Source organism: Lutra lutra, chromosome 5 (genome assembly GCF_902655055.1).
Source record: "Lutra lutra chromosome 5, mLutLut1.2, whole genome shotgun sequence".
NCBI lineage: Eukaryota > Metazoa > Chordata > Mammalia > Carnivora > Mustelidae > Lutra > Lutra lutra.
Genome location: NC_062282.1, coordinates 130,594,048 through 131,170,763, shown reverse-complemented (window position 1 = coordinate 131,170,763; position 576,716 = coordinate 130,594,048). Strand labels below are relative to the sequence as shown.

Sequence of the window (576,716 nt, the reverse complement as noted above, 5' to 3'; positions counted from 1 at the left end):
AGAGACTTAGCATGATAAAGAAATGGATGGAGACTGCTTCTGAGTGCTGGGACAGTTGACGAGGATGAGGATGCCTTGCTGTAAGAAAAGACAAGGTCTTCCTCTCAGATAACATGAATGTTACACATTCCTGCATAATAACGTATCATTTTGCAAGGTGCTGAACTGCAAAGTAGTGGGGCTAGCTCAAACCTGCTACCAAGAGCCAACTGTTAAAAAGGCAGGAATTTTCCAAGCTAGTCTTTAAATCACTGATAGCCTGAAATTAGCTATTGTGTGAGAATTTACACCTCAGAAATTGGTAAATAAACACTACTAATCAGGGCACTTCCCTCCCTCCCTCTGCTAGCTTAGCAGTACACCACTGGCTAGAAGTATCTATTTTTGTTTCTTCTAGTTATGTCCTTATTCACTGTTCTGGAGGTACCCTCAATTTAGCCTGGTATTTGCAAGAGTTTCATATGGTAGCTGAGGAACATTTTGGAATATTAAATAATTGATGTTACTACTCACGTTGAATGTTAGGATTGTATCTATTTTAATTTTGGTAAAAATTTAAAAGTGAGCACTATTTTTTAAAGTTTTCTTAAAACTCATATTCATAATTATAATTTATATTTTAATTTTGAATTTTAATATATAATTTTAACATTGTAGAAGAAAAACTAACTTTGAGAAATCTATGAAAACTAAATGTTTATGTTAGATTTAAGGCTTTGTTGAGAATGTATTCAAATTTCCTATTTGATTTCTATTACCTTTTACATTTAATACTTTAGATCATTCTTGGTAATAGAACAAAAGTTATGTGGAAATCTTCTGTCATATTTTCTGTTCATGGTAGCTAGAGGCTTGGGGAGTGGGAAATGGGGAGTAAGTTCTTAGTGGGTGGGGTGCATTTGGGGGGTCATAAAAATGCACTGCAATTAAATGGGAGTGGTAGTTGCACAACGTTATGAATGTACAAAATGCCACTGAACTGTTTGCTTTAAAATAGTTAATTTTATGTTATGTGGATTTCACCTAAATGAAATTTTTAAGAAATAAATAAAACAACATAATGTTGCTGAAAGGAAGGCAAGAACAAAATTTTAGGGGATAAATATATAATAATTCATGAATTATGCATGTCTTATTTTATTATTTATCCAAACATCAGCAGTAAATCAACAAAACATCCAGACATGTGCAAAAGGAACTGAATTCTGTCACTTTTTAAATGCTTGGCAGATTTTAGTCCTATAAAAACTATGCCTTTTTACATATTACTCAATTTGTTATTATGAACATATATTTATCAGGAGAGAATAGTAGCTGTTTTATTAAGAGTGCTGGTTTTAGTATAACTTTTTAGACATAGTGTGTAACTTTTCAATATTTAGATATACGTTGGCTTATGTTTGTGCTCCGGCCTCAGACCCCACCCACCAACGCTAGGCATGGGCCCATCCTACACACTTGACGTGAAGCATCAAAAGACAATGCAAAGAACCAAGCTTTGGGCAGTTCTGGAAGCACGAGAGACCATCAGATACCAGGAGATACTTACAAAGTGCTATTTTGGAATAAATGGTGAAATTCTCACTTATGGATTAATTTTTTAATCTGATTTCTGTATGTTTAATGTGCATGATTCCTGTGGTGATATTTCAGAAGCCAATTTATACAGAAGAGGATATTTTAGAAGTTCATTACACCTGCAATATCGTTGTAGAGGACTTTGCCAACCTCTTAGAAAAATATACATGATACATGGGAATGTATAAATATCAATACTTAAAACAGGTGATTGTTTATCCATCAGTAAATAGAGATTTACCTAACCACTGGTTTTTTTAAGGATACCCAATAAGATAGAGTTGGAGAAAAAAAAGTGTAGGTTTGTACCTTAAATTAAGAGGTATGACAGAGCAAAGACCTCAATATCATATTGCTGTCATAGAAAAGCTAAATGATGACTTGGTAAATTTTATCTGGAGTTGTTGCTGCTACTTAGAACTGTACTGAAACGGCATTCACCAAAATGACTTTCTCCCCCCTGTCATTGCACCCAGTTCTGCCATTACGAAACTTTAGGCGCATGACAAAATCCTCTCATAGCCCTAACTATAAAATAGTTGTTAGTCTCAGTCCTTTATGAAAGTCAGAGACTGCAAACATTTTGAAGGTCAGGGAAGTGACCTCAGTTTTTGGGGTCTTTCTTTCTTTCTTTCCTTCTTTCCTTCTTTCTTTTTTTTAGTAGCTCACTTTCAGCCCTCATGACTCCAGCTGTATCGAGGGCTAATGTCACATTACAATTCTAGGAGGGTTTGATTGACAATACTGCATGATAGCCCATCCAAAAAATTAATCTGTGTTGGAAACAGAGAGATGCCCTCCAGACACTCAGTCAGTTGGCTCTTTTTGCACTTTTTCTTAGAGATAGTAAGGATTATAGTGATTCTCCTTAGTCCTTGAGAAAAGACATCACGCAGACATCAGAGCAGCATCTCATGTCTGAATTTTCAGCAGGTCAGCCACCTGATCTGGGAGCTTTAGTTTTCTTCACAATCATCCAGAAATGTCGGTTTTGTCAAAAGATAGCATCACATCTCTGCCTAACGTCTAGGTGGTGGGGCTGTGCTGGGCCATGGCGACGTGATGTATGATGATGGAAGAGCCTGAAAGGTGATCACAGAGGCATTGTTGCTGTGTCCAAAGCATCCTCCTTTGTCAGCGCTTCAGAAACTCCTCCGTAACCATGGAGTTCGAAATAATCTTTCATGTGAAACATTTCAAAATGTCACGTTACAATTGTGATTCTTCCAGAGAGGGTTGAATCTTCATGGAGCAAAAAGAGCAAAGGGGAAAAGAGCTTTTGAACGTAAATCCTGAGAAGGCAGAGATCAATCCTTCTCCATGATCGGATAGCTATTTTTGTTCTCAACGAAGCACAGAAAGATCCATGCTTTGTCATGAAATAACTTTCCTGTTCCTGTACCCTAAACCATCAGAATGGCCTTGAAGGTGAAATCTGGCCTCAGACCTTCATCATTTTCTCCATCCCCTCCAGCCTGCAGCTACACTCCCCAGGCTGGGACTTCAGCCATGACCTCTGTAATCCAAGGATAAACTGGGTCTTAACATCAAACCAAAGTCACAACTTCCACTCCTCCTACCAACTCTGAGACACAGGAGAATGACAGCCTCACCTCAGATTCTCTCTTGCAAAACACAAAGGAAGATACCTGGGTGAGGAGAAAAATAGAGAGATGAACATAGCAACAGACTGTCAGAAGGAGGCACCTGATGGGGGAGGATTCGTTCATTTCGAGCCGGAACTATCCAAGAGATGATAGAGAACAGACCTTGAACACAGTCCCTGTGGGTTTCAAGAGAGACCTTAAACTCTGCCACTGGCCTTGCGCCCTGTCTGGAAGAAAAAAAGATCACAGCTCTTTTACTTAGCCAGAGATAAAAATACCATGTATGTGGAAAGAGCTCGGCCTAAGAGCCATCGTTTCTCCTCCGACTTCTGCGAGCCGCAGTGCGGTGAAAGATGTTAGGGCTAACCGCCCCTCAAAAATAGACACTGTGATGGTGATATATGGTGGCCCTTGAAGAATTTAATTGTCAAATTGACATTTATCAAAAGCTTTAGTGCGTGTGAAAGATAAATTGGGCAAGTTTGGTCAGATCAAAGAGCCCCGTCCTTCTCCATTCATGGAGCAGGGGGCTTCTGCAGCCGAGTCATGGGTGAAAAATGATCCCCTTTCCCGGTCCACCCCTTTAAGCCCTGCCCTGGTGACAGATAATCACAAATTTAAATGTTAGCCTCCTCTTCAGAAAGTTCTTAAAATAATGGAGAACCCATTGAGACCATTTGTATTTGAAAGGACTGCTAAATAATTTAGTGTTTGTGAGCGGGGATGCGCTGCACTGGGCAGATAAATGATGAAACCCCAGCGCAGGCTCTCTTCAGCAGTTGCCACACTAATTACAGATCAATTACTTCCCAGTTGTTTGCAACCTTATCAAAGAATGGTAAATTTACTGAGAGCAAAGTGTGATAAGATGACTTTTCATTATTATAGTAGATTTGTTGAAACAGCTCTGACACTGAGATTAATAAGAGCTCTCCCAGAGGTAATAGGATCCATGAGCATATAGGGAGAATTTAAGAGCTGAAAGCCGGATGCTAGACGCTATCATAAAAACCCTTCCTCTCATTAATTGTTATCATGAGTGTGTTCATAATGCAGAAATAAGGCGGGGAAATGATCCATTCACTGAAACTTGCCTAAAACAATGTAGCTCTTTACTCCCAAAGAGGCACGCTGAAAATCAAAGGAAAGTAAAAGCATTTGGGTTTGGAAGCAAGAGAAGAATGTGTGTGTGGGTGTGTGTGTGTGTGCGTGCACACGTGCACTAGCTGAATTCCATTTTCATTAGGACAATCACAAAGAGATGGTCTGTCCAATGTCATTATAAAAGGAAGTGTCAGAGTGTTTGAGGTGGATGCCAGTGGAGTCACTAAAGAGCTGAGACCAGGAAAGATTTGGGGTGGCTGTTAGGGTCACACATAGCAAGATCCCTCTTGGGGGAGAGGCCTGGAATGGAAAACGAAGGGTTCACAGAGGCCAAGGAATCTTTCAAGATTTGAATAAGCAATGCACAATGTACTTAATGCAGTAACTATGGAACCCTATTTTTGTTTGTTTTTTAACTGAGAAATAACTCATCAAGGAACACTTACACTGGGTTAATTTTAACACCGGTGTGCCGGTCTCCTAACCTTTTAGAGGCCATTCCACACCTCCTGATAACCCCAAGTCTAGTGGGCACTTGAAACTCTTGTGAAATTGTTTATTCAAATTTGCAAGCTATTGTTATCTGAGATACATGCTCTGGTCAGAGGAATCTGTGGGAAATGATGAGAAACTTCCACTGGTACTTGGGTAACTAGAGTAAACTTTCAAGTCCCATTGGGAATGGATGAAGAGAGAAGCTGAGAAACAAGAGTCAGCTTTTAGGAATGGGCAGACTTTACTAAGACATTATAATGAAGTCCACCATAATTTCTTTCCTGACTTTTAAAGGAAATATGAAACCATAGAGTAAAGATCAGGTCTCTTTGTGAATAGAATTCCAGTCAGGAAAGGGAAGGATCAGGGGCTGTGAGGCAGCATGGTAGTGGTAAGATGTTCATCCTCACCAAGTTGAGTGTTGCTGATGGGAGGATGGACTGAATGTGGTTCTCCATAAGTGATGTGCAACATAACTTCTGAGGAGTTCTATTCTAATAAGCTCTGTACAGTTATCCTTATTTTTGGAACAGATTCAATTAAGTAAACTAAAGCCCAAGGACAGAAAATAATTTCTCCCAGATTACATTCAGAACCAAATTTAAAGCCTTGTTGTAGATGTTCAAGGTCAGTGATTCTGTTCCTTCAAGGATAAACCATGGCAAGTTTGAAGACTTTTCAGATACAACCAAGGAAATTGGGAAAGAGGCCAGGGTCAGAGCATGTAGTATTTAATTTGGACAAATGGAAGGGAAGAAGATAACGACTGGGGAAAGATAACATGAACTTGGTCTACTTCAAACTTAATTCTTAAACCTGCAAACTTAATTCATACACATCCCTATGGAAGGGCCTTGGGAATAACTGTCAACCAATCAGTACATTTTTCTGAGCCACAGACACCAAGAAATCCAGATGAAAAAGTAAGTCAATGTGGCATCAATAATCATGGCTGTTTTGTGCTTTCACTTTGTGTGTTTTTGCCACAACAAAGGAATAAAGCAAAAACAATAGGGGAATGATAAAATATCTTCTTTAAAAATTTTCTCCATGAACTTTAGAAAAAAAGATAGCAAAACACCCCAAAACAAATATCCATATTCTCTTCTACTCAATGGGCTTTTTGTAAGGTGATAATAGAGAAGAGAAAGCTCAGAAAAGCCTTTGAAAACCACACAATGGAATTTCCAGCCCAAATTTCTCTCCTTTTTCCCAGTCCACTCTGCCTTCCCATCTCTCCTCTTACTTTGCTGAATTTGATTTATTTCACTCTTGGTGGTTATTTGGACATGAGAGCATACTTCTTTGCACATTCTTGTTGCAAATTTGTTTTCCTTCGTTTTAAAAGTCAGGCTGGGAAAACTCTAATGTGTGTATGTGTGAGCTGGTATTACATGAAGGGGAGAGAAGAGGAAGGGACCTGGCGTGGTGTATGAATTACACATGTTGAGAATATTTAGCATGGACCGTCTTGAAGCAGATGTGTCTGATGTATTCAAACACGTGCATATTCAAAAATCACGAGAGGTGTTAGGAAAACTGATCAATTCTCTCCATACTTCCTGCCCAGAATGTCAGAACAAAGGATCACTTGATGAAATTGAAGGGCAAAGATTTATGAGGGAAGGGGGTACAAAGTGAAAGGAAATTCCATTTCACATTACATTCATTCAACCCTCTGAATCTGCTTCCATGGAAATCCCTGACTTCATACTGTAGTTGGATATTAATAAGGTTAATTTTCTGACTGTACCACTCATACAAGCTTTTGCTGAGAGGATAATAAAAAATTAGAAAATATCTTGCTTTGGGTTGTAGACCATCCTTGGAATGATCAACTTGATTCTGTGCATAGTGTTGGCAGTTACTTGAGGAAGAGTTGGATTTATTTTCCTTCCTCAGAAGAAGTGCTTTTGGATCATCATTGATTAGATGAATCTTTTGCTTTAAAAAATCCTGTTCATGACAACCTGAAATCCACTTTGTTGAAGAGGCTGTTTCATTTTGGTGTTAGCTGTCATTTTCTACCGCATCAGGGCTAGTCCCATTTTAAACATTTACCTTTTTTTTATTATAAAAGTAATATATGCTTATTCAAGGAAATGCAGAAAATTAAGGAAAGTGGAAGGGAAAGTACTATCATTCAGATATAACTACTTTTAGCTTTTCAATAAATTTTTCTTGAATCCTGTATTTTGTCTACAAAGGATCTTTTCCGCCTTTTGGGGGGCTGGGGAGCTGGCTGGCTGGCTGGCTTGTATCATACATAATCACGCTTATTTAGAATTTTGCATCTTGCCTTTTTGACTACATTTTAGCATAAGGATTTTCTACATTATTGCATAATCTTTATAATCACTGCAACGGTTGTAAAACATTGCACTGAGATCATAAACTGTGGTTTACTTAACCATTCCACTGTTACTGAACATTTAACTCGTTTTCTATTTTTGCTATTGTTTAGAATTGTTTCCTTGGAATAGTGGTGTTACCAAGTCAAAGAACATGAATATTTTAAAAGATCTCACCAATTTGAAATGTAAATTACTAGAAAAAATAGATTGATAGGCTTGTTTGATTCTATGTTTCAATATTCAGGCAGTAAGGGACCCCTTTCAGTAGGACAAGAACAAGGACATCAGTTGTAAACCATTTTGAGTAAACTGATGTCTGCTTGTGTTAAGGATAGGACCTAAGGTCTACACGGTGTTTCAATGCCCTTTATGGCGACGGCTCCCAGCCAAGTGACCACCATGTTAATGGGCCATTAGCTTCCGGACTGGTTTGTTGACTCTGGTTAGCAACATTTTGTCATTTTTACAAAGCACATTCTCAAATCGCTTTGTGGAAAACCTCTGCAATTGCTGCGCCCAAACTTCCTGATGGTATTTTCTTTCACTACTTACATAAAATTGAATTTGCTTCCTTTTGCCTCTTAGGTGACAAAACTCAGCTCAGGCACACTCAAAGGCAAATCTGCTAACTCCAAGAGAGTTGGGTGGATTTTGGAAAGGATATTTTAGAATTGGTGGGGTTGGGGGGGATTTTAGACCATCTTAAGTGGATTCTTTTTTTTTTTTTTTTGTAAAGATTTTATTTATTTACTTGACACAGAGAGAGATCACAAGTAGGCAGAGAGGGAGGGGGAAGCAGGCTCCCTGCTGAGCAGAGAGCCCAATGTGGGGCTTGATGCCAGGACCCTGGGATCATGACCCGAGCCAAAGACAGAGGCTTAACCCACTGAGCCACCCAGGCGCCCCTTAAGTGGATTTTTTAAGAAGTATAATGAGACCATTTTCAGATCTCTCACCAACAACTGCTTTGGCCTGAGTGCTCCTGTCGAAGGAACCAACATTCCAGCACGGAGGCACAGGGCAGGCACTGGGGCAGTGGATACTACCATAACCCTATAGCTCTGGGGGTCCCCTTGTATTATCACAGCAGCAGAATCGGGAGATCAAAATGCCACTTTCTGTCTATGGCAAAATTGAGACTATCCTCATGCTGCCCTTGCCCTGAGGTCCTGCTCATCTTCTGCCCTGGGGTACGCTTACACTTGTGCTAGGATGCACCAGCTCTGTCTTACAGACTTCCCATTGGGATGGAGAGGGGTGTGGGGGGCATGTCAGGGCTTAGAGGTAGAGTTAAAGCAATAGGTGTCTGTCCTCTACTAGGAGGCTTTTATGAGAGAAAAATAAGACCATCCTCTAAGGAAGCTTATAGGCAAGTTTTATTAGTCCAGTGTTGTTAAATCTGTTAACGAATTACCAACCTTTAAAAAGTGGGCACATGCATATGAAAACTTAGGTTTTAAAAAAAATACCTCATTGAGAAATCAAAAGGAACAACACTAGGCTGCATTTCCATAAAACAGTAGACTGAGGAACAACAACCCCCCAGAGCTCGTGCCTTTCATTCCCATTCACCGTGGTTCCCCCCCCCCCCGCCCCCTGCCGTGGTTGCCTTTTCACTTCTGTCACCTTCCCACTTTAGTGATTCCCTGAAGTGTGAGTGTGAGTGACTCACACTCCTCTCCTGGCCACTAGGCTCCTGAGATGGTGACCTTTGAGATGCAGGAGCATGCCAGGGAAGAAATGTGGGGTGTGGCATCCTACCCAAGACAAAATCTTGCCTTGCTCATGGATGCCATGGTCTTTTTGTCAGGGGCCAGTGTTACTGGCTGCCCTGACATTGACCGTGTCAACTCTCCAGAGCTGTGTGCACTTACCTCTATAGATTTTTTAGTTGTTCACCTGCACAATCACATAGAGCAATCCTACTGACACTAACAATGGACCGGTCTTTGTATCATCTTAAAAAGTGTATCCCTCTCTCTCTCTCTCTGCCTGCCTCTCCATCTACTTGTGATCTCTCTCTGTCAAATAAAAAAAAAAAAAAAAAAAAAAAAAAATCTTTAAAAAAAGGGCGCCTGGGTGGCTCAGTGGGTTAAGCCGCTGCCTTCGGCTCAGGTCATGATCTCAGGGTCCTGGGATCGAGGCCCGCATCGGGCTCTCTGCTCAGCAGGGAGCCTGCTTCCCTCTCTCTCTCTCTCTGCCTGCCTCTCCATCTACTTGTGATCTCTCTCTGTCAAATAAAAAAAAAAAAAAATCTTTAAAAAAGTGTAGTATGGGAACTTCTCTTTTTCGTTAACTAAAATTCTGTGAGATGTTTTGCTTGTTGCTTTAGTGTGATGATAATTTAGTAAGAAAGTGTGGTCCAGTCACTAAAAGCTGATGTCTACAGGAAACTGTTGACATGGTTACTTAGCCCTGGGGAGCAAAACTGAGTTCTATCAAGGGAAGAAGAGTTCCATCTGATCACACCGCAGTTTGCAGTGAATTGATGTTTTTTCCCTATCGTGTAAAGGTGTAATTTTCATTTAGAAGAAGTGAATATATTGTATTTTTAAATAACATATGATATGGGAGAAGGAGTTTAATATTGAATAAAAAAATCAGAATATAATACTGTGTATATGGCAGGATCCCAACTTTAGAAAAATGGCATTTAATGTGCATATAAAAAGGTCTAAAAGGGAATAGTTCACAACGTTAATTGTGATCACCTTTGAGTGGTAAGATACAAATAAATTTTCTTCCTTCAAGTATATTTTGATTATTATTTTGGGTCCAGTGCTATTTTATGGGAGAATATTGTTCTAGAAACTCTTATAATTATACATATACAAATTGAAATAGCATTCTAAAATCTTTCTTTAAAAGATATCAGTTGTTAGTATAATGAAGCCATGCTTTGTATTAGTGAAATTCAACGTTCCTGTCAAATACTTAAATATATCTGTTTCTCCCCCTACAATAAAAGAAATCATACTTGCTTTTGTATTTCCAAGTCAAATATGGGCCAGCCTGTTTCACAGACCACAATAACAATTGAGGGAATGCCATGAAATGGGAACAAGAAGGGGAGACTGTATACCTGATGTATATTCATCTGTAATACTTCTTAGCCAACTGGCAATTTTATCTCACTCTTTCCCTTCTGGGTTTCAGGGAAGAAGGATACATAAAAATGGCAAAAGGAGTTGAATATAATTCACTCATTAGTATGGAAGGTGAACTCTGTCTTCTCTCTTTATTGCCTGTGCCACATGACTAAGCATTTCTAACAATAAAGTGAGAAACCGGGACGCATTTTCCAATAAGAATACTACCAAAGTGTGGCCAGTCTTATATAGAATACTCTTTTATGTTTTGTTTGATGAGGAAAAAAATAGGCATTGTGCTCATAAATCAGTCTTTCATTTCAAACTCTTAGTAATAAATATTAAATACTATGTATCAGCAGGACAGCCAGACCTGAGATTTTTACAAACTAACATCAAATTTAACAATATCCATTGATATTAATGGGCAGAGATGTTGAAAGGGAGAGTGTTCCAGAACTTTTCACTGATTTATTTATTTTACCTAGAAAAAGCACTGCATTGGATCAAAGTTAAGCTAATTACCAGAATGTATTTAGATATCCCTAAACAGAGACTGGGATCTTTATAAACATCCCTTGCATTCTTGTTTGGAAGTGAAACAGGGATATACCATTAGGAGCCCACGTAAATTTTTTCTATTCAATCACGGAGCAAGTTTGAAATGACTTTACAGCAAAGTTTCTCCCTCAGGTATCCATTGTGTCCTGGTACCCACAGTGCTCTGCGTGCCCCATCGGCGCTCCTGGTTCTCTGCCTGGCTTCATCTCTCTCTCAGCCCCTACTTCAAAAGGAGATGATAAAAGCCATTCTCTCAGGCATATCTTCTAGCAGCAACTATTAGCTTTTTCTTCTCATTCTTTTTTGCAATTAGGGGGAAAAAAAAGTAGAGTTTTTTTTCCCAAAATCTTTTCCCAAAATCTTCTGGCTGCAGATAGGGCCACCTGCAAGTCATTCTGCTCACTCCCCTTTTGGACAGAAGGGGGAAAAAGGCAGGCATTGTGTTTTCTGCCTCTTGACTCCTCATCCTTCTGTCTATGGAAGGACACCCCTTCACATTTTAAGCAAGTGGGTGGAAAGGGTGATTTAGAAATGTCCTACCTTTTTTTCCTAACCCAGGGGCATTCTGTGTTGCCAGCTCCCCTCCTGTGGAAAAGGTGTTTGGGGTCTGACAAGTGTGTCTCTCTTTGTGACAGGAAGGTCCAGGGTGATGCGAAGACAGACAGACATGGACCAGAGCTGGCTTGTTCCTTCGTTAATTCAATGACCATGAAAAGTAAACTTGCCTGACATGGTTTTGTGGTTCACTGCTTTTATTCCCCCTGTCTACCCTGAGCACAGAACAACTTTTAACTTTACCTCAGTAATTAGCTAGCCTCAGACAGCTGAAATTCAAATCCCTCCGAGAAGTGGTTAAAAAAAAGTTTTAAAAAGCTAGGACCAAAACCATTAGCCTATACCACATTTTTAGAAGCCTCGGAAATTCCTTCTTTTTCTTTCAAAAATCTTCCACTCTGAATTTGAAGAAACTTTGGCAGAGTAATAAATACTTAATTCTCGATAGATGGTTCCTAAATTGCTCAGGCCAACTTGTAAAGAATCCAGTCTACAAAGAAAAATGAATACTTGATCCGTTTACTGTGCCCGTTAACTATCTAATTCCTAGAAACATAACACTTTCAAAACTTCACCCTAAAAATCTTTTGCTTTCAGGCAAAAATGCCAGTCACCCTATTAAAAATCCTGAAAAACGGATTGGTGATCAAGACAAAAACCACACTCTATAATAGGGACTAGCCTCTGACTTTCCATTTATTCCACAGTCGAAGACCAGCTTCTTATGCGATCCATCAACCATGCTTTAAATGAACTGTGTATAGCACTGGTGGATTTCAAAATCACTAAGAAAGCCAACTTTGGAGAGAATTGATTGAGTAATGAACCCCCATGGATTTCCCTGAAACTCCATTCTTCTTCCTCAAAAGCTCATCTCCTGGGTCTCTTTCCCTAAATCGGTTCCCAGCAGTCCAGAGCTCTCTGTCAGTCCTTCATCTGGTTCAATCACCCCCTGCTTCCGACCTCCTTCTTCTCCCTCCCTCCTGCCGCTGAGCTCCCAGAATCCCCCACCTCTTGAAACATAAGATTCCTGCCACTCTCTTGATACAAACTACTAATCTAAGACACCAATCATAATTCAAGTTCTAGGAGAGGGCCCGAAGGAGTCTGCTAGCTTCCTCTGTCTTCAAGAGTCTCCTAGAGAGGGTACCCTGTCTTTACCTAAATCCTAGAAATGAATCTAATAGTAGAGATTCCTTACCAGCCCAATCACAAGAAGAAGGTGGCTGCCAATTTCTCCCATGCAGTGGGCTGGCCCCGGCCATAAGTATATGTGTGGGAAAAGGAATTGAAGTTAGTAAACCTAGTATTTACCCTGACCTAAAATTATTTACTTGGAGGTCTTGTTGATGCTTCTTTTCTGTCATGCTTTATAAACACAGTTCTCCAAACTCATTTATGCTTTCCCTTTTTCAGCTCCAGGATCTGTTCTCGGTGCATGCTCACTCCACACAGGTGTGTCGTGATCGGTTGTGAGATGTCACAAGAAATTTGTTACCCGTAATAGCTTTTCTGAAGCTTGCAAAAGATTTGGTTTCCTTTTCTAGGAAGAGAGTTTTCCAGGCTATAGCAACCATCTCCTAGTCTTGTTACAGCTAGAATAACCCTGACAGCACCCTGGAGAGTGCGTTGCACATGTGAAAGTCATCTGCTGGGGATGGGCAGGAAGAAAGACCATTGACAGGCTCTGTGCTAGAGCCCTGGGTCCAGTAATTGAATATAAGGGAGATTACTGGATCATTTATTCCGATGGGCTCCTGTTCAACTAAACCACATGCCCAGACGAGCAAGGCATAAAATGCACAGGGAGGAATAGGGCACTGTGCTCACCTCATGACCTAGAGAACATACCAGGTCAAAAAAAGGAGGGGGGGTGGCGGTAGCTCTTCTGTTCTGGCTGACCGCTGCCATGAGAGAAAGAGAGCCCAATGTTGCCAGCACTTCCCGCTTTTCCAAAGAAACTAGAAATGCAAATTTTAATATGCAATCGCTCCATTCACAAATGTAAATATCTACATAAACGATTGAATTGAATTAGCCATTTGTAAAATTCTGCTTTGGTCTAATGATACACAACCAGCTGGATGGGTCTGCAGGCCACAGTTTGCCATCTCTCAATTTAATGAAACGTTAACTAGCAAGACAGCATTCAAAGATGACTATGACCCAGTCCCTTGTTGCAAGGAACAGAGGAGGAAGAGAGGAAAGTGTCAAATAGGGATAGCTTAAGCAACACACGGTAAACTGCTTTAGGAGAAGTGCGAAGTACCGTTTAGCCAGGAAGTAGAGCAAACAGAGTTGGGAGAGCTCGTGTGGAATCCCAAAGTTTGTCAGCAACTTGGGCTTCTGACGGGGCCAAGAGAAGTCTGGCACCTGAGCCCTCCCCCAGCAGAGAAACCTCCTCCAGCAGATCCTAACTCTTCTGAGTGTTCTCAGTCAGCGCCAACACTAGCCTCTTTGGGTGTTTTTGGACACAACGCTGTGTGTGCAAGGGTTACACGTGGATGACGTATTTACACAGAGCAGGAAAAAGGCGTCCTTGTCTAGGCGGTTGCAGCCCCACAACAGAATGCTCAGCGTGGCCAGTAGATGACAGGACGGATTCCGTTCCCCGGCTGTGTTTTTGGCCTGGGGTCTTTTTGCAGGACACAAAATGTGAGGTACATTCACCAAGCAGCCCAGCTCCTTAGCAGCCTAGGTGTGCGTCTACAGATGAGCTTTTCCTGAATCTGGTAAAATGTAGACTGTGTTGAAAATTATTTTCCTGCAGCCTTCCTACCTGCCGTGTAGATGGAAATCAGGAGCCCTTGGGATGTGGAGCTATTTAAAAATAAATGTGGCATATGTAACCATAGCAAGCGATTATATCAATTCTAAATGGACTTTGCCCTAAGAAAAATAAAAAGCCAAGCTTTGGGGTTTTATTTCATTTACCAAAACCCAAGTGAATTGAGTGTGATTGAAGTGCCTGTGTTTGGCTGGGCTCCTCTCCGTAATGCTGGCTTGTTGGACTGGTTTGAGTGGACCCAGCTGTAAAACTAAGAAGCCCCTCTGGACACAATCTCTTCCCAGATGCCAAAAATACCTCCTCTTTGAGAAGCTGGAGGAATAATTCTGCTCCAACAATAGGACATTCTTTCTCGTTGAAGGTTTTATTTTTTCAGGGAATAGGAATGGAGCAGGAGGTTATTCTCCGCCACAAGGCAATGCCCAGAGCAGGGACTAAGTCCTAACCTAGTTAGGAGACTGGGAATTTGATCCAGCATCCCGAAGAGAAAGTTGTTCTATTTTTCTCTTTAGACACAGCACCCTTGTCCCTATGGTACATTTACTGTGTGTGTGTGTGTGTGTGTGTCTGCACGCGCGCGCGTGCGTTGCCAGAGGGGGACAAGAATCACTCAAATTCTTGGAACCAGACTTGGTTTTGATTTCTGAGGGCATCTCCCTCACAGAGTTCTTTCCAAAACCTCAGTGCAGAAATATTTCACGAAGCCGCATTACAGGGACGTGGATTATGCTGCGGGAGGCATGTACCTTCCCTTCCTACACGTTGCTTTGCGGATTGCGGTGTGGTTGCAGCCTCTCGTGGAAGCCTACCCCTCCTTTCTGTTTCTTTCAGGGTGTACTCAGCAGTTCTCCCACACAACCTTGTAAAGCGGATGTCTCCCGGTTTTATTTTAGCTCCTCACTTAGTTTGGAACTCTTACGTCTTGATTCAATTTGAACAACTGTGAGAGTTCAGATTGAAACAAAACAAAAAAGCATTACCTCTCTGTCTGATGTTGACTTTCAAATTGGCTCGAGGGCTCCTGGGATTAAACAGAAGATGTGTGGTATCTTCTTGTAAGGATCATTTTTTCTTTCTTTCTTTCTTTTTAATAGAGAATTTCTGACTGAGAGAGAGGCGGAGAGAGTCTGTTGAAAAATCAGAACATCTCATGTGGCTATTCCAATGGCAAATAAAAAAGAAATGCAAATCCTGTACAGCACCTCAGTCCCTATGCAGGAACCATGAATTTAGGAAGCTGGGAATGGCAACTTACTTCCCCGGGGAGCTGAGGTAATTAAACGGGGCAAGCTGCAAAACCAAACTCTGAATGGATTTAAGCATCCCTAGGGAAGTGCAACCCCTTCCTTGGGAGGAAGGTGAAAATATGCATCCTGATGGTAAACAAGAAAGCTTTTCATTTGACTCTCTACTTATTTATAGCAGTTGCTACTTTCTGTCACATTGGAGCTTATCTTCCTTACTCTAGCCATAAGGAAGCAATGTTATAGCTTGTTATGTCGAAGTTGTGAAGGAAGTACGTACCTAGCTGAAGAAAGCGTGTCGTTATTTTTCTTAATTATTTCAGAAATGTCATCTCTGATACCATCCAGTCTTTTGTAATGCTGAGGAGAAAATTGAATAACCGCCCATTTCCCGAGAACCACTTTAAAAAGTTTGCAGTCAATTTTTTCAGATGGCCATGAAACAATTCAATGATATGGGTAAGCTTGCAGGATGATAGGAGAGCCATTACATGTAATCAGGAAAAAAATATGATGGTGTATATAGGCGGACTGTTTCACATAGTTCAGTTAGTTTAGGTTAAGAAATGTTTTCTCTCAGGAAATGCCTCTAAACCAGGGCTACATTTTATTTAATGATGTGGAAAAATTCCACAAAATATCCTTATGAGAAATGTATTTAATTTTCTCTTTTTAAGCCAGTCAGCAAGTAAAGTGAGCTGCATATTGCTTGCATTACTAACACCGCCTAGCAGAGCACGTTGAAATATGCCTGGTCATGCACATTCGGAGGTAATGTTAGTTGGGAACACTTGGTATGGTTGCTTAGCACTTTCCAGAAACTGATTGACTTCAGCTGCTGGAAATTTCTACCGGGATATTGACAGATGTTGAAACCCAGAGTAGACTCCCCTTGCCTTTTTCTGTCTCTAAGTACAGAGGAAAAAACAGATGTGCATCTTAGCATCACTACCCAAGGACCTCACCTTGTCCTGGCATTACTGACAGTGCTAAAGAGAGAACATTGGTGGCACAGTCCTAAAGAGCAGTTATCAAGCTTGCCATGGTCAGGGTAGGTGGAGGGATTAAAAGGCCCAGGCAATGGGACCGTGCTCCAAATGTGCATCTTTCCTCCCTCCCACTATGGCCGATATCCTGACTCAATTGATCTTTTTTAGCAGGTTTAATTTCGGATAGGTCACATTCTGGCTTCACTGGATCATTTGGTTTCTCTCTCTGACCTTTGGTGGAGGTGGGCATGGCTCCACTCTGCTCTATAAACACTGAAAAGTAGTAATGACATTCTCGAAATATGTGAGATTCGGTTATGAAAACCACTGAGTTGACAGCGATAAAACAGTGTGCTAAATTATCTTTCCCCCCTCTATTTACAATTTGTAAACTCTAATTTTTACTCCAGGTAAAAAGTAAACGGTAAAGATAGGCTGATTTTTGATAGAGGTAAATGCGATGGAAAATGCTTGGTGCAAAATGAAATGTATCTGATTTGAGATTTCCTTTCTTATTTGACCTTCACTCTTGCTTCCAGCTCAAGGCTACTTGCTTGAACACTACAAAGGGAATGTGTGTTTTTCAGAAGTCAGATATGCAAAGGAAGAATTGTATTGCCAGGGCTGTTTAGGCATTTTAATTCTATTAAAGCTGTCACAGGAGACTGTTTTTTATACAATCAACTTCTATAAATTTTAAATATGTATACTGTCTCAAGTTCATACATGATCAGCAAATTAATAGAAAATGTATATACTAACTAAGAGTATGAGCACAACAGAACAGTAGTCCTTGACCCTGGCAAAGACATTAATCACAATTGTTTATATTCCCGCCCCCCCCAAGGTTAATTGTTGCAAGTTTTCAGTGTGCTAGTAGCTCTTAAGGAGGCTGTTAGCTATCAGTTAAAAATGAAGTATTGTTGTTACATAGAAAGAGCTTCTGCCCTCCAGACTGTTGATTGACACTAGGCCATGGATAAATGTTGGGATATAAGATAGGTGCAGACGGTCACTTGAAGCCACATGTCTGTCTGACTTTTCTTAATCCAATGGGAACAAAAAGGAACCAGTGTCCTGCAACACTGTATCATCTCTTTGACCTGGAGACAGATGTTATCTCACACTTAATAGAGGTTATTTTATACAGAGCTTTCATCTCCCTGGAAAGTATACTGGTCTTTCCCAACCAAGGACTACGAGCTTCTTTTAAAGAAAAAAATCTTGCAAGAAAAATAAGGATCTCCCATAAATGTTCAAATATATGGTCTCCAGACCAGGTGTCCTCTTTCATTCTTACCCAATGTCTAATGATACCAAAATAAATTGGCCATTGGCCCCATAATGCAATAATCAATGGGTAGGTGTGATATTGCTCAGCAAGGGAAATAAATGGAAACTCTTTTGTAGGTAATTAACTAATACCTCCTTGCTTTTGATAGCTTCAGATTACGTATATACATTTTTTTCTTTTTACTTGTAGAGAAAAATACAATTATCTTTAAGAGTATAATTAATCGTGGTGGCTTTACTCAAAAAGATTAAGGATTAAGGAGGGCACGTATTGCATGGAGCACTGGGTGTGGTGCATAAACAATGAAATTTGGAACACACACAAAAATTAAATTCAGATACATATAAGAGATTGATAGAACAATTGATAGAACAATTATGTATTATATTCTTTGTGAAATTTATCTTCAGCAACAGATGTTTTCATCCAGCTTCTTAACTACAATATGTAGTTTTCAAATTATGTATGTAATGTAGTTTACATTTTTACTAATTTTTTGGGTTATTAATTTCATAGTGTCCCTTTTCCTCCTTAAAACAGGTTAAAATGCAGAGTTGCTCAGAATTCATTTAGGTTTTAAATAGCTCAATAAAGGCTCTAATAATTTCTCTCTATTCTAGTATAAAATAATGCTAGACTGCTCAATTTCATACTGTGCATAGGACCATCCATCTTATAGTCTCTATTTGGAGTCTCAATCCAAAGAGGTTACCTTAACTCTTATTATGCTTGACTATCCTAAATCTATTTTTTTAATTTTCTTTTTTAAAAAATTTTAACTTTATTTAATTTTTTGTGTGTGTTCCAAAATTCATTGTTTATGCACCACACCCAGTGCTCCATGCAATACCTGCCCTCCTTAATCCTAAATCCCTTCGAGTAAAGCCACCATGATTAATTATACTCTTAAAGATAAATATTTTAAGAAATGGTTTAATATTGGCATATCATAGTTATTTCCTAGTTATAGAAATAATACATATTCATAACAGGAAATTTGGGGAAAAAGCAGAAAAATATAAGTCAGTTCTAGAAAGTAATGTTGGATTAGTTATATTCTCCCTCTTTTGTTGTACTTCCCCAGAAAGAATTTAAATTAAGTATTGATTTCATTTGTTTGCTTCAGAATATATCAAGATTATAACTGCATATTGGTTCAATTAGTCTTTGAAGCAAGTGTTTTAGAATTCAAGAGGCTCAGAGCTTTTAGGTTTCTTGTATCTCCTGAGGACAAAACACCTTTGAAATTTCCAGAAATAATCCCTCTGCGCCAACAGATGATGGGACCCAATTCTCAAACCTTTATTCAAGAAAAAAAAAAAAAAACAAAAAACCAAATTCCCTGCAGACCCCAACGTTTAGGTAAGAACACAGCATTGAGGCTGTATTTTATGTCCTGACCAATGCTGGGGCCATTCACATGTGAGGCCTCCTGGGACCCCACAATGAATACCATCTGGCTTCGGAGAGTTGAAACACTTACATGTCTTAAGTGCTATGTAATGACTTCCTGGAAGACTTTATTCTCCATCAACATTTTACGAAAAATGATTGCAGGAGAAATTTTTGTTTTACCTTAAACTTCTTTTGTTGAAACTTCATCTCTTGAATTCTCAGCTTTGTATCATATTCTTTGTTAAATTGATCTTTAGCAACAGACTTTTTCCACCCAGCTTCTTAACTACAGGTTCTCAACAATCTATCTTTTGTACCATCTGCTTATCCACCCCATCCCATCTGAATTTAATAGATGTACTTAATGCTACAATGACTATAATTAGAGCCAGGTAGGTTTTTATTTTCTACGTTATATTTTATTTTGTAGAATTTCTGGGTTGGTTTTTTTGTTTTTGTTTTTGTTTTTTTTTTCCTGAAGAAATCATTTCTCCACTTCATCTCACGGGGATTACTCTTTCTTGCCCTTACACTTTACTTTTCAAAAGTGTAGTGACCTTCAGTGCCTTTAATGCAACATGTTTATACAACCTCAAGGCTGATTCTAGGCTGCTGAGTGTTTTTATGTGTGTGTTTTGGTTTTGGTTTCTTGTCTGTACTGAATTTGTCCACGGGGCTGTTGCTACTGCTGCCGCTGCTGTTGCTGCTGACCATACCATGCCAAAAATGGTAGAATTGCAGACTCTCAGTCACTATTGAAAGGCTTCACTTAGTTTCATTTTGCCTAGTGGTTCTTAATCTTGTGTATTTTTTATTTTTGACCAATGGGAATAAATTATGAACTCCTTGAAGATAGGGGCTATAGCTTATTAATATTAATCTCAATATTTGCAGTGCTTAGCACAGTGCCTGACCTATGAAGTACTCATAAGTATTGAATAAGAGACTGGATGAGTGTCCCTTGAACTTACCATGACTCAAAATGTTCACTTTTTGGTCACTTGACTTTTATTAGTCTATGGTAATATATGTATCATCTACAGACAGTTTTTAAAGATATTAAAATGGCGAAGTATTTTGGGGAGTGAGCTTTACTGCTTTTGCTAAAGCCCAACCAAAGACATTTTCATTTTAGAATACGGAAGTAGTGACGATGCTGTTGCAAGTGGAAATAGAGGTTACACAGGAGAAATTCTTTAGGGTTGTTCTGAAATCCTGTGTCCCCCTGTACTACCTCTCCAGCCCACAGGTGGTAGGCAGCTGAAATCCATCAGTCCACCGCCATGGCCCTGCGACCACATATAATTCCTGATTAACTTTGGAATATTTGCATTAAATGGTGTCACTGATATGTTGCAAACCTGTGGAAGAGATAAATTTGAAATTAAAAACTGTCACCATTTTCTAGGAGAGGCTTGTGGTGTCAATGGGGTCACCACTAGACCAGGAACTATCGTAGAGATTTTGACACATCATCATCTCTTTGTGCTTGTTTGGTTTTTTTGGCCTTTTTTTTTTTTTTTAAATCTACCAGTAATAACAGTGCTGGCTTATCAGGAAGGTAAAATGATGAATTGATAGCGGCGTACTTTAAGATGTACAAAACCCCCAACAAATACTGTTATCAGGGAGGCTCAGTCTGCTAATCTCTTCCAGCCATCCGTTCTGTAGAGCAGCCAGTGTTGGGGAGAAATGCACGGCAGTCATTTCCTCTTACATGAGTCCCCAGGGCATGTGGACAGAGGAGGCCCTGGGACTTAACATGAGTATGAGTCTATTTTGTGGAAGAGAACTCAGCCTCAAAAATTTCCCAAATTCCTATAAATTGAAGATTAGATAAGAAGGATCCGTCTAAAACAAACACACAAAAACAAAAACAAGCCACAAAGCAAACAAAACCCTGAGAAGGTTGTGAAGACTATATGGGGGGAACTGTCCCTTATGCTGGTATAACTAGTCCCTTCTGACTGGAAAGATCTGTCCTGAGAAGATGATTCTGGACAACTGTGTGGCACCTCTTCTTCCGTATAATCCTCAGAGCTTGGTCATGGACCCAGCAGTATCAACATCACCTGAGATCTTACTAAAAATACAGAAGATCAGGTCGACACACACATATTGTATCAGACACTCAGGGAGCGGGACCCAGCGATCTGGGCTTTAACAAGCACATCGGGGACTTCTGATGCACAGTAATTGAAAACGACTGGTTTAAATCAGGCAGAAGTACAAAGGCTGATCCTCCCAAACCCCACAACTATATTCCAGCAGTCTCATATTTGGTGAAAATGTCACATTTCAAGTCTCCAAACAGACTTCTGGCCTATCAGGTTGTTCCTTTTGCCTTTCTTTTATCTCCCTTGTTTGCATGGAAAACTCCTACTCACCCTTTACTCTGTTCAAATGACATTTCTTAGTGAAAATTTTCCTGACCTGCCTCCTTCCTACCCCAAAAGCCATAACAGAGTTATTTGTATGCTCCTCTGCAGGAATTTTGTCATTTGTACTTTTGAGAACCACAGATAATTCTCTACATTTTTCGTCCTTGGCCTCATTTGCTTTATCCTCTTCCTCAGCCACCCCCTAAAGTATCAGTAACCTCAGGGCTCTCTCATTTATATTCTGTCCCTGAAAAGTCTCATTCATTGGCATGGCTTCAACTACCACCATTTAGTTGATGATTTTAAAGTCCACATCTCCAACCTAGACATCTTCTCTGAGCTCTAGAGCCATATTACTAAAGCCACTTGGACATCTTCACCTGAGAGACCACAGTAAATCTCAAAGTCAACATGTCTAATATGGAATGAAACATCTTTTCTCACCCCCTGCACTCAACCCCTCATTTGCTTTGTCTCTGTTTTCTCTCAGAGGCTGTCCCTGTCATTCACTCTGTGAACAATACCAGGAACCTGGGAGCCATCTTGAACTCCTTCCTTGCCCTCTCCTCTAGTATCGAACTGTTACCTACTGTCATTTTATAGAGCTTACCTTATTAAATCTCTCACAAAGATACTGGAATAGTTTCCTAACTGGTCTCCTAGACCTGAAATTAGTTCCTACTCCTATGCCTGTAATTCACCCTGTTCACTTTAGGCAGAGAGAGCTCTCTAAAATGTCAATCTGGTTATAGCACTGCCTTGCTTAGACCCTTCATGGCTCCATATTTTATAATTCAACAGAAGAAGGATCAAACTCACTCATCTGGATCTTAGCTAATTCAGCCTTAACTCCCCCGCCCACACACATTTTATTAAGAAAATGTTCAAACTTACAGAAAAGTTAAAAGAATTTTATGATGAATACTCCCATACCCTCCACTTAGATTATGCCATTAGTATTTTACTATACCTAGCTTATCACATAACAGTCCATCTAGCCATCCCTCAAGGTATCTATCAATCCATCCTATTTGTTGATGTGTTACAAAGCCAGTTAAAACATCAGTGTACTTCTCCCTAAACATTTCAGCATGCATATCATTAGTTTCATATCATTAGCATACTGAGTTTCAGTATTTGTTTACAGGGATTTTGAGGCAAAATTTATGCATAATGAAATGCACAAATCTTATATAAACATTCTCTGACAAATGCATGTACTTGTTTAACCCAAACCCCTATCCCAATGTAAAACAGTATCAACAAAGCAGAAAGTCACCAAATGCCCATTCCCAGTATATTGTTGCTTAGCTCAGCACTCACTTTCCTGACATTTTCCACCATATATTTGTTTTGCCTTTTCTAAAATTTCTGTAAGTGGAATCTTTGAGTAAAGATTCTTTCCCTCAGCATTTGATTTTTTTTTTTTTTTTTTTTTTTGCCTGAGAGAGCCTGGGTGGTGTGGGTGCAGAGGGAGAGGGAGAGAGAATCCTAAGCAGGCTCTATGACCAGTATGGAGCCCAACGTGGAACTCAATCTCATGACCCTGAGATCATGACCTGAGCTGAAATCAAGAGTTGGACACTAAGATGACTGAGCTACACTGATGCCTCTTAGTTTTCTCCCTTTTTATTCCTAAGTAGTGTTCCATTGTAAAAATAGGGCAAAGTTCTTTTCTACTATATTCTTTTGATGACCTACTTCCAGCTTTTAGCTATTATGAATAAATCTATGAACATTATTATAGATGCCTTTGTGGACACATGCTTTATTATTTTTTTCTTTAAATTTTTTTTAGATTTTATTTACTTATTTGACAGAGAGACAGATCACAAGTAGGCAGAGAGGCAGGTAGAGAGAGAGAGGGAAGCAGGCTCCCCGCTGAGCACAGAGCCCGATGTGGGGCTTGATCCCAGGACTCTGGGATCATGACCTGAGCCGAAGACAGAGGCTTTAACCCACTGAGCCACCCAGGCACCCTGTGTGGACACATGCTTTAATTTCTTGGAGTAAATATTTAGGAGTAGAATTTCTATAGACATAAAGTAGTCTGTACCTACTCTAGATTGTACCATTTTTTTCCTCCCACCAATACCATCTGAGAATTCTGATCACTCTACATCTTTGTCAACTTTTGGTGCTGTCTTTTCAGTTTTAGCATTCCTTATAGATATATAATGGCACTTCATTGGAGTTTTAAGTTGCATTTTTCTGATGACTTGATATTAAGCATTTTTTCATGCACTTTGGCCATTCCTGTATCTTCTTTTGGAAAATGTCTTCAAACCTCCTCCTTATTGAGTTATTTGACTTTATGTTACTGAGTTGTAGAAATTCTTTATATCCTGGAGACCAGCCTTTCACCAGATATATACTTTGCAAATATTTTCTTCCAGTCTTCAGTTTATTTATTCATTTTCCTAGCAGTGTCTTCTGATGAGAGAATCTTTTCATTTGATGAAATTGACTTTATCAATTTTTTTCTTTCATGGTTAGTTTTTGTTTTGTTTTGTTTTGTTTTTGTCCAATCTTAAAAAAAAAAAAAAAATTAGGGGCACCTGAGTGACTCAGTCTGTTAAGCGCCTGCCTTTGGCTCAGGTTATGATCCCAGAGTCCTGGGATTGGGCCCTGCATCGGGCTCCCTGCTCAGCGGGAAGCCTGCTTCTCCCTCTCTCACTCCCCCTGCTTGTGTTCCCTCTCCCGTTTTCTCTCTGTCAAATAAATAAATAAAGTCTTTATTTTTTTAAAAGATTATTTATTTATTTATTTATTTGAGAGAGAGTGATGACAAGTAGGCAGAGAGGCAGGCAGAGAGAGAGGGGAAAGCAGGCTCCCTGCTGAGCAGAGAGCCCAATTCGGGGCTCGATCCCAGGACCCTGAGACCATGACCTGAGCCGAAGGCAGCGGCTTAACCCACTGAGCCACCCAGGTGCTCCTAAATAAATAAAGTCTTTAAAAAAAAAAAAATTAACCTACTCCTCAAGTCATGAAGATAATCTATCTTTTTTAAAAGAATTTTTGAATGGAATTTTTAAAATTTAACTTTATTTTTTCAGTATTCCAAGATTCATTGTTTATGCACCACACCCAGTTTCAAAATTTATCTTCTAAAATTTTATGGTATTAGCTTTTATGTTTAGGACTAGTATCCATCTTGAATTAATTTATGTGTATAATATGAGGGGTGGCCACGGTTGACCCTTTCTCCATATGGATATCCAGTTTATTGATACTTATTTCCTTTTATTTATTATACCATTTAATTTATTTATTATACCATTTCTTAAAGTATAAGAATGTCCTTTTCCTATTGGATGACTTTGGCATCTTGTTGAAAACCAAATGACTGCCTTAGTGGGAGTCTATCACTGTGCCCTCTATCCTGTTCCTTTGTTATGTTAATCTTTATGCCAGTATCACACTGTCTTGATGACTGTAGCTTTCCAGAATACTGAAATCAGGTAGTGTAAATCCTCCAACTTTGTTCTTCTTTTTCAAAATTGCTCTGCATAGGGGCGCCTGGGTGGCTCAGTGGGTTAAGCCGCTGCCTTCGGCTCAGGTCATGATCTCAGGGTCCTGGGATCGAGCCCCGCATCGGGCTCTCTGCTCAGCAGGGAGCCTGCTTCCTCCTCTCTCTCTGCCTGCCTCTCTGCCTGCTTATGATCTCTGTCTGTCAAATAAATAAATAAATAAAATCTTAAAAAAAAATTGCTCTGCATATTCAAAGTCTTTTACATATCTATATGAATTTTAGGGTCAGCTTGTCAATTTCAAGAAAGCCTGTTCATTGAGTCTTAACTTTTGATGTGCTACACTCCATCTCCACTATCCCTACAGACTAGAGAGAGTGGAGAAACTGCATTCTTTAATAAACTCTTAGCTGTATAGGGTTTTAGCCAAAGGGCAGAAGTTTTATATCTAAGGTTTGTTCTTAATTTTAGGTAAAAAAAAAAAATACCTCTTTCCATTCTGACAAAATGCATATGGCCCCATTTTACAGTGACTATTTTTCTACAAGAACCAGTAAAGGAATGCACCTAAATGCTGTGCTATATTTTACCCTTAATAAAAGATGATTTTCCCTTTTTTTTTTTTTTAAATGAATTGTTTCCCAGGAGTCTCTCTCTCTCTCTCTTTTAAGATTTATTTATTTTAGAGTAAGAGAGCTCACATGCAGGGAGAGGGGCAGAGGGAGAGAATCTCAAGCAGACTCCCCACTGAGCATAAGGCTCCATCTCACGACCCTTGAGATCATGACCTGAGCCAAAACCAAGAGTCAGATGCTTAACCAATGAACCACTTAGGTGTCCATCTCAGGAGTCTCTTTTAAAAGGATATAGATTTGGGTCTTGCTGATTTTCTAATTCATTCTCTTCCTCCTCCCCTTTTTCATCATTTTCACCTTCATCATTAAATATCACAGCTGACATTTATTAAGCCCTTACTCTGTGCCGTCAAACCTGTGCTAAGGGCTTTATTCATATCCCTTTTAAACCTCACATCAGCCCCACGTAGTCAGCCTTGTTACTGGGCTCACTTTAAAGGCGAGGAACCTAAAGCTCAGTGAGTTGAAAGACTTTCTTAGGGTCCAGCAGAGTAAGTGGTGGTGCTAGGGCTCAAACTCCAATGCCTCCTACTCCAAAGACTGACATTTTAGGCTTCTTCTATAAAAGAATGCTTTACTAAATCTATGCAATAGTATTTCCTTTGTCCATCCAAGGATAATTTAAAACATTTATCATTATGGCTGCTGTTTCTGTAGCAAAGTATAATGCATACCCTGAAATCTTCAGATACTCCTCCAACTTTGGCAATCATGCAGTTCTGAAGACATCTGGAAAACAAAGTTGGTTCAACTGGTTTTTGCATTACATGGGGTTTTAGAGCCAAAGTAATTTAACCTTCCCCTTTTCTCTTCACAGTGGTAAACTATTTTCATAGTGTCGAAGGATTCCTTTATACATCATGTATGTCTCATTCCAGTCCTCAGCTATCTTTATGTATAACTCAAAGTAGAGCTTGTCATGCCCCACTGATTTCTATCACCCAAACATGTTGCTGAAATTCTAATTATGATGTCTCTTTCTGACTCCATATAAACTCAATCCTACGATTCGGACTTTTTAATTTCACTATTGTCATACAGATAGTCATTAATATATTTTCATATTAAGCTATATATAACACTTTGTACTAAACTCTTTGTTTTGCTAAGAGTGGAACATATGCCTCATTATCCTTATTCCTGAGAATCCAAACTTTCCTTAAAAAAGGAAGTATTCATGTATACACACACACACACACACACACACACACACATACACACACACACACTCTAATACAACCACATAGGTAGCATTCTATGTGTTTTAACTGACACTCAAATGGGGAACTGAAATCTTACCAGGTGTTTATATTGATATACAGTAACTACTGCCAAGATCGGAATGATGATGTCTTCATCTGATATCAACAGAGAAGTGTTAAAGAATTCACATACTGGGATCCTTGAGAAAATGGCTTAATCTGAAGGTAAATGGTAGAGGAAGACAGAAACAATGACCGAAAGGAAAATATACTTTGTCTATTAACCACTAGCTACAAACAGACCCTCTATCACAAGTTCATCAGATGATGAGAAATACATTATAGCTCAAATTGAGCATGAATACATTTGTTGGTATAAATACTCTTTTTGAAGATGTGAAATTAAATACAGGATTTTTTTTCCTGTATCCATTCATTTGATTAAACAGATGCCATATCTGTAAGCTTAATGGCTTTGGTTAAAAGCATAATGAAAAAAAGGTGGTACATTCTCAGCTTAATTTTATAAAGATCACATAATAATGTGACAGGTGGAGCCACGTGGGGGTGGAGGCAAATTGGTCTTCTGTCCCAAACGTCAAAGACATGCTGCAGACATCAGGGAAATGTCTCGTGGTTGGGAAAGGTACGGAAACTCAGCAGGCTGGTCTTTGATACCTAGGGCTTTCATTTTTAATTAAAGAACAGAACTCTGGTGAAAAGTCATCATATCATCCTATCTTATACGGGGCTTGGATGATAGCTCTGTAGAGGAGATGATTGGGAATATGCCTAACATAGTATCTAAAAGGTCCTACATATCTAAAAAAATAATAAAAATTAACATTTATTGAACATCATTTCAGCGACTGCTCATGTCTCTGTGAGGGAGGCACAACTGTTATCCCCATTTTGCAGATAAGAAAATGGATTCTTAGAGCAGCTGAACAACTTTTTCAGGGTCACAAAGCTAGGAAGTGAGTGATCTAGGAGAAGTAACCAGAATATCATCTAGAAGACAGTACATCTACCCACAATGTCATATTCCTAGAACTTTTCTTCCTTCCTTGAGGATAGATTAGATCCCTAACATATTTTATGAAAGAGCTTTTTCATATACTGTGATATAGAATTATATCTTTTTCCATATGTATGACCTCATCGAAATAAAACCCTAAATGAGCTTTATCTCCAGTATCTTTTCTTCCAGCCATGAAAAGATGTCTCTTCTTCCTTTCCTTGACAGCATGCTATCATATCCCACAATTCTCCTAACTTTAGAGTCTTGGATAATCTTCCTAATGTGTCTTTGTAATCTCTGTTGCAATAGCCCAAAGCATTTGTTCTCCTCTGAGTAGGAACATGAAACAGCTGTCACTGTCACTCATATAATAGTTTTTTCAGACACTCAGAAACTAATTGCTAACATTTCCTGCCCCTACCTTTTCTTTTCTGAGTCAGATAATTTGCCCTCCTCTTTTTCTTTGTCCTCCTCCTCCTCCTTCATATATAAATTACTTCCACATAGAGCCTATTTCCAAAATTGCTAATCATTTTTGTTCCGGTCCTCCAGACTCTTTCAGCATCTGTATGTTCAGTGGGTGTCATGAAGATATTGCCATACAGTACTAAAATTATGGCATCTGGGAAAAATTTTAAACGTGTCCACAGGAATATTTTCTGTTGTTTTACAAATTGCAGGCAAAACATTAAAGAAAATTATGGTTTTCCCAGTTCTCAGACGGTGTTTTGTCTAAACTAATGTGAGACAAGAAAGGTGGGGTGCTTTATTTTGCTTTGTGTAGAAAAGATGTTGTCGTTTTGGAAAGAGATTATGCTCTGTAAATTTAGTAATTATTTGTATTTGTGTATCTGAATGTATAACATGAGGGATGCCAGTCAACTTGAAATTTAGAGGGAAAAAGAAGTTATCATTTAAATGAACCAGGCAAGCCTTCACAGAGGTAGCATTTGTGATGGATCCTAAAGAATAAGTAGTACTATGACATAAAGAACTTGGAAGGAAGAGAAGTTCAAAGTGAAAAAGCAGCATAAGCAAAAACTCGAAGAAATGAAATATATTCTTTGGAAAAGAGGAAATGGTCCCATTTTGAGTTGTCCACTTCGGTTGGTATGTCGAGAAATATTAGGCAGTAAGGCTGGAAGTGGATACTGGAGCTAAATTATTTAAGACATTTAAGCAAAGTTCAGTTTCCTTTAGGAAAATAATTCTGCCAATGGAACACATGATGAGTAGAGACATTATCAGTAGGGAGAACAGTTTTGAAGCTGACGCTATTATGCTAATAGGAGTGATATATATTGAGGACTTATCATGTGCCCAGGAGACAGGAATAGAAAGTGTAATATGAAAAGGCTACAGTTCCAAGAAAATGAAAACTAAGAAAAGGCCTTTGGATTTAATGATGAGGATATCACTGACTAACTTTGAGTGGAAAGTTATCAGGAGAATGGAGGAAAAAGACTAGACAGGAGTGAAGCAAAGGAAAATGACATGATGGTGACTTGAGGGTCAAGGGATGTTTTCTTGTGAGTTGATTTGTAGGATGTGAGACTTAAACTTTTTGGCTAATATCATAGGGCTAGTAACGAGAGACACATTAAAGACTCAAAAGAGATATAAGTCCCAGAGCTGCTGAGAAAATGTTACAAAGATGAAGGCATGATCTTGGCCAGCATAAGAGGGACATCTTCTGAGGTAACAACAAAGAGAGTAAAAGAATCAATATGGAGAGATTTTGAGGTTAAGAAGAGGGAAGTTGAGGGAACTTGTATTGTCTAACATTAATACTTTTAGTTAAATGGATGGTGAATCCCCTTTTGCGGGGGATGATGGGAATAAATGGTAGCTGGATTTTAGGGGGTAAAGATCTGGGGTAATTTCCATGGAAAAACAAAAAAAACATGTAAGAAATCAATTGCCAAGCAGCAATGAGTGCCCAGCCAGGAAGGATGAATAACACCTATGCATAATCAACATCTATAAGATATTTAATGCAATGACAACAAAACATTTGATAAATACTTCTTTTGCTTTGATGATAAGTTCATCTCTCATATATAGAGGAACTGACCAAGGAATTATTCATCTCTTCTTCTTTTTTTTTTTTTTTTTTTATTTGACGGAGAGAGAGATCACAAGTAGGCAGAGAGGCAGGCAGAGAGAGAGGAAGGGAAGCAGGCTCCCTGCTGAGCAGATAGCCTGATGTGGGGCTCGATCCCAGGACTCCGGGATCATGACCTGAGCCAAAGGCAGAGGCTTTAACCCACTGAGCCACCCAGGTGCCCCTATTCATCTCTTCTTAATTCTGATTATCGGAACAGTGATTATGTTACCTGAAAGTGTGTAGCATTGTTGGAGAGATAGCTTGAATGTGAGGCAAAGCAATGTCTGGAAAGTTCCATGAGCTTAGCAATACATGAATATAAGAAGATAGGAGAGGCACATAACCATGGTAAATGTAGAAGAGAAGCATAAATCTATTTTAACATTTTTTTTAATTTATTTGACAGACAGATCACAAGTAGGCAGAGAGGCAGGCAGAGAGAGACAGGAGGAGGAGGCAGGCTCCCTGCTGAGCAGAGAGCCTGACGCGGGACTCTATCCCAGGACCCTGAGATCATGACCTGAGCCGAAGGCAGAGGTTTTAACTACTGAGCCACCCAGGCGCCCCTAAATCTATTTTAAAACAGACACGAAGACCTAGCTAAGAAAAAATTTGGGGAGACATGACTTAACAGGAGCCTAAGTTAAATGATTTAAGGTAATTGACATATATCCCTTATAGATCACTGATGTGATGTAGCCAATATGAACATGGACGGCATTACTAAAAGTAACAGGGAAAATAAAGCCCAACCATCCTACTGGATTGAGTTTTGGTTGCCATGTCCAAATGATATTAAATATAACTCTTCTCTTGTCTTGGATTTTTGCAACAAGCCTCAAAGACATGAATAATAGAAGAGGCATCAAGTTCTCCTGTATCCTAAAGATACGTGCTAAATCACTTCCGTGGGACATGCTAAGAGACCATAAATCCAGTTTTGTCAACAGGAGCCCATCACCCACCTGAACAGAAGATAAAGGATTAAGCCCAGGGAGGGAGGCTTTCAAGAGAACTCCTTGACAGCCTAGCACATATCTTTTAAAGCTTGGCACACAGAGAAGCTCACATCATCATCTCTCCAAGAGTCTAAGTTTAGGTGTAGGGACCTCTGAGGAGTAGAGCAATGAATATATAATGTTGGGATGGAGCTTTACTGTCACTAGCTATAGAGAAAGAGTAGTATCCTGGGCTATAGGAGATTTGTGGGCTGACCTCAGCAGGAAAACACAGGACTCGAGGTGCAATGTGCCCAGAAACCTAAGGCATGACCAAGCTTATAAGTGGCCAGCCAGAGGAGAGGAACCACTTTCTCAAATGTTAGCCTGCCTTAGAATCACCCAGAAGGCTTTATTAAAACAGATTCCTGTGCCATACTCCTAGGATTTCTGATTCCTTAGGATGGAGGGGCCCCAAAATGTTATTTCTAAAAAGTTCTCAGGTGATAATAACTTCATCATTTTGGACCACACTTTTGAGAAGTTTAGATGTCACCAGCAGGGCATCTCAGAGGAACATGTGGAAGTACCACAGAATAAGCTTTGCATATCCATTATGCCTGGAAGTCATCAACAGATAACTGCACTGACCAGTTCTCCCCTGGTCTTTTCTTCCCCACTGCAACCCTGGAATGGTTGGAAACAGTAGCTAGGATGAAGGAGGAAGAGCTATGACACAGAAAAGGGGACAATCGTACTCTGCCCCTCATCTCCACACTTCAAAGATGGAGTCAGGTCTGAGCAAGAACAGGGGATAATCTCTTCTGGACATGTATTTGGAATTTTAACTAAACTGGGGTAGATTGGACTGCAGTTAGAGAGCACTTAGATTTATGGTGCCCAAACAAAGGAACTAATACTCTTTCCTGAAGTAGAAAAGCTATGGTATCTGTTTCAGATTTTGTATTCTGATGGAAAAGAACTGGTTTGAGAAGAATGGATACAAGAATAAACATAATTGAGGCAAGCTTGTTCAATCGGTCACTTACACATGTCTTCAGAACGATATCTCTTAAACCATTAGCAAATCCGGTGACATACAGCTAGGACAACTGGACCCTAAAAAACCTCACTAGAGAAGCACCCCTGCAAGGAGATAAGGAGCTTCAGTCTGGAGAGGATTGAGGAAGCATAATGCCACACTTAGAGTACTAACGGGCCATTCTGTCAGGGAAGGAGTAGCTTTCTGTGTGGTGGCAGATGCCACAATTAGCTTAAGTTAGTGAATGTCAAGAGAGGAGTCTGCTTAGGTTCCATGTAAGGAAGACATAACAGTTAAAGCCATGTTAGTGACACCAGGTGCTGGACACCTGATGGGAACCTCAAAGAGTTTTACACCCGGCAGAGCGTAGTTTTGGCTGGACTCTACGCATCTCAGCTCTCCAGCAACATTTTGGCCACAGGTATGGTGAAGGGCAGGGTGGGGTCATCAGGACTCACCTGGCTTCCTGTCCCTGCTTCCCTCCATGTACTTCTGCCGAGACTGCCTCAGACTTTGGGACTGCTCCCAAGGCAGCCTGGGGTGACTCAGGGTTCTGATGAGGGCCTTTTCTCACTCATGGTTTTAGTCCCCGTTAGTTGAAATTTGATAAATGGGCCTTTGCAGTCAGGCCTTTCTAAGACAAAGCGACAAACTGGTCAGGATGACTGGATCCTGCCTGGTATCTGAGGCTCTGTCCTGCTCTTGCCATTGTTCTCCCTGCCCTGTGCACTCAGGCATCCTGTTGAAGTAACTGAATGGGCGGTCTAGGTTTCTCAGAGACAGAAGGAGTCCAACGTGGGTCCTTGACGCATGGAGAGTCAAAGCTCAGGAGGGAAACTGGAAAGACCAGGAGCATGTACAGTGACCGAAGTGGAAGGAAGAGAGAGTGACATGATATTGCCCCTGACTGCGAAATGCAGAAGTTTGTTTGATAGGCCTGTTTGTGCTATCACAGACAAGAACAGTTATGATAGTTATGCCAGTCAAAACTCTGAGCAGACAGAAAGGTGTTGTGCCTCTCTTCCAAATGTTGACATAATCATATAATAATCTAGGATCAAGAAATTCCTAATCCTCCATCTAAAATAGCTTCCAAATGTCCACAGTGGTGCAGGAAAATATTCATGGGGTCAGCTGACCACAGGTAAGTGATTGTGACAGCTGCAGGCCTTAGCATTTACTCAGTGAAACAATGGCTTCTAGACAATGTCTTTCCAATTTGTTTTCAACATTGCAGCCAGAGTGTTCTTTTCAAAACACAAATCTGATCATGTCACCAACCTCCCGAAAACCCTGAATGGCGTCCCACTGTTCTTGGAATAAAGACCAAATCCTTAACTAGGAGCTGCTTGGTCTAGGCCCCTGTGGGGGTTGAGCGTGGGGGTGGGGTCCTCCTTTGGGTATGCTCTTCACTGCGTCTTGAGGGCTCCCCCCCTTTCTCTGTTAGCTTTAACTCAACTTTGCTCATTAGATCTCAGCTCAAAGAGCCCTTTCTGCATCCCCATCTGGACTTCTTTGTTCTTTACTTTTTATAGGACTCCATTCTTTTCTTTTAAAGCACTTATCTCAGTTTGTAATTATACATTCATCAGTGCCATGATTTGGTGACTGCTCTCCCATCCCCTGTAGCCTCTCGGTTCTGTGAGTGAGAAAGGTCTCTTTTTGTTCACCATCTTCTCCAAGAGCCTAACATTGTGCCTGGCTCACAGGAGGCCCTCAATGCCTTTTTTGCTGAATGAGTAAAAGGACTGCCTAAACTGTGCTTTCCTTCTGAAATTTTGACTTCCATAAAGGAAGGAAAGTGTTAAGCAGGCATCAGAGCAAAATTCTTCATAATATTTCCTCGGCTTCCATGCAGTGATTTATTTTAAAATGCAGAACCCTATGAGCTCTAATCTTCCTTTATATTATATAGAAATTAGTTCATCAAAATAACCCTCTAACTCTTCCTGGTATTCTCATTTATTCCCCATTTTCTCTGGAATGAATTTAAGTAGACTTTCTTAGGGTTCATCTTCTTTTGGGAACTCGTACAGAGAACATTTTATTTTAGGTTAATTCAGTTGAGATTTTATTTAAAGGCACCCTAAGTTACAGACATTGACAGGTAAATGTTTATGAAAAGATAATATACATACACGCTCTGTATGAGTGTGTGTCTATCAGTCCATCTAAAAATATGTGTTTTCACGACTTGAAATAGAAAAGATTGGATTTAGGTAAGGAAATCATTACAGTGTCGAAGTTTCCACCCCCAGACTCTTACCCTCTCCAGCTAAATTCTGCAGGATTTGGTGGAATACGCAGGCAGTCATGATTTCCTGATGACTGACTGAAGGACATGTTACTTCACTTCCTAATGATATCCTCAAATAGTGAGTCATAATGCCAGAGGCGCTGTTCTCCAAGATTCCATCTCTGCCTATTTTCTAATCCAAATTCTGAAAAGAGCACAAGCCTAGATCCAGCCCTTCAGATCTCTGTGTGGGTCTGAAGTACACATTTCCTTTCCAATGTCTCATTTTCTTTCTGCAGCAGAACTGACATCCACTGGGCAGGAGTGGTCAACGTTGATGACCACGATGGCAACAGAAAATAAAGAATTCGTTGTTATTTGCTGACTGTGCCATGGTGGTGAATGTCTCTTTCAGAAAGCCACAAAAATGGACATTGACTGAGTCATGAAATAGCCCAAACCAAATTATCTAGACAAACAACCTTTGCTATGACTATGTACAAATGGCCACATGTTACAGAAATCTGCTTATTTCCTTTAAAGTACCAATCTGGTACTTCTGTCCTCAGAAAACAAATTTTCTTAAGGTACATGGAAAGGGAAAACAGTCTTTTGTTCTATTCTACAACACCCTTTAGTTATTGTCATATTTCTCACCATATTTGTATTACCCGGTTTCTTGAAGAGTGGGTCTACAAACCCTGTCTCCTTTACTTCACCACCTATTATTCCTCAACTTCTTATTTGTCCTCCCACTAAATGACTAAATGGTTCTTACAAAGATTCAAGAAAACTCCTCTAATCACTTTTTAATATCAGTTTCCTAATAATCTTCAGGAGTTGGCCATTCTTATTCTATCCTCCCTGAAGCTTCTAGTTTCACAGACTCCAGCTAGACCCTAGAGCTTTGGGAGAATGCTCTGAAGAGATTCTCTTCTTCCTCTGGATTTATAACTGTCTGTGCCCAAACACCATCCAACCCAAATGCCCCACCTAGTTTGGGTTTCCTTTCACTTTCTTTCAGTTCTCATTCATCTTCACGTTTTCAACTTTTTCACATTTTTCAACTTTCACATTTTTACTTTTTCAGGTGAATCCCCAAGTTTTCTTCCCTAGCGCTTTTTCACAGCTTCAACTGCACAACTTGATCATCTAGTTGAATATCCCTCTGTCAATGGCTGTGTTGCTAACACTTCCCTATCGTGTTCCCTGTGCCCCCTTCCCATCCATCTGAGTCGATGTTTTCCCCTCACCAGAGACTTGAAAGCTCATATTTGCCTTTGGCTCCTCCTTCCCACACAATGTCTATATCGCATCAGTTACTGAAGTCTTCCATTTTAAATTTTTTATTTTTATTCAAGTATAACTAACATCAAGTGTTATATTAGTTTCAGGTGTACAATAGAGTGATTCAGTGATTCTATACATTACTCACTGTTCATGAAGGTAAGTGTGCTCCTTAATCTCCGTCACCTATATCCTTCATCCCCCACTCACCTCCTCTCTAGTAACCATCAGTTTGTTCTCTAGAGTTAGGGGTCTGGTTTTGTTTGTCTCTTTCTCGTCATTTGTTTTGTCTCTTAAATTCCACATATTAGTGAAATATGGTATTCATCTTTCTCTAACTTATTTCTCTTAGCATTATACCCTGTAGGTCCATCCATATTGCTGCAAATTGCAAGATTTCATTCTATTTTATGGCTGAATAATATATTCCATTGTGTATATATACCACTTCTTTATGCCTTTATCTGTTGATGGAAACTTGGGTTACTTCTCTATCTTGACTTGTAAATAATGCTGCAGTAAACATAGGGGTGCATATATCTTTTTGAATCAGTTTTTTCTTTTTCTTTGGGTAAATACCCAGTAGTGTAATTACTGGATATATGGTAATTCTATTTTGAATTTTTTGAGGAACCTCCCTACTATTTTCCACAGTGGCTGCACCAGCTTAACATTCCCAACAACAGCACATGATGGCTCCTTTTTTCCACATCTTTGTCAACATTTGTTATTTATCGTGTTTTTTTATCTTAGCCATTCTGACTGTCATGAGGTATATCTCATTATAGTTTTGATTTGCATTTCCTTGATGATGAGTGATGTTGAGCATCTTTTCAGGTGTCTGGAGGCCATCTGTATGTCTTCTTTGGGAAAATGTCTATTCAGGCCCTCTGCCTATTTTTTAGGATTATTTGGGTTTTTTGGTGTTGAGTTGTATCAGTTTGTTATATAGTTTGGATATTAACCCTTTGTTGACTATATTATTTGCAAATATATTCTTCCACTCACTAAGTTATCTTTATGTTTTGTTGGTGGTTTCCTTCACTGTGCAAAAGGTTTTTTATTTTGGTATATTCCCAGTACTTGAATTTTGCTTTTGTTTCCCTTGCCAAAGGAGACATAACTAGAAAAATATTTCTATGGCTGATGTCAAAGAAATTACTGCCTGTGTTTTCTTCTGGAAATTTTATGGTTTCAGGTCTCAAATTTAGGTCTCTATTCTATTTTGAGTTTACTTTTGTATATGATTTAGGAAAGTGGTCCAGTTTCTTTCCTTTGCATGTATTTGTCCAGTTTTCCCATTACCATTTGTTGAAGAGACTGCTGTTTTCCCATTGTATATCTTGTCTTCTTTGTCATGGATTAATTGACTATATAATCATGGATTTGTTTCTGGGCTTTCTAATCTGTTCCTCTGATGTCTGTGCCTCTTTGTGCCAGTACCATATTGTGTTCTTTACTATAGCTTTATGCTACATTTTGAAGTCTGAGATTGTGACACCTCTAGTTTTCTACTTCATTTTCAAGAGTCCTTTGGCTATTGGGGTCTTTTGTGGTTCCACACAAATTTTAGGATTGTTATTATAGTTCTATGAAAAATGCTGCTGGCATTTTGATAGGGATTGCATTAAATCTGTAGACTGCTTTGGGTCTCATGGACATTTTAACAATATTGACTCTCCCAAACCATGAGCATGGAATATCTTTCCATGTGTTTGTGCCATCTTCAATTTCTTTCATCAATGTTTTATAGTTTCTAGAGCATAAGTCTTTCACCTCCTTGGTTAAGTTTATTAGGTATTTTATTATTTTGGTACAATTATAAATGGTATTGTTTTCTTAATTTCTGTTTCAGCTACTTCATTATTAGTGTATAAAAATGCAAGAGATTTCTGTGTATTAATTTTGTATCTTGCAACTTTAGTGAACTCACTTATCTGTTCTAATGTTTTTTGTAGGAGTCTTTAGGGTTTTCTATTTTCTAGTCTCATGTCATCTGTAAATAGTAAAAGTTTTACTTCTTTCTTACCAATTTGGATGTCTTTTATTTCTTTTTCTTGTTTGTTTGCTGTAGCTAGGACTTCCGGTACTACGTTGAATAAAAATGGTGAGACTGAACATCCTTTAAAAAAAAGAAAAGAGGGGCACCTGGGTGGCTCAGTGGGTTAAAGCCTCTGCTTTTGGCTCAGGTCATGATCTCAGGGTCCTGGGATCGAGCCCCATATCGGGCTTTCCTTCTCAGCAGGGAGCCTGCTTCCTCCTCTCTCTCTCTCTGCCTGCCTCTCAGCCTACTTGTGATCTTTGTCTGTCAAATAAATAAACAAAATCTTTTTTTTAATTAATTTATTTATTTATTTGACAGAGATCACAAGTAGGCAGAGAGGCAGACAGAGAGAGGTGGGGGGAAGCAGGCTCCCTGATGAGCAGAGAGCCTGATGTGGGGCTCGTTCCCAGGACCCTGAGATCATGACCCGAGCCAAATGCAAGAGGCTTAACCCACTGAGCCACCCAGGCACCCCGAGAGTGAACATCCTTGTCTTGTTCTTGATCTTAGAGGAAACGCTCTCAGTTTTTTTTAATCTTTGAGTATGATTTTAGCTGTGAGTTTTTCACATGTGGCATTTATTGTGTTGTTATATTTCCTTTAAACCTACTTTCTTGAGAGCTTTTATCATGAATGGGTACTGTACTTTGTCAAGTGTTTTTTCTGCATCTATTGAAATGATCATATGGGTTTTTTTTTCCTTTCTCTCTCTCTCTTTTTCTTTCTTCCTTCCTTTCTTTTTTTTTCTTTTTCTTTCTCTCTCTCTCTTTTTTTTTTTTTTTTTTGAGAGAGAGAGTGCATGCACTCATAGCATTAGTAGGGGGAGGTGCAGAGGGAGAGGGAGAAAGACAATCTTAAGCAAGCTCCACACTCAGTGCAGAGCCTACATGGGGCTTGATCTCACCCTGAGATCATGACTTTAGCCAAAATCAAGAATCAGATATGTAACTTACTGAGCCCCTCAGCAGCCCCTATCCTTTCTCTTTATAATGTGATGTATTACAGCAATTGATTTGTGAATATTAGACCATCCTTTCATCCTTTGATTGTGGGCAATTTTTTAAAATATATTGTTGAATTAGGTTTGCTACTATTTTGCTGAGGATTTTGCATCTATGTTCTTCAGAGATACTGACCTGTAGTTTTTTGTTTGTTTGTTTATATTGTCTTTGGTTTTGGTATCAGAGTTTTGCTTGCCTCACAGAAGGAATTTGGAAACTTTCTTTCCTTTTCTGTTTTTTGGAATAGTTTGAGATGAATAGGTATTGACTTTTTAAAGGTTGAGTAGAATTCACCTGTGAAGCTACCTAGTCCTGACCTTTTGTCTGTTGGGAATTTTTTGATTATTGATTCAATTTCATTGCTAGTGATCAGTCTGTCCAAATTCTCTATTGCTTCCTGACTTGGGAAGTTAAGATGTTTCTAGGAATTTATCCATTTCCTCTAGGTTGTCCAATTTGTTGGCATACAATTTTGTATAATATTCTCTTATAATCCTTTGTATTTCTGTGGTATTGATTGTTATTTCTCCTCTTTCACTCCTGATTTTATTTATTTGAGTCCACACTTTTTTAATGAGTCTGGCTAAATGTTTATCAATTCTGCTGATCTTTTCTTAGAAGTAGCTCCTGGTTTCATTGATCTGTTCTACCTGGTTTTGTTTTTGTTTTTTAAGTCTCCATTTCATTCATTTCTCCTCTAACTTACTATTTCTTTCATTTTACTGACATTCGGGTTTGTTCTTTTCTTTGCTCCTTTAAAGGCTAATTTTAGGTTATTTATTTGAGTTTTTCTTGCTTCATGAGGTAGGCCTGTATTACTATAATCTTCATTCTGAGAATAGCTTTTGCTGCATACCAAAGGTTTTAGACTATTGTGTTTGAATTTTCATTTGTCTCTATGAACTTTTTTAATTTCTTCTTTGATTTCCTGGTTTACTCATTCATTATTTACTAGCATGTTATTTAACTCCATGAATTCATTTTCTGTCCATGTTTTTTTTCTTTTCTCCTGTGATTGATTTCCAGATTCATACCTTGTGGTTGAAAAAGTTGCATGACATGATTAATTTGTTGAGACTTGTTTTGTGTCCTAACATGTGATCTCTTCAGCAGAATATTCTATGTGCACTTGAAAAGACTATTCCACTGTTTTAAAATGAATTGTTCTGAATATTTCTATTAGCTCTATTTGGTCTAATGTTCATTCAAAACCACTATTGTCTTATTGATTTTCTCTATGGATGATCTACCCATTGCTGGGAGTAGGATTGAAAATCCCCTATGATTACTGTATTACTATCAATTTCTCCCTTTAAGTCTGCTAATAGATGTTGTGTATATTAGGAGCATATTAGGTGCATAAATATTTACAATTGTTATATCTTTTTGTTGAATTGTTCCCTTTATGATTATGTAGTATCCTTCTTTGTCTCTTGTTACAGTCTTTGTTTTAAAGTCTATTTTATCTGATATAAGTATTGCTACCCCAGCTTTCTTTCCTTCCATTTGCATAATAAATATTTCTCCATCCCTTCACTTCCAATCTGCATGTGTCTTTAGGTCTGAAATGAGTCTCTTGTATGCAGCAAAGATAGATCTTGCTTTTGTATCCATTAGTCATCCCGTGTCTTTTGGTTAGAGCGTTTAGTCCATTTATATTCAAAGTAATTATCGATGGAATGTATTTATTGCCATTTTGTTAATTATTTTATGGTTGTCTTTGTAGCTCTTCTCTGTTCCTTTTTTCTTTTGCTCTCTTCCCTTTTGTTAGTGATACACGTAGATTTCATTCTCTTTTTTTTTGCATATCTATTACAGGGTTTTGATTTGTGTTCACAATTAGGTTTATATATAAAATCCTATGCATATTGCAGTCTATATTATGTTGATGGTCACTTATGTTTGAAACTAATCTAAAAGTACTAAATTTTTATACCTCCCTCCATGTTGTATGTATATGATATCATACTTTATATTTGTAAAAATAAGTCAAGGGATTCACAAAATAAAAAATGTAAAGTATGATTAATTGTACTGCTTTTGTGCTTTAACCTCTGTACTGGTTTTTATAAATGATTAATCTACTTTTATTTATTTATTCATTTTTAAAAATTTTATGTATTTATTAGACAGAGACATAGCAAGAGAGAGAACATGAGCAGGGGGAGTGGGAGAGGGAGAAGCAGGCTTCCCGCTTAGCAGGGAGCCCAATGCGGGGCTCCATTCCAGGACCCTGGGATCATGACCTGAGCTGAAGGCAGATGTTTAAAGACTGAGCCACCCAGATGCCCCAGTCTGCTACTTTAATTATGTTTGCATTTACAAAATCCCTTTAATTTTTTCTTTTTTTTTTCTTTTTTTATATTTTATTTATTTGAGAGAGAGAGAGAGAAAGCAAAGCAAGAGGGAGAGCACAAGCAGGAGGATGGGGGAGAGAGGCAGAGGGAGAGGGAGAAACAGACTCCCTGCTAAGCAGGAACCCTGATGTGGGGCTCAATCCCAGTACCCTTGGATCATGACCTGAGCTGAAGGCAGACGCTTAACACACCGAGTCACCTAGGTGCCCCTCTTTAACCTTTTTTGTAAGTCTAGTTTAGTGGTGATGAACTTTAACTTTTGTTTTTCTGGGAAACTATTTATGTCTCCTTCTATTCTGAATGGTAGCCTTGCTGGATAGAGTATCCTTGGTGGCAGGTGTTTTTCCTTTTAGCACTTTGAATATAGCGTGTCACTCTCTTCTGGCCCACAAAGTTTCTGCTGAAAAATCAACTGATAGCCTTAGGGGGGTGTCCCTTGTTTATAACAATTTTCTTTTCTCTTGCTGCTTTTAAAGTTCTTTCTTTAGAAACCAATATTATAGTATATGTTAACTAACTAGAACTTAAGTAAAAATATGGAAAAAAATTAAATTCTCTTTTTATCACTACTTTTGTGGGTTGATTTTGTGGGGGAGGGGTCTCTCTGTGCCTCCCGAACCTGGATATCTGTTTCCTTCCCCAGAGTAAAATAGTTTTCATCCATTATTTCTTCAAATAAATTTTCTGCCCCCTTTTCTCTCTCTTCTCCTTCTGGAATCCCTGTAATGCAAATGATTTTACACTTGACAGTGTTGCTGAGTTTCTTAACCTATTCTCATTTTTTATTATTCTTTAGCCTTTTTGCATTCAGCTTGGTTGCTTTCCATTATTCTGTCTCCAGCTCACTGATCTCTTCTTCTGCTTCCTCTAATCTACTTCTTCTTCCTTCTAGTGTATTTTTAACTTCAGTTTTGAGTGTGCCTCTGATAGGTTCTTTTTTATATTTTCTTTGTTGAAAGTCTCACTAAGATCCTCCACCTTTTTATCAAGTCCAGTGTCTTTATGACCATCACTTTGAATCCTTATATCATGCATATTGCTTATCTCTGTTTCATTTAGCTCTTTGGCTATGATTTTGTCCTTTCATTTGGGATGGAGTTGTCTGTCTCCTCATTTTGTCTAACTCTTTGTGTTTGATTCTTTGTATTAGAAATCCAGCCTTATCACCTGATCTTGAAAGTAGTGGCCTTATGAAGAAGAGGTCCTGTAGTGCACTGCAGTGCTGTGTCCCCCCTATTCACCCAAACCTGATGCTTCAGGATGTCTCCTATGTGGGCTTCATGCATCCTACTATTGTGATGGAACCGCATTCACCTTCAGGGCAGTCAGCTGCAATGACCCTTTTTCCCTGTTGTGGGGAAGGTTTGGTTCCTGTGTTGTTAAGGGGCCAGTCTGGGGCCATTATGGGCTTGTAGTTGGGTCAGACCAGATGCCTGCCCTCAGCCTGTTTGCCAGGCCTGTAATTGCACAGAACTATAGGGCATTCTCTCTGCATTGTCCCCTGGGAGGCTTCTGTTAGTGGCAGAGTGTGCAATCAGATCCGATGTCTGTCCCCCAACCCACTGCTGGGACTGCAGTCAAACTGGCGTGTGTGCTTATCTTTCCCTCTGTCCAGGGCAAGGTTCACTTTGGAGTGGGGCTGTTCACTGCGGGAGCTTCTTAAAGAATGAGAGATGTCAGACACCCATTTGGAAGGATTCTTGCCAAATGGGATGGATTTGATGGGGTAGATCTATGGGGCAGCGTGAAGTGTTGGCAAGGTATGTTGAGAGAGTTGGTGTTGTTTCCCACAGGTGTCCAGGTATCTAGGCCTGGTGGAAAGGAGGAAATGGCACCTGTCAGCCCTTCTCTTCTTGAAGATGTCTCCCAAGGATCTGTGCCCCTCCAGTGCACATCAGGATTAGTAAATAAATCTCCTTCCCATATACTCAAGGTGCTTTTCAAAATGCTGTTTCTATGTTGTATCTCAGAGGGGTTGTTTGTTATGCTGGCTCTTTTAGGGCAGGGACTATGTTTCCTACCACTCTCCAGCCCTCCCAGAACTAAGTCTGCTGATTTGTAACGTTCCCACTGTTAAGCCCCAGTGACTGTAAATTCTCATAAAGTTAAGTTCCTCTGGTTTTCAAAGCCAGATGTTATGGGGATTCAGCTTCCCAGTGCAGGTCCCCCATGTCTGGGGTGCCTGGTGTGGGGTCCGCTCCTGCCCCTCCTCTGTGCTTGTGTTGTCCTTCCCATTTGTGGTTAGTCTCTTGGGTTAGTTTGGTTCCCAACTGGGACTTTGTCCTTCCTACTATTTTTAATGTGGCCTCCTCTTTACCAGTAACTGTGAAGAGTCTGTTTTGTCAGTTTTCAGTTTATTTTCTGGGTTAGCTGCACTAATGTAGCTGTTGTCTCGGTGTATGCATGGGACAAAGTGATGTTAGAATCCTTCTACTCTGCCATCTCCCCAGATCCCCCTAAAAGTCTTCTTTACATGCCTCTAATGTCTGCTCTGCTTCCCATGTCCACTGTCACCACTAAGGTTTCCTACATCATGTCTACATTTTGGCAATACACTTCTAACTGATTTTCCAATAATTTCTTCTCCTCCCCAAACCATCACATACCCCGTTGTCAGAAAAATCATTTCGCTATATTACCTATAAGGAAAATTCCAAATATCTAGGTATGGCAGGAAAACACTTTGAGATATTAATTAACAGAAGTTACCCCACTCATTTTCCTCCTCCCCATTACAAAAAGGCAGTCCAGCCTTTGGCTCTCTTCTCCCTTAGTAGGGAAGTTTGTATTAACTGGTGCCTATAAGGCACTTCCTTAAAACCTGAGTTCCCTGAAGACTGAAGGTAGCTAAAAGAGAGAGGGTGATTGCTTCAGATTTGGAAAAGGACTTCAAGGTTACTGAGGTACAGAATAGAATGTGTCCTCCATGGCAACGGCCCCATAGGAGGCAAGACTTCAAAAGCAATGGTTTAGGGTACCTAAGTAGCTCAGTCATTAAGCATCTGCCTTTGGCTCAGGTCTTGATTCCAGGGTCCTGGGATCAAGCCCTGCATTGGCTCCCTGCTCAGTAGGGAACCTGCTTCTCCTTCTCCCTCTGTGGTTCCCCCTCTACTCTCTCTCTCTGTCAAATGAATAAATAAAATCTTAAAAAAAAAAAAAAAAGGCAGTAGCTTTAGGGACTATCTAGGAAGTGAGACCATGTTCACAGTTTTAGTTAAAGGTTCCTGTAAGCCACTGTGTCCAAAACAGCAAGGAGTGACAGGACTTGAAGGGGCTGTTATGGGTTCAGTAAATAAGAATGGTCAGCATCTTCAGACTGGAATAGATAATAGAGATTGGATGCCTTTCTTTTAGGATCCAGGTAAGCTTCCCAGATTCTGGTGTGATCCTGGAATGGGAAACAGCAAAACAATTACTGAAATGGGCTTTCCTGTGAGCTTGGTTTAAGAGCATGCTCAGAATGGGTTCTAATTTAGAACAAGAATCAACCCACTATTCTGCATCCAAGGCTCTGAAATCTGCATGCCTCATTCATTCACTCAACAAAAATATACTTTGTGTTTCTTAGGCTGCCTGAGAACACAAAGGCAAAATGGAACACTTTGTGTCCTCAAGTCACAACAGTGGGAGAAATAGCCAATTTCCCTCTGCTTTTCTCTTCTTTAAGGAAACCTTCCCATGATGCTCCTGATCTTGGTAGACACCTCTCATACACATTTTTAATAACATCTGTTAACTTTGTTAAGTGCTCCTAAGGAAAGGTAGTTTTACGTTTATTTGAGTGATTATTTAATTAATTATGTCAACTCCATAGACTATAAGTTCTATGAGGGCAAAGGCCATGTCAGTTTTTGAGCAATAAATGTTCAGAAGAAATGAAGGTCAAACTCAGATAGGTCTTCAAAAGTCAGGTCAGGATCTTAATCACTTGTCATTTAAAAGAGTTAGAAAAGGGATGCCTGGGTGGCTTAGTCGGTTAAGTGTCTGCCTTCGGCTCAGGTCATGATCCCAAGGTCCTGAGATGGAGTCTTGCATTGGACTGTGCTCAGTGAGGAGCCTGCTTCTCCCTCGGCCTTCCACTCCCTCTGCTCATGCTCTGTGTCTCTCTCTGTGTCTCAAAAAAAATAAAATCTTAAAAATAACAATAAAGTAAAATACTTAGAAAAGACCAAAAACAATGTGGAGGCTCACCTGACATGCGTTTTTAACCACAACTGGGGCAATCAGGCAGGGAACTGTTTAATGATGCCATTAAGAAATTGTAGCTGTGGCACAATAATATTCACTTTTTAACCAAATTAATTAACTTTAAAGATTTTTATTTATTTATTTGACAGAGAAAAAGAAAGCACAATCGAGGGGAGGAGCAGGCAGAGGGAGAAGCAGGCTCCCAACTGAGGCAGGGAGCTGAATGTGGGGCTCGATCCCAGGACCCGGGGATCATGACCTCAACCGAAGGCAGAGGTGTAACTGATTAAGCCACCCAGGTGCCCCTGCTAATTAACTTCAATACGATTATTTTTATTTTAATGGTAATAATAGCAAATACTTTTGAGAGCTTACTGTAGACCAGGCATTGTGCTTAGTATTGCTTACATTACCACTGTCATGTTCATGTATGAATATAGTTTGGATTACTTTCGTTTTGCAGTTAGGGATCCAGAGACGGACAGAGACTTTGTATAAGTTGCCTAAGGTAACACAAATGATAAATGAAGGGCTTGTGATGTAGAGATAGCAGCCTAACTCCAAAGTCATACTGTCAACCACCTGCTCTCCAGCCTGATGCTGATGAGCTCGAAGAGTCAGCCAGAGGGAGGTTTAAATACTGAAAGAATCTACACACGTGAAGTGATGAGTAACTAAGGAAATTCCATGGATGAGTGCAACTAAAATATAGAGCTATAGTTTCCATCAGGCAGTGATGGATACAGGAGAAAAGAAATGCTCAAAAGCAAAGGCATTCACAATACCAAAACCAGAGCCATAAAGCCAATCCAAGACTCAGTTGTTTCACAGCATGGATTGAATGTCTGTTCAGATACACCCAGAAGGTCTGGCACTGATCAGTAGGAATGCTTGTTAATCTTAGCATATAATTGTTCCTAGCTACCTTTCTTAATTTGTTTTAATTCTTTAAACTTTAATCCCGACGTTGTGGTTCTTTCAAAACACCCATCAGAATTTCTCAAGATACTCACTTTCCTTCTTCTAAATACAATATAGGTTTTCACTTTTGGGGGGTTGCCTAATTTTCCAATATGTTTCTCCAAGTGATCTTTTTCATTATTCCACAGCTGTTTCTGTTGGACAGTCTGGACTGCCCTCCCGTTGCTGATTAGTTGGTTAGAGGTCATCTGGAAGTTGTTTGGAACATCGCAGTGGCCATCCTCTGAACAGCCCTCTGGTGGGATCTCTAGAAAAATACACACCCTGTTCCAGAAAGCACATATTTTTAACTTATCAAGAGCATTCCCCAGTGCTTTTCTTCATCCAAAGACAGCTCCTACCACGTATCTGAATCAGGGCTCTTTCACTGATATTATGTGAGTGCATGTTAGCTGAAGCCAAAAGGTGACCCTGTCATTTTCTTTATGGTTTAATTCAAACTCCAAAAAAATTTTCCTTCCTTAACTCCGCCCACTTGGAATCTCTTCGTCTAGCTTGATAAATATCACATGGTGAGCTTGACAATTTAGCTCTCGTGTTTGCTCTGAATATTTCCTAGGTGATACACCTCTTGAGGACAGGAATTGTGTCTTCTGTTCCTTTCCTGTCTCCAGCTTTCTTATTACAGTTCTATTCTAAAGTATTCAGTGGAAACATGTGTAGTTGAAGTGAATGGAGCTGATTTTTTTTTAAGAGTTTATTTATTTATTATAATTTTTTTTTTAATTTTTTATAAACATATATTTTTATCCCCAGGGGTACAGGTCTGCGAATCGCCAGGTTTACACACTTCACAGCACTCACCATAGCACATACCCTCCCCAATATCCATAACCCCACCCCCCTCTCCCAACCCCCTCCCCCCATCAACCCTCAGTTTGTTTTGTGAGATTAAGAGTCACTTATGGTTTGTCTCCCTCCCAATCCCATCTTGTTTCATTTACTCTTCTCCTACCCCCTCAACCCCCCGTGTTTATTTATTTATTTGACAGAGATCACAAGTAGACAGAGAGGCAGGCAGAGCGTGAGAGGGAAGCAGGCTCCTCGCCAAGCAGAGAGCCCGACGTGGGGCCTGATCCCAGGACCCTGAGACCACGACCCAAGCTGAAGGCAGAGGCCCCAACCCACTCAGCCACCCAGGGGCCCCATGGAACTGATTTTTAAAATTGCAAGGGACAACCTTGCATCTGGATGGTTGTGTATAGCTCTGATACAGATGGACATCTCAAGACCCTGTTAGGTTCAGAACTCTAAAATCACTATTTCTCCCGTACACCTGAGCACTGATAGCCTCAAAGGGTTCAGAAAGCAGTTTTACCAGTACCACGCAGCCACCCAGATATTTTCTTTTATTCCTATGGAGGAGCTCTTGATAGTTTGGCCTCACATTAAAAATAGAGATTTTAAGGAAGTTCCTTGCTAAGTTGGAACTTTATTGTTCATCTTTATTTGTATAAAATGAAAACTTTCCCAGAATGTTCATTTAGAATCCAGAAAGACTTATTAAGTATGTATGTTTTAGTGTCAGAAAAATTAAATTCCAAAGAAAAGCATTCATTATGTAATATGGAAAAAGAACAACTCTAAAGACAAAAGTCAACTGTTTTTGAACGAATTATCCATTCATGTTGGGCTCCGTTTCCCTACTCTTCATTAAGAATTTATCAATTTCTTAGAAGGAAAACCTACTATACAGTGACGCTATATCAATATTTGATGTAATAGTGCCTGGAGCACTGGATTGACTTTCTTATTGTGAAAATGAGAAAGGAAATTAAGACTCAGCCCTATTTTATAATGGCAAGACACTCAGATAAATTACAATTTTGTTGTTGTTCTTTACATCCTAGGAGTGATAATGATCAGATTCTTTGTGTTCATTGATATGTTCTTGCTAGTTTCATTTTGTCAGACTTAAGTGCAATGTTTAATGTTATCGATCAGTCTGGAAAGTGCTAGGATGTCCTAACATTCCCATGATTATATCACTTGGCTCTAGCTTGTCCAAAAGAAAAAAAAAAAAAAAAAGAGAGAAAGTGGCTTGTTGTTGTTCTCCACTGGGTTTCTGAAATATCTGCTATTTTCCCTACATTCTCTGAGGGTGGTCCCTCATGTCTTACTATGCATAGCATATTAGCAAAATTCCCAACAAATTTTTGCTTTTATTTTCACATGTAGTATATTCAGTGAAAGTGTAATATATTCCTGACAGCTGGCTATCCTCTTGATATTTCTCTGCTGCTTGCCTCCCTACCTTTCAGAATAAGATATAATGATTCTGCTACTGTCTATGTATGGACTCTGGTATAACATTGAGTTCACACAAAAGTAGGGCATTCTATAAAGCAAGAACAGGAAAAGGACAGACGCTACCCAAAATGATTGAGGTATACGATTCAGGCCAAGGCCGTACCGTATTGTTTAAGGTAGTCAGGCAGGAGAAGTGGCGTCCTGACAGCATAGACATGAGAAAGCTGTTCTCATCAGGCAATCAGACCTGAAATGTCCTCATTTAACCATTGAGTCTGATTACAAATGATTCTAGATCAACTCCATGATACAAAAATTTCCAAAATTTTCTCCTCCAAAATCAGCCCTTAACATATCTCCGAAGGACATTTTCTCCAATGTTCACTATGGCATTTTCTCTTTAGCAGGTTTGTACTAAGTGAGTGAGACTTCTTTGTGGATTTGAATGTTCTCAGAACATATAAAATTAAGTGCCTAGAACAGTGCCTTGGTGAAAAAAACAGTTAGACCATTAAATGCATTTAGAGAATCCATCTAATAGTAGATCCATCTAATAATAGATTCTAACAGTTATATTAAAGCCAAAATATAGCTCCTATTCTTATAACTTTCAACCCTGGCATTTTGTTTTGCTTTAAGACCACTATATTCTGGATCGTGCATTACCATTTCCATCCAAATGAATCAGGACCAAGAAACAGCAGGAATCTCTTCACAGCAGGACAGCTCACCACAAAATGCATACATGATATCCCCATCCCTCATCTGTAGATGACTCTCTTGACCAGATTTCTGTGGTGAGTGGGGTTGAAGTCAGTTGGCCAGCTGCAGAATGGAGAATGCTTATTACTCAGCCCTATAGAAATAAGCTTCTGATGATATATTGTTTATCTAAGTAGATCATCACTTGTAACTGCATAATAATTATATATAGAGATACATATGTATATAGTTATAGTTATAGATAAATAAAGTAACTGCTTATATTAATATATATATAATATGAATGATCCTTGAATTGTGGGTAACAGTATGTTCAGGAGATGACTTTCTGGAACAATATGATCAGGAGTCAAACATTTTTCTTATGTATAGGAAATATGCATTTGTTCTTCCTTGGATAGCATCATCATCTTTGAGGTTTTCTCAGTTCCTGTAATTTGGATGGAGCAGCTTCAAGTGACCCAGGACTGGCCAACAAGATGATCACATCCCTGGGTTTGGTTTAGAGATGGGCTTATAATCCTGTCAGAGACTTGGTTCTCAGATAAAAGAGGAGCTTTGGGGAGAAAAACCTTCTAGCTGCTGGTAGCCATCTTGATTTCAGGAATGGAGAGATGGCATAAGAATGAAGCCAACACAATGGATGGTAGAGAGAACGAATGCTCTGATGGCATAGAATATACAGTGAGGTGAACCTCTAAACGATCTCTTTTGCCCAATCTACTTTAAATTGAAATTCTGGCACTTGAAACTGAGGCAGAACTGAATAATACATGGGTTTACTAATCAGGTAGGTCCAGGAAATGCTGCACACACTGTGTGTTAGTATTTCAGCAAGGAATCTGACAGTGTTTCTCAGGAAATCCTTGTGGATAACATGCAGAAATGTGGAATGGATGCAAGCACAGTCAGGTGACTCATCAATAATTAAAGAGTCATGTCCAAGAATGCTAATTCCATGTCAACCTGAAGGAAATTTTATAGTGGTGTGCCTCGGGGTTCTTCCCTGGCCCTGTCCTTTTTGACATATTTATCAAAGGTTTGGATGAGCACACCGATGGCCTTCCTATCAAATTCTACAGATGACAAGATGATTGGAGCACTAGATAGAATGTTAGATAACAGAGACAAGTCTCTAAAACTCTTCATAAGCTAGAGCATCAGAATGGCATTTTAAAAAGGACAAATGTAGACTCTTTGAATTAGATCCAAAAACTAATTATACGAATAACCGGGTAACACTAGAAGCTTAGTTAAGTGTAATTTCAAAATGGACCGGCAATGCGATACAGCTGTCTAAACAAATAAATAAGGAAATAAAGCTACATTAGATTGCATAAATAGGACACAGCAGTGATGGAGGCAGATGTCATATTGAACAAATCATGGTTAGGCTGGTAGGGCAGAAGCATATAGAGCCAAAGGAACTCAAGTTTTGCAAATACTTCTGTCTGAATATCTAATGATCTGCCCCAGTGTGCTGAATCAGGGAAGCAGAAAGGATACAAATTACCAATGGGAACATTGATCGCCCTTTTACTGCTTCTACTTGTTATTTGGATATTCTGTTTTTCCCTTCCCAAAAAGGAAGGGTTGGGTGTTTATCTCTGAGAGATATGTTATGCTACCTAATAAAGTAGGCAAGGAGGATAGGGAGAAGGAGAGACAGGAAAGCCAATAGGCACATGCTGAGAAAGAGTTTGGGGGTGTTTAAAGATAGCACTTTTTCTTCCAGAGCACTTTTAAGGTGTAAGAGAATAGAGAGAAAAGAAGGAAGGGGACATAATTTGGATTATGGTAACCACTCAAATACATATAAAACCAAAATACATCTTTACGTAATTACCCAGCTCTTGGTATGGGTCCCTGGCTCTCTAAGTATTATTAGGACTCTTCATATATTTCCTTCTCAGCCAGGTCCTGCCACTTCCCCATTTCCTACCACAGCCATATAAAAGGCTCATGGGAAAACCTTCTCTCTCTCTCTCTCTCTCTCTCTCTCTCTCTCTCTATATATATATATATATACATTTTTTTAACCTACTACATTCTTTTTTTTTTTTTTTAAGATTTTATTTATTTATTTGACAGAAAAAGACACAGTGGGAGAGGGAACACAAGCAGCCGGAGTGGGAGAGGGAGAAGCAGGTTTCCTATTGAGTGGGAAGCCCAATGTGGGGTTTGATCCCAGGACCCTGGGTCCATGACCTCAGCTGAATGCGGAGGCTTAATGACTGAGCCACCCAGGCGCCCCTTAACCTACCACATTCTTAACCAGGAATATATGATAGTAGATTTCATGCCACAATATGACTGGGTCTGGAAGTAGACAAGGCTAATTTCTTCAAAAGCTACAATCAACATGGCACTGCAGGTTTTGGCCAGTACAATCAGAGAATAAATTTAAAAAATTTGGAAGGGAGAAGACAAAATTGCCATTGCTTGTAGATTAAATAATAATTTACATAAAATATAAGAGAAGTTACAAATTATGAAAATTAATAAGGGAGTTCAAGGTCTGCAAAGTTGAGAAATAAAAATAGCATTAAACAAAGACAAATAGCATTGCTTTATACCAGCAATAATCAATTAGAAAATAAAATATTTACAATAACTCAAATACTAAAAATTATGAGCTGGCCTAAGAAACGTCATTATAGAGAAAATTTTAAATTTAAAAGAAGAGAGCAGATTTGAAGAAATGGAAAGTCACACATATAAATGGTTTTACAATTTAAAGATATAGATTTCCACTAACTGATTTACAAATTCAATGCAATTACAATAAAAATTTCAGCAGAACGTTTTGGGAAAACTAGATAAAACTCCTTCTTAAATTACTATGGAACAATAAAGGACCATAAACAACTAAGACAATTTTGAAAAAGAAGAACAAATAAGGAGTTTGACCTTAGCAGATACTAAGAAATACTATAGATATTAAGAAGAACTATAATAATTAAAATAATATACTTCTGGTCAAAGAAAAAATGACAAATAAATAACAGAGTTATGAAACATACCCTGTATGAGAACTCTTGGGACCTTAGGGTAGAAAAAGATACTTTAAAATAGACCCTCAAGGGGCACCTGGGTGGCTCAGTTGGTTAAGCCACTGCCATCAGTTCGGGTCATGATCTGAGGGTCCTGGGATCAAGTCCCGCATTGGGCTCCCTGCTTGGTGGGGAGTCTGCTTCTCCCTCTGACCTCTTCCCTCTCATGTTCTCATTCTCTCTCTCTCTCTCAAATAAATAAATGAAATCTTTAAAAAAAAAAAAAACCCTCAAAGTATAATCCCTAAAAGGAATTAAGGATGGAGTTTGGCTATATCAAAACAATTCAAAGTTCCTATTGAATAGGGGAAACTATATACAATACTAAGAAGTGACTGATAGGGGCGCCTGGGTGGGTCAGTCATTAAGCATCTGCCTTTGGCTCAGGTTGTGGTCCCAGGGTCCTGGGATTGAGCACTGCATTAGGCTCCCTGCTCAGTGGGAAACCTGCTTCTCCCTCTCTCACTCCCCCTGCTTGTGTTCCCTCTCTCGCTGTGTTTCTCTCTGTCAAATAAATAATCTTTAAAAAAAAAAAAGTGACTCATATACTGGAAGATCTTTACAACATTTCTAACAGACAAACCATTAATTTCTAGAATATATAAGGAATTTTTAACAATCAGCAAGGAAAAGACAACCGAACAGAAAAATGGGTAGAAGGTATGAATAGGCAATTCACTGAAAATCTAATCAAGAAAAATTTGAAGAGATGTTTAATCTCACTTATAATAAAAAATGTTAACTAAGGGGTGCCTGGGTGGCTCAGTGAGTTAAAGACTTTGCCTTCAGCTCCAGTCATGATCTTGGTGTCCTGGGATCGAGCCCCGCATCGGGCTCTCTGCTCAGCAGAAAGCCTGCTTCCTCCTCTCTCTCTGCCTGCCTCTCTGCCTACTTGTGATCTCTGTCTTTCAGGTAAATAAATAACATCTTTGAAAAAAAATATTAAGACTATCAGGAGCTATCAGTTGATACTATTCATATTGACAAAATTTAAGCATTGAATATATCAACTACTAGCAAAAATATGGGGAAATAGGAACCCTCTTGCAAACCAGGTAGGAGCCTAAGCTGGTGTGATCATTTTGGATTACAATTTGGCAGGATTGAGTGATACTAAGTATGTGTATACCTTGTGATTCAGGAACTCCACTCCTGGTACAACGATGTATAGGGAATGCAAGGAGGTGCAGGGAGGACACTGCATGATTGTTCTTGGTGGTAGGAGTTGGAGGCAACTTATATGTCCCTCACTAGGGGAAGAGTATGATAGAGCATTTGCCTAAGATAGGAAAAAAATGCAGTAACCAAAAGAAAATGAATTAGATCTTCATATAGTAGCATGGCTGGATCTCACAATGGCATATACATACAATGGAGTACTCTTCAGCCTTTAAAAAAAAGAAAATTCTGCAATGTGTGACAACATGGATAAACCTGGAGGACATTATGCTAAGTGAAATAAGCCAGTCATAGACAAATGTTGCATGATCCCACTTATATGAGATATCTAAAATAGATTCACAGAATCAAAGAGTAGAATGGTGGTTGTGGGACTGGGGGAAGAGAAAAATGGAGAGCTATTAACCAACAGGCATAAAGTTTTAGTTAAGCAAGATGAGTAAACTTTAGAGATCTAGGTACAATGCTGTACCTATAGTTAACAATAAGGTATTAAACACTTAATTTGTTAAGAAGGTAGATCTCACATAAATGTTCTTACCATAGTAAAATAAGTGAAATAAATGAGGTTTATAGCAAAATAACAGTTGTGCAAATTTCTAAAAAATGATTCCACGCATACCAAATATTTTTACAGCTACACATATATACACATGAACAAAGATATAACATTATAAAGGAAGTTTCCACATTGCAAACAAAAGAATGGGGATCTATGAAAGGATAGGAAATGGGATCAGAAATAAGGATGAAAGAAAAGAATAAATTAAAAGGAAGGAACTTGCATGGACCAATTAAGTGCTAAGAACTAAAGAGCATGATTAACTCAATTCTGTATAGGCAAAGACCCCAAAAAAGGGAAAGTGGGGGGAAAAAAACTACTTAAAGATACCAACTTAGGATCTCCTCCGTAAAACATTTAAATGAGGTTTCATTATCCAGAATTCAGGCAATAGCTGCTTTTAAATGATCTATGAAGGAAGTAGCCTTTTGCTCCTGAGGTCCTAAGGTTCAAACTGTCTACACATCAAAAGAAATCAACTTAATTTATAAATTATGCTTTCTCTCTTCCTTTCATATGTCCATTAATCTGGTTATATCCTAAAGCATAATCATTTTATGGTGCCATAATATATAAAGCATTTTCATGTGAACTATACCCTTTTTGGAACTATACCACTTGATTTTCACAAAAATATGTAAAGGTATTATCAAAGGTGAGTTAGGTGTTATTATTATTATTGGTTTCTCCTTTTATAGATTGTGAGCACTCCCATTTTGCCCAAGTCACGTTAGAGGAAAGAACCAGAACCAGGAATTGAATTCAGATCATGTGACATAAAAATCTCATGCTCTGTTCACTGAATACATTCCCCAGAGGTGAATGAGCCCAATACACTATTTTCCTCAATCATGGACATCTCCAGGAGGAAGGAAATATTACAAAATGAGGAAACTGTAGCTCAGAAGCTTTAACCAAAGTCTGACATTGACAACTGCAGGCCCCAAGACTCAAATTCTGATTCTGCGCCTTACTCAGCAAAAGGCCATCACTGAAACGGCGTCAGACCAAAGGTCTCTACAAAATGGGCTTCTTAAAAATACAAAAGCAAATGTTTAAAAATTTACTAGCAGCTCTGAGTCGTTTTGAGGGCCCAGTAAGCCCTCCAGAGGCTCCCGCAGTCTCTCAAACTGGGCTTCAGCTTGCAAGGAAATGCTTCAAGCAGTGGACTGCTGGCACCAGAGTCACCTCCCAGCCTGTCTGTACAAGGCCACCCAGCTCTCTGCTCTGAGAGCCAGAAATCAGGGATGATATTTCCCTTGCATCGTGATTGGGCACATTTAATGGACAGGCAGGACTTTAGACAGAATGTGTGCTTGTTCCTTTATATTTACAACATCCCTGATGGGGTCAGTGAAAATTCCCAAATAGTTACTAACTCCTTAAACAGGGTTGGAAGGTCTGTAACCAAACTCAGGAACTGTGGTTCTCATCCCTAGCTAGGCAATAGAATCACCTGAGGAATTTACAAAAACACTGATGCCTTTACCCGGTAGACCAGTTAAATAAGAATCTCTTGAGCGTAGAACCCATGTATCAGAACCTTGTTTAAAATCTCCCTAGATGGTGATGAATACGTTCTGTAATTAGATAGTGGCGATGATTGGATAACCTGGGCTAAGAACCACTATGAGATGTGAGAGTGCTTTCTAACCTGGGCTGCCCCTTGGAATCTGCTGGGGAGCTTTAAAAAATACAGAAGTCTAGTCATGACCGCCATAGATTCTGATGTTACTGGTCTGGGCATCAAGAGTTTTAAAACCTCTCCAGGTGATAATAATGTGTAGCCAGTTTGAGATCACTGGTCTGGAATGGTGACCTTTAACCTGGGTTCCCCAGAGGAGCACCTGGGAACTTATGAGAAAGGCAAGTTCTTAGTCCCACACTAGACCTACTGAATCAGAAACTCTGGGGTTAGGTCCAGGAATCTATGTTTTAATAAGCCCTCCAGATGATTCTGATGCCAGCTGCAGTTTGAGAACTCCTGTTTTAGCTCTCAAGGAAATTGCATTCCAGTCCAGCTATCCTTGAACTTCCCTAATCCCTAAACATTTGTGTTCCAGATGTAGAAAACGTTTTCATACCTAGCACCATGGTAGACAACAGTGACTGAAGGTCTAGATGGAAAGTGACCCACTTGGAACCAATTAGTGAGGAGGAAACTATGTAAGACACAGGGTTATAAGGTTTCTCTTATATAAAAGCATGTTAGTTTCAGCCTAACTGAAGTGAGTTGAGGTTAGGAGCAGGAGGATCTGAACATGCTAGACCCAGCTTGGGGAGGGAGGGAGGGAGAAAGGGAAGGAAAGAAAGAGTTTGCTGCCTGCTGGGGGAGGAGGTACTAACCTGGGGGTTGAGGCTGGTAGAACAAGGAGGTCTTTTGGAGGCGGAGGTCAGTGGAGGCTTTGATCAACGTAGCAGCTTCATTTGTGACCACAGTAACTACCACTTCCGAGATGGAGGTGGTAATTTCATAGGCAATGGTGGCCACAGAGGAGGATTTGGACAAGGAGATGGCCGCAGAGGCTTTAACAGAGGCCAAGACCAAGGACCTCCAGAACATGTAGCTATATTAGGGGAGTTCCTGTATCCCTGTGAAGATGACATAGTTTGTAAATGTCCTACAGGCGAAAACGTCAATGCTGCAATTTATTTAGAGAACAAAGAACAAATTAGTAAAGTGAGCAAAATATTTGGACAACTTAGAGATGTTTGTTTTTCCATTAAATTGTCAGCAAATATGAAGGCATTTTCCTTTTAAAAAAACTGCAGAAGTTTTATATAGACCCTTAGAAACTGCTACCACTACAGAGGTTTTTACCTTGACCTCCAGGTGGGAAGTGGCCTCCAAGAGGAGGTGGCAGGAAGAGGAGTAGGAGGTGGCTGAAGTGAAAGAGGTGGTGGTTTTAGAGATGGCAAGAGAAGGTCGAAGTGGAGGTTTCAGAGGAGGAAGTGGAGGTGGTGGTTTCAGAGGGAAACGACATGAAGTATAACCGTTGACAGAGAAACCTCCTTCATGATCTACTTCTATAGATCAGAAATTTGTTTCTTGAGCAAGTCTTGAAGAACTGGTCACTTTATGAGTAGAACGATAATGTCCATACCATACAAAAGTGTGTGCAAGAAAATAGGCAATTTTGCTCTAAGAGGGTATGAATGTTTTGTTTTGTTTTTTTTTTTTAAGATTTTATTTATCTATTTGGCAGACAGAGATCAGAAGTAGGCAGAGAGGCAGGCAGAGAGAGAGGAGGAAGCAGGCTCCCCGCCAAGCAGAGAGCCCGGTGTGGGGCTCGATCCCAAGACACCGGGATCATGACCTGAGCCGAAGGCAGAGGCTTTAACCCACTGAGCCACCCAGGCGCTCCGAACGAATGCTTGGAACTCTGTGGGTGCTTAATAAATGGCCAGTTTTCATTTGAAGCATTAAAAAAGAGAATGTTAATTTCAGTTCTCACACCAAATCCTTGAAGTTAGAATTACAAAACACTACCTACACAGTCTGTTATTCATGTATTTTGAAACTCAAAATACATTGTGTAACCTCAAATCCTTTCTTGTTCTTGGGCTTTTTAATCCAGTGACTCCTGGGGCTCCTGGGTGGTACAGTCGGTTAAGCCTCCAACTCTCAAAAACAACAACAACAAAAAGGGCCCTGGACTCTTCGTTTCAGCTCAGGTCCTGATCTCAGCGTCATGAGACTGAGCCTGCAGTCACCTCAGCCCTGGCAGAGTCTGCCTAAGACTCTCTCTCCCTCTTCCTTTGCCCCTTCACCCACTCTAATAAATAAATAAATAAGTCTTCAAGCCAGTGATTTTCTTTTTTCTTGGTTCTGCTCAATAAATGACTCTTCTTTCCACCTTCTGCAGTCATTTGAGAACGTTGTTGGAAAAGATTTGACATTCTAGAAAATACATGGTTTAGAGTTTTGTTTTCTAAGTTTGTAATGAAAAACCTAGATTTAAATCTGTATTAAAGATTTTGAGATAGGGGCGCCTGGGTGGCTCAGCAGGTTAAGCCTCTGCCTTCGGCCAGGGTTATGATCTCAGGGTCCTGGGATCGAGCCCCACATCAGGCTCTCTGCTCAGCCAGAAGCCCGCTTCCCCCCTCTCTCTCTGCCTGCCTCTCTGCCTACTTGTGATCTCTCTCTGTCAAATAAATTAAAAAAAAAAAAAAAAAAGATTTTGAGATAAACTTTTTTCTACCTGCCTGCCCCCAGGTGTGAAATGTTACTGCATCATTAATTATAGACTCTTAATGAAGCAGATTTCCCTAGATTTTCAGCATTTGTGGCAACCTCTTAACAATATTGATCTAAAATCAGTCTTTGAAGAAATGGCTACATTATTTGTCTTATGTTAGGCCACTTTGATATAACGAGGTTGCTAATAATTTATCCCCCTAACACTAATTACTCCCAAATTACAAATAGAAGACTCAGAACCTATTGTGAAGTCTAGTTTATTTGAGAGCATTACAAACACACACACCCTCCTCCAGGCTCATTAACAGAGGGATGACACAGCAATATTTCTGGGGACTGAATTTTGACCACCCTTTCATCTGAATAGAGAGATAAGTTGCAAATCTAAGACTTACGTCCTTGAAATTGTGCCTTTAATTTGGCTTCCAAAGTCTGTCAGCATCAGAATATAGTTTTGTATACCTCTGTCTACCTCTTACCCTCCCAACTAAGAAATCTTCAACTCATACTGCTAGACATATGCCTCAACCCTTGAGCCTTATCCCATTCCCAGTGGGGCCTTGCCCTGGTACGCCATCACCATGGTGACATTCAGCCATCCCTCAGGAGACCTGAGCAGGTGAGTCAATGCATGGAGCTCATTATCCCACAGAGCCAGAGAAGAGAGTAATGCATAGAAGAGTAGTTGGAAATCATGGCAGATAAGTAAGACAGTTATTAGGACCATTTATGGTAATTCTTTAGATGATACACAATTAAGTAAAATCAGAAAAGAATGAGGTTGGAAATAATTGGAAATAAGGTCAGTGAATTGGATATGAGGGAAATATTCTCTAGTGAAGAATGAATCTTGAAACATCGGATAGTCATTTCTATAAACTTATTGGGAGTTACTTTCAAAAAATCATACATGAAAAAATTCTCAGTGAGTTGGTAGGATCTTTCTGCCTTGGAGAGCCTGGAAAGTCCTTTTAAATGTGTCTCTCTCACTAGTTTTCAGGACTCTCTACGTCTTGCAAATAGATTTCTATTCATTCTCCACGGAGTTCATTGTCCAAATATTATTAATAACATTTTTTAGAATTTATAATCACACATAGTGACCGATCCATTATTGTTCACTCATAACATATCAATAAACTCCCAAAGTAGATAATTATATCATTATGCAACATGATCTCTGAATATAACAGGTGTGGGTAGAAGGGGGCACAGACGAGATGACAGCAAAAGGTCTGCTCGGGGATGAACTCTTTTAAAAAAATTGACTAGTTTTTCATAAACATTACCACCTGAAGATAATCAGAAAATATACCTGATAGCATATACTTTGTTTTTCTTCTGGGGCTTGAATTACTCCTTCTGTGATAATTTTTTTAAAAATTCACATGAAAAAAGATTTCATTATATAACCAATCTAAACACAATGTATTTTTTGTTAGCTTTAAAGTGAAATTACATATAGTTTTATACTCATGATAGCCTAAATAAAAGAGATTAATAAAATAATTGTTAGCATATATTCTTTTTAGAGCCTCAGTAGAAATGCCAAGAAGCTAGTTTTAAGACAGTTAATAAAATATTTTTCTCTCTAAAAATCATGGAGGATTATATAAAAATATGAAATGGAAATCTTTTAAATTATAATGGAAGAAGGGGTATATTAACTCTCAAGTAGCATAAGAAGAGAATTTCTTTGTATTTCTGCTATGAAAAGAACTATTGCCTCAAGGCTCAAAAAATAAGAGACCTCGTGATGTTAATGATTCCAAAAGCAATTGAATGAAACTGTCTCTTTGTAGTTTTCACAGATAGTCCAATGTGTAGGGAAGAGCTAAATGTGAGTATAAAAACTGGTATGTTTTCTGAAACTACTTTTTTAAATTAATAAACTTTGTTTTTTTAGAGCAGTTTTAGTTTCACAGCAAAACTGAGCAGAAAAGTAGAGTTCCGGGATACATTTCGCATGCTGCCCCACGCCACAAGACCGCCCCTACTTTTGACTTCCTCTACTAGCGTAGAACATTCATTAGCGTTGGTGGAATTACACTGACACTTACACTGTACTACCTAAAGCCCATAGTTTACATTAGGGTTCATTCTTGGTGATGTACATTCTATGGGTTTGAACAGTGTATTATGACACGGGTCCATTTTAGTACCATACAGGGTAATTTCACTGCCCTCAAGATCCTCTGTTCTTGGCCAATTAATCCTCCCTCCTCCTTAACCCCTAAAACTACTGATCTTTTTACTGTCTCCATAGTTTTATTGCCTTTTTCACAATGTCAGTCACATCGTTGAGACACATAGTAGGTCGTCTTTTCAGATTGGCATCTTTCACTTAGTAATAGACTTTTAGGATCCATTCATGTCTTCTTGTGGCTTGACAGCTTATTTTTATTGTGAATAATTAATATTCACTTGTCTGGATGTATCACAGTTTACTTATTCATTTGCTTAGTGACAGATATCATGAATGCTTCCAGGTTTTGATGATTCTGAAGAAAGCTGCTATCAACATTCACATGCAAGTTTTTGCATGAATATAAGTTTTCAGTTCATTTGGATAAATACCAAGGAGAGTAATTGCTGGATAATACGGTAAAATATGTTTAGTTTTGTAAGAAACCACCAAATTGTCTTCCAAACTGACTGTACCATTTTGCATTCCTGCCAGCAATGAGTGAGATTTCCTATTGCTTCCATGTCCTTGTCAACATTTGGTGCTGCCCGTGTTGCAGATTTTGGCTGTTCTGTAAGTGTGTAGTGGTATGTCATTATTTTATTTTGAATTGTTCCTGATCTTAGTGGGAAAGCTTTGAGTTTCACACCATTAAATATGATGTTAGCTATAGATTTTTTAGAAGATATTCCTTACCAAGTAGAAGAAGTTCCTCCTTTAGTCCTAGTTTGCTGAGAATTTTTATCATGTGTGAGTATTAGATTTTGTCAAATGCCTTTTTCTGCATCTGATAGTATGATCCTGTGATTTTTCTTCTTTAACCTGTTGATGTAATGATTACATCAATTGATTTTTGAATGTTGGATGAAACTTAGTATACCTGATATGCTAATCCCACTTGAGGATGGTGTATAATTCTTTTTATACATTATTGAATTTGATTTTCTTGAAGATTTTTACATTTATATTCATGATATTGGTCTGTAGTTTTCTTGGAATAGTTTTGTCTGATTTTGGTATTAGGGTAATGCCGGCCTCATAGAATAAGTTAGGAAGTATTCTGTCCATTTTTATCTTTTGGAAGAAATTATAAGTAATTAGTATATTTACCAACAAATGCATCTGGTCCTGGTGACTTCTGTTTTGAAAGGTTAATTTTTCAATTTCCTTAATTATCTAAAAGATAGTCTATTTCTGTTTATACTGGTTTTGGTAGATTGTGTCTTTCAAGAAATAGAGTGGCCAAATTTATGACCATAGAGTTGTTCACAATATTTCTCAATTATCCTTCTAGTATCCATAGGATCTATAATGATGTCCCCTCTTTCATTTCAGGTATTAGTTATTCGTGTCTTCTCTCTTTTCTTCTTAGCATGGTTACAGGCTTATAAATTTTGATACCTTTTCAAGAACCAGCTTTTGGCTTTGTGGATTTTCTCTACTAATTTTTAGTTTTCAATTTCATTGATTTCTGTTCTAATTCCTTTTTCTTTTGCTTACTTTGGATTTAATTTGCTCTGTTTTCTAGTTTCTAAGATGGAAACTTAGGTTGTAGGGTTCAAATCTTCCTTCCTTTCTAATACATGTATTTGATGCCAGATTTCCCCCTTAACACTGCTTTCATTGTTCCCACAAATTTTGATAACTTATATTTCATTTCTATTTAGCTAAAAATATTTTAAAATTTATCTCGAGATTTCTTCTTTGATGTCTATGTAACATATGTTACATAGTTTAATCTCCAAATCCCTTGAATTTTCCAATTACCGTTCTGTTACTGATTTCTAGTTTAATTCCATTGTGGTCTGAGAGCAGACGTTACATGATTTCTCTACTTTTAAAATTGTTAGGGTGTAGTTTATGGCCCGGCATGTGGTTTATCTTAGTGAATATTCCATGCGAACTTGAAAAAAATGTGAAATCATCTGTTGTTGGATAAAGTGGTCTATAGATGTCAATTATAGCCAGCTGATTCATGGTGCTGTTGACTTCAACCGTATCCTTACTGATTTCCTGCCTGCTCGATCTGTTCATTTCTATCAGAATGGTGTTAGTCTCCAGCTAAAATACTGGACTCATCTCTTTCTCTTTACAGTTCTTTCACTTTAACCTCATGCATGTTGATGCTCTGTTGTTCGTTCCCATTAAGAATTATTATGTCTTGTTGGAGGTATTAATCCCAGTGTCATTATAGCACCCCTCCTTATCCCTAATAACTTCTCTTGCTTGCAGGCTGCCCTGTCTGACTACTCCCCCTTCCTTCTGACTAGTGTATATCTCTCTCTATCCCTTTACTTTTAATCCATATGTGTCTTTATATTTAAAGTGGGTTCTCGGGCGCCTGGGTGGCTCAGTGGGTTGAGCCGCTGCCTTTGGTTCAGGTCATGATCCCGGAGTCCTGGGATCGAGTCCCGCGTCCGGCTTGCTGCTCAGCGGGAGGCCTGCTTCCCTTCCTCTCTCTCTGCCTGCCTCTCTGCCTACTTGTGATCTCTCTCTGTCAAATAAATAAATAAAATCTTAAAAAAAAAAAAAAAGATTTAAAGTGGGTTCTCTGTAAAAAAAAAACATACCATAAAGCTGGGTCATATTTTTTATTCATTCTGGCAATCTTTTTCTTTTAGTTAGTGTATTTAGACCACTGATGTTCAAAGTGATTATTGATCATGGTTGGAGTAATATCTACCATGTTTGTTATTGTTTTCTATTTGTTGCCTTTGTTCTTTGTGCCTATTTTTGTTTTCCACATCTTTTCTGCCTTCTATGGTTCTAATTGAACATTCTATGTGATTCCATTTTCTTTCCTTTTTTAGCATATCAATTATACTTTTTAAAAAAAAATTTTTACTGGTTACCCTAGAATTCACATACATATTTGCAACTAATCCAAATATACTTTTAAATAAAACTATACTGTTTCATGGGTTGTGTGAGTCCCTATAATAACAAAATATTCCTAATATCTCCCTCTACTCTCTTGTTTTACTGTTGTCATTCATTTCACTTATACATAAGCATACATAATCACATATGATACATACATAATTAAGTCTGATACATGCATATATATCCCCAAACATTGTTGCTATTATTATTTTGAATAAGCTGTTATCTATTAGATCAATTAAGAATGAGAAAAATGAAAGTTTCTATTTGACTTTTACTTATGCTTTCTCCAGTGCTCTTCCTTTCTTTACGTAGATTCAAGTGTCCAACCTACATCATTTTTCCTCTCTCTGAAAAACTTCTTTGAACATATCTTGCAAGACTGGACTACTGGCAAAAAAATTCTTTAATTTTTGTTTGCTGAAGAAAGTCTTTACCTCTCTTTCAGTTTTGAAGGATATTTCTGTAGGGTATTGGGTGTTCTTTTCTCTCTCAACACTTAATATTTTACTCCACTGTCTTCTTGTTTGCATAGTGTTTGAGAAGTTGGGTATAATTCTTATCTTTGATCTTCTACAGGTAAGGTGTTTTTTTCCTTTCTTTCAAGATTTTCTCTTTACCTTTGACTTTCTAGTTTAACTATTATATCTGTAGGTGTAGGGCGTGTTTGTATTTATCCTTCTCGCTATCTCTGTGTTTCCTGGACCTGTGGTTTGGTATCTGACATTAACTTGAGGAAATTCTTAGTCATTATTGCTCCTTTTCCTTTTACTCTTTCTTCTCCCTCTGATAGTCCCATTATGTATATCTTACACCTTTTTTAGTCGTCCTACAGTCCTTGGATATTCTGTTTTATTGTCTTCAGTCTCTTTTGTTTTTGCTTCTCAGATACAAAACCTTTCTACTCTCATATCCTCAAATGCAAAGATTCTTCCCTGAGCCATGTCCAGTCTACTAATGAGCCTATTAAAGGTATTCTCTATTTATGATACATTGTTTTTGATCTCTAGCATTTTAGAAATTCTTTCTTAGAATTTCTATTTCTTTGCTTACATTATCTATCTCTTTTTGCGTATTATCTACTTTTTTCATTAAAGCCGTTAGCATGTTATTCATAGTTTTAAAAAATTCCTTTTTGATAATTTAAGCATTCTTGCCATATCTTACTCTGGTTCTGATGCTTGTTCAGTCTCTTCAGACTTGCTTTTTTGTCTTTTAAATGACTTCTAATTTTTTGTTGTTGAATGGTGGACATGATGTGCAGGAAAGGAACTGCAGTAAATAAGCCTTTAATAATAGAGTGTAAGGCATGGGGGAGGGGAAGCATTCTATAGTCCTATGATTAGGTCTTAACCTTCAGTAAGCCTGTTTCTCTGGATTGTGTACTTCACCAGTGTTTCTCTCTCTCTCTCTCTCTCTCTCTCACTTCCCTCTCCTTTCCCCTTGATGGGGCATGATAGCCAGATGAAGCAGGACTTAGACTCTCCCTTCCCCTAGATACATTAGGCTCTGAAAATACCCTAGCAGGTTAGGGTCTAGTAAAACTGTCTCTCTTGAGGGCAGGTTGTATTGAGAATAACAGAATGCTTTGTTGTATTTCAAAATTATTACTTTCCCCTTTCCTTGCCAGTAGCACAAAGGGACTTTTCTCTGATATTCACAATTAGGACCTGGTAAAACTCCTTGAGATACAAAACAGAAGTGTTGTACCACCTATGAATCGGTCTCTTGGAATTTTTTAACTCTCAGACTTATCCACACGGAGCCTCCAGCAGTTTGTGAATCACAGTTTTGGTTTTCCTACTCTGGCACTGGTTCTGTTGAGGTTTCTGGTCATGAATTTCTGTTGGGGTTCTCTGTATCTTCCTGTCTGTCTCTCCATTTTGGGGGCCAGTGGTTTACCTTATGATCTCACTTCTGTCACAAGTAGGAAATAGGAAAGAAGAACGAGGTGATGAGTCCCAAGCAAATCTCAAACCTAGCAAGGCAAATTCCATTCATTAGATGTTCAGGGTCAAGAATAATCCCCTTTGGCTACATGTCCCACCTTCTAGGTCCACTGAAAGCCAGCAGCCTCGCCCCTGGGCCTTAGTGGGGAGTGGTAGCCATGTGATCTCTGAATTGCCTTCTGGGTCATTCTTCCCTTACTTGAAAGCTAGTGCATATTCATAGCCTAAAAACTCTATGGTCACATCATGGAGAATCCAAGAAATTTGAAAGCCTGCCTTCATTCTGTTCCAGGTTTTCTGTCCCCTTTTGTTCAACCTGGCAGTGTCTCTACTGGAATATTCCCATTTCTGGCCCTGGCTTCTGTTGCAATGTTCAATTAAATCAATGAGTTGTACCTACAATCTCTTTTATCAAATGTTTATTCAGCCACATTTTCAGTGTTCTCTTCCAAGCAAACTTTCTCATTTTTTTGCTGTATGGATAGGCTGAGAAATTTTCCATGTCATCAAGTTCTGTTGCTCACTTATTTCCTCTCTTGTTTTACTATAAGCAGTCAGGAAAAACCAAGCCGTGATTTTAAAACTTTGCTTAGAAATCTCTAAAGCTAAAGATCCAGCCCCTGTACTCACAATTTCTACCTTCCACAAAACACTAGAACACAATTCAGCCAAGTTATTTGCCACTCTATAACAAGAATCACCTTTCTTCCAGTTTCCAATAACCTGGTCCTCATTTCTGAACGAGATCTCACCAGAATGAATGGCCTTTAACATCCATATTTCTACTGACATTCCATTTATAGAAATCTAGGCTTTCTCTAGCATGCAACTCAAAACTTTTCCAGCCTCTATCTGTTACCCAGTTTGAAAGCCACGTCCACATTTTTAGGTATTTCTCATAGCAGCACCCCTTTTGTCAGTACCAAAATCTGTCTTCATCAGCTCAGGCTGCCGTAACAAAACAGCATAGACTGAGTGATATAAAAGACAAACTGACTGGCCCAGTTGGCAAAGCATGCAACTCTTGATCTCAGGGTTGTGAGTTCAAGCCCCATGTCGGGCATAGGGCTTACTTTAAAAAATAAAGAAAGAACAGATATTTATTTTCTCACAATTCTGGAGGCTGGGAAGTCCAAGATCAAGGTGCTGGCCCATTTACTGTCTGGTGAGAACTTCCTTCCTGGCTTGTAGACAGCTGCCTTTTTATTGTGTTCTCACTTGGCAGGGAGAGAAATAAAGGGCAGGAAGGGAGTGGAAAAGAGGAGGAAGGAGGGGGAAGAGACAGGGAGAGGCAAAGGAGGGGAAAGAAATGGGGAGAGGAAAGAGAGAGTGATTGAGAAAGAGAGAGAGAGATTAAGAGATTGTATATGAAAAGAGTGCTGACCCAAGCACTGTGTTATTTCTGGTGTATCTTTTTATAAGGGCACTGATCCTTGGATCAGGACCCACTCTTCTGGCCTCATTTAACCTTGATTAACTTCTTTTAGGTCTTATCCTTAAATGCATGACTTTAACATGTGGCTTCAACAAATGAATGGGGTGGGGAGAGCACACAATTCAGTCCAAAGCCACAGGTCTGGACCTTGGCTCTTTTCTCTTTTGTATGTATATTAGCAGTTGACAACCTTCATCATTATCATAATCATCAGGGAAATTTTTTTACAAATCCTGATTCCCAGGCTGCACCACAGACCAATTAAATCAGATTCTCTGGGGAGGAAAACTAGACACTAATCATTTTTGGAGCTTTGCCGGTGATTCCACTATGTAGCCAGGGTTGAGAGGCTCTGCCATACCATGTCATTGGGTGATCTCATTCATCCTGGTAGGTTTAATTACCATCTATAGCAGTGGCTGCATATTAGAAACCCCCGGGGACAGTTGTACATTCTTTTTAAATCACTGCTTGTACCCCTCATTCCCAGAGCTTTATTTAGCCTGAGGTAGAATCTGAGCATCGGTCTTCTTCAAAGTTCTTCCGTGTGATTTTAATGTGTAAACCAGGGTTGACAACCACTGACCCACAGACTGTGGACTTCCCAGTGATATATCTCCAGCCCAGAGCTTTCTCCTGAACTTCAGCCTATATGTCCAATTTCTACTGAACTGTAACATTAAACGTAATATGTGTATGCCATTCATTTAATTAATTCCCCTTGCTTCGAGATCCTCATGAAGCCACTCACTTTTGGTTCATCTTTGGCTACCTCCATTTCTGTGGACACAAGCAATGATTGCTCACCATGTCCTGTTGATTCATCCTCCTAATGAATTTGAAAGTTTATCTACTTCTTTTCATCCCCATGCCATTAGTCAATCATTTCAAAATTATTGCAACAGCTTCCTAACTAGTCATCAATCCCCTAAACTTGCACACTGAAGCTTGTGTAGTCTTGAAAAAAAACCCCAAGATTTGATTACTCACCCCGCCTCCTTGCCTAAAACCCTTTAATAACACCCCCTTGTCTTTTAAAAAATACTTTATTTATTTACTTCTTAGAGAGAGCATGCACAGGAGCACCAACAGTAGGGAACATAGGCAGAAGGAGAAGCAGGCTTCCCACTGAGCAGGGAGTCCCATGTGGAGCTCAATCCCAGGACCCTGGGATCATGAGCTGAACTGAATGCAGGTTCTTAACTGACTGAACCGCCCAGGCACCCCAACACCCCCTTGTCTTAAAGATAAAATCCAAAGCTCCCACCTGTCTCTTCCTGATCTGGTCCTATCTATCTTTACCCCTCTCTACTTCCCATTTATCATCTTTCCCCTATTCTAGGAAGTGGGATGATGTCTTCCAAAGGGATACATAAGAATTTCTGGGATAGGATAGTATGTATTTTGAAAAGCCTGTAACTTTCTGATATATATTCCTTCATCCCTCTCTGTGTGGAAATCACTGCTCCAAGCACTGCTCTTAAACTCCTTGTGACAGAAATCATGTAATTCATCAGAACATCATGTGTATCACATTACTTGGTACAACCAACAAGATATTGTGAATGGATAAACGTAAATAAATGGATAAATGAATGGCTGTTTAAATCTGTTATAGTTGCGGAAACCAGATGACCAAGTATATTAGAAATGTGTTTGGGACACCTGGGTGGCTCGATTGGTTAGGCAACTGCCTTCAGCTTGGGTCATGATCTCGGGGTCCTGGGATCGAGCCCCACATGGGGCTCCCTGCTCAGTGGGGAGCCTGCTTCTGCCTCTCCCTCTGCTGCCCTGCCTGCGTTTGCTCTCTTGCTCTGTCAAGTAAATAAATAAAATCTTAAAAAAAAAAAAAAAGAAATGTGTTTGAAATAAGAACAAGTAGGTACTGAAAGAGAACCTGAGGAATTCTCTAATAAGTAAAATGAATTACTATCAGTTCATGAATTTTCTGACATAATGTGCCTGCTAAGAGTTCTAACTTACTTCCTTTCTGGCAGTTGCCTATATAAGGTTAAAATATAGGTCATATTTTTTAAAAAACACTTTTTATTTTTAAATAATTAGACTCACAGGAAACGGCAGAATAAAAACACAGAGTCCCATGAACCCAATTTCTCCCAGTGGGGACATCTTACCTAACTACAGTACAATATCCAAACCAGAAGACTGACCTGTGTGCAATACTCTTCAAGACTCTAGGTGTTGTTTAGTTTTCACCAGTTTTTATGTGTAGTTATGTGTGTGTGTGTGTGTGTGTGTGTGTGTGTGTTGTTCTATGCAATTTTATTCCATATAAAGGTTTCTGTAACTACTACCACAATCAAGATACAGAACTGTTCCAGCAACACAAAGAAACTCCCTTACACTATCCCTTTATTCGTGACACCCCATCTCCACCCCGTCCCCTGACAACCACTAATCTTTCTCCATCTCTGAATTTTGTCATGTCAAGGATGTTCTATTAATAGAATCATAAAGAATGTAACCTTTTGAGATTGGCTTTTTTTTCCCACTCAGCATAATACCCTTGAGATAAATCCAAATGGTTGCATGTAATATTGTTTCTTAAGTCAGGAAATGCAAAAAAGATATATATGGAGTTCTGAAATTTGGATAAAACTTCTTTTATCTGAAATATATTGACTTGAATCTTTTAGAAGGCATCTGGGTTTATTCATCCTAGTTAGTGATTAAATATATTTTTAAAAATTCAGGTGAGATTAATTTTTACATTGTTGGAGAAATAGTGATGGTTTCAGTTATCATTTGGAAAGAAATGTAAATTCAAATTGTGCAGTTTTGACATTATGTTCTGCAACTTGATCCATACTTTCAATATGAAAATTCACAAGGTAAATTGAATTTGCTATTGCTACTGACTACAAAGGGCCAATGAGCATTTTACTGACTGTTATGTTTGGTGGAAACACCACTCTGGTGAGACTGATCTAGCAGCTTATTTAATCCGAAGAAAGTTTTCTTGATTTCCCTATTCTAAGGATTTTTCTTGTCTGCCATAACCTCTTATTATTGTCGCCTCTCTACAAAATGCTAGCATGGTTTTCATATTCAAATGCGTTCTCCATTTTATTCATATTTTTGAGCTACTGACAGATATCAGTCTTACGACAGGTAGCATTTATGATAATACACTCACAAATTGTGTGAAAGAAAAGAAAAGCGAGTGATTTATGTCTTGAGTTTAAGAGGTTAAATTTTATTTTATTGTAATAAGACACTTTGAGGCAGACTTTTGCTGCTGGGAGCCTCCTAGAGTTATTATGCCACATTCAGCAAAAGCTTTTATCCATGTTTAGCCAAAAGACTTATTCATTCTGCGAAAGAAAGATTTCTATCATGGTTCAAAGAATTAACTTCTGAGTAGATTTTTGAGAGAGATTTTATCTTGTTAATGCTCTGCTTACGTAATACAAATATATGGGGAACTCCCCAAAATACTTCTCCACGAGAACCATTTTCTTCCAGATTTTCTCCCCGTCTTGATTTGCTGATGCCTCGTTCAGCTATGTTTTTCAAATGTAGCCACATTAAGGTAGTGTAAGCTTTCTATCAATTCCTTTGGCTCTGTTCTTCCACTTAATCTTTCTGTTAACAAATGTTCCTTCATGCAGACATGCACAATTTGTCAAAGAGAAACAGCACAGAAGAGAAAAAGCATTTAGACATTATTTGTCTTAATAACCTCAATTTATTAAAGCTCTTACACATTAATAAGAAAAAGAAGGAAACCCCAACTGAAACTTGGGGAGAGTATCACGAATGGGCAATTCAGAAAAGAAGAAACAAAAATGCCAATAATCTCACGCAGAAAGGTTCAACAATATGATAATCATAGAAATTCAAACTTAAAAAGCCATGTTAATTTTTTTTCTTTTCCATTGTTGAAGATTTTATAAAAATGAACATTTCCAGATTTGGCTCGGGCTCCTTGAAAAAGACATTTCACTCAGAGCCTAATGTTAATGTAAATTTAGATAACATTTCTAAAAGGCAATTTGGCAATAAGAATCAGATGCCTTAAAAATGTACAAATGTTTTATGTTATTATCATATTATAGCACTTATAATATTTTTCAATAGAAGCAAAATAAATGTCCAACAATAAGATAATGGTAAAAAAATCAAGGACCAGCCATATGATGAAATATTATAAATGAAAAATGATTATATAGAGAGAAAAATGACCTCAATACATTACTAAATGGAAAAAAAAGGTTCAAGCTTGTATATACAGTATGATCTCAATGTTGTTCCCCAAAACGTATTTATGGTGAGAGAGAAAGATTTGAGAGTTTAAGAATTCTTAACTAAATATCAATGGTGATTATCTTTGTGCAGAATAATCAGGGTTGATTTTTCTATTTGTGTCTTATAGTACTATCCAAATTTTCTACAATGTACATGATTTATCTAAGGAAATAGGAAAGCAGAAATTATTTCGTGGTGATCACACATAGTATTCTAAAGTAGATAATACAGAAGCATAAATGATAAGAAGTGCTATGATATATCAAAAGACCTGTCTCTTACTTACAAAAGACTGCCTCTTACTTACCACCTCTCTCTTACTGTTTTGTTTTTGTATTTTAACCACTAGGGACCATATCTATTATTCTCTCCCTCTCTAGTTTCTTTTTCTTCAAATTTTTATTTAAATCCCAGTGGGTCAACATACAGTGCAAGATTGGTTTCAGGAGATGTCAGTGATTCATTGCTTACATACAACACCCTCTCCCTCTCCTATAGACTTCATGTTTTGACAAGTTTCATCTACCAAATAAAATTAAGTAAAAGTTAATTAATGTGTCTTCTCAGGATGCCTGGGTGGCTCAGTGGGTTAAGCGACTGCCTTCTGCTCAGGTCATGATCCTGGAGTCCTGGGATCACATCAGGCTCTCCGCTCAGCAGGGAGTCTGCTTCTGCCTCTAACCCTCCCCTTCTCGTGCTCCCTCTCTCATTCTCTCTCTCAAATAAGTAAATAAAATATTCTTAATGTGTCTTCTCAACTTTCTTCAAAAAATTATAGTTACCAATCACTTTTCATGAGGAAATAGTTGTTGCCAAGATGAGTTGATATAAATAATCTCATTTAAAAAAAAACACAGGGTGCCTAAGTGCCTTAGTGGGTTAAAGCCTCTGCCTTCAGCTCAGGTCATGATCCCAGGGTGTTGGGATCGAACCCCGCATCCGGCTCTCTGCTCAGCAGGGAGCCTGCTTCCTCCTCTCTCTCTGCCTGCCTCTGCCTACTTGTGATCTCCATCTGTCAAATAAATAAATAAAATCTTAAAAAAAAAAAAATAAAAATAAATTAAAAGAAAAACACACACAAAAAACAAAAAACAGTGTTGCAGTCACTGAGCAGCCTTGTTACCGAACATGCCAGGTCCTTCCCAGCCTCAGACTGAAATTCTGGAAGGCACGGGCCACTGTGGCCTGCAATGAGCACATTGGCCTGGAGTGACTAAGCTGTTTAAACATCTTTTAACTTTTATTGACTATCTCCCATTTGTTTACTCTGGTTTCTAGACAGTTTCCTTAACTTTATTTTCTATATAATTCTTACATTTTACCTATTTTTTTTTCCCCTCAAAGACTATTTCTGGGTCCCTGTTCTTTGGTTTTTTTGCTTGATCTGTTTTTAATTCCTGCTTTCTACTTCTAGATGTATATATCCTCCTGACTCTCTGGAGAAAATGATAGTCTGTTTTGTTTCATTTGGTTCTCTCTTAGAGATTTTCTTCAAATGTGTCATGATCCTAGCTGACACTCTTTTTTAAAACTTTCACAATTTTTCATTGAGAATAATGTATATTCTGTCATGTACACTGATGTTAGATGTACAGATTGATGACTTTCTACACGTGCATGAAGTCCCATAACCAACACACAGTCATGGTATAGAGCACTTCCAGTACCACAGATAAGACTCCCCCTCCCACCCCTATTCTAACTACTAATACCATAGATACCTCGGCCCATATTTGACTTCATATACATTGACTCATGTAATATGTATGTTTTTGTATCTGCCTCTCACTAAAAATATTGCCTGTGAGATTTATCGATGTTGTTCCATACAGCAGAAATTTATTCTTTTTTTCAAACTTTTAAATAACTGTTTACTATTCTACCATATAACTGTACTACCCTTTTTAATACATTTTCTCACAAATGGGTATTTTTGTTTCCAATTTGAGGCTGTTGTGAATAAATTTTCAATATTCTTTTTTTTTAAGATTTTATTTATTTATTTGACAGAGAGCGCACAAACAGGGGGAGCAGTAGGCCGAGGGAGAGGGAGAAGCAGGCTCCCCACTGATGTGGGGCTGGATCCTAGAATCCTGGGATCATGACCTGAGCTGAAGGCAGACACTTAATCCCCCCAGAGCCACCCATACACCCCTCTATGAATATTCTTTTACATGTATTTTGGTAGACATATAAACCCACTTCTTTGAGGTATGCAGCTAGGGGTAGAATTGGTGACTCGTAGAATAAGTGTGAATTTAGATTTAGTAGGTACTGCAAAAACGGTTTTCCCAAGTGGTTGTCTCAATTTATACTTTTGTCAATTAGCAATGTGTAAGTTCAAATTGCTCATAATTCTCAAAACTTGATATGGTCTTTTTAATTTAAGCCATTTTGGTGGTTTTACAGTGATTTCCCATTGTCGTTTTAAATTATATATCCCTGGTGACTGGTGATGTCGAGTGTTTTTCCCTATGCTTATTGGATATTTGAATGTACTCTTTTGTGATGTTTGTTTTCAAGTTTTCACTTAATTTTTACTTTAGGTTGTCTTTTATTTATTTGAAGAACTTTTTTGCATGGTCTCATAAGGATTTTATCAGATATCTGCATTATAAATATATTCTTCCTGTGTGTGTCTTTATCTTTCACTCTCTTCATGGTGTTTCTTGATGAACCAAGTTCCTTAGTTTTAATAAAGTCCAATATATCCATCCTTTTAGGATTAGGGCCTTTTGTGTCTTTTAAGAAATCCCTGCTAGTGGGGTGCTTGGGTGGCTCAGTGGGTTAAAGCCTCTGCCTTCGGCTCAGGTCATGATCCCAGGGTCCTGAGATCAAGCCCCGCATCAGGCTCTCTCCTTAGCCGGGAGCCTGCTTCCCTCTTTCTCTCTGCCTACTTGTGATCTCCATCTCTCTCTCTCTCTGTCAAATAAATAAATAAAATCTTAAAAAAGAGAGAGAAATCCTTGCTACTATAAAGTCATGAATATATTTTCCTAAAATATATTTCTATTCCACTTCTAAAAGCTTAAATATTTTATATTTGGGTCTATGGTCTACCTTTAATTAATTTTGTGTGTGGTGTTAAGCAGGAGTCAAGATTCATTTTTTCCCCCATGGGTATTCAAACAAAATTGTCTTTAGTCTTCATTGGTCTCCTGCATATACTGTGCTACATTCAGTCAAAAATGACACACAAATACACAGACACAGACACACACACACACACACACACACACACACACTCGAAGGGAAAAGCAACCTATTAGCAAGAGATAAGGCAGTCAACAGAAGCAAACGTGAAGAGTGATGCTTTAGGATCTGACTGCAAGCTCTCTGTCCCTGGGTGCAATTGTAGACAGTTAGGCATCCCTGTATAATACCGGGTGTCTATGTGGCTTTTTAATGGGAACTATGATGTCAGTTATTGTATTTTTTCAAGGACATTCAGTTTCTGATGTTAAGAATCCTCCAATCTTCAGATCCACTGGGGTGTTTAAAATCTCCTTTCACTTGCTATGGTAAATGGTAGAGCATTTGACTGCACTTGCTATGGTAAAAGGGAGCTAGTGGTCTAAATTTTTTCTTTCTAATATTTCAGTATTATGTCTCACTCCTCTTAAATGGAGAGAATAATGCAACTTACCTCACAGTGTTGTGCGAGTTAACTGAATTAAATTTTATGGAGCTTTTATAATAATGCTTAGCACATAAGTGCTCAAAAATCATTAGCTATTATTAGTTTTCTCTCTTCAACCCATTCAGTTATATTCCATTTGCTTTCATCTTCCAAAAAATGAGTAGACCTGTCCCTGTAGCTACTCTGTCTTCTCTCACATTCTCTTTGTTCTTTTAAATATGTTTGTTGTAATCTTTACAAGATCTATGGAGGAATTTGATGTAAAAACATGTTCAATCCACATATATAACTAAAATTCACCCAACTACAAATTTAAAAATTTAAATTGCTGCAAAGACTCTCTTTATAATTTTTTAGACCGTGACTGTGTAATCACTCAGGTAGATGATTCTAGTTCAAAGATTTCTAGCTCTAAGTTTCCTTCCAGCTTAAACATTTTTATGAATTGATGACATAACAAATCATGCCCTGAAAATGGTGAATTCTGTCTTTCTAAAGAAACCTCAGATCATTTGTTCACAATTTTTTCTCTTTTTTCCAGGGTATCCGTCTTCCTACTTGATTGGATATTGGTTGGTTGATTGACAGGTGTGAAAAACACTTGAGGGAAGCTCTTTGGCAAGGACAGGAAAAGCTATATACATTCCTTGATCAAATTTAAATACCCTTAAGCAACCTCCATTAACCTTGAATACCCCAAGCTGTTCCCTCAGGCTCTACAACTTACTCAAAGCTCAAACCAAATTTAGTGTGAGAATGAGTCCATCCACAAAAAAAAATATGGGTTAGTATTGTTTCAATGAGTGCAAAAAGAACTTTGAAAAAAATAGTTTCTACAAACATATTTATGACATTAGTACCAAATTGTGTATGCATATTATTTACACTGAATAAGCTATAGTAAACAGGCTAGTGAAAGATCATATTATTTTACTCATTCACAATAAGTATAATATTCACAAAGTAAAATAACATTTAGATTTATTGTTTGTTGCTCCTTTATCAGTTAAAAACAATTGATGATTGTTTCATCAATTAGTGACCTAAAATCTAGGGATCTTTATTATTTTTCTCATAAACATATGGCAGTTGTGTAATATTTTCTAATTGTGTATACATGTATAAGGTGTATATGTTTGTGTGTGCGTGTATACACACACATATATTTAAGTGGGAGGAGTTGGGAGGAAGGAAGAGAGAGAAAGACAGACAGACATTAGACAAAAAGCCCGACTCAGCTGAGTTTGATTATTTAAATGTAGATTGGACCCATTCAAAATTAAATTCAAGTAGTTTTAAGGTGGATTGGGGAAATACAAAATAGAATAGTGGAAGGAAGGCAAAAAATATACATGGGGGGACTCCCGTAGTAGTAAGCTATTTTAGACTGTGAAGTGATATCCCAGGAGAAGCCGAGAAGCCTCCATCACTTGAATTTTTTAAAATTGGACTAGACTAAGCTTAGAAGAATATACCATTGGGAGTAATCATGCTTTGACAGAGAAAGACTGAGAGATCTTTTTCAATTCTAATTGCCATGATCCCGTATAATTCAATTTGAAATGGCCTTGCTATTCTAATTCACAAAGATCCTATTTTTACTAACTCTTTTTCATAATCCTGCTTCTGGTATCACTACTCCTTTTTTAAAAGGAAAAAGAAACCTTCAAACTTGGTTCCCAAGTATTCATTGAATTACACTCCTTACTTCCCTGTTGGTTGTTTCTTTTTTTTCCTCCCCCTCCAGACGGGCTGTTTTGCAGAGTCAGGCACTGCACTGGGGCTGGGCAGACAGTGATTATCATCACTCTCTGCTTTCATCCATTAGAGCTGGGCGTTAGCAGGTAAGGGGGAGGGCTGACAGAGAGGTTTTCAAAACGGATCAGCATAAACGCTTCCAGGAGGCCAATTCAGGATAATCTATTGAAATATGGATCAGAAATATTACCAGCCGAGGCTGAATGCCTCTCTCTCTCTGTGGTGTTTAAACCAAAGCAATAGAATGCTTTCATGGGGGAAAAATAACAAAAGCCATAATTACATGGGGGAGAATTGTCTGTTCACATCGTTTGGGGGTTAATTTTGTGGAATGGTTGCCATTCTGTATGGGTCCAGCATCTGTCTCAGCCACTTTATTTGTTTTGAGATGCTTCAGGGGTAAGGTCCCTGGAGACTTGAGTCCAGGAGGCCTTCTGGTTTCCAGGAGCCAATTTGTGACAAGATCAAAGTGGTCTGTAATCCCAGGAGCCTGAGTTACACTTTGGAATTTACAGGTGTACCTCATTTTACACAGCACATACATGTTTGAAATGTATTGGAGAGTACATTTTAGTGAATTGAATTTTGTTAACCCTCTCCTACTTTCAACTGGCAGTGGCCTCTGATCATTTAATTAATGGTCAAAATTGAAGTGGAGCCATGCAATGTGTCTTTATAAGCTAAAAATGCTTTTTGGGATATAGTGTATCAGGTGTCAGTGTTTTATGGGCATCTCGCTTCCCAGGTAGTTTTTATTCAACAATTTCTGAAATGGAGAACTAAAACCAAAACCAAAACCACAACCAAAACAAAAACAAAAAAGAAGAAGAAGAAGAAGAAAGAGAAGAAGAATGAAAGAAGAGAAAAACAGAACTCTGAAAATTTGAAGTAAAATTTCCAAACATTGTCAGAACAGTACTTCATTAACACTCAAAAAGTTATATATAGGTAATATTCAAAATCCAGAGTGATAACAATTTTCCCACTTTATCTTACTAAAACCAATTCTTTATTTTGATATTTCAAACATACTGAAAAATATAAATATTAAAACAGTATTCATTACCCATCACTCAGATTTTCTTTATTGTTAAAAAAATATATATATATAAACACAGTTGAAGTATATCTAAACCCTTTTCTGATGTTATTTCCCTTCCTCTTTCACCAGAATAACTCCTATCCTGAAGTAGGAATATATTCTGCCCACCTATTGTCTACATTTTTACTACCTGTTTATAAATCCATAGTTGGTCTATAGATAGTATCTTTGTAAGTTCTTAAAGTGTTCATAAATGATGGTATTATACATCGATCTTGCTTCTTTCATTCGATATTTTGTTTTTAAGTTTGATCCATATCGATGCACATAGATAAAGTTTTAAATAAATTTAACAGGTACAGGAGTTCCATCGTTATTTACTTTATCCATTCCTCTAATATGTCTTTATGTTGCTTCCAGTCTTTCACTACAATTGACAATACAGCACATCTCCTTGTATACAAATGTTCAAGTTTCTTTAAAGTTTACAACAACAATTGGAGTTTCTGGGTCTAGGACGCATGCATCTTCAGCTTTCTTAGATACTATGAGGTTGCTCTCCAAATTTAAATCTCACCAACTACAACAGTCAAATTAATCAATCTTTTCCTTTATGATTTTACATCCTAAGCTTGGTTTAAGAACTCCTTCCTTCTTTATAAATCATAAAAAGATATTTATTGTATGTCACATTTATGTCTTTAAACCACTGGAATTCATTTAGAATATTTTTTTTGGAAGTATGAGAGGTAGGGTTCTGATTATATTGTTTTCCGTATGGATGATGAAGCTACTTCAAATGCCTGGTGGTTTTTTTGGTCACCTCTGCATGCATCAAAGTCTGATATAAGATTAGGTGCTTTCATTCACTGATAGGTCTGGCTTCTTTTCCAATTCGTTGATAGGTTGATCTTCCCCTAACACGACATTATTTTAGTTGATATAGTGGTACATTGATTGTGATAGCTAGTGGAGCAAATCCCTGTTTCACTTTTTTTCTTCAAATTTGTCTTAGCTATCTTTGGAACTTTGTGGTCTTATATGAATTTCATAATCAGTTTTTAGAAAATCTTTAAAATGATAAAGTAGTAATTAAAATGTGTAATATAATCTATTCTTATATCAAATCACTAAATCTAATTTATTGCTCATTAGTCAATATTAATGATATCCTGCCATGTCCTGACACTTAAGTTCTTTGAAAAATAAGCTTATCATGTTCCTTTTCTTCTACAAATAATTACCATCTCTGGATTTCAGTAATTTTCATGTCATGCTCATTCTCCCAACTCCTGGGCCTCTTAAGATCCATTCCTGCACCAAGGTAACAGAGTCAGTCCTTCCTGATGCCCATTGTGAGAATGGCTTTGTAAATGTAACTGTCTCTCTGAGTCTTCCTCTATTTCCCATTCCAATACCTTCTGCAAAGAACTTGAGAAGCAGCTGTTTTCCTGATTTAATCATGCCACTTTTATGCCCAAGAACTTAAACTCTTATTTGCCACAGGTCTTGAGTGACCCTCAGAGACCACACATCCAATTTCACTGGTGAATGACGGAAGTCCTGGAGAGGATTTGCTCTGCCTGGAGTCACAGAGCTATCAGGAGAGGAATTAAGACTTAAAGATAAAGCTTAGTCTAGAACGCAGGTACTCTGACTCCTGAACAATTCTCTTTCTACCTTTTGCTCTCCTCCACTGAACCTTCAGATATTATTTCCTAAACGATGTCAACACTGCATTGATTTTATTTCATATAAATCCCCCAAAGAATTTCCCTTTCTTAGTCTTACCTCGAAATGTGACTCATTCCTTCCTACTGCTTCAGAAATACAAGCTTTTACCTTGAAATTCAGTCTCCTTCCTTTTCACAGGGCTATGTCTCACCTTCTTGGAAACATTCACCTCCTTCAGGATCCTGAACTATTGTTACCATTATCCCTTCTCCTAACGATGATGATAAAACCAAAACTCATTACACACCTACCATGAATCTAGCTCTTGAAAGACCTGGCCTCCCCTTGCTTTGCTCCACAGATGCAGGATTTGAAAGCCAGAGAGGTGAAGTCATGCCCCGGGGGTCCACACTGGGGAGTAGAACCCTGGTCTTTAAAAGTCCAGAGGCCCCAGAGCCTGCAAGTTTAGCACCTTGTTCTGTGCCTCCTAACACTAAATATTTGGCACTTTTTGCCCTGGCTTACTCTTGAGTTCAGTGGCACTTACTCTTAGCTGCGTTGGGTGTATTCTTGAAATCAGTAACTTTCAGTGTTTGTCATCACTTGAAAGCTCTTGCCTTTCAACCAGACTATATATCTTCTGAATATAGGATCATTTAAAACTTTCTTTAGATTGCCCTCTCCCCTCAAAGCACCTAATATGAACCCTGATGTGAGCCCTCCTGTGACTAGTAAGGGTGCTGTTAGCATGGAGAGCCTCTCACAACCATCCAAGAAGCTTCTATGTTGAAAAATCTCCCATTAAAACTGGGACCACTAGTTGTTATGACAGGGTAAAGAGATTGCCACTGAGCAAACATATTTACTCTATATTTTAGCACAACAACTTGTTTGCTATTACATAGATAAAAGTCCAAGAAAAAGCTCTCTGATTCATCATTATTTATAGTTCCCCTAGCCAATATTATATGCTGTTAATTAGAAACAAATTTGGCCTATCATGTGAAATGCATTATAAATCATTCTGAGTGACTTTTTTACTTCAGAAGTGATTTTGTGAGAAGAAAACATAAAAGCATATGAAATTGCTGAGATGAAGAAAATGCATAAATATAATGCAATTTGAGGCCCACTATTTACAATGCTTAAAGAGTATTTTCCACGAGTCTGAATGAGAGCACTCTGTGGTGTGGCAGGCTTGGACAGGGAAGAAAGCCTTGTCCTCTCTCTACTTCATTTTGAACAATCATCTTCGAGCAATGAATAAACAGGGCATGGATCAATTTTCAAAAGGCCTAGTTAAAAGACACTTAAAGAATTTTAACATTGTTGGGCTTTTATTATAAAATTTATAAAACTTTTAATATTTAATAGACTTTATTTTTTTTTAGAGCAGTTTAAGTTTTATAGGAAAAGCTAGCAGCAAGTTCCCATATACCCACCTCTACCCACAGACCTCTATGTACCCTCCCCAGATTCCCCTATTATTAACATCTTGCATTGGTGTGACACATATTTTACAATTGATGAGTCAATATGGATACATTATTGTTAGGTGAAATCTATAGCTGACGTTTGTATTCGTTCTTCATATTGTACCTTTGACGGGTTTTAGCAAAACGACATGTATCCACCATTGTAGCATCACCAACACAGATTTTATGTTAACAAAATATAAAAAGAGGGGCGCCTGGGTGGCTCAGTGGGGTTAAAACTTCTGCCTTCGCCTCAGGTCAGGATCCCAGGATCCTGGGATCGAGCCCTGCATCGGGCTCTCTGCTCAGCCTGCTTCCCTTCCTCTTTCTCTGCCTGCTTCTCTGCCTACTTATGATCTCCGTCTGTCAAATAAATAAATAAAATCTTTAAAAATATATATACAAAAAGAAGGCTAGAAGATACCATTTTGAAATATTTAGCTGGTGAAACAAATAAACTCAAACTCAACCAAAAACTTAGTGAACTTATTTTTTATAGTCCCTACCAGATGGAAAAGCAATAGAGTAAAAATTAAGTAGTCTTTTCTTTGAAAATTGTAGTTATTTTGAAAAACAGTGCTGTCAAAACAGCAAACGTGAACACCACATAGTCTAGCTCATTCTCTTTCGTGTACTGTTCTCAAGGTTTGGTGTGAATACTTCATGGTTAAAGTATGTCTTCCCTTGAGGATCACATAGCCATTTAATTTCTGTTCTGGCATTTGGCCTATTGTGTTTATGAGGTTCTATTGAGAAATGGAATCGATGACTTCTTCCATAACCACAAAGAAAAATTGAAAGTTACTGATTTCAAACCACTATTATAACCTTTCATGTTTTTCTGGAAAAATGTTTTCTTTCCAAAATGGAAACAAAAAGGAAAAAAAAAAAAGAGAATTCCCTATTCAATGTCTAACCATTCAGTATCAACTCATCTTTCAGTATGTTGAAATTTCACCTCAGACTTAGCCAGAGGAAGGCTGGAGTTTCCCATCTTTAGTTTGGAATCTACGGGATGTTGCTGCCTGGCCTAATAGATCTCTATTAGGTTCCTGCTGGTTGATGCATCATTGTCAAGGAAAGGAATGGACTTCGCATCTAGGGTCAACCGCATCTGCCCCCCACCCCCACCCATGGCCACTTTCTTGTCAGTAGAGATCATGGCTTTTGCCTCAAAGACTTCCCTCCCCAGCCCCAACAGTACCCTGAGGACTTAAATGAAGTCAGCAGTGATGCTTTTTCCAATATCTTTTCCTTTGTGTGAAGTGTCATTTTAAGACTTTTTTTTTGGAAGAATCAAAATCCAAGTTGTGACACACAGAATTTCCTCCAGAGCAATAGTCCTTAACTAGGGGCAAATTTGGCCCCCAGGAGATATTTGACAATGTCTGGAGATACTTTCCAGTTGTTCCAAACAGAGGTTGGGGAGGCTACTATTGGCCTCTAGTAGAGAGAGGCCAGGGATGCTGCTCAGCAGTCTGGGGCACACAGGACAGCCTTCCGTGTCAGAAGATCAATCAGTAGTACTGAGTTCCTGCTCTAGAGGTTTAGTCATTCAGCCATTTTTGCATTTCAAAGTATTGCATTTGTTGAAATAGCAAGGGATTGTGTCCTGATTTTTTTTCAAGTTAATGCCCAATAATAGTGGAAAATAATGTGTGTGGGTTTTTTTTTTTATTATCTTGCTCAGAAAAAAAGCTACCATGTTTGTAAAGTAGAAAACCTTAGTTGTCACTCAAAATGTAAACTGTCATAAGGGATAAGAGATTAACTGATTCCACTGCCGACTTTTATAGTGTCATTATTTTCCCCTCTAACTACCTCCTTAATATCTTTGCTGACGAAGATGTTTTAAAATGGAAGACAATTAGAGGCTTTTTGTTTATGAAAAAATGAAGTGTTCGGGCACAAAAGCGTGCACAGTGGACCTCTTATAGAATGTTTAAAATCTCCTTTCATTAAAAGATGTTCTTAAGTGGCCATTTGTCACTTAATAGGAATTCCTGTTGTTTCTACTGTTGTTTTTATGTATAAACACCAGCACCGATAGATTACCAGGATATCCTTTTCAATTTCACACCCCTTGATTTCATGTCGGGTTGCCTCAGAGGATTTTTCCATCTTAAAATCACATTCTGCATAAGAATACCTGAGAATACTCTAGAAAAGCCATAGGCAACCAGCAGCCAGAGAACCAGATCCTAGGCACAGATGCATTTTGTTTAGCCAGGAGAGAGCTTAAATTTTAAAAAATTATTTGCCAATGTTTAAAAAAGTAATAGATTGGGCACAAGAATCTGGATCTCTTTTTTTTTCTTGAAAAATGGAAAGATTTGGCATTTGGGAGCAGTATTCCTCCATGGCAGCAGTTCCCTAAAAGACAAGAGCAGCTGGACACGTTTGCCACAGGCAGGTGCACGCCAGCCTACCTATCCCTACCCCCCCTGCCAGCCTGCTTCACTCAGTCACCCTGCCAGCCTGCCCTCAGCAGCCTTTGGATTTGCAACCCCTGCTCCATTACAACCAAGTTTTCCAAGTGCAAATGTTTGGTAGTTAGTAGAACCCAATCTTTGGCTCATAACCCAATTTAACAACTCATTTGAAGAAAGATGAAGAGCTGAGGCAATTTGGAAGGTTGGTAGGAAAGGTGATGAGGGTAATGGGAAGCTTGAGCTGTGAGTGAATGCACTGGGAGGGAGAGGTCAGGAAATGAACTGTACTGGAAAGTGAAAACAGATTCACTTCCTCAAAACAGCACTGAACAGAGATCTTCTAAACTTTGGTGAGAAGAAGGCAGGTCAGGTAGTAAACATGAGGAAAAATCAATGGCCACGTCAGAGGCTCTCTGCCACTGAATTGGCCCGTGTATCATCTTTGCCCCAAGTGGTAGCTTCTAGTCCTGGCCTACGTTCTTGAGGAATCACCAGAATTAGAAATGGAATCCAGGAAGAGCTCCAGGAGTCAGTTCAAGGAGGGAGGATGATAATGTGTTGGAATTACAATACAAGGCAAAGGTAGATGGAAAGGCAAAGCCAGTAGAAAACAGGAGTGTCAGATACAGCATTAGGGTCCACAGGGGAGGGGTCAAGCCAGAAGAAAGGTCAGGATAGGGAAGATGTAGATGGCAGTTTCTGGCCTCTGCATTCCTCTGGGCAAAGTCTGTGATTTGGACAAATCTAGAAGACCCATGGAGCTCCTTGTTCTTAATCTGTAGTAGTCTGAGGTCCATGTGTCTGTGAGTCTCCATTTCTTTGTGAACGTGACGTTTGATAGACCTTTTTTCTAGTCATCCAAGGTCTGGAGCAAAGCAAGGGGTGGTCTGACCACACAGAACTTTAGGTTACTTCCCTCTCTCCCTGCCCCTGAATAAGACAAACAAGATAAAATCTTGAAGCTGCAGCCTCCAGCTGTGGTCTACAAATGTGAAGGCAAAGGGAAAAAATTCTTGGGGATATGGGGGTGGGGAGGCAGGAGAATGAGGAAATGAACTGTTTGGAGGGTGTTTAAGCCTTATCTGATGCAAGAGAAAGAAGAAAGAACTAGAAAGAAAGAAGTTTGAGGAAGGAAGAAAGTATAAAAATATTAAAATTGTTTCTGGAAGGAATCTCAGAAAATACTCCCCTAGGCTAGGTTGGGCTTTCCCTGTTTAATATGTGTAGAGAGACCATATCATTCACCATCCAAATCTGTACTCTTCCAGGAATGAAAGAAGAAACTATTAGTAATTTTTCCAAGATCTGGGCAGGACCTGGGACTGGCCAGCAAATGTGCGTCAGGTCTCGAGTTAAAGACAAAGAACCTCGCTTGAGCTTAAAGGCGCCGGGTTACTGACTACCTCCTGGAGGCCTGGAGTCCTCAGACTGAACCAATTGTGTTATGATGCAGAAAGTGGAGACTCCAGCTCAGTTAGGATGACGGAGAGAGTGCTTCTCGTCTCTCACCAAGCCTCGGAATCACCTAGGGACTTTAAAAAATTACAGATGCCCAGGAATTCACTTCTACTTATTCTGGATTGGGACTTTAAAAAGGTGTTGTTGTTTGTTTTTTTGTTCGTTGGTTTGTTTGTTTTTAAACTGCCTGGTGATTCCATTGTGCAAGCTAACCAGAACTCGACAGTTTCTCTCAGGCTTCTTGGTGACCATAGCCTGCTCTTCCCTCTCCCCAGTGTTAGCCTATGTTGACAGGACGGTGAACACGCCCTCAGGGAGTTTCCTCCCTGCTTCCCCACCCTCACCCCAGACCCAGTTTGGGGGCTGGAGGAGGTAGGGGTGGCAGTAAAGTGAGCTTGTGTATTTAAGCTGAGAATGTATCTCTTGCCAGGAACAATTGAATATTAAAAAATGAAACTGAACAAAACCCCTTAACCACGGGTATGACAGCTCTTGGCATCACCCAACTGAAGACTGAGGAAGTCGTGTTTGGGCTAGTGCTTTATCACTATCTAGAGCCACAAAGACACATCTATTACATTGGTGGCCATGCCTACTTAGTGTTTAGAGATGGCAACATCAAATCTACCCTCAGACCACAAAGATTTCTCATTTCACCTGTATTTCTGGAGCAGATGTTGGGTCAGGGTGCTAAAAGGTGCCATGGTTGTAGCTGTGTCCCAGAGGGACCCACAGAATTCACTCTCCTGACAGTGAAGTAACTCATGGAGCCCAGAGGGAGCTGGGCTGCTTGGAGCTGTTAAAAGGTAAACTGAGGCACATTAAAAAAAATTTGTTTTTAGAAGCATTTGAGCAGAAATCGATGGGGGAGAGGCAGGACCAAGCCAGAAAAGGTTCGGAGTGCTCTGTGGCAGGAGCTTGGAGCCCACGGAAAAGACTCCTATAAAGAAATCACAGAAGCAAAGAAAGAAAATTCTTCGATTGGCTGTAGCTTAAAGCCTGGTTGGCTGTTTGTGATTGGTTGTCCTTAGCGTTTTGATTTCCCAACTGGGAGGCCTTTCCTGCCTTAGGTTTGGGCTGCTTCGGTAGGCTGCTGGGGCTTTCGAACCAGATCCATCTAAGTTAGGCCTCTTTGTTGAATTAACTTCCCAGAACTGCACTCACCATCGTGTCAGTGGTGGCACAGCCAGGAGAAACACCAGCGGATAGGCAAGAATTAATGAAAAGCATTTTAAATCCTCATTTCAGCCTCTCAGAAAATCACCGAGGGATTATATAACCCTCAGCCAGGCTTCAGTCCGCCTTCCTCTGTCTTCGCTCTCAGAATCTCTGTACCGCATCCTTTATCAATAGTCCAGGATTTCAATTTCATCTCACATCTCAATACCTAGCGCAGTTCACCAAGGTAACCGTTCCCGATTTCCTTTCTCGCGCTCTTGCTCTCCTCACTCTGCTTCCCAACTCCCTCTTGGAAGCCTTTTCTTCTCTCTCCTCCTCCTTTCTGGGATCCGTTTCTGGGGCTGGGGCTCCTTTTCCTTTAAGATGTAAATGTTGCAGCTCAGCTCAGATTCTAATCAGCACGACAAAAGGCCAGGCCTGAAGCTGTCTGAGCAGCCAGACTCCTTCCTCTTAGAGCCTGGGGGGTGGAAGAAGAGGGGGAAATGCTGGGACTGCTCAAAATTGAACTTATTTGCTCTGTATCTTTGTATGCAGATGAATTTATATATATATGTATATATATATATGCATACATACAAGCACAATTACAGGAGAGCCATAGATAGGTGTCATGAAATATTGTGGAAGAATTCAGGAATCATTTTGTGCAAGAATGATATGTAGGATCTAGAAATACATGCCAGTGGAATGCTTTGAAATTAATTTTTGTTACTGAACACATTTCCAGTATATTAAAAACGAAATTTTCACCAAAGGGATGAAAACTGACTTTGAATATCCCACTCCTGTTAATTTTCCCAATAGCAAAACAGAAATTATTTTTTCTTATTTTAATAAGGGTCAGATGTGGGAAGGTATGCACACATTCTTTGAAAGAAAATTATAATATCTTACAGTTCCATAAGAATAACATAAATACAAAATATAAAAGTTTGCAACATTTTCCTTGTTGCTATTTCATATTAGTCTGCCTACTCCTCATTACACTGGATTATTTTGTTTATCATTGTAACTCTAGCACCTAGTATGTGGCCTAAATGAAAGAGGCAATCATTGAACTTATAAGTAACACAAGCTGGCACTGAGCATTTGCTAAGTGCCAGGCACTGTGCTCTAAATACAGAATCCCAGGCTCTTAGACTTTCTGTCATTGGTGTTATGCATAAAAAGGACTTTTCCACTATAATATCTTTAAAGGCTTATATCTTTAAAAAAAAAATTCTTTTTTTTTTTTTTAAAGATTTTATTTATTTATTTGACAGAGATCACCAGTAGGCAGAGAGGCAGGCAGAGAGAGAGGTGGGGGGAAGCAGGCTCCCTGCCAAGCAGAGGAGCAGAGAGCCAGATGTGGGGCTCCATCCCAGGACCCTGAGATCATGACCTGAGCTGAAGGCATAACCCTCTGAGCCACCCAGGTGCCCCAAAAGATTTATTTCTTTGAGACAGATTAAGAGAGAGCAAGAGCATGAGCTGAGGGAAGAGTGGAGGGAGAAGGAGAGAGAATCTCCAGCAGATTCGGGGGGGGGGGGGGGGGGGGGTTGAGCCTGCAGAATCCCACCCCACCCCCCAAACCCCTGGCCCTGCGGGGGCTCCATCTCAGGACCCTGAGATCATGACCTGATCCAAAATCAAGAGTCAGATGCTCAGCCACCTGGGCCACCCAGGTACCCCTAAGGCTTATTATCTTCTAGTTCTTGAAGATTTTTTTCTTTTCTTTCTTCCTTCTTCCCTCTGTCCCTCCCCCTCACCATCACTCCCTCCCTTTCTTCATTTCTTCCTTCCTTCCTTTCTGTTGTAAATATTCAGACCAGGGGTGCCCAATATAAAACATAATGCTATCCACAAATGTGAGCAACAAAAATTGAATTTCCTTGTAGCTACATTAAAAAAGTAAAGAGAAACAGATAAAATTCATTTTAATAACGCATTTTGTATAGCCTAATAGATACAAAATATCATCATTTCAATGGGTAATCGATACAAAAAAATTTTAATGAGATATTTTGCACTCTTTTCTTTCTACTGAGCTTTCAAGATCTGGAGCATGTTTCACATATTAATGTATCTCAAGTTAAAATAGCACATTTTAAGTGCTCAATAGCCACATGTGGCTAATGGTTATTGTACTGGACAACACAGTCTTAGATCTTCAAAGCTAGAGATAGAAATTACTAACCAGTCACTCTTAGCCATTTTCTGAATAATCCACCTTTTCCCTATTTACATCCCAAATGACTTTTATGTATATACTGATATCTTGTATGTATGCAGAGCACTCAGTACACATGGTAGAATGAGTGAATGATAGGATGACATTATGATTTATTTTAAAAGGATAAGATACTAAGGAACTTCATTGAGGGGGAGGACTTAACATTAATAACACCTACAGAGCTGAACACGTGTTGAGTCCCTGACATTAGACCAGTTACGTGATGCACATTATCTCGCGTACTGCCCGGCGCATATTTTATTGAGATTGTAGTGATCAAATTCACTTTTACAAAGAAATTGAGGCTTAGTGATGTTTAGTAATTTTCTCAAGGTTACAATCATAGTGAATTGCAGAGCCAGATTTGTAACTACGTTTGTCTGAGTCCAGACTGAATCCTTCACCATCCCATACTGCCTTTTTAAGATAAGACCATCAGGCTAAGGAAATAGCAGAGTCTGTGTTTATTCTATCGAGTTAGAAAAAAGACCATCGCTTATGGTAGTTGTTGACATTTTCTCTCTGATTTCACTAGACAGAGTGTTTTAGTAGAGAGTGGCAAATATTCTTTCATTTTCACAAGGTTTTCAATTTGTTTTGAGAACATTTATTGGAAAGGCATTTAGAAAATTATTTTGTATTCCTTTAAAGATTGCAGGAGAGAGAGAGAGCACATAATTTGCATTTTGTGGTTTGAAATCTTAAGTGATTAAATAGTCCCACAAAGATATTAGTAGTGGAACCAAGACATTACCATCATTATATTCCTCTTCTGAACCTCCTCTAACCACCCAAAAAAGTCCTCTTTAAATTGAGATTACAAATTAGGATGCTAAATTAGGTGAGTAAGACTCTTCCTTACTTATTCTGTAAGGTAAGCTGCTTGTTGAAAGTCAGAAAATAATGCATTCCTGTGCATATGTAATTGTACAGATAATTGCCTCTATCATTTAAAAATATCATTTGCCAAAATGGTGTCTATGATTAATTATGTACATTTATCATTGAGTTGACTAGGGTACATTATAAAATCCTTTCCCTAAGCTCATGCATCTTTCCTCCCTTCTTGTGTTTTTTCAGTGTAAGTTATTTAGTAATTCACAATTTTTTGTTATTCCTTAAGCCATAATTCACCTGCACAGGAACCAGCAACAAACTTGCCCTCGGGCTGCAGAGGGCTTGTTTTTTGACTTATGACATCAAGGAATAAGGATGATATTTCAAATCTCCCTTCTTGTTTTGTGGATGCTTCTAAAACTAAAATCCTGGGAGAAGAATCCTTTATCGATATTAGGTATCTCCGTGACCATTTCCTCCGTCTGAAACTGTACAGTGTTGGGCTTCAAAGTCAGATGGCACTAAGGAAAGAAAAAAATACTTAAAGATAAGAAAGTAAATAGTAATCCTGAAATCTTGACTTGTAGAATTTACCTAATGTAAATACAATGTACTTAATGATAGTAGCAACTGTCCAAGGACAGACTCCATCTTTTACATGAGGCTTTCTGATGGTCTCTCTGTTTCTGCTCTACCCTGGATTCTCAGAAAAATGTCCAGATTGATGCCACTGTATTTTTATTTGTTGAAGCTTGGGAATCCTATTTCCCTGAGTAGGAAAGATGGTTACTTTCAGCCCTGAACCTGTACCCACAGAATTCAAAATCTCCAAAGAAACCTTTCTCAATCCCAGCTTCATTTATAAGTCTGGCAAGAACCTAATTGCTTGATTGACCCCATAATAGTGATGGGGGTATAGTATCTGCTATCTGCTATCTGCTACATGATAGTGATAGCTTCACCAGGACCAGAAGGATGAGAAAGGAGAGATTCTCCAAAGAAACAATGTTAGACGAACAGGCGGTATTCATCTGCTCTAGGACCCAACACTTTGACTGCTTTCTTGTCACTTGAAAAGACTGTATTTTAAGCTCTATGAGGAGAGGGACCAGCTCTGTCTTGCTAACCACTGTATCCTCAAGGCATAGCTCATTATTAGATGCTTAATAAATTTATGAATGAATGAATGTCAAGCTACATAGGAGACAAACTTTTAAGTTTGTTTGGTGGCTCAGAACAAGGAGGGCACAATGTGGGCTAAATGGTGGTGTGCTGAGACAGGTGGGGGAGCCATTTATAATTTGAATTTACAAGTCACCCCCCACCCCCACCACTCCTTGGGGATTAGAACTGGGAATGTGCCTCAGTATATGTCACTTTCTTTTTTTTTTTTTTTTAAAGATTTTATTTATTTGACAGAGAGAGAGAGAGATCACAAGTAGGCAGAGAGGCAGGCAGACAGAGAGAGGGGAGGAAGCAGGCTCCCTGCGGAGCAGAGAGCCCGATGCGGGGCTCGATCCCAGGACCCTGGGATCATGACCTGAGCCAAAGGCAGAGGCTTTAACCCACTGAGCCACCCAGGCGCCCCTCACTTTCTTTGTATATCTTTGACTGGCTCCCTTGGAGGTTGGTACTTTCCTTCTTTAGAAATGGAGAGACCTTAAGTTAGATCTGGCTCTAGGTTGCAAAGTCCTCTTTAAGCTTGGTTTCATATATTTTTGGTGGCGGTTTATTGGGTGTAGCTTCTCTGCTTCCAAGGGAAATCTTTCATTTCCAAATCTATGAGAGGCACTTGACTTCTGCCCTCTTACCCCCCACTGCCTTTGTGTAACTCTGAAATCTAGTTCCTCATAGAAACCACATGGGAAAACACAGTGTAAAGTACCAGTACGGTATTTTCATTCATTCATTCCATACATATTAACAGAGAGTCTACTCTGTGCTGTGCAGAAGGCTAAGCTTTGAAGAGGTGATCCTGAGCAACTGGACTAGAAGAGGAAGCAGACAAAATGCCACACAGATACACAATTTAAATTAGGACAAAGGCAGTACGAAGAAAAGGAGCTCATGTGCTTATTTAGTGCTTATTAGTGCCATGTGCTTATTTGGAAGAGTTCTACTCTGTTCTGTGTGATCCAAAGAAATTTCCCCAAGGAAGTGACATCTGAGCTGAGATTTGAAGGATGAATACAAGTTAAACATGTGGGAGCCTAAATGTTTCAGGCAAAAGGGGAAGCATAAGCAAAGACCCCAGAGACAGGGAAACACGCGGGAGAAGGTCAGAGTGGCTGGAGTGAGTGAGTGTGGGGAGGATTCTATTAGCTGAGGTCAGAGAGGAAGGTAGGGATCAGCTTATGTAGGACTTGATAGCCATGTTGAGAATTTTATCTTTCCTTTGCAAGGCATGTGAAGCCTTTAAGTGGTGGAGAGTGACGTCTATTTTCTCTCTGGAATAGATCACTCCAGCGGCAGAATGAAGCAGATATTGGACAGGGGTGAGAATGGATGGCTGAGACCAGTTAAGAACCAACTGGGTATAGGAATGAGAAATTCAGAAACCAATTTTTGCATCTCTAAGTAATACTGAATCCTCTGTTTTATCAAGTCCACCAGCTAGAAGTTCTCATCTGAGAACGGATGAAGGACTTTATCCCAATCGTGTCATGCTAGAGAGCACCCCAGGAAAGAGTGTCAGGGTGTGTGGAATGATCAGATGCACTTTGGGGGTTTGCTGGTTTGGAGGTATGGGAGTAGAGTCACATAGAAACGTAAATGAGAAGGCTGGGATTGTGGGTCTGATGATGGAAAACGATAAATCCTGAAGTGAAGGTTTGGGGGACTTCCACAAAGAGACTCTACTTAGAGGTGGGAGTGTGAGTGACTGTTAAAGATGATGTTAGGGGAGAAAGAAGAGATTGCTAAGGAAAACACCTATATTTCGGGATGGATATTCAATCCCTAAATACGAAGGGTTCACTATGTACCTGGCACGGGGCTGTGACTCTGAGTCGACAGCCCGAAGAAGCTAGCTGGAGAAGAAAAAAGAGGACTCTGAAAATGTGAAATAACAAACAGCAGAGGATAAGAAAGTCTCAAGAAAGAAAGGGGGGGGGGCAGTGGTTTAGTTCCTGTGGAGGACGGAAATACAATGAAGACTGAAAAGACAGCTCTGGGCTAGCTGAGTGGTCTCCACGCTAGATGGCACACATTATAAAGCCAGGCTGGCCACCAGACTTAGAGGAGGCACATGTAAGGGACTTTGACAAAACCCTCCTCCAAGTTAGAACTTTAAATTACAGGAAGAGAAGACTCGATATATAAAATTTCGCTTTGTATCTCGCTTCCTTGAAGCACAACTATTCTGTCTACGGAAAGAGAGCTGTGCTTTCCCTGTCCTGCCAGGGCTGTCAGCCAAAAGCAGAGATGTTGTAATTTGAAGTTGACAGCAAGATGACCCTCACAGGGTCACTACAGCTTCTGTCTTGTGGCAGAACCTCCCGCTGAAATATGGCGGTGCCATGATGTTAAATCAATAGTCGTGAGTGATGTGGAGATTTGAGATGAAGCTAAACATAGCTTCCTCTGATTTTACCTTTTCATTTCTCCTGCTGGGCACCACGTTCTTAGAAGAAGAATGATTTACTTCTGGGTAAATCATTTGCTCAGGTTTGCTATTCTAACCAAATGACCAAATCCTAAGAGGATCTCAAGGGCCTGAATGTTAAGTGTGTTCATTTAGGGTCTGGTGTTTAAGTTTTTGGTGACAAAAAAGAAATAAATAAAATAAAATAAAATTCCACTTGAAGTTTATAAAGTAGTGGACACAAACTTTCCTGTTAGAAATATCTGGGAAATTCTGATTGCCAATTACAGATCTAACACTGAGTAACTCCGTAATGGGAATCAAAGTCATAAAAGAATAACATGTATTTGGGCTGAAAAACATTCAAAATTTTATTTCCAAGAATTTAAAAAGAAGATGTAGCTGTTATCTATTTCTGTATAACAAACCACGCCACAATTTTTTGACTTAAAACGGGAACCATTGATTCAGAGTACGAGTCTGTGAGTTGGTGGTTTCAGCTGGGTTCAACTCTACAGTTCTTCTAGCCTAGGATGGGAATGCCTCACACATCTGCTGACAGCTGCCAGGGAGCTAGATAGCTCTGCTTCTGGGGGTTGGTAGGATCAATGGGGCTAGAGGAACCATAGGTCTCTTATCAACCAGAAGGCTAGCTTTGGCTTGTCCACATGGCATTAGGCCGGGTTCCTAGATGAAGAGTGGAAGATCAGGGGCCTCTGGAGGCATGGCTCAAAATGGGCATAACATTATTCCTCCCATTTGATTAGCTAGAACAAGTCACAAGGGCTGCTCAGGTTCTAGAAGTGGAAAAACAGATTCCATCTATTGATGGGAAGGGTGAACTACAAAGTTAAACTGTAACAGGGTAAGGATAGTGGCCATTTTGCTATCTACCACCGATGATGCATCATTTGTATCCCATTTGTTTTACTGATAGGTAGGTAAAATGTATCATATTTAAACAATACCTTTGGAAGGAAAAGTATTCTCATCTTTGGCTTTGAGGGCAGTATCAAACTAGAACCTCTCTCAAAGTAAACAGTTAGGATGAGATTGTGTTAATTGAGTATTTTGGGCATCATTTTTGTTTGACTGTAGAAAAAATCCTCATGTGTTTGGTGGTTGTTAGTCTGGGTCTGTGTGATACCACCAATCACAGACAAAGCAGAACTTCTTAATGGAGAGGAACACTACCTAGCTGTTGGCTTAGTAATCTTATACAAAGATTTCACAGTTGCCATTGGGAAAAGGCATTTACTTGACAAATGGTGCTATTTCTGTTTTTGTCTGCCCAGTTTTAAATTTCTTCTTATTAAAATGGCAAATTCAGGTCCCAGAATAAATTGAACAAATGAAATACATAAAGGGAAGATCACACTTCATCACTTCACTTTGTAATATGTAGACATCTTATGAATGCAAGGACATTTCACGGAAAGAGAGTTTTAAAATTACTTTGTATGCGTATAGAGAAAATAAAACTTTTTGATGTCTTGGCTCAAACTGAATAGGATCTCACTTAATAGCCCATGTAGTACTTTAAGATGATTTATTATTATGCTAATATTGTAATGTAATATTTATTAAGCATTGGGAGTGTGCAGAATACTAGATAGTCCACGTAAAAGATCCTGGTGGATTTCAAGGAAAAGAGCTAAGAAATGCACTCTCTTAATCCACAGGAAAAGAGAGCAATTCAGAATCTAGCTGAACCAATAAATCCTACTTAATTTAGTATATAGCATATGTTAAAAAAAAAAAAGGTAGACTAATAGAAATGGTGAGTGAGCATCTCTGATTAGAAGTCTGTCATCTTAAGCTCACACTTTTCTCTCCATACCTGAGTTTCAAAAGGGTTATATCAGTAAAATAGTTCTCATTTAAAAGAAGTTTTGGCCAATAATTCTCTGCATTATCATCTGGTGTTCTAAGACCACAAGTTACAGTGGTTTCTATAGAGACCAGCTTTATAACTATTATCCCAAACTACAAGATGAACTGCTTTTAAAAAATTATACCTTAACTCTAACTTTACAGCATCAAAATAAAATGTATAATGTTGGCATAGGGTATGTGGAAATCTTAGAATAGAGTTATAAAATTGCTTTAAGAGGACAATTCTCCCCCCAAATTAATAGCATATTAAAAAAAAATCACCTCTATTGTGGCCAAGAGAAATGGGGGGAAAAAAAAACCAAAAACCCGAGACAATGATTGGGTGACTACAAAGAAAAATGCACATTCCCAAATAGTAGGACTCAAATCTCTCCACTTTTATCTGAAAAAAAGTCACGTAATTTGAGGAAAGATTTTCTTAGTTTGCCATAATTCTACACTTTGCTTTGCTTAGCCAGTTTAGATCAGGGTGGAAAAAGTAAGGCCAAAGCTCAAAAGGGGCTTAGAAACAGTGTTTCCTATTTCATGAAATCATGCTCACAGAATAAGGGTTTTATCTTTTGCTTGTCTTAAAATAGAATTCTCCCAGAAGTTGATGAAAGTCTTAGGTGAAAATTGATTGGGGGTGTCTGGGAGACTCAGTCAGTTAAGTGTCTGCCTTTGGCTCAGGTCATGATCTCAGGGTCCTGGGATCGAGCCCAGCGTCAGGCTCCCTGCTCAACGGGGAGCCTGCTTCTCCCTCTCTGTCTGCCTGCCACTCCCCTGCTTGTGCTCTCACTTTCTCTCAAATAAATAAATAAAATGTTTAAAAAAAAAAGAAAATTGATTGAAAAATAAATTCTCTCTGTCTCTATATATGCTCATATCTATGCTATGCATGTATATGGTGTGTGGGTATATAATAAAGATATATATATGCCTCCGTGAAGTAAAATACAGATATTCTAGCTTCTTTTAAGTCTCTAAGCAAGTAAAAGATACAAAAATGCATACTTGGGGTGCCTGGGGTGGCTCAGTGGGTTAAAGCCTCTGCCTTCAGCTCAGGTCATGATCCCAGGGTCCTGGGATCGAGCCCTGCATCGGGCTCTCTGCTCAGTTGGGAGCCTGCTTCCCCCCCTCTGTCTGCTGCCTCTCTGCCTACTTGTCATCTCTGTCTGTCAAATAAGTAAGTAAATAAATAAATAAATCTTTAAAAAAATGCATACTTATATGCTTTTTGGATGACAATAGATGAAGTTAATGGGTTAAAAGTATCCCAATGATCAGTTTTAATACAGAAAAAAACACAAATTAACTTTATTTCTGAAAAGGTTACTTATATTCTTTTTATTTAAATAAAGTTATGGGAGCGCCTGGGTGGCTCAGTGGGTTAAAGCCTCTGCCTTCGGCTCAGGTCATGATCCCAGAGTTCTGGGATGGAGCCCCATATCGGGCTCTCTGCTCTGCAGGGAGCCTGCTTCATCCTCTCTCTCTGCCTGCTTCTCTGTCTACTTGTGATCTCCGTCTCTCAAATAAATAAATAAAATCTTTAAAAAAAAATAAATAAAGTTATGCTTTCTGCTCAGGTCATGATCTCAGGGTCCTGGGATCTAACTCCACTTCGGGCTCCCTTCTCTGTGAGGAGTCTTCCTCTCCCTCTCCCTCTCCCCTTGCTGGTGCTCTCTCTTTCTCTCAATCAAATAAATAAAATCTTAACAAAAAAAATAAAGTTATAGTGTAGATGTCTATAATTGCCATTGTAATAAAACAAAAACTCAAGCTTTTCTTGGTAATATGCATTCATCTCCATGTATAATCTTTTTTTTTTTTAATTAATTTATTTGACAGACAGCGAGCGTGCATGTGCCCACACAGGAGCACAAGGAGGGAGGGGAGGGGCACAGGGGGAGAGAGAGAGAGAGAGAGAATCCTTAAGCAGATACCCCGCTGAGCACAGAGCCTGACCCTGAGATCATGACCTGAGCTGAAAACAAGAGTTAAATGCTTTGCAAGCAAAGAATATCGTGTTATTTAATAATTCACAAAGAACATTTTAGGACCGTATACTTTATGCTAGTCGATGGATTAGATTTGTAAAATCCAGATACATTTTATTTGGTGGTTTTTATTTAAAAACTTGAAGAGGAGAAACAGAGCAGTGAAAAGTACATTCAGTTCAAGTAGTGAAGACAACATGACAATTTCCTAGGGGAATAAAATCACCTACCAATTTCAGTGTTATAGTTGAAAACTGGTCATATAACTCTGTGGTATATAGAATGAAGTTTAGATAATGAAAAGTGATGTGGAAATTGGTTGAATCAACTAGTTCTTGTTTGCTTCTTTTTAAATTACCTGTAAGCACATAGTCATTTGTAGTACACAGGAATGTAACACTTATTTTCATATATGTCTAATTATATGGTTTAGTTGTTTATAAAAACGGCTGCCCAAGTTTCTCTATGTTTAAAAAGTTTGCTCTATACATCTTATTTAAACTGTGTTTTCAAATGGGCAAAACAACAACAGACAGTTCATAAATAAAACATTTAAAAAATGCCTTTTTCAGAAAATTGCAGCAACTTATAAATCTCCTACTTATCCACGGGCTTTCTGAGAATGGATGCCGTGAAACAAACTTGAGGAAGCACCCGGAAAGTAAAGAAAGAATGAGCAAAAGTGGAAAATTCATGATGGAAGTTGAAGGTCACAAGACAGAAGGTAGAGACATGACACTCTATTTAGTAGACAGTTTCTTTGTTTTGTTTTTTTTTTTACTTTTAGGTTGCACACAGAAGAGACAGCTAGATCAGAAATAGAAAAGGAGCATTTCCTTAGGTCTCCAAGGAGAGAAATGCTAGCAAATAGTTATTTCTAAAGATTCTGAGAAACCTGTTATATAAACAGGGTGAGGAGAAGCAAAGGCTTTATTAAATAGTTCGGTGATAGAACCTGGGTTTCTTAGGGCTTTGGAATGAATTCTAAATGTTCTAGGAAGATAAATTACAGGATTAGATGAAATGCCATTTTGTTAGTCATCTGTTAGAAAGTTTTGTGTCTAATTGTTATTTCTTTCATCTTTGTTCTTGAGTTTATTTCCTTTATTATTTCTCCCGGCTATCATTTCTAATTTAACTACTGTATTAAACAAGAGGTGCTTAGTCTTTGGACTGTGGGATTTGATTCACAAGCTTGTTTCATTTCTTTGTCTGCATGCTTGACACAACAGAACTCTACTTCAACCCGGAGACAGCTAATGCAAAAATGAAGTCTAAACTAGTCCAAAAATGATTAACACATATTTGAAAGCGAGCTGTGCCCCTGCTACCCCATCTCGGAGATGGTATTCTCTTTCGTGCCATTTGAAAACTACTTTTAAAGCATCACCTCATTTTAATAGAGAGGATCCTAAAGTTCTATTCTCTAAATTATCAACATTCTTGTCTTGACCGTTAGTTGAAACATTTCAGACAAATAAGTACAGGATTTTCTTTTTTGCCCGAAATATTGAAGTAGTTAAGGTAAAAATAAATCACATGGATCAGTGATTCTCAGTTTTCTATGCTCCTTAGAATTCCCTGGGAGCTTCTAAAAATCACAGATCCCAGGTCCTTGCCCCTAACAAACGAAAACAGGAAGTGGGGTCTTGGCATTGTTCTTTTTAAAATAGCTCCCTAGGTGGGGCACCTGGGTGTCTCTGCCTTTGGCTCAGGTCAGGATCCCTGGGTCCTGCTCAGTAGGGAGTCGTCTTCTCTTTCTCCCTTTGCCCCTCCCCACCTCATGCTCTCTCTCAAATAGATAAAATCTTTTAAAAAATGCATAAATTAAAAAAATATATATCCCTAGGTGACTCTAATTTTTTTTTTAAGATTTTTATTTATTTATTTGACAGATAGAGATCACAGGTAGGCAGTGAGACAGGAAGAGAGAGAGAGGAGGAAGCAGGTTCCCTGCTGAGCAGAGAGCCAGAGGTGGGGCTCGATCCCAGGACCCTGGGATCATGACCTGAGCCCAGGGCAGAGGCTTTAACCCACTGAGCCACCCAGGCGCCCCTAGGTGACTCCAATTTGTAGCCAAGTTTAGAACACCAACCTAGATAGTTCAAAGGCCCCAAAATAACGAACAAGTAAGTAAACAAACAAATACTCCCATCCCTATTTGTACTTTGAGGCATAACAATTATTACTTGCCACTTGTTTTAAAACCACCAGTGCATTTGGTTGCCTTTAAACCCAAACATTTGTAGATAGCAGTTAAGCCCTTCTACAGTCCATTCTTACCGGACTTTTCAGGTCTCAGCTCCCCACAGCCCTGTTCAAATCTTGTTAACTTAGAACCTTCGAACCCTCCCTACCTTTTTACTCCTGTTTTTAGCTTGCTGTTTTCTTTCTTTCATAGGCCAACCTCATTCTATACTTAGAAGAACACTGTTTACAAAGGCCAGCTTAAGGGTCATTGACTCCATGACATTGGAGTAATCAGAATATAGTTATTTTATATAATGCTGATTTGTATAAACTCAAATCACTTAAATATTTTCCTGAAGAGACAAAGTCACATTCTCTAGTGATGTGAACGGTTAATAATACCTCTTGAAATTCTCTAAGTATGTATCTATCATATTTCTTAGTTACTCCAATATCAATAATTACTTAGGAGTATCATCCCAGAAGGACGCATTCAATTTAGGTTTATAAATTATTTCACATAGACATTTGAGTGATGTTTTGAAAGAGTTGCAAGTTCTACTGTCTTATTCCAACTCCCTGATTCATTTTAAGGAAGATCATCACGTATGATTTTTTTTTCTGCTTAAAATTGGACTTTAAGCAAATTAGACTTTAAGCAAATTAGAGATATTGAAAATGTTAGGACATCTACATTCTTTTGATATGTAGAATTTTCACATTTGGAGTATGAGTTTCAAATAGGAAATAAGTGGATATAATTTCTTTTTCTTTATTCCTTTGGCTTTGACACCACAGGAAGCCAGCTTGCTAACTCCCTGATATCTGATATTTCCCTGACTGAAAAGACTTTCTGATGAGGATCAGCATTTTCTCCATGACAGGAGTGTGAATTCTCTTCTTCCTAAAGATATACATGTCCCTTAAAAGAGTCCAGAATAATTTCCTGCAAAACTGCCTCAGTCATCTGAGCACTTATTAGAGCTACTATCAGAAAGGCTGAGGGAAGAAATGTGTCATCCTGCAAAGGAAAAAAACAAATGTACCCTAGAATAGGCCAAGAACTTGAACATCAGCAAGATTACAGACCAGGGGGTGAAAGTAAATCAAGTTTTAAATAAAAATTTAGTTTCAAAAATAACTGCTTAACCTTTAGTTCCCTGGCTTAAGTTTTCCAACTTTCTCACTGCTGGAATTTTGTGAACTATACAAATGGTAGACAAGTATTCTGAATTTACTTTTTTTTTTTTTTTTTTTTTTTTTAAATTAGGAAGGTGGTTGCTTTGTTGGGATGGTCTGTCATGGAGTCTGTAATTACACAGATTGCAACTTACACCTAGTCGCAAGTAAAGGAGTTACTCTCCTAGGACAATTTCAGGATCTCTTCAGGCAGGAAATTTTTCTGTAACTGAGGAACGGCTCAACTTTTAGGCAAGAGCTCATTACGTCCAGGTAATCCCATACCGTTGTGAGCTGTTCCCTTTCCCTCAAGTCTTTATTGATCTTGACCCCAGGTTCTCCATCGAACTCAATCCGGGCTGAGCTGCAGGCAATACCCCCGCTGGGTGCGGACTTCAGGCCCACCACTGGAGGGCGTCTGGACGCTTCTAAACAATTCTGAAGCGTCTGGAAAAGTCTGAGCTAGAAAACTGTAAAGCGCAGGAGGGAGAACGTGGTATTTGATTTTATTGGGCTAATAAGTAAAGGGGAAACAGGAAGGTTTGGGAGCAAAACCAAACCCCTTTCTTTCTTGGGATCAGCGCTTCCCACCGGGGCAGCCACCTCCCTAAAGGGCAGGAGAGAATAATATCATGAAGGCCCGAGCCCTCTGAGCTCCACAAGGGCGAGTCTCCAGAGGGGTTGGTGCCCCACAGCGCCGGGCTCCTGGCTAGCTTCCCCGGCGCTGGAGGACGCGGGACGCGTCCCAAGGCGCTCGGACCGTCTTGCTGTCAGGCGATCGTGCTTCCGTGGCCGCCGGGGGCCAAGGCGCTACAACCCGCTCGAGAAGTCCGGTACGCGAGGCCTTTTCAAATAATAAAGGAAGTCCTGTCCGGACCTCCGATTCTTCCCGCAGCGGGTTCGTTGAAAGCATCTATCCTTTGGGGAGTGGACAGCCAACCAGCCTCGGCTGGCTGAAATGTAAAAGGTGTAAGGTATTTCTTATGGGCTCCTCGGCCGCATTCATTTCCTTCCTGCTGAAGGATCGTGCTGAATTATAATGACTTTACACTGTGATTTTCTCAATTAAAAAATGTGTTTCAGAGCATCACTTTATAGAAGAGTCTTGCTTCCTGCTCATGAACCTTTTAAGTCCCTGGTAGGAAGAGGAGAGTTGAAAGGCGCATGATAGACGCTCAGGTTTCCAAGATAACCCAGCGCCGGGCAATGCGCGTCGGGAACAGCGCAGAGATTTACAAGAACACGTATTCATTGAGGCTCCCTGCCAGCCTGTCTGCGGGGACTTCAAGTCACCTGCAGGGCCTGGGAGACAGATTTCGGTTTGCTGGCTGCAGGATGGGAACCGGTTCCTGTGTAATTGAAAAACCCCACTCTCAGGTAAAAAGATGTCAAATCACTCCTCAGCCCAGACGGAATTCAGCATCCAAAGGGTTACGTGCGGCTGCTGCGTTCGGGCGGAGGAGAGGGCGCCTCGGCACTCCCAGTAATTCAATTAGTCAGGTTTCTGGAAGGTGGGGCCGAGAAGGGGGGGGTAGGAGGCGTGGGGAAGGGAGGAGATTAAGAAAACGCCTCTTTCTCGTGGAACAAACCAATCCTGTTGGAGTGAAGAGAGAGGAAAAAACCCCGACCTGTAAGCAAATAGCAGACCGTTCACTGACTGGCTGCTCCAGCCACCCACCCCACCCCCCGCTTTCCAAGTAAACTGCATGGGGAGGAAAAAAAAAAAAAAAAAAAAAAAGCAGCCCACATGACCCGGGCCGCGGCGGCAGCAGCGCAGGCTGGGCGCGGGCTGGCCGCGCCTCCCCCTGCTAGGTCCGGAGCTCACACCCGCGCTCGCGCCGCCCGCCTGCCCCGCGCCCTGCGCTACACGCCCCGGCGCCCCCCCACCACGGCCGCGCCGCCCACGTCCACGTTCACGCGCGCGGCCTTGCGCTCCGGTGCGGCGGCGGCGGCTGCTGCTGCTGGGTCGCCGTTGCTGTCGGCTTTACACGCAGGTCATTAACGAGGGGGCGTGCCCGAGGAGATTTTTCCCATAAAGCATTTTCTCTCTCTCTCTCTTTTTTTTTTCCTCTTTCGCAAAACTGACTTTTACCTCTTTCCACTTCTCGCCAGTCATTTCAATCCCTCCTGGGCTGCTCGTGCTGCTGCTGCTGCTGCTGCCGCTGCACTCAAGTTTATTTTCCCGCCTGGCAAAGGCTTTAGGATTCGGTTGGTGCTTTTCACCTCTTGTTGCTGCTGTGCCCAAGGAGGGAAAGAGGAGCAGCTGCAGGAGGATCAGGAAGGTTTTCTGATGTAGTCATCCGGGAGGTGCCACTCGCTCCTGCGTTCTCTCGCTCGCTCTCCTCCTTCTCCCCACCCCCCCTCTTTTCCCATTTCAAACTGATTGATGCATCTCTACAAGTTGCCGGGCTTGGGGCCGGACCCGTTGGAGTCGCAGGGACACTTCTGAGCGCGCACCCAAGGCTCTTGGCACCGCGTCTGGGGGCTCAGTGTTTGTTGCTCCCGAAAGGCGATCGGAGACTGACATCAGCCCGTCCAGGAGTTGGAGGGATTCATTTAAAAGTGATTGTTTTCCCTCTCGCTCTCCAGCCTAACAGTTGGGTTGGCGTCGTCCTGCAGGTTTGGGCATCCCAGCTCCGCCTCGCTGGCTGGTTCGTAACCTCTGCTCTTCATTCACTCTGGTGCACCCACAACCGGCCAAGAAAAGCACGCGCGAGAAATCCCCGAGGCTCCGACAGCGCCTGGGGTGTAGTCTCCCGCCGCCGCAGTCCGACTCCGCCGGGGGACCTGCCGGAAGACACGAAGAGCCAAACTTTTCTTTGAGGTTCGCAAGGCAAGACCGCTCCTCGCCCGCTGAGCTGCCGCTTAAGCAGTTCCAGGACGCCGGCGGGGCTTGGTTTGTGGCCCCGGATCCCCACCCTTCTCAGCACACCGCCCCGAACTCGCAGCACCTACGACTCCTCCGAGATTTCCAGGGGTCTCCCGGTTAAGGCACAGAGGAGACGCGGGAAGGGGGTCCTCACACTTCGGGGCCACAGGCGCGAAGCCCTCCATCCACACGGAGACCTCCTCCTGCAGTTTCTCACCGGCCGCTAAAGTAACTTGGAGCGAAGCGGGGCGCACTGCGAGGGCCCTGGGCGGCGGCGGAGCCGTGCGCAGCCCCGCAGCGCCGACGCTGAGCCGGGCCCGGCGGGCCAGTGTATGTCTCCCCGCGGCCGCGACGCGCAACTCCCGGTGACTGTGCAGCGTGCGCCGCCGCCTGCCCCGACCCGCGGTGCCGCCGCCCGGCCCGGTGCGCACCTCCTTCTCCCGGGGTGACCGGCCTGCCGCCGCCGCTCGAGACACAGCTTGGCACCCCTTCCCCCGCCCTCGCCGCCGCCACCACACACGCATGCTTCTCTCCATCTTGTGATTCCTTTTTTCCTCCTGAACCCTCCAGTGGGGGTGCGAGTTTGTCTTGCCCCCTCCCCCCCCACCGTCTCCTCTTCTCGTTCTCCTTCCCCTCCCCAGCTTGGTGTGCGCCTCTTTCTTTTCTCGCCACTCTTCATTCTTATTTATTCATATTTATTTGGCTCCTGCTCTCTTTCTCCTCTTCCCTCCCTCCCTCCGGATCCCTGCTCTTTCCCGGGAGCGGCTTGTCGGGGGCTCCGCCGCTGGCCAGGCGTGATGTTGCACGTGGAGATGTTGACGCTGGTGTTTCTGGTGCTTTGGATGTGTGTGTTCAGCCAGGACCCAGGCTCCAAGGCCGTCGCCGACCGCTACGCCGTCTACTGGAACAGCAGCAACCCCAGGTAAGGCAATAGGGGGAGCGGAGAGCCGGGGATACTCGGGCCTCGGCACCCTGCGGAAGGAGCGGCAGTGGCGGCGGGGACCAGCGCGCACCAGCCGCCGGCGGCGCGCACCCTCGGAGCCTGCGTCGTCAGGGCGCTGATGGCTTTCAAGGCGCCCACGGGAAGCGCTCCTGTCGCGCCTCTCTTTGTTAAGCTGCCTCAGAGAGGCCGGGAGTCCCTGGGAGTCCCCGGGGCAGCCCAGATCCGCTGCCTCTGCGGAGCGCGGGGAGACTCGGAAAAGGCGGGAGCTGGGGAGTCGAGACTTATCCGCTTCCTCACCCGGGCAAGCCGGCCAGCATCTCGATCCCAGCGTAGCGCTTGGGCACTGGGAGTCCTGGGTGCGCGCCACCAAGAGTTCCCGCCTGGAGCGTGGGTGCGCAGGGACTGCAGGGAGAACGTGCCAAACATCCCAAAAGTTTATTTTATTTTATTTTATTTTTTAATTTTCTTCCCTTTTCTCGGTGCGTTCAGAGTGCACGGGCTGGGGGAAGCGAGGGCGGCTGGGAAGCGGAAGCTTTAGGCTCTTATTTTCCTTTTTAACTGCGAGGCAATCATCCGGCCCCGGCCCCGTCTCGGCCCGGCGCGCCTGGCAGGGGAGAGGATTCTCCCACCTCCTTGCCCCCCGTGGGCTCAAGGTGCCAGAAAGTTTGATCTAATGCCGGGTTACGTCATGTGTGCGGAGCGAGCTGCTGGAGTTGGCCGAGCCGGGAGGTGGGAGCCCTTAGTCCACGGCTTGGTGGTGTGAAGCCGGAGGAACACGCGCAATTACCTGGAACAGTTTTGTGGGCGTCCCCGAAGCCCGCCGGGTACGTGGAAGGCTAGAGATGGGCGCCTGGGGCCGCCCTAGCGCGCCTGCTGGACTCTGGCCACCCGCAGACGTCCCTTGCTCAGGGATTCTGGAAGTGGGGAGGAGTGAGGGTTGTCCAGCTTGTCTGCCGAACCCCTCCGGATCCAGAGCAGCTCCGAGCCCTACTTTCTCCCCCGCCTGTGGGCAGCGATCGGCCCCGCTGGGCCCATAATGCTCTGCCACTCTGGGACCTCCGCCAGCTTCCAGGTGCTGGCTGGTTTCGGTGCCTGCCTAAGAGGGAAAAAGCATCGATTATACCTAAAATCCCAGGTTTTTCTCTGGGCTGGAGTGGAAGTTGGGAGGAGAGAGGCGGGAGGCCGAGGGCATAGTTGGTGCGCGCCCAGGGTGTATGGGAGAGAGGGGGCTGGCGGGCACCTCCAGTTCTTCCTACCTAAGGGTGGCCGTGTCCACCGGCTTCCCGCCTTCCCCCCCTGAATTCAAGCTTGGGAGGGATTCCTCTCTTGAAGTAATGTCAGCTTAGATGAAGATGGGCAGATTTCCCCACAATCGGTCGACCGGTTGAGGAGAGGAAAGTCTCCCCGCCCCTCCATCCCAACCCTGCCCTGCTACTCCAGGACAGATAGTTACACCCAGGTAGCCCAAATCCTAAATTGCACCGCCTGGCAGAACTGGAGACATCCCTGAACGTTTGGTTTAAAAAAAAAAAAAAATGTCTTCTGAAGGTGGGTGGTGGGATGGGAAGCTATTTCTTTGACATGCCACTTACCACTATTAGGAAAAGAAAGAGAAGCCATCCCGCTAGAGGAGATGCCTTTTATTAAAGCTGACAAGACAAATAGAGCAAGCTTTCCAGTTGTGATGGTGTTAAAAGCAAGGCTCATTATGTTGGTTGGTTTTATTCCCCCCTGGGCTTTATTAAACAGCATATACGAAATAGAGAATTTCTGTTTCTAAAGTTTAGCGCCCTATTAAATAAAACAACAGTGAAACTGGTTAGTTGAATGTGGGGTATTTTGTGCTTAGTCGTCTTTTCCTTCCCACTCCAAACTTCACAGTGTGATCTTTTCCTCATAGTTTTAATTTACTTGGATACTTGGGTGTTCCAGTCATCCTAGGTTAAAACAGAAAGAGTCAGCAACACCCCACTCACCCCTCCTTCTTAACCTGTCAAGCTAGTCTGAGTTAGTTTGAGGACATGTTATCTTAGGTTATCTCTGTTTTATGCTTTTGATACTGTTGTTTGGATTGAGATTAGCACATTGATTTTTGTCACAGGTCATGTTTTTTAATAGATTTGCCCTGCCTGTAGAAAACTGTGCTCAGGGTGCCATGGTGGCTTTGAACCTGCCCAGACAAAGTTAATCTGTAGAATTTTAAAATACCAAGGGTATCCTCAAGTCTGTATTCTAATTCAAGGCTTGTGGAAATACCTTTTTACTTGATCATTATCATTTTGATTATGTTTAGAAGAAAGGATAATGTACCCCTCTCCCAAGAGATTCAGTTCTAACTTTAGTATTCTTAGGGGTTTGTGGGTGCATTTATCTTCATATGTTGTCACAGTAAAACTTACTTTAAGAAATAACTGTAGAAGTAGGGACTGGTAGGTAGATTTATCTCTGAAATGTTGAAGAAGATTTTTGGGGGGGGATGTATTAAGAAAATCCAGATTGTATGTAATTTAAAAGCAGCCAATGCAAAATAAACTAGTTTAGAAATAAACACAGTTTATCTGAAAAGATAGTGAAGAAACATTTTAGAGAATTTTCAAGTTTTATAAATTCAATGTTTTACATTTTATTTTTAATAATAATATTATCATTTTATAAAGTTAGCTAACCATGCCTTCTGATTTTATATAAATCCTATTTTTTTTAGGACTTGCTAAACTAATAAGATCAGAAGACTTAATCTTTTGGAAAAAAGTTGAAAACTTTCATTGCAACTTAAACAGATCAAAATTTTTTTTCTTAGATAAGATAAGGTCACTTAAGCTCCTAATAAGGGATTCTGTGTCAAAATGAAGTAAATATGTTTTAGTTTATACTAATGGAGTTGAATTTGAAATTATGTTTAAATATAATTAGAATTAAGTATTATATCTTGATCCCATGGTTTAAAGACCTTTTATTGTAACTTGTGTAGTCCTAGGAGTTTATTGTTTTCATTACTGACTCTACCATTAGCATCCATAGATCTAGATTAACAGAGGAAAAAATATTAAATTTATTTGCTATCAGATAGAATCTGTCGTCCTAGGTATTTGCTTCTAGAAAGTGGATGTTCAATTTTCAAATGCTGAGAACTTTTTAGTTGCTAGTATTTATTGGGTGGCGGGCCAAAAAACCAATTTTATGTTTTGAATTGGCACAAATCTCTGAAATAGGAACCGAGAAATATCAATCTGAATAGAAGTATATGATAACATTTGCCTAAATGCCTCTTCCATATTTTAAAAATTTGGGAAGTTGTCTGGATTTCACTTAAATATAGTAATAGAGTGATCCTTTCAATGTTAGGCTGAATTCTGAACCAGCACGTTACTAAGTAACTTTGAGTAATGAATATCTAAGTCAAAGAGAATATAGTTATTTGTCTTTAATTTCTTAAAGAATGTAAGAAGCTTTTGAATAACTTTTAAAGAGACTTTCTGTAATAAAACTTTATTTACATTCTCCCATAGCAGCTACACTTATAAAGATAGAGATGACTCAATATAAGAATATGCCTCATAATCTAAAGCGTGCTATAAATGGTTTGGTGCTTCCAATGAGAATATTCTTTTAAATATTGTGTGTATATTGAAAAGTTCTTGGTTCCTTTTGACCAGCTGCCAAAATGATGATAGGGATAATTAGACATGTTTCCTACTAGTTGGCATTAACGGAATAGTAAAATAATACAGAGGCAAATACCACCAGCATACTTTAAGAATATTGATTCTCAATGCTTTGCTTCTGTTAGGTTCTGAGTATCACCAATTTAAAGTGTTATGTTCTGATGAGGAAAAAAATGTCTCTATAATTCACCCAGAGTATATACTAAATTTTAACCTAATCATATGTTTTCTTTGGACTTTTAAAACTCTTGTAGGGACTTGTAAATTAAACATTTCATGTTAGAGTAGTAGGTAATTGACACCATTTAGTTTTGTTTACATGTAATCTTGGAGTTGTGAAAGTGATATGAATTCTAGGTCAGTACTCCCAAACCTTTGTGGCTTACAGATCATGTGTATGTGGCTAAGTAGAGAGAGGTAGTAACTTTTTTTGCCTTGATCATAATTCCTTGGGTATTTTTTCCTTTCAAAATAAACTTGTTTTATTTTTTAAAATCAGAGTCATCAATATTTTATTATGCATATACTGGTATTCTAGCTCTGTGCGTTTTCCACTGACAAAGGAAATCGGTTTGATTTAAATCTAAGAATTTTTTTTGAGGAAAGATGGAAAGTTGAACCTGGTTTGGAATTAATTTTATCACCAAACTTGTACGGGTATAAATTTATCTTTGAAATTTTAAATGTTTTAAATAATATCTTATATGTTAGAAACTTAAAAGTTACTCAAATAAAAAACATTATTTAGAATTTTTTTAACTTTATCAACTCTGAGCCTCAGTGTAATGCATTAGATATAATTAGGTAATTTTATTATTTTGATCTTTATATCAGAATTTATGTAGACATCCGGATAAAAATAAAGCAGTATGCCAGAGATTTATATCTCCCGTTTTTACCCTAATACATTCGCTGGAGACCTGAAGTGAATCCTTCCCACCCCCCCCACTCCCTTTTTTTTACTTTACAAATTGCTATAAGGGAAAAACGCTTCTTGCTTTTGGCCACTTTTCCCTAAAAGTTTGAAAAGAAAAATGAGTTACTGAGATGTTTGTTCCATTCATTTTATGCATTATATGTTCATAATAAGCTCTCAGAAATAGTCAACTGTCTTTTTTTTTTTTTTTTTTTTAGGTGACTAGAACATCAGTGCTATTTGAGTTACACTTGGCTATACAGTCTAATTTGGCATTTCCAGCATGAGACCAAGGTCAATAAACTCCCTGTGATTAAAAGAATCAGAGAGAGCCTTCAGTTGTTCATGGCTCCCTGTTAGTTGGTTTTAGTGGTATTAACTAAACCATTGGCTCACTGAAGGAATATCTTGTTGCCATGTGTGTTCTGGCTGATAATTGATAGCGCGAGAGGCTTCCACCTTTGAAAGCTGAGGATCAGGTTTGGAAGGAACACTTAGTTATTTGGGGGCAAATTAACCTCGTGAATTTCTTGCCATTTAATCTTGCAAGATGCCTTCTGAGCAGGCATTACATTGCATTCTGTCCACTGGCCTGATTTCCTGTTGGGTAGGGACAGATAAAGATGAGCGCCTTCTCTTCTCCCCTGTTGCTATGAACCAAGCAAGCTACCAGCTTCATGCTGGGCCAAGAAAATGAATGAATACAATTAGTCCTTCAGGAGTCCTGGCCTTCCGCAAGCTTGGAGAAGAATATGCTAAAAGAATGTACCTTTGAGGAAGAGAATACATTAAAATACAAAGTGGAACAAAACTAAGAAAATGTTAAGAACAGAATTTTACCTGTGGGCAGCATTTATCTATTGTTTAGTGGGTTTTCCCCCACTATAAATCATTTGCTTTAATAGTTTTTTAAAAAAGATGGCACTTAACCCTTTTCATTTTTGTATTTGTTTTGAATAACTTCCAGTAGCAATGAGGATTTTAAAAGTTACATTTTATTTTTTGTAAGGAACCAGTCTATGTTGCTGGTTCCATATTCTCAATGTTCTTTTTAGAAATAGTATGCAAACTGTTAAAATAGCAGATCTGATTAGAATCTTCAATGTTGGAAAGGAAGCCTGTGTGTGCCTAAGTACGGTGTGGAAGGCCCTGGCCACTTACCCAGGATATTCAGACATGATCATCTTCCGAACTGAGAAAAAATTGCCTTTTGATCATTTGTGATGGATAACACCTTCATATTCAGGTATAAAAACCTCAAAGAGGAGTATAAGAAATGAGGTATTAATATTCACTTTTAGTGATTTGTCTTATGCTGGTGGTCTTAGACAGCTAAACATCAATAAATTACTGTCTCTTTTAAGGGCCTGATTTATATTATTAGATTTATATTTTTGTTTGCTTCTGAACCTATATCCTGACCTGTTTTGTAGAAAAGTTTCTTGTGATTAATTTGAAATTCTAGTGTTTCTGAATGGGATATTACTCATAACCAGGAGGTCTATGTCCTCTTAAATCTGTCTGCGTTTAGGTCTTTAAACTTAAGTCAGTTGTAAACAAGAGGGCACAAAAACAATAGAACTGCTTAGTTTAAAATTCAAAAGAAATAAGGTGGGTTTTTTGGTACTATAACTCTTACACATAGTTTGATTATAAATGGAAATAGTTCCCTGTATCTTAGTATTCTTGATAATCTCTACTCCTTGTCACACTTGGAAAGATTTATTATAAACTACTAAAATCTGTTACTATTTTGGAATGTGAAATGGGTGTGGATATAAACCCTTGGTTTTGAGGCTTTTGAGTATAGTTTTCAAACAGCCATAGATTTCAATAAACACATTACTTTAAAATAGTGAAAACTCCTACTTAAGTTAGCTAGTTGCTGAGAGACAGTAGTGTACCACAGTCAGAGGTTACCTGAGCTTTCATTCAGGTAGAATTCTATCATTTCCAATATGGAAAAATAAACCTTTGTCATCTTTAGAAACATCCTTCATACAATTGACAGTTGACAGGTTGAAGAAAATGTTACTGTCAGGTCTTATTTTCCAGTCAAGTGAGAAATAAAAATAGTTTTGAGTGATTTTTAAGAAAACCTATTTAAAAATTATTTCAAAATGTAGGGGAATGCTTTTAATATTTATAATGTATGTCGTAGAATTAATCTGCCATTTGCTCCAGGGAAGGTCAGCAAAGTGCAATTCAAGGAGAGACTCTGACAGTTAAGTTTCTAGGCTGTTTACTTCAAAAAAAGTTCAATACAGTTGTGTTTGTAATAGGATATCACTGGATATTTTATGATGGCTTTCTTTAAGAGATACAGAGAACATTTGTAGTATTCCTGTTATTGCTTATCAAGTGACCTGTTTTCCATGAGTGATGATCATGATTCGGCTAGGACATGGAAATTTTGGTCATGTGATATCTGTAGGTTTACATATTGGAAAATTATATTATTGGCACACAAAGATTAGAACTTTTTTTTAAAAATTGCTGTTCATAATTTTAAATAACTGCACAGTGTAACATAAAGGTTTCCGTTTGGAAATGTGTAAAGACGTGCTTGGAGATTGGGGGGGGAAGATGACTAAGTTTTTCTCCCCAATTTAGAAAAGCTAGGTTTTTGGCTTTCTGATAAATCAGCGTTTTTTTTTTTTTTTTTTTTTTTTTTTAGAAGCAGCCATCTTGTTTTAAGACCGATTTTATTTCTTTCATGAAAATGGTCCGGAAATGAATATGGACGATAGGAAGGACTGAACCACTTTATAATAATTTTGGCAGGGCTCTATATTTAAAGCTCTCTCAAATTATTTGTGAGTTCATTAAAATGCTATCTTCTTGTATTTAGTTGAAAAAAAGGATGTTTTAATTAATAATGATATATTTTAAACTTGGGCATATTTTAATGTTAAATGTTGGGCTATACCATGTTTACATATGTATTTCTTTTCTGTAGCTTATAATACGTTGTTAATTTCAAAGTAGTATGTTAATAGCTCTTATGGTCACCCTCCTTTACACACACCAAATCCTGATTTCCTTTTTTTGATTGTTCTAAGCAGTCCTTTTTATGTCAACCAATATTTTTCCCCCCAAATCGCTCAGCGGTACCTCTCTAGTAAGAGGTGATGATAAAAGTATAGGTATCTTTAAAAATGAAACATTTGGGGTGCCTTCAGAAACATTATATGAAATCAGAGCCTTTTTGTCCCTGAAATATAGGCTTTCGTTCTCTCATTACTAAACCGTTCTTGTGGGTTCTTATAGGAAATAGAGAAAATTGTACTGGCAATGAATTCATATTTGTTATTAAAAATTATGAGAATATATCAACTGAATCTGCTGTATTTTCCACCACGTTTTGTATTTTTGGATCCATTTGGAAGAACATGTGGCCTAGTAAAGTTTACCAAAAATTTATACTAAACTTCTTGCTACTGCATCTGTTTGATGATGTCTGGGAACATTATTCCCATGAACTGCAGTAAAAACAGAACTTCCTTAAGATTAATTTCAAAGTAACCTGACTCAGTCAGCCTGATTAAACTGGGCACAGATTGAAAACTACTTATGTCACAGATTGCTTCAGTTCATTAGAAGTAGGATTTTGGGTGATTGCTGATGCAATACAAAGGTGATAAATAAAATGTATGCTTTAAGAAATGGCATACATCTCCTAGAGTCCTTATTGAAATCCAGGTATGAGTTGATAGTTTTTGTACTGCAAAGCTTCCCTCTGATATCCATCATCCATCCATTTTTTTTGTTTTTTGACTGGCTGATGGAGAGGACTGGAATAACTGAGTGTCCAAAGTGACCTTTTGTTTTAAACGGACTAACAAATACTTTTGCTTTTTCTTGTTGCTTCTAAGCTGTCAGAGGGTCCATTCTGAGTCTTATTAGTGACTTATTTATGTATGTAGAGGCCATAGCTAACAACTAGCTCTTGCTTCATATTGTGAAAATGCATTTTAGGAAAGTATTTTGTCATACTAAAATGCACTTTTATGGCTTGAATAAAATCAAGGCATGGCCTATTTTGGCTGGATAATTATAGTGCAAATTGTGATTTGGATTTTGATGATGGTAGACATGATACTTGATGTTGCGTGTTCCACAGACACCCACGGGACATATGACTTTGTCACATTTACGAAATTTAATAATGTAAGGGAGGGGCTTAACCTCTTGGTTAGGTGTTTTATTGTACTTAATTTTATGGAAACAAATGGGAATGGAAAGAAAAGGAAGGCTAATTCTAAATATGGGGAAGTGATCCTTCGTGTTTAACAATTAGGTTAAACAAAGTGGGAGCAAATGAGCCTCGCTCCCCTTCTATTGTTTCAGGGCAAGAAAATACAGACAGATGTCGGAATGTGGAAGCTGTGACCTCTGACCCACACAGCATGGCCGCTGCCAAGGCACACAAGTGTCCTGAGCCACCATAGTAGCAAGATGCTTTTTTGAAGTGACTGACACTTTGAGATGGAGAACCTGAAACTGATTCTGTAGCTGTTTGCAGGTCTCTGAAGTATCAGTCTTTTTAGCTTCACTTTTAAGTTCCTCACCTTACCTTTTATGAAAAATGTTTCTTTGTTTGGCTCAGACAGAGCTTTTGTGACTTCTGGATGGGTTCTGTATTCCTGTAGCCACTATCAATCTTTGCCTCCCAATAAATTCATTCGTCGGGTTGGGATAATGGAGGAGGCTCAGATGTATGGCTCTGCTGCACCAAAGCGTTTGTCGGCTTTATTTAACTAATATATATATTTTAAAGACAGATGAAAGCATTGGTTTTATTAAAGGCCTTTTCTTTTAGTTTCTATCCTGCAATCTTGCCAATAACCCTTGGGTTCAGACAGACCATTAATGTTTTAGATACTGTGGCATTCAGTGTTTTCTTCATATATTTGTTTACTGTTACTGCTTCAATAAACTTTTATGCCTATTTCGGTAGTTTTCTGGCGGGGGCTCCATTTATTAAAATTTAGTGACCCAGCACTAAGAGGGGTACAGTTCAAATCGTGGGGCTTCTGACAGGGTTTTGTGTCAAACTAGAGAAAATAATAGGGAAATGAAAGCTGCCAAAATGTGTCTCCCAATTACTAATTAATCAGGCGAGAAAGGACCTCAGTGACAGATCTGGTGTCCGCCATGACAGCAACTTGGGGGGAAGCTTTATTTTAAATACTGTATAAAACAAATTAAAGTAAGCCTCTGGGAGTGGAGCACCCAGATATTTTATTTCACAAGTGCTAATTTAATTCCGTGAAAAGCAAAGCAAAAAGTAAAATTTGAAACTGAATCTTTGTACTCTTCACTGATAGTATCAAAACAAAGCTAAAGACTATTTCCCTTATGAATAAACAATGCCTTTATTCTTATTAATATTTTAGCACAGATACAGTAGTATTCTTGGTTTTAGTATTGATAGAGCATTTTAAACCTACTTTATTGTCAATAGATACTCAGGGAAAAATTCAAGATTTTCCCATCATATGCTTGTCATCAGTATTTTGAGAATTACTGTAACTGAAGAACAAACCTTTTTTCCTTCCCTGCAAATATACGTTTTTGCTGTCCCAGAGGTTCCCTTCTCTTCTGGCAATGTTCCCACTATGGTTGCTGGACCCATAATTAAATGCCTCTTATTATTGTATTTTTTCCATAGCATTTACAACATAAAAAGAGAAGGGTCTTATATGGAACTATAGCTGTCAGGGGAACAATGAAAACTAATTACACACTCAGCTATCACCATTGTCAACTATACTCTTGGGAAAACAAAAACATGACAAAGTGTGTGTGTTGGGAGGGGTATGTATAAATATATAGGATATTCCATATGAATATATACGTATGGGGTCAGACGTATCAGATGACTTCACTTGAAACTCTGGGTTCCTGGAAACAAAACGAAAAAGCATAAAAAACCATCTGATTCAGTTACTTAATAAGAAACAAAGAGATTCTTTACTGAGGAGGGAGTCCTTACTTTAGTGTCTCTCCCTTTATTATATGGACTGAGAGAACCAGCAGTAATTTTGACTCTGAATATCTCGTTATTTTGAGTTTTACTTTGGAATGGGCTTGTTATGGATACATCTGTAGATGTCATTAATGTGTCTGATTATTTCTTAACACTTACCTCTTTTACAAATTGTTACTTCCTAGTTCTAGATTTTTTGTGTTGATAGCTGGTGATTTGAAAACTAATTACCTAGTTTGTTTATGATGTAGATCTCTCTATCACAGTCTTTCCTTTTGGATGGCGTTGGATGGCGTTGTTTCTGGGCCTATGTGATTGGGAGGTGGATTTGAGAAAGAAAATAAAACTAAAAAATGACATCTCTGGAACTTAGAGCAGCTTTGGTGTGAGATTTGGTAAGAAAAGACTTTGAGGCTATTGAATAACTTGAGGTTTTGGAATCAATTTTGGATTTCAATCATCCGTGCCATCCCTGTTCTCGGGTACTACGTGGAATTAGGACTTGGCCCTATATAATGTTTTCCATTACTTTCTCGATTCCTTGGGTGAATTCTCTGTAGTATACTTAAAACCAAAGCCAAATGGGTGAATTTAGAAATTATATATTGATTTTAACTTACTTTTCCAAAGTTTTCACATTAAAGCACTATTATAGCTAATATCTAAGTATAGTAATATATTCCTGTATTGAATATCTAAAAGTTAAAATTGATAAAATATCAATTGAGTGATATGTACAAGCACTGGGAGGCACACGGCAGCTTCAGAGAGGAAGACCGCATCTGTACCCTGAGGGAACTTGCAGTTCTGTGCAATTACAACAGTTTTATACACAGAATAGATAGTGCTATAAGAAATGTTCACATATGGATTTATTCAGCAAATATTTATTGAGTGTCCACTGTGGGCCCGGTATTGTTCTTATACTAGAGATATCCCAGTAAACGGTGTAAACAGCATCCCTGCATGAAGCATTCCGTTAGCAATTTCTAGATCACTGCTTCTCACAGTCTAATTGCATGCAGATCCTCTGGAGGTCTTGCTGAAATACAGATTTTAATTCAGTGGATCTGGGGCAGGGCCCTGCCAGTGCGCATCTCAAACAAGCTCCAGGTAATATGAGGCAATTGGCCTGTGCACCACAGTTTGGGCAGCAAGTTTCCAGATAAGTCAGTGGGAAGAGAGATTACTTCAGGCTCCTCACCTAGGATTCTTGGTTATATTTGCCCTGAACTTCCTATATATAGGAAGTTACTATATAGAACTTACTGTACAGTTCTTTAGTTTCCAAAATGGCTTAGTATTTGCACAAGGGAAAGTGATTTGTCCTAAGACCTAGTAGTCTTCATTTTTAGCCACTTCCCCCAACTCTCAGATAAAATAGCTTTTCCTAAGGAGGTTTATGCGTCATTAAAAATCCGCCATGAACCAAAGTAATAGGCCAGGGATTTTGTTGTAAGTTTTACTTAGACAAATTCTACTGGGGTGAAAATATTGCCTTGGTCCAAAAAGTTTTAGGAGGGTCCTGTCATAAATGTCTCAGGATATTTATTTGCAAACCCTCCCCAGATGTATTTTATGTGGCAATGCCAGAATTACACCTTAGAAACAGATTTTTAACACTTTCCTTTTGAAATTGGAATGCTTAAATGAACCCAAAATGTTCATTTTACATATAGCAGAGAAGATGACTAAGTGTGTCTGCTCGCACTGGCTGGGTTGGTTGTGAGTGGCTCTTACGGGAGCCTACGCTTCCAATGGAGTTATAAAAGACTTTCATTCCTGCTTTGAAAGTCTCTGATTCTAGTGTCCTTTGTGGGAAATCTTTGTTCCTCCACAGTCCAGGTAATATAAAGTCTGTAAATACGCTTCCACTTTTTTTCACAGTCTATATATCATTTGATTTGCAGAACAAATATCATGGGATGCTTGTATTAAGAAGTAAAGGATGGAACTAGTTAAATTCAGATTACTCTGCTTCCTTACCCTTTCTGTTCTTCACTCTGTGTGTATAAATACAGTATTACTAATCTCCTAAGTGAACTTGAAAGTCTTTGAAAGCATCACTGAGTTGACTTACTTAACCAAAATTACCTTTCTGGAATGATTATAAAAAGAAAGTTGGAGCTGTTTGTACTGAGAATCAGCTATATTTTAATGAAAACAAAAAAAAAAAAAAAGAGGGAAAGGATGGTGAGCCTTCTTAAATCAAGTATCCTTTTATTTTTATAACAGTTTTTACCAACTTTTTTATAATTATCAAACAGAAGCAAATCTTTTCATTTTTAAATGCTATCAATTGATAAAATGGATTTAATTAAAACACTGGGTAGCATTTTATAAGAACTATGACTCTTATTAAGAATAGTAAATAAAGATGTTACTGTTTTTTTTTCTTTTTTGTAGGTTTATTCTTATGCTCACCATGGTGTATTATAGATAAGCATTCTGAGATAATGACTTTGAGATGGCATCTGCTTAGTTTCTAGTTTTATGATTCTCACCAATACAGGGATTTGAGAATCTTCTGTGACTATGTGTGAACTTATGTGGTTCCTAAAAGCGAAGTATAGTATGTGCTTAGAAGATTATTACATTTAGAGATAGGATATCTTCATTGATTAAAATGTAAAGTCATTTGCATATCTCTAAAGAATGGTTTTGTTCCAAATGAGTGGATATACCTAGATTTGTGATCAGCTCCGTGCTCAGGTGAAGTAGAAGATGCTGACTAGTTCTAATTATTGTGCGTTGACCTTCATTTAAGAAAAAAGGGGGGGGGGCGCCTGGGTGGCTCAGTGGGTTAAAGCCTCTGCTTTCAGCTCTGGTCATGATCCCAGGGTCCTGGGATCGAGCCCCACATCGGGCTCTCTACCTGTCGCGGAGCCTGTTTCCTCCTCTCTCTCTCTCTCTCTCTGCCTGCCTCTCTTCCTACTTGTGATCTCTGTCAAATAAATGGATAAAATCTTTAAAAAAAAAAAAAGAAAGAAAAAAGGGGGAAATAAATACATTAAATAGTTTTTATTTAACTCAAAGTTATTAACAGCGGTTTGTCATTAGATTAATAGGTCATAATCAAGTCCTTAGGAACACTGATATGTGTACATTTATAGACTGTTCTGGCTGTGTCAAATAAAAACTTTTTTTCTTTTGAGTTTTTATAATAGCGGCTGTTGCGAATACAGCTTTAAATGGGTTTGGGTGGTGGTGTATAGGCAAGAGCTCAGAGTGAGATATTTAAACACCTACCATCAGAATAGATTTTTTTTAGTTGTCTTTGTAAACATTTTGTTGGTTGTACTTCAGATCTGGTTAAATTTCAGCTCTAGTTGGTTGCTCAGAATGCCATTCATAGTGATGAAGCTAAGCCTTGCTTCCTTCACCCTAGTAATAAATAAATGGGCATAAAAAATAATGTCTCCCTCAGATTTGTAAAAATTCAAAGGAAAGTACATCTGTGACAGGACTTTGAAAATGGAGTTATTAAAGGTAGAGATTGAAGAGGTCAGCTCACTTTGTCCTGGTTCATTTTTTAAATTCTGTGCATTCTTGTATGCTGCATAGAAAACACAAATAAAAACTTGATTTCAGCGCGTCGTGGAAGAATTGACTGTTTTAAAGATAGGTTGAGTTGTATTTTATGTTTTAGGCTTTATCTTCTGATTTCTACAAGGGTAATAATGTGCAAATAATGACACGCAAGAGGCAAGTCTACCAGTTTTTACCCCAGAAAGGAATTTTGGATCTCCTTTGTTAACGTTGGTCAAGTTTATTTTTGGTGCCCCTTCGTCTCCTCTCTGTCTCTTCCATGTTGCTTCTTCTTGAGCTTTAAAACCCTAATATTCTGCTTTGGACTTCACGGGTATAATGAGATATCTCCATCTCAAAGGAGAAATTAATGAATACCGACACCCTCTTGGAGAATGCTTGTATTTCCAATAAGGAGCTTGTTGAAACAAATCAATTCCTGTCTGGGGCTGTTCCTTACAGGCAGTCTGGCTGTCCCTGGGATCCTTGGATTCTTCTGAATCCTGCTGCCAGAAGAACAGGGTTTAGCCTCTTGACGCCTCTGTGCTTAAAAAACTCCTGTTATCGACTGCTTTTAAACTTAGTACATATTAATTATACACGCATTGATGTTAGGAACATAAATAGATCATAACAGCATCTAGCTGAGAAAGGAAACAGAATTTGTCAAGGAACACATATTTTAATGCATTGAAACCTGAGTAACCCATTACTGTCAAAGGGCCACTTTTCTGTAGAATTGTCTGGTGGTTATTCAAAACAGGTTTTACTTCATATGTTTATAGTTATTTAGGAGAATAGCAAATGTGCCTGTTACTTGTTTTAAAATTGCAATCATATACTTACACGATTATTTTGTAATGTTGTTTTACTCCTGAAGGTATAAACCTCACTTATGCCTAAACAACAAAATAATAATTTATAAGGAAAATTATCAATGATCCTATGTGCTGTACCCAGAAATTTAGTGACAGCTGAGGGCAGCACTTGGCAAGTAGCAATAAAAGTGATGATATTGAATAAGAAATTACTTGAAAGAACACTGATAACTGTGCACACTGATTTTCCTTTAAAGATCAGTGTTCTGGTATTTAAAATTGCTGTGCTCACTAGAGTGCTAGACTGACCTTTGTTACTCTCAGATCATTTTATAGAAAAGCGGATTTCTTTTGTCCTCCCTACATTGGAAGTTAAGATTTATCAAGGGAATGAGCTTGCTGTGTGTTTATTTCAAGTGTAAAACTTTGTAATTTTGTGTTACTTGGATTCAGTGTCTGATGAATGATTAATGGTTACAATCCCTCTCTTGTTCCAGGCTTCCTTTCTTGGCAAAAGGGTACTCAAGAAGTTTAAATTTTGATGACTTACTTATTGACACTTTGTATTATTGAAAAACTAATTCCTTATAGTCTTATATCCTGGTTCAAAAATATCAGCCAGAGACTTCCTCTCAGCTAGGCTGACTCAGTATAGTCTTTCCACGAGAGCATGCTGATTGATCACATTTGAGTGTATAGCAATCCAGTAATTCCTTAAGATGTTGAAATGATTGAATTGAGTTGCATTTTAATTATTTAGTTTTTTATTAATATAGTATGTAATGTAGCAAAGATTAGAGCTGAACTTATTCCAGTGCATTTGATGAATTTAGACAAACATAATTGAACAAGCCAATCCTAGTATACCTAACCTTTTACCTCATATTTTTTTGGAGGAGGGATGATTTGAATTCTCTTTATTCTTTTTGTGAAATGCCAAATTATGTCAGTGTATTTTACATGCTTAGACTATAGACGATGGTGATGACTTGTTTATTTGAATGAAATAATGAGCATTATGATTGGTTAGAGCAGACAACTATGAATTTCTTTCCTCAGGTATCTAACTGGAATGTAGGCATTTTATATGGCCTTAATCATTTTAGTAAAATTTCCCCACTATCACTTTAGGTTACTTGTATTACAATTGAATTTTTTTTTAATTAGGTTGACTAGGCAAATATAAAGCTGTTTACAGTTAAATAATTCTATTTTTAATTAAGTGAGTATGTCTACATTTATCTCAACAAAAGGCAGTGTAAATCCACGGGCAAACTCCATTGTGATATAGTATCACAGACAAATAGCCACTCCTCCTACCCATCTCCCACCTGCCATTCTGTAGTTAGCCACTCTCACTCGTGGGGATACTGACTTTTTTTTTTTTTTTTCAGTTACTGTTTTCAAAGCCAAGAACCAGCATTCCCAATATTACCCAGATAGCAGACACATGTACTTATTCTATGTAAATATCATACGGTATCTACCATAGCATACTCGTAGTTCACAGTGTTTGAGAACCACAACTTCATTTTAGGACCCACTTGGATTGGTAGTATACAAAAGATCTCGTTTGGTAGTCAGTCAAGGAATATGGACTAACCGGCGCCGGTCCTTGCACAACCACTCCAGGCAGGGTAGGCAAATATTGGCAAGCTTTGGGTGGTTGATAGGATCAGACCCCTGCTCACAAGATATACAGGGGTCACATTAAGTGGATTTGCACTTCAGCCAGATATGGAGTTTTAAGACCACGGTAATCAGTGTTGGAAGACGATTGGTTTTTCTTGTTATAAATTGCTAATTAGTATGGAAAGTTTAACCTGTTTTTGGAACAGCCTCCCTTATTTTCTCTGAGAAAGTGGTTTGGACAGTAATCTATTTACTCTGTCTCTACCCACGGCACTACCCCTTCCCCCGTGTTAAAGTAAAATCTAGAAACCTCCGGGGACCCCCCACTGTTGAGTTCTGCTTGGAAGAAGCTTTAAAACGTGGCTCCAAACTGAAGTAAATATTGACTGGGTCTGGGGCTGAGGCCTGCTCAAAGCCTCCCATTGTTCCTCCTTAGTCAGCACCCCAGAGCCAGGCTCAAGTGCGCATGTGTTAGGAGGAGAAGAAAGGCTGCGGAGGGAAATTAAGCGGGCCCACAGCTGAACTCGTAAATGCGCACCCTATGGAGGAAAGGGAAGCCGACTACAAAGCCAGCAGGAGCTTATGCTGGGTTACAGAGAATCTGAGAGACTGAAGTGCAGAAACACTCTCTGCCTTGTCTGTTTCGGAGAAGTTTAAAGTACGTGAAGCTCTTTGTCTTGGTGGGTCCATCATCCCAGCTCTGAGTGAAACCTTCCTGCCAGTGATGCTGTCTTCTCAAGGGCAAATGAAATGTCACATTCTGGTGGACTTGGAAGAAGGATGAGGGGGTAAACCTGGATTCCAGAAGAATCCTTTTCCCTCCCTGATACCTGTTCTGCGGCTTCTGTCAGCCTTTCCTCCTTCAGCTGTCATGTCAGATTACACACTCTCTTGGGTCTCTAAGTGCTTCAGCATCCCCGGGGTATCAGATGGGTGAGGGAGAACCATATGCCATCTGAAATGAAAGTTCTGAAGTTCCGAAGAGGGGATGTTCTTATGACGTGAAAATTTTTTGCTTTTTTTTTTTTTTTGAAAAAGGAAAATTAAATCATTTAAATATGGAACAGATTCCCTTGTTTAACGTGGAGTACTTTGAGTAAAAGCTGCCTGTATTTTTACCATTTAATTCAAGAACCCAAACAAACAGCTGGCTGACTTATGTTTTAGTGAAAACCACCCCAGTACATTTACTAACTGGATAAGTAAACATCCTTAAAAAGAAATCCTCATGTGTCCTGACTGCAAAGTGATTTTTAATAAATATACAGTAAAACCAGCAGTGTATTTGAATTGTTATTCATTTTGACTGATACTGTAAGCACCCCTTCGTCCTAAATGCCTGGTCTTCTGTGATAGTTGATGTGAACATGTCAGTGCTAAAGACCACATGCAGGCAAATGCCAAGACAATTAGAAAAATTCATTAGTTGTCAAGGCAGTGATCAAAATGTTCTGCTTCACTCAGGCTACTAATAATGAACAACAAAACAAATAACGTCGCAATAAAGCATGGAATGCTGTGGACACAGAGAAAGCTCATCTGTTCAGGGGTAAAAGGAACTACTTCCTAAAAGAATAATTTAGTCTTTGCATGGTGGTTTTGATTTTAATAGAGATGAGGAGAAGTGATAGAAGAATATTACAGAGATTTGTAGCAACTGGGATTGAAGACCTGCTGGTATAACCATGTGCATGGATTTGGGGGAGACCCTGAAAGTAGTTTATTCAGAGGGAAGGGAATCTGGTGAAAGTGTCTGAGGCAGAAAGGTGGGTTAGCCATGTTGCTGTGTGTCACTGTGAGGCTGTGTTTCTAATATCAAGGGGTAGAGTCGTTCCGATGAATTGCTCTTTATAGTGGATGAGTTAACAGGGTTCTCAGATGTATTGTAATTGTTCTGCCCTGTTGTGTATCTTAGTCACGGTTTAATTGCTTTGTAAATAGTACTGAAGACTGGAAATGCTTATGTTCTTCAAGTTAGTCTTGTTTTATAAGTGGTTAGATGGTAAGGTGGTAAAAACCAGGACAGTTTTAATATTTCCAGACAGAACTTGGGGGTGCTCTACTGTATCTGAATTATTTCACTGATTTATGGACTGAGCAGTTGTTTTCAAACTTCATTTTTAACCAAAAAAAAAAAAAAAAAAGGTCATGAAAATCATTAGCAGAAACCCATTATGTAAAACCAAAAAAAAAAAAAAAAAGGAGAAACCACCCAACAGCATCAGGTTATATTTAGGGAAGTTCAGGATTTGGGGCTCTGCCCACCTGTCTTCCCAAGCTTCTGAGAGCCTGTGAGGACCCCGAAATGGCTCTTTGAATCAGATTTTCCACATCCCTAAGCAGCACCTTAGTGGCTGTTCAGAGATGAGTAGGAGGGATTCACTTTTGCTTTTATAGGCCACAGAAGCCTTGGTGTGCCCTTTTAGAAATGGAAGCCTTCCTGAATAACTTCCATTTATTGAGCATTTATTGTATACCATTACAGACTTCCCGTTCATTATCATTTATTCAATCCTGATAGCAGCGTTTATGAGGGAGGTATTATAATGACCGTTGTTTTACAGATGAGAAAACTGAGTTTTTTTTTTTTTTTAAGATTTTATTTATTTATTTGACAGAGAGAGATCACAAGCAGGCAGAGAGGCAGGCAGAGAGACAGGAGGAAGCAGGCTTCCTGCTGAGCAGAGAGCCCGATGCGGGACTCGATCCCAGGACTCCGAGATCATGACCTGAGCCGAAGGCAGCGGCTTAATCCACTGAGCCACCCAGGCGCCCGAGAAAACTGAGTTTTATATGCTGTGAACTTGGCCAGTCAGTGGCCTCTGACCACTTAGGCGGGCTGTGTGGAGTGACACACTTTTTCTGACAGAACTCAGCGAGATGTTAAAAGGTGATGTTGGGGCAGAACTTCCGAGGAGGCGCAGTGGAGGAAAATGATGGAGGACTGACTGTATGTATGCTGATCTGAAAAGAGGGTTAAAAATGCACACTTATATTCCTCCTTGTTGAGCATTTAATGACCTGAGAGGTCACAAACCACAACTTTGCACTCACCAGTACCAATTACCAGTAATCGGTACAACTAGAGGTTAAACGTTTTGTGGACTGGGTTTTTGGAACTAATGGTGAGGCCTCATGTATATACTGTGTGTGTTGTATGGTAAGAATAATCAGACTGCTAGGCGGTTCACACACCAGCTGGCCCTCCTCCTCAGCATTCAGGTATGCTTGATTTCTGATGGCTGGCCAAGGGAGAGAGCTATTTTTGAAGAATTTCACAAGAAATTCTGAATATTCCTTGAATAGAAGTTTCAGAGTTTAACAATCATATGGTCAGGAAATTTTCACCTATATTTAATCTAAATTTCTACTCTTTTAGTCAGTTTTGGTTTGCATAGTAACAATATAGGTTTACTTAAAACTTTTAAATGAAGCTTTGCCTCCTTCCACAGTAAACACATCTTCAGCAAGAAGTAAGTGTTTTTTTAAGCTATAGGGAGCAGTATATGAATGCTTGAATTGACTCTGTGTTCTTTTGTGTTCCAAATCCCCCCCACCCCCCAAATCTCCTTTCCCTTCCTGTTGCTTCCTTCCATCACAGGAGTTTTTGCCCTGTAGTTTAACAGCCAGTAAATTATTCCTGATTAGTTTCAAAGACAAAAGTCTCCTGATGGGATGTGGGTGGATCAGATTCCCACCTAATCTCCAGAAGAACAACATGCAGGGGAAAAAAAGAGTTTGGGCACCTTATCCATTACGGACATCTGCTTTGTTAGACTAACCAGGGTCTCTTTGAGTTGAAACGTGTGCCTGGACATGTTAGATGATCCATCCCTCATGCACAACCCTTTGTGCCTCTGTGGTGCAAGCTGTCACCCCTTCTTCCACCTTAGTTGTTCATATGAATAATGTTGGTATGTGGAAAATAGTGTAGTTTGTGTATGCTTTCTCCAGCTTTGTGTGTGTTCTGTTGCCTTTGCTCCATCACAGGATTCTTGGGGTCAAGGATTAGATGTACCTGCAGAAACCTATACACCAGAGCTGGCCCCGATGGTTACGAGTCTGAGGTGGGTTCTGGGTATGTTCTCAGCTTCTCCACTTGCTACATGCCTTTTGACGTCCTGAGGAAGTTTCTTAACCTTTCCCTGCTTCATTTTCCTCCTCTTGTAAGTGAGACTAATAATGTACTTATCTGTTAGACTTATTGTGATGATTAAATGAGGTGTTAAATTAGGATGGTGCCCGGCACAGAGTATATGATTAGTAAAATGTTAACTAGTAATGTTTTTGAATGAATTTCTATATTTTTTCATTATCATTTTATGTAGCAAAGAATTTTATAAAGATACAGAAGTACGTCAGGGAGAGAGCATTGACTGATTTGGAGAAGGGGTGACCTGGGTTCAAATGCCAACTCTTTTCTCTAATCCCCAGTTTCCACTTGTATAAAAATACAGAGGATGTATAATTTGTGGTGATTCAATGAGGAGGTAAACGTATGTAAAATGCCTGGTTCATAATATTCCCTCAGTGAAATCTAGGTGTTATTATCATTATTATTGGTGTTCTGATTAATTAATTTGGAGAATCAGTCATTTGCATATTAACCTATAACACATACTGTCTGCCCATAGGTTTCCTTAACTCATTTCATTTTCTTGCCTTCCTATTGCCAAATGCTTTGGTAACCTAAGTGAACTCATATGTTAATTGTGTGAAAATTCTCCTTTCTGATTTTGTCAGTTTGACTGATGAAGCGTTATCTTAAACAAAAAGCAAAAAACAAAACCCACCAAGGCCTGGTGTCAGGTGGTGTGGATGTCACTTTTTCTTTTCTACCAACTAGATGTTTGACCTTAAGCAAATCACCAAATACTCTGGGACTCTGTTTTTCACCTTTATATCAAGATGATTGAATTAGTTGATCTCTTAGGCTAGAGCATCTGATTCCAAAGATCTGAGATATGTCAAGGCTTTGACACTACTTAACTATTTGACCTTGGGCAAGTTACTTAACCTTGGTCAAGCTGAGTTTCCTCATCTGTGAAACGAGAGGATTGTTGTCCTTTAGGAGGTAATTTTCAGCTTCTCATGGATGTATTTTGGTCTCCAGATTCCTTAGTTAAAACATATAATTTATTCCCCATCCTGTCCCCATTTTTTATCACCACACTGGAACTAATACATATGTATCTACACAGATTATTTTGCTTTTTTACCTTCAAACATGACTTTAAAAGCATTTTTTAAAAATACATTTTTAAAATATTTTTTTCTGTGTTATTTCTAAACATTATTTTAAGGACTTATCTGGAAAACCACACTGAAGTTACAGTGAATCAGTAAGAGAAATAATGTAGGACATGTATCCAACTATCCAAACTAGACAGCCACTCTCATCCAAGTTGATGAGTCCAATCCTAAAATTTAACACAGAGAGATCTGACTGAAATGTATCTGATTAAATTCCCAATTTAGTTTGGTTCTAAAAGTTCAGAAGAGTTTAAAAAAAAAAAGAAAGCTGTTTCGTAAGAAGAGAAAGAACATAGTGTAAAAGTTTTTTTTTTTTTTTTACTTCGCAGCTGTAAGATTTACCATAGTGGATATGCTTAAACTTTTTGGTTTTCATTTGTTTTTTTTTTGTCTTTGGGAGAAGATAGGAAGCAGAATAGGGAAGACTTTAGAAAATTGGGTAAATGTATAATGATTAGAACACAGCATACAATTATACAATATAAACCTCTATCATAAGTTATATAAATACTACTCCACTGTCACAATCCTGGTTTTTTTTTTTTAAGATTTTATTTATTTATTTGACAGAGAGAGATCACAAGTAGACAGAGAGGCAGGCAGAGAGAGAGAGAGAGGGAAGCAGGCTCCCTGCCGAGCAGAGAGCCCAATGCGGGACTCGATCCCAGAACCCTGAGATCATGACCTGAGCCGAAGGCAGCGGCTTAACCCACTGAGCCACCCGGGCACCCAACAATCCTGTTTTTTTGATAAGGCTCATCTAATGTTGTTTATTTATTTTTTTAAAGATTTTATTTATTCATTTGAGAGAGAGAATGAATGCTCATGAGCATGATCGGGGGAGGGAGAGGGAGAAGCAGACTCCCTGCTCAGCAGGGAGCCCGATGGGGGGCTTGATCCCAGGACCCTGGCAGACGCTTAACGTACTGAGGCACCCCGGTGCCCCTGTATATTTATTTTACATATGATTATTAAAAATAATATCATCATGATACACTCGGTAATATGAAGTGAACATTTTAAAAATTTCTTTAATAATCATTGTAAACCGAAATGGACAAGACACGCTGAATCTTTAAAATGAGTTTTAAGATGCCAGTTCACTACACAAGCAAGAATGATTCAGCCAGAAAATCAATTAAATTTTTAAGTAAGTTATTAAATGCATTTGCATCAAGACGATGGTAAATATAGAGATAGGTAAATAAATAGTAATAAATAATTATTACCTAACTCACCTGTTCTGTGCCCTCCTTGCATTGGACAGACCTGCTTACAGAGAAAAAATTGTCTCATTTATTTGGAAACGCCTGACCCACTTCAGGGTCTATTTTCTCAGCAGTTTCTAGTCAAATTATTCTTAATCAGTTTCATGGGTAGATTGGACTGGATTCACCCCATTTCCTGTGGCATTGTGGGTTTCCAGTGGACTCATCACAATCACAGAGCACAAAGATGTGTCCTCTTAGAGGTGAGGTCTTTTTCTCATCCAAGTAGATTGATCTGTGAGCAGCTGCCATTACTGACAGTGGGATGTGTGTTTGCCAGTGTGTTTCTGCATCTAGTAATTCGTTGGACATGAACTTAATGTTTTTCACTTCCTTGTTCACTAATAAGAGCAATCTGACTAAAGTTGAGAATCTAAGTTTAACTCTTACAGAATCTGTTTTTTTTTATCAGCCTATACTTTTGAAGTCTCTGATTTTCAATGACCAGAATGAGTATTAAAAGTAGATTTATTTTGCTAATATTTATTCCTAGTTAATGATATAGTTAGGTTTATTGAAACACATTCTTAAAATAAAAGCTTACTGCAATAACTGCTAATTTTCGGACTGTGGTTTTAAACTATGTTTCTTTTCATGAATTTTGAGCGACAATTAACGCCTTATAGACAGTTGTACCTCTAGCATAATTGTGAGATGTTGAAGAAAGTGTATTTGTAGTAGCTGTGTATTTACACTGAAAAGTTTGTCTGGTTCCTAAGTGTCCAGAATTGCCTAAGTTAGAAATGCATCGGTATTAGTTAATATGCAAAACAGATAATTTTATTTAACTACATACATAAACTGCATTTTATCATCTTATCTTAGTTGTCTTAGTCTACCATATTATTTCCTTGTGTTTAACACATTGTTATCAGAATAATAACATAACAAAGATCCCATTTTGGGAAAAAAACGCTTTCTATTATGAACTCTTATTATGCATATTATAACTATCATATATATATTTAACTTAAACATGCTTATTAGCTGCCTACAGTGTGCTAGTAATAATATTCAAAAGTCCCCATTTCAGTGGAATTTATATAATAAAATAAAGATGTTTGGAGGAACTTGGAGAACTGATTTCCAACATGTATATATATACTGCAAATCCTACGTAATGAAGCTTTTTCTCTGAGATTTTTTTTTCACATTTTGGAATCAAGGAAATTCCATCTTAAGAACTATGTTCAGTAACAGTACCCACTGGCAGTAACAGTGTTCCCCCTCCCCCCAAGAGAATATTTTATTTTTCACAAGCAGTGGTTTTCCTGTTCTCTCAACAGCTGCCTCTTTCAACATGACATACACAGCGTGAGTGAGTGTGTGTGACCCTTCCTGTCTGATTCAGGGAGACCTAGGAACTCAAGTAGATTTTGTAAAAGGAAGAATTAGTACCAGCATGTTTAGTCTCCTCTCCCCATTACCCTGTGGTAATAACTCTGTCACCTCACTAATGGCTTTGGTGTCAACATCACACCTTGTTAATCTGAGTTTATTACAGTTAGCACACTGCTTGACGCACAGTAGGCACTTTGTAGAATTTTTTAAATATGAGAGATGACGCCAGTAAGCATGTAGTATCAGCTGAGATTTAGCTCACCTTTCATTTCACTAAAAGGAGCTCTGTTTTGGTTAATTCATTCTTTATTTGGTAATTATAAGCCACGGCTAACCTATGATTATTCTTCACAGCAGAAGAAGTGTAAATAGATCCTCAGTCCTTGTTTTTCTCAGCTGATTATTTGGTCTCAGCCTCTGAGAGGAGATATCTGAGGAGATATCTGAGGAGATGGATTGATGATGGCAAAGCAGCTGACAGGCTTTTAGCCGCAGAGAATGTGTGGTCAGATGAGTTTGGTTTTCTTAATGTACTGAATCCTCCATATTTATGTAGAGAAAACATTAAAAGCTAAATAGCTGATTTGGTCAAAGCTTAAGATGAGCCTTTATAGTGCTTATTATATTTGTTTTAGTAGTCTTCAAATCAAGAATTACATTTCTAAAAGTGCCTAACACTTTGAAATATTTGGGGGTTATGCTGTAAAGACTTCATGACTAAGTATGTGCAATGTCCACATCATCTGAGTAAAATAGAAAAACTTTCCCCCAAATCCTTTTGAAGTGAGCTTCAGACAGAAATATTTATTTAGCCTGGTATTTTAGGGCAAATTTAATGATAGAACCAGACTGACTATAAAACTTGGTCCAGTGTACTGTGGGCGGGTTGGCTAAGATGGTGCAGAGTACCCGGTCACACGTATACAGAGATTTGAGAGAAATTTGGTAGCATCGTAAACATGTGAATTGTGAATGCCATTTAGGGGGACATTTAAACAATTTCGTGAGTGGTAGTATAAATTTAATTTAGTCAGCTGGGGAAAATGCTTCGGATAAAAGACAGTTCAGTGTCACACAAATTAAAGGTGGTGAAGAGAATGCTTCAAGTCTTCTGGAAGAGAGTTTCTCATCTCTCCATCCCCTTGCCTGGAGCTTGTCCCATAATAGACATTTCATAATTTTATAGTTTTTTTTTTTTTTTTTTTTTTTCTGGATGAATTTACCTCATGCTTGCCTAGTTGAAAACGTTTGCAGGTCATGACTTTATATAATTGACTTTTTTTTTTCATCTTTAAAAGTAAACAATTTTGAAAAATATGTTGAGGAAATTCATTTATGGACTCTTGAGACTCTGTTCTGTGTTAGGTACTCACTAGGTAATTAACAAAAGTATTTTTGAATGACAAAATAAATGGTTATTCATGAAAAAATAACCAAATTTATCTCCTTGCTTTGTTTTATAGCAAAAAGTACAAGTTTCTATTTACAGGTGAAATTTCTTCGGATGATGTCGTTTTTTTCCCTTTAATGAACCCTTTCTACAGGCTGTGTTTTGTTCATTAATTTTGGAAACGAAGCAAAATATTCTCATTGTACTTTTCCCCTAAATGTTTCTTTTTCTTTCCTTTTACTTATCAGTAAGCGCTAAACTTTTTCTGAAGGTTACTTGAGATAACAAGTAGCAATATGTTTTTCTGACGAATCTGAGCCAAGGTGACCATTTCTCTCTAATGGAGGATGACAACGATGGATTTAAGAAGTCATCCCCCTTATTGTCTCCAGCACAAAAACCTTCCGCCTAGCATCTTTCAACTTGTATCACCACTTCTAAAGGACCCATGGACAAACTGCTGAATTTTTATTAATCAGCTTAACTTAATGAGATGAAAAGACCTTTTCAAAAGAATGAAGAAGGGAGAGACAGATACTGAGAGCTCCTCTAATGCTTTTCCATGAAAAAACCATTTTCTTCCCAGATTTTTAGGGAAGGCGTATTCAGTCCTGTTTCCAGGTAATTCATCTAGCTCGTCTTTCTAATTTTCACACACTTACGGACTTTGTCTAGCCATGTGCTGCTTTTACTATTATTATTTTTTAAAGCAAGCAGACAGCTATAAAGAAGAAATAATGAGAGTTGGGGGGGGTGGAAATACCTTTGGGGAAGGAGGCAGGAAAGCTTAAGCTGATAAAACATGACTCTTTTTTGATGGGGGCTCTGTTTGGATAACTTGCCCTTGTCTAAATTCGTCTCTCTTCCCGTCCTTCCTGTTCCTCCCTTTTTTCCTTCCCTCCTCTCTTGTCAAGCCTACTTCATAAACGGTAGCAGCTGGAGATCTTTTAGTGGCATTCAGGGATTACTTCCCTTCAGGGGTTTTAATAAGCCCTGATGCTTGAAACGCAGTAAAGACGCTTCTGGAGACAATCACCATTCAGGCTAAGGACTGTGGTCCCTTTCAGGGCCCAGATGGTTGTGTCCCAGCGTTACCCCAGGACACAAGGGGCCCAGAAGATCACTGCAGTAGGGAGTCGTGGGCCCCGAAAAAAAGACTGGGAAGAAAGTAGAGGGATGGATTTCTGTGTAGTCAGGAGAGGGTACTTCCCTTGATTTCTCAACGCACTTGACTCGTGTTCCTTAAATCACAGGATTTGAGTCTATGACCAGCCATCGTTGGGACTACTCAAGTCGTATGGTCTAAGGCTTATCAACCTGAGTGGTGAGGGGTAGAGGGACACTAAGATGGCAAGAGGACCTCATTCATTAGCTCTCCTTAGGCATGATTTAAAGTACTGAGCCTATTGGGTATCAGGTGGTACGGAGTGCCTCAGCTTTAGAAGAGAGATGTGTTGTTGTTGTTCCTTAATTCTTTTTGAAAGCTGCTTAGTAGTTTTCTTATATTACCTTGTCATTTATCCCAATATGTGTCTTTTTAGAGCCAGTTTTCTTATATTACCTAGTCATTTATCCCAATATGTGTCTTTATAGAGCCAGTCAGGAAAACTGTATAAAGATGGTGTCACATGGGTTCTTCAAGATTGTCTAATTTAGTGTTTTGTTTTATGTAGGAGGCAAAATGACATTTTAGATGTCACAGAACTCGGGTCTGTCTTCTATGATTTCTGAGATTTTTCTCCCTCCTACTCTATTCTGTGGAATTTTGGGTTTAAAGTGGTCCCTGAAAGGATTTCTAGAAATACCCAGTGTGACATGGACAACTGTGGCCACTCCCCCATCCTCATCTACTGTTTGTATTTTGCACACGTTAATTTTCCTTCTCCGTAACATTCAGGAAAGTAAAAGCACATTCCTTTCAGAGAATGTTAAGGCTGCCCGTTTATGAGACAGTCTTTAAATTCCCATGGGTTCTAGCGAGAGAACCCCTGTTTTAAACGGTTGGGAATCAGTCTGCTCTCACCATCCCTTGGCCTTTTTAATGCAGGTGGGTGACTTTTCACCTTAGGTAGATTTCTGGACACAGGAAGTAAGATGTGTTGGGACTTTACTAAAGTATTGAGTGCTGATAGTAGAAGGTGCATCTCAAAATGCCGTCTGGTTAGGCTCAGTCCACTCCGTCTTATGTACACTTAGTCCCATTCGTGGTTTTTAGATAGTGTCCTTCTCTGTCAGTTTCAGCTGGGGAAAGCAGGAGTGTGGGCAGTTTTAGGCTAGTCATTGGGGGTTGAACATGGGCTCAATGAGGAGTTGCAATATTAAGAAACAGCTGCTCTTTGTCTGGGTGGACAGTCATTGATTTTTAAATACTTGAGCCTCCTGATGGCATAAAAACCCATTTGTGCCTCTTTAGATTAAGGTTAATTTTTGTGGTAGTGAGTGCAGATGCAGTGAACAGATGCTGCACACTTGCTTTGGCTTTTATACATACTCTATACTTTAAAATAAAATTTAATTAAAAATTAAATGTATCGTTAGGTCATAAAAAGAAAAGGAAAAAAAAAAATCCCCGAATAGGATGTATTGCATCAAATAAAATCACGGTTCCAGTAAACACTGGAAGTTGCCATATTAATAAAGTAGATAGGTAAACGTGAGCTGTCCATCCTTGATTAGCTGGTTTTGTTTTTGTTTTTCTACCCCCTTAGTTCGTAGCCTGCCATGATTTGTTCGATTGCCCGAAACAGTATTAACCCCATTCAGACAATTGCAAGGATTGGAAGTTGTTGTTTATTCGTTTTCTCCAACACAGTGAAAGTCACAGCATTCCAAGTGTGTGTGAGCTTTTGTTTCCGTATATCTTATGTCTGGAGACAGACATCAGTGTAAATAGGTATGTACACCAGGCACACTGGAAAGTGACTGTGGTATCGCTCACTCAGGGGTGCTCACCGGCTCCTGCAGATCTTCTTCTGGGGAAGGAGGGACAGCCAGGGTGTCTGGGAGGTTTGTGATTGACCTTGCATGTGGCAGCGTTCTCATTTGTCTTTCAAAGTACCTGTATAGTGGTTACCTCTGTGGTTAGGAAATCATTTGTAGCTTAGAGTTATAATGCTGCGAGACAGTCCGCTCACCTGCAGATAATGTTTCATTAGCCTCTTTCAAATTGACAGGGCTGGCTGCTTCCGTGTATTCCTCTGGTGAAGCTGAATGATCGCTCTGTTTGTTTTCTACTTTCTTGTTACAGGTCACTTTCAGTAAGGATTCTCCCCTCAGGCCTTATTAAAGTAACAACTAGATAAACAAACAAACTACACTTCTGAACCAGGAGGAAGGAAGATGGGACTTGATACCACTGATTCACATTGGTTTTATTTTTATTATGAAGTTGTTTTCAGTGGAGCAGTAGCATCGCATAATAGAAATATTTACACATAATTCTACAGCTCGTGGTGGGATATCTCCATCTGAGCTTTTCTCATATGCTTGGCTATTAAGTAATTGACTGAGTCTAAACCTTTTCCCCTTAACCTTATATGATAAGTATCTTCTCATATTGCTGGAAGCAGCCTGCACAGTACTGAAAACTACACTCGTTAATGACTGCATAAATTTTCATCAAGAAGATTAACCATCACTTACTTAACCAGTATTTTTCTATTCTGTTCCATGGCACTCTAGTTTAATGAGAAATAGTACGTATTAACAACTATCCCCTGCCCCCAGTTTCTGTTATTAGTATGTTTGGGAAATGTTGGATTAAAGAAATGACATTAAGTCTGAGTCAGTTCCTTTAATATATGAGTAATCGTGGACAGGTCAATATGGAGAAATCTAGTTACATGTGGCATATTCCAAACCTGCTTACTACCTAAAAATGCCCAATTATTATTTCTTATTATTAGACATATTCATTGTTCCTGGGTTTGCATAATATAAATGACATATAAATAACTTAAACGGATTTTTTGGCTTAAAGCTTTCCTCTTGTTTTGGTTTTTCTCTAGGGTAGAGTAGTAGGATTATTGGGTCAAACAATATAAACATTGCATAATTCTTGGTAATAGTGTCTGATTGCTTTATAGTTTCATTATGCTCTTACCAGAACCTGGGTTTTGTTAAGGCTCTCATTTTTAAGGCTCTCATTTAATAAACAAGAAAGAGCCCTTGTTTTCATACACATTTCTTGATTATCGGTAAGTGAGGTGAGATGCTCATTTATTTATGTGTTCACCATTTATAAAGGCACTAATAACCGGAAAAGCTTGCTCTTATTAACCTGTGCCTTTCGAATAAAAAGTATTGCTGCTGGCTTAGTATGGTGCTGAATTGGGCCCTTCGCTGAGCCCTGAACTATGTTCACAGTTTGCGCGGCTATCTTGAAATAAGAAAACATTTCCACAGCTCTTACGATGCATCGGTCTCTTTTCAAGCAGTGTGCATACGTTAAGTCATATCATTCGGATCACGAGGCCAGTTCTATGATTGCCATCTTCATTTTACAAACGAGGAAACAAAGACTTAGATTAGGTTTGTTGGTGGAGGTTACATGGTCAGCAAGTGGCAGAACTGGGATTATGAACTCCGGCGGTCAGTTCCACAGACTGTAGTTTTTCCTATGTTCCCGGGCAGCCTCCGCTCCCACTGTTTATTTAAACAGCTATATGTCGGATTATTAAACTCACCAAGCAGATACTGCTGTCCATCCCCTGCCATTTTCAAAGTGGCAATATTCTAGAAAGTGTAAATTATATCCCATATTTAAAATCCCAATTTATGCATGTTATTTAAACATGCTGTTCTTCTGTACGTGAGAATATGGGCTTGAGCAAAGTGAGAAGGTGTTGAATTCCCAGAGAAACATGTTGTGCTTTCAAAGAAACACCTTTCCGACTGAAGGCTGTCTTCTTAACACCTGCAGTGTAGGGTCTGTCCTTCCACGGTAGCCCTGCAGTTTGGCGCATCTGAATATCTTTGATAAGATTTGTTGTATACATTGGACAGTTGGAGCTAATAATGGCAGTTTTGTGATTAAAACTTGTTGAAATGCAAACATGACCTCAAAAAGTAAGCTCTTAGCTTAGTTTTTTCCCTCCTTCGGGACTTTAACATCTTAAACTGGTTATATACACAAGTCTATTCATATGTATCTCATTCTATATCACGTAGTCTCCTATTTTTCTTTTATTTTGAGGATGATCCACTAAATATAACATCTGTGTTTTTTAATTCTGTAACTCATACTTGTAAAGCAAACAAGAACAAAAACAAAAACGCTTTGCAGCGCTGTGAATATTTGGTCTTGAACCTTTCTAATAATATGCTTTCTCCCTCTGAAGCATTATTCATCCCCTGTTAGCATTCTCCCATGAATTGAGAGTTAGGTCTGTGATTTTCTTGACAGATGCTGGAAGCAGGATGGAGTCACAGGACCTCTCTTGTCATTCTAAATATTACAGATTGAAAAGACTTATTTTAACGAGAAATCTTTTTTTGGGGGGGTGGATTAAGGATTGGAGAGAATATGGCAATAATTTTAGTTTTTTCTAGACTTTTGATTCCCCTTATGAACCATAAAGGTTTTATTTTTTGGTTAGAGTTTAACAAAAAGAAAGTGACCAATAATGAACTTATTTACTGCCCTTGGCTTTATAGAAGAAATTGAAGCCTCCCACATAAAATTTGGGGATAGAATCTTTGCTTCGTTCAGCTTTTAGGTATTTGTCGTGGTCATTACTGGCCTGAATAAAATAAAATAAACAAAAGCAGGCAAATTTTAGAAAGATTTATAGTAGGATGTTCTTATAAAACCAGAAAGTTTAAAATCTGGTTGATTTAAACCAGAAATGCTTGCTTTGCTCTCAAATATTTATAAAATGCTAAATACTTTTCATGTTCTTTTTTTTATGGTTTACAGATTATTATCCTGTATCAGTATCGTGATGCCCTCTCCTCTGCCAGAACCTTATAAACTTCACTGCAGATATTATGGACCATATTTGCCCATGTTTCACTCTTTCCCTGCTACATAGTCTTCATGGGGTTTGGCTTTTAAATTTTCTAATAGAGGTGGTGTGCTTTGCAAGATACGTGGCTTATGCCATCCCTATTAGAGAACGTGACTTATCCTCTGGAGCAAGAATTGGAAAAGTTTCTAAGTAATTTTAACGATAGTAAATAATGTAATTTGATATAGAAACTTTTCTTGAAACAAGATTCTTGAAGTAAACTGATACGTAAATCCCTTATTTCAGATTTTCCATTTCATTAACAGCTTGAAGGTGCTGGATGAAACTGAACATGTCATTTGGTTGAAACTTGTCTTGGCTTTCTGAAGTTACTTAGAGTTTTAGATTATTAATCTATAAAGGATGTGATGAAGCATTTCTTTTTTTTTTAAATTTTTTATTTATTCATTTGACAGAGAGAGAGATCACAAATAGGCAGAGAGGCAAGCAGAGAGATGGGGAAGCAGGCTCCCTGCTGAGCTGAGAGCCCGACACGGGACTCGATCCCAGGACCCTGAGATCACGACCTGAGTTGAAGGCAGAGGCTCTAATCCACTGAGCCACCCAGGCGCCCTGAAGCATTTCTTTGTATGGAATTTGAACATGCTTTATACTTTGGACACCATGAAAAATTAAATTCTGCTTGCCATCTTTGCAAGCATGCTGCGTAGGAAAACTTACTTCCATGCATGGGTGGGAAGGGGATTGAGTTTGTGACATCCTGGTTCAAGGATTCATTCCACCCCCCCCCCCCCTTCATTTAACAATCATGTTTACCTGGAATGCACTTTGAGAGAGTCATCTAGGTTAGAAATACATATACTAAGTATATACACATGTATGTATAGCGTGTTTCTATAGTATTTTTATCACTGGTATTAGATAAGACCATGTGAATTGCTTTTGTTTTGAAACTATGTTTAGAGTCATAGCATGCACATACTTAAGCAAAAAAAGTTTTAAAGTCATAGGGAGAAAAAAGAAGAAAAAGGGGAATGATATTTAAAGCATTGATGTTTTTAATAATATTTTCAACCAATTTCCCTTACGTTTAATTGTCCCCAGGAAGTTTCATTTGCTCACAATCTGGGCAGACTAGCATGACCTCGTGGAGTGTTGGCTCACTCATGAGACCGTCCATCGTAAGGATGAAGGCTTTTACTAACATGGACTTCACTGTCAGTGTGTCTGCACAGAACTGAATTGATACATCTACATTTCTTAATGAGGAGTTTGGTCTTAAATGTAGTGAACCCTCTCACTGTGAGGCTGTCTGTTACCTAAGGCTCAAAATCTATCATAATTACCATTTCTCTTAAACACCCATCATTAAGGAGTGCACAAAATGCTTGCCTTAAAAGGATACTTTCATGGAGATTGCTTCTTTGGTATGTGTCAGCACAAATGAAATCCCTGGGGTTAAGAAAAAAGAAGCACTTACACACTGAAAAGTGGTGAAAATCTACAAATTCAAATACTGCCCACTGGAAGGCAGTTAATGGCTTGCACGTTGGTACAACCCCAGAGGCAGCTAGCTCCATGCCCTGCTGAACTTTTGGGGACGATTTTTTTTTCACTGGTGGTGGGTTGACATTGAGAAGCAGGAACCCATGACGTGAACAATATCTTGTTTTGCCTGGACAAGAATATACATCCAACTTTGGGCTAAAAATTATAAGGAATTGGCTCAAAGCAAAAAATAAAATAAAAGCATTCATACATTAAAATAAAAGCTCTGCGTCATGATTTATTGACTTTGGCCATATCAATTTGCTAAATCATATGGATGTGATTTAAGAAGAATGTTATTTTAAGAAGCTTTTGCTCCCCTTTAATTTGACATGACTAAACCTGAAGCCTTCTGGAAACCACAGTTCAAAATGGTTTTTCCCCCTAGAGTTTTCATCAATTTGCATTTAGAAATATAATATTAGCTCTCATGTAGACCAAGGATTAATTTTGGAATATTTCTAGATAATGGGAGCCTCATTCCAAAAATGAAGTTGAGTATCATTTGACATGAATTAAGTGCTGTTCTCCTGAATTTCATATATTTTAAGGTTAGCTTGTGATTTATCAACATCCTCACTGGAACCTGGTTTTATTCTTTCCCCTTGTACTCTTGCATGGACTACTGTGATTATTCTGACCCTTTTTAAGCATGAAAACGTTGCAGTATATTGTGGTAGTTATCTGATTTTTTTTTTCTTCAGACTGAAATTTGCTTTGTCTGTTTAGATGTACACCATTCAAGACCCAGTTTACAATTTTGTTTGCCTGTGGTGGATAAGGAGCAGTGTCCTCTTGGCGTTCAGATCCTGGTAACACTGCTGAGTTTTTAGCTTCCGAAGGCAGTGTGGAGAGGAAACTTGTTTGCTTCTGCAGTTTTTGAACATATGAAAGTTTCTTCTCAGCTGCAAATTAGCAAATTACAATTTAAAAAATAGAATAAGGAAGGATAATAAGGATACTTGAAGAGCTTCTGAATCACAGTTAAGAGATGGTGAGGGTAGTTTTAAGAAAAAGATGTCAGACCAGGAATCTCTACATCTGTTAATTTCCTGCCAGTTCCCAACTGTACTTTATCATCAAACGTATAAAAAAGAGCACTCCAGGTCTGAGTTCATTCAAGTTTGAGTAACTGTACATGAAAACAGTTTACCCTTTCTCTTAAAATCTTTGTATTTGCCATTGTTTGCCTTTCTCTGGAAGATGAAGGATGCCACATCCATCTCCAATATTGTTTCTTGAACTTGCTGGGCTGTATCTAAGTGTCAACATCACACGTCTTTTGTTGGGATCTGTGTCTTTTCCGATTTTTTTTTTTAAGATTTTTAAAATTTATTTATTTGACAGAGATCACAAGAAGGCAGAGAGAGAGGAGGAAGCAGGCTCCCTGCTGAGCAGAGAGCCCGATGTGGGGCTCGATCCCAGGACCCTGGGATCATGACCTGAGCCGAAGGCAGAGGCTTTAACCCACTGAGCCACCCAGGTGCTCCTCTTTTCCGATTCTTAATCAGTTTTTGCAAGTGTGAGTCCCATAGTGAACACTGTGTTTATTTTGCCCCTTTCCTCCCAGCAGACAGTGGACAGGAAGGTTCACCGGTGAGTGAATGGTCTGGTCTGCTCTCTCCAAACTGGTCATTTGGTGCATTCGAATCTTTGGCGTGCATCACACGCCCCTGGCTTCCTGTCAGTGGTGAAAGGAACATGGCACGCAGGTGTTTAAATTATTTATCATCATAATCGGCCTTTATGTTACACTGCCTTGCCAGGCCTCTGTTATTCTAGTGCATAATTGATGGTGCTCAGAAGTGGAAAAGTTAGAATAGCGGAAGTAATGTGCCGCAGCAGTGCCGAGAGGCTGCGGGGGCTGCACCGGCTGGGCCAAGCAAGAGCGGGTCCGCTGCCCATCACCCAAGACACCTCCCAAGTTTGGGGCTCATTTGGCATCTGGTCAGGAGATTTTCCCTTTCTTGCTTTTTCCATGCAGAGAGGAACAGGAAAGGTGGAAAGAGCACATCAGATTTGTGCAGCCTAATTGCATGTTGGTCCTGGCTCCTGAGTAGAGCTGGCTGGTTTACATGTAATTCATCATGAAAAACACATTTATGATGTTTTTGGAAGAGGAGTTCCCTTCAGAAAAGGACCTCAAGTCTTGGCCTGTTTGGTACTGAGATTATCAAATGACTTACAAATAATGAAAACAGGAAGAAATTCTTTAAAAAGAGAGCCTGCATAAAAAATGAATTTAATTGAGACTGTTAAAGGACTTTTCCTTCTTGCCGTACCTCAGTGTACATTTATTGGAAAGCAAGAAATGGAAAATATTCTAAAAGTGCACTTGTAACAAGAATGAATTTAGTGCAGATTTCAAGGCAAAGAAAGAGACAAAATACTGAACTTTGAGGTGAATTCTAAAATGAAATCTTGGCCAAATTAACTTGTTAATTTTCAAACTGAATTTAAATAAAATATTTTTGGATACATGAATGGACTTGGAAAATATTTTCACCAGATGCCTTTAACACCCATATTGGAGATTTCCTATGGTGGGCTAAAAAGTTTGATATGTATGGTGTTATTTATGTCCTAGGAGGGTGTTCATTTGAGACACATGTTCTGGATTTTCTGCTATAGCTTGCTAAGGAGAGGGGGAAAGGATGGGTAAGGAGTGTGTTTTCTGGATAGAATTTGGTGAAATTTTGTGTGTATTGGAAGGGGAAGGGTGTGAAACACTTGGCTAACCGTGAAAGAATGTTTTCCAGTGAGGGTATTAAAGATGATGAGAACAAAGAGAAAAGAGCAGAGGGAAAGGACACTAAAGGAAAGACTAAACAGGAAGATAGAAAATAGTGTGCTTAAAATGAGGGAGGGGCACCTGGGTGGCTCAGGTCATGATTCCAGGGTCCTGGGATGGAGTCCCATGTCAGGCTCCTTGCTCAGTGGGGAGTCTGCTTCTCCCTTTTCCTTTGCAGCTTCCCCTGCTTGTGCGCTCGCACTCTCTCTCTCTGTCAAATAAATAACTAAAATCTTTTTTAAAAATGAGGGAAAGAGTGGATAGTTGACAAAATGGGGCTTGGAGATGTAATGAAAAGAGAGGAAAGATCCAACATTTGCTAATTTTGCTCATATACTGTATCTGTATTTTTCCTCCTGGAATTTTCCCCAAATATTAGAATTTTGAATTTTGTGTATTTTTGCAAGTATGCCAAGGTTTTTGTTGATGGGCACGGTTGGGAACTATGGGAAATATGTTACAGGAGAGAAAAAAAATACATTGGAGGAGGAAGTGGTGAAAATAGTAGTTCTCACTAATGAGAACAAGAGGAGAAGGAAAGACAGGAATAAAACAGGAAGAGCCACAGGAAGATGGGGAAAAAAGACAAGGCCCTTGAGAGGAGAGGAAGAAAAGAAGAGGGAGAAGAGGCTGGCCTGAGCGAATGAGACAGACAGTTGATTGTACCATGCTGTGCTTCACGTCACCCTGTCTGTCCTCCTTCTTTGGGCCACATGCTGGGCACTGGTGGCTGGAAGGCTGGGTGGTGGGGCCAGTGCCTCCCCAAGACCTCTTGGGAGTTGGTGCAGGGATCCCTTTCAAGAGGCTGGTTCCTTGCTTCCTTTAGGAACAGGGCCCCAGCCCATTATAACGAGGGAAGAAAATCAGAGTGATACAAAGAAATTTCAAATAAACACAAAACATCCAAACATGTATTACTTTGAAATCTGATCTTAGCTAAACCTTTGAAAGTTCTTCTGATAACTGTAGTTTTCCTCTCCTTTTTTTTTTTTTTTTAAATCTAGGGGAAAATTAATACTTTGTGTCAATTCTTAAATTGAAGATGGTTAAAATATTTTGTGCTGTAGAGATAATTTAAGAGGATGTAAATAAAAATTTGTCTTCAGTTTTAAATAGAAAATGTACATCTCTGCATCACCAAATTATACTTCACTTGTTTAAAAAAAGTAGGGTACCAAGTAAACATTTGATAGGAATTATTTATTTCATATTCATTGGTGTTTTATAGGAAGAATTTTTCTTTTGTTTTCACATAAAATAGTGATTTTTTGGTGTCCAGGAAAACTGAGCGGCATGTCTACAACACTCTCTTAAAAATTTTACCACAGGCAAAATTTATATGTATGTGTGTACTTATACACATATGGATGTATAGCTATGTACATGCATTCATGTATATGCTTACATATACTCTATACATATGGAAAGTATAGTGTTTATGAATTTTTTAAAATATATTTTTGTACTTTTCCCTCTGGCCTCTTGTTTTAGATGCAGAATAATTAGAATTATTTACTAATTCCAGAAATAACTGTAATAGAATTTGCTAAATATCACAGTTTTTTATTGAGTATAGATTGACAGTCCAAGTTTTATTCTTATTAAAGCAATAGGTAATAATTGCACAGAGTAATTTTTAAACAGTACAAAATGTTCAGAGGTCCAGAATGAAAATGTCTCCTCCCTTTCCACCTGTGTTCCCTTCAGTAGAGGCAAATAAGGGAGACTTTAAGAAAATCATTTGGAAGACCTACAACCCACATTTTTAGATAATCTAGCCCTTCTGCATTTTTTTCTATATATGCAGAAAAGAAAATAATTATATCAGATAGCTTGTCCATCCTTCCTTCCACACATATTTCCTACATGATTCACTTTTCAGTATTGTATAATTAATCAGGAGTGTTGCCATTATTTTTTCCAGACCTCAAAAATACTGTCTTCCTTTGTCCTAAGTAAGGGCTTCTCTCTTCACAGACGTCAAAAGATTAAGGGACAGCTTGAATGGGACTCACATCCATTTTATTTTAGCATCATATTTCATCTTTGAGTTACATTGTAATTTTGTTTTCAGTTGCCATTACTCATTGTCAGTGTAATATTTAGTATTTATCAAAGGTTCTCTGGGTACAATACGGTGTGGCATTTTTCAATAATGTATAGATTAGCTGCTTTTCCAGACCATGAATAGCTTGTAGCCTAAGTAGGAAACAAAAAGAAATAGTTTCAATATTGTATATACCTAGTGACAACTTTTCATCATGAGTGGATTTGGGAAAGTGGAGCAAGAGGTACTGAATTTATACAAAGTATTTATTCGAGTCACTTGGTGATTTTAGTTTCATTTTTTATGGTGGTACGTTTTGGAGACTATGCCTAACATGAACTTTCTAAAGTATTACAATGTGTATAACTTAATAAGCCTGCTAGTTTATTTTTAAAATCAAAGTTTTCTTGGAGCTGGTAATACACAACATTTGATTCTAGTAATAAGACTTCTTAAGAACCACCATGACATACTGGCTTATTTTAGAATTTAAGCTCTAGAACTCCAGAACTAATTATCTGCCACTTACTAGCGATGGAGTCTTAGGCAAGTTCTTTTCTTTAACTTCTTGGTGTATCATTTTTTCCTATCTGTAAAACAGGAATGAGAATAGTGCTTACCTCACAGTGTTATTTTACAGATGACATTGAGTTAATGTATGTGAAGTGCTTAGTTTCGTGGATGGCACATTGTAAGAAATTAATAAGCACTCATTTTTATTATTTGACTGGTGGATTATTGTAGATCTAGCCTAGTTAATCTTGATGCTTTACTGTAATATCTTCTCATTGAGTAATGACATGTATTTTGAAATTAAGTATTGTATAGCTCAATGGTGAATATAAATGTATTTCATAAATTGACAGTGAGCAGTGCTAATGAATAGGACTTAAATTCTTCTGTAGTAAAAACAAATGTTTGCAGCTTGTGTAAACATCATTGTGGTAATGGAAATTGAAATTCATCATAATGTAAAATACATGATTTGATACATGAAACATTACACCTAAATGTATAAATGTATTTACAGCTGAGAATTGGTGACTTATGACACAGAAACAATGGCTTAATGCTCTTTAGCTGCTAATGTGTTCTCATCTTATGTGGCATCTTCAGTTAGTTTTGGTGTGTGTTGTAAATGACCAGGCACTATTTAAGGATGCCTTGGCTTGCATTCTGTTGAGGCAGAAGGTAGCTCTGATACAGGCATTTGCATGCTAAACATTCCCTTGGTGACAATTCCTCAGGTGATAAAGGGGCTAATAATATTTATTATTATAACTATGTGGAGAAAATGAATGTCTCATCCCCATTAGTTGGAAGAAGAGAGATGAGAGCTCAAATCAATTCATCCAGGTACTCTAATATCCCTCTTTAGGACTCTTTTAATATTAATTTCACCAAAGTTAAACAGAAAAAATAAAAGCTAGAAATAAGTCACCTAAATATTACTATGACAAAAAGACTGGAAAGGGAGTACACATCTATTCTTCGATGGAAAAAGCAACAGTTAATGTCATAACAGGAGCCATTACAGCATATTTGATGATGCTGTATAAAATCTATTATTAGCCATGAAGAGAGGCATCTCAGCACTGTTTACAAATAAGGACGGCTTAAGAACTGGTGCACAGCTTTGCCTGGTGGAGGTAGGAGGAATGGTTTGGAGGTGAGGCAAGGGGTTACCAGATCCTCTCTGTTCTTAGTAAAGAACAGGTTTCAGGGGTCCATCAACTATGATTGTCTAGGAAATGCTGTTAAGAAATATTTTTCTTTGAAGTTAAAAAATCAGAACCAAATCCAAATCCCAGTACACTGAAAGAAACTGTCTGAGTTTAATAAATGTGTTCTTTGAGGCTGTTGATTATGTTGTGTAAACACCAGAGAAATGTTTTATCAGGACCAGCCACCCAATATGTGCTTTTGGCGGGTGGGGGGAGGTGGTGGGCAACAAGGCTGCCGTTCATGGTATAGATTTCTCATTAGCGAATTCACAGAAAATATACAGTGTACTCTCCTGTTTTTTTTGTTTTTTTGTTTTTGTTTTTTTAGGATAACCTGTGAATTTTAACTGGGTTGTTCTGCTTTTACTAACATTACTAGCCATCATTTGTGCACAGTAACATATATAAATTGGACTCAGGCTTCTTTTTCATTCCAGGACCACTGTGCAGCCAATGCTTAGTTATATAACACTGCTATCAATTCATAAGATCTTACTTCAATAATGAGTGATCATCTGCTATGGTAGACCAAAAACAAGCTTGTGGTGTATGAATTTATCAATTGTTTTAAGCTAACCATGGATTGGCTTTCACTGTGTTTGTAAACTGTAGTATTGAGATATTCATTGAGGCTATACCTAATCTCCTATATTGTAATTTAAGAAAACCAACTTAGCTATGTACACCTGAATTGTACATTTTATTAAAATTTAAAAATCATGATAACAAGGCAGGGATTTCTGAGTTATAATCAATAAGACTAATTTAATTTAGAGGTAGCTGAGGAGAAAGACGAAAATCAAGTACTGTAGTTTGAATTATGGAAAGTGTCACATTTAATTTCACAATTGGTTCTGGTGTGTTTGGGGATTCAGAATAATTTTATACCTTAACATTCAATCTTTATTTTACAGTGAATAAGCTAATTTTAGATGACTGCTCAACCTGTGTCTGCTTGCTATTATGGAATATTAGCTTTGGAATAATCTGGTAATTCTTACTTAACACCAATTAATAAGGAATTAAAATTATAATTTTAGATGTGAACAGAGTGCTTCAAATTATCACATTATATAGTTTATATAAATTGGCGTTAATGACAGGAAAAGAAGAAGGAATGCTGCCCTGTAGATTATTTTCTTCACTTGTCTTGGTTCTGCTTTGTACGTATAGGTTGGAAGAAATTGGCTAATTGTGAACTTCACAATCATGCTAACTTACTGGTGGTTGCTAGATATGGAAATGCATGAGACAGTCTCAAAACACCTCACCTGTCGAGTTGGAGTGTACATCAGCTAAACTACCTATGGTCAGAACAACCAACCAGATTCACTTGATTGAGTCAACTGGTTATTCAGGGGGAAAAAGAAAAAAAAAACCAGCTCCCTTCTTTGTTAGCTTTAAGTAGAATTTTTTTAAAATTCGTTGATGCAGTGGAAGTTTGGAAATTGTTTTGGTGAGTTTTTCTTCTCTCAGTTGATGAATCTGTCAGCTGTATTTAGATGTTCACATTTTGGATTGTGTGAGGTCCAGCCTTGTGCCTTCTAGATCTGAGCACAGAAAGTTTATGGAAACATTAAAATTAACCCAATAAAAGTCACTGTAATTACCTTTGAACTGTTTGTCTGGGACTATATTCAGTGATTGGCAAGTGAATGTTTCTGTATAAAATATAATCTTTGTGAAAGCTGTAGTTTTTCCCCTTAAGTAGTATTTTTCCGAAAGGAAGTTTGAAGGGTAAACAACTAATACCTTGCATTTAGCAGCCACCAATTTCACTGGGAATCTCACAGATGTCACAATATGTATAGGAACACTATAAGTGAGTTAGGTAAGATTATTCGTGACTTTGGTGGGGTCATTTTCAAAATGATGGCCCTTTTGAGTTGAAATTATCCCCTGACTTAACTTTCATACAGGAGAACTCTTTCTGCTGCAGAAATTCACCACTAAGTTGTTGAAATTTGTGGAGGGAATTTTTTTAGTCCACCAAGCTAATGAAACTGATAGGCAGACTTTGGCAAAGAAATACAGACAGTTGTGTTGGGACTTGGGGACCACGTGTCTAGAAGGTAAGAGGAAAAAAAAACCTCGTCTTTAAGCTAAGCTTAACCAGATAAGTGATCTACTTTATAGTGGTAAAAATTATGCTATCATCACAATTATTATGTTAAGCTTAATGCACTGATAGTTAAAACTCTTTTGAATTTTGTTAAACCTGTAGTCATAGAGTAGTGAAAAAATGAAAAACATAAAAGTTGCATGATGTTCCTGGTTATCTGGTTGGGTTCTTTTAAGGAAAACATGTAAAGGGTGTTTCTTAACACAAGTGGCAATGCTAAACTTTGACCCAGCTTTTGTCATTATTACTTAATCTCTGATCACTGTCAGCTTCTACTTAATATTCCCTGTTATAATACTTGTTGTTGTTCGATTTTATTAAAGGTAAGATGAATGCCTTGACAAAATTATGGTAGCTGTTTGTGGTATTGTAAAATCCAGTTATAGTGGATAAAGGCCTGTTACAGGCTTTATCTCTTTAAATATTTCTGGAGCAAAAGAAATTCCATTCTAAGGATCGGAATTGGATAAAGTTAGGAGAATCTCCCACTTGCATACTGGGAAAAAAAAACCCTCCATGTTTTTGGTTTCATTTTGATGTTCTTTAAAATTGGGGGGAGATGCATTGGAAACATTACAACCCTCTTCAAAGAAATGAATTTTGGGGGCACCTGGGTGGCTCAGTGCGTTAAAGCCTCTGCCTTCAGCTCAGGTCATGACCCGGGGTCCTGGGATCGAGCCCCACGTCAGTCTCTCTGCTCAGCGGGGAGCCTACTTCCCCCTCTCTGTCTGCCTGCCTCTTTGCCTACTTTCGATCTCTGTCTGCCAAAGAAATTAAAAAAAAAAAGAAATGAATTTTTAAAATCCTTTAAGACTTTACCAAAAACTTCATTTTTGGGTAGCTAGAGAAAGAATTAGCACATCCTTATGATCATAAAGGGTTTCTCTGCCTTCGTAATTTATAGCATTGACTAAATAGTGAAGTACTTTTTTTGTAAGTGACTGCCCTCCCTTTAGCAAATGTTTTTGCAAGTAATAAGGCAAAATTACAAACGATAAATTATTGTAGTGGTGGCTGTTCACCAGCCTGCCCACCCATTCATGCTGTACAGTACTTCATGGAAAGTTATGTTTAATGTCACTAATGAGTCCTTAGAACTGGTGTGCTCTCAGACACTTTGATGGGCTGTTAAATTTACAAATGTTCTAGGGCTATAAATTATCATTAAATGTTAGGAGGGAAAGAGTTGAGTTTTTCTGTGCATTTCACATGATTTATTTATACTTCTGAACCAGGAAGCTGAAAATAGGTGAGGATTCGGTGCTTCTGTTCATATTTTGGAATTTAATCTGAACTTGGTACAGTTCTGGATCTAGATCAGAGAGAAGTTTACATGTAAGCAAGTGTAAACCTTTACTAAGTAGCTTTACGGAATGACTAAAGGAAGGTGATTTTAAGTTAGGCTCGTTGTTGAACAAATCTTAGAACCCAAGAAGTAAGGTTAACTACTGGTTCTTCAGAGGAGACTAACCTTAAATATTACCAGTATCCTCCCCCTCTTCCTCCTCCTACTCCTCTTTCCTCTACCATCATCTCACTGCTCGTTAGCACTTTCCCTGGTGCTCCTAGATGAAATGAAAGGGAGTAAAACACACCTGGAGAGGAACTACTATGTGGTGATTAGGAGAACTATCTTGGGTTTAGAACGTCCTGGGCTTGAATACTAGCAGGACTGTGCACTGGTTAGAACTGCCTTGATTTAGTCAATGCTGGGCTTAACTACTAACCTGTGGGACTCTTAAGTCAATTACTCAAACTCAATACACTTCAGTTTTCCAGGAAGGAAAAATAAAATGATAATATCGAGTGTTGTTATAGGGATTGAATTAGAGAATGAATGTGAAATGATTTGCTTACCACAGTGGCATAATGGAGATACTCGGTAAGTTTCAGTTGTTATGGTTCTCAAAGGCTGTTAAAGCTCTGGTCATCAGATTCACCCTCTGGGTATCAGGATAGAAAAAAGAATGAAGTGGGGCATGTTCTCTGACTCTAAAAAGTCCCATGTGCATACATCTGCTGTGTCACATTGGTCATTACTTAATCATTTATCTGCAAGGGGACGGGGGCTGGCCTAAGATGAAGGGTTTTGTTTGTTCTTATTCAGGCAGCCATGCATTCGGTTAAAAATTGGGAGATAAAGGGATTCAGTAGAAATTCTGGAAACAATATCAAATCAAGGGAAAATCAGGTATAAGAGGAGGTTATTATCTCCTACCTAAATTCCTCTGTCTGTAATACCAGACTCTCCTCCCTCGATAAACAGCTCATTGAAAACTAAACTCATATTACCTTGTTTTTTTCTTTTGTATTAAGATCAACTCAAATCTCCCCAAATAGTACCTGTGACATCCTCTTCTCCTTCCTCTTTCTTATCCCCAATTTAATGAGGATGATGCTAGTTATAGTGTTTTTAGTTTAATTTTCATTTAACTCTCATAACAAACCCGTGAATTAGGTATTACTCCTATTTGACAGATAAGAAAATAGAATGGAAAGTCACTCCCTCATGGTCAGGCAGGGGAGCCCAGCCAGCCCATGTGTTTGGACCAAACACATGTTCTCAACCTTTGTGTTCCTTGGCTTTCTAGACACAATCAGTTTTTACATTTTGTTGACTCCTGACTTAGCCAGGCCACATTGTTGTAGGTGGGTTCTTTTGGTTGGGAAGACCGAAGTAGTAAGTTTGGGCACTAATGTTTCTTTTGACCTTGATTCAGGCACTCATCCCTAGCGTGATTGAGGGAGTGACCTCTCCTGGAGAGAGAGTAGCCCAACCCTGCTTCCTGGGGCAAGGACTCTTGCCAGTGATTTGAGGGATGGAAGCAGAAGCTAGCTCAACACTGAACCTCGCTTGAGGTAGATTCTTAATGTCTCTCGTCTTTACTCCTTACCCCTAAGACATTTCTGCTGGATTTTTTTTTCTGCTTAAGTTATCTTTTGCCAGGCTATCTGGCTTAACTTGTCTGGTTATCTTTCAAAAACGTGAATCTGATACATCTTTCTTTCCTTTTTGTTGTTATGTGTGTATGTGTATGTTTTTAACTGAAGTAAAACTGACATGTAATGTTACATTAGTTTCAGGTGTACAACATAAGGATTCAATATTTGTATATATTGCAAAATAATCACCACAGTAAATCTGGTTATCATCCATCACCATAAATTGTTTCAAAACTCTTACTTGTGATGAGAACTTTTAAAATCTATCCTTTTAAGGGTGCTTGGGTGGCTCTGTTGGTTAAGCCTCCGACTTTTAGTTTCCATTCAGGTCCAGATCTCATGGGTCATGAGATCAGCCTTGCATCAGGCTCTGCATTCCGGGGCGGGTTGGGGAGTCTGCTTGAAGATTCTCTCCCTTTGCCCTTGCTCCCGCTTGTGTGTGCATGCGCTCTCTCTCAATAAATTAAAAAATATATATATCTTGTCTTAGCAACTTTCAATTATATACTGCAGTATCATTAACTGTAGTCAGCGGGCTGCACATTGCATTCCGAGGACTTCTTTATCTTATTACTGAAAGCCTGTACTTTTGATCCCCTGTGCCCCTTTTGCTCACCCCCAACCCTGCCTCTGGCAACTGTCAGGTATCCATGAGCTTTTTTTTTTTTTTCTTCTAAGAAGCCTCATATACATGAGAGCATATGGTATTTATCTTTTTCTGACTCATTTCACTTAACATAATGCCTTCTAGGTCCATCTGTGTTGTTCTAGATGGCAAGATTTGTTTTTGTGTGTGTGTGTGTGGCTGAATAATATCCCATTGTACGTGTACACCGTATTTTCTTTATCCATTCATCCATCAGTGGACACTTAGGTTGGTTCGCTGTCTTGGCTACTGTAGAAAATGCTGCGGTGGACATGGGGGATTGCATCTTTATTTTGCTCCAAAACATTTGATTGCTCCACATTTCCTGGAAAATGACTTTCCCTTTTAACCCCATCTTCTCGTATTGATGTTTACCATTCCCTCCTACTCACTGTTTTCTAGATGTTCCACGTTACTTTCCTTTCTCTTCAAGTTCCGTACTTTTTCACCCTCTTTCAAACATGGTGACCCAAATCTGGAATGTTCTTACTCCTCTTCTCCACATTATTGGGTTCTTATTTATTCTTCAGGTCTCAGGCTGTACTAATTATTCTTGTGTCTATGCACTTAAAGTTTTACAGACAAAACTATTATTGTTCTGATTATTTTATATCGTAATTACATGCCTTTTTCTTTTCTTTTTTGCCTCTATGTTAATAGTAGGGACTTTCCATGTCTGTTTTCCCCTACTCTGTTTCCCTAATAAGGCATGGTAGTGGGCACATAGCTCATGCTCAATAAATGTTTACTGGAAGACCTAACTCTTGGACTATAGTGGAATAAGAGACTTGCCAGGATGTGTTATGTAACATTGTGTTATGTTTGCCCAGTATAGTGAAATACATTTGACTTTGCTCCTTTGAGAAGAAAAAAGACTGTGAAGCCATGCTGGAAACACAGGACACATATTAAGTCAAAAAAGTGTATTTTTATGATCTCTTTTAACTGACTTGGTATCTCTCTCATTTGGGAGATTGTATAGACTTGGGCAATAAAGAAATGATTTTTAACTTTTCAGTGTATAGATAGCATTCATCAATATGTAAATATATGATCAGCTTACAATAAATAATTTTAGAGTATTTGGTAATTTACAGTGCCAGGATGGACAGATTGCTTTCGAATTGGTGGTGAAAGTAAATGAAACATGGCCCGCACGATTAGGAGTTGCCCAAGTGGGGATCTTGTTTTTGTTTTTTAGAAAACAAGAGGTGCCAAGTGGTAAAGGTTTTGTCAATATTCTCTATCGTTGCAGATTTGTGCAACTTCATTTACAAATGAAAATCAGATGCAGGTTGACAGCGCTGGAGTTGTTAGATTACTTGGAAGGGATGTGTGTGAATCAGGCACTCTGCACCTCCTATCTGAGATGCTCAGAGGGCTTTGCGATTGTCAGAGTACAGTGCTCCCACAGACAGCCTCAGCCATGCAGTGCCCCCAGGCTGACTTCTTTTGGAGATCTTTTTACAAATGGGAAATTGGAGGAGTCAGAGTTTTATAGCCAGAGGTAGAAACGTGGGTCTTGGCTCTGTGCAGTGCCTTTTGTAGAACTGATTAAGTTGTTCTTCTTTTAACAACAATTGGTAGAATATGACTTTGTAAGTGTGCATCTTGTGGGGCGGGGATGGTGGTGACAAGGAAAGATAGAGGGAAGTCCAGCTCATGTAGAAATCGTAATGGAGCCTGATGTCTATTAGAATTCGCCTGCGTGAAAAAAAAGAATATAATAATTGATACTGAGGTTGAAAACTCATGAGTAATAGTGATACTATTTGTAAATAGTAAATATACTATTTATTTTATTATATATACATATTATATATTATTATTTATTATATTATATATTATATATATTATATGTATTATATATTAATATATATATTATTATATTATATATATTATATATAATATAATAGTAAATATATTCTTTTGTATTATCTTGAAAATAATGAATTTGAAATTGGTGTCTTAAACTGGAAGAGTATGAGCCTTAACAGTAAATTATTGTAAATAAAATCTTCCAAAATTTCAAAGTAAAAAAAAAAAAAAAAAAAAAAGAATTCGCCTGCGTGTGTCTTCCTCTGCTTTTTAGAATTGATTTTTCTTTGCCAAGGCAAAGGCCTGGCAAGGCAAGGGGACCTGCAAGGTCCAGTAGAGGCACGTCATGTAATATATTCAGCTCAGTCTTGGTTTCTTAACATTGTCACTACGTGCTGTTGGTTCCCTCACTCATTCAGCACACGTTTATAAAAGTACCCAACTGGTACAAGTCATGTTGGGAATCTGGAGAGAAATGAAGCTGGGCCCATCTTGAAGAGCAGGTAGGATGGTTTTCATAAGCAGCTATACTAAAAGATACCTTAATCCTTTTCATCTTAGTGGGCATTTTCTGAGTTGTATGTTTCATTAATTAGGCAGTCAGGCATTTTATAACATTTTTGTCAGAGACTCAAGTGCCATGTCATACATTTCCTCTTGTTGCATGTAGTAGTTTTCTCCAAAAGAGCAGACAAAAGTGTTTTTTCCCTCTTCGTTCTAACTTGGACTCTGAAACTTTGGTGTGCTAAAACTGTCAGGAAGACTGTGCCTATCCTGTCATCGCCAAACCTGACATTTCTGAAGATTATGCCAAATGTATTTTCTGACACATTTCAGTTGATTCAAGCTGAGAGGTACTTCTTATCTTTTGATTTGTCAGTCTACTGGCCTGAGGAATATAGCTAGAATCCCCAGGAATCATATGACGTGCGGAAGCTGGATCACGGTGTTCAAGCGCTGTCAATTAGTGTTTGGAAATGGAGGGAAAAAAAACCAGTGCATGAGAATGTCACAAGTTCATATAATGAATTTTGTTTAAAATGAATTTCATGCTCACACATTTTCTTACCCATATGAAGTAACCGAAATACGTCAAGATTTTATTTGAATTAGCACCGAAAGCTTTAAGTTTTCCTTCTGTGGTTTTTACTTGTTTAAGAGACAGAGGAAAATTTCTGACAGGATTAAATATGAAATCTTTGAATTGCATATATTTCACGCACATAAAGATACTGTACCTAAAATGGGTTTGGCATATAGTAGGAGGTCAGCTAATCTGTTTAATGAGTGAAGGAAGGATTGTGGGTAGGGTGGGTAGGGGAATATATACGTATTTTTTCCTTGAAATGCATGATTTTTAATCTAAATATTTAATATGTTCACTTATGTTAAATGGATGTTTTTCTTTATGGCAGAAAATTCAACTGTATTTTGTTTTCACTTCTATTTGAATTTTGCCAAACCCCAGCTGAGCTCTTTAGGGCCCCGCCTGCATTACGTGTCTCAGAGTCCTACTAGAGATGGTAGAAGAGACGAACGGCACTAATTTTAGAGTGGTTTTCAATTCTTCTTTACTTATGAACAAATGCAAACTCTTTGGGACAAATTTGCCTTTATTGGGAGTTTTTTCCTTTCCATTTTACTTTCTTTGCCTCTTGTCCTCATAAGGTCCAGAGCGGCAGATCACAGCTGGGCAAGTTGTGGTGCTGGGAGGTGACTTGGAACTGGCTTCTCTGATTAGGGGGTAAAGTTCCCCAAAGCAGAAAACCCATTTTACTGTTTTTTAGCATTTTCCCAGTTTCTGGTGCAGTGACTGGCATCTGGTGTGCTGAACAAATATTTCTTAAATGGAACCTTAACCTTGATGTTTGAAGGAATAGGGAACCCTGTGCCAGATCTATTTTCTGTGTGTGTATGTGTGCGTGAGAGAGAGACAGAGAAAGAGAATAAGAGAGAGATAGTCACTTTCTTGTGGGTTAAATGTAATAATATGGTAGGATAGGCAGTAGTGGTATCTGCTGAGTTAGGGTGAATTTTCCTTATGTATAAAGCTAGAGAGATGCAGTGTGCAAAAAGCCTTTAGATGTGGCTCTTGGTGGTCCTTCCATACAAGGACATTGGTGGTGGGTCAGAGATTCCTCCACAGGACCAAGGATGCGCCTTCTACCCTTGGATGTTAAGATCAGGGAAAGGGATAGAGATTGATCCCTTATTTGGCTCCTGGAGAGGAATGAAATTGTTAAGGTCTGGCTGTGCTCAGAGTCAAAAGTATTCAAACTCATACAAATTAATATTTTTTTTAATTTAAATTTTGTTTGTTGAATAAAAAGAATTGGCCTTTAAAAGTTTTCTTAGTGGTATTTTCTAGAACTGCAACTTGGAATGAATATAGTGGATCTTTATGTAAAGAAGCCTTTATTGGAACTGATCAACATGTTCAGCTGTTTCTTAATTGGCAAGATACTTTCCATTTGTAACTGAAACGTGGCTCTTTTCTTTCTTTCTTGTTTTAAAAAAATACACAGAAGACTTCGAGCTTTTTCACTTTTTTATTTTTATTTTTTTTTAAGAGGGTGTTTGTGGACTTTATTCATCTAAATCTCCTACACTGCATTAGCTCCCAGTTACCCACATGTGGTTTATTCAGCCTTGGGAATTATCTGCAGAAATTTGTCAAATCCCAGGCTGCTCTCTGCTATCCTCATTTGTATGAATTATGTTAGTGTCATCAGTGTACCACAGCCTAAACCAAGCATAGCTGGGAAGGCAAACCCACCCATCCCCTCTATATTATATTCTAAGGCAAAAGATTCATCATTTTTGTCAATCTTTTTCCCTTTGGGATCATTCTACCCATTATTAGCACTGTTGACTATGAATTATATGCGCTGTGATTAAAGATAAAACACCACATAATATGAAATCTTATAATTCACTTTAATTCTCCAAACTTTCTTAGTGAAATTAAATCTTTTGATTTGATCAAAGATGCTGTGTGGAAAGGTTGGATTGAACTTGGGTTATGGATTTCAATATAATGCTTATTAAATCCAAACATAGTTTCTCTAATTACTTCTCTAACTCCTTACTTAAGTGAAATACTTCATCTGGAAGTGACGGATAATTTGAAGAATGATTTTTAAATGGAAAATTATTTTTTGCTGTTTTGGTTAATATCCAAAATATTGGATATTAACCATCTTTGGAGCTTTAGCCACGCTCTTTCTTGTTCTCTGTAACTAATATAAGGTGTGTCTAGTTTCGGACCTATTCAGTGTAAAATGTCATCTACGGCATCTTTGGGGGGCATAGAAAAGATAGACGGAGATACCCCCCGTCCCTGTGCTGATTATATATCTCCAACAGACTGAGGTTACTGATCACAGGATGGAAGAGTTTTTAGTCGGATTTTAAGGGAAGTCAGCTTTTAGAGTGCAAGACAATTTTGGGGGTTGATTTTTTTTTTTTCAGTCTGCTCTCTAGAAACCAGAGAGGAAAGGATGCATAATGGGATGCTGTACTTGTGCGTTTCGGCAAAGATCTAATCTTTTTGAATTCATTGCTTGTGAGTTATTATTTCTAATCACACGCTTGATTGACTCCAGCTAAATGACTGTCTGACTGCAAAGGCAGGGGTGTTAAATCCAAAACCATAAGTGCGCATTTTAACTGAAAATAGGGATCATCATGGAATGCCTTCTCAATCAGTTGTGCCTGACACCCCTCCCCCCCCGAATGTATTTTTAAATAGAAGTTCTCTCGCATCCTCATGTAGGAATAGAGCATCACAGAGCATGATTGAGCTCCAAGAGGGAAGATTGAAACCCTGGAGGGGATATCAAAATGGTAAAAACTAAGACTCCAGTGGTGCCACGATAAGTGTAGTTAATATGCCGCGTTAGTCTGACAAGCCAGCCAGGTGCCCCTTAAAACTTGAGATTACCTTGTCATTTTCAAGATTAAAAAAAAAAAAAAAAGAAGAAAGAGAGGTTAGTGGTAATGTATTTTAGGAGCAAGACTTGGTTATTTCTCTCAGTGCTTTTTTCCATGAAAATCCAGTAGATACCTAATTTTCTCTTGGCAGTTCACGTAGGTATTTTTCAACGTTAAAATAGTGGGGCTCTTAAATAATTTGTTTTCATTCAAAACAGAACACGATAAAGGAAAAATCCCATGTAGGGAAAAAAAAAAAGCAGCAATGAAAGCTGAGCTTTCTTTTCACATAAGGTTTCATTCTGTTTTGTTTTTTTTTTTTTGTATCGCTTGTTTAAAAAAAAAGTTGTTAGGGAGTTTTTTGAACATTTAAGTATATTGTTCATAATAGTATAATTTCCTAATGAGGTTTGTTGATTATATTTCTGGGATGTGTGCCTTTCTTGCTTTAGTATCACATAAATATTCAATAGTTGCTTCTGGATTTTTGAGAGAGGATATTCACACAATTAGGGATCTTACAGGAAGCTGACGTGAATGTATCTATGTGGCTTTCCTGAAAGCTAAAATAACCATTGATCTTTACTACAGAAAACGTCCTTATCTAGAGTCAGCTGCAGGTACTCAAAAGATTGTGTGTGTGTGTGTATGTGTGTGTGTTGCCTTTACAATAAGGCGGAATTATAAATGAACACATGATAACTGGTCTGAACACCTTTCTGCCTGGGAGAAAGCCAGTGAAAGCTAAGGTTTTCGACTTATGGCTAGCCTTTTTTTTTTAATCAGTATATTTCAGTGGCAACTTGAAAAATAATGGCAGGTTTTACAGTACATAATTTCTATAGGATTTGAGCTTCTTTAAAACATTACCTGATTTTGTGAAACTGCTTGAAATTTTAGCACTCTCCACATCACGTTAATTTGTTAAATATCCAGTATTTTATAGTTTGAAAATAAAATTTTTATTTTATCTGAACATCGCAAAGCTTCCATCTGGAAGACCCGTCCAGTGCTATCTCATGCCGAGGAAGGAGATTGAAGTTGCTGTGAATCCGTTCCAGCAAGAAGCATTATCTGCATAATTAGCGCAGCAACGGGGTGGTGGGGGATGTGGATTACGTGTGTAAACTACGCAGGGTGTGATAGTTGGGTGTTAATCTTTTTATGAAGGTCATTGGATGGCCAGTAGGAACAGGTGCTTGGAGGACTATGAGTTCTCTAAGGATCAAAAGGTTAGATAAACTGCTTTTAGGATTTATGCAGGGTAGTGATTTTTCATGTCAGTTTAATTACCCTTATGTTTTACAAGACTGTCAATCAGGGTGCCTTCGAAATCTTAAAGAATTGGAGACCCTGAAAAATTTGGAGGTCTTTTCTGATTGGCTTTATTCAATAATCATTTTTTTTGTGTGATGACCTTAGTTGAAAGGAAGAGTTGTTAGGACTACAAGGCCTGCTTTCCTGTCAGAAGATTTAATCAGGACTCTATCATCCAGTGAGAAAAATGCCTTTCATTCTCTTTTCATGTATTTGAAATTGCTTCGTGATTCAGGAATCTTTTATTGGGGTCATTACTTTGATTTTTAACTTAGCAATGTAACTCTTGAAATACTTTATGTAAATGATTTCATTCAAGGTGCACTGTGTTTAAAAAGCTATCAATCAGGTGAAAATTGTTTTTAATTTATTTCACTGCAGAAGCATGATCTGTCAGGAAGAAATGGAGAGAGAACAGAAGTTCATACAGCAAGGGTCATGCTGTGCCATCCAGTCACCAATTTATAATGGATTTTCAGTGTTTTCTTCCTTTTTAGGAAACTTGAAACATCTTAAAGATTGTTTATTTTAATTTGGCCGTAGTAATTACAGTGACCACATTACAGTTAATAACTCGCATGCCATTTCTTCAACCCCAAAGGCATGAAAATAAAAGAAACTTACATGATATTAGAAAATACCCTCAGCAATTTTTCCAGGCCTGTTATTTTTATAAAACACTTGAGATTTTATTTTTATTAGTGTGAGACACTTAGAAATGAGTAACTACCAAATAAACTTAGTGATATAATTCAAGTTTATATCGCTCAGTTAACAAGATGAACAAAATCACAGCTTTTCCAAGGGTTTATTTACCTTCATCTTTTTTTTTTTTAAATTGTAAAAGAAAAATGGTTGAAGTTACAGAGTTTCAAGTCTTGTAGGAAAATGATCTTTCGTTTTGTGTGACTTTATCCCTGGAGATGATGGAGCAGATTTTGGTGTCTTCTGCCAAAGCAGTGAGTCTTTCTGAAATTTCATTTGGACACAGTTTGTTTTGCTCCCTGTTTTGCCCCCGAGTTTCTATGTCTGGAAAGTTATTTTCTTTAACTTTTATTCTTCTAAGAGGATTCTGGGATCTTATTGCCGATTTTACACTCTGGTAAACAGAAAATGTATTCTCGTAGTGGCTCTCTTCTGTTCCCAGCAGTTCATTAAGTAGGCTTCCCCTGTATTAATAAAGTGACTGACAGGAATATCCCAACTAGGGCCTTTCTGTTGGAGAGCTGCTCACAGCTTTGTTCCAGATCTTCTCTGTGTATTGCCCTGAGAGCTCCTCTTTGCATCGATCTGATGAAACCAAGAGCAGGCTCCCCTTGATAACCTTTTAATTAATACTAATTCTGTGTATTAGAATTACAATAGCTACCAAGTAGGTTTAAGGTCCACTCAAGGTAAATCTTTTAGATGAGATTTTATTTTATTTTTAATTATATTTCAAAGTCTATTTTGAAAAGAGAATTTTCATGTTCCCAGCCAACTTTTTTGCTTGCTTGGGGTATTGATGAATGCAGGTTCTGATGACATATAGATTCTCCTGGTTGTAAGAGACCAGAGTCTATATATATAGTAAGATGGCCTTATTAGACATTCTTCAATGATTCATGTATTTTCCTCATTGTATACAATCTCCTTAAGCTATTCTAATACCACTCATTATACATGGGATGGAAGTTGCAATTAAATGAGTTTTGTATTTACCAGTAAAAGTTACTTCCAAAGAAACATCAGAAATGATCAAGAGAAATACAGTTCTAGTCATCTAATAACCTGAGATAATTTCCATGAAGGTGCTTATAAATAACATATGCCATAACACAGAATAGCTTGAAGTTCCCTATTGAATGGTGATATTAATGCAGATTTTATGTTGAAATTCTTTGTTAATCTCTGAGAATAGTAGATATATTTAAAGGATGCCTGTTAATCATCCCTAACTCCCCACTGCCTAACTTGCATTAAATGTTACATGACTATGTTGTCAAAATTGTTGCATAGCTAGTACAGAAGCAGTAACCCATTCAGTTTCTTTAAAATGAAATTTAGCAGAGAAAATGATTTGAGGGGCACCTGGGTGGCTCAGTGGGTTAAGCCTCTGCCTTCAGCTCAGGTCATGATCTCGGGGTCCTGGGATCGAGCCCTGCATCAGGCTCTCTGCTGAGCAGGGAGCCTGCTTCCCCTCTTCTCTCTGCCTGCCTCTCTGCCTACTTGTGATCTCTCTTTCTGTGTGTCAAATAAATAAATAAAATCTTAAAAAAAAAAAAAAAGAAAGAAAGTGATTTGAAGTACCTATACCTTGCCTGTTCATTTATTCCTTGGTTGCTGCTAAAGTGCTTTTTGTTACTAATCAGGTCAAGGATGTGGATTCAGGCCACAATCGACTAGCTAGCTAAATTCCTTTCTGAGGCTAAAAATGCCTGGCCCAGCCCTGACCTGCTCACTCACCAATATTTATCTTTGGAACCAGTTGGAAAATCAGTGTGACTACAGCAGCACAAACCCATATCCTCCTTGAAGAAAATAAAGAAGTTGTAAGCTTGTGCACTGTGAGCTGTTGTATTTACATATCTGCAATTAGAACCTGGAATCCTTAAAGCAAGCCAACCAACCAACCAAACTCAAGGAAATAACCTTGATGTGTCTGTCAATGAAATAGAAGAAAGAAAACCAGAGAAAGAAAGAAAGAAAGAAAGAAAGAAAAAAAAAAAAGGAAGGGAGAGAGAAAGAAAGAAAGAAAAAAAACCCAATATGTTTACATACAAAATTTGAATGATCAGTGACGTGACCTGGACCTTCTTTTCCTACATTGTGGGCCAAGCATAAGTCAAAGGTTGAGCAAGTTGTTTTATTTTGTCTTCTATGGAATTTGTACACACTTAGGTTTTTGTAGGTAATGCATGATTTAACATAGCCAAAAAGCCTATGCTGATACAGCATTTGGTTCATTGTGGGTTAAGATGTCTGCTAATGTTTCATTTGTACTTACTGATTGAATATAAAACTATTTTAAACTCTCCCTTCTTGTGATACAATTTTTGTAGCATCTCCTTAAACTATGGCATTTCCAGCTTGGTTTTTATGTCATTATTTTTGCCCGTGGACTCTGGTCTTCTCTGTGTGGTGGAGTGATAAAGCTGTGTTGCTAGGCAGAGTTCTGCCAGGCAGTTCATGCTGGACTTCATATCTGTCATTGCCCCACTTTCATGTTTCTATGAGGATGGAAATGAGTGGAGACAGAATATCATTGGGAATAGGTGCATAGTTAAGTGCCCAGGTCTCCTGATTCTCCATTGAGTCATCATGAGTGTCTCTGAACAGCGCCAGGCGGTATTCTTGGCACGCGAGGCTCAGCGGGAATAACACTGAAATAGCAAAGATCGAAACCTGCGTTGCTGGAATATTCTCTGCTTGCTGTATGACCTTTTGGGTCTTTCCACCTTTGAATATGTGCCTATGTCTCAGTGCCGCTGGGGAAGGATCAGGGCTCCCATAAAGAGGGCCGGGGAGAAGGCAGGAAAGATGTGAATAAAATGAGCAGTTGGTGACACGATTGTGTTCGTTTTTCTCAGTATTCATGGAATTTGTGTCAGAAACGTGGGACTTGGACACCGTAAGCATTGAAAAAGAATCAAGAGAAAATTCTGGTTTTTCAACAGCAACATTTAAGAAAGGGTGGAAAAAAGAGAGCTGTGTGTGTGTGTGTGTGTGTGTGACGATTAAATGATCGCAGGACAATTCTTTGAGGGTAGGACGACCCGAAGTCATCTGCGCTCATAAAGACAAGTATCGTGTTGTGTCTTAATGGTTGACAAAAATAACTCATTTGCCTTTTCACACAAAGGGTTTTGTTATAAGGATATATAAATTAACAAGATCTTGCAATTGAAGTACTACATGTTTATTAGGCTCTTCAAGATGTCTGCCGGGCTGTGGAGCCTCATAAAGGGAGGCGAGTGCTGCGTGAGGCCAGTCTGCTCAGCATTTCTCGGTAAATGCTCCTCTCATGATATGCCTGAAAACCTTCAATATTATAATAATGCTAATAAAAATGGAAAACTCTGAATTCTTTATAGATGCATAAAGAAGTGTAATTTCTCTGTGACCTGAATAACTCTTCAAATCACTGCCCTGGCCATTTGAAAGAAGGCGGCTCTACTATGCTGCTTTGTGTTTCTTTGAACATCTTGCTATCTGACTATTTTAAGGACGGAAATAATAGAAGAGAATTTAACTCAGGGTTATACTTTGAAGGACAGGTGGGATTCCCTCCCGCCCCTCATTCCCCCCACCCCTTGCAGTTTTCCCCCTTCCCATTCTATTGAACATCGCTATCTAGCCTAGCTTCTTAAAGGAGAGGTGATCTTGTTGATGAATAAAATTAAATGATAATACAATTTTTCACTTATTCAGACTCTCCCACCTTTTGGTTTTGTCCCTTTGAGAATCGTAAATTGGATTTGTTATCGCGACCTTTCAAGAGGCGCCGCTCAGTCATCCCATTTTAATCGTGGGCCGGCAGGGGCCCGGTGGCTGGAGGAGTGCTGGGGGGAAGGCAGGAGGCTGTCTGTTTGGAGGCCTGTGGCTTTGTGAAGTAGGTAAATTTGGGGGAACAGAATTCTAACAGTGATCCGTGCATCCTGCCTAGCGCTGTTGGTGGGATGGTGGACACGGGGTGTGGCCTCTGGGCCCCCGATGGGCCCCAGGGTGACTTTGCTTCCCTCTGCGTGCACGGATCAGCGTCTGGGGCGCTGGCTGCGCTGTAAGCTGTCTCCCGCTTAGGAATTATTTTTCTCATGGTGACGTGGCTCTGCTACTCCTGCCACTAATGTTAATAACCAGGGGAGAAAGATCAAAGGAGGCCAAGCCCCGGGAAAACGGGAGGAGGGCCGCCTGGGCTGGCCTGGCAGACAGTTAGTTTTAATGACTAGTTTTATAGGTAATTTTAGTAATGACAGATTTCGGTTGTTGCCGAAACGAATGGAAATTATTGATAGTAAATTTTCATTGTTTTTGTTTCTTTGTGTGATACCGAATGCTGGCATAAAAACCGTGTGCAGCCATAAACAGTGACAAGCAAATGCATTTTATTAGAAATTTAGAGAGGACACCCTTTTAATTACACTGTGTAATTTTTGTTGGTCGCCTTCCAATTTCCTTCTTACTTAATTTAACAGCCACTTGATTATTTGAGATTTCTTTCTTTTATAAATGAGTGTAGCTGCATATAGATGTGTATGGAATGGATAAAATCCACGTTTCCCAGGAAGAAACACTACCCTCAGGATGCACCGTGTGCCGAAGGCAGCCAGGCAGACTTGGAGTGCCCATTTACTGAGCATGTCGCAATTAGAAAGCGCTGGTCAGGGTTAATTTAGAAAGCCTCGAGCCCTCCACCCTCTAGTGAAGTGTGCTGTTGGCTGGGTATTGGGACGTTCACAGAAACTGAAGTCTTAGTTCAGCTTCTGGAATCAGTCGCGCCCAGAGCGGCCTACCTGTGGCCATCCTTCGCGCCATGGAGGAGGAGAGAAAGGCTGTGGCCCCGCCGGGCTCTGCGGCTGCATGGTGCGGGGCTGGGCCAGACCGCGTGGAGGCGTGGCTGTGTCTCACCCCGCAAGGGGGGTAATGCCCAGCTGGGAAGCTGTAGTTGCCTCCCTTCCCAGTCCTCTGCTGAGAGCTATGTTAAGCTTTGTGTGTGTGGAAAGGCAGTGCTGGGCCTGAGAGCCTCCATCTCGTGCTCCGGGGAGCCCCTCGCTTGGCAATCAGGGACCCCACAGCTCGTGGCCTCCTGGCATGGTGACATGCAGGGCTCAAAGAGAACATTTGGCAAAGAGCATACTCCGCTGAAAGGGTCAGGCAGAAAGACCTGCATGCATGGGACCTAACAATTGAGAAGTATGTCTGCAGGAGCGAGAGGGAAGCCTCGGGTTTGAGCAGTGTACTTCTACCGTGAAGGAGGCTTAACATTTTAAATTGTGTATAAGGCTGGGGGGCCACAGCCTGGGAATCTGGCTTTGTTTGGTTGTATCGATGGTTAGATCGAGCCTCCTAATAAGGTTGCTCAGGAGGGGCGACAGTGTGAGTCACGGAACCGGTGAGGCAATGCCTGGTGCTTTGGGGACTGAACTGGGAAGCACATGTTCTGAGTGGCAATCAAGACACCTAGAGGCCCAACTGGGTCATTTAGTGTTTGAAGCCCCGGTTTCAGTGAAAGTTCCACATTTCTGTATTACAACTCCTGCTTTAGAATTAACTGCGGCCTGGATGAGGTGGACGTTGCCAGCCCTCTTCAGACAAGAACTGGGTTTGTGTTCCTTTTGGCTTTGCTAAAGCCATTTTCCTCTTCTGGTGCTGCATTTTAAAAACTCAGTGAAATTTGTGAGCAGATGGCTAGGAGATGGCTTGGACTACAGGCTCTGACAGCTTCTCTGCATTTTATTGTGAAGGTGGTAGCTTGGGTGGGGGGCAAGGTGGAGGAGTGTCAGGGAGACGGGTCCATGTTGAGGGTTGGAGCAGGTCTGGTCCAGGTCGTTTTATAGATGTCCCTCATCGTAAGCAAGGTGGGGCTCTTTTTTGACAGAGAAGATTTATTTGTGTTTCACTTTCTTCTCTCCTGTGTCCTCACCCTGACTCTTGTCCTTACCCTACCCCCAACTTTGTAGAGAGGTGAAGAAAAATAAGATAAACTTTGAATTTTCAGCTGAAAAGATAAAAGTTCAGCTACCCAGTATCATAGTCTCTGTCAGGATGAGTATTGATTTAAAATGCAGCACCAGATTTTTTTCTTATTGTTTGTACTGTAGGTCAGTAAAAACCTGAAATCCATGGAGGAAGAAATCATTAGTTTTTTTAAACATTTGTACATTATGGCCAGCAAGTAAAATAGACAGTATTGTCTTAAAACAGTTTTTTTTTTTTTTTTTTTTTTTTAAGATATTGATTAACTGGGCTCCAAATCTACTGCACATGTTTGGAGACAGAGAAGAAATGCATGTGATACCATCCCTAGCAGATAGCAGGTTAACCCACTCGCTGTTTTATTTAAGTGTGTGTGAGCAACCTTCCTTCTGCAGGTAGAAGAATATTGTAGACCTCTCCCATACATTATCCTCATGTGTCAAAATATGCTATTAGTCATAGTGGTCTGGTTCAGAGCTGTTTTCCTTTGAACCGGTGGACAATCTCTTTTAGGACATAAACTTCATGTTGACTTTCATGCAGTGGGAAATTTTTAACATTTTAAATTTAGCTTTAAAACTCAGGGCTAGTGACAGGGAAACTATATTCATGGTTTGGTGTCAAATTGATCTCTAGAATTAATATAGTTATATTAGATTTATTCACCTTTAAGAAAGATGAGAGAAACAAAAATATCCATCCCCTGAGAATACAGAAGAAGAGGTAAGAAGTACTTAAATAAGAAACTGACAATGGAAAGAAAAAGCTTAGGACTTTCCCCACCATCAGCAAACTCCAGAAGAAACCCTTTCTTATTCATTGATCTGTAAAGTCTATATTTAAAGGACATTAAAGTGCACTATGCCTGGGAGGGAGGGAAAAAGGTGGGAGCTAATATTTATAGAGTGCCTACTATTGCTATGCAGTGATACTATTTGGTAGCCCTATGATGCAGGAGTTATCATCTTGATTTTATGGAAGGAGAAAACTGAGGTTTGGAAGATACTATGTAACTTGCCAAAGTTATATAGCCACTATGCGGTTCAGGTAAAAAATTCTGCCACACCATCTTACTAGCTGTGTGTGTGTGTGTGTGTTGTACATGGATTTGTGTATCTATGATAAGAGTAGACTAGCAGGGGCATTGAAGCATCAAAGCAATTAAAAACAAAACCAAACAGGAAGATGGACAGATAGATGGATGAGAGGGAGGGAAGAAGGAATAAGTCTCCCTTTGTGAATCAAGTGGATTCATTTACTCATTCACCCAATGGGAAGAGAAAGCTACTTTGAGAGTTAAGACCAACGCTATGTTAGTCTGTTCTTTATTCTGCAATAAAGCTTTATGTATACATGAATCATAGGAGCCAGAGAAAAGTCCATTTTGATGGATGTTCATTATGTTATAGGTAGTAACACTGGAGTTTGGGAAAGTAAAAGGATATTTTTATTTTTTTTTAAAGTTAAGTGTGTTGTGGCTTAGTTGCATTAGACATTTGCAATAGCTGTTTTTCTGGTACATGAAAGTGTTAGATTTGCTGTGTTTGAGTAGCTAAAGCACTGGGCAGAGGGCTTGCTTGTCATGCTGCGTTGATTTGCAGCATGTGGGCTGTGTTGTTTACTACTCCCAAGTGTAGTCTTCTCTGTTGTCTCTGTTTTTGATCACCTTCTCGCCTTGAAGTGACCTGAGTGATATTATATAGGAAACGGGAGTTTTATTAAAATGGGAGTGATACTCCATCCCCTAGAAGACCTTTTCATTCAGTGCCAAGAGAAATAGAAATACTTCCCTTCCCCCTGCTTCCTCTCGGTTGCCCATATTGGCTTTACAAGGAGGGAAGAAAGCCCGTTATTGAGGACAATATTGAAGGGAAGAGAGGTCAGGGCAGGCAGGGGAAAGGGAGGTTCTTGTAAGAACAATACATTCTTTGTGTTATTTTAAATAGTATGTGACATTAATTCTCAGTTAAAGCTGAAAGTCAAAGCCTCTTGAAATATGTATGGATCTACAGAACCACTTTTGCACCCAAGAAAGGAGAAAGGTGCTGGCAATGAGCCATATTGAAATCTGGGGCTGAGAATTTGAAGGTGGAATGGGGGGAGGGTAGAGACAGTGCAAAGGTCACAACAGCAACAGGATGTACTGTTTGCAGACTGGTAGGTCAGCCCTAAATCTCTCCTTAGCTCAGGTTTATTGCTCCTATAGGGTTTCTCTTAGTTATCACGATTGCTATCTGCTACTGCAATTTTCTGCTGTATTACTGTATTTAGATAAGAGAGGATTTTGAAAAAATTATCAAATAAAGGTTTACAGCAATTTACCTCATTCTCCTGGCAGGTAACTTTTGTCTGTAACAGACTGAGTTATGGTCTCCAGCCTCTGGATAGGGTACAGTCAATAGAGCTGATCCTCTCCGTTGGGTCATACACATGCTTTCCTTCCTAATACCCATAAGAGGCTTTAGGGTAGAAGGAGAAGAATATAAACACAGAAACCACATCCTAACAGCTGTCTCTAGTTAGCTCTGTTTTTCCCCCTCGATTTTAAATCTCAAAGCGGCACCTAATTTGTCCCACATGGCTTTCCTCCCAGTGGAGCTGCTGTCCCTTTCCCTACTGCCCTGTTTGAGTAAAAGCAAACAGTTACAAAGAATCACTAGTTCTGCCAGTTTTAGGTTCACTGTCATTGGGTGGCTGGTTTGAAGGTGCCCATGAATGGGAAGGAGATCCCATCTGTAGATTGGGAGAGACTTATAACAAAGTCTGAACCCATGATGGTGCCAGTCGACCTACCAAAATATCCCCCAATTAAGCACTCCATGAAGTTAGTTGGCCAAATAAATTAGACTATGAGCCACTGAGTGGACCTCTGTAATTTGAGTTGATACGTGGTTTTGGCCTAGGATGACATATCCGAATTATCTAGAGCATTTAAAAAATTCTCACACATGCCCAACTCGTTCCCTTATGTTCGTCTTCTATTTTAACAAGCCTGGGAGTGAGGAGTGTAGACTTAAACAGATTCGTGTTCCAACATGTCTTCATGGGGAGTGGGTTTCAACTTGTACTATTATATTCATTTTTTAAAGTTCTAGATTATTTTGTGTGTGTGCAATTTATTCATGTTTCCATTCTCTCTCCCATGCTATTTTTTTTTTTTTTTTAAATACAGTGAGGCCAAAAACAGATGCTTCTAGGGCAGGCAGAATACTGAATTAAGTTATTTCCTTCACTGAAACTAGTGTTCTGTTTCTCTCTTCCAGCTCCTGTTTATTTCTTATGGCTGCTGAGAAGTAAGACATGAAACTCACACAGCCAATGGCTTTTTCTTGTGACTTAAAAAACAAAAGTAGTCCAGTTCTTAAAAAAAAATTAAGTTAGTGTTAGTGACAGAGAACAGTCCTTCTCTTATATTTAGCTCTCAAATAATGACTTAAGATTTATTGATTATCTGAATTTTATTGCCTATATGCAGAAAGCTACTGGGTCACGCCCTCTGAGATGAGACAAATATGTGTACTTCACCTTGAAATAGGAGTACCTGAATTAGTCCATATGGAATCACCTTGTCCTGCTGTTTCTGCTAAAGAACTGATAGTTTTTTTTGTAAAGGAAGGAATAAACCTATCACAGCTTCCTTTAAAAGGTCATTGTCTCTTGCAAAGTAGATTAGCTCACTTTGTTCCGTGAGCGGGAACCAGGCCGCAGCTCTGTAAAACTCTACGTAGGAAGTAAATTTCTGCTATCATTTGGTTGCTCTTGTAAAAGAAATTTCATGCCTCCCAGTTTTTACCTGCTAGCGTTAAGTCATAACTCCGCATGGGTAGAGTGGCGGGACGACAAGAACGGGGTCGATGGTGGGCTTCCCCTTTTAACATTGCTCTGCATTTTACCAAACCTGGGGAACGTGTCTGAAAACACTGATGACAGATTTGGTGATTTAATATTTTTGATGTTGTTCAGGCCAGTAGTTAGTAGGTGAGTCATGGCAGTAATTGATATGACTAACTTGCATTTTATGGAAGTAAATGGCTGAAACGGAACCTTTTCTTTGGTTTGTGTATGGTGCAGAATGAGAGCGCTGTTCTCCTGAGGTCTGGCCTATTAATCTCTGCTAAGTATAAGTCCTCATGTAACATAGGCAGTGATTTATCCTGTTGCTTCGGAAAGCCTGTAAAGTTATGTGGATGTAAGGGATAAAAATTGCCTTGATGTTTTCTCGAAGAATCATAATTAATTCTGTGTCTTCTTTTCCTTCTAAGCTAAAAATGGAATTGGTGTGGCTGTGGGTGGGGGTTGGGGTTCCACCAAAAAGAGGAGTGACTCTTAGATACACCTGAACGACAACCTTCCTTATAGTAACTGATTCATCTAGAGTATTAGGGAAAGGGAAGTTCTGCGTAAATCTGCTTAATCCTTTAAACAATGAAATGGCTACAGCTGCTCTCATTGCAAATGGTTCTAAAATATCACAGTCATTACCAGACGTGGCCCGGTAGAGTATGGTGAGTTTTCTCAATGAACCAGGACCCTCATTAAGAACACCAGTTATTGAACTCTTTGGTAGTATTGGAATGCACTTGGGAGCCTTTGAGGTCTGTAGGTTTAGCCTGACTTTTTAATGATTTTTCCCAGATGGCTGGTTCTCTTGCCTCCTGCCAATGTCGAGGGCTCTGTACCCCTAAAGCCCACAGCCTCCGGTCACTGTGCTCTTCTAATTAGTAATTTTTTCTTTCTTTTTGCTCCCTTTTGATAATTTCTATTCTCCACTGCCACTTTTAACTACCAGGAGCTTGTTCTTACTTCCAGAATCCCAGGTTGGTTTTTCTTTCCTTTCTTGGTTTATGATCTGGGAGCAGTTTGAGGATAAGAATTACCAGATAAGAATTACGATATAATTAAGCCAGATTATTGGTCCTATCCCCACCCTGGAAGGGGTAAGTACATGAGCTTTGTAATGGCCATGTTCATTCAGTTTAAACGTTCCTTTGTTTTGTTTCTGATCTTCTGGGTTTCATGACTAAATTTTGACCCCCAAACAAGAAGCAATTCCACTTTCCCTTCTAAAAGTCTCCAATTTCTGTCCTGGCCTGAGAGTCTCATGGCCTTTTCTCTTTCTTGGAATGATGATTTATTAGGACTGTGCACCCCCGTACATTTAACAGGCCGGCATAGAAGTAAGGAAGCCCCCAATCCAGCCCACTAACCCTTCTACAATATTTGGAATTATGAACATTCAAGAAAAGGCCGGATTTTCGATAGTTGTCAAGTGTCTGTCGATTTTCCAAATTTAACTCCTGTATTAAATACAGACTGAAATTTCTCCTCATATTGAATATGTCTTTGCTTTGAATTCCGTTAATAATGTGCACATTTCCTGAGTGATCATAAATTCTCATTCCTTCTTTGCTTCTTTTGAGCTCACATCTCTTTCCCAAGATTAACTGGAGTGTTAAATTCAGAGTAATGCTCATTGTAAGTATTCAGTAAATTAAGGAAATTTAAATACATGCATTAAGGTTAGAAAGGGAAAAATAATTAGTTCCCGGAAAGCTGTGAATGACTCTATCCACACACATAGGTTTTTGAGAAAACATCGAATGTGTTTAATGAGTGTTTTGGCATGCAGGGTTTATCACTTCAGTGAGTTATCTCCACGAGGTCACAGCCTCAGGACTCCAGGGTAGCCCCACGCATTATCTCGGTATTTTTTTCTCATCATTTCTATAAAGCTATTAACTGAAAGTAAAAGGAGAAAACTTGAAACCATCATGTTAAAGAGCTTAGAGTACCTGGCATGGTGTGTAGCAACTAAGTAAGTGCACAGTTCAGGCACCATCCCTTAGGAAAGGCTTTTCATATCAGTTGTGGGCAATCTTTTCTGTAGTTAAGTCTTATGGACTCCTCTTTTTTTCTTCTTTTTTTAAAAGATTTTATTTATTCATTTGACAGACAGAGATCACAAGTAGGCAGAGAGGCAGGCAGAGTGAGAGAGGAGGAAGCAGGCTCCATGCTGAGCAGAGAGCCTGATGTGGGCTCGATCCCAGGACCCTGAGATCATGACCTGAGCCGAAGGCAGAGGCTTTAACTCACTGAGCCACCTAGGCGCCCCTGGACTCCTTTTTAAAAAGATGCTCCCTGCCATATCCTCCTAATCAGGGGAGAAGCTTTCCTTGTTCTTTTGCAGTTGCCTTGAGATTAAACGATAGGGGTTTCCTAACCGTGTGAACTTTTGTGTACTTGATTGATTTGGGTTGATTTTTTTCAGAGTAGCATTTTGTTCTTCAGTCCTGAGAAGATGGGGCAACCCAAAGCAATGGTGAGCAGACACTGGTAGGGAATTACTTTGTGATGCTCTAATGCTCTGCTTTGGGGTTTATGCTGTTTCCCTTTGAGATTTCCCCTCTGTCCAGCCTGCCAGTGGACCTAACAGCTGAGATAGAGGTGGGTGGGATTGTATTGTGAGTTTTTTGCTTGCCACCGGGGCCAAAAGATTGTGGACAAAGATTCCCTCCCTTGGATTATACTACAAATGATCCTTCCTTCTAGTAATAATATATTGTGAATGTATTTCCCATAAAACAATCGAAAGCTTTTTAGAAGTTAATTTCAGATTCAGCCCGAACCTCCTCAAGGGATGCTGAGTTCTCTTAACTTTGCCACATCCTTTATCAAGACTGCTTGCTTTAATTTCTCGTAGTTACCAGATGTGAAGGTAGTAAGAAAGAACTCGATCACTACTTTTCTCAGTTTGCATTCCTGCAGACAAAGGGATTCTAATCTGTGTAGGTCTTGGCGGGCCTCTCCCTATCTTGATCACCAGAAGATCTCTCCTCTGAATTGTCTCCAGCTCTTTGGATGGGAGGAGCCAGATTTGAGATGGAATACCAGGTGTAAGTGTACTTTAGATTTGTACTGGAAGAAGGAAACATTTTAGTGACTGAGCTGATTCCCTCAGGTTTTTGTTGGCCTGGGGGTTACAACAATATATCGGGTTGTAATCTTCAGCGAATAGTCATCAGTAGTCAGCACTTCCTCTTCTTGTGCTGTAACTGACACCTTGTAGCCACTGATTGTCCTCCAAGTATAATTTATATTCATTTCCCTTAAATGCATGCCATTACGGTTGCCCACATCTCAGCTCCATGCTACTGTTCTGTCTCTTCACATAGCCGTGTGAAATCTTACTGCAATTCATCTCTTGTCAAGTTGGCATTCATTTCCCTTTTGTCACCTTCAAACCTTGGCGCAAATTCACTTCCTCTGGGAAGTAGCCTGTGATTAACCCTGACTGACACCAATCGCTCATACTCATCATTGGGATGACCGGGGACTTCAGCATCCACATTCTTCTGTCATTCAGGGTCTTGTTGTAATTATTTCTTGAGTCTGTCTACTTCATATTCCTTTTTACTGAATTTGGAAGGGATTCAGGAGATTGGTGAGAGTCCTGAAGGGAAGCCGCTGCTTTGGATGGTAGCAGATCTTTTCAGGTTTTTTCCAGGTATGTTCCTAGAGGTAGGTGCCATTGAACAGTTGCAAGGCATACCCTGGGAGATGAGTTTCCACGAATGAGAGCTCTCACTGGAGTCTTTATAGCAAAGTCACTACAGTAAGATTTTTCCTGGAAACATGCATTGGCAATTACCCTTCTGTCCTCCCCAAATCTCCAACGTCTTGTCATGTGCTCCATAGGTAGCTACTTTTCATTAAATATCTGATAAGTCCTTCTAGGCTGCTGTGCTATTTACAATTGCTACAGATTGTCAGAACTTTTCTATCAGTTTCTTAAGATTTTTTTTTAATTGAAGTATAGTTTGACTATCAATTTCTAATTATCTGTAGGACTTCTATTTTATTTTACTTTTTAATGGTTAATACATTCAGGAGGTTCAAAAATCAACATGACCTTAAAAAAAAAAAAAGATATATGTTGAAAAGTCTTGCCTTCCACTGCTATCTTCATTCCCTTGTTCCCCACTATCCTCTAAAGAGGATCTCTTTTATTAGTTTTTCGCATATTCTATTTTTGTGCAAATACTTCAAGCACATCCAAATATCTATTTTGAAAATCCCCACATTCTTCCTCAAAGCATCTTACATTCAGAGCATATTATATACTCTGTTCTGTACCTTGCTTTTTAAATTGGAGATCTTTCCATATCAGTACCAAGAAAACTTCTTCATTATTCTTTATAACTTCATATCATTTTGTTGTATAGATGTACTATAGTTTATTTAGGTGTTCCCTAGTGATGGACCCTTGGGCTGTTTGCAGTATTTTGCTATATAAATAGTGCTGTAGTGAATAACCTTGTACACACATCACTTCAAATATATACCTGCTGATTTTTATCCTCTTTCCTTGCCTGTTTCCTTGTAGACCTTGTAAGCCACTGTTAAAGTGAGTAAGCATGATGTTTTTATCTGCTTTAATATATCCACAATACTTTCTGACTAGGGATGCAGTGTCTTGAACTGTAGGATGCCTCCAATCCAGACTTCTTGTAGTTTCATTTGAGGCTTAATTCTGGCCTGTTTGGGCATCTTTAACTCTGTGAATTGAGCTAAAAGACTGAATATAATTCAGAAGTATTCCATATTCAGATGTATTTAAGGAGTTCAACTTTGTGGTATTTTGCCATACAAGGGAATATTAAAGCATTTTAATTAGACTGTTGACTACTTTAAAGGAAAAAAAACGAAAATGTTCTATTACAGTTTAAGAGTTGAGAATTCAACTGGATGAGCAGCACATTAATGTCATTGGTAGAGTGGTCAGACAGGGTTCATAATTCTTTTTTTTTTTTTTTAAAGATTTTATTTATTTATTTGACAGAGAGAGATCACAAGTAGACGGAGAGGCAGGCAGAGAGAGAGAGAGGGAAGCAGACTCCCTGCTGAGCAGAGAGCCCGATGTGGGGCTCGATCCCAGGACCCTGAGATCATGACCTGAGCCGAAGGCAGCGGCTTAACCCACTGAGCCACCCAGGCGCCCCTATAATTCTGATTCTGAATTCTGACTATAAACTTCTCAAGTGGATAATTCTGTTTTTTTTCCCTCTGGTTTTTCTTTCTTTCTTTTTTTTCTTTTTTTTCCCCCTGTATTTCCCATCACATCTGGTTTTACACAGAGTCTGTGGTCCATTATGAATCTTGATTTTTCTATATTTAAAGCATAAACTAGTCTTTCCCCAGAATTTAATTTCCATCATTCAGTGATGAATTCCATTTCTTGCTTATTGTCCATCCCTTTGGAATATTTACTATCCCACTCCATTTGGTATCAGAGCCAGTCATTGTGGATAAGATGTTAAAAATGATGCAGAACCCTGGGCAGCATTCCAGGTGAGGAAAATGCCTTACATCCTCTGATTCCTCAGCTGTAAAATGTAAACTAACACTGTGTCTCTCCTCCATGCTGCTGAGAGGTGGGTGGTGATGAGGCTTGTGAAGTACCTCGCGTGATGTCCGACGTGCGCTAGGCGCTCATTAAACAGTAGAAATGGTGGATGCTCTCCATTATCTCCTACATATGTTATTTTGTGAATTCCTATCATCTTTGAGGACTCTTAAGGGTTCTCATAAACGGTTGAATAAATTATTTGAATGATCTTTAGTGATTTTCTCATTCAAAAATAGGAAAATGACTGTGGAAGTTGTTAGAGATCTGGGTTAGCACAAACAATCATTTGTTCTCTGCGGTTTGTTTAATACTTCTCCATTTTGCTGGCAGTTCATTAGGAATTCTGTTGGGGGATGCACTTCTATCAGCACATTATCAGCAGCTGAAGAATTTTCGGTTTTCTGCTCACTCAGTGGTTGTAAAAATTGAATATATATCGTTTCCCCTTTATCATGTTGAAAATCTCTGGTTCATGGTCTGTTGAAATTCATCTTGTTATATTCAAAATGCATCTCCTGGAAGCAGCAACAATGCACAAGGCTTGAGTACACTTCATTCTCAGTGTTTTTTGTTTCAGTTCCTTTTCTACACTTCGAACTTGGAGATATTTTGTTTTAATCTTCTCTTCCCCTCTTCTCTAGCCAAGTTTTTTGTTTGTGAAAAGTAATATTTTTCCAAGCTATATTCTGTGTGATACAATATGGCTGTGTTTCAAGATGTTCCTCAGCTCTTGTATCCAGCTACCGATTCAGTTCTCTGAAAAAACTAGATGATGTTTGTGGTGATGGGTCAGTGCCAGTGGAAGGAAATAATTTTGTGGGAGATGAATCCATTTCCAAGTAATGTTGGCTGAGTAGAAGCTTACATTGGAATTCGTTAGGTTGTTTGATAGAAACCAAATTTGACCAAGATGAGGCTTATATACGTTATCTGCCTTTGCCTGCTCATGTATACCTTATGGTGTGTGTGTGTGTGTGTGTGTGTGTGTGTGTGTGTGTATAGGATATAATTTCATTTTTGATAGTTAATTTTAGGTTTTAAAAAGATTAATATAGTAGCTTTTTCTTCTCTCAGTGCATTCTTTTTTGGTTGGTGTTTTTTTTTTTTAAACATTTAAATCAGATTAGATTTAAATCAGTGAGCTGTTTTCTAAAATAATTTTTGTGTGCCTGGCTGTTTTACTTCTCTCATTTAATCATTGCACCTGTCTTGAAAGAAGTATTATTAACCCCAATTTATAGGGGAAGAAATAAGCTCAGAGAAGTTAAGTAATTTATTTAAGGCCACCCAGTTAAATAAGTAGCAGACCTAGATCTTGGGTCTTAGAGTCCTAGGGTTTTGCTCTACCTGATCCAGCTTTTGATTGTTTTTGTTTTTTTTTTCTTCTTCTTTTTTGTCTTTTTAGTGAATTGCCAGTGAGAATTCACTTTAGGACTTACTTTTGTTGATTTTCCCAGAAAATAAAGTCTCAGGAGTGACAGAAATAGAATCCCCAGTATTTTGCCCTTGTCTACTTTGGACAAGAAATGTTGGAGGAGTATGGACAAAGCCTGCTCATTCCATATGACTCCTCTTGCTTGGGAGATAAAGAAATGTCAGATTTACAAGTTGAATAACTTTCAAACATTTTGAGGCCAAAGATCAGTTGGGCATTCTTCCAAATCACCACAGTTATTATTGATAATTAATAAAAAAGGAAAGACATTTGTTTTCACTTTTGACTAAAAAAATTTACATTTTATCCTAACCCAAAGGCTATAAGTAAAATTGTAGCTTTTCTCCTTACACTTGAATTTTATTTCTCTATCTTGTTTTGACAAGCAGTGATAGAAAGCAGGAAGTATTTTTTTTTTCTTAGACAACTGAAGAAAAATAAATATTTGGAGTCTTTGATTATTACTGGGTAGGAATAGAAGTCTTTTTGTTGATCACCACCTAGCAATGCAAGTGCCTTTTTTTCCACTTTTACTTTTTAAGGTTTACATATCATTTTATGTCAATAGGTATCATTTATTGAATATGCATGTTCCAGACACTTTGAAGAACTTATTTGACCCCCATTTTAGAGATCAGAGAATGGAGGATTAGAAGGCTTAATTATCTTGCACACAGAAGCAGCAGCAAAGCTGGCAATGAAATCTCAGTTTGTCCAATTCAGAATCTTGTGCTTTTAATCCCTTCGCTGTGGTGTTGACACCAAGTGGGGTGGCTGTTACTTGTGGCTTTGGAGGGAGGCCACCCAGAGGTGATAAAGTTTTATAATTTCTGAGAAATTACAAACTTGAGTTCATAGTAAATTAAGTTTATCTCTCCTTTTCTCAGCTTCCCAAAAGTGAGTTATTGCTGCTTTTTCTGTAAAGGATATTTATTGAATAATGGATTTAAAAGGGTACATGGTGATATATAACAACTGGGCTTCGTGTTAATGGTATTTTTAAGCTTTATATGATAGGGTAGGTGGTGTTAATTACTGGGGTTTGGGACAGGCTTATATTAAACACAGTCATTTCATAATGAGGCCCCAGTCATATAGCGAATGCCTTTATTAAACTGTACAGAGAAATTCCTTGGTAAAGTATGACTGACTTTACTTTCTCTTAGGAAGACAGATTAACAAATTTTCACTATTAATTAGGTTCCATCTGCTCCTCCTGCCTTCGACTCTAAAGGTTATACTTATTACCATATTCACAAACCAACCCAACTGTGTAATCAAAGTTAAAAAAAAAAATTTAAACCAAAGGTTCAATCTTGGTTTTTATAATGTACTTTCTTGGCTACTGTACAGGGGGACCAATGACTCCACTTCCTTCTTCCTCTCTATTTTCTTTGATTTCATTTTTTTCCTTCTTGTCATCCAGCCCTATGCCACAAATTATACAAAATTAAACTAACTGATATGAGACACAGTAATAAGAGAAGTGACCCACCCACTCAGTGCCATTTTGGCCAGAAGGCTCCTTTAGTATCCAGGTCACAAAAATGAGCAGTGGAAAAGGCCTAAATGTCATCTGTATTTGGGAATAATGAATCGTATTCCATTCTTTTCTGTTTTCCTAATTTCAAGCCAACTGCCTCAGCATCCACAGCCTAGCACGAGGACTGCCATTTGCTGAGGCCTGCCACAGGGCATGTCTGTGGAACGCTGTGTGAGGGGAAGGATGAGAAAATGGTTGGAAGAAAGCAGGCCCTGACTTTGTAGCTAAAAATATGAATAAATGAAGTTCCATACCGCAAATTGAGTAAAATTTGATGATAGGGGATTACTGGAACATTTTATTAACTTGGGTTTTGCTTTAAAAAATTAACTTTTGAAAAAAGTTGAATCTCTGAGCTTATGTCTAAGGGTTTGGCTTGTGGATGGTGGTGATTACAGCAGCTGGCACAGATATCCAAACCCCTTGCTGTCACACCCTGCCGGGACCGTGCTCATTTTTAACTCTCTTCCTTCCCTGCCTGCCTTCCTGCTTCCCTCTCTTGGCCCTGTGCCTCTCTCTACCACCACCAGATAGCCCTTCTTTTTACCCCTCATTATAAGCCTGGGGTTGCTTCGATGACTCATCCAATTACAACATTATTTAGAAAGTAATTACCAATGTGTCACACACATAATCTTTAACAGTGCACCTCACCTGAATTGGTCTCTGATAAAAACCTCACAGTCTTCAAAACCCATCATGGATGTTCCCATATTCAAGATAGACGAAGGAGGTTGTATCAACAAGGCAAATAGACCCAAACTTACAGAACTATTTGAAAGGGAAAAAAAAAAAAAGGATTTCTTTTTTTCCATTTCCGATTTAATTGTTCAGAGAGCCAGTAAGGAAAAGCAACGGGAAGACCAGTGCATACTTTGTTCTGTTTTACCTCTTTTACTAATCAAATAGACATTTTCCTAGAAGCAAGTATTTTCCATGAGGCAGGAGAGAAATCTAGTTTAGCCACGTTAAAAGAACCTGGATTATAAAGAACAAGAGGAGTTTCGGGAGGAAAGAGGGTGATAGCTGGGTCAGGAGAGGAATTTGATCTGAGCTGGCCTGGGAGACCCAGGGTAGGGTAGATTTGTAACTTTGGTGGAGAGGGTGGCCTTTTCTAATAACACCCCATGTTTTCCTCTGTCTTTTTCTTTTGAGTTAGCAGTTCCTTTCTGATTCTATTGCCTTCTTCACTTTAGCCGTCCAAGATCTGTGGTTCTCAAGTCTAGCTGCACATTGAGAACCTCCTTGAGGAGAGGGGAGCGAGGCCTGGGGCCCCACCCTTAGAGAGTCTGATTTAATTAGAGTCGGGTGAGGCCTGACTGTTGGTGGTTTTAAAAGCTCCCCAGGTGTTTCTATTATTTCTTTTTTTTTAAATTTTATTTATTTATTTATTTGACACAGAGAGAGAGAGAGATCACAAGCAGGCAGGGAGGCAGGCTCCCCGCCGAGCAGAGAGCCCAACGAGGGGCTCTATCCCAGGACCCTGAGATCATGACCTGAGCGGAAGGTAGAGCCTCCAACCCACTGAGCCACCCAGGTGCCCCTCCCCAGGTGTTTCTAATGTGCCACCAGAATTGAGAACCTATGCTGTGGAGGTTTAAAAATCTCTGATGAAACAAGGCAGGCCTGAAGAACCACGGGGTAGGCTGGAAATTGAAGTCAAAAGCCGCGCAGTCTCCCCATCGTGGTCTTGGCCTTACCGACACAATGAGAGTAATCAAACAGTTTGGCTGGGACTCCCATCTCCTTCCAGAGAGGATGGATTTGTTCTCCTGATGCACAGCCACAGAAGGGCTCAAGGAGGAAGTCCAGCCCTGTGGTCAGAAGGCAGTGCCTCCTAGAAACAGCCTGGCCTTGTTTTCACCATCCCGGATGGGCGACTGCTAGCTCGGAGTGCAGGTAACGGCCCGTAGCTGTAGTGATGAGTATCTTCTCCCAACCCTGGGTTCACTCAGCCACTCCCAGCGCTGTTTCAACACAGGTGCTAACGCACTTCCTTGGACAGCAAAGGCGTCACACAAGGAGTTAGGAGCGTGAACAGAGATCCCGTGCTCCAACTTCCACAGGTTGGTTTCTCACATCCCTTTTAATATTTTTCGCCGCTGCTTTTGTGAAACATGAAATTTGACAGATTGTACTTCCTTGAGGTTTTCTCATGGCTTCTCAGAAAAATGAGTCCAAAGAAGCGAGGGTTTTTTCCTGTTTTTCTGCGATGGCTGTTGAGTTGGGCCTTGTTCGTGGAAAAAAATGGCAGAGCGCCCCCTGGTTTGTCATTTCGGTGGGGAGGTTAGGCGTCGTGTCGGTTTGGGTACAGTCCCAGATTTCACTTCGCGTCCCTTGCTGTGTACAGCTAGCTCCCCAGTGAGTACTGCTCACGGATGTGGACTCCTGCATATTGGAGGGGTTCTAGCCCATCTTTGTGGGGGGCTCTCCATCTAACGGGCGTCCTGTTCTGGAAGGGCCTGTCTCTGCAGCTCCTGGGTAGTCATGTTCTGACGGGGGTCTGGTGCTTCCTTAATCTGCATGGAGGAAGTTTAAAGCCATCTGAAAGAAATCATATGGTCGGTCTGCCTCATTTCCTCTTACATCAAGACCAGCAAATGGGTTTGGGTACGGTCAGCTTTGCAGATGAAAAGAACGACAGAGATTTCTAGAGTATTTAAAGCCTGTCGGTGTTACAAATAACTAGGCAGTGTTGGGTTTAGCTTTTCCTCAAGAATGAGGGTTGTATTTCGCATCCATCAGTAGACTTCTTGGTCAAATCTGGGTCCCGAATCTGTGCCGTGGTTTAGTGGAGTTTGAGCATCGGTGGAACTGAGGTTTCTTCTGTTGAAACTCTTTTTTAATCGTTGGAGACCACTTTGAAAATATACTTTAATACTTACATCACATTGAAAGTGGAAAAAGGAACTGCTTTGATAAACAGATGGAATGTATATGGGGCTGGTCTCTGCTGCTGTTTTTAAAGTTTAATTTTTCATTGACTCATTCATTCAATAGATCTTTATTAAGCACTTGCCATGTGTTAAACTTCTTGATCTCGATCTGGTGTTTCAAACTCAAATGCCAATAAAGGCCAAGTGGGTGATCCAAAGAAGTGATGAAGATAGGGTTCTGTGGAAAGAAATGGGGACTGTCATCATCTGGAGAGGACAGGCCCTGCCTCAAGGGGCAGCTGCTATTCAGCTCTGCGGCTGGTCATGAATATTAATCAGTATTGCCAGATGTTACCATATTTTTATGGCAAACTAGTAATCTAGATTTTTAGGTTATTCAATACTGACTTTCAAGTCTTGACGCAAATTAAAAAACAAAAGCAAAAACAAAAAACATAACTGTGCCAGCCAAGTAAAGCATGTATGCAGGCTGAGGACTTTTTGTGACCTCTGGTCTTTGCAGCTCTGTCCCTACTCCGCATTCTACCTCAAACACATGGAAACTATTTGAACAGGGTAGCTTACTTTTAAATATAATTTCAACACTGAGAATTGCATGTTAAGTAATTAAAAATCATTGAAACAACAGATGGTAATAAAATATGTACAATGATAGATTCATTCCACACAGACACTCCCCTCTTGACCCACCCACACAACTGTTAAAATTTTTGTATTAAGAACCAAACTGGTTACAAGCGTCTGTGATTACTGGTGTGGAAAATGCTCATAAATATGGGCCCATAAACTATCCAAAAGACTATCTAAACGAGTTCTGGTCACATTATTTCTCAAAACAATTTCAGAAAGTAGTTGTGGTGGCCGTGAGGAGGGCCCAGCCTTCTGGCCCTTGGAACATGTTGAGGTTCTTGTCTCAGGCCAGTGACTGGAGATCTCCGATCACTGACATTTGACACAGAATTATAAATTCTCCTCCCTTGGGATGAACTTCTTTGGAAGCATTTCAAGAATGTCATTCTCCTGAGGTTGTGGTTTAGTAGGTCGAGTTTAGAGTTCTAAGAAGGGGCTACCAGTCCAAAAAGAAGAGGAGTTAGGCCTGTTGCTTTTAGCGTTTTTATGAAGGTCTTTGTAGGCTTCCTTAGTCATTTCCACTTACCCTCTTAACTGTGTTAGTAGAAGGCATTCTTGTACAGCTGAGGAAACACGATATGGAAGCCTGATTTGTCTCTCCAAGAGCTCTGTCTCCAAGGAGATCCCAAGTTAACATCCTTAAGGCATTTCTGGGCCACCTCACCTGGGGCTCCTTCCTGTTGGAGCAGACTGCCATGCTGATGTGTGTAACCTGGGGTGTGCAGAGCTGTGAACTCCAAAGAGCCAGGTCTGGAAGAATGAATGGCTGTATTCCCAGGTTTTGTATAAATAGTGGTCGGTCATATATTTGTGTAAGACAAGGAAATAGAGCAATTCATCATCAAAAGAAGGCAGGAGCACTGAAGAAATTCCTTTTCTGGCAGAGTTTATAAAAGGGGAAATTTAGGAATCAGGAACTATAAGCAAAGAGGGAAGAACCCAAGTCACTTTGCAAGGAGTAAAGTTCAAGCCAGCAGATGCCTTAGTACCTAAGCCAATTCTTTCCCGGAAGAAACCCCACTCTTTGGGAATCAACATTAATCACTTAGGTAGAAAGTAAACAAAGAGTGTTAAAGGGTGATCTCTTTTGGACTTTGTTATTTTATAATCTTTAAAAAAAAAAAAAAAAGACACAAGCGTATGGCCTCCTTTTTATTTCACGTCCCATTTGGAATATGTTCCACTCACCTAGCTTTGTACCTCTTTGCTGAAGAAGTTCCATGTGGTTCAGCTTCATTTCACAATTTAAAAATATTTACTACGGGAAAGAGTATTCTCTTTACCGGTGTGTATCTATGTTTTTATAATTTTTCACTTTTTTGGAGGCTGCTTAACTCACTTGGATATAATTAGCAGGGCCCTTGATGATATCTTTCCCCCTCCTACGTGTTCTAAGTCTTTCTGTCGCTTTGCTGTTTATGGTCTGAATAGAAGGCGATCTGGGAATTAAACTCAGATGAGAGTTCCTTGTTCTTAAAGCAGTTTCAGGCTTAGTCTATGAGAAAGTGAAATCTGTTGCTTATATTTAAAGTTGGTGGCTGTCTGTGGACTCTGTTCATTTGTCCTGCCCCTCCTTGTCACGCACATCTCATTGGGGTACGTGTGCCCCAACTCATGACCATCTGCAGATTCTTCTTTGAGGGTGCCCTCTCTGCCCCGCATTGGCAGCCTCTTGAAACAGCAAGTCTGGAGGCTGTCTTGAGGCTAGGTTTTTACTCTTCCCGCGCCACCTACTTGCTAGGGGCTTTGTGAAAACTGTCAATAATGTCAGTGCCAGGGACTGTTGGAAATCTTTCTCAGAGCAAGTTGAGGACCCTTGGTACCTTTCAGAGAAGCCAGAGTGGTGTGCAGGCTTTTCACTTTGCACTGCAGCCAGAGCACCTGTTCAGTGAGAGGAATCAGCTAAATTACTAGACGTAATTGATGTTTGTGCAAAACATAGAACATTTGTTTTTCTCTCCTTGTGGTTAATGCTCAGCTTGATCATTTAAATGAGGCTTTTCCCTCTCTCTTCCCATCTCTCTCTACATCCTATTACACATATTTTTTTTCCCGTTAGCCTTTGTCTCCTGGGCACTAACAGTTGTTAGATGTGTCTTGAGGAGGATAATATATTTAGGAAACCATTTCCATTCAAGATTGTAATGCTACCTGGCCTCTTTCTACAACCCAAGCAATGAAATGCAGATATGATACAGTTATCTTCCCCAGATTGAGTCATTTTCAAGTGTATGCACGTAATGTATAGGTTTTAATAATCTCTCTGCTATAGAGCATAAACTGGTCTATGAACAAGGACAGCCTGATATAACTTGCTCCCCTGTAAACATGGCTTGAGCGGAATCAGCCAATTTCAAGGCAGATTAGTGTCAGTGCAGAGAGACCAGGATAGATAGGTGACAAACATCACTTGAAGAAAAGACAAATCATGAGGAGATTCTTTCCCAGAACATGAGAAAACAGTTGAGATGACCAGGACTCAACTCCCTGTTTTAACTATGGAGCAACATGCCAGAAGGCCTGGTGGCTCCCTCACTGGTTTTTAATGAAAATAAAAATCAGGTTGCTTTAAAGGCTCGTTGTGACCACAGAAGCAGAAGGTGGAATTTGAACACTTTTCCCAGACAGATTTGGGAATTGGCAAGAAATTGCTTGACTAATTTCTTGCCAACCCGAATTTTTCAATGAGTTCCGGCATGAACCAAGGAGGAAGGTCACTGGAGTGTTGGACTTCATCGTTGCCGGTGTTAGGTGGACCTTGTGGTTTGTCCAGTTCTGTTGACTTTGTCTTGTGTGCGTTGGTCTGCAGCCTGATGCCTGGCATCGTGATGCCCATGGTCATGAGTTTACTGTCTTCTCTCAGCATCTCCTGCTGCCTACATTGTCTTTCTGGTTGTTAGAGCTTGGCCGCCCCAAAAGAGAGGCACGGTCTTCGTATCTTAAAACAGTAGGTGGCAAAGACCAGGAAAAAAAAGATGGCAATGTCGGAGTGGTATAGAGCATGAACGCTGCTAATAGACAGTTTCAAGTGTAGATACTTGATTTCCTTACCTCTAAAAACCTTACGGATTATTTCTGCTACCTTTCTCCCCTCCCCTTACCCCCCAGTACCCCCCCGCAGCACACAACTAGGTCAAGAAGTCTTCTGAGAGTCCTGAAATAACTTTCAGGTTTCTTTGGAGGCCAAGAGGCTTCTACTTCGACGACTTCCCTAATTTTCCATCAAAAGGAGATGAGGACAGGCAGAGAAGAGGAAGCAAGAGCATGATTTGGTTAAGCACATTATCAAGCATTTGTTTCGAACGTGTGAATCATTTATGTGGCTGTTGAATACTGTTACAATTTTACTTAGAAAATTAAACCACATCCCCTAATTTTTCCCTGCCTTCCACATTTTGGTGAGACACGGGTGAAAATAAATGTGATGTCTAAGAGATTCGGTATATCCATTTAATCTATATTGACAGTATAGCTCTGAAAATGTTCTGCAGGAAATAATCTGGTTCTGCAAGAAATAATCCTTCTATGTCCATGTCTGATTACACCTAGTCATCTCCGAAAGGCAGTTGTTAACTCTTAAAATTATTTTTCCAGAAATAGACTCTGCAGCATTCTTGGTCATGCACTGATATGCTTTAAAGCTAAAAACTTCTAAAGACAAAATTGTCTCTAATTTTTAATATAAATTCTTCCCCTAAAATACCTAAGTTTGCAAGGAGTGCTCTTGGTTCCCTCTCTGAACCAAGAGGCTTCACTTTATGTAGTCGATAGTCGATGTGTTCCTTTAAGATTGGTGCAGTTCTATCAATACAAGGCCACTGGCGCTATTTTCCCATGGAACTGGATCGTAAAATTGAAAACCACCTTTAAACCACTCCACACATTTAAGATGTATACATTAATGGTTAATAATTATTTGGGGGAGAGGGGTAGCAAAAGTAGTCATCAATTAACCACACTCTAGGGATGCCTGGAATACAGGCACACTAGGTACATTCTCGTGGGTCTAGATGCATGGGGTAGAGCACTGTGTCCTACATTTTTACATTCTATTCATGTTCTAAGCCCTTCCTCAACCTCAGGCTTTTAGCTGTTCTTTCTAAAGATGGATTTATGAGGTCTACTATTTCATTTTACTCAATAGCCCTAATTAGGGCTGGAGATGTATTTGTTTACCATCTTTTGTTTAGTTCTTTATAGGAAAGGTTAACTTGCTTTTCCTGATTTCTAGGTATGAGGTGCCTTTAAAAGCCATTACTGTGAGCGATTATTTCCATAATTGCAGATCTTTATGTAGTGAGTTTTATTTAGGCAGGCTCTATTCTTAATTAAGCATGATTGAATAAAACAAAAATACCTGAATTCGAGCAATTCCATGAGTCAACCAAAAAAATTCAGAAACAAAGGGAAACACTGTAAACATAATACTTTTTCAGTCCAATGGCATTAGAAGTCACATTAAAAAAAAAAAAAACAAAAAAAAAAACCTCTACCCACTCCAGCATTAGTTTGATGGGGATTTTGATGTCAGTCTGATTTTTCTCTCTGAGTGATCTGCTTTCCATGGGAGTCTTCTGAAAACTGAAGCAGTTTTACGTTACCATGCTACCCAAAGCGTTAAACATACCAGTGAACTAAACTGCCACCAAAATGTAATTTCATTTTATGCCATATAATAGTTTTCACTGATATATCACTATCCAGATGTTCTTACATGACTTAACTTCTAGCCATTGATCTGAAATATTTAGGGCTAGTTTGTACTATGGGCATGGTCTCAACTTCTCTCATGGAGAAGAGAATGATCTTTTTCGTATTTGGGAAATTGATTTGATTTTAAAGGATTCACTGGCTCAATAAAATCTGTGCCCCCACCCCCTCACCCCCCATAGTTCCTTTTACCTGTCTTGGGTAGTGGATGTAGTATCAGGTCTGGGGCCATTGTTCAGTTCATCCCAGGTTCATTAAGAAACTGTCTTGTCAGAGAGAGTCAATTATCATATGGTTTCACTTATTTGTGGAGCATAACAAATAGCATGGAGAACAGGGGGAGATGGAGAGGAGAAGGGAGTTGAGGGAAATTGGAAGGGGAGGTGAACCATGAGAGACTATGGACTCTGAAAAACGATCTGAGAATTTTGAAGGGGTGGGGGGTGGGAGGTTGGGGGCACCAGGTGGTGGGTATTGTAGAGGGCACGGATTGCATGGAGCACTGGGTGTGGTGCAAAAATAATGAATACTGTTATGCTGAAAAAAAAAAAAAGAAAGAAACTGTCTTGTATTTGCAATTGTCAGGTATAAAAAAGATGCTCTTTGCAGATTTTTCTATTTTTACATATGTTCTGACACTATTTAGAATTTATCCATACCCTAACTGGGTGACTAAACTACTGTTCATCATTTTGGATGAATTCATATTTCCAGATCCCAAACTGCTTTCCTACTTACCTTGAACTGGTTGTTGCTGCTATTAGAAATGAGAAGACGAGCACCTGGGTGGCTCAGTCGGTCAAGCATCTGCCTTTGACTCAAAAGTCATGATCCCAGGTTCTTAGGATCGATCCCTGTGTTGGGTTCCCTACTTAGTGGGGAGTCTGCTTCTCCCTCTCCCTCTGCGCCCCCGCCCCCACTTGTGTTCTGTCTCACTCAAATAAATAAATGAAATTAAAAAAAAGAAACGGGAAGATATTAGGAGTATGAGGAGAACCATTTTTACCCTCTGTGTGGCACAGTGGGAGTGAGCCAGCTGCTTGGGTTCCTGTCCGAGAGTCCTTGACTTCCATATTTTATTGACGTTAACTTAGAATTTCCATTTAGTAGTTCGTATGATAGGTGAGAAGCAGGAAATTGTACCCACTACCTATTGCCGTGAATATTGTGTAAAGCTCTTCTTCAAATCCTATCCTGTTTTTGTCCACATTCATTGGAGGATGACTTCCTCCTAAATCAGAGAATATTCTTTATTTGATCTGCTTTTTTCCCCCACAGTAGCATAAGTAAAAGACTTGCTGCTGCGAGGGGCACTCTGACCACCTTCTCACCATTACCAATACCACCCGTATTCTCCCGCAGTCACCGAGTGCCTCCAACGTGTCAGACTTCTCCTTACGTGGTTCATGTGGAGCCTCCTAGTATTCTAGTGGTAACTTGGTTGATCCATTCCATAAATGTTGAGTACCTACTAGACACTTGGAAATTCACATAAGGTCCTGGAGCTAGCAAGCAAGAGCAACTATGAAAACTGATAATTTGCTTATCAGCAGTAAGTATTAGCAAATGTTCTCAGTTGGGAAGGAAAGAAAAATCAGACCTTAATTGTGCCCATTAAATGGCTGAGTTTCACACGACAGGAGGAGAGACTGGCAATGTTCAGGAGGTGATGATAGACTCCTTCTATTTGAAATAAAAATGTTCAGTTAATGCATTTAAAGGTTACTAATTCTTAAATAATTTAAGGAATATATAAATCCCAGGGGAAATGGTGCAGCCAGCCACATGGACTGTGCGTTGGCTGTGCTCCTTTACCTGAAAGGACTGAATTCTAGACAGCCAGCTTAGCCGTAAGGACAACAAAAAGGAAGTGGTTCATTTTCAGTAAGCCCAACTGCCTGGTGTGTAGAGGCCATGTGTTTAGGAGAACATGGTGACTCCTGGATTCTAGTTACCTCGAAAGTTTGAGGTTGCTGCAGAAAACAACTCCAGCCATGCTCTTGGCTTACAGCCCCGTTCATTGGTCTCTCAACGACAGAGTTCTCTTTTGTAGACTTCCTAAGGGGATCCTCATTGGTTCTGTGGGGAAAATCTTAATATTCCCAGAGCAGCCTCGAACTCTGTAGTATTCTCTTGGAACTAATTGGAACCTTCGGGAATGTTTGCATGTGGTCATTCCCTAGAGACGTGTGACTCCTCACGGACATTGAGGCTTCTTGGATCCATGATGGTCTCTGTTCTGGAACTGGACCCTCACATCTCTTCCGAGGTAGAGATGAAGTGTGCAGCTCAGTAGTCCTCCGATGATCATTCTGTATGTGACATGCATCTATCACACCTGCTTTGCTGTATCTTCCAGAGTGGGTGGTTAAAGGAATGCAAATACCCAATTTATCTGTGCCTTATTGAGTCATCAAATAAAAGACATACTTCATTCTAATTAGAAAAGAGCTGTCTTCTGCCAAATATGGTATTGTTGGTAACAGGCAGTTTCTGTGTCTGTCAAATAAGGTACAAACTGATTTTCCGTGGCAGTGCCGAGGTCCCACTTAGTTCCTTTTTCTCACTTGTATCCATTCTGCCTTTGCTTTCCAGCCCTGGTATGACCCATGCTGGCCTTCAGGGAATAGGTGCTTTTAAGGGGCCATCCTCCAGCGTGCCCTCCCTGTTCTTCATAAGCAACAAGCATTTCCACCAAAGCGCTCGTTCATTGGAAAGACATCTGAAGAAGCGAGTTCACTCTTTAATGTGCAATTATATCCCTCATATTCCCATCGCTTTGCCAATGCCTGCTACATAGTTGTGCACAATTATTATATTTATATCCAAATTATTGTTCCATCAAAACCTGATATTTTGGGGGCACCTGGATGGCTCAGTGGGTTAAGCCTCTGCCTTCAGCTCAGGTCATGATCTCGGGGTCCTGGGATCGAGCCCCACATCGGGCTCTCTGCTCACAGGGAGTCTGCTTCCCCCTCTGTTTCTCTCTGCCTGCCTCTCTGCCTATCTGTGATCTCTGTCTGTCAAATAAATAAATAAAATCTTTAAAAAAAAAAAAAAACCTGATATTTTGTATTTCCTTGTTTAGGTACCTAAGATGAATCAGAGTTTTGGGCCAAATTAATTATTTCTACTTCATTTTGAGTTCTTTTGAACTTGGCCAAATTTATTTGGACATTCTCTTAGGCTGCTGTGTTTTGGGAGTGAGGGGCCCTCTTAGGACAAGGAGTACTCATTTGCCTTAAGCTAGCTTCTCACTTTTTCTCAAAAAATACTTAGTTATGAGACCCTTAGATTTTTGCTTAGCTGAGTTTTAAAGGATTAAATTTATTTGTCCTGGTTCTTTATTACTAGTTCATATATATAAATGATATATACATGACTTTCTTTTTAAACTTTAGGTATCCCGTTGTTTTCCTATAGGGAGGGAATTAAAATTTTTGATCAGGGAAGCTTAGGATTCCTGTTATTTTAACCTTTAAGCCATAAGGAATCTTACTAACTAGATTATAGTTATTTACAGCTGTTTCCTTGAAAAGCTAATCTTCTATTCATTTGTTGTTTGGGATGGAATGTGGAATTTATTGACGTTGATCTGGGCAGAGAGTAGAAGAGAAGAGCAGCAAAAGAAAAAGAGAATTAGGTCATTTATTTTCACTTGTATTTTTTTTGTGTCAGATCTTCGTAAATTTCTTAGAAATCATGCTTGGTTTCATTCATATTTATTCATTCTTGGGGGCTAGACGAAGATAAAAAATAACATTTAAAAATGAGCTCAAAGAGCTATCTGAACAATAATGGGGGAGTCACTTATATATTCCCAAATATTATACTCTAGAACTCATAGCTCTAGAATTCAGTGGAAAATTACTAGGTTGAGCAACACCAAAACATTTTTGGCTTAACTTTCTAAACTGGTGAAAGATATGTAATACCTTGAAGTCTTCAGAAGGTGCATATTCTGCTCTCCAAACATTTATTAAGTCACTTACTCTCTGTAACATTCTGTTTTACATACGCTAAAGTGAACAAAATAGTCCCAGTCCCAGATGAACTTAAATTCCTATGCAGATGTATCGAAGGATTTATAAATACTACCGGTTCTAAAATACCTCTTCAACCGAACCACCCATATCTGCTGTATGCCAGGCTGGGTACCCCGTGGCTGCTTGAGCATGTCAATGGCAGGTAACACTACACTAATTAAAAAGTGAGAACGGACCTGTAAGTGATATACTAGGACTCTGAGAGCTACCACCCGTCTATCTTTGCAGAAGTCTTCGGTGTGTCTTTTCCACACTCCTCTTCTACTTGTAAATGATAAATGTTTCCCGTATTTCACGTGAGACTTTGGGGCCACCAGGGTGGTCCAGGTACATGCAGAAAGTGAATCTTGCTCTCCCTTTCTTCGAAGAGATACAATTTGAGGTGCTTTCCATTGCTGATTCCCTTTCACTTGACCCACAGAAGTGATCCAAGGAGAACCCACCACACGCCACGGACATCCTTTTCTGAATATCGAGCAAAGATGTTTCTGCCACTGAAAGATCCAGAGTCCTGGTCCTCATGAGGCCCGGGGACAACAAGTTTGTCTCTTAAGATAGAAAAGGATCTGTTTTTCCGTGCGCTGGGGACCTCAACTTGACTCTCTGTTCCTATTTACACACAGAGGCAGGCAGCTGTACCAGTGGAACGTGAGTCTAAATCACAGGGTGTTAGAACATATGAAACTTGAATGTGGCAACTGTTATTGTCTGCAGTAGTGAACTGTCTGGGGAAATTCAATCCCAGCCCTGGGCCTGGCGGTGGACACCCCTGTGGCCCCTGGTCACCAATGTGGATGGCTTTGGAACTTAGTTTAAACAGTTTTCGTTGGAACTGAAGTATAATTCTGTCCTGCAGCTTAATCAGATATTCAAGGTGCTCTTGACTAGTGGAATGTTTTACTGTTTTTGGCTGTTACCATCCCCAAAGGCACAGTGTGTCTCCGCTGCTCTGTGTTATTTCTTCGTATGTCTCAGGGGCAAAGGACCAGGATAATGAAATATCTTTGGGGATCATATCACAGGGGGAATGAAACTTTAGCAGGTGGGGAAAGAGGTAGACTAAATTATTTCTAAAGTCTCTTTCAGTACTGTCTATGAGATGGTTTACCCTGCGTTCATTTGTTCCAAGGTGAAAAATGTGATGTCCTGGAAGTGATTAATGGAATTTTGGCAGATGAGCGTGTTGGGGAGGAAGGAGCTGGGCCTGAGTTACATGGGCTGGCTGGCTCTCTTGTTCACAGCCTGAATTGCTCAATTTTAGCTGGATCTTGCTATAACTGTAATAAGATCTATTTTGTACACAAACACCCATCTTAAAAATGTCTTGTTTGAAGTCCTTTTCCAGTTTTACCCCAGAGCACAAATTTACGGTAAAAATTATTCTCAAGATACTAGCTCGATGCTGAGATTAGGAAATTCCCTAGGCTTTCTTTTATTTTTTTTTTCCCTTTTTTCCCAACATACTGATTTTAAGGTGAAAGATTTCTACTATTTGGAAGGCAACAAATTGACCTAAACAGCCATGCTTTTGGGTGTACAAAGCTAGTAGAATATTATAAAATATATGTGTGCTTGTCTCTCTGTCTCTCTATCCCTTGTTTTTCTGGGAAAGGGTATGAATCCTGTCTGCCTTTGCACCTTGCGGTTGCTTACTCCAATTTTTCATCATTTCAGTTAATCACAAAACAGAAGATCCCTGCAAGGGAAACAAATAGCAGAAGAAAATGAGTCTAAGGTATAGACCCTGCTCTCATGCAAATATCCTTAATTTTTAAACTCAAATACAGAATTTGGTGTATTATCACACTTCTCTCTAAATGGAGCACTCCTCATGGTGTTCATGTGGTCTTGTCAGAGATTTAACTTCTAGAATTAAGTGTCTTCAATTGCAGCGGCAGTTGGTAACTGAAAGGCACTCTTTAAATTGTAATTTCTGTGTAGCTATATAGACTTGTCAAGTACCTTCAGAAGTGTGATTATGCAGTCCTCTAACACACCTTTCTGAGGGGCTGAGTTATTGTTAAATCCTCATCAAAGGCCTATAAATCAGCCTTGAAACGCTATGGACAACGGCAAACTGTTAAGAGATTTATGGATAAAGCCTTTTATTATAAAGATTCTGAGTTGTGGCTGATTAAACATTCTACCTCTTCTATAGTTAAAATATGGTAAACAACGGGGGAGAGTTGGATTGACTAATAAGTGAAATCGCTGAATGACACAAAGGTCAGAAGCACAGCTCAGCGGTTAAGGCAGAACATATGGAAAGTTCTGGATGAATCACACATAGCCTCTTTGGTGGGTGAAAGCCCTTTAACTGAACCGTTAATTTATGCTGCATTTTTTTCTTGAACCGAAATTACCAAGTCCTATTTCTGATTTCTGTTAAGGAGGGGCAGGGGAGACTGCCACTATTATTTGTGACTTTTAAATTTTTTTTCTATTCTGCATAAAATGATTCTATTTAAGGATGGTATTTTGCTTTTTTCTTTTCCCTTTTTTTTTTTTTTAAATAAGACCAGCTCACATATAGTACAGCATTCTCGGGGGCGTCTTTTGCATGGTGCAGGTCTTAAGAGGACACAGTGGCCTAGAAACAAAGAATTCAGCAGTAGACCTGAGTTGGAATGCTGGTTCAGCCACTAGCTATTTAACCTTGGGCAATAATAATGATTATGGTAATAGCCACTATTTATTACTTATTCGGTGTCAGGCTCTTTGCATACATTTTATCTAATTCTCTTAGCCGGGGAAGGTTGTACCTTGTTCAGTATCTGTGTTGCTTAATGGAGGAGCCGGAATTCCAATCCAGCTGTGTTCGTCCCTAAAATGCATGCTCTTTCTTCTGTGTCAGGATTACTGAAGCATTTTGCAGCGCAATATCCGCGTAGATAAAATATCAAGGATGTTAATATCAGGGGAATTGTTGGGTAGAGAGGTTATGTAGAGTTCATGACATCCAGAAGGCTCCCAGAAAGTGGCACTTGTGATCAGAGCTTCAGTATGATTTATGGAGCCCCAAACACTTAAGTCTTCGTGGGCCTCTTCCTTCATTTAAAAAAAAAAAAAAAAAATTACAAATTCTATCTTAAGACTGTGTTGGTATAAAGAGTATATATTTGAATATAATTAAAGCTGGATTTTATTCATTTTTTTCTTTTATTTTGAAAGAAATTAAAACATGGTTTGGGCCCTAGGCACCGGGCCTACTGTGCCCAATTATAAGTCGGCTGATAGTATCACAGGTTGATTCTCAGCCTCAGGCCAATGGCTTTTTCTTTTGTGGATCATGTTGCTGTTCTGCCCATGCCCTGAAATGTGAATTCTGCTCTGCAAGTGTGTACGGGTGAGTGTGTGTATTTGCTGGGAACGAAAATCTGTCATTGTTGGCATTAGCCGGACAGATGTTCTCAACAATGAATGCTTATAAGGATGGCTCTTGACTGATTAGTCTGGCTTATGCCATTTATCATCTATTTTTTTCTGGTATTTGACAGATCTTAGTATTTTCAGACCACTTGTATGCATACTGAAACTTATTTATAGAAAGGTCTGGAGTAGTTTCTCACTTTTTTTTTTTTTTTTCCTCCACTGATTAGAACTGGCAGCTGGTTTTGGCCTTGTGTGGACCCCTCTGGGTCCTCTCTGGACTGGAAGCTGGTTTCCAGAGCAGCTTCTTCTTGCCTGGTACCGCTCAAATCCACAACCAAAAACTGACTCTAATCAGCATTTCTCAATGTTCAGAAAGAAACTCATGGTTACTTCAGACTCTGTGGATTTGTGCCCAGTCTGTGCGCACAACAAGTTTGACTCCTTACTAGTTTAACGACTTGGTGTTTTGGCTGGTTTGGATCACACACCTCTTGGGGAGGGGTTTTCTTTTGCATCTTCTCAACACCTAAGGATTTAATAAATTCCTGTTGACTGAATGAAGGAATGAGAGGCTGGCAAAGAACAAGTCCATTATATCAAAGGTGCCAGTTGGATTGTGTTTAGACTCAATCCATTAAAAAAGCAGCCATTTGGGTAAGGCCCCTACTCTCTCTCCGAAGTTCAGAATTTGAGGGAGATCTTTTATAATCTTATCAGGATCCAGGCTACGTTCTTTGATCAGTTAAGGGAAGAAATACCAACTGTCAGGCATAACCCAAGATTTCGGGAAGCCTTCCACATCCATGTCTGAACCCCAGCACTCCAAAAAGGTTTTATCCCTCCTGCGGATGGCAGACAATATGCTTGCCGATGCAGCCGGTGATATAATTAAACTTTTGACCACATGCATGACTTTAAGCGAAAAAGTGGCTAAAGCTCTGTGTCTAACGTGATTGAAGGGTGGAATCCGATGCTGAGGCTCTCCCAACTAATCTCTCCTTTCAGAGTTCTCTAGAAACAGCCCTTCTGGGGGTCCAGAGTTTACAATAAGACCCTTTTATACTTAAAATGTCAGCAGAACACTAAGACCAGCTCTTCCCGATACACGAAAGGGTAAGCCAGTCCATTCTTCCCTCTTGACATTCGGTCTAATTCCATCTCAGATAAGTGGGTGTTGGATGTAATCCAGCTGGAGTGGGGCATCCTAAAATTCCCCGTTGCGGTGTGCCATTTGGATCTAACCCTTATCGTTAAAACTTCACTGGGTTTTCTCTCCCTGAAAGGGGAACGTAGCTCTTCTTTTCTTGGCCCGCAGCAATAGCTGAAATTTGGATTTCATAGGAACTACGAAATGTTGCTCATAGACAAAACAGCCCAGCCGAGAAACTGACTTCATCTGGGAATGGCAGATTTCCCTTTTTCCCAGGCTCCTTTCTCAAGCAAGGTTTGAGTTTTACGTTCACAGTCAACTGCTTCAGAGTGACCAGGTGGCCAGAGTGCCTCTGAAAACCCCCTCAGGGCCTGAGAGAATCTGTATTGGCATTTATGTTAGTCATTTTGCAGGTGAAAGGTACTCTCATTTCCATTTCACAATATGATCGGCCACTAGCCAAGGGTGAAAAAAACTGGTGCAACTGGCCACTAGATCTGTTTGAACTAAGAGTGAAATATACATACTTGTATTCTGATAAAATTCTCTGACTAACGCTCAGATAGACGGGCAGGTTGAAACAGGGTTCTGGGTTTTGGACCAGAGATAACCCTGGAATGTGAACCTATGGAGTGAGGAAGTTGAGTGCACTGTGACGGAACTATCATGTGGGGCTTCAGAGGAAGGGTTTCATCCCATGTACATACTATACAATCCAAGCAGTTCTCCTGAGATTCTGAAAGAGGGAGGCTTAGCGTTCTGGGGATTAAATAACAGTAAGGCAAGTTTCTCTGGTCATGTTCCCTCATCTTCGCAAACCAAAGAACTTGGAGGTGAACAGCTTTATGAGAGCCGTTAGGAAAAACCACTGTTCTATTTTCCTACTGCTCAAGTCTATCCCAACCTGATAGGTAAACAGATTGTTCATTGATAGGGTCATCTATATAGCCTATTTATTTTCATGGGTAAGCTTATGATCAGGGCAATATCTAATTAGTCTTTTCTAGGACAATTGAAAGAAATGTCCACATAGTTTCTGATGATGTATTTTTAATGTAATTATTTTGTATTTGGCATGACTCAAAATTGATTTTATGAATACGGCTGCAGATTAACCTTTCTGTAACAGGCTAGAAAAATGATCACTTGAAAAAAATAGTGCCCCCTAATAGCATTCTTTGTAGCAATCAGAGATAATCTGCTTGTGTGTAGTCAAGTTATTAGCTCATTTCCTTAAGCCGTTTCCTAAACTTGTTATCTGATTGCCGGGATGGTCCCACTTATTGGATTGAGGGATAGTTCCTTTACTGGATGTAACTTTTCTCAGTATCAAAAAGAATATGATACTAACCATAGAAATGGACATTCTGTTAGAGTACTGTAGTATGAATAGGAGACTAGAAAATATTCTTGGAAAACAACCCATTTTGTACCATGCAATGCCTTTGGACAACTACATGTCTGTTTGAGATGAGTTCTGGGCTGTCCTCATTTTGGGCAGGTATTCTTGGGTGAGTGTTTAACACGATCATTTAAGTTACTGTTTGGCTGGCATTTCTTCCTTAAGGAAATGAGGCAGTTCACAGAAAAGAAATTAAATAAATCTCTTCTTTTTATTGCCTTGGAGATTTCCACGAAAACTTTTATTTCTGGAGACCGCTAAGTATATTTGCTATTGGCAAATGCTGATGTTCTCTTAACTAAATGATTTTGGAAACTGGTAGAAGTAGGTCATGCTAAATAGGCAGAATCCTAGACCTGTGTCTTTTTCCTTTTTGATCTCTCCTTTCCTGATACGTTGAATTTTTACTACAACTTTTAATGTCTTTGGTTCGGTTTTCCTGGTGGGCTGTGAAGTCCTTGAGGGTAGGGACCATGTGCTGTATTGCTTATTTGCATTGTGCAAAGTAGGTCTAAAATAGAGTGTTTTATAGTTTTCAGGATCTCAGAGATCATGACTCACCTGCATGGGGGAAAAAAATCCAGCAAAATTTACCACATTTCACCAACTTATGAAAATATTAATAGAAATAATAAACTCTACCTAACAAAGTATCTCTAACATTTTATGAACTAATGGGGTAAAAAGAAGTCTGCATATGTTCAAAAGGTTCCTGGGAAACAGTGGTTTTTTGCTTTTTTGTTTTTTTCATCCCTTCAAAAAATACAGTGTGTGTCCGGGGGACCTCAGAACAAGCCAGACCTTCTGGGGTGGTATGTAGTGAGCTTTCTGCATTTTAAATGCAGCTGAATGTTCTTAAACATTTTACTGGGGTCAGTCTGTTTATAAAATATGCTATTTTTCCTAATTCTTCAAGATCCCTTCCTGTCTGCTGGGGGAAGAATTTCTTACAGATGAAGGGCTGGTTTTCACACCTAGGATCTTTTTGATTAAACACTTGTTATATTTAGACCTCCAGCACGGGACCAAAGGAAAATTCTGTTTTTATTCTTCGTTGCATTTGAAGAATTAATGGGAAAGCACATCATGCATTGTAGGAAATGATTTTTCATGTTAGCATAGCAAAGCAGAGCAAGTGCCCTCTGCTGTGGCTTTTTACCATATGAGACAGGGATGTTCTTCAACGTCTTTGGTGATGATGGGCATAAATCAAATTGAGAACAGTGGTATGTAGTGAATTTAGCACAACTGCATTTTTTAATATGTAAGTAGGCTTAGGTTTTTATCTCCCTTATCTTAAGCCCCGTCAAGATCAAACTCAAGCAAGCATTCACATCCACAATTGAATCTCCCCAGCCTTTTCCTTTAAGTTAACATTAGTTCAAACTCTCCCCACTGCTTCTGTCAATAGATCTTTTAAAGGCAGGCATTAGAGTTAAGTTTGCCTTAGTCTCCCCGCCCCCCATCCACAGCTTCAAGCCCAAGGGCTTCTTTTAATAGGCATTAGTGAAGGCCCAGAATTGAGGAGACATTTGTGAAGGAGACTTGAAGTTTGGAACAGAATTGGCCTTTATAGTTTTTCCATGGGGGGAAAAAAATCTTCTTATGAGAATAAAGGCTGCCTACTAATCTGCTACCATCTGGAGAATGGAGAAGCCAGAGGTTGTTGGCACCGGGTCACATCCCTTATGTAAACTGTCAAATTCTTTTCATATTAATGGCATATTGAGCTTAATCTAAAGGGGTTTGGTATTGGTCAGAGCTTATTTATCGATTTTTTTTTTTTTTGCAAGGGAGGTGTCTTAGTATTGTTACAATATGAGAAAAAGACAGTATCCAAAAAAAGAGGCTTCAAGTCATGAAGGACTTTCTCTCATACTTACACGTCACTTAGCATTTAGTGAGATTTGATGCCGTGATAAAAAATCCTCAGAGTTCTTTCCAGGCAATTTTTTTTCTACTAGAACTTATTAAGAAAAATTTGACTGTATCTTAAGTTCAATAAGAAAGCCAGTTGATAGCTATCATGCTTATCCCCACACCTGAAATAAAGTAGTCGTGAGCCTGAGATTTCTGTTTTTCCTCTAGATTATTTTGTACACATGTTCATGTGAGTATAAATATAGATGTGTGTTTTTGTGCTTTAGGGTATAATAGAACAGCTAAAATCATACCAAGTCTAATGAAGCTTCTGCTATTGGAGTGGTAAAGAATAAAAATCCCTTAGGTTTTGATTATGAAACCTTCAGCCTCCTTGGACACAGGGCCAAACGGATTGCAAATGCCTTGACAGCTCCATTCAAAGCAGAGGCTTATTCCCCAAACTGGTATGGATTGATTTTGTTCATTCTAAAACAGTTCTGCTCTCCCATCTTATAAATAAAAATAGACCCGCACTCTCACTTTCAGACCTTTTGATAGGTAAAGGTTGAACTCTCTAAAGAACAGCATGGAAGCCCAAATAATCATGTTATTCCTCCGGATCCACATTTAGAGTACAAGCTTTTTAAAATAAATGAATGAATGAATGAATGAATGAATGGGTGGTGAAGAAAAGCCACTGTTGGATTATATATTGTCCATATCGGCTATTTTGGCACAAACCTGTCTATCAGTCAATAAAGTGTGCACTGAACAAATAAAAGAATGACTACCAACTCTCTTTTTACCTGGACAGTCATTTGGTTGCATCAGGAAGGTGAAGAAATGAAACCTAAAAACTCCCAACAAAGTTGATTCCATAAGCAACAAGCACTGAGATTTCCAGTTTGGGGAAATTCTTTCTAAATTCTGAAATGAGAGCATTTGTCCTTGGGGCCTGTATTGCACTGGTACTTCTTACCCCCCTGGTTTCATATGTAAACCAGAAAATGAAAACCAGACCAAATGACCCAAAGGAGATGAAGCATGTTTGTTTTGCCCATTATATTTCTCTGCTCATGCTTAGATGCCTTGCTTTCCCTGTCCCCTGTGTTTGAAGTTGAGAGCTGGGAACAGACATGAGATTGAGGTCCCAGGGAGAAGCCAAGTTCAGCCCGAGCTGGTGAATTCACTGAGACTAAGGGCAGATAACGTGAGCTAAAGATACTCAAGTGTGACATTTGTGCCAGTAGGGGAGAGACCCACTGGGCCTTTACAAACAGGTTTCTCTTTGGTTGTCCTAGCCCATGGAGCCTAGCTGAACGTGTTGGCAGTTTTCCTTAAAGAAGCGTCTCCAATTGATGACAGTGGAAATGAGCTTACGCAGAAGCCTGTGTTACATCGGATTTTCTGAAGACCTTGGGTGCTATGATTTTGAGGGGAACCATTGTAGGGGACTGTGAGCTGATAGGACACAACATCGGGGTGATTTTGTAAGCGCCTAACAGCAAAAGAAATGGAAAAGAACTGGGTGAAAAGGAAGGGAAGTAAAAACTTGGGAGGAACGTAAACATTGCAGTGTGTATGGTCGTATCCTGTAAAAGAGAAACAATGGGAATGCAAAACTGACTTTTGTCTTATATTTTGTTGGCAGTAAATTCTGCCTTTAATGTTTGAATGCATTTTAATCTAGTGCCGTGGTGTCATGGGCCAAGGATTTAAATAATTACCGTTAAGAATGTCATGATAAACTCTTGCCTTTAAAAGGGTAGTCAAGATTTCCTCCAGTGAAAAAAGAACTGTATATGCAAGTGACTGAAGAATCTTTTGATGGGCCCTTTTGTGTCCCACCCCCCCCCCCAACTTTCTAAACTTCTCACATGCAAAACAGCAATCAGGTTTGTATTCATTCTTTTCTGCCTGCTTGGAATTTATCTGACTGCACGGAACCGTGACTGGACAAAGATTGTGGCTTTGGGCAGTGACTGTGCTATGACGAGACCTTTTGCTCCCTTTGTGAGCCTTACAAGAGACTAAGTTCTTTGCCCCTTCCTGGCCTCCTCCAAAGTGATGGGCTGGCTGTCTGGAGCCGGCCCAGGAGGCGGAGTTCAGCGCAGCGGCCAGCAGGGGGTGCCCTTGCCAGATAAGAACAGGTTTCTCTGCGCCAGAGCAACTCAAATCAGGTTCTCTGCCAGGCTGGCCTTTTTAGTCAATTTGGCCCGGGAATCGACCCCAGAAGCATTTTATTTTGCCCTCTCAGGTCCTGGCCCACACCTGTATAACTGTGCTGTCCACATCGCTGTTTTCAATTTCTTTTTGTTGTTAACAGTAGGCTGTGTGCTTTGCTATCGCTGCTGTCTGGTCACCTTTTACTTAGAAAGTGGAGAGTGGTTTTCTTTCCCTCTCCCTGTATCTCAGGTCAAGTTGAAGGGCACAGTCACCTGCAGGGAACAGGACCGAGTGTGTTCATTGAGCATTTTGCTGTTTTACATGACCTAGCCATAAAGGAATGTCTATGGGAAAGGAAAAACCTGTTTCATAACGCAGTAGCAGAGCTTTGTTTTCGGCCATCAGGGTGACAGCCCTTTGGTTCCTGCCAGTGGGTATGCAACAGGAAGGTGGGGAAACTGCATCATGAAAATTCCACGGGCTGGTGATTGCTCATTCTTTAGCCTTGTAGCCGGGAGGATACTGTCTGGTTCCCAGGGTGGCTCAGTACAGTATTTAATTCAGAGAGCCCAAACCTGTGTGATAAGCATCTTATTCTTAAAAAAAGGATGGCCCTGGCAGATTTTGAGCAGCTTCTGCGTAGTCTGGTGGTCGGGGGTGATTTGAGGAAGTGTTTTGTGTTTTGAATCCTGGGTACAGTGTACTTGTTGACTGGACTATGCTGGGTAATGCTGTCCCCAGACAGCAAGCCATCTGTGCTGGGGAAGTTCACAGCACACACACGGGGCTTGTTACCACAATGTGGTGCTTCATGACTGAGCCTTTTCTTGAATGCCTGAGCCACTAGGTTCCTGTGCCCTCTGCCCCATGTTGGATTACAAGCTGCCCCAACGCTGGAGCCATTCCCACTCCGGCTGGGGAGGACAAGAGAGCAGAAAACCTACAGCAGGTGCAGATGCTTTGCATGTCCCTTTGTGCAGGCGCCTAAGCTGTCTTCCCCACTCGCTTGCTCATTGCCCCCCAATCCTTGCTACCCCCTGTTCCCAATTCTTGGATTAGTTCTCAGGCTGCTGCAAATACTGATGCACTGTCTTTTGAACTGGAGGTGGGGGCGGTTGGGAGGGGGAGGGGGGCTGGGTGGGAGGCCCATGCAACAAGATCCCCCCCTCCCGGGGAGGAATGTGAAATCACCAAGCTCAAATTCTGGTTGCCTTTCAAAAGTCTGTGTGCAGTGAGTCTATTTTGGCTTATTTTTAGCTGAAGCTAGTTATTTAATGGCACCAGGTTTTCTTTGTTTTCAAGCCCCTTTAAGTAACTCCGTAACATTCCAGCTGTCTAAGGACATAGAATCAAAACTCCTTACTATCTATTGGGTCTTACTTTGTTCACATAAATTGACCGGTTGTAGGTAAAACAGGGTTCTGAAACTGAATTTTTTTTTTTTTTAAGAAACTGACATTTTTTTTTTAGTCTTCTCTTCCTAGTCCTAACAAAATCATTTCATTTCTGTACCCCCCAACCCCTTTTCATTTTAAAAGTCATCTTTGGAAGCTGTCCTTCCCAGAGCCTCATTGTTCATGAATTATATTGTGACTCCATTTGGACACCGACCAGGAACTTGCTATAATTGCTCACATGCAAGTAAAAGCTTTCTCTGTGTATTAATTAGTTGATACAAGGGATTAAGATGATTACATGAAAGGCATTGCTGCTTCCCTCTGAATAGTTAGACCAAGGTAGGTGCCAAGGCATCATTTGATCCCATTTGCTCAGCATGTTCCCTTGATAAAGGCACAGAATTTGAACAGTGAGGTTTCCTGAGGCAGCAGAATATGGGGATCATTTGGATTCACTGTTTCTGTTGATGTGAAATGTGGGATATTAATCAAGGCTAATTACATGCACTGGGTTTGGAACAAACTGAAGGCCAGTTCAGGGCACAGTTCTCCGTGTAATTACCGACTTTAAGGTACCAGGGTAATTACTAGAAATTAGAGGTCCTTCCTTTATGGGTCTTGCCTCTCAGAAAGTGGAAACAGTTTTGTTAACCATCAAGAGGTAGCTTTCTGCCCAGAGTTTGTGTTACACAGATACAACCAGCTTCTAAATAGGTCTCAGTTGTGTTGCATCAAGTTTCTGGAGGTAGGGTAAGAATCCAGGTAATTCTGGCCTATTTTTCTCCTTGTCTGAGATCTTTTAATGTTCACATTCAAAGTGAAATTTAGTATATGCTTGGTTAGGGAGGGGAATTTAATAGTTCATTGTCCTTCTCTAGCCGACCATTTCCTCTCGAACTGTATTCTCTTAAAAAGGTCCTTGGCAATGCTTGCTCTTAATAAGTTTAATACCACCCTTTTTCCTTGAAAAACAGTAGAGATGAATTGCTTTAGAATGTGTAAGTCTCTGAGAGTACAGCTGTCACCTCTTTGTTTGGGTTTGGTGGGGGGGGGCGGGGTTTGGAGGTGCTTAGCATCTCGAGGGCAGTTCTTCGAGGTCTGGGACATCCGCTCTTGGAGACAACTCTTAGGAAGTGAGGGCTCCCCTCAGGTACAGCAGGCTCCAAAAGCCAGATTCTTGTTCCCCGGGATCTCCCGCAGCCAGCGGCACAAGCAGACGGCCTTCACTTGCCGATTTGATGTCTCTGCCCGGGACCCAGAGCCCAGAGAGGGGGAAACAGAGAATTGCGGACACTTGAGAGCTCCCTCCCTTGGCACCGGCCTTGGGTGTCTGCTAATCGGGGGCAGGCGTGGCAGTGGAGTCTTGAGTCCAGCAGCTCAGCAGGCAACGTCCAGGAGTGGCCAGAGTTGTAAGCTTCTGTGGCTGCTGTCTTAGGTTTGGGCCCATTTCCGTCTAATCTTCTAGTAGAATTTTTGCGAGAGTCCCATTTTCTTACAGGAAACAGCATTTCTGCTTAAGTTCACTTGAGTTGGCTTCTGTTGTGACTAGTATAAGCACTACCGGAAGTGTCTGTATGCCCTATTGGGGTTAAGATGCTAATCATAGACTCAATTATATATATAAAATACATATATGTAACACACACACACACACACACACAGATGTCTGCTGCTATGGAACACCTGCAGACCATGGGTGTCTAGATGCATATGTATATATATATATATATATATATATATATGTATATACACTTGTATTTACTGTGAGGGAAAGGACTTGGTCTCTAGGTGGAAAAGAATCAGCATGGGAGAAACGAGTGACCAAAGTCCTACTTTTGGCTATCCTGACGTTGTCCTTTGTAAGGACTCCCAGTACCGGTTGTCCTCACGGATCTGAGGCTGAATCTAGAAACCAAGATAGTTTTGCAAAAATACATAGGGCTCGCAACAGTTTTACAAAACGGAACTTTTATTTTGTGGAAAAGACACACTTCATATCAGGGTTTTTTTTTTTTTTAAGATTTTATTTATTTATTTGACAGAGAGAGATCACAAGTAGGCAGAGAGAGAGGAAGGGAAGCAGGCTTCCCTCTGAGCAGCGAGCCCGATGCGGGACTCGATCCCAGGACCCTGAGATCATGATCTGAGCCGAAGGCAGCGGCCCAACCCACTGAGCCACCCAGGCGCCCCATATCAGGGTTTTAATAACATGTTTCAAGTAGTTGATTTCATCATAATCCTCAAGCTTGCAAATTCCTATCTTCTTTATGTTGGCGCTTGGGATTCTCTCACGTGTTACAGTTCATGTGTTCTCTGTCCAGGGCAACCTGGCTCAGAGGCACTTGGGCACATTCCTGACTGGAGTTTGAGGGTGGGCAATGGAAGGAGTGATTGCCTCTCTCAGCTGAGGCGGTTGAGGACTGCAGCTGTGGGGTATCCTGTGGTTTCCTTCTTCCCTTTGTTTTTCACACTTTAGTTTTTGTATCTGTGCAGCATTGCTCGTGGACATTCCTTCCCCTTTGCTGTGGGTCTCAGTGTCTCCCCTCTGTGGGACTTTACAGGCTCTGCCCCAGCCCAGCCATCTCCCAGTTCCCTTTCCTGGCTCTCCCATGGGCTGTCCTCTCCCCGTGATCTTCGTCTTCCTTCTTTATCTCTTGTGCTTTTCTTCCCCTCCCCTGTAGGAAGATGGATGTATCGATTATATCTGCAGGTATGTACATATATATATGCAAAGGGATATATGCAAACTTGAATATCAGTGTTGGAAACACACTCTTCATTCCAAGGCTTCATTCCAAGCCTCTTGCTATTTTGCCAAGAATGCACCCTTCCAGAGCCCAGTACCACCAGTATAGCCTAGAAATTCCACATAGACCTCAAACTAGGTTTTCCTTCGCATGCTCTTCCTGGAGCCTGGTTATTGGCCTTTTAAGGTGAATGGTTCTGTTACTCTTGTGGGATCAAAGAGAATGCTGCTGGAGCTCTGTGGGAGTATCTAGCCTTTGGCCTCTTAGGAGCCTTGGGTGTCTTGGTTTCAGGTATCCCAGCCTGGGACAGGAGTGGGGTGCTACGTCTCAAACTCTCTTTACCTGGCATTGTGTTCTCTCATCTTTCGAGAATAGGCAGAACACTTGCTCAGGTCCTAGGGCCTGAGTATGAGTTTGCACCCGTGTACAGCACCTACATTCCACTTAGAGCAGCAGGGTAAGCTCAAGGTCATGGACGTAAAATGGCAGAAATGGAAGCCGGGGTTGTTAAGTTTGGTATTCCTTTTTTCATTATTCCCTGAAGGTCCCCCCCCCCCCGTATATTCTTTAAAAAAAAATTGATTACACATTTTTTTTCTCCCCTGAAATTTAAAGATTTATTTCATCTTTGGCAATAAAAGAAAGGAAGTGGAATTTGGTCTGTGGGGACTTTTTTTGTACAGAATATCAGTGACATCATGGAATGACCAGAGTCCTGCTTTTTATTAAAAGACACATGGCAGGTTGTGATACACATAAGGTAACCCTTTCTCATCCTGCCTACTTAAAATAACACGGGTCTTGTTTTAAATTCTTTTGAACATTTTCTAAAAGTTCAAGTGACCATTAAATAATGACTTTTTTAAAAAACAAGTATTAACTGATCAAATTCAAATGAGAACTTACAAAGGGAGACTGGAGTAAGAAGTTTATTGTGGACACTGAACTTTTTGCTATCATTATTCTTGAGGGATTAGCCAACATTAATTAAGGGAATTACAAAGGATTGCATTTAGGGATGTACTTGGAAGTTTTTAATTGCATATCAGGAATAAGGAATTAGATCAATATTCTTTTTTTTTTTTTTAAGATTTTATTTATTTATTCGACAGAGAGAGGTCACAAGTAGGCAGAGAAGCAGGCAGAGAGAGGGGGAAGCAGGCTCCCCGCTGTGCAGGGAGCCCGATTCGGGGCTCCATCCCAGGACCCTAAGACCATGACCTGAGCCGAAGGCAGAGGCTCAACCACTGAGCCACCCAGGCGCCCAAGTATTCTTTTCCTTAATACTTTGACACTTTTGTAAACTTAACGGGAAGAGACCCAAAGCTTAAAAGTGAAACGATACTGCAGGCAGTGCTTACCATCTTCTGCTTCCCATATGGTTGATAAAAGTGGACTGATAGGATTCAAAAGGAAGCTGGGAGTCTTTTTTGGTACGTGTGTGATGTCCTTAAAGCTGTAGTAATTTCGGGCGCTCCCTCTTGTGAACGGGGACATCCGCTTGACAAGGAATGTAGCATTTAGGTATTGGCAAAAGCGTTGGACAGGATAGCTCTCTTTTTGTTTTGTTTTGTTTTGGTTTTAAGTTGAACTATTTTATTGTGTTTATTCCAAGCTGCTTTTAGCAAGCTGGAAACCATCTCCACTGACCTCGCCTTTTCCTTTACGTTTGAACCTTCCTGGCAGAAATGGCTTGTCGATAGAGTCCAAGCTAGTTCATTCCCTTTGTGTGTAGAGAATTAGATGCATGAATGCCACAAATTAATCAAATGGAAGTCTACAATAGAAGGCTCTCACCCACTAACATGACTGTGAAAGCCGCTTTGAATAAGAGGAAAAGGACCCATCAAATATACATGAAAAATAGTGAGTTTATGAAGGCCCTGGGATTGTTAGGCTTGACTAGACCTGCCTGCCCCCACTTAGTGGGGCAGGAGCAGAGGGTGGGCGTGGGAGGACCACCAGCCCTGAGGTGGGGTTTTCTTTTTTAAATGATCTTCTTCCATTGAGGGAAGCTTCTGGGAGTATCAATGAGCCCCTTGCCCAGGCAGGGTTGGAAGTCAAAGTGCAGGGCCAGCTGCCAGCCTTCCTGAGGGACAATAGCAAAGCCCTTCTGTACATATGACAAAAGGATATTTCCAAACAGTGTTTTTAGACACCCAATGAAACAGCAGTTAAATTAAAATATGCAGTATTATGTAAAATTAACCTTTTTGCCCCCTTCCTCTTAGAGTTGAAAGTTGGCTGGTTCTGCTCTTACTTTCTAATGTTACTCAGCTGTTGTGTGATATGGAGAACTATAATCATTTAGCCAATTATATTATTTAAAAAAAAATGATGCTTCCTTTAACACGTACAAAAGGATGTGATAAAGGGGAAGGTTTCCTTGTGGTACTTTTGTGTTTGATATACCTAGCTAATGCTTCTGTAAATGGGAAAAAATACTTTTTTCTAGATGGGCATAAATTACATATTATATATAACAGGTTTTCTTGTGCAAATGATGAAAACCTAATGTAGCAATATAGTAATGTGATTGAATTGAATATATATACGCACAGGTATTTCCCAAAGAAACACTGAAAATCAAAATTCTTATTAATAAGAATTAACCAAGTATTTATGCCGAGATGCTCCAGATCTGGATTTGATACTAACATAATCTATGTAAACATAAACAGATGAAATGGGAGAAGTCCTAATATTAATGTAAAAACAAAATGAAAATTTGGCTTTTAAGTCGCATAATGTAGCTAAATGTACTATTTTCCTGACTCTGTCTTGATGAAATTGACAGTTATCCATAAAAATACTACTTTGTGGTCTTTCAGTCCATATTTTTTGTTCCTGGTGTGGTTTAAATTTCATATGTTTATTTTATTTTTTTTTTAATTCTCTTCGTCCTCACCCTGAAACCACATAAGGTTTTCGGTGGAAGGGAGAGTATTATATCACACTTCCTGGTCGCTGCCAATTAGTTCCAGTGTGGACTTTCTTTGTGGCTTTCTGTTGGATTGATACCGTATTATTGGTCTTCACATTGGCCAGAATAGTTCAAGTTTTCCATCTTCTAGCACCAAATCCCTGAAAAGGTCACATATGTGGCCAAGCACACATGCTGAAGGGTGTAGGGGGTGTGGTTTCTTGGGAAGATGACAAGGAGTGGCAAGTGTGAGCTTTTAATGTTTAGTCCTTTATAGCAAACATTTTTGGAACTCCTCCAGCCCAAGATCTGATTCTTAGATCAGATGGTGGTAGGAAATGAGTGCCAGATACTTACCACTATGTATCCTTAGCTCATTAATAATGCTAAACTGGAAAAAGGACCCCGGAGGAAACTAGAAGAGGGTGAGGATCAGGGCAAGAGGCCCTACGGGGACCTGCCTGTGTCATTCTTTTTTTTTTTTTTTTTAAGATTTTATTTATTCGTGAGAGGGAGAGCGCGTGCGCACAAGCAGGCAGAGTGGCAGGCAGGCAGAGGTGGAGAGAGAAGCAGCCTCCCCACTGAGCAGGGAGCCCGATGCGGGACTCAATCCCAGAACCCTGGGCTCATGACCTGAGCCAAAGGCAGCTGCTTGACCGACTGAGCCACCCAGGCGTTCCTGCCTGTGTCATTCTAATGGTACTGTAAGGAGACTTACGTCAGACTATCATCTGATAGAGAGCAGCAGATCAGAAAACTAGTTATGGCAAATCAAATAAGAGTATCTCAGCTGTGGTTTTTAACCAGCTTCAATAGCAAAACTTTTGACAAACATTCACCGGGTGCCTACAGTATTCCTTGGGGAGTGCAATGCATTTTATATCCGAATAATGGGAATAGGACAAGCAGACTATCATTCATTAAAAGCAGGACTAAGATAGTTAAATACCATCAAATACCATCTGCTGGGATTTAAAGTAAGAGGAAGTCTCATGAGATAGGGAGGTCAAGAAAGATTTCCTAGTAGAGTTGGGTGTGAAATATTAGGATTTTGAAATTCAGAATGGAGGGAAGGTTAGGAGCCAAGACCAAAAGAGACAAGACTAGGTCTGTCTTTAACACCGTTTGTCAGGCCAGTTGGCCTGGAGCATCTTCGAGGGGAGGGGTGGTGGATTTATGCAAGACACTTGGGTAAACAGTCCCAGCTGTTCAAGGCTGGGAAGCAACAGGTCCTGCAAAGTGTCCCTCTCCACCCCCCACCCCCCCTCCAGAGATGTAATCCTTTGGGAACACAGTGGTTGAGATGCTCTGACTAGAGCATGGTGGAGGTAAACAGTGGCCCATTGAGGAAGTGCTCAGACAATAGTCTGAGGGTTGTTTGCACCAGGAATGGGGTGGGGAGCTCTGCTGACTTCTGGGCAGGACCTGCTGTTTTGAGAATTGCTCCTGAGAATGCCTAATCTTGTAGGGAGAGACTGGATGTGAAAAGCCAACCAAGGAGTCCACTGCAGTAGTGCAAGATGGAGGCATGTGAATATGGACGCAGGTTCTTAGGAGAGGAAAGTAGGTGTCCCAGGACTTGGAAGAGGAGGCATCTGCCCACAGGTGGGGGCATAAAAGGAACAGGTGGTGACGTCCATGTTTGAAGGGTGGAGCTGGGGATGGGGGTGTTGGGAGAAAGTCAGACTTGACTTCAGACAGAAAGCTGGGGACGAGGTGTTAGTGTGGAATTCATCAAAAATGGAAAATAAGAGAGATCACTTTTTAAAAGATTTTGCCATAAAGAGAATGAACTGTTCATGAAGCCCTGTCTCTCCAGAGGGCCTTGAATCTGTTTTTTTTTTTTTTTTTCCCGCGGAGTTGGGTACATCTTTATGAGCGTGTCTGCGTCTGTCTCATGACCTCATCACACGGTGGCAGAGCCAGAGGGAGATTATTTTCGTATCCCACCCACTCTCTTGTTGGTTTGTGAATCCACTGAAAATGAAGCCTTTCCCCTCACATTTTACAACTCAAACACTCAGCCCAGTAATTTAATGCTGGTTCTTCCAATATAAATATTACATTATGAGTATAATTTCCCATTATTACCACAAGAAATTATCTGGATGCTAAGAATAATTCAGCTCTATAAGGTCACACACCAGTATACTCTTTCCAAACCAAAACGGGGGGAAAAAAAAAACCCAAAAACACAAAGAGAAGCTCTTCTTTCAGTTTTATTTCTTGTATGAGATTAAAAATGTCTTGAAGGAAGAGTCAGTCTTCTGCACAATCTGTGCAGAAGGTTGGTACTCATTGTGGTCTAGTATGTTTGGGTTTGGAAAATGTTTCTTTTTTCAAACATAGATACTCATTTACTTCCTATAGAATCTGTTCATTAAGTCAACTCAGTATTTTATTAGCTATGGCACCAGAGTAGAACACACCAATTATACTATATCCTGACCCACATGCATGGTGATATGCATGCCCAGTGACACACACATGCAGCGACATACACAGAAATCCACACACACTTGGCGACACACACACACGTGCATGCACACACACAAACCCATATACACAGTGATACACACAGAGACCCACCCCGAACACACATACTGCAGGAGACAGAGACACTTAGATACGCATAGAGCAAGAGACACAGAGACACACATACACACACAGCCAGAGACACACACACACACGCAGACATACACAAAAACACACACACAGAGGCAGACGCAGAGACACATGTTGAGACAGACCCACACATGCGGAGATAGAGACACAGAGAGTGGCAAGAAAGAACTCGATGGAATGATAAATGAAAATCTAAAAACGTGGGCCTCATTTCACTGGTATTAATTTGGTAAATTATCCATAATTTATTAGAGCTTGTAAACATTGTGGCAAAATTTTTTGCCTTGTCAGTAATGAATTACTCCATCATTAATTTTGTCAAGGGATCAAGAAACAACACTGCTCAGCTGAAAGAGAGCTTGCTGTGTGTAGCGTGGTCTTGAGGGTGGGCGTGGTTCATGTAATTCAGCAGTGAGTCCAAGGACTGCTTCCTGACGTGGAGAAGCCTTCCTCACCCACCGGTGGCTGGGCCACAGCTGCTGCGGGGGTCAGGATACACCGGCCTGGGTGGGATGTTGTGTGGTTCGTACTGCCTTGGGTTCTTGGCTTTGCCACTGTTCTGAGCCTCATGACTCTAATGTGCCTCCTGGGGAGAGGACTGGCTGACATACAAGTCTGTATTCCTGTATCTTCACTTACTTCCGAGTGTATCCTGAAGCAGTAGATGCATCTTTTTAAAGTCTGTTGAAATAAGGATTGTAAAAGAGGTCAGGAAGTTCGATGTGAATATTTTAGGAGGAATCGAGTGGAGGAATCCAGAATGTCTATTTAAGCATCGAAGGTGACTTTTAACTTCCCGGTAGCTATGGGAAAAGAGAAACCTGATCATTTATATAGTTGTCATTTTCTCATGACCAAAGGTATTTGTCACATGGTTCTTAACATAAATGACACCATGTAGGCCAGCAGCGTTTATTTTGAGTTTTGTAAAGTGTATTTTATGCCTGTTTATTATTAATGACACTCTAAAAACCAAATTCATGGCTTTGAGTTGTAATTCAGAGAAGACCTTGCAGGTGAACAGGTGGTTGGAGTTTTCTAGTGTGCTGAGAAGGTCCAAGTGGTCTTAACTGGGTCATCTGGCCAAGAAGGAATGGAGTTTAGGGAACCTAGAAGAGTGAACAGGGATTCTGTCCCTTGAACTGCATCTGTTTACTAGCTAAAGCTTCACCTGTTTTTCAGGGGAGGAGTTAACTGAAGTTGAGTCTTCATAGGGTCTAAAGCAGTTACCCTCCATTGCTCTCTAGAGCATCGTCTCTAGAAACCTGATACAGAGGTAGCTCTCCCATTCATAACTGCAGACCCAGGGGTTAGGCCTCGCAGTAATGGCTAATTTTCCTGCACATTTAAGATTCTCATTCCAGAAGCTGTCTAAGCAAGCAGCTGTTAACAAGGGTGAGGGCTGCCCGCACCCCCCTCCCCGCCACATATTGTAAAGGAGGGTGGTTGGGGACCGGGGCAAGGAGAGGAGCCCAATTCTAATCCAGCTCCTATTTTGACAGATGATGAAGCTGGTATTCAAGGGCATTAAGCCACACATCCATGTCACCCATGTAGTTCATAGCATATATGAGACCAAAAGATAGAAAATTAGGTAGCTTGACTTATATTTGTCAGCCAAAAGTTGAGCTACCTTCAAAACAGCAGGTGGGAGAAGGCTCAAATAGTTGAGTGGAAAGAAGGACAAGAGGGTAATAGTAAAAGTGTGAGTATTTGATTAACCAAAACATAAGAACAGAGTATTTTCAGATGTTTTTATACAAAGAGCCAAATTCACCTGCTCTCGATGGCGGAGACTACACAGTACCTAAACAGAAGAGGAAATTTCATCAGTTAACTAGTTATCTTGTTTAGGGAAATCCAGTAACCATTTCTTCTCCCTGTCCCTCTCTACTTGATATTACTTGAGAAGCTTCTATTGGCCTGTTATTTTTAACAACACAGCCAATGATTATATTTAAATAAAAGTTAAAAATCTTTCATATATTGGCTGGTAAGCGTTATGTAAAATTAGAAGTTGAAAGTAATTCATTCTTTTTGCAATATAAAAGCGATCTTTTAAAAATAAACTTTCGGCATAAGACACTTGAATCTTCAGTGTTGTAGCGTTTGAGAAAATAGAGTATCTAGTTTTATATAACTACTCTAATACTCAGAATACCAAAGTGTTTTACAGTAACAAGTTTGAGATAGGATCCAATATGAATATATTATCCTCACAGTGAGCCTGTTCCTTTAGTCAATTTCAGAACACATATTAAGCAAAGCAATGTATATGCACAATCCTTATTTCAAAGTATATTCATGTTCTCAGATTTGGAAGGGGGGAGCATTCAGAAAGAAGTATCTGGTTTTTTTTTTTTTTTTTAAGCCAATAAACTCCCTAAAGAATAATAGCTCTTCCAGAGACATCAATGTAAATTTCAATATTTATCTTTGCACAATGGTACATTTCTATTTTCTTTCAGTAAGTTCACTGCCGACATCAGGATGTCTATAGGAAGATTCCTTTCAGAGATGTAATGAATGACCTTTGAACAGCTTGATTTGAGACCATATTTTCCTTCAGAGAAAATACAAATATTCTTTGGATTTGTGCGTATTACTTAAAACTTACTGTGTAGTGAAGTGAACTTAAACAAACGTAATCTGGTCCTTGATCAAATTTCACGTTACCATTCTGTCCCGAATTACATTGTGGGAGAGAAAAATCACGTGGCGGGTTTGGGAGGAGACATATAGAGAGTGCTCTATACAAACATCCTTATTGTCAAGAGATACTCATTCATTCCGTCGTGTTCTTCTGTCAGGAAATAATCAGTGCTCATTACAGGCCTACCACACACGTGTGAGTTAGGACCATTTAAGAAGAGTCACAATAAATGATCAGAAGATAAGTTCTTGGACAGCAGTAGTCACTGTGAGGAAGGGTTTTGGAGAATGTGGGACCGAGCATGACTTAAAGTGGGGAGTGTTAGGAGGGGTGGGTGGCCCCATGGGGGCCAGGGAGACGGCCTGTGGCTTGGGGAGTTAGGGCATCTGACCCAGCCTTGGTCATTCATGATCACTGTGATTCACTCAAGCTTTGTCTGTGTCAACTCCTTCAACCGTAGGATGATCTCTAATGTCTTTTCTTGCCATTCTGCCATATAAGTACCCATGTGGCTGCAGAATTCTCTACATGGCTACTCCCAATATTTTGTTAAAACATAAAAGTACCAGAACATGTACAAGGGAAAAAACCTCCCATCAATAAACTTTGTGGTGTTCTCTTCCTTTAGACATAACCCAGATTCTTCTCGGTAAGTACTTCCCATTTAGAAAGTAATTACATCAAGGGAAAACTATACATTTAAACATATATGGCTTTCATTGTTGCAGAATAACTGAGTCTAAATTGGATGATTCTCATTAATGAAAGGACAAAAAGTAAGTTAGTCAAGACATAATTAGGTCACAGCATATGACCATTGTGACTTGACCTTCCCTTTGTCCTTATCTGCTAAAGCTTTGGCCTTAATATGGACAAAGAGCAATTTAAATCTCTTTCCATTCCTATCCTTTTTTTTTTTTTAGAGCAGCTTCAAATCTAAACCTCTAATAAAGAGAGAGGGATAATAAAACAGCACAGAAAGTATAATGGGAATTATATTGACTCACAGAAGTTTTGGAAGAGAAATCCATTCTCTTCCCTCAGCTCTGTAATAACATAATCATGGTAAGATTTCTACTTTGCTAGACTCAGGACTATTTGGAAATCTTTAATGAATATAATCAGGGAGTAAGCATTTAAAAATGACAATTTCCTGAAAGCCAGGAAATTATTTGCTCAGTGTAAAATGCAAAAGAAAAGGGAAAAAGAAAAAAGGCTGGTGATAGGTCTGTTTTAAACCACATAATCCGTGTATGATGGAGTCAGGAGTGGGGTTGAGACCTAAGTATTAGGCTTATCTTAGATAGCGTCTTGCAGTGTAAACCTGGGCAAGTCACTTACTCTCTTTAGGGCTCACATTTTTTTTTTAAACCACAAAATAATGATCATAGCAAGTGTTCCCATTTACCATGTGCCAGGCACCCTTTGAAACACCTTATGTCTGGTCACTCAGTCCCCCCAGCAAAACTGTACACCAGGTACTGTCCTGTCTTTGCAATTCAGTTCCTCCTTCACCCGGTCTAACGTTTCAGTGAATATTGGAATCCAGGCTTCTTTCCCTGGAAATCTGCCTTAGGAACCACTGGGCTTGATTGCCTTGTTTCTACATCATTATTAAATGAAACCAAATATTTTAGTTATTCAAAGGTGAATGCATTTCTAAACGCATACAGTAGTAGCAAAACTTTAATATATAAACTATTTTCTTTTTAAAGGAACTCTGAGGAAGGTCATTTATTATGTTATTAAGCAAAATCTTTGATATTAAGAGGTTCCTTTCCTTATCCCTAGAGCGTGGAGGAGAGCTGCCGCGTGCAGAGAGAGGTCCTGACAAGACATAGGAGAATTTCACAGCTAACCAGGACTGCATTTACTTCTGTGTGTCAGCTGACAAATACCATCATTCAGATAGGAGGAGGCAAAATAATTTTTACCATATTGCCCTAGGCGACACAGCTTCTGAATTCCCATCAGCTCTCAGCATTAGCCACTGGGCTGCATAATTCTTTTTTTTTTTTAATATATTTTTTAAAATATTTTATTTATTTATTTGACAGAGAGATCACAAGTAGGCAGAGAGGCAGGCAGAAAGGGAGGAAGAGAAGCAGGCTCCCTGCCAAGCAGAGAGCTCGATGTGGGGCTTGATCCCAGGACCCTGGCCTGGGATCATGACCCGAGCCGAAGGCAGAGGCTTTAACCCACTGAGCCACCCAGGTGCCCCAAGGGCTGCATAATTCTTGAAACAGCACTTAGTCCAGATTCATGCCAGGATGCTGGCCACCTGAACTTCATCCTTCCCTCTCCCATCCCTTCCCTTCTCTGCTCACAACCATTTACTGGGCACCTACCTCACATGCGTCGCTGTGCGAAGGTTGAGGGCTAAAACGTGACAGGTAACAAACATGCCTGCTCTCCTTAAGGTGGCTGACAATTCACCAGGGAGGTTGGACATTAAGGAAATCCTCACACAAAGGGATATAAGGTACCAGGTATGCTGAGGTTGATAAAGGAAGGAGAGAGGTAGGTGGTGACCGAGGGGGATTTGAGACAAGCGCCTTGAGGTTTAGATTCAAGCAGTCATTTAATTTCTTCCTGCGTCACCACCTTGATGAGACCCACCTCCCCACAGTGGATAATTTAGGGCAGAGGAGATGTGCTGAATGGATTTGAATAAGATCAAAATTTTGATGAAAATGTCTTCCCGTGGCTTTTCATCAGTGGGATGTCGAGTGACAAACTGGCTTCATGAGGGCACTGGTTCATTGGTTCAGGTGACCGCCTCTTGTAGCAGACCACCTGGTTTGAGAAATTTGAGACTCTTGTGGGGAAGGGAGCAGAATTCTAGGCTGAAGGACAGAAAATGTGAATTTTACTTTGTGCTCTGTCACACTGTAGAGTTTTGTGTGATTTTTTTTTTTGGTAAAAATCTAAAGGACTCTCATGATGATTAAGAAAGGAGGTATGGGGGTACCTGGGTGGCTCAGTGGGTTAAGCCTCTGCCTTCGGCTCAGGTCATGATCCCAGGGTCCTGGGATAGAGCCCCACATCGGGTTCTCTGCTCAGAGGGGGGCCTGCTTTCTCCTCTCTCTGCCTGCCTGTCTGCCTACTTGTGATCTCTCTTTCTGTGAAATAAATAAATAAAATCTTAAAGTAAAAAAAAGAGGTATGTACACAGTTCATGCAGTGCCTGGCGTATAGAAAATACTGGTGAGATTTAGTCTCCTTGTTACTACTAGTTGGTGTGGGAGACACCAGGGTGGATAAGACACCATGAACACCAGGTTTCGACAGACACAAGATGTTGATCCACAAAAAGGGCAGTTTGTGACCTACTTGGGCCAAAGTGGGGCTACTGGGTTCATTTACCAAATAGGCAGTAAGTGGTGTAGGCGTTTAGGAGGGAGTATTTGTGGGGAATAAAGGTGTGGCAAAGAAAGAACATAATAAGTATGCCCAGCAGCAAAGACTAAGTCGTTTGATATCCTGGAATCCTTGATCGTTATAGGGAGGGTTGACTGGTAAGCTGGGTCATGGTACTTAACAGGGGCGGAAAAGTTCACCCTATACTCCAAATGGAGCTTTCCTTTCTTTCCCAGCCTCCTGAATGGAAGATGAAGAAAGACGGGAAAGAAACCTCTTGTTGCTCTCTTTTTAAGATGGATCTTTGCACTCTGCTGGTATCTTATAAAGAAGTTCCTGTCCATTATTTTCAGTTGGAGATTTAGTGAAGAGTTGTCCTAAGATCAGAGGAGGTATATGTACTGCCGTTACAGAATGTGTGTATCTCCCATCTGACTCGAAGCTCTTAGCCATTCTTTGCATTCCTTTCTTCTGTCACAGGTTAATTAAACTCTTGTGTGGTCAGCATTTACCTTATATGGCAGGGTGTTTTAACATTTGGTTTAAGATGATTAGATGAGAAGTAAACAGGCAGGAATTTAAATCGATGACTTTAAGACTCCATGGCCGTGGGGGGGGAAAAATGACTTCGAATATGTTGAAAATATGAAAAAATCTCCACTAAACCTTCTCTACACAGAACGGCATATATAACCACAGACACAAGCACACTAAGAAAACCTTGAACATGGGTAACTGCACAAACAGAATTACAAAGCTACACGCTGACCCACCAAACAGATTAATGGGTGATGTGTATCTGGCTATATCTCGAGGTTCGGAGGGTGTACCAGAGCAAGATAATGAAATTGCCTGTCAGGTAATCTGATTTGAGAATTCCAGTCATCCCGAACTGGTGTGTGGGCTAATGAGCCAAGAGTTTGCCAAGACTCATTATTTTTTAAGCTGCTCTACTCTGTACATCTGTCTCAGCAGGATATGTTAGACAACGTGTCCCGTGTAGAACTAGAGGCAGGGGACCCAGGAGAGGGCAAGGTGACAGAGAATGACTGAGGCCCAGCACCAGATTGAGTTGAGCCCTTCTCAGGTGCTCAGAGCTCAGCTAGAGACACGCACAGCTGCTCGGCAGACAGCACGCTGACCTCCCCGCTGACTGGAGCTGCTTTTGCAGAATCTCATGGCAAGTATCTCTTCAAAGGTGTGTGGGGGAGGCATTTGAATCTTGACTCTGGCAAAGGGTAGCACTTGGACCTTGGCCAGGATAGGTCATTTTTCTGAGACTCCATTTTCCTCTCTGCAACATGTGGATCATAGTGCCTCACTCAGGTTGTTGGCACTAAAACATCTCACGCTATTTGGCATGTGATAATTGGGAGGTGTAATCAAAGGATTAGGTAAATCGAGGGCTGTGCACATCCCTGATGTTTTTCTTTGCCTGTCAATTTAGTTTCTTCCCACCACCTTTTGTCTGAAATGATTTTTAATTGTCCCCCCTCTCCTCCACTTACTGTTTTTGTAAGGATAAATAGAGAAACCTCATAATTACTTAATATTCGTATGTTTTTGTTTTATTAGGATCTTACATGTATTATGCAAACATTCATTGTTCTGGTCTCAGTAACATAGAAGAACGGCCAGCAGTAATACTTCTTTAATTTTGGGTATGAGATTGAACTAGAACATCAGAATGGGAGGATTCTTTAAAAGATGCTCAAAGCTTTAATTATTTTTCTTTCTAATACAAATGAGATGCATGCTTTAATATACATCTGTTTAGGGGCGCGTTGGTGGCTCAGTTGTTAAGCAACTGCCTTGGCTCAGGTCATGATCCTGGCATTCTGGGAGGTAGCCCACATGGGGCTCCCTACTCAGCAGGAAGCCTGCTTCTCCCTCTCTCCTCCTCTTGCTTGTGTTCCCTCTCTCACTGTCTCTCTGTCAAATAAATAAATAGTCTTTTAAAAAAAATGCATCTGTTTATATTCTGGAGTAATTAATTTCTCCCTTTTGTAACTTGTTAATCTTGAAATATAGGGGAAAAAAACAAGATGCCTCAGTAAACGAGTGGTTATAGTCCGTACCACTTTCAACAATGGTAACAGATTATAGGGTGACCAGCTGGCTTTCTGGACATCAATTGCAATTTGCCTTTCTTTGAAATAACACTTGATTCTGCATATGAAATTTATTATAAAACCATTCTACCTTTTAATGGAATTATTTCTGAACTCTAAGGGTTAATGTTTTACTTACAAAGTATCAGAAGAGGTATTTTCATATCCCAGATAAAATAGCCATTAACAAACCCTGCAAAGATGGACAGAAAATATAATAATGTGTGGAAGAACCTTTTAGGTGTAGGATTTTTGTTTGTTTGTTTTTTACGAAAACATTAAAATGCGTTCTTACTGGCTATAAAGAATTACTCCCACAGAATGACTATAATGTGTATATAATTTAGAAAAAAATTTAGTATTTAGTATGCTTCATTTAGTAGAAGGAAAACCATAAAAATCAACTTCCCATCTCTGTTATGTATTTGGTGAACTCTGTAGAATTCTCTTAGATATCGAAGAAGATAATGTTAATAGCAATGGCCTAATGTATAGGATCCTGCTGGATAATTGGTTTACCACTTGGAGAAGGCAGTCTGTGTTAGACCAACAAGAGCTTTTCTTCAAGGTCAGGGTTTCCTCTGAGCATTAAAACTACTATACCTTGGGGAGATGTGAAATGGAGATGGTTACTCCCCTTTAGGGATATAAAATCTAATCGATGGGTTTACCTTCTCTGGGGTTGCTATGGCCTTGACCTTTTGGAATCGATGAGAGTCATCAAGCTTAGGAAACAGGAGGTGGCAGGGCATTGGTGAGTAGGGATGAGATCTTCCCTGACTTCCATCTTTCCCCTTCCTGTTTCATGTACTCTTCTTTCCCGAGGCTCTAGAAGGGCTGCTGGGGATTACGGAGCTGGCAGTTAGTGCTCACCCCTTTCTAGAAGGGGCTGTGCCTGCCCACAGAGTGATAAAGTCCCTGGGGGAAACCAAGTAGCTCTTCTAAGTTTTGGGGTATTCAGTTGAATTGGACCAGTGGCGATTCTTTTCTTTTCCCCATCACTCCTTCTCTTTTGGAGTACTTATATTGCCTCATGGATTTCCCTTCTGGAGGGATATTTATATCTAAAACTTAATTCCTGAGAGGAGAGCTATAGTAGTAAAATAACTGGTTATTCATCCTTTCATACTTTACAAAGTGCCCTCACACACGTTGTCTCTTTTATACCCCAGACTTGCTCTCAGAAGGAAATTACTACCACCTCATGTTACAGTTCACAGAAATTGTTGCTAAACGCGGTAGAGCCGGGAGCTAGACCCTGAACAACTTTTCCAAGACATGGGGGTTAGTCTTTTTCACTGCAGCATGCCATCGATGGTTATGTGTAATACCTGGTACCCATGGACCACATCCAAACATATCTCACTAAAAATAGAAATACCATATGTTCCAGTAATTCCACTACTGGGTATTTACCCAAAGAGAACAATGGTCAAGATAGGGAAGGCAACCCAAGTGTCCATCCGTAACTGAATGGATAAAGAAGATGTGCTGTATATGGATATGTAGTATCGCACAGTCATAAAAAAGAATGAGTTCTTGTCATTTGTGACAACATGGATGGACTTAGAGGGTATTACGCCAAATGAAATAAGCCAGACAAAGATAAACAAATGCTGTACGATTTCATGTGTAAGTGGAATATAAAAAACACCAATGAGCAAGCAAATCCTTTTCTTTTGGGGGTTTCTAAAATCTTCATTCCCTTGGCCTTGTAAAATGGAAAGCTTTGTGAAAAGAGTTACATGATAGTGTGAATGTATTTGAGCTTTGTGAAAAGAGTTACATGATAGTGTGAATGTATATGAATGATTTTTGGACTGCTATAACTTGAGTTGCCAGCCTTTTTAATGGTGCCTAGTTCTAAGTAAACCCTAGCTAGTATTTCATCAAAGGCGCTGTGAGAATGGGTGACCTTGGGTCTAGGAGCCAGCACTCTTGAGTCAGATCTCTCCCAGCTTTCTTCTCATGACTTACCCAAACTTTCTCTGCCTCCATTTCTTCCTCTTAAATGGGGATGGTAATAGTGCTTCCCTTCTGGGTTGCTTACAGATCACATGATTTAACACATGCCTAGACCAATGCCTGCCTCGTCATCAGCTGTCAGTTAATATTGACATTTATTATAATCATTCTTAGTATCCTTACCATCGCTGCAGTTTTGTCCCCTCACACATCTGCTTACTGTCACGCACCATGCAGCTGGAAAGTGGAAGCCTCTTGGGGATTTTCTCATTTTTCCCGGCAGAAGTTACCAAAGACCATGAGGATACTGCTCAGGGTTTGGGTCACAGAGAGAGTGGCTAGGATTGCATATCTCTGTCAGAGCCAGAGTAAAAATAGACTCCCCCGCTTTTTTTAAATAGTAGATGTACTTGGTAATATTAATAAAAAAAAAAAGTTTGGATTTCAATGAAAAAAATCAATCCTAATGGAATAACTTTGTATGGTGACAGATGGTAACTACCATATATTATAACTATATATATAACAATATAATGGTGGAGAGCATTTTGTACTGTGTGTGAATGTCTAATCATTATGTTGCATGCCTGTCTAATATAATATTGTATGTCAACTATACTTCAATTAAAAATTAAAAAAAACTTAAAGAGATTGTCAGGAAAGTATACTTTTAGCTGAATGTGTTGGTCGTGGGGGAGAGTAATAAGGGATTTTTTCAGCTTTGTGAAATCAAGCAGGCTTCTTTTTTTTTTCCCTTAGCTTACATATTTTGCTTCGAGTTCCTTTTCAGAGTTAAAAGAATAACCGTGTCTTAGATTTATCACTACATGTTTTATTCAAATTAGGTAAGGAAGTTTTAAAATAATTATGTTCAGAGACAGCCCCCCCGTCCTTCAGATGGGACAGCAGATGGATAGAATGAATCCCCAGTGTAGAAGAGTGATGTGACCGTCATCAAGGCCACTTTGGTAACTGTTTCAGGAATGGACTGTCCGTCCGGTGGAGAGGAATATGGAGATTTGTAGGGAGTTGGGACAGTAGATCGAAAGAGCCCTTGTAGGGATGGGTCCCTAAATCCAGAGTCTAGGCATGTGGTCTCTGTTCCCATTGGCCGCAGCAACAGCTGCTCTAAGGGAGACCGACATCGAGCTTCAGTTTTCTTGCTGACCAAAGGGAAACGATAGAACATGTCATGACTATTGAAGACTGTAGTGGGAATCAAACGGATTGCACATAAAACTACTTTGAAAACTACCAAGCACTGGAGAGGCAGCAGAGTCTTGCACTTTGGAGCAGCCATTGGCAAACCACACTTTATGGATTATATGTGGCAGAGCGTGTGTGTTCCACAAAGCCAGAAGTATTTACTCTGTGGCCCTTCGGAAAAAAACCTGGCTGAGTCCTGGTCTACAGCAGGGACTCTAATGCCAGTTGGCCTGGGTTTAAATCCTTGCTGTGCCATCTCCTGCACCCTTGGACTGGTGAATTAACCTTCTGTATCTGTCTCTTTACGTGAATAAAGATGATGATAATACCAGTATCCTGGGATGGCTAAGGCTGAAATGAGTTCATACACATAATTATACAAGTAAAAAGGCCCCTCTTAGGGCCTTTGCCTGCCACTTATCAAGGGCTGTATAGGGTTTACATGATATTATTAAAGTACTTGCTTCGGTAGGCGACTGTTGGATTAAATGACATCTTACATAGGATTCTAATTCTGTTAACATCGGATATTTACATTCTAAAGCTTTTAAAATTGCTAAATTGACAGTTACAGAAACTGATTCTATTTCCCATTGTACCCTGCAGGAATACTGCTGTAGAATACTATAGTGTTCCACCTAGAATGTGAGAATACTGGTAGGACTCAGAAGTATTCTTGCACAGTGGAAGTCACATTGCAGATTATTAATGACATTTGAGGTGGCTTTAGCCATCGTCTCCTTTACGATGCTGGACAATTTGGAAAAAAAAAAAAAAAAACTGAAAAGTTGGGTATTTTGTTTGCATCAATGTCTGATAAAAGGCATACATTTTATTGCAAAATAGAAAATGGAACAAAAATTGTAAGTGTCTTACAATGAAGGTACATCACATACATTTTATCATTTAGCTCTGGGGCTGGTCCTGCAAGGTATGTGGATTTTATTACTTATTTGAGAAATGGAGGGAGAATTTGGCGCCCAGACAGAAGAGCCAATTTGCCTCAAGCGTAGATGGCAAGCACATTCATCACTCTCCTCTACAGCGCTATGAATGAGCAATAAACTCCAGTTCCCTGTGTTCAAATCCTTACACTGCCCTTAATATGTGAAGAAATGCCTAGATTATATAAATCGTAACATAGTATCACTGAATTCAGCTATATTAAAATAAACATTCTGAATGAAGTTTCTTAAATATTTATATATCAAATTGGTATTTGACATTTCTGAGAGGCTCACTGACAAGAATTCACAAGGGACCAGCAGTTTTGTGTACCCATCGGCAATCAGAGCACATCTAAAAACATCTCTGCATTTAGTGGAACCAGGTGAGAGCACTTGGCCTGCGAAGAGAGTCACTGTAGAGTATTCTTTGCTAATGTCTTGTCTGCTCTAAGAAGACCCTGCAACAGGTAGTCCCCTACTCGAGTGCAGCTTGCCGTCCAAAGAATGTGCGTAAGAGACAGGAGTCAAAAAGCTCTGAAAGATAGACAGATGCCTTAGAAGGACTGGCTTCCATTTCCAGAATGCCGCAAGAACTAACCAGTCCCTATTTACATTTGAGAAAGGCACAGTTTCGGCCTGGGGCGGGCAGCCCTGTGGATGGTGAGAATCTTGACAGTCTAGGGGGCCCGAGGAAGGTGGCTGTATGTTCCTCATGACTGGGGAGAACAGAGCTCAGGCTGGCCACACCTTAATCTGTGTCAAGGGCTCTACAGGACCACCTGTTCCTCTTACCGCTGTGAGAAACCTGGCATCCATCATGTTTTAGATGATGGCTGAAAAGATCTCATTTTGCCTAAGACACTAAAGGATGTGGTGCTCAATGTGGATGAGCACGAAAAAGGATAGTCCAGGCCCATCTGTTCATGAAAACCTCCGTTTACTCTTAGACACTAGATGCTTATCTCTTTCCATCTGCTCAAGGAGCCCGGAAAGCTCCCACTTATTAGCTCTGAGTTTGGCAATTGTGACCATCCAAGTTCTCATCTATAAAATATGGGTAATTCTTGACTGGCCTTGTCTTAAAGACTTGATGAGGATCAAATGAAATAATTGCCTGTTCTATCTTAGTAGAAGGATTATGGCAGGAAATTTTCTCCTGATTAATTACTGGGCACATGGAGATTGCTAAAGTCCCCATATATTTGAAATCCTCTGTCCTTTTGACCACTGTCAGTTGTTCATCGAAAAGAAAATAAGCATCCCTGAAACTATCATGTGAACCAATTAGCATTTGAGCTCAATTTTTTCTTTTCTTTAAAAGGTATCAGTATTACTATTTTAGGAAACATGGTTTTTTGGCAAGCTTTGAATGAAGTTTTTACTCCCCTTGAGTTTATTGTATAGAAAAGTATCCAGCCTGCAAAAAAAAAAAAAAAGGCATAAGGCTCAAGCCTGTGTATGTTTTCCCACTCAGCATGTTAATTATTTCATTTTACTTAATTCAGCCACCGCAGGCCTGGAGATTTCTTTTATCTTATCTGAAGCACATTCTCTCAAGGACCTTTTGGCTAGATCTCTGCCTGATTCCACTTTGCACTGCTGAACTTGGTGGAGTACTAGTTTAACCACCACGATCCATGAAAGCCAACACACGTCTGAAAGATTGCTTCTTCCAGATGAGGAAATGGACAGGTGGGCTCACATTTTGCGTATCTGGTTCTAAAACAAAGGACTGATCGAATGGACAGTCATCATCGGTGTCTTTACTTCTGCTAGAGACTACTCCTGCTCCTGTCTCACATCATCCGGTTTATTTATGTGACCGTGTCTTGGAGTCCATGGTGTAACAGAAATCAAAGCAAGTATTTCCCAAATGTCAAGTTTTACCTGTTAATCTTTTCAGAAACTTACTCTCTTAAAAAAAAAAACAAAAAACTGAAGGTATATCCAAACATTTCTTTATTTTTGATTGTTACCCTTTTGAAAATAATAATCCTCTCATGTTAAGTGTGAAGCAAAATTCTAGGAAAAAATATTTTGATGGCTAACGGTAGCATCGCATGTGTGATATCCAGTTTTCCCATACAGTCCAAGTGTGGGAAAAGGAGAGATTGTTTTAGAAGTCCATTGTTTCATAAGGTTTGTTGGTTCTCAACTTCAAAGAATTAAGAGGAAAGAAAACATGGTTAGCTTTTTGCCTCAACTAAAATAATGAATTGCATTTTGAGGTTTGAGTTTGGCTCTGATTTCAGCTATGCTAGCTATGTTTTCTTGGGTAGGTTAGTTTGCTTCTATTCCTCATTTGCCTGGTTGTAAAATCAAAAGTTTAGACCGTTTGATTTTTACGGCTCTCCACTCAGACAACCATCGCAGAATTTTATAGAGACCATCTTAGGAACTTGAAGCCTACTACATAAATAATTAACCACTTTCTCTGAAACGGAATGCTGTTTTAGAGTATGATTTTTGTTTGTTTGTTCAAAAAATAGTGATTCCATCTAAGCCAAAGCCCTTACTTTAATAGCGGATTCTTTCAAACTATTCTACCAGAATTATATTACCATGAAATTTCTGGAGGAAAAAAACCACAATTACACAGTAACATCTTGTAATCATTCACAATTAGTATACATCATCAAAAGTGCTTTTTTTTTTAATGGCTAAAAATCACAGGAGACTTCATGGGAATATATAATCCATTTAATATCTTTTTTAACGTTCTATAGCTAACTTCAACCAAAAATGTCCTGCCAAGGGTAAACACTAATTCTGTGTTTATTTGCACAATGTGCATTGGTTTCATGAGGTAGGCTTCTGTTTCTTTAACACTGTCCATATTTCGCCCTAACATTTCAAACTATAAATGGAAAACTTCTGACCATGGGAGCTTTGTTGTTAGAAGGCTTGGAGGATGCTGTGTGATCCCATCATACCTGTATCCTGGTTCCAGGGATTTCTGTTTTAGGGAAGAGGCAGCGTTATTAAAGGACGATAGCAAACCCATCTTGAGCCTCTTTTGGAAGGTCAGATCTTCAGTTCTGGCATCTCTGAGAAAATACTTTGCCCAAACAGCCTTCCTCTTGGGCCCTAAAGAAAGCCGTATCTTCTCTGCATTTTTTTTTTTTCTGCATTCCAATTTTAAGCCAGGCCAGTGTGGTACAGTATACCCATGATCTATGTGTACAGTAGGAGAATGAAGCCACAGTAAGTAATACAAAAAGCCATTTCTTTTGAGACTTGATTAAAACAATCTACTTGTAGTTGCTTGGTCGGCAGCTTGAGCTCGTCTCTCTGACTTCTTCTCTACCTCTTACTTCCATCCATCATTGCAGAGAGCATAGAAGGAGTATATATATAGTGCCCTGTGCTTGCTTAGGCCTTAGCAAATATCAATTCATCACCAACTTGACTTTGAAAGAGACCATTCATTGGCATGTTAGAATATGACAATTTACCCAGTGTTCCCTGGTGCCAAAGGAGTCACATGACCGGATCTGAAAACAAAAAGGATTCCACAATGTGTTCTTGGAGTTATTAATAAAAATAACTGCTGGTTGACAGGAAAGGCATCTGGCACATTTAAGATGCATGACTATAGTATTTTGTTTTAAAAAAAAAAAAATTTCCCTGCATCAGGGATGAGTGCACGTGTGTGTGTATGTATATTTTGCGCCAGAAAAGTCTCCCACCCTGATGAGCCATTGATGAGGTGTTTTCAGTCTTCACTAGCTTCCTATTTCATTGCTCTGTCATGGAGCCCTTGTAATACTGCAATGAATAAATGTAATCAAAGCAATTGGCTGCCTGAGATCTTTTTTAATGCACCGCTTCGGACGCGGTACATATGCCGTGCAAATAAATACAAAATTACTGTTCCTGTTGGAAGCATTTGGTGAGAATGAGTGATTTGTCTTGCTTATGAAAGGTGCATACATTTCCGCTCATAGTTGTTTATCAGGCAGCCTCTTTCTGCTTATGGATTCAGAGACGGGATTCATCATTTGTCAGCGCACGAGCAGATGTGCTGGAGACCACCAGATTGATCCGCGAGGATGAGCTGAGCAGCAGTGTTCCTGCTAGAGGGCGGCCCCTACAAATTGTGTTATCTTTGGAGACTGTTGCCTACTAGCTCTTTCCTATACTGTGGGACAAGGAGCAAGGCTGCCTTTTCCCTACTTTTTGCTTTTGTTTAAAAACCTGGCCACTTTGGGATAGCTTAACAGAAATGGAAAACAACCTCAGTCTGTGTAGTTAATTCTGCCGAAAATCCATTTTTCCAAGGGTCTGCTCTCTCTCTTTCTCTCTCTCATTTCCTGATCATTAAATACGCTATTTAACGTTGACTTTCGACGTCACTTAAACACAAAACTCTAATGTTGCGATTACAGAAGTGTCATCTGATCTGTTTTCAAAACCGCTACCAACGAAATTTTCTTCTGGTCAGTGGACATCATTTCCACAAGGACGGCATTAGGGGAGGCAAGAGACAGTGTTTTACTTGGAGGGAACTAATGGCTTTCCGAAAGTTTGACTTGCTTTCGGTTCGTGCAAAAGGCCTGTTGAAGCTGAGTTGATTACAGAGCCATCAAAGGGCCTTCTGGCCAACAAAACTCCTTAGCACTTGTGTACTGCTGAAAATTACTGTCTGATGCCAGCAGATTGAAGAGGCTAATACAAGCTGCTGAGGAGCTCCATGTGGCTTTCCAACTGCAGGTTCTTGACCCTGGCCTGAAGTGATTAACCATCTAGGAGCTGCATCATCCTCCAAGGGCATCCGGGGAAGAAAATGCATCTTCTTTCTTAATGAATGGATGCAAGTGTAGAAGCCCACGACAGGGTGAGGACTGACAGGCCCAAACCCAGATAGAGCTGACATCTTTTCCCTGTGCTTCTGTGGCCTCTGTTTTCCTCTTGTAGTCCTTCCGTGAACATTCTCCTTTGGGTGATTTCTTTTTAATCAGATTGGTAGAAAAACAATTTTGTCCTCAATATACCCAATGTGTAAGACCATCAGAAATACTGCATGTGTTCTTGGAAACGTGGCCCGTAGCCCTGGACGCATCTGGCTTACAGCCGATAATACTGAACCAACACTAAGGCCTTCGACCAAGCGCTGATACCGCGGCAGTCAGGTGATATTTGTGAAAGATGGGGCTTTGATGAATTAAGGAAACTAAAAGACTCGATGTGTGACTTTGACTTCCTCAGTTAGCTGAGACCTGGGCAGGGCTTTAGCATGAGAGAAGAAAACATGTGTTTTCACTTGTCATTCCCTGTGTAGAAGTTGTCCGTTATGCTTGACCTCAGTAATATTTTTACAAGTCACATGGCTTCAAAGACCCCATCAAAGATGGAGAAGTGGACAGTAACACCCAAAATGATGTGTAGATGTTTTGGGAGTTGAAGAACAATCAGAAGTGGTAGTCCTTTTAGGGTTTATCACATACCTGAGAAAGTTCTTTGGGTTTTTTTTTTGTTTGTTTTTTAACCATCTATTTAGCAATTTAAATATCCTGTGTATTGTGCTGGACATTGGCGGTAAACTGTGAGAAAGACATCCTCTGCTCTTGAGACACTCAGGGAGCATGACAAATAAATTAACAACTGTGGTACTTGGGGAGAGCTGTAACAGGAACATTCCAGAAGTGCTGAGGAGGGAGTGGTCAGTTCTGTGGGACCAGCCTCTGAGCTGCTCTTAACATTTCACCTTGTTTGTGGAGGCTCTGGAGATAATTTTTAGAGCTTACAAGGATTTATTATTTGCTTTTTTCCAAGTGCTGCTTTTGTGTGACTTGGAGTTCAGAGTTTTGTCTTCATTATCAGCACACAATGTCTGAGCACCAACTTGCTCGTGGTCTATGGCAAGGCTGTGTGTTTGATACCCACCAGAGTTCACTCCTAGGGAAACAGTCTTTGTTCTGCCTAGTGCTCAGAGACACCGTAGACCTAAGGTGATAGCTGTCTGATGCTCTGTGCAGGACTTTTTCCAGAGTGGTTTCAGAGATCTCCGTGGGCCTGAGCCCCAGCCTTTATTCGGGTGCCTCATTCAGCAAGCACTGCATCTCTGCCATCGAGCTGTCATTGAAACTGTCTGATTGAACACCAGCAAGTGCTCTCTAGGAGGGAGATCCTTATTGCCCATTTTCTCTGTTTCCTAAATGATTTTAATTGCTTGGGTAAGGAGGCATCCATTCTAAATCTCCCTCCCACCAGGAGTGATTCACACAGTAACAAGGTTTAGATTACCCCAAATGTCAGGACCCCCACAGTTATAATGGGCTTCCCTCCAGGGCCCACCTGACGAGCTTCTTCTCTCTCAAATACCTGTACTGCCCAGAACTCAGAGTCTCTGGGACTGTACTCTGGCTTCCTTCCCCCTTGTGGGATGGGACCCAGAGCTGCTCTCTGTACCTTTTGATTTTTGTTTTAATTTTCCAAAGGAATGGGATGCGTCTATGGTAAAACATTTTTAATCGCATTTTAAAAGCCTATTAAATATTAAAATACATAAGTGATAGCCTAACCAAGGGTAATATTTAGGATATGATAGTTGGAGTTTGCAATTTGGCTTCATGGCGTCTGAAAAGTTGGAGATTATAAGGAAAAAAAAATTATACTTTGGAGAATTCAGCACTTTGTTGCTCTGTGACCTCCATGTTCTTCATTTCCTTGACTCTGTTGTATTCCCAGATGATAGCCTCAGAAAATTTTGTACGCTCTCTCTATAAAAGTTTATTTAATCGTAAGTAAATGTTAAAAAATGCTAAATTAAAAAGAACACTGAAAATAAAACATTTGAATTACTTGCCCCTGCCGAGATGTTCTTTGTGTGAATTTCTAGGTAAGAAAATAACTTCCCCCTCATTTCCATCAAGCCCTGAGAAAGACTTTAGGGGTAGAATAGCATTGTCATATTTGAAAAAGGAAATGATTGACAGTGTCACTTAAATTCAAATGTCTCCTTAAAATAAATGTAAAAGGGCCTTTGAAGAAGTTGCTTTGAAAATCTTTTTTTTTTTTTATTATTTTTTTTTAAACCCGGAGTCCTCAACTTCTTTTCCATTCTACTTTGTTCTTTGAGACTGAGAGGTAAATTTGGCTTTTACCAGAGGTGAGGCTCTAGGAATGCGTATCTCTTGTGTCAGAAATGGGCTAGGAGCAGACTCATGGGTACTTGCTGCTGGCCTTTTCCATTTCTTGGGTGTACAGGCTTCTGGGGGCTACCAGGCTGTGTAGCAAAAGTGTGAAATACCCCAGGAGGCCTGGTGTTAGGTTACTGCCTCTGTTTTCATTTGCAACCATCCATCTGCTCTCTGAACATCCGAACTTAGCAATTCAGGATAGGAACAATGAAGTCTGAAACGTGCTACCTGTTGGACTGTGAGGCAAGCACGTTTACTTCCTCTTCGGTGATTAAAAATACTTCCAAGAACTGAACTGCTATTTATTGTAAGTGATTAGAAGCGCATTCAGAGTCTAGATGTTGGGAAAGCTGATAGGCATCTCTCTAAACACCAACTCGAGTTTCTCGGTACTTGTTCCACTGCCAAGAGGTGTGAGTCAGGCCAGCTGATAACCAGGTGAGCCCCTTTTTCCTCCTTCCAATACACACATTAGTCACATTTGCCAACAGAAAAGGCGTGGCCCTCCGTATCTGCCATACTGCCACCCTTACCCACCCATGCTTTTGCAATTATACAGAGAAAAAGTAAAGCAAAGTGAGTAGGTTCTGAGCAGCCTGAATGCAAGCAGCAAACTCTGCTTCTTGTACTGAAAATCCGAGTTCGTCATTTTTATTTTCAAAGGACAGACCCTAAATAACTATGTTCTCTCATCAGCATCTTTTACTAATTTGCCACCAGCTGTACTAGTCCCTTTCTACGGAAGTTTCTTACCGTGCCCACACGACTAGAAATAATGTAGTTCTTAGCAAAGTTGACTTTACATTCTTTTTGGCAGTTTTCTTTCTCTAAGATTTTAGGGAGTTGGGGGGTTTTATTTCTTGCTCAAGACCATAACTTTTGGGGGCGCCTGGGTGGCTCAGAGGGTTAAAGCCTCTGCCTTCGGCTCAGGTCAAGATCCCAGGGTCCTGGGATGGAGCCCCACACCCCGCATCAGGCTCTCTGCTCAGCGGGGAGCCTGCTTCCTCCTCTCTCTCTGCCTGTCTCTCTGCCTACTTGTGATCTCTGTCTGTCAAATAAATAAATAAAATCTTTAAAAAAAAATCATGACCTGAGCCGAAGGCAGAGGCTTTAACCCTCTGAGCTACCCAGGCTCCCCAAGACCATGACTTTTTATAAGCAATCTTATGATACCAAGAACTATTCACTGAGGCAAGATATAAGAAAACTTGGTATGATAGTATTTTTTTTTTTTTCCTTAAAGTGTGGGCCCCATTGTGTGTTCAGCTCCTTGAACATATGGGAAATTGAAGGTTTGGGTAGAATCAGATTTTAACAGAATGTTAGTATGTTTTTGGAAAGTTAATTTTTCCTGAAGAATTTTCAGTGTTAAATTTTTTTTCTATCTCATCTGCTTGAGAACATGTGACTTTAAAGGATGCTCACTCTATCCAATAACAACACCAATTAAAAGAAGAAAGTACAGTCTATTTACCAAACACGTATAATACAAAAATAATTTAGGGGTCTGCATGTATCAGTAGAATAGATAGAATAATTAAAATGTTGGCTGGCCTGTTTGTATAGGTCAGCCATGAAAATTACCCATGTGTAATTCAGTCAGGTTCCCAAAGGATAACTCTTATTTTTTCCTTATTCACTTTTCAAGTACAAAATCTATAGAGTTGGCTTCTGGCTACTTAGAAAATTATTTTTTCCTCATTACAGTTTTAGGCTTGAGTTTGGGGTTTCCTGCCTTACTCTGTGTGTGTGTGTGTGTATGTGTGTGTAAACAAATGGTGAGACATAATAACCTAGACCTCTGTCTGTAATCTATTATCAATACCATTTCACATCAGTGTTATATTAGAGAAAATTAAGTATATCTGCTCTAATCCAATTTTTTTGTTATTCCTTCATAAATAGTTCATGGAGTAGCTTTGATTTTTATTGTATTTTTGGAGTTGTGGACTTTGATTACAGTTTTTTCTGATTATAATGTTTATCGTTTGTAACCTATTTGTAAAATTCTAATAAGTTACAAGTAAAATAAGAATCCATAGATTACTGCTGTTAGTGATTCAGTGCATTAACATTCTTTTTTTTTCCCCATAAACACATGATGAAAACTTTGATTTTTGTTGTTCTTTCTGTATGGTTGTAATCATATTGGGAATATAATTCTGTCTTAATTTTTCTCACTTAAATTATGAATATTTTGCATGTCATTGAAATCTTTATAAAAGTTTTGTTTTTGTTTTGTTTTCCTTGATTACAACTTTGGAACAAGTCTTTTGTCATATTTTGGTGTCTTCCTTAGGATAGATTCTGGCAATTGGACTTTCTCGGTCAAAATCTATAAATATTTGAAATAAGTCTTTTTTCCTTTTTTAATATGTGAAAGAATAAACAGGTTTTTTTTTTTAATAGTAGCAAACTTACATAAACAGGTTTTGTCATGCATTCTCAATCTGGTTTTAGATTATTCATTAGAATGACTCCTTTTGCTTCTTTTGTCTTGAGTATGCATTTTGGTTATAGGTATAATTGTGTATGTTCATCAAACTTAAACGAGTAGCATGCCCTTTGTGTTTTTCTTACCTGCTTTTCAACTCTTGCCCCTCCCTACTCTCCTCCAGGATAGAGCCTCTCCTCCCTTGAGTCCACCTGTCTGGTCATCTGTCTAAGGAGTTAGCATTCCCTCACCCTCCCAGAATCACCCAGAACAAATAGTCCATGGCTAAAGAAAAACTGATGAGAATTTCTGCGTGAAAGGCAGACGTCCGCCTTAACAATCCCTCTGTGTTGTGTGCAACAAGAAGCCATTGGCTAAGGTGTGATTTCAAAGGTCACATCCCAAAGCCTGTTACGGCCTCTTGTTCCGGTGCTAGTGCTTCTTCCAGGGATAACTCTCCCTCCCCACACCCCTCCTCCCCGCCCCCATGGTATGTGGATTGGTTTGAATCCTTTTCAGAGCTTTCAGAATCCCGTGATTTCCTTCTTCCTCCTTTAAATCTGACTTCCCTTCCAAACACTGTCTCCACACCAGTGATGGTCTTGGATTAAGTACCTTACCAGCGATCAGACCAAGGTTCGTGTTTTCCATTGCTCTCCCTTCCCTCTGGTTGAAAGGAGCCAGAGGAATCCCTTGTGGATACAGAATTGGGCGTAGCTTTTAACTTTCTACTCCCCTCAAAAATGGCTCCAGTCTTCTCAACACTATAAATTAAATTAGCACATGTGGCCTTAAAACAGCCCGGGCATGGAAGGCATGATTATCTTTCTGGGAAAATGATCAGGGTTATATTCAAAGATCCCAGTGTCTTCCAGATGGCTCTCAAGGACATGTCGGTGTGTCATGATCTTTCTGGGCAGGAACGGGATTTTAAAGATTGCCTTTTCATTAGTTTACTAGTATAAATTCTGTGTACTATGCCGTGAAGGTTGTGAAGGTTGGGGTAGTGGCTTTTGTTCAAATGTGTGCAGTAATTAATTGTATAAACCGGAAATGCAGAAACCATATCAAGCAAGGCAGCCGTAACAAAAGAGAAAAGTTGAGTGTCTCAAAGGGACCACATTCTTCCCCCATCCCCTCCACCCAGACTCAGACGTTCATAGGATGTCACGGCAGCTGAGTCAGGACTGAGGGAATACAAAATTACGAACACAACATAGAGTAATGATTTAGTTTCTTGAACCTTCTAATACTGCTCTACATCCCTGGTGATTTTGTATCTCCATTGCCTTCCACAGTTCCTACACAAAGTAGACCCTGCTCAGTCTGTCAGATGAGTTTACTGAAAATGTGTTATTCATCCCATACTTGTCACCTCAACCTGTGCAGTTAGCTGGCCCCCTTCCAGCGCATCTAAACCCCCTCGCTCTGCAAGGTCATTGCGCTCACTGCTCTAGCCATTCTTAGGTTCTTTAGTCATGTGATAATTAATTTGAGCATCTACATTTTTGTGTCTGTGCTCAACAAGATTATAAACTGTTTGAGAATAAAACCTGCTTTGTATTCCTCTGAGGGGCAAGCATATTACCTTGCACATAGTAGAGGCTCAGCAAATACCTCAATGATTAATTCATTCTTTTTTTTTTTTTTTTAAAGAAAATTGATTTGAATGGATAACTCTGAGAGAAGAATCCAGGTGCTCCCCTATATTGAGTAAACTTGGCTCTAGTGGTGAAATATTCTTGGCTTCAGATTATATGCTAAATGAAAATGGGTGATGCATACTTTGTGGAATTATTTTTAGCTTGAACTTTCAAAATTGACTGTAATGAGACACATTATTCTATAGAGCTTCTGCCTCCCCTTTTCCTGCTTATTTAACTTGACCCATTCTTTTAAGACTTAGCCCAGGGTTCACTTTTTTTTTTTTTAAAGGCTTCTCCATCCTTCTAATCTCAATCAGCTTCTTCTTTGCCATGCTAGAGAACAGCTGACTCTCCTCCATCATTTATTTAGTGTTTGCAAATACTGCAGTGTATTAAATTCTCATCATGTGTGTGTGTCTGGCTCCCTTCCATAGCTAGATTGCAGCCTCCTTCGAGGTCTCAGGACCCTGGTTTAATCCTTTTGCATACAGCCCGGTAATTAGCATGATGTTTGTCCCTGGATTTAGGAGAAGCGTTTAGAAGGTTGGTTTACATGCTATGTTACCTAAGAACTGTGTGACCTGCACGAGTCACTCTACCTCTCTGAACCTAAGCTTTGTCACTGGTAAAGTCATTATAACCTCTCACAAAATTATCACAAGAGTTAAATAAGATTAAAGATGGGCAAATGTTTTAAAATTGTAAACCAGTATACCAAGGGAAAAAAAAACATTGCTGTTGTTAACTGTTAACTTTAAAAATATAAATATATATATATACATATATTCCTTATCCCACTCAATGAATATAAGTTCCTTGAGGGAACGCTCTGTGTTCTCTGTATCTCCAAACTGGGAATCATGCCTGGCATATAATGCTGAACGATTGTCTTGATTTGTTTTGTTTTGGATAACATATTAGTAAGCTGATTGGAGGATTTTGGAGCTTCTGTTTTACATATTTTTAATAAGAAATACTCTCTGACTTAAGAATTTGGGCACGTTGTCTGTCTTCATTTCAAGGTTGCTACATTGACCATCCATTAGAAATGATAGCTTATAGACAGTGTCCTAGGTGTGCCTGGAATAAATGTTTAAAATACAGAATAATTTTTATTAACAAGATCCATGACCACAAGCAATATAAAGATACGCTTGAGTGGCTTGTGGTAGGAAGCGAAGGAAAGGATTTGAAAGAAGTTATAATTCTTTGTCAGTAATTTTATACCCTCGTTATATGTTAGAATCACCTGAGTTGCCCTAAAACTCAGAGAGTTGGGCTTTACCCCGATTACATGAGGATTTCTTTTCCGTGTAGAGAATCAGCCCCTTGTTGCCATAGGTGAACAGTGTGAAATGAACAGGTTATTTGAAGATTTCTATGTACTGTCATTTAATGTCTTATTAAAAACTAGCTGCTTCTCTGGCAGTATGGATATTGCAAAGGAATCGAAGAGGGGGAGTGGGACAACTGTAAGGGGTCACTGGAGTCTTACTAGAAGCTCAGGGAAAACCTCCTCCATACGGGGTGCAGTGTGCTCACTGCGCAGACTTTTGGTCTCTGCTATTGACGAGTGTTGGGTGAGTGAGAAGAGGAAGGTACAAGGTGCTGTGGGGTCGGAGGAGAAGATGGGGTGCCGTGTGCCTTGAAAGAGCAAGGAAGGGCTTCTGAGGTTGAATTAGGAACTTCCCAGATAGACAAGAAGGCTAGACAAGACATCAGGTGAATAATTCTGGCAATTGGCAAAACAAGCAATGTTAGCATTTGCTCTACCCTTTGCACACAGTGGCTGTGCCATAAATACTAAATGTGAGTAATGATAATGATGATCTTTAGGACATGCTAACTCTTCAGTCCAAAACAAAACTTCAAGAGATAACTGTCACTGAGTAAGAGAACGGACCAGACACTACATTCTTTGCATATGACTTTTCTAAATCTGGAATTTTCTTCTTACAGCTAGCAAAAATTATTTGTGCTGGTATGAGAGAACTCTGTATTTCATTCTGAATTTAAGGATGTCTGTTTTTTCTTTCCTATACAATATTTCTATGTCATGAAGATCAGTCTTTTTCTATTCAAATTTTATAATGATTTTACTAATATATAACTTATGTTTTCTAGCCTATTTTATTTTTTTTTATTTTAAGATTTTATTTATTTATTTGACAGAGAGAGAGATCACAAGTAGGCAGAGAGACAGGCAGAGAGAGAGGAGGAAGCAGGCTCCCTGCTGAGCAGAGAGCCCGATGCGGGGCTTGATCCCAGGACCCTGGGACCATGACCTGAGCCAAAGGCAGAGGCTTTAACCCACTGAGCCACCCAGGTGCCCCTTTCCAGCCTATTTTAGTCTTGACTCCATTTATTCTATGTTTTTCCTTTAGAACCATCATAGTTTTATGAAGGGCACAGAAGCAGGCTCTTTCGTTGTAAGACAATTACATTAAAGTTACTGAGTATTATTTTTCATCTGACACAACTAGTAAATCACTTCCTTTGTAAAGTATCCTTGGTGATGTTTATTTGTCAGTGGGTGGTCATGAGGCCTCCAGTCTCTTTTTCTCCTGTATCTACAAGTACTCATTATTCAACTGGTATATGTAACCTTATTTTTTGTTCCTCAGTCTGCAATCCTCTGTCTACCCACCTGCCTACTGCTACTGAAGGCTGCTCTGCTGTTACCTCCTCTCTTGGACAATGCACATTATTGTCCTTTATTTATACACCAGGTATGAGAAGACCGCTAAATGAAATAGGTTCTAATACTTTTCCCTTTCTTTCAGAAAAGCATATATAGAGAAGTGTAGATGATTTTTTTTTTTGCAAAAAGTATGGAAAGTCATTTTTACAAAGAAAATGGAATATTTTCCTTACTGACAGACTTCCATTAGACTTTTATTTATTTATTTTTCATGAAAGAAATTCACGCTTTCTGTAATCAGACTCCCTTTGAAGCTGTACCACTCCCCTTTCTATCAATTTTGTTTTCCTTCAGAACATCATTTGGTTGATAAGTTTCCTAGTGTCCTGTTTAGCTGTCAGATTTTGATAAGCTTTCTGGGGAGTTCACATATAGTGTTCATGTCACCCCAGTTCAGTGCTGTTTTCCTTATCTGCCGTCTACCAGAAGTAACTTGGGGTTAAGGTTTGGCACTTCCTCCTGGTGTTTTGGCTTTGGCGCTGCAAACATATCACAAAGCAGACATAATATGTATACAAACAGCTAGAGACGTTAGTAGAATCTTGTCAGCGAAAAAGCAGGAAAGCCCCTGAAATGCGAAAAGGAGAAAATGGAGCTGAGTGTATTTATGATCACATGCTTGAGTCTATGAGCGAAACCGCAACTGGTATTCTGTATTAAAAAATGAGCTAGATTCAGTTTATCATCATTTGCTTTCCAAGAGTGACTGTAAAAGTAATTAATAGCTCATGCAATTTGCATGTATTGCGCTCACTTAGCTCATGTGTTTACACGGAAACCTCACCCACGTACACGAAAGGAAAGAGGCCTCAAGTAATGTTCCTACATAAGGGAGATAGCATCGGACTTCTTAGGGTTTATGTATCCTCAGACTCTATGGGGAAAGTCAAGATCTTGGAGTATTTGCTGCTCCCGGGTTTAATTGGTTTTATCTGCTGTTATCACAACAACCTTATCTCCGCAGACAGTTGCATGGATAATATTTGGAGATCAGAATTCAAGCCCAGACACACAGTGTCATCTAGCAATTAAATGTTATTTGATAGTTCTGTGTGTGGCTCAGGTGTTGGGGAGCTCCTGCCTCTGGCTGACAGTCTTTATAGCGTCATAAAATGGTTCTCAGGGGAAATCCAGCCATGGAAAGCTTTCCGAATAGAAATGGCTAGAAAAGCCAGGGTAAAGTGCGGTTCAGGCTCTCATGGCGGTTCCAGTCCTTGACTGTTGCCTAATGACTATGCAGTTCAGGTCTGAGAGATGTTTAATTATTTCTGTTATTGCGTTTTGGTGAAAGGATAAAGAAGCTGTCTAGCTCCGTGACACAGATGCTGATGTGTATTTTGGGGGAGTCCATTAAGTGGATCAACTTTGCTCTCCACATGCCCAATTTAATCCCTCATATGAGAACTACATAAAACATCCTCTATATAGGAGAATCCTTGATGGATGTTTAACTGCATAGATCTAATTAGATGCAGAGCAAGACTTTCCCCAAATGATTAACTGGCAAGATTAGGAAGACCTTCCTTTGTTTTGTTGGGATTTGGGCTTTCTTCCTGTAATATTCGTTTTTATCTCTTAAAATGAGTTTCTGAAAGCAGAAATGGAGGTAAAGCAAGCACTTGACACAGCTAAGGTTTGGAGAGCATTATAGTTATTCTTTTGGGCTTTTCCAGGAGTGGATTACTTCTTTAACTTCCTTTGGCCTGTGTGGAGGAGATAGGGAGAAGCCCAATTCAGGTTTCTCTGTAGGTGATGCACGAAAGTGTTCTGCTCATTATATGTTTTAATTGCTCAGTTGTGCCTAGAATGTAGATTAACTCTCTCACACCTGAGAAAAGATTCCCCCTTCACAGCGAAAGCAGTGAAGATGAGAGACAATAGGATGACAAATGAGATTGCTAAGTGGAACCCTGATCAATAGAGAGTGCTGTCCATTTGGGTAATGGACATCCCTGTCATCTCAGCTGTTAAAGAATTCAGCAGAGATGAGTCCCCAAAGGTCTGCAAAGTATAAGGCATCCAATACAGGAAACATTACCACCTCCTTTCCCCAACCCCAATAAATAAAAAGGTGCATCTCAGGAGCTCACTCTTTAGCTGCAGTAAACTGTCGTGCATAGAATTTATTGTGCTCTATTTTCAAAAATCTGTGCACAAAGCAGAAAGACAACCTGGAGACTGGGGGGTGGGGGGTGGGGGTGGAAATGGGGATGGTCTTTGTTTCCTCAGACTTTAAGGGTGGCGTGAACACCTTTGGTAATCTTGCGTGAGGCGAGGAGAAAAGTCTTCCGATTTAAAATTGTGAGGGTTTTTAAATGGCTCTTTTAAAAATGTTCTAACCACCCCCCCGCCCCAACCTGGCAGTTTGAAGCCAGCATATTTGGCAACCAGGAAGCTTGACGAATTGCTTTTGTCAGACAGCCATATGGCAGATGGGGTGGAGGTCACTGTGGTGCCCAGCCTTCCTCACTCAGATGAGCGCCCTTCGTCCACACGTCCACTTCTGACAGAGGAGCGTTCATGGTTTTTCCTTTCTAAATAACTTCAATATGGTCAATCCCTACTTCTTAGAAACTCCCAGGCCTCTCCCGTGTTACATTGTGGAGGCCGGATGGAGGCTATTTCTTCATCTGTCTTGCCACTACTCATTTAACCCAGCTAGTTCCCAAAGGGATCGCCGTAACCATGGCGGCCAGACTTCCTGCTGGAATGTGCATGCGAGGATTTCCGGACGGTTGTGAAGGGGAGTGCCGTTTCACGGGGCAGTCAGGTGTGGGTCATTAATTTTCAGTGCTGTTGTTTAACTATTAATGAGGTCGTGGCCCCAGGGCAAGACTGACTTTACCTATCTGATGTCTCCCCCTCTCCCAGCAGGCCGTTCACCTTTAGTCAGAGCTCTCCACGAATAATTGTCCCGGGCAGCGTTCACACGCCATTGCCTCATCTCTTAACCTCAGCTTCTTCTAGATAAGAAATAATTCCTCCTGCCCATCTCCCCAGTCATCCATCTTCAGTAGGGCCCATAAAACAAAGCCGTTCCATTAACCTCTCTGTCCTGAAACTTAGAGGCATGTATGCTTTCTCTTCTTCCTCAGCAAGAGGCCTCTATTAGCCATCATTTTCAGGAGGCCTTAAATTATGTGGAAAAGGCAGGCCTCACCCTCGTTGACCTAGCCACCTACTTTACCTTTTATTTCTCTCCTATTTACCATTAGAGTTGATAATTTGTAGAACTCAGTAAAGTAATTCACAACTGTCAGCATCTTTGTTATTTTGCAGCCAGCAGCAGAAATGGTAACCTGAAGGGATATCTACTAAATCAAGATTTCTGTAGCATAAGCAGTGTAAATGAATTCCTGCACATTACATTATTATTTTTATAATATCTTTATTAAAAAGGAAAGGAGAGGATGCCTATTTAGAACAAGTACATCACGTCCAAAGGCTAATAGAAGCTTAGGGTTGGGGGGGGGGGGTGGAAAGCACATTAAATGTCCTCAACTCCAGCTCCTGCCCATTTGGAAGTGCTTCCAGGTCCTCAGCAGGTCAGCAGTTGGTCTCTACATGACTGTGATCTCCTCAGCAGTTAAGGAGTAATTCCTATCCCTTCTTGTTCTCTAGAGTGGCACGGAAAAAGATCTTCTCTACCTTCCGGTACTGGAGAGGAGGGATGCTGCTTCCTGACATCGTCTCTCTTCTAGCAGAAACCTCTCCAGTTTTGTCAGCCATTCCTCACTTGCCATGCTTCCTGCAGACCCACCATCCTGTCTGCCCCTTCCGTTTGTCGGTAGAGGGTGTCAAGGGGGCATTCCCAAGGCCTGCAGTAGCAGTGATCTGCTTATGCAAAGTTTAAGGTGCTTTCTCCTGATACAGACTCTAGAGGTTAGGGCACGGCCTCGTCTCACTGGGTCCCGGTGCGCTCACAGTTAACCATAATCCCTCAGACTAGGTCACTGGCACTTTACTTCAGGTAGAAACTCCCCTCCCTTTTGGCTCATAAGTAGCTGACTTTTTTGAATCTTGAGTGCAGGATTTTTTTTTTTTTTTTTTTTTTTTTAAGTTTCATCCTAGAGCATCTTGTCTGATCGTAAATCTGTTCTCTTTTATAGTTTGATTCACTGACAAATTTAATTTTAAAGTTCTCTTTCTAAAGCATCTGTACCAGTAAAATATACAAATAAGGCAAAAGGAAATAATACACCTGGATGCTTCTTTACCAGAAAGGCCATGCACAGCTCTTGGTAAACAACCACTGGGGCCAGCTGCCTTTTATCAGTGTGTCATGCCAGTCCCAGCATGGAACAGTCACACACGTAATTTCTCATCCTTAAAAGTATGAGGTGGATATTGTCATGGCCCCCTTGATAGGTGTGGGAACCAGACTGAGAGACATGAAGTGACTTACCTGAGGCCATGACGGCTAGGAAGTGGCATAAGCGGGATTCAAGCCCACATCTCTCGCTCCGTCTCTCTTGCCATTCCTTCTGCCTTGGTGTCTGTGTTAAATTGCTTATGTTAATGTGCTTTTAACATTAAGTTCCCATATTGCTCACTGTTTGGCACAGGCCATTCAGAACCACTGCTGGCCAATGGAAAACAGACCGAGAACAAAACATTCCTGAACTAGAGATCATTTATGCCATGCGTTATCTGTAGTGGTTATTGAGGCTTTTTACAAAGGCTTTGATTCTCTTACCTTCCAGACATATGGTTAAATCAAACCCCCTAATCCACTTGAAATTTGGTGTGACTGTTTGCCATTCAGTTCTGTTTTTAAAAAGATGCTGCCCACTAATAGGTCATGATCCACGCTTTGAAAAGCCTAAAACGTTATCTCTCGCATTCGTCTCTCTGTAACAATTTATTGTATATGATAATGTCATCCCTTTAAACCTAAATTTCTGTAGATGACAGAACAAGAATCTTAAGGTTTGTTGGCAGCATTTTTGACCATAATGGCATGATTGAGAGGAATGCTAACCACTTAATTTTCAGATGTTTTTTTATTGTTGTGTTTAGGAAGACTATTCCAGCTGTGAGAAGATGGAGAGAGAAAATTAATGAACTATTAATGCAGCCAAGGATAGAAGTTCATGGAGGTTAGCTAGAGGGTTCCTTGTTTTTGAGACCATCTCTTCAGACCTGTATTACATACATAATCCTGTCATAGTTGGAGTGGTCCAGCAACTTACATCCTGCCATTCTTATCAAATTCTGAGTTTTGCCTTTTTTTTTTTTTAACATGGACTTTTAAGAGCACTTAGGAGATGCTCTGAGTAAATTAAATTGATGTCGATTGTGATAGCAATAAAAAAAACACAAACAAATGCCCAGAACTGGTTCTTAATCATGAATAAGCTGTATGTCTCTAGCTTAGTAAAAGCCATTGTTATTTTTTGCTTAATAACTGATGTCCCACAGAGTAAGGACCAGAGGTCCTGTTTCTGGCTTAGTTGCAACATTGAGATCTGCAAGTGAAGAAGGATGTTTTCCTGTGTCATCTCAGTCAGCTGCCACAGTGTGAGGTGAACAGGGTGGGTACCCACTGTTCCCATCTCACAGATGACTAAGCCTACAACTCCCTCTGGCCTTTCTGTAAATTACCAGCTCCCTGTCGATTTAGAGATAAGACAACATTGTTTCCTGTAGTCCATCTATACCCACCAGGCTTTGTTTCCTGAAAGTCCTTTTATTTCCTGGTTTCTGAAATAACATCTGTGAAGAATGATCTGAACACATGTACTTCTGGGGGTGAAAGTTATATTGTCTTTCACGTTACGTAGAGGCAGAGAAGGCACAGAATCCTACTTGGCTGCCTGATGGGGCCATTGTCAGTCCTTCCCTGACTGACCTTCTTTATACCCTGCTCATTACTCCATCTTAGTTTCCACATCTGTTCCATGAGGCTATAATGAAAACTCCCTACCTGCCACAGACGGTGGTTGTGCGTCTGGAATAAGGTCACATACTTGACAATACCCTGAGAAGGTAAATTTATTTTATCAATATAATGATACTGAAATTGTTACTAGTTTTCCTCCTCCTGTTCTCCCCCCACGCACACGCACACGTGCGCATACACATGTAGAAGAATCTTAAATAGTCTTTTTAGAAGAAAATACAGTTTATCTGAACAACCACAAGAGCATGGGATGTTTGGGTTTTCTAGTTCTTAGACAAAATGTAAGGCCATATTTTTAGACCAGAAACTTAGCGGGGCGGCGGGGGGAAGAGGCACAAATAATTTTTCTCAGCACAAAAGCTTTTCTCCTAGTTTACCCAGAGGAAGATAAAATGGAAAGCTGGTATTTTCTAGTGAATATAGTTGGCTACTCTGTATCAACAGTGTAACTACATGTGGTATCTATATTCATTATATTAAAAGAACAGCATAGGTAGAGTCTCCTTCTTTTCACTTTAAACCACTTGTCATAACTTGTAGACTTTTCTGATGGCTTGACAGTGTTTTCTTGGCACTCTAAGCTATACTACTATAATTGAAGAAACTAGAATTTCACATTGTACTTACAGTTTATCCTCATATTCCTCTTTTTACCATAACACCTTATTATTTAGGAATTTGCTTTCCTGATCTCCTAGGGATAACTTGCTACTCCACTGATTTAGTTGTTAGAATAAAATAATGTACTTTCACATTCAGAAATAAATCCTGTTCTATTATTCTCTGTGCACTTTTCACTTGGGAAACTATTTAATCAGAGAATCTATTTATAATCCATGACTGACTATAAAAGCACACATAAAGATGATTTCTAGAAAGGCAGAACTCATGTAGCTTATGCCTTATGGAATATTGCAAAGTAACCCATGCCACAGGGTACACATGTTCACATCCAGCCATGTCTGGGCTGTTTGCTTTGTCCTGGCAGAGTGAGAAAAAATCCCCAGTGAAGGCCAGCACTAGTTTCAGGTAGACTGCTTCCGTGTAAGCCTTAGGTTGGGGTGAATTGATGAAGAGATAACGTTAAGTCTGGCTGTGGATTCATGGAGCTACCACCAAGATCAGGCTTCTCTTCTGAGGCTTTGAGTCTTCTGGGTGAAATCTACAGGTATTGCAAAAAATCAATGTCTTGCTCTTAAAATCGAGAATCTAGGTTCTAGAATAATTCTGGGATGATACACATTCTTTATCCTCTTAACTTCCTGGATAAACTAAATAATAACTTTTTTGTTGTTTTCTGTGATCCTGTATTGATGGTTATAAGCAGTATAGTGTCGTGTATTTTGATTGACTTTTCGGGGCAGTTTCTGGTCTTTTTGCTTGTCCATTATAACCATTTTCTGCAGGGCAATATGAATTTGATTGCTAATGAAACAAAAGCATTGAGAGAAAGTTTAGTAATAGGTTTTAGGAAAATCAGAGCACTTAGTATTGCTTCAAATTTAAGCGAGGCGTTCATTGCCTAAAAAACCCTTGAAATTGAAATATCCACATTACCATGTAAATAGGGGAAAAGGAGATAAAGCAACATCCATGGAACGTGCCACAGACACCATGTTCATCCCCACTGTGTGTCCTCTGCCCTTATAGCCACTGCGTGCCGAGAACCGTGCTTTCTCACACATTTCCTCCTTGATCATCCAATCTCATAACCTTCTCAAATTGTGAAGTAACTCTCATTTTTACCTAAGAAACCGAGGCTGAGAGAGGTTAGCTTTTCTGCCTGAGGTCCCAGAGACAACAGAAAATCCCTTCAAAGCGTCTCCAACTCCGAACCTCGTGCTCTCCCCCCCTCACACTGTGCTCTTCTTCCTCAAAGGTTAATACATATAATTCAAAGCACCGTTTGTGTAGGACACACACATACATGCCTCGTCAACATTAATGGAATGAGGGCGCCTGGGTGGCTCAGTGGGTTAAGCCGCTGCCTTCGGCTCAGGTCATGATCTCAGGGTCCTGAGATCAAGGCCCGCATCGGGTTCTCTGCTCAGCAGGGAGCCTGCTTCCCTCTCTCTCTCTCTCTGCCTGCCTCTCCATCTGCTTGTGGTCTCTCTCTGTCAAATAAATAAATAAAATCTTTAAAAAAAAAAAAAATTAATGGAATGAATGTAATCAAACACGGGAGATTATAAGCTACTACTTCATATAAATTAATTCACTACAGTTGAACTTTGCCACGTGGCCTCCTGTGAGTATGGAGCAGCTGTTCAGAGAGTTATGGAAGGTGTCACAAGGCATCAGCACAGGCCAATATAGATGGATGTGGGTCCCCCAGAAGTCTCTTCTGCAGGTGTGGGTTTACTGCTGGTTCACTGTAGGGCTGAGAGGATGCCGAGTGAAGTTACCTCTCCTCAAATCGGATTATGAAGGCCAGCTCTACCCAACATACAGAATTCTGGTTGGTTTGGCTTTTCGTGAAGCAAATAATTTCCAGGTTCTCCTCTAGCTTCAGTTATCGTCAGTACTGTGAGAGCTGCGTTGTCGTTAAGTTTACATTAATGACATGAAGAGTGGGTGATGTGTAAGTGATACAGAATGGCCTTTGGTTCTCCCCTACCATACTTAAGCTGTTATTGCATTTTTAACATGCTTAGACTCTTGTCTGTTTGGAAGTGCTTTGTGCTTGGCTGTGACTCACTCAACCTGGGCCCTGGGCCTCTATTTGACCTGGCATAAAAGTGTTTTACCATTATTAATATCCCTTCCCACCTACTGAGTAATTGTTCCTACTGGAACAGCTGATGCCAAGAACGGCCTTTAGTTTACAACCAGTGAATTTTGTGCTCAGGGATTTCGTTCGTCGGGAACTTATGTGGGTAGCTTCCAGTTAGAATCACTCACGGTGATTTTAAGTTAGAGGGTGCACAGCTCAGTGACTTCACCTACACTAAGGTCTGGCATGGGCAGGAAGATGTTAAGCAGTATTATTTTGGTTGATTAACTGCATGAGTTACAAAACTGAAGAACCCAAACCAAGACTGAAACCACCAGCATTAAAAACAGCTCTTAATCACTGTTTGTGCCCCCTTAAAGATATCCAGAAACCAACCTGTTACTGTAAGTTGCTGCACGATTTAATTATTTCTTAATACAAGAGTGAAAGGAATTGGAAGAAAGGAGATATATCTGCTCTCGTTAATTGCAAGTGGTAATCCACAGCCCGCTTCTGCTACCTGTCATTCTTCCCTGCCGACCAAATGGGAACGCACCCATGCATTGCTCGTCTGCATAAGGAGAAGGAAACTCTCTTTGTTACTGCAAAGGGATTTATTTCAATAAAGAAATGGAGTGAAGGGATGACAGATAAGTGCACTTAAACCTTCTGAGCATTACAGCAAGCTTGTCGAATTTGGGGACTAAATATGATCTCTGTATTCTCTGTTAATGATGGAGCCTCTTGGTCACACTGATGTTGTGCCCGGAACCATAATGCTCTCTTTATGCCACCTCATTGCTTCTTAGCAGGCGGGAGGCACGAACTCATTGCTAATTCTTTCGCTTTCCACCTGCCGGCCCCCTTGTGAACCGGAGCTTTTGAGTGATGTAGCCTTTTAGGTATTCGCACAAAGAGCCAGGCACTTTGTGAGCTGTTTGCCTGCTGCAAAGCAGTGGGACAGCAAGAGTCTTAAACACATTTTAGATTGGTTTGCACTTAAACAAATGGAAGACACACAAATAGACAATCTGAGACTATTTCTAAAAAATAAAGGAAGGACGCATTTCCAGTTTTCAGCTGATTGATATCATGGCCATTTCCTAACTCTAGATGTTCGTAAGACAGCTGCCCTTCCAGAGGGTCTGGGGTATGTGAACTGTTTCTGAAGCAAAGGACGAACAAGCCAATCAATCAATCAATCAATAAGTAAATGAAGGAAGGGGCAATATTTGTGGCTGTGTAAGGATTTCCCATTGTTGATTTAAAAAAAGAAATAGCATTGACGGAGCTTAGTAACATTTACTTGGCAAAGTAAGCCATTTTGTCCCTTTTCTTTGTCTTCTGGAATCTGTATCCTTAGAAAATAAATGGTCTTAAATTCAGTGAGTCCTGCGGAGGTGTTGGGAATGTCCTTCTTTCTGTTCTGCTAACAAGGCAGGGTCCCTCCCTCCCCTCATGGAGTTTCAGTTTGGATGATGGCTGGAGGGGGAGGGCTACAATCTTTAGATGACTGAACAAACAAGAAAATTGGATATGGGGGTGGTAAGAATATGAAATAAAGGAAATAAAACTCAAAGATGTGGTCGAGAATAGGAGGTGGAGGAAATCTACTAACGTGGTTTGGGTGGTCAGAGGAGACAATGACTCTGAGCTGGTCCTATTTGAATTCAGATCAGAAACATGAGAAAGAGCCAAAGGAAGGAGGTTTGCATGGCTTTGCCAGGGCAGAGTCCTCAGTGACTTGTGGATGTTTCAAGGGGGTCTTCATATCCCCTTGTACCACAGAATGTGATGGTGGACCGTGAAGTATGTGCATATGTGTCTTGGAGATAGACGACACACCATCGTCTTGAAGCAAACACGTGTGCTGTTGGGATGAACAAAGTACAATCTCGTATAAAACTGTTAGCGCCCTGAGAGTAGTTTTTGTCATTCTGCATTTTTTAGTGCTGGGATCAAAGAAACACAACTGCTTTCATGTCGGGGTTGTCATTCTTGAAAAGATTGGGCACCAGTGCTGGAACGTAGTTGTTGAAAGACGCATTCCGCGCAAGGGGGACTGGCCCACCCTTCTATCAGAACAAGAGCACAGAGACCGATATTAGGTCTAATGATAAAATGGCATGCACTCCTATTCCCCTTAGATTCAAATCCTATTACACTTAACTGATAATTAATATTCATGGACGAAATAAAAGAGGGTAGAAGCTTAGAAAATAGATAATAAGGGTGTTTGATTCGATAGGATTCTTTGCAATATTGTGTATGACTGTATGACCAGGATATGAGTAACTACTTACCCTGAGCTATCACTGTGAAGATAATTTTTTAAAAGAGAAACAGCAGAAACATTTTGATCTGTAGTCATTAGTATCAATTCACCGTGCTTTGGGCACACCTGAATGGTACTTAGCAGGCAGAAACATGATCTCACACATTCCCCAAAACTTGCTAATGATAGTTTGAAGGCCAGCTTTTCTTGTACAGTACCTGTTCAGAGGAAAATCTTGTGATGACAGAATTATTCACTTCAATCGGACAAACATTTATTGAGTCTTTGAAAAAACTCCGTAGGAGTTTTCCTCTGCCTCCCAGGTAAAAGAATAGTTGATTTGGACCAACCCCAACAAAGGGACCGAGAGATGCTCATTATTTTGTACCTGTCCTCTTAAGAATACTATCATCTCAAATGTACTGTGTGTCTAGGCTTTTTTTTTTTTTTTTAATTATTTATTTATTTATTTGACAGAGAGAGATCACAAGCAGGCAGAGAGGGAGGAGGAAGCAGGTTCTTCGCTGAGCAGAGAGCCCGATGCGGGGCTCGATCCCAGGACCCTGAGATCATGACCTGAGCCGAAGGCAGCGGCTTAACCTGCTGAGCCACCCAGGCGCCCTAGGCTTTTTTTTTTTTTTTTTTAATATGTGTTCCATTTTAAAGTATTTTCATTTCATACCTGAGACAGTGGAATATTTTGATATTTTGAAGTCACTGGTTCCTTGGGTTCTTTGTTATTAAGAAGGCTTTATTGTATTAGGATCAAAGGCCTTGCCCTTTTCTCGCAAGCGTCGGATTTGCTGCCTGGATAAAGCTTTTAGTGACGAGCCAGATGTGGTATGCAAACAGACTCCACCAGCAAGTCCAGCAGGAGAAAGCCTGGAGTACAGTACAGGAGAACAGCTTTTGTTAGACCAGAGTGACACAGTGATTTATGAAGTGTCAAACCCTCTTGCCTTTGAAGAATTCCGGCCTTCACATCTGTCTTTCGTGTTTATTTCAGTTGTCCTGGTGACACACTGTCCCCGCAAGCCCCCGAATGGCTCTGTGGACCTTGTGGCACATGAATGGAGAGTCATTTCCCCCTTTTTAGGACGGGGAAACAAAGCAGTGAATGAGAGATCAGGAGAGAATGGGAAAATGAGTCATTGAGCTTTGTCTCCAGTTCAAAGGGGAAAGGAAGCTTTCCTTCAAGGGGCTTCAGTTTTTTTTGGGGGGGGGGGTCTCAGAATGAAAATGCTTAAACAACCCTTTTTTGGGTCAGATTATTTTTTAAGTGAAAATACTCAAAGTCACGTAAGCCAAGTTGAATTCTTTTTAACTCAGGTTGATTTTGGAATACTTGCTTTGTAGCTTATTTAATGGCGTTCAGCTGGATGTGTAATTTTATATTTTAATGCAGTGCGTGTTTTTTAAGGGGAACATATCCCTCGGTACCCCCAGAATTTGGGAACAAAAACACTCCTTTTTAAAACCCTCTGTGTGTTTTTCCCCTAGATCTTTGACACCCTGCATGTCTGTTTATTGTTTTAATATCATATAGAAATTCTGAATAGAGCTTTTTACAGGATGAAGTAGATTGAGAAGTTTTCCAAAAGGATTAAGTTAGGAAAAACCTGGTGTGACCTTGTCAAGACAAGATTGTTTTTATCCTTTGCCTCAAGGAATGGCTTGAGTTTTCAGGTGAAAGAGTCACAAAAAGGAAAATTTCTATTTTTGTGAAAATCTATATTCCAGCATATATACTCTCATAGTTTCAGTTGATATCCTATGAAACAGAATCAGCAGTTGGACCATGATTCTACTTATCAAACTTCGGTAAAATGAGGATTTTTTTGATGGTTAAAAATTTGTGTGGGCGGCAGCTGAAAGGTGGTCTCATTGATAAGTACAGATCTAACACAGTGACCAGAAAACACAAGTTTATTTTTTAAGATTTTACTTATTTGGGGCGCCTGGGTGGCTCAGTGGGTTAAAGCCTCTGCCTTCGGCTCAGGTCATGATCCCAGCGTCCTGGGATGGAGCCCACTCAGCAGGGAGCCTGCTTCCCTTCCTCCTCTCTCTCTGCCTGCCTCTCTGCCTACTTGTGATCTCTGTCTGTCAAATAAATAAATAAAATCTTTAAAAAAATTTTTTTTTTACTTATTTATTTGACAGAGAGATAGAGCCAGAGAGTACAAGCAGAGTGGCAGGCAGGGGTAGAAGGAGAAGCAGGCTCTCCAGTGAGCAGGGAGCATCATGTGGGGCTTGATCACAGAAACCTGGGATCATGACCTGAACCGAGGGCAGACACTTAACTGACTGAGCCACCCAGGCGACTTAAAACACAGGTTTCTGATGGCAGCTGTCCTTGTTTACCTCAAAGAGTGACCTCTTCCTTGGCTGAAGTCACAGTCATTAAACTAATTTAATAACGTATCATGGAAATAGTTTTAGTCTTGTAACCACATATCCCCAACATCATTTTATCAAATGAAACTGACTGGGTGTTTGTGCTAGATTTGGGATCTTCAAGTGTTAAGGACCTTGGGAATAACTAACATGATTCCTCTCAGTAACTGGAAATATAGCAAGTACTTTTCACTGGGTTTCTAGGAATTTAAGGTTGACAAGGAGACAAAGTTCGCTTTGTGATTTAAGGCTGTGGCTTTTTTGCCTTTCAGACGGGCCTGATGAGATTAACATTGCCACAACGTTAGAGAAACCAGTGTTGCTTTTCCGAAATGTCTGGAGCTTCAGCAGCTCCCAAGAATGCTTTTGGGAGTTGGGGTTACTGAAGTGGACCTAATGGAAATGGCTACAGGGTGCCTCGCCTTTGGCAAAGGAAGATCCTTGCCCCAGGAACTTTTAGTTTTCTTTTTTTGGCATGGTGTACCTCGGCTTCCCAATGGGTACTAATTGACTGGGAATGTCATTTGCAATCCTTGAGCCTCCTCCCGCCCACTGGTCCCCCAGGTTTTGCCTGTTACATTGTTCTCCGTAGTAGCTGCCCTTCTATCAGGTTTGGTCAGGACTCTGGAGCTCTCCTCTCAAGAGATGTGTGTGCATTATCAACCTTCTACCAACACCAGAATGCTGTCAATCACACTGACCTCCAGGGGCCTCCAGCAAGCCCGGTAAACAAGGGACCCATGTCTGCAATGGCTTTTTATTCACTTTTTTTTTCTTTCTTTCTTTTTTTTTTTTAGAGTGGGGCTTTCTAATTACTTGGTTGTGTATGCAAACACTGAAGGAGCATTAGGAGCATCGAGTGGGGCTCTCCTTTTATTAGGAAACTCTTTTATTTTCTAAATAGAATATGCCAAACATAGTCTTTCCTTTTTAGACAGTTAACCTTTCATCTCTCCTGTAGCAGAAATTCCAGTCTCTGGGGCTTGCTAATTTTGTATTTGAAATATTCTAAAGCAGAAGAAAAAGGCTGTTTACAGTGCCTTCATTAAAAAGCTTTTAATCGTGTTTTGTTGCTGTATATATAGTTTCGATCCCTGCTGGGTACACTTCATTACACGAGAAAAATACAGTATTTTTAAAAGACACACCAATAAACCCAACCCAATTGTACTTTGACCCTGACAATTGAGTAGACAAAGTACTTCCATAGTGTTCACCCTTCCTAGACTATAATGAAAATGTGAGTTCGGTATATCCCTAGGAATGTGTTTCTCAGTGACTTCCAACATCCTGAGTTTTGAGAAAATCTTTTTATGCAACCTCCTTAATTTCTTTCTCACAGATGATCACATACATTGAGTAATAGTACCACTTACAATATGACTCGGCGTAGAAGCTGATTCAGGCATCGTATGGTCTGATTCGTGTGCAGTGGCTCCCGACTTTTCTCCCATCTTTGCACACACAGAAAGCTACAATATTTATAGCACGCATTGGAAGAGGTGAAAGGAAACAGTGGCAATCGCACACACGTGGGAAGTGGCTGACGCTTTAAATGTCTTCAGATACTGAACTGTTTACAAAAACTCTGTGAGGTGTAGGGGCTATTGTTATTTCTGTTACTGATGAGGAAACTGAAAGCACAGGGAGTGCCTTCAAGTGACTGGTTGAGGTCACAGAACCTAGCAGTGAGTGTTCTCCCCAGTCTGGACTCAGGCCATCTGGCCCAGAGTTCTGCTTGCACCTGTGTTGTGCCCGACAGCTCTCAAACCTTCTCTTGGCTCATCGTGAGTACACGGGAGAGGGGAGAGGAACAGACGCCATGATTTGTACAATGGACACATCAGTTCTTCTCATCTCTCCATCCACACTATAAATTATAAACTTTTATAGATACAGGACTGCCCCCTCTCTTTTCTTAAATCTGCTTTATTGGCATGAATTTACATACTACAAAATTCAAGGGTTTTAAATGTGTAATTCAATAAATTTTAGTATATTACAGTCATATAATCTAATCACTGGAGTCTAACTTCATGATGTTTCCATCATCCTGGTAAGAAGCTTTGTGCCTATTTACAGTCCTTCCCAATTCCCACCCTAGCCCCAGGCAACCTCTGATCTACGTTCTGTCTCTACGTACTCGACTTTTTTGCACATTTCATATTGATGGAACCACACAACACATATTGTTTTGGGTCTGACTTCTTTCACTGATCAAAATGTTTTTGAGCTTCTAGATACTGAACTTTTACGTAGGTAAAGTATTTCATTATTTTCAGACATCTTTCAAATGTCTTCTAAAGCTGTGTCCGTGGGTGTGCAGGGGTCCCGGTTTTACTAAAGGCTGTGGTTTATAGCCATCACACCAGGTTTAGCAGGTTGTACTGGAGCTCGGGAGCTTACCATTGAGGGGATCATTGTCATCATCACTGTCATCATCGTCTTGAGCCTCCCAGATAATTAAGGGTTTGGACCAAGGCTTCATGCTGTTTACAACATCCTTTCATTTTACAACTGTGTAGGTACTGAATCAACTAGGCAGTCTGAGAGGCCAAAAGCTGTTAACAATGTGAAAGTTCTAAACTGAAAGCATTATTTCTTACATTAAAAGTTAAAATACTTGTTAAATTAACAGATTAGCAGAACAACAGGTTTTGGGGGCCCTGTGTAGATACAGGCTGGACATTGTTCCTTTTTTTTTTTTTTTACTTTTGAGAAGTATAGCTCTTAATTCCTGTATATTCTAACCACTTAAAAGAACAGGACTCTACAATGTCTAGGACTGTAGGTCATTTGAATCGTAAGGATAAGTAACACAACATAAAGGCTAATTCAACAAATGGATGATATAACAAGCTACATAATGAAATCAGCTTTGCTCATTTTCAAACTACTTTGCAATGATTTTCAGTTGCCCTGTCTTGGATTTTCCTGTATACAATGTATCTCATAGATGGATAGATACCTTTGGGGCATGACGACCAGTAGGACCAGGTTATGAGATTAGGAAGTACCCAGAGTTCTATATTATAATTCACTGATTTGATTTGTGGAGTGCAGGCCTTGAGTGGATTAAAACAGAGCACTTCGAAAGCCACTGCCCACATCTTGCTCTCAGGTGGAAAGTAGAAGCACATTTGGGGAGATGCCCTTTTCAAGAAATAGGAAAATTTCCATTCAAAAACAACCTCTTCTTGAACACCTCTTCTGAGGCACCGTTGTAAGTGTGGGGAGTGCAGCAGTAAGCGCGTGTGTGGGGTGCCCAGCTGCGAAGTGAGGGCCCGGGGATGGCCATCTTGATTTCATGGTCAGGAAAGTTTCCTCTGATGAGGTGGAATCTGGGGAGTCTCAGAGTAGGCCAGGAGCCAGTCAGCCATGCTGATTTCTGTGGAAAGACACTCAGAGGCCGAGGGAATGGTGTAATTAAATGCCCTGGGGCCAGAGCATGTTCCTGGCGTGACTGCAGTAAGGGGATGGGGGTGGCAGTTGGGGGTTGAAGGTGAGGTAGGAGGTTGCCAGAGGTGAGAAAGGAGAGGACTGGAGAGTCAGGTCAGGCAGGTCCTCCCAGGCCCACTGTGGAGACTTGGGCTTTCACTCCGAATGACGCAGGATCCAGTGGAAGGCTTTGAGCATTTCTCTCTCCCTTGTGAAGAATGATGGGTTTGGGTGTTTTGTTTTGTTTTGTTATACTCATCAATAAAAACAGTTGACACATTCCTGCTTTTTAGGGTTCCCACTGGCCACTGCATGGATGGTTCCTTTCTTATGGAAAAATAAGTCTCCCCTTTTATGTCTCTCTTCAGGCAGGTCAGGGAGAAGTTTGGATTCAACACAAGCATTACACAAATGCTTCCCATTCCAGGTGGGTTGGTGGGAACTCCGCCCACCACGAGAAAGGGGAAATCACTTCTCATGAAACAGTAACTTTGCTTTCTCTCCACTTCCTTCGAGAAGCAGAAAAGCACACAAATGTGTTTCTGACTGACTATTTGGAATTTTCCTTACGATGGATCTCTGTTGAATTCCCAAGTGAATATTCCAATCTGTATTTCGTCTCCAATCCTGACGGAAAAGGAAATGTCCCCCTGCTGGGGGTGGTGGGGAGGCTTGGTCTCAGTGCTGTTTTCGTTAGCCCTGAGAGATCAGGGGTGTTGACGACTTGGTGCCAGGAGAGAAAGGAAGGTGGCCTGGGGTTTTATGAGGTAACGAGAAACAGCTAAGCTTGGGGACGAGGATGTCATTTAGCACGACAGACACAGCACAAACCAGGAGTGTGTTCTCTTGTGTTGTTTTCAGTGTGAGGCTTGTTATTCCTCCCCTCAACAGCCCTGGCTGTTTTTGCGTTGAGAACAGATGTTCAGGAAACGAATTCCAGCGCCAGCACCTGTGCGACACTGACCCAGGCCTGCTCTCTAACATCCTCTACTCTTGCCGTACCTCAAAGATCAGCTTACATAGGACACTTACTCCCTCTCCTCTCTGCTCATCCACCCAGCGTTTCTGTCCCTCCCGCTGAGTGTTTGGAATTAAAGGGAAACCGTATGGAGCACAGTCTCTGGCTGGCAGGTCTGTTTTGAATGGACAGGTACCCCTTGCCTCTGTAGAAGCACCTTATGAATCCGCGAGTGGAGTTTTGTAGGCTTGTAAGAAACGGATGCCCCACAGCACCCGTCATGTAAAATAAATAAATGAACAGTTGATTTCAGTGGGGCGTCAGTGTCCTATTTTTAGAACACCGCCTTTTTTTCCAGGGCTGTTCAGGTAGTTCTCATTTCGCAGCTCTAGCATCTGCCCGGCATACGGCTTCTGACATCTGGCTTCCACTTGCTAGACAATAGGGAACTTTGGACTAATTTCCCCATCTCTGCAATGGGACAGTACTTTTTTTGGAATGCTCTACAAGGGGGAAGGGGACAGTTAGGTAGCAAAGGATATGAAAGCATACTGGAAATGAACCCCACAGAACCAACATGCTCATCACATTTTATTATTCATTGAGCTACCAAGTAAGCGTTTCCTTGTGAATCTCAACAGGCATTTTATTTTGATCGAGTTATACATTCTCTCCTCTTGGCTCAGGAGGGTACTAAGCTGCCTCTCTGGAAAAAGCCTCCTCCCTTTTCCAGCCCAGAATTTCTGACTGCATTTGTGTCTAAGTACAGCAGCTGGACCTGGCTCGTGGTTGAAGTACTTATGCTACAAAGCAGGGCCCTTTTTTTTTTTTTTTTAAAGATTTTATTTATTTATCTGACACAGAGAAAGAGCAAGAGAACAAGCAGGGGGAGCAGCAGGGAGAGGGAGAAGCAGGACCCTGGAATCATGACCTGAGCTGAAGGCAGACACTTAACCGACTGAGCCTCCCAGGTGTCCCAGAAACAGGGTCTTAAGACAAGCAGAGAGAGCACACATCATCCTGGGTGGGTGAGGGCCCCCCAGTCCTCTCTTCAGGTCCTGGTTTGGCTCCTGGCTACTGTGTACACAAATGCCCACAAAGCAAGGGGGCAGAGCCACTCGCAGCGAAAACAGCCCAAAGAAGAGCCTTAATGGAAACAGGCTCACTTGGTAACTTCTTGACCAAAAAACATAGACCTAAATTCATAGTTGGTTTTCCCTATAGCCATTTTAGGTCTTCACAAAGCTTCATAATTATTTATATTACTTAGTAAGCCTCCCATGTGGAGGTAGTTCAGAATGAACAATTTGAGTTGTACAAGAGGTTAAGTGATCTATTCAGAAAGAGTCGTTGGCAAGGTTATTTTTGAATTCAGAACAGCATTCTTGATGGTTACTACAATAAGATGGACCTGTCCCCCTAGAGTGAAGGTCGTGTACACACTTGGGTGAAAACACCTCCGTGCTTGTGTTGCTTTGACAAAACTCTACCTCACTGCTCGATTTTAATGGAGCCATCATTAGGAATCTGTACAACGTCCTCAACTTCTTCACCTAAGTGAGGGATTTCAGCTTTGTGCCTTCTGTGGCTTTCTGTATGATGGGCCTGCAAGATCTTTAAAAGCTTCCAGAGAAGGGGCGTCTGGGTGGCTCAGTGGGTTAAGCCACTGCCTTCGGCTCAGGTCATGATCTCAGGGTCCTGGGATCGAGTCCCGCATCGGGCTCTCTGCTCAGCAAGAAGCCTGCTTCCCTCTCTCTCTCTCTCTCTGCCTGCCTCTCTGTCTACTTGTGATCTCTCTCTGTCAAATAAATAAATAAAATCTTTAAAAAAAAAAAAAAAAAAAGCTTCCAGAGAAGGTAGAAAACAGGGAAGAGCGTTGACTTCAGAGTATGTGAAGAATAAACCAGGTTCTTCCCCTACTCAGCTTGCAAATCATTTGCTTCTACCTAGACCGTTGGAGCAATTTACGCCCTACTGAGAAGGCTGCGTGGGGTTCTTGAACTGTAGAGCGTGGATGGATTGACAGCCGCTGTCTCCAACTACAACAGAGATGGAGTGAGCGTTTGTACAGACTCAGTGGGGTGGGACTTCCCTGTTGAATGCTGCTTTATGTCTTTTCAGACAAATGCCATTTACATCTGCCCACCATTCGAAATCTCCTTTGACTTTCTACTTCTTACAAAAGGAAGTGAAACCAGTGTTGCAACCACCATAGATAGCATCGTGGCGTTTTCTTCATTTTCCCAAAATGCACCTTTTGGGTGTGTTGTGCATTAGAGCTTAAGGAAAAGTGGGTCTTTTCCAGTGAAAATTTTATAAAGTCTTACAATGATGTAAGCTAAGGAAAATGTTGGAAGACGCGTTGGGAGTGGGTAGGGCTCAGATTGCTTCTTTGCCCTTTGAAAAAACCACGGCTCTCCATGACATGTTCCTGAGCCACGCTGTAGTCAGTTTGGTGATGGTGGTTTTTGAAGAAGGTAATATATGCACGCACCAATAGATGGTAACTGTGTTTTTGTGAGTTTGTTTTTAATGGACAGATTTGATGTTAAGTAGGCAGTTGTGGTAAGGATGAATTCAGAGCTATGCCATCAGACTGTTAAGGTTAATTCAGATATAAATTTAAATTAAAGGAATTTTGTACTTTCTTGTCAAATAAAAGGCTATAGCATCTTATAAATGGACAAGCGTAGGAAGTCATTACAGCAAAATACATATCAAAAGCAAATGTATTTTGCAAGATGGATTAAACCATCTACTTTAGGAGTTCAAAACATCCTTGACATCAACATCATTTTTCCAAACTGCATGAGAGGATTATATCCAGGCATGCAGTTACATTGAAATAAGTATACAGTCGTGATGACCATGTAACCCACGTAGTTGAATTTGCCAATTAGTTTAACATTTTTGATGTCTGAGAATACTCTAGATCAAGAAGAGATTTCTGATCCTGACAAATTCCTGACTGGATGGTTCATTGTCATTCTCCTCTTTACATGTCATTTTGAAAAACCTGATTGTAGCTTTTTTGGGGACACCATGTTAAAGCTTGCGTCCAGGGAGGTTTATGTGAAGTTTGGGCAATTCGGGTCTTCTGTGCCTTTTTAAAATAAGTATGCAGATTTGAAATCAGGATGTCTCAGTGACTCAGTTTTCTAAACCCTGACCCAGTCTTTATAGTTTATTTATTCATCCATTTATTCAAGAAAACTTATTAAGCACTTACTTGTCATTAACATTTAATAATTTCTGATAGCTACCATTTAAAGTGTTCACATTGTAGCATGCAGTGAAATGGTGATCACGTAGCAGACTGTTAATAACTAATGGCCTCACCATTACCATGAATTATTCAGTCATTAACCATTTATATTTTGACTAGTATGTGGCATTCAATACAGAAGTATTTAATGAGCATCTACTGTGTGTCAAGAGCTCATCTAGGGTCTAGTGATATAGCAAAGAATCTAAGAGGCAAAAATTTCTGCCCTGGTGAAGACACATTCCAGTGTTTTCAAATACATTTTAAGATCATTTGATAGCCATACTGATGTATATGTGTGTTTTTTTAATGGATGTAGAAAAAGTTGGCACCATGTTTATTCTTTTGAAAAGAACTAGTAGTTATCAAAGAGTCTGAAAGGGGTATATAAAGAAATCTAGTCTCAGGTTTCAAAGAGAGATAAAAATAAGCAAAATTTGGGGCGTGTGGGTGGCTCAGTGGGTTAAAGCCTCTGCCTTCGGCTCAGGTCATGGTCCCAGGGTTCTGGGATCGAGCCCCGCATCAGGCTCTCTGCTCCGCGGGGACCCTGCTTCCTCCTCTCTCTCTGCCTGCCTCTCTGTCTACTTGTGATCTCTGTCAAATAAATAAGTAAAATCTTTAAAAAAAAAAAATAAGCAAAATTTCATGAAAGACTAACATGTCGTGCTAGTCCACATTGTTATGTAAGTGACACAAATTCTGATTAATTCAAGAGAAAAGCAAATAAATTTGTAAGACTAGCACTTTGTTCAGGGGCGCCTGGGTGGCTCTGTGGGTTAAGCCGCTGCCTTCGGCTCAGGTTATGATCTCAGGGTCCTGGGATTGAGCCCCGCATCGGGCTCTCTGCTCTCTCGGGGAGCCTGCTTCCTCCTCTCTCTCTGCCTGCCTCTCTGCCTGCTTGTGATCTCTCTGTCAAATTAAAAAAAAAAAAAAAAGACTAGCACTTTGTTCAAATACAATTAAAAAAAATTGAAGTTTGCTCCTAGATAATTCAGACTACAATACTCAAAGTATCCATTTAATTGAGAGAAAGTATGAGAATAATTATGACATACAATAAAGAAGTACTACAAAAGCTAAACACATGAATGATTTAATGAAATGTTTTAAGTAGTGGAAAGCCTAATTCCTTAATGATACTGGAAATGAGAAAACAAATTAAGTTATTAAAAATAAATATTGAAACACCTTTAAGTAAAAGTAAGTGTAAAACTTTTTTCTCATTAATATAAAAAATAGGATTTTTTCATTGCACATACTTGTATTACTGGCTTTTTGTATACTATTTTCTGTTGGAAAACAGTACTGGCTCTGCCTTGCTTATTAACCCTAAATTTTAAGAATTTGCTAATTAAGGGACACCTGGTAGCTCAGTCCTCCGTTAAGCATTGGACTCCTTATTTTGGTTCAGGTCATGGTCACTGGGTCCTGAGATGATTCGCAGGTCAGGCTCCTAGCTCAACAAGGAGTCTGCTTCTTCTCCCGCTGCCCCTCCCCACTGTGTGCGAAGATTCATTCCCTCTTGGAAATAAATAATAAAATCTTGGGGGAAAAAAAAAAGAATTTGCTAATTAAGACTATTGCTGTTTCCAAGTGGCCAAAGATGATCAGAAATGGCCAAATTTGGGGCGCCTGGGTGGCTCAGTGGGTTAAAGCCTCTGCCTTCAGCTCTGGTCATGGTCCCAGGGTACTGGGATCGAGCCCCATGTCAGTCTCTCTGCTCCGCGGGGAGCCTGCTTCCCCACCTTTCTCTGCCTGCCTCTCTGCCTACTTGTGATCTCTGTCTGTCAAATAAATAAATAAAATCTTAAAAGAAAAAAAAAAAGAAATGGCAAAATTGACCTTGATATTTCAGCACTTACCCCTTTGAAAACCCTGAAGCCATTCTGGACCTTTGTCTGCAATTCACGTGTTTGAGGTTATCATAATATAGATGGCTTATATTGAAAAAGCATACTAAGCATCCAGAGAAACTATGCAGCATGAGACATGCATGGAAACAGTGCTGTGTACCAAACTCGGTGATGTCTATAGTGTGTGTGTGTGTGTGTGTGTGTGTGTGTGTGTCCCCACAGTGAAGTACTGAAATATCCAGAGAGCGGCTTCTGTAATCTGGTGACCTTGTGCCTGAGAATCTCGTATGTTCACATGGTAACTGTGGTCACTGAAGGTAGATGCTTTTTGAACATAAGGACTGGCATTTTCTTCAGTTATATTCTAAGAAGCCAGCCATCTGCACTTCACTTGGCTCACGGTTCCACAGAGAACAGAAAGATAAAGTGCACGCTTAGTTCAGTGGGAGGAGGAAGGAGATCTGATTTGGCCAAAGGCATTCTACTGTGAAGTTCCACAGATGATGAGAGAGATTCCTTTCTCATGGGTAACTCCCCAAATTTTTTCCTGTGAGATAACATAAGCCCTGAAGACAAGTCTTTTTTTTTTTTTTTCCTTTTATGATCCTTGTCCTATACTGGTTAGATCCCATCTCCTCTCCTTTTCCTAAACTTCTAGGCATGCCAAAGCCCATGGCTGGTCTGTCTCGCTCATATTCCAGAGCAGCCCCGTCCGGTAGAAATACAATGTGAATGCATTACATATATAATTTTAAGTTTTCTCATAGTTCAACTTTTTTTTAAGTTTTTTTATTTATTTGAGAGAGAAGGGGAAGGGGAGAAACAGCCTCCCCTTTTGCAGGGACCCTGATGCGGGGCTCAATCCCAGAACCCTAGGTTCATGACCTGAGCTGAAGGCAGATGCTAAACCAACTGAGCCACCCAGGCACCCTGCTCATAGATTAAATTTCCTAAAGCCAAAAAGAGGGTGAAATGATTTTTGTATTTAACCTGTATTTCCAAAATATTATCATTTCACCACTCAATCAAAATAAAAAATATCAATGAAATATTTTATATTTTTTATAATAAGGCTTCAAATCTGGTGTGTGTCTTAAATTTACAACAGATTGTAAAGATGTGAACTTCCAGAAAGTAGGGCTAGCTTTGGCCTCTTGTCTCATTTCTGAACCCTCCTCTACCTCCACATTGCCTGGCTAGGTTTGTAAGGTAGGCTGCTGAATGAAAGAATGAATCAATGCTCCATTTTCATTGGTTCTACTGTTTTAAAGTTTTAAAATTCATGTAGCTATTACTAAAGAGTTAAAATTTTTTTTCTGCCAAAATATACTAGAAATTCTTTTTATAGTGTAGTCACATTTATAGCTCTAAGAGATGGCAGAGGCAAAGCAGTTTAGGAGACTAAGTTTATAATCCATATTATACTGCAACCTTCTGTGTGACTTAAGGCTTGATTGCATAACTTCTCTGGTCCTCTCAATCTAATCATCCATAAAATGTTGTGGAATTAGTTTACTCTAATGTCCTTTCCCATTGTGATTGTATAATTTGTTTTTGAACAAATGCATTTTTTCTTTTGACAGATGATCTTATAGAAGAATAATAGCTCTCCTTTGCTGACCTTTGCACAACCTGTGATGATTTTTATGTCTTTTGTATTCCATATTCTGTTCATTCTCAAAAATTGAGATTCTTATTCCTGAAGATGGTGGCATTGTTTTTTGTATCCTTTGCACAGAAGATCATAAGATAGCAGTAAATGTTCAGTGAATTTTTACTTACATTAAAAACTGTTAGTTTGCTTGGTGGAGAAAGGTGGGATATTTCAGCAAGTAGTGAGTGTTTCAGTTGCCTTATTTTCTTACTAAAGAAATTCTGAGTGGATTTCACCCTTAAACTAGATAGTGCATATTTTTCCTCATTCACCTTTAACTTTCCCTCGGTTCAAACCCGAGCACGTTGTTCAGTCATTGTGTGCTTCCATTCCCTTCTCAAATGGAATATGAGGCTGATGGAAATTTACTTTAGGGAAAACTAGAAAAAGAGTAAAAGGAAGGAGGAGGGGGTTTTAGATGAGTTAAAATCAGTCAAGACTGTAGAATACAAAGTTCTTAATAATTGTTACTGTTCTGTCTCTCACTGTTGATTCTTACAGTGCCGTGTACATAGAAGGTATGCGGTGAATATTTACTGAATGATTGCACGTTCCCACTAATCAATTAGTTACATTCATAGCCTTTGTGTGTTAGGGAAGGCCACATTTTCTAGTGCTGCCTCTCAGGGATGTGACCTCTCAGTGTTATGCTGCTTGTCTAAGGGCATGGGAGGGATGTGTGTGTGTGTCAATGATATGTGCTGGATTCATTTTGGCTCACTAGGGGAAATTTTTCAATTCTGAGATCAATGACCTGAAACTTCTTGTCTGCTGTGATTTCCAGCTACCTAGATTTCTGATACAGCATGCCATAGGCGGTGTTTGCAGATTTGTTGCATAGAGATCAGGACACAGTGTACCTTATAGAGGCCCGTCTTTTGTGTGGAACTGATTCTTCTTTAACGAATTGTGTATGAAATTAATAACCTGGGGATCCCATGAAGCTATCGTAAGTCATTTTAACTTAAATCACTTGGTATTATTTTAAAATTGCCATTTGTACATTGAAGAGTGGTTTCTTTCCCCCTCACAGATATACAATGCCTACTCCTTCACAAATTATGAACTATGAATATTTACTTAGTATATAACAGGTTGCTCATTTTAAAATTCATAGTATTTTTGCCTTAAACTGAGATTATTGCCAAGTCCTTGTTAGGCACTTTCTCTTTACAGGACTTGTCTTTTGTGATTAATGTCATAGTAGCTTTTCAGAAGAAATTGCATTAAAAATACAGAAAACAAAGCTACTTTTTAATACATAGAGTAGCTTATTGGAGCAATAATTGAATAATAAATATGACAATTTTTATAGAGCCATAATTTTACTACTGATTACAAGGTAGGTCTTTCTGTTATAGCTATATTTTTGAAACATTTGAAAATAAACTAGTAAGAATTATTTCTAAAGATTAAAATTCAGAGTCGACTAGAATAACAATGAGAATCATTATAATTGTACTTCCACAGATATGTGCCAGAACTTTAAGATTTGCTGTCTAAATAGGCTTCCTCAATACTTTGTCTTGGGTTTTCACCAGACATGTGGGGGATAGGTAGGGAAACTGTTCCCCTGATTTTACAGATGGGTAAACTGAATCACAGAGCAGTTAAATGGTTTGCCCAGTGTTATGTAGTAATTAGATACCGTTATCTGTTGTGTTCATTAGATTATTCTGCTGCTCAAAATGTGTACTCCTATAAGCATATATATTGTCAGTACTTCCATAATCTGTTTTCTATCTCAATGAAAGATGAGAAGATAGCAGATAAAGCTCCCTATATGGAGGGTACATCTTTTAGTAAGGTAAGGTCTAGCCCCTTGTTTTTCTTTTTTTTTTTTTTAAAGAGTATATCACTTCTTTTTTTTTTTTTAAAGATTTTTTTATTTATTTGACAGAGAGAGAGGTCACAAGTAGTCAGAGAGGCAGGCAGAGAGAGAGGAGGAAGCAGGCTCCCTGCTGAGAGGAGAGCCCGATGCGGGGTTCGATCCCAGAACCCCGGGATCATGACCTGAGCTGAAGGCAGAGGCTTTAACCCACTGAGCCACCCAGGCGCCCCAAGCCCCTTGTTTTTCATTACATATCACTAGAAATATGTCCTCCTTGAGAGCAGACACACATTTTGTCAAATTCATTAATGGGATACATTTAACAAAAAAGTTTCCTTTTAAAACAGCCACCTTTTAAAACAATTATGTTAAAAGATACTTTTACTGTTATTAGTCTGTAATGCCAGCCTGAAGAATGAAGCTCTTATTCAGATAATTTTTAAAATGTTCCCTTCCCCAAATACTTTCATCCTGCCTCAAGGCAGACCTTTCTTTTGGGATTCCTTTTCTGCATGGCACAGAGTTCCTTACAACAAAAATACTTAACCAAGAAAGCTCTTCAGACACTTCTCGTATAACTGATGTTTGAAAATGTTAGCCTGACTGATGTATGAAAATGAAATTTTCCATAATGTGACATTTTACATCGTGAAGAATGAGGAGAATTGTCTGATTATTGTTTTAAAAATAGTTTCATGCATGCTGTCGTTGAAATCTTTAGATTTTGTTTTTAAAGGGTAAACAAGTTTTTCCAGTGATAACTATCAATGATTAGGAGGATAGTTTTAAAGTGATTGGTGATAGTTTGAGTTAAAAATGGCCTTACCTTTTAAGACCTTATTTCTTTAGAGCTTAACTGTCCTTACATATTTGGGCTCATTTACTTTTACACCGTCCTTCTAGAGGGATATGCGTGGGTGACGCTGTTCCTACTGTAGAGTAGTGAAACCCAGGCATAGATTAAATGTTTTACTCTAAATTTTATGCTGTCTTCCCCCCCCCCCCAGGCAATTTCTAAGGCTTTATATTGCCACTATTCTGAGCGGTGCATAATTCAAAACAGTGAGCAATTTGGGGGATAGGCTTAAGAACACCAGTGTTTAGATGAAGATTGTCCAGAGCCCTTTATACCCTTACCTTCTTAGGCAGGAATGGTTGAAACTGTTGCCATTTTACAATGCTCCTAAAGTGAAGGCTCTGTAACTGGATGAAACACATTCAAAATACCAGGTGGAATTTTGTTCACTACACATCTGATAAAAGCAGACGACTTCATTAGCTAGTGAGGATGGCACCGATTCCGGGCACTGTGATAGTTAAGGGCAAACCATCTCGCGTGGTAGGCAAGGTTTTTGGAACTAGAGGGACCCAGTAGGAAACAGAAGTTTGCAGCAGAGACTTCTCCCCACGCTGACCCTTTCCCGACGTGATGTGACACATTTTGAGCTCTTCCATTTTAGTTTCCATTATCCACCACCCCAGTTCTCAATTCAATTTCAGACTCAGGCAAAAGCCTGTAATTCTATTTGTTTTGGGTAAATTTAGCAAGCTGCTCCTGATTACACCTTAGCCAGAGACCATCTGTTGACTGGCGTGCCTCTCGGAGGAGTGGTTTCTTTAGGCAATGAATGGGAAGAGGATTGGAACCCGCTGTTATTAGTAAGTAAGCAGATGCACCGTCTCAGGGATAGTCCTTCCCGCCTTTCAATCTGCCAGCTCTCTATATTGATGGAGTGTCCTATGCCTGCAAGTCATTCCGTCCTGAGGCAATGAGAAGTGCTCTCCTAGGGGCCATTTATCAAGTGCTTCTACTGGCATTTGATGGAAAGGAATTTAGAAGTCATAGTTTGATACACTTAAAGCACAGCCACATTCTCCTTTGCACGCCCCGTGTGTGTGTGTGTGTGTGTGTGTATATCAACCCCATGTACATGCTTTTCAGCCGCCACAGTCATGGGCTGTCAGAAGCCCTGCAGACCAAACAACAGGATACAGCTGTGCTGTGCTCCGTAATGCGATGCGTAAACCTCCTCAGTGTCAAGCTCACAATTCTTTAAAGCGCTGCTTCCCCACTGAAATTATTGCCGGTTCATTTGCATCAGATGGGGAAGATGTGCTAGATAAATTTAGAATGTCGAGGAACAGTTTTGATGCTGACTGCACTGTGATGAGGGTTCCTTCTAAATGATGATGGTATCGTTAGCTCATGGCTAATAGGAGACTGGTCTCAACACCACCACCGAGACAGCAGCTTCCTGTTGCGGCAAGGCATGAGGGGAAATGGATAAAACTAACATAAATTAGCTTCATCTCGTTTTCCGAAAGGATCGGAGGAGGAAGGTGAGGGAAGGAGGCAGCGGATTGCCAGGGTGCTTGGAAACTGCAATGAGATCAGTGAAGGGAGAGGATCCGTGTCTACCCTATGTTGGGGGAGGGGAGGGATGCATGCACGCTAAGCACGTAGTTGGCGTCATTAATGGGCTTCAGTAGGAGATGCCCAGGGTCATCTTAGAAAACCATCATGTGAGGTATTTCTCATTGAGTTTGGCTTCTAATAGAAGGTTGGGGCGCTGGAGGGGTGGGGGGTCAGAATTGTCTCCCAGCTGCAGTACTTTAAGGCAAGAAAGAGGTTAAATTTCATAAAATCTCATAAGATACTAAATCCACTGCTTTTTTCACCTAGTTGTGCCCTATCATTTTGACATAATGGGTTTTGTTTTTTTTTAATGCCATGAATTAAAATGGGGAAATTTCTTTCCTCTCCTGTCTCTCACGTACAAAATCAGCATTCTTTAATTCACGTTATGAAAATCCTTGCAGGTCCAACAAAGGGAGGGTTAAGATACCACAACAGAAATGTAGTCTATAGTATGTAGCTTGAATCTTAGGAAATAATGACCGTATTAAAGTATTATGACAATTTAAAATTTTTTGAACAAATAGTGAATATACAAGTACTGGAATAAAGTACTGAAATATTTTAAAGGATTAAAATCACCAATCTTGAAAGAGAAAAAAATCGTTTCTGGGAATTTCTTTGCTAATCAGGGCAATTTGATTCATTGCTACTGAACTGAACTGATGAATGTGAAGCTGATTTAATAAGCTATAATATTTGCATTTACATGTCATCTCTGATATAATAGAATATAATGTATTTAAAATGCAGATCATCACCAAACCACGTAACTATTGTTACACAAATAGAGTAAGAGACTTAATTTACAGATAAAGGCTACATTTTGCTGATACTAGAGCTGATATTATGAAAACAGTAAGAAATATCCTGCATGAGCAAAGGAATACTCCTAGAACACATTTAGGAATCTCATAGTGGATTCATGTTCTGTGAATGAGGCTTAACCTATACAAATAAATTGTTTTAAGGGTATGTGGTCTTTAGGAAATGACACTCTTTGGGTGTGCCGAAGAAGGCTTGTAAGAATCCTCTTAAGCTAGTTTATATTGTGCATAAATACCTCCTTGCCTAACCTGGCACGGGCTCTGAAACAGGAAGCATTAAAATAAGGCAACATCAGGTATGAATAAATAGTAAGAGTTGGAACCTGTAGCTGACTCCAGAGTGACTTCTCCCACTGGTCTATAGGTTTCTTCCTGTAGGCTCCAGGATGAATAATCCTGGCCAAAACATTCCTAGGAAACATTTTTTTCCCCCCAGAAACATTTTTCAAGCTCTTGCCATGTGAAGAAACTGAGTCGAGGTGATTTAAGGGCAAGGCAAATATCCCTTAAAGACCTTTTTCATAGTATACCTCTTTTATCATATTTGAACATATGCTTGGTTGCCTGCAGTGTCTCATGTTCCAGTCAGGGCAGAACAGCCTAATTTTTCAGGGACGTGATTCAGTGGCACAAACAGGGAAATAAATAAGACTAACAAGTACGCGTTCAGGACAGACCTAGAAGAAGGTAAGGGGCATAAGACAGCCACACCCTGTGACAACCATGCCAGGTAGGCACAAGACTGGGCTAACAGAGAGTCTTGTCTCTTCTTGTCTGGAGGAAGCTGAATTCAGTTCAGTCAGTTGTGAGGCACTGTGGGCGAGACAAGTGTGTCATAGGTCTCTGCTCCGTACTACGCTTACAGAGGGACTGAGCTGATGGTGGCAAAATCATTCGAGAACAAGAAAGACTTTGCACTGTAGCCCTATGCTGAGGAGAATGCAAAGCCACAAATGCGTTCTTTAGGGGATATACATATAAATAGTAGGGAAGATAGAACATATCAGCCTTCATGGCCTCCAGATTGAGGTTACTAATAAATGGGCCTTAGTTTTGCCTCATTACAGGTGATAGAGCCCTACAATACAGATTACGACTAGGGATCAATTTCTAGATGGAGACTCGATTGCAGTGGTCTCCTTGGATGGGGACATCTTGAGAGATGCTGCCAACGGTGGCATTTGGGAGAATTAAAAGGAGTGAGAGAGAAAAGCTGTAACTGAAGCTTGTTAATGCCAAGTACCAACTGCCTTGTGCCATGGATTCCTTCCTTCCGGCTGCCGGAGGAAACTTGCGCAGCTCACCACAGAACAGGGCCGGTGACCCGTGGGCTTTCTCCTGCTGGCCCGTCTTACATACTCCAGTTGGTGTTGCCGGCTTTACAGTCACCATGGGCCTATTTACCTTGGTAATTTGCACCTGATGCATTTATGTTGGTAATTTTTTTTCTTCCTGGAACCCTGGGATCTCATTTATTCACTAGTGCAATAAAGTGGCGGAGTGAAAATCCTTCCCTAAAGCGAGGAGGGAAAGAATTGTTTAGGGAAAATAGCAACCATGCTAACTGTGACTCTAATTAAAACCCTAAAAGAAGCCTTGTTCTTCCTTAGAGGTGGTTAATACCTACCTCACTGTGTACATATCGGCCCACCATAGCCCATCTGTGGGCATCACCACTAACTTTGGGTGATGGTTGTTTTTGCTTCTTTTTAAAGTTTAATCCACTGTCAATATGTTTTTGTTTCAAAATGAAAGAGTAACGGCTCTAGGATTGTAATACAAGAGTTCTTGGGCCACAGCTTGCAAAAACCATGCTTGGTTGTGTGTATAGGGAAAATTACTTTGAATAACAAAAGCGCAAACAAGAATTGATAGAATAATAAGCAATTAAGGTGGATTAACAACAGTTGCTGAATTCCAGCTGTTGGCTGCTGATGCAGCCCGGCTCCCTAATTCAGACTCTTTGAAACCCATTGCTGTTGGGAGGCCGGAAGGGAGGGGAAGCGCGCTCATGGCCGTGCCTGTGTCAGGGGTGGCTTTCTTGTTGTCTTTCTTGGGGGACAGAAGTATCTGGGTTGTGTTTTACTTTCCTCTGATTTGTGAAGATATTCCTCTCCCTTTGCCTTCTGTACTTCAGTATCTTCCTATATACTCTTTTCGGGTCCTTACTGATGTCAGATGATAATCAAAACCTATGTGCTTGGTCGTTGGTGATGGCATATTAAGACAAAGAGAAAAAGGCAAAGTATGTGCTTTCTCTGTTTCCAGTGGGAAAGAAGAGCTCTCAGTAAGAGAAATCACAGATTCCTTTGGCTGCTATAAATAATTATCTGGATTGTTTCCTGGGCTAGCGGCTAGGTCACATTCTGAGCCTCCTTCAGGAAGACAGCCTCGTATAATTATAGGCCCAAGCACGCACGCAACCCTGGGAAACTGTTATGAACAGGTAATTTACGGGGTAATCGCCGTGGGCAGTCAGTCCCCTGCAGCCCTACCACAGTTTCTTTTGTTGCCACAAAACCCAGGTCTTTGGAAGGCTCATTATCAGTGATCACAGTAACGGCCAGGGGGTCTGAGGTGCACGGGCCGGCATCATGGAAACCAGTCCTTCACAAAGGGCCCAGGGTTCGGAAGGCCTCCCAACTTGGCTTAACTAAGGCTTTTCCGTTGCCATCTCAGAATTCTTTGTTTTATCTTTGAGTGTTTTTTAAGGGCAGCATGGGTGTGCGTGAAGGGGTATATGAAAAAAATTCGCCTCCTGGGGCACCGTTTGCTTATAGCGTTCACACTGCCCCATAAACACAGACGGTGATGTACGTGAATTCTGGGAGTCTCCAAAGCAAGCCTGTCATCGAAGCGGCCCATTTCCATAGCGTGTGGTGGAATATGTATGCATCGAGGAATGAAATCGTAAAAACCGAGTTAGCTTCCTGAGATGCTGGCACTGCTGTAGGGAGAACACAATAGGTGTGCTTCCGTGAACTACAGCACGTAGGCTGTGTCATCTGATGATTCCGCGGACAAATTAAATGCTCCTAGGTTCGCGTTTCAAACTGTCATTACACCATGTAAAGATGAATGGTAAAAATTCATGCTAGTAATTCAGTATTTTAATTTTCCTATATTGAGAACAACATTTAATCGCAAATAAACAGCATCATGAGAAACAGACTGTGGAAAAAAATCAAAATGCTTTATATTTTAGTGCCCTTAATGGCACTTTTTCCTGCTTTCTGAACACGGGGCCTTTTTGATTTGTACCCTGCCCTGCAAATTCTGTGGTGGGGCCCAGTCGGGTGGCCTATAGTCTCAATTTAACTGGGTCCAATTGAAGAGGACGCTAAGATCTCCTAATGCTCCCCAGGTAGCCAGGGATACACAGACACACCAAACAGACCTACATCTGTGCCTTCTTTAGAGTCTCAGCTGATGCAAAGGATTGACCGGACAGATTCCCATTTAATTAGAGCCTGCCGTATTTCAGAGTTTCTACCTGTTCAAAGACGCTTGGGCAGACTTTTATGTTCGGGCAGTGTGTCTTTTCATGACTCTTGTTTTCACCAGTGATGTGTGAGGGTCCTTTCACCTTCTAGATGTGGTTACCAAAAGGAGGAATTTTCTTTCTGCCAGCCCAGTAGCAATCTAAAATACCTTTCCCTGCCAGGGCCTCTGCCTCTGACCATCTCCTGACTTCTCCATTTCAGCAGAACGTGTACTTGTTCCTGCAAATGAGTTAGGAGATGTGGGCGTGTTGATTTATTTGCCGGCATGAATGTCAACAGTTTTTGGATAAACGCGTGCCTGCTACCACAGACAGAAACACTGCCAGACTGATGCTTTACCCATGGCAGATAACACGTAAGCCTGTATACCCTCTCACCAAAGGCAACTTACTAACCGTTAGCTTACTAAGGGTTAGTAAATAAAAGCGCTCTTAGGGAGCTGACAGAAAACGGCAGGTGCCCACTTTGGGTTAGCGGGAGAGCTGGTCAGGAGGGCAGACAGTGAGCCATGCCAGAGGAGTTCTGGAGACGCTGTCTCCCAAAGGTTAGCGTAAAGCCAGGGCTCTGAAAGTGAAATGACTCTCTCTTGGAAGCCTACCACGTGGACTGTCTACTTGATTCTTTCCTAAAACCATTTTATCTTAGCAGGAGAGATTATGGCCTGGGATGTGAAGGAGAAGCCAAAGTCCTGCCCCCATCCCCCAATTTGGTTTTTGTCATAGCTTGCTGACCCAGATTTCTTTTTCAGCACCTTCCTCCCTAGGAATTGGTAGGAAGTTGTAGTTTTTCTTGAAGTACATTTTATTCCTTGGCAAGCCCCAACCCGTTGTCTGGAGCAGGAGTCGGCACCATTTCTCCAAGAAAGGCATGTTTGTCTCTTATGCTACATATCTGTTTTTGTGAAAGCAGGAAGAAACCAGAGTTGGGCCTAACTGTTGTGTAGGGAGGGTTGTGATCCGGACTTCACAACCCCTTAAAGAGGATGGTTACATGACCATCCTCTGTTGAAATACAAACAGCCTAAAATGGAAAAACTCACCAAGACCTTAGTTCTCAGAAACCTGATATGAACCAGACCCTCTCATATTACCTGTAGCAAAGAACTGTGGGGTTTGTTGGGTTTGTTTTGGTTTTAAAATTAATTTTGGGGGGAATATGTTGAGGTTGTAGGAAGGAAAGAAAAGGTGTGGACAACCAGTGGGGAGATGGACTTCCTGGTCTCACCTCAGGGCAGCACTCTTCTTCTGCCTTCGACATGCAGAGCCTACCTGCTAGGGTGTTCTAGAATTCACTCCTGCCTAAATTCACTTGGCAATCAGTTAACACCAGGCTGGGAGCCATTTTCTACCAAAGGCTGTATGTATTAGAAGAACCTGGCTTCCAAGAATGACTAGAACTGTGTTTTTTAATGTTTCTTTCTTTTTTTTTTTTTAAGATTTTATTTATTTATTTCACAGACAGAGATCACAAGTAGGCAGAGAGGCAGGCAGAGAAAGAGGGGGAAACAGGCTCCCTGCTCAGCAGAGAGCCCGATATGGGGCTCGATCCCAGGACCCTGAGATCATGACCTGAGCCAAAGGCAGAGGCTTTAACCCACTGAGCCACCCAGGCGCCCCTTTTAATGCCCTTTTTAGAGGAGAGGAGGCACCAAAGCATTTAAACGCTTGATGACACCTTGTTTGTCATGCCTGCTCAATATTCTTCTCAAATATCTGACACGAGACTTTGCGTGTTCTAGAGATTGAATAAATCCTTAGTAAAATGAATACTATTAATACGTAAGGAATTCATGGATGTTTCTTGCCTGAGTCCAACAGCAAAAAAAAAAAAAAAAAAAAAAAAAAAAAAAGTTTTTTTTTTTTTTTTTTTTTAATTAACAATATATAATTTTACATTATATATTCTGGTCATTTTAAGAGAATTAAACTCTGCAAAATAGTGTTTACAGTGCAGACTCTAGAGCCCAACTGCCAGGATCTCAGTCTCAGCACCAACTAGCCACATGACCTGACTTAAGTATCTGTGCCTCAGTTTCTTCATCTATGACCTGAAGATCATAATCATCCGAAGTCCATTGATTGTTGTGAAAATCAAATGAGTTGATACATGCAAAGCACTTAGAACTCAGCCTGGGTTCCCTACACGTACACTATTGCTATTACTCTGAAGGCAAATAATAGCAGTTATGGTGAAGGGAGTCGAAAACAAGGGCCCATAACTCATCGCAGAGTTTGTGCAGGTTATGATGAACGCTGATGTGTTTGCCCACAAAGGTCCCTGAAAAGTACAAGTTAATACAATCCTGCCATATAGGAGTTTGCAAATCCAAATGAGTACAGTGTAAGTATGACTTGGGGTTTCCCAGAGTTTTGGTATTTACCTGGTTTTTCTTCTTGGAAAAGGAATTCAGGCCTTGGAGCCATTCTCCTTGGGTGACTTCTTTGATTGCCGGCACAACCGGCTGGTCAGAATGTGAGGAGTGTTCATGGAGCCTGCTGGAACTGAAGCGGGGTGTGGGAAGCGCTCTGCTATTACCTCTCCTGGGCAGCTTCCGAGTCCTTTAATTTTTCTTATCAGTAATTCACTTTAGATAACAACTCTGGAGATAAAATAGGCCTTAGGGGTTGGCTGGAAAGGAGGGACAACAAAGGTTTTATTGGTCTTTTGTCTCCTGTTTACTAAAAAGTGTTTAGTTGTAAAAGATAAAGACAAAACTATGGCATCTGCTCCAGAAAATGAGCAAATGAAAGCATTGATTGTAGGCGGGGCATTAGTAAAAATAGGGTATATTTACTTCTCCCTCGTTGGTGGCTTCAAATCTCAACTTCATCATTTCTCAGCATTTTTTGGCTCTCCAGCTGAAAATCAAACACAAGAATGGCCTCAGGCTAATTTTCTTTCAGGTTGAAACTGAGGGACCTAACTTACCAGCCTAATTTTGCCTAGGAAGACCACAAACAGGTGGCTTTTTCCTCTAATGGGATCCTAGTGGATGAGAATGAACAATGTGGTAAAGCACATTCATGAAGGTTCTTGGGTCATACTGAAGAGAATAGGATGATCACAATAGATAAAGGAAATAATAAGTATTTGCTTGAAATGCTGAATATTCTTCAAGAATACCTTCGAGGGAAAAATAACAAGCTTTGCTTTTAAAACACATTATCTCTTTTTTTAAACGTCTAACTTTTATACTACTGAAGTAGGTAATGATCTTTCTAGCTGAATAGTAATCATAATAAAATGATGACATATGACTCTTTCTTAATAGTGTCTACCCAAGTGCAGCATTTTAGGTAAAAAGTCTTTGAAGCATTTTTACAAAATCAGTTGCGAATATTGTATTGGTTTGTTTTTAAAAAAAATTTTTTTTTTAAAGTTTGTACAACTTTATAAGACAGGGTGTTTTCCTTTAAACATAGTTTAGGAAAGTTTTGTAGGGTTTTTGTTGTTGTTCTTGTTTTCTATTCTTTTAAAATTAAATTGTTTTTGTTTTTCGAGTGCATAGTACATGACCTGATACAAAATTAAAAAGCTATGAAAGGGTACACAGTGAAAAACAAGTCTCTTTCCCAGCCCTGTTCTCCAGCTGTCTAGTTCTTCTCTCAAGTGGGAACTTTTGTTCATGGGGTTTGTGGTTATATATATAAAGACATAAAAAATTGCAGACTTCCCTTATTCTGGTCCCCTAGAGAAAGGAGAGACTAATGGAAGTCTTCTGCATCCCCATTGAGAAAATGCTCAAATTAAACAGTCCTGTTGCTTGGAGCACATGCCACCTCATGGTTTTTAATATGCCCAGTGGAAGAGCCTTGTCCTCTAACCACTATCCTGGAGGCAGTTTGGCTAGACCATACAGGCCCCCTCATGTGTCCTATACCCAGTGGGGACGAAGCCAAGAGGCCCTAAATATTTGATAACTGAATTCTGTTAACACTTGTGCTCCCTAATTCATAAATCATGTCAAGATATGGTATGAATGAGAATAAATGTAAAACGTGTTTTTTAAGCCTTAAGCAGGCACACAGTCCTTTTTGCTCCCTTGGAGCTGGGTTTTGAGATCAGCGAGTAAAAGGGTCACTGAAATCTCATTCTATTTTGAAAGGTGTAATGAATAGCATCTCTGAAAGGTCACATGACACTGCCAAAGAACGGTTAAGATAATGTCACCTTAGAGTTTGGGTAACTGGAATTCACACTAGGTTTCGTGTCTTCAGTGAATGGTGGCCCAGCAAGTGAAGATGAATCTGAGCATCTTCTGAAATGTACTGGCCATGCGTGTGCCCATGTAGACTTTTTTACCTGGATCAGCTTCCTTCACCTGTATCGTGACAGATGTGAGTCAGCAGTTTGTGGTTTCCCCCATCCCCCAGCCCCTGGTAACCCCCACATCTGCTGGACTCCAGAGTATAGATTGTGGCCAGCCCCAGGTGAGGTAAACCTAGCACCCCCTCACTGGCATCTAAGTGCCACAAAGTAAGGGTGCAGGAAATGCTTGGATTCCTTTGAAATGCTCGACGTGGTGATTCCTTCTTAGAAGGTGTAAGGCAATTCATACAGAAAGAGTAATTGTTTAACTGAAAGTGTGAGTGGATGGGTAAAAACATCTACACTGGGAAGGCGTGATCTCCACCACGGGTTACAATTATTTGTAACAAATATTTGAAAAATATTTCTTACAAATAATTTGAACAAATTATTTGAAAACCTGATTATGTTTGTTTGGAGGAATGAAAATACTGATATTGGACCTTGTGAGTGGGAGGTAAGAGTCAAATCAACCAAGAAATGCTCAGAAACTTCAGGATCCAATGAAAGAAGCTCTAGTTTGCATTGGAGTAATACTGCCTCAGCTGTTCTCTTCAGATCAACCTGGGGGACATTCAAATCTGTGAACTTTTAAGTTTCATATAGTTCAATATACAGGCTTACTGTAGAGGAACTTACATATTGAATGTGTGAGTAACAATAGTAATGTTTAAGTTAATAATAATATGTTATGTATACCTCGAATCCTATTCCCAGTACCTAATCTTCTTTGGAAGATTGAAACCTGAGTCCCTCAGATTCAATTATTGGTCAGTCTCTTAAGACAGATAGTCTGTTTTTCGCTCTCAATATGTTTTTTAAGGATGTGATTCCACTAGATCGTTGTGCGTGCATGTGTATGCTTGTGAGTGAAACAAGATATGGCTTCTGAATGGTTTCCATTTTTGACTTGACGTTCATAAAATAATGAGATGCCTGTAGGACTAGCTGTTGACCGCCATAGCTTTCAAAAAAGTGTTTCCGCAAGCAGCCCCGGCAAGTCCTGTCTGATAGCCAATAGCCAGGGATAGTTGGGAAACGAAACACAAAAGAAGAAATAGACACATCATTCTTTTACCTCACATCTTATCTTTGCCTTTGGGGAGTAAGTAAAAAAGGTCAGTGTGAACCAGACAGTAAATTCAAATGGACTTTTGAATAAGCCTTGGAAGCAACACCACCTTGCACAATGTAAGTAATTTGTAAATAATAAGTGGATGAACAAATGAATGAATCAATTGATGAATAACACTTTAACCACATCCCAAGAAGGGTGGTAAAATTTGCCTACAGTCATTAGTATTTCTAGCTGCTTGTAGCTATAGTACTTTTTTTGTTTGTTTGTCCCACTGCCACTTTAGAAGCTGCAGCTTCAGCAACTGAACTCAGCTTTTCTGTGGGGGAAAAACAAATCTTCCTCCTAACATTTGTGTTTTAAATATATACCACGATTTTTCTTACAGGAATCCAGGCTCAAAACATCCATTTATATTAGAGATCCTGAAACTGGACAATTGGACTTTCAACTCTTGGATTTCTGTTTCCACATTTCCGTGGGCACTGCCCCCTTTAAATCCATTTCCTGTCTGTTCTTGTATATAATACAATAGCCTGCTGGCTGGTTTCTCCAACCTCCCAGCATAGGGAGTAATTTTTCTAGTATTAAATTCAACAAATATTTGTTGGCACCTGTTATACAAACACTATGCTTGTTGCTATAGGGGATACAAATATGATTAAAGCACAGCCCCTGTTTTCAGGGAGCTTTTATAGTCAAAGGGGGAATAAGAGTGGTACAAACATAGCTGTCACTCAGGGCACAAGGTGCTACGAGGCTGGACAAAATTTTCATCATTTCTCTGTTGGAGAAGTTATAATGACTCCCTATCACGTTTTGAATCAAATAAAAAAATTCCCAGTCTTCCTAATTGGACACCATCTAGCTAGCTACTTAAATTTATGTTTTACTATTATCCAGCAGACCTCTCTGCGCCTGTCCTCTGCCTGATACTGTCATGAACACATCCATTCACACATCCCTTCCTTCCATTACTCATTCATTATTTCTGCAAATACCAACTGCTTGTAAGTTACCAAGCTTTGTGCTCTGGGGGAAACAAAAATGAATCGGTCCCCGCCTAGGGCAACACACTGTCTAGTGGGAGGAGACAGAGACAAGAAGAGTTTTTAAGGAACCGGTGTGTTGTGTTGTAACAGAATGCAGCCCGTGCTGGGAGGACACAGAGTGGGTGAAGGCCTGGCGGAGGAGGGGAACCTTGCCAGGAGTTGATTAGGTGCTCACCAAGGAGGAGAGGGAGGGAGGGGAGAGCATTACAGACAGAACCAGTGGGAAGCTGTGCATGGAGGCGATGCCCAGTGTGGCTCCATCAGGATGCTGGTGGGAGGAATAGAGCAGGGCAGCTAGTGGCCAAAAAAACCGCACTGGCAAAATCTGGGGAGCCAGATTATTGTGGGTCTTGCCTCCTGTGCCAGGGAGTCTGTTCTTTATTTTTTGAGTTCGGGAAATCGCCCTGGGACTTCAGACACAATAGGAACAGATGTGGGTTTTAGGACACCCGGGCCACAGCATGCAGGGTTTGAGTGAGAGAGAGGGGGAGGAAAGAGTGCTGGACTACTCCCAGCCAGAGAGGAAAAGGCAATAAGGAGATCCTAAAGTCCTTTTCAGTGGCACTTCCCTTGGCTCCTCCCTGCCTCAGCACCCCTACATCCTTCAGCTCAGGACAGCCTAAGCCATGGTAACAGACGGCCTGGGATCTCAGAGGAGGTGCCAAGTTTATTTCTGACTGCAGGTAACTGTTCTCCGTGCAGAGAGTCAGTGATCGCAAGCCTCAGGGAGGCTGCTTCAGGGCTGCGGCTTGTCATCCCAACACATGCTTGCAGGCAGGAGAACACGGAGGTGTTCTCCGTGTTCTCGCCTCCCTCTGGCTCACAGCTCTGCCCAGCTCGAGAAGGTGCTAGGATGCTCCGAAGGAGAAGGACATGGATATGGGTGTACTCTGCAAAGCCCTACTGCTCCATCATTTATTATCTTTTGCCTTTTTTAATTTCCTCAGGATTTCTGCCTATTACCTGATAGACTCTCTACCATGTAATAGTGCATCTCCTTAGAATTATCATCTAGTTATTTCCTACAGGTGTGTCTGCTTTCTCTCACTGCCTGACCCTGGTTAGTTCTCAAGGAGACAGTTGGGTCTTCTATATCTTTCACTTTTCCTGTCCCCCAGAGGTCCTGACACTGCAGGACCAGCCAGGAAGCCAAGTGGGTGCTCATGAAAATACGTTGGATTGAATTTGGCAGGTGTGACTCTTTTTCTGTCCGGACCTAGGTGCTCTTTTACAAACCCTCGGGAATCATCCAATTTGCTTTTCCTTATGTTAGGGATTTCACGTCCATCAGATGATTGGAATTTGATTTGAACTAAATGACTCAATAGCAGTTGGAGTCTGTTTTACTCTAAAGCCCTTCATGTCATTTTACCCGTGGGACCCTCATTTTTCATTCCCCGCCTGGCCAAAGGTGCACAACGTTTACCCCAAATGTGACATTGCCTTGGCACATCTTAAAGGTGATTCTGGAAGTTTAAGGGCATCTAAATATGCCATCCTCTGTTCGACGTCCCGTCAGCGCAGTTCAATAGAAAGCAAATCAGTTGCCATCCCCTGTTGAAAATAAGCTCACAGCGATCTTGCTTCAAAAAAGGAATATTGCAAAATGAATTCATGTGAGGAAGAAGGTGGGGTCGAGACTCACAGAGCACTTTATCTAAAACAGTGTTTGCTTACCCAGACAGCACATTTCATCCTTTCTTGGTTAGTCTTTTTGACTCTTTCTTCCCTACTAAGCCTGACCTTTTTTTTTTTTTTAAGATTATTTATTTATTTATTTGACAGAGATCACAAGTAGGCAGAGAGGCAGGCAGAGAGAGAGAGAGAAGGAAGCAGGCTCCCTGCTGAGCAGAGAGCCCGATGCGGGGCTCGATCCCAGGACCCCGGGATCATGACCTGAGCTGAAGGCAGAGGCTTAACCCACTGAGCCACTCAGGTGCCCCAAGCCTGACTTTTAAAATAAGTGAGAGTCAGTGAAGCACACCTCACTTCCGATTAGTTTTCCATAGAATAAAGACAGACTAAGTGAGCATCTGTAGTTTTTGAACATAATCCACGGGAAGGGGTATGGCAATAATTATTTCTGGCCCAACACAGAAAACTAACGGATCATTCTCAAGGACCAGTTCCACCACAGACATTGTCTACCCGGAAAAAAAGAGAGATTCACTCAGTAGTAACAGGACTAGCTGTTGATGTGTCATCCTGCAAATGTGAGACACTTACATTGGACCCCCACACCTTGGGGGGTGGGGTTACTTGCTGTCTCCACGTCTGTTTGAGAATTTGCTCCTCTGAAGCATGTGTGTCTCCAGCTTTCTTATCTACACTGAATTTGCCTTTGGCTGTTTTTCATTCTTCAGGGTTGAGAGGGAAACTTCTTTCCTCTAGTCCTTTCTGCCTCAGGAAGGCAGGAGGTCGGCAAGGTGAAGCTGGGCCAAAGCAGCCACAGAGTGCAGACCAAGTAGGAATGCAGAAGAGGGATTTGAATAGAAGGTCAAGGGGAAAAAACAGGGTTAGAAGTTCACACCCTCCTCATATTTCCCACCCCTCCTTCCTTTTTTTTCTCCTACCTGGTCATTCCGTTCCCCCTGAAGTTTTTGTTCCTTTCTTTCCAACATCTTCTGTTTTGCTGCTTTTTCATTCTCCACGACACCTTTATTTTTCAGATCTCTGAAAAGTCCTTTCCTGTCTGTACCTCTGCTGGACCATTACTGCAGTTAACTGCCACACACCAATGTCTCAAATGCAAAATAGTCCTAACTGTCGGGACAGTAACAGCCCGTCACCTTCCTTGGGTCCTGCCTGGCTTCCCTGGGCTTTTTAGAATTTTTTAAATTTCTTTTTAAAGATTTTATTTATTTATTTATTTGAGAGAGAGAGAGAGAAGCAACATGAGTGGGGGCTTGAGCAGTTGAGGGAGAGGGAGAAGCAGGCTCCCTTCGGAGCAGCAGGGAGCCCAACACGGGGCTCGGGGCTCGATCCCAGGACCCCAGGATCATGACCTGAGCTGAAGGCAGACACTTAACTGGCTGAGCCACCCAGACACCCTGCCCTGGGCTTTAGGCGCACCATCTTTATTTAATCTTTAACCACTGTCCTATTTGGTTACAGTTGATCCTTGAATAGCTTGTGGTTAGGGGTGCCGACCTCCCTCCCCCTGCACAGCCAAAACTCCATCTAGAACTTGTGACTCCCCAGAATCTTTACTAATAGCTACTATTGCCTGGAAGCCTTGCCAATAACAAAAATAATAGATTAACACATATTTTGTATGTTATCTGTCATATATACGGTGTTCTTATGAGAAGGTAAGCTGGAGAAAAGAAAATGATACTAAGAAAACCAAAAAGGAGAGAAGATACATTTATAGTACTGTACCGTATCAGAGGAAAAAAAAAAATCCATGTGCCAGTGGACCTATACTTTACAGACCCGCCTTGTTCGAGATTCTACTGCGTATTGCCTGGGATCATACGGCAGGAAAGGGATGGAGGTGGGTTTCCTAGTGGTCTTACTTCCAGTGTCAACGCTCTTAGAGTAAAATCGTGGCACAGTGACATAGTGTGCGTCATTGGCTCCCGTATCTTAAACTCAGAAGGATTCTCCAGAGAACATCTGGTGCTACTTGAGCTTTTTGACAAGTCCCTCCTCCACATACCAGTGAGTCTACACACACGGCGTCTGTTGCATTGGATTGATTCATTTCAATCTTCCATATCAGTTCTGAGTCAGATTTTCAACATGATTGGGAGGCCTCACGGTGAGAAAGAAATTTCTCCTGTGTTACTGTTGCTAAAACCTGGCAACTTCTTATGCTGACTCGGTGAGTAGTGGAAGCAATACTTTGGAAAACCAGGTATCCCCTCTCACTATGGGCACCTACTCCATAATTCTCCGAAGACTCGAAACCATTAACCTTGGTGGGGGAGCACAGAGAGCTCCTGAGCTCAGCTTGATAGAGATGCTAAAGGTGTTCAGCGGTTGCAAAGTCGCAGCTGTGTTTCCTGTTTTGCACTAATTAGGAGTTACCATGAATCTGCTTGACAATTAAGGACAGAGTGAACTTTAAGGTAGATCGGTACCATGGGACGGTAAAGAGTTCTCAGGCAAGCAAAATAAAAATTTGCACTGAGTACTGTGTTTTATCGAAACTGTAACATTTCTTGAATAATGTAGCTTCAAATGCCTAAGTAAAATCTGGAGTGGTTTTCTGCCACTTGTAAGGGGTCTTTCTCAGAGAATAACACTGCTTCAGATGATGGGTCGTGCACACAGTTGGGCAGCACCTACCAGAAGAATGATTATTTCAACACTAGCCTTAACGGGGGATTTGAATTTCACTTGCCTGGTTTCTGACTAATATATCATAGCCACGGCAGCTTAGCGTTTAAACAGCTTTCTAGACGGGGACAGCCCAGAAAGGTTTAGTTTTTCTTAAAAGTCATCCTCGATGAGCCATATTTTAAGAGAAAACTTTCCCAGGTTAAGGTTTCTGTACTTACTTGATTTTTTTCCCCCAACTAATTTGTGCACAAATGTATCTATTTCCATTCACTGGCTTTAGGTCAGGAGCGCCTTTAAATCATGTTCTTGCAGTGGGTCGTAAAAATACCTGAGGGGAGGTTTAGTGGGGCTCTGTTCATGAAGGGACCCGATGCTTCACTTCGTTTCAGGCAAGGCACAGATTGCCTTGTCATCATCCAGGACCTGAGAAAGAGACAGCAGCCTGGATGGGACTTACAGCCAGGATTCAGGAAGATGTTCAGGGTTCAGGAAAAAGCTGCATGCCACTAGGTGTGGTGGAAAACTGTAAATATAATTAAGCCAGGTGGATTCCATGACAACAAAGAGGATTAAGGCTTGGGTAGATCTGGTAGACCATTGAGACCTATGTGCATAGATGTCCATTTATTTATATCCCTTCTCCCCAGGAAACAACAACAACAACAACAACAACAACATCGTTTGAGGTCTAAATGAAGTAATCTCTAGAAAGAAAAGGGAGATTATATTTGTTAAACTGTATAAAAAAATCAGAAGATAATATGGCTTTGTTCACAGTATTACATAAAGAAGATTAAAGAAACAAGCTGCTTAAACACTGTAAACTAATTAGTTCTACGAATTGTTTTCCCGAGGTTCATGAGATATGAAACATTGGCACCAGTGCGTGAAATACACTCTGCCTCAGTGCTCGTTTCAATTTATTTTTCTGTTAGTGTCATATGTATATAAAAAAAGAGCAGCCAGAAAGAAAGAGGTTACAGAGGGAGACCAAAGCCTGTCAGATGATTGAGGCTGACATTTTGTCATCTTAAGCCCAGCGCGGGAGGGTCCTCCTCTAATACCCTGTATAAATACCAGCTTCATTTTCTGCCATCGCAGGCTACATTGCGCAAATGATGTCATGACAAGGCCCAGAGGAATTCCCGCTGCTGCTCCCAGGGTTCTGCCGCTCCCACCGCGGTTAGGCCCACTTCTGTGGACGCATCCTTAATTTGTTTCCCAGGAGCTGGTTCTTTTCTGAAAGCAGGCCAGGAGGACCCAGAGTCGGGGCGGGGCACCTGCCGTGCTCAACTTCGGATGCCGTCGTCCAAACAAGAGATTTGCTGCTTTCTTGTCCTAAAAATCACATGTTTTCTGGGTGGAGGACCAGCCAGGAATAAGTTGTTACTGCCCGAAAAACAGAGAAGTATATTTACTTAATGTAGACTATAATAGGAAGCTTTTCTTTTTCTAATGTGGCACATTTTATTTATTTATTTATTTATTTATTTTCAGAAATTTATCTTGACTTAGAAGTAGGTTATTAAGAAAGTAGGTGAACTTTGTTGGAACTCTTTCCGTCTTTTTTCTGCTCATGTATATGGCGCCCAAACAGTGAGCATCCTTGCTTCCTCCCATAAGTGTTCCCGGGTTTCTTAGAATGAATCGGTACTTTCTCTCTATTCTCAGAGAAGCAGGTATAAAATCCTAAAATTCAACTGATTAAATTTAAAGATCAAATGGGCTTTATTCAGTGATTCATGAATCAGGCAGCATTGCCCTTTAGCAAATAGAAAGGAGGTCAAAGGAACCGAACAAAATGGGAGACCTTTCTAGGCGGAAGGGGACAGGGACAAGGAAGGAACCCATCGCCTCATCTTTCTTCGGGGGGATGGGAGGGGTCTAATCAGATGGATTACTTCACTGGTGCTGACCAGGAAATTCCAGATGGACGGGTTTACGATCGCATTCCTGGGAGAGGTTGAAACTGTAGTTAGGTTAGGTGAAAGCCTTGGTTTGGTGATGTGGGCTTAACACAAGTGACTCCATGTGGGGCTTGTTGTGTTTTCTTTTTTTTTAGCAAAAACCATGCATAAAGATACCATCCTCTTTCTTTTTATTTTATCATCAAACTTCTGAAAGGCACACTTGCTACTCCTGTCTCTTCCTCACTGGATTCTGGCCCAGCCCTGGGGAGAAGGCTGTCTCCGTAGTAACTGATAACATCTTTATTACCAGATCCATTGATCTCTGTTCTCTTTAAGCCAAGCTGTCACCTGCACCTCGCTCTGTCATTCAGTGTATAACACACTTACCTTCTCCGTCCTTTGAAACTCTTCTGAATCCAGGAAAGCCACAGGGTTTCTTTATTTACAGTTGGACACTTCTCAGTCCTTATTCCTGGTTTTGCCTCTCAGCAGGAACTGCTGACTCCCTGTTGCCTGCTGTACCTCTCTTAGGTCTGTTTTGTTCCCAGTTGTATCCCTAGACTCTAGAACAGCGCTGCTATGTAGTAGGAGCTCAGTAAATATATACTGAATGAATTAGTGTCTGCCTCTCCAGGATGGCCCCCATCAGCTCCTCAGACTCAACAAGTCTGTCACCACACCTGCTTCTCTTGTCTACCCAACCGACTTCTCAATTGGTTCTGTCCTTTGGGCCAGCTTGCCTCCTTTGATTTCAGTCATTTCCAAGTTCTCTCTGCTCACTTCCCAGTAGTCACCCAGCCTGGGAGGTGGGCTACCTCATGGTCTCTCAACCCTCAGCAGGTCTTTGTGCAAACCAGCAATTGGTCTTCCCTGGACTGCTTACTCCAGGAATCCTTCCCTGACTCTGCCGTCAGAACTGCTTTCCCAGTCACAAAGCTGAATATTTTGGAAGGCAGCTATGCTCACCACTATACCACCAACGCACAAAGCTGAATATTTTGAAAAGCACAAGATCACCTCCTGTCATAACAGAGTCAGGATGGTTCGTGATTCATAGCGGCCAAAGCTTTTTTCAGTCTGGCCCTTATTTCTCTGTCTCACTTCCCTTTCCACCCTCGGTCTCCTCCCACTCAGACACAGTCTTTCCAGAGTCCCAGCAGCTGGGTTCTGTTCTAACTGTGGCTTCTTCTGAGAAGGTCCCTATGAAATTCTCTGTTAAGGCTTTGTTGGGCTTTTCCCTTCTTTGTCAAAGGGAACCAGGTATTCATATAACAGGTTTACTAAACACCTGCTCTTTCCCGCTCAGAAGTTTTGGAGGGCAGAGTCTGTGTCCCTTAGTCTCAGTATCCATCACACAGTACCTTGGATATTGCTTTATGTATAGCCTGGAGCATCACATTTGAAAAAGAATTAAAGGGACTCCTGGGTGGCTCAGTTGGTTAAGCAACTGCCTTTGGCTCGGGTCATGAACCTGGAGTCCTGGGATCAAGTCCCATATCGGGCTCCCTGATCGGCAGGGAGTCTGCTTCCCCTTCTGACCCTCCCACTTCTCATGCTCATTCTCTCTCTCACACTCTCTCAAATAAATAAATAAAATCTTTAAAAAAATTAAATTCTAGCTTTTATTATATTCTACCATATATTGTAGTTGACATGTGATACGTGGCATTAAACTCCTTACGAACACAAAGCATCTCTGATACATCTTTGTACCATTCAGAAGGCAAGAAGTAGGTTCACACAAATGGGGTTGAATTTAATTTTAAATACAAAGAGTGGGGCGCCTGGGTGGCTCAGTGGGTTGGGCCGCTGCCTTCGGCTCAGGTCATGATCTCAGAGTCCTGGGATCGAGCCCCGCATCGGGCTCTCTGCTCAGCAGGGAGCCTGCTTCCTCCTCTCTCTCTGCCTGCCTCTCTGCCTGCTTGTGATCTCTCTGTCAAATAAATAAATAAAATCTTTAAAAAAAATAAAAATAAAATAAAAATAAATAAATACAAAGAGTGAATGTTGAGTGGATAAAAACGCAGACAGTTCTAGAAATATGTTGATTTATGGAAAAATAATTCGAGCATCAGTGTACGTTTCATTAAATAATCAAACCAAAATAGGAATCATGTTGGCTTTTCCAATTTCACTAGAGCCCTGTGTCTATGAAAGCATTTCCGTATGGCACTTGGGATGTGGAAATCTATGTAATACTCCATATTTTCTAGTAACTTTTTAACTGACTGATATAAGCAGGCACTTGTAGTTTTAGTCATCACACTGTAGAATTAAATCAGGTTCAGTTCCATGGAAACCATATTTCCTTTATCTTGTGTTTCAAAATAATTGGCATGCATTTTTTTTTTCCATTACTCAAGATACTATGCAACCTAAGAAGGAGGACTCTGGAATCAGATTATCTGAGACTTTGTTTCCTTATCTGTAAGATGGGGACAGTAATGATCTTCCTGCTTCAGGATGCTATGAAGATTTGAGATAGTACCTTTAAAGCTCTTGGCATATAGTGTCCAGCACACACTCACCCAGGACAGGTTAGGTAATATTATTTTTCTGCTATAATTGGGATCTCCATAGGGAGTCGTGTATTCGGTGGGGGGAACCTCTGTAGAGAAGTCTCATGGACATTCTGGGGCTTTCTAGTTAGTTCATCAACGACAGTGGCAGTGAGTGACCTCCTAGAAAACATGTCTCCTGAAGCCTTTAAACCCTGTGGTGACAGTGAATCACTTTTTATCCTGAATATGGATAGCTATAATTTAAGGTTTTTGGAATATGTTTTCATTTATTGAGGTCAGTGCATTTGTGTCGAACAGTTGAAATCTGACAAAAATCAAGGGTAGCCTGGGCGCTGCTCAATTATTACTCTGATCGGATTTTAATTAGCACCAGATGTAGAAGGAAGTGCTATTTTTATTATCCATTACCATACATTTGCTTACATATTTACCCTGGGGTTAGAGGCTTTTTATTAATTAATTTTGTTGGCAACCAAGACAATAGTTTTGACTTCTGAATTGAAAGTCGTCAACCTGTTTTAAATACTAATAACCGTCATAAAAAATGAGCAGTGCTATTTGCGAAGGATAGACAAATCCCTACAAAGTAGACTAATTCATTGTTAAGATGAGGTCATTAGCCTTAACTTTTATTTACAATGTTATTTCAGATCCCATCACTTACAAATTATTTTAATTGAAATTAAAATTACTTCCTTTAATTTAAGGCATTTTTCAGCTTTATTGAAGCATACTTGGCAAAATTGTAGGATATTTAAAGTATACAGTATGATGATTTGAGTCCTTCTCATCGATATAAATTGTCAACATGTATTTGCATCTCTTTTGGTAAGTATACCTTTGTGAAAGGTGAGCATTGCTTAATTATATTTTCGGAGCAGGCTTAGAGAAGTATAAAACTTCATTCATAAAATGAAAGTTTCATTTTAGAAAGCAGACTAATGAACCCGTCTAATGGCAACAGTAAATGGGAGCATGAGAAAAGTTCAGTCCTTTTACAAAAATAATTAAATACTAAGGGACTTCTATTGGGTCCAGGAGTAAACTCAGGTGACCCTGTCTTATTCATTAAGACTGATGAGCTCTGGTTGGTATGTTTATTCCTTTGCCCCTGCTACTTTTCAGCATTTTTTACTTGCTGTCTAGAAGTTTGCAACTTTCATGCTGTATATTTTTTCCGGTCTGACTTTTATGACTTCCCCCATAAAATGTATTGGTTGTCTGAGTCTCACAAATCCTAAACTACTTAATGGCTGTGGCTGCATCCATTATGCTGTTCTGTGTGTTTGGTGTGTTTTTTCCCAGACATCTGTGTAGATATCTTCTGAAATTTACAAAACCTTTGTAACTAATCCCATAGGTTGACCTGAGCAGGGGCAGTGTTTGTTGCTGCTAATTACACAGTGCAAACCTTTGGGAAATGGGCCCTTTGTTAATGATGAATTTGAGCAAGCAACTAAACATTCCTGAATGATGCTGAGAATATTACTGGCCTAGGTCTTTATGCCTGTGGATTCCCCTGCCCGCCTCTTCTTTCTCTGTGGGTGTCTGGCCACTGTGCTTGATGTGCATATTAATTGCTAGATGAGGAAGAGAAGCAAGGAGATGTCTTTGGCAACAGGGTGTAACAAACAGCTGTGTGATGAGGCACATGTGGATTATGAGGTATGACATAACGAGTAGTATTTCTATCATGGCATTATATATCTGTCAGGGTTTTTTTTTTTTTTTCTTTTTTTCTTGTCAGGCTTTATCCTTCCTAGGGCTTGAAAACCTGCACCTGTGTTGCAGTGGTTATCACTAAAAGTGGCCAGAAATCCCCCAGCTCCCAATCAGTGGTGTTATCTCTAAATATCAGCGGATGATGGATAGGTTGTTAGAGTGAATTTCAGAACCAAGGGGAACTCTCTTTCGAGCAGGTATGTATTTGATTTAGGGTGTATTGATTTACATAATGTAGCAAATAAAGTACTATATAATTAAAGATCTGGAGACATTTACCCTTACCTAAATTAAAAAAAAAAAAAAAGATGCCATTCGTATATTGTGGCCTACCTTCGTCACGTAAGAACCATCCTGATAGAAGGAGACAGTTAAGGTAGAAATTAGTTAAGCCGCACCAAGAGACACCTTTCATCCGATGGCTTGGTTATTATTATTAGGTCCACCCAAAAGAAAGTAGGATTATATAGAGAATTTTTTTAAAAATTATGTATGTATATCACCAAAGACACCTGAAAAACAAAGGGATGTAAGAAATGCGATTGCCAAAGATTCTTTGGCTATTACAAATAGAATATAGGCCATTTTCTAGAGCAGTATTATCTCTAGAAAGAAAGGTATAAAATATTACCTCTAGTAATAAAGAAAGACCTTTTCCTGCATATGCCCTTTCTGCTGTTTGAGTCCCACATGCAATTTTAGGTGTAGATTTGCACCTGTAGACAGCCCAGAAAGATAAAGGTTTCTCCAGATGTTACTCTGTTGATCGCTTAGCTGAAAAGATTCCAAATTATCTTATCTGTTTTAGAAGAAGAGAAAGCCTTAAGATAGGTACAAAGATACCTACATTTTAATATTATTGTTACATTTAGTGACATATATGTATTGACCAATTCATTAACTTGCTCTTCTTACCAGCATCTTACCAAGAAAAACTTTATTGAGAAGCTAGTGACCTCCCTTCTGAAACTGTGATACATCGTGTTTCCTCTTTTGTTTCACCCGCTTGGAAGCTCAGCTAGGTTTTGTGTGCAGTTGTCGCAGCTTCTCCTGTTCCATAGGCCAGCAGCACTAGTACATGGTAATACTTGCTCAAGAAATAGCCAGCAAATGTATGACTCAAAGTCCTTTTTATTATAAACAATTTGCCGTCCTCTTGGTACTTGGCTTTTTTTATCTTTGAGTTGTCTAAGACTTAACAGTTTCATTAGGTCTGATTCTAAGCTGTGAACTATATCAAATCATTTTGTGAAGGACTCAGGATATAATAATAAATATGGAAAGGATATGCCTTTGTTACATGGTAACAACATGGTTTGGATGTTTCTTTGTCAGTGTGTGTGTGTGTGTGTGTGTGTGAGAGAGAGAGAGAGAGAGAGACAGACAGACAGACACAGAGAAAATAAACATTTTTTAAAGCAGCTAAATGGACTAAGAATAAAATATTTATTTAAGGAGTTAGAGTAGAAAAAATAAATCCTGACACTGAAGATTCTAAAAATTGGACTAGATGAAAAGGTAATGAAGTATTTCCCCTCCAAAAAATTGTACTCAGATATTCTCCTTGAACTGGTCATTTTTGTTTATTTTATAGTTAACTAAAGCAGAGGGAGAAACAGCAGGAATAGAGGGGCCTGTTTTGAAACTCTGAACAAGCCAGTTGATGGCTTTGTTTATCAGTAAAACAGCCCCGGATCCCTTCATGAGGGAGCTAGGAAAATAAAGACTTGTGAAGGTTTACATATTTTCGTTCTAAGTTATGTACTCTGTTTTGCTCTCAAGAGTGTAGTTCCTTAAAAACTCTCAAGCTACCCTGATATCTTCCATCTCATGTTTTATTGATTTTCAAACTATACCATTTCAGACAGGTGCCATGCTGTGAAAAACACGCACACAGTTTGAAATTCACTCTTGTAAAATATTTCGACATTAGACATTTTAAAGTATCTGCGAAGTGTTGATACTAATTAACAACATCCATTGCTTCAGAAACCATTCAGCCTGGGCATTTGGAGACTCGGAAGTACTATAATCTCAAGCAAAAGAATCCGGAGAGCTTTCTTACTTTGGGGTGGTTAGGTGGGATATTCTCGTGAGCAATGAGTAATAAGGTTGTGGATACCCTAAACAAATCTATCTTCAGATGAAAAAGTCTTTGGCAAGGTTGTAGTGTTGTTGCCATAAGCCTGGAGCAGCCCTAAAAATTATGCTGGCTTTTCAGGCTCTGTTCCCCTTTTAGCAACACAGCAGATTAAAAACCGTCTGAAACCCTTTGAAAATATTGTGCTGCTAAAAGAGATCTCTTGATAACTGGTCTCCCAGGATCCTCACCAAATTCTTTAACACAGCCAGGAGTGGCATTTGGTTTCTCTGGAGTTTCTTGGAAAGTTCACGTAAGCCACCATCCTCCCCCAAAACCTGTCTCTTGTGCCAAATTTTCACAGGGCATTACTGAGCCCTGCAGACCATCTGCCGTTTCACACTGAGCTGGCTAAGGTCAGCGATACCGAGCTGGGTGAGTGTGGAGTGTATGATGATTAGCCACCTCACAAGAGTGAGGGTGAGGTTACCCCAGTACCTGTTGGAAAAGATCGTCTGTGTCAATTCACAGAGACAAATTAATTATTAACATTGAATACTGGATAGCTTACAGGAAAAGGATTGTTGGTTCACCGTGCCACTGTGACACCTTTGTTCGACAGGACATGTGTTACAAATGCTACAGGTTGTCACTTGAGGGTATGTCCTTCAACAGCTTATTAGCAGTCATTTCCCGCTCAAGTAAACATCTTCACCCAGAAGTTCATTTAGTGAGACGTAGTCATAGCACGGAAGCAGGAAGTCGCTTCACTTTGCAATCTCAGCCTTAACATTGGGGCAGAATTCTTGTAACAGACCTTGCTTTTTATGGAAATTTAATAGCCCTGGAATGCTGTAGCCTGGACAGTTAGGAGTTGCCATAATTTGTCCTTCCACTTACAGTGGCTTTAAGTAGTCACACAACTATGTTGTCTTTGATCGGCATGGCTTCTCCTTGTCCCCGGGTCAGCTAGCACCATTCGGGAATGGTCTGCCCTCTGTCTTAAGATGTGAGTGACTCTTGGCTGGAGCCGAGTGGCCTAATGTCCGTAATTTACTCACCAGAACAGATTTCATAAGATTAAAGTGCTGGTCCCTCTGTCAGCCAACATTTGATACCAACAGGCCTGGCACCCTTGTAGCAGTCGGTGGCTTAGAGATATGCCTGCCGACATGTTAAAGCCATCCCGGGACGGTATCGTATCAGTGGGAGGATTGCAGCGGGGGACTCCTCGCTGCCCATGCCAAGATGGTTGGTTGCATGGTAACACCTTCCTGTATTGTATTAGTCATGCTTGTAGGAAAACTCAGCGAGGATTGCTGATCCTTTGGGGAATGTTTACATTCAAAATTGGAATTCAGACTGTCTGAGATCCTTGAAAACTCTATGCCGGCTGTTCTATGCTGGTGAATATTTCTTAAAGTAGAAGACAATCTGTAAAATATTATTGATTACATGGCAGATTCTGAGAAGTGACAGAAAGGGTTTTTTTTTGCAGGGCAGCCTTCTTGCAGAAGGTTGGCTCCAGCAGTGAGGCATGGATCTACCATCAGCCCTTGTGTCTAAACTGGACCGCAAGGGCAGCGTAGACTAGGGACCCTCTTAAGAGGGGTGACTGCTCACCCATTCTGGCAGAATATTTCCATGGATGAAGAAGATGGAACTGATGCTGTGAGATCTAATTTTTCACAAGAAGGCAGAAATACATACTTTTACATGAAATTTTTGGATTTCTAAACGTTGGTTCTGATTACTCGAAAGAAACCTGTGCTGGCCAGCACTTCCACACGCGGTGCGGAAATTGGTCCGTAGGCCAATGGTTTATATAATGTATGGAGATTCATGTGTAAGCCTTCATGGTGGTATGTTGACTCTGTAGATGTTAAAGTCCAATGAAAATATTGTTAATAAATTAGAACACTGAATCAAAACATGTTCTGGAGCTGGAAGAGTGTGTTGGGATATGATATCCATCCCACACCAAATTATAGAAGATTAAGCTAACTGTCTTTTCAGATTTATGGAGCTTGGAGAATTGGGTCTGTTTAACTACATTTCTTGACTGTGGGCATAGTTCTTTCAGCCGCTCTCATATGCTGCGTGTCGTTAACAACACAAGACCGCATCCTAGTATTACCAAGGGAAAAGAGCCTGTCATAGGTGAGGACTCCTAGCTCTTCTCAGGGTATGTATGCAAAGCTGAATCAATGGAATCCAGTGAAATCTGTGAGAAGCTGGCTGCTACCACTTTGGTGAATGTTTAAGAATGGTAGCAACAGAGAGGATGATTAAAGGAAATACTTTAAAGACTCAAATTCTACTAACTTCAGTGGGGCCAGACTGCTTAAAAAACAGGCCTGGAATGTAGCGGTCGGGATGATGGGACTTTCTGAAACCAGCATCTGAGATACATAGAGTTCTAGAAGCAAAGTTTCAAAGTGTCAGCCGTACAAAGGCTACAGCTTCAAACACAGCATGTCCCTGAGCTAGATCTGCCTCCATCAGCAACAGCATCTTGGAAGAGGGCAAAGTTGTTTGCAGACAAACAGCGGTCAGGGCCCTTGGAATGAATGTGAGCAGCCCTGCGAGGTAATGCATAGATGAATAAAGAGTTCAAGCAGGTGCTGGGGGTAGGGGTGGAGGGGGCTCCATTTACAGTGTTGAGATTCCTGCAGGGGCTAAGAATATCAAAGGTTTATTCAAATGTCCTTCAGCCCTTTCATCAGCTCAACATTTGCATCCCTTGGTCCTACCAGCTTTATTTCAGTAGTGAGTACGCTCAGATGACCGAGCTGGCTCCTGTTACTGATGGCTATCTGCTTGTCATTCTAGCCCTCTTACCTCCCACGTGAGTTGTACCTTTTTGGTGCAAATAAGCTGCCAGGGCCAGCCTGGCTTGATCTCTGTGCTGCAGATGTCTCTAATTAACTTGATTGAGACAGGTCCCTGGGATCCTGTTACACAGTCTGACAAATCCCCCTGTCCTGGGAGGCACTGTCTCTTCACCTGATGCTTGCTTCTTGCTCATATCCTTTGGGTAGAGTTTATGAGGGGCTAAGGTCTTTAAGTGCCCATGCTTTTAATGTGAGAGCTGTGCAGTGTTGATGGTTGCTAATGGAGAACCAGGAAAGTAAAAATTGTCTCATGCTCTCCTTTATGTTCTGAGGAGGGGAAAAAAAAAAAAATCTCAAGGGATCTTTAACTTCTAGTGTTTTAATACTCAAAAGATTACAATTTTTAAAATTACTAATACTATTAATAGTATTATTTATAGTAGCTGAGAGAAAATTGGTTTTAGCTCATTGCAAGCATAGACCGTTCAGTGACTATTGTGAGATGGTGATAAAACACATAATAAAATAAGTGTTTGGAAGTAACTGGGTTGACTAGTTCTGAGATCTGCAAGATGTCCAATTACTGTGGGTGAAAACTAGCCCCAAGCACTGTAAAGATGGGATTTGTGTTTATGTCTTTCAACATCTATATTTATTCTTGTTTTTCTGGAGTCATAAATTATTAAATATTTTATATTTTGTGTATATGGTTTTGTCGTGTGTGTGTGTGTGTTTTCTGTGAATAGCTATAGCTTTTTGTACAGTTTCTAGAACTTCTGTTTATAAGCCCATAGTTAGGGCTATTTATTTTGACTTTCTGCAAGGATATCTTATAGCAGTTACTTCTAAAATACCCTGACAAAGAAGTCACTTATTAAATGTTGAAACAATAGAGCAATCTTCTATATATAAAAACGACTTTTCATGTAATATTAATGACTTCATTATTCCCCATAGATAGAATGAGAAGCTGTGAAGGAAAATACTGAGTTCTTTGGTTTTTTGAATTCTATTTTCACTGGTTGCCATTTACATTGAAACTCACTAAGTACATCTTTTCAGCACCTTTTAATAGAAGGTGTGCTGTCCTGATTCATGACCGTTCATGGTCTGGCACCACTAAGAGACACGGCCCCGCCTTACCAATAATTTGCAAGTGGACTAATAGTAGAAGTGGTTCATTATCAGTTATCCAGGTTGAATTGTTCAGTTTGGAGGACTGCAATTTCTGTCCTCAGTGACCAGCATGAACTTGTAGACTACATAGCCTGAAATGAAGTATAAAGAGAAGATGGAGACATGATCCTTACCGATGCCAAGAAATGTGAAGTGTAGTTGGGACCATGCCCCGGATTTAGAAAAGATAATCTCTATAAATACATGTTTCCCGTGTAATAATGTTCTCAGTCCTGTTGGCTCTCAGAAAAGGAAGAGTTCTTTGTGGACTCTGAAGGTGGTGAAAGCTTTATAGAGGAGCTTAGCCACTGAAAAAAGCCCAGGGGAACAATGAGGGAATTGGAGGTAAAGGAAGAATCAACAGAGGCCTGAAGGTGGGAGTCGGCAGGTCAGGCAAGAAGACCATAATGACAAGGGGTCCTGGGAGTTGAGGTTGGAAAGGTGCTCACACATGGAGCCTATGAAGGACCAAGCAGGGGTTAGAGTGGATTTTCCAGAATGGGGAGTTATTGGGGTTCTCCATCTGGGCAGTCCTGATGAACTGGGAGATGAGGACAGAGAAGGAAACGGGAGCCGGCTGGGAGGCGAGAACACTGTCCACACACGCGACAGCAAGGCCCACGTGAACCTTCCGTGTTAGAATGGACTCTGATAGCTCTGAGCAAGACAGGGAGTAAATCTTCAGGATTTGTTGACAGATGATCTTGTATTGAAGGAAAGAGACCAATAAATAAGTAAATAAGACCTCTTTCCCCCGATTTCATTTTGTCATTCTTCTTGTGGACAAGCGCATCAGAAAGTAGGGAATAGAAAAGTGAAATTTCAAAAAATACATTTTATCCATTACTAGGAATGTTAAACTTTGATTAATGGGGAGAAGGATTTATGGATTGTGGAAGCAAGGACTCCTACAATCGAAGTTTGTTACGGAATTGAGAGGCACATTTTAAACTTCCGTTCTATGCATCATTAGGAGAAAACATTAGCAATTAACTGATTCTATCAACTTCTATGTTGAGTTCTCCAATTTTAATCAAATAGGACTGAGACAGGCATTAATGGTTTATCTGCTTTTATATCACTCTCTCTGGTCAAGTCTCCATGCTGACATGCATATGGTAATTGGAGATGTCATTTCCTGGGATACATAGAAGCCATATAACCAAGATTGGGTGTCCTTTGCTTTGGGTCCAGCTGGGAGGCTTCAAAGGGCATCTCTGGCTATTCAGATAAGCCTTGTCCGGGACTGTGGGGCAGCCCCAGGAGCAGCAAGTTGGTGGTCCCAGGTCCCCTGCCACAGCCATTTTTTTCAAGAACAAAAGCAGACGGTCAGAGAGAGAGACAGAGAGAGAGAGACAGCAACAGCTTGCATTGGCACCGATGGGGTTATCCTTATCGGGAAGGAGAGGCTCCTCCAGCTGGAGGTGCGCTTCTGAGTTTCAGAGCCCCTCCTAATGAATTTTAGACTGAGAATCTCATTCTCCTAGAACTATCACTTGAGAATCAGAGTAATTATTTCCTATTGCCCTTTGTGGAATACAGTTATAATTGCATTACTGTTAACGGTGTTCGCATTAACACTTAATTGTTAATGTCCTCCTAATTTGGAGGAAATCATCACCTCTTCATATTTCATTGCCAGAAAGAGTTGTTAAACTCCGAGAGGATAATTTGAAGCTTCTAAATGGAGAAACAAGAAAGGATGCTAGAATTCGGAGGCAGGATCTGTAGAATGACTTCTCTTTCTGGGGTCTGCATGTGCCTGCGTTGGTTTGCTTTTAAGGTATTATGCATCTGCTGCTTTTGGAGGGTCAGCGGCAATGCATAGTAGATCCCTGGAACGTATCGGGGAATCCTGTGTGGCATGGAAACGACTCTGGGGTCCGTGGGAGGAAAAGGGCAGCCGCTCTCTCTCATAGCTGACATCCTGTTTGAGTGTTGAAAGACACATTAACAAGAAAAGAAAGACGCCACTGTGACAAGGTCATGTAGACAGTGGTGGGCTGCAGGCCTTGACTTTCAGATGATTGTTAACATCTTCTTTTACAATACACTGAACTGCCTGTTGTTCACAGCCACGCGATTCCCTGGCTTCGCTCCGCAGCAGGAAACGAAATATTTTGAGAAGTCTTTATTCAGGCTAGAAGTTGGGGGAAAGAAAAACTGAGAGAAAGAGGAAATACCAGAATTATGTCAATCTTCGAATCTGTTAACTACCGTTTAGGGCGTTGGATGGTGTATTTTCATTTGAACGTAGGATGGGCACCTCTCCGACTCTGGTTTGGAAATAACTTTTTTAGGGTCTGGAAGGAGGAATCCCAAGCCGCGAGGGTGTTGGACCTGCAGAGCCCCACAGGGCCTGGTGCTTGACGTCATGTTACACTGCTGCCCTCTTAAAATTCTTCATAAATTTGGGACAAGGGGTCCCGTGTTTCATTTTGCCATGGGACCCACAAATCGTGTAGTGGGTCCTGCTGAGCACAGTGAGTGTGGTTTGAGTTTCACCGAGCGTTCCTGGAAGCCTAATTCTCTTCAACACCCCCCCATAAGTAATTAAATTTTGTACTCTTATCAACACAGGAACTGGTTTGACAACATTGCAGGCTTGTTCCTTTTTTTTTTTTTTAAGATTTTATTTATTTATTTGACAGAGATCACAAGTAGGCAGAGAGGCAGGCAGAGAGAGAAGGGGAAGCAGGCTCCCCGCTGAGCAGAGAGCCCCATGCAGGGCTCGATCCCAGGACCCTGAGATCATGACCTGAGCCCAAGGCAGAGGCTTAACCCACTGAGGCACCCAGGCGCCCCAGGCTTGTTCCTTTAAAAAGAAATGTCGTTTAGTTAAGTAGCTGTATTTCCTAGTGCTTGTACGATGGCAAATAGCCTGTTTGACCTAATTTTTTTTTTTTTTTGACTTTTCAATTCGGTATTACTGTATCCAATGTAGGCTACAAATGTATGTCGAAATACGGCGGATTAATGAAGAGTTCAGTTTCAGAAGCTTTAATGTATATTTCAACCAAAAGAACCATTAAAGCTGGTGGAATACCAGAACTGGTGAGGTTTGAGCACAAACCTTGGGGCACATTCCTTAATTTCTACAGGTGGGATTGTTTAGACCTGGAAGATTTCAAAAGCACATTCTAAGGGAGGTCACCTGGCAGGGGTACAGGACGGAATCGACCTTTACCCGTTCCTCTTGGCAGGGCTTGATTTCTTATCAAGTTATGCCCTGACAAGTGAGGAATGACTCCATGCATTTTGCTTTGCTCTGTGACTCATTAGCTTTATTTCTCATAAACACCCTTCCCTCCCAAGTACAATCTAAAAAGTTCTGTCATTAAAAGCAATTTTGTTTTTCCTGCCTAAGGGAGACTGTTTTCAACAAAAAATGTGCATTTTGACAATGTGCGCCTAGCCCATTTAAAGCTGTAAGTATAATTTCTTTTTTATTGGGTGATAAACTTTCTTTCTGACAAAACAAAGGACAGTCGAGATTTCTTCCCCTTTAAAAAATTGTGATTTCGCATTTCTTTACACATGTTTTTAAACACATTTTATATAAGGCTGCTTTTAAAAAGAAAGTTATACGGCTTTGTGTGTAATCAGTTCTACAAAGATGTCAGTGGTGTTGAGCATTAAATGAAGCATAAGTAGGTCACAAAAGGAACAAAATGCCGTGTTGCATTTCAAAATCTGGATTTCAATGTTTCATTCCTGTGACTATAACATGATTATGAATTTACTGCAAAAAACCAAAAGCCTGAGGTTGACATCAGGATGTATGCATACATAGGTTAGTTACTTTTAACTTAGTTACTTAACTTAGTTACTTTTCTGATTATTTTTGGTCTGCTTTGCAAAGAAAAGGACTTTGGACAGTGAGTCACAGCTCTCTTCCCTGCCTCTGCCTGGCAAAGCCAACATGATGGCATCTCCAGACCCTGCCTCCGGGTCCCGCTGCCATTAATGCTCAGTGCTGGCTTTTCCTACTGGTTCTCACTCTTGGGTTTTACTTCCGGGTCAGTAAAGCCAAGAGATAAAGCCGCCTTAGGAACAGACTATGAGTCAGGGTTTCCCCGACTATGGTCATCCTTGCACCACCTGCAGAACATTTGCTATGCACGTGTATTGCCAGGATTTGCTTAATACATATTTTTAAAAATACCCTGATCTTTTTTTACCTGATAGCTTTCTGTGGAAATTGTGTATCCTAAACATCCCTTTGCCATGGATAATATTACTTGCCGTAATAGACAAAACTCTACTCCTCAGGCCTGTTTTCTCTTTGTCAAAAGTAGAGATTAGCCCGTTTGAGAGAGTTGTTAAAGGTCTGTTAGCACCATACTGAGATTTTTCTCTTTGACTACTTTGAAAGACGGTTCATACGGGAATCATTTTCTTATTCCATGATTCATTGTTTATTAAGGCTATATCTATGTATCACCTGTAGTTCTCGTAATACTGTTAGAGGTCTAGATGATTCACTTTGAAACTACTGCCTCAAGTGATCAGATTTGATGGATGCTGAGAGGGCCCCTCACTTGTCCTGTTGTCTCAGATTCCACCATTATCATCATTCCTTTAGATTTATATTTCGATTTTGTTCCGTAATTACCTATTTAAATGTAAATTGCTCTGTAACCTCTTAGTAGTCTTCTAAAGATTGGTTTTCCTTATTAAGACTAAGGCTCCACCAAAGAAGGATGCAGGCTAGAGATCCGGGCCGTACAAGAATAAAAGAAAGACTGGAGACAGACATACACCCTTCATAATGAACGTAGGGCTGGAATTTCTTCTTAGGTATCTTTCTCGGCCTGGGAAAGTCTTGTCTGTTTCCCCCAATTCTGACTGCCACACTTTTACAAGATGAGCCTCGAGGGCCAACACTTCTGCCCCTTCCCTAATAGTCTGCCCCCAGTTGTCGATGGCACTGCCCCTCTTGCTTGCAGAACCACATGGATCTGCACTGTAGTCGATTGTGAGCTTGCCTTGTCTCCTCTAGGAGACACCCCAGGAGTGGTATATATGAGCCGGAGACCTAACTTCGCTGACGGTGACAGAAACTAGGAAAGGCGAGTGTCCCAAAGCAAGTTTTTCTTCGTTGATTTTGCAAGAATATTCCTGATGCAACACAGCTGGGAAGGGTAGCATTCCATTCACCCAAATTAGGCCCAGTGACATCAGCTGTGTTCCTGTGTATGATTCATGAAAATAGGCAGACACCGAGGCTTGCTGTGGGAGGCGGGAAAGGATTTTGGGACAGAGAAACGGTTTCTATCGCTTTGGCTTTGATGCCCAGCTCCGCTTGAGTTATTTTTCTCCAAGCCTAGCTGACTGGCTAGAATATGTGGACAGAGAGGATAAAGTATTATCTCTGCAAAGCATAGCAGTGACTCAGCATTTAATACCTGCTCCTTTGACACAGACTGTGGCTTAACACAATTTATGAGCTGTTCATTGTCTCCGAATCCACAGTGGAATTTTGGTGTCCTAGTGAAACATGGGTAGTGCAAGGATGAACTCTTTTAGCAAAGGGAGGCGTCTCAAAATACCTCAGGCACTGTCGTGGTGCCACGAAAAGTGGTTTGAAGTCAGAAATACCTGGGGTTGAATCCCCGTCCTGCACGTAGAAGCTGGTGACTCCATGTGAGTTAGCCTCCTAGCACTCCGGACTTTGTCAGGGAAGCTGGAGATGACAGCAGGGGAACATTCCTTCCTTCCAGCATTGCTAGGGGTACTTAGGAGGAAGGCAGGGTCATTGAGGGGCACACAGCACAGTCTGACACCAGCAGTCATGAAACCTGGCTCATTCCATTTTCACGTATTTTTTTCGTGAAGATCTTGGGCTCTGTTTGGCTGAGATTGTGTATATAGCTTTGGGAGTGCCCCCCCCCCCCCCGGCTTTTTCCCAATGTACTAATGGACACCATGAAAATACATTTAAAATGAGGGAACATTTGTGCAAACAAACTGGAACAGCCAGAGATGGAAAGAAGAGGATCTTTATTATTGTTCATTACATTTTTTTATGCCACTATGATGGATTCACTTGGGAATAAAATCTCTGGTAATTATTTAGCTACCTATTCATTTGATTTTCATTTGTGTTGGGCTTAAGTTCTCATAAGATAATTACCATAATTTCATGAACACCATCCTGGCTTCACTGTCATATTGGCTCACACTTTGAGGGAAAGCCACATCTTTATGTGGTATCTTTGGAATAAAAGAGAACCTGGTGTTCTACTCTAGTAGGAGTCATCCATGACTCACTTTTAGTATTCATCTGGCCATATTAATTCTTTATTATTTTTTTTAAATTAAGATAGAAAGGTGGGATGGTGGGGAAGGAGAGAGAGAGAATCCCAAGCAAAGCTCCATGCCCAGTGCAGAGCCTGATGAAGGGCTCCATCCCACAACTCTGGGATAGTGACCTGAGCCAAAATCAAGAGTTGGACGCTCAACCATCCGAGCCACCCAGGCACCCCTGGCCATATCAGTTCTCCTAGTATTCTACATATGTTGTGACAGAGCAAGATCTAAGAAACAGAAGGAAATGACTTTGAGTTGTGATTTTAGGTAACTGTCGACCATTATTTCTAGAGGCTTAACTGTTCACTCCTTCCAGATATGCAAGAAGAGATGGCATTTGGAGGGACTTGGAAGGAAGTGAAGGTGAAGTCTGGTGTATTTTAAGTCATAATTTAGGTCACATTTGGGAAAAAGAAAAAAAAAAAAAAAAGCTTTGCCATCGCTGTTGGTAACCATTGGCCTAAGGAAAAGCAGTGGTTCAGAAACTTGCCTTGAACTGTTTTTCTTTAAAAAAAAAAAAATCTCACACAGAATGGAAAGTTTGGGTCACAGGTGTAAACCCTTAGGCCTTGCTTCCTCAGTGAGCTCAGAGCTGGTCTCAAGGACAAAAAAAAAAAAAAAAAAAAAGGGGTGGAGAGAGAGAGAGAGAAAGAAGTTTTGCATTAAAAACAGATTTACCTCTCCAGGCAGAGGGACGGCTATGAACACAGTCTCTGTCAGGACTGGAGTCAGGAGGGAGAGTTGGAAACAGCAGCTATGGACTTGAGGTGTTTATTTTCTCCTCTTCTCTTTCCTAGCATGATGAATTTTGCTCATGGATTTGGTTTTGCTTCAGAGTTCTTTCTGTGTGATAAGTGAAGGTTAGCTACTTGGGGACTGGTAGTTAATTTGAGCCTATGGGCAACTCCCCTCTTGCCTGGGATTCTATTTGTAACATTCTGCTCTGTGGGTTTAACTAAACTGTCAGGATGGCAGAGGGCTGAGTTATTCGAGTTCACTGTAGAAAGCTCAGGCAGGAAATGAAACTGTTTAGCACCCCAGAGAAAGGAGTTGCAGCAGGGAAGGAGAGCGTCTGGGCCCAGAATCCCCTGTGATGCTTTGTTTCTCTGGAAAATTATGTGCTGAATGTCTCCCTCTCGTCCCCTGAGGACGTGCAGACAATAGATTTTGAAGTGGCTTCACCTCCATGTTTTTACCCCCACCTTTGCCAGAGCACAGACTTGATCTAGTCTTTTATGAGGGGGAGGCAGCTGGCATCCCACTCCATCTTTAGTGGAAGGCATCCTGGGGCCGGAGTGGTGGCAGAGGTGATGAAGAGTGTAGGGACAGGCTGAGACACATCCCCAAAGGACAAGAGTGGATCAAGACTCTTCTTGGCTTTCTTTCGAAGGTGCTGGTAAGCTGGCCCTGGGGCTGAACTGAAGCCGGCCAGAGTCTCCAAGGGTGAGAAGGTCAGGGCAGGTGTGCCTGAGTTAGGCCCTGCCTCTGATTTCAACATGATGGAGTTCCTATCGTCCACTCTCTGTAATCATTTCGTCTGGTTCAGAGATGGTCATTGCAACTTCCTCAAGGTTCTCCTGAGCTTTAAAAATATTTGTTTAATGCTTTCAACCCATTGCCCTTGCTGCTGTACTACAGAGTTAACCTTGACCCGGTAGGAGGGGGTTGGTGGTACCTGCAGCCTGCTCACAGTTTGTGGCTTCGCTACAGGTGGCCAGAGGTGGCCTCATTTTTAGGGGTGCCTTTGAAGCCAGCATCAGCAAATCCCGCTCATCCTCACAGGAAGCAAAGTGGTGTCGATTTTTTGGAAAGAAAAGATACAGGAGCATATGAAAGGATCTAGGAAAGCCCAATCTTAATGAATTGTAAGTTGATTAAAAGAGAATTCTTAGAGCTGGAGCTTCTCCAAATTAATTCAAGCAATGCTTTTAATTTTTTTTTTTTTTTTTTTTTTTTTTTTTTTTTGTATCCTGAGTTTATCACTCTGCTGATTATCCAAATTCTTCTAAGTCCTCTCCCAGGTTTTAATTTTCATTTGTTCTCTAAAATGTTTAAGTCGCTTGTATTTTTCCCGAAGTGTCACAGTTCCCCTCACTGAATCTCAGTGCTTTATTATACACAGTCACACATACATGGCCTGTCTGTCACAGATGTGTGTTGGGAAAATCTTGGAAGATATACTAAAAATAGCTAGGCCTGGTAACTTAGCTTTTTAATTCTAACATTTTTCTAATTATAAGAGAAATGTGCTATCATTGAAGAAAAATTAGAAATATACGTTTTTAGGGGCGCCTGGGTGGCTCCCTGGGTTAAACCTCTGCCTTCGGCTCAGGTCACAATCTGAGGGTCCTGGGTTCAAGTCCCGCATTGGCCTCTGCTCAGCAGGGAACCTGCTTCCCTCTCTCTCTCTGCCTGCTACTTTGCCTACTTGTGATCTCTGTCTGTCAAATAAATAAATAAAATCTTTAAAAACATATATATACATATACATTTTAAAAATATGCTGATAAAAATAAACTTTATTCCCAATATTACCATCCAGGGTATTGATTTTCTTAGCTAGGGCTCAAGATATATATATATATATATATATATATATATATATATATATATATGTGTGTGTGTGTGTGTGTGTGCGCTAACATGACCAGACTTACTTTATTTTTGTAATCTGCTTTTTCATTAAGTGATATGACAGGCTTTTTCATTAAGTGATATATTTATTAGAGCAATGACCAACTAAACTTTCTCAGACTCATTTGAGAAAGATTATGGTTTTATTTTGGAGCAAAATAAAAAGTATGTTCCGTTAGAATTAGAAAATATAGGACTAGAGCCCCTCAACTGCCCCCTCCCCCATCTCATTTCAGCACCCTCTCTTCACAGATAAGGAAAGGGAGCCCTGGACAATGTAGGTCATGGGCAAGGTCACACTGGAAATCACTGACAGAACAGAGACTGGAATCCGACCCCGCTGCCTCACAGCCAGCTGTGTTTTCTCTCCAGTACAGGCCTTTGCACGGGTTTTGACTTTCTGCCCATGAACGAACTTCACCTTTGTGAACCTTTCGAATCTTAGTGCAAAGAATTCATGAACCATTCAGACAATGGGTTTGGGAGCAGGGGGAAGAAGGAAACAAACTTGGTTGCTTATTGGACAGGTGGCCGAGCTTCTCAGTGATAGGAAGCTGCCATTTGGGGTAATTCTGTCCCTCCCAGCAGGGCACAACTTCATGCTTTGCCAGGTGTCATCTTTGCTTTTTGACTGTTGCACAGATGGGTAGGGATGGTGTTTCCATTGAATTAGTGACTTAAACTCACTAAGTCACTTAAATTAGTGACTCAAGAACATGTTAGCTGTGTGTGAAGCTCTAGTTCTTGTTCATAGTGCGCACTTGGGGGCCTTGAGTGTGGGGCTTTGTGCATTGTGTGTGTATGTTGTGGGACAGTGTTTCTACCTGAAATGGTGATAGCACGTCCTCGGGATAGCATCTGTCCCATTTGTTCACTTGATTTCTCAACAAAAAATAATGATCCCAATCCAGAAATTGTTGATAGAGATGGAAGGTGCTCCTCTTTTTCTTTTCTCCCCACTTTCCACTTTCCTTGTCTTTCCCCCTCTCTGGTTTTTTTCTTTGCGCAAACCCCCTCCCACACTCTGTCCTCCTTGTCTCTTCTAAATTCTCTCACTGTTCATTCTTTGCTGTGAGAATAACACCTGCATGTGTCCTAGGACCAAGGAGCTTCTGAGTGCCTGTAAGTGCGTGTGTGCGTGCGTGTGTGTGTGTGTGTGTGTGTGTGTCCTGGCATCGTCAGGATCTCTACACAGATCCCAGGGCCTAACCACCACACTCCCGAGAAAGAACATTCTGAAGAGTTGCAGGAAATAATTGATCAAGAAGTTGCTCTGTGCGGGGCACATTGGAATTTAGTTAATGTGTAGCCTGAAGCAGAAAGTCTCTAACTGCTTTCAAGGCCCTTTGAAAACGTGTACAAGTATTTGGTGAGAACTTCAGAACTCAGTTAAGCTGTCTTTGATTCCAAAGATATCCCTAGGGCCAAGTGAATAAATTACAGATGCTTTAAAAAAAAAAAAATTTAACTTAATGCCTATATTAAATAATTGATTTTTTTATGAACCAATGTGACTAAATATGTTAATCAAGTTATTGCTGAATTTGCTTAATTTCCCCCACTTTTTTTTAAGAATGTTGCATTTAAAGAGGTAGTAACAGGATCCTTTGTTGTCCTTGTACAAAAGGAAACCCCTGACTGGGAAAGCCATGCTGCATCTGAGAGGTGTGGCAGGTCCTTTCCGTGGAGCTCTCTTCACCTTCCCCCCGCCCCACACGCTCTTGCCTAGATTACAACTTGTAGAAAGGGTCTTTTTCTCTGTATTTAATATCTAGCACGTAGGGCCTCTCTTTAGGGGTGTATCGACTGGCTTCACAAAGATGCTATTTGGGGCTTGAACTCAGTGACTTGCTAAGTGGTACCTTTGTACCCTTAAAGAATTCTATTGAATAGCTTTCTCTCTACTTGGAGGCAAGTTCAATCTCTACATCTCTATACTTTGTACTTGCTTCATCTGACAATTGCATAGGGCTGCATGTTCTAATTATGGGTATTTTAACCCAGGCTTTTACGTTCAGTCTCTTTCTCTTTTCAGAAAACCTTAATGTTCCTTGTTCTATCTTGGTTTTATTTTTAAACTTCAAGGTCTCCTGGAACCTGGGCATTGGAAGAAACCTTGGGAGTAGGGTAGTCTGGTTCCTGCCTTTTTCATTTAAATGAGCAGGTGTGGGAATTTGAAATTTCCCTCCTGAAAAACAGGGGATTACCGGACAAGTTTTCTGAGATACTGGACTTGTGCCTGAGGTGGTCACTGTTCCTTCCCTTGGGGTTTTGACACCTATCCCCACTGTATTTGTATGATAAATGGGGAATGAATGCAGAGTGTCTTTTTGTTTTTCTCACTGAATATCCTAGGATATTTCTAAAGGAGGGGTTAATGGGAAGCTCATTTTCTCTTGTTCTAATGACTTAGCTATATTCTCCTAACAGTCCTGGACACCCATACAGAGCTGAAGGGGCTGCTGTCCTTAGGGAATCTGAAATTGATTAGCATCTCTTATGAGCCTTCAAGCTTTTTGGCAATGTTGGTATCATTTCTCTTCCTCCTCCTCCCCTTTCTCCTCCTCCTCTCTTTTTGGTTAAGAGAAAGGAAGTAGGTCAGTTCTGTGCCAGTTTCAGGTTTTTCTACGTTTAACATTACAAAGGGTCTGAGTTGGCTCAAAAAAAAAAATTTTTTTTTTTCACCATAAAGTAAAGAAACAGTTGATACCTTCTCCCAAGAATGAGACTTTATCCAGTCAAGTTTCAATAAATCAGTTACAGTGATACGCTTGCTGTGTGACAGACTGCAACTGAACCTCATTATTCATACATGTCTGTGTGATGTTACCGAATCAATTTGTGCTGTATCCATTTTGCACTCATGGATGGTTCACGGTCCCTTATGAGCAGACATAGTCAGCAGGCAATAATAGAAGACAAGGAGCACAAATGGATGGGGCCCATAATCCTTTGCTCCATGGTGCTGGGTCCATTTTTAACATTCATTTTGAGTGGGTCTGTTTGTTTGTTTTTTAATTCTATCATCAATACGAGGATGGCATCAGCAAAATCAAAAAGCAGATACTTCACAAAGCTTGACAAACCATTCTGCTTTAATTCTAATCCAGATTGTTAAAGGAGGGGACAGAAAGGGTCTCTGTGTCTTCTCATTAACAGAGCAGACCATTCCTGCATGCAGTTCTTTATTGGCTCTTGTAGCCATCTGTGGGGCACAGTCGTCTTTCCTCATCAAAAAGCAGCGTGAAACCAGAAAAGCTAAAACCCGCACTCAGATTTGTTACCTTTTCAGTGGCTAAACAGTCCTAAGGACAGATGTTTGAGTTCGTGAGACAGGAGAAGAAAGCGTAGGAAATGCCTGGCAGCACCCATAGCCCAGGTGTCCCGCAGGCTCTGGGGCGTGTTGGAGCAGCAGGCAGGGTGGGGGCCACTACAGTGGACCCTGGAGAAGGTACCGCCATGTCAGCCCACATCTCCTCCTGTGAGAGGCCAGGGGGGCACTCCCACTGGGGAAGTGGGTCAACTCCCCTGTCACACTTGGAGCTCCGAACGTTCTCTACCCTGTGGCATTGCTTAACAGCTCAATTCTGGCCACTCTTCTCCCACACTAGTGCACCTATGATCTTCCTGTGGAGGAGGACAGCCACCTCACAGGGCCTTCATCTCCTCAGCACTCCCGGTCCTCCAGGAAGTTGTTTCTGCACCATCGTCCTGACACTGACTCTATTCTGAGTTCGGTCACTAATAAACCCGGTCATCTTCCCCAATGACTCCGCCTCTGGGGGTGTCACATGTGTGGCTGTAAACTATGGGAATAGGATGGGTGACCCCAAGGCCCTCTGCACTTTAAACTTCCTTTTGCCGGTAGTTCTAGACTTCTGTTGTTCCAGGAAACATTTCAGTATTTTGTGTCCTATGCATAAGCAAAAACAAACAAACAAACAAAAAACCCCAAAATTAAACAAAATCCTATGTGTTTTAATGGATAGTTAAGTCCTAAAATGAAACACTGTTAATTTGAGAAGTAAATTTAAAGAAAGAGATGCAAGGGGTACCCAGACCGCTCAGCCGGTAGAGCTTGAGGCTCTTAAAGAGATGCTTCCTAAGTCAGCAAAGATTTGTCAGATGAGCATTTACCAAAAAGTATATTTTGAGTTCAAGGTAAAAAGCAAGACTTATGCCTAGAGAGCTTCTATGAGAAGCAAACTTCTAAAAACAAAGATCTGAATGTATTGGAATATCCATAATATCCTGAAATTTCCAAAGAAAAAATGAAAATTGTTTTGCTTTCTCCCATGAGGTAGAAAGAACGATAAAAGTTTCTGTTGCATATAACACAGAGATGGCAAAACAAAGCAAAACTTCCTAAGAAGCTTAGTCTTCCACAGAGAGACTCGGTCACTTTAACAAATGTTTTAAATGGGGTTTTGAAGCAGAAGGGAGTTCAGTGCTTAGTTTCTCTTATGACTTCTGCAAATAATTCATGATCCTGACCTGCACTAAGGTTTTCCAGCACTCTGTTTTCTGCATCACAAAATTGCTATAATAAAGTATTTATTTATAACCATGGTTTATTGTCTGCTTCCCAAAAGGTGTAAGGAGTCCATGTTCCATGCATCCTTTTTCTCCCCTCTGGGCCCTCTGCTGTCCTCGTGCTGTCCACCCTGCCCGGATTGCCTCTGCTAACTTGAGATGACTCGTGTGCCAACTTTGAATCTAGGAAGGCTTTTCTTATCTCTAAGGATCTATTTGGGATCCCATCTTTATATTTCAAAATATAATTGCAAGTCACCCTGACTAGGATGAATTTTATGAGCACAGGGAATTACTTTATTCATCTTATTACCTCATATTCAACATGCCTAATGTAGGGAAAATTCAGTGAAGGCTTCTGAATAACTAACTGAAGGCTTATCACATGAGACTATAATAATAATAATAATAATAATTGTTAAAGTGTAAAGAAGTGAGGGAAAAAACATATCAAAGGTAATATCTTACTCTCTTGAAGCATTAAATTTAGCTGTAAGCTGCTTGGCAGCCAAGCCCAAGAATAAATAAAATGTGGCCAAAATATAGTAGAAAACAGTATGGTTTAGAGGGTCGGCAGGAGACTCGGAGCAAGAGAGAAAGGGATTTGCATCCAAGCTCCGCTATTTACAGTGACCTTAAGCAAAATCTAGAATCTCTCTTCATCTCCTTTCCTGCACCTGCAAGGTGGGAGTTAACACCGACGTTATAAAGTTGTCTAAGGGGGCGCCTGGGTGGCTCAGTGGGTTAAGCCTCTGCCTTCAGCTCAAGTCACGATCTCGGGGTCCTGGGATCGAGCCCCGCATCAGGCTCTCTGCTCGGCAGGGAGCCTGCTTCCCCTCTGTCTCAGCCTGCCTCTCTGCCTACTTGTGATCTGTCTTTCGAATAAATAAATAAAATTTAAAAAAAAATAATAAAGTTGTCTAAGGAGTAAATGAATTAATGTACATGAAGTAAATATAGTTGTTGCTCAAGAGTGACATTCCAGAAGATCACTATGGGTTTTTTGGTTGTTACTTTAAATTAATAGACTTCACTCTTTAGAGCAGTTAACTGTTGGGATTTTAAGTTAAATATGGAATTGATAGGGTCAGAAGCCAAGTAAAATAACTTTATCTCTAAAGACGATTTGGCCGTTTTCTGTCATCTCTATGGACTACAGTATCAAGTGGCAAATGAGCTTCCTTTGGGAGAAGATGCCTTTAGACCACAAGTCAGCAATAAAAGTCAAAACAGGGAAGTCATGAAAGATGTGTTTCTTTCCATTTGGAATTTAAAATTTCCACATTCGTCTGTTGTAGAACAAAATGAGGGATAGTTTTCAGGTGCATTTGAATAGGTCATTGCCCCTGTTCACTGGTAGGTTGACTGGAGGGCCTGTGAACCTGTGGGCCCTGTGGACCCTGGACAAAGGGGAAAGAGTGCAGAGTGTTTGACCTGCTGAGAGGGGTCTCCCCAACTGGAAATCCACCGTGAGTGTGAGGGAAGCAGTATACGAGGGCTGAGCCACTGCCCATTCAGGATCATGCAGATTCTTAGGAAGCTCTGCGAGTCACAGGTAGCATTTGTTTTAAAGGAAGTGGATTTTCAAACCCCAGACAAAATTCTTGCTGGGCTGGCACGGACCTGGGGAAAGCTAGAGCAGACAGGCACTCTTGTGGATAGAAGGTGAGCTGTGAGGAAGCGAGGACCGTGAGGGATCAGCACGCCTCCACCCCTACCCCTACCCCACCCCCATGTCTGGAGCAGCAGTGAGACCAGACTGATTTGCTGGGACACGAGTAGCATGTTCACCTGCCACAGGCGAGGAGCCCGGCCGCTGGCACACTTGCAGCAGCGTGTGGTGTCAGAACAACTCGTCTTAAAATGGAATATTTTTCAGCTCTCTGGAGGCTTTGCAAGATCTGAAAAGATTTTGCTTCTGTGGGCTGGCTGCAACACATGACACACATCTCTACCTAGATGGAAAGCACTGTGGCCCACTGCTTTGTTCAAACAAGCCCACTTGGAGAGATGACAGAGTGGGAACAGCTGGCTTCTTCAGGAGCTGATGCACCCTGCCCTGATGTGACCTGAACAGTCACCGCTTCCTTCCTTCCTTCCTTCCTTCCTTCCTTCCTTCCTTCCTTCCTTCCTTCACTGCTTAGGCAAGTTTCAGCATGTTAGAGAAAAAGTATGTGGGAAATGGCCTAGAGCCCTGGGATAAAAATAGATGTCACACCCTAGTTAGGGGAGGTTAAATTAACTTGAGGTTGTAAATATGGACACCTTCTGTTAGGAGCCCAACTGCACACTCCCCACCGGAGAGCTCTTACTCGGCCTCCTTGTGTGGACTAGAGACCTGTAGCTTGTCGCTGAGTTCCTAATTCATTTTCAGTTAAGGGCTCTAAGGTGAAGTGACCGTTCACATCTCTCGTTTATATTATGTCTACCAAAACTAAAGTGGGGTTAGTCAAACAATAGCGGAGTGGGGAGCATTTCCAGTCGGCAGATGGCATTTCTCTGCAGGAAGGATTCCAAAATCCTTCCACACCCAGTCGGGATAGTTGTGCATTAAAGTTGTTCGGAATTGATGTTCATGCTAACTGGACCAGAGTGTTCTTTTACAGATTGTGATGCTTATGAAAAGGAATAATTCACGCTGAGTAAAGTGGAGAGCACTGTCCATCACCACATTGCAACTGCGAGTTTTAACAACAGAGAAACTGAGGCATTTGGGGGACCTTACATTACAAGCCTGTGTGTTGTTCCAGAGAGGTTAAAGACAGAGAGTAAGGAACTTTGCATCCTAACCTGATGCAGTATTTTAAATAATAAACTTGATAAAAGCAATGCCTGCTTCTGAGATAACATACATACGTGGTAGGACGATTCTCCTCTCAGTTAAAGATTTTCCGGGAAAATGCTGGTTCACTTTGAAGGCCACCTGCTCCTGAGTTCCCAGTGTGGTTGGTTAGTAAATCCTTATCCCACAAAGAATTTAAAAAATGTGCCAGCTTACGGAGGTCAGAGGCTAAAGCATGGAGGTGTTTAATGGGCATTTTTTTCCATCTCACTAATAGACTGTTGACATGGGTCTTTTGTGAATTCCTTGGCTGACTAAGTGTGTTCGTGATCTGAACGAGGGGAGGAGCAGAGATGGCTCAAGTTTCAGGATATAAGGTTTTGTTTAATTTCAGTCAATCATTTGTTGATGGCAAGTACACCAGACGAAACGCATCCTCTAAATGTGCTCTGAGAGCTTTGGGTCCGTGCATGTAAATCATCTTGCCTGCCACAGCACCACATCCTGCAAACCCCTGTGACACTGACAGGGACCAGATGTGTAAGGCCACGGCAAAGACATTTGGTTTTGACATCAGCTGACTGACAGTTACATTTGGAGTTCCCGGTTGAGGGTTTGAGATTCTATCTACCACCAGGTAGATGAAAATCTGCATTTAATGTTATCACATGCCTTTGAGCACTTAACTGAAGATAAAACCACCCCTGACCATGGAGCTGAGCTTAAATTAATCTAGTTTTAGCTTTTTCTTGCTCGCTTGCTCTGGTTTTCTCGCACTGTCTCATTTTTATAGCCGCAATGTGAAGAGAGTTTAAAAAGTAAAAATTACATTTACAAACAGGTGTACAATCTCTCCCCACCCCAGAATGTTTTCTGCCCTATTCTATCCCTGTCCATCTCTAAAGATACTAAACATGATAAATTTGTGAGCAAATAAATACATACATAATACATTTTATATTCTTACTCTAACGAAATGACCTTATATTTATTACGGGCACTGAAAATGTTAGTTTTTGCATATTACAAAATTTCTCTAAATTTTTACTTTTAAGGGTGTAATAACTTCTGGAAGTTTTCTGTTTCTAAATCTTGAGGTTTAAAAATTTCAAACATAAGAATAGTAGTTGGAGTCGATTACCATTCCAAGTATAAAATTCTTTGCACAAAACTAATGGGAGGCTGAAATCATTTTAATTTAAAATTGAAAGAAGCAGAAGATCCCAAAGTGGGCTTCAAATGATGAGCTGATTTTAACATGGCATTTTGGGTGACTAAATGTCTATTCTTCATCTTATTTTAAAAATATAGCTTTATTTTTACCAATACTTAGATAAAAGAAGTAGAAACAGAGAAGGAGAAAGTTCTATTTATAAATCTTAAAACAATTTCTCATTGAGGTTAGCACAAACTGTCTTAAAGTAATCTCAAAAGTGGGTTATGGAATTGTATGACTTCAATTTTCAGTCTTCAAAATTTCAGTGGCAAAATCTGAATACATTTTTACATTTAACAAGCCTGAATATTGGCATTTGCTTTAGTTTGTATAAAAGCAATTGCGAAGTGACAGAAGGAAAATGTTTGCACTAATTATGAAGGGAATGATTACTTTTGTTCATATTGGAACCCCTTTAATGTTTGAAGAGTGGGTTAATGGTGTTGCGCCTTCATTCAGATGTTCACCCATCTCTCTCTCTCTCTGTCACACACACACACACACACACACACACACACCCTTCAGTTGGCATTTTTGCCTACAGTCTGCTGAGAGCTGATTATAGTTCTAATCAAAACCGTCCCAATCAGGGGAGACAATTAACCAGGTTAGCCCTCTGCTGATTTCGCGTGTGGCCCTTAGCGTCATATGGCCTTGAGGACCCTTGAATCATATCAACAGGTTTTCAGTAATACTTGCTCTGCTCTACCTGCTGTCATTAGGGTCTGCCTTTCATCTCTGGAATTGCTTGAGTTTGTGAGTTCTTGTTTATTTTAAATTGAGACCGCAAGGTATTGAAATTTTCAAAAGTGGAAACTTGGCAACCCTCGTTGCTACTGCCGTTTTAAAATCCCCTAGTCAATAGCTCCCAAAATCATGAAATCAATTACCTATAAATAGGTTTCCATTTGTTTCTGTACTTACGCACTTGTGGAACTCAGTTTATAGAGTTTGTATCCTATGTAAAATGCATGTCGATGCAGTACATAAGACAGACTCCCACATGTAATAGGCCTAGCAGATTTTAAACCTTAAATAAGAATGACATAAACCCCATTTGGCAATAATACATTTTCATATTATTTTAAAGATTTTATTTATTTATTTGAGAGAGAGAGAGACAGGGACCTTGAGCAGGGGTGGGGGGAGGGACAGAGGGAGAAGTAGACTCCCTGCTGAGTGTCTAGTGGGAAGCAGAAACGGGGCTCCATCCCAGGGCCCTGGGATCATGACCTGAGCCTAAGACAGAAGCTTAACCAATTGAATGACTGAGGGTCCCTGAAGATTTGCTGACTATATTAGTCTGGTCATTGTCTGAATTTACTAGATTCTAGAAGCCTTTTAATCAGAAAAGCCATGTCTTTTTCTTTTTTAAAAGATTTCATTTAATTTTTTTTTAAAGTGATCTCCACACCCAACATGGGGTTTGAACTTACTACCCTGAGATTGAGTCGCATGCTCTACCAACTGAGTCCACCATCACCCCCGAAAAATACAATGCCTCTTAGCAATTCTTTTATTATCTACTATGTCCAAATGGCCTCCATATCTAATTGAGCATTCTGCCAGTTTTAGAACTCAGTCCAGAATATAACTATGCTGCAAGATTTTATAGTCCAATATATACCATTTATTTCAATATCCAATTAAAATGCTATATTATCATTTAGAAGTAAAGCATCTTCCGAATGAAGCCAGAAGATGAAGTAGAGATTTATTTTAAAACTTTGTGAGACTTGGGGTGACCGGGTGGCTCAGTGTATTAAGCAAATGCCTTTGGCTCAGGTCATAATCTTAGGGTCCTTGGATCCAGTCCCACTTTGGGCTCCCTGCTCAGGGGGGGGCCTCCTGCTTCTCCCTCTCCCTGCCACTCCCTCTGCTTGTCCCCGCTCTCTTGCTCTCACTCTGCTCTCTCTCAAACAAATTTTTAAAAACATTTTTAAAAAAATTATGAAACTTGTTATTCTTATATAAGGATACAACATTCATGTAAATTTTTTTAGAAATAATAAAGGGAAATCAGGCAAGCATTCTTTTTTTTTTTTTTTTAAGATTTTATTTATCTGACAGAGAGAGATCACAAGTGGGCAGACAGGCAAGCAGAGAGAGAGAGAGGAGGAAGCAGGCTCCCTGCAGAGCAGAGAGCCCAATGTGGGACTCGATCCCAGGACCCTGAGATCATGACCTGAGCTGAAGGCAGAGGCTTAACCACTGAGCCACCCAGGTGCCCCGGCAAGCATTCTTTTTTGGTTATTTGAAAGACTAAGGTGTTTTATTAAAATATTAATTTTATGTTTTTGAGTTAGGTCTTTGTGTGCATATCTGGGTGTTCATGAGTTATCTCGTGTGTATGCCTTCCAGTTCTTATGTTTAGCTAATGACTCTAACAGGGATGATCAATGAGAAAATGATTCTTTAAGGGTTTTAACATATAAGGAGACTATAATTTGTTTTATATGAAGAGATTTTTCTTTCATCATAGTTCTGATCATTAAAAGAAAATGAGAATTCCCAAAAATTGAAGCAATTTTTACAAGCAAATGTCAGCTTCATGAGTCTGGCATTTCTTAAGCGGGTCCAGGCTTTGGTAATTTATATAGTTTCTTTATGCATATATATTTATTCATTCATTTAAGCTTTCATTTTAAATAAGTGAAATTTGAATAAGTGAATTCATTAATTCATTCACCATCATTCTTCCTATGTAAATAAATCTGCAAATATAAACATATTGATTATATATATACAATATGATTTTCATGTATTTATTCTGCACCTCCAAAACAGTAGTTGATATCTCTGAATGTATTTTTAAGGTTCCTTTTTCTTTACATTTTGCAAAATTTAGAAGTACTTGCTGGATTTACTTGTGATTCATTTTTGCAGTTTATAGCTTGAACAATCTTGCGTGGGTTTTTTCTGCTTTGTTTTGGTTTGGTTTTTTTGTTTTACACATATGCAGAGACAGCTAATACAAACCAAAGTAGCTGATTTATCCAGTTGCTCTATGGGCAATTAAACCAGGAGTATTATCTCAGCAGGAATAAGTGGGCAAATTACACACGTGAAGTAAATGGGTCTTTGACGCTTGAACACATAGGTATTACTGTACAAGAGGCTACGTTGAGATTCCTATAGAGATCAATGGGGGGTTATTGATGAACACCAGAGAGTAGAGAAGTGATGTCATAAACTTTTAATAGTCTAATAAACTATATCTAAGGTTTCCTGTGTTGGTGAGATCTATAGCTTTTATGCAATAGAATAGTGTGGTCCTCTGTGCACTGTGAAGAGAGTTCTCTGACTCCCCCAGGGATTAACCCTGAGGGATCCAATGCCAAGACCACTCTGGGTTTCCTGCAGTTGTCTAAAGAAAATGAAAAGCCTCCAGATTACCTTTGTGCCGTTAAGAAAAGTAACAAATGAAAAAAGCATCGTGGCTTTTTAAATGTTACTTATGAGTTGCGACATATAAGCAAAACTCTCTTACCCTGGTTGGTTTGCATGGTCTCTGGTTGACCTCAGCAAAAGTATATAATTTTAGAATTCTAAACACCCCCAGTGTGTCCTACAAAACAGAGTCCAGTTCATGGGAAATAATGAGTACTTTGTTGGAGGATTTAGTAGATGAACCACATACATTCATTGCCCTGGTTTTCACCCTTAGCCCTCTAATTGCTCAGTCTTTCATGCTTTTATCAATTAGAAGCAAAATTTAAGGAGCAAAAGTAGAAAAAAATTTAAGTTACAGAGCAAGACTTTCAAGCAATGGGCTATCATGAGTATTATGTATGAATTACTGCTTTGAACATGCTTAAAGACATCAGGGGGAAAATACTTAGTCAGCAGAACTAGTTTAGGAAGAAGACGAGCGGGAAAATGCGAGCGGGAAAATGGCAGGAGGCAGTTCCCAGTCCAAGGCCTGTGACTTAATTTAAATCAAGTCACCATTAAGCTGATAGCACAGGTTTTCCAGGAAGTGAAGGCGTTGCTGTCATCTAGAGAAGCCAAGAACTTTGCTTTCGGAATGCTAAACTCAAACATACAGAGGTCTCAGGCTACAGAGGTCCTAGGGTGCCTGAGGGCCATTTTGTTTTGGTGAATCAAAATGACCAAAAACCATTTCTGTTTGGCACATCCCTTTCCCTCTCTCATAAGCCCCCTCCTTCCTCCTCATACTAAAGTTGAGGCCTATAAAGTATTTCAAGGCTTTCTGTCATAGGTAATCCAAATTTATTGCCAAAAATAACAGATCATTTGAAAGGACATGATTTGCCTCACCTCTGGGATCTGCAGGTCTATCTACCATGCATAACAACAAAACATTTATGTCAGCATATCCTTCATCAGAGAGCCAAAAGGGAAAGTTAGAGAAATAAAAGAAATGACCTCCATCTGCTTAACATATTGTCAACAGTTTTGGAGAGAGACAAAATCTTAAATTACCCCCGCACTTAAAGCACCTAATTACCTTCCAAAAGACTTTGGAAGAGAAGGAGTTTTATCTGTCCAGAGAGGGTAATACACATGGTTTTTTTCTATCGTTTTTAGTAGGAGGGAACAGGTGTAAAACAATTTGATGAAGTGCACGTTATATATTTATATCCCTGTAACCGGGATGTTGGAACCCAGAGAGTTCCTCAAGGACTTTAGATGTTATGAGAATCCACGAAACAGTTCAGAAGATGCCTGGTGGAGGGGATTTCTAAATGGTGACTTCACCGATTTTTCTCGTCACGATGCTTGCCATTTCCTGTTGTGCAGCTTGGGCCCTTGGTAGGGTTGAAAGCAGGTGTGGGGGGAAAATGATCACGTGATAAACCGTAAATGTAGCCTCCCTTGTAGCTTTTTTCATTGGGGACGTTTTATCATTTGTTACCACCTAGATGATCTCAAGTTCTGCCACTTTCTGTGTAGGAAGAATGGAATCCTTTTCATGATTTTGGCCATATTATTGTCCTTCGCAACTTTCCATACTAGACACAGGATACGCAATCATCATGACCTCCTTGGGTCCCTGGGTGCGAGGTGCTGAACCAGTTTTGAGTGTGCAGTTAAAACTGTACCTCACACCACTGAAATGGTGTAATGAATGGAAATCTGGAGTGGAATTGGGTAAAATCTTAGCATTCTACCAAGTCTTGGCATTCAATTTCTGAAATAATTCGCATACCAGCTCTTCTGCATTCTGAAATAGCATTGTAGAACCTTAAGGACATCTAGTTTTCCACTTGTGAAGGTACAAAGAGATTAAGTAACTTGCCCGAATCACACCATATTTAAAGCAAAGACTGTATTTAAACCCAGATCTTTTAACTTTACATTCATTGTTCTTCTGGCTGCTCCCCATTAACTTCTTTTTTTTTTTTTTTAAGACTTTACCTATTATTTATTTTACAGAGAGAGAGATCACAAGTAGGCAGAGAGGCACTCAGAGAGAGGGGGAAGCAGGCTCCCCGCCGAGCAGAGAGCCCAATGTGGGGCTTGATCCCAGGACCCCGGGATCATGACCTGTGCTGAAGGCAGAGGTCAACCCACTGAGCCACCCAGGCACCCCTCTCCATTAACTTCTAACATATTTGGTCACACCTAAGCATTGCAAAAGCAACGAACAAAAGTTAACAACTGCTTTTAACCCTCTTCTGATGTTTCTGCCTATTACTTTTCTCTTGTTCACGACATTTTTTTTAATCCCATAAATGCCCTACTTCAAGCTCTTCATGTCGAGGCAGTCATAAGAAGCTGGAGTGAAGAGTTTGTATCTGACTTATTTTGTAGTTTCCTCCACACGAAGTACCTTGCACAGAGTAGAGTCTCTGCAAATAGTGGCTGAATGGGAGAGTAGGTGAAGAGTTTGTGGTCATTCACAAACAGTCCTCAGCGGCAGGCTGACCTCTCTGTGCCTATGTCTTCCTGGTCTGTTGCAGTAGAGTCCTTGTGATCTTCTCTCTCTAGGCTTTCTTCCCACCCAGTGTGTCTCCTCCAGGACTAAGAAAATCATCAGTTAAAAATACAAATCCAGGGGCGCCTGAGTGGCTCAGTGGGTTAAAGCCTCTGCCTTCGGCTCAGGTCATGATCTCAGGGTCCTGGGATCGAGCCCCACATTGGGCTCTCTGCTCAGCGGGGAGCCTGCTTCCTCCTCTTTCTCTGCCTGCCTCTCTGCCTACTTGTGATCTCTGTCTGTCAAATAAATGAATAAAATCTTTAAAAAAAAAAAAAAAAACAAATCCAGGGACACCTGGGTGGTTCAGTCGATTGAGAGCATCTGACTCTTGGTTTCAGCTCAGGTTATGATCTCATGGGACCTGAGATTGAGCCTCTGGGCTCAGCAGGGAGTCTGCTTGGATTCTCTCCCTTTGCCCCTCCCCCAGCACATGCTCTCTCTCTCTCTCGCATAGAGGAGTGTTTAAAAAAAAATAAAAATAAAAAATAAGATAAATAAAAGTGCAAATCCAATTATGTTCTACACCTTAGAAGTCTTCTTTGGTTCTCATTTGCCCGCCCAACTCCATTCTCAAAATAAAGTTTTCACCTCTCTGGGCAGCCTCGTTTGCCCTCTCAGCAAGCTCCTTGCTTTCAAGCCTTCTGGCTTTCAGCCATCACGCTTGCCTGGAAAGCCCATTCCTTTCCCTTCTCTGGGGATAATTCTGTTAATCTTCCAAGACCTGGCTCCCTTATGAGGTCTTCCTGAACTCTTTCAAAGTCTGTTGCTGTTTCCTATTTTCCATAGCATTTGGTGAAAATTTCTCTTCGAACGTATTTTATTGCGGTGCTTTATTTGTGTGCCTGTCTCCCCTGCTAGATTGTCAGTTTTTGTAGCCTGGGAATCTATCTTGGTTCATTTTTGTTTCTTTATCTTCAAGTACAGTGCCTGAGTTACAGCAAGCAATCAATGCATTGGACGAATTAATTAATTAAAAGAAGCAGGGCATAAATATGTGAAAAGTCAATCAAATTAAGAAAAGATGGAAGGTCAGTCTAATATCATATTGCTCAAGTGAAGTGTAATTTTCAAGTTTAAGTTAAAATAGACCTTCTGGAGAAATGTCATTTATTCTAATGCATTTTGATGATACTTCATCAGTAGAGCTGAACCTCAGCAGAATTGGGAATTCTCAAGTATTTCTCTAGGCTCTCACCTTGCGCTTCAGTCATTCTGCCTGGGGTCCCTTTCCTGAAGCCTCTTCTCCTGACCCTGAAGACCACTTACTCTTTCTCGTCAGAATTTACCCACCATGGGCCTTCATCTCTCAGGGGTCTCAACTCTGCAAGGTGACAAGTATTAATGAGTCAGGGAAATGAAAGTATGTTAATGCATTAGCTGGCAAGTATGAGTTCCCTTCTAGGCAAAAGAACACTTTGCACAGATTTAAGAACTGAAATTTACTTTGGGGAAGGCATTTTTGTTTAAAGGTGGCTTTTGTGTCCCAGAAATCATACTACAAAGGCAACTGCCCACCTTTACTCGGTGTATTTATATCCCCAGCACACTTAGAAAAGGCCCCTTCTCTGCGTTTGCATACTCTGAGGCAGCCTGTCCAAAGAGCCAGCATATTCTCTTCCCCCATTTCTATAAACTTTTCAGAAGCCACTTTTCATTACTTCTCCGAAAATTTGTTATACTGACACTTTACCTACTTGAGGTGTTGCAATGATCATCAGAATTTTTATTTCTAAAGATTTTGGAGGTTCTTAAGATATTGTTCAAAGTAGAAAACCTCTTTGTCTTTAGTCAAAAAATACTAGTTAGGGAGATAATATAATTGTCCATATTCCTCTTACCTGTACTATTTGTCAAGGACAAAGTGCTTCCCGTTCCGTCCTGGTTTACTCATATAATTTATTCACGTAATCCTAAATAATGTCCTAAGAGTGAGGTCAATTGTTATTCCAATGTTACAGTTGAGGAAACTGAGGCATAGAAAGGTAAAGTTGCTTGCCAGTGTTGCACATTCAATAGTAACAGAGCCCAGATCTGAAGCTAGGCAGATGGTTCTCTCTCCTTTTTCTCTTGACTTCTTTCCTGTGGTGCCTACCACACCAATAAGATAGTTGTTTCTTCTCCATTATCAGATAGATGCCTGCAAAGTCTGGAAAATGAAGATAAAGTTGAAATATCTTTAATCAACTCTGATTTCCTTGATAACCACCAGACATTAGCAAACTTTACAAACCATATGTGCTGAAAAAGCCAGGTGCCACAAGGAGGATTAGAAATGAAATTTTCTTTCCACTCTGATTTCCACTTTTTATTAGTGACACCTCCCAAGTGGTTCAGAGAATGCCTATTAGTGTTTCTGGACATCTTGTACGATTTGCAACCATCCTTAGAGAGGTCTAGGTGGCTGAACTCCACACCTGCCAGGTGTCCCTCTGCCCCTGTCGAATATCCCTGCCTGAGCAATTCTAGAATGCTCAATAAGCTGAAGTTTCCCTGCTCAGAGTCGAAGCATCTTGTGATTTCTCCATTGTCGAACCCCGGGGCCAGTAATCACCCCAGAGGAGGAGGAGAGCAGACTCTCACTGGACTTCAACATTTCCCTTCTCTCTCTCCCTTTTCGGACATGAGTAAATTAGCGAAGTGATAACAAGAAGAAATAGTTAGAAATCCTTCAATAGGGCACATGAGTGCTTTATACAAGATGGATTAAAATACTCATTGGGTTTTAAAAATCTCGTATCTTGTAAGGGCAACTTTTGTACTTTCCTGTGTAACAACAGCTTTTGGATCACTTTATATTTAAATAAGCTATTTTATCATTAGTCCCAAGACTAAAATTAGACTTGTTTACTTGAACCCATAAACAGAAAGCATTTAAACTAATAAAATATTGGAAAGTATGCCGTAAGGTACATATATATATATATTTTTTCCTCCAGAATGAAGCACTAAATAAAAGCATTATTTGAGACTGGGAGCAGAGAGGTGGCAGATTATGTCTGAAAATCATTCCTCCTGGGATTTAGCCCTTTTGCTAGTTTTTGCAGTAAAGGCTATTTTCCTTCGGGGTTTGACTGTCTTCCACAAATGGATATGGAAAAGGAGAGCCATTCCTGCACTGCATATAGCAGCTGTGCTTACTGGTTTTATAATCTGTAATCTCAAATTGTGCTTCTATTTTAACTTGAGCGTGCCTACAGCACAGGATTCTTTTCAAATGTTCAGACATGACTGCTTAAAAGTGAAAAGAGAAGTTCTACCACTGAGTGTTCTCATTGTCGCGGAACTCTCTTTTGGATGCGAGGAAGTGAAAAACTTTTTCATGTCACCCGTAATTTCCACTTGCACTGTTTGGCTTATGCAAACTTTTTTTTTTTTTAAGATTTTATTTATTTATTTGACAGACACAGGCTACAAGTAGGCAGAGAGGCAGGCAGAGAGAGAGGGAGAAGCAGGCTCCCTGCTGAGCAGAGAGCCCGATGCGGGGCTCGATCCCAGGACCCTGGGATCATGACCTGAGCGCCGAAGGCAGAGGCCCCAACCCACTAAGCCACCCAGGCGCCCCTTATGCAAACTTTTAAATAGGGTATAGAGGTAAGAGCATATAAAAATCTACAAATTTTGTCTGGCTTTGCATTATTGTTTAGTCAGCGATGCAGGGGATGAGACAAGAATCCAATCAATAGACGCAAAAGGCAAATGAACTTACATAAATTAGCACTCTAATAAGGAAAGATAAATGCAGGTTCTCTTCCATCTTTCAAGCAATACACATTATTGAAAGAGGTCTCGCAGATATCACCTTGGCTTGGTTTTACCTTTTTGTCTGCGGTGCCGAAACTAGAAAATGCAAGTAAATTTAACATTGAGGTAGCTACTCTGAACTGCGGAAATCATATCAGTGTATCAAATATGGTCTGTAGAACTCAGCATGGTGTGTCCACACGGATGGCCTTGTCGTCACTGTTGCTCATTGTTGCACAAATACAAAGGTCTGTTCCGGGACCGGAGTTTGTCTTAAAGAAACTGACATGCAGGCATTTCCAGTGTGCTCCAGTGTACCTTTAGGCCATATCCACTAGAGAAATGGCAGGAAGGGTTCATCAGATGTGGAATGCCTGGGTGTCTAGGACCTGGACAGTCACAGATCATCTGTCCCTACAGCACCACACAGTAACTTCATTCACCCTCACCAGCTGGAGTCGAGGAAACCTTAGGGAGTGATAACAGTGAGCTCTCTTTCCCATTATACCAGTTACACTCCATCGGGGGGGTAGAGTGGGGTAGGGTTTGGGGTTTGGTAGCTCTGGCACAAATATCAGAAGGGAGCAAGTGTCTGACACTACAGCTGGTAGTCATAATATAATCAGCAACATCCAAGAATTTTCTCTACCATTTCTTTGTGTTGCCTCCAACTCTTGGTTTACTGTTTCTGTCTTTGGGAAAGGAACTGGGTGTACAAGGGGCTGCCAAGTAACCTTCAGTGCCTTTGCTAAAAGGCAGAAATCTCAGCCATGAATTTGCTATCTCACTCGGGCAGCTTCAGCCCAGCACTGCACCCCAATCATTTGTGTTGCTGGCTCAATAAAAAACACCCTTCTGGTTTCAAAAGGCACTTCTCCGAAGAGCTCACCTATAGATGGGGAGAAAATCTGCACTCCGGGGAAAATTTGGATAACCTCTTTTGTAATATTAGGGAATACTCTGGTTTGAAGTAGGCACTTGTTAAGATATGTGTAAAATTCACGATGTTACTTTTTTTTCTTTTTTTTTTTTTTTTTAGCACCTAGAGAACTTTCGCTCTTTGGGAAATCTTCTAGAAATTCTATTTTAGGGGAAATACCATCTGTATTGTTGGAAAAGAAAGAAGAATTAATTTGTCAGTGTTGTTTTGATCTCAATCCAGAAAGCCAAAAAGAGTTTAAAAAAAAAAAAATGTCTGTTGAGTATCAGCATTTCTTATCTTTTTCTGTGCATATTTTAAAAATAGGTCTTTCCTTAGCTCTCTTCCATTATGGTTAACTGTAATCAGTACTTTATGGTTATATTATATAGCTTTGTTTCATTAGGGCAATGAAAATGGTATTGAACAATAGCAATATAATGCGGGCAAACAGTTTGTAATTCAGTTGGAAATTGCTAATGCAGTAGGCAGTCAATAATACAATCAGCTTGACTTTCCTCGGCAAACTTGAGCTAAATTTCCTCTATTTTTCTTTTAAATCTTCTTACAAGGTAGGGGTGAGGAAAATGCTCTGATCAACACTGGAAAGCCGGGTGCCCCAGAGTAAAGAATTTCTTTATGCGTTGAATTTTGAATGACATCTACAGGTCCTAGGAAGAGCTGCTATTTAAGACTCAAACTCTCCCTGGAGATTTTTTTAAAAAGAGACTGGATAATTAACAGTCCTGAAAGGAAACAGCTAGAAAAGATGGTGCTTCAAAGTCCCTTCCACTGGTGTATATCTCTATCATCTTGATGCAGAAGCAGTGTTCTTGTGAAATTATCTTTGACTGTTGTGTGCCAAGGGGGAACCAGAGGCCATCTCCTTACAAGCCTACATCACGCGCGCTCTGTGAATTAAGGAATTCATGATTACTATAGGTTAAGCCTAATAAATATGAGTAGTGTCTAGGAATACAAAGGCAAATAACTTGGTGTTTTTAAGAAGTGATGAGTTAAGATTTTGTCTCTCTTGACTCTCGTAACCTGATCATGGTTGTTGTTGAGTCAAAACCAATTATAGAAAGTTTTATGTGAGAGGAGTTTGTAGATTCAATTGTGTACATAAATATTTAGCTGCAAATACAATGCTGAGAATGCCACTTTTTAATACCATGAGTGCTTGGGGATGCTGGCTTGCAATATGCCATTTAGGGGAAAAAAAAAGGAGTGATGTGTCTAAATTTGAGTTTCCCTATAAATTTTTCTAGTTCTTAGAACCAACACAATTCCCTCTCATGTGATAGAAATTTTTAAATATTGTAATCGTCTAACAGAGAATAGCAGTATTTTGTTTCCATACACTTCCAAACATCTCTGGTGTCTTTTGAGATATCAATTATATCTTGAGGCCACCACCCTGACTTAAGAAAATAGACAAAACTAAATTTAATAGGCTACTAGGAAGCGCTGCAATGCATACATAAGTTTATTCCTTCAGCTTATATCCTAGAAACTCATATTTAAACTAAAAAAATTTTTTTAGAAAATTTTTTTATTTTCCCCATAATCCCTAATTTTCAGCTCATTTCCTGTGGTGGCTCAGAGTCCTTGGTAACTTCTTAAGATTCAAAACCCTGTGGAGGTGTCTGTAAGCCTCAGATGATATCCCCCAATTGTGGTATACATGGCTCCCCACAGCCTCACTGCCCCTGCTAGCAGAAGGAAAAGCATTTCTGCAGCCTGAGAGCCATGCCCATTCCCCTTCCTGCAACCTCGAATTTCAGGGTGGGCTGAAGAGCTGGGACAGTCGGGGTTCTCTCCATTAGCCTTGAAGACCATGCTTCTAAGCTGCCCCCTTGGCCGGCGTATGTCCTATGTTCCTTTCTCTAGTCGTATTCACAAAGCCATAGTAACCAGCACTTTCAGTGACCAAGACTTAGGCTTTTCATTTAATGGCTGGATTCTTAAAACATCCTTGGGTGGGTCTTAGCTGTTACCAATCTTTTCTCAGCTACAGAGTGTTCTGAGACAGCAAATCTGGAGTGTACCAACATGAATTCCCGGTTTGCCTACACCCCTTCATCCCACTGAGAGGGTTGGAAAGTATACGAGTGTTTGTGTAATGGGAAAAAAAAAAATGTCCTTTTAGAGCATAAAATGGCTTCTGATTTTAATTAAATATCCAGCATGCACAGAGTAGGTGCCTGTACGTTGAATTAAAACATGGATAAATGAAATCGTCCTGTTTTGTAAATCAACTGCTCAGGGAGACATCATGCCATTTGTCCTCATACTAGATACAGATTCTGGGCTGAGGCCCAAGCTCATCTCAGAGCCCCTGTGCGTTTCCTACCTGCTTTGTTGTTTCTCTGACCCTCTCCTCCTCCCTCTGAGTTTGTAACTTACCCGCAACTTACATTCTCTGTCTCTTTTGGACTTGAACAGTTTGAAGGGCAATAAAATGTTAATGTGCGTGTCAAAGGAACTTGGGGATCTGGGATTGTACTGCAGAGTGCTGAAGAAAGCCAGTGGTGACCCTGTCCTCTCAAGGCTTGCGATGCTGAGTTGTCACCCAGCATGAAGTGCCCGTTATCACCCTCTTAGTTCATCATCTTTGTGTCTTGGCATTAACCATCCCTCTGAAACTTCACAGTCCCCGCGAGCGGCTGATTCAGAGATTACAGCAGGACCAAACATTCTGAAAGTTCAAGAGGAGGGTCATGCGCGTTTGCTTTGAACTGTAGTTCTCTTCCAAGGTAGACATTTTGAAAGCGAGCTTATTAAAATGAAAGGGGAAGGGGAGAGACAACAACTATATTCTCTGACATTGAGATAGACAAGCATTTAAGTAGGCAGAGATATTATAGCTCTTGAGAATCCCCTAAAGTGCTGAGATTTATTTCTGAGAAATAAATGGTGAATTGTTTATTTCTTTCTCCCCCTTATGTTTCCTTGGGATAGAGCAATTAGTTTCTTATTTTTTATGATTGCATTATTCTTGCATATATCTTTCTGTGGTCCAGGCTATAAAAGTAAATAGAGGATCCAGCTGTATGAATGAATATCCTTTTAATGAGTGTGGGAGGAAATAATAATACTAAGTAGTGCAAAGCCATTTTTATGTGATGAACCGAAGTACCTTTGTTCCCCCAGCTCCCCTGTCTTAAGCCACAGGCCACCAGTAAATGTGTGCATAAAATGACAGTTTTATGTATTCTGGTGTTAACAAAGGTACCTCGTGATTTGTTTTGTCCCCAGAATGTACTTAATATGATTTTTGAAAGGCGGTGGCATATTCTGTTTTAATTTTCAGGGTCGAGGAAGGGTAAAATAGAGCCTGTGACTTCTCTGTAACACCCTTCATTCTATCTTTGGGTGAAAACCTTGCTGAAACAGTGAGATAACACCGTTGCTGGGTGATAATACAGTCGTTTTCATGGTGCCATGAGTTAATTTAAGAGGTGAAACTATCCTTACTTAGGAAAATAAGGTGCCTTCCTCCCTCAGACCAGCCATTTGCTCAGAATGGTAGATGGATACTGGGTATCTCCCACATGCAGGGTATCGTGAGGGGCGCCAGCACGGGCTCCCTTCTGCTCTCTCCCCTCTCCCGTGCCCTCCCTTCCCAGCCCTGGTTACCTTGTTCTTCATCAGTTTTGCTTGTGTGTCTGTTTCTGAAGTCTCTGCCCATGATATAATTCAATGCCGTCCCACCCCAAACTTTTCCAGTAATTAAATGTTAGACTACCCATATTTGTTTGCTCAGGCTGCCATAACAGAACACCAGATACTTGTTGGCAGTTGTCGCAGCAGAAATTTATTCTCGTGCTTCTGGAGGCTGGAGTCCCAGATCTAGGTCTAGAAGGGTCGGTTTCTGGTACGAGCTCTCCTCCTGGCTTGCAGAGGCCTGTAAAGGGAAGGGGGCAGAGGAGGCGGGGGAGGAGGCACTCGTTTTAGAAGGACGATAATCCCATTGGGTCAAGGCTCCACCTTATGACCTCATATAACCTTAATTACCTCGGTAAGGCCCTATCTCCAAATACAGTCACTCACGTTGGAGGTTGGAGATTCGACTTATGAGTTTTGGTGGGAGGTGGGGGGAGGTACAAACATTCAGTCAATAATCATGCCCAAGTAATAGGGGGGAAAATCTCAAATCTCACATCCCGTTTGCCTTCCCCTCTTGTAAGGGTGACCCGGAGCGTTTAGTAGAGGGACGGAAGGAGAGCTTTCTAACCCCCCGGGAAGCCCCAGACAATGGATTGGTCCCATTCTTCCCCTATAAGGATCCCATTTGGTCACTTTGAGGTGACTCTGGTCGGCTCCTGAGAAAGCTGCTCTCCTCTCCTGACCCTGGCTTGAGGAGCGGAGACCAGACGTCCTGGCAGGAGGGGGCGCAGTCTGTACTCCCCATGTCTCCTGCCGGCTGGACCAAACCCTGGGCATATCCCAGCCTGGGCTAGGCCTGACCCGAGCAGAAGGGAGCCTCAGAACCAAAACACCGTCTGGACTGCCAGCTCATGGTTGCTGGGACACAGCTCAGAGCAGAACAGTGGTTGGCGGAGGCTGAAAGGGAGCGGTGGATGTTGCTGCCAGTGTGATGGGCGGTTGCAGGATTTTGTGAAGCAGGCTGATGAACCCTCTCAAACAGAGGCACCTAATGCTGCTCAGCTGTGTAATTGGGATGGAAACGGGCCAATGAGAGGCGACAGTTTGTGCTTAACCTTTTGGGAGGCTTGTTCCAGGAGACTGTGTGTGGGGGGAGAAAAGAAGCATTACAAATAATAAGCTTCTCCGCCTGATTTGTAATGAATTAGTAATAAATGGCCTAGCGCTCTACGAAAGTCTGACGATTACAGAGCAGCTTTAGCTAAGTGCACGGGACCACATCTTATTTTGATCAGCTGTAGCATAGCAAAGACATGTAATTATCATAATCTAACAATTAGCCTGGCATCACTTTCCAGTGTTTAATTACCCCGATAAATGGTAATTGAATAGAGGACTTAATGACAAGAGAGAAACTTTCATTCTGCCTTAGGTGCTTAAGTTGTCTACTCGGCTGGGCATAATTTTCTAGCATTGCTTGAACAACAGTCCTGATTATAATTTTCCTTTTTGTAGTCGGCCATTATTTTGTTTTCTGATCTTGGCCTTTGTTTAGAATATTATTTAGCTCTTCTCAGAACTGGATACTGGGACCCAGGACACAGAAGGAGATGGTGGGGCACCTTACACGGTTGTTCTGCTTTTAAGCATTGCCTGTAACATCCGTCAGCAGCAGTTTCCTTCTTCAGACACGTATCAAGTTGTGCAAATGCTGTGCTCTGTGCCGAGGGTACGGAGATGAGTAAACACAAGCACTGTCTTCAAGGAAAAGTCTATTTAAAAAGGTCTGCATAAAAATACGACAATGATCATTATTTTTGTTACAGTGATCTGCTCATCACAGTCCCAGTTTTCCTTCCGAATTTACGCATTTACCTCCAATGAATTCACTGCCTTTGACGACCGTACCCACCACCCCATTTCTAATGGCCCTGGATCTCTTTTCTCTCACCTTGGGTTCTTTTCAGGCTTCAGATTTGTATCCACCTGCTCACAGGGTTAAAATGCACCAAATAAAGGTAACTACTTCTCACATGCCAATTTGCACCAGAGCGACAACAGTGTTTGCTCTGCATCCTAAAGCTTTGTGTGAAATACTATTATCATTATTGTTTTGCCCTAACATTACCAAATACATGCTTCCCCTTGTAGTGTGGAGATAGCTGTTATTTCCTTTCCTTCTCACCAGCTTGTTTTTTGTTTGTTTAACAATAAACTAGTAGAGATGAGTTCCTCGCCATGTAGGTTTTCAGATACCCCAGCCCGACTTCTGAGAAGTCAGGGCCAGATTTCAGTCTTAGGTGGTAATAAGCCCAGGAAGTTACGATCAAGCCATAATATAAATGTCTATTTCAGGGTTTGCATTACCAGTATTTAAAAACTACTAAATCGTTACTTGAATCGGTTAAGAGAAACGACATTTATGATAGTGCTTTGGTTATCGTTATTACTCTTAAAACTGGGAATGGCCTGAAATTCTACCAGCTAACTCCATCCCCGTAGGATACAAAAGGGCTCCAAGTGTATAAGCAGTTTGGGCAGGTGGCTTATTTGTTTGATTGACTCCTGCATTCCCCCTAACAGAATCCGTTTATTTAATCCTGTTCTCCTAGGACAGTGGCTGGATAACCTGTTCGGTGATTTCCCGCATCTGCTTTTGGACCCATGTGTAGGCAGCAGGTGCTCTGTTCCGTGTGCTTGCCATGATGTCAAACTCCAGAGAACTTGGGGTGTGAGGGCAGCTTTGTCAGGAAGCTCCTGAGCAGCGGGAGTCAGGAAAGAGCCTGTTTTGCTCTGTGGACGTGACCTCTGCTAGGACGTACACTGGATGCCAGATGCCAATTCTTTATTTTATTTTACTCCCTTTTTGAAAACCATTACAGTGATCTGCAGTGTGTTGGGTGTGTAACACTCCGCCTGGTTAATTCTTTGGCTGATTTAGCCTGTTGATGTTGACACATTCTTACTCCATGCCTGAGGCCGCTTTAGGGGTTTAGAAGCAATTAGACTGTCACCCAAAGCTCCCAGTCCCTTCCTGAAGGCAAGTCTTGTTTAGACCCTGCCAATTTAATGCTTTGTTTCCTTTGGAGCTCCTCAGTCAAGCTAATAAAACAAACTCCAAATGAGTTAAAACACTGGAGGAGAGAAGATTTTGTGGGCCCTGTATTTGAAACAGGTGTTACTCTTGGGAGATACCAATTTTACAAAGTCATTCAGCCTGATGTGACTGATAATAGGAAAGCAAAAAACAAGAGCTTGCTGATCTTTTTATCCATCTGTTTGATATGCGTAGTTGGTATTAATTGTGAAATTTTTAGACCGTTTGTTTTTAAAACACATGCACGTACACCTATACACGTGGAAAGAGAAAAGGTGACAGGTTACTGTACTAAACCACTAATGAATTCTAAATATCTGGCCAAGTAAATTACGTCTTATTCCCATCACCAACGGTTACTGAATTCAAGGCAAAGCTCTTACGCTGCAGAATTTGTAATTACCAAAACATGCATGCATAAGAACTTTACTGGAATTGATATTCATGGCTAGAACAGCAACCCTGGGTTCTAAATATTTTGTAACTATCTTGTGCTTCATTGGATAAAAATGTATGTGTTAGAACATACAGTGTTTTGACTGTAAAAATAAGGTAAGAAACACCTCTGAAATTCATCCTTGAGTATTTTTTTTAACTTGTAAAGCTTCACTTCTGCGGGAACTTTAGCTGTGATTGGTATGTTCTAGAGCCCGGAGGAGTTGGATTGGACTGCCCGAAATGATGGGTTGCAGTCATCAGACCTCATTCAGACTTCCTTCATTTAGCCTTAGCAACCGGCCTGGTAGTGGTGAAGCTGTCCAGGACTCTATCTCAGAGCTGAAAATGAAGGTCAATTACCAATACATTTGGAAGACAGACATGTTTCAGCCCATGAGAGAAGGAAGACATTAAAGAACAGCAAAACACATCTCGCTTCAGCCCCCAGCGATGCTATTCTTTATCTACCCTGTTTGATTTGCTGTTTATATTTCATGCTTTAACCTCTGCAGGAAAACAAAACAAAATAAAAAGAGCATCTTCAGACTTAGGATATGAAAACCATAAGGCTTGCATTCTGTGCTGAGAGAATAACAGAAGGAGATGAGGAGAGACGTGTTGCAACAGAGACTGCTGGCCTGCCCATCTCCTCCCGAAACATATTTACAGACCAAACTCCAGGTCTGTTGTGGGCCCAGGAGGACTTCCAGGACAAATGAGAAATTCTTCTGGTTAAAAAGAGACATCTTACTCTGAAATTAGCCTTTAAATCAGTAATGGTAGAAGCGAAAGACAGGGCTGCCAAGATATATTCACTCTAGATGTAAAATTTGGGAGGAACCCCAAGCTGATAAATTGGCTTAATCTTTGACCATAAATCATATCCTTCTTTTACATTTCAATTTCAGAATGTAATATATTAAGTTGCCTTGTAATTAAAGAAGTGACATTGTAGTTCTGTTCAAATAGGAATATTAAAACAATCACCTCTTTGACAGATTAAAATACATTTAAACTGTAATAATCAACTATCCAGTTCATGAGAAATAACATTTTCATTATTGAATCCTTTAAAACACTACATGAAAGAGTGGGATAAAAGTGTCTCGCAGCTTCCTAACCTCTAATAACTACTCTGTCTTCTTTCACTAATGCTGTTTCTATATTTATGGAGTGAGGAAACTTCACTCAGGAGCTGCTTGATAAAATACCTCAGTACACATTTCCCTAGAAGCAGGCTCTCTGCTGTGCCACCAACATATGCTAAAGGCCAATTTAGAATGTTTTAAATAGGCATCGTACCCTTCCTTTTCCAGCTCCTAAAATGAAATGCATTTTGGCTTTAGCAGATGAGGAAGGGAGGAGAGGAGCAGCAACACAGGAAGAAGTGGCTAAAGAGGAACTCAGAGAAGGACGGCTGTGATGCTGCTCTTCCAACGCCTGGAACCCAGGGCCCTGCCTGTGTGTCCTTTGGGCCTGGCCTTCCCAGCTGTCAGTATTCACAGCCTAAGGGCATATGGGGTTGAGGAGGAAGTAAGGGCAATGACATGAAGGGCCATCCATTGGGAAAGAAACCTAGGTGACATCTACTTGCCACAGCCAAAAGGAACCAAGGACAGGGTTGTTGAGAACTTCTCCTTGAGGTTGGCCAAGAAGTAGAGTATTTGAGTCCTGCATATCCGTTGTTTCCGTTTGAAAATAAGTCACTGGGTTTAGATGGAGTGAAGTCTTCCCGGTCCTTGCTAACCGGTCAGGAAGCCTTGTGCTGTCCCTATCTGGATGGAAAGCTGGGGCCCTATTGATAACAAAGTGAAAAGGCAAATTGTTGACTGATTACCTCAGCTGGGTCTTTATTTCATTTGATTTTAAGTCACAAATCACTTTCTGCAGACAGGCCAGATAAGGAGAGAGATAGTAAGAATAGTTTTAAGTGTATAATCAAAACTGTAGTTAGCTGCAGGATGTCCTCAGGTAAAAACTGAAGGCAAACTGAGACAAACACGCATGTCTGCAAATAGACCTTCTCACTCAAATCCCAACGGTGGTTTGTTACTTTCGCTCTATCAACAGCCTTGAAATGTGCTTTTTATCCACCCTTCCAGGCAGCTTCTAGGGCATTAAGAACTACCAGAAAGTGCATAATTCCTGCTTGATAATTGAGTTGGTAACAAAGAACTAGTTGCCGTACTGAGTTTTCTTCCTCTTAATTAACTAAGATGACCCTTCCGTAATATAAATGACATTGATTCTCAACCAGTCTACTGTCAAATTTTGGTAAATGTATACAATGTATTCATGTGTTCCCAGAGTTATAGATACTATTATATGTTAGTTGGAGCTTGGACCCTCGTAGCCGTGCAAGTCAGTGGAGGGCGAGCACCATCTTTTCATGTATACAGGATGTTTCCTGTTGAGACTTTAGTATAATAAGAACACAGGGCGGTAATCATATTACTCAAACAAAATCACTTTTCTAAGTGTGGCAACTGTGCATGATTTTACACTGTAAGCCACTGTGATAATTTAGTAAAGATCATACTGTAATTATTGCTGGCTTGTTGGTGTGCAGCCAGAAATTCCTCGAGTTCTTAACATGAAATGATTTCAGAGAGGTAGAGCACCACAGATACAATGGATGGAATTAAAGATAAGGAGTAAGGGGGAGACCTTTACAAGAAAATGTCCAAGAAATTTGCAAATGTGTTTAAAACACCCGCCTTGCCACCTGTGACCTTTGTAAATATTGGCATGTGGAATCATTCTTCCTAGATTTGAACTTGCTCTTTGAATAGGAACGAAAGCTCATGAAAGCCGTTTGTCGAGGGGGCGGGATTGGGGAGATCCCTTTGTGGCCCAGCTGCTGAGCCTAACAGCACTTGATTCCACGAAAAACCAGACTCTTGTGCCTGAGTCGGGAGCTAACCCTGCTGTGTGAGCCCTATTCTGGATGTCGACACACCCTTCAGTTTAGGAGTTTGGGGCCAGTGTCATGGGGACGGAGCAGGGCCAGGACACCTTGCACCTGCCTTTGCTAGAAGGTCAGTATAAACATAAGGTAACCTAATGGCACCAAAAGCCTTTAAAGGGCTTCTTCAAGTGAGGGGAATCACAACAATTGGTAAAAACTTTGGAACCATAGTGTTTAGGAGGAAAGAGAATTGGCTTCAGGATCAGAGAAGACTCAGGTTGAAATCCTAACTCTGCTTCTGGTTTCCTGTGGGAAAAAATGAACTCAGAGGATGATAACCTCTTTGAATGCCATTTCCTCCTTGGGAAAATGAAACTAACTGTAACTACCTAAGGAGGATTTCCGTGACAACATAGGTAAAGCCATACCATGGCAGATCCTAGATGCAGCACGTGTGTATAGCAGCAAGATTTAGAATTGTCCCTCTGTGGGATGAAGAGACCTAAGAACTTGACTTTAGCAATTTTATCTCTCAGGAAGTAGAATAGTAAAAAACTTCAGTTCTGAGTTATGAATGCTTGGCCTTGACTTCTGCCTGCACATTTTACTAGCTCTGTGACACTGGGCACATTGCCTGGCTAATTAGCCTCGAAATCCTCATTTTAAAGGGCTGTACTGATAGTGTCTGTTCTATAGGATCTGTGATGGGGATTAAATCAAGGTGTTGAATGTAACATAATAAACACTCAATTATATTAGCCATACATGTGTGCCTCTCCACAGTAGGGCCAGAAAGAATGGTTCAGTACTACTCTGTAGCCAAAGAGCATGATATGGGGTCATGTTAGAATATCTGACCCTAAACTCTTCTTTGGATTATACTTGAGTATGTCACACGGATGCCTTTTATGAGTTCTAGTTTATCATTGTTTTTATGTTTGTATTGTCCTTCCTTAAAAATTGTATTAGTACACCAACTTGTGCAAATGAAAGATCTCAAACAGGTTAAGATGATTCTGTGGTGAAGCATCATCTTTGTCATATGGATAGAGGGGTAGGATTACTAATCACTGGGGTGATCACAAGTTCAAAGTAGGCTCCACAGTGATTCATTTAACACCCCACACAGAGCAAAATGTCATCAGAAAGGAATAGGGTCAACCCAATGTAAAGGGTGTCTTCAAGCTCATGGCTTGTTTTATTAAAACTTACACAGTATTAATGGGGATAAAAGTTGGAGAAAGGAAGCTCAGTTCAAAGCATCAAAAACAATGGCAATTTGTAGACTAGAGCAATAACAGAATGGGTCTGGACAGTGGCAGTTTTAATTCTTTTTTTTTTCTTTCCACTTTTAGGCTGTGTCAAGTGCTAGTAGAAGCTAAAATGAGTGACACTTAGAGAAAGGGAAAACTTCCCCCTTGAATGTCTTTAAAATCTATAATAATAATATAGTAATATAAAGTGCATCTGGGCATTGCCTTCTGCGGCCGTTTTTGTGTGGCTCCCATCCAGACCTGTCAGGCTACTCTGAGTGCTGATGATTCATATCCCAGCACCCTTTTATCTGAACGTTGCAGTGTCTTTTCTTTGTACTTTGGCAGTGATGTTACCTTGATGTTCAGAAATCTTTTAAAAGCAACACAGGCTTTCCTTGCGTCTTGACAAATCATCGTCTGCCGGTAATGAAGAAAAATATTCCGTGATCATTGTAAATATAGAGAAATACTTCCTTTTTTTTTTTTTTTTTTTTTTTTAATGTTCATGCATTTTGGGGCACCTGGGTGGCTCAGTTGGTTAAGCCTCTGCCTTTGGCTCAAGTCATGATCCCAGGGTCCTGGGATTGAGTCCCACATGGGGCTCCCTGCTCAGTGGGGAGCCTGCTTCTTCCTCTGCCTGCAGCTCCCCCTGCGTGTGCGCTTTCTCTCTCTCTCTGTCTCCCTCTCCCTCTCAAATAAATAAATAAAATCTTTTTCAAAAATTTCATGCATTTTGAGATCCTCTAACTGAACAGTGATCTGGTCATCTCTGCTTGTTCTCCTTAAATAAATCAGCAGGCTGTTTTTTAAAAGCATTGATCAAATGAAGTTTCTGCAGAGCGCTTGATAGTTGAGGACAGAATTTAGGATTTTTATATGATTTCCTGTCCTTGGAGATTTTTAAAAAGGGAAACGGGGATTATTTTTATTGTTGTGGTTTACATTGACTGCTGTGGTTGTAAGGTTAATATTTTGTCAGTTACCAATTTTAATGTGCTTTAATATATCCTGATAATGCATACACTCGCATGGCTTTTCATCCATTTTATCATCTGGGACTTGAAGCAGTCATGTGAGGTTAGCAAGGCAGATCCTCGTTATCATTCCCACTTACATTTGAGGAAACTGAGGCTCAAATGGCTTCTGATTCCCCCACTCAACCAACAGCAATCCTTAAATCGAGGTCTTCCGACTAACATGAGGAGTTTCCACTTGTATCGTGTTCTGTTTCAGAAAGGAATCTCAGCTTCATCGAAGACTACTTAGCATCCAGAGTGAAGCTTGTAGTAGGTCTCCTGGACTGGGCACGGGTCACAGCGACCTGTCCGAGAGGTTGGTTGTGTCTGGGAGCTGCATTTTAAGGAGAACGCTGGGAAACTACAGGACATGAGAAGAGTTGAGAATCTAGAATGTGAGAAGCCTGGGAGCAGAAATAACCAAAAAAATCAGGACTTTCAAGTATGGAGATAGGAGGATACAGAGATGTAGTTGACAATTCCATATTTATTATGGACTGTCTGGTCCTTAAAGGGGAGGAAGGAAGAGGAATTGGATTTGTTCTTTGTGATGTCAGGCAGCCAGAGCAGGATCACTGGGTGGAAATCACACAGAAGCAGATTTGTGCTCAATATGAGAAGAAACTTGCTAAAATTTAGAGATGCCCAAAAATGGAATAGACCAGCTCACTTGCCCCTGGAAAGTGTTCACACCGAGACCGGCTGACTCAAAGACTAGATGACTTGATGGGCATTTGTATTTTGGCAGTAACAGTTTTATGATGAACTTTCAGAGCGCTCAGAGACTTTCCTCCTTAGCTAAAAAAAGAGGGTTTTGTAGGGTTTTCTGTTCTGGTTTTAGAAAATTGTATACATAACAATTCCTGTTTCATACGTCATTAGTTCCTGAGAAGTCTGTTCATCTGAAGGGGAGAGTATCATTAGTTAACACAAATAAGCAAAACTTTTGTGAGGTTAGGAATTGAAGCAGACAGTGTGATGCATACAGTGGTGTGTGTGTGTGTGTGTGTAATTTAACTTTCAGGATGGAAGTGGTCCAGTCTGGCCCTAGAACACAAAGAAATGAGGGGAGGGGATGCTTCCGTGTGGCTCAGAAGTTAGGCATCTGCCTTGGTCTCAGGTCATGATCCCAGGGTCCTGGGATTGAGCCCCGCATCAGGCTCCCTGCTCAGCGGGAAGCCTGCTTCTCCCTCTCCTTCTCTCCCTGCTTGTGTTCCCGCTCTCACTGTGTCTCTCTCTGTCAAATGAATGCGTACAATCTTTAAAAACAAAAAAATGAGGGGAGGAGCTCATTGGACTTGGCTGGTTTTAATTTTCTTAATATAGAAAAGGCTGGGGCATCAAAAGAGATCTTCCAAAACGAGTTTGTGACATAAGCAGATTCACTAAGGGAAACAGCTGACTAGGTAGGACCCAAAGTCACCGTTCCAGATCCAGCTCCGTCACTCACTGCTTTATCATTGCGCCTTAGGCTTTTATTTTCCTCTAACGTGGAAGTGTTCTAGGAATTTTCTTTCCAACCTTTAAATTTTATGATCCTAATTCTCTCAATTTTATGACTCTGCTTCTCTGCATTTGCATAGGAAGTTGAGAATGGTCTCAATTATAGCAAGAACAATTCAGTCATTCATTTGTTCTTTAAATGACTTATTCATTTATTCAAAAACACTCATGAAATGAAACGCTATTTCAAAATACCAAAACTTTGCCTCAATATACGTGATCCTCAGAATGAAAGGAACATAGCAAGTCAGCCTCTTCATGACTGAAAATGAATGTGAAGAGTTCCATGTTTAGGGTGTTTTGAAACAAAGGTAAATGAATTCCTCTGTAAAATTGTTGTTCCTGAGAGTTGGAACGGTAACATATCCCACATCCTAACGGGATGCAGTAAAAACTTACTATGATAAATCTGTTAGCACCTGCGGTGTTAAAGTTATTCTACCACTGATGATTCCGAGCAGGAAGTCTTTTCTGTGCAAATAATCTCATCTTTTTCTTCATCTTCCCACAGATTCCAGAGAGGTGACTACCACATTGACGTCTGTATCAATGACTACCTGGATGTTTTCTGCCCTCACTATGAGGACTCGGTCCCAGAAGACAAGACTGAGCGTTATGTCCTCTACATGGTGAACTTTGATGGGTACAGTGCCTGTGACCATACTTCCAAAGGGTTCAAGAGATGGGAATGTAACCGGCCCCACTCTCCAAACGGACCGCTCAAGTTCTCTGAAAAATTCCAGCTTTTCACACCCTTCTCCCTAGGATTTGAATTCAGGCCAGGCCGGGAATATTTCTACATCTGTGAGTATACAGAGATTTATTGGGTTGTAGGACAGCTGCAAGCGCCCAGACTAATTTTTTACCCATGTTTCAGAGAATTGCGGAGAGCTGGACTCTGCATTACAGATGTCTCCTTGTAAATGCATACATCACGATCCCTAGATACATTAGCTGGGAATTGAGAGCACAAATTAGATTAAAGACACAGCTCCTCTCCCCCTATGAAATTGCGTGTCAGCCTGTTCAGTGAACCACTGCTGACTTGTATTTCTTTTAAATGAAAATTGCTAGGACTTCTCCAAAGCTGAGGAAAAGAAAAAGAGATTCCTGAAAAAAAAAAAAAAAATTAAAGGAAATAATTAAATTTACATAGCTTGGAGTCATTGGATTTCTTATTCAGGTGTCAGCAATATCCTTTCAATCATCCACACTTGCAGTGGAGAAAGCCAGAACTCCTGCAAATGTCAGCATGCTGACGATAAATACTCTCTTTGCACCAAGGAGAAAAGACCATTATTAAGAGCAGCTGTGTCTTTAAACAGGCAAGCGCGTGAAGAAGTATCTAGAAAGCGTTCCAGAAGAACTGGTATAAGTGAGTTCCCCATCAGTGACTCTGTCCTGAGAGAGCTCTAAAACGTTCTCAGCTGACCTCTGTATTAATCATATTGCTGTGGCCTTGTTTCCTGTCCGTGGCATACACTGTCAGGGCTTCGGGTGTCCTACTAGTAACATAGTCTAGGTAAATGCTTCTCAAACTTCACTGTGTGTCAGTCACCTGGGGATCTCATTATAATGCAGATCTGACTCAGGTAGTCTGCTGTGGGGCCTTGGGTTCCATATTTATAAAGCTCCCATGCGACGCTGTTGCTGCTGGTCTATGGACCACACTTGGAGTTAGGATGGTTACAGGTAATGTTTAATCTAGGCAGCCTGCTGTATATCTGGACTTTTCCTTCACTAGTACCAAATACTTAAACTGGTCTTTTCCAAGTATTTTCACGATCAGCCGAAGGAGCTAAGCATTCTTTGCTCAGAAGTACATTGATCGAGGGACGCCTGGGTGGCTCAGTTGGTTGGACGACTGCCTTCGGCTCGGGTCGTGGTCCCGGAGTCCCGGGATCGAGTCCCGCATCGGGCTCCCGGCTCCGTGGGGAGTCTGCTTCTCCCTCTGACCTTCTCCTCACTCATGCTCTCTCTCACTGTCTCTCTCTCAAATAAATAAATAAAAATCTTTAAAAAAAAGAAAAAAGAAGTACATTGATCGAACAACTTTTCCTGGCTCAGAAAAGTTGGGGGATGCCAAAATCCAAAGACATTCTGGTCCTCAAGGGGTGACCATCTGGTGGGGAGGAGAGGCAAATAAATCGGCAGTTGCTGAAGGAAAGTAAATGCAGGGAGCAGTGGGTACAGGAGTACATGTACCTCACCTCCTTGAAAGAATTAGGAAGTGTGGCTGCACACAGGGGGAGTGGTCCAAGCCATACCACCCGGTATGCTTAGCATGGACTTGTCACCCCTCCTTGCCAGACAAGCAATATAAAGAACATTCCTTTTTTTCTGTCTCATTTCTTCACCCTGAATGTCCCCACTGACTCCTAACCCACATTTTTGTTTCGTTTTGTTTTAAGTCTACAAGGATATCGAGCTTCTCTTCTCCAGAAAACAGAATTTTATATTAAGCCAGATTTTGCTATCACACGGGCACTCCCACTTACATTGAGATTGAATTTAAAAAGGAAATTGAACGGTACCAGTTTTATTATTTCGGTACATATTTTAGATATTAGTCATGAGAAAGCACGTAAGAGGCTTGATACCATCTCACATTCGATCCATAAAATAAGAAAAGGAATATTGAGTCCCATGGATGGAGGAAACACTGACAGACATTGACTTCACACGTTCTCCTGCAGCAGGCTCCTGCCTTTTCCTGATATTTTACCCTATGAAAGAATCTCATTCAGCAAATGGGAAAAAGGAAAGAGGGAGGCTTTAGTGGCGGGACGGCAATCATTAATTGCCTAATTCTAAAATATCCTACTGATGTAAGAGGAAATCCTTGCCGGTTTCACAATTTACATATTGATTTTTCAGCTTAAAACACAACAACAAAAGCAAAAACCAAAACTGAATTGAGAGCACTGAGATAGGAAGCATACAGCTAACTAGTTGATTGCATGATTATTAGAAATTAGAGAATCCATTGAGGTTCATAAGCAAGATGTTATTATTCAAATATACCCATAGTGCTTATGACTGGTTTTTCCTCATTTGTGGTTCAATTCAATATTTCACTAAAAATCATTATGTGTCTTCTATAACATTCATTTAACGGAGTCATTTAACTGTCAAGGGCTCCTGTCAAAGTAATTGTTCCAAAATGCTTCAAAATATCAAGAGCTTTTTGCTGTTCAGCTGAGTTTAACCTGAATTACTTTTTTTAATGAAAGGTAAAATAGCACAAAATTAGCAGCAAAGAGATGTTCATTTATAAGAAGCACAGTGGCCTCGTAGTCAGTTAAATTGAATTTTCAACCATGGTTTAGAACCACAAGAGCATCCTTCCCTGTCTTTTTAGTAGGGAAAGGGTTTTCTCTCTTTCTTTCACTGCTGAGAGCAAGAGCGGCAGAGCTAGTGTGGATGTCTTGCAGACGTTTAATATACTGTGGTCATAATTAAACTAAAGGATTCTTAGGGGAGAATTGGCCCTCAGTTGAATTTTCCTCTCTCCTAATACGCATGGAATGAACAAGATGATTGGGAAATGGCTCTTTTCACACTTATTACCTTACAAGAAGCTCTGTTGCCGATCTGGGGAACAAGGCTTGACTAGTCGTCCACCGGTCAGTTTTATAAAATGTTCTTAACTAGACCAGGGATGTATTTCAGATCCTTGGGGGCTTAAAATCTCTAACACGTCTTCCAAGAGAAAAGAGAAAACTCTAGCCCTTTGGCGGTCCTGTTTTAGGGTAGTAGAGGAAGGGTCTTGAGTATAGTGATGGGAACCCGAATTCAAGTACACAACTTGGCCTTGGGGAAGGAGAAGAGAGGATTTCATATCAGAAAATCCACTCATCGCTTACTCAGGGAGGACACAAGTTAGAACATTCTTACCAAGTTCTGCTTTATCCTCAGTTCTGTTTATTTCCTTCTTAATGTGTTTGAGTTATACAAAGTTAAGAGAACAGAGCGTAGCTGCAAATATGTGAAATTTCCTCTTTACTCTCAAAATCAAACGTCCTTCACCGTTCTAGATCCTTTATTTGTTCCTGAGACTGACTCTGTGCTTTGTCTTCCTTTCCTTGGGAACGGGCAGTATATTGTTACAATGGCTGATACTACGCAGGCATACTGAGCCCCTTCTTGAGTATGACAAATACTGTTTTTAATCTACAGAAGTTATTTTGGTAAGAGATTGGCACACTGAAATAATTACAGAAAGTCGGTGGTATTTCTATCGGTGATAGATTTGCAGAACTGCCAGTCAATAGATTACAGCAATAGTCATTTATATAGACTTCCTAAGGCAAAGAGTTATTTTAGAAACTTCAAAAGTACTCATTTTAGAAATGATTCTCATAAATATTAACCTAATGAGAACAAGTTCGAAAAAAGTGTTGCTGCTGTTCTTTTTAAATCAGAAGAGGCAAAGAGAAATAACTTAAGGTACTTCCAGTTATCTTTCTGAGTCCGTAAAACACTGATTTTGAAAATCCCCTTTCGTAAAGGAAGGAATATTGCAGCCTGGGCCCTTCTCTTGGCCTCACTAACTGTATGATCTTGGGTAAATCACTTCATCTCTCTGGATTTCTAATTCCACAGCTGTAAAATGACGTAGTTGAAAGAGATGGTGTTTCACATTTCTTGGAGCTTTAATATTCTAATCTTAACTATGTTTAGCTAAAGGCCTGCATACCACGGTAAGAAATAACACCGGTAAAGTGTCTCGGCCCAACACCTTACTTAGTAGGTGGTCAATAAATGCCAGTTAAAGGGGTATGCTGAGGGCGAATGCAGAGTGGAGAGGCACCTTAGCATTACCGAACTCGTTCCAGCCCCGCCACCCCATCCGGTCACTGTCATCTGTGGTCTTGACTAGCGCAGCAGGCTTTCTGTATCACCCCCCTGCGCGTGTCACTGCCCTGTCAAAGCCCTCCAGTGACTTCCTGTCTGAGCAAGACAAAATCCTGAGTCTCTAATCTGGCCAACAAGGTCCTCCGTGGTGGATTCCCTTGCATTCTCCAGCTTGCCTCTTGGACTTCTTGTCCTCTCACTCTCCTTTATTGTCTCCCCTCCAGCAACACCCCCAGCCCTCCTTCCTGGCTAGTGCCCACCCCCAGACTCCACAAGAGGGCCTTGGCACTTTATCTTCTCTCTGCCTGGGGTTCTCATTGTTCCAGGCACCCACTTCCCTTGCTCTCGCTTTCTTTAGGTCGGCTCTAAAAAAGGTCTTTATCGGACAGGCATTCTTCTGATCTCCCTATATAAAGATAATATGTCTGTGATTCTCAACATTCTTACCCTGCTTTATTTTCTTTCAAGCACTCATCACCCCTGACACTATGTATTTATGGTGCTTTGCCCAGGCCCACCTGCTCTATGCCCTGTACTACATTGTTTGGCACGTAGTAGATGCTCAATAAGTAAAGGTCACTGGTATTTACACAGCACTCGATTCCAAGCGCTGTTCTAAACCCCTGCAATTCTCAGAGCAGTATGAGGAAGTTCTGTTCTGATGTCCCACTTTATAGGAGATGAAACAGAGGCGCACAGTTAAGTAACTAGAGAAAAGTTCACACAGATAAGAAGTGGCGGATCTGAGAGGAAATTAAGTGAGCAAACAACTAACAGGAAGTGAAGAGATACAGTCCTCGGTCTCATGTGCTTAAAAGGGGAAGACATTCCTGGGGTGCCTGGGTGGCTCAGTGGATTAAGCCGCTGCCTTCAGCTCGGATCATGATCTCAGTGTCCTGGGATAGAGCCCCACATCGGGCTCTCTGCTCAGCAGGGAGCCTGCTTCCCCTTCTCTCTCTGCCTGACTCTCTGTCTACTTGTGATCTCTCTCTATGTCAAATAAATAAATAAAATCTTTAAAAAAAGGGGGGGGGAACATTCCTTATTTTATATTTTCTGTTTTTTTTTTAACAAAAAGGTTAAAAACAATGAGCTCTATTGTTTAGAGAATATTACTTTATAAACTCTGCCAGAAACCCCAACTCAGATAGTAGCAAGATAGATTTTAAACAAAACATGTATGCAATTTCAGCTCTCTGAGGAATACTCGTTCATCTCCAAGCGATATTTCCACTGTATCTTCTCAGATGGGTGACCCTTTTAATATGTACGATAACCTTTTTTTGTTTTGTTTTGTTTTTTAAGATTTTATTTATTTATTTGACAGAGATCACAAGTAGGCAGAGAGGCAGGCAGAGAGAGAGAGAGAGGAGGAAGCAGGCTCCCCGCTGAGCAGAGAGCCCGATGTGATACTCGATCCCAGGACCCTGGAATCATGACCTGAGCCGAAGGCAGAGGCTTTAACCCACTGAGCCACCCAGGCGCCCCTACGATAACCTTTCTGACCCAGATTTTGGGTCAGAGGAATTCTTAAATCCAGTGAATATTCAGCCTCTAGACTGAATCATGATTGCACACTTGATTTAGGAATGAGAAACCGACAATCAACAAGACAAACGTCATTTTCTTAAATTGATACTAAAAAGGCAGAGAGAAATCTTCTAGCATTTGCCACATCTAAGGTATAGTTGGTTTTCTTCAAAAGAAGGTACTCAGAGTAAAAGTTTATAGTCCTAGCACCCAGACAGAATTCGGGACTTTCTGAGAGATTATTGGGGAACACACTCTTCCTAAGCTCACTGGCAAGTAAAGTTGTATACACATGTTGTTTTAATATTAATATTGACACTCTTATAGAAGTACAGAGCTGAAGAAATGTCCATTTCTTTGAAGTTAGAATCTTGAAAACATCAATGAAAAAATAATCAGGGAGCTGAAGATTTCTGCTCCACTCTTTTCAGTATACATATTTTTCAGAATTAAAAAAAAAATCAGGGGTGCCTGGGTGGCTCAGTGGGTTAAAGCCTCTGCCTTCAGCTCAGGTCATGATCCCAGGGTCCTGGGATTGAGCCCCACATCGGGCTCTCTGCTCTACAGGAGCCTGCTTCCTCCTCTCTCTCTGCCTGCCTCTCTGCCTACTTGTGATCTCTGTCTGTCAAATAAATAAATAAAATCTTAAAAAAAAAAAAAAATCATAGGGGTGCCTAGGTGGCTCAGTGGGTTAAGCCTCTGCCTTTGGTTCTGGTCCTGATCTCAGGGTCCTGGGATCGAGCCCCTCATTGGGTTCTCTGCTCATTGGGGAGGCTGCTTCCCCCTCTCTCTCTGCCTGCCTCTCTGCCTTCTTGTGATCTCTCTCTCTATCAAATAAATAAATAAAATCTTTAAAAAGAAAAAAAAAAGAAAATCATAAGGAGGACAGTCTATGTTACTATGGGCATCATTCTTAAATCCATAGTATATAACTACTCAAATATATGTGGTTAACTACTAAATCTCTGCTTTATGTGCTTTAATTAAAAGTTTACAGTCTTAAGCTATGCGGCATTTTTCATATGCACTGCGCAGTTCTTAAAACTTACAGAATAAGTAACCTGACTTCTAAGGAGATGACTTACTGAAATGACCAGATCTGCTTCAAAAATCATTTGATTGTATAATGCAGTTATTAACTATCCTTTTAAAAGATATAAGAATATTCAGTAAATCCAGAGAATACTAACATAAAGAAAGTCCCTTACTTGCCAGCTGGTTCTGTTCCAAAAGCTTGTTTGCAGGTGAGTCGTTTGGAACAGAGAGTATAGTTTCTCATAGAAGTGTTTCTAAAATCAGGCAAGCTCTCCATAATGTGGAGAATCTGCTTAACCATAATATTGATTTAAAACTGTATCTTTTCATTGAAAAATAATAGAAAATAGCATCGAGAATAGGTGTTCAATAAATATTTGTTGAATCAATAAATGCCAGAATAGTAAACAACGGACAAAAAGCAATTAAATTGTTTTCCTTATATGCTGATGTTTAAGAAAAGCAGATGAATTGGAAGCCCTGGGTTTTACTGTACCCACCACTGCAATTGCCTGGTTTCTTATTAATGTTTTCTGATCATATAATGAGGATACACTACATCAAAGGGGAGAGTAAAATACGGCTGTAAAAGAAAAAAGGCAAGACTCTGGTGAATGCAGCCTTGCCCTCGAATTTTCTTATACTCTTAATAGCCATGTTACTGTGGGTAACTGAACTTCACTGAGCCTTACTGTCTTCATCTATAAATTGGATATATAATAATAGACTATTGTCACAATCTTTCTTCTGTCCAAGGCTCAAATAAATACTTTTAAAGGACCAGTTGGACCATCAAAAAGATGACTTCAGCAATTCACATCCAAAAACATGGGTGCCCTTTGAGGGGTGCCTGAGTGGCTCAGTCAGTTAAGCGTCTGCCTTTAGCTTAGTCATGATCTCAGGGTCCTGGGATCAAGCCTTGAGTACCTCCCCCTTTGCCTGCTCTTTCTCTCTCTCTCTTTCTCTCTCTCTCTCTCTCTCTCTCTCTCTCTTTGCTCTTTTATGCTCTCTCTCAAATAAGTAAATAAAATCTTAAAAAGCAACTACAAAGGACGCCTGCGTGGCTCAGTTGGTTAAGCAGCTGCCTTCGGCTCAGGTCATGATCCCAGGGTCCTAGGATGGAGTTCTGCATCAGGCTCCTTGCTCAGCCGGGAGCCTGCTTCTCTCTCTGCCTCTGCCTGTCACTCTGCCTGCCACTCTGCCTGCTTGTGCTCTCTCTTTCGCTCTCTCTCTGACAACAACAACAACAAAAAAAAAACAACAAAAAAAAAACTTCTGTGTCCTTTGAAAAGTTACGGCACTTTGAATAGCCCTCGTTGATACTTTAGTAAGAAATTTCATAAATGCTTAGTAAAGATTCACATTTTAAGTCTGGACCGTATATTCTGAAGGAATGTTATGCTAGGATTACATCCGCCTAAAGAAGTCTTCATTCCCCTTTGGATGTCCAGTTTTTCAGCAGCTTATCCTAGTAATGTACATTAAGAATTCTTTTGGTCCTATCAGTTCACACCAATCTGCCTCTCTTCTGAATTGTTCTTATTGAAATAGAAGAGTGTCAACACAGCACATTTATCAAAGCAGGAGATAATCTTTGTCATCTTAATCTTTTACTCTTGCTGGGGAGGTGACCTATAAGTACTATGTTCTTTCTTAAAATGAACAAGTCAGCATTTGCTCCAGTGTCTGTGTGTGTGCGCGTGTGCACTCACGCACGTGCGCATGCCTATGCACACATTTTGGTTTAATTATTGAAAAATGTTTTTGATTACTAGCATCTTATTTTAGCATTAAATGCTCTAGCATGTACTTCAGCTGAGAGATTCAAGGGGTTTATAACTGGAATTTCCAGAGGGACTCTGGTCTAATATTATTCACCTCCTATAATTTCTTAAATATGTAGACTCAGAACATATGTAGACTCAGAACATAGCAAGGCATATTTATATCAATAGAGAAAAGAGTTGATGGGCAGTGTGAGGAAACGGACACATTTTAATCTTTGCTAAAGTGGAAAAGAATGACTATGGCACAAACATCAGAGTAATTGCTCAGGTACAGAGTATATCATCGTAGTCACTCAAACCTATTTAGGTTTTTTTGTTTTGTTTTGTTTTGTTTGTTTTTTTAAGTCTTGGTTTGTTTTGAGTATCCAATGGAACAGTCTTCCTCCACTTGGACTCTGGAAGTTTGTCTAGATTACATCAGATTTCTGTCCGAAAAGTTGTTCTGTTTCCTTTGTGTACCTCAGTGGTCTTTAGTGAACCTGTAAGAATGCACCTTTTTATTTAAAGAGTGAGTTTAGAGAATTGTGTCTGTTTCAAGTTGTCCCTAGCCATCTTTTAGGAAAGCATGAATGGATTTCAAGGGCTCTTAAATGAAGGTTAAAGAAAGAACATAAAAGAGGATATTTTGAGACTTCAGGATATTTTTCTATGCTAATTCTAAGTTTCTCTTACAAAAATGGTTGTTTATTGCCAGGCGCCCTGTTAACCTTCTGCTCAAGAATGCCTGGCATTGGCTCAGGCATGCTTGGAGTGTGGATGCTTGACCCACATTTCAGATAGTCTGAGCAGAACCAAAGGTGGAGGGGCAATTAATAGGAACGTAGGATATTTTAAAGCAATTTGTTATTTTTAAAAATTTGGCAGTCTTATTTGGTCAGGTAGGGAGAATTTTTAAAAACGAAATGTATGCCCTCGTGAATGTCTTGCCTAGAGGATGAGGTCCTGTTCAAAACAATCAGAGAAATGAATGCCAGGTCTGTGAAAAAGGAAACTGGAACAAACATCCCCGCTTAATAGGTTTTGACTTTGGGAGCCGCCTTAAAGTTCGCAAAGGGAGCTTAAAAGCTATTGAATAATTGGGGCTTGATGGAAATTCATGGTCTAAGCCATAAGAAACTAAAGACTCATAAGTACTATTTGCATTGTTTGAAGTTTTCAAAGGCTGTGACACTCAGATAAGGAGTTCAAAAACAATCATTTTTATTTGGGCTCCTTTTAAGAATTTAAAATGCTATTATGAGACTCAGGGAACATGTAGCGTTCTGACCTCCTAAAGGGGAGGAAGGAATTATGCCACCTTTTGCTTCCTTTTACCACGCTGAGACTAAATGCTGAAATGAAACAAATGAAAGGATTGGGTTTTTGGTTGTGGGTTTGGGTTTTCTTTTTTTTGGTTTCGCTTTTCATCCCTAAATGTCAAAAGTGGCCACATCTCCCAGAGAAATAACGCACCTGATTAATTGTGTAATTTCACAGGGAAGCAGTAATTCTTAGCCTTATAAACATGTAATGTACTAATTTGGTTGCAGAGTTAACTGAAAACAGTTTAATGAGCTGCTGCATTGCGTGTATGTGCAGTGTTACATAGCACAGATGCCAGGAGAAATGGAAATAACACGCCAGTGACACTTGGAATAACAGTGTTTATACTTCATTGACTTTGGGTTGTCAGCATGCTATTCTCCGTGTTTCCCTTAGTAACTTATTAAGCCAACTGAACTCCAGTGTGATGATGTCTAAGTGTCATTTGTTGTAAATCACACAAGCACGCACGCACCAAACGTGCTTAGTCAATCTTTTGAAAAAAAAAAAAAAAAATTATACTTTCTCATATGGATGACCGGAATATTATCCCAGAGATACACACACACACACACACACACACACACAGAGTGAAGGGTGAGTCTCTGAACGTGGTGCACGCCGAACGAGCCAGATTTTGGCCTTTCATCAGAAGACATACTATTTCTACAGATTTTCCCACTCATCTCCTCTTGCTCTATTTTAACAGAATGGTCGTGTAACTCCTGGTTTGAAAGTTGTCATACAGCCTCGCAGCAGGCTTATATTATCCACAGAGTTCTTTATGAGGAAATATAAATCACCACAAATGAGACTTTTCACAGCCAGAGATATGTAGAAATTTGTGTCAGTGCTTTGCTGGCTTGCTAAAAAATATCTCTAGGCTCCACAGTACTCTCACAGCTCATCCCCGCTCCCTACCCTTTTGGGAAGCAATTCTCAAAACTTGAGATTTATGGTTCAGAGAGCTGATAGTGGCTATAAAGTTTTCTATTTTCTCTTTTCTTTAATATTAATGCAGGGAATGAGGCATTATCATTCATTATTTTAGTTCATGAGTATCCTGTGGGCTTGAAATATGGTTTCTTGGGGATATGGGTTACCTCTGTGTAATAGGGGAAATGTGTGGACTTCGACAACAGGCTTCCTTTACCATTGAATATTTTTAGGCAGTTTGGAGAAGATTCACATTAGGAACTTTAATATATGTGCTATATCCAGGTTTGGTTTTAAAATTTATAGCTTTACAAAATATTAATTCATTCTGAGCCCCAGAAGTGAAATATCACAAATTGGAGAATAGCCAGCCAGTCTATTATTGTTAGAGATTGAAATGATAATGTCTTTTCGTTTTACTATTTTCAGAGATGTGCAGTATTTCCAGCTAGTTTGATCTACGTTAATGTTAGGTGAGTTTTAGTTTATAGTTAGCACTCCCTTTTACATTCCTAATCTTTAAAACCAAATAATGTCTCTGAGTCATTAATAGAGAATATATATTGCTTTTAATTTAAACTTGACTAGTTTTTATTAGCTCTAGTATCTGGTTTCCAATGTGAATTTGTTTTTTCTAATTTTTTTTTTTTTTTAACAAAAATTTGTTCGGGTTAATTTTCTCCTTAATACATTATCACAGGCTCTGGCTAAATCCAAATCCACGCAATTTCCATGTATGTTTTACTTTAACAGTTTCAGGAGGTCCTCAACCTGGAACGTCGAACTTTTTGCTTTACTTCAGACCTAATTCTTTTTTTTTTTTTAAGATTTTATTTATTTATTTGACAGGCAGAGAGGCAGACAGAGAGAGAGGGGGAAGCAAGCTCCCTGCTGAGCAGAGAGTCTGATGCGGGGCTCGATCCCAGGATCCCGGGATCATGACCTGAGCTGAAGGCAGAGGCCTCAACCCACTGAGCCACCCAGGTGCGCCCCCCCCACCAGACCTAATTCTTAAGGAACAAATCTAAACAAGAAGAGTAAAATAAAGACCCAAAAAAATGAATAGGCCGGGTTTGTTTTGTTTTGTTTTTGTTTTTTTAACTTTTAAGAGATTGCTTAAAGGTCTTGCTTATATATAGGCAGTTCTGTCAGTTTTGAGACCATATAGTGAAAATTTCAGTGATTTAAATGAAATTTAATTCAGATCAATTATCATTGTAAGAGCAGCCTTTTGCTAGAGGTTTACTCATACCTTGACTAACAGGTATGAGTTCTGATGACCCTAATTACAGTGATTTCACATTTATTGCAATTTTACTATGTGCCATGCACTGTACTTTTTTTTCCCCTGGTCGGCTCCTCATCTGTAAGGCACGTACAATTATTATCCCCATTGTATCGATGGGAAAACAGTCTGTTTAGTAACTTCCCTGAGATTAATGGAGTCAGGATTCAGACCTGCATACTTTGACTCCAAGTCTAAGCTCTTTATTCATGTAATTCATAATAAACATTTTTTAAGATTATTTATTTATTTAAGAGAGAGAGAGAGAGCACAGGCAAGGAGGAGAGGGAGAAGCTCAGGAGGGAGCCCAATGCGGGACTCGACCCCAGGACCCTGGGATCGTGACCTGAGCCAAAGGCAGATGCTCACGTGACTGAGCCACGCTGGCGCCCCCATAATAAATATTTTAAAAGAACTTAAAAACTGAGCCTCGGTGGCTCAGTTGGTTGAGCTTCTGACTCTTGGTTTTGGCTCAGGTCAGGATCTCATGGGTGGTGAGACGGAGCCCTGCCTCAGGCTCCAAGCTCAGCAGGGAACCTGCTTGAAGATTCTCTTTCTGCCCCTCTCCCTGCTCGAGGGTACACACACACACACACACTCTCTCTCTCTCTCTCTCTCCAATAAAGAAATCTTAAAAAGTAAATAAATTTTTTAAAAAAGTTAAAATAAGATCGATTTCAAGCAATCTTGGAAAGTCTTTATGTAAGTCGTACCTACACCCTGGAACCTAGGGGAAACCCAGTTCTGAAAATGGCTCGTGTACCTGCAGAGAGATGTTTCATGTCCGTTTACCCCTGAGCTTCACACAGTGGAGCACTATTGAGTGGCTTGTGGGGTCAGAACATGAAAACAGAATAATATGATGTGTCACTCACTCTCCCGATTTTGATTGTGATGAAAACATTTAATGATTAGCAGAACTGTTGAAAGTATGTGTCTCTTTGGTACCCTGAGTCATTTTTCAGAGCTTTAAATCTGATTAACAGAATCAATAGCCCAGTGGAGGCATCAGTGAATATACTGCAAAGCCTGGTGAGCCACCATCTCCACATGTCTGCTTGTTACTAGGACGTGCTAGGGATCGCTCTCCCCTGTTGGTAAGCAGCACGGCAGCAGCCAAGTGGTGTTTCCATTCCTATTATTAGTCGCAGTGGCTGTTAGTGTTGTTATCATTTAAAATCCACTATTTTCACAGATTTGGGGTTTTTAACACATTTTTGTGTATTTGAAGAAAGGGGGTAGCGATTCCCCGAGGAGAAGGGCCCTGTGGAGAATTTATGACATCTTTAGAACGAAGGTGAGGAACTGCAGCAGCTGTGTGCAGCCACGGGATTTCACATAGCGGGGGGACGGGGGGGGCGGGGGGTGGATGGGGGCTGGCTCATGAGGGCGGCTGCCAGAGTTGGGGAGACCACCCAGCAGCCCTCCAGAGAACCAGCTTCACACCATTCCCATGGACGTCCCCGCTCACCTGCCTCCCCTCTCCTGATAAGGAAATCAGAACAGCCAGATTCTGGGAATCCACGGAAAGACAAGTCTGACTGGAATGGAAAGCATTTGAAAAATAATTAGTGGATAGCTACCTATTGGGCCAGATTAGGGAAGGCCATTACTTCTGAGAAATTTAGAACTTATCTAGAAGGCAATGGGGAGTAGTAGATTTTTGAAGGGGACACTCATTTGGGCCTAATCCTAGAAATACTTTGAAATAATTTACCTTCGGGCTAGATGCTGGCTGGTTATAGGATCCAAGCTGGCCGGTAGTAAGCACTTACCCATTCCACACATTTACGGGTACCAAGTCATCCATATGTTATTACAGCTCTATGTTGGGCACTGTTACTGTTCTCCTTTTACCAATGAGGAAACTGAGGCACATACAGGCCAAGCAGCTTACTGCTCATGGGTGGTAGAGCCCAGAGTGGAGCAAAGGGGTTTTGACTCCAATGTTCGTGCTTTTAGCTCTTTTTCGTGTATGACAAGTGTTGTTTGGAAGCTTATTGTATATAAAGGACCAGTACTTAAGGAGAAATTATTCTAATCTCAGAGAAATTAATACCCTTTACTTGAATTTCGATTGTTTCCATATTGCCTTCTGTGTGTCTCTTCAGCTTTGTCGCAGGGACAGAGTTTAAAAAAAATATATTTTTTTGCATAGGCTTTAGTGATGTTTTTATTAGGTAGAATTGCTACATCGATAACATTTGCTGGATTATTAATTTAATCAAATAACAGAATTTCTGACCTTTCGGCAGGATGTGTTTACCATTTTAGAAGATTTATTGCAGCTATTTCTTGAAATATTTATATTCAAAAATGCTATATAACACCGCTTATTTAACTCTACGTGGGCTGTTGGTACTTGTACATCATTAAATTTGTGGCTACAGAAAAATCTACACTGGCTACAGAAGGATACACTTCAGCATTATATATTATTTTCTCATCAGTCAATCCATCAGTACTTACCGAGCTGTGTTTAGCCATCAGGCCAAAGTAGCAGACACCTTAAAGTGACAATAGAAAATACTCAATGTATTCTGAATCCTCCAGGAGCTCACAGTTGCATGTGAGCAAGCTATATCCATGAAAATAACAGCAAAAAGAGAAATAAAGTAAATTAAGAGGTTGACGCCATCCATAAAAAAGAGAGAGGATGGCTTTAGGCGGAAGACATTAAAGATGTGACATGCTGACTTGAGGGGCAAGGTGAAATTCAGGTCTCAGGGCTGAAGACACTATCCTAATTTTAGTGACAGAGGGGGGTAAAAATCTCACTTCTTGGAACCTACTTCCAGAATGTCTGATTCATTAAATTTTGTGAGGTTGCAGTAGGGATCTTCATTTTTAACAAGCTCTCCAGCAGTTTCTCCTGGCGGTGATCTTCATACCACACTTTGGGAACATTGGCTTAAAGTGGGAGTAGAGGGGTCTAAATTTAAGACCACGAAGAAGTAGATACTAGAAGCTTTGAGTAAATGGAACAGTAGCACTGGTGTTGAGGAAAAGCAGTCTTTGTCGTGTGAGGGTTTTTATAACCCAGGGAGCTCTGGTTGGAAAGAGATCAAGCTGGTCGAAGAATAAAGACTAAGATAGATACAGAGATTCTGGGAGGCAGCACATTCAAGATGGTCATAATAACCAGTCCTTCCTTCTGCCTCACTGAACAAACTGTCTCATTTGCTTCATTCATAAATAAGATTCAGTTTTACCTCCCTGATGCAAACAAGAACCAGGTGACCCTTTGGGCATTTTATACTTCTTCTACAATTTTTTAAAAAATTCTGTTATACAATTTTTGTTATAAAATGAATTCCTTTTGCAAAGTGGCAAAGTACGGATAAGAATCAGAAAGCCACATAAAAATAGGAAACAGGCACAATATCACGCAATAAGTAATACTCATTTTGGACCAACAGTTCGGAAGGAAAATGTATACTTGGGAGAAAAGGAAATAGCAAGGAGTTCCTATAGCATTCTAATTCTATGACACAGGGTTTTGGAAGGTACGTTGAAAAAGTGGGTGCTGCCTATTGTCTATGACCTTTCGTGCTTGTTAGTTTGTTTTCTTCTCCCCAATGTTTAGTTAGAGTTTGATGAAAAAAGGAGTATATCTAAATGGAGCCGTGATTCAGTTATGATTAAAGGTCAACAGTGATGTATAATTAACCACTATTTTACTACTTATATATTGGGTTAGACAGCACTCATGTTTTTAAATATATAATACATCCTGATTCCTAGAAAATAAGACCATTGTTTAACAGGTTCCATTTTAAATATTAGCAAGTATAAAGAAGCAGAGGGGACAAAAACAAGGAGAGCTGGGTCTTGACTTCATTATTTACTAGGTGCGTTAATTGGGCAGGGGGCTTCAACCCGTACTTCAAGTTTCCCATTTATAATTGAGTTAGAGTGCTAGTTTAATAAATGGTATTCTTAATATTGATATTTGAAAGGCAATTAGTTACTTTCCTAGTTTCTGTCAAAATTAATGGTAGCTTCCATGACAAATTTTTATGGGTACTTTGAATTATACATTTGCATGTGTCAGAAATAGTTCCTATCATCAACTAGTTTGAAATACACTGGTGGTCAGAAATAGCTTACTGTCATTTACTCACAAGGGCATTTTTCTCCCTTTGCAGAATCAAATATGATCAAAATATATTGTCAGTTCACTTTGGTTTATTTAGAATGTTCTACAGTGGTGGAGAGGCAGAAATATCAGTCTGTCACTTACAGAACCATTCTGTGAGTTGTATCCAAGACTACAGTGGTCAGCCGAACTCACACAGAGTATTTGCCAGGCCTAACTGGAAAACTCCATTGCCACTGGCAGGTTTTATGCACCTGTTTTTTTTTTTCCCCGTGGAGTCTCATACCTGAGAAACATGGAAAAAATGTTCTTTTCCTAAATTGAAAAACTCAGCTGTAGTCTAAATGAAATGGGATAAATTATCTTTTTCACAATTATCCATTAAAGGGAGAATTAGAATTAATATTAATCACAGATGTTTCATCAAGTTTTATTATCAACCAGATTGACTGCCAAAGTGCTTTCTGGAAGACATTTTCTCTCCCTCCCCCACCTGCTACTGAGAACAAACTGTTATTATGGCTCCTTAGATAAAGATTAATGGTTTTGGCAATTCATTTGAGGAAATCTGTATTTTAGTGTACACTCTACTTCAGTTCAAGACATCTCTGAAAAGCAAGGCTTGTCACTTCCCTGATAGAATTACACAGTGAAGACACAAGACGGTCTGATTCTTTCCACCATCAGAAACAGATTAATCAATACACAGCCCTAGATTGGTATCACCAAACCCATATGTATGTATTTTTTAATTTTGGCACTTTGTTGATAGATAAAACAAGAAAAATGCCTATTTAATTCAGGTATTTTAGCAACCATATTTTTACCTATCACACCTACATTAATATCACTTATAATTTTTTTTATGTCCTCTCTCTTTCAGGGATAACTCATTACACACTGTGTAACCATTATAGTAAGTATGACTGGTAACACCTCATCCATTTGCAAAGTACACCATAGATGGATACTATATTCATTAAGGTCCCCAACTTGTAAACAGTATTTGTCAGTTCTAGCTAACTTAAACAAAAAGAGAGAAACTTTCTCCCTACTGAAGAGACTGATGCATTTAACGGAAGACCAGAGGATCAACAGTCACAGAGGCAGTGCTGGGGATCCAGAACCTAGAAACAAGTGGATAATTAGAATTACCTTGTCAAGACCCAGCCATTCCACTTTCTCAGCTCTTAACATTTCTCCCTTCCTTGTATCACTGTGCTCAAGGATTCCACTTCCCGGGAGAAGGAATTTGATTGGCATAGATAGCTGTCCTTGGAAAAGAATAAAGAGCACCGTGACTGACAACCCCACCAAGACTACATGAAATAAGGAAAGAGGAGTTCATCCAAGTTTTTGTGGTGGTGGTTTGGTTTTCAGCCTCCAGAAGATAGACATTGGTGCTGACTAGGCAAAAATGACCTCTGGCCAAAACAAGGGTATATATATTTCATTGTTGAACGGTAGTGGGGAATATGTGGGATTGTTCAAAACAAATGGAAAATCTATGTGGCAAATCCTTTAAGTGCAACAGGGGCAGAGCATCAGTTTAACATTTATATTTCTGATTTGTTGTGCAGTAATAATTTATCTTTGTCTAGTACTTTCGCACACTTTACTATGTTCCAATAAATTAGAAAATGTGACTCATCTTCTTCACTTAAGATTTCCCTCACATTCAGTTGCTTTTCTTCCTTTCAGTGGGAAAAGCAAAAACTCCAGACAGATGATGGGAAATATCTTTACGTGCAGATTTACAGCTTTCTTTAATTAACATCAGCAGAATATAAGAAATGCGTGGTGGAATGAGTTAAGCCCCATTCTGGCCCTGTCCAGCGCTAGTCAGATATGGAATCAGTCAGGTAACAGAGTCTGTCTTCAGATGTAAAATGACGGAGTTGACCTAGATTGGAGATCCCAAGGAACAAGAAATTAAAGGTGTTACAATTTCTTTTTTTTTTTTTAAGATTTTATTTATTTATTAGACAGAGATCACAAGTAGGCAGAGAGGCAGGCAGAGAGAGAAGGAAGCAGGCTCCTCGCCGAGCAGAGAGCCCGATGCGGGGCTCGATCCCAGGACCCTGGGATCATGACCTGAGCTGAAGGCAGAGGCTTTAACCCACTGAGCCACCGAGGCGCCCCAAAGGTGTTACAATTTTTGACATCAAGTTTAAGTTTGCCAAATGCTAGGTTAAAGTTACTTCTTTTCCCCTCTTTTGAAGGGAAGGCAAGACTTCCTGGGCTCTTGAATATACGGCCATGCACTGCAGCTCTCCAGAGAGAGAGAGAGAGATGATCTCTTTTCTTCACCAAACTTATTAGACATAGGACACTCTTTTTCATTGCAGCATCTGGAGGGACTTGGCTTGCATGGAAGAAGGTTAGATTCTTTATAAAATCCCATTCAGCTTTAAAATACGCTAAGTATGTGCTTCTCCTGAGCACGAAAAGTGTAAAATCTATTTTAATCCCATTCATCATCCAGCCTTTCTCTATAGTTAGCATATCAGGCTTTCTGTATAGTTGAACCCGTATTCTTGCATCTAATCCTCTATTAAGGTGAGAAACAAACAAACACAAGCTAGTTTTCTCTTCCTTCCAGGATTCATATGTTTGTAGTGAATCGTACCACTTAAACTGCTCTGGCTGTTCCTGTGAAAGTTGTTTTCGGTTTTGTTTGGTTTTGTTTTAAATAACTTCTGTCAATTTTTTTTCTTCTTTTTTTTTTTTTAAAGATTTTTTTTATTTATTTATTTGTCAGAGAGAGAGAGAGGGAGAGAGAGCGAGCACAGGCAGACAGAATGGCAGGCAGAGGCAGAGGGAGAAGCAGGCTCCCTGATGAGCAAGGAGCCCGATGTGGGACTCGATCCCAGGACGCTGGGATCATGACCTGAGCCGAAGGCAGCTGCTTAACCAACTGAGCCACCCAGGCGTCCCTTCTGTCAATTTTTTTTAAAGATTTTGTTTATTTGACAGAGAGAGACACAACGAGAGAGGGAACACAAGCAGGGGGAGAGGGAGAACAGGCTTCCCGTGGAGTGGGGAGCCTGATGCATGGCTCAATCCTAGCACCTTGGGATCATGACCTGAGCTGAAGGCTGACACCCACGGACTGAGCCACCAGGTGCCCCTCTTAAGTCTTACTTTAAATGTGGATCCAAAACATGAAGACAGCACTTGATCAGACCTGATAAAGAAGTAGACCAGTCTGAGGCAAAGTTCAGTTTGCAGCTTAGTTGGGTTTTGTTTTTCCTGAGGTACACCTGTGCAGCTTGGGGTCTGCTATTTTTCTGTTCTTTGTTGTATTGAACTTGACCCCACTTTAATGTACCATCTCACTAGTTGGCTTCAAGAACCAGTTTCCCCATTCAAATAATTCCACTTATAAACCTGTTCTCGAATCTATCTCAAGTCTCTTGATGAAAAGTAAGTAATAACCCTGAAAGTGACTAAGATGGGGACAAAAAGAAGGGAGGCACTCCCGAATATGGCTTCGCCATTGGTCCTGAGCACTGTTAGTCCTGTTTTTGCAACACATAATTAGGCAGCTCTGCATTCCCAGTACTACCTCATAATCTCTTCATCTGCCATCTTACTCTTCTGTAAAAGGTGTCATGCCACCTATATGGCTGTTTCACTACATTGTCCCCCGTGCACCCCTGAGTTCTTCTGCTGCCCAGCAGGCCTGTGTGGAAAGTGCCCGCTGGTGCTTTGAATCATTAAGTTCTGTCTGCTGGGCCCAAAGGGTTCCCAAAGCCTTGACTGGTATCTTTGGAAGCTACTCTAGGATGAAGCTGTATAGGGGCTTCCTGCACTAATCCTCTAAAAACAAATATAGAGACATAGTCCCTACCCCCCGACACACAGTTCCTAGGGTGAACATGGCATGTGTATTCAAGAAATGCTTTTTAACTGCTTTGTGTCTGGTACTCCAGGTCAGCAAGTGTGTCCAAACTGCCAAAAGGCCTAAAATGAACCTGCCCCTTTGGAGACTTTCAGTGTCTTTGTGCACCGATGTAGAATTTGGCACACTGGGCTAGGTCCTTTAGTTCAAAATTGATGGAATCCCCCTATCCCATACAGAGTCTCCAACTTCTTTCTGTCAAACTCCTTGGTTCTTCCTTCAAAAAATTTTCAAATTTTGGATCTTACCCTCTAAAATGTAAGATCACAGAGCGCCTGGTGGCTCCGTTGTTAAGCGTCTGCCTTCAGCTCAGGTCATGGTCGCAGGTTCCTGGGATGGAGCCCTGTATCGGGCTTCCTGCCAGCAGGAAGCCCACTTCTCCCTCTCTCATGCCCCCTGCTTGAGCTCCCGCTCTTGCTGGGTCTCTCTGTCAAATAAATAAAATCTTTAAAAAATAATAAAATAAAATGTAAGATCACAGGACACCTGGCTGGCTCAGTTGGTGGAGCATACAACCCTTGATCTTGGGGTTGTGAGTTCGAGCCCCACGTTGGGTGCAGAGATTACTTAAGAATCTTAAAAAAAAATAAAAATAAAATGTAAGGTCCTGCAGGCAAGGACTGTGTATCTCTTTTTTTTTTTTTTATTGTAAATAAAGTGCCACAAGGAAGGGAAGGGGAATTAGATAAAGGATGGACCCACCTACCTCTGTGAGAATCCAGGGGGTTCCAATGGAAACCACTAAAATTTTGACAGTGAGGATTCCCGCTTTATGGCATTTTTGATCTATGCATATTTAAAGAAAATGACAAGGCAGACAATGCCAAGTATTTTTACATTTCTGCTCTCTATTCTAGAGGAAGTTTGCAACTGAAATGGGGTAGAAAGAAATAATTGGTGTTGATTTTATTCCCTTGAGGAAATCTGAACAGGTCTATGTCATTTTCAACAAGCACGACATATGAAAATTAGGATTTTACAAAAGATAAATTGCAGAGTGATCATTCCATTTACAGAAACAGAATTCTTTTCAGTAGCCCTAGAGCATGTTTTAAATGATTTGATTTCTAAAAATCTAGTTGATGTATACTTTTTAGAATCAAATTGGTCGCGAGGGGAGCAAAAGTAGTTGGAAATTTGGAAAAGAGAGCTTTAGGTGAGTGGGAAGAACATTTCTTGGGGAGTGCAATGAAATCCTCAGTGCCTGAGAATTGAGGTAATTTTATAAAGCTCTTCCTTACTAATATGGCGGCAGGGGGCGGGGGTAGGGGTATGTACGTGTTGTATTGCTGAGGGCAGGCTGTGGCAGTAGCTCTGGCCTTCACTGGAGTTGTACACAATATTATACTATGCAGAGAATAGGGGCTGGTAGCTACTTATGAGAAATAACGTTCTATAACTTCATTAGTTTTTCAAATTAGTATCATAGACAGCTCCCACTTTTCACCACTGTGCTTTCTGGAAATAGAATCATAAAGCAGAGGGTTGTAAAGTGCCTCCCATTTTCCTCCAGGAGTAATATCTTAATTGAGACTGTATCTCTGACCATATATTTGAGAAAAAATAAATCATAACTATGACCAACCCGATGTCAATGGCAAAGATGCAGTAGCCATAATCTTCCACGGTTATTTAAAATAGTTAAATTATACTCTTTTCTATAAAAAGGATATAAATGTATTATACACATTGATTTTACATGCTCTCTAAAGAATATGTTCAGCAAATAAAAAGTTCAGCTAAACTATTTCATAAATTTTAGCAGAACTAGTTATACTATAAATTCATTAAATATTTAATTGCTAATAATTTGGTTCTTGTATTTAAGAGGAGCTTTGGGGATGATTTCTTTGCCCTAGTTCTGTCCATGGTAGCTTGAGTGAACACTTTTCTTGTGATGAATGTCCCTGGGCCACATCAGCCTGTTCAGTATCCTTTCCCCCCGACACACACCCCCCGCCACCTCCTGTAAGGTAAACCTTGACGGGTTATTTGGTGCCTCTGAAATGCTAAAGTTCTGGTTTTTGAACTTGTAAAATGAGGAGACTAAACTAGATTGTTCTCAGGGTTCACGCCCTTGAGTTTCGTGATTCAGTGACGTCAGCTTGCAGGTTGGTTATAAGGGGGCAAAAGTGCTCAGTGTTTAGCTGGTGATAGATGATGGTGATGAGATTTGTCTCTAGGTCCAGAGTTACCCCCTTTTGCATTTTCAGACTAATCAGGCCTGCAGCTGCTTAGCATTACTCCAAATAAAGGCCACCAAAAAACGTGACCTCCTTCTTGGACTGAATGCTTTGCTGATATTTTGCTGTCATTTGCCTTTACTCTTCACAGGAATGCCTTGAAAACAAGCACCAGGTTATTAGTAGAAGCTTTTTCAAAAGTACTTTAAAATCATTTTGCTTTATACAAATATGTTTTAGTGCATCTTAATTGAATGTGAGGGGGAAAACCACTCTATCTTGAAAAATAAGCCACTCATTCACATTTATAGCAGGCTTAAGGACCTACTTACATTGCAGGAAACTCACATGCCTACTCAGTTATTAGCTTTTTTATTTTCCTTTTCTCCCCTAAACTTGTGATTTTGTGGGCATTTATGGCAGATCGGTAAGCAAACAAGCATTTTCTTGGGGTGACCTTGTCTTTCATTCATTTATCCTTTCTTTTCCTGCCTTCATTCAACAGATATTATTGAGTGCTAGAGTGCTGGCCAGATGTGTTTTGGATTCTCTGTGTACAGTAGAGAAAAAAAGAGCCAAAAGCCTTGCTTAATAGAACCTATACTCTGCTGGGGAGCCAGGGGCTGGGGACGGGGATAAACAAACAAATAAATAAATTTGAAATATGTCAGGTAGTTGGCCAATGCTATGATGGAAAAATAAAATAGGAGCATAGGGGATATAAACATAGGGAAACTGCTATTTTATATATATATATATATATATATATATATGGATTATCCATCTATACAATCATAATATAGAGTGATATAGAGAAGTAGGTAGGGGATACAAAGAGGTAGATCAGGACAGCCCTTTCTAATAGTTAACAGTTGAGGGGGAGGTCTGAAAGAGGTGAGGACACACGAGCCATGTGTCACTGTTCCAGGTAGAGAGAACAGGAAAACGCGGAGCAGAGTTGTGTGCCTGCATGGCAGGAGCAGGATGAACCCCAAGAGAACTCTGTAACAGTGTGGAAGTGTGTGGGATGTCTCGGGAGGTAGGGTGGATGATCCGGGATTTCAGAGTGTGATGGGAGCTGTTGGAGAGTTTTGAGCAGAGATGGAACATGATCTGACTTCAGTTCTACCACGATCACGCTGAGCTCTTAGCCACCTGGCCAGGGTGGAGCAGAATCCTTTGTTTCTCTGGCTGGATCCTTTGGATGTGGTCCACTAAAGGGGAAGAGTTTTTGGAATAGATGGTGCAGGAAATGTTACATATGCTGTTGAGTAGACATTGGTGGACCAGATACATACACTGCAAGAGAAAATGGAAAAGATACAAAGGTGCAAAGTCACCCTTCATGTATCTTCCTAATGAATTCCTATCCTTATTGAAGTTAGGGTGAGAATTAGTGACTCTGTTGCATTTGGGTTTTTTTCTGAGGCATCAAGAAAGGCCATTGACTCTGTCTACATGTAAATAGGCAGGTGGTTTAGGTCTCAGCAGGGCCCTCCCCTAGATGGAACCCTCTCAGTTGGGTTTTGGAGAGGAGGAATTTCTGCTTTCCGTGTTAATTTGGGTTCTTGTGCCACAAGGTTGTCACCTAATTTGCTTCTCCAGCAGGCCAAGACTAAGGCACCATGATGGGGGAGGGGGGCAAGGGGTGAAGCAGGCAAGAGCCACCCAAATCCCAAGAGATACCAGGAGGTCAGAGACAGCACTGCCAGGCTGAGCAGTCTCTCCTCTCACAGGGGAGAATGTACTAAGAATGCTGCCAATTTTCCCAGTTTTCTTTCTGGAACATTTGGTTACTATGTTTTGTTTCAGGTTTTCTCCTACAGTGGTACGTACATATGGGTACTTAGGAGTAGTACATCAGTTACAGTAATGTAATGTTAAAAGGCTTTTTCTAGACACGCACCTGATGGGGAAATGTGGGTAGGACATGTCTCTGCAAGCAAAACCCCACTTGGTTTGCTTACTAAAACCTCTTGCAAATGCTTAAGATTACACAGTCAAGTTCTACCAAGTTTTAACCTACTCCCAGACTTTTTTGGAAGGACTTTTAAGAGCTTCTGGGAAATTACGCAACATATATTCGAAGTAGGGCAGCCATGAATAGAAGTATGATTTATACTATAAACCGAGGTTGTATAGTTCTGGCATTAGAAAGACGTGGATGTGACTATCCGCTGTGCCATACACCAGTTGTGTATGTCATTGGCTAACGCCTGATCCCTATAAGCCTCAGTTTCCTCATCTCTTAAAGGAGAATAATAATTCTGCCTTGCAGAACTGTTCTGAGGATTAAATTTAATAAACCTGGCACAGTGCCTGGTGTGTAGAAATAGTAGAAAAATTGTAGCTTTAATAATAATAAAATTATTATTATGCATATTATTATGCAGGGAAATGGAGTTCCCTCCCACTAAGCTCCATATCAACTAAGAAATAATTTCATGTTTCTAATTTGTATTTGGTCAAGTTAAATAGAGAAAAAGAAATATTATGGAGAAATAATATTCTAGGGTAATTGGTGCCAAAAGAATCCTAAAATAAAAATATAAGTCTTTTTATTAATCCCTTATAACATTCGTTTGTAACCATTCTGCGACAGATTTATTGACTACAGCATTCATTTAGAAATGCTAAACTAATGAGAACTTGGCCATTAGTTGTGATAATGGTCTATCATTTTGAGCTTGAACCATGTGTACTTATTTGGCCTCTTTTCAAAACAATAAATTATTTCAAACTCATTTCTTCTCTTGAAAATGTCCTTATGATTTAGGTTATGCTTTGGATTATGTGAGTCGAACTCCTATAATCCATCATCCAAAACAAACTAGGATTCTGGGCTATTTTAAGATTGAGAAACTTCAAAGTTGTTTCTTTTTTTTCCAGAAATTGCATAAAGGGGTAACAGAGGCTCCTCAAGCCTCTAATTTATCTTCTTCTGCCTGTGCTTGATTGTTATTCCATATTAAGGTTATTTTCCTTTTAAAATAGCTCTGCACAAAGAGAATATACTGCTAAATACTATTGCAAGGGAATGTTTACAGATGCAAATGACTTCTATTTAAGGAGCTCATGATTAAAACTTGAAAGAATGTGGCACTAGAAAGCATGTGAATAACCTTTGAAAAATCTCACAATAGAACTGAATATGGGATATTTATAATCTGGGATTACAGCTATAAGGGTATGTGTGAATATGCATGTTCAATATGCTGCAGAGGACCTCCAATTGAAACACATTCATTTTACTTTAATTTGGATAAATTAACTGTTTCACTATTGGGAACCTGTAATGTAGAACAAACTAGAAGGCCAGTGCAGAATACTAGAAGGAACTAGTATTATATTTGCCGCCAACAAGTACGCCAGACAGTTTCCACGATGCCATCTTTCTGATAAAGACAAGATATCTTGTTGATAAGTTCTTCACGGGGCCATTTCAATCTTCCATAGTTGCTTTGAGGCTTGAAGTGTATTTCATTATTTGTTTGTTTCTTTTTTTTATAATTGCTCACAGAGCAGGCTGCTAATAAAATCGGGGGGGGGGGGGAGCTGTGATCACAGGCAGACCTAGTTTTTCAATCTGTTCCTACCCAGAGAAGATGTGCCCTTTGGTTTCTTGTCAGGACTAACCTGGGGTCATCCAAGGGCTCAGTGTAAGTTGTGTGTCTCATTTTGGTGGAAATCATGTCTTCCACCCTCTGGTGTGCTGGGCAGTCCCGGCTCCTGCGCGTCTGGGTTCTGGAAGCTGGTCTGGCGCAGACCCTAGCTGTACACAACTAATGAACATGTCATGCGCGTCTTGAGTTTTCCAGTCTCTGGCACAGCTGTGGCACTTTTCCCCCCTGCTGCGAGGCACAGCACGCTGGCCATTTGTTGGCAAGTTCATATTTCACACTGCAGGGAATTGAAATGATTGAACAGACAGAAGAAGAGTTTTATTTGCAGTAGCCTACGTATCCCCAGACTCTGATTTGGCATAAAACATCTGCTTCATGATCTGCTTCAAGGCCAGTTCCTTTCCTCCAACAAAGGTTACGACTTCAGGCAAGCTGTGCTTCCACTGGCAGGAGGAAATTTGCCCGAAGACTTGATTGAGTCAGAATCAAAGCCTCCTGCCACAGAATTTCTTTTTTCAATTATCTTGGAAGAGGCAGCCAGACTCTAAATGTATCAGTATAATAAATGTAACGAAATAAGGCAGACACGCCTTTCCCCCTGTTGCTGTCAAGGGAAGGTACGCATCCAGTTGGGCACCCACACCCAGAAGCCTGCAAGCCTCCCCCACCCACCTGTCAACACACACACACAGGCCTTGGCGAGAGCCCCTCGTAGGTATGGCCATTGGCTGTGTTTCAGCCCATTGGCATGATAAATAAGCACCTGCATTGGACCTACCTGCAGTGTTTACATCTTTCAGATGATAAAAGCAAATTGGCCTGATACTGAAGGTAATTATTACTATTTTTCATGGTGAGGAAGCATCAGATACAGCCTTTGTTTTGTAGCGTGGTCCTAATTACTAATTATGTTTACCCGCATGGTTTTATTGTGCAGAGTCATATTTTTTGTGCAAGACAGTCCTCGCTAGCCTTACAGACATATATGCAAAATTAAATCCTGGCATTTTATTATGCTAGAGCAATTAGATGCCATCCTCGTAATGAGAAACATGACATCTTCATCGTTCTCCTTTATATTTTCATGTTGTTTTAAAGCAGACATTTACCAGAACTGAACACAGTCTCTCTCTCTCTCATTCTCTCATACACACACACACGCGCGCGCGCGCGCACGCACACACACACACACACACCCCTAATTGAATATCTGCATATCTCCAAGGAGTCCTGTGGGTGAAACCATGTATTCATCTTCTTTAGTTCTTAGGCCACTTTGGTTTAAGAGTAAGAACTGTTGCTTTTATGAAGTGCCTTTTTCTATAAAGTCAAAACCTCACAGCAGTGCACAGAAAGCCAATGGTATAAAGGAGCTAAGTAGAGTCTTTAATAGAGAGAGCTGGGTTGTAAGTGTTTTTGTTCCTACGGAGCAGATAGATTTGGCTCCATCTGTTCCATATTCATAACAAAGGAGCGCACTTACAGGAGGGCCAACTTCCCCGGAGCCGCCTGGTAATGATCTTTTCACCACAATGAAAGCATCTGAACCCAGTGGCTTGGCCCCACGATAAGCAGCTAGCAGGATTGCCCGTCAGAACCCCGATTTTCTCGTAACTCAGGTAGACATAAATTTTCCCAATATACGGAATGAGAAAAAAATCGACCGATTTCTCACCTTCCTGCGGCACTATGTCGTTAGGAAGCTCAGAATACATGAATAGAGCCTCCCATTCCACAACCACAAAAGATTTGTAATTAGATCATCGGATGAGGGGAAGTTTGCACTCAAAGTATCTAAAGATATCACCGGGGAGAGGCTACGCTTCAAACTTTTAAGTTGTTTCTATTCAGATTTTCTAATCTTTTTAATACTGGGGTTAATGAATAGAAATATGAGTTATACCAAATAAGGAAAAACCCCTGTTGAGTTTTGTAATTAGCAAACTTCAAAGTCAATTTCAACGGAGACCTCTTAGATTAAAAAGATAAGTTGACCCAAGAGTACATACTTTTCCTTCCACTAAGCAGAAGAAAAATAGAATGAATTTTTTGCCCAAAATGCTAAGCTATACAAAAAACCTTCCTATTTATATGACATGTAGAGTCAGCATCAAAATGTAAATGATTCCTTAAAACTTAAATAGCACACTGGTATTAATATCATAGCTAGTGGATAGAATTCTTGTATTTATATGCTAGCTTCACAGATTCCTTAAGAAACAGGAACATATTTTGAAATATAGTAATCCTTTTCTCCATTCCGTGTACTCTTCAAATACGAGAAACTCCTAAAAAATACATCACTGATTTATTTAATATACTTTATGTTAAAGTTATAATTGTAATTTATCAAACATTTTATTATGCATCTTGGTACCATCTGCACATTATCTGCTTGCTAAACTAGGATTACCGGCAGATCAAATAGCAAACGCATCTCTTAAAAAGTTTGCTGTGGCAATAAAGTGGACAAGGTTTTCATCTAGCTTTGAAATTGCTCTGTATATTAGCAAGAGCGAATATAAAAGTAATATTCACAGAGTGAAAAACATAGCTAATCAATCTGTGAAGATCTTGGGTTTCTAGAACACCTTGATTCCATTTGTAACTATGGACCTGAGTATTTCTGGCGTATTCAGTTTTTACTTCATTCACTTATTCATTCCTTCAAAAATGCTTTTTGTGTGCCCGCTTTGGACCAAGCACTGTATTAGGTTTTGGAAACACCATGGTGTATTAAAAAAAGGTTATTGCTTCTGAAGCTTACAGTTTAATTGGGAGATAGACGATAAGCCAGGAAACAAACAAATCTCTAATTGCCAGTTACACGAGGACCTATAAAAGGAACTAGATGCAGTGACAGAGAAAAATAGAGAAGACAGCTTTCAGTCGGGTGATCATGGAAGGCCTCCCTTGGGAGGCAGCATTTGACCCACAGCCCAAAAGGAAGTATCAAGTGTGAGTTTTGGGTTGCAGAGGATAGTTAATGTCCATAGGAAAGGGTACTTAAAGGGTTAGTTTGGATTTCAAATTTGATATTTGACCTATGAAATAGCAAATTTTAAAAATCTTTAAAATTTCAAATGGAGCCTAGACTAGAGAATTTAAGTATTTGACTCCATTTACAAACTTGGTTCATTAAACTCCTTTAACCACTAAAGATGTAACATACTCTCTTTGCTTTTTATTTTATTTATTTATTTATTTATTTATTTATTTATTTAATATTTTATTTATTTATTTGACAGAGAGAGATCACAAGTAGGCAGAGAGGCAGGCAGAGAGAGAGGAAGGAAAGCAGGCTCCCTGCTGAGCAGAGAGCCCGATGGGGGGGGGGGGGCGGGGGGGGGTTGATCCCAGGACCCTGGGATCATGACCTGAGCCGACGACAGAGGCTTTAATCCACTGAGCCACCCAGGCGCCCCCTCTCTTTGCTTTTTATTTTCAATTCAAATACAATTAACATTTGTAATTGTATTTGAACATTAGTTCAGGTATACAATAAGAATGACTCAGCAATTCTATACAGTAGTCAGTGCTCAGCACAATAAGTCTTTCCTTTTTAAGTACTTAAATTGACTATCAAACCTTCCCAAGTATTTAAGTAATTCTTACATAATTTAAAATGAAACCTATGTCTTAATTCTGGTAGATGTTTTAAAATTGTATGTAAACCTATGATGTCATTTAGTCAAAAACTCTAAATCTGTTTTTCCATTAGATATTTTAAATTAGAATTCTGTGTCTCACCAGTTGCTCTGAATGGCCAAAGCTGTCATACACTTTGAAAGCATTAAGGTTCCACATTCTCAGGTGCTTTTTTCACAGACAAAAAAATACTAGATGTATGATTTTGATGCTCTTAAAAATGCAAATACTTCGTTTTTAAACTCAGCCGTGCCTAAAGTACAGCCATATCCCTTAACACAATTTTGGGATTATGTTCTCATTTGGTGTTTGAGGTACCGTAACTTGCCAAGCCTTCTTAATGACTAGAGGATTTCGGCCAGGGTGGCTTCAATCTTCACCTCTGATTACGACGTCTCAGTGTCACTTCTCTATCCTTAAAGAAGACTGAGGTCACCGGATTCTCGCATCACTCTGCCTTTACTTTCCTGTTTCCTGGTGAGGCCTGCAGCTCCTATCCAGACGGATCATTTGATGAGATTCTGCAGATCTTTGGCTCTAAAGATGCCCACATTCCTTTCACTGGCATCTTATCTCTTGGACCACACACTTGCAGATATAACAATAATACCTACTTGAATTTTGTGTGTCTCCCCATGTTCTGACTCTTCGGTCAGTTTCCGAGATGGTTCCATAGGAAGCAGCTGGCAGAGAGGAGGGAGGGACCTTCCAAGAAAGGGGATCTTTGCTTTCCCTTGACCCCTCTTCTCCATTTTGTTGTTTATTCTAATCCTGAGTTTTCATTCACGTTTGGTCATGGGCTCCACAGGTTTTTGTTGCCTCTAGACTCATGCTCCAAATCTTTATGGAACACACGTTCTGAACAAAGCAGTGGACTCCAGGGCACTGAGAACCCAGCAGTGCTCCCGCCTGCAGGGGACCCTCAATTCCACTGGCAGAGATGCAACATTTTACAGAGAGCTGTAAGACCAAACAGGATGGGGGACATGCTTTTTATTACCTGATGGAAACAGATCCATGTCAGAACCCCAAAAGGGGGTTTTTGTGTTGGAAGAACAGGAAAAGAGCTCAAGTGGCCCAAGACAGCTGGGGTTTTGAAAGGCAGAGGAAAGCTGGCATGAGAAAAGGGAGACAGGGAGGTTCTGGGAGGGAATGTTGTTGGGACTAGCTATTGATGTGGATTAAAGCAGGGAAGAGGGGGAGAGTTAAAGAAGGAAATAAAAGTTGGGGCGGACAGTGAAAGACCAGCTGCTCTGGGTCTGCAGGCTTCTGCCCTTCAACGCACAGCCACTAATTTTCCTGGAACGGTCCTGTCACTGAGAGAGGAGAGCAAACCAGAATTCGGACCCTCCCTATTCATTAGCTTTGATTTTATTCACTCTGTCAACATTAAAACCTTCATCAAGGAAAGCATTTCTGCTGTGAAATGAAATGTCCAGTCCTGGTATCTAAAAAGACTTCCTCTTTGGTAGAATTTAGCTTTTTTTTTTTTTTTTTTTTAGATTGTATTTATTAGAATGCACATGAGAGAGCACTAGTGGGGGGAGGAGAGGCAGAAGCAGCCTCCCCCCACCAGGCAGGGAGCCCTACATGCGGGGCTTGATCCCAGGACGCAGGGATCATGACCTGAGCCAAGGCAGGTGCCCCAAACTTAGCTTTCTAAAGCGGGACCATGAATTTCTGCACGCCTTTAGGGTTCCATGGGGCCTGCTACCCAAACAGACACACCCTGCGCAGATACTTAATCTTAGCTCCAGAAATAGCGGACGTTGGGAGAACAGGGCCTACTGGCTAAGAAAAACAAATCATTGCTATGCATAAATAAATATTTACCCAAATATGATGCAAAAGAATATTGAAGACAGGCCTTCAATATTCTCTGCTTTGGACGCCGTCCCTCCACTGTAGTAGCACGGTCACACTCTACACGTGGATTGAGAAGAGACCTCACAGAATCTTAGCATGATTTTCAAAAGGAACAGGTCATCCAGTGCCCCTTCTAATTCCCTGAACTCTCACCCCCACCAACGTGCACATCCTTACAATGAAGAACTTGACCACCGCCATCCATAACCCAGTCCCTCCCCTTCCTGTAAACTTGTGCTCAGAACTGGGGTCAGCTTGCTAAGGGAGACCACCACATTGAGCGGAGGAAGGACAGAGCTTATGCCGTCAGTGTGTAGACACGTGAACTGATCCTCTAGATCTGAAGGGATCTGTCATCTGAGTTTCCAGGTACGATATAACAATCCACTGTCAGACTTAATTTTTTTTCCACAGGGAAAGAGAGGCTCAGGTAGGTTTAGCAGCTGACTGAAAGGCACCACATACGTCAGAGTAGGTGAACCAGGGAGAAGATTCAGATCATCACTGGGCATGTACTCAAACCACTAAACCCCATCCCTTCCAAGGCCCCTCACCAGGGAAGATAAGGATGATAGTGGTTATGAAAGCTTCAAAGAAATAATTGCTTGTATCCAGGAGCCCCTGTGAATTATATTAACTTGATGATTTATTAGTAATTGACGGTCTTGCTACGTTAGTGCTATAGGATAACAGCACTGTTGCTGTTAATACTGTATGAATGAGTAACGGGATCTGTGGCCTTCACCTTTTACGAGTTAACAGACACCCCAATAACAGACCACAGAGGTGGCACAAGGAGCCTGTGGAGAAGGACTAGTATAAATAGCTCTTCTCTGGGATTCTAGGAATCCTACCTTTTGTCTGAGGTTTTCAGGGTTTTTTTTTTTTTTGTTTTTTTTTAAGATTTTATTTATTTATTTGACAGAGAGAGATCACAAGTAGACAGAGAGGCAGGCAGAGAGAGAGAGAGAGGGAAGCAGGCTCCCTGCTGAGCAGAGAGCCCGATGCGGGACTCGATCCCAGGACCCTGAGATCATGACCTGAGCCGAAGGCAGCGGCTTAACCCACTGAGCCACCCAGGCGCCCAGGTTTTTTATTACCTTTATTATGTGGCTTCTAGCTGAAGAAGAGTTTTTGTAAGTGAATCATTCTACATATCTGCATCATACTTATTATACTGCATTACACTTATCTGTTACAACAGGCAAAATTCACCAAAATCACCACAAACAAGAGAGAAAGAACAATCTGACCTCAATGACCAGAGACAGTCATTTCAGTAGTGTGGCCTCAGGCAAGTCCAGGTCTCAGAAAATAGTTCTAACACAGTTTATAACAGGAAGCTGACTTTTCCTAACTGTTCACTGATTTATTTTTTTAAATGTAAAATATCCAATAAGGAACTTAACAAAGCCCTAAACCCAAGGAAATACAGTTAACATTTAAAATACTATCTAAATATTATCTTGCTTTCTGTGCCTATGTGGACTGGATTGTTCCAGTCACATAACGGCAGGAGATAAATTTAGGTTGACATATTTTTTTCCTCAAAAAGACTTAGAAAATGTTCTTATACAGAGGATGTTTTTAAAAGCATTCTCTGAAACCCAGGTTATTTTTTGGTCATGCCTTAATAGATACCAAAGTATAAGGGACAAGCCATACCCTCTTGAATAAAGCAGTAGGAGCAAGTTTGTTGTCCCTGAGCTTTAAAAAGCAAGTAAGAATTTGTCCACACTTGAAATAAATGTGTACAAAAGCAGGATAATGTCCTATTTGTTTTCCTAGAAATCAGTGGAAAGAAACTTGTCCTCAGCCATTTATTTGAGGTTGCTCAGGAAAAATAATTGATCTACTGAGGCTTAGCTCCTGGAATTTAAATAATACTTAAGTTAGCATTGGCAGTGAGAATTTTGCCTGAGGGGTAGAGAGCCTGAAGAGGGGGAGCAATGGGTGTGATGGGTGGTACCTCCTATTTTTCTCTTTTGTCTGAGGCTGCACAGCTGGAACTAATTTTACTTCCCTCTCCCTGAACTTTACTCTAATTATTTGTCCCTGTTACAGTTCCCTGGTGTTGAAACCCAAGTTTTAGCTCATGGAGTACATGAGCTTATTATATGGTGGGATACACCCCTCTTCCTCCCCCTTCCCCCTTTTTTTTTAATAGCAAATCCCCAGAGCCCAATCAAGGAATCTAATATTTACATGATATCTTAAGTTTCCTCAAGGATCCTACCTTTACTGGGTAGCCTCTTTTCCGAATGTTACATCTGGGACTTTGACCTTAACCTGCCAGTGATTTAAGTCTTGAGACATGGCTGGCTGGGAAAGATGAAATGTGTGGGCATATATAGCCACTCCTGTGGTTGATCTTAGGACAGAAGTTTACGAAACTTGGGGCCAAGGGGCAACTGCGTGGCTCAGTGCGTTAAGCCTCTGCCTTCGGCTCAGGTCATGATCTCAGGGTCCTGAGATCGAGTCCCACATCGGGTTTCCTGCTGAGCAGGGAGCCTGCTTCCCCTTCTCCCTCTGCTGCTCCCCCTGCTTGTGCTCTCTCTCCTCTCACTCTCTGTCGAATCAATAAATTCTTAAATTAAAAAAAAGAAGAAGAAGAAAGAAACCTGGGGCCAAGAGCAGGTTATTCAAACATGTGAGTTTTAAATCTCAAAAGGTAGGGTGGCGAAATATATTCCATCCTAACTCGTGTTTTTGTTCTTAATATGAAAATTAGGTCTTGTGCTGCTGCTTAAGACAGGGCAGATAGCCAGTTGCCAACTGTTGCTGGGATTTTCTTTCCTAACAAGAGGCCTAACGTTTAAGACTTTTTTCTGTAGGTCTGGTAACCATTTTCCAAGCAGTCTATATGGCTTTGGTTAATCTCTATCCTATACCCACCACTTCTTCTGTTCCCCACCCTCCACCCACATATACAAAATGGATTTTGACTCATTATGTTCTAGAAGACATTTTCAGTAGTACTGTTTCTTTAAATGGGCTTTACTTCTTGAGCATTTATTGTGAAAGGATTATTAATACTTATATCTGCTGTCGCCTGTCTAATTTGCATATATCTGTGTTGTGTGTTAAACTACATGAAAACCTACAGAGAAGAGACTTGGCTCTGCTAACAACTAATAGCCTATCTTTTCCTTTGACTTGCACAAATTGAGAAATATTGCCTGTGGCAAACATAATGGCAAACTGCATTTTTAATGCTCACACACACACACGCATTTCTTTAAAAGGAAGAAGAAAGTGGATGACTATTCTTAAAAATAAAACTTCTCGGAGTACCCAGACTGGTAAGGGACACAGTAAAGGAGAAGGATTTTGGCTTTTGGAATGAAGATATAGGGATGAGTAAGGTTAGGCGGAGATGTTGAAGTTGGTTGACTGGCGAGTACGGTATTGGGCTTAAAAATATGGAGGAAAAAATACAAGGGTATCACCCCACCTGCTAAACTTCTGGTTCTTCATGAAGAAGGGCGTTTGTTACTTTTGAGTTGCTTAAAACCTCAAAATATTCGTACTTAATGTAACAGCTTGTGTATAAGATAATTGATACAAGCTTTTTGATATGGAGAGAAGCTTTAATTTATCATTAAAATCCTTTTCTTTCGCGTGTTTTAAAGCTCCCCTTAACATTCTCTGTCTCCTGTTAGAGGAATGGCATTCTGTCTTACGATTTAAGTTTACATTTTCTATCAAAGCTCATTTAGGTTCACCCAGCAATTTGGAGTTAAAGTGAGACATCGTGATAATTGCACAGAGCAGCACAGGTTGGCCGCGTTAGCCAAAACAAACTAAGTGGCATGGGAAGGAAAATGAAAAACCATTTTCAAGTGCTGGAGTGAAAACAAATAGATACATCTTGTAGTATTTCTTCAACAGCAGTTTATAATTACTTCTCTTCAAGCCCTATTTTAAGTGGACTTAGAACAGTAGCTTGAAAAATAAACTGGCAAGCAGTCCAGTTGTGTAGACATGGTGGCGGACCAAGGAAGGAGCTGCCCCGTGGGAACCAGGGCCTGGCAATCCTTCCGAGAGCATGCCCCAGTGCCTTAGTTCTTAGGTCTGCCTCATGTTGGCCATGGGAAGCCTTTGGTGGCACAGAGGTGTTTTTGTACAGCATTGTATTATTTAGCTGTTGGATTACAAATTACCCCCAAATGTGGGGCTAAGACATTTAGCGTTCACAGTTCCTGTGGGTCAAGGATCCAGGGTAGTTTAGCTGGGTCTTCTGGGTCTGGGTCTCCCACAAGGTGACAGTCTTTTAAAGGAAAAGCATTCAGTTTCTGGTTTACTCACCAGATGTTAGCCAATCCAGTCTCTTGCTCACGCTTGGCTGGAAGTCTCCCTCCATTCCTTGCCACAAGCCCCCAGCACTGAGAGTCTCACGCTACAGCATCTTGCTCCATGAGCAAAAGAGATGGCAAGAGAGCGAGCGCTAGCAAGAAAGCAGTCCCGGGGCGCCAGGGTGGCTCAGTGGGTTAAAGCCTCTGCCTACGGCTCAGGTCATGGTCACAGGGTCCTAGGATCGAGCCCCACATTGGGCTCTCTGCTCAGCAGGGAGCCTGCTTCCCTTCCTCTCTCTCTGCCTTCCTCTCTGCCTACTTGTGATCTCTTTCAAATAAATAAAATCTTTTTAAAAGAAAGAAAGAAGTCCCAGTCTTTTGCAGCCTAATCACAGAAATGACATTCTGTCACATTGGCCATATGCTACTCATTAGAAGGAAAAAACTAGGTCCAGCCCACACTCAAGTGAGGGTAATGGGAGGCAGGTCAGAAGCTACCTATCAAAAGCATGGTGCCTTTATTTGCTTGCCACATCCTATTGATAACCCTGTAGTGAACTGTGATGTGAATATTCACAACCCTAAATATAGGTGATGGAAGTACTGATTTGGGGGGTATGGAATGTGGTCCCCTTTATGTATCAAACTGGCTGATAAGTGCTGAGCTGAGCTTACCTGGGCCCCAGGAGACCAAGGAAAGAGGTTTTCAGGAATGGCTGGAGTCGGGGCGCCTGTCTGAGGTCATGGAACAGAGTGAGGATAAGAAGCCCCCATGGCCTTATTAGCATGATACTCTAAATACAGAGACCAGAGAGCCCTCAGCTTGTATTTCATTATGTGTTGTAAGGTTTTGAGTGGTACTTTGTGGATCATTAAGGGGAAGGGACCCTGTGGTTTGATTTATGAAGTTGCTATTAAGATCATGGAATGGGAGGTTGTACTTGTGTTAATGGTCCTGTGCCCCTGCTCCCAGCTTCCAGACTCCTAATGTACATTTTCAGCAGTAAACTGAATAAAGGGAAATGGATTTGGATTATGAGACAAATGGCTAAGACAGGAGTTGCATTTCACATTTTAATTTGACAATTTCTCTTAGAAAATCCATGCATATTTATGGGAAGAGTTCAAGTCTAGGTTTTCTTCACCTGTTGCAGGTTAACACGTCATTTTGGTTGCTCATGCTCCAGTGTGGGAACTGAGAGAGGAAATGTTCTTTTGTCCCAGTTGCTTCTGCAGGCTCTGTAAAGCCTCGATAAAATTCCCTCTGATAGACATGTCTGGGACATCCTCCCCCTCCCGGACCCAGCTAAGTCCATGTCCAAAGCCCTGTTGGGAGTTCATGCAGACCTCAGTTATCACCGCGATCCCTCGTGTGCGTCTGACTATGCATCTGACACACTTTTGCATTCCTGGTGCCTATCCGGGAAGCTGGCACATAGTAGGAATTTTAAAGCTTTTGAATGGATGGATGAAGCGGTTAGTAATTAATTTTCTAAGGAAAATAGCATAAGAAGTTATAAAACTTGTTTTAACTAAGATATGTTGGTCATATAAACTGGTGTGGCTCTTGAACTATAGGGATCAATATTATCTACACTCCTGAGACAAGCCAGGCATATTTTTAGTTTCTACTCCCTCGTGTCCATCAGTGGCTCATTCTTTTTTTTTTTTTGCTCATAATTGATTCTGAGAGGATTTTCTTTGTAACTTCACTCGTGTGATGGTTATATTTTTCAATTCCTCTGTCATTTGATGTTCTTAATGCTCAGTCCACTGCTTTTTTGTTTACTTGTGACTGGTAAAGCCCTTTTAAGATTACTTTATATCTACAAATATTACTAATTAGTAATTCTCAGCATTCTGTTCATAGTATAAAGGCATCCCACATTTGTCATGCAGGAGGTCTGGTGTTAAGAAACCTGGAACATACATGGAACAAAGCCAGACTCTTACTTTTTAAAATCTTGCATGAAAAGTTGTTGTGCTTTTTGGTTTGACTTCTGTTTCTCAGGGTAGTAAATGAGGAACCCAAGTTATACTGACCTGGCCTAGCCTACCCACTCAAGTTAGCTGTAAGGTTAAGAATTGATTTCACGGGGCGCCTGGGTGGCTCAGTGGGTTAAGCCGCTGCCTTCGGCTCAGGTCATGATCTCAGGGTCCTGGGATCGAGTCCCACATCGGGCTCTCTGCTCAGCAGGAAGCCTGCTTCCCTCTCTCTCTCTCTGCCTGCCTCTCCGTCTACTTGTGATCTCTCTCTGTCAAATAAATAAAATCTTTAAAAAAAAAAAAAGAATTGATTTCACAAGCTTAGCCCAGAGGTTGTGGAGTTAACTGATTTAATGTCATCTGCACTGTGTACTCACAGTGAATGTTTTCATTTTTTGTTCATCAGTTTTTTTAAGATTTAGAGTATAATAGTCACACAGTATAAAGTGTCACGTTATTGTTACAGCTTTTCTGGTGATAGGCGAGGAGAAGTCATGGAGAAGTTAGATAGGGAAGATAGTTTATTTAAGTAAAATATGTATTTATACATGTATTTTATTATCTTAATTTACAGAAGTATGTAAGCAGCCTGTAGCTGAGGCTAACTGTCCATCTCTTAGAGCTGGTGAGAGAACTCTTTGCAGTTTTTCCTAAAGAGAACTTATCATTTGTCGCTATTTTTATTCCAGTGTGCCCTACAATGATTTTTGTGTCCTGGATTTACAGGATTTCTGCTGCATATAAATCTGAAAGACCCGGGCAAACTCCCAAGTAGTTCCCCCACTAAAACAATTAAATTCTTGATGCTGCCGTGAGCCTCCTGTAATCGTGCATTATCTTTGGTACAATCCGTTCTTGCATGTGGCGAATCAAGTTCATGCACAAGGCTCAAGCTCCTAGGGAGCTCATCTCAGCTCAGAAATCCACAGAATGGCAATGTAAATATCCATGTGTCACTTTTTCACACCACCTCTTGTGAAGAATGAGACATAAACTATCTCAAGAGCCATGGTTTTCCTAATGAATTGGAGTCACCTATGTGTACTGTGTTTGTGACATGCACATTTGCAGTCGGGGTCCACAGGAAGGACACCATTTCCTGGATCAAACCACAGAGTGCAAATACAGTGCCCTAAATAACACACTAGTTACTGTAAATGTCAGTAGAGGGAGTTTTCCCGACTTTGATTTTATGAAAGCCTACAGCAAAGCCAGCTGTTAGCACTTCTTAACTGCTTTTCAGAGGGGAGAAGAGGAAGGGAGGGACAAAAACCTCTTTTCTGTATACTGTAGTCTTAGAATTAAGGGGTTGCAACAGGTGTTGCAGAGTGAGACTTGGGGTCTTTTACAGCTTGATATCTTTTAGGTTGTGAATGTATAAGTTTCCCGGCACAGGGATCTTGGAGTTTCCGGAGGAGATTCATGTAAAATTAGTTTGAAGTTTGCATCTCGAATCCCCTCACCTAAGAAATAAGCATTTTCATCATCTGGGCTCCCATGAGGACTAATAAAAGATAAAAATAAAGGAGAGAGAAAGCGCACCAAACAGGGGTCCTGTCTTGGTCCTGAGGGACTCACCAAACTCCCTGTAAGCCATGTGAGTTTTCATTGTTGTCATCTGCATTTTCTGAAGAAACCACTTGAAGCAAACACACAGGGACGAAAGTATGCAGCACTCCTTTATCATTTTTGTCATTTCTAGAATGTGTTAGTAAACGTACTGCCCTTCGAAATCCCTTTGACGTTATGCTATGTGTACTGAGGGGAGATAATCTTTCCAGCACCAAGAAAGTTTACAGTCTTATTATCTTGAAGAGAAGAAAAGTTTCTTCCTCAAATGAATTATAACTTGAAACATGTTGTCATGTTTTGGTAAGCCCACTTTATTACTTCCATCCTTCTCTGTGGCAAATTAAAAAAAAAAAAATGTATCATTGCACCGTAGTGCTTTCTCAATAGCATATTGTACTTATAATAGCATGATGGAAGTTGCTGGGCTCGGTGTAGTCATATAGAACGCAGAGCCAAGTTCTGAGTAAAACCTCTAATTGAATTACCTGCAAAGCACTGACAGACAGGCTTTCAGGACAGACAAAGCTTTGCTTTCCCCAGCAAAAATAGGTCATGTTTAAGTTGGCCTTGTAACTATTTGTTACTGGTTTCTGCCAGCACTTTCACCTTGGGCCCCTTTTCCTGCAGGAGTAGCGAGCTCTCTGACAGCCGGAGGGCTCAAGCATTATCTTCTTATTTTCAAGAAAATTGATAACAGATCAAGTTGAATGGAAGAGCCTTTGAAATAAAAATCCCAAGTATTTTTCTGTAGATTATACCAACATTCTTGCATGAGTTTGTACTGTATTGAAAAGAAAAGCCGGGGATAGGAAAGTAGCCCGTTCTAGCAGTATCTATCAATCTGAAGGTTGCTTTTGTTTTAACCTCTGGGAAAAATTAGAGTATGCTGCTGTTGTTCAGCTAAGAATGTCTTGTAGAACATTTGCATTTGAAAATGAAGAATAATCTGCTGTTGCTCTCTCCTTTCTCTCTCTGTCTCCTCCACAGCCTCTGCAATCCCAGATAACGGCAGAAGGTCCTGTCTAAAGCTCAAAGTCTTTGTGAGACCAACAAGTAAGTTGACTAGAATGAGCTTCAGAGGGTGGCTTCACTGCGCATGCTTGATCGTGTGGTCTGGTTCACCGCGGTACAACTTTTTTTACTGTTAAATCCTGTGTGGTACCTGTTTTGTATATCAGCATCCATGTTTTCGTTTTCATCATATTTTTTCTCATCATTCTTCATGATGCTTTTATTTTGAAGTACACAGCAGTTGCTAACTTGTTGTTTCTTAGACTGTTGTACGTGCACCGCAAATGGGAACAATATTGGCATTTGGACACATGCCATTGATTGTAAAACAATCTCTACATAAATTAAAGGAGACAATAGAGAGAAAGAAAAAAAAAAGAAAGAAATGGGAGTTTAAGGGTGTCTTCACTAACATATTTGGCTGTTATCTCTATTTTTGTTATAGATAGCTGTATGAAAACTATAGGTGTTCATGATCGTGTTTTCGATGTTAACGACAAAGTAGAAAATTCATTAGAACCAGCAGGTTAGTATGCTTAGAGACTCTCTTTTAACAAATGCATCTCTCTCTGGTGCTTCCGTACTTTTTTTCCTTTCTTCTTCTCCGCATGTTTGCATGTTAAAGTTGCTCTGCTTTTGCTCATTGCTAGCGATGCTGATCTTACTTATATTCTTCCTCATTCCTCCAGTATCTTTGTCTAATGCATGTTAGATAAAATATGATCTTTCTTTTTTGGACATGGGTTTGATATAATGCAGTATCCTAATATAGAAGCCCCATCAGAATGCTAAATCTCACTACTTTTTACCATATCCTCCGAGCATGCTGGTGGATCACTGTGAATATTAACGGATCTGTTTTCATAGAAGACAGAAAAAAAAAATTCTACTGTATATGCTTAAAAACATTTTTTATATTATGTCCAAATCTGTGGATAAAAGTAAGACTATTGCCCCAAACGGCAGCTAATTCAACATATTTAATTTTCTCTGGCAGTTTACATGCATCACTAAACTGATCTAAAGACCTTTATTACAGTTCAGATATTACCTGTGCTATTGATATCAATAGCAGTTGGTCTGGAGAAGTACAGTCATGTCGCCTGACACCACAGATTCACACACTTGTTACTCCCACAAATGAAGCAGTAGTCTGTGATCCTTGACTGCTGAGGCAAAAAAAAACTATTGAGGAGAAATTTTTTTTCCTACTGCTACTTCCCACACACCCAGAATTTCCTGTCATTGAAGAAACATAAAACCCACACAAGCACTCGTCGAAACATTTACACTGTAGTGTACTGTGGGGGAAGTGGTCCGGTATACTATCCATTTGGATATAAATTCAACAAGACTGATTTTGAGAAATAGGAGTTCTCTATCCACTGTGCACTGAGGACTGTGTACCTTGATGCCCCTGTATACCTACTTCCTCTGGTTTCCTCTCTTGCCCTACCTGCTTGAGATCTTACTGGTTTCCTTATCCAATTCCCGCTACCATCTCAAAGCTTAATGGAATTAAAATGATTTCTTCTTCACAGAAAGATGTGACCCCCCTCCCCCCACCTTATGCGAACAGAGACTTTTTAAAAATCTATTTGTAGCAGCACTTCTTTTTTATGGCCCTAAAAATTAAAGGGTTGTGAAGTCCACTTTATCTTTTGAGTATTGTTACTAGGACACAGTCAGTGAGCCTTAGGGAAACTTAACCGGAGTAAATGCAGTGCCTCAGGACATACAATAGCTTTCGCACTGTAACTGACAGGAAGAGTTAGGTTTTTTTCCCAAGCATTCTTGTTTTTCTAAGGCAGGCATCCTACCCCAGCACAAATGGTAAGTGTGTACGATAAAGCTCTGAGAGGCCCTCTTGGCTCCCTAGGGATCAGTTAGCTGCTTTAGAAAGTTGCAAGGAATGAGTGCTGACCTGGAGATAATTTAATGGAGTCCTGAAAATCTGGAAGCATTCCTAGGACTCTTCAAGGTACCAGACTCCTCCCAAACTTGAGGACTTGACCCATCATGCTAGGATCTTTGAGTTAGATGGGCTCTCTTCTAAGGACCACAGAGTCTACACTCTCCCCTTGATAACTGAGACTTGCCCAGGCCTCTTCAGTAGTAGAGACTGATCCGGGTTTAATATTCAAATTTCTCAACCCCCATTCCAACGTGAATAGAAAAGGAGAATTCTCTTACCAATAGTAGACACGCAGATCTTCATAAAGCCAACCTTACTCTATTGGAAAGGTTAATAAGTCATGTGTAGAATGCCAGACAGAGTTAGGCATGTTGTAAATATAAGTTATCCTGAATTACCATTTTTTAATGCAAGTTGTGGTAGAATGTAGGCATATCTTTCCAATAATCTTTTCTCCAGGTACATTCCATTGCCTATCAAGAAAACAAGAGGCTGTTTAGAAACAACAGAATGCATGTTTTTCTTGGTCATCAAGAGATACACTTAGGACTATTCTGACATTAGGAAAATTACCTTTGAATTCAACTAACGATAAAATGCAAGATACTAAGATACATTCATAAATGCGAGCATAGGTCACAGTCTTTGGGGGAAATGGGCTCTTTTTCCCTGAGCATTTAAAAATCCTTGATGGCTCCCAAATTGAGGCACACAGAACTGAAGGAAGTTTGCGGCAGTCCGACAGAATGTGGTGTGTGCGCGCTGGGGAGTGGAAATGCCGGTGCACAGCCGGAGGCGTACAGCCTCCTCCCATCAGTCAAGAGTGTATTTAAGGGCTTTCTTGTGAGCATCTTCGCTTAAAAAGTAAGACAGGGTTGAGCTAGGAATGCAGTAATAAGTTTGAGTACTTTGTCTTATTCCTCACAAAATCCAGACCGACATGCGGCTTTACACCACTGTGGTGGACAATGGAGTACAGAGCTAGACTTTATGAATCCGGAAAGCCTGAAAGGATTCCACTGCATGTTCTCGGCAATGTGTACTAACTCACCTGTCTTTGGAATGTATTTGTCTTTTTTGTTTGCTTGCACACTCTGCCTGCCAGTTTCCTATCATCAGGGATACAGGATGATCTTAGAGCGGACATATGCCACATAACATGTTCCAAAATATCGCTAGTGTTCTCTCAGTTAACCATAGAAACCCTCAAACTGTGGAATCCTGGAGGCGGGAGGCAAGACTCGATTTGGTTTCTGAGGAGGAACATCTTCTTCCTTCAAGCCACATTTACCATCGGGAGTCTTAGGAAGTCTCTGATGGTTCGATGTCATTTCCACTGGAACAGAATTTGCTTATGAATTCTTCCTTAGAATTCTGAAATTGCTCAGATTTACCCAATGACAGCCAGTTTCTCATTTTGCTTCTCAGGGGCTGTAGAATCTTCCAACATTGAGGCCCTATTAGAATCAAAGGATGCTTGGTAGAATCCTGAGCCAGGACCACCATGTTACAGAGAGCAGAGAAGAACTGTGTGGTCCTAGTGGGACAGAGTTCCCCCTTTGAGGGTAAAATGATATTTACAGGTTGGTTGCTTAGAAAAGAGTTACTTCCCAAAATCATCCATGATTAGAAGCCTGAAAAGGACATGTAACCTCATGCTTCACTTGTATGAAAAACAAAAGCTTTCCTCCTCTCAGTGTCCCGCAAGGTCATTGACCCTGTCTGGTGCTGCCAGGAGCACTGGCTGGCCCTTGCTGAGCATCCTGGAAGGACAGAGAGGGCAGCTCTCCCTCCAGTTCACCTGAGTACCTATTTATGACTAGAGTACCTTTTATCAGTACACATCTAGACTTTACAAGGAAGAGGATTGGGTAATTTGGTAGTAAAAATAAGACGGAGAAGAACCCAAGAGCTGGTGTAATTTCAGGTGTATAAATATAAATGGTATTTCAAAATGAAATCTGTAAGCCTCAGGGTTTATGGTTTTTACAAATTAAACCCAAAGTGCTCTAATATCCTGATTGACAATGTATCGATGCTCTTAAGGTGATTAGAATTTTAATTTCAGGGCTATTCAGGGCATTTATGTCTAATTCCTGTTAACTACAGATGTAATACATTTGCCAGGCTGAAGAACAGAGGGAAGCGTCCACAAGTAGTTGGCACCATGGCGGGGGGGAGGGGGTCTTTATAGTTTCTCCTCTGCATCGGTCTAACTTTGCATTCTTGCTTCCTAACCTTCTCTAGTTTTTTAAGACAACTGCCACCCCACGCAGGTTAGCTCAGGTCCAGGGGAGGAGAGCAAATCTGACACAGGAAGGCAGCAGCTCCTACGTGAGGACGGGCTCAAATGATAAGAGCCCTCCAGGGCAGAAGCCTTAACATGGAGCAGTAGATCGCTCAGCTCATGTTGGGAACGGAGGTCAAGAACAGAAACAGCCTACCTGCGCATATCAGAAGCAGGGGCCCCTGTGCCTGAAAAGTGGTCAGTTTTAGACAAAGAATAGGGAGTGTGACAATACGTAGTGAAAAAGAAAGCATCCTTATTGTGACGTTTGGTGTGAAGATATAAATGAGTTTGAACCCAACGGTCCGTGAAGGGGTTCTCAGTGGGTCATGCAGGGAGACTTAGGGATTATCCTTTGAGGTCTACAAAACTGAGGAACATCACGAGTCTCACTTGTCTCCACTCTCTGATGGACTGTTTAGTGAATACAAGAGGACAGTTTCTGAGCTTTTACAGGAAGGTCCCCTGATCTACCACCAAACCCCACTCCTGGGCCCCAAGAATACGTAGTTCAGAGAACATGTAGTCGGAAAGGACAAGTTAAGCCAGGAGGAAGGAAGAAGCCAGGCAACACTCGAGCAAAGCCTGGCAGGTAGGCAAGCTTCTCGTCTATCTTGGGGTGCTAATTGCCGCAGAGTTCCTGTTTCAAAGTTAAGCCTGTTAATCATGCAGATCAGGAAGGCTATCCAGAGTCTGAGGCAGCCTGGTAGAACACTTTGTATCTAAATAAAAGAAGCTTACCTCACTTAATCCATTTTATTTAGAGGAAAATTTGCATCCATGCCGATCATTTATGTGCCAAGCTTCAGCCTGATAAAAAGAGTCAAGTTCAAGTAATTTAATCCTGGAGATACAGGGTTTGTAATGGACATAGCACCAACATTGATTCCCAACTGTAGGCAAACTAGTGCGCACCATTTACTGAGGTCTAGTGGGCATTACATATAGTTAATTGAAAATGCAGTTCTGGCAAATAAATAAATAATAAGTAATGCAGTTTTGGCATTTCATTTTTCTTCCTTGAAAATTCTTGTAGGTAACCAACCACATAGCATTCAATACTAATCCTATGAAATAGGAGAAAAGAGGAACCACTGATTAACCACTAACATGCCAATGTAACTAAACACCCCCCCCTACCCCACGTCCCTTGCTTCTCCATGGCATCCTGGGTTGACAGGAGATATTCAGCTATCTCAGCTTCGTGCAAGGTGTGTTTGCTAGCAAACCAAAGTAGTTCACATACCAAAGGCTCCAGTATGTGTACAGTTTTTCCTCTCAGTTTTTAAAGAACGTAATAATATTGCCGAAAAAGTCCAATTTTCTCTGCTTCTCCTTTGTTTGCTGTAAATAATGAGTGATTATGCAGACATGAAAGTCAATGGTGGCACAAGGTTCATTACCCTACTTTGCAGAGGGTGGTGAGGTCTGTTAACAGCAGGCTGCTGCAAAAAAGTTATTAAGGATGTGAAATCTCATTGGAATGTGTGCTTTCTATTTGAACAGATGACACCGTACATGAGTCAGCCGAGCCATCCCGCGGTGAGAACGCAGCACAAACACCAAGGATACCCAGCCGCCTTTTGGCAATCCTACTGTTCTTCCTGGCGATGCTTTTGACGTTATAGCACAGTCTCCTCCCGTCACCTGTCACAGAAAAGCATTAGGGTCTTGGAACACCAGAGATCCACCTAACTGCTCATCCTAAGAAGGGACTTGTTATTGGTTTTTTGGCAGATGTCAGATTTTTGTTTTCTTTCTTTCAGCCTGAATTCTAAGCAACAACTCCGGGCCAGGAGGGGCTAAAGTAGTTGCTGCTCCCCTGCCCTGCCCCCAACCCCCAGCCTTTGCCCTTGACTTCTCTCATCCCTTCCAAATTAAATGGACTCCAGATGAAAATGCCAAATTGTCATAGTGACACCAGTGGTCGTCAGCGCCTGTGCATTCTCCTCTAAGAGCCCACCTCCGTTAGCATACTGTGACAGCAGTATACGGACAAGGAAGAATAGCGGCAGATGCGGCTAGTGATGGCAATGCCCGGGAGGGTTTTACTCTCCCATCCAATATTTATGCCTTCTCGTTCAGGACTGTAAGATGATCGTGCAGGGCATCGTGTCGCCATGTCAAGTCCAGAGGGGAGGTATTAAGAACAGATCTAATATTATACCCTTTCCTCTAGGAGTATATAAATGAACAGGCTTCTAAAAGGTTGAGACACTGGTTTTTTTGTTTTTTGTTTTTTGGGGTTATTTTTTACAATGACTGTCTTAAAGCACTCTTGACAGCAAAACTTGTGCTCCACGAAAGAAGCCTTTTTTTCCCCCCCTAGAAAACAGGTCGGGTGCGGGAATGCTAGCTAGCACAGAGCAAGGGTGAAAAGAGAGATAACTAGGTTTGGTGGGGGTGTGTACGTGTGAGTGCCTCTAATTTTTTGGTGACTGGGCAATGCACACCAGGTTTTTTTTTTCCCTTGGAATACAGATCACCATGGTGCTACAGTTTTTTGTTTTTTTGTTTTTTTTTAAAGAAACTCAAAGAGGCATTTTTATGAATAAAGTGACCTTCCCCAAGGCTGACAAGCCAGGGTTGATGAGTGTATAATGGAATAGCTTTGGATACTCCTCTGGGGGACAATATGTACCAAGGAAAGGAGGTCAGCGGCCAGAGGAGATGTGATTTGGCTTTGCTGGAGCGCCAACGTGCTGTGGCCTTTCCCCGACTCCCACCCTAGTACCCATGTTTTGCTCCACACTCCACAACTACAGGGGCTCGACACACACCCCTGTCACCAGGAGAGTCAGTCAGCACTACTTGGGAGGGCTAAAGGGAAATTTGGAATAAAAATTCCAAAGTTTGGAATAAAAAATTCAAGTGTTGATTTTATATTCTTTCCCTTTCTGACACAGCCTGAAGCATAGGGGGAACATGTGTTTATCTGTGGGAGATAAACAAGATGGAGTCCCAAAGACTTTAACAAAATATTTTTTTAAAAATCCACTAGAATAGAAAATACATTATTTAGATATACTTTATGCTGAGAGTGAGTATATATGCTTGTCCTATTTAAACTTGTGAGAAAAAAAGTGGTATCCCTTGATACATTTAGAAATCTAGGGGGTTATCTTGTTTCATTGTGGGGGGTGGGGCAGAACGAGAAAACGCAAGATGACCCTGTTTGAGGAGTCTTAGCATGGCCAACAAGGGCCATTTCCAGTTGATTACAGGAAATACAAGCCTTGGGGGTTACTACTGGTGAGGCTGTCACAAACTTCGAACTCCAAAAGCCTAGACAGGGAAGAGTCAGACCAACGGAAAAGAAATCTAGCCTTTACTAGTGCACGACATGTCAACAGGAGCCATGCCTTTCAGAACAGAACGAAAAAGAAGTCCAGTGATTAGGTGATATAGGAAAAATTTGGAAGCATTCCGGCAAAATCAGTTTTTTTAAAAATAGACATATTTGTTGGGTTTTTTTTTTTTTTTTTTTTAAATGTCTGTGCGAAAAAAGAGAGGGGTTGTATTCTGGCCAGACTTCATGAGTGGGAATTTGCCACGAATTGTGATTAGTTCTGAATTAGAAAAATGTGTGAATGAAAGGCAGCTGTAAAGGGACTTGCACCCTGGAGAGTTGTACACATGTTGAAATGTAATCTGGGCTTACCTGATCCATTTGGAATGGATGTTACTGCTGGGTCTCTTCACACTTGGAACCATGGGAGTGGGGTTGCCAGCCTCACAGACACAATCAGTGCTGCTCCCCCAGACATCAGGAACTTCTCTGGAGTGGCAGAGTCTTGTCACAGAAGGCAGCCACCATTTCACTGAAACAAAAGTTCACAGCATTGGATTCTTTTTTTCCTTTAACTCTTTATATGCTCAGTACTCTCAGTAATATCCAGTAATACTTCGTTTTATTAATAGTTACAGGTTTGTTGGTCCCGTGGGATTGGTGTGGGGGTGGGGGGAAGATACCTGCTAAAATGGATCAATAGTCAGAACCAAAATAATACTGCATGTTCTATAACCACAAGGAAATCAAATGATCCTGTAATGATTCCAGTTAGTCATAACTACATTAGCAGTGCTAATTTCATTTTAGAAATGGTGACTTCTGTGGTTTTGCTAGCATTTGTCTCTAACAAATGATAAAATAATTACTCATGGCCCTCTCTGCCACTGTCTTTCATTTTTCACAGTGAAATTAGACCCCTTTACTTCATTATGCCACTACAAATTAAGTTTAAAAAAAAAAAAAGCAAGACTATCCACACCAGTAGACAGTGTGCTTCTCTACCTTTAAGTGATGTAATTGTAGGTAACGCTTGCCACGGAGTTTCCAAGAAAATGATGGGTATCAGACAGTTTTCATCTTGTCCAGAAATTGCTGGTGGCCTTGTTATGGTGGTGTTACAACCCTCTGGGGGCTTAGGAGGATGTCGATGCAATTTTGTAGCAGCTTTTAATTTAAAGACAACAAAAACAACAACTCAAAAGTCTGAAGGGTGGCCTTAGCTGCCTCTCAGCCCCAGTAAGTCAAACCCCAGCGACCTTTGCCCCTGGTTGCCAAGGGCTTTGCAACATGAAGCAGGGAAATAAGGATCTGTCTGTTTAGTGGATACCGTGTATCCTTTAATAGACCAGGTAACAGTTCGTGTTAGTTTAGACTATTGTTTTGTACTGTACTTTCTTGGGTGGCAGAGGAAAGAAAAGTAAAACATTTAAAAAAAAAAAAACTGCGTTCTTTAAATTCTGTATTATTAGCGACCTCTGTTGTATATAGTGTTTGATAATAAAGTATTAATTTGATTCTTATGTCTTTTGTAAGTGAGAACAATAGTCTTTCAGGATACAAAACATGCACTGAGGCTTTGAAACATCCACTGTATACGTAGCTGAGAAGAGTCACAAATGGCTGAGACCGGGCTCCATACAGGACTCATGTGCGGTCATCGCCCTCCCAGTCGTTAGGACTCCACCATCTTGGGACCAGGAACAACATGAATTTTTGATCCATATTTTATCCTCAGTGTTTTCAAGGTCTGATGTTGGGAACCCTGTGGTGTAGTTTTCCTCCCCTGGCATGTTGGTTTAAAAAGGTTTAGGGAATTTGGTAACAGAGTTCTGTACTTTGTTTTGGTTTTCTGTTTGTGGTGGTTTTCATAGATGGTTTCATTTTTCCTCAGGAAGTGATGCCAGTATCACACGCGGCCCAAGCATGGGAAATGTTTCAAGCCAGTCCATTTAGGAAGGTTAAGTAGGGGCAGTTTCCCTCTGCCATTGTGAAAGGAAGAGTTGCACAGTACCTGTGGATTTTCAGGGACTTTGTTTTCCTCTGGTGCCTTAGCAACGGCAGCAGCCATTTTTAGGAGTTCACCCCAAATTAATTAAACCATTTCAACTCCCCTCCATTCATTGCTTTCAGAGCTCTGGTCAGTCATTTTTCTTTTGAAAACCACCTCCACCAAGACCCCCGTTTAGCCTACCGCCACCCCCCCCCCTTTATTATGTTTACTTTTTTTTTTTTTTGGTCTTCTTGCCTTCCTCCCACATTTTATTTTCCCTCAGAACCGTGAATGGGCAGGTCTGTTTCTGGTTTGGCAACACTGAGTTTTTCCCATGCATTTGCCCAAGAGCTGCTCGAATGTGAGACAAATCTCCCTACAGTGGGCTTGCTCCCATTGTCTGTACAGAGTAATAGATGCTGGCATGTTGGAGGTTACCCATGAGTCAAAATTCACTTTCCATGCTTACTCTTGACACCCCATTGCAGCCACTCATTGTTGTGTGCGTCTGGGTGTGAAGTCCAGCTCCGTGTGGTCTTGTGCTTGTACTGCCCTGCTTTCCAGTTCCTTTGCACTTACTCATCGAGTGCTGTTTTGAAATGCTGACATTATATAAACGTTAAGAAAAAAAAAATGTAAAAAAAAAAAAAAAAAAGAACCCACACACAAACCAACCCATACAATCTGTATTTGTATATACACGTGTCCGTACAAGTATACCTAAATAAAAATTAAAGATTTTCATCATTTTAATTGGAGCCCTCCTTCTACTTCTTTGTTCCTTGAATGACGCCTTTATTTTAGGGGCTACTTACACTCTGCTGATTTTTCCAAATCTGTGGATAGAGAATATCATAGGATATGTACAAGAGAAGGCCTGAGACTAGCTCCAAGAATGCAGGATTAGAAAATGGCCCAGTATCTAGGCACATTCCAGTTACTCTGATGAGAAAATAGTGAGATTCAAGCCTTATCTTTGTATTTGAGCCTTCAAATGGGCATCATGGCATCCTAAAACCACTTAAATCCAAGAACTACGTACAAAACTATGTTTTTACTTTGCGTAGTTTTTCACCCCATCAAGACAAAGACAAAATGAGCATTTTCCAAGAAACGTTGCATACTGCAGAGAGAAATAATGACCGTAATAACAATCACTTCAGTACAACACTGAAGGTCAGTGCTCACTCTCAAGGAAGACTCAACAGTGTGTATCCTTGGGCAAGTCACACAGTATCTTTGGGACTCCATTTCCCTATCACTAAATTCAAGCGATTTGGTTTTCTGAATATTGCCCTTGCTGAGCACCACAAAGCCCATTTGGCATCTGAGTCATGTGAGTTTTTGTCTTTGATGATGACATTACTCTAAGCACAATTTGAAAATCTCATCTGCAGAAGGGAAAAGCATCAAATATCTGACATAATAGACACCTAATGCATTTCAAGACGTGGCTTTAATTATACCATGTTAACATAAAACTCATTGAAAGCTTTTTATTATACTTAATTATTTGACAGGGCACTAAACACTAATTATAACTTACTGTAACCCTTTTTTGCTAATGAAGAGTGACAGCTTTACTGAATGAGGAACAACTCATATTCCAAAAAAAAAAAAGAGAAAGAAAAAAAGAAAAGGGTGTGCTGGACTACCTTTGTGCTATTTTCAAACCAGAACAGCATTACGTGTCATTACCATCTTCACCTTCATCATCAAAAGCATTTAAGTGATCACAACATTGTGCTCAGTGCTGTGCAGAATGAAGTTAATGTTTACAATTTGTACTTTCAAAGTTTATAAAAGGCAGACATTATGTGTAAGCATAACAGTACTATTTATAGAGGAAATCTAAAATTCAAACATTTATATTATGCATAAGTAAGAGGGGATTGGGATTTTAAGATTAAGAAGCTTAGAGTGAAAGCAAATCATCTTTACAAATAGTCAAAATGGGGTTAGGAGCTTCTTACAGAACAGGAAACTTGGTAAGTTAAAAACTACTGTGGGCTTTAAGAGAATGGTGAAGAACACAGTAAGTTTTCATGGTAGCTAACAGGTAACTGTGGGAATGAGAAAACACAAGACAACAAGTGTCACTGAAGCAAATTATGAAGATACTAGTACAGGGAAATCACCCTAGTGCCCTAAAGGAGAAGGGGAAGTGATGAAAAGATGACAATTTCGGATTCTGCCTTAACACTCAAGCTGCTCTCCTGAACTCGAGACTGTATCTACACCAGACTGAGATGCCTAGGACCTCAGCGAAAGGGTAGGCTACAGAATGCTCAGATTAGAGGAAAGGGATAAAGTATAGAATATGCAACATTGGGGACTAATACAACTTCAAAGTGACATTGAATCCCTGAATTAGAGGCCACTTCCCAACAGACAGTGCTACGCACTCCAACAGGAAAGCAGGCTGGACCAGAGGTAGGACTATGAACAGTGTTGCAGGAACCACACCTTGTTTGGCAACAAAGTATTTAGAATACTTAAGTCATCAGAGGTGCTATATTAAAAAAAAAAAAAAATTATAGGGTGAATTATAGGGTGAATGAAACACATTTGTATTTAAAGCTCTTATCTCAGTGATAATGATTAGAATCACCTCTCTTACTGTGGGAATGTATAAAATCTAGGTGTCATAAAAATTTTCAAGGTGATTCTGATGGATTGTTCACTCATTGTTCTACTTTCTTAGGAATTGTTGGCAAAACATTTTCTTAGTGATCGTTTGCAAAGCTTACTTTCATATTCTGATAACAGAAGCATTCTTCAGGGGGCGCCTGGGTGGCTCAGTCCTTAAGTGTCCTGGGATCAGCCCTGCCTCTTGTCTCAGGCTCCCTCCTCAGCAGGAAGCCTGCTTCTCCCTCTCCAACTCCCCCTGCTTGTGTTCCTACTCTGTCTCTCTCTCTCTGTCAAAGAAATAAAATCTTAAAAGAAAGAAAAGAAAGAAAAGGAAGGAAGGAAGGAAGGAAGGAAGGAAGAAAAGAAAGAAAAAAAAGAAAGCATTGGCAAAAATGTTGTGAAAAGCATTATGGTTTTTACACAGTCCTTCTGGAAAACAAGTGCTTTAGAAAAGGATTATAAATAACTAATCAGGCCAATATCCTCCATCAGTTTTTAGTTTGACACATTCTGCTAAGTCCAATCATTCATTGGTTAAATATATACGTGTGCCTTTTTTATTCTTTTAAATTTTTTTTTTAAGTAAGCTCTACACCCAATGTAGGTCTCAAACTCACAATCCTAAGATCAAGAATCCTATGTTTTACCAAATGAGCCACCCAGGTGCCCCTCTGTGTGACTACTAAAATGGAGTTGTAACTGCAGATAGCCCTGTGGGCAGGAAATTTGCAAAAACTGTGTTTTTTATTCAGATGATAAATGAATGCACAAGCTTAAAAAAAGAAAGAGATACAGAGAGAGAGAAAGTAGGAAGGGAAGAGAAGGAAGGAAGGTAAGGAAAAAGGGAAGGGAAGGAAGAAAGGGAAGGAAGGAAGGGAGGGAGGAAGGAAGAAAAAGGCAGAGAATCACACTGACCACGGAATTGGTTAAAGGCATCACCAAGTGTTCCTTTGCTTTGAGGGAAGGGTGGTTAACCAAACTGCTCTTTTAAAAGGGGGGTGGGGAATAGCATCTGAGCAAACAAAGGGGGCCTGCAAATTCTACTTCTAAGCAAGTCTCTTCCTTCCTCTCCTTCCCAAAAGGAACATAGCTTCTAAGCCTTTCTCACATATAATTTCTGGAACCACCTCTTAGAAGTAAGCGGAAGAGGAGAAGGGCCTAAAGGCCTCACGTTCAGTATATCCGAGGGCAACTCTTTTGACAATTGCCATCAAAGACTATCACACTCTCCTCCCAAGGACCTCAGTACATGCTGAGAATAAAACACAATTTCACTACTTTTTATTAAAACCCATCCCCAGCTCCATTCCAAGGGTCCCGTGAGTTCTGCCATCTTCCACCCAGCAATGGTATCAGTGAGAGCCCATCTTGAGGCAAAGTCAACAGGACCGTGCACCCACCTCCTTTTAGTTCCTCTTCTGGTGGTCTGCTTTTCGACTCAGTTTAATTCCTAACTGTGGGGTTTTCTGCAACATTAAAGAAACCTTTCAAGCAACACTACCTATATCATAACACCCTGGGGATGAGGATGCCAGCACCAGAGCTGGAGTAGGGACATGGGATGACTTGAGAGTTTGGGGTCCAAGTACTATCCCACTGATGCTCTCAGTCCGAGTTAATGCATAAGAATCCAATCTAGCGGGTGTCTCTCTGAGTCAATGACATGTTTTGAAATATCCTGGAATTTTTTTTAAAGATTTTATTTATTTATTTGACAGACAGAGATCACAAGTAGGCAGAGAGGCAGGCAGAGAGATGAGGGGGAAGCAGGCTCCCTGCTGAGCAGAGAGCCCGATGCGGAACTTGATCCCAGGACCCTGAGATCATGACCTGAGCCGAAGGCAGAGGCTTAACCCACTGAGCCACCCAGGTGCCCCGAAATATCCTGGATTTTAGACATGATTATTCAAGCAAGAACTTCATGTCACTTGGTAACACATGGATGCTTGTTGATCTTGACAAGAACACAAAGAGAAGGGCCAAAACAAAACAAAATCTCTTAGAGTGATTACAATGGGAAAATAGAACAAAATATTTCTGCCTGCTGTTTGGTTCAGAAGTACCAGGTGTTCCTATAAACGGCACAGAACATTTGAGATGGAGATAGCCAACATCACTTTCTTTCCTTCATAGCCATCAAACAAGACACTAAAATGAGAAAGAACAGGTCTCTTCCTACACCCATCCTAGAAAATGCATTTCATCAGCACCCTAGTCCCCTTTCCTTTTCGTGTTCAAAGCTTATTCTTTTGGACCAAGAAATAAAGAAAAAACCGATTTGTGTAGCACAGAATGTGGAACTTTAACTCCTCTGGAAAGCGTGCTTTGCTTTACCAGATCTGGACACATTTTCTGCAGTAGACACAACAAGAAGATCTGTGTCTTTTTTGATTTTTTCCTAAAGACCGTGTTCCGGCCAGAAAGCTAACTCCATTTATTTCTCCTGCAGGGAGCCAGTGTGTTCCTTCTCATGGAAGATGCAGGTACTTAAAATAGTAATAGGCTTTGTGGTTTATTGAGAGTATTTCATCCCAAGACCTCACAGGCCTAAAGAATAAAACATAAACTAATGGCTCTTTACAACAAGCTTGGGAAGAATTAAATGGAAAGGAGGATTGTCACCATTCTTCCCCGGAGAAACAGAGAAGAAAGCAACTTAAGGCAGGTAGCCCAGGGAAAAAACTGAAGTCAAGTTGATCCCAGATTTGGACAGAGGCCTCCAGTCTGTTCCTCTCCATTCCTAAGAACGTGATTAAGAGCTCCAGCTGCAGGAAAACAAATGATGAATTTATCCCCTTCTTAAGTTTCAAATGCAACACCAGCTGGGAGAGGGGCACTGGGCGACTTCCCCAAGTTTTGTCTGTGTGTCATTGTTTTTATTATAAAATCTGACTTTAATTCTATAGTTTCTCAGGATGCCCCAGTTTCTGTGCATACACAAACACACCTAAAAACTCTGGCAGAATTCAAGAGAAGAACACTTTGTATTGCCAGTTCTCTCAGTTTTCCCTGTCCCACATACACACACTCACACTCTTAAACACGCTTTGTAATGTGATGTATTCATAGCACTTTTTTTTCTTGGCATTGTCTATGCTCAGCAGTGTGATACTTGAAAGGACACTGAAGGTCACTTCAGATACATTTAAACATCAGTCTGATTAATTTCTAAAGCCATAGGGCAGAAATGTGGTAGTGAATAGAAATCCAGCTAAGGGACAGCCAGCCAGGCCCTGTGGTGTTCACAGATGTGACTACAGTGTTGACAATTTCCTAGAGCCCCATCTGTCAACAAAAAACTGTCTACACTGGTGGGCAGCAACACTCAGCATTCTGAATCCTTGGTGTCTCTTCCTCGATTCAGTTGACTTTCCCTCCCACATAGTTCCCCAATATTTGAGAACCGGGAAGAGCCCGGTTACGCTAGTGTTTGGGTCACAACCCTTCCTGATCAATACAGATGGCTAAGTGTGAGTGCGCAGACTCTGAGCACTAGAGCACGTGGATCTGTACCTTCAAAGGGCTGGCCAGTCTGGGTACAAGGATCCACAGAGATGACAAAAATTCATGTTAGTTTGGAACTTCCTTAAATCCCCTCTGCAGATTTACCTTAGGCTGGCCCCTGGTGCAAATTACAAACCCTCAATTTATTTCTACTTCAGATTTTGAGGTTACCACAAATTAGAGTGCTCCGCATTCTGTGTGGGTCCTGCCCTTCTCTAGTCCCTGTCAGTATTCAACAAAGCGAGTTAATCTCCCTGGTAAGTGACGGCTCTGCCCCTTGTAACTGGCATGGAATCAATTTTTTAACTTGATTTGAGAAATGAGGAGAGTATCAAGAATTCAGTACTAGCTAGTGGATGCATTAGCAAGCTGAATCAGTTTTAGCTGGAATCTGTTTGGCTGTCCTCATCTCTTAGTTCTGCTTTTTTTCTCCTCTTCTTATCATCGATCCTGCCCACAAGACTTATTATCTACTCTGTCTAGGGAGGACACCAAACTCCTTTGCTAAGGTGTTCACTGCAGACTCACACAGCACACTGCTCTAGCCCAAACTCCGACAGTTCCACAGAGAGGAGGAAACGTGGGCGAGTGCTGTATCTCCAGAGAAACTGACCACAACTGTCCCAAACCCTGGAAGGAAGCAAACAGGGCAGTGGATAAAGAAGCAAAAGTAATTGTTATCAGGCTACCCAGTTACTACATGCAACAGGTATGTACTGTCCTTCAGAAGCCCCTCCAAGTACTGGAGAGTTCTCCTCTCGAGCAATGTGTAAAGAACCAAGAACCTACATCCAAAGAACTGACATTTGCTTTTTTGGTGGGAGATGTGTAAAAGGGACAACTGATTTTCCAATCACTACAATATTTCTTCTGCTTCTAAGCCTATTCTCTGCCCTGGTCAGGTTTATGGATACACAGGCAGGAACAACTGAATGATGACTATGTGATCAGAGAAATGCCCAGGCAGGAAGAGGCTCTTGTCCACCATCATCCCGTACTTGGTGCTACATGTCTGCACTTCCTACTGGTGCTACAGAATCTTGGTGCTATTGTCATGCGGAAACAATCCTACTGGGAAATCTACAGAGGGACTGAAACACTCATGCAGTGTGCCTGCAATCCCTAGGAGAGGGACCGGACATATTTCTCCTTCCCTACCCTAGATGCTCAACATCTGTGATGTCTGCCCATGACCTTGAGGAGCTCACAGTTTAGTGGAAAGAGTTCATATTTTTTTTAAAAGATTTTATTTATTTGACAGACAGAGATCACAAGTAGGCAGAGAGGCAGGCAGAGAGAAAGGGGGAGGAAGCAGGCTCCCCGCTGAGCAGAGAGCCCAATGCGGGGCTTGATCCCAGGACCCCCGAGACCATGACCTGAGCCGAAGGCAGAGGCTTCAACCCACTGAGCCACCCAGGTGCCCCAAGAGTTCATATTCTTAGGACAGATCCCCAGGCTTCCCTCTCAAGAAATTGTCCTAGACCTACCTGAAACCAGAATACTAAGCTATATTCTTAAAAACAGCTTTTCCCTGGGGAGCCTGGGTGGCTCAGTGGTTGAAGCCTCTGCCTTCGGCTCAGGTCATGATCCCGGGGTCCTGGGATGGAGCCTCACATCGGGCTCTCTGCTCAGCGGGGAGCTTGCCTCCTCTTCCTCTCTCTCTCTGCCTGCCTCTCTGCCTACTTGTGATCTGTCAAATAAATAAAAATCTTTAAAAAAAAAAAAAAGAAAGAAAAAAAAAACAAAAAAACAGCTTTTCCCTATGGAAACTAGTGGATTTATTCTAGAGTGTCCTACAGAAGGTGATTCTGGAGGACTAGAGAGACTAGCTGGAGGCACAGCTAGTTTCTCATCTTAAAAGACAAGAGCCTTATTAGGGACTGCATGTAGGTGCCTTTCAAAATTCCTATGTTGAAACCCTAATCCCCAGAGTGATGATACTTAGAGTTAGGGTCTCTGAGATGTAATTCAGTCCTAAGGATGGAGTCTCTGTGAGGGGAGGCAAGAAGAGACTCCACAGACACCTCTACTCTCTGCCATGTGAGGACACACCAAGAAGATGGCCACCTGTAAACCAGGAAGAAAAAGCTCACCGGAACCTGGCCATTCTGGAACCTGGAGCCTAGGAAGTCTGGGATTTAGACCTGTGAGAAAGAAATTTCTATTGTTTCAGCCACCCAGTCCATGGTATTTGTTACAGCAGCTCAAGCTAAGACAGCCTCATAGAACACTGACTTGCTGACTCTACCACAATGGCTTGATTCTTAGAGATCAAGGGGGAAAAAATCTACCAACAACAGAGGGAAAGTAAGATATACCATGTCTTCAAACAAATATATAACCTTCTAATTCCCGGTTGTTGGCAAGTAAATGATATCAAATCACATGCAGATTCCAAGCTACTTCACTTCACCCACAGCCCTAGGAAAGAAGATTTAAAAAGAAAGAAAGATAGATAAATGAATTTTGAGATTTTATGTATTTATCAGAAAAAGAAAGTGAGCATAAGTGGCAGGGAGGGGCAGAGAGAGAGGGAGAAGTAGACCCCCACCCCGCCAGCAAGGAGCCCAATGCAGGACTTGATCCTAGGACCCCAGAATCATGACCTGAGCTGAAGGCAGATACTCAACCAACTCAGCCACCCAGGCATCCCAAGATTCATTTATTCTTTTAGCTATAATTTACGGAGTCACTATAATGCCTGGTCTTTATCTGGCTTCTGTTTTAAGGTTTTTATGAGATTCTGACTCCTTTATTGGCATAGGCATCCTGAAAATAAGCCTTCATTATTTGAGTTAGCCTGAGTGAATCAAAGTTCCTTGCAAGCAAAATCGTCTATTAAACAAATATGATGGGATAAGAGGGCTATGAAGAGAGTGCAGTGGAAGCACAGAGGGAGTAATTAACACTGCTAGAATTTAAAAACCCGATTTTGAATATCAATACGTTATACTACTGAAGAAATTTGCCATATTTCAAAGGTCACTACATCTAAATTGACACCATGAATTATATAAAATGACACACTTGATTTTCTCGAAGACGCAGACTTTTTTTTTTCCTTGACAGCGTCAAATATAAAATAAATGGTGAGTAGAACCCCTTCTCCCTGCTGATATCCCCTATCAGTGGGCCCAGGGAGTAGTTACAAGAATAAGACTCTAATTGGAGAGTATTCGAGATGGGCCGACCAACAATGAGACGAAGGCCACACACCACAAATGAGCTCAAGGATCAAGAGAGGAAAAACGGGACCCAGTCTAATTCCACAGGAGTAGGGACCAAGGCAAACTTTCCTTAATTGGCCCTCTGCTTGGGAACCGTGGAGTGCTCCCCCATTAGCATGTGACATTTCCTAACAAAGTGAGGTACGCGAGCAGCTAGTCTACTGGTTGGATCGGCGGTAACTTGTTTCTACTTGGCATAAGCTCCTGGGGGAAAAGGAGGACTTGCTGAGCAGTCTCGAACGTTTACCGATATTTTCCAGCACCTGTTAGTCCTTACTCAGGGAAGCCGTCTCATTATCAAGCACCAGCGCCGGCAGGAGTGCTTCGGAGGGATCCTAAGCAAGCGCCCGCCAGGGCCACAGAACCCATGGCTCGAAGTATTTTTCTCTCTACCAGCTCATACCGTTTAAAAATTCCTTTCGTAGTGGTGACACTCCTCAAGCTGAAAAGACAGGCAAGCAACGTTTCAAGGCATGAATCTGTGGTCCCAAACAAAACCAAACAAAAAAATGCCCCCACTGGTTTAACGCTGGGCGCTCTGAATGGGAGCGGAGGCCGCAGGGAGGCACATTATTCCGATTGCGCTTGGCGGCGGCGGCCCAAGTTTGCTGGGTTCTCTTTCACTCCTGTGAAAAGCTCTCCGTACTGATGGAGAGTGCACAGTTTAGATAAACTGGATTAGAAGAAGAAGAGAGAGAGAGAGAGCGATGTCTGTAATTCTTCCTTAGACACTAGAAATGGGACGGCCGCCTGCCATCCTAAATCCAAGAAAAGGGCCGCGCTTATCACAACTCCAACCTGACGTCAGTAATTATACAGAACAGGAGAAGAGAGGTCCCTGTTAACCAAAGCTGGGGCTTTATCTGGCCTTTGTAGGCTCCCGTATAAAACCATTAGCATTGCAGCCTCATGATTCCCTCTCTTGTAATACAGTGTTTACCCTTATCTTTCGCTTGACACAAAAGCACAATCAAGACAAAGCCCAGGAATGTGTGGCTCTTCAAGGCAAGGCAACGCCTGCCCCGCTTATCTCTTTTAATTATTATTTATACTTTACGTTTGTTTTCAGGTTAAAATCAAACAACATAAAGTAGAAAAGCCACCCTGCATTTCCTGGGCTCTGGACTCATTAGCCAGATTTTCTTAAAGCTCTGGTACTTCAGAGAAGTTTTGCCAAGTGGCTAAATGAAATGCACACAATTGCAAAGTGTTATGAATATTTATGATGGTTTAATGATGGGATTTTTTTTCCTTGCATCCATGAATAATAAAGATTCTAACAAGAACAGATAACGAGATGGGGACAAAACAGTGAAGTGGTTAATACAGGAACGGCTCTTGGAGGGACCCCACTGAGAACAGCAGGAGCCAAGGGCCTCTCCTCCCCCTCTACCAGAACCAAGAGCAAAGCAGGGGCGTGAGGGTTAGCCTGTTTTCCTCCCTTCTTTTAACAGATAGCATCAGCTAAAATAGGCATTTTATCCCTACTTTGTGCCTAAGCTCATGGGCTCCCCTGCAGGCAAAGGGGGTGCAGACCTTCCCCTTCTAACGGCGGCATTGATTTCAGCCTTGTGTCACAAGCAGAATTTGCCGCTTTGCATTTTCCAGAATTTGCAGTTACTAGTTAAAAAGCAGTTGGTGGAGGCTCAAGTTGCCTGGCGGGCTCTGAAGGCTGCAGACTATCTCACCAGCTATCAACCTCAGTTTGAGGAGGGCCTTAAGCAGAGGTTTCTAAATGGTAAACATTAAAGTTGTTATCCCCACCAATATTTCATGTGTTGAAGGCCAAGAAAACCCTATGTGAGCCGGCCAGGCTCGGGCATGTAGGGACACTCTATGTCTCAGCTCCTCGTCTCCCTGTGGCTTGCCCTGCGAGCAAATCACCCTTCCCCGTGAAAACCCTGGCAGGGCCTCAAAGGACAGCGCTGACATAATGGGGGGTTCGATCAAGGAGTTCTGGGCTAGCTGCCACCTTTGGCTTAGGTGATGTACTCATGTGAGGCAAACTTTCCCTGATCTCCCAAGATCATTCACTCAGTCAGTAAATATTTACTGAGCAACTATTATAGGCCACAAAATGTTCTAAGCATGTATGGCGTTTCTCTGAAGAAAAAACAAAACAAAACAATGGCCCTTTCACAAGAATTTGACATACTTGTAGGGGGAAAGACAACATACCAAATAAGTCAAATAAATACATAAATGGTGGATCCTTAACGTGACACAGGCAACAAGAAAATAGTACCTCCATACTTACTTTATTTTTTAAAGATTTTATTTGAGGCAAAGAGAGACAGAGAGCAAGTGCCTGCATGTGCACGAGTTTGGGGAGGGGCAGAGGGAGAGGGACAAGCAGACTCCCCACTGAGTGCAGAGTCCGAAGTGGGGCTCCATCTCACAACCCTGAGATCATGACCCGAGCCTGAAACTAACTGGCTGAGTCCCCTACACACCCCCACGCTTACCTTGCTAGTAGATTTACTTGATGTCATAAACATTCCAGAAAAGTTACATGAAGTCAAATGCTTTTTAAAGCACTTCGGCAGTGTTTATATGAGTGTGTGTCTTTGAAAGAATTGTATGATGAATCCCTTCCTTAAGTGATGACTTAAGGAATTCATACCCTTCTTTAGCTCCTTTGGGAATCTGAATTTCTACACACTAAATATCCATTTTTCATAAACTATCGCTGGGATTGGAAATCTTTAATACCAAACCATAATATTCTTTGATATTTGGTTTACCCCTGTGTTGGGAAGTACACAGCCCTGCTCTTAAATCTACTGATGCAAATTTATGGGGAAACAATTCTTATCTGGAGACTCATTTAAAGAGTAAATTAGGTGCAGAGAAAGAATGTCCGATAGGCCCCCATGATTGCTTTACTTGCTCTCCATCTCTATATTCCTCACCAGTCTTCTCACACAGTCCAACATCCCTGCCTGCCAATTTTATTAAAGCCTGCTGTGCGGGAATTTCCTTTCTCTGCTTTACTAGCTACCAAGACAACCCCATCAACGTGATTTTTCACACATTTTCTCTTCCTGTGTTCTGCATCTCAGTGAAATTTCATCTCCCTGACTCACTGTTAAGTGCTTCTCATCTAAAATCACACTCACTCATAATCTCAAACAAAGTGCAAAAAGAGGAAGTCACAAAAGGACAAAGACAGACCAAAGTCCTTCTCCCTCCAATTACTCAGACATTAAGCAAAAGCTACATGGGAATTGCCCAGTCAACCAAGACTAACTGAGTACCAACATCTACGGAATAGAAGATTAGTCTTGGCACACATCACATTCCACAGCACTTCTCCCTTAATAGAGTACATACATCTGTCTAGATATTAAAAACTGAGGAACTGAAGATACGTGTTTCATAGAGCAAAAAGAATCACTGGAAACTGGATTCCCACAGCGTAGACAGACCCTGTATCGCCTCCCCAGGGAATCTGGAACAGAGCTAGAGGAGGAAGGGCTTAAAAGGAAATAAGCAGAAGAGAGAAAAGAAAAGAAATCCTAATAGAAAAGAGACTAAGAAGTAGCTTTTGAAGGAAATCCCTGCCCATGCTACCTTACTAAGAGCAAAAACTCAAGTCACTCAGGGAAAAATTAAGTCTTTTATTTTTGATCAGACAACACAAAAAGGTTAATTGCAAGCAAAAGCTGAAATCTAGGTAGGTACATTCTAATTACAATGTATCTGATTCTGACAGACCAGGAGCCTCAACAATATACTTGTCCACCTTGTCCAGTAATTGCTGATAGGACCAAAGAAATCATCACAATGTTAAGACAAAGAGCAGAAACTGGGGCCAACATTTTGCTTCTGCTAGGTGTAGCATGGTTACAATTGGTCAGTTGGAGATCACTGCATTGTGTCAAGAGCTATGTGAAATGCTTAGTTGGACATGAGTTCTACCATCAAGGACCTGATGTCTAAATCCAAAGAAATAGCATCCATTACAGAGCCTCAAGGAAACTGGACAATTAAAACAAGCTCTTTGTGTGGTTATTTGTGGTCCTAAGTCTAGCAGAAGGAAGATTTCCTGCTTTCTTGTTCATCTGTTTTCAAAGGAAGATTGGAAAGGGATGTGGGGGATGGTGTGGTAGGGGGAGGAGAATGGAAAACTCAAGGCAATAATGATCACTAAAATCCCTAGTATTACTGCTAGTCTATGTTAATTAACTATTTCTAGTTGACAGGCATTTAATTAAGGTAATTCCTAATGGTGGCCTATCATGGCACAGATGTATTAAGGTCATGGGAGTAACAGACATGGACTAACAACCTATGTAGAAAAAATTTATGCGGTTTTAAAAGCAAAGTTCCAGGGGCACCTGCGTGGCTTAGTTGGCTAAGTCTCTGCCTTTGGCTCAGGTCATGATCCCAGGGTCCTGGGATTGGCCCCACATCGGGCTCTCTGCTCAGTGTGGAGCCTGCTTCTCCTTCTCCCTCTGCCTGCCACTCCTCCTGCTTGTGCTTACACACTCTGTCAAATAAATAAGTCTTTTAAAAAAAAAAAAAAGGAGTTCATCAAACAAAACATTACCATGTAATTCCACAATGGTGAGCTGGTTTCAACCTGATTGTGATTCCCTTGATCTCTAGCATCTGCTTTGAGATCTCACAAGATGGGCCAAGTCCAAAATACAAGCACCTGGTAGAATCAATAGAAATCACATGAGATAAGCTCAGTGTGACAAACAGTTTGTTCTGATCTCCCGAGAGAGCATCTTAGCTCTGTCCAAACTTGCCATCTCCCTAAAAATCATTAGTGAGATGCTGGTTTCCATTAGATTCTTGGTACGATTGCAGAAATCACTGACTTTGGAATCAGAAATGTAAGTTTTAATCTAGGTCTAGGTCTAGGCCATTTGCTTACAAGAAAAAAATTCCTCTGCCTCTTCATGCATGAAGAAGTTGTAAGGACCTCTCCTTTGGATGTAGTTATTAGAAGAGTTATAGAAGTTATTGCATGTCAAGGAATAAGCATGGCCATATGCTCATAGTAAATGCTCAATAACTGTCACACAAGAACATATGAAATAATACCTCTGAAATATTTGAACATAATAACTACTTCCTTCTATGGCCTTTTAGTGTGTGTTTTCACCTATTTTCTCTACCTTCCTTTTTTCTTTAACCTGAGATGCCAATGTGTAACTTTCCCAAATTCTACTCTGGTCTCTATCACTTCTCATCCTCCCTAAAAATGGAGGAAATGTTGAAAATGTTCCTGAGACAATCAGGAAGTCTCAACGGATGGTATGACGGAGATGAGAGCTTCATAAAAAGACACCCATCTGGAGCGCCTGGGTGGCTCAGTGGGTTAAAGCCTCTGCCTTCGGCTCGGGTCGTGATCTCAGGGTCCTGGGATGGAGCCCCACATTGGGCTCTCTGCTCTGTGAGGAGCCTGCTTCCCTCTCTCTCTGCCTGCCTCTCTGCCTACTTGTGATCTCTCTTTGTCAGATAAATAAATAAAAATCTTAAAAAAAAAAAAAAGACACCCATCAGAATTTATCCCTCCAAACTAGAGTCTCTTGCTCCAAAATGGTTCTCTGGAGTCCCTAGCCATAATGCCCATGTTGCTAACTTTGTTTAAAAAAACTTCTAAAACCAGGGGCATCTGGGTGTTCAGTCAGTTAAATGTCTGCCTTTGGCTCAGGTTGTGATCCCAGAGTTCTGGGATCGAGCACCCCCTTGAGCTCTCTGCTTCTTCCTCTCCCTCTGCTCCTCCCCCCAAAAGTTCTCTCTCTCTCAAATAAATAATATATACATATATATATAAATAAAACTTCTAAAAACATTCTCCTTTTGTAATTGCTTCAAAACACTTTTCAATGTCCTCAGTCATGATAAATTTTTATGCTTTGGAAGTGACTTTAATTTTGAGAAAGAGCCAAAAGTCCTCAAAAACAAAACTTAAGTATGGAGGGTGACCCATCATGTTATCACTGTTTTTAGGCAAAATGAGATGTAATTTGTAAACATCTGTGTAATTTTCTCACATGGGTTTTAAGAATTCCTAAGATAAAGTCCAAAGATATTTTCAATAAATTCAGTATTTCTAGGATCAACATGGGTTTCAAAATATATTCCTTTGAAGGACAACTATATTGGCTGTTTAATTCTGTTTGTGTTTGTTTAATATATATATACAATATACATACATACATACATACAGGATCATCAGTCATCACTTTATAGTCACTCCTGATACACCCAGAGATGTCAATGTTTCTCACATCTATAGTATACCAAGTAATGAAAAATGTGTGAAAATTTAGCAATTAGGAATGTTTACTATGGAATGGATCTGACTTATTTTCATCAGCTCAAGATGTGCATTTTATGTACTGTGCAAAATTACTTGTGACCTAATGGAAACATCTTGGCCTAGAAACTTGTTAATGATACTTGCAAGGCACAAGGAGGCAGATCATGTAGAACATAGCAAACTTCCATTCCAGGGCATCTTACTAACCAGTATATTTTGGCAGTGCAATGAAAATCTCCTATAATCATGGTCATCCCAAGGTTGTACAGGATAACATACTCTATGACCCATCCTAAATAGATAAATGATACAGATTCTGGTTCAAGATGGCAACATGGGTGGATCCTGATGGACACACTAAATCTTCAAGTGTACACTGAACAATTTCCTCTGCAAACAAAATCCAAAAACAAGCTGATTGACTCCTACACCTTGGGTAAATAAGACCCATATCAAAGTGGGTAAGAAAGGCTGAAATACAACCTCACCATAAACGCCACCCTGGACACTGTGACCCCAAATCAGAAGGGAACGGGATATTGAGCTTTTCCCTGAGATGTCAAAGCTCTGAAGCACACATCTGGCTTGCCAACTTTTAGAACCTACATCTGACAGGACCCCCAAAACCTGAAGCTTTGAAAGCCAACATGTCCACGAAACCCATAAGGCTCTAGTTACCTGAGAAATAGTTCTGAAAGGACTCACATGTGTGGACTCTCGTACCTCAGGAACAAGAGCAAAGGCGGCTGACTGAATAGCATCCAGACCTTCTGTGAAAGAGGCTTACTTCCTCCTCTTAACGTGTTAGCTTCTGTGTCAGACATCTAATGTAACACACAATGAGGGACCTACTGAAATATTGTCCAACAGAGGCCAGCAGGTATCATCTTTGCACACTCTCTGTGTTGCTCCACGCTGCCCGTATTTCCTAGAAAGGAACAGTATCCTCATCTGGCACCCTAATTTTTACATTTTCACCCAGGGGACACCTCTAGATCACTTGGCTTGGGGGCTAGCAGGGTTTACCCTTGCAGGTCCCACAAGGCTGTAAAGAAATGGATAAAGTTCTTATTAGCTCCTACCTCAAGGGTGCAGCACAGAGGCAACAAACCAAGGTACCCAGTCCTTCTATTAAAAGGGCCTATTAGAGGCACTTGGGTGGCTCAGGCAGTTAAGCATCTGTCTTCGGCTCAGGTCATGATCCCCAGGTCAGGCTCCCTGGTCAGCTGAGAGCCTGCTTCTCCCTCTCCCTACTGCTCTGCCTACTTGTGCTCTCGCTCTATCTCTGTCAAATAAATAAAATAAAAGTCCTATTATCTTATCTTCATAGCTGTGTCCTGGGAAACTTTTAGTTTAACACATACCTAAAGGCTGACCATAATCCTCTCTAGAGACCACAGAAGATATGTGCTATCTCTGTTTTCTCCCTCTGCCATGCTCCAGAACACCAGTAAGGCCCAGAAGGGAGATTGTATACATAACTGGTGCCCCATTTATATATATGGTGCCCAGGTTTTTGTGTACCACACAAAATCCCCTTGAACACTTGGCCAGTGAGCCTAATGCTCATGAGTTCAATGGAATAGTAACAAAGAAACCATTCTTATCTGGTGATCACCCCATGGAACAGTATAGAGGGAAGAGACAGAAATGCTCATTTCTCAGTCCTTCCCTAAAAAGAGTTATTTTTGCATGCTTTAAAAGCTGATCTCAGGGTCTGGCTTCCCATAACCTGAATCTTGGTGTTGACAGAGATCCTGGCCTTTGGGACAGGTGCAGGCTCACCCTCAACTACTGGGAGCCACTAAAAGTAAAGTAGGCTGCTTAGACAATCACAAAGTTTTGAGAGACAAGCAAGAACTACAGCAAGGTTGAATCTAAGTTTCAGCTCCTATACAAGGCCACTGATGCAAGACTGAGTGGTGGCGGTTTTATCTACTGCAAGGAAACCAACACAAAGAGTCAAGGAAAATGAAACAACAGGAATGTGTCTTTAAAAAGAACCAACTAAGATTTCAGAGAACTAAAAACAAAGTTAAGTGATTTATCTGATAGATACTAGTTCAAGATAACAGACATAAAGATGCTCACCTTTAGCCCATGAGAATAACAGATGAGGTCAGAATTTTGATTAAGGGATAGAAAATAGAAGAAAGTATCAAACAGAAGTAACAGAGCTGAGGAATACAATAACTAAAGTGAAAAATACAATAGATGGCTTCAACAGCAGAATAGTTGAAGCAGATGAATGGAAAAAATGAAATCAAGGACAGGACAGTGAAACCCCCAATTACAGCAGCCAAAGAAAAACTGTAAAAGAATGAAGGTAGCTGAAGGGGCCTATGGGATGACATCAAAGACCTATATTCACATTTTAGGAGTCCCAGAAACAGAAAGGGGCAGAAAGCTTAGTTGAAGAAATTACAATAAAAAACCTCCCTAAACTTGGAAAGGAAATAGACATCTACATCTAGGAAGCCCAGAAAGTTCCCAAGAAGAAACATACCAAAATGTTCACAAGACACTCACATTAAGACACATTATAACTAACTTGTCAAAAGTTACAGACAAGGACAAAAATCTTAAAAGCAGCAAGAAGAGAAAACAACTTGTTACATATAAGGGAATACCTCAAAACTAGGGCACATTTCCCAGCAGAAACTTGGAGAGAGGAAGAGAATGACAGGATATACTCAAAGTACTAAAGGACAAAAAAATGCCAATCAAAGATAATCTACCCAGCAAAATTGTCCTTTTTTTGAAGGAGAGAGAAAGAGTTTTTCTGACAAACAAAAATTAAAGGAGTTCCTGGGGCACCAGGGTGGCTCATTCATTGGGTGTCTGTCTTTGTCTTGGGTTGTCATCCCAGCGTGCTGGGATTGAGCCCCTCATTGGAATCCCTGCAGAGCAGGAAGCCTGCTTCTCCCTCTCCCACTCCCCCTGCTTGTGTTCCCTCATTCACTAGGTCTCTTTCTGTCAAATAAATGGATAAAATCTTTAAAAAAAAAAACTAAACTAAAGGAGTTCCTTATCACCAGACTGGTCAACAAAGTGAGAATATAAATATTACTGGTAAAGGTAAATATATAGTGAAATTCTGAATAATCCAGTGCTAAAGGTGGTGCATTAATCACTTATAAAGCTAGTAGGAAGGTTAAGAGACAAAGTAATAAAAATATATATATATAACTGCAGTAATTTGTTAAGGAATATACACAATAAAAAATAAGATGTGACATCAAAAACATAAAACATGGGGAATTAAAAATGTAGAGCTTTAGAACACAATCCAACTTAAGTTTTTATCAATTTAAAATCCACTGTTATAAATATAAATTGTTTCATGTAAGGTTCATTGTAACCATAAGCCAAAAACCCATAATACATACACAAAAGAAAAAGAAAGGAATTTAAGCATACCACTACAGAAAATCACCAAACCATAAGGAGAGCAAGAGCACAAAAACAAACAAAAACAAAAAACCCCACCACCCCACCAAAACACACAAAAAAACCAAAAACCAAAAAACAAAAATACCCCCCAAAACAGAGTAATTGCAAAACAACCAGAAAGCAATTAAAAAATGGCACTAACACCATACCTATCAATAATTTTCATGTAAATGGACTAAATTCTCCAATTAAAAGAGCATGGTTAAATGGGGAAAAAAAAAAAAAAGACCATTTATACTCCACCTACAAGAGCATCATTTTAGATGTAGGGACATGTAGTAATGCAAAATGATAATTCATGAACATTGAACCCAAAAGAAAGCTGGGGCTGCTATATTAACATCCCACAAATTAGACTTTTTAATAAAGAATATAATGAGAAATAAATATGACTACGTAATGATAAAGGGGTCAATCCAAGAAGAGAATGTAATACTGAGACAGCAGGATACTGGCACATAGACCAATGGAACAGAGTAGACACATAGACTAATGGAACAGACACATAGACCAATGGAACAGAGTGGAGAGCACAGACATGGACCCTCAAATCTATGGTCAAATAATCTTCAACAAAGGAGGAGAAAATATACAGTGGAAAAAATACAGTCCCTTCAATAAATGGTGCTGGGAAAATTGGACAACTATGTATAGAAGAATGAAATTTGACCATTCTCTTACACCATACACAAAAATAAACTCAAAATGGATGAAAGACCTCAATGTGAGACAGGGATCCATAAAAAATCCTGGAGAAGAACATAGGCAATGACCTCTTCAACATTGGCCACAGCAACTTCCTTCAAGACACATCTCCAGGGGGTGCCTGGCTGGCTCAGTGGGTTAAGGCCTCTGCCTTCAGCCCAGGTCATGATCCCAGGGTCCTGGGATCGAGCCCTGCATCGGGCTCTCTGCTCGGCAGGGAGCCTGCTTCCTCCTCTCTCTGCCTGCCTCTGCCTGCTTGTGATTTCTGTCTGATAAATAAATAAAATCTTAAAAAAAAAAAAAAGACATCTCCAAAGGCAAAGAAAAGAAAAGTGAAAATGAATTTATGGGACTTCATCAAGATCAAAAGCTTCTGCACAGCAAAGGAAACAGTCAATAAAACAAAGAGGCAACCCATGCAAAAGTGGGATAAAATATTTGCAAATGACACTACAAAGAGCTGATATCCGAGATCTATAAGGAACTCCTCAAATTCAACACCCAAAAACCAGAAAATCAAGTTAAAAAATGGGCAAAATATATGAACAGACACTTCTCCAAAGAAGACATACAAATGGCTAACAGACACATGAAAAAATGTTTATTATCATTAGCCATCAGGGAAATTCAAATCAAAACCACACTGAGATACCACCTTACACCAGTTAGAATGGCAAAAATTAACAGGACAGGAAACAAGTGTTGGAGAGGATGTGGAGAAAGGGGAACACTCTTACACTGTTGGTGGGAATGCAAGCTGGTGCAACCACTTCGGAAAACAGTGTGGAGATTCCTCAAAAAATTAAAAATAGAGCTACCCTATGACTTTGCAATTACACTACTGGGTATTTACCCCAAAGATACACATGCAGTGAAAAGAAGAGCCGTATGTACTCCAATGTTCATAGCAGCAATGTCCACAATTGTCAAACTGTGGAAAGAGCTGAGATGCCCTTCAACAGACGAATAGATAAAGAAGATATGGTCCATATATACAATGGAATATTATGCCTCCATCAGAAAGGATGAATACCCAACTTTTGTATCAACATGCATGGGCCTAGAGGAGATTATGCTGAGTGAAATAAGTCAAGCAGAGAAAGTCAATTATCATATGGTTTCACTCACTTGTGCAACATAGGGAATAACATGGAGGACATTAGGAAAAGGAAAGGAAAAGTGAAGTGGGGGAAAGTGGAGAGGAGGATGAACCATGAGAGACTGTGGACTCTGAGAAACAAACTGAGGGTTTTAGAGGGGAAGGTGTGGGGGGATGGGTGAGCCTGGTGGTGAGTATTAAGGAGGGCATGTACTGCATGGAGCACTGGGTGTGGTTCATAAACAATGAATATTGTTTGTGAACAATGAAAAAAATTTCAAAAAATGAAATTTTTAAAAAAACTTTTAAAAAAAAGAGTCCACAAAAAAACTGTTAGAATAAGCAAATTCAGCCAGGTTGCAGGATAAAAGATCAATATGCAAAAAATCAGTTGCAATTCTGTACACTAATAATGTACTATCAGAAAGAGCAGGTAAGGGGTGCCTGGGAGGCTCAGTGGGTTAAAGCCTCTGCCTTCAGATCAGGTCATGATCCCAGGGTCCTGGGATTAAGCCCTGCATCAGGCTCTCTGCTTAGTGGAGAGCCTGCTTCCTTCTCTCTCTCTCTCTCTGTCTCCCTACTTGTAATCTCTGTCAAATAAATAAATAAAATCTTAAAAAAAAAAAACAACAAAAACAGAAAGAGCAGTTAAGAAGAACAATTGCAGGGGTGCCTGGGTGGCTCAGTGGGTTAAAGCCTCTGCCTTCGGCTCGGGTCGTGATCCCAGGGTCCTGGGATCGAGCCCCACATCGGGCTCTCTGCTCAGCAGGGAGTCTGCTTCCCTTCCTCTCTCTGCCTGCCTCTCTGCCTACCTGTGATCTCTGTCTGTCAAATAAATAAATAAAATCTTAAAAAAAAAAAAAAAAGAAGAACAATTGCAGTGAGTGCTGTGAAGTGTATAAACCTGGCGACTCACAGACCTGTACCCCTGGGGCTAATACATAATATGTTAATAAAAAAATGAAAAAAAACAAAACAAAACAATTGCACTTAAAATTGCATCAAAATAGTTAAATACCTAGGAATAAATTTAACCAAGGAGATGAAACACCTGAACTCTGAAAACTCTAAGACACTGAAAGAAATTGAAGGTGACACAAACCAATGGAAAGATATACCATGCTCATGGATTGGATTAACATTGTTAAACTGTCCATACTACCCAAAGCAATCTACAGACCCAATGCACTCTCTATCAAAATAGCAACAGCATTTCTCACAGAGCTAGAACAAATAGTTCTAAAATTTGTATGGAACCACAAATGACCCTGAACAGCAAAGGAGTTTTTTTGTTTCATTTTGTTTTTTTAAGATTTTACTTATTTGAGAGAGAGAGAGAGAGAGAACATGAGCATAGGGAGGAAGAGGAAGACAGAGGGAGAAGCAAGCTCCATGCTGAGCAGGAAGCCCAACACAGGGCTTGATCCCAGAACCCAAGGATTGTGACTTGGGCCAAAAGCAGATGCTTAACCAACTCAGCCAACCAGGGGCCACCAACCAAACCAATGTTAAAAACAAAGCTGGGGACATCACAATTCCAGATTTCAAGCTATGCTACAAAGCTATAATAATCAAAACAGTATACTTGCACCAAAATAAACACAGATCAATGGAACAGCATAGACCAGGAATAAACCCATGCTTATACGGTCAATTCATGTATGACAAAGGAGTTAAGGATATACATTGTGAAAAAGACAGTCTCTTCAATAAATAATGTCTGCAAAATTGGGTAACTACATTGAAAAGAATGAAACTAGAGCACTGTCTTACACTATACATAAAAATAAACTGAAAACAGATAAAAGACCTAAATTTAAGATCCCAACCCTAAAACTCTTAAATGACAATATAGTAATAATCTCTTTGATATTGGACCTCACAACATTTCTCTAGATCACTTCAAGCAAGGGAAACAAAAACCTAAATAAACTCTTGGGACTATGTCAAATTAAAAAGCTTTTGCATGTGAAGGACAACATTAATAAAACAAAAAGGCAAACTGCTGAATAGGAGAAGATATTTGCACATGATACATATGATAAAAGTTAATATCCAAAATATCTAAATACTCATATAGCTGAACACCAACAAAATAAAAAAATTCATTAAAAATGCGAAGTGTGGGGCGCCTTGCTGGCTCAGTGGGTTAAAGCCTCTGCCTTTGGCTCAGGTCAGGATCCCAGGGTCTTGGGATGGAGCCTCACATCGGGCGCGCTGCTCAGCAGGAAGCCTGCTTCCCTTCCTCTCTCTCTGCCTGCCTCTCTGCCTACTTGTGATCTCTGTCTGTCAAATAAATAAATAAAATCTTAAAAAAAAAAATGGGAAGTGTACGTGAATTCCACTGATGGGTATTTATGCAAAGAAAACAAAAACACCAGTTCAAAAAGATAAATGCTCCCTTGTGTTTATTGCAGCATTATTTATAATAGCCAAGACATGGAAGCAACCTAAGTGTCCATTGATATATAGATAAAGATGTGGCATGTGTACACACACACACACACACACACACACACACACTAAATATTACTCAGCCAAAAATAAGAATGAAATTTCACCATTTTCATCATGGACGGACTGAGAAAATCATGCTTAATGAAGTCAGACTGAGAAAGACCAACAAATATCATATGATTTCATTTATATGTGAGATCTAAAAATCAGAAACAACCAAGTGACAAAACAAACAAACAAACAAACAACAACAAAAAAACCAAACCAGGAACAAAACAAAACTTCTTAGATACAGAAAACAAACTGGTGGTTACTAGAGGTGGGGTGATGGGCAAAATAGGTGAAGGAGATTCATAAATACAAACCTCTGGTTATAAATAAATCACTGGGATGAAAAGTGTAGCATAGGAAATATAGTCAGTGATATTGTAATAACACTGTACGGTGACAGAGAGTAACTACACTTATCTTGGTGAGTACTGCATAATGTATAAAACTCTGCTCACACTGTAAAAAAAAAAAGAAAAAAAAAAGGAGATAAGCAAAGGACCTTAATAGACTTTTTTCCAAAGAAGACCTTCAGATGGTCAATGGGCACATGAAAAGACTCATATCATTGGTCCTTAGAGAAATACAAATCCAAACTACAATGAGGGCACTTGGGTGGCTCAGTCAGTTAAGTGTCCAACTCCTGACTTTGGTTCATGTCAAGATCTCAGAGTCGTGAGATTGAACCCCATGTCAGGCTCTGCATCCAGTGTGGGGTCTGCTTGTCCTTCTCCCTCTGCTCCACCCCCGGCCTGCTCATTCTCTTTCTCTCTCAAATAAATAAATACAATCCTTTTAAAAATAAGAATGAGAGGCGCCTGGGTGGTTGAGTTGTTAAACATCTGCCTTCAGCTTGGGTTGTGGTCCCAAGGTGCTGGGATCGAGCCCTGCATTGGACTCCCTGCTCAGTGGGATGCCTGGTTCTCCATCTCCCACTCCCCCTGTTTGTGTTCCCTCTCTTGCTGTCTCACTGTGTCAAATAAATAAATAAAAATCTTTAAAAAATTAAAAATAAAAAAAATTAAAAATCACAATGAAATATTACCACACACTTATCAGAATGACAGTACCAAAAAGACAAATAACAAGTGTTGGAAAAAAATACAGAGAAAAGGGAACCCTCTCGTACTGCTGATGGAAGATAAATCGGTGTAATCACTATGGAAACCAGTATGGAGATTCTGCAGAAAATGAAAAATAGAACTACCATATGACCCAGCAATTCCTCTTGTGGGTGTTTAAAGAAAACCAATTATTTTATGTACCCTTATGTTCACTATAACATTATTTACAATAGCTAAATTGTGGAAGCAACCTAAATGTTTACTGATAGATGAATAGACAAAGAGGTTTATATATAAATACACACACATAGGCACACATTATACAAACATACAATGGAATATTAGTCATAAAGAAGACTGTAATCTTGCCATTTGAGACCACAAGAATCAACCTAGAGGGAAATGCTAGGGGGAATAAGCTTGACAAAGACTACTATCTTATGATCTCATATATGGAACCTAAAAAAACCCAAGCCTAAACAAAACAAACCCCTACCTAATTCGTGGATACAAAGGACAGACTTGTGGTTGCTAGAGGTGATGGGGTTGGGGATGGGTGAAATGGGTGAAGGTGGTCCAAATATACAAACTTTCAGTTTTAAAATAAGTAAGTAACAAGGATATAATGTATAGCATGGTGACTATAGTTAATAATACTGTATTGTATATTTGAAAGTTGCTAATAGATCTTAAACGTTTTTACGGTAAGAAAAAAACTATATGTTTGGTGATGGATGTTAATTAGACTTATGGTGATCATTTCATTCAATACCAAATCATTATATTATACCCCTGAAACTCCTATTTTAATCATAGCTTAATTTAACATGATACTCATTATAGCTGTGGCATTAACTGTATTTTATGATAACTAAATGCTCTCAAAACTGATCATTCATGTTGATAATTCATGTATAGTACATAGAACTAATTTTAATCATTGCATATGTTTGACTGACCATCATGTTCCATCAGGGAACCACAAAAGGTATAAGAACATAGGATTTTGTTTTAAGTCCCCAACTGGCCTCTGGTTCTCCTCTTGTCTCCCTAACACCTAACTAATTTTCAAGCCACAACTATGTGCCAAGCCTCTCCATCACGTTGTCTCTCTCATCTTCATAACACCTTAAAGGTGAAGAAATTGAGACCCAGAAAGTTGGGGTTCTTTGCCCAAAGTCTCCTAAGGAGTAAAGCCAAGACTTGAAGCCACTTGTGTGTGAACACAAACCCAGATTCTACCAAAAGGCCCTGGTGACTCAAACTGGGTTGAGCCAAAGTCACTGGCTGACTTCTGGAGAGGTCTTAATTGAATAAGGGGAAGATGGGATAATACTCTGTGGCCAATCCAAGAGTTTCGTGGCTGTTAATGAAACACTTAGCAGATTTGAATAAGTCCTTTTCATTGCTCCTTTGGATTATCATTACTCATGTTCTTTCTGGCTGTCTTTGACTCTGGTTTTCTTTGGAGTTTATCACTTGGCACCTCTCTAACCATGTTTTGTTTTTGCTAAACAGGAAAAAGTAAAAGGGAGAAACTTAAAAGATATTACCTTAGTTGTTTATCCCTAACTGCTACATAATTCACATCAGCATACTAAAATATTAAGACACTTTTCTTTGTAATTTCCTTTTTTTCTTTTAAGATTTTTTTCTTTATTTATTCAACAGACAGAGGTCACAAGTAGGCAAAGAGGCAGGCAGAGAGAGAAGGGGAAGCAGGCTCCCCACCATGCAGAGTCTGACGTGGGGCTCGATCCCAGGACCCCAGGATCATGACCTGAGCCGAAGGCAGAGGCCTAGCCCACTGAGCCACCCAGGCACCCCTGTTAATTTCTTTTAAACAACACAAATTCCTCCTGTCTTTTTCACCTATAATTTTCACAAACTAGTTTTTTTCCCATGTGTAGGTCTGTCTACCAGCACAGAATCAGAGATTTAGAAAAGTTGCTTGGTTTCTTCATTTGCTTTCATATGTGTGAAATTCAATTGACAATTAAAATTTTTTTTTTTAACTCTGAAAATTAGTGTTTAATTTGGGCATTTCTCCAGCTGCCTTTGTTTGTGGTTATGCATGATAATCTAGTACCCCATTACTATGGGAAAATTAAGGGTTGCCTAATCATGAACAACTAATAAGCAATACATATGCTCAACTGGATATTCTCAGTATAACAGAAGAAGGAACGAGCCACATTCTTGATTATGAGATCATGTATTTCATCCCATAGATTAACTACAATTCAGTTCTTTTGAAAAGGAGATGGGGGTGCCTGGGTAGCTCAGACAGTTAGGTGTCCAACTCTTGATGTCAACTCAGGTCTTGATCTCCGGGCCGGGAGTTCAAGCCCCACACTGGGCCCCTGTGCTGGGCAGGGAGACTACTTGGGGAAAAAAAAAAAAAAAAAAGAGATAGAGAAAAAGGAAGAGAGAGAGAGAGATGAACTGGACCAAAAAAGAGGACTCAGTTTGGACATAACTGAAGTAGGTAGGTAACGGTTGAGAAGTTTGCATTTAAGTGGCATAGCAAAAACTTCTAGTCACTTATCCAATAATTATATTGTCCTTGTTTCCTAATTTTAAGACTCTTGTATTTATTTATGGCAGCGATACTCCAAAGCTAAAAATTAGGTAAGATGTAAGGCAAAATTGTTTGGGGGAACTTCGGAACACTCCTTTATAGCTCCACACCCTCCCTGCACTCCCTCCTGCCTGGATATGGAATCGCCACAGCACCCATCTTAGACCATGAGGTCAACTTGAAGATGGAAGTATACTTTCAGGATAAAGAGGCAGAAAAGGTCACCTGTGGACTACAGGGCACCCAAAGCGCCAGACTGTCTATCACTGGACTTCCTTTCTGGGAGGGAAACTCCCTTATTTAAGCCATTGCTATTTCTAATCTCTATTACTAGCAGTCAAATGCAATTCCTAATTGAGATCTGAAGTAAAATACTCACCGCTGTCTAAATTTAGAAGGCAATGAGTCTTGTTTGTCTTAAGCTTTGATCTCTCTCAAAGAGCAAAGTCCCCTGGGAGAGGAAACATTGTTGAGCTGAAGGTCATTTCTGTACAGCAGGTTTTGCAAAGGAGAGCAAAAGTAGAGATAAAAGTCTTCAGAGTAGAAAAAAAGGCACTTGTAGATGTCATGGACAGCACACCGAATAAACAACTAAAAAGATAATACTTTGGCTCATTTTAATATAAATGGAGTGATCAAGAGACATTGAATTAAGATTTTTGGAAGATTCCAGAACAAAAAAATGTGGGTCACATCAGGAGGACAAATCGTGCTAAGCAAAAGGAAAGCAACACGATCCTCTTCATCTGACATGTTTCTCCCTTGAATTTTACAGACACATTTTTTTCCCCTCTAAATAACTAGATATATTTTCCCCTCTAGAATAACTAGGCAGGAAGGCTCCACCTGGGGGCACCTTCTTATCACCAGATATTAAGACCCCTCCCTTTCCCATCCATAAAATTTACTACGTTATTCTCATATCGATCTGCCCCTGCTGATTTTAAGAGTCAGGAATTTTTACAAAATTATTATAATACCTTTCCCTCTTCTTTCTCTTTGAAGTTCCAGCCATTATAATTCAGCTATTTCTTGGCTCATAAACTTGGCAAGGCTTTTGGGGGGGGGGGGGGAGTCCTCTCATTGGCAGAGAGCTTTCTCATATGCTGACAGTTTAGCTTATATGAAATCACTGAGTAATAAGAAGGGTAAAATAGGGCTTGTAAGGGAAACAGGAAGCAGAATACCCTCCACAAATGAATCCCAGACACTGATTTTTGCTTATCTAAGAAGCTGAAGGGTCTTTCCTTTGAGGCAGCATTCACTGACCTCTTGCTAAGACTGTTTATTCAATGTGATTTCTCCACTGGATGGAAAGTGGTCTTGCTTTCTTCCCTAAACCTTTCCTTAAGTGCTGTTTCAGATGTAATTCTGTACTGTCACATTGGAGCCTTCTGTAACCCCTCCTGCTAAGGAACACAGCTGGAAGCTTAGGACCACTTAGGATGCTGCACACTCAAGTAGCCCTTCATCTCAAAACAAATCTCTTAAAACTATTTCTTGGCGTGAACCTTTGTAGACTGTTCCATCTGACATCTCATAAAGACTGAAAAGAGGAAGCTTGTGCACCTCTGAAGAGAGCCCATCTCCACTCTGCATGGAAAGTACATAGAAAATCCTAATTAGGTAAGTCCTTGAGTATACAACGTAGGGGACATCTGTCCTCACTTTCTCCATACTAAATCCCTTTTCCATGCTTCCTATTTAAAACAACAATAACAACAACAAGGCAAAACAAAACAAAACAAAAACCCCCACACAGGAAGTAAAAATGGTTCAAATTAAAAACACACTCTTTCACACAACATCCTGTCCTGCTTAACCATGCCATAATTCTACTGCACTGTAAACAATTAGAGATATTGTAAAATTAGCTCCAATTTGCATAATAATGCTTGACTCTTAAAATTTAGTGACTGCATTTGCACAAATTTAATAACAATTCGGCTTACATTTTTTTTGTTTTAATGTATTTTATACAAATAATGTCAAATTTATAGATTACTAGTTTCCCAAAAGCAAGCCAGATGAGGACATTGCATTTTTGCAAGTTTAATATACCACAAGATATGGTAATTCTAGCCTTCTTAAATTAAAGGTCACCACCTTTTCTGATTCTGTTTTTTCCCCCTGCTTAAGAAAAAAAAGTTTGAGACTCCTAATGATCTGGAACAAAGAAAAATATACCCAATGCTCAATGACATCTAAACCAGTTCAAAATATTTTAAATATAATTTACCCCATTTTACTTTTAGGGAACTGTAGAATTTAATCTTAAAATCTAATTTTAAAGATTTTTTTAGGTTTAAAATCAATCACATTTGAATCCTGGGTTGGTAGAGCAAATTGCATTAAAAGATGTTTTTATTACATTTATTGTCATAGATGTTAATTCGATGGATCTACCCATTATTGTCTTTTGGACTTACAGTATAATTCCACCTAATAGAAATTGAATTGCCACATAAGCTCTGCTCTTATCTGAGGCTTTGCGCTCCCCAGCCACTGGGTCAATGATGAAATCATTTCAAGTCCTAAATCATTGCTTTCCTTGAGGAAAATTTCGATGATTATTGCCATAACAGGGCATCCCTTTTTCACAAGAGACCAGTAGTGGTTCCTTGTAAAAAAATAAAAAATTAGGAGGGTCTTTTATTATATATAAAGAGGTAAGTGACTAATAAGGTAGTTGGTTAACTACTGAAGAAACTTTTTTTGATAAAATTGGCGGTTAAACATTCAAACAAGCAGTCAAAAAAAAAGGCACACGAATATGTATTTCTTTACTGGTTCAGAATTCTTTGGTTCTGTTTAGGGCTTCTCCATATAGTTAGCTGTGCATGTTACTGGCTAAGGGAAGGACTAAATGAGGGCTGAAATCCAGCTTACACCACACTTGTCTAGCTGGGTGCTGCAAAATGGAGCTGCATAAGCCCGTAGGAAAAAGCACCTTGTCAGTTGATACAACGGCATACTAGGAGTTCATGGCAGCCCTTAGTCGGACTCTCCACGCTGGTATAAATGTGGTTTGGCTTAATGAGAAAAACTACTTCCTAGGGTCTTTTTCACAATTCTGTAATTTTAAATAAGTGATTCCAGTTTATATCCCATCGGGGTTTAAACTCAAAATGCTAATCCCACAATAATTGTCATAAAGAGGATTATGGAAAACACTGGTAGGAACATCCAAGTCGATCTTGGTTCAATGTAGGTCTTCCTCCTCGTGGTTTCATAAGAACTTGTGTTTATATCTGTATTAGAAAAATGATGTCAACACTCGTTCAGTGAATTTGATCACCATCAATAACTGATTATCATGATCAGGCCAAATATCTCATTCACTAATTTATCCTTCATCCTCTTCCAAGTGATGGCAGTTTTTCTGTTATTTTGTCTAGACTCTTAGAGGTCTTTGGTTTTCCAAATAAACCATCTATCCTTTAATCTTGCCAACTCTAAGGTGGTTCATAACACTGACTAAACTGCTTCTTTATTCACAAAGTTGTCTACATTTACTGATAAAGTTGCTTGGTTTAGGCAGATTTTGAACTTTATAAAAATCTGTTTATGTAATTCTTTGCTATGTGACTAACTTTATTTGCCATGTATTCTGGTCTATTTAAGGACATCTGGCATATTTAAATGACCAGACAGAAGACACATGACACATAAGGAATAATGTAAATTTCAAACAAGGAGAGAAAAGAAAAGTGGCTAAGGTAATAAATAAATTCATGTATGGGGGCACTTGGGTGGCTCAGTGGGTTAAAGCCTCTGCCTTCCACTCAGGTCATGATCCCAGGGTCCTGGGATTGAGCCCTGCATCGGGCTCTCTGCTCAGCAGGTATCCTGCTCCCCGCCCGCCACCCCACCCCCTGCCTTCTCTGCCTGCCCTCTGCCTACTTGTGATCTCTGTCAAATAAATTTTTTTTTAAAAGCTTATCTTTAAAAAAATAAATACATGTATGATTTAGCACACAAGTTTGTATTTTGTATGTGTGTTTTGCACACAGTTATTTCATTAGTGGCCTAGAAAAAATGTATTTGAATTAATCCCCTCTCCCTAATATGTTTTTCTACAGCAACTTGTAGCTTCTGAAAATTTCTCTTAATACTTCTTATTAGCCTCTATACATCTCTGTATATGAACTGTTAGAGTGCAAAGACATAGAACAATGATAATGTGTATTTAGGTATATATATATTATAAACACAATCTTGTAGGTTAAAGAATATGATGGAGGTCCTCATTCAATTAAGCCTAGAGTGCCGGTGCATTCCTATTCTGAATTTTCTCTGAAGCACATAAATAAGGTGTTTTTTTTTTAAGATTTTATTTATTTATTTGACAGAGAGTGTGTGAGGAATACAGGTAGGGGGGGTGGGGGAGGGAGAAGCAGGCTCCCCAGTGAGCAAGGAGGCCGATGATGGGCTCAATCCCAGGACCCTGGTACCATGACCTGAGCCAAAGGCAGACACTTAATGACTGAGCCACCCAGGTGTCCCTGAGGTGCTATCCTTAATAGACGCATCCCATAAAGCTCTAACTGAAACTTCTCTAAGACTGATTTGAAAAGAAAACTTAAGTATTTGTAAAGTATTTTTCTCTTACTACTCATATTAAAATTTGAAACAGCTATAGAAAATAAAGGAAGACTGCATTCATTTACTTTCTAGGCCAGAGAACAAGGGAGCATAGGCACTCTGCTGAGGCCTACATAAAAATTCTCAACTTCAGGGGGCGCCTGGGTGGCTCAGTGGGTTAAAGCCGCTGCCTTCAGCTCAGGTCATGATCTCAGGTGTCCTGGGATCGAGCCCCACATCAGGCTCTCTGCTCAGCAGGGAGCCTGCTTCCCTCTCTCTCTCTCTGCCTGCCTCTCTGCCTACTTGTGATCTCTCTCTCTCTGTCAAATAAATAAAAAAAAATCTTAAAAAAAAAGAAATTCTCAACTTCAGTCCTGGACTACTTTCATATTTTTACTTTTAAAATCTACATACCATCTGTATTATTGGCATATTTTTTCCTTAAATGGTCTAGTTACAAAAATCTGGATACATATATTTTTTGATATATTTTTTAAAGGAAAATTTATGTCACTACTATAAAGGGACAAATCACTACCACTTGTCTTGAGATACTATAAAAGTAAATATAATGAAACTAAACCAATATTAGTAAATTCTAGCTGGGCAGTTCTTCTGTCGGATGCTCTAAGCCCTATAGCTTTACTATTTGTTAAGTGAGTAGGAGGAGGGAAGAAAATAGGAAGGAGGAAGAGAAAGGGGGTGGGGAGAGAGAAAAGGAGAGGAAAGAGAGATAAATTGACAAGTTTGGAAGAGACAAACCGTCTCATCTGTTTTTCTAAAAGCTTAAAGACCTTTGTAAGGGAAATGCATTTCTTCATATGGCATTCAAAAGTTATTTAATGTCAGGTCTATCTACCACTTAGGAACATCTTTAATTATAGTAGGGGTATGGGTCCCAAATTTTTGGTAACACTGCACAGAGTTTTCTGCCATGCCTGTTATGCCCTTCTGCATCCTTCTGACTCAACTTTGTTTCCATCGTTTTGCTACTTAATGAAATGGCCCCTGACTGTAAAAAGCATTTGGTAACAGCCAGCAAAAATCATAACATAATTACTCAACCTATTTATTCATTTGTTCAATAGACATGTAGTAGGTATGAACTAAAGCAAGCAAGCAAGCAAACATTGCTACCAGGTACAAATACAAAGATTCAGTCCCATTTATAGGCTTAATCTAATGGAAATTTATTACCCAAAGTTTTAAAATTGTAATTTATTTTTTAAAGTTTTTTTTTTTTAATGTAATTGACAGAGATCACAAGTAGGCAGAGAGGCAGGCAGAGAGAGAGAGAGGGAAGCAGACTCCCTGCTGAGCAGAGAGCCTGATGTGGGACTGGATCCCAGGACCCTGAGATCATGACCTGAGCCAAAGGCAGAGGCTTTAACCCACTGAGCCACCCAGGTGCCCCTAAAATTGTAATTTAAAAAAGAATCAAGAGGGTCCCAGGGTGACGCAGTTAGTTAAGCATCCAACTTGTGATTTTTGGCTCAGATCGTTATCTCAGGGTCAAGGGATTAAGCCCTGAGTTGGGCTCTGTGCTCAACAGGGAGTCTGCTTGAGATTCTTTCTCCCTCTCTCTCTCTGCCCCCTCCTCTATGCACTCTCAAATAAATAAATCTTTTTAAAAACTTAAAAAAAGAATAAAGAGAAACTGTTCCATGTCCTGATTATTTTTTGTTAAGCCCTTCTTCTATCTGCCTAAGAAGAAAAGTTGGGGGAGGAGTCGACTCAAGATGTTGATGGAGGAGAATCCAAAATTCATCTCTCCCAGAAAGAGAAGAAAGTAAGAAAGAGGCAGAGAACACATTTGGAGAAATAATGGCTGAAAATTTGTCTAACCTGGGGAACAAAGCAGACATCCAGATCCAGGAAGCCAGAGAATTCCAAATAAGATGAATTTAGCAATTCACATCGGGACATGTTATGACTATAGTGTCAAAAGTTAAAGACATGGGACGCCTGGGTGGCTCAGTTGGTTAAGCAGCTGCCTTCGGCTCAGGTCATGATCCCAGCGTCCTGGGATCGAGTCCCACATCGGGCTCCTTGCTTATCAGGGAGCCTGCTTCTCCCTCTGCCTCTGCCTATCATTCTGTCTGCCTGTGCTCGCTCTCTCCCTCTCTCTCTCTGACAAATAAATAAATAAAATCTTAAAAAAAAAAAAAGTTAAAGACAAGGAGAGAACAGTAAAAGCATTGAGAAAACAAACTTGTTACATACAAGCAGTCATACATAAGAATATGTACAGATTTTTCAGCAGAAACTTTGAATATATCACGCCACCCCTCTGGCTTGAAAAGTACTCCAAGAGGGGCGCCTGGGTGGCTCGGTGGGTTAAAGCCTCTGCCTTCGGCTCAGGTCATGATCTCGGGGTCCTGGGATCGAGCCCCGCATCGGGCTCTCTGCTCGGTGGGGAGCCTGCTTCCTCCTCTCTCTCTGCCTGCCTCTCTGCCTACTTGTGGTCTCTCTCTCTGTCAAGTAAATAAATAAAATCTTAAAAAAAAAAAAAAAAAAAAAAAAAGGAAAGAAAAGTACTCCAAGAAAAAAACTGTCAACAAAGAATACACTACCAGGCAAAGCTGTCCTTTATTTGAAGAAGAGATAAAATGTTTTGCAGATAAGCAAAAGTTAAAGGAGTTCATCACCCCCAGATAGGACTTACCAGAAATGATAAAAGGACCTCTTAAAGCTGAAACAAAAAGGTGTAATTAATAGGAAAATATGTGAAAGTATACATCTCATTGGTAATGGTAAATTTATAGTCAAATTCAGAATAATTTGATGTTTTAAAGTGGTGGGTTAGAGGCATGGATTGGCTCAGTCGTTAAGCCTCTGCCTTCTGCTCAGGTCATGATCCCTGGGTCCTGGGACTGAGGCCCGCATTGGGCTTCCTACTCAGCGGGAGGCCAGTTTCTTCCTCTCTCACTCTCCCTGCTTGTGTTCCCCCCACCCTGTCAAATAAGTAAATCTTTAAAATAAATGAATAAATAATGAAGTAAATTAAGTGGTGGGTTAATCTCTTATAAATCTAGTATGAAGGTTAAAAGACAAAATAGTAAAATAACTATAAGTATAGTTACATAGTTTTGGTCATATCGTTAGAACTATAGTTCTAGTTGTTAATGAATACATATTAAAAAGCAAAGAATTCAGAATATTCTTCTAAAAAGTTTTATAAACATATAAACAAGAATACAGATAACAAAATGAAATTAGCAATGTAGAAAGAATATGAGAAGTCCAACAAAGAACTAGAAACCATCAAAACAAAACAAAACAACCAAAAAATAGTAGAGCTGAAAAATACAATGACTGAACTGCAGAACTCAGAGCTTCAAAAAAGATTCAACCATACAGAAGAAAGAATCAGTGACCTAGAAGACAGGACATCCAAGAGTATTCAGTCAAAAGAGCAAAAAGAAAAAATAATGAAAAAAGAGTGAAGAAACGTGATGGGAACTACTGGACACAATAGAAAGAAATACTACACATATTATGGAATTACAAAAAGAGAAGAAAAACAGAAAGAGACAGGAAATATATTTAAAGCAATAATGGCTAAAAATGTTCCAAGCCTGAGGGAAAAAAATGGTTTTCCAGATCCATGAGGCTTAAAGGACCCCAAATAGGTTAGATCCAAATAGGACTACATTGAGACGGATGACAAACTGTCAAGTTCAAAGAATTTTGAAAGGAAGAGAAAAGAGAAATTAAATATGGGGAACCCTTCTCTCCCATCTCACATAAAGCTACAAATTTCTCGGCAGAAACTCTTCAGACTAGGAAAGAATGGGAAGACAGATTCAAAATATTGAAAGGAAACAGCTGTTAACCAAGAATTTTAAACTCAGCAAAGCCATCATTTAGAAATGAAAGCAAGGTAAAGATTACCAAACAAAGAAAAGCTGAGGGAGTTCATTAAGACTAGATCTGCTTTACACCCTTACACACATTTTCAAAGGAATTTTTGTTGAGTAGAACTAAAGTCATGAAAACATAAGTTAGCATAGAACTCACTGGTAATGATAAATACATAGTCAAATTAAGATTCTGTAATGTAGGGGTGCCTGGGTGGCTCAGTGGGTTAAAGCCTCTGCCTTCAGCTCAGGTCATGATCCCAGGATCCTGGGATCGAGTCCCGCATCAGGCTCTCTGCTCAGCCAGAAGCCTGCTTCCTCCTCTCTCTCTGCCTGCCTCTCTGCCTACTTGTGATCTCTGTCTGTCTAATAAATAAATAAAATCTTTAAAAAAAAAAAAAGATTCTGTAATGTAGTAATGGTGGTGTGTAATTGCCTTATAACTTCAGTTTGAAAATTAAAAACTAAATGTAGCAGAAAATAGCCATAAGTATCACAATCTGATATTGGACACACAATATTAAAAAAAAAAAAAAAGTGTAACCTGTAACATCACTAACCTAATACATGAAGGGGAGGAGAGTAGAAGTGTAAGGTATAGAACTGTTACCAAAGTTAAGTTGTTTAAAATAGGGTGTTTTATTTTTAAGATATTTTGTGTAATCTTCATGGTAACCACAAGGGAAAAAACCTGTAGTAATTACACACACAAAAATAACAAGTCAGCATACTGATACCAAAAGACATCAAAACACACACATGCAAAAAGACAATGGGATAAGAACAATGGATCCACAAAAGAGCCAGAAACAAACAAAAAAAATGACAGTAATTAATAATTACTTTATATAAATGGATTGTTTTTAAATCAAAAGAAATAGAAAGGCTAAAGTGATTAAAAAACAAAATCCAGAGATATGCTGCCTATGAGATATTCATTTTAGCCACAAAGAGACTTACCGACTGTGAGTGAAAGATAGAAAAATATATCTCAAGCAAATGTTAAAAAAAAAAAAGGCAAAGGTAGTTAGAAAAAAGACTTTAAACTAGAAATGGTAAAAAGAGACAAAGAAGGCCATTATATAATAATAAAGGGATCAATCCATCAAGAATATGCAACATTTGTAAGTATTTATATACACAACATTAGAGCATCTAAATGTGTACAGAAAATATGAAAGAGCAATATGGAGAAATTGCCAGAAATACAAGAATGATTGGGAACTTTAAACTCTATTCTCAGTTCATGCAGACAGAGAATGAGTAAGGAACTGTGGATTTGAATAACCCTATAGGCCAAGTGGATCTAACAGATATATACAGAACATTCTATCCTACAACAGCATAATACACATTCTTCTCAAGTGCATATGAAACATTTTATAGTAGAGACCATATGTTGTGTTAGCAAATTCAAGAATACTGAAGTCATATCAAGTATCTTCTTTGACCACAGTGCCATGAAACTAGAAATCCATACAGGGAAGAAAACTGGAAAACTCAAGAAGAACCTGGAAATTAAACAACACTCTTCTGAAAAAAAAAAAAAAAATCAATGGATCAACAAAGATATTAAAGGAGAAATAAAGAACTATCTTGGACAATGAAAATGGAAACAACATACCAAAGCACGGGGAGCAGCAAAAGCAGTCCTAACAGGGAAATTCATTGTGTTAAATTGTATACATCAAGAAACAAGAAGGATCTCTAATAAGTAACACCACAAGGAGCTAGAGTAAGAAAAAAAAAAAAAAAAAAAAAAAAAAAAAAACCAGCCTAAAGATAGAAGGAAGAAAATAACAAAGATCAGAATGGAAAAAGAAAGAAAGAAAGAAACCAAAAAGAAAGTAAAAAAGGTAATTTAAACAAGAGCTATTTCTTGAAAAGATGAACAAAACTGACAAACCCATAGCTAGATTCACCATGAGAAAAACAGTTTCAGAAATGAAAGAGATGTTACAACTGATCCCCACAGAAATACAAAAGATCGTAAGAGACTACTATGTACAATTTTATGCCAACAAACTGGACAATCCAGAAGAAATGGATAAATTTCTAGAAACATGCAACCTATCAAGACTAAATCATGAAGACATAAAACAACCGAATTGACGGAATACTACAAAGAGACTGATTCAGTAAGAGAAAACCTCTCAACAAAAGTTTAAGACCAGAGGGCCTATTGGTCAATTCTACCAAACAATTAAGGAATACCAATTCTTATCAAACTCTTCCAAAAGATAGAAGAGGTGGGAGCACTTTGAAACTCATTTTAGGAGGCCAGCATTACCGTAATACCAAAGTTAGTAAAGGACACTGTAAGAAAACTACAGACCAGTAACTCTGATGAGTACAGATGTAAAAATTCTCAATAAAATAGTAGCAAACTGAATTCAACAGCACATTTAAAAGATAATGCTCCAAGTTTAAGTGGGCTTTATCCCTGAAAAGCAAGAATATTTCAACATCTGCAAAATCAAAATGACATATCACATTAATAGGATGCAAGAAAAAAAATCACATTATCTCAATAGATATAAGAAAAACAGACAAAATTCACCACTCCTTGATAACACTCAAATTAGGCATAGAAGAACATACCTCAAAATAATAAGTGCATCTATGACAAACCCACAGCCAACATCACACTCAACAGTGAGAAGTTGAATACTTTTCTTCCTTTAAATCAGGAATAAGATGAGTGCCCACTGTCATTACTCCTTTTCAACTACCAGAAGTCCTAGTCAGAGCAAGGAAAAAGAAATAAAAGGCATCAGAATTGGAAGGGAAGAAGTAAAATTGGCTGTATTTGCAGTTGAAATAATATATACAGAAAATCCTAAAGACTATACCAAAAAAGCTGTTAGATCTAATAAAGAAGATTGCAGGACACAAAACTGACACACAAAAATCAGCAGCATTTTTATGCACTAATACAAATAAGGAGAAAAAGAAGTAAGGAAAATGATCTTAGTTACAGTAACATCACAAATAATAAAATACTTAGGAATATTTGGGGCATGTGGGTGGCTTAGTCAGTTAAATGTTGGACTCCTAATTTTGTCTCAGATCATGATCTCAGGGTCATGAGATCAAGCCCCATGTCCAGCTCCATGCTGGGCATGGAGCAGGCTAAAATTCTCTCTCTCCCTCTCCCTCAGCCCCTCCCCCACCCTTTCTTTCTCACCTTCTCTCAAAAAAAGGAGTATCTTTACCAAGGAAGTAAAATAATCTCTACACTAAAAACAAGACATGAAGAAAAGAAATTAAAGAAGACACAAATGAAAAGGTGTCTTACTCTCATGGATTGAAAGACTTAATTTTGTTAAAATGTTCACACTATTCAAAGCCATCTATAGATTCAATGCAGTCCTTATGAACATTCCAATGGCATTTTTTTTTTTTTTTACAGAAATAGAAACAGAAATAGAAACACCATTTATGTGGACTCTGAATAGCCAAAGAAATCCTGAGGAAGAAGAACAAGGCAGAGAGGTCACACTTTCTGATATCAAGCTATATTATAAAGTTATTTTAAACAGTATTATAAAGCTATTAAAAATAGTAGAGTATTAGCATAAAAACAGACACATATACCAAAGGAACAGAATTGACAATACAGGAATAAAATCATGCAAATAAGATAAACTAGTTATTTGACAAGGAAGGCAAGAATACCCAGTGGAGAAAAGATAGTCTCAAATAAATGGTGCTGGGATAATTTGATATTCACACATAAAAGAATGAAACTACACCTCTATCTTACATTACTCACAAAAATTGACAAAATGGATTAAGATTTAAATTCAAGATCAGACACCACAAAAGCTCCTAAGTGAAAACATATGAACCAACTCCATAAATTTATATGGGTCTTGGCAATGGTTTTTTGATAGGACATGTAAAGCACAAGAAACAAAATAAAAAAATAAACAGGTCAAATAGATCAGAGTAAAAAACTTATGCATGGTAAAGCAAATGATCAAGAAAATGAAAAGACAACCTACAAAATGGTGAAAAATATTTGTAAACCATGTATCTAATAAGGTCCAATATTCAAAATTAGAAATAACTCACCGAAAAACATAAATTGGAAAAGTAAGACTCATGATTTTTAGGAAATCATAGGAAACCCTGCAGACTATATCAAATTGCTAGAATAAATTAATTCTGAAAAGTTATAGAATACAAAAACCAGTATCAAAAATCTGTTGCATTTTTATACTCTAGTAACAAGCTACCAAAAGAAGTTCACAATCCTGTTTATAATGGCATCAAAAAGAACAAAATACCCAGTAATAAATTTAGCCAAGGAGGTAGAAGAACTGTATACTGAAAACTTTAAGACATTGATGGAAAAAAAGACACAAGTAAATGGAAATATATTGTGTCTCACAGATTGGAAGACTATTTTTGGCATGTTCATACAATTGAAAACAATAAGGATTACAGTGAATCTGTAGATTAAGATTCCAAAAGCATTTTTCAGAGAAGAAACAATCCTAAAATTTGTATGGAATCACAGAAGACCGCAAAAATTCAAAGCAATCTTTTTTTTTTTTTTTTAAATTAAGATTTACACTTGAACTCAAAACCTCAGGATCAAGAGTCACATGCTCTACTGACTGGGGCAGCCAGGCACCCTTCAAAACAATCTTAAGAACAAAGTTGGAGGCATCATGCTTCCTGATTTCAAACTATATTATAAAGCTATAGTAAGACGGTATGGTATTGGCATGAAAAACAGATACATTGGTTGTGGAACAGACAGCCCAGAAATAAACCTACATATATGGCCAATTAATTTATGACAAGGTAGCTAAGAATATGCAATGGGGAAAGCATAGACTTTTCAGTAAATGGTGCTGGGAAAACTAGACAGACACATGCAGAAGATGAAATGAGACCACTATCTTACATCAGAGACAAAAACTTATTTAAAATGGATTAGACTTCAATCCAATGCCTAAAACCTCCTAGAGAAACTTATTAGCAATAAACTTCTTTACACCAAATAAAAAAAACTCCACAGCAAAGAAAACCATTGGTAACATGGCAAACTACCAAATGGGAAAAATATTTGCAATTCATATCTGATAAGAGGTTAATATTCAAAATATATAAAGAATTCCTACAACGAGGCAGCAAAAAATCTGATTAAATCTGATTAAAAAATGAACAGAGAGGGGCGCCTGGGTGACTAAGTGGGTTAAAGCCTCTGCCTTCAGCTCAGGTCATGATCCCAGGGTCCTGGGATCGAGCCCCGCATAGGGCTTTCTGCTCAGCGAAGAGCCTGCTTCCCCATTCTCTCTCTGCCTATCTCTCTGCCTACTTGTGATCTCTGTCTGTCAAATAAATAAATAAAAATCTTAAAAAAAAAATGAGCAGATTATTTATTTATTATTTTAAAAAAATATTTTATTTATTTATTTGACAGACAGAGATCACAAGTAGGCAGAGAGGCAGGCAGGGAGAAAGGGGGAAGCAGGCTCCCTGCTGAGCAGAGAGCCCAATGCAGGGCTCAGTCCCAGGACCCTGGGATCATGACCTAAGCCAAAGGCAGAGGCTTTAAGTCATTGAGCCACCCAGGTGTCCTGAGCAGAGAATTTAAATAGACACTTTTTTCGAAGTAGACATACAAATGTTCAACCATTTCATGAAAAGGTGCTCATTATCACTAACTGTCAGGAAAATGCAAATCGAAAACATAAGGTATTACCGCACACCTGTTAGAATAGCTAGCCTCAAAAAGACACGAGATAATAAGTATTGGTGTAAATGTGGAGTAAAGACACTTATGCAGTCCTGGTAAAGATGTAAACTGGTACAGTCATATGGAAAATAGTATGGAGATTGCTCAAAAAATTAAAAATATAACTACCCTCGCATCTAGCAATTCCACTTTTATTTTTCTCAAGAAAATAAAAATACCAAGTTGTACAGATATGTGTACCTCACGTTCATTGCTACACTATTTATAAGAGCCAAGATACAGAAACAGCCAAAATATCTACCAACAGATGAATGGATAAAGATTTTGTGGTACACACTTACAATAGAATATAATATAGCTAATAAAAAGGAAATCCTGTCATTTACAACAAACTGGATGGATATTGAGGGCATTATGCTAAGTCCAGTAAGTCAGAGAAAGACAAATACTGTAGGATTTCAAATAGTATTTTTTAAAAAAGTAATTGAAAAAAGAGATCAGATATGTGGTTATCAGAGGTGGGGGGTTGGAGAGAGGGAAATGAATAGAGATGGTAAAAGGTATAAACTAACTATAAGACAAATAAATACAAAGAACAGAATGTACATCATGATAACTCCAGTTAATATTGCTATATGGTATATTTGAAAGTTGTTAGAGTATATGCCAGGAGTTCTCATCACAAAGAAAAATAAAACAAAACAAAATTTTTTTTTGTATCATTATAAGATGATGAATGTTAACTAAACTTACTGTGGTAATTTTTTTTTTTAAAGATTTTATTTATTTATTTGACAGAGAGATCACAAGTAGATGGAGAGGCAGGCAGAGAGAGATAGAGAGAGAGGGAAGCAGGCTCCCTGCTGAGCAGAGAGCCCGATGCGGGCCTCGATCCCAGGACCCTGAGATCATGACCTGAGCCGAAGGCAGCGGCTTAACCCACTGAGCCACCCAGGTGCCCCTGTGGTAATTATTTCAGTAAATAAAAGAGTCAAATCATAACTCTGTACACCTTAAACTTATAGACTGTTGTATGTCAATTATAGCTCAATAAAAGTGGGGAAAAAAAAACAAAAAAATTGGACATCAAAAACATAAAACAAGGGTGGATGGAAGAAAAGTGCAGTGCTTTAGAATGTGTTCTTTTAAAAAAATATTTGAGAGACAGCATGTGAGGGAGCACAAGCTGGGAGAGGGAGAAGCAGACTTCCCACTGAGGGAGCAGCCAGACACAGAGCTTGATCTCAGGACCCTGAGATCAGGACCTGAGCCAAAGTCAGATGCCCATTCTACTGAGCCACCAGGTACCTCTAGAATGTTTTCTAACTTAAGTAGTTATTAACTTAAAAGAGATGGTTTTAAGTTGTTTTATGTAGATTGCAGGGTAACCACAAAGCAAAAATCTATAGTACATACACAAATAACAAAGGAATCCACACACAACACTAGAGAAAATCATCAAATCACAAGAGAACAAGAAAAGGAACAAAGAACAAAGAAGACAACAAAATGAGAGTAAATACATACCTATCAATAATTAAATGTAAATGGACTAAATCCTCCAATCATATACATAGTTCGGCTGAATGGATAAAAAATAAGACTCCTACGATATGCTGCCTAGAGTAGATTACATCAGATAGAAGGACATACAGACAGAAAGTAAAGGGATGGAAAAAGATAGTTCATCAATTCAATGCTGAACCAAAAGAAAGCTTGGATATATTTCTATCAGACAAAATAGGTAAAAATTGTAATAAAAAACAAAGGCCATTGCTGGACTGACCTGTTTATCAACACTGTAATTACTTATACACCCAACATAAATATAAAAAGCAGATATTTATAGAGAAATATAGAGAAATTTATAGAGAAATTATAGAGAGATTTAGAGAGAAATAGCCATCGGTATAATAACAGCAGGGGGCTTTAACATCCCACTTTCACCAATGGATAGATCATCCAGACAGGAAATCAGTAGAAAAACACTGATCTTAAATGTTACTTTAGAGTAGATGAACTTCACAGACATACACATAACATTCCACTTAAAAGCAAAAACATCACATGCTTTTCAATTACATATGGAATGTTCTCCAGGATAGATAAGTTAGGGCACAAAACAATCTTTTTTTTTTTTTTAAGATTTTAAGATTTTGTTTATTTGAGGGAGGGGGAGAGAAAAAGAGAGAGAGCGAGCATGTGAGCAAGCAGGTGGAGGACCAGAGCAGGACAGAGAGGGATAAGCTGACTCCATGCTGAGCACAGAGCCCAATGTGTGGCTTGATGCCAGGGCCCAGAGATTATGACCTGAGCTGAAACCAAGAGTCGGATATTTAACTTACTGAGTCACCCAGGCATCCCAGGCACAAAGTGGTCTTAATAAATTTATAAGTTCATTAAATATTAATAAATTTAAGATTAAAGGCTTATCAAACATCTTGTCTAACCACAGGGTATGAAACTAAAATCCACTACAAGATCAAACTGGAAAATTCACACATACGTGGAGATTAGCAATGTGTTACTGACCAACCAATAGGGCAAAACAATTCTCAAAAAAGGTTCCCAAAACAAATAAAAAATTTCTTTAGACAAATGAAAATACAACATACTAAAACTTAGGGAATCATCAAAATCAGTTCTAAGAGGAAAGTTCATAGTGATATAAATGTCTGCGTTAAGAAACAAGATTTCAAACAACCTACCTTTGCACTTTAATGAACTAGAAAAAGAAATAAAGATCAAAGCAGAAGTAGAGACTAAAAGAAAAATAGAAGAGACCACTGAAACGAAGAGGTGGTCTTTTGAAAACATAAGCAAAATGGACAAACCATATGCTAGACTTACTAAGGGGGAAAAAAACCCCTCAAAAATCAGAAACAAAAGAGAAGCTGTTACAAGATATATTACAGATATACAAAAAGATCATAGGAGATGACTATGAATAATTATATGCCAACAAACTGGACAACTTAGAAAAAAATTCTTAGAAACATACAGCTTAGCAATCCTGAATCATGAAGAAATAAAACATCTGAATGGACCAATACTAGTGAGGAGATTGAATCAGTAATCAAAAACATTTCAACAAACTTAAGTCCAAGACCAGATGGCTTACTGGTGAATTCTGCCCAACATTTAAAGAATAGTAATACTTTTCAATCTCTTCCAAAGAAGTGGAAGAGGACGGAATACTTCCAAACTCATTCATGAGGTCAGCATTACTCTGATACCAAAACCAGGCAAGAAAAGAGAATTACAAGAAAAGAGAATTACAGGACAATATCCCTGATAAACATAGATGCAAAAATCCTCGACAAAATATTAGCAAATTGAAATCAGCAATACATTAAAAGGATCACACACCATATTTAAGTGGTATTCAAGAGACCAGGGATGATTCAACATGTGTAAAAAATCAATGTAATACACCATTTTAACAAAATGAAGGATAAAAATTATATGATTGTCTCAATAGATGTAGAAGAGGCCTTTGACAAAATTTAACATACATGTAAGCAAAGACCCTTTATAAGGTGGGTATAGAGGGAACATACTTCAACATAATAAAGGCCAACGTGACAAGCCCACAGATAACATCATATTCAGTGAAAAGCTGAATGCTTTTTCTTGAGGATCAGGAAAAAGACAAGAATGTCCAATCATGCTGTTTTTATTGAACATAGTACTGGAAGTCCTAGGCAGAGCAGTTAGGAAAGTAAAAAATAAATAAATAAAAAGCACCTAAATTGGAAAAGAAGTAAAACTATCCCTATTTTTACAAGCCATTGTATTAAGACTCTACCAAAAAACTGTTGAAAATAATCACAGTTCAGTAATGTTGCAGGATACATCTATAGACAAAACTGTTTTGTCTATACATGGATAATAAACTAGCAAAATGAGAAATTAATAAAATAATCCTATTTATAATTGTCTCAGAAATAAAATGCATAGAAAATTTAATCAAGAAGGTGAAAAACTTGTACACTAAAAACTCTAAGACAATGATTGAAGAAACTGAAAAAGATACAAATAAATGTAAAAATATTCTGTGCTCATGGATAGGAAGAATTGGTATTGTTAAATGTCTGAAGTATCCAAAACAATCTACAGGTTCAATACAATTCAATACAATTCCTACCAAAAATCCAATGGCAGGCCAGCCCCACCCATCAGTGCACCTGCAGCACCCATGACCCTGCCACAATAGGGGACTGCACACAGCCCACACAGGGAACACCTGTGCTCTGATGGTCACAGGAGATTGCAATTCTGGGCTCCATAGGACATCCCATACATAAGACCACTCTCTGAAGACCTGGAGACATAGCTGAACTACCTAATATATAGAAACAAACACAAACAGCTAGGCAAATGAGGAGACAGAGGAATATATTCCAACCAAAAGAACGAGAGACCCTAAAACAAGAAGTGAATGAAACAAATATAAACACTATCTGATCAGAATTCAAAGCAATAGTCAAAAAAATGCTGACATGGAAGAATAGAGGAGCACACTGAAAACATTAACCAAGAGATAGAAAATATAAGAAATACCAATCAGAGCTGAAGAATACTGTGAAAAACACAGTAGAAGGAATAAACATCAGATTAGATGATGCAGAATTAGATCAGCAACCCAGAAAACAGTATATTGGAAATCATTCAAAATGAACAGGAAAAACAGGAAGAGTTTAAAAATCTGACAATAGGGACAAGTCAAGTATATAAACATTTCCATTACAGGAGTCCCGAAAGAGAAGAGAGAGGGAAAGGGGAAGAAAACATTTGAAGAAATAATAGGTGAAAACTTCCCTAGCCTGGTGAAGAAAATAGACACCAAGTCCAAGAGCCAAGAATCCCAAATATAATGAACCCAAAGAGATCCAGGCCAAGACAAATTTTAAATAAACTGTCACAAGCTAAAGACAAAGAGAGAATCTTAAAAGCAGCAAGAGGAAAATCAATTAGTATTGTATGAGGGAAATCCCATGAGACTATCAGCTGATTTTTCAGCAGAAATTTTTCAGGTCGAACAAAGTGGCATAATACATCCATGCTGAAAAACAAAAACAAAAACAAAACCCCCAAACTTCCAGCCAAGAATTCCCAGAAGGTTATTATTCAGAATTGAATGGTAGATAAAGATTTACACCCAGACATGAAAAGGAAAAAATATCAAAGGAGTTCATCACCACTGATCTGACTTTAGAATATTAATATTAAAAAAATACTCTTCTTTAAGCAGAACAGTTCATAACTAGAAATAAGAAAATACATGAAAGAAAAATATCTCACTGATAAAGGCAAATCTATGACAAAGGTAGTAGATCAACCACTTAAAAAGCTATTAGTAAGGTTAAAAAATGGAAGTAGTAAAATCAACTGTATCTACAGTTATGAGCTAAGGAATACACAAAATAAAGAGATAGAAGATATGACATCAAAACCCTAAATTCGGGTGGGGGAGTAAAAATCTAGTGTTTTTTGAATGTGTGTGAACTTGTGATCATCACCTTAAAATAAACTACCTATACATAGCTTTTTATATATGCGCCTCATGGTAACCACAAATCCAAAACCTATAGGAGATACATCAAAAATAAAGGGAGGGGTGCCTGAGTGGCTCAGTGGGTTAAAGCCTCTGCCTTCGGCTCGGGTCATGATCTCAGGGTCCTGGGATCGAGCCCCACATCGGGCTCTCTGCTCAGCAAGGAGCCTGCATCCTCCTCTCTCTACCTGCTTCTCTGCCTACTTGTGATCTCTGTCTGTCAAATAAATAAATAAAATCTTAAAAAAAAAAAAAAAAGGGAAAGATATCCAAACATAACACTAAAGAATGTCTTCTAATCGCAAGGGAAGTGATCAAGAGAAGAAAGAGAGAAGAACTACAAAAACAGTCTGGAAATAATTAACAAAATGGTAATAAATACCTACATACCAATAATTACTTCAAATGTTAACCAACCAAATGCTCTAATTAAAAGATATAAGATACGGGAGCCCGGGTGGCTCAGTTAGGCATCTGCCTTTGGCTCAGGTTATGATTCCAGAAGCCTGGGATCCAGCCCTGCACTGGGCTCCCTACTTGGCAGGGAGCTTGCTTCTCCATCTCCCTCTGCCTGCTATTCCCCTGCCCCCCCTCCCCCGCTTGTGCACTCTCTGTCAAATAAAAAAATAAATAAAATCTTAAAAAAAAAAGATCTAAGATAGCTGAATGGATTAAAAAAAAAAGCAAGATTCTTCTATATGCTGCCTACAAGAGACTCACCTAAAAACTAAAACCTACAGACTGAAAAGGAAGGGATAGAAAAAGATATTCCATGAAAATGGAAGTCAAAAGATGGGATAGCTATACTTTTATCAGACAAAAGAGAATTTAAAACAAAGGCTGTAATAAGAGACAAATAAGGACATTACAGAATGATAAGGGGACCAATCCAATGAGAAGATGCAACACTTATAAACATTTATGCACCCAACATGGAAACACCTAAATATACATAAAGCAAATACTGACAGACACAAAAGGAGAAACTGGCAATAATACAATAATAGTAGGTAACTTTAACATTCCACTAGTAATCAATGGCATAAAAGGACATCCATCAGTGAAACAGTAGAGTACTTAGAAATAAACTCATGTTTATATAGTCAATTAGTCTATCACAAATGAGGTAAGAATATACAATAGGGAAATGATAATCTTCAATAAATGGTATTTGGAAAACTGGACAGCAATATGCAAAAGAATGAAACTGGATCACTTACACCATGTACAAAAACACACTCACATTTAAGTCTGATTCATTTTAATACATGAAAACAAAACTCCTAGAAGAAAATATAGGCAGTAAGCTCTATGACATTGGTCTTAGCAACATTTTTTTGGAGCTGTCTCCTCATGTAAGACAATGAAAGCAAAAGTAAACAAATGGACTATAGCAAACTAAAAAGCTTTGACACAGCAAAGGAAACCAATGAAGCAAAAAGGCAACCTACTAAATTGGAGAAGATATTTGCAAATGATATATCCAATAAGGAGTTATTATCTAAAACATATACAGAATATAACTCAATATCAAAAAACCAAACATTCCAAAGAAGACATAGATGGCCAACAGTAGCAGTAAGAAAAGATACTCAACATCACTAACTATTAAGGAAATGTGAATCGAAACCAAAATGAGTTTTCACTTTACACCTATCAGAATGGTTAGAATCCAAAAAGAGATAGTAAGTGTTGGCTAAAATGTGGAGAAAAGGGAATCCATGTGCACTGCTCATTGGAATGTAAGTTTGTGTAGCCATGGTGGAAAACATTATGGAGGGACATCTGGGTGCCTCAGTTAAGCTTCTGTCTTTGGCTCAGGTCATGACCCCAAGGTACTGGGACTGAGCCCCACATCAGGATCCTTCTCAGCGGGGAGCCTGCTTCTCCCTCTGCCATTGCCCCTGCTTGCACTCTCTGGCTCTGTCAAATAAATAAATAAAATCTTAAAAAAAAACAAAAAAAAAGGAAAGGAAAGGAAAACATTATGGAGTTTCCTCAAAAAAGTTAAAAATAGAACTACTTTCTGATCTACCAATTCCAGTTCTGGGTATTTATCTGAAGGAAATGAATGAAAACACTCATCTAAAAGACATATGCACCCCTACATCTATCATAGTAATATTTATAATAGCTAAGATATGGAAGCACCTAACTGTTCATCAATAGATGAATGGATCAAGAAGATGTGGCATGCGCATGCACACCCACATATTGAAATATTACTCAGCCATAAAAAGAATGAGATCTTGCCATTTGTGATAACATGGCTTGACTTAGATGGTGTTATCCTAAGTGAAATAGGTCAAAGATAAATACTGTAGGATTTTACTTATACTGGAATCTAAAAAACATGTCAAATGAACAAATAAAATGGACTCATACACACAGAGAATAAAGTGATTGGTTGCTGGGGTGGGGTGTGGTGGAGGAGATAGACAAAATATGTGGAGCAGATTAAGAGTTACTATCTTCTAGTTGTAAAATAAGTAAGGCACAGGGTATCATGTACAACATAGGGAATATAGTCAATCATATTACAACTTTGTATGGTGACAGATGGTAACTAGACTTATTGTGGTGACCATTTTGTAATGCACATAGTGAATCACCAGTACAGTATTATATGTCAATACTGTAAATCAATCATCCTTCAATAAAATTTTAAAAACTCAAAAAACAAAAACCAAGAAGCAATAAATGTTAAAGTGCTTAAACAAATTAAGAAAAAGCTTTACTGAACTCATCTTAACATGTCTGAAGGTTTGTCCTAAGAGTCTAAATGTGCAAGGAAAAAGAAAAAAACCACAAAATGAAAAATACTGAGGATACAAAGTGGGAGGCAGTGGAGCTTAGGCTCAGGGCTCTGGAATCAGTCTACCTAGCTTCAAATCCTGGTTTATCTACTTTGTGAATCTGGAAAAACTATGGAATATTTCTGTCTCCATTTCCTCTTTAAGAAAATGAAGAGGAGCACCTGGGTGGCTTAGTGGGCTGAGTGTCTAACTTTTGGTTTCAGCTCAGGTTCTGATCTCAGGGTTCTGGGATCAAGCCCCTCGTTGGGCCCTGAGCTCACTGGGAGTCCACTTCATATTCTTTATCTCTCTTTCAATCTCCCTCTCACTCACTCACTCTCGCTCTCGCTCTCACTCTCCCCACCACATGCATGTGCATTCTTTCTTTTTCAAAAAATAAAAATAAAAAAGAAATAAGAAAATAACAATTATGTACTAAATAAAGTAGTATGTGTAAAATAGGAGTCTTGGCACTATAAAAGTATTTAAATAAAAAAATACAAAATTCCAATGGAATTTTTTTGTATACAAACAGAACAAGCAATCTTGCTATTTGTTTGAAACCACAAAAGATCCTGAATAGTCAAAGGAATCTTGACAAAAAGAAGAAAGCCAGAGATGTCACACTTCCTGATTTCAAACTATATTTCCAAACTATAGTAATCAAAATACTATGACGTTTTCATTAAAAACGGACACGATGATCAATGGAACAACAGAGAGCCTAGAATTAAACCCATATATATATATATAGATAGATATATATATATATATATAGTCAATTTATAATAGAGTTCCAAGGCTATAAACTGAGGAAAAGACAATCTCTTCCACAAATGTGATGGGAAGACTGACACCCCACAAAAAAATGTGTCAGTCAAACTATGGAATATTTCTGTCTCCATTTCCTCTTTAAGAAAATGAAGAGGAGCACCTGGGTGGCTTAGTGGGCTGAGTGTCTACTCAGTGAAACTGGACAACTTTCTTACACCATACACAAAAACTAACTCAAAACAGATTAAAGACTTCAACATAAGACCTAAAACCATAAAATGCCTAGAAAAAAATCATAGGCAGTAAGCCCTTTGGCATTTGTTTTAGCAATCATTTCTTGGATTTGACATCAAGAGCAAAAGCAACAAAATAAAAGCAAGTAGGACTAACTCAAATTAAAAATCTTCTGCCAGGAAAACCAACAAAATCAAAGGGCAACCTATGGAATGGAAGAAAATATTTGCAAATCAGCCATCTGATAAAGGGTTAAGATCCAAAATGCATAATGATCTCATAAAAGTCAATAGCAAAGCACAATAATAGGATTAAGAAAAGAGCAGATCTGAATAGACCTTTCTCCAAAGATGGCCAACAGGTAGTACATGAAAAGGTTGTTGACATCATTAACCAACAGGGAAATGCAAATCAAAACCATAATTTGATCTCACCTTACACAGGTTAGAATGGCTACTATCAAAAAGACAAGGAATAAGTGTTGATGAGGCTGTGGAGAAAAGGGAACTCTGTGCACCGTTGATAGGAATGCAAGCTGGTGCATCCACTATGGAAAACTACATGGAAGAAAACAGTATGATTCAGTAATTCCAGTTCTGGGTACTTATACAGATAAAAACATTAATTCAAAAAAGACAGCTGCACTCCCATTTACACTGCAGCATTATTTATAATAGCCAAGATACAAAAACATACTGTCCATATTAGATGAGTGGATAAAGTAGTGTCATATATACATATAGAATTGGAATATATTCTGCTACAGAAAAGGAAATCCTGCCTTTTGTGACAACATGGATGGACCTTTAAGGGCATTAAGCTAAGTGAAGTCTATCACAGAAAGACATATACTGTAGGTTTTCACTTTTATGTGGAATCTAAAAAAACAAAAACAAAAACCAACCAAACCAAACAAAACACAAAAACCGCACATGGCCACGCGAATGTGTGCATATGCACAAACACCATTGCCCATGCTGCATGCGTTCCCCCACCCCACCCCCGCCCGATGGTTACCAGACACAGGGGTTGGGTGTGTAGGGTGGGCTATAGGGCAAAGATGGTCAAAAGGTACAAACTTCCAGTTATAAAGTTACTATGTCCTGGGGTTGTACAGCATGGTGACTAGAGTTCATAGTACTGCATTGTGGTTTTTTTTTTTTTTTTTTAAAGATTTTATTTATTTATTTGAGAGAGAATGAGTGAGAGAGAGCATGAGAGAGGAGAAGGTCAGAGGGAGAAGCAGACTCCCCAAGGAGCTGGGAGCCCGATGCGGGACTCGATCCTGGAAGTCCGGGATCATGACCTGAGCCAAAGGCTCAACCAACTGAGCCACCCAGGCACCCCTGTATTGTGTATTTTTAGAAATATAGCATAAAGCAGAAACGAAAATGTGCATTTCAGATGATCACTCTCCATCTTTATTATGGTTATCTCATTCTCACACAGCTATTCAAAATTCTTTCTAATGTGTGTTAACGGCTAACATATGGAACTGCCCTCATGTCTGAAGGGGAGAAACAAGCTACCATAAGCCTATCAAACCAAAGCAATAACTTGAACACTTTCATTTTATCATTTTCAGGAAACCACCATCATTATTTTCTCATGAGGTTTCGCTACAACTCAGAATTCCATTTTATAAAGTAAAGAAGTTGACTATCCAAAAGGTTGCTGGTTGATTTATGGCCTCACAACTAACAGAGGGGAAATTTTAGTCACCATCTTTTGTTTATGCTCTCACCACAACCCTTTCTCACGATGGACAGTTCTGGCGCATTCCTTCCTCTGTCTAGTTTTTGCCCCACGTCAGTTAATATTTATTGGTTACCAAATTTGTGGCAGGCATTCCGATAGGTAAGGATATAAAAATGAATGACATACCTCAATACTATCTACTTAACTTGGGTTCCTCGGAAAGGGCTTTTGGGTCTTATCTGCCACTGTCGTGAGGGACCTTGATCCCTGGGATTAAGAATGAGGGATGGGGGGCAGTGAAACGGGGTAGGAGGGGAAGAAATACAAGGGAGTATTACTGAGTTGGCCAACGTTAAGTCTGACAATGGATCCCCAGAACCATTTAGGGGCCTTGTAACCTTTGTTTCAGCTCATTACAGGATGGAGATTGGAAGGCTGTGGAGAAAGGGGGACACAACTATCTATCAAGATTTGCCACTTGAAATGTTAACTTTTTCACACTTTGGGGTCTCAGATGTGAAGGCCAAGGGGACCTGCCTTATCCCTTATCTCTGGGTCATTAGGGGAGCCTCAGGTGCGAGGAAAGGGGCTTATGGTGTGGGCTTAAAGTGACACATTGCTTGGTGGTGCCAGTAGAACGCACAAGTCGTCCCCCCAGTGGGACGATGGAAGGAGAGTCAGGATAGGTCAAATGTATTCAGAAGCAGAGCATGAAATGTCTTAACATCATTCACTGTGAAGATGTTAGCACTCACCGTCTCCATTTCCTGGCCTCACAACTGATAGCTGCAGTCTTCACAGAGGCATCTCTCAGCGTTTCCTGTCATGTACGGTTCCCATCTAGAAGCCTTGTCCTCTTACTCTTCAAATAACTCTTCTCCAAGACAAACAGTAACAAAAAGCTTGATCTTCACAACACCGAGAGCTACCTTCTCTGTCTTAGGCTTTGTCTTAGTAGGTGCTGGGATGCAAACACTGCCGGCCCTCACCTTGGTAAAACTGACTACCTGGTTTGCACTTGGAATTCACCTGGGGAACTTTAAAAGGCCCAGGTGCTGCTCCCAGGGGCCGATTTAATTCAACTGGGGTACAGCTGGGGCATTAGGATTTTTAAAAAGCTCCCACGTGATTCTTTCGTGCAGACACAGGGTTGCAACCTGTGATCCAATGGCAGAGAAGAAGCCGCAGTGTAGCTGGAGGAGGAAACCTCAGTGCCTCGGAATCGCCTGGGGAATGTGAGGGGCCTGCTGACTCCCAGAGCCACAGCCGGGATTAGGACTCACCAGGTCTAGAGTGGAGCAGGGCAATCTGCATAGTTGACAAACGCTCCTAAGAGAATCGAGTGTAGAGAGCGCAGACCTCACTTTGGAAGTATTTCCGGTCTCTAGAGGATAATCGCAAGAACGAAAAGATTTCAGAAGGGGGCAAAGAGGTTGTCCACAGATTGAAAAATAGTATGAGGAAGTATTAAGATTATTTATACCAATGACAGGGCCAAAGGATTGATTGATTGATTGATTGATTGATTGATTTTTAAGAAGGCTGGAGACTGCACCTCCCGAGAAGGAAGTGTGCTGTGTGGTGACCAGCTGTTCTTTATCTCCTCCAGGACAGACGAAGAGCAAAGGCCTTTAAATTGTACCACGTGGGCTTTAGGTTATATGCAAGAAAGGAATTCCTGGCAGGGAGGGTTGTTAAGCACTGATTTAGGTTATTAAGGAAGGCTGTGAGGTTCCCCCCCACGCACCCTCCTGGAGGTTTTCAAAACTAGTATAGATTCTTATCTATCTGGGCTGGCTAAGGTATTATCCTGCTCAAAGGCAGAAGGAATAGACTAGATAACTTTTTAAGCTCTTGAATGGCTTATGACTCGTGGATTTGTAACTAACAGCAACTGTAGTTAAATGTGAGCATAGGGGAACTTCCCAGAATGGCAGAGTGAGGAGACTGGTGGACTATTTTCCTAGCAAAACCGCCATTTAAATGATGAAAATTATTTAAAAAATAATAATAATCATTACAAAGTTCTGGAAATTATCTTAAGGGCATATAGCAAATGGAGAAACATTTATTCAAGAAAATCTACTGAATCTCAGGAACAGTGGGACTCCATGGCATTTGAATTACGGCTTCCACCTCTTGCCCCTCAGCTCTGTGTTTAAAACTTTCCTGAGAGTTCTACTCTGGGTAGTATGGCCAAGAAGACAAAGATATGTAGGAGTGGAGAGGAGGCAGCTCCCTAATCCCCCAGTTCCCAGTCTTGGGCTATGTCTACTCCTTGTGAGGGGCAGTCTGTAAGTTTCTGTGCTTCAGGGAACCTTTATTTAGGGTAAGTGTGGCTGAAAGGCCTGCCTGCCCAGCTGCTACTGGCCGTTACTCATAGCTCACGAGCTCCACTCTGAGTATGGCAACCCCAAATGCTCCTGCCCCAGCAGCATGGAGGTTCCATGTTGTGGGGGAGCCTGGTAAGCAGCTCCATCACCCACTCAATAGAGTAAAGGTGGCACTCAGGGAGAGGCAGGTCACTGTCCCCCATTCCTAGCTCCTGTGCCACAGTGTAGAGGTTCTGCTAGGGTGAGAGGCAGCCTGGAAACAGCTCTTCAGGCGGGACAGTCTGTATTTGGAACAGAGCCTGCCGAATTACAGGCCTAAGGGTGTTATTGAAAACAATGGAGATACTGGTGCAGAACAATTAAGAGGGTTTGGTAGCTCCACGATACTGGGAAGAAGAAGTGGAACAGCCAGAAGTTTTACAGAGAAAACCATAGAAAGAGCCAAGAATAACTTTCCTGGAATCACAGTCAGCTCCGTGGGTCAGAACAGCTGTGCCCATATGCCACATACTTACTCAGAAGCCATCGAAGGAGAGGTTGAGGCTTGATTTGAAACCGTTCCCCAAGCTGCACACAGACCCATCAACACAGGGTGGAAGCCCTCCTGGCACAAGGGGATTAAGCACAACCTCTGACCAAATAATGGCTGAACAACAGGTTGCTCTGGTCCCGGGACAACTCCTAGGAAGCCAGGCTTAAAAGTGAAATCACATGTGTCCCTCGTAGTTTGGAAGACTGTGTGCATGCCCCACACTTGCGCCATCTCAGGAGCAGGTGGAGAGGGACCTTCCAAGCTACTAGTCCCTGAATGATTGTGGAGAAAAAAAAAAAGAAGCCTTGAATTATGATAGCAGCCTCCAAACCACACACAGATCCAGTGGTACAGGGTAAGGTCTAACTGACCATGGGGGTTTAAAACAACCTTTGACCAAGAAGCAGACTCAGGAGCCACCTGTAGAAAGCTAAGGGAAAAGATAAAAATAAGGGAAAAATAATCTGAGCAGAGACACCGGAGACTGTATATTACAGGGGAAGTAGACTTCACAGAGTTAGTTTAACCAAGTCACTGAATGAATAAATGACCAAGCAAATAATCACCACCACCTACCTCCTGGGAGATATTAGTATCCAGAGTTGCTACAATATGTTACCTAAAATATCCGGTTTTCACTAAAAATTACAAGATGTACAGAAAAACAGAAAAGTGTGACGTACACATACACACAGGAAAAATAGCAGGCAACAGCAATCGCCTTTGAGGGGCCAAGATATTGGACTTAGCAGAGACAGACTTCAAAGCATTATTAAAAATATGTTCAGGGGCACCTGGGTTAGAGCCTCTGCCTTCGGCTCAGGTCATGATCCCAAGGTCCTGGGATCAAGCCCTGCATCGGGCTCTCTGCTCGGCAAGGAACCTGCTTCCCTTCCTCTCTCTCTGTCTGCCTTTCTGCCTACTTGTGATCTCTGTCTGTCAAATAAATAAATAAAATAAAATGATCTAAACTTGGTACATCGTTTGTAAAAAAAAAATATGTTCAAAGAACACAAGTAAACCATGTCAATGTCTTATTAAATAGAGATCATCAATGAAGAGATTGACAATTTTAAAAGAGTCAAATGGAAATCCTAAAGTGGAAAAGGACATTAAACAAATAATTCACTAGAAGGACTCAAAAGTAGATTTGAGCTGGCAGAAGAAATAATCAGTAAACTTGAACTGGGATCAATAATACAGAGCATATAATCTGAAGAACACAGAGCAAAAAGAATGGAAAAAAGCAAACAGAGCCTTATAGACATAAGAAACATCATTTATATACCAATGTATGTGTAAAGGGAGCACCAAAGAAGGAGGAGAGAGAGTAACTGACAGAAAGCTTATTTGTTGAGTTTCTTGGAATGTAGTATATTTTTATCAAACTTGGAAGTTCTCAGCCATTATGTTTTCAAACTCCAAGTAGTACAAACACAGAGACGTCCATAACTAAACACATCATAGCCAAAATGTCAAAAGTCAAAGATATGAAGAGAAAAATCTTAAAATCAGTAAGGGAAAAAATTACTCATCATGTACAAGAGAACTCCAATAAGATTAATAACTAGCTGCTCAGTAGAAACAATGGAGGTCACAGTGGGACACCATATTGAACGTAGGAGTGGGCAATGAGACTGAAATCTGTAGACATTATTCTCCAGTGACTTCACATCATGTTTGGTTTTCTCTCTGTAAGATTTCCTCATTATTAACCACACTGTTGTTTCCTGATAGTTTCTGAATCTTTGTGTGGGAGATATTTTACTACTTCAATTCACACAAATTCATTGACATTTTCAAAAATAGTTCTGGACCTTCCATCTCATAAGGATCAAATATGTATCTGTGACTCTCATTTCAAGTTGTGAGGACATAGGTCTCTATCACAGATGTCTGTTGTTATTTCTTCTGTGTCTACTCCTTCTCAGGATGGTATACCTAGTATTCTTTTGGGGAACCATTCCTCCCTCCTTCTTAGACCATATGGTTTATCTGAGGCTGATCTAAAATTCTGACTTTATGAGTGGGCATATGACAGAAGTCTGCTGAATTAGAGATTTTCTCTAGCCATACTGAACGCTAACAGGTTCAGGGATGGGGACATACCAAGTCATGTTAATGAGACTTAATTTCTTGACTTGGGCTAGAACAGTTGAGAAGGAGGAGATGTCATCTCATCAGCATTTCTCATCTGTTAAGATGTAAGCCTGGGGCTGTCATGGGCCACCAGGAGAACAGTGCCTCTGGAGATACAGGCTGACACAGGGAAAAACAGAGCTGAGAGACTGGGAGAAAGAAATCTCATCCTTATGGAATTAATTTGAACCAGAATGAATCCAGTTGTGCCTTAAGCCACTTTCGTCTCTGATTACATGAACAATGTATCTCTTTTTTGTATAACAAGTTTGAGTTGAGTTTCTATGAGTTGAAACCAGAAGAGTCATGAACAATGATTTTCCCTTCTTCTATACTTTTCATGTATTTACGAATGTGTTCATTTTACAACTGAGAAACATAAACTTGATACGAGAGGCAAAACAGAATAGTACGCAGAGATTCAAAAATCTCTTACGATGACCTCTTAGAAAGCAATTCCCTCTTTTTTGGTGAATTTTTAAAAAAAAAGTTGGAGTAACTTTAATAATGAACTAAAGACACCGATACCAATTCGAATGTCTCATAGCTCATGTGTTGGGCAAGGCCCAGCCGGTGTCGTTGACCTAAGTGTGAACACACCCATCACAAGTGTGCCTATTTCTCATTAACCCTACAGGCCTGGAGAAGTGGTTGTAGTTAGGTTTGAGGGCAGAGTGGGCAGAGGTGATTAGCAAAGAAGCCCTGAACATTAACGGAGGGCCTTGTTGAGCTATGTAGGCCATACTAAAAGATCCAAGGAGGCCACATTTAAAAATAGCATAATGAAATTAGTACACTGCAGTCTGCCCTGAGGAGCAGACATGACCTGACTTGATGAAGCTTCACATACAAAATGGATTTTATTTTTAGGGCATTCTATCTGGGATAACAATGGCTCTGCTGATAGGAAGGTGGTGGGTATAGTTTGTCTTCGTGGCTGGCACTTATGCTTGAAAAGAACAAAATAGCATATTTAAACTGTCAAGCCCTAATTGTTTCATTAGATGGTGGTAGTCTCTGACAAAAGGAGCTGGCTAACTGCTGAAAGCAAGAATGATGAGCAGGAATCCTGGCAGGGCACTGGGGCGCTGCACTAGCTACCTCTCCTCCTTTGTTTCTTCCCAGTTCATCTCTGTTACAAGGGGAAGTCTCATTTTCTAATGTAATGACTGCTATTAAAATCAGTGAAAAGGCTTTCATGAGCTCTGTGGTATATCTTCTACGTATTTTTAGATATGAATGAACCGCGGAGGCAAGTTCTAGCGTTTATATTCATCTGTTGAGTCTACGGCATCCAGTTTAATATCAATTACAGTAACGATGGATATTTATATATTTATTTAGGGTGTTGAACCCAGAAGGATCCTCAAATGATTTACACATTTCATACATCACGGCTGAAATGTTTTGTTTACCCCTCACTTGCAACCACCTCACCTTCGACGGTGAACACCACACTGCTACCCCCTGCCTCTCCTCTGTGGAGAATGGAGACCCTCTTGTCTGGCAGAAACCAAGGCAGACTTTGTGGTACGCAGAAGGCAAGAACTCTACTTAATATCTTGACTGGGCACTGTAGAGAAAGCCCCAGGCTAGGCATTTATGGTAAATAAAGCAATTTCCACATATTAATTTTATAAAGCATTTATGCTCTTCCCTCCAACGCTGCACATCTGTGAGGTATCAGGGGAGAGACTGAGTGGGGGGTGTCAGAAGCGGGGAGTTCTGATTTATTTCTTGCTGCTCAGTGGAATAAAGACCCACAGCATGTTTTCCATTTACACACATTTAAGAATTTAGAGGCTGCTTAGAATGAGAGAGTGGTTATATTTCATCAAGAGACATCATAAAAGCTTTCTCTAGGTTGAAACACAAAAAATCAGATCCCAGGGATAGCTATTTTTTCTCAGGTACAAGGAACCAAATGTGATTAATGCCTTTCACACAGGCCGGAGCTGCCTCGCCCCATCCAGAGAGAGCTCGCAGAGGAATCCTCCTGCTGCCCAGGCCTCTGCTGTTGGCGGGGAGGGAGGGAGACTCCTTCCTCTGCTGGGTGGGCTGTGTGGACCTCGGCTTTGGAGGCTGTCTCTCTAAGTTCGGAGAGCTGATTTATCTTTGATTTGGGTTTTTAAATTAGCCTTGTTTAAAATCGTCTTTTTCCAAGGGCAGCTTTGCTTTTAGCCAAGCTTCACACTGCACACTGTATATAAATTTCAGCTGAGTTGTTTTCCAGATCCGAGAGTTTAAAATGTTGAAATCCATGTTTATAGTCATCCGAGCTGACTGGAGCAAGCTTGTCCTTGTCAGACATTGGTTTTGAGCCTGAATAGGCCTTCTACTTTATCGGTTCTTGCTCAATATTGAAGAGTAATGATTTTGTTGGGAGAGATGCTCACCTTTTAAACCCATCCTTCCCTAAGTTAGAAAGGTGTGGATAGATTAGGGGTTGCAGTAATTGAAAAGCTCCAAGTGAGAAGAGACCAGTCAGAAAATTGTGGAAAGTGTATGGAAGAGGAAAGAGACTCCCTGAGCTGACTTAAAAACTCAAGAGGATGGACAGGGCTGGTGGCCTTTTCTACCTGTTCTGGTGAGGAAGTAGTGCAAAACATTCCAGAATCCCAGGGAAATTACCAAGGGGGAAACTGCTCTTTGGACATGGCATGCCTTATAGTTTAGAGAATGAGCAGGCAAAAGCTGACCTTTAGTTAGCAGGGCTAACTACCAGGGTGTGGCAAAACACTTTTCCAGCGTAGTCTGTCTTGCTACCAGTGTGGACAGGAATTCAGCTGCTGCTGTTTTTGGCGTGTGCTGACACAGGGCTTCCCTTACTCTTATGACTCATGGCCGTTTTCACAGACTCAGCTGCTACCCAGCAAGTGCCGCAGACATGTGAAATGTTCAAAGACTGGAGATGGGTCCCTTGTCATTGGGAACCACTGAGGGGAGGGAAACACGGAATCTCATTTTCAAATGTTTACTTGCTCTGATACATGTAAGAATACACTTCAAGGGTCTAATTTGGCAATCTGGTTTTCAAGGCAATGAAATGAATAAACAAAACCCTCTAGTGACGATTACCATCCCTGGTTTCTATAATTTTCCCTAGAATATATTAGTTTGCACAGGGGAGAAGGGGATTTATTTAACAATTACAGAACCAGTGGTTTTGGTTCTGGGAGGAAAACAAAACAAAACTTCCAGGAATGGGGTAATTGAATATATCCCCAATTTGTTTTTTGTTTTTTGTTTGTTGTTGTTGTTGTTTTTCTAAATGCCAACAAATAGCCTGGAAACCTGCAAGCTATAGTTAGCAACATGGTTTTGGATATTGAAGCAAACTGTCTCACCAAAAGTGAAATTAAAATATGTGCAATAAGTTCCTTCTTAGGGCTGCATATTGGTCAAAATTGCCATCTGTAGGCTAATAGACATACTTAGTTTTTTCTTATGTTTATTTTTCTCACTCTGAAGTATTAGTGTTCACGTTGTTTTCATGGATTATTATGTAATGCTTATGAATTAATCAAATGTTAAAAAGTGCTTTGGATAGCAGCTTCTCTTAAGTTTCAGGAGTTATCATCAAAGAATTGACAATAATTGACACGACCAAAAAATTGCCAGATTGTAACCTTGGCTGTAAAGTGAATCAGCAATCTGCCATCATTAACCCTTTTGTCAGGTTTCATGAGACAATCTGAGAATATGCATGGAATTATAGAATGTGGGTGGTAGATATGAACTTTAGAGCATCTAGCTCAACAGAAGGGAGACAGTTCTAGAGAGGCTATGCCTGCAGCTAGCTAGAGACAGAGCTGCCCTGCATTTATCCATTTGTGGCCAGAGTTCCTTCCAAGGCCTTCTAGAAGTATCAGCTATACAAGATAACAATGATCTTAGTGATTCTGTTCCTATTTTTGTGATTTCTTTCTTTTTAATAATCCTTTAGAGTTTCATTAGGGAAAAGAGTGGTCAAACTTAGTAATCAGGACCTTGGGGTAATTTTTGAATGTGACCTTTTCCAAATACTCCAATGCAAAGCCTAAATTTATGTCCCAAGTGGGAGCAGAACAGCACAGGAAAGATATTCCACTGAGAGAATCCTCTTCCATTTGCCCCGGCCTAATCCCTCCTAAGAAATGCGAGCCCTGGAGGCTCTCCAAGGTACCCTTCAACCCAGAGGTCCAAGATTTCATGATATAGCATGTGGAGAAATGTTATTTGCCAAAATGCTTTACTTACGGTCTGCACATATGATGTCCATGGTGTCTTCCTATCCACAAAATCCTCCTACTTGGCTCTTACCCACCTAGGGCATCCATCTCTGATTCTTGTGAGTATCTAATGAAAGTTCAAGTAACTGGGCCAGGATTGGAAAATACAATGTAGTTTTAAATAATTCTCTGTATATTTTGGGGGTACACGTTCTAGATTTTAATAACAGGGACGTTATAAAATGGCTTCAGCATAACCGCTGAGACTAAAAAAATGGGAATAAGAAAAACTAAAAACACTGAAATGTTCTTGTGCTTTAACATACTTACATGAAATAATAGCATATGTAAAATATCAATGCTTCAGACTCACACTAGATGAGCTGATAGTAACATGCCTGACATCATAGAAAACATAAAATCTGGCATATGTAATGCGTGATACTGAAAAACTCCATGGGTAATGGGCAAGAGGGATATTTGGATATTTTTCCAAAAATGACTCGATTGGTTATAATTCCCCAGTTAAATAACTCTTGATGTAGACAAAATGTAAATAATTTCAGAGTGGTAGGATGCATCTCATTTATTTATTTATGTATTTATTTATTTAAAAGATTTTATTTATTTATTTGACAGACAGAGAACACAAGTAGGCAGAGAGGCAGGCAGAGAGAGAGGGGAAAGAGGCTCCCTGCTGAGCAGAGAGCCCAATGCAGGGCTCGATCCCAGGACCCTGGGATCATGACCTGAGCCAAAGGCAGAGGCTTAACCCACTGAGCCACCCAGGTGCCCCGGATGCATCTCATTTAAAAAGAAATTATTATAGTATTGTTCAGGGCATGGGAGAAGATATTGGAAACTACTGAGTAAGTTGCATAGACAGAGTTTTTATTATCATTTTCACCTTATGATTTCCAGGTCTCTCTCCCAAACTTTTGTCCTCAGTATCACTTCCCTTTGCATGCCAGACATTAACAATGAGATACCTTACTGTCATCTCAGCTGTAATATCTTTTTAAAATTTATTTTAAAGATCTATTTACTTATTTTAGGGAGAGAGCGAGCACACAAGTGGGAGGGGCAGAGGGAGAGAGAAACTCAAGCAGACTCTGCACTGAGCACAGAGCCTGATGGCAGGCTTGATCTCATGACCCTGAGATCACAACCAGAGACAAAACCAAGAATCTGATGCTCAAACGAACTGCACTACCCAGGCGCCCCTCAGATGTAATATATTTTAAGTGAAACTTCTCCTGCCTTTGAGCTCTGTTTTCTAAGTCCCTGTGTCTTTCATACAGGTCTTCTCCAGGTTACCCATGTTTGAAATCCTGGAGTTACTCCTGACTTGAGCTTTTGTTAAATCAAGGAAACCTAAGGATTTTTCTAAGAATTGACTCTATTCTTTACTCATCTTTTGAAAATGTTATTGTTACTTAGACCAACCTCTTAAATAACCCTACTGGCATCTCATGTCAAGAGACTTCATTCATTGTTCACCTTTCCTCTGAATCCGTTAGTTCAGTTCAAGACATTTCTCCACGTAATTTTGCTGAATTTTACCAGACTTACATCCTTGTTCTTCTCCTCTAAACCTTGACAATAATTTATACTGAAAAACTCCACTAAATTATCTCCTATTTTATGATCTCTGATGCTGTTTGCACATAGTATAATCTTCCCGGGGAAATGTAAGCTCCTGGGGTGCAGAGATTGCCTCTCATAGTTATTCTAGATTTCCTGCAGAACCTAGAGGGTGCTGGGGAAGTAATAGGTACGTTAAAACAGTATGTATTGATTTCATATTTACTGACAGCTATCAAAAACAGCATTTAGATTTCTCATGAAAATGGTCTTCATGTCTAGTTTGAGAAAATTTAGGGTGGGCTACACAATGAAAAAAAAAATGTATGTTTGAACTTCGGATATTTTTGCCATTTACCTGTATTCTTTTTTTTTTTTTAAGATTTTATTTATTTATTTGACAAAGAGAGAGATCACAAGTAGGTAGAGAGGCAGGCAGAGAGAGAGGAGGAAGCAGGCTCCCTGCCGATCAGAGATCCCAGTGTGGGACTGGATCCCAGGACCCTGAGATCATGACCCAAGCCGAAGACAGAGGCTTAACCCACTGAGCCACCCAGGTGCCCCCCATTTACCTGTATTCTCTGAGAGCTGATGATAACATCTAAGGAGGCAAATGTAAGGCACTAATACAAGTTTGGTGAAAAAAAAGTTTCTAATTTCTGTGACATTTGAGAACCCTCAGAAGGTTACATAAATACATTTTTGTTTTTATCTTGAGATATTTGGCATTTTTGGCCACTTCAAGTGTGGTATTATTGAGGTCATGTCAGATTATATGTTAAGGGGCTGAGAACTGACATATGTCAACAAGATTCCTGATAGTTGAAAACTGAAAAATATAATGAAAATGCAAATATTTTCAAATTCTCTCATGTCCCATGTTGCATTGAGGTTGTCTCCTATAGCTGATTACGTACATTAACACAAAGAGCTTTATCAACATTTTAAAAACTCAGTTCAGTGGTATAGATATCCAAAAAGGGAAGATGAGCAATGATGCATCCAATTCACAATAAATCTGTGTGAGACTTTGAATTTTAGGCAATAGCTATATTTATTTTTATTGTATTTTTTATGAGGAGCCTTTGGAAAAGCTTATGTTCCATGATCTGATGTTTATGGTCAGTTCAATCTTTCTTTGAAGATGAGCTACACCCATTAAGTAGACCATGACTCATCCGGATGCTTGTGACTACACGATGCTCATTTGTAAGGTTCAAATCTTTACAACCTTATGGACACACCTTTTCTTGACAAGCCTGAGATGGCTGGGCTCCACAGAGATGTAAGGATATGTCACTACAGGCTCAGGAATGAGCACGCTCTTCCATTATCCAGGCTGACCTCAGTGTCTCTGGCTATATAAACTAGTCTGTCTGCTGTGAATATTCATCACATGGGCTTTAAACTTGGGAGTCTTTAAAAAGAGAAGCTTCCCACTCCTCAATAATAACAAACAATTTAACACTGTGTTTAGCAACTTGTCAGCTACTCCATCTCTGTCAAAGGCATCTCTTTGGTGATTATATCTCAATTATGGCTGGGCTGGTTTGCAGTGTGCATTGTATAGAAGTGAGGTGTCCATAAAACAATTTAATAGCACTTCTTAATGTGAAGAAAAAATGAAGACAGAGAGAGAGAAAGGGAGGGAGGGAGGGAGAGAAGCAGAGACAGAGACAGAGAAAGGAAAAAATAAAAAGATCAGAGTTAACAACCTTTAGGCACAACCTTTTTGCCAGCAGCTTCTAAGAGCTTCATGTGGATTGACTCATTCAATCCTCACAGCAACCCTATGAAACAGCTACTATTATTATCTTCATTTTTTTCTGATGAGGAAATTGAGGCATGACGAGTAAGTACAGATTTAGAATTGGAGCCCAGGCAGTCTGACACCAGAGTCCAACTTTTCAACCTCTACAGCATATTTCCTCTCTACATAAAAATGGCCGATGCCTCTTTTAAAAATGGTCATAGCACAAATAATCTGGGGTTGGAATTTTCTGTCTGTTTAGGAGTAGTTTCACAAAATACTTTGACAAATTATTGAACATTCAACTATTTCCCCAGTCACTTGATCTTGAGTCCATGGAATGGAGTTATTTGATTGGTGGTGGGGGGAATGAACTGATAGTTTTCACACAACTGGGAGACAGTGAGTGTCATCTGAAATTTCATCATAGTTAAGAAACGCATCTATTTTTTTGGTTCAGTTGGCTTCTTTTCATCAAGTCTTATTCTCGATCACTTTCCTAATTTTATTTTAGAGTTTCATGCAGATGTGCCCCGTCTTTGTAAATGTCAAAGCATTAGCCAGCAAATATTAATTGATTAAATGTTCACTTTCCCTCCTGATGCACATGTCTAGAGAGTAGGGTCATGTGGGTATTTTACTGAGGGTTGATTGGTAGAATTAGTCATTCAGCCAAAAGTAAAGGCTAAAGCATGAATATGAAGTGTATAATGTTTTATCTCCAGCTCATTGAAAAAATGGTTTGGTTTTGATAGTCAATAACTGTTCGTGTAAGGTTGGAAGAGCAAAATCAGAAAATTAAAGATTTTGTTGTCGTGCATGAAATTATTTCCAGGCATCCAACAAAATTGAGTATTGTGTCAACTATGGTGAAATTCTGTTGTTTTGCGGCTTAGCATCCAGGTTATACATTGGTAGAACCTCCTCTCCCCCAATTTTAGCTCAAGGGAACATGGTAGTTTTGACAGCATTCTCACTTCTACCAGTAGAGCATGTGACCCAAACCTAAGCTAATCAACACTTAGAGTTAAATGTGATCTAAATCAGTCCATTAGGGTTTTGAGGAATAATTGGAATACTTATGAGGATGTAGCCATGGGGCTTTTTGGCAAGGAGTTTGAAGCCATGAGAATGGAGCCAACATAGAGAACATCAAGTTGTTAAATGGTGAAAAACAAAAGCAAAGACAAAGCTACTAACAAAAACAATCATGGGTAAAACCATCCAAGCTCTGTCTGCAGCATTCTTTGCTTAAATCCAGCATACCTTTGTCTAATGCAATTATGTGAGGTAGTAGATTTCTTTTTCTTTTTCTTTTTTCTTAAACACAATTGAATTGGGGCTTCGATAATTTGCAATGGAAAGGATCCTAAAGAAGTAAGTAAGTGGAAAAGGAAACAAAACAATACATTTCTTAAAAGATATTTATTTCCTTCCCTATTGTGACATTAAGGGGTTAAAGTTAGGTAGGACTATTTGAAGTAATCTCCTTTGACATTTTATCGTTGCTGTTGGTTTTAAAAGACACTATGCGGCCGGGCAGAAGCTCTACTTTTATTTATTTTTTAAGGATTTTATTTATTTGAGAGAGAGAAACAAAGAGAGCATGAGAGGGAAGAAGCAGACTCCCTGTGGGGCAGGGACCCTGATGTGGGACTCAATCCTGAGACTCCAGGATCATGACCTGAGCCAAAGGCAGTTGCTCAACCAACTGAGCCACCCAGGCGCCCTGAAGCTCTACTTTTAAATTGCCACCAATATCCCTGACGGTGCCAGCTGAAGTGGGAGACATAGAAGGCTATGTTTGTTCCAAGTGATATTGAGCTCCTCGTACCTCTTTTGGGGACCAGAGAAAGACTGAGTCAATCCAGAGGCTAAGCTGAGCAAATGTTTTATCTCACTTGAGTATATACTCTACAGGATAGGATTAGAACAAGAGAACAACGAGCACTTGAACTACAGGGGATGTTGAGTCTGGAGATACTTTTCAGCTATGTTCAAAGTCAGAAAAAGCAAGTTTCTAAAACATTATACACTTCATATTCATGCTTTAGGAACATCAAGAAAAAAAAAAAAAGGAGAGAGAGAGAGAGAGAGAGAAGCAGCAACAGCAGCAGCAGAAAGAAGAAGCCAATGATGATGACCACATGGGACTGTACAAGAGATGAAAGAAACCATCTAAGTTTCTGACTTCCTAGTTTCACTCCTTCCATATCTTTTTTTTTTTTTAAAGATTTTATTTATTTGTCAGAGAGAGAGGAGAGCGAGCGAACACAGGCGGACAGAATGGCAGGCAGAGGCAGAGGGAGAAGCAGGCTCCCCGCCAAACAAGGAGCCCGATGCGGGACTCGATCCCAGGACGCCGGGATCATGACCTGAGCCAAAGGCAGCTGCTTAACCAACTGAGCCACCCAGGCGCCCCACTCCTTCCATAACTTGATTGAGTGTCCTGCTTATCTAGTCACCCATTCAAATCACTTGCTTATTTGTTCATTTAACAAATAATCATTGAGCAACCTCTTTGGGGGCTCTGTGTTGTACTGTTCTAGGTTCTACAGATATAGTGGTAAGCAGATAAAGTTCATACATTTGTCATGCAGCTTATAATTTAGAAGTGAGAACTGAAAGATGAAGGAAAGAAGGGAGAGAGCAAGACAGGAAGGAGGGAGGAAAAGAATGAAGGAAAACCTACATATATATGGAGAGAAAGAACTAGAACTGCTTTGAAGAAAAATGTAGACTGGTCAAAGGACAATGACCCAGACATGTATGTGAGGATGATGGTGTTTTTATTGGCTGCTAAGGTTTGAGTTTCTTTGGTGCCATTTGACAGTTGAAGGCAGGGAGAAAATAGGCGAGGATAACTAGAAAAAGGGAGTTCCACAGAGAGAGCGGAGAAAATGTTAGGACATGAACAAAGGTGGTGGCAGGGAGGAGCAAGAAATTCAGCATGCTTGGAGCAGAGTGAGGAAGGAAACTGGAAGAATTCAAGATCAGTGAGGGATGTAGGTGGGAGTGTACGCCTGGCTTTGAAGGCCATGCTAAGGACACTATGGACAGGCAAAGTGAAATTGCTTGTGTTTTCCAAGAATTGTTTCTATTTACCCAAAGCTAGGTTGAGTAGGTTTCTGTTTCTTGAAAATCAACAACCCAGGACTAGAACAGCTACAAAGCATTTTTCATAAAAGAATCATTTCTTTCTAACTCATTATCATGTAAAGCCCCTTACATGTATAAAAGGTGAGAGCAATGCTATGGTTGAAAAACTATAGTAAAAGTTCATATTTGTAACATTTACTTACGATAAAGCCAAATTAAGAGAAAAATGATGCTATTTTAATGATCGCAGAAATGTGAACTCTGGGTTATAGATGATAGGTGCAGTCTCGATCTTCGGTCTTGCTTTTGTATTTTGCATTGCTTGCACAATATTAAAAAGAAAATCCCGACTCACACCAATAAATAGGTGCAAATGGTAAACGATTTTAACAACTCACCTTGAAATCTCAGGATTTTCCTCCATAAACTGACCTAGAAACTTGAAAGTGGGGCAATGGTTAATTATCTTTAAAAATTTGGATTGTTATCAATATCTAACATACTTGCATTCTTTATAATGAACAAAAAAGGAAGGCAATAAACAAAGACAATGTTAAGATTACTTACATTATGGTATCGCAGGATATGTGTCATGTTTCTTCATCACTTCCTAGCTGACTCTAATGCTGTGGCTGGAGTGGACATCACACATACACCAAATGGATCTGGCTGGGTCTGGGCGGGCATCGACTGAGCAAAGACAGCCTATGCTACAGTAGGTATTTCCTCAAATCATTTTTCACAAAGTGCATATAGGCAGGAACAAATTTATTGAGAAGCCAGGTCAGAGCTACAACCTATTTTATCAATAATTCAATTTCAAGAAGTTCAAATGTATGCACAGAGCTCATTATGAGGCCTGTACAAACATTTGTTAACCTGCATGCATAAATTATCATGTTGGTAGGTCGTTTCCAACAGGCTAAAATTTGGCATAAGACGTTATTTGACTGTATTATTTGCTTTACTGTATTTTAAAAAAACAGTTTTAAATTTAGTTTAAAAACTAAGTTTTTAAATAAAACTTGCACAATGCAAAGCTTCTCTGAGGAATATCTGAATAAAGTCTTTGAAAATGATGAATCAAATTAACCCTCAATATCATGATGATGAAATTTAAGCCCAGTGAGGGAACTTGGGAAGGCAGAAGACATCTAGGCTGAGAACACAGGTCTGCCTGTCTCATGGCTTGTGACTCTTTCCACTTTAAAAACTGCTAATTTTTTTTTCTTGGTACCAAATAATGAAAGCATGTCAAACTTTTTGACCTTATAAGATTATTTTTCAAGCCTTCCAATATAGTTTATGGAACACATTGTAACATCTTTACATTTATTTCTATGGTGCCCATAAAAGGTTGTTCAAGTCCAGAATGAACTTCTAGTTACTAGAAGCAGCTTATATTAAAATACTTATGTAGTAGGAAAAAAGCCAAAACCCCCAAATCTCTTTACACCAAATCAGACACTTGTTTCTGGGATGAGACATACTGGTCGGGGTCACCCACTAGTATGTAATCTCCACAGAGTCAGGACACTTCCTGCCTTGTTTATTTTTGAATCAGAAGCTTATACAACAGTGTGTGGCACATAATAGGTACTCAAGTTTTGTGGTCTTTTGGCAATGAAGTCAGAGAGAGGAGCTCCGGACTCAATGCCCAGTGGCCTAGCTTGAATGAGTTCATAAATTAAAAATCATCAGGGTCAGCTTTATTGAAATTTGGGGGGTCAGCCTAAGTTCTTACAATATTATCATTTAATGTGTAGATTCACATCTTTAAGTTTTTTTCCTATCCAATTTAAAACCGGTTGAGAGACCCCTCTTACCCTTAAGACCTTTAAAGTTTCTCAGGGTTTTCTAATTTAGGTGTGACGAAACTGCATTGTTAATAAACAATTCTGATTTTAATAATACCTCCATTTCACTTGAGAGTGTTGTTCTGAAACTTCAATGTTAATGGCTAGACATCTTTAATATTAAGGGGCAGTAGACTGATTTGTCTTAGCTGATTGTGGTCAGTGTGGATATGTATTAAGGTCAACCCATATTTTCCTTTTGTTTTAAGTTTTTATTTTAATTTCAGTTAGTTAACATGCAGTGTTATATTAGCTTCAGGTGTACACCATAGTGATTCAACGCTTCTGTACATCACCCTGTGCTCATCACCACAAGCACCCTCCTTAATCCCTATCACCTATTTCAAGATCCTGCCACTATCCCCCCTCTGGTAGCCATCAGTTTGTTTGTAATTAACATCCTGTTTGTTGATTTCTCTCTCTTTCATTTTTTCCCCTTTGCCTGCTTGTTTTCTTAAATTCCACACCTGAGTGAAATCATCCATATCTGTCTTTCTCTGACGGACTCATTTCACTCAGCGTGGTACTCTCCAGCTACACTGGCCCATTTTCAATGGATGCCATGGATAACCTGAGTTTCATTTACTCAATGACTCATTTATTAATTAGTTTCTTTGCATTATTTAGAATCCGGGTACATGTACAGAAAACATTAAAGAAGGGAAAAATTAAAGGACCAAAACTTTATTCATATGTTAATGATATCCAGTGGCTACCCCAGGCTGTCAGTCGATTCAAAACCTATCTGTCTTTCTTGTTTAAAAAACAAGAACCTGAGGGGCACCTGGGTGGCTCAGTGGGTTAAGCCGCTGCCTTCAGCTCAGGTCATGATCCCAGGTCCTGGGTTCGAGCCCCACATCGGGCTTTCTGCTCAGCAGGAAGCCTGCTTCCTCCTCTCTCTTTCTGCCTGCCTCTCTGCCTACTTGTGATTTCTCTCTGTCAAATAAATAAATAAAATCTTTAAAAAAAAAATAAAAAACAAGAACCTGTCTTTTAAGCCTCCCTTTGTTTAGTATTATGGATATCACTGATTTAGTGTGCAATTTACTTTGCCTCTGAGATTAGCTCTTCTCTTTCTTCCTTATTCCCGGGCTGCCACTCCTCATCCTAACAATGGTCCTTTATGCCTCTGTGCCAATGCCTTACTGTTGTGCTCATGTGCTGGATTAGTGCCAAGGGTGAAACTCAGAAAACTTTATGGAAGTGCTGACACCAGTAAAGCTCCAAATGGAAGAACATAATAAGAATATGGTCTTAAATTTCTAGGGGCTGTTCAATCTCATAATGATAGTTTTCCTTCTTGAGAGAAGTGGCCACTGCTCCTCTGGTGAAGGATCCCATCTGAACTGTGGGAAGGCTGAACTTGGGAAGAACAGCAGCCAACACTTAAATACTGTTGCTTTTTGGGAAAAGACCATTGTTGTGAGTTGAACTGTGTTCCCCCCAAAGATGTACTGTAGTCCTTACCCTGGATACCTGTGAATGTGAACTTACACGCCAGTAAGGTCTTTGAGATGTAATTAAGATGAGGTCATCTTCAATTAACCTGGGCCCTGATCCAAAGACTAGCAACACCAAAAGAGAAGAGAAAGGCATGAAACAGATTCTCCTCTAGAGCCTTAGACAGAGCTGGTCTGACTGGCCTCTTGATTTCAGACTTCTGGCCTCCAGAACTGTGAGAGAATATATTTCTGTTGTTTTAACCCACCCAGGCTGTGGTAATTTGTTATGGCAGCCTAAAGAAACGAATACATTCACGAAGATAAAAATGTGGATGACTTGAAGATAATGAATTTTAATGTTTTTAATTATTATATTCTGGTCTCTTTCCCAGTAACACTTTTGAATGAGTGTCACAAACCGTATATTTTTTCCATGTTTTTTCCTTTCTTCCTCTAGTATCCGGCAGACAGGAGCAAAACCCTCCTCTCCCCACCCCCACTTAGCTGAGTTATGTAGCGCCCTTCTGTCGGCCCTTTTTGGAGTTGCCCTCTAGATCCTGACAGTTCTCTCCCTTAGCAATGCCCAAGCTCAGAACTACATGTTCTGGATGGCTCCCATTGCTCTCTTTCTTCCTTCTTCCCTCCCTTTCCTATCAAACAGACCTGCCTGGTGTCACATTTCCTCAGAACCTTGAGCTCTGCCAGGAAACATGTTATCTGGTCTGCTAAGTAAATGTTGGGTTACTGTATAAGCAACCATTGCTGAGTTAAGATTTAATACCTCACAAGTAATGCATTTGGATGAATAAAGTCCACCTTCAGACATGACTCTGGCAGAAAAAGTAAGGCAAGTAGTAGAGATTTCTTGATGGGGAGGGTGTGGGTGATAGGGAGGGCAGATAGCTTAGCACAAACATACCTGTCATATCTTTCAGGTTATATCACACAGCTAACCGCCTACTATCCCCTATCTTTGAACCCTGTTGGTGGGAGTTCAAATACTGTCCCAAAGGCAGGCTTACAGGAAGAAGCACCCAGGAGCCTAAATAGAGCACACTCTGATAATTGCCTCCTGGAGAGTAAGAGCTTAAATTGAATTCACTGTCCTTGTGCTGTATTTATTTTACTTTCTCCATAATTGGACACTTTTTTTTTTTTTTTACAAAATTCCTTTTCTGTGAGGTGCTTCTACCACCAAATGACATGAAAGTACCCATACATGTAATAACACATGACACCCCCTGTAGAAATGATACTCTAAGTTTCTTTAATTTCTCAAAAACCCAAATAAACAGTGACAAAGCCTTGTGAATAAACATGTATACACACATCTATCTATCTACTTATATTATTCCTAGGTGCTACTAAATAAATTATTTGCCTATAGTTTCATACTTTGAATTTTTGACTGATTTGAATGAGGAAATTCGCAGATTTTTTTCTGCCACTGTATAGACACAGCCCAATTCCAGGGATAGATGTCCAACGCTAATTGCTTATCTACTGTGACCTAGTTTTAACACAACTTTGCATTTTTCACTTCTGTTTTCTGGGGTCCAGGTGATCGAATATCTGTCTTTCCTCATTGAGCACCCACTCAGGAAAAGCTCCATGAGTGTAGTGCCTCAGCAGCAAGATTTAAATAATGACAACTCTTACTGATTTTCTGCCAGAGTAAATAGCTGTAAGTAATTTTTGAAATAATAATGTAGGACTAAGTGATCACCCTCAGTTAATCAATGTGAAAACATCCTAGAACTTACTCAGGTCTAAAAAATCCAGAAGGTATCAATCTTGAAAGGGAGGTTTTCTTTCTTTTCTTTTTTTTTTTTTTTTCCAGGTAAAATGCTAATTTCCTTCTATTTTTGTTACAGCTGACAGAATCCTAGGGCTACTACAAACAAACAGATAAAACTAGAGCCTTCCATGAAGGCAGAAATGTGTAACAGCACTGACTCAGAAGCCAGAATATTTGAGTTCAAACCCCAGTTCCACTATTCCAGGCACTGTGTCCTTGGGCAAATCACTGAACTTCTTTTTCCTTGATGTCCTCATTCAGGAGATGGAAGTAATAGCAGTGTGTACCCCCACAGGGTCTTTGTGATGATTAAACGAGTTGAGATACATGAAGCTCTTAATGTAGTATCTGGCGCATAGTAGCACTCGGTACGTGGGAGCTATTGTTTTTATAACTATCACGAGTTTTTCTTGATTCAAAAGGGAAAACCCGACAGACTCCCAGGTAAATCTGGAACTGGGAGCTAAAAAACTGTGGTCGAGGGCATTCTTGCTGCGGAAAACGAAAGCTGTTTCTCGCAAAGGAAGGTTTTATGGTAAGGCGTCCTGAGGGCCCCGAAAAGTACGAAATGACTGGCTTGGAAAACACTTGACAAATTTCAAGTCTTTGCTGGCATATCGTTTTGCACAGTGCCCAAACTGGACCGTCAAACAAAAGGTAAGTCCAAAAACTGATGTTTATTTGTAAGTCAGAGATGGGCCCAGGATCAGGACGGAAGTTGAACCAGCAAAGAAGTAACAAGGTCAGGGTGCAGGGAGGCAGAGTCAAGAGGCAGGTCATGCACAGAAATGAGATTACTGTGGAATTGTATTTTACCAGGGCATTAGATTCTAAAGCCCACACTTGTAAAAATTACAGTCAAAACTGCCCTTAAAAATCCCTTCTACCTCTCATGAGGTATAATATAGACAGTTTTATATATGCAACCTTACATAGTATATTTATGATATATGGAAAAGAAATAGTATATAAAAATAGTACACATGCAAAATGTAATTTTACAGCATTTTGTAGTATTTAAAACTGAATCTTGAGTATGGATACTTGAATTCACTTAAGTTAAATGCACCCATTATGTGGTTCTTAAAACCATGGCTAGACCCTTGGCTTATTTCTATTCTTTGGGCCCCATGTTCTATTATTTTTTCTTAGCCTGCATACTTTTTCAAGCAGAATGACACTGAAAAACCAATGCAATTTTTCAGGAGAAAGGGAAGAGGGAAAAGGTGATGTAACATGTGGCTACTTTGCTTTCCAACGTTTTTTATACTATAGCCAGTTGAGTAGCAGTTTTAAGAAAGTTAAAAACAGAATTTCTCTTATCCACGTCTGTGTTTAAGGGATATTGGCAGTGTTTCCACATTTTAGGAGATTAACAGAAGAAAAAAATAACCTACATATGCCATCACTTTAAGATAGGTCACCCAAATAAGTGAGCATCTGTGCTCAGTTCTTCTTGATTATTTACTTCCCACGAGACTAGAGACAGTTTATAAAGGAACAGACTTAAATACTGAATAAGAAACCAAATGACAGTGGGATAACTGAGAGGATGTCAGGGAATCCTTTATTCACCAAATTTGGTCTATAATCAATATGGAGTTTTTTTGATAGATATTAATTTCCTTATTTTTAATGTTAGTCTTGCTCTGTTGTACTGGTGTATAGCTAGATAAACCTCCATTTCTTCTTTTTAGGTCATATAAACCCGCATTTCCAACCTTGCTTGCAGTTAGATGTGGACCAAAGTAATGTCAGTAGAAGGGATGTCTACCACTTTCAGGACTGGACCTAAAATACTTTGCTCAGTCTTCCAAGATCTCTTTCCTACCTTGGTGATTGAGAAGGTTATACTGAAGAAGGTGCCATTTCAAAACGGAGCAGCCACAACCCTTGAGACCTCAACCAAGGAAGCTTCCCATTCACATTAGACCGAGTGCCGATGACAAATGTATGTCTCACTGTGAAGCCCTGGGGATTCTGAGGCTGCCCATTATAGCAGCTACGTTTGTTTATCCTAATAGAGACATTTCTATCAGAAGTGAAATACTGCCATTAAAAAGCCAAACTAGGCATTGACTTAACTATGGATAGGTAAGCGGTGGAAGAAGGCTGTCCGGTGACACAGTGGCAAAATATTTATACAACTGTCAATAAATCAGAGGTCAGAATGAGTCCCAACTCAGACTGCAACTCTAGGGTTGATGACTGAACTGAATCAGAGCATTAGTGTGGGCTGGCTAGATCAGGCAGTATTTTCCAAGTTACTACCAAAAGAGGTGGGCTCAGGGAAGAACTGTCTGATGTATAAGCATAAATGAAAGGGATTAGATGGAGGCCAGAAATGTTTGGTTGGAAAAGCTGCTTCTAAATCCTAAATAGGAGAAATTGGGTTTAAAAAGTTGTTAGCTGAATTAAGCAATTTAGTGCACGGATCAGATTAAGAGTGTGTGCCTCCCTTAGCTATCAAACTAACTGTGGCTGGTGGCTTACAGATAAGGAAGATGGCCTCATCCTCCAGGTTGCACACCACCTCAAGATAGCCATCATTCATTTGGAGGAGAGAGAAACGAGGGTGAGAAAGCAAAGTAACAAAGCCCATTGAGGAACTGTATTTCAGAAAGAAAGTTGAAAATTTACCTGTTTGTGGCAAATGTATTGGAAGCCTATTAAGTTGTTGAGGGAATTGTATTGCCAAAGAAACAATGAATCTACACTAAAAAAAAAAACTCCTTTGCTGAATTTTAAGTAACTCTTGGGACCTGTAGCAAGCAGATGCTGTCATTGCACCAAGCTTCTTTTCTTGGCCTCTCCCAGGACACAGCCAACATATGCTGTGCCTGTATCTCTCTACTCTGGGGGACTTTGTTGCCTGTAAGACTTTTCGGAATTAATGCCCCAGGAATAACCTTAAATCAATGACAGGCAGGAGTTTCCGCACCTCTCATGGAAATCATGTTCCACAGTCTCTTGGGGGGTCCTTAGAGATTTTAAGCTCCAGTTTCTCTATGAAAATCTCTCCAGTGGCCACCTACTCCTAAAGGCTCCCTTTACTAGCTTTCCTTCCTTCCATGTCTTACTATTCCACTAGTCTTTTGTGCTTCTTGAGATCACCTCTCAGATAAAGAACTTGCACCTTAATCCTTATTTTTAGGGAACACATATTAAGATGGATTTCCACTTCCATGAATAGCAGGCAAGGCTTTAAATGTTCTACAGTCTCCCAAGAGGCCATGCTCTGGCACATCTCATCAGATGTCCCCAAGAAGGACAAGGGAAAGAATAGATTTCCCAAAAGATGGAATCAAGGGCCTTGGAGATCAACTGACAAAGAAATTCTCCCAGTGAACAGAATCAAAGCCAAATTAAGGAGTTGCCCCATCTGTTTAGCAGAACTTTGGGACTGGAAAGAACCACTAAGGACTACTCTCTGATTCCCGTTCTCCCTCTTTCTAAAGGGAGTGTTTATTGCAGCGATCCTGTCCCTGTTTCATCACTGTATACGGAATGTGCATATCAGGAAGAGAGAACTTGTCTTTTCAGTTCATATGTGGCAGCAACTAGATTGGTCATATCCAGCCTTGGGGAAAGGACTGTGCTTGCCAGAGATGCAGGATTCTGCACTTAATGCGGTGACCAGAAGATACTATGGGAGGAAGATCAAAATGGATATCTGATTACACAGAAAGGGAATCTGTGTAAAAGACTGATTAGACGCTCATCAATCCTGTTCTGTTCTCTAAGCACAAAAGAAAACTAGACTTTTAATCTCCCTTGAGGTTATTTAGGGGCCACAGAATGTGGGCAAATATGATGTGTGCAACTTTCAGCCCCGCCATAAAATCTCCCGTATCATTGTCCACGTTCTCTCTTTCCTTGGTGAAAACGGAAGATGATAGCATAACAAAAATGGAAGGAACTTCTATCCCAGAGCCACTGCTCAGAGGAGATCTGCTTAAGGAAGTTCCCAAACTTTTTTGGACTCTGATGTGAGCAACCAATAAACCTTTATTTTGTTAAGCCACTGTGATTTGAGCATTTTTTTTTAATAGGAGCTAGCATAACTCCTGAAGACTCAGGAGTTCTTCTCTCATTCTAAGACCTGTTTAGAACATGCTTTGATGGGGAAGAAGGCAGCTAGATCATGACGCGATCAGCGAACACATAGCAGGGGAGGGATTCCTTATGAAAAAGACCAGAAGGTGCTAAAAACAGAATACGTTTCTGCCTGGAAGTGACTTTGGTTCTCCACTGGATTCTAGAGCGCTTTATGTGGTATTTGAGTGTGTGCGTGTGTGTGTGTGAGTGTGTGTGCCCATAGTATCTATATACACGAGGAGGACCCAGATGGAGCCAGCTGTAGGGAGTGGAGTAGAGCAGGTGTCTTCCCTTCTACCTCTCCTTGCAGTGACCCCTTCGTCTTCTTCTTTGCCCACTGCCTATCCTCCTTTTTTGACTTTAAAAACTGTGCTGTTTATGACATCCTTAGTCCTAAGTATAGCTAGCCAGGGTTGCTCTGATGAATCAGGCCGCCTGGGCAAGCTCTGCAAGGAAGTGAAGAAGTCAAAGATAGGGAAGGATCATTCTGGGTCAAGGATTCTTCACATCCCCAGCTCACAACCAACTATTTCTTGCAAACATGTGCCTTTTTTCCCCAGAAGCATTTACATTTCAAGTGGAACTTCCAGAGGACTTTCACAGTTTCAAGAAGATCTTTTTTTTTTAAATTTAAAAAATGTTATTTTTAACAAGTAATATATGGTAATACATTCACGTGGTTCAAAATAAAATAATAAAAACCAAGAAGATTTGTATATATTCTATATCACCTCCTACAAGTAAACACTTTTTTTTTTTTTAAAGATTTTATTTATTTACTTGTCAGACAGAGATCACAAGCAGGTAGAGAGGCAGGCAGAGAGAGAGGAGGGGAAGCAGGCTCTCTGCTGAGCAGAGAGTCCGATGTGGGGCTCGATCCCAGGACTCTGGGATCATGACCTGAGCTGAAGGCAGAGGCTTTAACCCACTGAGCCACCCAGGCGCCCCCGAGTAAACACTTTTACAAGGCTCTTATATAAAATCCACCTTTAATGACAAAATTCCAGGTGCCAATAGCCGTTGGGGAAATATTTTAAGACACAGAAGGCTCTCTTCAAATTACATACTTCCACAGTGTTGTGGCCATCGATTCTATTACAAAATGGTCTTGAAATTGAAGAACAAACATTGAGAAGTTGTCTCAACCCTGCACCCCACGAAAGACCAACCACTTGATTTCTATACCATCAGATCAACATAGTTCAAGCTTTTTGTTGCTGAGCTAAACAGCCACATATTAACTCATAGCAAATTTTAATTTCTGAGTAATTTCAATCTTCATAACAAAGGTTTACATATTTATCTTATCCCTTCTCTTCAGACGTATTTCCTATCCTTCTGCTGGTATCCAGGAACAAATATGCTATAGCGATCATATAGGTAATAATATCAGAGCCCTGCTGTGTTTTCCCAGCGTGAATGCAATCAGCTGCACCAGACTTCCTAAATTTCTTTCCTATGGATTTTTCCTATTACTTTTCTCCAAGACAACAGCCCCAGAAATTTAACCCCTCTTTTATATAGAAAAGCCAATTTGATTTGAATATAAAACCCTGAATAAATTTAGTCTTAAGGACATATTTGATATTATCTTTTCTTTGAATTTCATTTCATGTGATAGTTTCATTCCAAATTATAAGTAGTAAAAAAACGAAAATGAAGTTCTGGATGCTAAATACTAACCATGTGTTCGGGATGGTTGGAGGGGAAGTCAGGATCTTGGGACTTTTGGATCTGTACGACAACAGATGTAAAGATCAAAAAGGGAAAATTAGGAGTATGAATGTAGGGAAAATACTTTGAAGTGTAAGTGTTTTTTACCAGAGGAAACCAATTTTCCCAATTTACTCACATAACGCTGGGGCGAATAAACCCGGGGCGAACATGAGCCGGCGCTGAAACACTGGTAAACAGACCAACAGATGGGAGCGTGTGCCGGGGCCTTTCCTGCCTCCTCATTCTCTCTTACTATACGAGGAGCATGCAAAACAACAAAACGAAACAATAAACAAATAAAAGCAGAAACAGGGTTTGGGAAGATTACTTGGGACTACTTAGAATTCTGAGTCAAAAGACAAATGGGGCCTTCTGAACAACTCTGTAGGCAAACGATGGAGTCATCAGTATCTCTAAATCTTTACCCTTCAGGTTTTCAGCATGTTACAGAAGAACATTTATGAGATACGATCCTTTCCATCTGAATAAAGACATTTAAATTCATGTATGGTTTAGCTCTTATGACTATGGCCTCAAATTTTTTTTTTAGCAGTTTTGTTAGTGTCCTTATTTAATGCGTAATAATAACTATTTGGAGATCTTCAAAGGTTGCTTGCCCTAAGAAACCCTAGGGAGTCTTAGGGCAAGAGTATCATGTGGTTTTCAGAGCCCTTCGCTTTTCATTTTTTATTTTTTTAAGAGGTTTCAGGATCATCTGTTTCCTCTGGCTTTTCATGAACGGCTGCACAACTTTGCCTCTTCTTTTGGTATATGTGTTCTGATGATCTCAATGAGCAACATGTTGGACTCTGTGAATTTGCTTCCATATGGAACAAGTTAGCAGCTATTTAATTTCTAAAAATGTTTATGAAGTCCACAGCCCATTGTTATTTTTAGAGAAGCTTGTTCAGATCTTTGCCAGACAGTTATTTCAAGACTCCAGAGATTCTTTATGAAACTTCCCCAGAAAACACACCACATTAAAGCTATACTGAGTTATTGTAAAGATTAAAATAAAGGTATTGATTTCTTGTCTCATTCACATTAATTTTCTTCTCATTGGAGTTATTTTGTATTTAGCCACATAACAAAGAGAATTTTTTTTTTTTTAATGAGAAGATTTGTCTATAAGCTTACATGGTTTTATAATCAATGAGTGAACTGTATTCATAATTGACCAAAAAAGGTATATGACGGTTCTAGGAATCTTGCAAGTCCATAGATAAACTTAAAAAAACAAAGTTGATTTCAATGCATCTGTTCTTAGAATGTAAACTGAGCCTTAGAGACAATATTTCACTTATGCTGTTTCCAGGTTTCCGATATCATGGTCCTTAGGTGATTTAATTTTTCTTCTTGGCCTATTAGTTCAGAGTTGGCCATATATTCAAGGATTTGGCACTCTTTAGTATTCAGCCTTCATCACTCCTTCTGAACGCTTCTTGTGGTTGAATGTCAAACACTCACAAAAGCTGAATGGTATTTAAATGTGAAAATGAATTCTTTTAATTAGATTTACTCTTTTTAATCAAGGATGCAAAATACTGTTTCTTGTTCTCAATGAAATTTAGGGGATAATGTTGAGACCATGTAAAAGTAGATGCGTCTGTTTCTGATGTTGGAAAATCTGCATCTCTCTTGAATTGTTCTTATTTGATATTATTCTTCTCATTACATGATGACTTAGTAGTAGCCATAAAGGAGTATGTGAATTACAGAAATGCCAGGCTGGCGGCATTAGGGAATTATGCATGACGCTTATCTCTGGGTGGCAACTTGAGGTAAAACAATTGTGGAAAAAGGAAAAGCCCTGAGAAAGGAAGTGGGAAAGGAAAATGATTCACGTAAGGAAGTATAATGTGGCTCCTGATAATTTTGGAGTTTTAGGGACTTCAATGATTTTTTACACACGGTGCCTGTGGTAGAAGATATCATAGGTGAAATAGTAAATTGTAAGATTTTTTTTTTTTTCCCTTTTTAAAGCTGGTAGGGATTCAATGAAGATTTTTTTCTTAAAACATTAATTTTAAAATAAAATGAATTTGCCAGTCTCAGGAACCAGTCTCTCTCTCTAAGATGAAAAATAATTTTGTTTTGATTTATGCATTTAATATTTCACACTGGAAATGTAAAACTACAGCAGTTATTTTATAGTGACTGAGATCAGGAAATATGGAGGTAATTCATTATATTTATTATTTTTCTTTATAAAACTATAAATCAATGTTATTGAAAATTAAATGTATGGTCTACTGTGAGGGCATTTTTGAGATATAACAGTACTTTCCATAAAGCTTTCTAGGATCTGACAGAAACTTGAATTATTCATAAAAGCCTTGGATTTTCCTTCAACCTAATCAAATTAATAAAACAATTTCAATTCCAAAAGCTATTAATGCTCTGTGGAGGAGAGCAAAAAGCATGAATTTATCTTCAGTTTCTTTTTGAATTTTGTATACTTCTGGGAATTACCAAGACCAAAAAAGTAGATTAAAGAAAAAAGGGCATAGTACTGAGTGTTATCATTGCTACTTGGCTGTATAATACAGTGGTGTGATAATTTTTTTCTTCCATTATCACTGTACTTTCAGGGAGACTATTACTTGTAGTCCCCCGGAGGATCTTCTGAACTCCTTTTTAAAGGAAAAAAATAGAGAGAGAGGCATTCTAGTTTTTAAGATTGATTACCATCCTATATCCAAAATATTCTGAAGACCTTTGTAAAATAGAATCACAACATGTGATAAGACAAATATAAACAGCTATGTAAAACAAATGTAGAAAGGAACAGAGGTGCTATGTCACTAGGCATAGTAGATAAACAAATTCTTTAGTTGGTCACTGAACTGAACTGATTTGAAATTTTTTGGTACGCAAGGCAAGAGGGAAATAAGTTCATTACCTAACTCTCATTGTCTAATCCACAAGCAAGGGTATACATTAGTCTATGAGAAAAAAGACTTATTTCAGGATGTAGATTCAAAGAGAAGTTTTTATGTGGGTCCTTGTATGGGAACTTTGATAATAAAGTAAACAATGTCCTCAAGTCTAGCTTCATCTTACAGAAACATTGTTCAAATTGACCTTTCTGGAATCAGTCCTTTTTGAAGGCTGAGGATATGATATTAAGCCATTACTCAATGAAGGCATTCCTAAGGGGGCTCAGATAATAAAGTATAAGTATTCTACTTGTTGAAGATCTGGCTAATACAGGCATAGAGCTGGGGGAATCTAGAAAAGGAAGTGCTTTCAATTCCTCTGGGCAGTCTCTCTCAAATTTCAGATGCTTTAAGCGGGCCGTTAGTAAGTGCTGGATCATAGTCAATTTCAGGATACAATTCTGAACCAGAAACTCATAGATGGGAGTGAGGCACAATTGTTCTGTTATTAGAGTCCAGCTTACACTTTCATCCACTCAGAAAGCACTGTGTGCTTTAGCAGAGTCATGGGCAGCTACAATGCTTGAAGGTAGGGCCAATATATTTTCCAATCTTGCTATTTGCCTAGCTAATGTAATCACAGAGCATGATGGATTTGAATTACCCAGAAAATGTTTATTCTACCTGTGGAAAGTCCAGTTTCTAAGCAGAACTACATTTTGATAACCTTGCCAGCAAGAGTTAGCTGCAAAATACACATAACATACCTAAATCTGTTGAATGGTATTATTTGAAAATGTCTTTAAAACGTTAGAGGATGCCTACCAGATGTTACTAATTTTGATGTAAATGAGACCAAGTGGCCCCTTTTGATTTTTATGAACTGATGAATCCAATGCTTAAGGCCTTTATTTGTTTTATCGACAGAGAAAATTCAACTGTTTGGCTAACATAAAGAAGGATGTTTGGCATCTTGTTTGCTCTAGCAGGAGGGAATACAGTTAATTCATTGAATAGCTCTCCCTATTGTGTAGGTAAAAAAAATCAAAGCAGTGAGGCCAGCATGCAGCACTCTTGTAGACCAATTTCAAATTAGACAACTGCTCGCTATGATGTTCATACGTCTCTCATACACTCAGCGTCTAATGATCATATCAAGCTCGGGCTGTTTGTCCCACAGGCTGAAGAAAGATGGGTGAACTAGAGGGCGGGGGTCAAGATACTGGAAGCTGAATAATGATGCTAGAAATCAGTGTGACTTAGAGTTCAAAGGGCACTGCTCAACGGATCAAGCAGTTGAAATCACAAATGCACAGAGTGTCTATTTGTGAAAGTTGGCTATTCTGGGGCACCTGGGTGGCACTGCTTGTTAAGTGTCCCACTTTTGGTTTCAGCTCAGGTCGTGATCTCAGGTTCTGAGATCAAGCCCCACATTCGGCTCAGTGCTCAGCACAGAGATCTGCTTGGGAATTTCTCTCCCTCTCCCTCTACCCCTCCTGCTTATGCTCTCTCTCTCTCTCTTTCTCTAAAATAGATAGATAAATCTTAAAAAAAAAAAAAAGTTGGCTATTCTGAAGGAATCTAATTTTACAGGGAAAAAAAAAAAAACCCAGCAGGAATAAAGTAGAAATAGTTATAAGGAAAAGAGTGGGGTCTTTCAAAGTCATTAAACTGATTTATCTAGGACTTTGTCTTGAATACTGTCATTGGCTTCCATCAACTACATAAAATATGCAGATAGTTGTGTGAATTTATTTATTTTTAATTAAAAACATTTTTTAAAAGACTTTTATTTATTGACACAGAGATGGAGCCAGAGCACAAGTGGGGTTAATGGCAGAGGGAGAGGGAGAAATAGGCTCTCAGCTAAGCAGGAATTTTCCCAGTGAGGGGCTCAATCCCAAGCACCTGAGATCATGACTTGAGCTGAAGGCAGATGCTTAAGTGACTGAGCCACCCAGGCACCCCCAGTTGTGTGAATTTAAATGGACATTTATGGGCGCCTGGGTGGCTCAGTGGGTTAAGCCGCTGCCTTCGGCTCAGGTCATGATCTCAGCGTCCTGGGATCGAGTCCCGCATCGGGTTCTCTGCTCGGCAGAGATCCTGCTTCCCTCTCTCTCTCTCTGCCTGCCTCTCCATCTACTTGTGATCTCTCTATGTCAAATAAATAAATAAAATCTTTAAAAAAAATGGACATTTATGCTTCTATTAATTCTTTGTCAAAAGTGAAATTATAAATAACCATTTCTCCAAATTTTCATTGTTTTTCTCTATGCCTGAATCCAAAGCTGCTTCTTGAAATCTTACACTATGTTTTATTAAATATTTATGAATAAATATCCTTAACATGTTATATAATACATCTTATGTACTTATTACATACATATTTACATACTCTGGAAATTTTTTGAATATGAAAATAAAAGGAGGAAAGTGAAGGAAAAAAAAGTGTGCTAGGTTCCTAGGGCTTCCATAATGAAGTACCACAAAGTGGGTGGCTTTAAACAACAGAAATTTGTTCTTTCACAGTTCTGGAAGCTAAAGTCCATAATCAAGGTGATGGTAGGGCTATGCTCTCTACCGTCTCCAGGGTCTCCAGGGAAGATCCTACCTTGCCTCTTCTCACTCATTAGAGGCCCAGGTGTTCCTTTGCTTGTGGCTACATCAGTCTAATCTTTGCTTTGGTTTTCACATAGTCATCTTCCTCTTTCTCTTCTTATAAGAATAGCAGTGGTATTAGAGTAAGGGCCCACCCTGCTCCAGTATAACCTCATCTTAACCTGACTAATTACATCTGCAACCATTCTACTTCCAGATAGGTCATATTCTAAGGTACTGGGGGTTAGGGCTTCCACATATCTCTTTGGGGGACAGAACTCAACCCATAAAAAGGGGTACTTTGTTTTGCTTTTTTGGTGAGGGTGTGAATCTTTACAGAATCAAGACTCATGTAAAGACAGACCTTGTTTAAAAAAAAAAAAAAAAAAGAAGAAGAAGAAGAAGAAGAAAAAAAGAAAAAGCCAAGCCTGGGTTTATTTCTCTATTACCTGTGACTTGAATAAGAAAAGACAGAGGTGAGTTAAAGAGTTGGTGAAATCCCCCTTTTATCTTCACTTCACTGTGCTGTAATCTCCTCATATTCTCACCTACCCGGTTATGGAGTCCAACTCAGCAGCAATGATTTTGAAAATCAAAGTGTGTTTAAGGAAGGACAGAATTTCAGTACCAATTTGAAAAATAAAAATTAAAAAAAATGATATTAATTGATCATTAATGCTGATGTCCCTCAGATAGCCCAGAGGATGCCATTTGTGGTATAAAGTTACAGAGAATCAGTTTCACCAGCTATTTGCATCAAAGTTTCAAATATTTATCCCCACAGAAAGAGCCTATGGGAAAACGATTTTCTGATGTAAATTTTCTTTGCGTGGAAGGAGATGTGGATTCACCACTCATGAGTTTAATGACCTTGGTAAATAAGCCCATTAATCTTTGAATTTTTTCTGCATTTGTAAAACAAGAATAATAGTAACTTAACCATTAATTTAATAGGGCATTTTAATATAAGAGTCATTTATCCACTGTAATGTTATATATACAAATGTAAGAATTTATTTTTGGACAGTGTCTTCATGGAGCCTTTAAGAGGCACTATGACATAGCAGTTATGAGCAAAGGACCAGATTGAGGCTGATTTGGATAGAATTTCAGCTCTATGATCTACTAAGGTGTGATCTGGATCTCTCAGGGTCTCTGTTTACTTGTCTGTAAAATGAGGATGGTAGTATTTACTTCCCAGGTTGTTAAGAAGATTACACAAATTAATAAATCAACGTGAAGCAACTAGGATAGTGCTTGTTATGTAGTAAACACCCAATAAATGTAAATTGAGGATGATGATTACCACAAACTCTGGCATTCAGCTCTCCTCAGTAAGTGCTTGGAACGTATACTATTTAGAAGACAATGAAATTGGTTCCAGAAGAACAGGATGTTAGTTTATATATGTAACATAGCCTATCTACCCACACACACATACACAAACACACACACAGTCTATATAGGTAGCTATGGAGTTTGGAGATATATAGGTGGTGGGGAGTGGAGAATGGAACCTGAAAAAATTCACATAGGATTGGACAAAGAGGAGGGTATAGTGGTGACTTGAGGAGAGTTTAAAAACAATGTTGAAAACAGACACTGTGGTGAGTGATTAAGAAACCATAATAAAAGACTGCTTTAAAAAATTACAGGAATATTGTGGGCCCAACTAAGGCTTGGCTTAGGTACGCCACCTATGGCAGCACCAATCATTTTTGTGGGTTTTCGCACTATTGTCTGGCTCAGCCAAACGGAAGAGTGCAATGGGAGAAGAAATAACCTTCGTATGTCGATTGTGAGCCTAAGGCCGTCAGCTTTAGAAACAATGGATTTTTTATTCAAACTGTCAAAAAAATTTTTTTGTACTCTTGGAATCTCACACTTAATTTGTGAATCTTGTTGAGCTTAAGGGTTAATAGTCATTTGATTAGTCAGTAATGTGAAATGATTTAAACAGCTATGTGTCAGGTAGGTCATTTTCTATTTTAAGTGAGACATAATTCAATTGAAACCAGCTTAAGAAAAGGGAAATGACTGAATTTAGTGCCCAAATAATGTCAATGGTTTCTCTCCCTCTCTTAGCTTTACCTCTTCTCTGCTGCCTTCTTTCTCAGTTCTTGCTGTGGCCAAAGAGCTGCACGGATTTCAGAGTCTTTGTCATTTCAGGATAAACCCAGCAGAAGAAGAACTCGATCAGGCAGTTCCCACAACAGAGCGAAGTTGCCCTGATAGAATACTTTTGGTCACATCCTATCCTTCAACCTATCACTGTGACCAGGAATGGATGATGTGCTGAGTGACTTACAGTGATTTAAAGACTGAGACCAAAGATAGGGTGGAAGCCCAGATGAAATTTAGGGTTGTTGAAGAAGGGAGGCTGGATGTTGGCGAAGCAAGTACTAAACACCCATTGAAGGCCAATGCATCTTAAACAGTTGCCTAAAACGCCCTTGCTATAACTAGGTCTTGAACTAACTATAAGAAAATTCTATAGAATGGAAGCACAGAGGGACGACTGGGTGTCTCAGTCGGTCAAGCATCTGCCTTCAGCTCAGTTCATGATCCCAGGGTCCTGAGATCAAGTCCCGCATCAGGCTCCCTGCTCAGCAGGGAGTCTGCTTCTCCCCTTCCCTCTGCTTGCCGCTCCCTGTGCTTGTGCTCATTCTCTCTCTGACAAATAAAGAATAAAATCTTAAAAAAACAAAAAGAATGGAAGCACAAATTTAATCCTGGGTAAGTACAAGAAGATGATGTACATTGAGTTATTACAAATACAACTCTGTTAAGGTAGCTAAGCTTGTGCTTTCGGTTGTTTAGATGAAGTAATGAGTAGGTCTATGACTACCTTTATTCTTTTTTATTGAAAAATTTGGATTCAAGCTAGTCACAGAACTGAAAGGTTAATTTAGATGCCTGCTTCCTATCTTAGAAGCAACTAAAGTTTGTTAATTGTTCTTTTCATCTTAATATGATAAATAGAAATGCTTAAAATCTATTTTTCAAGTGGTTTAAATACTAAAATTGGCTTTGATCTTTTAACATGTTTTCATCCTTAAATTTGTGTTTTAGTGTTAATGTAATAGGAAGCAGACATTTAAACTGAATTAAAAACTGGGCTTGACAGATAAAAAGGAATAACTATGATTTAAATAAAAACAAAAGCTGTAGACATATATTTTTGTGACTGCAATCTTTATAGAAACTCACTTTGGTGACTAAAGACTATAAACTATAATTTTAAAAAGTGACTACAATTACATTTACATAAAATATAATGAATACAAGGGAAGAGTATACAGTGCCAAATTTCCCACACTATTCTAAAAACAAAGGGGTTTTACAATATTACTTTTCTTTGGGAAAAAGAAGCCTTAATGTAAAAATATTAGATAGCTGGAAAAATGTTACAGAGAAACCTTAAAATTAGGCCAATGTAACTGGTTTTCCTAGTTCTTCCCTGCAAGGGAAAAACACTAGCAACATATTGAAATATATTTGAAGAAATCACAAAGCTAGATATTGCATTGATCTATGAGGCACTTCCAGCAAAAATACGTCCAAAAACACCATGAGAATCATCTACTAATATAATAGTTTACTTCGTGTTCTACACATCTAAATATTCCACTTTATTTCGATATGATTATTTATATGAATTATAATCACTTAAGGACACTTGACAAGTTACATGGTTTAAGGATTTTAAAGATGTAGAGATGTTTTTGACCATTGTCAGAAATTTTGTTACTGATTATTTCAAATTGGGGTATAGATTTTTATAAAACTCCTTGAAAGAAAGAAATGTTCTTATATAACATCCAAGGTAGATGTGTGTTGCTTAGTCTTCAAGAATAATAACTGTGAAGATGCCAGATACAATGCCTTTATTGCTTAATCATTGGCCAACCAACTAACATTCACTGGCAAACTATCCTCTATTGTACTATATGACTTGGTGTCTGCATGAGGACAACAGTCTGGTTCAAGGCTGACCAGACTGAGGTGGGTGGTGTTTTCCTAGCAGAGCTGGTTTGGCCCAGCTAGCTACTCAAGCAAAAATGTATTGTGGGAATCAGTTTGTTCTCTCACAGTGAGGGGAATTTTCCAGCCAATACATTCGATTGTTCTTGTGTGAATAGCGCAAGTATTAGAAGGGGAGAACTGACATAACTTTATGTGAAACCAGCTCCTGCCTGTTTCTGCTGGACACACCCATTTCAGAATGCTGTTAATGTTAAATTACCCAGGGCTTGAGAGAGAGGGCAATTCAGACAGCAGTATCAGTATGGCCATAGAAGCTGTTAAGATATTAAATTACTTCTGTATCAGTTGATAAGTAGCCATTGTCCTGAGTAGCCTTCCTCACCAACAACCCCTGGCCATCTTCCCCTAGACCCAGGAGCCCTACCTAGTCCTCTCCATGATACAGCTAGTCGAGGCAATTACTGGCAGAGCCGAGGGCCTCTCAAGTGCCGTGGGCAGTACCTATTCTGATTGGCTGGTGTCCGTGTTCTTCTGGTTCTTGACTCTACCGAGTATCACCTTAACAAAGAGCTAGTGAAATGTCATTTCAGCACTTCAGTTGAAGACCAGAAACTAAAAACCTCAGGACAATGACAGTAATCATAACATAGGAAAGGGCGCCTGGAAGAAAACCAGGTGGCCTTCAGATCCTCATGCCTCTTTAAAGACTGCCTTGGTATTAAATGTGATGTAGTTTTGTCCTTCCTCATTTTTTCTGCCTCCACTTTTGGAGCTGGTTCTGTTTATAATTCTTCTTAGGACTTACAGGAACTGCTCTCAAGTTCCATGGTGGAGCATTTCTGCTAATGAGCATATGCCGGAAATGTGTGGATAGGATGATAACAACCCACCCACTTTTAAGCTTATTTTAGAAGATGCAATCATTAGAAAATGAAAATTAATTATGAGCAAATTAAGACAAATGCCAAATATCACGGATTAGAGATTTCTGTTTCCTTTTTTGTTTTACCTAGAATCTTTAAAAAACCTAAATGATCTTGTAACTGTGGGTTTAAACCCCCTAGTATCTTCTCATTGCTCTGAGAATAAAATCCTTGTCTCCTCATCCTTATTATGATCTACAAGGCTCTCTATGATTTGGCCATGGCTTTTCTCTCTAATCTGATCTCAGTTGGTTCATCCCTCTTCTCACTCTGCATCTGGCACACTGGCCTTACAAAGATTCGCTAAGTGGATCCCTTGCCTCAGGACCTTTGCACTTGTTGCTCCTTCTGTTCAAATATCTTCCATGCGATTCTATCGTTCCATTTTTATCTCCTCAGAGAGTTGCTTGCTTCCTGATTGCACTATATGATATTGCCCTTCTTTCCAGCGCTCTGGCTTTCCGATAGCTCTAATCACTATCAGGAATAATTTCATTATTTGTTTTTGGTCTGTTTCCCTCCTCCAGAATGTGAGTTATGTGACTACAGGAAATTCTTCTGGCTTATTCACCACTGTAGCCAAGTAGCTAAAGGAATGAGAAGCAGTGTAGTGTAGAAGAGGCAACACAGAGTAGTGGTTAATATGCAGGCTCTGGAGCTAGAAAACTTGTGTTAGAAACTCAGTTCTACTCTGCCTGCCACTCCCTAGCTTGTGTTCTCTCTCTAACAAATAAATAAAAATCTTTAAAAAAAATAATAAAGAAAGGGCAAGATTTCATTCTCTGGAACGCCAGGGTGGCTCCGTTCAGTGTCTGTCTTCAGCTCAGGTCTTGATCGCAGGATCCTGGGATGAAGCCCAACATTGGGTTCCCTGCTCAGCGGGGGAGACTGCTTCTACCTCTGCCTTTCTGCCTGCCGCTCCCCCTGCTTGCGCTCTCTCTGACAATAAATAAAATCTAAAAATAAAGAAAGAAACTCAGTTCTACCACCTAATTGTTGAATGACTTTAGGAAACAATAGCATTCATTTTGTAGTGTTCTTGTGAAAACTAAATGAGCTAGTAAGTTAAAAAATTCACTTAGAACAGAATATAAAGAACACTATAAAAATATTTCATAGTTTTATTTTTTATTTTTTCATTAGAATATAAGCTCCATAAGGGCTGGGTTTTACTGTTTTGCATATTAACCAATGCTTAGTGCCTAAAACAGTATGTGGCTCATGGCTGGCTCTCAAAAACTGATATTGAGAAAAATGTTAAAAGTATCCTTTTTTTGAATTATGTTAACCATAGGAATTAGAGAGTAAGCTTTTCTAATTTTCTTTATCATTTCCTCCACATCTGAAGCACATAACACCATGGTTAAATATTGGGTTTACTTATGTGTGGAATTTCCCAGTTCTGGTGACTATAGTTTCTGTAAATAGTCACAATTTATAAATTTTTTTTTAATTTTTAATTTTTTCAGCATAACAGTATTCATTATTTTTGCATCACACCCAGTGCTCCATGCAATCCGTGCCCTCTACAATACCCACCACCTGGTGCCCCCAACCTCCCACCCCGCACCCCTTCAAAATTCTCAGATCGTTTTTCAGAGTCCATAGTATCTCATGGTTCACCTCCCCTTCCAATTTCCCTCAACTCCCTTCTCCTCTCCATCTCCCCTTGTCCTCCATGCTATTTGTTATGCTCCACAAATAAGTGAAACCATATGATAATTGACTCTCTCTGCTTGACTTATTTCACTCAGCATAATCTCTTCCAGTCCCATCCATGTTGCTACAAAACTTGGGTATTCATCCTTTCTTTTTTCTTTTTTCTTTTTTTTTTTTTACAGCTTTATAAACATATATTTTTATCCCCAGGGGTACAGGTCTGCGAATCGCCAGGTTTACACACTTCACAGCACTCACCATAGCACATACCCTCCCCAATATCCATAACCCCACCCCCTCTCCCAACCCCCTCCCCCCATCAACCCTCAGTTTGTTTTTTGAGATTAAGAGTCACTTATGGTTTGTCTCCCTCCCAATCCTATCTTGTTTCATTTACTCTTCTCCTACCCCCTCAACCCCCCATGTTGCATCTCCTCTCCCTCATATCAGGGAGATCATATGATAGTTGTCTTTCTCCAATTGACTTATTTCACTAAGCATGATACCCTCTAGTTCCATCCACGTCGTCGCAAATGGCAAGATTTCATTTCTTTTGATGGCTGCATAGTATTCCATTGTGTATATATACCACATCTTCTTTATCCATTCGTCTGTAGATGGACATCTAGGTTCTTTCCATAGTTTGGCTATTGTAGACATTGCTGCTATAAACATTCGGGTGCACGTGCCCCTTCGGATCACTACGTTTGTATCTTTAGGGTAAATACCCAGCAGTGCAATTGCAGGGTCATAGGGTAGTTCTATTTTCAACATTTTGAGGAACCTCCATGCTGTTTTCCAGAGTGGTTGCACCAGCCTGCATTCCCACCAACAGTGTAGGAGGGTTCCCCTTTCTCCGCATCCTCGCCAGCATCTGTCATTTCCTGACTGGTTCATTTTAGCCATTCTGACTGGTGTGAGGTGATATCTCATGGTGGTTTTGATTTGTATTTCCCTGATGCCGAGTGATATGGAGCACTTTTTCATGTGTCTGTTGGCCATCTGGATGTCTTCTTTGCAGAAATGTCTGTTCATGTCCTCTGCCCATTTCTTGATTGGATTATTTGTTCTTTGGGTGTTGAGTTTGCTAAGTTCTTTATAGATTTTGGACACTAGCCCTTTATCTGATATGTCATTTGCAAATATCTTCTCCCATTCTGTCAGTTGTCTTTTGGTTTTGTTCACTGTTTCCTTTGCTGTGCAAAAGCTTTTGATCTTGATAAAATCCCAAAAGTTCATTTTTGCCCTTGCTTCCCTTGCCTTTGGTGATGTTCCTAGGAAGATGTTGCTGCGGCTGAGGTCGAAGAGGTTGCTGCCTGTGTTCTCCTCAAGGATTTTGATGGATTCCTTTCTCACATTGAGATCCTTCATCCATTTTGAGTCTATTTTCGTGTGTGGTGTGAGGAAATGATCCAATTTCATTTTTCTGCATGTAGCTGTCCAATTTTCCCAACACCATTTATTGAAGAGGCTGTCTTTTTTCCATTGGACATTCTTTCCTGCTTTGTCGAAGATGAGTTGACCATAGAGTTGAGGGTCTATTTCTGGGCTCGCTATTCTGTTCCATTGATCTATGTGTCTGTTTTTGTGCCAGTACTATGCTGTCTTGATGATGACAGCTTTGTAATAGAGCTTGAAGTCCGGGATTGTTATGCCACCAACTTTGGCTTTCTTTCTCAATATTGCTTTGGCTATTCGAGGTCTTTTCTGGTTCCATATAAATTTTAGGATTATTTGTTCCATTTCTTTGAAAAAAATGGATGGTACTTTAATAGGAATTGCATTAAATGTGTAGATTGCTTTGGGTAGCATAGACATTTTCACAATATTTATTCTTCCAATCCAGGAGCATGGAACATTTTTCCATTTCTTTGTGTCTTCCTCAATTTCTTTCATGAGTACTTTATAGTTTTCTGAGTATAGATTCTTAGTCTCTTTGGTTAGGTTTATTCCTAGGTATCTTATAGTTTTGGGTGCAATTGTAAATGGGATGGACTCCTTAATTTCTCTTTCTTCTGTCTTGTTGTTGGTGTAAAGAAATGCAACTGATTTCTGTGCATTGATTTTATATCCTGACACTTTACTGAATTCCTGTACAAGTTCTAGCAGTTTTGGAGTGGAGTCTTTTGGGTTTTCCATATATAGCATCATATCATCTGCAAAGAGTGATAGTTTGACTTCTTCTTTGCCGATTTGGATGCCTTTAATTTCCTTTTGTTGTCTGATTGCTGAGGCTAGGACTTCTAGTACTATGTTGAATAGCAGTGGTGATAACGGACATCCCTGCCGTGTTCCTGACCTTAGCGGAAAAGCTTTCAGTTTTTCTCCATTGAGAATGATATTTGCGGTGGGTTTTTCATAGATGGCTTTGATAATATTGAGGTATGTGCCCTCTATCCCTACACTTTGAAGAGTTTTGATCAGGAAGGGATGCTGTACTTTGTCAAATGCTTTTTCAGCATCTATGGAGAGTATCATATGGTTCTTGTTCTTTCTTTTATTAATGTGTTGTATCACATTGATTGATTTGCGGATGTTGAACCAACCTTGCAGCCCTGGAATAAATCCCACTTGGTCGTGGTGAATAATTCTTTTAATGTACTGTTGAATCCTATTGGCTAGTATTTTGGCGAGAATTTTTGCATCTGTGTTCATCAAGGATATTGGTCTGTAGTTCTCTTTTTTGTTGGGATCCTTGTCTGGTTTTGAGATCAAGGTGATGCTGGCCTCATAAAATGAGTTTGGAAGTTTTCCTTCTATTTCTATTTTTTGGAACAGTTTCAGGAGAATAGGAATTAGTTCTTCTTTAAATGTTTGGTAGAATTCCCCCGGGAAGCCGTCTGGCCCTGGGCTTTTGTTTGTTTGGAGATTTTTGATGACTGTTTCAATCTCCTTACTGGTTATGGGTCTGTTCAGGCTTTCTATTTCTTCCTGGTTCAGTTGTGGTAGTTTATATGTCTCCAGGTATGCATCCATTTCTTCCAGATTGTCAAATTTGTTGGCGTAGAGTTGCTCATAGTATGTTCTTATAATTGTCTGTATTTCTTTGGTGTTCGTTGTGATCTCTCCTCTTTCATTCATGATTTTATTTATTTGGGTCCTCTCTCTTTTCTTTTTGATAAGTCTGGCCAGGGGTTTATCAATCTTATTAATTCTTTCAAAGAACCAGCTCCTAGTTTTGTTGATTTGTTCTATTGTTTTTTTTTGGTTTCTATTTCATTGATTTCTGCTCTGATCTTTATGATTTCTCTTCTCCTGCTGGGTTTAGGGTTTCTTTCTTGTTCTTTCTCCAGCTCCTTTAGGTGTAGGGTTAGGTTGTGTACCTGAGACCTTTCTTGTTTCTTGAGAAAGGCTTGTACCGCTATATATTTTCCTCTCAGGACTGCCTTTGTTGTGTCCCACAGATTCTGAACCGTTGTGTTTTCATTATCATTTGTTTCCATAAATTTTTTCAATTCTTCTTTAATTTCCTGGTTGACCCATTCATTCTTTAGAAGGATGCTGTTTAGTCTCCATGTATTTGGGTTCTTTCCAAATTTCCTCTTGTTATTGAGTTCTAGCTTCAGAGCATTGTGGTCTGAAAATATGCAGGGAATGATCCCAATCTTTTGATACCGGTTGAGACTTGATTTAGGACCAAGAATGTGATCTATTCTGGAGAATGTTCCATGTGCACTAGAGAAGAATGTGTATTCTGCTGCTTTGGGATGAAATGTTCTGAATATATCTGTGATGTCCATCTGGTCCAGTGTGTCATTTAAGGCCTTGATTTCCTTGTTGATCTTTTGCTTGGATGATCTGTCCATTTCAGTGAGGGGAGTGTTAAAATCCCCTACTATTATTGTATTATTGTCGATGTGTTTCTTTGATTTTGTTATTAATTGGTTTATAGAGTTGGCTGCTCCCACGTTAGGGGCATAGATATTTAAAATTGTTAGATCTTCTTGTTGGACAGTTCCTTTGAGTATGATATAGTGTGATATAGTGTCCTTCCTCATCTCTTATTATAGTCTTTGGCTTAAAATCTAATTGATCTGATATAAGGATTGCCACTCCTGCTTTCTTCTGATGTCCATTAGCTTGGTAAATTCTTTTCCACCCCCTCACTTTAAACCTGGAGGTGTCTTCGGGTTTAAGATGAGTTTCTTGTAGGCAACATATAGATGGGTTTTGTTTTTTTATCCATTCTGATACCCTGTGTCTTTTGATTGGGGGCATTTAGCCCATTCACATTCAGGGTAAGTATTGAGAGATATGAATTTAGTGCCATTGTATTGCCTGTAAGGTGACTGTTATTGTATATTGTCTCTGTTTCTTTCTGATCTACTACTTTTAGGGTCTCTCTTTGCTTAGAGGACCCCTTTCAATATTTCCTGTAGAGCTGGTTTGGTATTTGCAAATTCTTTCAGTTTTTGTTTTTCCTGGAAGCTTTTAATCTCTCCGTCTATTTTCAATGATAGCCTAGCTGGATATAGTATTCTTGGCTGCATGTTTTTCTCATTTAGTACTCTGAATATATCATGCCAGCTCTTTCTGGCCTGCCAGGTCTCTGTGGATAAGTCTGCTGCCAATCTAATATTTTTACCATTGTACGTTACAGACTTCTTTTCCCGGGCTGCTTTCAGGATCTTTTCTTTGTCACTAAGACTTGTAAATTTTACTATTAGGTGATGGGGTGTGGACCTATTCTTATTGATTTTGAGGGGGGTTCTCTGAACCTCTTGAATTTTGATGCTTGTTCCCTTTGCCATATTGGGGAAATTCTCTCCAATAATTCTCTCCAATATACCTTCTGCTCCCCTCTCTGTTTCCTCTTCTTCTGGAATCCCAATTATTCTAATGTTGTTTCGTCTTATGGTGTCACTTATCTCCTGAATTCTCCCCTCGTGGTCCAGTAGCTGTTTGTCCCTCTTTTGCTCAGCTTCTTTATTCTCTGTCATTTGGTCTTCTATATCGCTAATTCTTTCTTCGGCCTCATTTATCCTAGCAGTGAGAGCCTCCATTTTTGATTGCACCTCATTAATAGCTTTTTTGATTTCAACTTGGTTAGATTTTAGTTCTTTTATTTCTCCAGAGAGGGCTTTTATATCTCCCGAGAGGGTTGATTTAATATCTTCCATGCCTTTTTCAAGCCCGGCTAGAACCTTGAGAATCGTCATTCTGAACTCTATATCTGACATATTACCAATGTCTGTATTGATTAGGTCCCTAGCCTTTGGTACTGCCTCTTGTTCTTTTTTTTGTTGTGAATTTTTCCGCCTTGTCATTTTGTCCAGATAAGAGTTTATGAAGGAGCAAGTAAAATACTAAAAGGGTGGCAACAACCCCAGGAAAATATGCTTTAGCCAAATCAGAAGAGATCCCAAATTGTGAGGGGGGAGAAAGGGGATAAAAAGGGGTTCAATAAGAAAAAAAAAAAGAAACTATTTAAAAAAAGAAAGCCGATAAAGAAAAAATATAAAAAGAGGAAAAAATATATATATATATATTAGATAAACTATTTAAAAAACGTTAAAAAAGAAAACAGTAAAAGTTAAAAAAAATTTAGCAGAAGAAGAGAAAAAGAAAAAAGAAATTGAAAAAGAAAAAAAAAATTAAATTAACTGCAAGGCTAAAAAAATCATGGGGAGAAAGCCATGAGTTCCGTGCTTTGCTTTCTTCTCCTCTGGAATTCCGCCGCTCTCCTTGGTATTGAAACTGCACTGCTCGGTAGTGAACTTGGTCCTGGCTGGGTTTCCCGTTGATCTTCTGGGGGAGGGGCCTGTTGTAGTGATTCTCAAGTGTCTTTGCCCCAGGCGGAGTTGCACCGCCCTTACCCGGGGCCGCGCTGAGTCATCCGCTCGGGTTTGCTTTCGGGAGCTTTTGTTCCCTGAGCGCTTTCCGTAGAGTCCGGAGGGCGGGAATGAAGATGGCGGCCTCCCGGCCTCCGGCCCGGAGGAGCCGAGAGCCCGGGGCCCCTCTCCTCAGTGCGCCCTCAGAGAACAGTGCCCAATGACTCCCGTCACCCTGGTCTCCGGCCGCACTCCGAGCTGACCGAGCCTGCGACCGGTTCAAGGCAACCCCGAGCTGAGAGTCACTCCTCGGCTCTGTCTCTGTAGCTGGCTTCCCTGTTCTAATACCGGTAAGCTCTGCGACACTCAGACACCCCCGATCCTTCTGCGACCCTGTGGGACCTGAGGCCGCGCTGACCCCGCCTGGGCTTCCAGTTAAGCCTCTGGAGGGATGTCCCTCAGCGGAACAGACTTTTACAAGTCCTGATTTTGCTCCGTTGCTCCGCCGCTCACCGGGAGCCGGCCCCTCCCCCCGCGGTCTATCTTCCCTCCGCTTTGGATTCACTTCTCCGCCAGTCTTACCTTTCAGATAGTGGTTGATTTTCTGTTTCTAGAATTGCTGTTTTTCTTCTCTTCAATCTCCCGTTGGATTTGTAGGTGTTTGCAATCTTTAGATAAGCTATTTAGCTGATCTCCCGCTACCCGAAGTAGTCTCAGCCTGCTACTTTTCCGCCATCTTGACTCCTCCACAATTTATAAATTTTGAATAGTCATAATTTGTTAATTGATGACAGTACTCCTTCTTTCTTAGCCTGGCTGGACCTTAGATAGTCCTCTCAAACCAGTGTTTCAGGTTGATGATGCCAATCAAAAGTAATCATGCAAGGCAAACCCAATTCCTATCCTAAGGTAGGGGGAATGTATGTGTTGTTAAGAGTGATACATCATGGAGTTTGTTTCTATTCTACATTCATCTGAAGGACTGTTCCTGTTTCCTACTGGCCACTCAGAATGATGGGCATAAGAGAAATAAATAATGCCATTTCTTATTTCTTCCCAGCATATCAAAGTACTTTATTTTTTAGGGGCTGAAGTATGCTCAGATCACAGGTAAGAGGACCATAAGAAATTATTAAATCTCACTGCTTAAATAAATGTTCTTCACCTGACTAATAGCAGCAGAAGAGATGTGAATGTGAATTCAGTCTACACTTCTTAGGTGTTAACATTGTCTAAATATGAAAATTAAGTACTACTGGTTTCTCTCACTTAAAAAAAATACATGATGTATATATGCAAAATCTCAGAGAAATTGATAAGGTTATGGCAAACATTCACAGAAGAAACAACTACTATTTGATAGTCTTAATTTTCTTTACAATTTAGTAAGGTTTCATTTGTAATACTGAAGCTGCATTCACATTTATTTTTCGCTTTCTGATCCAGCTATCATTTAAATTGGTTGGTTGGAGCTTGGTGTTAATGAGATCATAGTCAGAGGGTTCAGTTCCCTGTCTTCCTGTCAGAATTAGTTAGATCAGCACAAGAGAAGGCTGTTCTAGGCGCCTGGGTGGCTTAGTCGTTGGGCGTCTGCCTTTGGCTTGGGTCATGATCTCAGGGTCCTGGGATCAAGTCCCACATTGGGCCCTTTGCTCAGCTTCCTGCTTCTCCCTCTCACACCCCCTGGTTGTGTTCCCTCTCTCAATGTTTCTCTCTCTCTCTGTCGAATAAATAAATACAGTCATAAAAAAAAAAGAGAAGGCTGTTCTGTGATCACTGACTCTACCATGATTCTGGTTATTTGTCCCATATGTGTGGACAGTTGTTTATAAAGTAGGGGCTTCAATCTTACATTCAAGTCAACAATATTTATTGAACTGTTTTTCTTATTCCCTCAATTCTAAGATATGAATGATGAAAAGGTACACCATTACTTTAATATTGGGAGTAAAAGAAACCTTATTTCATTAAGCAATCCCATAGATTATAATATGTATAGAAACTTAAAATATGAGAAAATACATTTGTCTTAGAATTTGGAAAATATGGTTTGGAGGATAACCCCTTGCCATTACAAGAAAATAACACAGAAGTATATATTTTGTACTTTTGATGGATATACCTTTAATTTAATGCATATTTTATTAGGTCTAAAGCTCATGCTCTGAGATTAAAACTGCTTTCCCTACATACTGAGATATCTATCTATCTATGAATGCTATTTTAAAAATATAATGCATTAAATCTCTATATATCTATTTATAAAATATGTGTTATGAATATATAACACATATAGATACATAATAATATGAATATATAGTATAATATATTTAATATATTTATGTATAGCTACTTATGAAATATATATAACTTTGTATTATGTTAGATATATTATAACTAAAAATATATATAGTTATATAGAAATGCATATTCATACATATAAACATATGTGTAAATATATAAAAATATAAAATATATATTATTATTTATTCCTATCATTTATACATTCATTCAGCAATATCTATGGAGTGCCAAGTACTAAGTGTGGTAAAAATATTCAGAAAGTCAGATAAGGTCCCTGTTTTGATGAAATAGTAAAGGAGAAACATTAAATATAAAATTAAAGTAAAAGATAGTGATAAGGTCACAAACTCTAAAACAGGATAACCTGTCAACAAATCTCTGGGAAGAAGAGCAGTCTACTTTGGTTGAGGAAACCTCTAAGAAGGTTATGTTGAGCTGAGATCCTGAAGATGAGATGTGGCAAGCAACATGTAACCATGGGACAGAGCACTGCAGGAAGAAAAGAGAGCAGAAATTCCAAGGTGGAAAGGAAATTGGTAAATTTAAACAACTGTTACAATGACAACTAAAGCTGAGGAGTCTGGAGCTAGAGACAGAGGAAGACATGATATGATATGAGCTCAGAGTGGTAGGAGGGGTAGTGATGGCAGAGTGGCTTGTAGGCTCTGGGAAAAAGTTTATTTTATTCTGTGATCAGTGGGGAACACTGGGGGAATTAACAGAATCACTGTGTATTTTGCTTTACGTTGAAAAACATTTTTTTTTTTTTTTGATAGTTCTATCTGTCTTAAACGGGTCAGGAATGGAGGTGGGAGACCAGTTTAGAGGTTACTGGATGATAGAGATGATGGTAGTTCGACAAAGGTGAGAGCAATGATGACAGGTAGCCCTGGACAGATTCAGGATGTTTTGGAGGTAGAGGTGTCAGAACGTGCTTATGGACTGTCTCTGGAGTAGGGAAAAAAGAATCAAATACAATTTGACTTAATCGACAATGTGGGTTGATGCTATTTTCTGAGATTGGGAAAGAGTAACTTTTTTGGCAGCAGGGAGAAGTCAAGTCTTCTCTTTTGACCATGATAGTCTTGAGAAAAGCCCATGACACCTCTAAATAGAGATCCCATTAGTCACAAAAACAATATGAAGCCAACTGATAACATGAAAATGTTAGTTGTATGTCACTTTTGAAAATATAGGATGTTTGAAATGAAGAAACTAAGGTTATTGAGACTCAGAATTATCCAGCAAGTTGATCCTGGAAAACCATCATGTCTGATCTCTGAATTCTTATCTTTAATAATAGTTAAATGAGGATTATGGTCCTCTATATTGGGGCATTATATGGTAAGGCACATTTTAAAGATATATATATATATGTATATATATATATATATATTTTTTTTAAGATTTTATTTATTTATTTGACAGAGAGATAGAGAGCACAAGTAGGCAGAGAGGCAGGCAGAGGGGAGAGGACTCTCCGCTGAGCAGGGAGTCCGATGTGGGACTCGATCCCAGGACCCTGGAATCATGACCTGAGCTGAAGACAGCCGCTTAACCGAATGAGCCACCCAGGTGCCCCTTAAAGATATATTTTAAGAAATGTTTGTAACATAGTATTAGGAAATTATAGAAGACAAGATTTCTTTCTGTAATAATGGTATTTGAGCTATTGTCTGCAGACTAAAGGGTATTCCAAGCACTGATGCCAAAATAACTAAAGAAAAATGGGCAAAAATACAACAGATTCTATTCTGGCAAATATTCACAAGAGCATACAATACATAATAAGATCTTTCTAAAACATGTTAGGTTGTGATCCAGACAGAATATACCACGTTCTTGGGAGTTCTTGCAGGTGTATTATATTTTGTTACTGTATAAGCAGCTTTAGACTTCTTCTAAATGAATCACAAGGCTCAGTAACCTGGTCTTATTTACAATACCAAAAGTACGAGTATTCAAACTTATGTAACTAGGGATACCAGAACTTTCATTTATATAGTGCTATAAATGTACAGAAGACTTTTTAATAGATTGAACTGTTCCCCAAACCAACAAAGAAGCCAATTATTATAATTCGGGTTCAATGGGAAGCTGATTCTGCAATCGAGATTTGTGTGCAGCTGGTTTATTGGGAGTTATCCGGGGAATGACACTTTTAATGGGAAGAATGAGGTTGGATTGTATAGAGGGAGAAGTTGAATTGCAATGCAGTTGTATTAGAGCCCTTAGCAAAACTCACGTGGCACTTTCAAGCTGAGATGACTCTTTTGAGATGTGTTGGACTGAGGCAAGGGGTCCTGGATTTTGTACCTGCTCATTGACTAGTTGGTTAGTGTGGGTGTGACCTTGGATGAAGCAGCTTCCCGCAGCTGAGTGCAATCCCTGAAGAGGGACTCATTGTGGGCTGTCATCAGACAATACAAGCAGCAGCTGGGAAATGAGTGCCTCTGTTGTGAAGGGGGTTGCTAGAGTCCTCCACTTGGCTACTCAGATCCATTTGCCTTGCTTAAGAGGTACAACCTATTTGGCAATGACTCCTCTAGGATTCCAGTTGATCTCTTTTCCTCGAAAACATACTACAGTAAGAGGTGTAAGATAAGCTATAGCCAGCACTACAGCCTTGGGGCTGCAACCAGTATCATCTCCCTTCTCTACCATCCCTTCTAGATTTCTCTTAGTTTAGCAGGCACCTCTGCTAATCTAGGTGGTTTACCTGGTGGGTTGACTCAGACCTTAACTCTAGAGAGGTCACAATGCCCTTCTGGGGTCATAGCTAATATACTTGTCCATTTATTTCCAAATAAATCACTCTTTGAGGAATGTGGTTCCTTTCCTTGCTTGCAGGTCACTTGCCTCAAGTAGCCCAGAGTGACTGGCAGTGGCTTAAAATATGGTAGGAATGTTGCTATCTCTACTTATGGAAGCATTCTACTTCGATCAATTCCAGGCAAGACTAACTGCTGCCAGCAATGAGACCAACACTGAACTCTTGATATGATACAGTCCCTTGGGAAAACAAAATATTTTTTGGTGGCAAGGCTATTATACTGGACCTTTTTCATCCTGGAATTAACTGTATTATACCACCTGTTCCATGATGGAAGAGGTCCAATGTAATTGACTTGCCATCACATGATGTTTTATTTCTCTAAGGGAGGATGCCATAGGGGGGCTTGATTTTGTTCTTTATTAGCAGCAGATTGTTCACTCAGGGGCAGAGTAATTAAATAAGCCTTAATGAGTGGGCAGTCCATGCTTTTTGGACCACCATATCCTCCATCCTTGCCAATGTGGCTACTCTACAAATAGTCATGCAAATATTGTTCCAGCTTTGGGGTGGCTGATAACATAGGCTGTGTAGCATTTGCTACTCAAGTCATCTTCTCTACTTCATTGATCAGTGCCTCTTCTGGAATGGGTCATCTCTGGTGGGCATTAACACATGATACAAAATCTTCAGACTTTGTGCCCAATCCTATATCCACGTATCTCTTTGCCTCATTGTCCCTATCTCTCTCAGTCTTTTTCCTTCCACCCTCCTGATCAACCAGTCAAGGCATGTGCTACTTTGGGTAATATACTTGCCTCAGGCCACTTCTTTTTTTCACACAAAGTGGATGAGTAGCTCCATTGGTGAGAATCTCCTTGATGATGTCTTTCAGGGCCACTCTAAAGTGAAGTAATGGATTATTTTTGGTTTGCATCTACATAATAAGTTGAACCATCCATGATATTTTCCTCCATTTCTTCCTAAATGGACACCCTACTTCCCAAGCAGTCATAGGTGTGAGATGAGGGAGAGACTTTGTTTCAATAGTGCTGGATGCCCTCTAAGGAGTTATGGAAAATAGGGTAGGGCAACAGGAAGAGTTGAACTTTTGACTCAGTTGCAAGAGAGTCTTTAGTAGACTCTACAGGGAGCTGGAAAGCTAGTAGAACTTGTTAGATAGATATTGAATATCAGATTGAAGCCAGAGTCTGGACCTTTGTAAAGGTAAAAGCACATTTTCCCAGCATAGTTTATAGCATCTGAAGAAATAAGATTAAAAAAAAAATACTGGACTGGTTGAAGCCAAAATAATATATAAGTAGCACTTTGGATTTGGGAGACTATTGGGCGTTCCAATCATCTTTGACTCTACTCGCTTCCACATTAGTTTCAATCACCAAACCCTGTGGATAGGCACACTGTGATTTCTTTTGAACTTGCCATCCCTCTTTATATATACAGCCTTAGTTCGGGTTATAATCAATTTTACCTGGCTCATAAGAATATTTTGTTTCCTTGCCTTCAACTTCACAGCTTCCCTTTTTGTTTTGTTTTGTTTTGTTTTAATAAATTGTATTACTTTAACTAGAATGACTTTTCTAGAAGGGAAATCTGATGATGTTATGCCCCTGTTTAAAATCCACAAATGACTACTTTTGTAGTCATTTGTGAATGTCCTCATAAATTCCAGTTCCTTAAATGGCATACAAAGCTTTCTGACCTACTCTCTGCCTGTCCCACTGAATCCTCTCTCTTTACTCCTGCCTTGTTCCCATTTGTTTTAGCCTTATAAGCATGGGATTTCACTCACACTTTTCTCTGTGCCCTCTGGGCTCTTCTTTGGCTGTTACCTTTGCCTGGAACCTCTCTTGGAAGGCAGGAGAATAGTTCTCCAAACACATCCTCATCCTGGTTCCTGCAACCTGTGAATATGTTACCTTAAATGACAAAATGGACTTTGCAAATGTGATTAAGCCAAGGATTTTGAGATGCAAAGAGTAGCTTGGATTACCCAAAAGGGACCACTGTAATGACAAGGTTCCTTATTGGAAGGAGAGTCAGAGAGGATAAGGTGATGAAGGAAGCAGAGGTCAGAGTGAGGTCATTGACAAGAAGGCTGTGGACCAAGGAATTCTGTAGATTCTAGAAGCAAGAAACGGATTTCCTCTTAGAGCCCCCAGAAGCAGAAAAGCTCTGCTGACACAGTTCTGTCTTGATTTTAGCCTAGGGAGACCCATTTCAGATTTCTTCCCCCAGATTATAAAGTAATAAATTTTTGTTATTTTAACCCACAAAATTTGCTGTCATTTTATACAGTACCAATAGGAAACTAATATACCTCCCCTGTAGTTAAATTCTATTAATTGTTTAAAACTCAGCTGAAGCAACAATTCTGGTAGAGGAGATTCTCCTCTATGTTCCCACAGCTAACACAACATTCCTTCTGCTCTTTGTAGTTATCTATTTATTGTCCTCACCCACTTCCCTGGTTCCCCTTTTCGACCTTTTACATCTACTTGAGAGCCATAACTGCATCTAATGATCTTTTGGTCCCATCAGCGCAAGGCATAGTGAGGTTGCAATGAGTCTCCTGCCACCGTCATCTTGTTCCTTGGTCTTCCTCTATGCTTGGAAGCCAACACTGCTGACTGGCTGTAGGCCACTTTATTTCTGTGTTGAAGGCTTATGCTTGTTTGGGATTTGTGCAAAAAGAGAGGAGGGTAGTTCAGGCGAGTCAGCTCAGATGAGCTTAGGAAGAGACAGAGTGATGGGTTCTTTTGCAGAAGGTTCATGGGGAATGCTCAGGCACGTGCTGAATGAAGGTCCTCACTTCACCATATCACAAAGAATATTTCATATGACTCTTCCTCTCACCTTTTGTGCTGTGTTCCCAGAATCCTGAGAGGTGGGCTTCAGGTTTCCATGAGGCCCCTGGCGCTGGCCAAAACATCTCTCTACAGTCCATGGGGACCTCTTCCTTTCTGGGGCCTCTAGGCTTTTCCTCCCTCAACCTCCATCGTGCCCGTTTCTCCATTCCTTTATTCTTTTACCTGTTCTATTTTTATGGCTTGAACTTATTCACTTCCCTCAGGCCCTCCCTTCTGAGCCTCTAGAGACTGTTTTAGAATTAAAAACAAATATCCAAATTTGACTTCTCCTCAAGGCTATGTGCTTGCCTCTGGCTGACTAGGGGGAAAGTCACAGGAGTTCAGAAGAAAAACACAAATATTCCAAAAAATTTAACTTGCTACATTCTAGTCTCATTATAAATAAATATTTGTGAAATGAATGAGTAGAGAAAGGGAATGTAAGTAATATCAAGATCTTGGTTGGAGAAGTATTGTTTAACTCTAGACTTCCTTCTGGGTTCCCGCTGGTGTCCTTATACCACTGGTTGATAACTACTGTTTTAGGAAGCCTTCTGCCTGAACATTTTGCCTAGAAACTAAATAACTTGAAGATTCTGTCAAACATTACAGTGAAGAAAGCTCTGATTTTTAGGTAACCAGAGAAGATACAGTGTACGTAATCCAAGTATCTACCTCTCCTCTATTCTCTTTCATGGGTCACAATTTTCCATGTAATGGGAAAGAGAATGGTTTTCGTCTAAGGCTTCTTTGTCTTCCTCAGCACCAAAAGGCCCTCTCTGTCACTTCCCTTTCCTCTATGGGCCAAAACTTCCTTTGCTGTGGTTACCCTCTTGAACTGCTAGAATCAGGCCCCATAGTGACTTGATGACACCTTACTCTTTGCTAAGAGTCTGGCTGTGGAAAGGCCACACATCCCTTCACTGTCCCATACCTTCATATTCCACACCAGTGCTGTACTAGGAGTAGAGGTGACCGATGTTAAGACAGACTGAATTAAGTAAAAGCAGCAACACAGCAAAGGAATCAGTCAACAAAACAAAGAGGCAACCCACAGAATGAGAGAAGATATTTGCAAATGACACTACAGACAAAGGGCTGATACCCAAGATCTATAAAGAACTTCCCAAACTCAACACCCAAAAAACACACAGTCAAGTCAAAAAATGGGCAGAAGGCATGAGCAAACACTTCTTCAAAGAAGACATAAAAATGGCTAACAGACATATGAAAAAGTGTGCATCATTATTAGCCATCAGGGAAATTCAAATCAAAACCACACTGAGATACCACCTTACACCAGTTAGAATGGCAAAAATCGACAAGGCAAGAAACAGCAAATGTTGGAGAAGTTGTGGAGAAAGGGGAGCCCTCTTATACTGTTGGTGGAAATGCAAATTGGTGCAGCCACATTGGAAAACAATGTGGAGGTTCCTAAAAAAATTAAAAATAGAGCATGCCCCAGCATGCCCCTATGCCCCAGCAATTGCACTACTGGGTATTTACCCCAAAGATAAAGATGTAGTGAAAAGAAGGGCCATATGCACCCGAGTGTTCATAGCATCAATGTTCACAATAGCCGAAATGTGGAAAGAGGAAAGATGCCCTTCAATAAATGAATGGATAAAGAAGATGTGGTCCATATACATAACAGAATATTACTCAGCCAAGGGATGAATACCCAGTTTTTGCATCAACAGGATGGGACTGGAGGAGATTATGCTAAGTGAAATAAGTCAAATAAGTCATATGGTTTCACTTACTTGTGGAACATAAGGAATAGCATGGAGGACATTAGGAGAAGGAAGGGGAAAATGAAGGAGGAAAAATCGGAGTGGGAGACAAACCATGAGAGACTATGGACTCCAGGAAACAAACTGAGGGTTTTAGAAGGGAGGGGGTGGGGGATGGGTGAGCCTGGTGATGGGTATTAAGGAGGGCATGGATTGCATGGAGCACTGGGTGTTATACCCAAACAATGAATCATGGAACAATACATCAAAAACTAATGATGTACTGTATGGTGACTAACAAAACAAAATAAAATAAAAACTAAAAGTAGCAACAACATAGTAGGGGAAAATTTGAAGCTGCTGTATAATAGTTCCCATAGTCCTTCAAGGAGGTCATCTTATATTAATGTTTGTGATCTCGTTTTCTTTAGGTCTCTTGGTAAACCAAGTCCTTTATATGTCCATATGTCCATCCTGAGTCACTCGACCAGTTTTCAGGGAATCCTACCCTCTCTTCATAATGTTTGGCCTGATCTCAGATTCCATCTTCCTCCTCCAACCCTCATCCCCTCTGGTAATGCAAAGATCTCTTCCCATGACTTTGAAATGACAGCCTGTCAAGACTTCATTACATTCTTAAGCTGGGGCTCCCAGTGTCCCAATCTGTCTCTGGGGAAGCGAGGGGAAAAATTCAGTTCTCTAGCAACATTTGTCTCATTTGTAGATGGCAGAAAATCCCTGGTCATTGCCAAACCCCTGCTAATGGTTTTTAGTGGGTGATAGCTGAAGTTTTCAAAGGATTTCTCATCATTACACTGGAGGCAAGAGGATGAAAAGTAAAACATAAAACCCTATTTTACTCTGGTGAAATCTTAATCCCGAGTTGGAGAGAGGGCCTTCATTTGCCATAGCTCAGGAAGGGCAATTTTATTCTGATGGATCTCTAGCTTTATTCCCACAGTGAATTTCTTGTACTTTCTTTAAAGATGATGGGATTAGATAACGAGTGACCCTCTCACCACCTTCCCATTCCCTTCCCCTACTGCCCAGAAGCCTGGTTTGTAAAGGAAGCTCAGGTATTTCACCCAGTGAGGTGTCCCTGGTGAGGAAAAGTCACAGTTTTATTGATTAAAATCTTAGTACAACATCCATAATTGGAGTTTTCCTGTAATTTGGTGCCAAGTTGCCTCACCATTTTCTCCAGGGACTATATATCAAATGCTATTTTTCATGCTCTGATAAGGGCTTGATAAAACCTCTAGTTTGACCTGATATTAGATTTCCGGAGATGAAAGCACTGGTGCAGAGTGCCAAATGTCCTCAAATACACTGACAAACCATTCCAGTATTTATAAAAATGACTCAGGAAAAAAAAAAAATATCTTTAGGTTTGGGCGTGTGTTTATGATTTCATTCCCTACCTTTGGCATGTATTTTTATCCATTGCAAACAATTTTCAATCAATAATTAAAATTGGTAGACAGATCCACAGAGGAAAAAATCCTTCAGTTTGAGTTTAATAGATTGCCTCTCAAAGTCACTCCCTGACAAAGCAAGTTGCTGAGGGAGTTTGTGCCAGTAAACAGGAAAGAATGGGGTTGATTAAAAAGTGAGACAACACAAAACTTGACATCCTGTTGTGAGTTTAAAAATAAAGCAAAATGACTATTAGCAACCCATGTTGATTTCTGTCAAACCGTCTTTATGTGTACGGTAAAAGACAAAGGAATAACACAAGGCTTCTTGTCAGAGTAACTTTGGGTTTTATGGGAATTTGTGAATTTTTTTTCCCCTCAAACTTCTGTCTTTTTTGTCTTCTTTGGATGTTTCTTCTCCTGTGGAGACTCATGAGACACCTATTAGCAGTCTCGAGCCTACAGGTAGTGTCTGAGTTGCTGCAGGAGGAGAAACGGGATGTCTTTCGGCTTTCTTTTCGTGTAGATTTGTTGCATGTTTACCAAGGTGAAAGGATTAGTGCCCTGGAGATCATTTGCTTTCATAAGCTTTAAACTAGAGCAGCAAAAGTTTCATGCCTTGATTCTCTTCCAACAGCTCTTTCTCTCAGCAAGGCATAGAGGAGCAAGCTGAGACCTACAGATTGCCAGCAGACTTTTCCAACAAAATTGCCCTGTCTCAATCAGTTAAACTGGGTGGGAAGGGAGAACCTCTGCCAGTTTTCTCCCATCTCTTTCACCATGTGGAGAGACACCCGAAGCATTCCACAGGGTTTTATAATCAAGATGAAATACTCCAGATTTCCAAGTCTCAGTAATACCCAAGCCCCAGACCATATGTATGGATAATTCACGTACTTTCTAACCTTTGCGTTTTGCATATAACCTCCCTGTCAAACACTGGTGTTTTAGAGATTCATACAGACTGAAAAGTTAAGACGAAAACCATTTAACGTAAAAAAAAAAAAAAAAAAAAAGTAGTTGGTATAGAAACTAAAAATTTTGTTCTCCAGCAATTTATAGCAGGTGCTTTCCCATATGACTGTCATCGAAAAGATAATGATTTAAAATGTTGGTTTTGAAATGGAATATAATAGAAGCTAGAATGACAGCTGCAAAACAAACAAAAACCCCAAAGCTGGGTTGAAACAAATTCAAAACCAGATAAATGCAAGCAGTCCCTGTTCCCAAATTACTTTGCTTAAGAAAATACAGTAAGAAAGGAAAAGCAAAAAAGAAAGAAATTAATTTATACTCTTCATATTGACCCTCTCCCATCCCTCCACCCACTCCCCCCCACCCTCCTGGAAACTAGGGTGTGGCAGCAGGAGTGACTATGCCCTTTTATAGATGAATATATATGGTAATGGACATCACACTCTTTTTTAGGAGGCAGTGATCTAATTACCAAATAAACTGACTAAATGACCTTCTCCATTTTGAGCACTGGAAAACAGAGAAACTGTAGCAAAAAGTAAAATAAATTTCCACTGTGAATTCTTCTAAGTGCTAACTAACCTCCCACTGGGGTGTCTGATTAAAGTTAACTTATATACACATATAAATCACGCTACTTATTCTAAGGAACTTTAGAAATTTACCTAGCTGTCTAATAGTTGTCTCTTCTCTCTCTTTCTCAGCTCCTGTACCACTCATATAGCTCAGTCCACTTTCGGCTGGCTTTTATCTCCATGTCCAATGAACTGGTTTTCTCTAAGGTCATTAATAACCTTACTGTCAAAAAATCCAGTGGATATATTTCACTCCTCATTTCACTTAACTTCTGGTTGCATTTAGCACTGCTGGTCACTTCCACTTTCTAAATACCATACTCTATAGGTTTCTTTCCTGCCCCACTTAACTGTCTTAGCTTCCTTGGCTGGCTCCCCAGGCAAAGAAGATGGAAAATGAACAGAATGGTTCATTTCTCCTGGACAACTTCCCTGGTTCACCTCATAATTATTATCTATTGCTCGCAACAGAAGATGACAAAAAAAAAACACAAAAAACAAAAACCACAGAGCCAAGCTCTAGAGTGTTCTAAAATCCAATGTCAACTAAATGTCCAGGAACCATGAAAGGAGTCTAAGGACTGGTCAAGGAGGTATGAAGAAAACCACTACAGAGTGGAGAGCAGGGAGCATGTTTCAGGAACAGAAACAGACAACCAGATTAAATGCTACTGAGAACTCAATTAAGATGAAGTCAGAAAAGTGTTCATAGAATTAACAATGTGGAGCTTGTTGCTGGAGGTTGTGATAACAATATCTGTGCAGTGGTGGGGACAGAAAACAAATGTCTAGGGATAAATGGGAGATAAGAATGTGAGAATTCCTCTTGAAAAAAAAATTGTACACTGGAGCAAAGAAATGGAGTGACAGGTAGAGGGGAAATGGGGGTCCTTGGAGAATTTTCTTTTTTAAACATAAGCAGAACTGGAGCATGCTTGCATGCTAATGAGAAAGAGCCGACAGAAAGGAAGAAAATGAGGACATAGTGAAAGGAGTATTAAATCCTAGAGAGGATGAAGGGGTGGGAGGTTTTAAAATACTAGTAGAGGGACTGGCTCCTGATAGCAACGGAGCAGTCCTTCAAATACAGTAAGAGTGGAGAGAAAATCGTTAACTTGGTAATTTTAGAAGTGGGATGAATATGGGTCTAGTAATTTTTAAAACTACTGGGATCTACAAATAGCTAGAGGGAGGAAGTTTTGCCTTCCATCAAAATTAGGTGTAGTTAACTTGTCAGAATGTTGGAGGTGGGTTGCTACAAGTGCTCTTGGAGAAAGACTTTCCTTATAATATATGAAAGTATGATAAAGAATATCAGGTTATGCATGTGTGTGTGCACGTGCAAGTACACAAGATGTGAGATGTTGTAGATTCTGAACTTTGATATGACTGGGTTAAGACATACACGTTCCCATTGTTAAAAACTTACATTTTACTGTATGATTTGAAAGGAAACGGTTTCAGTGGAAGATAATAATAACAAAGATGATAGCAGCAAAGAACACTGAGTCAGTAAAGTCGCTTTCTTAACTATGAGGTCAAACGATAGCAATGGTGATACCATGTTGATAGCCTGACAGTTTCCCGTCCACATAAGAACAACCCTGGCAGCTAAGTGTGGGTTGATTTTATAAGATGAATGTGACTTGCTCTGCCTGGGAGAACTTCAACTCAAAAAGATGAAGTACAGGGTTTTGCAAGTTTATAAACAAGTGGTTTTGCTAGGAAGTTTACTGCTGTGATCACACAGGACTCTCTTGAGGCAATGCTTTTTGAGGAGAAATGAAAAACACTATCTCTGGCCAGTCCACTGCTTAAACAGTCTCGGGCAGCATCTCGCTCTCAACTTTTTCTTCATTTTCTCTTTAAATAGAAACATCCCTTACTTGAAATTTGCAAAAACATGAGGTTTTACTACCATTTGGGAGAAAGCAAGCCAGTGTTTAGATTGTCACGCATGAACTTCCACTAAAGTATTTTCCCTCAAAGGTAACTAGATATTCATGTTACTACTGCTTTTCCTTAGAAACAGAAGGCTCTCAATCATAATTACAGGCTTAGAGCAAAGGAAACAGTAGAGAAGAAACCCAGAGCTCTGTAAACATTACTGAGGAACCATGCCAAATATATGTGTAAGTTCAGGTATAGGGAAACTCCGGGTTTAGTATTCTTAAATGACATTTGAAGGGTATTTCAAAAAATGAAGTTTTAGAAGGGCTTCTAAAAATTTCGTTTGTTTTTAAAGGAAGTTTTAGCCTGTCTGGTTGTGCAGATAATCTTCCCTCCCTAAATCAGTGCCGGGCTGTTTTGTTAAGTCCATGGCCCAGCAGACCGAAACAAAAGGTGTGAAGTTCTTCTCATCCATCTTAATGGGGTGTTAATGACTGTAGAGGATGACTGTGACCATTTAAATGTGAGCGCTATTAATCACCTAGAAAAAACACAAACACCCAGCTTAAGCCACTGAAATGTAATTGCAAAGGACAGTAGGGTCTGATTTTGCTTTTGAATGAAGACTTGTATTAAGAAAGAATGAGCAGGCCCCCATGCCAGTCTGGCAGATTTAAAGCTAAGCCAATAGGCAAAGGCCTTCTAACCTCTCACTAGGATTTAAAGAGCTGGTTTCTCCCCTGAACTCACAGTTTAGCTGTTCTGCATCCAGTGAAGGACTTTTGCTAGTGGTGTGAAAGCAGTGTTTCTCTCAGGCAGTCCCTTGCCAGTTTATATCTCTTTAAAAGAACTTTTTGTGTATCTTTGGATTTGGAAGTGTGTGTGTGTGTGTGTGTGTGTGTGTGTGTGTGTGTGTGTGTGTGTTTTAAATACTTCAAGGATACTTAATTCAAAGTTTTGAACAATTTTATTTCTACAACCTGCTTGCTCTGAGTCTTCCTGCGGTGTGCTTGTCATATTTTGAACTGTTATTTTTCTCAGTTTTGTTTGTTTTTTTTTTTTAAGAAGGGGAAATCATGGCTTTATCACTGGCAAAGCTGACAATATTTGTGTAGAACTCTAAAATCCGGAGGAGAATGTCTTTTATCGTTGATGTTTCACAGGGTGGGCTATTGGAAAAGTGAACATAGCCTACTTTATAGAAAACCAGAGGCTCCTAGTTTAGTACTTCTGTTAATATGTAAATCAACACAAGTATGAGTTAATGAGTTATGAGTGGTACAAGTATTCTGCTGAGAAATGTGCAGTTCAGTGTGTGCTGCTGGCCATCCCATTTGTATGCTGCCTGAACTTTGAGATTAGTCACCAAGGGGTGATTTATTTATATTTGTGTTTCTATAGATAGCCTGAAGACTGTGGCCTTAAGACTATGCCCAAGTGCGGGGCGCCTGGGTGGCTCAGTGGGTTAAAGCCTCTGCCTTCAGCTCAGGTCATGATCTCAGGGTGCTGGGATCGAGCCCCGCATCGCATCGGGCTCTCTGCTCAGCAGGGAGCCTGCTTCCCTTCCTCTCTCTCTGCCTACTTGTGATCTCTGTCTGTCAAATAAATAAATAAAATCTTAAAAAAAAAAAAAGACTATGCCCAAGTGCACCATCTGGCTTTGGGGAACTGGGATGACGGAGGCAAGGGGCCCCACCTGGTCCCATGTGACGTGATGCCTCCCTAGCAATCATTACCACTAGGAGTGATGGCCTGGCCTGGCCTAATCTGACCCTGCTTCATACACAGGATGCAAGTTCTGAGGGTCTTTATCTCCACGGCTAGATGTATTGTTGATTTTTATTTTTTGACGGGAGCAGCCAAGCCACTTTCTGTTTCACCACTTCTTAAATTTGTGCCTTGCTCATTGCCTTGGGCAAAAGGCACTTGGAAAGTTCACAAAGGAAATAAAATACTTCTTTTGCCTCTAAAGTTAAATAAAATCCTCATCCAGGGGTTACCTGAGAGAGGCAGAAAAGCTGTGGATTTTAATAAGGCTAACATTCTAGGTTTGGAAAAGGTCAAGTGACCACGAATGCCTGATAAAGTATTTGCTTTATTTCAGTGTAATATTTGAATTTTAAAATATGATATTTAAAGCAGTTATACTTCCGAAGTTCACTAACTTCAAATGAGTAGGTTCTAAGGGGCTAAAAATGCTCTGCGCTCTCCAAGAGTTGTCACTGATGCTGCCACTGAGACTTCAGGGAGGAGCCGAAACCCAATACATTTAAAATATTGCTAGTCCCTTCCCCGGTACTTGCGGGGTAGGGAGAGAAGGCAATCTGAGTTGGGACCAAATAACATCAACGTATGTGTCAAGTACAAGTTAGGTGGTGTTGTTTATCTCTTTCAGGTCTCCATTCTGAGAGCTGGGTGCATTTTTGGAAAAACCATGAATGGTGCCCACATCCTCTTTTTCTCCTCCTATTGTGGCAATATTATTCGTTAGAGTTTCTCGAATCTCTCTGAGCTAGAGTATTTGGAAGATTTAACATGATTCTGCTACTTCTTCAGTTGATTTTTAAAACTTCTGAGGTTCCTTTGCTAAGGTTATCCATGTGTGACGATAGCTCTTTAGGAGGGAGAGTGCGGGAAATGGACTGATTCAGTTTTTCCACCAGGAGCCCTGGATTCAAGTATTAGCTGGCTTCATGGCTCTGCAACTGTCTCACTGTGTGGTCTTGGCAAGATGTTGTGTTTTTATCTCTGTTTCCCTACCTGTATAAGAGGGAATAATTACACTAGCTTATTCAGTAGGTTGTAGCCTTGAACAACAAATGGCGAAGATGGCGAAGTACTTATAACTACAAGAGAAAGGAGGAATTCTAAGTGTTAGCCTTATTCTCTTACAAAGGGTGATAAAGTAGAAGTGAGATTTAATTAGTTAATATAAGCAAATTGAAATTCCCAGATGAAAGGGCTGGAGAAGTTCAAAGTCATTTTATTATTATTAATAATAGGTGTTGTACCTCTCTCTTTCACCTCCCTCATCTAATCGGCATACATTCCTTGGTTTAAAGGGAGTGTTCTCTCCCCAAATGACTTTAATCTACAGTGTTGAGACATTCCTTATCCTGTTTTATGATATGGAGTTTTAAATGACTATAAACAACTCCCTTTTTCATAAACTCCTTTTTTTTTTTAAAGAAGAGGAGGCAAATTGGCTCTTGGTTCATCTCCGTAAGCATGTGAAAATGTTTATATGAGCCTCTTTTACAGATTTTGTTTCTCTTTGTGATACCAAAACCCCGTTGCTTGCAGGTCTGTGTTGTTCACCTCATGGTCATTCTTAGGCAAGTTTCCCCTCTGTCTACATGGAGAAGCTTTTGTTTATATATTATTCATATGTATGATATATATAGTCTCAAATTGTAACACAAAACCTTTAAGGTCAGAATAATAAGTAGGGGGCATATATACTTTAAATTACCTGCAAGAGTAGAGAAAAAAAAGTCAAAATTTCTCAGGTGAAAGGAACTTGGCATGTCTCTGACAAATGTGAGCCTCACGTGGCTGATGAGATGAGAAGATAGGAACTAGCATTGGCTATATCAGAGTGAGAACTGGCAACAACCACCGTGGTTCTGAGTCTTTCACCTGCTTAGGGAAAACCCTATTGAATAAGTATGCACCATTATTATTTGCCCAAAAGAGTAAATAGTGTCTTATTCAAATAGTATCTTGTAGAAGTTCATTGGCTCTCCTTTTTAATAAGGATCTTTTTTTTTTTCTTTTCCACACTGAATGATGCTGGGATTATGAAGAACAGCAGTTTATTTAAAATCTAATGATGACAATCTATCTAATGACTCTAAGAGATACAGTGACCATTTCAATGACTAAAGTAATGACATTAGTGTTCCAAAGCAGATGATTACCTTTCACAGGAGAGTGGCAGCCAGGGAACACTGCAGGCTGACCTAGAACACTGTAGTTATTCAAGAAATCCTTTTGAATAAGTTCACAGGAAGTAAATGTCATTGAGGATAGAATGGCTGTGAAGTCTCCAAGGCAGATGTAACAGCTAAGCTGACTTGCTTCAGGCTTGGAAACGGAGGTGGAGAGAGGATTTTAAAAAGGCTTTCTAAACTTGCGTTTACAAGATGAATAAATTCAGGAGATCTGATGTACAGCCTGGTGACTATGGTTAATAACACTGTACGGGATACGTGAAATTTGCTAGGAGAGTAGGTCATAAGCATTCTCATCACATGCGTCTGTGCACATGCACACACACACACACACACGAATGATAACTATGTGGGGTGATGAATATGTTGATGGTGGTCAACGTTTCACAATGTATACACATACCAAATCATCATTTTGTACACTTTAAATACATACAGTTTTATTTGTCAATTAGTTTTCAATAAAGCTGGGGGGGAGGGGGGTGCCTGGATGGCTCAGTGGGTTAAGCCTCTGCCTTCGGCTCAGGTCATGATTTCAGGGTCCTGGGATAGAGCCCCACATTGGGTTCTCTGCTCAGCAGGGAGCCTGCTTCCCTTCCTCTCTCTCTGCCTGCCTCTCTGCCTACTTGTGATCTCTGTCAAATAAATAAATAAAAATCTAAAAAAAAAAAGGCTGGGGGGAGGGAGGGCATTCTAAATTGGAGGACGGTGGGGAGAATTACAAAGAAGGGTGGTCACTGTGTGCTCCTGAAAAATGAGAAAATCTGTGATTGGAGCAAAGGCACTACCATCTTTAATAAAGAAACGCTGCAATGTGTACACTACCCGTGTACACGTGTGTACTTCCTAAGCACTATAATATCCCATTAGTTGCTCAAGGCGAAAAACCTATGGAATGGGCTGGAATGATTGTCGTTTGGGAAGCTGAAGCCGTGTGGCTGGCACTTAGCAGGGAGGTGAAGTCTGGGGACTCCTCCTCAGAGAAGTAATAGCTAATAATATGTAAGTGTTGGTACTTAAACAGGATTTGAAGCCTTAAGCTAAATATGTTCCTCTTCTACGGCAGATTTTAAAGCAATTGTAAGTGCAAGCAAGCAAGCAAAGCAAAGTTGTGGTGAAGAGGCAAGAACTTGGGAGTCCTTGACTTTGCTGTGACTAAAATCATACCAGAGTCAACCTCCTGAATTTTTAAGGGTATAGAACCTCACCTCGGGGCCCCCGTATCAATGAAGAGCTATTGGGGAAATAGCTGGTAAACGGAATCTGAAACCAGAATGAAAAACGGCTTTCCAGTGACCAGCTCAGCATACCTGTTCTGAGTTGATTTTTACTAAGTTTTATAGTCTCATTAATGATTTGTTAAAACCAGTGATCTGAAAAACACTGCCTTGTTTCCTTTCACGATTCTGTGTAAATGTAGCTGCCATTTAATGGTGGTTACATACCGGCTTTGTGTCTATGCTTCCAGATACTATCTCTGATCCTTCCAAACATTTCCAAAGGAATGCTGTGATTTTCCTTTTACAGCAGGAAAACTGGGAAAACTCAGCCTCAGAGAGGTCAAACAATTTCCTTATGGTTATCCAGCCAGGATTCAAAACTACGTATAAGTCCAAGTCTGTACTCTTTCCACTTTGCCACACTGATTCTTCTCTGCATAACAATTAACTTAAGAACGTATCATTACTCCTCTAAAATCTGAAAGTAACATTGTCTAATCCCACAGAACTTTATTATTATTTTTGATTCCTGTTATTTAATTCTCCTTTATGTACGTCTGAGGCATTTTCACAAGGGGAGGCTAAATGCACTTAGAGCCTGCACGTTAAATTTATGCAATCTGGAGTTGTTCTATAGATGGAGATTTAGAGCCACGCACAAAGACTCCCATGCCCCTCTCCCTGCTGACTCTGCTTCCCGAAGCCTGTTGCACTGAACAGAGGCTGCCAGAACCCGTGTGTCCATGCAGATATCGGTCTTTAACGCAGAAGTTGGCAACGCCTGAAGAATGGAAACGGCTACAGATGTGGAGGGCTGGGGAGTTCAAAAGCAGCCTTGCTCTGTGGAATCCCGCATTGGAGACTCTTTCTTTTGGTTGGGAAACTAATAACCCTCCAGTTTTGAGTTAAAACATTGTACGTCTTTCAGCAGAAATATGAAAGAGCACTTGCCTTCTTTGCCGAGGCTGAGGCAGCCTTACCCTTTGTGGCTTATGAACCTGTACTTCAGCCTTGGCCCCAGGTTCACACCTCCTTGTGACTGGCACTGGTTGAAAGGAAGGATTATGGCCAAGATGTGATCTGGCTGAACAGAAGGGTGTGGTGCCAGCATGGAGCCCCTCTCTCATCTCCAGCCCCCATCACTTCATCAGACATAAGCTATTTCTTTGGCTTCCAATTCTTCCATTATTATTTTTCTTTAGACTTGGTGTTTTTAAACTCAACAGCATCCTCATTATTTATTAAGTACAATTCCTCAAATATGAAAACATCAATAGATTGCCTATTTTCCACCTTGTTCCTTTTTCTCCCTACCACCACTCCCTCATCCCTCAGGAAGAATTCATAATCCAAAATCAACTGAACAAAACTTGGTCCTGTTGTACTTTCCAGCACACCCACATGTTCTCCTGAAAATTCTTTCTCTTAATTAGGTGTTGGCCAGGTATATGTACTGTCTTTGTGGAACCTCCTACCCTGTGCCTATACGTGTAGACCTCTCAGGCTGGTCAACCAGATCAATCTCTCATCTGTGTGTCAATACATTAACCACACCACCCACTCACCCATTTTTCTTTTGAGTTTCAGCCTTTCATTTCTCAATTTCTCACTTATGTTCAACTGCTCATATGACCCAATGAATAATTCCTTTTGTCTTTCTTCTCAATCACCTTTTGTCCCAGGAATAAAATTGGAGGCTGTGACTTGGCCTTTGCACAAGCTTCAGGGCCATGTGATAGAATTAGATGAGAACTATGGAATGAGAGTCTGGATACAAGAGTACTTCCGGTTCAGCAACTTGGGACTTTGAACAAGTCTGCCTTTCTGAGCCTCAGTTCTCTCTTCTAAAAGGGGGCTGGATGATTATCTCTAATGTCCATTAATTCATTCAAGGAGAGGATAATAAGCACCTACCTTATGCCTGCCCTGAGCTAGGTGATGTGGATACAACAGGGATAAAAAAAAAAAAAGCCATAGTTTCTACTCTCATGGAGCTTATAGTATATGGGGGTATTGGCTGTCAACGAATAATTCCACAAATAAACATGGATTTGTCAACCATTATAAACGCTATGAAGGAAAAACATAGCATGCCACAGGAATACTTAGTAAGAGTTCCTGACATGAGAGAGAGAGGAATATGTCAGGAGAGGAATGTGGGGAGGTGGGTGGGGGATGGTGCAGGAGTTAACTAAGCAAGGAAGGAGAGAGAGGATTCCAGGCAGAGGAAATGGAAAATATAAATGTCCTAAAGCAGAGGGGAGTAAGGTATATGGGAAGTAATGAATAAAGACCAGCAATGCTGACAAAGACCACACTAGGAACAGGGGTTTAAAATGAGGCCCCAGAGGTAGACAGAGGCCAGACTGGTGAAGCTTTGTAAGCCAAGGTAAGAACCTTGAACTGTATGCTAAGTATAATTAGAGAGTTTGAAAACAGCAGAGTGGCATGAGACTTGTATTTTAAAAGGTCATCCTATCTGCCTAAGAAGAAAATTGATAGGAGGCATTGAGAACAAAAGTAGGGCATATTTAGGATTCCCAGGCAAGAGAAGAGTATAGCTTACAAGAGGATGGTTGCAGAGAACAGAAACAGACCCTCCTTCCAAGCTCGACTCTGATGACTTTCCTTTTCACTCCACCCTTCCAGTCACGCTGGAAGTGATCTTTACTCTTCCTGCATTAGATCTTTATTTCAACCTCACATATGGCGCATGTTTATTCTACTTTGTCTTAGTTATTCATTGTTTTATTTTCCCAACTGGACTGGAAGCCATATAGTACTTATGCCTTACTTTATTTTTTTTTTTTTCAGGGCCTCCCCAACCACAGATGCCCACAAATTGTACCACAGCACAGCAAATGTGTTTTCAATGGATCTGACCCTTCCAGACTCACATAGAGGAGACCCTGTTATCTCTCCTTGGACACACATCTTGCTTATCTTTTTATCCCTAAAAAAACCTAGCCCTACATATAATGGGTGCAGAATAGGTGTTCAGGTGGGATCTGTGCTTTTCTTCACAGGCAACTTTGGGAGCTAGAGCAACACCTACCCCCGAGGGAAAGCCAAGAGACTTCTTGGCAGGCCTGAGTGGTCTTTAGCCTTTATATCCATGAAATTTTCTCTGCCTTCCCTGAGGAAACTGAGAAAGGGGAGGGGCTGTGGAGGGGGAGGAGGAAGAAGGAGAAGTTCTTCTTTCAGGAGAAAGAAAGTTATCCTTTCAGAAGGAGAAGTTCTTCTTTCCCCTGTGGTACACCTGCCCACAGAATTCTCACACATACAGCTGCATTGGTTGTTTCAAGTGTTGTATGAAACAGGATGAAAGTTCTGGACTGTCAGGATCATAGGGTCTGAGGCAGATGAAGCTCCCTCACTTGGTGCTGGCTTACGGTTTAGTCCCTTCCAGGAGGTTATTACTCACTCTCTGTGCTTTGAGGTGCTGACCCTCATAGCCAGGGGTCCTGTTAGAAATCTGTTCATATTGTTCCTCTCCTCTCCTCCAAGGCTGAGGTACCTTCATCATCATCTTTGCGGCCTTTGGCAGAGCACAATCCTTTCGTATTTGGATCCTAGACCTAGCCCTTTGGTGTTTGGTTGAAGCTCTTGTTCTAGCTGCCAGTTTCTTCAGCGAAGTGCTGGATTCTTTTTCCATGATTTCTGTTTGCTCTAAGTTTCTTCTCTTTTGTATTCCTAGTGGCTTATATTAGTCATTCCCCTAAGTTCTGGGATTTCAGAGGAGCTCATAATAATTTTTGCCTTTCCCTCATTTTTTTTGTTAAAAAAAGAAAAAGTAGAAGAAACCTTAGCTTTCCTCAGCACCCTTCGTTTTTTCCTCAGAGCCCACTTCTGATGCCATCTACTACAATCTTTTTATAAACTCTGTTACAGATGTGCTAAAAGCAATCTCTGTAAGACTCTGGGAAGTCCTTATTGTCTTCAATTAGACTCTTTGTAATTCTTAAGACCCTGCCTCCCCCACCACCCGCGGGCATGTTTAAATTTAGAAAGCTGAGACCTTGTCTGAGATTACTTTTTATTCCATATTTATTTTCTGATGAGAGTGATATTTTTCGCTGACTGATAGTTTTTCAATCTCGAATTAGGAAAGACTAGCATTAGAAGTAACCTTAGAGATGATCTAAATTCTTAATCCATACTCTCATTCTGTTGTTGAGAAACCCACCCCAAGTCATTTCATTATTTAGTACTAATGACTAGAATCTTTGTCTTCAAAGGCCTAATTCTCAATCCGTGCTTTATAATTCTCTTCTTTAATTCTCTACAGAAAGTCATCTAGCACAACAAAGACAATGTGTACTCACAGGGCATTGCATCATTTATGTCCACAATCGTTCACCAAATATTTATTGAACACCTACATTAGCTAGTCACTGAACTGGTATACAACCATTTCACATAAACAGCCTGATTTAAATGCAAACCACAGGGGCGCCTGGGTGGCTCAGAGGGTTAAGCCTCTGCCTTCGGCTCAGGTCATGGTCTCAGGGTCCTGGGATCGAACCCCACATCGGGCTCTCTGCTTGGCAGGGAGCCTGCTTCCCCCTCTCTCTCTGTCTGCCTCTCTGCCTACTTGTGATCTCTCTCTCTGTGTCAAATAAATAAGTAAAATCTTTAAAAAAAAAATAAAACCACTATTTGAATAAATAAAATATTAAAAAAAACAACAATAAATGCAAACCACAAATGGCTACTTTCTGTTAATCATTTATACATTTTAAGTTCTTTTCCTAAAAACTGAAGAAGTTAAAACAAAATATTGTAGTTCTATTAGATACAGAGTGTCATTTTAGGTAGGATAAGGAGAATTCCATGTGTTTACTGTACGGAATTACAGATTTCTTGTTTTTTTTTATGTAAATGTTTTGGTACACTAAGGGACAGGTTAAGTTTGAGTGTTTGTAAAAAAAAATAGTGGGAATTCAGGCCATTCTCAGAACAGCTACAAGGTGGGGAAGAGGTTGGGAAAATTGAGATTTAGAAGGAAACTGCCAAAATGTTAATTCTCCCTGAGAACTTGGATCAAGTTGTTTAGTTATTTAATTATCTTGCAGGTAGCTTAGTATCATAGCGTGAGAGGACTGTCTGAAATTGCTCTTGACTTTACTGGAGGGAATACAGAAAGACGGAGAGGTCTTTTCTCAGCACTCTCCTTATTAACTGCTCTCTTAGGATTTAGCTGTCTGTGGTCATTTTAAATAGCAAGCATTGGAGACAATAACAAAGTTTGACAGTAATTGCAAAGGTGGAAGTGACTGTGCCCAAACCACAACCCAGGGTCAAAAGGATCTTCATCCATTTGAAGATAAAAATCGTGATGTTGAAAGAGCACTGGTGTGAAGTCAGAGGAAGTTGAGGTGCTCTCCCTTACTCTAACTCTTCATGGCTCTCTGACATGGGCAGGCCACCTAACCTGGTGGAAACTCTCCTGACCTCTGAAGTATGAATGAAACTCGTATCGTTCCATGACATGGTGTTGTTCTGAGGATCAGTAAGATCACTAATATAAAAGTGCCTTGAAAACTCAGAGACCTTTAGAAATATAAGGCAGTTTTATTCCAAAACTCCACAATTTTGGCCAGAAATTGGAGTATTTCTATCAAAGAAATTAATGCTTCCTCCTTTTGTGTGTGTTGGGAGTCTGCATGCATAGTTTACTCTGCTGAAGGGACTTCTGTTATCCCGCCTTTGAAACTGGCAAGGGATACACTCAGTGCTGGTGGAAAGAGCGGGCTTCTCTTACCCCTTCAAAAACCGAAAATAAGACTGATGTTCGTTAGCGAGGCTCAGTCCAATGCACATGATGATGCGGCAGCCACCAACTGCCACCAGTCATTTCCCATTCCCAGACAGTTATGGGAACACTTTGTAGACAACTGATATGAGGTTCTGAATTGTGTTTGCCATCTTTCCAGGTGGTGGCTGATACCAAACATTTTTTTTTTTTTTTTTTTTTTGCTAGAGCTATGGAGTCTGTTGTATCATGGTAGAAAGGACTAAAAATCTCTTTGTAATGCTGGATTGCAAAGAACATGCTTTTTCACGTTCTGTTGGTTCATTCAATGAAAATTCGCTGACTGGGCACCATGGTGGGTGCTGGAGATACAGGCCAGTGTGGTTGGGAACTTGCCATGGAATAATTACATCACATGGTGATACAGTTCTGGCCCGAGGTAGTTAAGTTGGAATACATCCTTCTATTGTGTGCCCTTGCGTGGCAATTTTAGAGGGTATGTATCCTAGAGAGTACAGGATGGAGGAGACTCTGTTAGCTTGACCTCTGGAACACATTTTCCATCCCACTCCACCCTGCTTCTGGTCAGCATTCAGCATTGCGAAGATAACAGAAGTGAGAAATAAACCTGAGGGCTGTCTGAGGTAACAGCAAACAGTTGTTTACTTTAATACACGTATTGGCAAATATATAATAAATAAACAAGATCTTTGTCCTCAATCAGCTTAAATTCTAGCATGGCACAGAATGGTCATACAATGTAGAAACTCCTAACCTGGGGCAGAAGTTTTATTGAAAAGGGCCTGCAGTAATACACCATGTATGGCCTGAACAAATGATGTCCTTTTACATATATATGCTACTATTCTGTAAATGTAGGAGCTGTTGTGATTAATAAAATACAAACCCATGTAAAAGTTCCTAATTTCATTGTCTCTTTATCATCTTTAGTTTTACTTCTGCCTGTGTGATTATTTTATTACATGTCTTTCCCCACCAGAATGTAGGCTCCATGATTCTGTTTTTATACTCCATCAAGTCCCTGGGTACTCAAAGAACGTTGGTTAAATGTTGATTAAGTGTATTTTCTCAACCAACAGGTTGAGGAATTACAAATATCACGTGCTGCCCCTTGAAACTTTATAATGTTAAAAAGGTGTCCTCCTTTGGGTTGAGGTTGAGACTCTGAGTGTGGGTCAATAAATGAAAGATAAATAACATACAGAAAAAAGAGCCAGATTAGAAGGGGCAAAGACTTAAAACTGATGGGTAGAGATAATTAGCTATGGAATATCACCTCTGCCTTCATCTTTCATTGTCTTGTACTCCTCCATACTTTTTACATTTCAAAAAATTCTGCCAAATTGCCTCATATATGATCTTTACTTTAACACACCAGGTTGTAGATCTTTACTTTAACACACCAGGGGTGTAGATTTCCTGTGGCCTGGTTCTTTTCTCTTAAGGCTTTACAAAGATGCTTATGCTTTGAAGGACAGAGCTGGAAAGGACTGACAAGATCATGTCCTACCAGAGTCATTTTATACCGAGGACACAGAATTCCTCCAAAGCTAAGTTTCCTGTCCAAGGTCATACAACTAGATGGTGGCCGAGGCAGGACTAGAATCTAGTCTGACTCAGACTCTTTCCACTACACTTTGCTTTCTCTTTGTTGGGGTCAGGTTTGTCATCACTCAAATGTTTGATATGGGAGGAGAATGTGATACAACTTGTAAATGAAGGAAGTATGGATTCAAATTTATAGTTTGTGTCATCAGCCTTCTGTTTTCAATCAGTTTTTCAAAATATATGCTCCAAGCTAGCAACTGCTCAAGGCAGCCAAATATACAACTTTGATTGTAAATTTAATGTTAACATTTATCTAATTCTTTGGTAGATCATAATCTTTAAGGTAGCATGTATTTATTCTGTTAATTCACTATAAATATGCCACTCACCTTAATAAGAGTGAGTAAATATGTTCTCTCTTCATCATTTGGCCATTCTGTCTATATAATAATTCCCTTCTGAAGCCAATATCATTGCTAATTCTGCATTAAGAAAGATAAAGACATAAAACACAGTATTACGATAAATATCTGGCTAGCCACAGAGATACTATTTTAAAGTAAAATTGTTTCAAGACACTTTAATGCTTTCTATTGCTACAGCTGCAGAATTACTTGAAGGGACATTGCTAAGGGGAACCTCTATTATATCTATTAGTGAGATTTATAAGAATGCTAATAGGTAAATCCAAACCTGACTCCACCAACACTGATGCAAATTAATGCAATTCTTACTATTACACTTGGGGTTACAAATATTCAGGCAAGTTTTCTATTATAATACACACAGACCTCCACATATTCTAAATGTGTGTGCAAAAGAACATGGTATATATGTTGCCATCATGACAAAAAGCACACTATCATCCACAAAGTGAATATGCTCATTTCGGTTAAACATAGCACCTCTAGTGACACACATGCTCATATTGTTGGAGAAGTGTATACTACAACTAGAGATTTAAGGACAGCTGGTTCAAATATTTTCCAACAACTTTCAATGCCATTGACCCATAATCTTTGTCACCAGCCTGAGTGGTACTCAGAAGATCAGAGTTCAGAGGAACATGAATCATTTGGTGAAGAGTGAGGAGATTAAAAAAATGGTACTGGAAAACATCTCAGGCATGGAGAAACTGGAAAAATGTATCATGGCAGCATGATTAATTAAGACGTCTGGAGGAAGAAAGAAGTCTGTGTCAGTGGAAGTGTGAGTCCATGCTATAAAAGTTTGTGATCACAGCACTGAATATCTAGTGAAGTTTGCCATGAAATGCTTTAAGAAATCTAAGTCATTTCCATATCAGATAAAGGATTAGTATCCAAAATCTATAAAGAACTTATCAAACTCAACAAATAATCCAACCATGAAATGGGCAGAAGACTTGAACAGACATTTCTGCAAAGAAGACATCCAAATGGCCAACAGACACATGAAAAAATGCTCAACATCACTAGGCATCAGGGAAATAAAAATCAAAAACACAGTGAGATACCACCTCACACCTATCAGAATGGCTAAAATTAACAAGCCAGGAAATGATAGATGTTGGACAGGATGCAGAATAAGGGGAACCCTCCTACACTGTTGGTGGGAATGCAAGCTGGTGCAGCTACTCTGGAAAACAGTATGGGGGTTCTCAAGAAGCTGAAAATAGAGCTGCCCTATGACCCAGCAATCGCACTACTAGGTATTTACCCTAAAGATACAAATGTAGTGATCCAAAGGGGCACATGCACCCGAATGTTTACAGCAGCAGTGTCCACAATAGTCAAAACTATGGAAAGAACCTAGATGCCCATCAACAGATGAATGGATAAAGAAGAGGTGGTATATATTTATAATGAAATACTATGCAGCCATCAAAAAATGAAATCTTGCCATTTGCAATGACATGAATGGAACTAGAGGGTATTATGCTAAGCGAAATAAGTCAATCAGAGAAAGCCAATTATCCTATGAACTCTCTGATATGAGGAATTTGAAAGGCAGGGCAGGGGATTGTGGGGGGAAGGGAGGGGAATAAAATGAAACAAGATGGGACTGGGGAGGGAGACTCTTAATCTCAGGAAACAAACTGAGGGTTGCTGGGGGGTGGAGGGAGAGGGATAGGGTGGCTGGGTTATGGACTACTGGAGAGGGTATGTGCTATGGTGAGTGCTGTGAATTGTGTTAAGGCTGAGGATTCACAGACCTGTACCCCTGAAGCAAGTAATACATATGTTAATATTAAAAAAAAAGAAATCTAAGTCATTTCAAAATATTTTTTTTATGAATGCCCTACTTTATAGCTCTCCTTGAACGTTCTGCTTGATAAACAAGATTGCTTCATTATTAAGTCGCTTGTCATCCTCAAATATGAAAATTCATTTAGATGAAGATGAACACAAACCTGATTTTTAATTCCATTGTCATATTCAGGTTTTGAGGTGTTTATATTAAAGATTTTATTTATTTATTGAGGGAGGGAGAGAGGGAGAGAGAGTGCACAAGGGTGGCAGGGGCAGAGGAGGAGGGGAAAGAATCCCAAACAGACTCCACTCTGAGCACACAGCCCAACATGGGGCTCGATCCCATGACCCTCAGATCATGACATGGGCCAAAATCAAAAGTCAGACACTCAACCACCTGAGCCATCCAGGTACCCCTGAGGTATTTATTCTAAATACATGTTCTGTTGAACTATGTGGCCTCAAAGAGTTAGTACTTTTTTTCCAAGTCACAATAATTAGGAGAATATACTGTATTTTCCAGGTTTATTAAAGAACCAAGTTCATTCATTATCTGCTTTTAAGAATTTTAAAATTATTGAATAGCTTATTTTCCTTTCTCTATAGATTTTAAATAATTTAAAAATCCCAGTTTATGTTATAATCACGATGTGATTCATGTTATTTAATGCTTTGGTCTGTGTTTTGCCTCCAAAAGCCCAACCTCAGATGGTATTTTGGTTTCAAAGTAGCCATTGATCTTGATGTTGTATAAGCACACTCAAGAAAAGCCATGTTGGAGTTGTAAATAAACACTCTTAAATGATCCTTGATCTGTGATTTAACGTGTGTTTGTATGTTTTTTATATGTAACCATTACTTTTTTTTTATGTTATATATTTTAAATCTCTTGACTTTATCAACTCCCTCTCGTTTCTTCTGAAAATGTCTTGTTTTATCTAATGTTCCATCAAGGGCATTTTGCTTTAGAGATGCAATCTAACTAATATAATATGTACATAATATTACATGTACTTCTGCTTCAAAGGGTTTACAACCCAGAAAAGGCATCTTTTTTTTTTTACTCATGACAATATTCCTTGTAATTCGAGTCCATAAATATCTGCAAATCAGGTATTTATGAATCTAGCCAAACTACCTAAATGTTAGGAAGAGATATTAGAAAATGAAAGATAGCCAACTAGTTAAATCTTTTCTTATCCTTAGATTTTCCACACCTAATAATCACCACTGTCAGTTTAAATAAATTCAACTGCAAAATGGATTATAAAGAAGTAACTTTATGTCTTTCTCCAGAGTTCTTTCAAAGTATGTCTTTTTAGTTTTAAAAATATATACATTGCGCAGAAACAGCAGCAGTTCCAAACCAGAAAAAATTATGGAAAAGGAATAATGAGATAGAGTGAAAGAATCCCAAATCAGTACCAGATGCTGAACAATTAGGTTCAACTGCTAACAGGTGTGGGGAAGAGCCCATGTACAATGTTACCCTCTGTCAATGTGCCTTTCAAAAGGACTCTTGGTTGTTAAATTCCCAGAGAGAGAGAGAGAGAGTGTGTGTGTGTATTACCCATCTAAGATAAAGCTTGTATTCTTTATAGATCTCTTTTTACACTGAATAGAAATTAAATATCCATATCATATAGGTCATGGAGCTGTGGGGTAGGGAATGCAAAGGAGTGGTGGTATTTACAACCTGTGGTTCTTGGTTCTGTAGATTTGCATGGAAGGCTTCTGGGATGACAAATCCTTCAAAATGCAAGCAAAAAACAAAAACAAAAACAAAACCCTTTTTTGTTAATTCTTGGATGAGGTTTCAACGTTTTCAGTGACTTTCAAAAGAGTCTGTGACTATCCTCCTCCAGTTTAAACTGGTGTGGTCAAAAATATAAGAACTTTTAAGTTAATCAGTTCTGTGTCAGAATCTGTGCATATTACTTGACCTTTCTAAACATGCTTTTTCATTTATAAAATTAAGATAGTGCCACTGACCTCTTTTGCTTATTTGGTTATTTAAAACAGTGCTCTCCAAACTTGGGCATGCATGTTAACCACCTGGGGCTTGTTAAAATGAATATTGTTTCAGTAGGCCTGGGGTTGCACATGCAATTCTGCATGTTCAAGAAGCTCCTAGATGACGTTGATACAGTTGGTCTGCATACCACACTTTAGGTGGTAAAGATTTCAAGCACTGGTTCTTGAATTTGAGAGCACATTTTAATCATCCAGGAAGTTGAAAAAACAATGACATCTGGGCTCTACCTCCAATGTTTCTGATTAATTGGCATGGGGTGTGGCTTGAGCATCAGGACTTTTTAAAGCTTCCCAGATGCTTGGAATGTGCAGTGAAGTTTGGGAATCGCTGATTGAAAACACAGTGTCTGACTCATATTACACATTCTACAATCATTAGTTTCCTTAAGAGGATCCTCAATTATTGGGGTAGGGTAATGAAAAGTAAAACACTGACGTATTCTTTTCAGTGGTATAAGAACTGGAAAGATTGCTAGTGACGAGGGAAATAGAATTCCATTCTGCAATAGATTTGCTCTGAGACCAGGGGTGTGGTTTCTTATCATTTCTGTGTTTCTTATATTTAAACAATTGGGAGGAAAGAGATAATTATACTTGAACCTCACATATTTGTTAGGAAAATTAATGTTTATGAAATACTTCGAGACTCATGGATGAAAGGGTATTCAAGACATTTAAAGTATACAAAGGGAAAGGATGGGCACGCCTTAAAACTATTCAGTAATTTTCTCAAAACAAGGGCAGAAAGTGTTGGAGTGATAAGGAAGAAGGATGGTAGTGAAAGGAATCTTGTGTTTTCTTCAGATATTTGGAGAAGTGACACAAAAATTTTTACATTGGTTCATTTTACTGGCCCTAATAATTTTTAAAGGTTTCTTTTCTAATGGGAGCCTAAATTTTAACTCAAAATCTAGGTTTCTCAAGTCTTCTTATTCAGACACAGGCTATGGGGAGCCACCTTTGACTAAGCTGTTATTATTACCAATCCCCGCCAGAAAGAACTCCCAGCCTCTCTTAAGAGACCCTTTGGGAGTACTTGAAGCAAATGCTTTGAAATTTGTAAGTGTTGATCTCATTCATGAGTGTCCAAATTCCTTGAGAGTGAAGTTCTTTGCCATTACTATAAAACATCAAATATTTGGAAACGCCATTTATTGAGGCGGGGTCCAACATGGTGTATGTAAAAGGCAGTGAGCTCCTCTTTGCACTGGACTCAGGTCGATGGAATGCAGAGATAGGGATGCCAGGCCAGACATCTTCTATTCCCCCACCAGATCAAGTGTCCACTGGTCTACCCTGCTCTTAGACTTGGACACTGACCTACATGGATTCCATGAGTGGTCCCTTACCTTCTGGCCTTAGGTTGGATTTGGTCAATGGGGTGTCCCAACAGAGGAAACACAGGGAGGAAGAAGAGAAAGTGGGAGTTTTTATTCCTCTGGTTCTATTTCTGATCATACCCTTGTGCTGACTGCACTCCTTGACTAAAAGTCACAGCTTCTGTCAAGGTGGCCCTATCCGGCACTCTACTTCTTGGTTCTACTGCCTTTCCCTTTACCTACTCTTTGAGATCTATGAAGATCTAATAATAGTTGCATATTATTGGACCCAGAAAACTGCTCTATTCTAGCTTCCCTTCATTCTGCCCATGATTTTGTAACTTAGCCTTCTATTAAACCTTCCTTAGTTTATTCTTATTTGGCACAAGCAGAAATACTGTGAGACTAGGGACCTCTCTCATTTGCTATTGTAAACTCATTGGTATTTCCTGAAGGAAAAAATAAATAAAAAGTTTGAGCCTCTTCTTCATTGGCTGCCTTTGTACATTTGGCTTAAGGGTATTGATTAGTTATCAAGGGAGCAGCTCTGTGAGCAATGGTAGTCTTCCGGTGGTTAAATTTATCTAAGAATTAAGACCCCTATATAGATCTTCTGCATGTTCCTTTGCTTAAATTTACTTTTAAATTCTAAAAGTTATGTGGAGTTTTGAAAATACGCTGTAGGAATTACACTAAAGCAAATACGTGTTTTTAACATTCCTCTCACATACTTAATAACTTAGTAGGTTACCCTCAGACCCAAGCAGAACCTGCTGTAGAATCTGCTAAGCAGCATCATTCAGTAGACAGTGGGGCCATGTCTCTTAAACTCCATTCTTCTTCTTCTTCTTTTTTTTTTTTTTTAAGATTTTATTTATTATTTGACAGGCAGAGATCACAAGTAGGCAGAGAGAGAGGGAGAGGTGGAAGCAGGCTCCCTGCTGAGCAGAGAGCCCAATGCGGCAGAGGCTTTAACCCACTGAGCCACCCAGGTGCCCCTTAAACTCCATTCTTCTTAGCTGCCCCTTCAGCTTCTCCGCCCCTTACTTTTTTCTTCTTTAGCAATAAAAGTTTTATTCATATTCTGAGATGATGATCTGTATGCTTTGCTTACCCACCTTGAGATAAAAACAAGTCACATTTTCTTTGGTGTTCAAATTGAGCCTTCAATTGTTCAAGTTACCCAGAAAGTCTAAAATCCAGTAACTTTCTTCCCAAGTTTTTCTAAGGAGCAGCTTAAGCAAGCTTGTAATTCAGGACTCCTCCAAATGAGCTTGATGCACTCATGGGGTCAGGTCTCTGTGGCTGCTGGATTTTGGACATCCCTGTGTCTGTTTCTGCTTGCCTCCTCTAGCAGCTCCTTGCTGTTGTCACCACAAAAATTGCTGTTGTCTATTGCTTGAACCTCAAAGTTCTGATAAAACCTGGGTGATTCTGATATTTGAAGATAAACCCAGTTCATAACACTGGATTGCATGTGCCCAAATTTGTATGCTGAAGGCCTAACCCTCAGTTAGTATGTAATTATATTTGGAGAAAGGGCCATTGAAGTGGTAATTAAGGTAAAATGAGGTTGTATGGGTGGACCCTAAACCAATGACTGGTTTTTTTACATAAGAAGAGGAGACTGGGGGGTGCCTCAGAATGTAATTATATTTGGAGAAAGGGCCATTGAAGTGGTAATTAAAATTAAAAAACTTAAAATTAAAAAATTAAAAATTTAATTTTTTTTTTTTTTTTTTTGACCACAAGAATTACAAATATATTTAAATCTCAGACCTGGGAAATGGACTATACACAGCCTTCTAGGGGAGAAGAGAAACGCCTTATATGTTCTGACAGCACTGCACCTTTGGCTTGTTTTCAGTGGTTGGTGGAACATGAATAGGAACCACATTGTTGCTTGGAGACATGTCATTTTCACGTCTGTCTGACATTTGCTTCTGGGAAACAATGCGGTATATCTCTGTCAGAATTGTCTGAAAAGCAGCTTCTACATTTGTAGAGTCTAGGCCTGAAGTCTCAATGAATGACAAACCATTCTTTTCTGCAAAAGCTCTTGCTTCATCTGTAGGAACTGCCCTGAGATGACGCAAATCACTCTTATTGCTCACAAGCATGATAACAATGTTACTATCAGCGTGATCTCTCAGTTCTTTCAGCCAGCGTTCTACATTTTCATATGTGAGATGTTTAGCAATGTCATACACCAATAAGGCACCTACAGCTCCACGATAGTATGATGTTATAGCTCGGTATCGCTCCTGACCTGCCGTGTCCCATATCTGTGCCTTTATGGTTTTCCCATCAACCTGGATGCTTCTTGTTGCAAACTCTACTCCAATGGTGCTCTTACTTTCAAGATTAAATTCATTTCGAGCAAATCGAGATAAGAGATTACTCTTCCCAACACCAGAATCTCCAATAAGGACAACTTTGAAGAGATAGTCGTACTCCTCGTCGCGGGTGCCCATTGCGCGGCCGAGGAGCGAAGGGGCGGGAGCAGCAGTGGTATCGGTGGGACCAGGGGGCGTCGCTGCAGGGGTAACCCGAGAGCGGAGCTTCAGCTGCCAGACCGGGTAAAGAACCCCTCCCTGCCCCTACGACACTTCCGCCAGGCCCCACCCCCTAAGGGGAAGTACTTCCAGAAGGCGCCGCTCCGCCCTTGAATGTAATTATATTTGGAGAAAGGGCCATTGAAGTGGTAATTAAGGTAAAATGAGGTTGTATGGGTGGACCCTAAACCAATGACTGGTTTTTTTTACATAAGAAGAGGAGACTGGGGGGCGCCTGGGTGGCTCGGTGGGTTAAAGCCTCTGCCTTTGGCTCAGGTCATAATCCCAGGGTCCTGGGGTTGAGCCCCGCATCAGGCTCTCTGCTCAGCAGGAAGCCTGCTTCCCCTCCTCTCTCTCTGCCTGCCTCTCTGCCTCCTTGTGATCTCTGTCTGTCAAATAAATAAAATATTAAAAAAAGAAAAAAGAAGAGGAGGAGACTGGGACACAGAGGTACACAAAGACCATGTGAAGACAAAGAGAGAAGACAGCCATCTTTAAGTCAAGAAGAGAGGCCACAGAAGAAATCAATGTTGCTAACACCTTCATATTGGACTTCCAGCCACCAGAACTGTGAGGAAATAAATTTCTGTTGTTTAAGCCACCCAGTGTTTAGCACTTGTTTATGGCAGCCCTAAAAAACCAATACACCCCATATCTTTAGGCCTTCATGATCATGGCCAATCTTGGCCAAATAACTAAGACTCAGATGGCACCTTCAGCAAAAAAGATATATATCACGTTACCCTTAGGCAGAAAACACTAGAACTCAACCACTATGGGCCTGCCACATCATTTCAAGTAGGTGAGTTTTATAAGAGCTTCTAGCATTAGACACCTGTTATTCCTACTCTTGACATGCCCTTTGTTGTTGGGGTGAGAATACAGATTCAATAATGTTCAAGATACTAGTGGGCTTAGAACTTAGATATTACCCCTTGAAGATGGAGCCTTTATTCACAAAGTAGGTTTTTGCTGCTGCCATCACTAATATTGTTAAGCCTCTATTCTTTGTAATCTAAATCCCAAACAGGAATAAGTCCTTCTTCCCCCAGCCCTGAGGCCTGCCCTATTTTCTGCCCTAGAGTTTACCATTACACAGGATGACAGACAGGGTGAGTATATCCATGTTCTTCAGGGGAAACTCCTACTTACCAAGGTATGATTATTTGATACTAGTGTAGATCCTAAGGTACATACCTTTTTATAGACTTTAACTTCTACATTTTAAGGTCTTTAAGGTCCACAGTGAAAAAAGCATGAAATCTTGCATTTTGTCCTTGGAAAGAAAATCTAATAATTTCTACTTTTAACACTGAGACTGATGCTTTTAATGGATTCCAGATTGATTTAATTAAGAAAGTCTCAGTCTTCTATCTTTGCATGCTACTTCTCCACTACATTCTCTCTTCTTATCCTATGGAATTTCTATCAGATGATGTTTAGATTCTCAATTTATGCTCCCCAGAAATTAACTGCTCTTTTTCTTGCTTTGCCACATTCTGGGTGAATTCCTCAATAATATCTTGTAATTTTTTTTTTTTTTTGAAACTTCATAGTACAGAGCATAACACCACTGAATTTCTTACTTGAATAACTATAATTTTCATTTCTAGGAACTTCTGCTTTTTATATCCATTTGTGCATTTTCATAACTTTTTTTTATTAAGGAGACTGTTCCTTACATCTTTAAGCTTTCCAAGATATTCCTAATTAAAAATTATTTTTAGATTGCTCTATTATTTTAATTTGGGATTGAGTAAATTCATCTTCCAATTGGTGATTTGGTTGGTTTCATTTTCTGTATTATTTTTTATTATGTGTTTTGCAAATCTGGTGTGCAGGCTCATCTTGAATGGGATTCTCATCCCCCACCTCGACCCTTTTCTCTCTGGACATCCCTAGCCTATCTAGTGATTTTGTGGTTGTATCCAACCAGCTTCCTAGAACAGTTTCCTCCAGCTAAGAACCCAGGTCCATACAGTGTTGGGGTAATACAGATTCTGTGGCTGACTAATGGACAGCTTGACTTGGAGCCAGACTGTGAGGCTGATTTTGCATCACTCTGCATCCACAGACATTGTATTAGTTTGCTAGGGCTGCCACAAAAAAGAACTGCAGGTTAGGTTGTTTAAAAACAGAAATCTATTTCTTCACAGTTCTGGAGGTTAGAATTCCAAAATCAAGTTGTCAGCAGGGTTGGTTTCTTCAGAAGGCCTCTCCTCTTGACTTGTAGATGGCCAAATGTTTTACATGGTCTTCCCTCTGTGACTGTGTATCTGTGTCCTAATCTCCTCTTCTTATAAAGATGACAGTCATGTTAGATTATGATCTCATTTAAACTCAATTACCTTTTTAAAGACCCAATCTCTAAACATAGTATAGGGTACAGGGGATTAGGGCCTTCAACACACGAATTTTGGGAGAACACTCAGCCCAGAACAGGCATGATATTTTATATCAGCTGTAACCTCAGAAAATATTAAATTTCAGCTCTTTTCAGCTTCCTTTCATAGGCATGGAAACCCACATTGGCCCTGTTTTCAAGCAAAGAGACAGGCTTCAACCCCCACATCCAAATGGATTTAGTTCCATTATTCTGTGGGTACCAAAGCCCTGGTTGTTGTTGCCTATTTCTCGACAAATCTACCATGAGTGCCATTCCTATGCCATCAACTTCTTTGTGCTTCAATCCATAAAAATGATTGCCTTATTTTGAGCTTAGCTATATATATATATATATTTAAATCTTTCTCATATTACATTTTACATATCATTTTTGTAAATTTTGGATTATGGCAGAGAGTTGTCAATGCATGACTTAATAGTACTATTATAAAGACGTTCCCAAAATTATTTTTTAAAGAGAAAAATAAAAATTGTTGACAACAAACATTCACTGCAAATGCAAGTGTAACCATTTGATAGTCTGTGGTTAGAAGCATATTTAGGTATCTTACCAAACCAAAATGATTACCAATAAACATAGAAGATTAACTTGAATCCAATAGTGTTCTTCCAAATGTATATCCAGTTATCTAAATACAGAGTAGTGCAATTTAAAAATTTTAAGCATAGCTTAATTTTAAAACATTGCATAATGTAGTCGCTTATTATACAATTTGAACAACTGGGTCACAAATCATTTTGGAAAGTTTGAATTATTTATGCTAATGGGGGGAACACTGACAAGGATAATGTGAGAATGGTAAATTGCAAATAATTTATATTTTGTTTTGCTCTGTTTTTCTGTACTCTATTTAATCCAGGTGTTTGATGTGCTGGGAGTTATACCATTTCCATTCAAATGATGAAAACACATTCTGAATATCTGATTTGAAAAATTCCCCAGCTTCCCATGCTGTTTTATCATTTGCCAAAGTCTTTCCTGTTACACGGATTCCATGCACAAGAGAGATGCTAGATTGGTTCTGACTGATTCACAACATCTGGAGCTCACCTTATCTCTTTCTAAGCTCATCCATGGTCTGACTCACATCTTTCTTAAGGAGCATATTGGAAGGTAGTGATGTGTTTTGGCTTCCATGGTTTTATGCAATGTCTGACCCTAGGAGGAAGAGAGACAAATGATCTAAAATCCCACAGAGGTTATATGTAGACTAAGTCAGTAGAACATAAAGCTTATTATATCCTCTGTGAATAATCCACAAAGGGGCTAGTTCGAATATTGATATGACTGCTAAACTGCTGAGAGTTTATTGTGATGCTTTTGACAAAGACTTCAAATTGTTGTCAACCTGCTCCAGTTCACCTGAACAATGAAAGGAAAAAGGTAAGTGAATAAAACCATACTTGGAATTACTCTGATGATTACAAACATTACATAACATCTTACATGATTTAACCACCTTCTATTCAAAAACCACTGACAGGCACCTTCTTGTACATAGAAGAATGGATCTACTTGACTCTCTCAAACAGTGCAGTCTTTGACCTTGATCTATAAAAATTTACCAATAATGTACACTCTGTTACAAATATATATTGAGATCTTACTACTTGTCAGAACCATTCTAGGCACTGATATACAGCAGTGAATAAAATCAGATTCCAGTCTGGGAGGTGCTCAGAGCTTGATATTTATGTTTTCCAAATGAAATATGACCAAACATTTGGACCCATTAATAAAAGAGCAACCTATTCAATGCTTTTCTATAAAAATGCTTATTAAGTTCTTTAAGATCTGAATTTTGGAATTCCAGCTGAACTGTTTTGATGCATTTATAGATGAGTTGTAGTTAACTTTTCTGATAGAACTTTATGATTCTGATATTATTTTTTTGTAACAGGCCTAGACAATGATAGCTATAATTTTTTATATTTAGGTTATGTAAATTGGAGAGTCAAAGAAATTACCCAGACAAATTAGAAGAAAAAGATGTCAAGGAAAATTAGATTTTCTTACTCAGACTCAAGGGTCCATTACTCAGATTCACAGGATAATTACATCAATTTCCGTTTTGCTTTATGCAAATGGACAAAACTAGTGAGAAAGGTTGAAAAGGCAGAGGATAATGAGTTTCAATTTTTCTAATGTAAATAACTACTTTTTTTAATAGCCTCAGTTTTATTATTCAACACTATGCCAGTAGTTTACTGTAGTAAATTTGTGCTATAAAAATAGTCTACGTGTGTGCTCGCTTCGGCAGCACATATACTAAAAATAGTCTACGTGGACATTGGTTTCTGAAGTTAAAAATGCACAACCAAGTTTAAGAATGAGCTGACCAAAGTTTGCATGGAAATTTAACGTGGTTCTGAAATTGTGTATGTGGATTTAAAATTTGATTTGCAATTAGTGATATTTTAGGATATTATGTATGCAAAAAAATGCTAAAAAATAACATATATGGTTTTGTACAGCATAAAGTTTCTCCAGTTATTTGGAATTACACCTTAATTCAGAGTTTCTCCATCTATGATTTTCAAATATTCTGCTTCAGAATCACTTGGTCAGATGATTGGGTTCCACATCAGACCTTTTGAATCAGAATCTTCACAGCTGTACTGAATCCTGGAATCTATACTTGCAATAAACTGTCCAGATGATTCTAATGCAGACTAAAGTTTAGAACTTCTGTCTTAACCACATCATTTCATAAGACACTTAATTTTTTGAAATTGTCTTCTGGCTTATATAGCATTTACATTGTTTTACTAATGAAAAAATGTCAACTGCCATTTAGGCAATTGAAAAACATTAAAAAAATATGCATTAGTTAGGGTTTTTTACATATTAAAGAACAGTTCACATGTGAAAAAAGGCTGCATAATTTCATCTGTATTTTACCAAGGTTGACTAATTCTAATAACTTAATTTGTAAAAAATGGTTTTCTTTTTTTTTTAAATTTTAAAAAAAGATTTATTTATTTATTTGAGTGAGAGATTGAGAGCATGAGTGGGGGAGGGGCAGAAGAAGAAGCAGACTCCTACTGACCAGGGAGCCTGCTGCAGGGCAGATGCTTAACTGACTGAGCCATCCAGGAGCCCCCCAAAATGATTTTCTAAACTAATATTAGAATTAACCTCTTAAAACATGGGGCTACTTTCCTTTGACTTGTGTAACAAAATGGAAACATCTTTAATATATACATTTGATTAGAGTGGTTAAGCTTATAACTCATCTCTTTTTTAGTCAATTGCATTCCTTTGTAACCCAAATAAATCTTGGAGCCTCAGTTGGCACAATTTCCATAGAGAATCATATTCAAAATAAAGTCAACAAGTACAACTAAAAATGAATTCCAATGTCTACCTATCTCATAGTACATCAAAAAGAATTCCTTAATTACGTTTCTAAAAAGTCTTTCCTAAATTCTCCAGTTCTCTTGCTACCCTGAAGTTGTTATTGAACATCCTACATCATAAATTTGAAACCCACTTTCCATCACCATGAAACATGATTATCTTTTCTTCTCTTTCTGATTCTTTCTATTCTTTAGATAGATAGAGTCTCTATGGGTACCCTCCTTTTTCTCTCTACTTGTATCTCATGATTATTGTAAGTCAGATCTGAGAACCTGATTGACAGATGAGCTCTATTACTTACTTCTAATGTGAATAACTAGGAAATGACTGAAAATATGATTATACACCTGGAAGGTTTGATGGTGGCTTGAGATTTAAAAATTCCATTTCCATCAGTATGTCCTTAACATTGCTGTTACCAAGTGAAACTAGCTGTGTGAGTTCTCTGAAATAAAAAAATATTTTCATTTTTGTAATTCTGGCACCTAATATGTGATATAAAATTTTGTGGTCTATAATTTAAAAATACACTATGCTGGGGCGCCTGGGTGGCTCAGTGGGTTAGGCCGCTGCTTTCGGCTTAGGTCATGATCTCAGAGTCCTGGGATCGAGCCCCGCGTCGGGCTCTCTGCTCAGCAGGGAGCCTGCTTCCTCCTCTCTCTCTGCCTGCTTCTCTGCCTGCTTGTGATCTCTCTGTCAAATAAATAAATAAAATCTTTAAAAAAAATAAAAAAAAATAAAAATACACTATGCTATATGATATATAATTAAATACCAAATTCTACACAGTACATATTCATTGTTGATTCCAGACCACAGCAAAAATATTTTCATGTTAATCTGGTACTTTCACAGTTAAATGTGATCTAAGCACCATGGAACCATATATGGACCTCAGCTTTTTTGCCACAGGGAAATTTTTATTACATGCTTTGCCTTCAATTTACTTTAATAACAATAATAATACATTGCAGTATATACAGCTTTTATCCAATGATCCCAAAGCACAATATAAACATTAATTCTTAAAACTCTCTAGAAGATGGATATTTTTAAACTCATTAAAATTTTTAATAAAAATATAAATGCATGCTACAGCTGAAGCTAACATATTAAAAGACTTAGTTTGCTAGAGAATAGAAGCATTACAGTTTTAGCTCCTGGATTTTGAAATTTAGCGTTTATTAAAATTAAAACAAAAGTTTTTTTTTCTTAGTGCAAAGTAATATATATTCATTGCAGAAAAATTTGAAGAGTACTTGAAAATATAAGGAAGAAAATAAAAATTACCCACAATTTTACAACATAGAGGTAAACACTCTTAATATCGGGTATATTTTCTACAAATCCTCTTTACATGCACATATACAAATACACTTCTTACAGCACAATATTATTAAGTGCATGAGTGCATTTTTTAACCTAATAATTAAAGCATTTTCTAATGTTTTAAAGTATTTTTAAATTTATTATTTTTCAATGACTACATAATAAACATTAGGTGAATACATAGTAATTTATTTAACCATTCACATACTTTTGGATATTTTGGTTATTCCAGGATTCCAAAATTATGACTAATCTGGTAAGGGCCATTCCTTTGCAAAGCGTCTTTATCTTTCCCTCTGTTTATTTCCTTAGGGTACATTTTAGAAGGGGAATTACGGCATCAAATGGCATTAAAGTAACTTGGGCTATTTGTATGTGTTAAGAATTTGGTTTCCAGCGGGGCCTGGGTGGCTCAGTGGTTGAGCCTCTGCCTTTGGCTCGGGTCATGATCTCAGGGTCCTGGAATCGAGCCACGCATCGGGCTCTCTGCTCAGCGGGGAGCCTGCTTCTCCCTCTCTCTCTGCCTGCCTCTCTGCCTACTTGAGATCTCTCTCTCTCCCTGTCGAATAAATAAATTAAAAAAAAAAAAAGAATTTGGTTTCCAAAAATATTTTACTGTTTTACTTAACTATTTGTCAAGTCTTTTACTTACAAAGTTAGAACTGGGCTTAAAACTCATGATAAAATAATCCAAAGCTAAAGAAAAATAAAATAATACCACAATGAGTAAGAGAGTTGGCTTTGGAGTCAGTCATTTTGAGATCTGAATACAACCTGTGTGGCTTTAGGCAAAATAATTAACTTCTGATCTCAATTCCACATCTGTAAATTGAGGCTTATAATGCTCATTTTATAGAGTTGTTATAAGCTTTAAATGAAATGAGATATACAAAGAGTTAGAATAATTCTGAAAATTTCTTGTTGGTTAAACGTCTCAAACACTCCCACAGCTTTAAAATTTACTTACATGCTGACAAGTCCCGAGTATGGAATGTAGCCCCAGCTCAGACCTGTTTTCTGAATTCCTGACTTGCGTATCTAGTTCCTTACTTGACATCTTCGGTTGACTCTCTCACAGGCACCCCAGTCATAAAACTTCCAAAACTCTGATATTTAGTATATTTTTTATAAGTCTTGTTTACATGCACATATGCAAATATATTTTGTTTTACAAGATTATATCATTATAAACTGTATTTTTCAGGGTTCTCCAGAAAAGTGGAGAAATCATTGTCTATGTCTATCTATAGACAGCGTAAGAGAGAGAGATTTTAAAAAATTGGTACATATGATTATAGGGCTGGCTAGCCCAATATTTGCAGGGCAGTTTCACAGCCTGGAGACTTGGGGAAGACAGATGTTACAAGTTGAGTCTGAGGAAGAATTTCCTCTTCCTTAGAACTCTCAGTCTCTATCTCTTAAGGCCTTTGGCTGATTAGATAAGATCCATTAACATTACAGAGGATAATATCTTTTGTTCAAAGTCTACTGATTTCTAAAAAATGCCTACAGGGCGATTTCTCTGGGAGCAGGTGGAGTAGGAGGACCCTAAACTCACCTCCTTTCTTGGACACAACTAGGTAACACCCACATCAGTGTAAATAACCAAGAAAACAATCTGAAGACTGGCAGAGCAGACTCCCCACAGGCAAATGTAGAGAAGAGGCTGCATGGAAGAGGATAGGGAAAGGTGGAGTCCTGACCCACCAGGCTGTTTGTTGAAAGGTGAAACATGAGCGCTCTGGAGAGCGGAAAGAGACAGACCCTCATGCTAAGCACCCCCAGCACAGGGAACCTGCATGGGGAAGATAAGTCCCAGTGGCATTTGGCTTTGAAAACCAGAAGGGCATAATTCTGCAAGCTCTTATAATCAGTGGGGCTTAACAACTGGACCTTTAAGAATCAGTAGGCTCGGGACACCTGGGTGGCTCAGTTGGTTAAGCAGCTGCCTTCGGCTCAGGTCATGATCCCAGCGTCCTGGGATCGAGTCCCACATCGGGCTCCTTGCTCGTCAGGGAACCTGCTTCTCCCTCTGCCTCTGCCTGCCATTCTGTCTGCCTGTGCTCGCTCTCTCTCCCTCGCTCTCTCTGACAAATAAATAAATAAAATCTTTAAAAAAAAAAAAGCATCAGTAGGCTCATGTGGGAGAGCCAAGAGGGTGAAAGGAAACGGAGTCTTTGCCCTTACAGACAGCACAACAAATAGTCCTGAAGAGATACAGCATCAAGCAACAGCTTGAAAAACGCCTGGGGTATATGGGAGGGAGCTTTGTTTACTAATCTCTGTGCATGAGTGGAGATCTTTGGGAAACTTCGCCAAGAAAAAAAGAGCTGACTGGTGTAATTTCCCTCCCCTGCCTCCCTCCTTAGAAGCACAGACACCTGAAGGAATGAACCAGTGCAGTTCTAATTCGCACTATCTGACTCGCTAACAGTGAGCCCTGCCCATGTATTCTGCTGCAGCCATGCCCCCTCCATATGCGCTTGCCCAGAGCCCAGCCAAATGGTGCCACAAGTCTAGTAAGCTGACAGGGCCCAGCATCACTCCAAAGTGACTCCTGCCCCAGGGAAAGAAGATAACCACACACACACACCAGTCTGACTGCAGCCCTAGCAGTGGACTGGGGGACAGACATCTGGATTTGACTGCACGCCCAACCCACCAATAAAAGCCTCTTAGGGGGGACGCCTGGGTGGCTCAGTTGGTTGGACGACTGCCTTCGGCTCAGGTCATGATCCTGGAGTCCCGGGATCGAGTCCCGCATCGGGCTCCCGGCTCCGCGGGGAGTCTGCTTCTCTCTCTGACCTTCTACTCGCTCATGCTCTCTCTCACTGTCTCTCTCTCAAATAAAAAAAAAAAAAAAAAAAAAAAAAAAAAGCCTCTTAGGGGGCAACATAGGGAAAGCACCCTCCAGTATGTTGCTACTGCATCTCTAGCAAATGCCTGGTCTGACTCAACTCAAGCTCAAAGCAGCCCCAGACTGGCATACTAATAACACAGGGACCAAACCCTGCCCCTAACAGGCAAAGAGAGCCATTTCAGACAACTGGACTAAAGGCAAAAGCAGCTCAGCCACATCAGCAAGGCATATGTAACACACATAGCAGATACATCTGAAACACCAGATTCTGGTGAACAGGGGATATTGCACTGCAGGGCACTACAGCATCTATTCTTCATAAGGGCACTATTTTCAAAAGCAGGAGATATATCTGACTTTCCTAACACATAGAAACACAGAGAGTTAGATAAAATGAGGAGACAGAAGAATATGTCCCAAATGAAAAAAAAAACAGGACAAATCACAGCAAGAAAGCTAAATAAAATGGACGTAAATAATATGCCTGATAGAAAATTTAAAGTAACGGTCATAAAGACACTCACTGGTCTTGACAAAAGAGTGGAGGACCTCGGTGAGACCCTTAACAAAGAGAAAACATAAAAAAAGAATCAATAAATAGACATGAAAAACTCAATAAATGAAATTAAAAATAAACTAAATGGAATAAATAGTAGACCAGAGGAAGCAGAAGAGTGAATCAGTGACCTGGAGGACTGAGTAATGGAAAGCAATCAAGTTGAAGATGAGAAAAAAAGAAATGAAAAAAGAAGATTGACTTAGGGAACTCATTGATACCATGAAGGATAATGACATTTGCATTATAGAGATGTCAGAAGGAAAAAAAGAGAAAAGGAGGCAGAAAATTTACTTATAGAATTAATAGCTGAAAGCTTACTGAGTTTGGGGAAGGAAACAGATAACCAGGTCCGGGATGCACAGAAAGCCCTCAACAAAATCAACCAAAGGAGGTACACATCAAGATACATAGTAATTAAAATGGCAAAAAGTAGTGATAAAGAGAGAATTTTAAAAGCAGAAAGAGAAAAACAAAACAAAAAAACCCAACACCACCAAAACCAAAACCAAAAACAACAGTTACGTATAAGAGAAACAAGCTAACAGCTGATTTTTCAGCAGAAACTTTCAGGCCAGAGACAGTGGCATGATACATTCAAAGTGCTGAAGGAAAAAATCTTGCAACCAAGAATACTCTTTACAGTAAGACTATCATTCAGAATAGTAGGAGAGAAAAAGAGTTTCCCAGACAAACAAAAGTAAAGGAATTCATAACCATAAATGAGCCCTATAAGAAATGTTAAAAGGGACTCTTGAAATGGAAAAAAAAGCCCATAAGCAGCCATGAGAAAAGTGGGAGTACAAAAGAGGTAAAAATTAAGAATATCTATAAAAGTCAGTTAAGGGACTCACAAATGAAAAGGATGTGAAGTATGACCCCATACACCTAAAACGTGGAGGGGGAGAGAAATGAAGAATAGGTTTATACTTAAGTAACCATCAACTTAACATGGACTACTGTATGCATAAGATGTTGTTTATAAACCTATCACATCCTACCATGAATCAAAAACCAGTAATAGATATGGAAAAAATAAAGAGAAACGAATACAAGAATATCACTAAAGAGACTGAGCAAACCGTGAGAGAAGTGAGCAAGAGAAGGAACAAAGAAGAACTGCAAAAACAACCAAAAAACAAGTAACAAAGTGACAATAAACATATACCTATAAATAATTACTTTGAATGTAAATGGACTAAGTGCTCCAATCAAAAGACAGAGGATGACAGAATGGATGAAAAAGCAAGACCCATCTATATACTTCCTGCAAGAGACTCATTTCATATCAAAAGACACATGCAGATTGAAAGTCAAGGGGTGGAAAAGAATTTATCATGTGAATGGAAGTGAAAAGAAAGCCAGGGCAGCAATACTTACATTGGACAAAACAGACCTTAAAATAAAGACAACGATAAAGACAAAGACAACAATAAAGACAAAGAAAGACACTACATAATCATAAAGGAAACAATGCTACATGAAGATATAACAATTTTAAATATTTATGCATCCAACATGGGAGCACTGAAATACATAAAACAACTAATGACAACTTAAAGGAGATAATCAATAGCAATACAATAATAGTAGAGAACGTTAACACCCCACTTACATCAATGGATAGATCATCCAAAGAGAAAATTAGCAAAGAAACAAGGGCTTTGAATGATACATTGAACCAAATGGATCTAACAGAAATATTCAGAACATCCCATCCTGAATTAGCAGACTACAAATTCTTTTCAAGTGCATATGGAACATTCTCCAGAACAGATCACACTTTAGGCCACAAAACAAGTGTCAACAAATTAAAAATCAATGAAGTCATGCCATGCATCTTTTCCAACCATAACTCTATGAAACTAGAAATGAACCACAAGAAAAAAAATCTAGAAAGAATACAAATACATGGAGGTTAAATAACATGCTACTAAATAATGAATGGGTCAACCAAGAAATCAAAGAGGCAATCCAAACACACATGGAGACAAAAGAAAATGAAAACACAATGGTCCAATAGCTTCAGACAGAATGTAGGAAAAACTATTCCAAGAGGGAGGTTATAGCAATATAGGCCTACTTAAAGAAGCAAGAAAAATCTCAAATAAACAACGTGACCTTACACCTAAAAGAGCTAGAAAAAGAGGAACAAGCAGAATGCAGAACTAATAGAAGGAAGAAAATAATAAAGATTAGAGCAGAAATAAATGAATTAGAAACTAAAAACAAAACAAAACAAAACAAAAAACCAAACCAAACTAAACCAAAACAAAACAAAACAACAGATCAATGAAACCAGAAGCCAGTTCTTTGAAAAGATCAACAAAGTTGAAAAAACTTTAGCCAGACTCATAAATATAAGAGGGAGAGAAGGACAGAGAGAAATAGATAAAGAGAGAGGACTCAGATAAACAAATCAGAAACAAAACAGGAGAAATAACAATTGACACCACAGAAATAACAAAGGATTATAAGAGAATATTATGAAAAATTATATGCCAAGAAATTAGACGATGTAGAAGAAATGGATAAATTCTAAGAAATATGTAACATCCCAAAATTGGATCCAGAAGAAATAGAAATCTGAAAAGAACATTACCAGCAATGAAATTAAATCAGTAATCAGAAAAATCCCAACAAACAGAAGTCCAGGACGAGATGGCTTCACAGGCGAATTTTACAAAACATCTGAAGAGTTAATACCAATTCTTCCCAAATTATTCTAAGAAATAGGAGAGGAAGGAAAGCTTCCAAATTTATTCTATGAAGTCAGCATTACCCTAATATGAAAAACAGATTAAGACACCAAAGAAAAAGAAATACAGGCCAATATCTCTGATGAAAATAGATGTAAAAGTCCTCAACAAAATATTAGCAAAAAAAAAAAAAAAAAAAAAAAATCCAACAATACATTAAAAAAATCATTCACCACAATCAAGTGGGATTTATTCCTGGGATGCAAGGTGGTTCAATATTCACAAATCAATCAATGTGATACATCACGTCAACAAGAGAAAGGATAAAACCATATGATCATTTCAATAGATGTAAAAAAAGCATTTGACAAAATACAATATCCATTCATGATGAAAACCCTCAACAAAGTAGGTTTAGAGGAAACATACCTCAATATAATAAAGGCCACATATGAAAAACCACAGCTAACAGCACAGTCAATGCTGAAAAACTGAGAGCTTTCCCCCTAAGATCAGGAACAAGAAAAGGATATCCATTTTCACCACTTTTATTCAACATAATATTGAAATTCCTAACCACAGCACTCAGACAAGAAAAAGAAATAACAGGCATCCAAATTTGTAAGGAAGAAGTAAAACTTTCACTATTTGCAGATGATGATACTTTATATAGAAAACCCTGAAGACTCCACTCAAAACTCCTAGAACTGATAAATGAATTCAGTAAGGTCACAGTATACAAAATCAAAATACAGAAATTTGTTACATTTCTATATACTAATAATGAAGTAGTAAAAAATAATTTAAAAAAATCATATTTACAGGGGCACCTGGGTGGCTCAGTGGGTTGAGGCCTCTGCCTTCGGCTCAGGTCATGATCCCAGGGTCCTGGGATCGAGCCCCACATCGGGCTCTCTGCTCTGCGGGGAGCCTGCCTCCTCCTCTCTCTCTGCCTGCCTCTCTGCCTGCTTGTGATCTCTGTCTGTCGAATAAATAAATAAATAAATAATCTTAAAAAAAATCATATTTACAATTGCATCTGAAATAATAAAATACTTAGGAATAAACTTAACCAAGGATTTGAAAGACCTGTACTCTGAAAACTACAAAGCACTGATGAAAGAAACTAAAGATGATTCAAACCAATGGAAAGATATTCCATGCTCATGGATTGGAAGAACAAATATTGATAAAATGTTCATACTACACAAAACGATCTACAGATTTAATGCAATCCCTATCAAAACACCAAAAGTATTTTTCACAGAACTAGAGCAATCTTAAAATTTGTATGGAATCACTAAAGAGACCTGAATAGCCAAAGCAATTCTGAAAATGAAAAACAAAACTGGAGTATTCACAATTCTAGACTTCAAGGTATACTTCAAATCTGTAATAATCAAAACAGTATGATACCAGCATAAAAACAGACACATAGATCAACGGAACAGAATAGGGAACCCAGAAATAAACTCAAGATTATAATGGTCAATTCATCTTTGATGAAAGGAAGCAAGTATACTTGATGGGGGGAAAAAAAACAATCTTTTTAACAAATGGTGTTGGGCAAACTGGTCAGCTACATTCAAAAGCAAGAAACTAAACCACTTTCTTACACCACACACAAAAGTAAACACAAAATGGACTAAGGACCTAAATGTGAAATCTTAAACTATAAAATTCCTAGAAAAGAGCATAGGCAGTAATTTCTCTGATAGTAGCAGTTCCAACATTTTTCTAGATATCTCCTGAGGCAAGGAAAACAAAAGCAAAAATAAAGTATTGGGACTATATCAAAATAAAAAGCTTCTGCTCAACAAAGGAAACAACAAAACTAAAAGGCAATCTACTGAATGGGAGAAGATATTTGCAAATAACATATCCAGTAAAGGTTTAGTATTCAAAATATATAAAGAACTAATACAGCTCATCACCCCAAAACCAAATAAGCCAATTAAAAAATGGGCAGAAGATATGGACAGGTATTTCTCCCAAGAAGACATATAGATAGATGATTGACAGACCCATGGACAAATAAATGCTCAACATCACTCATCATCAGGAAAATGCAAATAAAAATTATAATGTAGTACCACCTCACACCTATTGGAATGGCTAAAATAAAAAAATTCAAGAAACAAGTGTTGTTGAGTATGTGGAAAAAAGGAGCCCTTATGCACTGTTGTCGGTGGGAATGCAAACTGGTGCAGCCACAGTATGAAAGTTCCTCAAAAATAGAAGAGAACTACCACATGATCTAGTAATTCTACTACTGGGTATTTACCCAAACAATACAAAAACACTAATTTGAAAAATATATGCTCCTCTCTATTTATATAAACTATTTCTAAGTATTTTATTTATTTATTTATTTGAGCAAGAGGGAGAGAGAGAGAATACAGAGGGAGAGTGAGAAAGAGAAGCAGAATATCCACAAAGCAGAGGGCCTGATGTGGGCTTGATTCCAGGACCCTGAGATCATGACCCCAGCTGAAGGAAGGTGCTTAATCAACTGAGCCACCCAGGTGTCCCTCCCCTATGTTTACCGCAGCATTATTTATTTTTTTTTAAAGATTTTATTTATTTATTTGACAGAGAGAGATCACAAGTAGACAGAGAGGCAGGCAGAGAGAGAGAGAGAGAGAGAGGGAAGCAGGCTCCCTGCTGAGCAGAGAGCCCGATGCGGGACTCAATCCCAGGACCCTGAGATCATGACCCGAGCCGAAGGCAGCAGCTTAACCCACTGAGCCACCCAGGCGCCCCACCGCAGCATTATTTACAAGAGCCAAATTATGGAAGCAGCCCAAGGTCCACAGACGAATGGATAAAGCAGAATGGCATATATATATATATATATATATATATATATATATATATATATATGTATATACATACATATATATATGGAATATCACTCAGCCATAAAAAAGGAAATCTTGACATTTGCAACATGGTTGGATCTAGAGTATAATGCTAAGTGAAATAAGTCAGTCAGAGAAAGACAAATACCATATGACTTCACTCATATGTGGAATTTAAGAAACAAAACAAATGAGCAAAGAAAGAAAGAGGGACAGACAAACCAAGAACCAAACTATTAACTATAGAGAACAAACTGATGGTTACCAGAGGGGAGGTAGGTGGGGGATGGGCAAAATAGGTAAAGGGGAGAATACACTTACTGTGGGGCATCCAGGTGACACAGTTAGTTAAGTGTCCAACACTTGATTTTGGCTCAGGTTATGATGTCAGGGTCATGAGATCAAGCCCACATCAGGAAGAGATTCTTTCTCGTTCTCCCTCTACCCATCCCACTCTTGCTCTCTCTCTCTCTCAAATAAATAAATAAATAATTTAAAAAAAAATAAAGAGTACACTTATTGTGATGAACACTGTGTAATATACAGGATTGTTGAATCACTATGTTGTAAAACTGAAACTAATATAACACTATATGTTAAGTATACTGGAATTAAATAAATAAATAATGAATAAAATAAAAAGGAAAAGGAATACTCTAATAGATACATTATCCAATAACCAACAGGCAAATCACTATAAAATAAAAAAGGATAATAAATGTATTAAAATATTCAATCTCATCAATCAAATAAATGTTAATATGCCATTTTCATCTCTCCCACCCCCCAAAACACCTTCATAGCAACATCTAGACTGGTGGCGATCAAATATTGGGGCACTATAAACCTAGCCAAACTGACACATAAAGTTAACCATCACACTAAATGCATGTATACGAATATCTAAATAAATGACTCCTTACTCCCTAATCTTATGCTTTTTGCAGGCTTTCCCATCTCACTAAATGCTCTTAGCATTTTTCCACCTATACAAGCCAGGTACCTACAGTTGATAGTTTTCTCTCTTATTACTATATCAAATCCTTCACCAGGTTCTATGTATTTCAATTTGTAAGTGGTGCTCCGATCCACTTCCTCTTCTCATCCTCTGCTACTGCCCTGGTCCAAGCCCCCACAGCTTCTAGTCTGTACTACAGCACTCTTGTTCTGTCCAGTTTTCAACCTGGCAAACCAAGTCATCTTTAAGAATCCAAGTTCCTACTTAAGAAATCTCCAAATTTTCAAATTTATCTAAGAATAAAAATTGATTCCTTAGTACTATCTACAAGGCTATGCATGCTCTGGTCCCTCTCTACCCTTCTGAACACATCTCTTGCTTTCTTCCTAAACTGACTCACTCACTCTCCAACACTGCTGTCTTAGTTCCTGGAAACTGCCTCACTCGTTATTGCCTGAAGGCCTTTGTATAAGTTGTTTATTCTGCAAGTTCCCTTGCTCCCTAATTGTTGGCATGCATGTCTTTCAAATTCCAAAGTCTTAGTTTAAATCTTCCACTAAGAGCCGTTTTCCCTGGATACTCTACCTACAGCTAACCTTTGCATAGTACCTTATTCTTCTTCTCATTTAAATGGCTACAATATGCTGTATGTAGATTTGTTTACTGAATGTCCTTCATACTAGTCTGTAACTCCCAGGAAGGCAGCATGGACCATGGCTGCTTGATTCACTGTGGTACATTCATTGGTTAAAATACTGTATGAAGAAGGCATTTGTTCAGTATTAAGTAGATGAAATAATGAACGCAGACTTACCTAACAGGTAAAAGGGGCTAGTTTTTTTTTTTTTTTAAGATTTTATTTATCTATTTGACAGACAGAGATCACAAGTAGGTAGAAGGCAGGCAGAGAGAGAGAGGGAAGCAGGCTCTCTGCCTAGTAGAGAGCCCGATGCAGGGCTCGATCCCAGAACCCTGGGATCATGACCTGAGCCGAAGGCAGAGGCTTAAGCCACTGAGCCACCCAGGCGCCCCAAAAGGGGCTAGTTTTTATCATTTATTATTATCAAAATTACAAGATTATAATATAATTTGTTTTTGGTTAAATGGAGTGACTGGCAGCCCCTAAAGAAGAATGTCCATGTCCTAATTTCCAGAACTTACAAATGTGGCTTTATTGGAAAAAGGATTTTTGCAATGTAATTGAGATTCTTAAGATGAGATCATGCTGGGTTCTCTAAGTGGATCCTAAATCCAATGACAAGTGTCCTTGTAAGAGACAGAAGAGGAGAAGACACAGACACCCAGAGGAAAAGTCCATGTAAAGATGGAGGCAGAGACTGGAGTGATGCAGTGACAGTCGCAGGAACGCAGACAACACCAGAAACTGGGAGAGGCAGAGAAGGATTCTCCCCTAGAACCTCCACAGGGAGCATGGCCCTGCTGACCCTTTCCTTGACTTTGGACTTCTGGCCTCCAGAACTGTGAGTGAAAAAATGTCTGTTGTTTGAAGCCATCCTTTTTAGAGTAATTTGTTACGGCAACCCTAGGAAACGAATGCAGTGGTGAAGAATCTAAAGAAGAAACTACAGGTTTGTACATTCTGGAAGACACATTTTGAAATTTTCAGCAACCTTTTAGTATGAGGATGTTCACAGCATTAAAGTCATTAGAAGTGTTATATGAGTAAAATCCTGACATTACCAATTCAGAACATAAGCCACTGTATTGTAATACTTATTATCATCACCACACACAAAAAATTACTACTTATTTGCTGAGACGAAGGCATGTCTGCATTTTTCTTTATGTTTTTATATCAGTGATTCCTACTTTTACGGATTTTTCTTCCCTAAAATAAATGCATCAAATATTATTATGAAATGGGTTCCATTTTTCCTTGTGCACAGAGGGAAGTTTAAATAGATTTAGCCATAAATTGTAATGAAACAATGATTATTGCTACTGATACAAGAATCTAAGGTCAGTATTTTTGCTAATTATACAAGTGAGAAAGCAAAGGCTCACAAAGAGTAAGTAACCTGCAAAATCTACAGCACTACTAGTCAGTAGAGAGTGGCACTTCAATATGGACCTAACCTGTGTTCTAAGACACCATAATCCACCTGGTGGATGCTGCTATGTCTCTTCTATAACCCATAGGAAGTGACTTGAAAAACCCATTCATTTTAATTGGTTAGAAACTTAATGTAATAGTTCCTCTTAGGAGACATTTTTATTTGAAAGAATACCTGAGCACTAATAGTAGAAGGGGAGGATATTTTTAGGGCAATTCTCTTAAAGCCAATCTAGGATATGAAATTGCTTACTGTGCACACACAGAAGGTTGACCCTGAATCTGTAGGATGTGACTCACTTGAAACAGATGAAAAATTGAAATCTCATTCAGTGATCTGGGCTGATTGTACAGTTTTATTCAACCGAATAGCTTCATATATATTTGTATGGAACATCACCTGTTCTGTTCAGGGAGAGGAACTTAGAGATATTGTGTCTTTATTATAACATGGGTTGCCAAAGACCCTTATGTGATCCGTGGCTACACCGATCAATGCTATATAGCTCAAGGACGAGAGCGTGAGAGTCTTCTACCTTTCCAACCACTGATGATCTCTTACTCAGTATACTTTCCTAATGGTTGCAGCAACAAATAACCTCACCTTGCCAATCCAAAATCTTATATGGAAAAAAAATTTGGTTAGTGTTCAAATTCTCATTTTGTTACTTACTAGCAGTGTGATTTGAGGGGATGAATCAACTTTGTGGAATTTTGGTTCCCTCATCTTTAGCATCCTGATGAAAAAATACCCTGGTGTTGTTGGAAAAAAAAAAAAGGCCTAAACACATAATGCATTGCCTAACATGTATTTTGTAATGAATTCACATTAATTTTATTTTTTGAACCACTCAAGTATTTTTTGGAAACCTGCTATGTGCCAGTCAGAAAGGATTTTAATCGACTTAATGTGGGTGATATGAAAATCTATGGAAGTGTTTTAGAGGTACCTGTCCTTTCTTCTGCTATCTCTGACAACCCAGCTCTGGGGAAGTTGGAGAAAATAAACTGGAATTCAATGGCTTCAGTGGAAGATTGGCCCAACAGGCTGCCATCAGAGACCCCAGAATCCTCTTTCTGCCAAGCCATCAGTGGGCACTGTTCTAGAAACCAACTAATGAGAGTGTTCGACTTCACTTTGTTGATAATGCTTTTTGACAGCTGTCAATTCTTAGAGAAGCCTAAATGTACAGGAAACTATCTGTGTAGGCCAAATTGTGTGGGATCAGAGACGAGTTGTAAATGACACCTCAAATCACCTAACCATATCAATGGAATGGAACTGAAAACGGTACTAAAAGACGTTGGCTGGCTTTATGTTACGATAGCATTTTTTGCTTTAATGTTCTTCTTTGGTCAATGTGTTGGCTAGCTATAATCCCAACCCTCTATTTTGACTAAATCACATGATTATATCTTCTTTAGTTACATACATAACTTGGCCAAAACAAAAATATTTACATAAATTACTAAAATTGCTCTGTGATAATAGGAAGCTCAAAATTTACAAAACCCAAATAGGTATATATGACTAGCAGGTATAGGGTTGGCTTATCAAGACTATCAATTGAATGAGTAGGGCATATACTTAATGAAAGAAGAAACAAGAAGCCTGTCCTCTGGGAGCTTGCAACATAACACTAGCCTGAAGAGAGTCCCATAAACATATATGTAGCCAATGATAACTTTTTCAAGAGTAATGAGTGTTATTAGAAGGATAGGATAAAGGCAATGTGAATCTGGGAAGGCTTCATGGAAAATGTGAGTTTTGAATTAGGGTTTGAATGTTTTGAAGGGATAAGGCTTGGCAGAAAAATTGTTTTGGGCAACACAAGCAAGGAGAATGTCGTAGGCAATCTCTTCTCATTTTGCACCCTTTCTACATCTTAAGGCTATATCATGATTTCAAGCACTTCTTATATATTGAATATCCCCAAATTTGCATTTACAACCCAGTAGATCCAACTGCCTACTGACGTATATATTTGGCTTCTCCATAAGACTCCTAAATGCAATCTATTTTAAATGAAACTCATCAGTAGCCTCCTCCTTGCTCCTCTTCCATACTGCCTCTCTCAGTGAGTGGCATTACTATCCAACTGTTGGCTTAAGGAATACATTTATGACTCATTCTTGACCACCTACTCCCTCACTTCTCTTATCAGTGGGTAAAGTCTATCAATTTTAATGCAGAAATACTTCCTTTAACTATCTATTTTTCTCCACGCTCATAGCCATGTTTCTAATCCAAGCCACCTGGAAAAACCTCCAAATAGGTCTTTATGTAATGACTTTGTCCCCTACAGTTTACTTTTTACCTTTTATCCAGAGGGATCTATAAATGCAAGTCTGATCATATTTTTCTTCTGCTTAAGACTCTTCTCTGACTTTCCATTATTAGTAGGTTAATATCAAAACTTCTTAGCATGGACTTACAAGGTTGCTCCACAAATGGCTTCACACGCGTCTTCACCCTCACTCAGTGTGATGCTACTTCTCACTCTCTTATCTCAGTTACACTGGATTCTTTCCAGTGCCACAGAGGGGCCATCATCTTTCTCTTCTCTGATCTTCTGCAAAAGTTCTTCTCTTTACTTGGAAACACAATAGGGAGTATTCATTCATTCAGAACTAAGTACTTACAAACCATATTAAGGGCAATGAAAGAGAAGTATAGGGTGTTATAAGGAAGCCTAATGAGAATGGAGGCTGGTGGAAGCTCAGGAGGTATTGGCTAGTGTGGGATAAAGAACATCCAGAAAAAGTGATAGAATGTTCAAAGGCTCTGAGGTCGAAAGAGCTGTCAAGTTAGGGGATATGAAAGGAAGAAAAAAGATAGTGATGAGAAGGCAAGTGGGATAAGAGTTGAGGCTGAAGCAGGTGTGAAGCAGCAGATAATAAAGGGTCTCCTGATCATGCTGAAGATTTTAATAATTAATATTTAATTAATTAATATTAATAATTAATATTTAATATGTAGTTGGGATCAGGAGAATCTTTTTGTCTGTAGGGTCCCAGAATTAATGCTGGTGGTTGTCATTTAGCTAGAGAAACAAAGAGGTGGAGTTGTGAACACATGAACTCCAAATTATCAAGAATGAATCAGTTGAACTTGTGCTGGACCTTGGGAACAGGTGAGAGAAGAGGGACTGAAGAGGGTTCCACAGTTCTGTACCTGGTGCCCAGGTGGGTAAGGATGCCCCTTGACCATAGCAGACAAGCTGAAATGATACAAGGGTTTGAGGGAAAGGAAGCTGATTCAATTTTGTCATAATTAGTTTTAGATCTTGGCAGATCACCAAGGAGAGTTATTTTGTTGACAGACAAAATACGTCATGAGAAAGAGGATGAGGGGTCAAGACCTGAGGTATTGATCTGAGAGCCGTCTGTGGTCAGGGAGGAGTAGTTATGTTGCTTTGCAGTAAGCAAGACAGTGTGACAATATAGAATTTATTAGACCAGGTCAGCTGGGGTCCTGGACTTTCATTAACAGTGCTTAGTTGCATCAGCATGGGGGAGCAGTGCTTATAAGGAAAGGGCAAAGCTGAAGGAAGGGAAGTTAAAAAGAATGAAAAACACATACACACCTAGTAGTCACTGCCAGGAGTCAGCTTTGGGGAACGATTAAAGAGAGAATTGGGTTCACATCAACATTTAGGAAAGCCTTGAATAGTAACAGAAAGAATGGCAAGATCAGAATGGGACAGCACGTGGCCTAAAAAGTGTATGCAGGTAGGAAGAGTGGGCTGGTAATCAGACTTTGAACCCTGATAATGTGTTGATTTTATAGAAGGGGTATGTGTGTACATCTGAAGCATTAGGGCAAGTGCCTCTTCCTTCTTGGATATTTTTCTTTGTTTCTGTTTTTGTTTTGAGTGAGAATCTTGCAAAGGTATTTGCTGACTTGGTGATCTTGAGCAAGTCACTTAACCTTTTTGTGTGTAAGCTCCACCCATTTTATTTTTAAAAAATATTTATTTGTTTATTTCAGAGAAAGAGTGTGCACACAAGTGTGGATAGGGCAGGGATGGGTGGGGAGGCGCAGAGGGAGAGGAGAAAGAGGCAGAGAAGCAGACTCCACATGGAGTGTGAAGCCCATCACAGGGCTCTGGATCCCAGGATCCTCAGATCACGACCTGAGCCAAACCAAGAGTCCAAGGCTTAACCAAATGAGCCACGCAGCCGCCCCACATCCATTTTAAATTAAAAAAAAAAAATGCGATTCTATTAGGTGGCTATGGGCTCTAAGCGATCCAGTGTATGAGAAAGTGACAAGCAGTGTGTCTGCCCCATTCTGTGTCTGCCTCCAAGTCCCAGAAGGTCACCAAGGGAGTAAGATCATTGCTTCTAGTTTCTACTCCTGCGTTGGAGCCCTTACAGTATTTTACAAGGCTTCTTCATTTAGGAGGAAATCAGATGCCATCTGCTTGACAACGCCTTTAGATCTATTTCCATGAAAGAGATTATTGCCACAATTTTTGAATTCATGAGGATTTCATCGATGCGGCAATGAGCATCAGTGTCCTTGATAACTCTTTCATCTCTAGGTTACACAGAATAAGACGGCACCTGTAAACTCATTGTAATTTGCAGAGCTGTACTTACCTTTGAAAAATGATTTGTAATTCTCATGGCTACCTCTCAAAGTATTTTTTAAATGACTGTGAGCTGAACAAGGACAAGCCAACCATGTAAGGCTTTAAAGAGGCACGTGACAGACACAGATATCACACATCTGTTTTGATAGTCACTGGAACACTAGGAAGAGGTCTAATTCCACTGATCACATATATTTCACAAGGACTTATACTTGGGTATTTTTTTATGTCCCTCATACATTCTATAAAAATGTGATACTTTTAGTATTTTGTTTTCCTTAACTTAAGGGAAAAAAATAAGTTAAAAAAAAAGTTAGTTTTTTTTTTTTCTTTTTTAAAGACTAGCATGCATTCCAAAAGCATTATAAACATTGTAACAATGCAAACAGAGATAATGTTATAAGGCTTGCTATGAATGGATGCTCACTTATTTCTGCCTACAGCCAAAAGATGCCAACTATTAATCCCTAAATGGCCTTGCCAGAACAAGTTTATTTATTTATATTTTTTTCTGGAAACATTTAGAGTTTCTACATTAGGATGCTGCAAATACATTTTATTTTTTTGAATTTGAGATCAGGACAAAACCATATGCAAATTATAAAACCGACATCCTAGAATGATCAGGACACATGTAGCATATAAGTAGTACGAGTTACTAGAGAATTTGTTCTTCTAGATGGTGAGAAATGGAGTGTTTGATGGCCATGTTGTGCCAAGGCCAGGGGCTGTACCTGACCTTGTGAGGTTGGGCTGGGGCAGGGAGAGGGGGACAAAGACAGTCTTAAATCTCACCTACCTACAAATAATTACTCTGTAAATGGCTCACGGCAAATCTGGTTCATGCATGTCTTCAGAGAAGCCTGAGGCAGCAGATACAGGCTTTGTTCACGTTTCTATTTGAGGTAGTCCCTCATCAGTATTGCATTCTGGATTCTCTTATGTAAAAATGTTGAAGGATGATGAGAATTAGCAACAATTAACTGTCAGTTTTAAAACAAACAGGATTTTTGCCTTAATTATTGTAATCATTCTCAGCAATAAATTGTAACACTTTCATCTGAAAAATATAGGTTGATCACTACTGTCTCATTCTCAAAGTGCTAACTTTGGACTTACTCATAATTAGTAGCAATAGCCATACTACAAAATCATAAACACAAAAGCGTCACACATACAAAACTTCTTTATTATTAGCTTTTAAGTTTTAACCAATTAAAAGTTGTTTTGTTCCTAAAGATTCTTTGACCAGCTCTGTTTTTTCATTGTCTTCTTTTGTAATCTGTTTTCTCGTTGCCAACTAAATAATTTATTTAAAATGCAGTATTAGTTAAAGCATATGATATTAGCATGATTTGCTCTGAGGGTGTTAACCTAATTTAAAATATTTTTAAATTCAGTTTTAATATCTCAGTGGTATTATGCTTTGTTAAAATTGCATTTCTGGAAAAACCCACTCATCTGTAACGGTTTAAACATGAACCCTTTACCTATATACTATATTAACTGAGTAAAAAATGAATTTCCTTTTTACTGTTTTTCTTTTCAATACATCTTGTGAAATCATAAGAGAATTCTGCAATTTATAGAGGGAAATTTGGCTGCCATTTGCTCGGACTGTGACATATGACTATAATTTGTAACTTTCCTTCCAACACTTGGTTATTTGTTATCTGAATATCTGAGTTTCAGAAGTATGAATTAGTGTATGAACAATGGAAAAAGAAAAAAAGGTATTCTATAATTCTCAGGAGTATCGTGTGCTACCGTACTTAGAAATATGGGCTAAGACAAACGCATTTCGGTACAGAATTTGTATTCTGCTTATCTTAGTGATTTACATGACTGTGTGACTTGCATCTTCATTTGATTTTTACATCTTTTTATTTGTATTATTCATTCTGTTTTGTGTTTGGGGTTGTGCATGTTTTTGGCTGTTTCCAATTGTCTTAGAAACTATCAAAATCACAAACTTATTTTCTGGGTGCCTTTGAAAGAAAAATATATTAAAGGCATATAGGTCTTGCAGTATAGAGTATTTATTCCTTTAACAAACATTTATCAAGTTGCTGCTATGTGTCAGTTGCTGTACTGGGCACTGGGAACACAGATTTAAACAAGGCAGACAAGCTGCTGTCTCAGAGAGAGTGGTTTAGTGGATGCTACAGAGGAGCAAACAGATGATTACAAACATGATGTGGTAAGGGACAGGTGGCAGCACTGAGGCACATAGGAGGGTTACCTGTCCCAGAATTGGTAAGTAAGGGAGGGCTTCTGGGAGGAAGTGGCTCCAACTTGATACTTGAAGGATGAGTAGGAATGAGTCAGACAAAAGGAGTGTAGGGTTTGGACTGGGTAATGGAAGGGAGGAGTGTTCTAGTCAGAGGGAGCAGCTTTGTTATACAAAAGACGAGAGGCAACAAAGAGCATCACAGTGCCCTGGAAATATTAAAATTAGTTCACTCTGGTAGTGGCAGTGGAGCACTAGGGATACAATTATGAGATATTTGAGAAGTAATATTGAAAAGTAATATTCTCAATATTAAATATCAATAAGTGATATTTATTGATTGGATATGAGCCTGGGAAAGGTAAAAATTAAAAAGGTAAAATTAAAATTATTAATTAATTCATTAGTTTATTATTTGAGCAACTGGGTGATTGAAGAAGAGTAAGTTAATTGGGAACAAGGCAGGCAAAACTAGTTTGGACATGATGAATTTTAGCAACACTGAAAAAAACATAATACCACTGGGACATTTACATGGAGATGGCTTAGACAGACATGGAATTTAGGAGAGAGATCAGGCTGGACTTACACGGCTGGGATTCCTTAGCATAGAGATGGCATTCAAAGTTGTGGAATGGACTTTGTAAAGAGTTTTGGGGGTCAGGATAATTCAATGGCATTTAAGCCCATAACAATGTGTAAAAGAGCTGGTTCAGAAACTTCCAAAACAATCGAGGTCCATGCTTTAAGGGACCGTGACTTATGGAGTTACAGTAAGTTGTCATCAAAGAGCAGGTAAGAAAACCAAAAACCAAAAAAACTCACAAAACCCAGGGTGCTTGGGTGGCTCAGTCGATTGAGCCTCCAACTCTTGGTTTTGGCTCAGGTCATGATCTCAGGGGTCATGGGATTGAGCCCTGAGTTGGGCTCCACACTTCGCACAGAGTCTGCTTGAAGTCCTCAGAGAGGACAGAAGTCCTCTCCTTCTCCCTCTGCCCCACCCTCCCCACCTCGTGCTCTCACTTTCTCTCTAAAATAAATAAATAAAATCTTAAAAACAAAAACAAAAACAACAAACCCCGAAAAACACAAAAACCAAAGAGCATGAAAGAAGCACAGAGGTCCTCTGATGGCTCCTGCTTAAAGGTCCACATGAACAGGAATGTTATAGCAATATAGTCTTAGCTTTGGTTTATGTTCCAGAGGGAAACTGTCTTTAAAGATGGAGACAAAAGCATGATTTGAATTGAGGTTTAGAGATCCTACTGGACAGGTCCATCAGAGTGCCTGCCATACCAATAGCTTCCTTCTAAGGGAAAGTAACTTACCCACAAGTGGGCTGTGGGAGCTGCCTTGGGTGGTCATAAGTCCCCTTCTTAAAGATCCATCTGACTGGACCAGGGTGGTCCTACCCCCTAACCAATGTCTAGGCTGGCCAGTATCCTATGAGATGGTTTGGCATGAAAAACTGCCCAAGAAGGCAAAATGGTGATTAGTTGGGTCAGATGTTCCAGCTCAGGAATTTGAACTAGGGCATCTGAGGAGGGAGTCAATTAGTTGGTTTGAGGAGGGAGAATAAGTTAAAAAAAAAAAACAAAACCCACAAAAAGAGGACTTGTGGCAGCAAGAAAGATGAGTAAACTGATGGTATAAGTAAACAGAATTTATGAGTAAGCAGAAACTAAAACAGAAATGACAGAGAGTAGAAGCTAAGGTGGCTAACTGATACCGGTGGGAGGAACAGAGGCAGTCAGAAAGGAGCTGAGTCACCACCAGAAAGACGAGAGATCAACAAAATCCTGCTTCTAAAGGGCCAATAAGGTAGCCACTGGAACCACATTGGATCTTTCTTATTACCAAATATTCTCATCCCTACGGGTGTTCCCCTGATACTTGTTGTGCCCTTGAATATACTAGGTTCTTAGAAATGACAGTAACCAGAGAAAGTATTTATTGGAAACAAGTTGCTTTACAAACAGAGTCCTTCAACCCCAGAATTTCTTGCCTGACATACAACATGATGAAATACACCATTCCTTTGGGCTAAAAAACTGGGGTCTCAAGCTTCTTCAGTAAAATGTAAATGTTACTGAATGGTATAATATAGAGAGCCATTTTTCAACATGAAGAACAAATACTGAAGCTCTATTATGTATTGAGTATTGGGCTGTGTGTGTGTGTGTGTGTGTGTGCACACATACATGCTTGTATTGTGATGGAGGTGGGAATGAGGCTAATAGAGGTAGAAAATGCTGAGGAGTATTAAGTATGCATAAGACAAAATCCTTTCCTTTAGAAGTTTAGAGTTCAGTTGGAAATATACTCAGGACTGGGAAGAACTTTAAAGATAATCTTAGACTGGGGCTTGTAAACTCAAATGTCCACAGGTATCAGGTTAGTAGAGAGTTTAATGAAGTGGGCAGAGAGGGAGTCCTGGTGAAGTGCAGAATGCGCTAGTTACACAAGGGTTTCTGGGCAGACCTGCCCTGTGTTTCTATGACAAAATTTTCAAAAGAGGCTCAATTTTTATATAAAATACCTTAAAATTTAAATTTTGGTGTGTACTTCAAGTTAAAGCAAAGCAAAACAAAAATCTCTGGAGCCAAACAATAAGCTCTGCAGGCAGGATTTGGACCTTGGGTCAGTAGTTGATTATCTCTGTTTCAGTGGGTTTCAAAATGTTTAAACATTCAGGACCTTCCTGCAAAATAAATCTTATGGCTAAATCTAACATAAAAAGAGGGATGCAGAAGAACTGGGGTTGAAACTGGGTGAGGAGATAGAGCTTTTGCTACCCTCATCTTTCTCTTCCATCCCTAATCAGGCCCAAAGGGAGCTTGACTAAATTTTGAAAAACACTAACATAGTTCAGTCCTTTAGTTTTATGGATGAGGGACAAGGAGGACCCAAGAGCCCTGGCCTAAGATAACAGTATTTTAAGGATAATGCAGATAATGTCCGTTTTTATGTAATGTAAGCTTCTGTAAAGAAGTTAAGTGCTGGGGTGCCTGGGTGGCTTAGTGGGTTAAAGCCTCCGCCTTCGGCTCAGGTCATGATCCCGGGGTCCTGGGATCGAGCCCAGCATCGGGCTCTCTGCTCAGCAGGGAGCCTGCTTCCTCTTCTCTCTCTGCCTGCCTCTCTGCCTACTTGTGATCTCTGTCTGTCAAATAAATAAATAAAAAGTCTTTGAAAAAAATAAAAGAAGTTAAGTGCTGTGGTTCTAAAGTACACTGCTTGGATTTGAACCAGCTTCTTAGGAGCAAATTTAAGAAAAGGCATTCAATCGTTCTGCCTAAATTTCTGTATTTGTTAGATAGAAATGATAAGTAATACTACTCACCTCATTAAGCTGTTGAGAAAATTAAATAAAATAACATATGCGTAGCATGCAGTGCAGTCCCTGGTGTACAGTAAGTGTTCAGTAAAAGTTAGTTATTTTTACTGTAGAGTATCTTTGCCAGTCATTAACATCATAGCAAGATTTATTGCATGTGACAATTAGCTGTCACCTACAAAATAGTCTTGGAGGAAGGACACAAGTTTTGATGAGGGCACCTTGCATTTGAAGCATGGGGATCTTTTTTTTTTTTTGAGAGAGAGAGTGAGAGAGTTAGTGTGTGCACAAGCTGGCAGGGAAGAACAGAAGAAGAGGGAGAGAGAGAATCTCAAGTAGGCTCCGTGGCCAGCATGGAGCCCAATTCAGGACTCTGTCTCAAAACCCTGGTATCATGACCTGAGCTAAAATCAAGAGTTGGACAGTTAACCAACTGAGCCACCCAGGAACCCTGGAGCATGGGGATCTTGTAAGAGATGACAGACACTGGTGGGTGGCTTTAGCCCGGGAAGTTTTTGTTTTGTTTGTCCTCTGTAGGTGTGGTCCTTGTAATTCCTTAGGACTTGAAGACTTCACGGCTTATTGGTAGGCTTCTGACATTCATGTAAACCAAACCATCATTATGATCTAAAGGGATGCAAAGGTATGCAGAATCAGATTTGATATTTGGGGATTAAATCTTTATAATACAAATAGTGTGTCGTTTAACCTAATTTGTGGGTCCACGCCCACTTTTCCACCCATAATGGCACGTATGGTCCATTATACCCCTTGTCAAGCACCTGTAGGAGAGAGCTGTAATTGTCTAGGAGGCAAGTTTAGAAGCCTTTCCCAGTAGACGTTGTCTTTATTGTCAGCCTCCTTGGGATAATAATCAGTATGGACATTCAGCAAATAATTCCTGAACACCTACCATGTGCCCTACTTTAGGGTTCAACTGTTTTCCAGGCAAGATGGCTCTGTCAACCCCCAGAGCTGGTCTGGATGGTGATTCCAGAGTCCCGAAGACAGCACCCTGCACCAGGCCCCTTCTGCAGCTCATAGTCCTTTTCACAGCGGGCACTTTAGGGCATCTGGTCAAAGAAGAGACTGGAGTTTCTTGGCAGGAGGAAGCCTAACAAACAACCATAAAAGGATTTTCTAAATATGTCCACAATCCAATATAACCCTCGGTAATTTGATTTGTAGGAAATGGAGAGCAGAACATTACACACAGAGTGCTTATCTATAATTCATAATAATTACTGTAATGGGGAATCTATTGTATAGATAGATGTAGGAACACAAATTACACCCCCAGAAGACTGCTCTTCTGGCTGACATAGCCCTTCACGCCCTCCTAATCTGCCCACCCTTTTGTGCACATCACTTAGTTGTCCAGATTTAAACCTTTGGGGGGCACCTGTTGAAAGCTGGTGTTTCTCCTTCTGGTTAGAGAGATCATGGACCCGTTTTGGAGGAAGAACTCAAGTACTTCCTGAGCCTAGTTGTTCTCTAGTATTCTGGGTTTTGAGTGATCACAATGTAACATTTGGGAGTTTATTTATATGTGGTATTTGTGATCTCGTGTTATGACAGGAACAGTGTCCCTTCAATGGGAACGATAGGGCCTCTTCAGTTGCTTGTGCCACTGAAGGTTCCCATTCAATTGGGTGGAAGGGGACGCAGCCCCTTGAAAAGGGGCTGCAGGAAGAAACACATTTGTGAGGAACAATAAAAAAAAAATGGAGGGAGGTAACCTTTATTTCAAATGCAGACTTCAGAACTGCATATCCTTTTACTCTATAAGTCCACGTCTCTTTGTTGAATTCTGAGATCTGTACCTATCTATAAATAAATATATATTTCCCAAGAGTAAGGGTACAGTATGCCATGTACTTCACAAGAAAATAATTGTGGCATCTTTATTCTTTGACTTTATGCATTATTTTCATAACTAATCTCTCTCTCCAGATGCCCCTTCTGACCCTCGCATTCCACCCAAAAGAGCTTTCTGTAGCTGCTACTTCAAACACTGATAATAGTCTCTTTTAGTTGTTCTTTTCACAGTTTATAATCGTCCATCATCATTTGCTTTTGGTCTGTCTGGGAGACATTCAAAATCTGGCCACCGCTTTATTTTTAGTGGCAGAGCGTGTCTATTCCTCAGCTGTTGGGAATGCTGGTCCTGGCTGCGAATCTTGTTTGCTTTAAGTTGCAATGCTTTCTGCCCCATGTGTTTTAGTTTTTGGAAGCAGCTGTATTGGTAAAACTTCTGGCTGAATTACTGGACAAAGCCCACATTATAAAAATCCTCAACTTGTTTGCTCTTCACTTCAAAAAGACCGTGGGCTGCCAGCTTGTCATACTCACATTACCCACATGCCTGTTTAAGTTTTCACCAGCAGGCCTGAATCTCTTGGTCTCTGTCTTTCTTTTTTTTTTTTTTTGGCAATTGGTTGGCCTATAGTTATTTGGTTTGATATGATCTGTCAAAGACAAACCATGAAGGGGCTGGCATGAGACAGCTGGCAGCTGATGGCTCTCCCGTTAGCAAGGAGAGGGTTTTGGAGAGAGGATTTTACTTTTTCCTTTGGTCATCATCTTCAGATGAGAGCTGAACCCGGCATAAAAGACTTCTGCTGGCTTTTGCAAAGCTGACTGCTCAGTCCTTAAACTCCAAATGTGTGTGGGGTGAGGGTGAGTCTGGATGTGTCAGCATCAGGGACCTGCTGGCAGTAAAGCATAGTAGGAAACAGTTCTATGTGCCTAGACATCAAGAGGAGGAGGAAGCTTCAGTTGGTTGGTGGCCCATAAAAGCATTGGGAATTCCATGCTATGCAGTTCTTCAATTGCTTAAATTGCCACCGTATCACTGCTTTCATTACCCCTAAACTAATCCTTCTGTTACTCTACATGTCATCATTCTTACTGGGCCTTCACTGCCATTTCTGATTTTTATTATCACCATAACCTAACTGTCTTTCATCTTTCCTCATGATTGTTTTCTGTCCTGGAGGACTTCTGGATAGTTGGAGAGTTTAGTGGATGGAAGCTGAATTGATCTGCAGTTGGTTATCGGTATTTATATTGGATATCATGGATTCCATCCTCTAGCATTCAAGATAAATGATAGGTGACAAGAGAATTAACTTCCTTTAGGTCTTTGGAGAGTCTGGCTCTGACAAGGGATGTCAGTGCGGACTTAAATAGCAGAAGCCTAGATATAGCTTTTGGAATGTTCTCAGCATCAAAACCTCAGTTTAAATAGTAGTAAATCTTGTGCTTGAATTAAAAGCAGAAAAAAAATTTTCTGAGCACTGCCAAGACTAGAGGTGCAAACTCTCAGCCTTTGGAGTTGATCTGGTTCGCAGATGAGATTTTGTTTAGCCTGAACATTTATACTTCGCCAAACGACTGTTTTTTTCTTTCAGTTGAGTTCATTGTCATCACTTAAAAACTCAAAAATTGGGAGATTTCACATAAAAATCTTAATTTCCAGCTTCTTGGGAAACTATGTTCTGGCAATACTGAGCTTACATTCTTGCCTATAAAACAACTGATGGAGTGTAATAGCTGCTATCTCTTTTCAATCAACAAGTTTAGCAAAGGCTCCAGGAATCCCTGTCATTTCTGTTACTGAGGTCAGTATTAATTGCCACTCATTCCCATTTGCAATTTTGCTTTTTAAAAGATAGTATTAGGAATCTTTAACATTGTGCCCATGTCACCTTGCTTTCATCTCCCATGTACTTAACCTTCTTAGCTCCTAAAAAGATTTGCCTTTGTGGTGTCTGCCTTCCTCTTTCTATGAGAGACAGGAAATACAGAGCAGAAAATGACATATCCTCTTATCAAGACACTCAAGAAATACGGTCTGCTAAATTTATTTTGTGTGATTTGTTTTTCTAAAACTCTCATGGTGGAATACTCTTGGTATTAGGAATAATGTTTAAAGCAGATGCAAAAGAGACTTTGTTATCTCTGTTAGATATAAGTGATTCAGGATGGCAGTTAATACACTGGGTGAGGAGGGAGGCTGAGGGGTCACAGGACTGTGGAAAGCTTAAGTATAATGAACTGTGAATCCTTTGAAGAAAAACAAGCCTTTCATATCCTTCTCTATGCTGGAGATTACAAAAGAAAACCCAGGCTTGAACCCTACCTCCTTTCCAGACTGCATCAAATAAGGAAATGTGAGAGTCATTGTGTATTGTGTTGAGGCTCTCCATAGTACAGACTTCCTAGCTGTGTTCTATGTGTGACTGTAGGGAGAGGACCGTGGCCAGAAGAACCTCCTAAGAATTCGCTCACTACACTATGTGCCCCTTGCATTTGGGGCATTCAGTGCCCATCCAGCATTTGTGGGAAGAGGCACATCAAGGAGAAATCACATAAAACATCCTCTGACTCCTTGACAAATATTTCTAAAGGAATACGTAGCACAACGTTTGTTTGTTTGTTTGTTTGTTTGTTTGTTTGTTTTAACAAGGAAATCAGGACAAAAAGTGATCAGCTCCTGGCTTTTTAAAGATCGGCTCCTTAGGAAGACACTGCCATTTGAAATTACTTAACATTTTTACCCAATATAAATGCTCAAGGCAAGAACTAGATTTTTATACCTAGCAAATAGCAATGTAAATGTCAAAGAACATATTCCAGAGCATTACACTTACAGCTCTTAAAATGGCATCTTAGAATGGTATTAATCACTGTCAGTTTTGTGTACAACGTTTCATCAATTAAATAGCAAGAGGACCTGTCCTTTCATGGAAAGCAAATAACACATATGGATTTCCTCTTAGCAATTAGCTGAACATTCTGCATTTCCTTCTTGCTTGCAAAAAGGGTTTGGACTGAAACCATCAACATGTTTGTGTTCTTCATTGGTAAAGCAAAGCAGATGTGTAACAGCTTCAGTAGAATCCAGATTCATTTATAAAGTATCTTGTGAAACATCTTGATGTGGAAGCATTTCTGTATCGTTAGATCTTTTAGAGCTGGATAGAGGGTGACACCCTATAAAAGCTGCGAAGTGCTTTAAACTTTGTCGTGCCTTGAGCTGAGGTTTTCAAGACTGTGTCACTATGTGTATGCAGAGGGGAGTTTAAAACTTTCAAGCTTAATGTGAAAAATTTGTTTCCAGCAGGGACTAGTTTCAACTAGGTCTACGGATTTATAAAATGATGAGGCAATTTTATACAGCAGAGACTGATGATAGAAATGCAGTTTACATAAATGGCAATGGATTAGCACTTAAACCACTTTCCACGTATGTTTAAACAATCTTCCACGACCCTCAAAAATCTCCTTTTATAAACTTCATCATTTATCTGGGATTAAAAGGGCAATGTTTTGACAACATTGTTGATTTACATGTAACTCATCATTTGTTTATCATTTATCTGAGATGATTAGTGCCTGAACTTCATATGCCTGGAATGCGTATTACACTTGTTTACATTTTTGGTAGCTGATGCCCTTTATAATGTACTTTTTAGGGCTCAGGTGACTTTGATGATCCTTCTAGTAGTAATCAGTCCCATCTAAGCCTGAGGGAAGTTGAAGATTTATAACTTTTCAGCACAGTTGAGTTTTAGTGATAATCCATCAAAGTTTTTAGTATTCTTCTCAGACCCTCGTCTAAAACCTAGTCCGACAAGATGTATTGGTCTCTGAAAATTGGCCCTCAGGGCCATGAAATCCTGTAGAGAGTCAGGAACACAGCACCAGGCATAAGTATCCTCAGAGTGTAGATGTAAGTGAACAAATAGAAATGTGGATATCAATGCAGCAAGAGAAACTCTATATTGGTAAAGTACACAAATATAAAAACATACAAACACATAAATTCTAAGCAGGATGTAATTATCATACTTCAATATTGTCTGCTCACCTAAAATTGCTTTTGCATTCATTTGCACTTCCAATGATAGATTATGGCTGTTGCCAACTATTTATTATCATTCCCCCCCCCATCTAGGACCATCTTAAATTGATTTTGTAGCTTAAAATAAGAAGACATTCAGAGAAAGTGATTGAAAATAATTTCTATTTGTAGAATGATTTCAGTGGTTGGGCCAATGATTGTGCATTTCATAAATTTAAAAAGTTTAACAAGGTGGTGAATTTGTTTTTTTTATTCAACATAATCCCTGTGACAGCTGTTTGTTATGAGAAAAAGCATTCTGAGCAGAAGACAAACTCTGTTCCATTGGTACTGCAGAAGGTGTGGGGACTCACATGTTGAGGGCTCTAGATGTGTCAGCCACGCTGGGCAGAGTACAAAGGAGAAGAAATGGCAGTAGGTGAGCATGGAAAGAGAATAAGAGGCAACTTCCACGAAAGGGGCCAAAGACGTCCACAAATAATTTTTGGGAAGAATTTCTGTGACATTTGTGTAAATTCTCCATATTACTTATTAAAGGCAATTCACAATCAAAATCTACATAATACTTCCGGCCTTCTGTAGCCAGAGTGCTGTTTCATTGAATATAGTGCTATTCAGAGACTGGTCCAAGTGGGAGTCAGCTATGTCTGGGGTACAAATGGGGTTTTGGATACAAATCATTACCCAACAACTAGGTTAAAAGTGTATCTTCACTACGATCATCTATGTGCTGGAATTAAATGTAAGTGAATATTCTGAAATTTGGACTGAATAGTTATCTCAAGCAAAGAAATTGCATAATATGGCATTTTGCAATTTTACAAAATACAGACATACAGGAACGTTCCTTCTATTGTGTTATATATCTGCCTACAGAACATATCTGCAATAGGGATAGATAGATGCAGAGGTTTGGGAGAAATCTAGGGGGAAGCCATATAGTTCTAGAACTAGACCGAAAACAGGAAGAATTGATCTGTATCAATATATACAATGCCCAGGTAGAATTTAGAGTCAACAGTATCTTCCTAGATGATGTATTAGAGAAAGTATCAAGAGAAGAGCTGACTGAAAGGACTCAGTCTCTTGATCTTCTAGAACATAAAACCTCTGGATGAGAAGGTCGTGAGACATCAATAAAAAAACAGTAAAGTAAGAAGAATATTCAATAGCTAGAATGTAAGGTCATGGGGTTAGAGTAGTGGATTGCTGGTGGAAAAGTGAGGTGCGAAAGGGCAGAGAACAATTTCCTTGTATTATTATGTATAAGCCAGATCATTCACTGTGTCATTGATTCTTGGCCAGATTCTAACTGGCTAAGAATTGCTCTTAAAGATAAAGATCTTAGATGAGATAAAGTTAAGATAGTCCCTGTAATGGCTACAGCTTTTTAAGAGGGAAGATGGCTGCTCCATCTGGCTCACCTGGGAACAGTTCTCTGCCTGGCGTGGATCTGGTGCTATTAGTCTGTGTTTTATAGCATCATGTTGGTTGGTTTGAGATTAATGGCTGAGAATCAACAGAGGAAGTCTTAAAAATTCCCATGTGAACAAACAAGCGAAAAATTGATTTTTAACCTAGACTCAATGGACACCCATTTACTGAGAAAATAGGAGCTGCTCTTGAGAAGGAAGGAGAGGTCAGTGACAGCCATGCTTGGGCTTGTTCAATGCTTTTGAGTTACCTGAGTGGACAAGAACAAATCCCTGGGGACTTGGCTGCCACTGTAGGACTGGAATTAAGCAGCTTTGAGCCCCTGGGTAAAGACCAACTCTCTTAGAAACTTGAGAAATTAGTAGGAGGTGCTATGCCAGGGACTGGAGGAAAGGTCTCTAAATGTAGTTAGAAATGCCACTGAAATGGAACAAAGATAAATAGCTCCAGAGCAGGGAAACGCCACCAACTAAGTGAGAGTGTATGGGCTTTCAGGTCCTCCCGAGATTCAGATTTACCAGGCACCGCCCTGGAGAAGAACTGAGATTTTGAATTGACAACTATGAATCCGTGAGACCTCAGTGTTCAGCCTGAAGCAACCAGAACTGTGGGCGATCCACCAGGGGGCAGTAAATTGAAGCATGGTCAACCCAGCTCTTGAAGCAAATTTACTATTCATAGGGCATTTTTGGATTTTATTACCAAACCAAGAAGCCATCACAATTCTTACTAGAGGAAAAAGAGGCAGCTCTAGCAAACCTCCAGGAACACAAAGGCCTGAAGTGCGCATGATTTGGGCAGCTAGAATGATATAGTTATGCTTCAGTTTCAGGGAGCCTGATTCCCCTGCAAGTAAAGTCGACTTAGGCCAGGAGAAGCAGATTGAAAACCCTGAAGAGGCTGGTTATGATCAGGTTGGACACCTGCCTCTGTGTTTGTTTCAGGAGAGGCAGGGTGATCATACGCGAAGTTGCTTTGGTTCTCTAGCTATCCACTCCTCCAGGTTTTGCAGACCTCAGGACACAAAGATTGCTCAGAAAATCGGCCAGGGGAGGGCAAGAGATGATCCTATCTTTGCTTTTGTTGTTTTAGAAAGGGCTTCTAGTGGCTGTCAGCTCCCTGAGGGAAAGAATTAAGTGAATATACCTTTCTTCTTACATTACTAGCAACACAGACTCTGCAGGAGGCTTGGACTGCCTCAGAAAGCAGACAAGTTTTGCTCCGTGGACGTGCTAAGAGAAACTTCGAAGGGTCACAGTGCCCAAGAGGAATCACGGCCAGCTCAGTAAAGGAAGGTGAATCCAGAAACGGAGTATGAGATTTCATAATGTGAACAGGAAGAGTCCCAGAGTAGCACACACAGAGATCAGGATAGTCTTTGTGGAATGTGACCACGATATAACCAGAAAGGTGCTGTAACAATACATATTAGCTAACATTTATGTTGCATCGGCCACGTGTTATGCACTGTTCTAAATGCTTACGTATAACAATTTACTTAATCCACACAATAGCCCTAGAGTAAGATACTATCATGATTGTATTTTGTAGATGAAGAAACTGAGGCACTGAGAAGTAAAGATCCCAAAGCCTGGCTCCGTGACTCAGCCTGTGTTTTTACTATGTTGTTCTGTTTCACGAATGGGGCAGATAATTTACTGGTCAGTTTCAGGGGGCAGAGTACCAGAGTTGGTTATTACTAGAAAGGCAGTTGTAAGTTTAGGGTAGAGGGAAACTCATCAAGCAGGCCATTTAGAAAGCGTTTGGTGTGGAATGCTATGTATTCCCTGTCTCAAACAACCGTATAAACAAGAAATTAGGACTAAAAAAAAAATCTATATTATTCTTCAAGATTTTAGGCATTGAACTTCTCTTTGAATGCAGCACTGTATTAAAAAAAAAAAAAAAGGTCCATGATTCAGGTTGCAATGGTTGGTCTAATTTTGAAGACATTTGGTCACTATCTTCCTTCTTTTTACATAAGGTCTTTTCTCAAAGTGCTGAAAGCTCTTTGAAAGCTGGAAATTCAGGATCATAAAGACTGCAGCAGGAGGTGGCACCACTCTGGCACATTGGTTGTGAGCACAGTGTGGTGTCTTACCCTGTTTTGTGTCTCAGTTCCTCTTCTTAATAGTTGTGTGACCTCAGGAAAATCACAGGAATTCTCTGAGCCTTAGGATAACCTCTGTAAAAGGTGGGAAATGATCTTTACTTAATAGGGTTTTGTGAGTATTAAATGAGATTGTGATTGTAAAATGGTAAAGCGTCTGGGATATAGGAAGATTACAATGTATTACTCTTATTATTATTAGCACTTCTCTTGTGTGATTGCTAGCATCATCTTCGGTCCAAACTGTAGAACACATCAAGTCAAGCTGGATACCAGGTAATCTACTGTAGTAAGCTGTAGCTTGTCATTAATAGCTATTGACAGTACCAGCCATACTGATAATCCTCCATTTCTGAAATAAGTTTTTCACCTGGCTTCTGATCTCCCCCTACCACACTGACCACTTCTCTCATCTCATTTCTAATTCCCGTTCATCTTCTCATCTTCTTAATGTCAAAGCATTCCAAGGCCTTGTCCTTGGAACTCTCCTTTATCTGCACTCCTCTTCAACTGTCTCTTATTTTTTAATCTGAATACCTTTTAAAAAGTTAATTAGATTCCAGTATAAGGAACATACAGTGTTACATTAGTTTCAGGTGTACAATATGGTGATTCAACAATTCCACACATTACTCAGTGCTCATCATGCTAAGTGTACCCTTAATCCTTTTTACCTATTTCCCACCCACTACCCCTCTCGTAGCCGTCAGTTTGTTCTCTATAGTTAAGAGTTGGAGGTTTTTTTTTTTTTGGTCTCTTTTTTTCTTTGTTAGTTTGCTTTGTTTCTTATATACCATATATGAGGGAAATAATATGGTATTTATCTTTCTCTAACTTATTTCACTTGACAATATACCCTCCAGGTTTATGCATGTTGTTGCAAATATCAAGATTTCATTCTTTTTTATGGCCAAGTAATATTTCATTATCCATTCATCTGTTGATGAATGTTTGGGCTGCTTCCATATCTTGGCTATTGTAAATAATGCTGCAATAAACATAGGGGTGCATGTATCTTTTCAAATTACTGTTTTTTTGTTCTTTGGGTCATACCCAGTAGTAGAATTACTAGGTCATATGGTAATTCTATTTTTAACTTCTTAAAAAGATGTTATTTATTCATTTAAGAAAAAGAGAGAGAGAGAGAGAGAGCGAACAAGTTGGGGGAGGAAGAAGAATAAGCAGATTCTATGTTATAGAGCACCGACCTGAGGCAGAGCTTGATCCCAGAGCCCTGAGATCATGACCTGAGCCAAAACCAAGGGTCAGACGCCCAACTGACTGAGCCACCAGGCATACCTATTTTTAATTTTCTGAGGTATCTCTATACTGTTTTCCATAGTTGGCTGCACCAGTTTGTATTCCCACCAACAGTGCATGAGGGTTCCTTTTTCTACAACCTTGCCAACAGTTGTTGTTTCTTGCGTTTTGACTTTAGCCATTCTGACAGGTACAAGGTGATATGTCGTGGTTTTGATATGCATTTCCCTGATGATGAGTGAGGCTGAGCATGTTTTCATGTCTGCTGACTATCCATCCGTATGTCTTCTTTGGAGAAAAGTCTGTTCATGTCTTCTGTCCATTTTTTACTGGACTTGTGTGTGTGTGTGTTGAGTTGTATAAGTAATTTGGGTATCTTTTTAATGTCACATTCACATTGACTACTCCCATCTAAAACTAAATTTAGGCTCATATATTCAATTGCATGTTAACATCTCCACTTAGATGTCTAATACACACATCAAACTAATCATGCAGAACCTTTGACTTTCCTCTAAAACTTACTCTATCCACATTTGTCCCTACCTCCAGTTTCTAAAAAAGAGAAAAACCAAAAGCAACAAAAAACCACTAGAAAACCTGAGAATATTCTTGTTTCCCCCTTCCCTCATGTACTACTATATCCATTCTATCTCAACAGAAAACCTTATTGATTCCATCTTCAAAATATTTCCAGAACCTTACCACTTCTCACTCAGTACCTCCTCTGATGCCATCTAGATCCAATCTACCAATATCTCTTTTCTTCATTTTTGCAAATGCCTCCTAACTAAATGGCTTTACTGCTCCTACCAGTGCCTCCTTCAGTCTGCTCTCAACATCATATTCAAAGTAACCCATTAAAACTTAAACTAAGATCCTGTCATACCTCTGTTCACATCCAGTGTCACTCAAACTGAAGCCAAATTAAAAAAAATAATTGAGCTCACTTCCCACTCTACCTCTCTGACATTTTTCCATTGCACAAACTCTTTCTCTAGAGTTTGCTTTCCTTGCTTCTGCGTTCCTTGCTTTTCCCTAAATATGTCAGACTCACTCCTCTCTCAGGGCATTTGCACTGGCTTCTCACTCTACCTTGAATATTTTGCTCTCAAATATTGGTAAAACTGACTCTTTTACCTCACCTTGACCACTGTATTTATAATAGTAATCCCTCATTATCTCTATCTCCTTGCACAAGGTTAAACTGGACTAAGACATGTGGCTGAATTCTTTTTCTGCAGAGCAATCAACATCTATTAATTTGCTCTGTATTTTATCTGTATTGATTTTGTCTTTTGTTGGATTCCACAATTTGAACATTTCATCTCCATCAGGCCAGCAAATTTTGCTGTTACAACTACTGCTATATTCCTCATGCTAAGAACAGCATCTAGTTTTGGTAAATCACAGAAATAGGCCTGGGTGACACGACAGACATTCAATAAGCACTGGTTGAATAAATGAACAATTTGTTTATAATTTAGACATTGGTTTGGTGCCTTATTCTACCAATTACTGCAGTCAACAGCTGTATGCTATATGTAAATTTCACTTCTTTTACAAAGCTGATTTCAAATATTTGGCATGTAAATGTGTATACATATATTGATGTTGGCCTCTGCCATCTTAAATGTTTACAGTAACATCTCCTGCTGGGGTGTGTAGTTAGGGAAATCATCTTGGTTCTTATTCCCCACTCTCCACCAAAAATAACAGAGAATGCCTCAGCTGAGGGGAAATAAAATGGAGATGGGTTTGCTTTTCCTCTCATTAGTATTTTTAATTCTTTTCTTTTCTTTTCTTTCTTACTTGTGACACCACTGGTATTGCAAACCACGGAACCCAATACTAAAATTTTCCTGCTGTTTGGAATTCAGGCAATAGCTGCCTTCATCCCTGCTCTTTCCTTGCCAACAGTTGGAGGGGCTATTATATTATATTACATGCATGGACTGTCCAATGAGCAGAAGGCCAGATGTCACTTTGAGTGACAACCTTCCAGGTTGCAAAAACTGTAATTCTGTTCATTCAATTGAATGACTGTGTGGCTGTATGTCACTTTGCCTTCAGAATATCTCATCTTAGCCTCCACTGTTGTGACTGCTTTCTGGAGTTGATGCTGTAAGGAGAGGGTGGTGTAATGCAGAGAACACTGACAGTTTGAAGCATGTGCAAGCTGGAGCATATCTCCTGCTGCAATGTTTATATCTTTGGCTAATAGTGATGTAATTCCTCTCTCTCTTTTTTTAAGTGACAGGTAGTTGGAATTTGTGCTTTTATTCTTCTATAAAAGGGAAAGCAAGCTCATGTGGTCTGTTAGGTAGGAGTCATCTAGTTTTAAGATTTGGATCTAATTCCTCAACAACTTTCCTATATTAACTTAGTTTAACAGAAATAATACAACTATGGTTGTGCTTAACTGGTTCTGTCATCTTACTCAGAATGGAAATCACTGTGTGGCTGATTTAACTGCAGTTGTTTTCAATTGATATTACTGGGTGTCAAGACTGCCACAACGATGAGCTTGGAAATGAAGTGATCTGGTGAACTGGCCACAGGTGATAGTCAATGGACTGGTGTTTTTCTTAGCAGCATTTAGCAGGGCTGTTTTTTCTCAAGTGTCCTGTGATAGTAAGTAAAAACATGTATATTGCACTGACCAGATGGCAGTATGGTTGCCTTGGTTAGCTCAACAATTTCCTAAAAATTGGGAAGACTTACTATTCTTCAGGGTCAGATCTTGAGTGGGTAGAAAAGGCACCTTTCTTTGTGGTGTAACTGGATTAGGGCTCAGGCAATCTCCTCTTTTTTTTTTTTTTTTAAAGATTTTATTTATTTATTTGACAGAGAGATAGAGAGTACAAGTAGACAGAGTGGCAGGAAGAAGGAGAGGGAGAAGACGGCTCCCCACTGAGCAGGGAGCCGAATGCGGGGCCCGATCCCAGGACCCTGAGACCATGACCTGCGCCGAAGGCAGCCACTCAACTGACTGAGCCACCCAGGTGCCCCAGCAATCTCCTCTTTATCCAAATAACAGCGGCATCGTACTATGAAGGTCCGGACCCCTAGGATGGGGACTGAGACTTCATTCTTTTGGAGAAGACTCTTCTCTGGCTCCAAGTCCTTTTTAGAAAAAGATACATGAATGTATCAGACACTGCTACGCATTGCCAAAATTCATTTTCTGCTCTTCCTGGAGATACAGCTAGACTTATTCCCCAGTCTTTCTTTGGTTATATGAAACTATATGATAGAGTTTTGACCAATGAAATTTGAGTGGAAGTGATGTGTGTCACTTCTTTGTCAGAGTAGTTAAGAAGTAGTTCTTTCCTATCTGCTGGCTAAATGGAGGCCCTTCAAGGACCTAGATATGGGTGAGGTCACGAGACAGAAAGATCCTGAATTCCTGAATTGAGATTGCTTGACTAAAAACACCTGTGTTGGAGTGTAACAAGAGTGTGTATGGATGTTCTCAGCCATTGAGATTTTAGGATTTACTTGCAAACAAGCATTATTGCCCTCATTAGCCTGTCAGATAGATAGAATGAATAAGGAAGGGAAGATTCTTGAGTAAATAGGATCAGTTGGACTGCTCTTGCACAGATAAAGTAATATCAGCTGATTCTAGAGTCAGGGCAATAAAGAATAAAAAGAATTTTGAATAAATTTTAGACGTTAAGGACAAGTTAAAAGAGATAAGATAACCTCAATATTTTAAGCTGAGATATTAGAATAGTAGTTACCTCAAAGAGTGATAATTGGGAAGAAGAGCTGAAGTGGGGATGAAGATCATGAAGTAGGTGCAGTGAATGTTATTTGGCATACAAATAATATGAGGAGTTGGCAAAACAGAATGGGAGACTAGGTGAGGGGTCAGGGTGCAGCTTTAGATTTATGAGTCATTAACATCTGCAAAGATACTGAGAGGAATGGTAGATGAGAAGTGTAATGGTAGCACAGATGAGAATCTCACTGTTAAAAGAGAAACAGGAAACAGTAAAGAAGGCAGAAAAATAACCACTAGACAAATGAGAGAGCAATATAATAGAGAAGAGACTTTGTTAAGTAACTTAAAAATATTACAGATAAATGATTTGAGTACTCAAAAACAAGGAATGAGACAGAGCCATTTGCTTTGAGTTTTTTTTTTTTTAAAGATTTTATTTATTTATTTGACAGAGAGAGAGAGATCACAAGTAGGCAGAGAGGCAGGCAGAGAGCGAGGGGGAAGCAGGCTCCCCGCTGGGCAGAGAGCCGGATGTGGGGCTCGATCCCAGGACTCTGAGATCACGACCTGACCTGAAGGCAGAGGCTTAACCCACTGAGCCACCCAGGCACCCCTTGCTTTGAGTTTTTAAGGCTTTCTTGGGGACATGCCTTTATATGACTGTGATAGATCTATATACCTATATATTGCTATTTTGTAATTTTAAAGGGATAGTCACTGGGATGGCCTACTGTAAGGCTAGGACAAAGGAAGCTTGGCAAGGCATAAGATGCATTTTAGATTGAGTTTATGTTTTAATATCTGCCAGATATTTGTTGAGCATCTTTTATATATTAAGCATTAAATAAAATGGATAGAATGGGAGATGATCAGACTACCAACCATAATATAATCATAGGTACCCTGATGTGCTTTGGGGACACAAGGCTGGGGTTCATGAAGTTTTCTTCCCCTGAGGGGATGGGTCAGATGGAGAGTACAGAATGAGCAAAGGCAAACAAGGACATGGATGGGAAAGAATTGAGGAACGGGAGAGGTCAGGTGTGGCTACTGCTCATGAGGCAGGAAAAGAAGGGCCTTTGGGACTTGTCCTGGAGCACTGTAGCTCTACTGAATATTTTAATAAGAGGAGGGACACACTTCTGTGCTTTGGAAACACGGTTCCGGAGCTTTGAAGTGGCAGGATTAGATAGATGTAGGAGAAACAGGAAACACGGAGCCCCATTAAAAGATTATAACAATTGAAAGGCAGGAAATAATGAGGGTCAGTAAGTAGAGCAAGAGGCATGGGAAAGAAGGGAACAGATATGAACATGTTATAGAACCGGAAATGGTAGAATTCTCTGACCGGGGGCGCCTGGGTGGCTCAGTGCGTTAAAGCCTCTGCCTTCGGCTCAGGTCATGATCCCGGGGTCCTGGAATCAAGCCCCGCATCAGGCTCTCTCCTCAGCGGGGAGCCTGCTTCCCCCCTCTCTCTCTGCCTGTCTCTCTGCCTACTTGCGATCTCTGTCAAATAAATTTAAAAAAATCTTAAAAAAAAAAAAAAAAAAAAAAAAGAATTCCCTGACAGACTGGATGTAGAAATGAGTGGAAAGCTTAAGAAAATTCAACACTGCTGCCTAAATTTGAGGAAGCCATTACAGGTATAGGGGTTTGGGGAACTGGTATTATATATTTAGTCTATTATCCACTACACCTAATCTGGGGGGAAAAATTGTCTTCAGCCTCAAGGAATACCCAGAATCCAATCACTTCTCATCACTTCCTCCTCTACTACTCTAGACCAAGCTGCTGTCCTCTTTTGCCTGGATTACTACAATGCCTTCTAGTTTCCCTGCTTCTACCCTTGGCTTTTGATAGTCTATCCTCAGTGCAGCAGCCAAAATTATTCTGCTCAAATATAAGGACAAGCCTCTCCTCAATATCTTTCACTAGCTTTCTACCCCTCTCAGAGCAAAACCAAAATTCTCATATGATCTACAAAGAATTGTCCAATCTGTCATCCTTTCTGCCCCGCCCTCTGCATCCATACATCCATACCTACACACCTATTATCTGCCACCTCGTTCCTTTAGGTCCAGCTTCATTGGCTTCCTTGTGATTCCTATAATAAACAGGTATACTTTTGCCTCAGGTCCTTTGACTCGCTTTTGTCTGTGTTGGGAATGTTCTCTCTTGGAAACCTGCCTGCATGGTTCTACTGTCTCACTTTTTTCAGAACTTTTCTCAAATATCATATTTCTAGAGAAGCCTTCCCTGGTTATTCTTTAAAGGTAAGGATGCTCCTTTTCTTCCCCTTCTCTGCTTAATTTTGATTCTTAGCACTTTTCATTGTTTAACATTCTTGATTTTTACTTAATTTCCTTGTTTATTATGTCTTCCTCCCTAGAATGTAAGCTTAATGAGGATGGGATTAAAAACAAGGAGTGCCTGGAGGCACCAGGGTGGCTCAGTAGGTTAAGCTGCGAACTCTTCATTTCAGCTCAGGTCATGATCTCAGGGTCATGGGATCGAGCCCTATGCTGTGCTCTGTGCTGGGTGTGGAGTCTGCTTGAGAATCTCTCTCTCCTTCTCCCTCTACCTCTCCCCCCACCTCTGATGGTGAACTCTCTCTCTCTCTCAAAAAACCCAAAACCCAAAAACCAACCAAACAAAACAAAACACATAGCCATTGCTCAGTATTTGTTGAATGAATAAAAGTTCCAGGGAAATGCAAATCAAAATGAAAAGGCTAACACCGGGGAAATTATTTTAAAAATAAAAACCATTGAGAGATATTCCCAGATCTCCATCAGGCAACGATGTTACTTATTAGTATTTCTTCAAAATGCTTGAAATAATATTCAAGATATATTACCTAAATAATAAAGTAATAACAAAATTATTATTATTTTTAAATGTTGACCTGGGATTACAGAAAGAGTTTTGATCACATGTATAATAAAAGGTGTGGTCTAGAGATGTGTCTCTTAAACGAGGTGAGGAGTGGAGTCAGAGGCTCAGCCAAGCCATCTCTGTGAATTCCATATCTACATCAGGAGGCTGGGTGCACTGATTGCTGAGAGGTTGCAAGTCATTAAAGGGCTCAAAGTTCTCCTTATATTTATACATCTTTGAGAGTAAAGAGGAACTAATTCCTGCTTGTTCTTTATTCTAAACCATGACACTGAAAATCATAAGACAATATACCTCATCGCTCTTTTAACGTCTACAAACAATTGACTAATGATGTAACCATGAACTGTCAGCTTTGGATAAATGTGTTTTCGAGAATAAAGGAAGTATAATTGGAGAACATTATAAATGTATAACACCCAAACTAAAGAAGTAAAGAAGGTGAAGATAATAAACACTTGGCCATGGAAATACCGTGATCACCTCCCAGGGTTAGGCTCAGGTTGTGCTGACCTCTGCAATTTTCCCAAATGTGGGAAACTCGACTGAATAATTTGTTAATGGGAGACTGTGTTCCTCCTCTTTTAAAAACTATGTAATACTGGGGTGCCTGGCTGGCTCAGTTGGTAGAGCATGTGATGCTTGATCTCAGGGCCATGAGTTCAAGCCCCATGCTGGGTGTGGAGCCTACTTAAAAAAAAGGGGTGAAAATAATAAAGTCAGTCTTATGAACTGCATGATTGATTCATCTATTTGTCAATACTGAATTTGTTTTGTGCTAGGCACTGTTTGGGAGATAGGGATGCAAGATTAACAAAAAATAATGCTCATTGCAGATAAAGTCTGCACTGTAATTGGGAACACAGACAGGAAAATGAATATTTTATTGTATAAAATATTATGATAGAATTACACAAAATATGCTATGGGAGGCAATGAGAAGAAAATGTCCAGTCACAAAGCCTTTTGTTTGTGGAAATAGAGGATGCAATTATGAGGAGAAAAAGCAGTATACAGTTTGGTGCATATATATAATTTAACATTATATTATAGTAATGTTAAATATAAAAATATATGTAAGTTCAAGTTTAAACTATTTTTAATTAATCAAATTGATAGTTGAGTTTATGGATGATGCAGCATCTTCATAGATGATTATGTGTATGGCAGTTGAAAATTTGAATCTGAAGCTCAGAATAGAGGTTGGGGCTAGAAAGCAGCATTTTGATGTTGATTTATAGGTGATAAAGCTTTGGAAGTGAGTAAGATTACTTAGAGAGTACAGCAAGATGGTTAAATTATCTATCTATCTATCTATCTATCTATCATCTATCTTTGTATCTATCTATCAGATGGGTGGGAGAAGAGAAGCTTGTGACAGAAATGGTGGAAAAACATCAAGGGATTTGGAATCAATAATGGAGACCCATTTTAAATATCAAGGAGGAAAAATTTTGGAGAAAGAAATTCTCAATCCTGTCAAATGGTTTGCAATATCAAATGAAATGACTAAAATATTATTAAAAGAAAATACTGCAGATAGCTTCTTTAGTTGATGGATAGACTCAAAATTTTAAACTGGTTTTATTACTCTTTAGAACACTGGGTACCTTCATATCTACAAAAAGTAACTCAGGAACTAGAGAAAAAAAATCATTAAATACAAAGTTTTCAATGTGGTCTTTTCATTGTATCAGCAAACACATTACCTGGTTTTTATTAGTCCAATAAAAGCTATGGCTTTTTCAAAAATTCAGGTTTGGATAAAGTCCACATGATTTCTGGATTTTCAAAATCTACTCTATAAGACCATAAGGAGGATATCACATGGATCCAATTTTATGGTATCTCTATATTTTTTCCAGGTCACTTGTTTCTTGCCCTCTTCTTTCCTAATATTTCCTATAGAGTTTCTCTGTGGTTTTCAAAATCCCACTAGCATATTTTTGTCATACCCGACATTCATCTTGTTGTAGCCTTAGATATTTCTGGAAGATCAAATCACAGAGCCTAATAAAACACAGATAATAGCATTTCTGACTATGTGGTACATCCATTTTTTAATGAGTTTAGGGGCCATACTATCTGGTATATGGAAGAGCAGGCACTAAGGCATTTTGGGTCCCTGGCGGGCGTCAGTGTGATTACTGGCTGGAAGAAATGTGGATGAGTTGGTCTATGTCTAATCCTTTTGTGGCTTCCTGTGTGACACACTGTAATGAAAACATCACCGCAAATTACAAGAATTGTCAAAATGGGCTACCAAAAGATTTTTTTTTTGCTCTAGAGTTTGCTAACCAAAAATGTACGATGCATTGTGTCATATCTATAGGCTGTTCTTGCTCAGTGGATGTACACAAAAGCTGAGCAATTAACGTGTGATAAGAAAGCTAAACCTTCTTTGAAGTTGATGGATTGGGGTCTAGAAGATAACTGTTTCATAAATTGGAATACAGAAATAGGTTGAAAGTCTAGTTTCACTTTTTAGGCTAAACTCATATTTGCTTTTGAATATTAGGTATTTAGGTTGAATATTAAAGAGAGTTACAGTTTCTATACTTATTATTTAAGATTTTGGGTGTATGATATAACCGTTAAAAACACACAGACAGGGGCACCTGGGTGGTGCAGTTGGTTAAGTTACTGACTTGGTTTCAGCTCGGGTCCTAATTTCAGGGTTGTGAGACTGAGTTCTGTACTGGGCTCCATGCTCAATGTGGAGTTTGCTTAAGACTCTCTCTCCCTCTCCCTCTGCTTCTCCCCTCTGCTCTTTCTCTCTCTAAAAAAAAAAAAAAAATCTTAAAACAACAACAACAACAAAACCCCAGACTTTCTTCTCTAAAACTATTTAATCAAAAAACTAAATAAAACTGCTTAATCATTTAGGTCCTTCCAGGAAATTGATATATTAGTATATTAATTGTTTGCTTGGGCCATGCAATGTAGATTAAAGTTCTTGGGAAAATTAAAAGATCTTAACCATTTCACCACTGAAACCACAACTAGAGTAATAATAGATACAGTGCAAAGTGCTTTTCAATGATTTTCTCACTTCCGAGAACTTTGGAGATGTGTTACTATTACTCTCCCATTTTACAGATGAAGTATCAGAGATAGGCATACACAGGGAGCAAGGGCAATATCATTATTCAAACCCAGGGAGTTTCACTCCAGAGTGCATTTCCCTGATAACTCACCCAGTCTTTGCCCACCTTTGCATAGTTTGTGCTGCCACATAGTTTATCTCATTTGAGTTTCTCAGTACTAGGAGGCAGGCATGGAAGGATGACTATTCCTACTTTGAAGATGAGGTCAACACAATTACATGACTTATATAGGGTCTCATTAAAAAAAGAAAATCTGTGACAGAGCAGACTAAATTCTAGTTTTCTAAATTCTATTTTAGCCACTTGTTATCTGTTAATCAACTCACTTCTTTTAGAGAAACGAGAATTTTTCTTATATAAAACAACGAAATACTCTAGTAGAGTCTATGTGTGCTTTAAAACACATCATTAACGTTTCTTTTAAAGATAACAAAAAATGAAAGCGAACTAACTTTTCTTTGATGCATTAATTCAACAGGTAGTTGCAAGGCAGTTTTGAAGGGCCAGAAATAAAACTGTGGAAGTATTTGGTTTAGAGGTAGTAGCTAAAATCATCAGAGAATAATGGGCCTCCCCAGGGTGAAATATTATGAAAGTATCATGTTATGGTCAGCAAGGAATGGAACCCCTCAAAAGATTTTGATGTATATAATTAAGTTTGAAGTAGTTCAAGACTATTACTCTATTATAAATGGCTATTCCCCCCAAACCTAAAAGACCAAATCAGTTAAGCATACACTTAATCCATGTTTAGTATGTCCAGAACAGCAGGTACAGGAGGACACACATGACTGAGACTGAGACTCAGGTTTCTGGGACGGCTTTGTAAATAAGGAACAGGCACATGGCAATAGTTCTGATATGAGACAGGATGTGAGAAGTGCCACAAGAAAAGTAAAAAAAAAATTCAGTGGGGTTCAAGGAAAGGTGAGCACACATCTGGTTGGGGGCAATCCAGAAAGCTTTGTAGGGAAACATGTTGTAGGATGGGTAGGGTTTCAACATGGGAAAGAAATGTGTGGGGTGAGTGTAGTGGGGGAATTTAAACAGGGTGACTTTAAATCTACAAATTGAGAAAGAGAATGGGAGGAAGTTTATATTTTACCCTAATTTCTTAAAATTACACCTATTTTTAATGGTTCTCTGCAAAGAAGAGAAGCATGAAATGTACTATAATTAAATCTAAAACTTCTAATTGATAAGGCTTTTCTTCCAAGGAAGTTGAAGAATTGTGCGATGAAGATAATCTGAATGATTATCTTTTGCAGTAAGTCGGAACTAAAAAAAAAAAAAAATCAAGTGCCTAAGTAATTGGCCTTTCTAGAAAAATCACTGGTAAGTTAAAAATAGAGTTAGTACCATCTTTGGAGTTTCTTCTACTTCTCCACTTTTTAGTGCAAATGATAGAGATTATAAAAGCTTAGTTCTGGGGGCGCCTGGGTGGCTCAGTGAGTAAAGCCTCTGCCTTTGGCTCAGGTCATGATCCCAGGGTCCTGGGATCAAGTCCCAAATCGGGCTCTTCGCTCAGTGGGGAGCCTGCTTCCTCCTCTCTCTCTGCCTGCCTCTCTGCCTACTTGTGATCTCTGTCTGTCAAATAAATAAATAAATAAATAAAATCTTTTTTTAAAAAAAAAAGCTTAACTCTGGAATTGAGAAATGGATACTAGTGAAATGAGTAGAAAAATGTTTTCTAATAAAGATGCAATCTACAACTTTTTAAAAAAGATTTTATTTATTTATTTATTTGTCAGACAAAGAGAGAGAGAGAGAGAGAGAGAGCACACACACAAAAGCAGGCACAGTGAGTGGCAGGCAGAGGCAGAGAGAGAAGCAGGCTCCCTGCGGAGCTAGGAGCCTGATGCAGGACTGGATCCCAGGACTCTGGGATCATGGCCTGAGCCGAAGGCAGTGGCTTAACCGACTAAGCCAACCAGGCGTCCCACAATCTACAACTTTTTATAACAGTTTCTTCTTAACTATGGGGAAGTGTACAAAGGTCCTTGGCTTTTCACAAACATCCAAAAGCTATTTTCTACTGGATAAAAATCTCTCAGCTCATCATGCTAGAACGTCTGAGACTCATTAGAACATACCAAATACATTCCGCTTATCAAATGAATGAAAGTACCAGAAGGTTGCTCTATTGAACACAACCTATGTAACAAACATGTGTGGCAACTCCCCCAAGGACCTATTGGAGAATAGTGGTAACAGCAGTGAACTCAGTCACTAGCTAACAGTTCAAGATTCTTCCTTTTTTCAAGGAACAAAGCATTTCCTAGAAATTCTTATCCAAAAGTGTTTAAATTATTAGCACTTAAATTGTGTTTTAGCTCATATAGGTACCATCCTGGTATAGAACAAAAGAAATGGGAGGATGGGAATCCTGTGGTGAGTAAATCTGAATTTGAGAATGGCCAAATAGGTTTTACACAATATTGTCAGACTGGTTTAGCAGAAAGTTGAAGCTGTTTTAGTGGACTCAAACTTCAACTCCTGGAAAGGAAGAATGGAGTTTTCTTCTGAGTGAAAATAATGTTCTTGTCACATGATTTAGGGCCCTTCTAAACTGGCTTTCTTTCTATTTGATTTCAAAAATTTAGTGTACACTGAGAAAGAGCTGCTTAAATGATGATAATGGAACACTCAGAAAGTCCTATGTTTAAATCGCTCAAGTTCATTATTTTAAGAGTCTAAAAAAATTAAGGAGAATTTTGGGGCTATTTTGGTGTTATTCCCGTATTCAGTCCCTAGTTTGCTTTTATTTAAAGATTCTAAATTATTCTTTAGAACAATTTTAGGTTTATAGCAAAATTAAGCATAAAGTACAGAGCTCTCACACACCCCTGTCCCCACACACACGCTACTTCCCCCACTTCAGGCATTCCACACCAGAATGCTGCGTTTGTTACAATGAATGAACCTACAGGGGCGCCTGGGTGGCTCAGTGGGTTAAAGCTTCTGCCTTTGGCTCGGTCGTGATCCCAGGGTCCTGGGATCGAGCCCAGCATGGGACTTCCTGCTCAGCAGGGAGTCTGCCCGCCTGCCCTGCCTGCCTGTCTGCCTACTTGTGATCTCTCTGTCAAATAAATTTTTAAAAAAATCTTTAAATGAATAAACCTACAGGAACACATCACTATCAACCAAAGTCTACAGTTTACATTAGGATTCAATTTGGTGTTGTACATTCTATGGGTTTAGACAGATTATAATGACATATATCTATCACTTTAGTATCATTCATAATAATTTAACTTTCCCCCAAATCAGCTCTGTTCTGCCTATTTATTCTTCCCTCCACCCCTAACTCCTGGGACTATAAATCTTTTTGCCGTCCCCACAGGTTTTTCTTTTCCAGGACATCATATAGTTGGTATCATACAGTATGTTGCCTTTTTAGATTGGCTTCTTTCACTTACCAATGTGTATTTAAGTTTCCTCCACATCTTTTCATGGCTTGATAGCTCATTTGTTTTCAGCACTAATATTCCACTATTTGGATATACCACAGTTTATTCATTCACTTATTGAAGGACACCTTTACTACTTCCAAGTTTGGGCAATTACAAATAACTGCTATAAACACCTGTGTGCATCTTAGTTGAAAACTTCTGTGGGTAAATACCAAGGTGCATGATTGTTGGATCATATGGTAAGAGTACATTTAGTTTTATAAAGAAGCTGCCAAATTATCTTCCAAAGTGGCTCTATCATTTTTCATTCCCCACTAGTAATGAATGAGAGTTCCTGTGCTCCACATCCTGGTCAGCATTTGGTGTTTTGATTTCTGGATTTTGTTTGTTCTAGTACAGTAGTATAGTTCTAATAGGATTTTGTCTGTTTTAATTTGCATTTCTCTAAAGACATATGCGGAACATCTTTTCATATGCTTACTTACCATGGGTGTATTTTCTTTGGTGAGGTCTTTATTTAGGTCTTTTCCCTCCCCACCCCCCTTTTTTTAAGAGATGGAGAGGTGGGGCAGGGGGAGTGGGGGGGGGCGGAGAGAGAGAATCTTAATCAGGCTCCACTCCCAGTATGGAGCCCAACGTGGGCACCGCAGATCTCACAACCTTGAGATCATGCCCTGAGCTGAAACCAAGAGTAGGATACTTAACTGAGTCACCCAGATGCCCCTCTTTCTCCCATTTTAAAAATCACATTGTTTTCTTATTATTGAATTTTGGAGTTCCTTGTAAGTTTTGGATATGAGTCCTTTATCAGATGTACCTTTTGCAAATATTTTCTCCCAGGCTGTGGCTTTTGACATTATTTTTCACAGAGCACAAGTTTTTAATTTTAATGAAGTCCAGCTTATCACTATTATCTTTCATGGATTATGCCTCTGTTGTTGTATCTAAAAAGTAATCATCATACCCAGGGTCATCTAGATTTTCTCCTATGTTGTTTTCTAGAAGTTTTATAGTTTTGCATTTTACATTTAGTCTGTGAACCATTTTCAGTTAATTTTTAGGAAGGGTATAAAGTGTCTAGATTTTTTTTTTTTTTTTTTTTTGCACATGGATATCCAGTTGTCCCAATACTTTAAAAAGACTATATATTTCTCCACTGTTTGGCCTTTGCTCCTTTGTCCAAACATCAGTGGACTGTATTTATGTGTGTCTATTGCTGGGCTCTCTATTCTAGTCCATCGATCTATTTGTCTATTAGTTTGCCATTATAGGGTAATTTTTTTTCAAAGTATGAAGATTATTACTAGTTGTTATTCTAGATTTATGAAGACAAAGGAAAAACCTCTTCTTACATGTTCTTCTTGTAGATAAAAATATTTTAGTTATACTGATTAATTTTTTTCAAGTCTTTGTGACACAGTAGGAGAACAAAACTTAGTTTTCTTTCTAATGAGTTGTAAAATGGGATACTTAAATTTCTGGAGGAAAAATGTGGAATTTTGAGTCTTTTAAAAAAATTTTTTAATCTAATTTAATTAATTTTTTTGGGAGAGAGAGTGAGCACAAGTAGGGGGAGGGGCAGAGGGAGAGGAAGAAGCAGAGCCCCACGTAGGGCTCGAGCTCAGGACTCTGGGGGAAGATGACTTGAGCCCACGCAGATTCCTAGTCTTTTCTTTCTGAGGCTGATGCTCAGACTCTGCACCGGATCCACTAACTTTCTCCAGTTTTACCTACTCCTGCCTGGGGCACAGAAGGTTTCCATGCCTAGGGGCTGGGTCTTGCAAGGTGAATCTGAATGTTAAAGAATCTGCTTAGCAGGAAAGAAGGGGTGTGATGGTAAGAGTTTCTTTAGTCCTAAGGCTTGCTGGAGGGCAGAATCAAGTGCTCAAATACCTCTTCCTTCACTACATTTTTCCTCTCTTTTCGTTCTCCCTTCCATTTAACTAAGGATTCCTTCGCAAATACACTCAACTGCAAATGTAGTGGCTCTACGATTTAAGTGTTCTCGAAGCATCTTTTGCAAAACACAGATTCCTAGGCCTCACCACCCAGAAGTTAGGATTCCATGGGTATGGTTGGGTCACAGGAATTTACCTTTTTTTAAAAAGATTTATTTATTTATTTATTTGACAGAGAGAGCGGGAGCGAGCAAGAGAGAGAGAACACAAGCAGGGGGAGTGGGAGAGGAAGAAGCAGGCTTCCTGTTAAGCAGGGAGCTCGTTGTGGGGTTCTGTTCCAGGACCCCGAGATAACAACCTCAGCCTAAGGCGGACACTTACGTGCCCCAGAAATCTACTTTTTTTCTTTTTTTGAAGATTTTGTTTATTTCACAGAGAGAGAGAGATCACAAGTAGGCAGAAAGGCGGGGGGGGGGGGGGGGGGCGGGGGAGCCAGGCTCCCCGCTGAGCAGAGAGACTTATGCGGGGCTCGATCCCAGAACGCTGAGATCATAACCTGAACTGAAGGCAGAGGCTCAACCCACGGAGCCACCCAGGAGCCCCGAAATCTACCTTTTGAGCAAGTTCCTGCCAGGTGTTCTAATGTAGATGGTTCCAGAATGCACTTTGAGGCATTTTGTCATTGAGGTAGTTAAATACTAATAAATTAAGTGCTGGAGTGTTAAGACAAGTATGTAAAAATAAGCAGAAAATATGAGCTAAATACCATTTAAAATTCAAGATTTCACCAATTATAAATGCAAACAATCAAATAAAATAGATGTAATGCTCCTGGGAGGTTACTGCTTCTAAGATTCTCTATCAGGAACAACAATGAGGATACAAAGATGTACATGCTTGTTTATGTAACTAATTGATCCAGATTATAACTAGCCTCATAAGAAGGGCTACAAATGGTGTAACCATTTACTGACATACTTTGACCATGAGTTTTCTTATATGATATTGCTTATTCCCCCAAATTTATGTTTTCTATGCAGATACATAATTAATGAGTCTAAAATAGAAATTAGATTTTTAGAAAATTTGTTTGCAAGTGCTGATACTTTCTAGGACAAAATTTATGTTGAAGCGAAAATTGATAGAACATGAGGGTGGAGCTCATTCCACCAGTTCATGAGTTCACTTTGTGATTATGAAATATTTTCTGATTTCATTTTTTTCCATTTGTTTTTATTAAAATTCCACATTGCCCATCCCTAGAGTATCTCAAATGTACCTCTTTCCTCATGATCTATGTGGGTTTAGCTAACATGTATTTCCAACCTAACACAGGATCTTAATTTTTCGCCAAGATGGTACTCATAAGAATCTCTTTTTTCATTTAACAACATACTGCCTTTTCTTTGAAAAATTATTTCAAGGGATGTTAAGAGAAATGTGGTAGAGCCAAACTTTTAATGTGTCAAATTGAATACACTGAATATTCTCCTTTTAAAAAGTTAAGCTCTTTAGTATTTTTCAAGGAATATCTATATATCTATATATACAGTATATTTAATCATTGGTGGATACATAATTTAACCTATTTTTGTAACAGTTAGCTTAATTTTATTATTAGCATTTTAAGAACAATATGAACAGAGCTTTCTTATAATTTGTCTCTGGAAAGCAACTGTCAGCTGTCAATTCTATCACATACTCAGAACTCTTTATGGGTGAAATCCAACATTAGTAACTCCTCCTTCATTTCATGGACTAAGATATTCTGAATGTAATATCTTGATTTACTCATTTAACAACTGTTTACTGAGAGTGCATCTCAGGCAGGACATTGCTGTAGGTACTTCACGCAAATGAAGCCATTTCCATCATTCAGTCCTAATAGCTTTTTCTATTAAAAACATTTACAAAAGTGAATCTTTCAAACAATTAAAAAAAATATACAGTGTGCTTTTGTAAATAAAGTCTTCTCATCTTACCCTGTATCCAATTCTGCAGGATTAATCATTTTCTCAGGTATTAAAAGGTACACTTTCAGATAATTTTCCACACACATACAAGAATATACATACACATTTGTATACACTATTTATGACAAGATGGAACAACATTGAAAGTACTGTTTGACAATTTGCCTTTAAATTTGAGTAAACTTAAACTGAATATTTGTATATGCCAGTCTTCTTGCTCTTACTAGTAGAGAGCCTCCTATTATTGGACATCAACTTACCTTCTTTTTTCTATTCACAATGACAGTATAGTGGATGTACTTACACATACAATCTGACACTCTTTTGCTAATATGTATGTAGGATAAATCTTCGAATTGTTAGCCCTGAAACAGATACATACTATCAAATGATATATATGTCACATTTTCTATTGCTGTCTGACAAATCACCACAAATTTACCATGATACACATTTATTTTCTCACAGTTTCCAAGGACCAAGAGTCCAACATGGTTTAGATAGGTCCTTTGCTCAAGGTCTCACAAGAATGTTATTAAGGTGTCAGATGGGCCTGGGGTCTCATCTGAGGCTTGGGGCCTCTTTCAAACTCACACAGTTGTTGGCAGAATTCATTTCCTTGCAACTATTGAACTCACACTGGTTTGCTTCTTTAAGACCAGAGGAGAGATTCTCTATTTCTGACTCTGACCTCTAGACTTTCTATTAAAGGGCTCCTGTGATTAGAACAGACCCACCCAGGATATCCCTCTTAATTAATTTAAAACTGGCTGATTAATTATACCTTCAAGTCCCTTTACTTTTGCCATCTAATGCAATATAATCACAAGAATGACATTGCATAATTTTTACCATATTATATTGGTTAGAGCAAGTTATAGGTCTCACCCACACTAAATGTGAGGGGATGATACAAGGGCATGGGCCATTGAAAGTCATTTTAGAAGTCCGTGTACCACAGTATTCTAAGAGTGTTATAATAATCTCTATTCTCCAAAAAGCAGAAACAGACCCATAAATACAAAGAACAAACTGATGGTTGCCAGAGGGCAGGGGCATGGGGGCATGGGCCAAATGGGTGAAGGAGAGTGGGAGATACAGTCTTCCAGTTATGGAATAAATAAGTCATAGGGATAAAAGGTACAGCATAGGAAATACAGTCAAAGGTATTATAATAGGGTTTCGGTCTTATGGTGACAAATGGTAGGTAGACTTGCGGTGAACACGGCATAATGTATAGACTTATTGAATCACTATGCTGTACACTTGAAACTGATGTAAGACTGTGTGTCAACTATAATAAAAAAAATCTATATTCTCACCAAACTTCTTTAAGAGGGCTTTAGAAGTCAAGATTTAGTCAGGCAAATAGAGGTTACTCTACAAATTCCATAAATCAGAAATTTTAGTACTTGGAATTAGAAGCTTCTATAACCATGGAAGGGCTAGGGAAACATCTAGATAGCAGCCAACAATGATTTCTGGCTATAGCAACAGCGTGGGTGGTTCCTTACAACTTGCCAGCAAATTGCTAAAATCTCCAAGAATTTCTGGGAAGCTCTGACCAACTACCTCAGTCAGGAGCAGGGAAATGGGTGGGTCTCTAGAACTAGTCAGAATCTCACATTTGCACATTTGTCTGGCTGCAGCAACCTCTAGAGAATCATGGTCCTTCCCCCTCTTCAGCTTCCTTAATTAGGCACACATGTATCTTATTGACATGGTACCTGGAACCACGCACCGAAAGGAATTTGGAGAAAGGTAATTCCTGGCTTCTCTCTTAATGAAAGGAACTTTAAAAGGGAGTTGGTGAGGCTGAGCTACCCACAACAATCTAGTGCCATTCTCCACAAGTATTTCAACACTAAAAATGATTAGTCTTTTAAAATTTTGCCATTCAAATAGTGTGAAAAATAGTTGTATGTGGTTAGTTTTAACTTTCATTTCCTCAGTCATCAGTAAGGTGAATTACCTATTTGTTCCAACATTTTAATCCAATTTGAATTGGGGCTCCTAGATGGCTCAAGTAGGTTGAGTGTTTGACTCTTGATTTCGGCTCAGGTCGTGATCTCAGGGTCAGAGATGGAGCCCTGTGTTAGACTCTGCACTCATTGTGGAGCCTGCTTGAGAGTCTCTCTCTCCCACCACACTGCGCTCCCACCCCCTGCCCATGCTCTCTCTCGCCAAAAAAAAAAAAAAAAAACAAAACAAAACTTTATAATTCAATCTGAGTAGTGTGTATTTTATCTCTTAGAAGACACCAATACAAACTTGGGATATTCAAACCTGCTTCTACATAAAACATTCAGACTGCCCCCAGTCTCCTCATTCAACCACTGATTTAAAAGGAAAAGGAAACAGAGCCAATTCTGGAAATCAGCGTCATCTTTCATTTTCAGGCTTTTATTCAAACTACTCTATCATAAAGAAAATGCTTAAACATTGGAACATGCTCAAGGATCAGATGGCACAGATAACTCTAAAGAGTTATATAGGGAATAATTAAAGGGAAAATAACATTTTTTTTTATTAGTATCTTAGTTTTAAACTTAGAAGATATCAATATTGATTGTTGTACTTTACATTTAAAAGCTCATTTGAATTTCTTCCTTTTAACTTCATATCTAGTGATAAACCATTGTTTCTAGACACAACTGGGTAATACACAAAAAATGTTATAGCCAAACCCCTATGTCATCAATAATTCACAGACTAAAAATGGGGCCTACTGGCAATCATTGTTATTTAAAAAAAAATCATTATGTTTAATCTTTACATGCTACTCAAACTTGGAAAGCATATACTAATATTTCTTTTATGTGACATTTTTGTTTCATATATACTTTAGGCTCATTTTAGCTATTAAAATTATATGCCATAGCCTATCAAGCTTTGCTTTTATTTTAGAAATGTCTACTGCAGATTCAGTGTTTAATTTGATCAACAGAAGACTAGGTGAACAGCAAATAAATTGTATTTCTTAGCAAGCCTGGAAATGATTATTTTTCATTTTGCTCATTATTGAATGTGTTATATGTACTCTACAAAAATACTATCTCAATTACATGCACTGAGCAACAATTCAACCCAATATATCAATAAAATACAACATTTTTAGAATGGTCCTGAGCAATTGATCGCATAAGGTGGAGAACTGCTATAGTAAGAAACAAATCCCTAAAGCTCAATGGCTAAAAACAAAGGAAGTTAATTTTTACTCATGGAACAGTCTGATGCAGGTGTTTCTGATCTGCAGGCATCTTTTGCCCCATGCGGTGATTCAGGGATCTAGGTTTCTGTTATCTTCTGTATACATAATCTTTCAGAACATGAAAGATGTCCTCTGCATCTAGCTTGCAGTGGGAAAATTCCCAGTAAAATCTTTCCATTGATTAAACTGCCTCTGGGAGAAGGCCAGACTAAATGTATGGCACCCAGAAAAACTATTCAGTTGAACAAAGTAACTCAAGGAAATAAGCAGATTAAAAACTTAGGTTTCCATAGCTAAGCTTGCAGTCTCAAGGAGTGCCCCTTAAACTGAAAGAGAAATATGGTGTGTGTGTGTATGTGTGTGTGGATTGCAGAGGGAGGGGATGGTAGGAGTGGTAGTGCTGAGAATGGAAAAAACAGAAACAAGAAACAAGAAGTATGAGACTGTATCTTGGAATGAACGATGGTCATTTCATCAGAAACATATTCTGGGGGAATAAAATCCTTTTGCTAAAGAATCCACGAGACTGGACTAAAGAGCTGTGATTGCTCAAGATTTAAAACAGGTCTTGCGAGTCTATCCTCTTCTTCTGTGCAGGTGACTGAGAAATCTGTGCAGTCCACATGGGGTTTATTCTAATGATCACTTCAACTGCAACCAGAGAGGACACGGGAAAGGGAAAACAATCTCAGGATGGAACCAGGGAGATTGTCCGAAGGTGTGGAATTAGGGCTTAACAAAGGAATATCCCCATATTCTTGACTGAAAAACCTCAAATTCTGTAACCTTCAGAATCATTACAGGCCAGTGGATTCTGTGTGTCTAATAACCATCCTATTTTCACTGTGGTTACTATTCCATCACTGTGCATTGAGTGGCTGTAGGACAGATGGATTCACATTTGAAAGTGATTTAGAGGTGACTACACATCCCTCACAGATAATGGACTTTGATGAAGATGCCAAGAGAGTGGGCCTTCTGGCTTTCTCCCTTGAGGAGGACTTGAATGGGATCCATGTGTGGAAAGAAGGGAGCAAAGGAATGTTTGGTGCTTGGAAAGGCAGACTGACACACATATTTATGCCCTCCCAATGTTCCATCTGCTCCCCCACATTTCCCAGGCTGAGTCCCTGATTGTATGGAACAGAGTTCCTTGCAGAGTGCCAACTCAGGGCAGGGCAGGTAGCCTGGAAGGTAAGGAATGGAATTGAGAGAAAAGATAAAAAGTAGAAAGGTTGAAAATGTTATGACACAATTTGCTTATATTAAAATTCATCTAGGAATAAAACGGAATCCATCATCCATCTGATAGAAATAATAGTAGCTAACATTCATTGATCATTGATGTATGCCAGCTTCTGTATCAATTCATTTAGTCATTACAATTATTGCCCTGTGAGTTGGTCGTATTATTATTATTCCATTTTACAAATGAGGAAACTGACAGTAAAGTTAAGCAGCTTTTCAGTGGCACAGAGCTAGTAAGCGGCAAAGATGGTTTAAGTGACCTCAAGCAGATTTATAAACAGAGCAGAAGGCAAAGTCAGGAAAGGTTCAAGAACTAAGGTTAGTGTACCAGAAAGCCCTGTTGTTAAAATAACTGGTATGTTTACCAGAAAGTGCAAAGTTAAGGATGGAAGCACCAGAGACTGGTTATTTCCAATTCTACTCTGTGGATTTGTCTAACTAGGTGACAGTTTTTTTTTTTTTTTTAAGATTTTATTTATTTATTTGACAGACAGAGATCACAAGCAGGCAGAGAGGCAGGCAGAGAGAGAAGGAAGCAGGCTCCCTGCCGAGCAGAAAGCCCAATGTGGGGCTCGATCCCAGGACCCTGAGACCATGACCTGAGCCGAAGGCAGAGGCTTTAACCCACTGAGCCAGCCAGGCACCCCTAGGTGACAGTTATTTAAGGGGAGAATTTTATGATAAAATTTTACTTAGATTGATTTTTCCCCTTTCTCTCTCTCTTTCTTAAGATTTTATTTATTTATTTGACAGAGAGACAGAGCACAAGCAGGCAGAGCAGCAGGCAGAGGGAGAGAAAAAAGCAGACTCCCCACTGAGCAAGGAGCCCAATGTGGGACTTGATCCCAGGATCCTGCAATCATGACCTGGGCCAAAGGCAGACATTTAACTGACTGAGCCACCGAGGTGCCCTTCCTTTTTCTCTTTCTGCATTTCCATTATGAACCTATGTGGAACATGTTTATTTGAAACACACCAGGTATTTTATAAGCGAAATTTCAAATTCCAAATGCTAGTTTAACACTACGTAAAATTAGGACAGGACTTCAAATTGTACTTAAAAAAAAAACTATGTATAAGATAAGTTATTCTTTGAAACTGGCTCTTTAAAGTTTCCCTAAATGTAACATTTTTAAAGGAAAAAAAGGAACAAACGATAGCAGTTTAGATTGAACTGGTGGTGGTTGGTGATTTTTGTTATAAGTTGAATGAAATATCTTATTTTTGAAACCGATTTGCTCTTGGTGCTACCAAACCATAAATGCCATCACAAATGATGAGGTATTACTGCCGCTACCTTTTCAGAATTACCAAATTTAAATGTGTCATGGATGATATTTACCTTTTTCACTAGACACTTACTTTGGTGTCAGAACACTTATTTTATTTTTTATTGCAATAGTAATCACTCATTAACTTATTGGTCTTTTTTTTTAATTTTTAAATTTTAAATTCTACTCTTTATATTACTAGAAATTAAAAAAATAAGAAAAGTAAATAAACTATGGTAACACTGTGGTCAAGTTACACTTTTGTCTGTCTATACTTTTTCCATTAAAAATATACATATTTTAATGTATGTATTTAAAAAATATGCATATTTTAAAAATATATGCAATCTCTAAAGATATATATAGATAGATATAGACATATATAATTTGTGCTGCTGCTATAATAGTAATAATTTTCTTTTCATTTTCCCAATGAAGGATGATGCACACATTGAAAATAGAACCTAGCCTAAAAGACATGGCTTAAGACAAACATTTGAATTTGAAGTAACCCTTCCTGAAAGCCCCCTAAACTTCGTAAGAGATGCCCTATAGCAACAGATACAGATTCTGAGGGAATATACAGAGGGATGAAAACATTTCTACCTTTTCAGTTATTATAAGAAGTTGCTCACTCTAAGATTCATGTTTGGAACTCACAGGGCCAACCAAGAATAACACCTATTTTAGTTCAAACAAGTACCTCTTGTTTCAGAAATGACTTAATTGATGTGACCTAATAGGCATACCATGCCCAATGGAGCAATCTCATCTTAGTATGGTTTTTGCTACATTTCTCATCACTGTTGCACAAGGATTGACTTGTGTAATATTAATAATGTTTTCAAAGTCTCTGCAACAATGTAATGAACTCAGAGAAGCCTGCACTGGCATAAAAAGTGCTGAGCAGGCACACTCCAATTAACACGGGAATCTTCTGCGATTCACATCAGTACTTCAAAAGCAAATTATATGCGTCATTATTTTGCATTTTATTCCCTGGGATAAATCTAACAATATTAATGAAATATCCAAGGAATGCCCTGAAATTTTAAAGGATAAATAAAATGTTATCTTGCCTTTTTGCATATAAATTTTGTTGCATATGCCCATGGAAATTGTGG

The 576,716-nt window shown here is 39.8% G+C and overlaps 2 protein-coding genes and 1 pseudogene across 3 annotated transcripts; 2 read left to right on the top strand and 1 right to left on the bottom strand.

Moving 5' to 3' along the window:
• The first annotated feature begins 42,508 nt into the window (after positions 1–42,508).
• LOC125101206 (H/ACA ribonucleoprotein complex subunit 1-like) lies at positions 42,509–56,703 on the top strand (annotated as a pseudogene).
• Positions 56,704–101,087: 44,384 nt separating this feature from the next.
• Positions 101,088–381,850, top strand: EFNA5 (ephrin A5). Of its 2 annotated transcripts, XM_047729325.1 has the most exons (6): positions 101,088–101,157; positions 102,825–102,954; positions 331,206–331,498; positions 371,590–371,655; positions 372,059–372,139; positions 377,322–381,850. In XM_047729325.1, exons 2-6 carry the CDS (start codon positions 102,830–102,832, stop codon positions 377,441–377,443), a joined length of 687 nt encoding a protein of 228 aa, XP_047585281.1. In that variant the 5' UTR covers positions 101,088–101,157; positions 102,825–102,829; the 3' UTR covers positions 377,444–381,850. The 2 variants fall into 2 exon arrangements, with proteins under 2 accessions (XP_047585281.1, XP_047585282.1); XM_047729326.1 differs by lacking the exons at positions 101,088–101,157; positions 372,059–372,139.
• A 130,253-nt stretch (positions 381,851–512,103) lies between these two features.
• Positions 512,104–512,944, bottom strand: LOC125100157 (ras-related protein Rab-11A-like). The gene has a single exon (XM_047730096.1). It carries the CDS (start codon positions 512,824–512,826, stop codon positions 512,179–512,181), a length of 648 nt encoding a protein of 215 aa, XP_047586052.1. The 5' UTR covers positions 512,827–512,944; the 3' UTR covers positions 512,104–512,178.
• Positions 512,945–576,716: the final 63,772 nt, after the last annotated feature.

What these genes read in the sequence shown, in the direction of transcription:
- EFNA5 (XM_047729325.1), top strand. Translation starts at nt 102,830, where the DNA reads ATGTTGCACGTGGAGATGTTGACGCTGGTGTTTCTGGTGCTTTGGATG. An exon ending in AGTCTTTGTGAGACCAACAA is followed by an intron (nt 371,656 to 372,058) that starts GTAAGTTGACTA and finishes TTTTTGTTATAG; the next exon opens with ATAGCTGTATGAAAACTATA. An exon ending in AAATTCATTAGAACCAGCAG is followed by an intron (nt 372,140 to 377,321) that starts GTTAGTATGCTT and finishes CTATTTGAACAG; the next exon opens with ATGACACCGTACATGAGTCA.
- LOC125100157 (XM_047730096.1), bottom strand. Translation starts at nt 512,826, where the DNA reads ATGGGCACCCGCGACGAGGAGTACGACTATCTCTTCAAAGTTGTCCTT.